Here is a 546548-nt window from a genome sequence, read left to right as displayed (position 1 = left end):
TGTATGATGATGTGTTGTATGATGATCTATTGTGTGATGATGTATTGTATGATGATGTGTTATATGATGATGTATTGTATGATGATGTGTTGTATGATGATGTAATGTATGTTATGTTGTATGATGATGTGTTGTATGATGATGTGTTGTATGATGATGTGTTGTATTATGATGTATTGTATAATGATTCGTTGTATGATGATGTAATGTATGATGATGTGTTGTATGATGATGTATTGTATGATGATGTATTGTATGATAATGTGTTGTATGATGATGCGTTGTATGATGATGTATTGTATGATGATGTATGGTATGATGATGTATTGTATGATGATGTATTGTATGATGATGTGTTGTATGATGATGTATTGTATAATGATGTATTGTATGATGATATGTTATATGATCATGTATTGTATGATGATGTATTGTATGGTGATGTGTTGTATGATGATGTATTGTATGATGATGTGTTGTATGATAATGTATTGTATGATGATGTATTGTATGATGATGTATTGTATGATGATGTGTTGTATGATGATGTGTTATATGATGATGTGTTGTATGATGATGTGTTGTATGATGATGCGTTGTATGATGATGTGTTGTATGATGATGTATTGTATGATGATGTGTTATATGATTATGTATTGTATGATGATGTATTGTATGATGATGTAATGTATGATTTGTTGTATGATGATGTGTTGTGTGATTATGTATGGTATGATGATGTATTGTATGATGATGTGTTGTGTGATGATGTGTTGTATGATGATGCATTGTACGATGATGTGTTGTATGATGATGTGTTGTATGATGATGTGTTGTATGATGATGTATTTTTTGCTGATGTGTTTATGATGATGTGTTGTATGATGATGTGTTGTATGATGATGTATTGTATGATGATGTATTGTATGATGATATTGTATGATGATGTGTTGTATGATGATGTATTGTATGATGATGTATTGTACGATGATGTGTTGTATGATGATGCGTTTTATGATGATGTATTGTATGATGATGTATTGTATGATAGTGTGTGAGTAAAAGTTGTTTTTAAAAAGTGATCTTTTTTTATAAGATCCTCAAATTTATTGTTTTCGGTCAACGCCGGGGTTTATTGTGAGTTTAAAATCCGTTTTGTGTTGAAAGGAATTAATCTGATTTTGATAATCTATTTTTTTAATGTATTTATATGAATGTTGACTTTTTAGAATATGTAGCATAACTAATTTCAGCGTCTGTTGAAGACCCGATTCAGTTTGTATTGGAAAAGTAAATTTCAAAATAAGCAGCATTTTTTAAAGCAAACTAAATGTATCAATGCTTATTTACCAGATCAATGCTAGTATAGTAGATTTATTTCTTCAAACGGCAAACTCATTGCGACAATCGTGGTAAAGATCTTAAAGTGCAAACATAATAGCATCGAAGAAATAGGACAAGAAGAGAAAGAAAGTCAAGCCTGTTTATATATGCTTTTGATTTAAGAAGATGGCAAACCGATATTTCTTAGGAAACACGCCCGCTTTTAGGTAACAAATAGAATGCGGCTTAACTATAGCTAACGTATTTTCAATATAAACTAAGTGATGTAGTTTGTTATTATTTTAGCAAAATGATCAGTCTTATAATTCGGTAGTTAAGTGGGAAGATAACTCGATGTCGAATGAAACAGATGAAAATGATTCTCAGGAAATAAAAATTTTAAATAATTTATTTAAAACAATACAACGAATGATTAAACTATTAATAAAGTTTAGTTTATGTGTTGCAAGATCGTGATCGGTAGAATCTATCTTGGAATTTCATCGCATAAAGGAGATAAATCTTACTTCAATGCCACATGATAATGGAAGATAATTTCAAGATGCATAGAAATAACTTTAGATGGAATATAAATTCCCATCTAACAATCAGACTTTTAGAAAATTACAGAAAACTAAATAATTATATGATTTCAATTAAATTTATAACACTTATTAATAAACTAGCGGGAGGGGATTGCTCGGTCGAAAAAACATTCTGACAATGGGGTGTCATTTGCCGGTTGTAAAAAACTTGTAACAGCGGGGGAGAGGCAAAAAACTGTGATAACGGGGCGGAGGGGGCGGCGTTTCCTGGTCGTAAAAAACAAACAAAAAAAAACACGTGAGAAGTTCCATCAGCCAGAAGTGAATCCGAAAGCAAAGTTTTGTAAGCAAAAGAAAAAAAGAAAACAAAAGAATAAATTATTTTTATAAGTGAATATAGTATTATTATTATTATTATTATTATTATTATTATTATTATTATTATTATTATTATTATTATTATTATTATTATTATTATTATTATTATTATTGGTTCACTTTCAGTCCATGTTTCTTTGACAATATTAACACATAAACGTGAGTCTTAGATCTCAAATTTTATTATGTTAGAAATATAAAACTCGGGAGATAAGCTACAATTATAAATGACTAACTCATCATAACTAATCACAAACATTGAAAATATTTAAGAATAGATAATCTAAAGTGAAAATACAATTTTAAACTTAAATACGAAAAGCCCATATAAATTGCAACTAAATCATGAGAAACTGATGAAAACGCTACTTCAGTTATAATCATGAGTGATGAAACCGTTTCAACCAGTATAAGTGATCGACTAATAGGTGACGCTTAAGAAACGTATCTAAATGAACTTCAAAAAACTTTTGTTGGGAATTTAAAAGGAACTCTGTGCAAACATGTTCTTTATTAAATTGTTTGTTATGTTTTTATCTATTATTTTCAAGTGCGAAATAAAATAATGTAAATATAGTTTATAAATTTAAACCAATAATCCAGACCCCTGGATAAATTTGCCAATCTTTTTATCAAAATGAAATTTACTTAATCAAATATTCTGATAATTTAGTTTCGCATAGTATATAATGATGAGGTCTATATTCGGAAGTCTGGCAGAATTTTGTTAAAAAATAACACCTTTATATTAGGGTTGTGTATTAGAATATGTATAATAGTATATATGTTCAGCTTATATAATAGAATGTGGTAAAATACTACAAGCATTCGGGTTATGTTTATTAGTTTAAATTAAAATAAAATTAGCTAATGACCAAACACACCTAGCGATTTCTTTTCAGCAGAGACAATGTGATAACTAAGTAATGTCATAATTTATTGAATAAATGCATAATTCTACATGCGATAAGATATAGATATTAGATTCCAATTTAAAAGTTAACGAAAATATTTTTCTACCGCCGCCAAATATTAAAAAGCAGGAAATTTCATCAGGGGTTCGTCTGCCCATCTCTGAGTCCATGTATATATATATATATATATATATATATATATATATATATATATATATATATATATATATATATATATATATATAAAATATATATGGCGATTAAGCTACACAGAATATTCGTTTCATCTACGCTAGGATTCATCAGGCCTGATGAATGCTAGCGTGGATGAAACGCGGAATATTCTGTGGAGCTTAATCGCCACATATATATTTTATAACTTACTACCTAGCTCTACCTACGTATTGAGCACTGTTGAAGTAAATACTTAAAGTTTACGCATAAAATTATACTTTTGCATATTAATTCATGTGATTAAATGAAGATTTATATATATATATATATATATATATATATATATATATATATATATATATATATATATATATATATATACAGCGCCGGCAAAAAAGAAAGTCCGTACTTGTAATTTTTTTCAAAAACTGCAAATGTAAGCTAAATTTAATGTAACTGTTTAAACAATCTATATCTCATTTGATTCGCCTTTTATTCCCCTATAATTTTACCTCTTCATATTTGACTGGTAATTGAAATATTCTAAAGTTCACGTCATTTTAAAAAAATAATTTCAAATTGAGGAGGCAAATAGAAAGTCTGCAGCAACGAATTCGCTTAAAACCAGCTTAAATCATTGCCCCTAAATCAGTTTAAAATATGCACCAACAGACAACAAAACCTCTCTAATCAAAATTGTTGTTGTTCTAGGTTATACAACGTAACATTTAATCCATATACTACGACTTTCTCTTAGTAATCGTTAAGAGCTCATTAATCTCCATCTGTCTGGTTTATCCAATTGAGAAATCGGCTACAGATTGAAATGTGATGAGAGAAAACAGTACGAAAGACCGTGCAAAAGCACAAAAACACCGGCAGTGTTCATGATGCGCTTAAATCTGGTCGTACTAGAGTTATTTCTATCAAGATCCGCAGCCTAAGAAACAGATTTTAAACGGCTCCCCAAATCCAACAATAGTGCAATCTTGTTAAAAGGTGCTTTCTTTCTACTGTCAAGAATAGATTAAAGGAATTCAATTTGCGAGGATATGTTGCAAGACGCAAGCCAATAATCTTTGTAAAAAGCATAAAGCGTCGTCTGGACTTCATATTGGTCAAAAGTGCTTTTTAGCTAATTCAATAGGCTAGGCAGTGATGATAGGCAGTACGTCTGTCGGAGAAAAGACGAAGAATTTAATCCTAGGTGGTCAGTTTCAACGCTGTAAGGTGGTGGAGGTTCAGTTTTGGTGCGGGGCATTATTAGTTACCAATGGTCCAGGGCCTATAGTTCGCTTGCAAGGTCGAATTAATTCGACCAAGTACATTAATATGTTGACTGAGCATTTTCTACCCTACTTTGGTCGGAATTTGTATAATAATCCCATATTCATGAAGGGTAATGCTCCCATTCACACAGCTGGCAATGTCAAGAGGTTCCTGGAAGAGAATGATCTTCCGTGTTTGGATTGGCCTGCACAATCTTCAGACCTCAATCCTATCGAAAACGTATGGCATTGCATCAAGCAACAGCTACGCAATGATAAAATTTCAAATTTGGAAGAACTTTGACAAAAATTAAAGAAAGGTGGGGTGTCCTTTCCCTGGAGTATTGCTGCAGTCTAATTCAAGGAATTTCCAAAAGATTGCAGGCTGTCAAATTTCAGAAAGGCTTTGCTACTAAATATTAACTAGTTTATTGTGTTCCCGTTGTATTTGTGTTGCATTAATGTCCTAAAATTACATTTAATTTTCCATTGTGCGGACTTTCTTTTTGCCTCCTCAATTTGAAGTTATTTTTTAAATTGACGTGAACACTAGAATATTTCAATTAAAAGTCAAATATGAACAGGTAAAATTATAGAAGAATAAAACGCCAATCAGATGAGGTATAGATTGATTAAACAGTTGCAATAAATTTAGCTTAAATTTGCAGTTTTTGAAAAAATTACAAGTGCGGAAGAACAAGATCCAATGTAATCGAGATTGCCAGTGTAAGCATATATATATATATCCCTAAACCCTCTGGCTTTGATTGAGGGAAGACTAAAACTTTCTGCTATGGTTTCAAATGATCTCAAATGACAGCAAAGAATGACTTGATTTCAAATATTTCTCATATATTATGTTTCCCCTATTTTGGAAATAGGGTACGATTAGTAATATTTTCAGTATCAAATAATCCTTAAACACTGTGAAATTTACTTCATGTATGAAAACCAAAGAGGATGGGTATAACATATGGGAAATGTTTGGAATCAAGTCTCCCCTTGGTTTTATTTCAGGTCATTTGAAACCATAGCAGTAAGTTTTAATCTCCCCTCGATCAAGGCCAGAGGTTTGGGAGAAATATCAGATATTTTGTAATTTATATGCAAAACTAAGAAAATAAATGACTATGATTGAAACATTATTAAAGGTGCAGTATCTTTTCAGCCTCAAAAAATCATTTAAAATTACACCTATTAAAGGTTTTCGATGGTACTGAAAATGAAAATAATTTTTTGAATTCTAGGAAACAGGTACTTTTTAAGATAAAAAGAAATTGTGCTTTCAAAAAGTGGAGAATCAGTTTCCTATATTAATTTAACGTAAAATGAGCACCCATATTTTTTTTGGGGGGGGAGGGGTCTGTTATTTTTTAGGGGCAGTGTCTATTTGGTAATTGTGGCCTGGTAGAGTAACACAATACCTACTTAGCAAAAAATAGGCTATGGATGATGGATCATTCCTTTAATATGCCACCTTAAGGGTAAATGTTATATAGCACACTAGACAATTTAGGTCATAACCTTTAACACAAGCCTCCGCTTGTTAAATTCTGATCAAGAGTCGCTGATATTTGGAACTTATAACATTTCCAAAATAGGTGGTATATATATATATATATATATATATATATATATATATATATATATATATATATATATATATATATACTGCTAGTCAAATTGAATATTGAAATGCTCATATTTTTGGTTTTATGAGACGAAACTACATGAACATTAGCAGGCTTTTTGAAGATTATACTATTTTATGTTTAAAATTTTATGACAATTGGTAAAAAAGAAGCCTATATTTTTAAACTAATAAAATATGCCCAAATTTACCTACATTTGTATCTACTGTGTCCTGCAGGCCAGCTTCAGTTTTGTTGCTTCGGTTTTCTCCCCTGTGACCTTGCCAGGCCACTAATATATATATATACAACGTAGCATATCCATGTGTATGCGTGTGTTAAGTATAAACCTTGCTGTTCCCTTACTTTCTAAGCAAAGACAACACTTGATAAAGGCAGAATGAATGAAATGATGCATGAATAGATTTTAAAAAAATATACCAGGACAGAAAACGTAGCCAATAAAATAATCGATTACACAATTTTGATTTCTGTAGATTTATTTTATTGATTTCATCCTTAATGGTTGATTTTTTTGTCATTTCTTCCAGAAAGGATTTGAACTTGTATCCAGACAAAAGGGAATCGTGCGTCAATCGGGAAAAGAAATTAAAGTAGGCAAACGTTTTAATCGGATAGTGTTCTCAATTGAATGTGTGTTCCTCTTTCTGAAATGCATGAGTCTAAACGCCATTAAAACAGCGGCCGTTGGTGTAGTTTATATGGAAAAATGGTGTAGTATTACATCCAACATACTAAGTGATCTTTATGCCAAAATGTGCTGAAATTCTGACCATGGCTTTGGAGCCTGTAAATGTTTATTACCGCTATGGGTTTTATTAGTATTTGTATTACCTGTACCAATAATAGTGAGGAAAATCGAGAGGCGGATCTGGAGGGGGAAAGGGGAGTACGTTTTAAATTTCCGCTAACACTTAGTATTGCTTAACGATATGTGTTGTCATTTCTGATTAAGACGTTTGAAAAATCTCAGAGTTAATTTAGTAACTAGGAGTAACCACACAAGCCACCATCGATGATTTCTTTTTGAGAAAAAAATTTGATGTTCTTCTGGAGTCTCCTCAGATGATTATTATTATTATTGTTGTTGTTGTTGTTGTTCTGTTGTTGTTGTTGTAGTAGTAGTAGTAGTAGTAGTAGTAGTAGTGTTTAGGGTGCATTAAAGTTCTCTCCTGTAGGCATTAAAGTGCTCTCTAGTATGCATTCAAGTTCTGTTTATATATGTACACGTGTATGCAATTATAAGTATGATTAAATCTCTACAATTATATAAATACAACTTTGTCTGTTCCTTATAGACTCCGAAACGGCTGAACAGAATTTCTTTAAAATTTAAAGAACTTTACTGTATAAGTCTGGGAGTGATCTTAGTTAAGTTTTGTCTCAGGATACCCCGATAATTACCGATAATCGATAATCGAAACCGTTATTTTAATTTATCTATTATCGGTACAGACATTTTTCCATATCATCGCTTAGCAACAATGATAGAACAACGGGCCGTGAAAATTCTACCGTGGGTAAGTTTATAGCGTTTTTTATTTATTTTATTTTTGTTTTGTTTTTTGTTTTTATTTTTTTGTTTTTGTTTGCATTACGTGGTCTATAGATTACAACTCCACACGTAAGTTTCTTAATGTTTTTTTTTCGTTAACTGGAAAGATATTTACATAAAATAATTTTATGAAAGAAACAGTAAATTCTCTATAGTCCAATGTGGAATAACATATATTTTGGACTAAGGAGGCATGTGAAGCTTCCTCTTTAGCGATTTCACGGATTTCGATGACAATAAACATATAGGAGTGTGAAATATTCATTGATCATCATTCAATCCCGGGCAACATCAGATCTCCCTGCTAGTATATATATATGCATGTAGTGCATTTTTACACAGACTAAACAATACATTATTCAAGTAGTAGTGACCGCAGAGGGGAAGCAATTCATACTTCACTATTTTTATTTTTCTATTGAAATCATGAATTTCATTGACATTTTTTTTAAACTGGAAAGTATTATTTAATTTGTTACCATAAAATAATATCGTTAGACAACGTAGCTTTCTTCTAATTATTCGATCCTCTATAAAGTAATAATAGCATTAAATTAAGTATTATTTCATTTGTTACCATAAAATAATATCTTTAGACAACGTAGCTTTCTTCTAATTATTCGATCCTCTATAAAGTAATAATAGCATTAAATTAAGTATTATTTCATTTGTTACCATAAAATAATATCGTTAGACAACGTAGCTTTCTTCTAATTATTCGATCCTCTATAAAGTAATAATAGCATTGAATTAAGTATTATTTCATTTGTTACCATTAAATAATATCTTTAGACAACGTAGCCTTTATCTAATTAGTCGACCCTCTATACAATCATAATTGCATTAAATGTATGAATTAGAAATTCAATTCATACATTTCTGGTTCGCATTTAAAAGAATTTCCACTGTTTATTTCAATTATCCGAAGACTTTCAGAATAATAACAAAAGTAAATCAAATAAAAATCAATAATGACAAACTGTCATACTTATACGTATAAGTGCATGTTTGGCCTGCATCACCGTTGGTTCCATTTGCACGGTTATAAACATATCACTTTGATGTTCGACCTTTGGAATTCCTTCAAACGCGGAGTGTTCCCAATCTTTCTGAGTGGAGTAGATTTTCGAGTTCAACGTTCACTTCAAATTTTCGCAGTAACAGCGTATGACACAAATCTAACTATTATCTCATTTAATTAATATTAACACTTAAAAGCTTTACACATAACTGAGTAAAACCAAAATATTTATATTTACATAATATTACATAATTTCCATGATTTGATCTTTTCTCGAAATCAGTTCCAAATATTTTCATAAGATTTTTTATTTAAATATAAATTTTGTTTCCTGTTTTCTGTATAGAACCTAACCTCTATATAATACGGTTTGGACCTGTGACATATTCATCGGCATCTCTGTAAACTAACATCTCTATTTTCAATAAAACTTTCTCACAGATCGATGAGAAATTTAATACAGTCAACTGAAATATTTTTCCAATGGCGTTAAGTGATCACCAGAAAGCAATTTATTTCCTCTTTCTCTTCATTTGCTCTTCATCTTTCTTCGGTTCATTTCTTTGATTTAGTGCACCTTTTTCTTTCTTCTGTCAATTATCCGTCTATAATGCTTTAGATTCTCTTGGCATTTGTATTTTTCAAAAAGGAAACGTTTAATTGGAAAAAATAAGACTTCCTCTTCTAAAAATGCACTTTAAAATACACACAATATATATGCATATGCATATGCATATATATATATACATATATATATATATATATATATATCAATTAAACTAAACGGGTTAGTTCTACCCATGTATCGAGCATTGTTGAAGTAAATATTGAGAATCGATACATAACATATATCTAGATAAAACCTTTTATGTTGATACATGAAATAATATATATATATATATATATATATATATATATATATATATATATATATATATATATATATGATGATGAGTTCCGTTTCTTCTTCTAACTTTCGTGAGAGGAGGAAACGATTGATTCAGATTCCCACGACGACAACAGAAAATCTCTTATACAACATTTACTTTTAATTTCAAATTTTCGCCACTACATTTTTGGTAGAGATGATTCATTAAAATGTCGAAAAAACAAATCTCTGTTTTAGGTATTTAAACAGAAATATCCCTATCTTTAAATACACATGTTAAAGGATTATATAGTTGTAACAGAGCACGGATGCCCATATATCAACAGCAGCTGTCTGACAGCCAACATATGAAAATGACCGGGTCGTGTGCGATGTAACGTCACAGCGAAGAAGGAGGAAAGAAAAAGTATATTAAACAAAAAATACGTCTCCCGAGAAAGGAAGAAATAAATGTGTAAGACACATAGCCCGAAAGCGACAACGAAAGACGTGTCATAAAAATGACCGTATAAAGATAGAATACTACGTGTCTGACACGACATAGTCTTGTTAGGCACATCAGAGTACGAGAAGACCAAGATACAAAGCGTTATTCTGGAAGTACCTGTAAATAAATGTTTGTTGTTTAAACTGAAAAAGAATTTCTCCTTGTCTTTGTTTCCTTGTGACTCTCAGCATACAACGTGTACGTTCCACGTGTTGATATGTAACAACTACGTTGCATAGTCTGATATATTTTATTTACACTATAAACACCTTGTGTCATAGTAAATAACAAAAAACTCATACAGAGTTATCTTTCAAACAAAATATAAAAACCCACTGTTGGAACTTAAAAAATACAAACAAAACAAAGGCAGAGGGAATATTTCTTTCAATATATAATTTATCTGGAATTACACATTTTAACCCCTGAATAGTATAATATGCATTGAGAACCAAAGTATATACAAAGTATATATATATATATATATATATATATATATATATATATATATATATATATATATATATATAATTTATTTAAAAACTATCCGTTACATATTCCAGAGATGTACAAAGTAACATATAGTTTTTAAATAATTTATGATTTAATTCTCACATTCTCACGATCTGGCACTTAATTCATTTATTTTCGACTTCGAAACATATGTTATAAAGTGTTCCTATTTACAATGCCTCCCCACAGGACAGAGTTAGACACCAGGGTCGTTTTTTAATGTGGAGAAAAGGAACAAAAATAAAAATTGTCTCAGTCGTGAAGGATTTCTCCTCCGCTGACAGAGAACAAGATATTGAAGTGCAACATCTGAAGAACAGATACTATACTTTGATCTTGTCCCGAAGGCCAAGAGGAAGTGTTAAAGTGTTATCCGAAAGGATGTGTATTCTTTTATATGCGCAAGATTTGTGCTATTTAGCCAGCTTCGTTTCCAAGCCAAAAGGTCTGTTTACACACACACACACACACACACACACACACACACACACACATATATATATATATATATATATATATATTACATAGAAAAATGAGAGCATGAAAAGTTATATGATTAAGCTTAAACATGGAAAAGTAAAGGACTAGTTGTTAAAACTGAAAAAGAAAAGGACAAGATATTCTAGTAAAAAATATAATAAATTTATAACTTAAAATACTGCAGCATTAAGAATTGACTGTAATGTTATCAATTGAATTTAATGCTGTCTTGTGTTATTCTTAATGCTGTAATATTTTAAGTTATAAATTTATTATATTTTTATAGAATATCTTGACCTTTTTTTCCAGTTTTAATAACTAGTCTTTTACTTTTCCATGTTTAAGCTTAACCATATTACTTTTTATGCTCGCATTTTTCTATATAATCCATGATTTTTCCAGGCTTCCAGTAAATTCACTTCTTCTTGAATGATATATATGCACGCGCACGCGTGCGTGTGTGTGTGTGTGTGTGTGTGTGTACTATCAGTCAAAATAAATTATTTGTCAACCTAAAACTGCTTTGATCAAACAAGTTAAAGAACGTTTTATTTACTATGCTAAATACATGTCTTTCTCACTAACATTCACCTTAATATAACCAATTATTTGAAGTATTTTTTCGTTTCAATATTTTCTAAGTATTCACGCGTTACGATTGATCTCCGACTGGACTATATTGGATTTCTATGTATTGCCTACTTCATCTAAGCTCTGCCTTATAATGAAATGTTTCATATTAGAACCTGAATTTTACAACTTTCTTCTAGCTCAAAACTCTTTGCTCAGCAAAATGGCTGAAAGTTGTGAACGTATACCTGACCAAAAGCAAGAGATCGCTACTTTAAAAAAAAAGAAGAATATTTAAATGGAAAAAAGTTTATAAGATATCATGAAATAGATACAAGACCAAAGATATGTTTACTAGATAAAAAGCAACAACAAGAGTCCAGAACAACTTCACTCACTCAGGTGACAGAGGCTTAAATGATCCAATCCTTACATCACTCTTCCATTCAATGTCGTGAAAGTTTGTCAACATTCACTGTGATGAGAATACTTTGTAAAACTGACTTGTAAGGTAAAAAGTGTTTGTCAAGAAACTTATGTTGATGAAGAAAAAGAAGTACAGAAAATTTTAGAGGGCCAAGGCACAGAGCAGTTGAATAAAGTCGTTTGAAATCAAACTGACTAATCAAATTTGGTAATCTTCGTGTCAAATCTAGAAAGTGAGGCGAAGGATTAGTGGCGTTCCCTTTATCATAGTAACTGTAGATTATGGAAGAGGATATAATTTAGTATGTGAACCTTTACCAAGTCTAAAGTCGGGGGTTTTCACCAGGTGAAGTCACATTAAATCAAACCCATAATAATAACTGTGATTATATTTTACGGCTAATCTACTTAACCTATTGGACAATTTGCAACTCCAATACAATACGAAACTAAAAATATTTATACACACATATATATTCATATATATATTTACACACACAGACACACACAAACATATATATATACATGTATGTATACATCGAATAACAGTCTACATTAATTAAAGCGTCAATAGGTGCTGAATAACCACTTATAGATCATTGGCTGCAGAGCGGTCACACTTATATTTTACCCCTACGGGTTTGATTTCCATTGAACCACAAGTATCGATAGACTATCGAACTAATGTATAGTGTTATCTGCAATGAAACATATTACGCTCTATTATACGCATTTGAGCACGCCTAACAGTTTTCAAATGGAAAAGTAAAACCCATTAGCATGCGTTTTGAATCTAATACTTCATTAACTCTAATCTTTATTGAATAGTCTTATAATATTAAAGAGTAAATAAAATAATGTATTCAATTTAAAATGCTATTTCCAGTTATTATCACCTGTCGCAGAGAATAGACTTTCAACATTACGGTTCAGTTCTCGCTACTGACGATGATAACTAATAATAACATGGCGTAAGAAAACAATCGTTTTATCCTGGATGAAAATCGGGTTGAGTTCGACATAAAAATGACAAGGTTTACAAGTTTGGAAAAAACTGCACTGGAATGTTAGAAGTTACATCGGCTAAAACGTTGTGAATATAATAATCAAAATGAGAATAACAGCGAAACATGACAATAGAAATCTATTAAGCAAAACATGGCGCTAAAGAACTATCATATTAGAGATATCCCGATTGTATTGTCCAAGTTTTTGCTCTCAACTTTGAAATTAAATTCTAAATTCGGTCAGTATTTAAAATGGGCCCAGACTAAAGGGAAAACCTGCAATAGTCGGGCGTTGGGGTAAATGGGGAAGACTTAAGTGGGTTAAAAACCTAAAACTAAAGACGTGGATTTGGAATGCGAGTTCTTAAAATCGATAAAGGATCCGATAATGAAAATATGGATTAAGAAATCAAAAGGAAAGAATAATAGAGAATTTAAAGAGAATGAAAAAAGATGGAAGTGGAGGAGGGATTAATGAAAGATAAAAAGGATAAAATGTGAATGGGAAAAAAGCGGAAACGAAAGGAATGAATGAGGAAAGGAAGGAAGGAATGAAAGATGAATAGGGAAAGAAGAAAGGGGCATAGTAAGAAGAGAGAAAGGAAAGAAAGACGAAGGAAGAAAATGGGGTAAAATGGATGGTGAAAGAAAGGGAAGAAAGAAAATAAGAAGAAATGAAGGAAGGGGAGAAGAGGAAAGTAAAATAAAGCAGGAACTTGGAGGAAAGGATGAAGGAAATGTCAAAAGAAGGAATAAAAGAAAAAAGAAATATGGAAAGAAGGGAAAATAAATCAAATGAGCAAAGAAGGCAGGAAGGATGAAGTAACGGGAAAAAAACATGGAGAAATGATGGAAAACAAATAGGAAAAAATGATTATTGAGAAAGTAGAAAAAAAACAAAACAAATAAATGAAAATATTGATGACGAAAGAATGCAATGAAATAGACAAAATATTTTTATGGAATTCGCTCCAGACAAGGTGTAAAGCCACTTGATATAAGGAATTAACAAGAACGGAAGATGATTATTGTAAAGATAGGTTATTTCTATTGGACTTAGTTTGGAAAAAGCTATAGATAAGAGTAAAAAAGTTAGCGGGAAGAAAGTCCCACGAATCTTCAGTTTTTTTGGGAAAGAAGTTACTGGAATAGGAAGCTGTATTGCTATGTATTAAAACAGCGAAAGAGATTGCAGAGAAGAACAAGTGCAGCCAAGCAAATTACAGATACGTGTCTGCACTTTATCAAGAATACTCAAATGGCACAGAGATTTCCCAACCCAAATATAACAAAACTCCATGAAAGCTCTGAGAGTAGATTTGTAGAGACAAGGAGACAAGGAATAGCCTCAGATGTGAGAAAGAGTTTAGAGCGATAGAGAGAACCGATTTTACGAGAAGCAGAAAGAGCAATGGATTTAATATATGAACTCAAAAAATTTTATGAGAAGAAAATTACAATACTTTTATTTTAAAGTCAGGCAAACTTTGCCCCAGCCTTATGAGAGAAAATTGAGGAAATCATGAATCATAACCTCAAATATGCCTCATATTCTAAACTAGTTCTCTGTATAAAACACTCGTATTATATTTGTCTATCTTTGGGATAGTCGTAATTATACTGATATCCATGCACAAAATCAAAGACGTGCAATGCATTAAAATCCGGCGCAACAAAAAACAAATTAATGAAGCGTTATTTATTGCTTAAACAAGAAGCAGACGGTAACAGATTTTTCCAATTTAATTAAATAACAATAACATAAGGCATGCGATTGCATACCTTCAACTAATAACATTAAGATGAGGCAAATTTTTATTTTTATCTTAACTTCTCCATATTGTATAAAATATTGCTGAATTTTGTCATTGAAATGTTAAAAACTCAAATTTATCTGACCAGGCTAAAATTTTGCATGGGGGTTATTGCTATTAAAGAACATCAAATTTGGAAAAAAAATAAGTTGAAATTCCGTAAAACCTTCGATCATGACCAAACCTTTCGATGTTAAGATCAAAGATAAGCGTTATATAAAATGCGAGACTTCATAGGCTACAATATGGACCAAATAGTGAGTTTCTACGATAAACATTCGATGTTACTACCACTTTTTACAGAATCTTGACCTTTGAATAATGTATCCAAAAATTAAATGATTTCGAAGTTTGACAATGACTGATATTTTGGATGGATTTAGTCATGATTATTCAAGCGATGTAGACGCTGAGTTTACTCAAACAAAAATAGTTACAAAAAAACTTTACATTAATGTTTGGACTTTCTTTTTAAAAAAATTATTTTAACGAATAAACCAACGGTGAAATTTACACGATATCTCGCTAAACCAGAATTTCTTTCTTGTTTGACTATTAATTATGTCACAAAAAAAAGGAAGAAAAAGAAAGGGTGTTATATCAATAGAGCGCAGAAAACAGAGAATAGCTGAAATCAATAATTTATCTTGCCGTTAACAACCCGGATGTGAGATCGATGTTGTATATCTGCTTCAGGTCACGTGTCGTCTTTCCGTCGTCGTAGCTGTGAAAAAATGATAGGAAGAAAAATTGTTTGAAAGCAAGACTATTTTACTTGTTGTATATGTTTTCAAACATAGTTATATCCCTTTTCAGTCTTTAAAAAGAAGGCGTTAAACAATGGTGCTTCTTCAATATACATTTAGCATGAAAAACGTAGTTTTAGCATTTATGCCACGACCTGTGTCCCTTGATAATACTGTTGCTATTGATTGCCACGTGCTACCTTGTCGATAAACTTTAATTATAGCATCGTATATTTTACTGGTGTTTTTCCACAATCAACACCACTTAAATATTTTTCAGCATAATTGACTTTTCCCTTCAAACGTTTACAATTAAATAAATATCTAAAATAAAATTAGCCTGACTTGTTCTTTGTTGTTTTGTTTTCTTGTTTCTTTGTTATTTGGGTTTTTTTCGCTAGTAATGTTTCAGAAAGAATGCAAAAAAAACCTTTGTAAAATTTAAGAGTGGATATTGAACAAGAAGCGGACCAATTTTTTTTCAAAGAAACAAAATATGTGTATTTGCCTTTTAATACACAAACTTCATTTTGATGTTAACCATTTTTGATGTTAGCTATTTTTGATGTTAACCATTTTTTATGTTAAAAATTTTTGATGTTAAACATTTTGGATGTTAAACATTTTGGATGTTAACCATTTTGGATGTTAAGCATTTTTTATGTTAACCATTTTTGATGTTAAACATTTTTAATGTTAACCATTTTGGAGTTTAACAATTTTTGATGTTAACCATTTTTGATGTTAAACATTTTTGATGTTAAACATTTTTAATGTTAACCATTTTTGATGTTAAACATTTTTTATGTTAAACATTTTTTACGTTAAACATTTTTGATGTTAACCATTTTTGATATTGAACATTTTTATGTAAAACATTTTTATGTTAAACATTTTTGATGTTATACATTTTTTATGTTAAACATTTTTATGTTAACAATTTTGGATGTTAGCCATTTTTGATGTTAAACATTTTTGATGTTAACCTTTTTTTATGTTAATCATTTTTAATGTTAGCCATTTTTGATGTTAAACATTTTTTATGTTAAAAATTTTTTTATATTAACCATTTTTGATGTTAACCATTTTTGATGTTAAACATTTTTGATGTTAAACATTCTTGATGTTTAACATTTTTGATGTTAAACATTTTTGATGTTAACCATTTTTGATGTTAAACATTCTTGATGTTAACCATTTTTATGTTAACCATTTTTATGTTAAACATTTTTAATGTTAACCATTTTTTATGTTAACCATTTTTGTTGTTAAACATTTAATTTTTCTGGGTAACTTTTCGAGGTTAAAAACAATTTAAACAAATGAAAATAAAAATATTATTTTATTTCCGATTTTGTCTAATATAATAATTTATTAATATATAAACTTCCATTTTTATTAATATTGTTTTTGTTGTTTCTCGTTTGTATCTCACAAAAAACTAACTGGCAAAATTTACTCTTAAAAATAGCATGTGTAACGAACATTAAAGACTTGGCAACAGGTTCTGTATCAACGTGAATATGTCAGGCTGTCAGGCATAAACAATAAATCCTGAAAACGCGCTTATTTACTTTGAAATAATCCAATTTGAGACGTTGGGTACTCCGATAGATTTAAACACTTAGATTACCTTTGGGCTGTTTTGATACGACATTATTTACATTGTATTAAAAGACGACCCAATGATAATTAGTTTCCTTCATGAAATAACAACTATGCTGATTTACAATGAAAAAATCATCGCTTCTTTCAGTCAATAAATGGAAGCGACAGAGGTTAGGAACAAAATGCAGTACATATTATAATTTTACACTTAATTTTTGTGAAGGAGAAATTTTTCGAGAGTGGGTCAATTTTTATCTTTTTCGCAATAGAAAATGTCCCTTTTCGGTGAACTGGATTTTTCTCACATTAAACACCGACCATGTGTTTAACGTTGTCCTCGTAACGAGGCAAGTAAAGAGGGACAGAGGTTCGTAAGATAATATGAAAGTGGATCTGGTATTTAGGAAGAAGTTTCGAAGTTTTAAAGAGTCACTTCTTAGTTGTCAGTATTCTCAGGTCTTCACTCACTCGAAAGCCAAGTACGTCCAAGGATGGAATACTGCTGCCATATCTGGGTAGGAGCTGCTAAAAACAGCCTATCCTGCCTTGACAGTGTACAAAATAGACTTCGTGGCTTAGTGGGGGATGCCCTTTTCTCTACCCTGCAGCCTCTCTCCCACAGAAGAGACGTTGCGAGCCTATACTTGTTTTATCATTATTTCCATAACAGGTGCTCGTCTGAACTCCAATCTCTGGTCCCCCCTCACAAATTCTTCGCGAAAAACACCCGTCTAGCTGAATCCACTGTGAAAAATTTCCCCCACTCTTTATCTGTGCCTAAATCAAAACGTGGATTCCATGAACAAAGCTTCTATCTTAGAAGTGCACACCTGTGGAACTGTTTCGTCTGCCTGCTTCCCACCTGACTACAACTTGGATGTCTTTAAGTCCAACGTTAACAAATTCCTAATGAACCGCCCACTTAAGTAAACACTTCATTAAATCTCCACACTAACGTACTGTACTTGAAATAACCCTTATCCCTGAGTGGCTTCTAGGCTTTGATAAGTGGTGACCACCGTGTAAAAAAATGTAGTAATAATTTTAGGGCCCAATGTATAGCTTCAGTAGCATCTGCTCTGAGTAAGATTTCAAACTGTCTCGGACACCTTGAATTTAGGTATTCACGCTCAGCCGACCCCACTTTATCTAACCACACCAAAACCAACCTTTCATAGTTATGTGTTGCTTTTGTGCTTAATCTATTTCCCAACTCTATATCTTAAGCTGTTTAAGCCTTCAACCATTCCGGACATGGCATAAAACTGTATCCAATAGTAGTAAGATTTTAATTTGATAGCTTTAGAAACAGTGGAGTTAGCTTTTAGTTACTTTTAGTCTCACATTTAAAAGTCATATTTAAATGCAGGAAATATGAGAGAAATATGAGAAAGTGTGACGTCATATCTTAGTTGAATTCACTTCCAGTTTAAGTGTGATAGATTATCAATGTTCCATTTATTAAGTAAACAGAATGTATCTTATGTTATTTGGATTTTTCAGATTACTGTTTTCGAATGTTATTCTCACAGCGTTTCGGTCGATGTAACCTCCGATAATCTCCAGATATATTTTGTCGAACTCAGGAATCTTTGTGCCGAACTTGGAAATCTGCATAGAATTTAAAACGGCAACAGGGATAGCATATTCTTGTTCCGTCAGCCATAACCAGGTAAAACCTAGAAATAATTCGCAATTGTATTCTTAGTATGGTCCACATTGAGGATTGGACCTGTAACTTCCAGACGAATGGCATTTAGAACTGAATATTCTTAGTACTTTATCCGTTACGCCACAGATCATTGGTAACTTCTGAGCTCGGCTAGATCAATCTGAAGATGGTCGGAGGTTACATCGACCGAAAGTAGTCCAAATAATATACAATAATATAATTTTTTCTTATAAGTTCTCATCTGAGAAAATCTGAAAAAAAATAGGACTTTTAAAAATTTTCATAATATAAAAAATTTCACCTGGATTTGCGTTGGAATTTCAAGCTTAAGTTTATTAATACTGTTGTTGGATAGAAGCAGGACGTTACACACGTAACTATTGAACCGCCCTGTTCAGGAAGAATTGACCGCTAGTCGTGATTTGATAAAGATGTGGCTCTATGATCTCGTAGCACCATCACTGACTGAATATCATAGTCTCTATTATATTTTTAAACAATCAAGTTTTATCTAAATCATGCTACACTCAAGTAATGTTCCAGATGACGCAATCAAAAATAAAAATCGGATAAAAGTTCTTTATTCTAAAATAAAGACTGAAACCCCAAAAATGTCAGCTGAAATCTTTTATGGTAAAATCAAACACGCTTCATTAATCTTATTCGGCCATTTTTCCATTGATCAGCGCAATTTTATGGACGCTGCTTTCGTTTCTTTAATTAGCTCGAAACAATTAGCGTTTCTGCCTTCTTTAAATTTCTTAAGATAATCTTAATCAACAGATCAGTGTAACCGAACAAGGTTTTTTAATTTAATCTCCGACTTGCTTATTTTGCTTCTTGCGAAGTGTTGTGTGATGTGTGATATATCACCATTACCTTGAAATACTTGTTACTTGGACGTACATCAGGTTGAAATGTAGTTTACTCACGCCTAACATCATCTTCAAGAATTTGTTGTTACGACATATTTCATGTTGCAACACTGACTACTTTTGGCGTGCATTAACTTGAAACATTTCACATTATATATATATATATATATATATATATATATATATATATATATATATATATATATATATAGTAAAATATGAAGATATATATGGCAATTAACTATACAGAATATTCTGTTTTTCATTATGCTTGACAAATTCTCACGAGAATGAAACCCGTAATATTCTGTGTAGCTTAATTGTCACATATATTTTCGTAACTTACTACCTAGCTCTACCTATGTATTGAACACTGTTGAAGTAAATACTGAAAATTTAAGCATAAAAATATATATTCGTATATCTATTTATATGATTAAATGAAGTAATCATATATATATATATATATATATATATATATATATATATATATATATATATATATATATATATATATATAAGAACAGATAGTTAATAAAACATGTAAAAAACACTTTCAAAAAGAGTTTAAAAAATATTTAATTTAAAAAAGGAAGCACAAAATAAGTGGATAATCCTTTTCATCAGAGAGTAGGATTTAGCAAAATGCGGAATCGGATTTTGATTGCAAAAGTATTTAATGAAACTACAAGTAAGTCATAGATCTTACTTGTTAACAAATAGTGAAGCAGAGGGAAGAGGGCGAATAAAAAGGTGATTTCACGCGAATGGATAGTCTGGTGAAAGGTAAAATATCCAATAACGGTAAAATCCAAAAATCCAGAATCCAAGAAAGTTAATTACATTTCCATTTCCACAAGTAAAATCGAAGGGAATCGCGTAATTGAAAGATGGTTCAAAGTAATCCAAAAGGCAGAAATCCGTGGAATAATTCAGAAATGGGTACAAGGAAATAGGAAGGAGTTCAAATAATATTATTAAAAGGAAGATAAGATGTGCGTAGAAAAAAGAAATGGAAGAAATTTAAAACACGACTGTCAAGGCCGGACTAATTTAAGAAAAATCTATATATATATATATATCTATATATCTATGTATCTATATATCTATATATATACAGGGTCATCAATATTTAGCGTTGTAGTCTATTTCAACCCATAATTTTAATCATTTTTCTCGGTATTCCTCTATTTTTGACACTTATTTATGAATCTTTATGCTTTCAGATATCAGAATATAAATATTTTAGACAAGTGGACTGCAATTGTTGAGATGTTTAAAGCAGTAAACTCCAGGAAGGATATCGGTAAGAGGCTGAAAGTGAACAGAATGCTGGTTTGGAGGACTTTAAAACGTTTTGAGAAGACTGGAGACATTCAGAATAGGCCAGGGCAAGTCGCCCTCGAACAGCTAGAACCCCCTAATCTTGTTAAATCCATCAGAGAAAAGATCGGGAGAAATCTTAAGAGATCCATCCAGAATCTGGCTAAAGAGTCGAGAGTGTCGCATGGGACCATGTCAACTGTACTTCGAAAGGACCTGAAGATTCAAGCATATCAAGAAACAACACCTTTCTGCTCAAGTTGTTGATAAACGACTCCAAAGATTCCAGATTCTTCTTTCCCACATTCAGGATGGCACGGCATTAAATCTCGTTTTCAGTGTTGAGAAGAAATTTGATGTTGAACACCACTTTAACACCCAAAACGATCAGGTTTGGTTGAGGGATGGGGACGAAGGATCCCGAGTGGTGACAAGGAAAGAATGTGCCGCCTCAGTGATGGTCTGGCCAGCCGTGACAGAGTCCGGTAAAGTCCCCTCTTTGACGCATTGTTGACGCATTGTTGCCCTTAACACAGAAGCACTTCAAAAAACGTCCCTGGTCTTTTCAGCACAACCCCGCACCATTACATGGGGCCAAAAAGACTCAGGAGTGGCTTTCCGAGAATTTCCTGCACTTCATTACCAAAGAGGAATGGCCGCCATCTTCCCTCGATCTGAATCCCCTTGATTTTGGGATCTTATCATACCTTGAGAGCAAGATATCGGCCACTCACCATCACAGTTTGCAAGTTCTGAAGGTCAAACTGCAGAAGGAGTGGGCTAAAGTCCCCCAGAAAGTAATTCATGACACATGTAAGGCTTTTTGAAACGTCTTCAACTAGTTATTGACGCAGATGGTGGACATATCGAATAATATTTTGTGTATTAACTTTCTATTGCTTTTTCTACAATAATACATTTGCAAAAATTCTAAATTTCCTAAATATAACCACTTACTGGACTGCAATCAGCATTTGTAACTGCCTTAATTTGACTGGAAGAAAGTCGTCTGTCTTTCACAACAACCCTGATCTTACTCTCCTACTCAAGGCAGAAGAAATTATGGGAGGCTACGATTTTGCTTTTCCATGATCCTCGCTGTTCTTTAGAAAGTTGCAAATTACTGTTTTACTGCGATTTACCTTAGCTGCGATGACTCGCTGTGACAAACCTTGCTAATGGAAATTTAAAATTCGATGACGCTCAACCCCGATGAGTTTGCTTTCTTTAGGCAGTGATTGCTAATCTGTAACTGAATTAAAAAACAATTTATGCCTCTGGTCTTATAATTTTAATCAAGTGTAAAATAATTTTAATCAAGTATAAACTAATTTTAATCAAGTGTAAAATAATTTTAATCAAGTATAAACTAACTTTAATCAAGTGTAAAATAATTTTAATCAAGTGTAAAATAATTTTAATAAAGTGTAAAATAATTTTAATCCAGTGTAAGCTAATTTTAATCAAGTGTAAAATAATTTTAATAAAGTGTAAAATAATTTTAATCAAGTGTAAACTAATTTTAATCAAGTGTAAAATAATTTTAATCAAGTGTAAAATAATTTTAATTAAGTGTAAAATAATTTTAATAAAGTGTAAACTAATTTTAATCAAGTGTAAAATAAGTTTAATAAAGTGTAAAATAATTTTAATTAAGCGTAAAATAACTTTAATAAAGTGTAAAATAATTTTAATCAAGTATAAAATTATTTTAGTAAAGTGTAAAATAATTTTAATAAAGTGTAAAATAACTTTAATAAAGTGTAAAATAATTTTAATAAAGTGTAAACTAATTTTAATCAAGTGTAAAATAATTTTAATCAAGTGTAAACTAATTTTAATAAAGTGTAAAATAATTTTAATCAAGTGTAAAATAATTTTAATAAAGTGTAAAATAATATTAATCAAGTGTAAAATAATTTTAATCAATTGTAAAATAATTTTAATAAAGTGTAAAATAATTTTAATCAAGTGTAAACTAATTTTAATCAAGTGTAAAATAATTTTAATAAAGTGTAAACTAATTTTAATCAAGTGTAAAATAAGTTTAATAAAGTGTAAAATAATTTTAATCGAGTGTAAAATAATTTTAATCAAGTGTAAAATGCCTCATTTTATAAAAAAAATGTAAACATTTTAGGTTGTAATATTCGTAACCTTAAGTGGGAGGAGTTTAAAATCTATCCTTAAGAAATTTTTTTTAAGATTTTCAAGTGGTCTTAAATTTATTATCAGGAGTATAGTACGGTATATATATATATATATATATATATATATATATATATATATATATATATATATATATATATATATATATATATATATATATATATATGCCATGTAAAATAACCATTTGTTACATGACCAAGAAGAGATACAACATGATATTATCCGGAGAAAAATTATATATATAAATACATTTAAACATATTTATACATCAACTTCTACCTAAACGTATATATGTATATACATACACATACAATCACAAGTACATATGCACACGAATATATTAGTTTGTGACAAACAGTATAACTACAAAAATATTTATTTACTTGTTTATGCATGTTATATTACTTAGTAAACGCATTATCTTCCTCTTTTGATAAGTGTTGTAAATAATTTTGGGTTATAACAGCAACCGTTTACCATTAATATCGCGCTGATAGCTATTATTAATATGCATGGATTATTATTAGTTTTTTATTATCTTTAAATTCTTAAATTAGTTTTCTATTTGTAAACATACCTTACAAAATATTTTTTCAATTACTTGTGTGTATCTATGCTATGACGTACTCGTACTTATGAAAATTATCTAATCATTTTATATTTAAACATATCTCGATTTTTGACAAACTATGCCTTTATCCTGAACAATTAAAAAGTCAACTCCATTACGCTTTGATCAAGCTCAAATATGTTCTTTTCTGCAAACACTTCTCGATGCTCGGAAATAATTGAAAGAAAACTTGCAAGGTTTACAAGATAATTAATAAACAAACGCTTGTTGTAATGAGTGAAAAGCCAGAAGATAATTGCCTTGGAAGTTGATGAAAGGAACACAACACGCCAATAACAACGACTGCATTTCCTTTTTTTTTTTCCTTTTTTTTTCTTGTTTTGTCTTCATTGCGCATGCCCATTTGGACTTTATCTACGCATGCTCCCGGAAATTAATTTTGCTGGTAATGAGGGGATCTTGTGGATAATTTTGTAAACGAACAAGATGTCCAAAAAAGAAAGGAAGAAAAGAAAAGGTGATACATTACAAAAAACAATGCTAAGAGAAAGAAAGAATGAAAGAAAGTATCGCTTGGAATGAAAGAATTAGATAAAGTAGAATTTAAGAATAAAGTCATGCACTGACAAGATAGAAAGGAAAAAGTCTAAACAAAGAAAGGAAAAAATGATAGATAGCAAAAAAGGAGAAGAATGGGAAACTGTAAAAAGAAATCGAGGGGAAGAAAGGAGTAGAAAAATGCAATACAGTAATAAGAAAATGATACAAAAGAAAAACAAAGGATAGAAAGAAAAATGAATGAAAAAAAAATCAACAAATGACAAAAAAGAATAGAGAAAAAATGAAAGAAATATGTCAGCAAAAATAAATGAAAAGGTATAAAGACAACGAAGAACAAATAACGAACTAAAGAAAGTGATGGGTGATAAAAAAGTAAACATGAAACAAAGAAGGAACAATGTGAAAGTAATAAAAGAGAAATATAAAAGAAAAGAATAGAAAGAGATTTAAAAAAAAATAAGAAAACTTGCGAAATGTACTAAAATAGTGAAAGAATTAATGAAAGAAAGGAAATACGGATATAAAATGAGAGAAATTTTTAAGAAAAGGGAATAAAAGAATTACAAAACATGTAAAAATGAATGAAAAATGACAAAAAGGGAACGTTTCAGCGAAATAGAGATGCATGGAAATTGACAGAAAAGATTGAGGAGTCGAGTGTAATTATTAAAAAGAAAAAAGATAACAAAGAGAGAAGGGAATATGAAACATTGAAAGGATAAAAGAAGAAATGTAAGAAAACGAAAGAAAAAGATGAGAAAATGTTAAACAAGGTCACACTAGAATAAAAAAAAAGCTATAAGGCATATATATATATATATATATATATATATATATATATATATATATATATATATATATATATATATATATATCACCTTTTTTAGGTGTTTTACTTTGGCTCTCGGCAAGGTTCGGTGTAATTCGGATCAAAGATGAAGCAGTTTCCTTTGCAATTAGCGTACATTCATTTTTAATAGGGTGAAACATTCTGTTTTCTTTGTTTTTGTTGTTGTATATTTAAGATGCATCCAAATAGCGTTATACGTTTCTCTGTCGGTCGATAACGTTATCCTTCAAGGGTTTCAAATAATATTTTTATTGCTTAAAATGGACGCATCTTCAGAACGAAAATTTTCCTGTGTTCCTTTCTTCATTTTCTATCACCAGTTGAAAGTTGAAGTCAGTTGGACAAATTTGCATATCACTTAGCAGTTAATTAAACAAACGGAGTTTTATTTTTGCATCCTATTCACGGGAAGCATTTGCAGGTTAGCATAATGGTTCACAAAGCGGCCTGCAGAGTAAAGGCTCTTTTCGTTCTTTCTTCTACTGAAGTACTATTCGACTCAAAGAATCCACCACTCTGTATATATATATATATATATATATATATATATATATATATATATATATATATATATATATATAAGTTTAGTGGTTATATTTAAATTCTGAAAAAACAACATATAGACGCATATATTCATCCACAAGCTTACTCAGGCTACCAATGAATTCCTCATTAATATTAGATGGAAGGCATATCATTTTGATATGCGCTCCAACAAACAGTATAAAATCAAAACACAAATCCCACACCCAGAACACTGTAGAAATGATCTCCCAATTAATTCTAACAGAGAACTAAAATAAATTGAAAGAGCAGCCGCCAATTTCTATAGTCTTAAGGCAGTCTTTCACCTAAAATGTAACCCCCACTTAGAAGAATTTGAAAAACTTATGCTAAACCTAGTTAAGAAGATAAAATTAAAAAAAAAACAAGTACCCGATTAACGCCACCACAAGTAAAATAAACAAATTCACACAGAAAGTTAAGAAAAACCCAAACCTTTTTGTACCTGCAGATAAAACAAAAAAACACTGTAAGATGGATTGCCCCACTTATAAGAAGCTTATGTACAAAGAATTGAATAAATTTTATAAAACTGTTCATAAAAATGAATTAGACATGATAAATATAGATGCCATGAACATACTCAAACAAATGAACCTCCACAATTTCACAGAAATCGTTACCCCGGGAACCCCAAGATTTACATTGAAGGACCATAAACAAAATTTCCAAGACAACCCCTCGTTAAGATTAATCTGCCCCTCAAGCTCTGATTTAGGACCAGTTAGTAAGAAAATCTTAGACAGAATTATACCGCAGATAAAAGAGAAAATAAAATTCCTCCTCTGACAATGCTTCCAAACTGTCCTAAAATGGTTCCTTCAACTCAAAGATATAAAAAGACTTAACTTTATAACTTTCGATATATGTAATTATTAACAATCTATATCTCCAATACTTCTTAATAAAGCCCTGATTTTCGCTAAGAACAATTCCAATAGAATCTAGAAAGGAAACTTATCCTCCTGGCTAGGCGTACTCTGATTGAATTTGATGGAAAGTACTGGACCAAGAAATATACCCCATCTAATTTTGACATTTTAATGGGATATACCGACTCTGCACAAGTTACCGATTAGGTCGGTCTTTACTTGTTAAGGGAGCTCAGCTTAGAATTCAAAAACCTACAGAGAGGCCTGTATAGAGATGCTGCCATCTTCATCACAAATGACAGACCCAGACAAGGCAACAACACCGTAAAGAAATTACATGATTTCTTTAGATCATCCCAGATCTATTATCAACTCTATAGTACCACCCGTCTCAAATAGAATATCAAGGCGACCAGCCGACAAGAAAACATTTAGGCAAGTAGCAACTTTTTATAATAATGCATTACGCAACTCAGGATATACGAATCAGATAGATATACGTATAAGATAGAATACATAGGAAACAAACTATAAAACAATAAGAATAAATTCATAATCACGCATAACATGACCCAAAAGAAAAACAATAACCCCATCCGTAATTCCTCGAGCAAGCATAATCCTATTCCAGAGCACACAAAGTCTAAGACAAAATCCAGTAGCAATCAAAACAAAAATAATAGCAACAAATTAAGGCGAAAAAAATCCATATGGTTCAACCCACCATACAGCTCCAACGTAAAAACTAATATACCAAAGGAATTATTTTAAATAATTGAATAATCCTTTCAACAACCCCATAAATACAGCACTATATTAAATAAAAACTCAATAAAAAAATCTCTTACTCCACTATGCCTAACCTAGCACAAACGATAATAGCATCAAACAACACTAAAATAAGAAAAGCCCAGGCCACTCCCCCACAGATTCCACCCACAAAAATTGTAATTGCCGAAACAAACAATCTTGCCCCTTAAGAAACGATTGCATGCACAAGGACGTTATATACTCATGTACAGTCACCGAACTCCCAACCATAACAGTAAATATAACTGATAGAACACCCAACAATCGCACTCAAAATATATTAACTATAGAACCAACAATACTAGAAAACTCCATTGATTGCCACTATGCTTACCTCATAAATAAGATACATGGTAACACCCAAGTTACTCAGGAACCCCATCCTGGAAACGACTCGAACCTAATTATCCCTCCCCCACTGCAAGTCTATCCCACACAAATAGTAGAAACCCCAACAGCTTAAGAACCATTAATGCAAATGTAAAATTCCACACGTACATCGGCGCAACAGCAAATCTAATTAAACTGAGAATTTCCAACCATCTAAGCTCCTTTAATAATCCAAACAGCAATAAGGGCACCTCCCTAACAACTCTGATTAAAGACCTCCACCGTAGGAATACTCCGTACGCGCTGAAATGGGATATATTGAAAAAAATCCAAATTCTGCAACCTTTGCACCTCAGAAGCAGTTGCAATAATAACATACCCTAAAGCCACAATAAACACCAAAAATGAGCTTATTTCGTTATGCAAGCACAGGAAAAAAATTCAAGTATAGCCAGCTCAAAACCACTTAAGTCATCATACCTGAACTAGTTTTGGCAATTTGCCCCTATGTATACACATGGATTTACACATGTATGAGGGTATGTGTATGCATGCATGAGTGGGTGGATATTGTATGCTTTGTATCTGTGTTAATATATACGTATGTCTATATGTGTACCTATGCATGTGCGTGTTTGAGTATGTACATGTTTGTACGTGTCTGTGTGTGTATGGCTGTACACATGTATGTGTATGTATATGTATATATGTGTATATGCATATATATATGTGTGTGTGTGTATGTATGCATGCATGTATGTAAGTATGTATGTATATGCATGAATTTGCTTCCATTAATTTCATTTCCTTATTATGTAGGTGTATATATATGTATGAGCATGTGGGCGTGCGCTTTGTGTTGTGTGTATATATATGATTATGTGTAAGAGAGTGTATGTGGGTGTATGCACGTGTGTGTGTACATGTATACACGTTTTATATGTATTTATATATGTATATATATATATATATATGTGTGTGTGTGTGTTTGTATGTGCGTATGTGTATGTGGACATGAACATTTAACGGAGTTACACACCTTAGCCGTAATTTAGTACGCTCTAGCTGTCTCCATCTCCCCGGACCATCTGTATGCGCAGGCAAATAGGGATTACTCCCCCTCTCTAAAATAGAACTATTAGACAATCCAGATAATTTTTTGATGTGTGTATACGTTTAACTGTGAGGTGCACGCTCGTTGTATTTGCAGGAGTAGATATATCAGTGTGCTCGACTATATCTCTGTATGGACATAACATTTATGTAGATATGTTTATTTATTGTATGTATACGATGGTATGCATGTTCGGGTGTGACTTGCATGCTTGCGCACGATGATTGGGATGTTCGGCCGTGTATATGGACGCAGCTGCACACCCAATACACGGGCATGCATGCGCGCCTGGCTGTATATGTAGTTCCCTGTGTATGCGTTTTTTTATATGTGTGCATGTGTGTATCTTTTATGATGTGTATATATGTAATTGTGTACACATGTGCATGAATATAATGATGCGTGTGTATTTAAGTGTGTATGTGTGAATGCATGGTATGGGTTAGTGTGTGTGCATATGTGTATGCTATATATATATGCACATGTATGTGTTTATATATGCGTATGTACGTGTGTCTGTGGATGTATGTGTGCTTATATCTGCGCTTATGTTTAGATTTGAAAGATGGATATACAGTTTATTATTATACAAATAGTTAAACTCAACCACGTTTGGACAACCTCACGCCCACCCCCGAAGTTGCATCAAGTCCCCCATTATAAAAATAGCTAAGTAACCACAGTATATAAAACATTCACTCAAACATCGATTCCAACCCAACGAACAGCAAAGCCAACTCATCCATAGATCGCCTCCAAACAGAAATATATATATTTTAAATAAATTTAATTAAACCAGATCACACTATGACAACAAGCGTAATGAACAAACTGCATCTCAGTTAATCAAGTTACCTTTAAATATCCTCTCAAAATTAAAAGCACACAACCTTAAACTCACTTAAATAAGTAATCCTCCAAGCATTCCAAAACTTCAGACCATGACTCCTCCTCTTCTCCACCTCACCCATTCACCCATCCGCTCAGCAAATCTCATACACAATCCCATTTAAAATCACAAGAATATCCATTTCCCATTTGAACTTAAAATTAAGAGGTCAACACTGAACACTAAAATACAACTTCCCCTCCCCGAAGAAATTCCATTAAGCACCTGCCTGCTCGCCCAATCTTAACCCTCCCCCTTCTCTCTTTACCCTCTCTACTTCACCCCACCCTCCTCTTTCCCTCATCTAAAAGGCTTCTCTCACCCACTATCAACAAGAATGCTGGCCAACACTTTACCAGAATTCTCACCAGAAGCCAGTCGTCCAACGCATCGTTCTAAATATCATCTCCCGGGTTATTCTGCTACCCATACCATTGATTTCGAGGTCCATTGCATACATAATTCAATGCTTAAATTCTATTACCCACGGAGATATATACAATGGAATGGTATATCCATTCAACATCTGATACACTGTGTCAACACCTAAAAAGATTTTGGGTTACATCTACCAAAACACACTCAACGCATCAACGAATACGGCTGCTTTCGGAAAATCAATAAGGAGCAAACACGCTTTTTTTGTTATATGGGACTACTGCCTTCTCCCCTGGACCAATATTCTGCCTACCTGGATTTATAACCCCAGAGGACATTGTACTCCTTCCGATAATGGACTACTCAGGTTGTATCAAATTCCCTTTTCCTATAATTATTTCCATATAATTATCATTTACCACTTAAAAACTATTTTTAATATTTGTGCTGTAAAGCAAAATAAGTGTCTATTCACAGCTGAACATTTTGCTAACCGCATTTCATTTCCTCTGATGATATTAGCTTTTATCGAAAATCCATGGATTAAGGAAATCAACATAACCCCTTCTATATATTCCTTTTGTCAAACAATGAATTCTTAATTCGAATATGTGTGTCTATATGTTGTTTTTTCAGAATTTGAATATAGCCACTAAACTTATATATTGCTCTATGCTTAAATATTGAGCTTCTCCTTTTTGACTAGGATCGCCCTGAAAGTATTACTTCAAGTAATATCTATCAGGATCTTTCATCTGATTTCTAATCAGTGTCTTATCTCGATTATATATATATATATATATGTATATATATATATATATATGGCCAGTAGAGTTTAGTTTCCGAGAAGTACATCCAATGAAACAACATGTGTCTACCAAAGAGTGCTCAATGAGTAAACAGAGCAGGATATGAAATTTATTTATATCAATGTTTGTATAAATATATTTCATATATATATATATATATATATCGTAAAATCACCGAAGTTAAGCACCGTTGAGCCTGGTTAGTACCAGATGGGTAACCATATTGGAATTCTAGGCGCTGTATGTGCTCTCCGCTTATCTCAGCTTTGTTTCCAGTCGCCCTGTACTTCACTTGCCACTGGTATTTAACAACGTCGTCTCAGGAGAAGTGTGGTTAGAGATTGCGCACATCATGTCACAACAATTTCATGCTCAAGCAACCATTCGTGGGTATCCATAGTCTGTCCAGGACTGAAGGAGCCTGTTTTTTGTATATATATATATATATATATATATATATATATATATATATATATATATATATATATATATATATATATATATAATGGAAATAAAAAAAAACAAGAACTAAAACTTTTACAAGGGTTTTTGATATAGATGCACATAAAAACACTTTGATAAGTATGTTTCAGTTTGAACAGGGATGGTATAATAAAATTGTAGGGATGCGTTCGCGCCTGGCCGCCATAAAAAGAAAATATGCCACAAACTTTAACTGAGAGTTTTGATATCCGTTCGTGTAAGTTTTCTTTGATAATTATGTTACAGTTTGAAGAATATTGTGATAAGAATGTTTCAGTTTGAACAGGTGTGGTATAATAAAATAATGGGGTGTATCTGCCTTTCATAAAATGTTTTTGACATGTTTTAATAAAATACACTTTAAGAAAAATAAGTTGTTTTAGAGTAATGTTTCAACCAATTTAGGTGACCGAAATAGGATTTGACCAATATTTAAATAATCTATTATATAAAAAGCAAAATGTGTATGTGGTTGACTGAGATTGATTGAGATTGTCGGACTGACTTTTTCATCTTGGTTGTTATTGCCACAACGTTTCGGCCGTTTTGCCCTCCGGCCTTCGTCAGGTGTTTTGTATCGAACAGATGTGGTTGTTTTTGTGTGTTTGTATATCTCACAAAAACTTTCGACAGACTCATCCGAATATGACAAAATTGGTATCATTTTAAAGCTTGATCTCTTTAAATATCGAAAAATTGGACAAAAACATTAATTCCTTCACCCTTAACTGGGCAGTTTTCTACTAGGAGGGGATGGGTTTTTCATCGACATTTTCGCAAGTCATCGTCTCCTTTCGATTGACTACTCTTAATTTTACCGCTCGCGACATCCGGTTTCGCGATGGATGCATCAGATAAGACGTTGGGGGTTTTTTTTACCTTCTTTTACTCTCTTCTTGTTACGGGTTCGGGTCTGCCTTTTTTTATTTTAACACCTCTCTCCACCCAGGCTGCCTACTGTTGTTTTGATCCCCCAGCTACTAGTTTTTTTATAACACCCGCCCTCCCGGGTTTCCTTTCTACATCACGTCGCCACACCCCGGTATATATATATATATATATATATATATATATATATATATATATATATATATATATATATATATATATATATATATATATGAGCAAATAGTGAATAAAACATGTTAAAAAACATTTTGAAAAAGAGTTAAAAACATACTTAATCTGAAAAGGAAACACTTAATAAGTGGATAATCCTTAATCCGCGAAGTTTCGAAGAAATACTTTCGTTCTCATCAGAGGGTAGGAATTAGCAAAATGCGGGATCGGATTTTGCATACAAAAGTATTTGATGAAACTACAAGTAAGTCAAAGATCTTACTTGATAACAAAAAGTGAAGCAGAAGGAATATGGTGAAGAAAAAGGTGATTTCATGTTAATGGATAGCCTGGTGAAAGATAAATTATCCAATGACGGTAAAATCCAAAAATGTAAATCCAAGAAAGTTAATTAAATTTCCATTCACACAAGTAAAATCCAAGGAAATCACGTAATTTGAAGATGGTCCAAAATAATCCAAAAGGCCGAAATCCATGGAATAATTCACAAATATGTACAAGGAAAAAGGGGAAAAATTCCAATAATATTAATAAAAGAAAAATAAGATATGCGTTTGACATGGCTGCCGAGACAAAATGTAATTAAGAAAAATCAGTGAAGAAGAAGAGAAAAAAATCAGTGAAGAAGAAGAGAAAAAAATTAAATGGTGATAGAATTAAATATAAAATAGAAAAGCAAATCTCAAAATGACCCAGAAAAAATGACGTTAAAAGCCGCGAAAAATATAGGGCAAAAAAAGAGGTCAACTGAAATGTACAGGTTATTACTTGAGAAAATGCCAGCAAGAGTTATTAAAAGACACTAAATGGAATAAATAAACAATTAAATAAATTAATAAATAAATATATATATATATAGTTTTATATATTATTATTATTATTATTATTATTATTATTATTATTATTATTATTATTATTATTATTATTATTATTATATTTTAAACAATTTTGGGAGTACCACATTGATAAAAGAGGAAAATTATTCGCAACTCGCATTTAGATAAAAATGCATTTTTGTATAAATAATTGAATTCATTCAAAAAGTATTGCAAACAAAAACAAATAACTAACACACACACATACACACACAAGCAGTGATAAAATAACGTAGTTATTATGTAGAACGTTATTCATAACATAACGATTAAATTGCGCTTTGTTAATTATTCTGTTTTTTCACCTTACAATTTAATAATAAAATTAAAATTAAATTAAATTTTGTATAATCAAATATACAAAATTCGTAACTTAGCGATTAAATTGTTAACTATTCATAACAGTTCTACTAAATCATCATTCGTGTATTCAACACTCAATCACAACTGTTCTATGAAACTGATGAAAAAATTTCTCTCCTCGTCGTTTTATGGCAATTACCTCTCCGTACAGATGCATTCTCACTCTGGATCAAAGTTAGCACAACAACACAAAGAAAAGAACAAAATCACGAATTTGGGGAAGCAACATTTTATTAGGCTTTTGACGCTGCCTTCCTCTCTGATATAAGCGAAGGAAGAAATACCGGTGTTGCAGATCGCTGTTACTTTGCCACTTCAATTATAATAAAGTCTTAATTAATTTGTTATTATGTCTCGTTGTTTTACGCTTCCGATTTAACCTCCCACACAGTCGCATTGATACACTGGTTTTCGTAAGATAACCGAAGTTAAATGACCTGAAGTTTGGCCAGATGAATGACTATTTGATAATGTTAGACGCTATATGTCATCTCCCCTTGACTGGGATACATACGGCTGAAGAGTCCTCGTGAATTTATTCTGAATAAGCCGGCATAGCTCGACCAAATGAGGTATTACCGGTTCGTATTTGATCTTTGCGACTATCATCTCTTGTGTGGCGCCATTTCTTCCGTATTCTACAAGGAGATAACGCCCCCCCCCAATGATAGCTACTCGATTCAAATCTGACCTATGTTTTTTTTGTTTACAGGCTAACATTTTCCTTGTGAATCATCAAATAAGTACCAGCAAGTGTACTATTTATCACTGTCACTCAGTTCAAATTTATAGTCAACCTTAATATAAAGTAAATCGCCTTTACAAACATTTTCGGTGTCATAATAGAAAAAAATTACAATTCTTTAAATTGAATGTTAGTAAAACTATGATTAACTAGCTTACCTACCAGGCGTTGTCCAGTATTCAATAAAAAATATATCGAAGTTTTATATTTTTCTCTATTTCATTTGCTTGCATGTTTTTTAAACTGAAGATGGAAAATAAAATATTCTTTAATAAAATAGGTTTATTAGAATGGTCGATTAAAAGTTTTAAGTTTTTGTTCAAAAATGTTTCTTTATTGACAATTATCGCAGCCAGATTAAGTAATTTTTTTTTAATATGTAGAAACGTACGTAAATATAATACAGTAACAATAAGACAATAACAAATGAAACATGCCTAGTCAGAAGCAAAAACTGATTTATCGGGTTAAACGCTATTTGGACCAGACTTTTAAAATGCGACCAGATAACTTTATATGTTAAATTAAACACTAAAATGGCGACAGTTCAAAAATATATTTTATGTATTCACTGATGGGAAATTATTTAAAGAAATTGCGGGAACATTTTGAAAGTACGTGCTGCTTAATCCCTTTACGACTTGTCCTTGCGTTCAACATTCTTGTCTGGCGGCTTTAGCTGTAAGCAAAGCTATATCTAAGAAAATAGACCAACAAAACCTGCATTGCGAAAACAAAATTGCCGTGGTTGCGTCGGTAAATGACTCCAAATAAATCTATCAATTACCAGCGGCTTCCGCGAGATAGTGAAGCTGTAATGAGGATCTCAGAGACGAGTAAAGATCGGGAACACTCCGCAGTTGGAAGAAGTCCAAACGTCGCATATCAAAGCGGTATGTTTATCACTATGCAAATGGAAACTGTGTCGAAGCAGGCCAAATATTCACTTTTATGCATGGTCTAATAGGATTTTATGATTTATTTTTCATATTATTATGTTATTTTATTTATTTTTTGTTATATACGCATCCGACAGTGGATTTTTTCCTGGTTTGAAAATAAATGAACATGTTGACTTACAAACAGACGAGTTGAGATATATATATATATATATATATATATATATATATATATATATATATATATATATATATATATATATATGTGTGTGTGTGTGTGTGTGTGTGTGTGTGTGTGTGTGTTTATATATATATATATATATATATATATATATAATAGATTTTAGAACCACTTTGGTGGGAATACAGTTTTAGATAGTGTAACCCCATAAAAGTAAGATATACTTAAGTTTTAAAGTAAATGAAACCGGTTTTTTATGTTCGTTCTAAGAACATAATTATCTTTTCGAATTATAATAAAATAAAATGTAGTAAATTAAAATACAGTCACAACCCATCATAGTGCATGTTGGTGTCTTCGTAAATGTCAGACATTTTCATATTCTATTAATAGTGAAAAAAATAAATTAGTTTGTGAATGTTCAGAATTTGAAATGAATTTGGAAGTAAAAGTTAATTTGTAAAATCTTGAAAATTTAACTACAATTTTACAATTACAATTAAAACACAATTATACAATCAAAATTACAATTTTAATTATTGGTCACCATGATGTTGCCTTTAATAGTATTAACAATACTATTGTTTTTGTTTGCAATACTTGCAATGATGTTGCCTTTAATAGTATTAACAATACAATTGTTTTTGTTTGCAATACTTTTTGATTATATTTTTTCAAGTAAATTATTGTAAATTCTAAAACTTATTGATTTGTAATGCGCAACCATTTGGAGCATTAAAAATAGTTTTAAACAAAATATCAAGTGAGTGAAGAATGTAAGCGTAATGGCGTATGTATAATATATAAATATGCAAAAAATCAAATAATAAATCAGCTATACGCGAAAAAATGTTAACCTATGAGCGGTGATTTTGGGTTACGGAAGAGGAGTGAATTCCGTTTGCTACTCTCTCGTGTTTGGGAGAATACGTCCACGTGGATAAAAATAAGAATTATTAAACGGAGACAAAATGTATGTATTATGGTCTAGGAACATGCTTTAATAATAACTGTAAGCCGTGAGTGTAAAATTTGTACGTTAGAAATTATGACTTATTATTCTATAATGTCGAAAGTTATAAAGGACAATACTACCCATGTTATTAATATATATGTGTGTGCGTGCATGTGTGTGTGTGTGTGTGTGTGTTCGAGTGTTTGTGTGGGGGGGAGAGAGAAAGAAAAGGAGAGAGAGATAGTAAACACCATTTTAGACAACAATAGATTAAGTTTTTAGGTGAATTTTTTTTGAGACCACATGTATTTTTTAACACGACATTTATTGACTATGGTTAAATATAACCATATGAATATTTTGTTCTGTTTTTCAATAACACGGACCAATATTTAGCATAACATTCTGACGAAACAGATTGTTTTTTATGTTATTAAGTGTGGAGAATATGACTTTATTAAACTGCGTTATATAATATATTCAAAATATATGCATGTCTCATTACTGTACTAGGATAATGTACACACACACACGTACACATACTTATATATATACATATATACACGCACACACACGCAAACGCACCCACACACGCACACGCACGCACAAACACACATACACACACAAATATATATATATATATATATATATATATATATATACATATATATATATATATATATATATATATATATATATATAAGCGAGATAAGAGACAGATTAAAAATCAGATGAAAAATCCCGAAAGATATTACTTGAGGTAATACTTTTCGGGTGATCCTAGCCAAAAAAGAGAAGCTCAATATTTAAGAATAGAGCAAGATATAAGTTTAGTGGTTAAATTTAAATTCTGAAAATCAAAATATAGCCACATATATACGAGTTAAGAATTTATTTTTTGACAAAAGGAATATATAGAAGGTAGTATGTTAATTTCCTTAATCCATGGATTTTCAATAATGGCTCATATCATCAGAGGAAATGATGATGTGTGCCATTATTGAAAATCCATGGATTAAGGAAATTAACATAACCCCTTCTATATATTCCTTTTGTCAAACAATAAATTCTTAACTCGAATTTATGTGTCTATATTTTGATTTTCAGAATTTAAATTTAACCACTAAACTTATATACATATATAAATATATATATATATATATATATATATATATATATATATATATATATTATGTGCATTTCTGTACGTATGTGCTATCGTAAATATATGCGTTCATATTATATGGTATATACATACATACTGGTGCAAAATTAACGCTGAAATTTTACTTTTGAAGATACATGTATACATAATTCATATATTTCTTATGTATATGTGTGTGTGAGTGTGTATGTGTGTGTGTGTGTGTGGACGAAAATAAGGGGAGAAGCTTTTTACATGCCTTCAGAAGCGAACATGCGAAATTTGCCTCCAATTTATGACGCCATGACTTTTTTAAGAAAAGATTCTTACCTAAAAGATTTCATCGATTTTAAAATGAAAATAAAAAAGCTTAATGGAAAGGAATATATGGGTGAAGATGTCGTACGCTCGCCTTTGCAAGCAACCAATCAGATTTCGACACATCTTTTCTAAAAGTTCTCGATTTTATGTTCTTTTACTTTTGCTTACTTTACATGTCTTATTTCGTTCTTTAATTTAATGGTCACTTGATTTTAGATTTCATGTGCGCATGCGTGTCGAAGACATCTGCTTTCCATCTCATCATCTGAATAATTTTAATTCAGCTTTTATTGTTGAACTAGCGGGTCCGCCCGGCCTTACCCAAAATACGCTTGAATATATATTAATTCATGCAGATTTCATTTTTATTACTACAGAGCTAATTCTCCATTGAATAGTATATTGCATCTAAGATATAGTACTGATCTCAAAAGTTAAAAAAAATGACTCGGGTGCCATCAGCTGGAATCGAAACCAAAATATTTAGCGCTCGATCAGCGTTCCGTACCGTTTAAGCTTTCGATAGATAGACAACAAAGAGGTGAAGTTAAATCTACTTCGATCTATGAATGTGCAAACGTTACAGAAATATGTCGATAAGTTGAAATGAACATTTTGCATTTCAACTTGCCGAAATATTTCTGTACGCGTTATTCATCAATCCAAACAAAGATTTTACTCGTTATAAACCATTCTTGGTGTCTCATTACCATTTCCTGTTAATTTCAGTGTTGTGTGACCAGTAATTCCTCCACATTCATTTTCCCAAAAGGAGGTTTTTGTTTTTGGTTTTTGTTACAAGGTGGTCACCACTTATAAAGGCCCGGAAGCCACTCAGGGATAAGGGTTATTGCATGTACAGTACGTTAGTGTGGAGATTTAATAAAGTGTCTACTTAAGAGGGAGGTTCATCAGGAATTTGTTTACGTTGAACTTGAAGACATCCAGGTTGTAGTCAGGTGGGAAGCAAGCAGACGGAACAGAGTTCCACAGGCGTGCACTTCTAAGAAAGGAGCTAAGTTCATGGAATCTACGTTTTGATTTAGGCACAGATAAAGAGTGTGGAAAATTTTTGACAGTGGTTTAAGCTAGACGGGTGTTTTTCGTAAAAGATTGGCGAGGGATGCCAGAGATTGGGGCTCAGACGAGCACCTGCCATGGAAATAACGATAAAACAAAGATAGGCTCGCAACGTCTCTTCTGTGGGAGAGAGGCTGCAGGGTAGAGAAAAGGGCATCCCCCACTAAGCCACGAAGTCTATTTTGTACGCTGTCAAGGCAGGATAGGATTGCCCAGATATGGCAGCAGTATCCCATCCTTGAACGGCTTTTATATAGATAGAGATTTGCATCAGTAGTGAGATATCTTCTGGAGCGGAAGAAGGGTCCCACCATCTTTCCAGCGACCTTGGCAACAGACTTGATGTACGTGTTCCATTTCAGATCAGGGGTGAAGGTCAAGCCCAGAAGCTTGTCAAAACATGGGGCTTCTCCTAGACGAGAGCCATCCATTTCAATTGATGCCAGATGGGGATCAGGGCGTTGATGATATAAAAATAGGAGTTTGGTTTTAGATGCATTAAAGGTAACCAGCCACGTCTTCCCCCACTGAACCATGCGCTCGAGATCAGAGGAGAGAGAATCAGAGAGAACTTTGCCATTTACAGCCTTTGATGTGTTGTGTCATCAGCATAGATGTCAACGAATAATTTAAGTATGTGTTTTGAGAGATCATTCATGTAGATCAGGAAGAGAGTTTGGCCCAGGAGGCCCCCCTGAGGGACTCCAGCATTAATACTGCAGGCCTCTAATTTTTGTCCATCAACCACTACTCTTATGAGCCTATCAGAGATAAATGATTTAATGATTGACAAAACATTTCCAGTTATACAGTAGCTGGAAATCTTGTGAAGTAGGCCCTTATGCCATACCTTGTCGAAGGCCTCTGATATGTCAAAAGCAATTGCCCTAGAAAGGAAGCCTTTGTTAAGAGATTCGCTAATCCTATGAGATATAACCGTTAGCACATCTGTGGTAGATCTTGCAGAACGGAAACCATATTGAGTGTCACTAAGAAGGTTATTTCTGCTGAGGTGATTGACTATTTCTCTATTTAATATGGATTCCAGCAACTTACTCATGACACACAGAAGTTTATTGGTCTGTACTGCGAAGGAGATGATATCATCTGAATTCTTAAATACAGGGCATACTGATGAGGTTTTCCAGAGTGTTGGAAAGCACTTCTCCTTAAGGCGACGCTTAAACAGTTTCGTAAGTATGGGAGCAAGTTATGGTTGAAGCTTTTTTAACACTATAATTGGGATGCCGTCAGGGCCAGTTGCTTTACTGGAATCAAGGTTCTTGATTAGCTTGGCGATTTCATGCACATATATTTGTATGTTACCAAGCGTGTTCTGTGTTATAGGATGAAATATGGGGAGTTGATGGCCTTCGTCGAATAGGGTAGAATTAGCTGCAAAGTTCTTGGCAAATAATAGTCTGTCCTTGTCTGATGCTGACGAGATGACCTCTGGTCCATTGATAATGGTTGGGATAGAACACACACTTCTGTTCAGGATCCTATTTGTTATTTGCCAAAACTGGTGGGAACCAAGTCACTGATCAGCTACTTTGGATTTAACGGACTGGGCATATATCTCTCTTGCATTTTTTATTACTCTTTTACAACGGTTGCTGGCTTTCCTAAAAGCAGCTTTAGTCTTAGTGCATCTATTACGTTGGTACTATGGAAAAACCGATTTCTGTGCGCGAATGCAGCAGCACATTCAGGGGAGAACCATGGCTGGCTGTTAGGTTTTTGTTGGAATTTTTAGATGGTATGAATCGGTCTATGCCTGCAATTAACCATTCGGTCAGGTCCGATACTATAGAGGACACATCCTTTTTAAACATGGAATGCAGACGTAGATCAGATATGAATGTACGGAAGCTATCCCAGTCAGCCATGGAGCATCGGTGTACAGTAAAGTGGAGGGGTACGTCTGGGGACTTATTACATTTCATTTTTATCTTAACTGATACGACAGAGTGGTCGGAGGATCCTAGAGGAGAAAGAACGGAACATGAACATAGCTCAAGGTAAGTTGAGAGAAAAGGGTCTAGAAGGCTTGCATACTGACCTGTAGTATCGGGCACACTGGTGGGCTTGCGAACAATCTGAGTGAGGTCATAAGCAATGGCAAAATCATGACAGAACCTCCCCTCATCGTCTGTCTTATTTGATTGGGTCAGCCATTCTATGTTATGAACGTTGAAGTCACCACAAATGTGAATGTTAGCCGAGGGATGTGCAGACAGGATGGAGTCTATTTTCCCAAATATACTCTTAAAGATAATAACTCCGCTGTTATGGAGCCGATAGAGGGCAAATATAAATGCAGTGGTGTAAGCAAGTGCAACCCGGAAGCACATATAAGGTAAATTCCAGTTTCGCTTAGAAAGAATATGTCCGGTTTCGTCTCCTGTAATTTGGTTTCAACCTCTGGAAGGTTGGAACATAGACCCCTGATGTTGGAGGAGACATGGTAGTAGGGATCGACGTTGTCAAATGGGGTTCTAGGTTTATTCGAGTTTTTTTCTGGAGATATTTCATGTTGAGGTTGAGTTGAATGATCTAATTCGCGACCTCAGCTTGTCAAAGATCTCTGCGAACTGTTGCCATCCAGATTAAAGGAAAATGTCACCTTTCTGACAGCGTTAGCATCACTTTCTTTCGCAACAGCCATAAAGAATACTTCCGTTTTTTTCTCTGAAGAAAAAGACTTGCTGTACTGTGCAGATATTGCGCAGCTTTTACTCAAGTTGGGGTGCCATAACCAAAAGAAAGGAGGCTGTTCATTGACAGCAGCGAACGATCACTGAAATATGTTCTGTTACACAACAGCAACAAGTTTTCCTCTGCATCCATCGCTCACTCGACTACACTGAAAGAGAAGTATGAAGCGGTGAAGTATGTGCTGGAGAAAATTGGTTATGATCAGCAGAAGTGGTTTATTAGTGTTGACCTGAAGATTGTGAACTTTTTGTTGGGACAACAGTCTGGATTCACCGACTATCCATGTTTTCTGTGCATGCGGGATAGTAGGGACCGTGCTCAGCATTACACGAAGAAAGAAATGTCATCAATGACCCTCTGGTGGACAGAGACAGAATACTCTTCCTACCGCTGCACATTAACCTCGGCTTGATCAAGCAGTTTACCAAGGTTATCGACACGTACGATGACTGCTTCACTTACTTGTGCCAGGCTTTTCCAGGATTAACTATGGAGAAGTTGAAAGCTAGCATCTTTGACGGTCCTCAAATCCGTCAGTTCATTAGAGATCCAGAGTTCGAAAACTCAACGAACAAAGTTGAACTGGAATGGTGAAAGGCATTTGTTCTGGTAGTGAAGAACTTTCTTGGCATCAATAAGGCCAGAAATTACGCAGAACTTGTCAACAACATGATGACTTTCAGAAATTTAAGTTGCAATATGAGCATCAAGATGCACTACCTATTTTCACGTATGGATCGGTTTCCTGAGAACCTGGGTTCAATAAGTGACGAGAAGATGGACAGATTCCATCAGGTCATGAAAGAAATGGAGACCAGGTATTAGGGTCGCTGATGCAGTTATGATGGTTGACTTCTGTTGGACTCTGAAGAGACACCTCCCTGCCGCTAAGCATTCCAGGAGTTCGAAGAAACGGAAGTTCAAACCCTGAAGTTTGAACAATGGTGACGCAACATGCAATTTACGTTTACTTACTTTTATCAATGTCCACCATTCAGTTTACAGTAATCGATGTTTCCATCAGGTAATCAATATATATTGTTGGACAAACATTTTTTTTTCTTAAAAACCTTACTTAGGATGATGTGTATTGGCAAAAATGGGCTGATAATGCCACAAAAATTTAATCAATTTTGTCACACAGTTTGATTTTTTTTTCAAATCAACTTAACACACAAACCTGGCCTGATGGAGAGAAATGGATGCTATTTCCTGATTCAGCAGCGCAAAATACCCCAAATCAGTTGTAGAAATCTAAACTACATTCACAAAGTAAAAATTGGTTTCCAGTGTAATATATGGTATATAAATAATATATAATAATATATACCATTATTTATCATTCCAAAATCAGAAGCTGTATTTATTTCGCACTGATAGTAGGTTATCCATATGTTTATTCCTTAAACGTGTTTCTTTGAATAACAGAATTCCACTAAACAACTCATCAGAGATATACATGTGCTCCTTGGGAAAATACAGTTCGAATAAAAAGTAAATATGGCGATAAAATGAGAGCAGTTATTACTTAGGGCGAGAAACATCATAAACGAAACTCTTGTTGACCGGGAGAAGATATTGATCCCACCGCTACACATGAAGCTTGGGTGAATGAAACAGTTCACGTACCCTCTGGACAAGGATGGGAAGTGCTTCAACTACCTGTGCCGAGCCTTTTCTCGACTGACCATTGAGAGGCTGAATGGCGGCATTTTCGATGACCCACAGATACGGCAGCTCAGAAAGGACACAGAATTCCAAAGCTATGAACAGCCTAGAGTGCGCCGTGTGGAAATCGTTTGTGCAGGTGGTGAACAACTTCCTGGGGAACACGAAGACAGCAAACCACGCCAGACTCATCAGCAGCATGATATAGGCCTTCCAAAACTCGAGTGTTTGATGAGTATAAAGATGCACTTTCTGTTCTCACACATGAAGAAGTTTCCTGAAAACCTTGAGGCGATGAGCGACAAGCAGGGAGAAAGGTTCCATCAGGACATGCGCCAAATGGAGGAGAGGTACCAGGGAAGGTGGGTCGCAGTCATGATGGCGGACTACTGCTGGTCGATGAAGAGAGACAACCAAGCAGCCGCTCACACACGGGAATCGAAGAAACGCCGATTTATGCCGTGAATTCTGAACTTTTGTGTCATGTAACGCTGAATTTGGATTATTTCTTGAGGATGGTTCCTCATTCATGGATACGTGAAACACTATTGATGATGAAGGTTGCTGAAAATGTGGTAGGGCTTTTGGAGACAAGTATGGCTCAATGGAAAACGGTGCTAACAGCAAACAGAGAGGTGATGAGGCAGGTTGGCATTAAACGTAGGATATTTCAAGGAGATTCGTTATCGCCATTTCTTTTTGTAATGATAATGATGCCACTGAGCATCCTCTTGAAGAGAGAAAAACTGGGGTATAACTTTTGATCTGGTGGCAGACGCCGCGACCATCTACTGTTTATGGATGATTTGAAAATATTCGGTAGAAATGAAAAGGAAATGGACAGCTCGTAGATCTTGTGGGGACATACTCAGAAGATATTGGGTGGAGTTTGGGATTAGTAAATGTGCGGTGCTGGTGATGAAAAGAGGAGTAAAGTTTCATTCGAATGGAATAGTGCTGCCAAATGGAGAAATCATGAAAGAAATAGAAGATACAGGATATAAGTATTTGGGAGTGCTGGGGAGTGTAGGCATCATGAACATAGAAATGAAGGAAAAAGTCAGGAAGGAGTATCTTAGAAGAGTGAAACTAATTGCCATGTTATACGAGATTACGCAGCTAGGTTTGTAGTTAGTATTATTAGTACTATTATATTAAAATTTTCCGTTGTATCCCGATCTCCTAAGGGCATCATTGTAGTATTCCTTGTATTTTTCAAAAAGACTCTCATTTTTAGAAAGTTCTGAAACTCTTTTAGAAATGTCGGGGGTCAACGCTTTCTTCATGCATTTCGGATGGTTCGATCGGTAATCTATGTACAATGTTTTCTGGTTAGGTTTGTGATACGGTTCGTATGTGTTATTGTTTAAGTTGAGGGTAACGTCCAGAAAGTTAACTATCTTGTAATTACTGTCCATTCTTATCTCTAATCCAAATTCCTTAAAAAAATTTTGGATGTTTTTTCTTAATTTTTCCGTAATACGATCGCTAGAATTAACTACGAAACGTGCGTCATCCCTGTAAATTCCCCCATTTAAACCTGGAATTTTCTTGTCTATCTCCTTTAGTAAGTAAAGACCAACCAAGTCAGTGACCTACGAGGAGTCTGGGGTACCCATTGTGATGTCAAAATGACCCTCTCTATATTTATTAGTCCACAATTCACCGTTATATCTGATTAAGGTTTTCCTGGCTATTTTTATCATTTCACTTTCCAACTTTGTTAACTCAGTTTCATCTTCTACTAGTTTAAGTGCTTTCTTAATTAGTGCAGGGGAAATAGAGGGGTAGTACGCATCTATTTCGAACATGATAAATTTGCTTTTTTGGTTTTTAGGGATCCTATCAAACCACTTGATTACTTCACCTGAAGAAATCCAGAGGCTGTGCTTAATTTTGGATTTTAAGGTTGGTATGATTCTGTCTAGTATCCTTTTACTGAGATTACCTATGTCGGATGCGCATGGGGCTATAAGTTTAATACTGGGTTTATTATTGAAGTCCGGTTTATGGTCCTTCAATAGAAACCGAGGGTTAAGTGGGATGTAACCCTCTATTTTGTCTTGAATGTTCATTTTCTTACATATTTTTAATGCTGATTAATAGATCGTTGATTCTAAATAGATCCTCTTCAGTTGCTTTCTTGTATTTATTAATATAACTGTATCGTCTCCCTTCATAATTGTCTTTAGAAACGATATGAAAACATATTCAAGTAAAATGACAATAAATTTTAAAACATTAAATAATAATAAATATATTAGAATACCTCACCCGAAATGTACTATAATAACGATAATCTGTAAACATTACTTGCCACTAATATGAAACTAAAATTAACCGTAACGCTATTGCAAGGTTGTTACGGCCATACAATAAATATAGAAATAAAAATTTAAAAACTCTTTTTATAAAAAAAATAATTATTGGGAAATAAAGAAACAGCGAGATCTAATGTAGGAACTCAACGAATGGGATATATAAAAATATTTTAATAGCTTAGATTTTTCCGTGTAAACTTCTCATGACTTCGTTCTTAAGTAAGGATACGAAGATTAGGCGATATATTAATATTTAAATGGGCTTTTCCGTAGCTACAGCAAAGGTAAATGTTTGTCACATGCTTTTCCGTTAAGGGAATTTTTCATTTTTTTCTTTCTCTTCAAAAATGCTCTATTGTCAAAGGTGTTTTTATTCATAAAGTCTGAAGAAATGCTGGTTTTGGAAAATTTTCCAAACGATATAATGTTTGAAATTGTTCGACTGGACATGGAAACAATTATAACGTAAAATGAAATACACATTTTGTTGCCATCAACAACCTTTTTGAAGTCTTGATTAATTATTAATATAAATATATTAATGCTCAATTATAAAATATGATAATTTTGTAACTTACTCCTTAAGACAACACTTTTCGGCTTAAAACTCATTGGTATATGAAAATTTTACTTAATTACACGAACTCAGTATATTACATATAAGTCTCTCTCTCTCTCTCTCTCTCTCTCTCTCTCTCTCTCTCTCTCTCTCTCTCTCTCTCTCTCTCTCTCTCAATATATATATATATATATATATATAATATGAATGGATAGTCTGGTGAAAGGTAAATAATCCAATGACGCTAACATCCAAAAATATAACTCCAAAAAAGTTAATTGAATTTCCATTTGTAAAATCCAAGGAAATCACGTAATTGGAAGATGGTCCAAAATAATCCAAAAGGCCGAAATCCATGGAATAATTCACAAATGTGTATAAGGAAAGGGGGGAAATTCCTATAATATTAATAAAATGAAAATAAGATATGTTTTTCACACGGCTGCCGAGACATAATGTAATTAATTGTAATTTTTATTTTATATATATATATATATATATATATATATTAAGTTATAAAAGTATATATGGCAATTAAGCTACTTCCGCGTTTCATCCATTCATTCATTTGTTAGGCTTAATTGCCATATATAGTTTTATAACTTACTACCTAGTTCTAACTATGTATTGAGCACTGTTTAAGTAAATACTTGAAGTTTACGCATAAATTATACTTTCATATATTAATTTATTCGATTGAATGAAGTAGTCATATATATATATATATATATATATATATATATATATATATATATATATATATATATATATATATATATATACACTACATTACCTACAAAACGTTATCCAGGACGCAGTGAAATTAATTCAGTTTTAAATCTTTTTTGTTTGAACATTGTCAGAAAGATAACGCTCCGCGTAATGTGTTAGTTTTAAGGGAGACAACCTTACCTTTTCTTACAAAGGGATTACCATATATCAAGGCCCGGAGGCCGCTCGGGGATAAAGATTAATGTGTGTATTGTAGTTATTGATACACTAGCGTAGTAATCGTTTCAGGTGGAAATTTGGTATAATCAGATAATTTACGAGGACGGTTCGATAAGAACTTGTTTACGTTGGACTTCAAGACAATATTCTAGCCTTTTGGAAAGCAGTCCAGCAGAACAAAGTTCCTCTGACAGGCAGTTCTAGTAAAATATGAGTTTTTACCATTATTTATTTGTATTGTTTGATTATTGATGAAATATTTCATACTTTATTGATTATTGATGAAATATTTCATAATTTATTGATTATTGATGAAATATTTCATAATTTATTGATTATTGATGAAATATTTCATACTTTATTAATTATTGATGAAATATTCCATATAGATTAAAGTATTTTAATAACATGTAACGAAAGACGTTATTTTATTGTCAATAACACGATTCAACAATAATAAGTGAACATTGTCTCGTCAAAAAAAAAGTTTATTTTGTCAGATTAATAGCTATTTAGGTCTGATTTTGAAAATCCAAGATAACTTTACACTATATATATATATATATATATAATATATATATATTATATATACATATATATATATATATATATATATATATATATACACACACAAAGCGGAAGGCAGAGGAGGAGAAAGAGAGAAAGAGAAGGAAGCGCGTTTTACAGGTCATTGTTACTAATTAATTGGGGAAAAAATGAAAACAAAATCATTAAATTTAAGCGGCAAAGATATTTTTCTTTTTTGTTATTTGTTTGTTGTTTTTGTAATTTGTGGAGATTTTGTTTTTCAATCTTTTTCTTGTTGAACATTCCAAGCAAACCGTATAACCGAAATTGGCGCTGATATTATATTGGTGTTGTCCTTGTTCTATTTGTTATCGTTATTGTTAGTTGTGTGTCGACTAAAGACATCATCGTTGGTCAAAGTTTTTTGTGGTTGAAGTATTTTGAACATTCTTAGTTTATTCTCAAGATCAAGTCATGTGCGGTCAGACATTTGAAAGACTGCCATTTTAAAATCGTGATCAATTCTATTGATCATTAACTGTATTTATCCGGCGTTATCCGGATGTGCATATATTACCGGGTAGAGGGCTTATTACAGAAAAATAATTCAAATATATTGCCATGTTTATATATTTTGTTTCAAGTAGAAATTTTTTAATTCGCTTTACCTTTCCCTTATTTTACTCGTCTACTTAATACTATTGCCAGTTGCTTCCATTACTCTCTCTCTGTTCCCCTCCCCTTTCTACCTACCTCTCTACCTACCTAACTAATTAAAAGTAAGAAAATTCCATGAGCAGAGTTTCTTTCTTAAAAATGGCCGTTTTTGGTAAACAATACCACGAAACTGCTTTCGAGCTAACTACAAAATCTAATGTAAATAATCTCATGTTGAGCCACCTTCTTAACTAATTAAATTCTGCCCAATCAACATCATCATTATCAACCATCACGGTGTTGTCTCGTCGTCTACTAAACCTTATCCTCAAGTACCCTTAAGCCTTGATAAATCGTGACAGGTTCGTATATATATATATATATATATATATATATATATACCTACATATATATATGTATATATATATATATATATATATATATATATATATATATATATATATATATATATATATTGTGACGCAAGCCGCTTGTTGGGGGATACGGAGGACTCACGCGTGACAAGAGTATAAAAAGAAAGGGGATATGAAAAGAAAGGAAAAAAGGGAGAAAGGGATTCTTTTAAAAGGGTTTTCATTTATAAAATATTTATTTTATGCGGAAAAGTTTTCCGCTAATGACTCTTGTTAAGGTCCCATTAAGGTGCAAATCCTTTTTCTATATGGAAAGGCCGAAACAAATTATGTGGATCGATTTTTGTGAGACAAACGGGATGCAAAACTAAAATGGTTGAACACAACGAACATGAGGAATAACAAAGGCGACACAATTTAAACAATATAAAGTAAATTTATTGACAGATGGGGAAACCCCAAAGAAAAAAAATATTTGAATTACGGGGTTTAGGGTATTTCTAACTATTACCGCAAAAATCCTGAAATGAAAGAAGCAAATAATAGTGTAGTTGGAAATTGTGCGATGACACAACAGAGAAATCAGAATAGCTCCAACATCAATTTTAATTATTTTATATCTTGTTCGTAACGTATTCAGTCTGAGGTCTTTTATGGAAAGACGAAAAAGTTCAAACATAAACTCAGTTTTCTTTGTTTTTTATCATATCCTTTTCACAACGTATCTGTCGTTATGCGTTGATATTTACTGTTATTTCTTTTAAGCTTCCAAGATACATACATACATACATACATACATACATACATATATACATACACACATATATATATATATATATATATATATATATATATACTTTTTTTTGCGTCCGCGGTCCTACGCCTGGAGGCACGTCATAACCGTTTGAGGGCTAAAGAGAAATGAGACTGAATCCTAGAAATGGGAAAAAGAAACGGATTTCGCCTCTTGCTTTTTTTCTCTGCTTCGCATTTCAATCTAAAAATAGATTTTATGAAATCCTTTTTCCCTTTTCTGTGGCTAATAAAATACTTCCGATAGATGAATCCTTGACTTTGGTGACAAGATCACAGTGTAGTATCTGTTCTGATGCTACACTTCGCGTTTTTTGTCCTTGATCAGTGGAGGAGAAATCCTTCATGACTGAGGTAATTTTGTTCACATCCACAGTGCCATTTTCTTAGGAGCTGGATTTCCACACATCCAAACCGATCTTGTGTCCAACTCTGCCCTCGTGGGAAGGCAAGTACATAGGAAATAGATATTGTTGCACGCTCTCGTCCTTTCAGACCAACTTTAGTACCAGGATTAAAAAAGAATGGATTGGTTGACCCTTGCTCAGTTTAAACAAATGCTAACATTTATTCTACTGCTAATATATATATATATATATATATATATATATATATATATATATATATTTATTTATTCTACTGCTAATATATATATATATATATATATATATATATATATATTCTACTGCTAATATATATATATATATATATATATATATATATATATATATAGTGGCAAAACCAAAAGTAATATGGGTCCTGGATATGTCCTTAAACTATATCCAATGGTGAGGCCCCAGCTTGCGGGCTTTGGGGAGTGTAGAGCCACCCTTTAATTACCATTGCTCCCAGGACGACTCTGATCCGGAGTGGTAGTACCTGTTTGGGTCCCAACTATGGGTTGAATAGAAACCGACTTGAAAGCAACAAATATATTCTATTAAAAAAATTTCTTCAAAATCTTTGGATTCGGTATTTAAAAAACCCCGAAAAAGGTTGATATGCTGTAAAACAAAAACAACAAACCAACAATAACAAGAAGAATAACTTCATATTTGTATTTTTTCGGATATTATAATTGTTTCGACATCAATCAGACAATTTTATATCATTTAAAATTTTCGTATTTACATCTCATCATATATGATTGAAAAAGAATACAAAATTCGTACGTATCTTGACATATTTTTCTTTTCATTAAAAACTACATAAGACGGTGAATTACCCCCCCCCCTCATGTTTTAACATGTCCACCATCTGATTTGGAATATATTATTGTTGGCTCCGTCGATCTCGAGAGATCATGAAATTCCGCGTCTTGGGGATTGCAGCTTGTGGTGTGGCTGTACAGGCCGATTTGGGAGCGCCACAGGACCTGCCACTTATTGCAGATGTAACTTTTCTTTCTCTCTGCCTGGGCGGGGGTCGAAGCTGGATCTGTCCTCTCCTTTCTATGGGCCCGCTTCTTCCGCCAACGTGTGATTCTCCTCCTCTCGGATGTCTGATCCATACACCGAATGGTGGTCCGCCAGTCCTCACGGTCTGAGGTATCAATCTCAAGCTTTAAGGGGCTGAAACCACCGGCCCTCAGGTCAAGCTTGCAAACATCCTTGTAGCAGAGGGCCGGTCGGCCGGTAGGTCTTGTGCCAGAGGCAAGATTCTCAAACAAAAGGTATTTAGGGATTCGTCCATCATCCATCCGGCTTACATATCTCCTCCAACGCAAATGTCTGGTCATCAAGATGGCATACATGCTGGGCCAAGCAGTCTGCGGGTGCAGCGAAGGTGGAAAACATTTAGCCTAGCTTCCTAGTAGGAGTAGAGGGTTCATGCTTCACTACTGTATAGGAGAGTGCTCAGCACAAGTGACTGATAGACTCTCATCTTGGTGTTTACAGTCAGCATATCGTTTTCCAACACTCGCTTGGTGAGGTAGGCTATTGCTTCTTTGCCGATCCTTGCATTCAGCTCAGAATCGAGGGAGAGGTTGCTAGAGATGGTCGAACCAAGGTACATGAACCTGTCCACCGCCGCAAGGGTATGTTTATCAATTGAGATGGTTGGCGCATTGTGTGCTTCTTGGCACATGATCTGTTTTCTTTAGAATGATGGTTAGGCCAAATTCCTTGCATGCCGCTGCAAAACGGTCCATGAGTCGCTGCAGTGCTTCCTCTGAATGTGTAGTAAGGGCAACATCGTCAGCAAAGGGCAGTTCTCTGATGAGAACCATCAGAACCTTTTTCTTTGCACGAAAGCGTGTTAGGTTGAAAAGTCCCCCACTGCTCATTGTGTGTATATATACGTCATCATCAGAATCTTTAAAGGTATATGAAAGAAGTAGGGAGAAGATCCCAAAGGCTGTAGGAGCAAGGACGCATCCCCGTTTCCCTCCATTCGTACCGTTCATGTCTTTATGGAAAGAAATAATCAGCCCAAGAGTTTGGGAGGGCATTCAATCCTCTGGAAGAGGGAAAACCGTCCATCTCTTCTAACCAGGTCAAAGGCCTTGGTTAAATCTACAAAAGCCAAATATAGGGACTGTCTCTGCTCACAACATTTCTCCTGCAATTGCCTTACGGAGAACACCATGTCGATGATTGATCTGGCGTTCCTGTGCCTCTGTTAGACACGCTCTGCAAGGACCTGGTATCTGTTGAGGAGAACGTTTAAGAGCGAGATGCCGCGGTAGTTGTTGCAGTCACACCTTTCTTCCTTGTTTTTGTAGATCGTGATGATCTTTGTGTCGCGCGTATCATGAGGTACAGCTCCCTCCTCCCAGCAGTGTAGGAGTTCGTGGAGGTGTTTTAGGAGAGATCTCCCTTTTGCCATTTTTACTTCAGGGGTATGTTGTCACTGCCTTAAGCTTTTCCGCTGGATAGGGAGTCTATGGCTTTTTTGAGCTCATCAATTTTGGGTGGAACATCAAGCTCATCCATTTTGGGGAGTGCTCGGGTACTCTTCAGTGCTGGCTCAGTGACCATTGTTTTCCTCGAGTAGAGTTCCCGTTAGTATTCGGCTCACCGTTCCATCTGATTACTGCGGTCATTGATGATTTGGCCTTCAGCCGATTTGAGTGGGGTGGCCTTGATGGCGCTTGGGCCAAAGGCCTTTTTATTCCCTTCTACATTCCCCGCACATTTCCCAGGTCTGCAGAAAGCTGGATGTTTTGGCAGAGGTTCTCTGTGCACCGCGTCGAGCAGTGCGCAGTGCTGCGAGCGTCTCTGTTGAAGGATCTCTTTTGTAGACTAGGAGGGTGTCACGCTTGGCGGTAATAGCAGGTTCTAGCTCACTAGCTCCTACCTCAAACCAGTCCTCTAGCTTCCTTTCTTTTCTACCAAAAGGGTCGAAAGCAGTCTGATATATTGCCTCTCGGATATAGTTCCATCTCGATGTGGAACTGTCCGTTGGGCAATCCACAAGAGTTTTTTTGGTGGCTCTGGCAAAGCGTTTTCTCTGCTCAGGCGTGGTGGTTCCGACTGTATTAATGCGTGGTCGGGGCTTCTGCTTTGAGCGGTGGGCATGTTTGTGGAGATGGCGCAATTTGCTGACGACCAGAGAGTGGTCTGTATAACAATCGGCACTGTGGAAGCTACGAGTGACCAACACTTGATTTAAAAAAGATCTACGAGTAATGACAAGATCCAATTGATGCCAATGGCGGGATCTGGGATTTCTTCATGGCACTCTGTGGTGGGGTTTGGTGGGGAAGAAGATCTTGGTGAGGCAGATATCGTAGAATAAACAGAGCTCAAGGAGACGTTGGCCGTTTTCATTTAGCTTGCCAACACCAAAATGCCCCATGCATCGAGGCCAGGAGACGTAGTCTGCTTCCACCCGGTCACTGAGTAGGAATAGATGCTCCCCTGCATGGGTCTTTGCCTACAGTTCCTCATAGAACAGGTCCTTAGCCTCAGCTGAAGAGCAGAGTGTGGAGGCATAGACGCTCAAAATTGAGACTGTTCCAGATGAAGTGGAGAGTCGAAGGGAGAGGACTTGGTGTACCAAAGGTAGGTAGTTCAATGACTTGTAGGAGACAGTTGCGGACGGCAAAACCAACACCGTAGAGTCGGTGTTCATGTGCTTCCTGTCCCTGCCAGAAGAAGGTGTAGTTTCTCTCCCTGAGACTGCCGTCGCCGTGGAGTCGTCTCCTGCAGCCCTGCTATGTCAATGTTTAGTCTCCTCAATTCGCGGTTGATGAGGGCAGTTTTCCTGGTGTCGTCAATCTTTTGTAGGTCGTCAGACAAGCCAGGAAACATTGTTCTGGCGTTCTAAGTTACCAGTTTCAGCACTAGCGGCTTTCTTTTTTGTTTTTGAATGGTGCTAAGTTACAAACCGCTTTTCGGTTTCGGCCTTTACTCCGGGCACTCTCTGGAGAAGGCGCAACGTGGTGGGCCAGCACCTTATTGGCAGGGAGCTGCCCAGCTTTGAGGCAGGCGGTAGCTAGCCAGATAGGATCTTAGATCCCTCCCACCGGACCCCAATATTATTACGCCAATAAGCTCCGGACTTTTAACCGGTAACTGTCACTCCCGGTGTTGTGCTGCCGTAATACGGCACTGGAGTGACCTCTCCAGGACGCAGGCCTGAGGGAAAAACTATGGAGGACCTGAGATTCCCAATTCATCAAGACCCCACTCTCTAACCTTGCTTGCGGGATCCAACGGAAACGCAAGCCAATACAGTTAGCGCCAGCTTAACTGCAGGAGTTGCCGAAGGTCTTTGCAATGCAAGGATCAACCGCCTTCGGGACTCCACTCCAGATTTTTCAGTCGGGGTTTACTCCCTTAGCCTTTTCTTGTATTGAGGTAATCTACAGAGCAACGGTAGTTTGAAATCAGGGTTTCCTTCCCCTAGACAAGCTACCTTTCCAGGTTGACGAGTCTATCTACCCGAAGCAACTGGATTTTTTTTGGGGGGGGGTGCAGAAACCCGCCCTTTACAAATATGTATATTTTACCTCTGCGGTCTCTACCCAATTACTCAGACAATTTCTGGTCTAACCATTTGAAATTTTACATAAAGGGTATTCAGAGATAGAGCAAGCTTTTTAATCGATTTAGGTCGAAAATTACAGCTACCAATATATAAATGTACGTATGTTTGCATGTCTGCCTAAAACTTTCGATAGAGGCGATGAATTTTCACAAGATTAGCGTCGTTTTAAAGCTTGACCCTTCAGACGACAATTACCGGCTAAAAACATTCATTACTTCACCCTCAACTGGGCACTTTTCTACAGGGAGGGGTGGCTTTTTTACCGTAATTTTCGAAAGTTATCCCCTCTTTTTTATTTTCTAGCCTTAATTTAAACCTACGTCATTTCCGGTTTGGCGATGATCGTAGCAGCAAAGTCGTAAGGTTTTTTCTCCTTCTTTTCCTCCTTCGCGGTACGGGTTCGAGCCTGCCTTTCTACTACCACGTTTTATTTTTGGCTGAACACACACCTCCAAACGCTTGGCTGAAATGTTAGTATATATATATATACATACATATATATATATATATATATATATATATATATAGAGAGAGAGAGAGAGAGAGAGAGAGAGAGAGAGAGATATTAAACAAACGTTGTTAAAGACAACAGAGAGTTACCGTTTGATTTGACCTTTTTTATTTTTTCAATTACTCTGATGATCTTTTTAGCGTGTAGATCGAAAGACATACATGTACATATATATATATATATATATATATATATATATATATATATAAGAGAGAGAGAGAAAGAAAATTAAAACTGTAAGTTGAACTTTACAATCAAAATTTATTGTTCGACTGAATACTCCAAAAACAATTTACAAAGTCCTTATTCCGTGGGGTTTCAAAGAATGCTATTCTTGTTATTTTTTATCAGAGGACAGAAAGAAATCAGCGAATTATATTTGTAGCAATGCTAGAATTTACTAGTTATGGCATTAAGTGAAACCGCAATTTATTGTAGTCATAAATTGCCAAGAAAAACAAGTGGAAAAATGTTTGATATGTAAAAAAAAATATAAAAAGAAACTATAGTATTGCAGCTTGCATGAAAATTCCCGAAAGGCGAAAATAGTTCCTACGAGAAAATGGAGTCCAAAATTAAATCCGGTGTAATGATGCATATAATCCGGTTGGAAAGTTTTCAAAGAAATAATGAAAAAAAAAATTTTTTCAGCCAGTGCAATAGCCTAAAGCGAAGTTTATCTCCAGTCAAATGGGATCGAAAAATAAAAAGAAGAGAAAAACAGCATGTCATTTTTCGTAGATGCGGCATTTTGTGCGAGAAGTGAGGAAGTGAGTGCTCTTTCAGTCGGATGAAAGTAGACGCTGCTCTACCTATGCGCGTTTGTAGCTACTGTCCAATGGATACTCTCTTGTTGATGTTGGATCCAAGATACGCAAAGTTCTCAACAGTCTCTAGTTCGTGGCCATTGAGGGTGATTGGTGATGCGTCACCCTGGTGCATCACAACTGTCTTCTTCACACTGATTACTAGTGCGAACTCTGCACAAGCAGGGCTCAATTTGTCAAGAAGCTGCTGGAGTCGACTTGCGGAGTGCGAGACCAATGCAGCATCGTCTGCAAACAGCAGCTCAAGTATTAGGACTTTTCGAATCTTGGTTTTGGCGCGTAGGCGAGCCAAGTTCTCCATCAGAGCGAGTATGAAGGACACTGTCTTCGCCCTCGTGATTTCCAAAAGCGTGGTGCAGAAGAACTGAGAAGAAGACACCAAGCCAACACACAACCTTGCTTGACTCCACTGCACACGGGGAAGTTGTCAGACATGTCACTCTCGAAGAAGACTGCAGCTGTCATGGAGCGATCTTATCAAACTAAGAAGAGTTGGTGGACAGCCCAATTTTTGTAGGATGGCAAACAGACCATCTCTACTGGCCATGTCAAAAACTTTCGTGAGGTCAACAAATGCAATATAGATAGGTCTACGTTGTTTTCTGCATTTTTCCTGGATTTGACGCACAGAAAATATCATGTCTGTGGTTGAGCGCCCGCTGCGGAAGCCGCATTGCGATTCTGGATAAACGCACTTTGCAATCTGCTGGAGCCTTGGAAGGAGCACTCTAGCAAAGACTTTGCCGGTGACACTGAGTAAAGATATACCACGGTAGTTATTGCAATCTCCTTTGTCTCCTTTCTTGAATAAAGTGACAATTTTAGCATCTTTCATAGATGTTGGACATTTTCTGTTGCGCCAACTGGTGCAGAGGAGGTCGTACAAGTGCGGGAGCGGGAACTTATCGCACTTGAGCAGGTATGCTTGAATCTCGTCGGTACCTGTGGCCTTCCCTACATTCGTGTGTTGGGGAGCTACTTCGAGTTCTAACAGTTGGAATGTTGTACAGTTCGACTAGGGTGTCGAAGTTCGGAGTGGAATTTAAAGCTGTGACTGTGATGTTGCGCAGTTCGCCATATAGTACAGAGTAGTGCTCCACCCAGCGTTCAAGCTGCTTCATAAGATCAGTGATGAGCTCCCCTGTAGAAGATTTTAAAGGGCAAACTTTCTTTGCGCTTTGTCCAATTGCCTTGCAGAGTCCACATTACATCACACGTAGTTTGCCGCAGTCAACAGCAGTCTGGGTTTCGTCGCACAGGTTGTTCCAGTAGTTGTTTGCACAGTGCCGAGCAGCTTTCTAGAATTGACTGCGAGCCTCTTTCAGCTTGGACAGGGTGCTGCGTGTCGACCTGTTCACATAGTTCTTGTGAGCATCGTTTTTGGACAGTAGTAGAGGTTTTAAGATTTCTGTATTCTCATCCATCCAGTCTTCGCAAGGCGGCCGCTTGGTTCCAAAGGATGTGACTGCAACGTCATGCATCGCAGTTTGCAGGATTTCCCAGGATTTATCCAGATTCACTGCTTCCGCTGGTGCAGAATCTCTCAGCTTACTTTCGAGCGCAGTGCGAAACGCACTGATGCTGTCGTTGTTCTTCATTGCAGCCGTGTTCAGACTACGACGTGGTCTTGGTTTACGTGGTACAGGTTTCTTGTTCGGGAGATCGAGTTGTGTCAGCACGAGTGAGTGGTCGGTATCACCATCGGCGGGGTGGTAGGTTCTTGATCGTTTTACAGAACCGATGTCTCTTTTTCTACACAATGCAAGATCCAATTTGTGCCAATGTTTGGAACGAGGGTGTCTCCAAGAGACACGATGACATATTTTATGTTTGAACCAGGTGTTTGCAATACAGAGTCCCTGTTGACTACAGAGCTCCAGAGTTCTTTGACCATTTTCATTTATTTTACCAGTACCGAAGTGACCAATGATGTCAGGCCAGGCAGTATGGTTTGCACCGACTCTGGTGTTGAAGTTTCCGAGTACTAGGAGGTGATGGCTGGCTGGGATCCTGCTCAGTATTTCGTTGAGACAGTCGTAGAATTCATCCTTCACATGATCTTCACTAGGCAGTGTTGGCGCATAGACGCTGATAAGGTGTACTGGTGTATCGGCGCAGTTGATCTTCAGTGTCATAATTCTCTCCGAAATGCTGACCGGAGTGTCGACTACATGTTCTTTGAGTAATTTGTTTGTTACTGCAAAACCTACTCCATGGATGCTTTGCCAGTCCAGAAGAAAGTGTAGTTTTTTTTTCAGAGATGGGGCCAGTTCCAGCCAATCTGGTCTCCTGTAGAGTGATAATGTCGACAGACAGCTTGGCAAGTTCACGGTCAAGTAATGCGGTCTTACTTGTGCACGAAGGTTAAGATCCGGGTGATGCGTGAAACCCTGGTACAGTGTACGAATGTTCCAACTTCCGGTCGGAGAGTAGTCTTTGAATTGTGATTTGTAACAGGTGAATGATTTACGTCCGTGATTGCCTGACCACTCTATCGAAGTGGCGGACGTGACGGGGTAGCACCTTACTGATCAGGCCTGCCTGGTTTGACGCGATCGGTAGCCACCCACTGGGGCAAAATAGCCTCTCCCACCGTTGTGGAGGATCCGAAGCACCTATTCGCGACGTCAATTTGACCAGACGGTGGAACTTGACCAGAGCCGTTAGAACCCAAGGAAAGACAAGGTTGATACGTTGGTACCGACTCTGGTTGCAGGAGATGGCCGTTGGCTTATAAGAAGCTCATCCGGCCTAAAGATACTACCAGTAAAAACAGACAAATGAATAATAGATAAACATAATAGCAGCAATAGTGAAAGTGATAGGAATAATGATGTCAATAACATACCGATAATGATAAAAAGCGGCAATGATAATATATATATATACATACATGCATACATGTACACACATATACATACACATGCATAACTACATAAATATAGACATAAATACACCCATAGGAACACACACACATATATATAATGCACAAACACATACATACACACATACATACATATATACATACATACATACATAGCATATAGAAAACATACACACACACTTTGTGCTTTTATATCTTTTTACTTCACTTTATGCATAAAATATACGTATACTTGTCCGTCTTCTTGAGCATTAAAAGTTGATTCCAGAACAGCACCTACATGTTTGAAATCGGCCGATTCCTGCGGACGTGTTAGTGATTTCTTTTTTTTCCATGATAATGTATTATAATAGGTTGCGGAAGTTTTGCCAATGTTTTAGTAAAATTTACGTTATTTAATGCTACGAAACATTTTTTTTTCGTGCTTTACATTTTGTGAACGAATTGTTTGAAGTTATATATTGGAGATATATATATATATATATATATATATATATATATATATATATATATATATATATAAAGCTGAACGTCTGTGTGTGTTATGTATAATAGGTTCCCATATAGTTTACTATTATAGAAAAATGATCACATATAACGATAGAAGATCTATCGAGACAAAGGAATGGGTATGTTTGATCTGGCATAATGATGATTCATTAAAATTGTGGGGTCTGCATACGCGCCTGATTCACAAAGTATGGAAATAAAAAATTAAAAATTAAAAAAAAACGTTTACAGGTGTTTTTGATATAGATGTACATAATAATACTTTGATAAGTATGTTTTAACTTAAATAGGGATGTTATAATAAAATTGTGAGGTCTGCATTCGCGCCTGGCCTCCATAGAATGGAAATAGGCACAAACTTTAAGAAAGACTTTTCATATCTATCTGCGTAAGTATACTTTGATAATTATGTTTCAGTTTGAAGAAATATTATATAATAAAATTATGGGGTGTTCGTTCGCACCTGACCTCCATAGAATGGAAATGTGTCACAAAGTTTAACAAGGTTTTTTAATATAGATCCACAGAATATTGTGATAAGTGTTTCAGTGTGAACAGGTATGGTATAATAAATTATGGGGTTTATCTATTTTATTTTTACTTTCATCATATTTTGCTTTGGTTTTGATACTCCCAAATTCGAAGCTATCTCTTTACAACCCTTCCTTTTCATAACCTATCATACTTTCATAAATCAGAGTCTATTTTCTGTAGGCTGGTTTTGAACCCAGTCAACGGCAGGTACTTTTGCTAGTATATATATATATGTGTGTGTGTGTGTGTGTGTGTGTGTGTGTGTGTGTGTGTGTGTGTGTGTGTGTGTGTGTGTGTGTGTGCATGTGTATGTGTGTTTGTGCGCGTATGTGTTTTTGTGTTTGTGTGCGTATGTGTGTGTCTGTGTGTATAGTATGTGTATGTATTGAAGTTAATCTAATCCAAACCAATCTATCTACAAGTATACATTTCTGTCTCCAACAGAATAAGAAGATGCATCCCACTACAGAAGTTTGCCGTCCAATTAAGCTGGGTCGTTGCCGGAACGTATTATACAGAATGGGTGAAGTTGGCGGAGAAAAAAGGCCAGAAAATAAAAAAGAAACCTACAATGTTCTCTATTCCCAAATAATTGTGTTTTCATTCAACACACACACATACACACAACCACGGACACACATGCACACAATCATATGCACATACTAATACACACACGCATATGGTATCATACAAGCGCACAGAGGTATTCTCACACACATAATTTTATCAACGCTATAATATATGCATACAAAATGGACGCTCGCACATATATATGTGTGAGTGCGTGTTTGTGTATGCTTATATTGTGTCGTGCGTATATGTAGATGTCTGCGTTGAATTAAGTTGGATTTATCTGAAATATCGAATATTTTAGTGTTTTAATTTTCTGCTTTTTGGACGTTTTTTATCCGCTGACTTCGTTCATTCCGTATAATGGGTTTTTATTGGACGAAACAGCTGCCTACGGATCACTATATATATATATATATATATATATATATATATATATATATATATATATATATATGTGTGTGTGTGTGTATGTGTGTGTGTGTGTGTAATTATTTTAAGTATACACGTATAACTTGATATAATAAATTGTGTATGTATTTTAAGTATTTACTCAGTGCTCAATACGTGAGTAGAGCGTAGTAGCAAAATATAAATATATATATATATATATATATATATATATATATATATATATATATATATATGAATATATATATATATATATATATATTCATATATATAGGTACAGGTAATAATGGCGAAAGATAGGAAGAATAGTTTTGAAAGTCGGTTTATCATACTTTTTTGTAGGTTTCCGACCACTTTTTCATTGTATTTTAAAGATTGAAGCCTAAAGTAAATTTCTAAATAGGGAAAAAATATTTGTACACGTGAAAAAAAGTTATAATGATTTTTTTTTTCACGGTGACATTCGGAAGCTGACAAATGCAGCTATATTTTAAAGTTCAATACATTCATTATAAAATACTTTGAAAGATAAATATTTTTCTATGTCTATTTCAAAGATAAATCGTAAACTCCAAAGATACTAAAATGAATAAAAAAACACATTTGTACAAAAATATAGCTTGATTAGTCCCAAAAGCGTTATTTAAGCAACGGAATTCGTCTCAGTAAATTCAATCTTTTTTTTACTACAGAAACCCATAACTTTAGTAAAAGTGTTTTTTGTTCAAGCAAAATAATAATTTGCACTAAGATTAAAATAAGAAAAAATAAGTTCATTATATTCCGTGATCATTATTTGATAAATACTAAAAATGTAATTAAAATTAGTTAATTTTCTGATTTTTTGGTGAATTTTTTAAGTAAAGTGTTATGGCGAGATGAGCAATTCACCGCCGGAACTTTTTATCGAAAGAACGTTACAGCATCGAACGACAAGGATTTAAGGTCAAGGATATTATCAATCATGGAACAAGACCCGGAAATGAACTTGCAAAAAGTGACAGAAGAATGTCAAAAATTGATAAATGTAAAAAGGGATACTATGAGGATAGAGGGAAAAGTCACATCCCAAGTCCAGGTAGTAAAACAGAAGACATTTCCAAAAGACAAAGGGAAAAGTTTTGAATGTTGGAGTTGTGCGGGTCCGCACCTAAGAAGAAACTGCCCTTATAAAGACCAACGTTGTACCAAATGTGGCCTAGTGGGACACCGGGCATCCCACTGCCGAACTAAGCAAGACAAAAGACGGAAATGGAAGCCAAAATAAATGTGGTATTGTCCAAAGAAGAAATAAAACAAGGAGGGAAACGGAAATTCGTTCACACACAAATAAATGGTCACTCAGTGAAGCTACTTTTAGACACAGATAGCGACATATCAATTATCGACGAAGTGACCTGGAAGAGAATTGGTGGTCCAAAACTGAGAAAAACACAAAAAATTGCAAAAGGTGTTTCCGGAGAGCGATTAAAATTCATGGGAGAATTTAATTGCAGTGTTTCTCTTGGATCGAAAACTTCTTCCTCAAACCTTTCAGTTGTTCCAGGAATAAATTCTTGCCTTTTTGGAATTGATTGGATTGTTTTTATTGATTTATGGGAGCTACCCATAGATTCATTTTGCAATAATGTAAGAGCGTTGGAAAAGAAAAATTCCAAACAAAATGACCATTTTCTGACAGTGTTAAAAAGTGAATTCCCCAAAGTTTTTTCAGAGGGATTAGGAGTGTGCACCAAAACTGAAGTAAATTTTGAATTAAAACAGAATGTGAAACCTGTTTTTAGACCAAAAAGAAATGTGCCATTTTCTTCAAAAGAAGTAATTGAAATTGAACTAAAAAGACTACAGAAGAATGGTGTAGTCGAAAAAGTTGACTATTCTCAGTGGGCGAGCCCCACTGTGTATGTTAAAAAGAAAAATAAGAAGATTCGGGTATGTGCCGATTTTTCTACAGGCCTTAATGACTGTCTGGTGGATCATAGTTATTCACTTCCATCACCTGAAGACATTTTTACAAAGCTGAATGGAGGCAGAATTTTCTCCAAAATCGACTTATCGGAAGCTTACCTTCAGGTAAAAGTCAGTGAAGAATGTTCTAAGTATTTGTGTATCAATACACATCTAGGACTTTTCCGACTAAAAAGACTTCCTTTTGGATTAAAAGTGGTCCCAGCACTATTTCAGCAAATAATGGATACGGTGCTTGCTGATTTAGATGTTGCAATCACATATTTGAATGACATCCTTGTCAAAAGTAAAAATGTACAGGAACATAAGGAACACATCAGAGCAGTTTTCCAAAGAATTGAGGAATTTGGTTTCAAGTTAAGTGCCGAAAAATGTTAATTCTTTTTAAAACAGATAAAATATCTTGGTCAAATTATCGACAGCCAAGGCAGAAGACCGGATCCTCAGAGAACAGAAGCAATCGAGAGGATGTCAGCACCCAATAATGTTGCCCAGTTACAATCTTTTTTTGGGGTTTGGCTCAATATTATGCTATTTATATTCCAAACATGCATAAGTTGAGAGCACCATTGAATGATTTGTTAAAAAAAGGACAAAAGTGGATTTGGTCAAAAGAATTCCAAAATGCGTTTGAAGATATTAAGAAATGCCTGCTATCAGATTTAGCTCTAGCACATTTTGATCCACAGAAAGAATTGATTGTTGCATCAGATGCAAGTGACTACGGAGTACGAGCAGTTCTTCTCCATAAACTTGAAGATGGATCAACAAAGCCAATAGCCCATGCATCCAGATCACTTTTGACGGCTGAAAGAAACTATTCTCAAATTGAAAAAGAAAGCTTTGCGATTATTTATGCCATTAAAAAATTCAATAGATTTATTCATGGAAGGATGTTTACTTTGCAAACCGACCACAAACCCTTATTGACTATTTTTGGCTCTAAAAAAGGCATACCTACGCACACTGCGAACAGACTCCAACGATGGAGCATAATTCTACTAAATTATAACTTTAAAATGGAGTACATTTCATCCAAAAATATCGGACATGCAGATGGACTGTCCAGGCTCATACAAAAGTGTGCTGAACCTTTGGAAAGCACAGTAATAGCTGCATTGACAGAGGAAAAAGAACTCTCCGGATTACTGTGCAACACAATCAGAGAGTTACCAGTGACTCTAGACGGAATAAATAAGGCAGCAGAAAAGGATGATTATATTGTGAAAATGAAAAAGTTGGTGCAACTAAATGGAAAATCAAAGAAAGACCCTAAAATTTTACCATTTTCCATTTGTGCTCAAACCTTGATGTTTGCAGACAGAGTCGTCATACCGACTACGCTTCAGAGAAGAATTTTAAAAGAATTTCATAGTGGTCATCCAAGCATGTCGAGAATGAAAGCTTTAATGCGTGGATATACGTATTGGCCTAGGATGGACCAGGACATTGAAAAACTCGTAAGAGAGTATCAAGGGTGTCAGCTAGCAGCAAAGGCACCACCTGTGCAGATACAACCGTGGCCAAAGACTGATACACCGTGGACTCGGTTACATATCGATTATGCAGGTCTTTTAAATGGACATTATTTCTTAGTGGTCGTCGACAGTTTCACAAAATGGCCAGAAATGTTTAAATACAAACAACCTACTTCGATGAGTACAATAGATGCACTAAGAGTTATCTTCAGTCGTTTTGGAGTGCCTAAAACTATTGTCAGCGACAACGGCACCCAATTTACCAGCAAATAATTTGAAGAATTCTGCAAGGCTCTAGTCATTGAACATTTAACAACGGCATTCTACCACCCAAGGTAAAATGGCCTAGCAGAGAGGTTCTTCGATACATTCAAAAGAGCCTTGAAGAAAAACCAAGGCATGGACACTGACGAGAAGACTCTTGAACAATTTTCATTGGTGTACAGGATAACTCAAAACCCAAACACTGATACCGGTTCGTCACCAGCCGAACTGATGTTTGCACGGAAAATAAGATCTGTATTTGACAGAATTTTACCAAGTGCAACCAGAGTAACAACAACAAAAGAAAATTTTCCAACAAGGTTTTACAAACCTGGTGACAGAATATTCTTCTTGAATTACAGGAGTGGAAAAAACTTTTGGGAAGAGGGGATTATCATGAAAAGAATCGGACACATGCTATATTCTGTAAGAAGTAATAAATTCGACTGTCGCAGGCATATAAATCAGCTAAGACTTCGACACACTGATGACTACAAACAGGCAGAAGAAAATGACCTGCCCCTAGAGGTTTTGTATGATTCTTTTAATATTCCCCAACCCTTAACAGAACTTACTCCAGATTTGAGAGTTCCAGCTTCTCCATCAACTCCACCCACTCAAACGATATTGAGGAGAAAAAGTACAAGGGTGAAAAGAAAAGTTATCCGACTGAGCCCCAAACCAAAAAGCAAACGATATTAAGCCAAATTCTCTTGGGAGAAATTGTCTTAGGGGGAGGTGTTATGGCGAGATGAGCAATTCACCGCCGGAACTTTTTATCGAAAGAACGTTATCACCGGTCACCGGTTTTGAGAGCCTTCCCTGGGCGGGAACACTTAAAAACGTAACATGCTGTCTCTGTAAATATTCTCAATAAACTTCTCTTCTTCTTTATTACTTCAGAATCTCTTTATCCATTTATTTACCTGGTGGAATACCTTTCTTGAATATCATTTTATTACGGCCACCCACCGCAGGATATATCATAAAGCCATATAGCTTGATGAGACTTAGCGTAAATGAAACTCGCACAACTTCTATGCAACGTCATTTCCATAAATATATTTTCATACTCTACGGTAATATATATATCCAGTGATTATTGGTCTTACAAAATACTATTGGCTGTAATAATTTATAAAGACAATCCCAGCTAAATAAAAAAAATGCTCAATATGTATGTATATATATATATATATATATATATATATATATATATAAAATATGTATATATATATAATATGTCTTACATATAATAAAAATTCTACATTTGAAACTTAACTATTTCACGTCATAAAATTTAAATTGCTAATTTATATATATATATATATATATATATATATATATATATATATATACCAAGTTAAAAGTATTCAAGAGATAAGACTCATGAATTAAAACGAGGTTATTCAAAGTGTTCAATAAAAAAGAGCTTAAAATATTAGTTTTATTTAATAGACATTATATTACATTAAGTGAATTGAAAGAAGATGCTTATTTAGTCATATATATATTCATTGGTTATATCTATGAGAGGAGTTTATATAAAGTAAGACGTTTATGCTATGTCGGTATATTTTAGAAGGGGTAACTGAAATTATAGCAGTACTGAAAAGAAATATAAATTATTAGGATTAATAGTAATATAATAAATGTGAGGGAATAAAATATGAGGGATACAATATAGAAAGTGTTTAATTGAATAAGATAGAGGATAAACATATGGTACAATAAGTGGGTAAAAATACAAAGAAGTATTGTATAATTAGCTATAAAAATATAAGAATTATAGACTCATCATCATATCTTATCGCAATAGAAATTAACTCATCGCATGGTGGTGCTGTTTGCCTCCTTAAGGTCTTGGTTTGAGCAATGAGGACCCAATCCGCAGTTTTCCCTAAGGTGGTGCATCGTTTGTACATCTCCACATGCACATAAAGGTGAGGTGTCTAGGCCCCACTTGTGGAGATTATCGTTTGTTTTACTTACTTTGCTCCGGCTCTATTTAGAGTCACCCAGTTTTTTCTACCAAGGTTTGAATCCTGGGGGAGTGTTTCTTTTGGGTCTGGTAGGGCTTCATTTTTATTCCTGCTGTTATAGTCTCGTCATCGTTCAATCCTATAGGAGGCAGCTTGTCTGGGATCAATTTCCTCTATATTGATGAAGCTACTGCGAGATTTTAGTCTTTGTCTCACTGATTGGTGGCCAAACAGTGAGTGCCTGTGGTCGTTAAGCTGTTTGTACCGTTCTATTCTGGTGATGACTCCTCGCCTGATATGTGGTTAGGCAGTATAGAGCTGGCAAGGGAGTTGGTCTTAGGGGCAAGTAGCAAACCTTCACGTGGTGCCCCTGTTGATCTTCGGAGACCGATTGTTACACCACGCATACAAATATACTCATTACCAGAATTATAGAGTAATAATAGATATTAAAATTCTAAGAGTGCGTAGTTATTAAATAGCTGGGAATAAAAACAGATGAATAAAATGGGTATAAAAATAAATACAAAAATTTAAAGATATAAAAAGCCAAGAGACAGAAAGAAAAGAAATAAAATGAAAGAACAACAGCCAAAATTATACAGAAAGAAAAAGTTCTATAAGGCAAAGAGTGGAGATATTTTGCAAAGGGTTTTCCGTCGAGTGCAAAGCAGTGTCGAAATATTTAAATAAACAAATTAATAGAAGTTCTTCTGTATCGAATACAGTCTTCGTCAAGTTTAGATGGTGATTCAAAGAAATGATAATGGAAATTTTGCCATTTTTTCGGATATTAGAGGCGGGATGAGATTATATAATGAAAGGACATGATCTTTCTTTTTTCGGAAGAAAAACGTATGGAACGGCAATTATTTTCATTGTGTAGTTTTGGTTCAAAGTTTATCATGTCCAGAGTAAAAGCATGTTGGTCTTTGTTTGATGATGCAGGTGTTCTTGAGTTCAGTTTGTGTATCCCAAAAAGATCTAAGTAATGTTATAATTACTTGTAGGAGTAATTCGTAGTTATAGATAGGCCGAAATCAAAAACTTTGGAGATAAAATGTAACACAGTTCAGGCTGAGCAAGCAAAAATAGGCAGTAAGACCCGTGTTAACAGACACAGGACTATAAAATATCAGTAGTTCTGAAGATATGAATAAAGAGGGTGGAGTTGAGGGAAGAGATTGCGCTAACACTCACTAGTAAAAGAATGGGCAATGGATAAAAATTAGGTCTGTTTTAGTTAGGGGAGAGGTTATTTATCGAGATTTTGTTTCTTTATATATCGGAGAGGCCACTATATGGCTTTGGGTAGTAACTGTGAGAGATCTTTGCTGTAATTAACAATATTTCAGGTTAGAATTGACCGAATCTATTAAGAATTAATGTTGAATTTGTGAAAAGAGATGCCAAATACAGGTGTATATTTGTAAGAAAAGATTAAATTCTAAAGGGGAAGACTAAGATGTTTTCAGATATTAAGACTGAACTAATGGGGAGGAGATGGTTATTGATAAAATTAAATTTAGGCTTTATGTGGAGAAAAATAAAGGGATTAAAAGTAGAAGTTGTCTAGAAGTCGTATTGGAGAGAATTTGACAGGTGATGCTAAGCATATAAATAGGATATATAAGGAATGATACGTCACTAATGCATATCAACATGAGTATGGATGAGTTGGTTGCTGGCTGGGTTAAATCGGACAAGGGAGAAGACGGTATATTCAGGGGTGGTCTGAGAATGCACTGGTGATATCTTGTATTCGGTTGTTAAAAATAAATGTTGTGATGGAGAGAGTGAATGAAAAAAAGCTTCAAAACATTTGTTGAGTTTTGCATTATCCCAATAAGTCACCTTTTCAAGAATTGATTTTATTTTTTTTCTTTAACTCCTTCCCATTTTATATATATGTATATATATATATATATATTTATATATATATAAATAAATATATATATATAAATATATATATATGTATATATATATATATATAATAGAGATAATATATAAAGCTGAACGATATATATTATATATATATAGAGATATATATATTCATTAATAATCGGACAAAAAATATGACTTCCACTTAGCGTAAAAGCATACTCTAGCATAAATTTTTTTTGTGTATCAGCATTTACTTATGTAAATAAATGAATAATTACATTTAAATATAATTTATTTTCTTGCATTTCAAGAAACATATTTTATGATTCGATCGATAATTGAAATTAAAACTCAAATTAAAAAGTGTAAAAATAGGGAAGTGAACGGAAAAAAACGTTTTAACGAATGTTTTATCTTCCCATATTTTAATTGTATCGAAATCGGTGATATCGCTCATTTTTTAATCAAATCGATTAATTGCTTGCTCTTGTTGGGCACACACCGCGCTGGACTGGGAGGAAGTTTCGCATGCTTTCATGCAGTGACTTAGTCTACAATACATTGTAGTTTACACTGTACTTTGATTTACTGTTGATTTTATAAAATTATTTTTATATATAATGGCTTGAATTCAAGTTTAAAATACAAAAGTAAAATATCGTGGTTCAATTGTGCTCTAAATAGAAATATTCATTTCGAACGTGCCTCTGTCATATCAAAAAATCTACTGTTGATTTTATATGTCGGTCCTTTCTACTTGTGCGGTAATAAAACTTCTCAAGTGCACTTGTGATGTTAGGCTGTATAAGGCGTTAAGTTAAGTCAATATCGCCTGTTCCTTCTTTTATCGATTTTTTTATTATCAATACTTATCGAAGATATTCCGATACAAAACTTATCTAAGAACACTGTCAGGCAGATAAAGTACATCTATGTTAATTTTTTTTAAATTGGACCAGTCGTTTAGGAGTTCATAGGAAACGAACTCACAAACACAACGCTTCTTTTATATAGTGTATATCATTTAAACACTACCGTCTTTGAATATATGCTTACGGGTCAGTTTTACGGGTTGAAAACTGTTTTAAAGTTTCACCGCTCACTTATTTTGCGACCAACTTTAAAACAATCTTGTCAGCTATATTTTGAAATAAAAATTTTCAATTTTCGTTCATTAAAATTAACGTTATAATAAAATTGCTGGTGCTCATAAGTCTCCAGAATTAATAAGGAATCTGAGAGACGATTTCTTCTGATTGGCTGTTGATTACCATAGCAACTTTTTAGTCTTCGACACCTTCATAAAGCATAGTGGGAATGTTGCTCGTATGCCATCTTATTTGGATTATATAGAGAGAGTTATCAAAGGTGATGTTTTTTTGCCATGCTGAAGCTGACAATATTTCGCCTACGACATCGCCCATTAATTCTGTTCCTCTCTGTTTTTATCCCTTCTTTCTTTTTATTTACTTAATTACGTCTTTTATTTGATTTTTTTATTTAGTCAATTTAAAAAGTTGGTAATAATTTCTTTATGGGTTGTTAACAATGCATATGTTATTGAACAAAAACAAGAAATTATTATTTCAAAGCAAAGACTGGAAAAATCATGAATTGCATAGAAAAATGCGAGCATGAAAAGTAATATGGTTACGATTAAGCTTAGAAAAATAAAAGGATGGTTGCTAAAACAGGAAATAAAAAATACAAGATATTCTAGTAAAGAAATATAAAAAATTTATAATTTAAAACATTGCAGCATAAAGAATTTATATATAATGTTAAATTATTTTTTTTCATAGTTAATGCTGTAATATTTTAAGTCATGAATTTATATTTTTACTAGAATATATATATATATATATATATATATATATATATATGACTACTTTATTTAATCACATAAATTACAGTAATATACAGAAAGTATAATTTTATGCGTAAACTTCAAGTATTTATATAACAGTGCTCAATACATTGGTAGAGCTAGGTAGTAAGTTATAAAAATATATATGACAATTAAGCTATACAGTATATTCCGCATTTCATCCAGCTAGGATTCGTAAGGCATAGGCCTACAAATCCTGGCGTGGATGAAACGCGGACTATTCTGTGTAGCTTAATTGCCATATATATTTTATAACTTACCATATATATATATATATATATATATATATATATATATATATATATATATATATATATATATATATATATATATATAAACAACAGGTACTTACGGGAGGGACCACGAGAAGGTTGCAAACATTCTAAGTGAAAGTGATTTTATGGAACGAACGGGATTCGAACTTTGAACACCCAGGTTGTTAGTCCATGCCGTAACATACATACACCCATATATATATATATATATATATATATATATATATATATATGTGTGTGTGTGTGTGTGTGTGTGTGTGTGTGTGCTGAACATCTGTGTGTCATTTTTTTTTTTTTGGGGTCACCACTTATCAAGGCCCGGATGCCACTCAGGGTTATTGCGCGTACAGTAATCAATGAGATAGTTATGTAGAGTGTCTTTCTTAAGAGGAGGGTTTGTCATGAATTTGTTTATGTTGGACTTGAAGACATCCAAGTTGTAGTCAGGTGGGAAACAGGCAAACGGAAGAGAGTTCCACAGTCGTGCACTTCTGAGAAAGAAGCTCTGCTCATGGAATCTACGTTTGGATTTGGGCACAGATAAAGAGTGGGGAAAATTATTGACAGTGGTTTCAGCTAGATGGGCGTTTTTGTGAAAGATTGGCGAAGGGGGAAGAGAGATTGGATCTCGGATGAGCACTTGCCATGGAAATAACGATAAAACAAATACAGGCTCGCAACGTCTCTTCTGTGGGAGAGAGGCTGCAGGGAAGAGAAAAGGGCATCCCACACTAAGCTACGAAGTCCATTTTGTACTCTGTCAAGGCAGGATAGGCTGTTTTTAGCAGCTACTGCCCAGGTGTGGCAGCAGTACTACATCCTTGGGCGTACTTGGCTTTTATACAGATAGAGAATTGCATCAATAGTGAGATATCTTCTGGTGCGGCAGAAGGATCCCACCATTTTCCCAGCGTCCTTGGCAACAGACCTGACGTACGTGTTCCATTTCAGATCAGGAGTAAAGATCAAACCCAAAAGCTTGTCAAAATATGGAGCCTCCCAAAGCCGAGAGCAATCCATTTCAATTGATGCCAGATGGGGATCAAACCGTTGATGATGTAAAGATAGAAGCTTGGTTTTGGATGCATTAAAAGTAACCAGCCACCTTTTCCCCAACTATACGCTCAAGATCAGAAGAAAGAAAATTTGAGAGAACCTAGTCATTTACGGCCTTTGATGTGTTGCCTCATTCATCAGCATAGATGTCAACGAATGATTTAAGTATGTGTTTTGGGAGATCATTTATGTAGATCACGAAGAGAGTTGGGCCCAGGATGGACCTCTGAGGGACACCAGCATGAATACTGTCTGGTCACGAATAGGCTCATATATGGTTGACTATTATAGAAAAATGATCACATATAATAATAGATGTATCGAGACACAGGAATGAGTATGTTTGGTTTGGCATAATGATGATTCATTAAAAGTGTGGGGTCTGTGGACGCGCCTGGTCCACAAAGTATGGAAATAAAAAATTAAAAAATTAAAAAAAAACGTTTAAAAGTGTTTTTGATATAGATGTACATAAGAATACTTTGATAAGTATATTTTAACTTAAATAGAGATGGTATAATAAAATTGTGAGGTCTGCATTCGCGCCTAGCCTCCATAGAATGGAAATAGGCACAAACTTTAATAAAGACTTTTCATATCTATCTGCGTAAGTATACTTTGATAATTATGTTTCAGTTTGAAGAAATATTATATAATAAAATTATGGGGTGTTCGTTCGCACCTGACCTCCATAGAATGTAAATATGTCACAAAGTTTAACAAGGTTTTTTAATATAGATCCACAGAATATTGTGATAAGTGTTTCAGTGTGAACAGGTATGGTATAATAAATTATGGGGTTTATCTATTTTATTTTTACTTTCATCATGTTTTGCTTTGGTTTTAATACCCCCAAATTCGAAGCTATCTCTTTACAACCCTTCCTTTTCATAACCTATCATACTTTCATAAATCAGAGTCCATTTTCTGTAGTCTGGTTTTGAACCCAGTTAACGACGGGTACTTTTGCTAGTATATATATATATATATATATATATATATATATATATATATATATATATATACGAGTGGCGTGCAATAAGTAATGCCTCTGACCCACTTCCCATAGCAGTAGATCAACGGAACTTGGCACAGTTATTAGTTTTTCTCTACATAGGAACCACCCAGAGTTATACATTTCTCCCATCGTTTGATGCAGCTCTGGAGACCGTTTTTGTAAAAGACCCCAGGTTGGTTCTCCAACCACGACATGATTTCAGAAATCAAGGCTGCATCATCTTCATGGCTTGAAAGAGGTGAAACTCAGAGGGTGCAAGGTCAGGAGAGTAGAGAGGATGGCGGACGAGTTCATAACCACACGCCCGTGCTTCTGATCTGGCGACTTGCGAGTTGTGGACCGGCGCGTTGTCCTGCAGGAGGAGGATACCTTTGCATATCTTGCCCCGCCTCTTGATTTTGATAGCTTCCCTTAATTTCCTCAAAAGTGAAGCATAATAGGCTCCTGTAATTGTGGTACCCTTTGCCAGGAAATCTGTCATCACTACTCCGTCCTGGTTCTAGAAGACTGTGAGCATGACCTTGACAGCAGAGGGCTGCACTGTTGCCTTCTTTGGAGGTGGTGAGTCCAAGTGCTTCCACTGCATTGACTGGGCTTTGGTCTCTGGATCATAGTGATGGACCCAGCTTTCATCCTGTGTAATCAGTCTTTTGAAAAACGTTGACTCATCTTCTTGGCACATCTCCAAATTCATCCTCGAGCACTCGACGCGTTCTCGCTTCTGGAATGGTGTGAGCAACCTGGGAATCCATCTGACAGACATCTTATGCATATACAAATGGTTATGAATGATCGTTTTCACAGACTCTGTACTAATCTTGACATCTTGGGCTATTTGGCGAATAGTAATGCGCCGATCTTCGAAAATGGCAGCCTCAACTTGACGAATAGATACCTCATCAATGGCAGAAGAGGGGCGACCAGGTCTGGGAGCTGTTTCCACAGACTTCCCGCCATGTTTGAATTCACGATGCCAGCGTTTTACAAGGTCATATGATGGGGCATTATCACCATAAGTTTCTTTCATTTCATCAAAAGTCTCCTGTGGTGTGCGTCCTTTCAAATATAAATCAATTCACATGCAAAATTTCAGCTAGATCAGACAACTGGAACTGGATCAGCGGCATTACTTATTGCACACCCCTCGTATGTATATAGTAGTAAGTTATGAAAATATATATGGCAATATATATTTCCATAACTTACCACCCTACCTAGTTTTACGTATGTATCGAGCACTGTGAATAAATATTGAAAATTTACGCATAAAATTATATCTTTGTATATTAATTTATGTGATTAAATGATATATATATATATACACATATATATATATATATATATATATATATATATATATATTGTATTTTGTGTACAAAAAGTTGTTAGATGAGACAAGTCATTGGTACCCTCGGTTTCAAGCTCGATACTTAGGACCGTTTAAGATTTCCATATCAAGCTCTCTTTGGCCAATACACATCTTTTTTTCTATAACCGGAAGTGGAGAATATATATGCCTCACGAGTGCACGTTTAACTCTCGTTTTTTTTAATCCCCCCCCCCGTTTATTTATCGGATGATGATGATGATGATGGTTTTATTAACTTTAAATTTTGAATTATTTTAATTTTAAAATCTAATTACGATTGAATTTTTTTCCTATGAATATGAAGAAATGAGTATTGGCTGAAGAGAGCTTGATATAGATATCTTAAACGGTCGTAAGTATCGAGTTTGAAACCGACGGTACCAATGACTTGTCTCATCTAACAACTTTATGTACACAAAATACAAAATATAAATACGCTCCGATATTTCGAATTTTCCTTTTAATTGAACACTCTGCTGGATTTCTTTTTCCAAAAAAACTAACCATATATATATAAATCCGTAATCCTGTCTGTCTGTTTGTTTGTTCACAATTTGATTAATATATACAAAAGTTTACTTACTTTACTCTTTCATTTATTTCTATATATAGCTTCATTCTTGGAAACTAGATACAATAAAAAGATTATGTCATTTGCATATGACATTAACAAAAATCGATTTTATTAAATAGCGGTATCTTAATTAATGTTTCTAGCGAGAGAATTGTTTTCAGTGTTTTATTTAAAATTGTTTTTAATACATTTTAGACAATAATTATATTGATAACATTTATTTTTGGGGGAATTATTATTTAAACATCGAATTTTTAAAAAAAACTTAGAGTTATTTGCCCCTTAGAATCTTCCGATCATTTCATTTGTTTGTTGTTATTATTCTTTAAATAGCTATACAGAAATCGCAAATTTTACGATGTGACCCATCGTTGTTTAATACCTAAAAAAAATAGGATCTACTGCTCCCCTCTGAATTCCACAATTTACACTTTTCTTTCTTTTTTTTTCACGTTAATCTCATCGATTACAAACTTTTATTTCTAATTAAAAAAAAAGGTAAATTTTTACGACGTGACTCAGCGTCTTTTAACCCCTAAAAAAATTAGGACCTACCTTTTTTGGGCCCTGATACGTTTAAACAATCTTTATAAATAATATGAAAGAAGTAATTTCGAAAAAAAGAAAATTAACATTTTAAAGTGGGGGATCACTTTTCTATATAAATTTAACGTAAAAATGAACACCCATTTTTGGCCACAAAGCATTCAACGAGATATATCATCTCTAGCATTTTTTTTTTTTTTTTTTCAAATTTAGCGATCGAGATGGATGGGGCAAAACATGAAAAATACAGTTTTTTTTTGTTTGGTGGGCGTGGGAATTACATTTGAAACATAAAATAATTATAAATTTAATTAATTTTTATGACACCATTCTGTACTTTCACCTTACACTTTTATAAACAAAATGAACCCCAACATATGACAAATTCATTTTTGTTATTTTGGAGGGAGATTACATTAGAAGCATAAAATGATGAAAAATTTAATTTAATTGTTTTGAAATTAATTGTTGATAGATCTTCATTTATTTTAGGAGTTCTATCTACTTGGTTATTTTAATTTATTTATTTATTTATTTATTTATTTTTGCGATCACGCGGGAATTCGCTGTTATCTTTAGTGAAACAAAAGTTCTAATGATTTATTTTTAATTATTTATTTTTAGGGTGGGTATTTATAGTACTCAATATCCGGGAAATAGTTACTTCTATCTGTATCCATTCTGCCGAAATATCTGGTAGAGAGGGTATCAGGTACTTCTTCTTTTAAGGAACGATTAAATTTACATGTTTTTATCCGTTCTTTTATTTATGGAATTGTTGTGAGGGTATCCATGTTACCCATGATGAAAATGATTAGTGTAGCAGGTGTGTTCCAAACGGAACTGTATGTAAACCCAGGCAGCGCTGGGTACTCATGCTAGTATATATATATATATATATATATATATATATATATATATATATATATATATATATATATATATATATATAATCATGAGGAGGAAGACTATAGCATTACTTAAAAGGCGATATAATTATTTTGTCCCAATCAAAATGCCAATTTTATTTAGAAGCTTACAACAATAATTAAATTAGATATTATTTAAAGGCAAGCTTGTTTAGCCTTTTGCAATCTCATCAGTATAAGTGAAAGAACTACTATTTATACTAACGGATTCGAACTTACTACCCTGAGTCTTGTAAACCAACATCGTCAACCGAATGGCTGCTTAATTAAGAGGTGTAAATACATTTTTGATACAAATCTGTATATCTATATGTGTTACACCAACGGAGAAGTATAACGTTGCAGTTACAAACAAACAAAAGGAAATAAATAAATAAAAATCTGTGTCGGCATTTTTTTTCCTTTTTTAACAGCACTTTTATTACCGTGACTTTCCCGTCACTATTCAAAAGTCTCTTGCCATCGTTCATCTCGCTCGCACTTTTCTTCTTCCTCCGATCGCATGCCGGCCATAGCCGGTCCATTCTCGTCCTCGATTTTACGCGTTCATTTTCTTCAATTTAGCACTTTTCTTCTCCCGACCACGTGATGCATTTTCCCCTTTATATCCTTTTTGTTGTCACGCACATCTTTCGCTCTCGCTGATATTTTCCCACGCATATACACTGTCTTACAGGAAGATGTCTCGCGTTTCTCCCTCGCGATATAATTATTCTGTTGCAATATATTTATACTGTTGCAGAAGACCAAATCAAATCAACATGGCACCATAGATTGCAAGCGGGGAGTTATTTTAGTTAATTTACATCCATAAATATATCACTACCTGGCTATCTCCAATCATATTTGATCTGACAAAAGTTAGCGGATTTTATTTTGAAATATTAATTTATTTCTATCAGTAATTAATAAGTAAAGGTATTTTGACAAAATATTTTGAAAAATCTCTAAATTAAGAATAACACATGGGTGATCAAAAGAACACGAAAGATATATAATCTATAAACGTGAAATTGCCTTTCTGTGTGTGTGTGTCCATTTCTCTATCAAATTACTCTGTAAATGTTCAATCAACAAACTCGAGATTTGACATAAGGAGTATTGAGATCGGGCAAATTGGTTTTCGGCCAGAAATTTCGCTGCCAAAGGGTCAAAGTTCAACGATTTGACGTTTGTAAAACTCTACCAAACTCCTCCGCCAATTTTAGATCTGAACACTTGAAATTTTAGATGTAGATTACTTGGACATGGATCAAACTTTATAATTAGATTTTAGCCCAAAACAATAAATGTTAAGGGATCAAAATTAGGGTTAAATTTTTTTTTTCAATTAGACCTCTGCTATAGCCAATTTTTGGTGTAAACATTACATTTGAAATTTTACATAGTGTATTCAGACATGGGGCAAGCTTTTGAATCGGTTTTTCGCCGAGAATTTGTCTGTCAAGGGGTCAAAGTTCAAAAGATTTTACCTTTGCGGTCTCTAGCAAACTATTCAGCCAATTTTTAGTCTAAACATTTGAAATTTTACATCAAGGGTATTCAAACATGCAGCAAACTTTTTAATCAGTTTTTGGGCGATAATTTGACTGCCAAGAGGTCAAAGTTGAAAGAGTTTACTTTTGCAGGTTCGTATCTTCTTAAAAAACCAACATCGGTGCAGACTTTCTTAAGGAATTTCTTAAGGGACGATCACTATGAACATTAACCGTCAGAAGGAAGATTGATTTCGAGACAGGTATTTCTTTGGGGTTGTGAGAATTTATACACTGCGTGTCAAATTATTAACGAGATAACATTTTTTTTACCAGTTTCAGAAACTTACCGGAAGTATCGTATCAAAAGCTCCGGAAACGTTGGCAATGCTGAGCTGCGTGTATTGTTAAATTTTCGTACTGTTCCACGCAATGTAAACAACTTGCCATCGTAATTACTGAATCCACGGTATTTGAGTTGTGTCAAATTATTAACAAGGCAGTTTGTTTCGTCAATAAAATGGGTCGTAAATGTGGCTTGAGTAGTTCAGAAAAGAGTACTATTACAGAACAGCAAAAGGTAAAACTACCATCGAAATATCGAAAATGATAGGAAGGTACCATTAAACTGTGAAGAACTTTGTCAAGGACCGTACAAAGGTACATAAGAAAGCTGATAAAGGTACATCTAGAATTTCACGCTGTTCTCTACTCCAAATTAAACGTAAAGTTGTTAAGAATCCTGGGCAGACAAGTCGAAAAGTCTTTGACTAAGTCGGATTGAATAATGTCTCAAAAAGTACTCAATGTCGCCTTCTGAAAGAAGTGGCAAAGTCTGTTAAGCCTGTGACAAAACTTCCATTAAAGCAACATCACATACAAAACCGATTGAAATAGGCAGAGGACAACATCAAAACGGATTTTTCCAAAGTTTTGTTCACGGATGAAGTACTTTATGGCCCAGATGGCTGGAGCAAGGGATGGGTCCTCTTTGGATGACATCGTCATCAGGGTTTAAGGCGCCAACAAGATGGTGGTGGGATAATGATTTGGGCTGGGATTATCGGAAGTACTTTAGTTGGCCCATGGAGAGTCCCAGAAGGCATAAAAATGACGTCAAATGCTTACATAGCTTTTCTGAAGGAACACTTTGAACCATGGTTGAAGAAGCAAAGGTTGATGTTCAGAAGAACCATTATTTTTAAGCAGAATAATGCTCTCTCGCATGCAGCAAACAATAGCAAAGGGTATTTGCAACAACTGTGATTCTCTGGGCTACGGAAGATGAAGTGGTCTGCGAATTCACCAGATTTTAATCCAATTGAGAACCTTTGCAGTATCATAAAGCGACGCCTCTATGCAAGTTGACGCCAATTTAAGAGCAAAGATGAGTTGTGGGATGTTCTCCAAGAGGTATCGCGAGGAATAACTGTTGACGAAATCATAAATTTGACTAATTCTGTGGACCAACATATTTTACAAGTCATTCATAAAAAGGACTGTATATCCCTAACTAATTATGTCAACGTAAAAATTGTTATGTAGTTATTGTGTTCTAAGCATTTTTCCTAGTACATTTAATGTTTGAAAATTATTTCAATAAAGAAGTTATGGGTATATTGTAGTTTTTTCTCAACCTCGTTAATAACTTGACACACTGAAATCAACATATATTCCTATCTTCGGCCACAGTTTCGCTAATACTGCTTTAAATACTTTTATTTTCTGACTGGAGTAGCTGAATAGTATTGTAAGCACTTTCTCAAAATGTATGGATTTTTATTCACTCGTTCCTTAAATATTTAAAAAAATGTAAACTCGTTAATAATTTGATACGCAGTGTAGTTTGTGAAGTCCTACGAATTTTGGAAGGAAAGTGAAAATTTGGGAAAGAAGATTATTAAAATTTGTAAGTATCTTAAAACTGTGATAATATCTATAAATTTGATAGGTGTAGAGGTTTTATACATATGTCACATAAGGTAAATTGAATACATTAATTGAATTGAAATAGGAATATTATATTTTTGTGAAACCCGCAAAGAAATCTCTTCCATAGAGCTTTCTTTTTTCAAATTAAATTTGATATGTATTCAAAACCAACAAGACCAGTGGCTCGGCTTTGCCCGGAAAAATGATAACTTATTGCCAAATGAAAATAAAGACCAACGATTACACTGATAAAGCATTGAACAACTGTTCTTTCTATAGGGAGCATACAGACATCACACAAAATTTTTATTTTATATAGAGAGACGCACATAAAAATTGTAGAATATAGATAGTATACATATCTCTAGCTATATAGAGAGCAATAGAGAAAGAGAAAAAATGGAAAATAGACAGATATGAAATTGACGTTAGCCATTTTGTATATGTGCTGTTTTGATGCCAAGTTACAACTGAAATTGCATAACAGTTCTTGTTTGTTTCTATTAAGCGTTTATTATTTGATAATTCTGGCCGAGTCATTTGTGTCCGCGTTGGAAATGTGCCTCAGGTAGGGCACATTATCGGCACCTGACGTCGTCTCAGTTAAAATCGCCGCTAGTAACACACACGCACACCAGAACCGTACCTGGCAATGGTTAAGTATGGAAAATGGGGGGGGGGGTAAAAAGAAAAGTGGTAGAGTAAGAGTTAAGAAAGGAAAAGAAAGATTTGGAGAGGAAAAGTATACCATTGACGTCAGTAACAACCGGAAAACACACATAATTAGATTTTATATATATATATATATATATGTATATATATATATATATATATATATATATATATTGTCTATAAATATAGACAATAGACATACTGACGTGTGTGCCATTGTTTGTTTATGAGTGTGCATGTGTAATGGACAAACTGATGCATATAAATATATGTGTTTGCGTGCATATGTTATCTTGTGTACAACTAGAATAATTACAATACAAGATTCACCAATTTCTTGTGCAAATGTCAGGTCTGAAATTTTGAGGATGTGCTAACATCACAGAAAATATTCATTTGCTACTTAGACCCGAAAAGACAGCTGCTGGATGCCATGGATCCAATCATGTCATAACATTGTAACATATATGCAACTTTACACATATATGTGTTCGCAAACTGTGACTTACTCGTCTCCACTCCTTGTTCCCGACCACTCCTTGTTCCCGACCAGGTACATAACCTACTCATAGTCTGAACCTTGCCATTCAATCCACCTATTTCTGTATTGTCTTGCTCTCCATTATAGTCTAGCACTTACAATCATTATATTTAATTTATCTTATTTTCCATTTATATTGAAGCTTTTTGAAATTTAAAACCTAAAGTTATATTTTTATTTTACTTCATTAAACCGTTAATATATAAATAAACGAGTATTGCTTTCTAGGCAAAAGTTACATAAAATGAATTTCCCTTTAAAAAAAGTGGGTTATTGTACAGTGAAGATGGATACAAATTATATGCACTTTGAGACATCAGTAAATACAAAAGTTAGATTAGCATGGATATTTTCAAGAGTTTTGAAAACAATTATAGATTGTTTAGTTCTTTCATTACAAGAAAAGTCTCATTTTCAAAAACAAATGTTTGCGTTATTTTTCAAGAGAAATGGAAATAATTTATATGTTACTAGTTTTCCTTCCCCGGTGTTGTACGGGAGTGATTTTTTTTTACTTTTATTGTTGTTTTTATTGTTGTAACACGAATTTCCCTTGTTAGCGACTTATGCCGATTATTGGTATGTGTTTCAGAAATATTTTTCTTTCATTTGAGTTCATTTACTTTTATATTTGCTTCCGTCCTTTGTATACTATTGTCAAATCGTCGTCGTTGGCAGAATTCAGATAAGAGTATACATTTTTCTCATTAGCTAGCCCCAGCTACGAAGTGTTTTATGTTCTTTGCGAGGCGCAACTTCGTGTTGCACATACTTCAGATATCACCATTTGCTGCGGTAAACATGTACTTAACATGCAGGTTCAGGAAGGCATGTTGCAGCAGGTTGCCGGTACACCATTAGGTGGAGTACCACCTTGTCGCCGACTCGCCAGGTGAGATTTTCGGGGCTGTATCACCACTAGTGAATTAAACGCGACCCCAGATACCAACCTCGAAATTTCTACAATTCGGCATGGTACATATAGCGCCTAGTTTTCCTTAATGGTCACCAATCTGGTATTGGCTGGTGTGTCAACGTGATTGTGCCATATTATTGTTAAATAGAGTAGGCGCAAATAACCTCTATAATGCTATATCTTATTTCAACATCGCATACTATAGATAAATACGGAATAAATCTAATTACAGTAATTATATTGTGCATTAGATAATTTCGCATTAATCACTGGATGTGGATTAGCGATTGAACTGATTATCAAAAATAACAATGAAGAAAATTTCGTTTTCTGATTAAAAATTATACAAACCCATAAATTTTCTTCTTACTGATATTATTAGAATATGCAGAGTTTAACGGGAACATCATTTCTGTATTAAACAATAACTTACTAAACATTAATAACCTTTTGAATGCTAAGGTTTGCTATGTATAATTATAGCAATGGCAAAACAAACTATCAATAATACTTACAGTGAAGAAAAAATACACGATTAAACCCGGTTCTCCAACTTCCAACGTAGACCCCTACTACCATGTCTCCTTCTCCAACATCAGGGGTCTACGTTCTAACCTTCCAGAGGTTGAAACCCAATTACAGGAGACTAAACCAGACCTTTTATTTTTAAGTGAAACTGGCATTGGATAGGCTATTTCCCTAGAAGAGTTCGCAATTAAAGGATACTCTAACTTAACCTCTAAATCTGACCCCCAAGATCGCCATGGGCATGGAATATGTGCCTATATTAAAGATAGCTCTCCATGTGGTAGGGACATCTCCAGGGAAGATCCTAACTTACCCTATATGTGCTTCCGGGTTGCTTTAGCTCACACTACGGCATTTTTATTTACTCTCTATCGCCCCCACAACAGCGGAGTTACTATATTTAAAAGCATATCTGAGAAAATTGACCAAGTCCTATCTGCTTATCCTTCAGCTAACATTCACGTATGTGGAGATTTCAATGTTCACAGGGTCGAATAGTTAATCCACTCAAACAAGACCGATGATGAGGGGAGGTTCTGTCATGATTTCTCCATTGCCTATGACCTCACTCAGATTGTTCAGGAACCCACCCGTGTGCCCGACAATGACGGCCAGTTTGCGAGCCTACTAGACCTTTTTCTCACAACTTGCCCTGAACTATGTTCAGTTTCTGTTCTGTCGCCTCTTGGATCTTCCGACCACTCTGTTGTATCAATTAAGATAAAAATGAAATGTAATAAGTCCCCAGACGTACCTCTCCATCGTACAGTATATCGATACACTAAGGCTGACTGGGATAGCTTCCGTACATTTATAACTGATCTACCTCTGCATTCCATATTTAAAAAGGATGTGTCCTCTATAGTATTAGACCTGACGGAATGGTTAATTGTAGGTATTGATCGTTTCATACCCTCTAAAAAGTTTCAGCAAAAACCTAACAGCCAGCCATGGTTCTCTCCAGAATGTGCTCGCACAGAAATCACTTTTTCCACTGTTTCCAACGTAATAGATGTATGGAAAATAAAGCCGTTTTCAGGACTGCCAGCAACCATTGTAAGAAAGTAATAAAGAGCGCAAGATGGTTGTATGCTCAATCTGTTAAGTCCAAACTAGCTGAGCAGCGGCTTGGTTCCCACCAGTTTTGGCAAATAGCAAACAGAATTCGGAACAGAAGTGTGCGCTCCATTCCAACTATCATCAATGGACCTGAGGTAATCTCGTCAGCATCAGACAAAGCCAAACTCTTTGTCAAGAATTTTGCAGCTAATTCTACCTTTTGCGATCAAGGCCGCCAACCCCCAATATTTCCTCCTGTATCTGAAAACACACTATGTGATATACGTATATCTGTACGTGATGTTGCCAAGCTAATAAAAAACCTTGATTCCAGTAAAGCAACTGGCCCTGACGGTATTCCAATTATAGTACTCAAAAAACTTCAACCTGAACTAGCGCCCATACTTACAAAACTATTTAAACGTTGTCTTAAGGAGAATAGTTTCCCATCTCCCTGGAAAATTTCATCTGTATGCCCTGTATTTAAGAATTCAGGTGATCGCTCATCCCCCTCTCAGTACAGGCCAATAAGTCTCCTGTGCGTCATGAGTAAGTTGCTGGAATCTGTGTTAAATACAGAAGTAATCAACCATCTCAACAAAAATAACCTTCTTAGTGACACTCAATATGGTTTCCGTTCTGCTAGATCTACAGCAGATGTGCTTACAGTTATATCTCATAGGATTAGCAAATCTCTCGACGGAGGCAACCTTTCTAGGGCAATTGCTCTTAACATATCTAAGGCCTTTGATAGGATATGGCATAAAGGTTTACTTCATAAGATCTCTAGCTATGGTATATCTGGAAATGTCTTCTCAATTATTAAATCATTTCTTTCTGATAGGTTCATAAGAGTAGTAGTTGAGGGGCAAAAATCAGAAGCTCACAGTATTAATGCCGGTGTCCCTCAGGGGTCCATCCTGGGCCCAACTCTTTTCCTGATCTACATTAATGATCTTCCAAATCACATCCTTACATCATTCGTAGACATTTTTGCTGACGACACTACCATTTATGGTAGCACATCTAAGACAGTAAACGACCAAGTTCTCTCCAATTCTCTCTCCTCTGATCTTGAGCATGTAGTACAATGGGGAAAGGAGTGGCTGGTTACTTTTAATGCATCTAAAACCAAGCTTCTCTCTTTACATCACCAACATTCTGATCCACATCTGACATCAATTGAAATGAATGGCTCTCGTCTTCAGGAGGCCTCAAGTTTTGACAAGCTTCTTGGCTTGACCATTACTCCTGATCTTAAATGGAACACGTACATCAAATCTGTTGCCAAGGCCGCTGGAAAAATGGTGGGATCTTTCTATCGATCCAGTAGATATCTCACTGCTGATGCAATTCTCTATCTATATAAGAGCCAGGTACGTCCAAGGATGGAATACTGTTGCCACATCTGGGCAGGAGCTGCTAGAAAGGACTTGGCCTGCCTTGATAGAGTTCAAAATAGACTTCGTAGCCTCGTAGGAGATGTCCTTTTCTCTTTCTTGCAACCTCTATCACACAGAAGAGATGTTGCGAGTTTGTCTCTGATGTATCGTTATTTTCATGGTAAGTGTTCGACTGAGCTTCAATCTATGGTCCCCCCTCGCAAAACTTTCACAAGAAACACTCGTCTAGCTGTAAACACTATCAATAATTCCCCCCACTCTTTATCTGTGCCTAAACCTAAACGTAGATTCCATGAACAAAGCTTTTTTATTAGAACTGCACGCCTGTGGAATTATCTTCCGTTTTCCTGCTTTCCGGCTGACTACAATATGGTTGTCTTCAAGTCTAACGTAAATAAGTTCTTGATGAGCCGTTCCATATAAGTTATCAAATTTACCAAATTTTCATTACTAATGTATATTATATTGTCCAATTTCTACTGTACACTCTTTAACCCTTATCCTTGAGTGGCCTCTTGGCCTTGATAATGAGTTGATACCTATGAAAAAAAAAAGAAAAAAAGTCCAATGTGAACAAGTTCTAATTGAATCGTCCCCCTAAGTAATCCAAGTTTCAAAATTCCCACTGTTTGCTATGCTAAAATCACAATGACTAATGTATACCTATTAATCCTTATCCTCGAGTGGCCTCTGGGCCTTGATAAGTGGTGACACCCTTGTAAAAAAAAAAAAAAGAAATGCATATATATATATATATATATATATAACATAATATAAAGCTGAATGTGTGTGTGTGTGTGTGTGTGTGTGTGTCTGGTCACGAATAGGCTCCTATATGGTTGACTATTTTAAAAAACTGATTACATATAATGATAGAAGATGTATCGAGACAAAGGAATGGGTATGTTTTATCTGGCAGAACCGTGGTTCATTAAAATTGTGGGGTCTGCGTTTGCGCCTGGTCCACAAAGTCTGGAAATAAAAGAATTAAACATTAAAAAAACGTTTACACGTGTTTTTGATATAGATGTACATAATAATACTTTGATTAGTATGTTTTAACTTAAATAGGGATGGTATAATAAAATTGTGGGGTCTGCATTCACGCCTGGCCTCCATAGAATGGAAATAGGCGCAAACTTTGATAAAGACTTTTCATATCTATCTGCGTAAGTATATTTGATAATTATGTTTCAGTTTGAAGAAATATGGAATAATAAAATTATGGGGTGTTCGTTCGTACCTGACCTCCATAGAATGTAAATATGTCACAAAGTTTAACAAGGTTTTTTAATATAGATCCACAGAATATTGTGATAAGTGTTTCAGTGTGAATAGGTATTCTATAATAAATTATGGGGTTCATCTATTTTATTTTTATTTTCATCATGTTTTGCTTTAGTTTTGATACCCCCAAATTCGAAGTTATCTCTTTTCAACCCTTCCTTTTCAGAACATATCATACTTTAATAAATCAGAGTCTATTTTCTGTAGGCTGTTTTTGAACCCAGTCAACGACGGGTACTTTTGCTAGTATATATATATATATATATATATATATATATATATATATATATATATATATATATATATATATAATTCTTCTTAGTAAATAAATATTTCCAATATCAATATACATACATGTTAAATATAAACCAAACTGTACGAATGAAAGCGAAATAAGTCATAGAATATTTAATTGTCAATAGAGTAAGGAAAGAACTCGCAACGTTGCAAATTTGAACTTTCATTATACTTCGCTTAAAGTGGTTGATTAGAACGGATCTTATTTAGTTTTTAAAAAATAAACATTTAACACGCACACACACACATATATATATATATATATATATATATATATATATATATATATATATATATATATATATTATATATATAATCGGTTTCTTTTTTTTCTGTGCTAATCCACAAAGATATTTATTCTTTGGGCCATTCATATTCCCCAGCAATATGCTCTCGGACTACTATAAACATGGATATTTTATTTCTACCATTTTCTCGGATTCACCAGATTTTGAACTCAACAACCATGAAAACACCGTCTCACGTGAAACCATTTTTATTCATTTTACCCTACTCCATCTGTTTCGTTATTCTGCATTTCATTTTCATGCTAGTATGATCCTTTTAATAATTAGTTTCTTTAAATACTTTAAAAGCAAAATTTCTTGATATATTTTGCTAATTCCTCCTTTCTGACGAGAACGAAAGTATTTCTTTGAAATTCGGCAGATTAAGAAATTTCCTTTCGATTTGTGTTTCCTTTCTAAAAAAATATATGTGCGTTTGATTTAAACACTGTTTAACTCTTGCTAAAGTGTTTCTCAACATATTTTATTAAACTTATGTACTCATACATACATATATATATATATATATATATATATATATATATATATATATATATATATATATACAGTCCTGGCTTAAGAAAGTAAGCGTTTACGCATATTATCGAATTTTTAATCAAACAAATGGTTGAAACCATTGCCAAAAGGGAAAATATGATGGAAAAAAATGAAATCTGCTTCATTCGAAACCTTAACCCTGATCTAATAATTATTTTTTAAAAAACAAACATTTTCATCTGGTCAAAATGATAAGACCACTGATAATTTATCTAACAAAAGGCAATTATAAATTACTAAAAAGGGTCTCAGTATTTAGTATAGCCTCCATTATTACGAATTACTTCAAAAATTCTCTTCGACATACTTGCGACTAAGATTTTTTATCAGGGAGAATTTTATCTCATGTACTGAAAACTGAATCAGAAAGTTCCTTTATCGAATCATACTGGGTTCCATCTTTGAACACTTCTTTTGCCATCCATCTCCAAAGATTTTCAATGGGATTGAGGTCCGGAGAACATGCTGGATGATCTAACAATTCTATATTATTTGAAGAAAAGTATTCTCGTGCTTGTCGAGAAGAGTGTATCGCAGCGTTGTCTTGCTGAAAATCCAATTTCTTCTACACAGACGTGAACCTTCAGTCCTGGTAGAAGCATTTTCAAGCATTGAAATGTACTTCAATGATGTTTACTGGCCTTTCACTACTTGCAACTTTAGCGGCCCAGCTTACGAGAAAGCACCCCAGATAATTAAAGACTATGCCGAGTTGAAAAAGTCTCTTTGGGCAGATTTTTATCATGCCAATAGTGTTGAAATCCATCTGGACCATCTAGATTAAACTTTTTCTCATCGGAGAAAATTACATTTTCCCACTTCTCTTCATTCCAAGTCTGGTATTTAAGCCGGTTAGTTTTGTGCTGTTCAAGAAGACGTGATTTCTACAGTCGCTTTAAATGATTTTCAGATGCCTTCTGATGGTTTTAGAACTACATTCTGCTGCTGTTTGGCTTTTCAATCGATTTGAGCCCATACTGGAGTTTTTTTAAAAACTTCTTCTGATACGGCGATACAGTGATGGGGTTATTATTTTTTTTTTTTTTTTTTTTTTTTTTTTTTTTTTTTTTTTTTTTTTTTGTCGACCTGGACTCTTTTTGTGCCCATATTGATCTGGATTTTAAAAAAAATTGTGATAACCGTTTTGCTACAATTCACTTTGTTTGCAATGGATCTTTGGGAGAATCCACCCCTATTAAGCTCAAAGATCCTTCCTCTCTCAAACTCTTATAATGGTTTCCCTTTTGCCATTTATAATTTAATAAGATGCTTTTTTATCCACTAACAAGTTGCTTTTAGTAACATAGAAAGGTTTTTGTATTAATTTTTTCAAAATTAGCCGATTTTATTAAAGTGGTCTTATTATTTTGACAGGTGAAAATGTTTATTTTTTAAAAAAATAATTATTAGATCAGGGTTAAGGTTTCGAATGAAGCCGGTTTCATTTTTTTTTTTTTTTTTTTTTTTTTTTCATCATATTTTCCCTTTTGGCAATGGTTTCAACCATTTGTTTGATTAAAAATTCGATAATATGCGTAAACGCTTACGTTCTTAAGTGGTCTTATGATTTTGACCAGGACTATATATATATATATATATATATATATATATATATATTATAGATAGAAACAACTGTTTCATCGTCTATATCTCTTCAGTATGAATTGACGTAGCAAATATATTGACGCCAAGATTCAAAACCTGAACGGCCAGTCACATTAAAATGCGATAATCAGTCAAGTACATTAGTTAGGTCGCACTAAAATTTTCTGCTAACAGTAGTAATCATGGTTTTTCATTTGCTCATATATTATATATGTGTGTATGCATGTGTGTGTATCAGTTTCACAGAGCATCAACAGCAGCGATACAAACTACGGATTTTTGGTCGCCATAATGTATCAGACCCTGCGCCTCGACTCTGGAGTTGCACAGCTACTTTCAGAAACTCAGATGTGTTGTCGAAACAAAAGTCTGAAAATTTTGGGGGGCACAAAATTTAATTATGGCTAAATATAGACCAATTAACATGATGATTAAAAGATAAAAAAAAAAAATGAAAATAATGGATAGCTAACGAGGTTTCGTTCCTCGCTCAACAGAGCTAAATTGAGGAAAAAAAAAATTGTCGTGAATATTGCGGGGAAGAAAATTACGATTTAAAAAAATTGTTATGAATATGTAATTAAATACTATATTTTTATCTTACATTGATTATCCTTATCTTATATATATATATATATATATATATATATATATATATATATATATATATATATATATATATAAGATAAGGATAATCAATGTAAGATAAAAATATAGTATTTAATTAATTTTTTTTTATTTTTACTAGCGTCATTTACATACAAGTACATTCTGTGTTATTAACATAAAATAAACGTCAATGATTTTCATCGATTACATATTCTTTTCTTTAGTAAGACACATATCCTGAACAACACTTGCAACTATGGGTACGTTGTAGATCAAAATTGTTGCTTTGTTACAGTCGCTAAAATGTTAAATTAACTTCATAAATCAGTGTCATCTGTAACTGCACATTACTTTTACTAATATAAACGATTTCATTGGTTGACGAAATGAAAATCATATTTTACTCTTAAAATCAAGCAAACAATTTAATTATATACATATTATTTCGGGAAGCTAGAAGTGGCTATTGTCATTCTTCTGTTAATGTCAAATGAACTTCTTGAGACTCAAACTAAAAAAAAATCTTCCGTTTTGTTTTTTGTTATTTTTTTTATCATTTGTTGTACCTTGAAAGATTATCTCCGGAACAGGAAAACTTTCTGAATTTGGATGGGTTCACTTTTATTCTCATATCTTAAAAGAATTTGCAAAATCAAAAGTAGTGCCTCAACTGATCAAAGACATTTTCGGTTTAACCATAGTAAACATCTTTTTTTTTCTTATTGTTTTATTTGCATGATTTGCATATTCTTTGCTGTTTAGGTGTTCAATTTCACAAATTTTATCTCAATGATAAATCCATTGTACCTTTTTTTACTTTTGCGATTGTATATTTATTATACCCATTTGATGAAATTGGTTCATATTTTCATGTTTTCTAGTCGGACTATTAATGTCGGAGGTTACAGCAGTTGAAACGTTTTAAATATAATAACTAACATTCCAATAGTGGTGTGAATACTCAATATAAAATTTAATTCAGAATTTTCGAAACTTAATTTTTATTTAGATATAAGGGGTTGTATTAATTTTCACTTTGGTTTATGCAAAAGATGTAAAATGGCGGAAGCCCATGTTGAAAATTTAGATACTTTTTTTGTAAAATTTTACCAGGACAAATAAATATTTCCCAAACTCCGAGTTCTTTAGAGCATTCTAAAGGGTTTGGGGGCATAATATGGACACAACAACAGATTCGGAAATAAATACATTGAATGTAATCCATTAGACACCAATTAAGCAAGATTTTCTTAATTTTAATTCGTTAAAACTTGTTAATTTTACGCTTCAAATTTTGGATATTTTCTAGAATCGAAATCATGTAATTGATTTTAATTAAATTTAGAATAAAAAATCATATACAAGGGGTTTTGTAGCTTTATATCTTGGTTTAAATCTTCTTATAGGGACATACAATGTGTTGCAATGTTAGGAAATATTTTAACGGGTATTCTATAAAGCATGTATATGTAGAGAGAAAACTAGCTGTGATAGATAGATAGATAGATAGATAGATAGATAATCAATAGGGTTATATTATATAATATTCCGTTTGTACAAACAATTACCCACACTCATATATAGTTGGAGAAATAAGAAAAGGGATAAAAAGAGTGTAATCGTTAAGTAGACTAATTGCTTCTCGTGATATCGTTGTAACTACCACTCGCTGCTTGTAGGTGTCAATTAACTGAAATTACAATAACGCAAGGACGCAATTATAGTCCTTGATAACGAAGATGGCAGTCTGGGCTATCATGATTTTGATTTAAGTCTATCATCTTATGGAGAGAACATTATTTCCCATTTCCACCAGGCAATTTATGACTGTATAGGTGTAAAGCTATCTGCTGTGTGACAGATAGCTATTTTGCTGCCTGTGTTATTTTAGTTTTTTTTTTTATGAAAGCCTTAGAGTCTAGTCTGTCCTACTAGTTAACGCAAACATACATACTTGCACATAAAGGAAGTTCGCTAGTGTGTGAGAATAAACATTACCGTTCATGCTCTTGCAGAAATCGCCAGCCACCACTTGCAAGCCTTTCACTCTCGCAATACAATGGATACTTCATGTAAGTATGCCTACGCGTGGCTTCTATACTGACAAAAGTGTTGAGCAATCGCCATCGCAACTCTCCTGGCGCGGCATTAACTGAGTCCAGAAATCAGGGACGGATGGAAACAATACTGGAGTAAACAAATACCGACGTTCTTTCGGAGTTTACCTTCTCCTAGACTAGTTGCACAACCACAGTTTAATTGCCCTGTTCACCCTACTGTTTATTTCATAGCAAAATGGAGGATATAGAGATCTATATCTTTCCCAAGGGTATTACTGCAAGTGATAAAATAACCTCGATAAAACTTGAACCCTGTTCGCCAACGCATGTAGCAACAACTCCACCCCATCATTTCCAAAATAACAATGCATCTTTTTTTTATTAAAAAATGAAATTTATTGAAACACACCTGTTTTGTAAATAAAACGTTATGTATTTCTATATTTAAGATATTCTTCTGCGCAATTGATGCAAATAGAAATCTAATTCGACGTGTATATTTAAAGGCCATCGGTGTACGCAGGATGTTGGTATGAAGCCACAACAATGCTTAAGCCCTTGACTCTTCATTCATTATGAATCCGCTTTAACAGAGAGCGTTTAATCAAGTTGTCAGTTTACAAAGATATTGATCATTACGCATGCGTGAAACAGTTAATCGATTAAACAAAGCGTTGGTTCTGCCTACAAACGTTTATTTATGGAAATCAGACTGTCTTCTAGTTTACTTACGGAAGGCCCGAATTTATGCAATGTTTCTGTTAGCTCTGTTGGTGCAGTAGAATTAATGGTTACGTCCCTTGAACTATTATATATTCAAGCGATATCTCCCGCATTATGCTAACATAAAAATAAAATTCTTCAATTTTGAAATTTAAAAAAAACAAAAAAACTCGCACATACACGATTCGAGTTTATTGGTCTCTTTCTAGCTTAGATTTATTTTGTCTTTTAGTTCTCGCATTCCAGGAGCAGTGTTTCTGAAAAATGGAGAAGAATTACTTTTTTCTGCATCGGAATCGTTAGCGTGAGTTGAGCCTTGAAGTAGTATTTTTAAAACTTTTTAAGCTCTTTATATCAAATGACTTCATACCTCGTCTAAAGCAATTTCCACTAATAAAATAGTAAATACCATTCAATCATTATAATTCAAAACCTTGTTTTTCTCCGCTGGTTGCCTTGTGTATGTGTCTGGAAGCCATCCTTGTAGACTGATAGCAATATCACAGTTGCAATGAAAACCATTTCACCTAACCTCATTATTTATTTAATAAACACCACACAATGTCTTTTTAAAGAGAGGTTCATTTCTTCGATTCAATCCAACATATATGTCAAATTCTGCAAAGTTAAAGAGGGTAATGAACCGAAGAAAATAGATATTAACAAAGCGATATTTATTTCAGTCAACCAAACACATGTTGACGTTGCGTTTCATCAATTCAAATGTTTACATGCAACTAATCTCGATCGCCACCCTTTTAATATCTCAAAGTCCTTCTTTCCGAAGGGTCACCTATTTGATATTTGATAACCTCCTGTCCAGAATACATCCGGTTTGTGTTTCCTACTTTATCAACATATTTTAACTAATATATCTACTAGCTATCATATCTACTCATACCTAATATAATACTTTACCTGTGAAGAATCACATAGTCGTATACTCTAAGGTCATATAATTTCCTTTTCGAGCGTTACTTATCGCACTATTTTCTGTTTATACTTTCTTTCGGTATTTTTTTTACTGAGAATAGTATCTGCCAGCTTCTACAATTTACTGACATCTTCGCGTAACTTTTTAAGATCTTTATTTTATTTCCTACGTCTATATCCACATTGGCACTGCTAAAGTAATATGAAAGTGGGTTATTGTACAGTGAAGATGGATACAAATTATATGCACTTTGAGACATCAGTAAATACAAAAGTTAGATTAGCATGGATATTTTCAAGAGTTTTGAGAACAATTATAGATTGTTTAGTTCTTTCATTACAAGAAAAGTCTCATTTTCAAAAATAAATGTTTGCGTTATTTTTCAAGAGAAATGGAAATAATTTATATGTTACTAGTTTTCCTTCCCGGTGTTGTACGGGAGTGATTTTTTTACTTTTATTGTTGTTTCTTCCACTCTTTCCCCAACCGTTTTTTCATCTCTACTAACTAATGCCTTGATCGAAAATATTTACATTTTTGTAAAGCAAAAAATTTTACTTTAAAAAATCGATATTGCAATAAAATCGATCGGACATCTTACGAAGTGTTCACATTTAAATCCTATACATCTAATTTATAAAACTCACTATGTCTGTTTGTCTGTCTCCACTTTTTCAAACTGCATCTCCTCCGAGAGATGAAGGCCGCAGAGCGCTACGAGGCAGGTCAAATGATTGCATTTTTGTGGACTGTTTTTTTATGGATCTTCATTCCGTTAAAATAATTGCTAAAGGGTCAAAAGTGGAAGAAATTACAACTTGACAAGCGTAAGTCGATTAAAACGGCTCTTCTACGCATGCACAAAAATATATACATTTGGACGTTAATGTTAGTTTATTTTAGTTATTTTTATCTGCTTGACAATGGCTCATGCGTTAACATCTCAGGCCTGAACGCTACAAATTAATATCATATGAAATAATCGATAGAAAACTTACTCTATAATTATATATACGAAATCTAGGTAAATTAAATTATCATATTAAAGCGTAGACTGGGAAACGCTGGACGTCCCCCCTCCCATCTAATACTTTGTATTTTCTTTCAACTTTTACATTTAATTACCCTTTGCTACAGTCGGTCTGTGCAACATTGAAAAGTTGCAGTTAATTACAATTTAATAAACGAAATAAAAATTGTGCTTGATTCTTTAAGATTTTAACATACATACAAAATAATTAATCGTTAGTGCCGACATATTTTTACAATTATTACTTCATTATTTTAATTTAATATATATTCGATTACCAATAAATATACCCATTCAAAATACACTCTCGACGAGCAGTCTATTGTTATTTACTAATAGTAGTAATAGCGTCTCTTTCTTAATTTCTTCGATAAGAATTCTGCATCAAATAATTATCGTTCAAATTTAATTTTACTTCTTTTTATTGAATAGAAATTATTTATTAAATTCATAAAAGTCTGTCGGTTTACGTTGGTGGCAGTGTTAGTAGATATAAGTATGAGATTAAAAGCTAACAACTTTCTGTATCAAATATTAAAAAACCGAGTCGAAATGAATAGCACAATCGAAGAAAGCGAGTCAAACACAAGTGTTAATTTCTAACAACATAAACCAACATGCCTCAGAAATCACTAACTGAAGCTCTTTTTCTTTGGTTTCTGTTATCGAAGCTATTGTGCACAAATTTAAGGCTAAGAAGTGATTTTATTTTATATGTAAGATGAATAAAATTATGTATGATATATTTCAAATTTTAGAATATTCTTTAATTTTATTTTTACGCTATAATTAATTGTGAATGGATTTAATTTTTTTTTTTACATCCTTGTTTTGAAAGAGTAGCAGTAGAAGTATTTTTCTCTAAGGGAATAATCCCTCCTACTACATCTTTATATCAATACGAAAATGTAGATCAGGATTAATTATTTATAAAAATTTATTCTAAATGGACATTTTTATAATAGCATTGTCAACAGATCTTGATAGTAAAACAGAAATGTTAATATATGCTCAAGTAACGCATCTATAAACTGGCTACCGATCAACAGAAAAATCGACAATACTTTATATATTATAAGTTGAAACACACGTAATTATAAGAGTGCGATTTATATAAATGAATGATTATTGTGATTATTATTCGACTGGGTTAGTCTTTTGGAGAAATGAAGAAAAGTTGTATATTATTTGGGTCTCCCGTAAGCTTAAAATGTGATCTGTATTAATAATTGTTTGTAGGGAGAGAATACGAAACCCCCCCCCACGTGTTTGCTGCCTCTCCTCCGCCTCAATTCGGCAATTGGTGCAATATACGCGTGGGACGTTCCATTCATAAATCATACATTCATAATCTAACCTTGTGAACCGAGCATGCGTGAGAGCATTTATTGCCTCGAAATTGGTTATTATTCTACGTGGGTTTTTGCTCGTTGTTTACCTGCAACATTGCTGAGATTTTAGGGAATGTGCGATTTGTAGTAATATGATATTGTATTGTCAAAAGTATCCGCCGACGTGTAAATAGTTTTGGTCAATATATTATTTTAAGAAAAGCTGTTTATTTATTGAGGTTCTTGTAGGATGACTCAACGTTGCCCAGGACTGAATGATGATCGACGAATGTTTCACACTCCCCTATTTTTATTGTCATCGATATCGGATAAATCGCCGATTTTTTTTTTTTCAATCAAATCGATTGATTGCCTGCTCTAGTTGGGTACGACCGCGGTGCACCAGAAGAAAGTTCACAGGCCTATCCCAGTGTCTTAGTTCACCATAAATTGTAGTCTATATTGCATTGCAGAGAACCTACTGTTGATCTTATAAAATTATTTTAATATATTTATATATTTTATATTATTTATATGTTTGAATTGAAGTTTCAAATGCAAAAGTATCATACTTCAATTGTGCTCTAAAGAGAAGAATTTATTTCGAACGCTTTGTCATATCAAAGAAATCGCTGCTAATATTGTATGTCGAGTCTTTCGGCTTGTGTCGTAATAAAACTTCTCCAATGCACTTGTGATGTTAGCCTGTGTAAGTTGTTAACTTTGGTCAAAATCGCCTGTTTGTTCTTTTATCGGATTATTTCGATTATCGATACTTATCAAAAACATTGCCGTCCTATCTCATAACCCTGCCAGGCACATAAAGTACTTTCGTGTGAGATTGCATAAAAATCGACCCAGCCATTTCTGAGTTCATAGGGAACGAACTTACAAACACACAAGCACACTAAATTCCTCCTATATAATAGAGATTATACCTCTTTGAACATTTTTTATTTGAATCAATAATTAAACAGCATCTTTTAAAATAAAGTTTCACGTGATGTAATAATAAATAATTAATAAAATAATAATAGCGTTAGGTAGCTCATGTTCGTACGTATGTTATCACCTGTCACACATACACACACACACACACACACACACAAATAAGATCGTTCGATCAGCAAACATTTGTGATAAATTTTATATTACAATGCTAAAAAAACTAAATAAGAATCCAACTTTACATATTTGAAAATCAACTATACTAAAATCAAATTATTATAAACAAACGCATTTTTTTAATGATGTTTGTTTTGTGCATTTGAAGAATATTTTAAGCTGACAAATATTTTTAAAGTAAGAATACAGAGTTAATTTATGTTTTTTAAAAATAATTAAATTATTAAAATTGTTTGCAGTTTTTGTTGAGACAGTGTTTTGCTTGTTTTATACTGTTGTTTGTAAAAAAATTATTATTTATGTAAAGGTTATTTTTGTTGCATTCACACATGTGTATTTACATATGTATGAAGTAAACTTTGACACCAGAATGGATCGAACACATCTTTCGTAGCATCTAAAATATAGCTTTCTGCTGGCAATCCATATATTACTCAACACAACATTAGACATCATTATATTCAGTATCCCTGGTAATTCGAACTTAAACAGAACGAACAGGGATGAGGATAACAAAATACTAATGTCGTATGTACGATATAAAAATAAATTGGAATCCTAGGAAGGCCTCTATCATTCCAGTAGTTTCTTTCTTCATCCCGAGTAAAAACAAAATGTTTGAAGATAGTTGAAAATATGTTTGAGACAAATTAGATACTTTTGTATAAGAAAGTAAATACGTCATATCTTGGCCAATAATTAATGTATTCTGAAAATTCAAAGTGCACCGCTGTAACAGAGAGCAACTGAGAATTGAATCTTTGAATTTTTTTAAAGTGTCAGTTGAGACAATTACAATTTGAAGGAATTTGACGGCCGGAAGTCTGTGCAAACGGTGCCCTACTTAAATGTTGTTCAGTATGTTGCGTAAATTGGTCCAGTGAAAAATCCGACCATCCTCGGCTCAATAGAGTGTTTGACATTGTTGAGGAGTTTTGGGCCTTCGTAAAGGAGTTCTCTTGAACCTTACGATGAGTAATTGACCCTTGCGACATTTTTTTCGTTTTGTAGTGAAGATTCTGGTTCAGCGCCTTCTTCATAGTCGCCACTCTATCGCCAACGTCCGCTTTACCTTGTCTGGAGCTCGCCACATCTTTTTGCAGCTTATCAACGAATTTCGTTAGACAGACACAATCTGAATGCCTGTTATGATCTTTCCCGACAGCTATTGCTTCCACATCTCTGTCTTAATGCTGCAGCTTATATTTCAAAAATTCAGTCTACGAGTATTTAATGAGCAATAAACTAAATTTTCCAAATTTTTTAATCTAGTGCTAAGCATCATGGTACAGTTCACTTTCTTCCAAAGTTCTAGAACTTTCCATTCGCCTATCGTCTCTCCAGCTCTCAGATACACCAATAGTACACAAACACATATATCTGTTGCATTTCACTCTTATCAAATACTTGAAAATTGACGAATATCAAATAATTAACAAATTTATCTCAAATATACTTGAAACGGAAGTGTGTGCGGATCTTCTATACTCTTCAATACTTCCGTACTCTGTTCTTTATTAAAGACTTTTACACTTTGTTGTTAATGATTAGGATATAAGAATTGGGTAGATAATGCGAATGGATAATCTATTCGTGTCACATTTGTTCATCTTTTCAGCTAAAGCCTTTATTTCATCATTTGTTATTCCAATGTTCTCGTGTACATCGATTAATAATCGGGGAGCTTGTGCATTAGAGTGTGTGTGCGTTACTGCAGTAAATATTGAGTAATTAGAATCATTGTGTGTTATTCTTGTGCCAAGAGGAATAATAGGAACAGTCGACAATCACGATGCATGTTCAATAATTTCGATCGCCTGCGGTTGATATGAAGTTGCTCATATTATGTTGTGTCAGTTTAGCTTGTTGACAATACTAACATTCTTTTTATATTGGCAGCTCATTTTATTTATAATAATAACAATATCTTGATTTGATCAGCTCCAATGAAGATGATGTTACAGTATGCAATAAGTTATACAAACAAAAACAGATTTTCTGAGTTTCTGCGTTACGGCGCGCCACAGAAAAGCTAGTTGCGCATCGCAAAGTCTCATCTTTATTTATAGGACAGCTTTTGAATTGATTTCGAATGTTTCTTTTGAATTTCTTTGTCAGTAACGTCGTGCCTCTCTATCTTCTGCAAATCAGATGCTTCAATACTGATCGCATAGATTAGTAGTGATAAACAATCACTTGCTATATTCTGAGAACCTTATGTGAAATAACAACATATATCTATTTATATAAAGTTAGGTAGGTATATATATATATATATATATATATATATATATATATATATATATATATATATTTCTATGTTACGAGTTCACTCCTAAACTACATAACTGATCAGTATGAATTTGGGAACACGGCTGATAGGCTTAGTGTTGGATAATTAACATTGTTAAAAGTTAATTAGTTATTATCGATCTATCTGTCTGCCTATCTATTTATCTATCTATTCAATGATATTCTGAAAATATTGGGAGTTATTTATTGTTTATAGAATAAAGCATAACAATTGTTTTTAGCTGAAGATTTTTATATAAATTAGCTAGGTTAAATATAAACAAAATAACCTTGGACGGGCAGACGTGGAAAGGTAACACGTAATGGATACATGTACTTTTTGAATAATGACGTCAAGGAACTGAGGTCAGGAGGTCGGGAAGTTTAGTCAGTCGAAGAGGCAAGAGTTGGAGCTTCGTCACGGGAGTGAACAGACGGTCAGAGTAGAACAAACATGAAGACAAGAAATGCAGACTCTGTGAAGATCATTCGAGACAATTGAAATAAATTTATATTTTAAAAATATAAAGTGTTGTCCTGTGGTTTCACAAAAGAAGGAAGAACAGAGGCCTCAATTGGTCATCACGGAGCACAGCAGTAAAGATAGAAGAATTCTTGAAGAAAGAAAAGGTATAAAACATATTATTATTATTATTATTATTATTATTATTATTATTATAAAAAAATGATATCTTATGTAAATATGAACTGTAATATATACCCGTGTGATAACTCTCTGATATAACATGACTCGATTTAAACGTCGATATCATATCCCCTGGCTAAACAACATACATACAATTTATATGTTTATAACAGGTGTTATAAGAACGATATCTCCGCACCTCTCAATACAATACAACCCAACTCTCGATACAATATAACTGTTTTAATATCTCCCACCTCGTTATATAACATTAGTTTAATTTAGTTTTATGCAAAGAAAGTTAAAACGGAGTGGAAATTAAAAATATTCCAAAAATTATATTTTCATGTAAGTATTTTAAAGGGTGTGTTGGTATATTATATGGACACAACCGCCATTTAAAAATTTAAATTTACATTAAATTTGACACATAATTATTAGACATCAACTAAAAAAGTTTCTTTTGATGCAAGTTTTTTCGCTCAAGCTTAAGCCTTAAATATTAGACATTTTCTAGACTCAAAACCATATAAAAGATTTGGATCAAAGTCAAATTGTGTATTTTATAAGATAACATTAAATGTTGATTTTCATCTTCGCAAAGGCAACATAAAAATGATGGGAAAATGTTTTCTCCGAGGAATTAATTTTAACCTTTCCTAAGACGATTATTCTTTTTGGTTTATTTATAACACTAAGATGAGGTTGTTATCTGTCAGATTTTAAGGGGTACTAGCTTTTGAAAGCACTACAATATTTGCCAGTAGTAATACATTTCTGTCTTCCATTTTTTATTTGAAAGGAAGTACTGCTATATAAGTATATTGTAATTCTTCGTTAAGAGTAGAATATTTTTGCGATTTCCAAAAAAGTTCGGTCGATTCTCAATATTTTAAATTTCATTTTCACCTCAAACCAGACACAGTGCCACTTCGATGTGGGGATTCCTATCGGGGACATAAATTGCAAGGATACTATGTACGGAGTTGAGCAGCAAGATGTTTGTTCACATTACACTTGAACTTCTGCATGTCAGTAGAGTTGGATAAGGAATCCGGAAGGGAATTCCAAAGTCTAGCAGTTCTGGGGAAGAAACTATTAAAGTAAAAAGGCTTTCTTACATCTTGGGGTCTCTACTGTGTAGGGGTAGGATTTTGCTGCTTGTGGGGTTTGCCGGAGGTATTTACGTCGAGGAGGTACAAGGGCTTGTAGATCGTCAGAGCATCCACCATTAAAATACTTGTAGAATGGCAGAGGGATGCAACATTTCGTCGATGGGACAGAGGCCGAAGCTTAGCTGACAATTCGAGACCTATAAGGTTGGCGACCCTCTTTCGAACCCTGTCCAGGGGCGAGAGACTAGTAGCAGATGCACCATCACAAATTTGACAACAATACTCCATACATGGGCGAATGATGGCCTTGTAATGGAACAGGATACTTTCAGGCATAAGTAATTTTCTAGCACGGTAGAGAGTCCACCTCACAGCGGTCGTGGCAATTCTCTCAATGTATCTGTTCCAACTCATGTTCCCTGTGAACGTTAAGCTGATGAGTTTGAAAGAAGTACTTTCAGGTAATATATCTTTAGCCACAGCTACTGGTGGTTGAGACGGTTTCTTGTAATTATTGAAGGAAACAAGTTTAGTCTTGGAAGCAGTGAATGTGACGATCCATTTTTGTCCTCATTCCACTACTTTAATAGCATACGTAGAATTATTATTTGTTCTGAGTATGATAATTAATAGTTAAATGTAAGAAACATGTTTTTTCAATTTTTGAAAGCATCAATTTTCTTTTCTTTTCTTTTTTGCCAAATAATTGCATCTTGGTTTTGGATTCCAACGCATATACTGAAATTAGAAGGTAGTTTTCCGTACAAAGGCGTTTATCAAGGTTAGAAAATTTCTCACTGGAATATTATGACAATCTGTAAAAAATATGGAACCTTAAAACTTCAAAATCGGTAAAATTAAAAATACATTTAAAGATATTCTAAGTTCGTTCTTACTAGATTTCTGAAATGACGTGGCAGCTACCTACTGTTGTTGTTGTTGTTGTTGTTGTTGTTGTTGTTGATGATGATGATGATATTTTGCAAAGGAGTTGTTTTTGTTGCCGTCGAGTGAGTCGGATTTCTGCATTGATCATGTCTCAGAATTATCTACTCTATACGAAGGCCTCCTTGTTATTATCCAATTGTTCAGTATACCTACAAGACTACGTCTTTACTGCAATAAAGAAAGCAGCGAGACTCGGCAGGTTTGTACGAAGTTGGGAAAGGAATGACGATTGTACACGCGCAGAATCATGGTAGCCATCCTTAATTCATTAATTTAAAGAAGACGACGGATCCCAATATCCATTGCTCTTGAATTTTTACCAGAGCCCTGTTTGGCGAGTTGCGACTCTAATCTCTAATATGATAAACTTGCTCACGATGGGAACCTCAGTTCCAGACAGCATCGCTCTACAAATTACCGCGTTCCAACTACTCAACTATGAGGAAAAGTCGTGGCTTCTCGTGCGTCAATTAAATTAACCAATGTTAAGAAATTATATATTTAATAATAATAATAATAATAATAATAATAATAATATATATATATATATATATATATATATATATATATATATATATATATATATATATATATATATAACATAAATTGATCCAACAGGTCACTAGGGGGCCTTATATATTTTAAAACATTCCTAAATTGAAAAAATATACAATAACGACTCATATCCCATTACTTTTATAACTTTTGGTTATAATTTCCTTAATGCCTTTGCTGCTTGTTTCGAAGAAAATTTGATCCATCTTCTTTTTCGATGTTCAACAATATCGTCAAAACAAATCATCCGACACTATCAAACGTTATCTCGTCTTGTAATAAAGATGTTTTTTTCTTTCTGTTTCATTTCATCAAAGACATATCGATTAGCATTATATCGATTAGCTGATGAGCAGTAACTGCTTCCCGTCATTGTTATTGTTTCCTTTTTTGCTTTGTTTATTTTTTGTTCTTTGCATATTTATTTACATATTATCACGAATCTATTGTTAAAGACACAACATTCAAAATATAGACGGGCATTTCTTTCAGTTTTTAGGTTTCTTTTTTATTTCTCTTTTCTTCTTATTTGTCTAAATAAAAATCGCTGAAAATAGGAATTTATTTAATGAGGTTAATTTACTGTTTGACTTTGTTTTGTATTAAAAACTAGTAGAAACACACATTTTATGTTGGAACAAAGACGGGCATAAGGTGTTGGTCTTTGAGCATCCAAATTGACAGAGGCATTGACATTCAAACTATATCCATTTTCTCAGTACTAGGACTTATACTTGAGCCTTTGGGGCATACAATAAAGAGGTTAGCACCGGGCATCAACGGTGCATCACCAGACCCCTGCACGCTACTGTGTAAAATGTTTAAAAATAAACGTGGGAAACTTTAATAACTGAAAGTAAGTAGATCCCTTTAAAGCAAGCAAACATAAATAGAATGAAATGAATGACAAAAAAGGATTAAGTAATTTAGATTATTGATAGGAGTTTTGGAAGATGACTGATAACTAGGACTAGGACAACAGCATATGATTTTCATTGTTTTGACTCTCGAGTGTGTATCCGTTGATATCTTATATGCTTTTATATAGAATGATGTGATTCTCGGTTGATTAACTGTGTCTATGTCGGATATATACTCGAGAGTCAAAACAATAAAAAGAATAGTCTACTGATAACTATTATATTTCGACTGGTGAAACTTTGTTACATTTTAGAGTTCCTGAGAAGGTTCAAAAGCGTGTCCATAATTTGATTAGTCTCATCAATTCTTCTCCGCACCTGCACCTTCATAGACGTGATATTACTAGTATTGACCTCTTCTATAAATACTATTGTAGCGTATGTTCTTCAGAATTGTCTGAATTGTTCCCTGCATTATTTGTTCTGTTTTGTTTAACTCGTTGGTCTATTGGTCTTCATCAATTCACTGTTCTGACACCTACTGGTCATCTTCTGATGCACTGATACCTTCTGATGCTACTGGAATACAGAGTATTATTATAACGATTATAATACAGCTTTGTGTTCCAGTAGCTTCTTTCCAAGAACTCTAAGACTACTGCATTCTTCTACCTGTAGCCTTGGTCTACCCTCTTTCATTCATTTAACTCCTTACACTAAATGGTTTCATGATTTGTCTGTCGCAATTTCTCTTTACAAAATGATATTATTTGGATTATTTGGATTATACTTCTCCTCTTGTGTGTTGTACAGGGTTTCGGTTGACTTTGACATTCTTTTGATGCTTTCGAACTTAATGTCGAATTCGAGAATCTGATCCCTTTATTTAATTCACGGAAGTAGATTGTCCTCGTTCCGCCAGTCATAATGGAATGAAAGTCGTAAGTTATTTTATTTTATTCGAATTTAGCGAGTATTGAACCTCTAACCTCTATATAATTGTCACACAGAACCTTTATCTGTTGCGCTACGTGTCTATTATAAATTATGTATTTCTGAAAACTTCAAATTTGTGAAACTTTTATGCTATTAGGAGTTCTATAATCACCTGAATTTGTACAAATTCTTAAAGTGATGAGTTGTGGAGATGAAGATGATAAAAAGATGAAAGTAAAGAGAGGTGAGTAGAAAAATAATTAAATAATTGTTATAATTCTTTTTCTATTCTTTGCAAATGATTCAAATTTTAGTATGTTATTATGGATGATGACGACTACCAGTTGTCAAAATTTCAGCTTTTCACAGTGGTTATTTCTAACAAATATTAGGTTTTAAAATTGTGCCCCTTAGTTTTGAACGCTACTGTATATGTGTTTAAGGTGTTTTACATGATCAGAAAATACTGTCGTGACAATTTTTGTGTTTCTATGGGTTTTAACATAAAAAAATATCTCTTATCCATCGATTAGTGACTTTTTTAAACAAAAAGTTCATTACAAATTTTTTCAGTCACATATTTAGAATTCCATCAAAGCACTTCTCCGTCTAAACAAATCTAGCAGTAAACGATAAAGAAATTAGAGTAGTAGTAGTAGTAGTAGTAGTAGTAGTAGTAGTAGTAGTAGTAGTTATCCTTCTTTAATGGTCCATCCATTGATAAAAATCACTAACGAAAAGAAAAGAAAAATCGAGATAAACTTCATTTTTTTTTGTTTTGTTTTATTGAAGATGGTGGATTTCATTTTTATTATTGCAGTTTGGTTCAAATAACAAAATAAAAATTCAAAGGTATTCTTGTGTCGCGTAACAACAGTGAAAATAAGAACAATCAAGTTGAGGTTCGGTTAAAGAACAAGTGCATTAACAATAATGTACAAAGATAGAAAAGCGTGTATATCTGCTGGGCACTCGGCTAGCAGTTGAAGTGCACTCGCATCTCTCTCGCCGGTGTTGGAATTACTAGTGCTATTTATAGTGCTAACTGGTGTAAATTCCTCTGTTCAAGGAAGGCCGGTATAACACCCCCCTTTGAAAATATCCCGTCTGGGATTAATAACGTTTTTGTTTTGGGTTCACCCTAATCAATTCTGTTGATTTCCGTTTTCTGTTTGATCTTCTGTTCTCCGGAGCTGTCTCTGGTATGGGCATCTGAAAAGTAGCAAACACTGTGTCCATGGTGTCCTCCTCGGGCGATCTGGTCACCTCACTGTTCGAGTATCTTTTCCGAATTTGGTTAGTGTGACGTTTGTGCACAAAGTTTGGCCCCTTAATCATGTAGACCATGTTGCCTATTTGTTTCTCAACAATGCTGGACTCCCAGAAAGTCTTATTTTTGTGAATCTTGTAGAAGACTCTTTCTCCAACTTTATACCGTTTTTTTTTTTTTTTTTTTTTTGGGGGGGAGGGGTTGTTATCGGTTTTTTGAGGTTTGGCCTATCCTGGTTTGGTAACAAATTGTGAAAAATCAATCTAACCTTGCGTCCGAACATAACCTCGATGTTTGCATTCGAAGTGACTTTGTAGACTTGTAAAAACTGTTGGATTGACTTATCCGTCGGCGACCCACTAGCTTTTTTCAGAGCCCTCTTGAATGTGTCAACGAATTTCTCTGCTTGTCCATTACTTCTTGGGTGGTATGGTGGAATGGTTGTATGCTCGATTATCTTCGCAAAAAATGTTTAAATTCAGTAGACGTAAATTGCGTGAGTCTACTACTCCAAACCTAGCGAACAGTTCATACAGGAAGTTGATAGTTACCTCAGATGTGGGATTCTTACATTTTAATACTTCCGGCCATTTAGATAGGCTGTCTACAACAATGAGATAGTAGAACCCATCTAGCGGTCCTGCAAAATCTAAATGAATCCTAGACCAAGGTCAGTCCAGTTTTGCCCACGATCCGAATTGAGTTGGAGGAGCTTTCATGGCTAATGCGCATCCTCTACACTTGCAGATTTTTCCTTCTATATCCTTATCCATGTTTGGCCAATAAACGAAAGAGCGCATCAGGCTTTTCATTCTTGATATACCTGGATGTCCTACATGGAATTCTTTGAGTATTCTTTTCTGCAATGTCGCAGGAATTACGACCCTGTCGCTATATAACAGGACGTTATTGCAGATTGAATAAATTTCTTCATCCAGTTCGTTATTGTTGATCCTTTCTTTCGTGCGTATAATAAATTCGTCCACCTCTGCCTTACTCTTAATCTCATCAAGCGTTACTTGAAGTTCTCTTATTGTGTTACATAAAGTATTTTTTTACTTCAACTTCCTCTTGAATGGCTTCTATTACCATATCATCCAATGGTTGTGTCTGCTCAGGTATTAACCTCGATAACCCGTCTGCATGACCAAATTTTTTAGATGGTGCATACTGCATTTGAAAATTGTAATTCAGAAGTATGGTACCCCATCTTTGGAGTCTATTCACCGTATGTTGTGGTAGTCTTTTTTCGATCCGAAAATCGTTAATAATGATTTGTGGTCTGTTTGTAACAGAAATTGCCTATTGTGAAGGAAACGATGAAATTTCTATACCGCGAATATAATGCTTAGCGCCTCTTTTTCAATTTGTGAGTAGTTCTTTTCGGCTGGCAAAAGTGATCGGGATGAATGTGCTATGGGTTTCACTTTTTCATCATCCATTTTGTGTGAAATGCATGCTCCTATGCCATAGGAGCTGGCATCGCTTGCAACTATAATTTTACGCTTGGGATTATAATGTGCCAGAAACAAGTCAGCCGTTAAAGTCTCTTTAATTTCCCGAAATGTTTCCTCGCACTCTTGCGTCCAGGTCCATTTTTTTGTCTTTCCTTAACAGTTCATTTAAAGGCGACTTTAGTTTATGCATATTTGGTACAAATACATTGTAGAATTTGCCAAACCTAAGAAACTTTGTAAAGACGCAATATTTTCTGGAGCAGGCATATTCTTTATTGCACTCGATTTATCTGGATCCGGCTTTCTTCCATGTTAATTGCAAAGATCTCTAGATGACGTAAGATTTTCTACTCTAATGGCTTCTTTCCTTTGACCATTTGGAATTCCGAATTTTTCCTGGCTGTACTAATATTCACAAATTTAAATGTAATGTTAACAGTTATGTTGCTGTTCAACTCCCTATCCAGGTTGACCATCCTATGACAGTAGCCTCTTTATGCTTCAGTGTTTAATTGTATGCCTTGTGTGAGTTATGAACAGCATTAATAACTCATTTATTCTGTCTTTCTTAAATAGTTCTTCACGTCATGCTTTACCTAAATTTCACTTTCAAAATCATACTTAAAATATTTTAAATCAAAACAGCTACACAAAAAAACGTTTGTTTGTTTTTTCTCGACGTTAAGGATTTTATTTTTATTATTGTACTTGAATTCAGATAACAAAACAGAACAGCGCAGATAACGATTTCTTTATTTTTCCTAAACAGAACATACACAAACGTAAATAGTAGAAATTACTTTTTCACATAACGAGGGATCAGTTTAAATCCATTTTAATGAAATCTCATAAACCTTTAACTAAACGTATGCATCCACAAATAAATTGTACTCAAATCATGATTTTCAATTTGATACCTTTTTAGTGGGAGATACATAAAGGTACGGATGTTTCTGATTGCGATTAACGAAGCAAACTGGAAATGGCCCAAGTATTTTATGATTTAAAAGAAGGTAAACAATTTTAAAAGACAGACGACACTAAAACAGACGACACTTAAACAGACGACTCTTAAACAGACGACACTAAAACAGACGACACTAAAACAGACGACACTAAAGCAAACGACACTAAAGCCGATGACACTAAAGCAAACGACGGGAAAAGCAAAATGGAACCAACCGAAGTGAAATTATCTGTTTAATCATCTGAAGAACTAATATCATTTTGAACAATTCTAAATATGAGAGAGGTGGTGTAATCTATCCTGATCGTAAGTAAAGAAAACGTGAAAAATACTTTAATATTTTAATATTTTAATTGATTGTTCAATGATGGCTTGTTGATTTCCGATCTGTTCCGTAAAATTCCAAAATCATTTCGTTCTGCCAGATAAAACATACCCATTCCTAACCCTCGATACATCTTCTATCATTATATGTAATCAGTTTTCTATAATAGTCAACCATATAGGAGCCTATTCCTGACAATACACACACACACACACACAGACGTTCAGTTTTATATTATAGATAGATCCTTGAAATCCCTCTTTGATCTATTCATTAAAATTTTATGTCATGAATGAAATTACAATAGAGTTTAAAACTCTGATTATTCAAGGCAGGTTATATCGATCGGAAGCTCTTTTATAACACTAACCAACAATCGTAAGTATCGTAGATAAGATAATGTGTAAATGCAAGTTGGTGAGCTAATTAGAAAAATAACTTGAAGTAATGGAGTAATCAACGTTTACACGACCTAACTTCGGCAATACTTCATATAATATGGGAAATAGAGGCTTCCATTAGATAAGGCCCATCCTTTCGTTATCAGACGGAGCTATTTAGTATCATAAAATTAAGTATGTTCTTCTTTATGTAAATATTATCGTTGGTCAAAGTAAGATTCAAAATTTTCCATACACACACATTCATAATCATGAAATCAACGAGTATTAATTTAACAACTGGTATGTGACAATAATTTTTTTTTCTTTTTGGTCATCCATACTTCCACTAAGACTATATTCTTTTTTAAATTATGTATCTTTTCCAATATGATTATTCTCTCTATAAGCCGAGCTTAATTTTAACATTCTCGAATAGTAATTCAGCTTTTACGTTAGAATGAAATTTAAAACTATTAAAACGACGTGTGCTTATATTTTTACTCATATAAGAATTTTTTTTCTTTTCCCATCTTTCCGGAGTAGCACTTTCACAGTATTTTAACTTCAATGATGTTGTAAGATCAAAACTAAAGCGGAATAAGTAAAAAAAGTTATGGACGGAACTTAAATGTCACATATGATAGCGGTGGGATTCGAACCCACGCCTCCGAAGAGACTGGTCCCTAAAACCAGCGCCTTAGACAGCTCGGCCACGCTACCAGATAACAACTCGCTAACCTCGCTTCGTTAATCACAAATCATAAATACAACTTTCAACAGACACAAATACATAGTTAGTGATTTTACCTCCGACAATCAGGTCATGTTTTTTGTCAAGTTTTTTTGCTTGTTTGTGTACAGTCTACATCGCTTCAGCAACTGACATCAAACTTGTCAAACAATCGTCTACCTTAATGCGGCCTTGATTTCGGCATATTGAGGTCAAAACTCAAGTTTTCGTAAAAACTTGAAATTCACTCTTTCCGTTATAACTTCGGGTTTGTTTAGAGTATACACTCACAGCGTCGCCCAGATTTTAGCCAATAAACTTCCGCATATGATATATCTTTGAACTATGAGTGTGACGTCATCTTTAAAATCATTTTCCATGATCGAAATTATGACGGAGTTTGAAATTCTTCCGATATTTCCAGACATGTTGTATGGATCTGAAGCTCTTTTATAACAGTTACCAACATGCAAGTTGGTGACATAATTAGAAAAATAACTTTGGAGTAATCAACGTTTACACGACCTAACTTCGGCAATACTTCATATAATATGAGAAATGAAGGCTCGCATTAGATTAGGCCCATCCTTTCGTTATCAGACGGGGCTATTCAGTATCATCAAATTACGTATGTTCTTCTTTATGTAAATATTATCGTTGGTCAAAGTAAGATTCAAACATTCCCATACACACACATTCATAATCATGAAATCAACGAGTATTAATTTAACAACTGGTATGCGACAATAATTGTTTTTTTCTTTTTGGTCATCCATACTTGCACTTGGACTATATTCTTTTTTCAATTATGTATCTTTTCCAATATAATTATTCTCTCTATAAGCCGAGCTGAATTTTAACATTCTCGAATAGTAATTCAGCCGTTACGTTAGAATGAATTTTAAAACTATTAAAACGACGTGTGCTTATATTTTTACTCATATAAGAATTTTTTTCTTTTCCCGTCTTTCCGAAGTAGCACTTTCACAGTATTTTAACTTCCATGATGTTGTAAGATCAAAACTTGAGCTGAATTGAGTAAAAACAGTTACGGACGTAAGTTAAATGTTACACATGACAGCGGTAGGATTCGAACTCACGCCTCCGAAGAGACTGGTGCCTTAAACCAGCGCCTTAGACCGCTCGGCCAACCTACCTGCCCTCTACATTCGATACTTCGCGTTTTAATCATACTCAATATAAATGTGAAATTTGAAGAAATCCTAAACAAAAATTTGATATACGTCATTTAAAAGTTTTATTTCTATTGGAATTAACAACCAACGTGTACACTATTGGCAGCGGTGGGATTCGAACCCACGCCTCCGAAGAGACTGGTTCCTTAAACCAGCGCCTTAGACCGCTCGGCCACGCTACCTACCTTACGCTGCAGTAATTTCGCGTTTTCATCACACTCACTTTGCATTTCAAACTTTGACAAGATTTCATCTACAATTTAATCATTTATTTATACGACAAAATTGCTCATACACGTGGTGTTTGACCAATTTTTCCGTCGGAATTAATGGTAAAAGTGTACACTATTGGCAGCGGTGGGATTCGAACCCACGCCTCCGAAGAGACTGGTGCCTTAAACCAGCGCCTTAGACCGCTCGGCCACGCTACCAGATAACAACTCGCTAACCTCGCTTCGTTAATCACAAATCATAAATACAACTTTCAACAGACACAAATACATAGTTAGTGATTTTACCTCCGACAATCAGGTCATGTTTTTTGTCAAGTTTGTTTGCTTGTTTGTGTACAGTATACATCGCTTCAGCAACTGACATCAAACTTGTCAAACAATCGTCTACCTTAATGCGGCTTTGATTTCGGCATATCGAGGTCAAAACTCAAGTTTTCGTAAAAACTTGAAATTCACTCTTTTCGTTATAACTTCGGGTCTGTTTAGAGCATACACTCACAGCGTCGCCCAGATTTTAGCCAATAAACTTCCGCATATGATATATCTTTGAACTATGAGTGTGAAGTCATCTTTAAAATCATTTTCCATGATCGAAATTATGACGGAGTTTGAAATTCCGATATTTCCAGACATGTTGTATGGATCTGAAGCTCTTTTATAACAGTTACCAACATGCAAGTTGGTGACATAATTAGAAAAATAACTTTGGAGTAATCAACGTTTACACGACCTAACTTCGGCAATACTTCATATAATATGGGAAATGAAGGCTCGCATTAGATTAGGCCCATCCTTTCGTTATCAGACGGGCCTATTCAGTATCATCAAATTACGTATGTTCTTCTTTATGTAAATATTATCGTTGGTCAAAGTAAGATTCAAACTTTCCCATACACACACATTCATAATCATGAAATCAACGAGTATTAATTTAACAACTGGTATGCGACAATAATTTCTTTTTCTTTTTGGTCATCCATACTTCCACTTGGACTATATTCTTTTTTCAATTATGTATCTTTTCCAATATAATTATTCTCTCTATAAGCCGAGCTGAATTTTAACATTCTCGAATAGTAATTCAACCGTTACGTTAGAATGAATTTTAAAACTATTAAAACGACGTGTGCTTATATTTTTACTCATATAAGAATTTTTTTCTTTTCCCGTCTTTCCGAAGTAGCACTTTCACAGTATTTTAACTTCCATGATGTTGTAAGATCAAAGCTTGAGCGGAATTGAGTAAAAACAGTTATGGACGTAAGTTAAATGTTACACATGATAGCGGTGGGATTCGAACCCACGCCTCCGAAGAGACTGGTACCTTAAACCAGCGTCTTAGACCGCTCGGCCACGCTACCTGCCCTCTGCATTCGATACTTCGCGTTTTAATCATACTCAATATAAATGTGAAATTTGAAGAAATCCTAAACCAAAATTTGATTTACGTCATTTAAAAGTTTTATTTCTATTGGAATTAACAACCAACGTGTACACAATTGGCAGCGGTGGGATTCGAACCCACGCCTCCGAAGAGACTGGTGCCTTAAACCAGCGCCTTAGACCGCTCGGCCACGCTACCAGATAACAACTCGCTAACCTCGCTTCGTTAATCACAAATCATAAATACAACTTTCAACAGACACAAATACATAGTTAGTGATTTTACCTCCGACAATCAGGTCATGTTTTTTATCAAGTTTGTTTGCTTGTTTGTGTACAGTATACATCGCTTCAGCAACTGACATCAAACTTGTCAAACAATCGTCTACCTTAATGCGGCTTTGATTTCGGCATATCGAGGTCAAAACTCAAGTTTTCGTAAAAACTTGAAATTCACTCTTTTCGTTATAACTTCCGGTCTGTTTAGAGCATACACTCACAGCGTCGCCCAGATTTTAGCCAATAAACTTTCGCATATGATATATCTTTGAACTATGAGTGTGAAGTCATCTTTAAAATCATTTTCCATGATCGAAATTATGACGGAGTTTGAAATTCCGATATTTCCAGACATGTTGTATGGATTTGAAGCTCTTTTATAACAGTTACCAACATGCAAGTTGGTGACATAATTAGAAAAATAACTTTGGAGTAATCAACGTTTACACGACCTAACTTCGGCAATACTTCATATAATATGGGAAATGAAGGCTCGCATTAGATTAGGCCCATCCTTTCGTTATCAGACGGGCCTATTCAGTATCATCAAATTACGTATGTTCTTCTTTATGTAAATATTATCGTTGGTCAAAGTAAGATTCAAACTTTCCCATACACACACATTCATAATCATGAAACCAACGATTATTAATTTAACAACTGGTATGCGACAATAATTTCTTTTTCTTTTTGGTCATCCATACTTCCACTTGGACTATATTCTTTTTTCAATTATGTATCTTTTCCAATATAATTATTCTCTCTATAAGCCGAGCTGAATTTTAACATTCTCGAATAGTAATTCAGCCGTTACGTTAGAATGAATTTTAAAACTATTAAAACGACGTGTGCTTATATTTTTACTCATATAAGAATTTTTTTCTTTTCCCGTCTTTCCGAAGTAGCACTTTCACAGTATTTTAACTTCCATGATGTTGTAAGATCAAAGCTTGAGCGGAATTGAGTAAAAACAGTTATGGACGTAACTTAAATGTTACACATGATAGCGGTGGGATTCGAACCCACGCCTCCGAAGAGACTGGTACCTTAAACCAGCGCCTTAGACCGCTCGGCCACACTACCTGCCCTCTGCATTCGATACTTCGCGTTTTAATCATACTCAATATAAATGTGAAATTTGAAGAAATCCTAAACAAAAATTTGATTTACGTCATTTAAAAGTTTTATTTCTATTGGAATTAACAACCAACGTGTACACTATTGGCAGCGGTGGGATTCGAACCCACGCCTCCGAAGAGACTGGTGCCTTAAACCAGCGCCTTAGACCGCTCGGCCACGCTACCTACCTTACGCTGCAGTTATTTTGCGTTTTCATCACAATCACTTTGCATTTTAAACTTTGACAAGATTTCATCTAAAATTTAATCATTTCATTATACGACCAAATTGCTCATACACGTTGTTTTTACCCATTTTCCGTCGGAATTCATGGCAAAAGTGTACACTATTGGCAGCGGTGGGATTCGAACCCACGCCTCCGAAGAGACTGGTGCCTAAAACCAGCGCCTTAGACGGCTCGGCCACGCTACCAGATAAGAACTCGCTAACCTCGCTTCGTTAATCACAACTCATAAATACAACTTTCAACAGACACAAATACATAGTGATTTTACCTCCGACAATCAGGTCATGTTTTTTGTCAAGTTTGTTTGCTTGTTTGTGTACAGTATACATCGCTTCAGCAACTGACATCAAACTTGTCAAACAATCGTCTACCTTAATGCGTTTTAATTTCGGCATATCGAGGTCAAAACTCAAGTTTTCGTAAAAACTTGAAATTCACTCTTTTCGTTATAACTTCGGGTCTGTTTAGAGCATACACTCACAGCGTCGCCCAGATTTTAGCCAATAAACTTCCGCATATGATATATCTTTGAACTATGAGTGTGAAGTCATCTTTAAAATCATTTTCCATGATCGAAATTATGACGGAGTTTGAAATTCCGATATTTCCAGACATGTTGTATGGATCTGAAGCTCTTTTATAACAGTTACCAACATGCAAGTTGGTGACATACTTAGAAAAATAACTTTGGAGTAATCAACGTTTACACGACCTAACTTCGGCAATACTTCATATAATATGGGAAATGAAGGCTCGCATTAGATTAGGCCCATCCTTTCATTATCAGACGGGCCTATTCAGTATCATCAAATTACGTATGTTCTTCTTTATGTAAATATTATCGTTGGTCAAAGTAAGATTCAAACTTTCCCATACACACACATTCATAATCATGAAACCAACGATTATTAATTTAACAACTGGTATGCGACAATAATTTCTTTTTCTTTTTGGTCATCCATACTTCCACTTGGACTATATTCTTTTTTCAATTATGTATCTTTTCCAATATAATTATTCTCTCTATAAGCCGAGCTGAATTTTAACATTCTCGAATAGTAATTCAGCCGTTACGTTAGAATGAATTTTAAAACTATTAAAACGACGTGTGCTTATATTTTTACTCATATAAGAATTTTTTTCTTTTCCCGTCTTTCCGAAGTAGCACTTTCACAGTATTTTAACTTCCATGATGTTGTAAGATCAAAGCTTGAGCGGAATTGAGTAAAAACGGTTATGGACGTAACTTAAATGTTACACATGATAGCGGTGGGATTCGAACCCACGCCTCCGAACAGACTGGTGCCTTATACAAGCGCCTTAGACCGCTCGGCCACGCTACCTGCCCTCTGCATTCGATACTTCGCGTTTTAATCATACTCAATATAAATGTGAAATTTGAAGAAATCCTAAACAAAAATTTGATATACGTCATTTAAAAGTTTTATTTCTATTGGAATTAACAACCAACGTGTACACTATTGGCAGCGGTGGGATTCGAACCCACGCCTCCGAAGAGACTGGTTCCTTAAACCAGCGCCTTAGACCGCTCGGCCACGCTACCTACCTTACGCTGCAGTAATTTCGCGTTTTCATCACACTCACTTTGCATTTCAAACTTTGACAAGATTTCATCTACAATTTAATCATTTATTTATACGACAAAATTGCTCATACACGTGGTGTTTGACCAATTTTTCCGTCGGAATTAATGGTAAAAGTGTACACTATTGGCAGCGGTGGGATTCGAACCCACGCCTCCGAAGAGACTGGTGCCTTAAACCAGCGCCTTAGACCGCTCGGCCACGCTACCAGATAAGAACTCGCTAACCTCGCTTCGTTAATCACAAATCATAAATACAACTTTCAACAGACACAAATACATAGTTAGTGATTTTACCTCCGACAATCAGGTCATGTTTTTTGTCAAGTTTGTTTGCTTGTTTGTGTACAGTATACATCGCTTCAGCAACTGACATCAAACTTGTCAAACAATCGTCTACCTTAATGCGGCTTTGATTTCGGCATATCGAGGTCAAAACTCAAGTTTTCGTAAAAACTTGAAATTCACTCTTTTCGTTATAACTTCGGGTCTGTTTAGAGCATACACTCACAGCGTCGCCCAGATTTTAGCCAATAAACTTCCGCATATGATATATCTTTGAACTATGAGTGTGAAGTCATCTTTAAAATCATTTTCCATGATCGAAATTATGACGGAGTTTGAAATTCCGATATTTCCAGACATGTTGTATGGATCTGAAGCTCTTTTATAACAGTTACCAACATGCAAGTTGGTGACATAATTAGAAAAATAACTTTGGAGTAATCAACGTTTACACGACCTAACTTCGGCAATACTTCATATAATATGGGAAATGAAGGCTCGCATTAGATTAGGCCCATCCTTTCGTTATCAGACGGGCCTATTCAGTATCATCAAATTACGTATGTTCTTCTTTATGTAAATATTATCGTTGGTCAAAGTAAGATTCAAACTTTCCCATACACACACATTCATAATCATGAAATCAACGAGTATTAATTTAACAACTGGTATGCGACAATAATTTCTTTTTCTTTTTGGTCATCCATACTTCCACTTGGACTATATTCTTTTTTCAATTATGTATCTTTTCCAATATAATTATTCTCTCTATAAGCCGAGCTGAATTTTAACATTCTCGAATAGTAATTCAACCGTTACGTTAGAATGAATTTTAAAACTATTAAAACGACGTGTGCTTATATTTTTACTCATATAAGAATTTTTTTCTTTTCCCGTCTTTCCGAAGTAGCACTTTCACAGTATTTTAACTTCCATGATGTTGTAAGATCAAAGCTTGAGCGGAATTGAGTAAAAACAGTTATGGACGTAAGTTAAATGTTACAGATGATAGCGGTGGGATTCGAACCCACGCCTCCGAAGAGACTGGTACCTTAAACCAGCGTCTTAGACCGCTCGGCCACGCTACCTGCCCTCTGCATTCGATACTTCGCGTTTTAATCATACTCAATATAAATGTGAAATTTGAAGAAATCCTAAACCAAAATTTGATTTACGTCATTTAAGAGTTTTATTTCTATTGGAATTAACAACCAACGTGTACACTATTGGCAGCGGTGGGATTCGAACCCACGCCTCCGAAGAGACTGGTGCCTTAAACCAGCGCCTTAGACCGCTCGGCCACGCTACCAGATAACAACTCGCTAACCTCGCTTCGTTAATCACAAATCATAAATACAACTTTCAACAGACACAAATACATAGTTAGTGATTTTACCTCCGACAATCAGGTCATGTTTTTTATCAAGTTTGTTTGCTTGTTTGTGTACAGTATACATCGCTTCAGCAACTGACATCAAACTTGTCAAACAATCGTCTACCTTAATGCGGCTTTGATTTCGGCATATCGAGGTCAAAACTCAAGTTTTCGTAAAAACTTGAAATTCACTCTTTTCGTTATAACTTCGGGTCTGTTTAGAGCATACACTCACAGCGTCGCCCAGATTTTAGCCAATAAACTTTCGCATATGATATATCTTTGAACTATGAGTGTGAAGTCATCTTTAAAATCATTTTCCATGATCGAAATTATGACGGAGTTTGAAATTCCGATATTTCCAGACATGTTGTATGGATTTGAAGCTCTTTTATAACAGTTACCAACATGCAAGTTGGTGACATAATTAGAAAAATAACTTTGGAGTAATCAACGTTTACACGACCTAACTTCGGCAATACTTCATATAATATGGGAAATGAAGGCTCGCATTAGATTAGGCCCATCCTTTCGTTATCAGACGGGCCTATTCAGTATCATCAAATTACGTATGTTCTTCTTTATGTAAATATTATCGTTGGTCAAAGTAAGATTCAAACTTTCCCATACACACACATTCATAATCATGAAACCAACGATTATTAATTTAACAACTGGTATGCGACAATAATTTCTTTTTCTTTTTGGTCATCCATACTTCCACTTGGACTATATTCTTTTTTCAATTATGTATCTTTTCCAATATAATTATTCTCTCTATAAGCCGAGCTGAATTTTAACATTCTCGAATAGTAATTCAGCCGTTACGTTAGAATGAATTTTAAAACTATTAAAACGACGTGTGCTTATATTTTTACTCATATAAGAATTTTTTTCTTTTCCCGTCTTTCCGAAGTAGCACTTTCACAGTATTTTAACTTCCATGATGTTGTAAGATCAAAGCTTGAGCGGAATTGAGTAAAAACAGTTATGGACGTAACTTAAATGTTACACATGATAGCGGTGGGATTCGAACCCACGCCTCCGAAGTGACTGGTGCCTTCTACAAGCGCCTTAGACCGCTCGGCCAACCTACCTGCCCTCTGCATTCGATACATCGCGTTTTAATCATACTCAATATAAATGTGAAATTTGAAGAAATCCTAAACAAAAATTTGATTTACGTCATTTAAAAGTTTTATTTCTATTGGAATTAACAACCAACGTGTACACTATTGGCAGCGGTGGGATTCGAACCCACGCCTCCGAAGAGACTGGTGCCTTAAACCAGCGCCTTAGACCGCTCGGCCACGCTACCTACCTTACGCTGCAGTTATTTTGCGTTTTCATCACAATCACTTTGCATTTTAAACTTTGACAAGATTTCATCTAAAATTTAATCATTTCATTATACGACCAAATTGCTCATACACGTTGTTTTTACCCATTTTCCGTCGGAATTCATGGCAAAAGTGTACACTATTGGCAGCGGTGGGATTCGAACCCACGCCTCCGAAGAGACTGGTGCCTAAAACCAGCGCCTTAGACGGCTCGGCCACGCTACCAGATAAGAAATCGCTAACCTCGCTTCGTTAATCACAACTCATAAATACAACTTTCAACAGACACAAATACATAGTGATTTTACCTCCGACAATCAGGTCATGTTTTTTGTCAAGTTTGTTTGCTTGTTTGTGTACAGTATACATCGCTTCAGCAACTGACATCAAACTTGTCAAACAATCGTCTACCTTAATGCGTTTTAATTTCGGCATATCGAGGTCAAAACTCAAGTTTTCGTAAAAACTTGAAATTCACTCTTTTCGTTATAACTTCGGGTCTGTTTAGAGCATACACTCACAGCGTCGCCCAGATTTTAGCCAATAAACTTCCGCATATGATATATCTTTGAACTATGAGTGTGAAGTCATCTTTAAAATCATTTTCCATGATCGAAATTATGACGGAGTTTGAAATTCCGATATTTCCAGACATGTTGTATGGATCTGAAGCTCTTTTATAACAGTTACCAACATGCAAGTTGGTGACATACTTAGAAAAATAACTTTGGAGTAATCAACGTTTACACGACCTAACTTCGGCAATACTTCATATAATATGGGAAATGAAGGCTCGCATTAGATTAGGCCCATCCTTTCATTATCAGACGGGCCTATTCAGTATCATCAAATTACGTATGTTCTTCTTTATGTAAATATTATCGTTGGTCAAAGTAAGATTCAAACTTTCCCATACACACACATTCATAATCATGAAACCAACGATTATTAATTTAACAACTGGTATGCGACAATAATTTCTTTTTCTTTTTGGTCATCCATACTTCCACTTGGACTATATTCTTTTTTCAATTATGTATCTTTTCCAATATAATTATTCTCTCTATAAGCCGAGCTGAATTTTAACATTCTCGAATAGTAATTCAGCCGTTACGTTAGAATGAATTTTAAAACTATTAAAACGACGTGTGCTTATATTTTTACTCATATAAGAATTTTTTTCTTTTCCCGTCTTTCCGAAGTAGCACTTTCACAGTATTTTAACTTCCATGATGTTGTAAGATCAAAGCTTGAGCGGAATTGAGTAAAAACGGTTATGGACGTAACTTAAATGTTACACATGATAGCGGTGGGATTCGAACCCACGCCTCCGAACAGACTGGTGCCTTATACAAGCGCCTTAGACCGCTCGGCCACGCTACCTGCCCTCTGCATTCGATACTTCGCGTTTTAATCATACTCAATATAAATGTGAAATTTGAAGAAATCCTAAACAAAAATTTGATTTACGTCATTTAAAAGTTTTATTTCTATTGGAATTAACAACCAACGTGTACACTATTGGCAGCGGTGGGATTCGAACCCACGCCTCCGAAGAGACTGGTGCCTTAAACCAGCGCCTTAGACCGCTCGGCCACGCTACCAACTTTACGCTGCAGTTATTTTGCGTTTTCATCACAATCACTTTGCATTTCAAACTTTGACAAGATTTCATCTAAAATTTAATCATTTCATTATACGACCAAATTGCTCATACACGTGGTTTTTGACCCATTTTTCCGTCGGAATTCATGGCAAAAGTGTACACTATTGGCAGCGGTGGGATTCGAACCCATGCCTCCGAAGACACTGGTGCCTAAAACCAGCGCCTTAGACGGCTCGGCCACGCTACCAGATAAGAACTCGCTAACCTCGCTTCGTTAATCACAAATCATAAATACAACTTTCAACAGACACAAATACATAGTGATTTTACCTCCGACAATCAGGTCATGTTTTTTGTCAAGTTTGTTTGCTTGTTTGTGTACAGTATACATCGCTTCAGCAACTGACATCAAACTTGTCAAACAATCGTCTACCTTAATGCGGCTTTGATTTCGGCATATCGAGGTCAAAACTCAAGTTTTCGTAAAAACTTGAAATTCACTCTTTTCGTTATAACTTCGGGTCTGTTTAGAGCATACACTCACAGCGTCGCCCAGATTTTAGCCAATAAACTTCCGCATATGATATATCTTTGAACTATGAGTGTGAAGTCATCTTTAAAATCATTTTCCATGATCGAAATTATGACGGAGTTTGAAATTCCGATATTTCCAGACATGTTGTATGGATCTGAAGCTCTTTTATAACAGTTACCAACATGCAAGTTGGTGACATAATTAGAAAAATAACTTTGGAGTAATCAACGTTTACACGACCTAACTTCGGCAATACTTCATATAATATGGGAAATAAAGGCTCGCATTAGATTAGGCCCATCCTTTCGTTATCAGACGGGCCTATTCAGTATCATCAAATTACGTATGTTCTTCTTTATGTAAATATTATCGTTGGTCAAAGTAAGATTCAAACTTTCCCATACACACACATTCATAATCATGAAACCAACGATTATTAATTTAACAACTGGTATGCGACAATAATTTCTTTTTCTTTTTGGTCATCCATACTTCCACTTGGACTATATTCTTTTTTCAATTATGTATCTTTTCCAATATAATTATTCTCTCTATAAGCCGAGCTGAATTTTAACATTCTCGAATAGTAATTCAGCCGTTACGTTAGAATGAATTTTAAAACTATTAAAACGACGTGTGCTTATATTTTTACTCATATAAGAATTTTTTTTCTTTTCCCGTCTTTCCGAAGTAGCACTTTCACAGTATTTTAACTTCCATGATGTTGTAAGATCAAAGCTTGAGCGGAATTGAGTAAAAACGGTTATGGACGTAACTTAAATGTTACACATGATAGCGGTGGGATTCGAACCCACGCCTCCGAACCGACTGGTACCTTATACAAGCGCCTTAGACCGCTCGGCCACGCTACCTGCCCTCTGCATTCGATACTTCGCGTTTTAATCATACTCAATATAAATGTGAAATTTGAAGAAATCCTAAACAAAAATTTGATTTACGTCATTTAAAAGTTTTATTTCTATTGGAATTAACAACCAACGTGTACACTATTGGCAGCGGTGGGATTCGAACCCACGCCTCCGAAGAGACTGGTGCCTTAAACCAGCGCCTTAGACCGCTCGGCCACGCTACCAACTTTACGCTGCAGTTATTTTGCGTTTTCATCACAATCAGTTTGCATTTCAAACTTTGACAAGATTTCATCTAAAATTTAATCATTTCATTATACGACCAAATTGCTCATACACGTGGTTTTTGACCCATTTTTCCGTCGGAATTCATGGCAAAAGTGTACACTATTGGCAGCGGTGGGATTCGAACCCATGCCTCCGAAGACACTGGTGCCTAAAACCAGCGCCTTAGACGGCTCGGCCACGCTACCAGATAAGAACTCGCTAACCTCGCTTCGTTAATCACAAATCATAAATACAACTTTCAACAGACACAAATACATAGTGATTTTACCTCCGACAATCAGGTCATGTTTTTTGTCAAGTTTGTTTGCTTGTTTGTGTACAGTATACATCGCTTCAGCAACTGACATCAAACTTGTCAAACAATCGTCTACCTTAATGCGGCTTTGATTTCGGCATATCGAGGTCAAAACTCAAGTTTTCGTAAAAACTTGAAATTCACTCTTTTCGTTATAACTTCGGGTCTGTTTAGAGCATACACTCACAGCGTCGCCCAGATTTTAGCCAATAAACTTCCGCATATGATATATCTTTGAACTATGAGTGTGAAGTCATCTTTAAAATCATTTTCCATGATCGAAATTATGACGGAGTTTGAAATTCCGATATTTCCAGACATGTTGTATGGATCTGAAGCTCTTTTATAACAGTTACCAACATGCAAGTTGGTGACATAATTAGAAAAATAACTTTGGAGTAATCAACGTTTACACGACCTAACTTCGGCAATACTTCATATAATATGGGAAATGAAGGCTCGCATTAGATTAGGCCCATCCTTTCGTTATCAGACGGGCCTATTCAGTATCATCAAATTACGTATGTTCTTCTTTATGTAAATATTATCGTTGGTCAAAGTAAGATTCAAACTTTCCCATACACACACATTCATAATCATGAAACCAACGATTATTAATTTAACAACTGGTATGCGACAATAATTTCTTTTTCTTTTTGGTCATCCATACTTCCACTTGGACTATATTCTTTTTTCAATTATGTATCTTTTCCAATATAATTATTCTCTCTATATGCCGAGCTGAATTTTAACATTCTCGAATAGTAATTCAGCCGTTACGTTAGAATGAATTTTAAAACTATTAAAACGACGTGTGCTTATATTTTTACTCATATAAGAATTTTTTTCTTTTCCCGTCTTTCCGAAGTAGCACTTTCACAGTATTTTAACTTCCATGATGTTGTAAGATCAAAGCTTGAGCGGAAATGAGTAAAAACAGTTATGGACGTAACTTAAATGTTACACATGATAGCGGTGGGATTCGAACCCACGCCTCCGAAGAGACTGGTACCTTAAACCAGCGCCTTAGACCGCTCGGCCACACTACCTGCCCTCTGCATTCGATACTTCGCGTTTTAATCATACTCAATATAAATGTGAAATTTGAAGAAATCCTAAACCAAAATTTGATTTACGTCATTTAAAAGTTTTATTTCTATTGTAATTAACAACCAACGTGTACACTATTGGCAGCGGTGGGATTCGAACCCACGCCTCCGAAGAGACTGGTGCCTTAAACCAGCGCCTTAGACCGCTCGGCCACGCTACCTTCCTTACGCTGCAGTTATTTTGCGTTTTCATCACAATCACTTTGCATTTTAAACTTTGACAAGATTTCATCTAAAATTTAATCATTTCATTATACGACCAAATTGCTCATACACGTGGTTTTTGACCCATTTTTCCGTCGGAATTCATGGCAAAAGTGTACACTATTGGCAGCGGTGGGATTCGAACCCACGCCTCCGAAGAGACTGGTGCCTAAAACCAGCGCCTTAGACGGCTCGGCCACGCTACCAGATAAGAACTCGCAAACCTCGCTTCGTTAATCACAAATCATAAATACAACTTTCAACAGACACAAATACATAGTGATTTTACCTCCGACAATCAGGTCATGTTTTTTGTCAAGTTTGTTTGCTTGTTTGTGTACAGTATACATCGCTTCAGCAACTGACATCAAACTTGTCAAACAATCGTCTACCTTAATGCGGCTTTGATTTCGGCATATCGAGGTCAAAACTCAAGTTTTCGTAAAAACTTGAAATTCACTCTTTTCGTTATAACTTCGGGTCTGTTTAGAGCATACACTCACAGCGTCGCCCAGATTTTAGCCAATAAACTTTCGCATATGATATATCTTTGAACTATGAGTGTGAAGTCATCTTTAAAATCATTTTCCATGATCGAAATTATGACGGAGTTTGAAATTCCGATATTTCCAGACATGTTGTATGGATTTGAAGCTCTTTTATAACAGTTACCAACATGCAAGTTGGTGACATAATTAGAAAAATAACTTTGGAGTAATCAACGTTTACACGACCTAACTTCGGCAATACTTCATATAATATGGGAAATAAAGGCTCGCATTAGATTAGGCCCATCCTTTCGTTATCAGACGGGCCTATTCAGTATCATCAAATTACGTATGTTCTTCTTTATGTAAATATTATCGTTGGTCAAAGTAAGATTCAAACTTTCCCATACACACACATTCATAATCATGAAACCAACGATTATTAATTTAACAACTGGTATGCGACAATAATTTCTTTTTCTTTTTGGTCATCCATACTTCCACTTGGACTATATTCTTTTTTCAATTATGTATCTTTTCCAATATAATTATTCTCTCTATAAGCCGAGCTGAATTTTAACATTCTCGAATAGTAATTCAGCCGTTACGTTAGAATGAATTTTAAAACTATTAAAACGACGTGTGCTTATATTTTTACTCATATAAGAATTTTTTTCTTTTCCCGTCTTTCCGAAGTAGCACTTTCACAGTATTTTAACTTCCATGATGTTGTAAGATCAAAGCTTGAGCGGAATTGAGTAAAAACAGTTATGGACGTAACTTAAATGTTACACATGATAGCGGTGGGATTCGAACCCACGCCTCCGAAGTGACTGGTGCCTTCTACAAGCGCCTTAGACCGCTCGGCCAACCTACCTGCCCTCTGCATTCGATACTTCGCGTTTTAATCATACTCAATATAAATGTGAAATTTGAAGAAATCCTAAACAAAAATTTGATTTACGTCATTTAAAAGTTTCATTTCTATTGGAATTAACAACCAACGTGTACACTATTGGCAGCGGTGGGATTCGAACCCACGCCTCCGAAGAGACTGGTGCCTTAAACCAGCGCCTTAGACCGCTCGGCCACGCTACCTACCTTACGCTGCAGTTATTTTGCGTTTTCATCACAATCACATTGCATTTTAAACTTTGACAAGATTTCATCTAAAATTTAATCATTTCATTATACGACCAAATTGCTCATACACGTTGTTTTTACCCATTTTCCGTCGGAATTCATGGCAAAAGTGTACACTATTGGCAGCGGTGGGATTCGAACCCACGCCTCCGAAGAGACTGGTGCCTAAAACCAGCGCCTTAGACAGCTCGGCCACGCTACCAGATAACAACTCGCTAACCTCGCTTCGTTAATCACAACTCATAAATACAACTTTCAACAGACACAAATACATAGTGATTTTACCTCCGACAATCAGGTCATGTTTTTTGTCAAGTTTGTTTGCTTGTTTGTGTACAGTATACATCGCTTCAGCAACTGACATCAAACTTGTCAAACAATCGTCTACCTTAATGCGTTTTGATTTCGGCATATCGAGGTCAAAACTCAAGTTTTCGTAAAAACTTGAAATTCACTCTTTTCGTTATAACTTCGGGTCTGTTTAGAGCATACACTCACAGCGTCGCCCAGATTTTAGCCAATAAACTTCCGCATATGATATATCTTTGAACTATGAGTGTGAAGTCATCTTTAAAATCATTTTCCATGATCGAAATTATGACGGAGTTTGAAATTCCGATATTTCCAGACATGTTGTATGGATCTGAAGCTCTTTTATAACAGTTACCAACATGCAAGTTGGTGACATACTTAGAAAAATAACTTTGGAGTAATCAACGTTTACACGACCTAACTTCGGCAATACTTCATATAATATGGGAAATAAAGGCTCGCATTAGATTAGGCCCATCCTTTCGTTATCAGACGGGCCTATTCAGTATCATCAAATTACGTATGTTCTTCTTTATGTAAATATTATCGTTGGTCAAAGTAAGATTCAAACTTTCCCATACACACACATTCATAATCATGAAATCAACGAGTATTAATTTAACAACTGGTATGCGACAATAATTTCTTTTTCTTTTTGGTCATCCATACTTCCACTTGGACTATATTCTTTTTTCAATTATGTATCTTTTCCAATATAATTATTCTCTCTATAAGCCGAGCTGAATTTTAACATTCTCGAATAGTAATTCAACCGTTACGTTAGAATGAATTTTAAAACTATTAAAACGACGTGTGCTTATATTTTTACTCATATAAGAATTTTTTTCTTTTCCCGTCTTTCCGAAGTAGCACTTTCACAGTATTTTAACTTCCATGATGTTGTAAGATCAAAGCTTGAGCGGAATTGAGTAAAAACAGTTATGGACGTAAGTTAAATGTTACACATGATAGCGGTGGGATTCGAACCCACGCCTCCGAAGAGACTGGTGCCTTAAACGAGCGCCGTAGACCGCTCGGCCACGCTACCTGCCCTCTGCATTCGATACTTCGCGTTTTAATCATACTCAATATAAATGTGAAATTTGAAGAAATCCTAAACCAAAATTTGATTTACGTCATTTAAAAGTTTTATTTCTATTGGAATTAACAACCAACGTGTACACTATTGGCAGCGGTGGGATTCGAACCCACGCCTCCGAAGAGACTGGTGCCTAAAACCAGCGCCTTAGACCGCTCGGCCACGCTACCAGATAACAACTCGCTAACCTCGCTTCGTTAATCACAAATCATAAATACAACTTTCAACAGACACAAATACATAGTTAGTGATTTTACCTCCGACAATCAGGTCATGTTTTTTATCAAGTTTAATTGCTTCTTTGTGTACAGTATACATCGCTTCAGCAACTGACATCAAACTTGTCAAACAATCGTCTACCTTAATGCGGCTTTGATTTCGGCATATCGAGGTCAAAACTCAAGTTTTCGTAAAAACTTGAAATTCACTCTTTTCGTTATAACTTCGGGTCTGTTTAGAGCATACACTCACAGCGTCGCCCAGATTTTAGCCAATAAACTTCCGCATATGATATATCTTAGAACTATGAGTGTGAAGTCATCTTTAAAATCATTTTCCATGATCGAAATTATGACGGAGTTTGAAATTCCGATATTTCCAGACATGTTGTATGGATCTGAAGCTCTTTTATAACAGTTACCAACATGCAAGTTGGTGACATAATTAGAAAAATAACTTTGGAGTAATCAACGTTTACACGACCTAACTTCGGCAATACTTCATATAATATGGGAAATGAAGGCTCGCATTAGATTAGGCCTATCCTTTCGTTATCAGACGGGCCTATTCAGTATCATCAAATTACGTATGTTCTTCTTTATGTAAATATTATCGTTGGTCAAAGTAAGATTCAAACTTTCCCATACACACACATTCATAATCATGAAATCAACGAGTATTAATTTAACAACTGGTATGCGACAATAATTTCTTTTTCTTTTTGGTCATCCATACTTCCACTTGGACTATATTCTTTTTTCAATTATGTATCTTTTCCAATATAATTATTCTCTCTATAAGCCGAGCTGAATTTTAACATCCTCGAATAGTAATTCAACCGTTACGTTAGAATGAATTTTAAAACTATTAAAACGACGTGTGCTTATATTTTTACTCATATAAGAATTTTTTTCTTTTCCCGTCTTTCCGAAGTAGCACTTTCACAGTATTTTAACTTCCATGATGTTGTAAGATCAAAGCTTGAGCGGAATTGAGTAAAAACAGTTATGGACGTAACTTAAATGTTACACATGATAGCGGTGGGATTCGAACCCACGCCTCCGAAGTGACTGGTGCCTTCTACAAGCGGCTTAGACCGCTCGGCCAACCTACCTGCCCTCTGCATTCGATACTTCGCGTTTTAATCATACTCAATATAAATGTGAAATTTTAAGAAATCCTAAACAAAAATTTGATTTACGTCATTTAAAAGTTTTATTTCTATTGGAATTAACAACCAACGTGTACACTATTGGCAGCGGTGGGATTCGAACCCACGCCTCCGAAGAGACTGGTGCCTTAAACCAGCGCCTTAGACCGCTCGGCCACGCTACCTACCTTACGCTGCAGTTATTTTGCGTTTTCATCACAATCACTTTGCATTTTAAACTTTGACAAGATTTCATCTAAAATTTAATCATTTCATTATACGACCAAATTGCTCATACACGTTGTTTTTACCCATTTTCCGTCGGAATTCATGGCAAAAGTGTACACTATTGGCAGCGGTGGGATTCGAACCCACGCCTCCGAAGAGACTGGTGCCTAAAACCAGCGCCTTAGACAGCTCGGCCACGCTACCAGATAAGAACTCGCTAACCTCGCTTCGTTAATCACAACTCATAAATACAACTTTCAACAGACACAAATACATAGTGATTTTACCTCCGACAATCAGGTCATGTTTTTTGTCAAGTTTGTTTGCTTGTTTGTGTACAGTATACATCGCTTCAGCAACTGACATCAAACTTGTCAAACAATCGTCTACCTTAATGCGGCTTTGATTTCGGCATATCGAGGTCAAAACTCAAGTTTTCGTAAAAACTTGAAATTCACTCTTTTCGTTATAACTTCGGGTCTGTTTAGAGCATACACTCACAGCGTCGCCCAGATTTTAGCCAATAAACTTCCGCATATGATATATCTTTGAACTATGAGTGTGAAGTCATGTTTAAAATCATTTTCCATGATCGAAATTATGACGGAGTTTGAAATTCCGATATTTCCAGACATGTTGTATGGATCTGAAGCTCTTTTATAACAGTTACCAACATGCAAGTTGGTGACATAATTAGAAAAATAACTTTGGAGTAATCAACGTTTACACGACCTAACTTCGGCAATACTTCATATAATATGGGAAATAAAGGCTCGCATTAGATTAGGCCCATCCTTTCGTTATCAGACGGGCCTATTCAGTATCATCAAATTACGTATGTTCTTCTTTATGTAAATATTATCGTTGGTCAAAGTAAGATTCAAACTTTCCCATACACACACATTCATAATCATGAAACCAACGATTATTAATTTAACAACTGGTATGCGACAATAATTTCTTTTTCTTTTTGGTCATCCATACTTCCACTTGGACTATATTCTTTTTTCAATTATGTATCTTTTCCAATATAATTATTCTCTCTATAAGCCGAGCTGAATTTTAACATTCTCGAATAGTAATTCAGCCGTTACGTTAGAATGAATTTTAAAACTATTAAAACGACGTGTGCTTATATTTTTACTCATATAAGAATTGTTTTTCTTTTCCCGTCTTTCCGAAGTAGCACTTTCACAGTATTTTAACTTCCATGATGTTGTAAGATCAAAGGTTGAGCGGAATTGAGTAAAAACGGTTATGGACGTAACTTAAATGTTACACATGATAGCGGTGGGATTCGAACCCACGCCTCCGAAGTGACTGGTGCCTTCTACAAGCGCCTTAGACCGCTCGGCCAACCTACCTGCCCTCTGCATTCGATACTTCGCGTTTTAATCATACTCAATATAAATGTGAAATTTGAAGAAATCCTAAACAAAAATTTGATTTACGTCATTTAAAAGTTTCATTTCTATTGGAATTAACAACCAACGTGTACACTATTGGCAGCGGTGGGATTCGAACCCACGCCTCCGAAGAGACTGGTGCCTTAAACCAGCGCCTTAGACCGCTCGGCCACGCTACCTACCTTACGCTGCAGTTATTTTGCGTTTTCATCACAATCACTTTGCATTTCAAACTTTGACAAGATTTCATCTAAAATTTAATCATTTCATTATACGACCAAATTGCTCATACACGTGGTTTTTGACCCATTTTTCCGTCGGAATTCATGGCAAAAGTGTACACTATTGGCAGCGGTGGGATTCGAACCCACGCCTCCGAAGAGACTGGTGCCTAAAACCAGCGCCTTAGACGGCTCGGCCACGCTACCAGATAAGAACTCGCTAACCTCGCTTCGTTAATCACAAATAATAAATACAACTTTCAACAGACACAAATACATAGTGATTTTACCTCCGAAAATAAGGTCATGTTTTTTGTCAAGTTTGTTTGCTTGTTTGTGTACAGTATACATCGCTTCAGCAACTGACATCAAACTTGTCAAACAATCGTCTACCTTAATGCGGCTTTGATTTCGGCATATCGAGGTCAAAACTCAAGTTTTCGTAAAAACTTGAAATTCACTCTTTTCGTTATAACTTCGGGTCTGTTTAGAGGATACACTCACAGCGTCGCCCAGATTTTAGCCAATAAACTTTCGCATATGATATATCTTTGAACTATGAGTGTGAAGTCATCTTTAAAATCATTTTCCATGATCGAAATTATGACGGAGTTTGAAATTCCGATATTTCCAGACATGTTGTATGGATCTGAAGCTCTTTTATAACAGTTACCAACATGCAAGTTGGTGACATAATTAGAAAAATAACTTTGGAGTAATCAACGTTTACACGACCTAACTTCGGCAATACTTCATATAATATGGGAAATAAAGGCTCGCATTAGATTAGGCCCATCCTTTCGTTATCAGACGGGCCTATTCAGTATCATCAAATTACGTATGTTCTTCTTTATGTAAATATTATCGTTGGTCAAAGTAAGATTCAAACTTTCCCATACACACACATTCATAATCATGAAACCAACGATTATTAATTTAACAACTGGTATGCGACAATAATTTCTTTTTCTTTTTGGTCATCCATACTTCCACTTGGACTATATTCTTTTTTCAATTATGTATCTTTTCCAATATAATTATTCTCTCTATAAGCCGAGCTGAATTTTAACATTCTCGAATAGTAATTCAGCCGTTACGTTAGAATGAATTTTAAAACTATTAAAACGACGTGTGCTTATATTTTTACTCATATAAGAATTTTTTTCTTTTCCCGTCTTTCCGAAGTAGCACTTTCACAGTATTTTAACTTCCATGATGTTGTAAGATCAAAGCTTGAGCGGAATTGAGTAAAAACAGTTATGGACGTAACTTAAATGTTACACATGATAGCGGTGGGATTCGAACCCACGCCTCCGAAGTGACTGGTGCCTTCTACAAGCGCCTTAGACCGCTCGGCCAACCTACCTGCCCTCTGCATTCGATACTTCGCGTTTTAATCATACTCAATATAAATGTGAAATTTGAAGAAATCTTAAACAAAAATTTGATTTACGTCATTTAAAAGTTTTATTTCTATTGGAATTAACAACCAACGTGTACACTATTGGCAGCGGTGGGATTCGAACTCACGCCTCCGAAGAGACTGGTGCCTTAAACCAGCGCCTTAGACCGCTCGGCCACGCTACCTACCTTACGCTGCAGTTATTTTGCGTTTTCATCACAATCACTTTGCATTTTAAACTTTGACAAGATTTCATCTAAAATTTAATCATTTCATTATACGACCAAATTGCTCATACACGTTGTTTTTACCCATTTTCCGTCGGAATTCATGGCAAAAGTGTACACTATTGGCAGCGGTGGGATTCGAACCCACGCCTCCGAAGAGACTGGTGCCTAAAACCAGCGCCTTAGACAGCTCGGCCACGCTACCAGATAAGAACTCGCTAACCTCGCTTCGTTAATCACAACTCATAAATACAACTTTCAACAGACACAAATACATAGTGATTTTACCTCCGACAATCAGGTCATGTTTTTTGTCAAGTTTGTTTGCTTGTTTGTGTACAGTATACATCGCTTCAGCAACTGACATCAAACTTGTCAAACAATCGTCTACCTTAATGCGGCTTTGATTTCGGCATATCGAGGTCAAAACTCAAGTTTTCGTAAAAACTTGAAATTCACTCTTTTCGTTATAACTTCGGGTCTGTTTAGAGCATACACTCACAGCGTCGCCCAGATTTTAGCCAATAAACTTCCGCATATGATATATCTTTGAACTATGAGTGTGAAGTCATCTTTAAAATCATTTTCCATGATCGAAATTATGACGGAGTTTGAAATTCCGATATTTCCAGACATGTTGTATGGATCTGAAGCTCTTTTATAACAGTTACCAACATGCAAGTTGGTGACATAATTAGAAAAATAACTTTGGAGTAATCAACGTTTACACGACCTAACTTCGGCAATACTTCATATAATATGGGAAATAAAGGCTCGCATTAGATTAGGCCCATCCTTTCGTTATCAGACGGGCCTATTCAGTATCATCAAATTACGTATGTTCTTCTTTATGTAAATATTATCGTTGGTCAAAGTAAGATTCAAACTTTCCCATACACACACATTCATAATCATGAAATCAACGAGTATTAATTTAACAACTGGTATGCGACAATAATTTCTTTTTCTTTTTGGTCATCCATACTTCCACTTGGACTATATTCTTTTTTCAATTATGTATCTTTTCCAATATAATTATTCTCTCTATAAGCCGAGCTGAATTTTAACATTCTCGAATAGTAATTCAGCCGTTACGTTAGAATGAATTTTAAAACTATTAAAACGACGTGTGCTTATATTTTTACTCATATAAGAATTTTTTTCTTTTCCCGTCTTTCCGAAGTAGCACTTTCACAGTATTTTAACTTCCATGATGTTGTAAGATCAAAGCTTGAGCGGAATTGAGTAAAAACAGTTATGGACGTAACTTAAATGTTACACATGATAGCGGTGGGATTCGAACCCACGCCTCCGAAGTGACTGGTGCCTTCTACAAGCGCCTTAGACCGCTCGGCCAACCTACCTGCCCTCTGCATTCGATACTTCGCGTTTTAATCATACTCAATATAAATGTGAAATTTGAAGAAATCCTAAACAAAAATTTGATTTACGTCATTTAAAAGTTTTATTTCTATTGGAATTAACAACCAACGTGTACACTATTGGCAGCGGTGGGATTCGAACCCACGCCTCCGAAGAGACTGGTGCCTTAAACCAGCGCCTTAGACCGCTCGGCCACGCTACCAACTTTACGCTGCAGTTATTTTGCGTTTTCATCACAATAACTTTGCATTTCAAACTTTGACAAGATTTCATTTAAAATTTAATCATTTCATTATACGACCAAATTGCTCATACACGTGGTTTTTGACCCATTTTTCCGCCGGAATTCATGGCAAAAGTGTACACTATTGGCAGCGGTGGGATTCGAACCCACGCCTCCGAAGATACTGGTGCCTAAAACCAGCGCCTTAGACGGCTCGGCCACGCTACCAGATAAGAACTCGCTAACCTCGCTTCGTTAATCACAACTCATAAATACAACTTTCAACAGACACAAATACATAGTGATTTTACCTCCGACAATCAGGTCATGTTTTTTGTCAAGTTTGTTTGCTTGTTTGTGTACAGTATACATCGCTTCAGCAACTGACATCAAACTTGTCAAACAATCGTCTACCTTAATGCGGCTTTGATTTCGGCATATCGAGGACAAAACTCAAGTTTTCGTAAAAACTTGAAATTCACTCTTTTCGTTATAACTTCGGGTCTGTTTAGAGCATACACTCACAGCGTCGCCCAGATTTTAGCCAATAAACTTCCGCATATGATATATCTTTGAACTATGAGTGTGAAGTCATCTTTAAAATCATTTTCCATGATCGAAATTATGACGGAGTTTGAAATTCCGATATTTCCAGACATGTTGTATGGATCTGAAGCTCTTTTATAACAGTTACCAACATGCAAGTTGGTGACATAATTAGAAAAATAACTTTGGAGTAATCAACGTTTACACGACCTAACTTCGGCAATACTTCATATAATAGGGGAAATAAAGGCTCGCATTAGATTAGGCCCATCCTTTCGTTATCAGACGGGCCTATTCAGTATCATCAGATTACGTATGTTCTTCTTTATGTAAATATTATCGTTGGTCAAAGTAAGATTCAAACTTTCCCATACACACACATTCATAATCATGAAACCAACGATTATTAATTTAACAACTGGTATGCGACAATAATTTCTTTTTCTTTTTGGTCATCCATACTTCCACTTGGACTATATTCTTTTTTCAATTATGTATCTTTTCCAATATAATTATTCTCTCTATAAGCCGAGCTGAATTTTAACATTCTCGAATAGTAATTCAGCCGTTACGTTAGAATGAATTTTAAAACTATTAAAACGACGTGTGCTTATATTTTTACTCATATAAGAATTTTTTTCTTTTCCCGTCTTTCCGAAGTAGCACTTTCACAGTATTTTAACTTCCATGATGTTGTAAGATCAAAGCTTGAGCGGAATTGAGTAAAAACGGTTATGGACGTAACTTAAATGTTACACATGATAGCGGTGGGATTCGAACCCACGCCTCCGAACAGACTGGTGCCTTATACAAGCGCCTTAGACCGCTCGGCAACGCTACCTGCCCTCTGCATTCGATACTTCGCGTTTTAATCATACTCAATATAAATGTGAAATTTGAAGAAATCCTAAACAAAAATTTGATTTACGTCATTTAAAAGTTTTATTTCTATTGGAATTAACAACCAACGTGTACACTATTGGCAGCGGTGGGATTCGAACCCACGCCTCCGAAGAGACTGGTGCCTTAAACCAGCGCCTTAGACCGCTCGGCCACGCTACCAACTTTACGCTGCAGTTATTTTGCGTTTTCATCACAATCACTTTGCATTTCAAACTTTGACAAGATTTCATCTAAAATTTAATCATTTCATTATACGACCAAATTGCTCATACACGTGGTTTTTGACCCATTTTTCCGTCGGAATTCATGGCAAAAGTGTACACTATTGGCAGCGGTGGGATTCGAACCCACGCCTCCGAAGATACTGGTGCCTAAAACCAGCGCCTTAGACGGCTCGGCCACGCTACCAGATAAGAACTCGCTAACCTCGCTTCGTTAATCACAACTCATAAATACAACTTTCAACAGACACAAATACATAGTGATTTTACCTCCGACAATCAGGTCATGTTTTTTGTCAAGTTTGTTTGCTTGTTTGTGTACAGTATACATCGCTTCAGCAACTGACATCAAACTTGTCAAACAATCGTCTACCTTAATGCGGCTTTGATTTCGGCATATCGAGGTCAAAACTCAAGTTTTCGTAAAAACTTGAAATTCACTCTTTTCGTTATAACTTCGGGTCTGTTTAGAGCATACACTCACAGCGTCGCCCAGATTTTAGCCAATAAACTTCCGCATATGATATATCTTTGAACTATGAGTGTGAAGTCATCTTTAAAATCATTTTCCATGATCGAAATTATGACGGAGTTTGAAATTCCGATATTTCCAGACATGTTGTATGGATCTGAAGCTCTTTTATAACAGTTACCAACATGCAAGTTGGTGACATAATTAGAAAAATAACTTTGGAGTAATCAACGTTTACACGACCTAACTTCGGCAATACTTCATATAATATGGGAAATAAAGGCTCGCATTAGATTAGGCCCATCCTTTCGTTATCAGACGGGCCTATTCAGTATCATCAAATTACGTATGTTCTTCTTTATGTAAATATTATCGTTGGTCAAAGTAAGATTCAAACTTTCCCATACACACACATTCATAATCATGAAACCAACGATTATTAATTTAACAACTGGTATGCGACAATAATTTCTTTTTCTTTTTGGTCATCCATACTTCCACTTGGACTATATTCTTTTTTCAATTATGTATCTTTTCCAATATAATTATTCTCTCTATAAGCCGAGCTGAATTTTAACATTCTCGAATAGTAATTCAGCCGTTATGTTAGAATGAATTTTAAAACTATTAAAACGACGTGTGCTTATATTTTTACTCATATAAGAATTGTTTTTCTTTTCCCGTCTTTCCGAAGTAGCACTTTCACAGTATTTTAACTTCCATGATGTTGTAAGATCAAAGCTTGAGCGGAATTGAGTAAAAACGGTTATGGACGTAACTTAAATGTTACACATGATAGCGGTGGGATTCGAACCCACGCCTCCGAACAGACTGGTGCCTTATACAAGCGCCTTAGACCGCTCGGCCACGCTACCTGCCCTCTGCATTCGATACTTCGCGTTTTAATCATACTCAATATAAATGTGAAATTTGAAGAAATCCTAAACAAAAATTTGATTTACGTCATTTAAAAGTTTTATTTCTATTGGAATTAACAACCAACGTGTACACTATTGGCAGCGGTGGGATTCGAACCCACGCCTCCGAAGAGACTGGTGCCTTAAACCAGCGCCTTAGACCGCTCGGCCACGCTACCAACTTTACGCTGCAGTTATTTTGCGTTTTCATCACAATCACTTTGCATTTCAAACTTTGACAAGATTTCATCTAAAATTTAATCATTTCATTATACGACCAAATTGCTCATACACGTGGTTTTTGACCCATTTTTCCGTCGGAATTCATGGCAAAAGTGTACACTATTGGCAGCGGTGGGATTCGAACCCACGCCTCCGAAGAGACTGGTGCCTAAAACCAGCGCCTTAGACGGCTCGGCCACGCTACCAGATAAGAACTCGCTAACCTCGCTTCGTTAATCACAAATCATAAATACAACTTTCAACAGACACAAATACATAGTGATTTTACCTCCGACAATCAGGTCATGTTTTTTGTCAAGTTTGTTTGCTTGTTTGTGTACAGTATACATCGCTTCAGCAACTGACATCAAACTTGTCAAACAATCGTCTACCTTAATGCGGCTTTGATTTCGGCATATCGAGGTCAAAACTCAAGTTTTCGTAAAAACTTGAAATTCACTCTTTTCGTTATAACTTCGGGTCTGTTTAGAGCATACACTCACAGCGTCGCCCAGATTTTAGCCAATAAACTTCCGCATATGATATATCTTTGAACTATGAGTGTGAAGTCATCTTTAAAATCATTTTCCATGATCGAAATTATGACGGAGTTTGAAATTCCGATATTTCCAGACATGTTGTATGGATCTGAAGCTCTTTTATAACAGTTACCAACATGCAAATTGGTGACATAATTAGAAAAATAACTTTGGAGTAATCAACGTTTACACGACCTAACTTCGGCAATACTTCATATAATATGGGAAATGAAGGCTCGCATTAGATTAGGCCCATCCTTTCGTTATCAGACGGGCCTATTCAGTATCATCAAATTACGTATGTTCTTCTTTATGTAAATATTATCGTTGGTCAAAGTAAGATTCAAACTTTCCCATACACACACATTCATAATCATGAAATCAACGAGTATTAATTTAACAACTGGTATGCGACAATAATTTCTTTTTCTTTTTGGTCATCCATACTTCCACTTGGACTATATTCTTTTTTCAATTATGTATCTTTTCCAATATAATTATTCTCTCTATAAGCCGAGCTGAATTTTAACATTCTCGAATAGTAATTCAGCCGTTACGTTAGAATGAATTTTAAAACTATTAAAACGACGTGTGCTTATATTTTTACTCATATAAGAATTTTTTTCTTTTCCCGTCTTTCCGAAGTAGCACTTTCACAGTATTTTAACTTCCATGATGTTGTAAGATCAAAGCTTGAGCGGAATTGAGTAAAAACGGTTATGGACGTAACTTAAATGTTACACATGATAGCGGTGGGATTCGAACCCACGCCTCCGAACAGATTGGTGCCTTATACAAGCGCCTTAGACCGCTCGGCCACGCTACCTGCCCTCTGTATTCGATACTTCGCGTTTTAATCATACTCAATATAAATGTGAAATTTGAAGAAATCCTAAACAAAAATTTGATTTACGTCATTTAAAAGTTTTATTTCTATTGGAATTAACAACCAACGTGTACACTATTGGCAGCGCTGGGATTCGAACCCACGCCTCCGAAGAGACTGGTGCCTTAAACCAGCGCCTTAGACCGCTCGGCCACGCTACCTACCTTACGCTGCAGTTATTTTGCGTTTTCATCACAATCACTTTGCATTTCAAACTTTGACAAGATTTCATCTAAAATTTAATCATTTCATTATACGACCAAATTGCTCATACACGTGGTTTTTGACCCATTTTTCCGTCGGAATTCATGGCAAAAGTGTACACTATTGGCAGCGGTGGGATTCGAACCCACGCCTCCGAAGAGACTGGTGCCTAAAACCAGCGCCTTAGACGGCTCGGCCACGCTACCAGATAAGAACTCGCTAACCTCTCTTCGTTAATCACAAATAATAAATACAACTTTCAACAGACACAAATACATAGTGATTTTACCTCCGACAATCAGGTCATGTTTTTTGTCAAGTTTGTTTGCTTGTTTGTGTACAGTATACATCGCTTCAGCAACTGACATCAAACTTGTCAAACAATCGTCTACCTTAATGCGGCTTTGATTTCGGCATATCGAGGTCAAAACTCAAGTTTTCGTAAAAACTTGAAATTCACTCTTTTCGTTATAACTTCGGGTCTGTTTAGAGCATACACTCACAGCGTCGCCCAGATTTTAGCCAATAAACTTCCGCATATGATATATCTTTGAACTATGAGTGTGAAGTCATCTTTAAAATCATTTTCCATGATCGAAATTATGACGGAGTTTGAAATTCCGATATTTCCAGACATGTTGTATGGATCTGAAGCTCTTTTATAACAGTTACCAACATGCAAGTTGGTGAAATAATTAGAAAAATAACTTTGGAGTAATCAACGTTTACACGACCTAACTTCGGCAATACTTCATATAATATGGGAAATGAAGGCTCGCATTAGATTAGGCCCATCCTTTCGTTATCAGACGGGCCTATTCAGTATCATCAAATTACGTATGTTCTTCTTTATGTAAATATTATCGTTGGTCAAAGTAAGATTCAAACTTTCCCATACACACACATTCATAATCATGAAATCAACGAGTATTAATTTAACAACTGGTATGCGACAATAATTTTTTGTTTTCTTTTTGGTCATCCATACTTCCACTTGGACTATATTCTTTTTTCAATTATGTATCTTTTCCAATATAATTATTCTCTCTATAAGCCGAGCTGAATTTTAACATTCTCGAATAGTAATTCAGCCGTTACGTTAGAATGAATTTTAAAACTATTAAAACGACGTGTGCTTATATTTTTACTCATATAAGAATTTTTTTCTTTTCCCGTCTTTCCGAAGTAGCACTTTCACAGTATTTTAACTTCCATGATGTTGTAAGATCAAAACTTGAGCGGAATTGAGTAAAAACAGTTACGGACGTAAGTTAAATGTTACACATGATAGCGGTGGGATTCGAACCCACGCCTCCGAAGAGACTGGTGCCTTATACCAGCGCCTTAGACCGCCCGGCCACGCTACCTGCCCTCTGCATTCGATACTTCGCGTTTTAATCATACTCAATATAAATGTGAAATTTGAAGAAATCCTAAACAAAAATTTGATTTACGTCATTTAAAAGTTTTATTTCTATTGGAATTAACAACCAACGTGTACACTATTGGCAGCGGTGGGATTCGAACCCACGTCTCCGAAGAGACTGGTGCCTTAAACCAGCGCCTTAGACCGCTCGGCCACGCTACCTACCTTACGCTGCAGTTATTTTGCGTTTTCATCACAATCACTTTGCATTTCAAACTTTGACAAGATTTCATCTAAAATTTAATCATTTCATTATACGACCAAATTGCTCATACACGTTGTTTTTACCATTTTCCGTCGGAATTCATGGCAAAAGTGTACACTATTGGCAGCGGTGGGATTCGAACCCACGCCTCCGAAGAGACTGGTGCCTAAAACCAGCGCCTTAGACCGCTCGGCCACGCTACCAGATAAGAACTCGCTAACCTCGCTTCGTTAATCACAACTCATAAATACAACTTTCAACAGACACAAATACATAGTGATTTTACCTCCGACAATCAGGTCATGTTTTTTGTCAAGTTTGTTTGCTTGTTTGTGTACAGTATACATCGCTTCAGCAACTGACATCAAACTTGTCAAACAATCGTCTACCTTAATGCGGCTTTGATTTCGGCATATCGAGGTCAAAACTCAAGTTTTCGTAAAAACTTGAAATTCACTCTTTTCGTTATAACTTCCGGTCTGTTTAGAGCATACACTCACAGCGTCGCCCAGATTTTAGCCAATAAACTTCTGCATATGATATATCTTTGAACTATGAGTGTGACATCATGTTTAAAATCATTTTCCATGATCGAAATTATGACGGAGTTTGAAATTCCGATATTTCCAGACATGTTGTATGGATCTGAAGCTCTTTTATAACAGTTACCAACATGCAAGTTGGTGACATAATTAGAAAAATAACTTTGGAGTAATCAACGTTTACACGACCTAACTTCGGCAATACTTCATATAATATGGGAAATGAAGGCTTGCATTAGATTAGGCCCATCCTTTCGTTATCAGACGGGCCTATTCAGTATCATCAAATTACGTATGTTCTTCTTTATGTAAATATTATCGTTGGTCAAAGTAAGATTCAAACTTTCCCATACACACACATTCATAATCATGAAATCAACGAGTATTAATTTAACAACTGGTATGCGACAATAATTTCTTTTTCTTTTTGGTCATCCATACTTCCACTTGGACTATATTCTTTTTTCAATTATGTATCTTTTCCAATACAATTATTCTCTCTATAAGCCGAGCTGAATTTTAACATTCTCGAATAGTAATTCAGCCGTTACGTTAGAATGAATTTTAAAACTATTAAAACGACGTGTGCTTATATTTTTACTCATATAAGAACTTTTTTCTTTTCCCGTCTTTCCGAAGTAGCACTTTCACAGTATTTTAACTTCCATGATGTTGTAAGATCAAAACTTGAGCGGAATTGAGTAAAAACAGTTATGGACGTAACTTAAATGTTACACATGATAGCGGTGGGATTCGAACCCACACCTCCGAAGAGACTGGTGCCTTAAACCAGCGCCTTAGACCGCTCGGCCACGCTACCTGCCCTCTGCATTCGATACTTCGCGTTTTAATCATACTCAATATAAATGTGAAATTTGAAGAAATCCTAAACAAAAATTTGATTTACGTCATTTAAAAGTTTTATTTCTATTGGAATTAACAACCAACGTGTACACTATTGGCAGCGGTGGGATTCGAACCCACGCCTCCGAAGAGACTGGTGCCTTAAACCAGCGCCTTAGACCGCTCGGCCACGCTACCTACCTTACGCTGCAGTTATTTTGCGTTTTCATCACAATCACTTTGCATTTCAAACTTTGACAAGATTTCATCTAAAATTTAATCATTTCATTATACGACCAAATTGCTCATACACGTTGTTTTTACCATTTTCCGTCGGAATTCATGGCAAAAGTGTACACTATTGGCAGCGGTGGGATTCGAACCCACGCCTCCGAAGAGACTGGTGCCTAAAACCAGCGCCTTAGACCGCTCGGCCACGCTACCAGATAAGAACTCGCTAACCTCGCTTCGTTAATCACAACTCATAAATACAACTTTCAACAGACACAAATACATAGTGATTTTACCTCCGACAATCAGGTCATGTTTTTTGTCAAGTTTGTTTGCTTGTTTGTGTACAGTATACATCGCTTCAGCAACTGACATCAAACTTGTCAAACAATCGTCTACCTTAATGCGGCTTTGATTTCGGCATATCGAGGTCAAAACTCAAGTTTTCGTAAAAACTTGAAATTCACTCTTTTCGTTATAACTTCCGGTCTGTTTAGAGCATACACTCACAGCGTCGCCCAGATTTTAGCCAATAAACTTCTGCATATGATATATCTTTGAACTATGAGTGTGACATCATGTTTAAAATCATTTTCCATGATCGAAATTATGACGGAGTTTGAAATTCCGATATTTCCAGACATGTTGTATGGATCTGAAGCTCTTTTATAACAGTTACCAACATGCAAGTTGGTGACATAATTAGAAAAATAACTTTGGAGTAATCAACGTTTACACGACCTAACTTCGGCAATACTTCATATAATATGGGAAATGAAGGCTCGCATTAGATTAGGCCCATCCTTTCGTTATCAGACGGGCCTATTCAGTATCATCAAATTACGTATGTTCTTCTTTATGTAAATATTATCGTTGGTCAAAGTAAGATTCAAACTTTCCCATACACACACATTCATAATCATGAAATCAACGAGTATTAATTTAACAACTGGTATGCGACAATAATTTCTTTTTCTTTTTGGTCATCCATACTTCCACTTGGACTATATTCTTTTTTCAATTATGTATCTTTTCCAATATAATTATTCTCTCTATAAGCCGAGCTGAATTTTAACATTCTCGAATAGTAATTCAGCCGTTACGTTAGAATGAATTTTAAAACTATTAAAACGACGTGTGCTTATATTTTTACTCATATAAGAATTGTTTTTCTTTTCCCGTCTTTCCGAAGTAGCACTTTCACAGTATTTTAACTTCCATGATGTTGTAAGATCAAAACTTGAGCGGAATTGAGTAAAAACAGTTATGGACGTAACTTAAATGTTACACATGATAGCGGTGGGATTCGAACCCACGCCTCCGAAGAGACTGGTGCCTTAAACCAGCGCCTTAGACCGCTCGGCCACGCTACTTGCCCTCTGCATTCGATACTTCGCGTTTTAATCATACTCAATATAAATGTGAAATTTGAAGAAATCCTAAACAAAAATTTGATTTACGTCATTTAAAAGTTTTATTTCTATTGGAATTAACAACCAACGTGTACACTTTTGGCAGCGGTGGGATTCGAACCCACGCCTCCGAAGAGACTGGTGCCTTAAACCAGCGCCTTAGACCGCTCGGCCACGCTACCTACCTTACGCTGCAGTTATTTTGCGTTTTCATCACAATCACTTTGCATTTCAAACTTTGACAAGATTTCATCTAAAATTTAATCATTTCATTATACGACCAAATTGCTCATACACGTTGTTTTTACCATTTTCCGTCGGAATTCATGGCAAAAGTGTACACTATTGGCAGCGGTGGGATTCGAACCCACGCCTCCGAAGAGACTGGTGCCTAAAACCAGCGCCTTAGACCGCTCGGCCACGCTACCAGATAAGAACTCGCCAACCTCGCTTCGTTAATCACAACTCATAAATACAACTTTCAACAGACACAAATACATAGTGATTTTACCTCCGACAATCAGGTCATGTTTTTTGTCAAGTTTGTTTGCTTGTTTGTGTACAGTATACATCGCTTCAGCAACTGACATCAAACTTGTCAAACAATCGTCTACCTTAATGCGGCTTTGATTTCGGCATATCGAGGTCAAAACTCAAGTTTTCGTAAAAACTTGAAATTCACTCTTTTCGTTATAACTTCGGGTCTGTTTAGAGCATACACTCACAGCGTCGCCCAGATTTTAGCCAAGAAACTTCTGCATATGATATATCTTTGAACTATGAGTGTGACATCATGTTTAAAATCATTTTCCATGATCGAAATTATGACGGAGTTTGAAATTCCGATATTTCCAGACATGTTGTATGGATCTGAAGCTCTTTTATAACAGTTACCAACATGCAAGTTGGTGACATAATTAGAAAAATAACTTTGGAGTAATCAACGTTTACACGACCTAACTTCGGCAATACTTCATATAATATGGGAAATGAAGGCTCGCATTAGATTAGGCCCATCCTTTCGTTATCAGACGGGCCTATTCAGTATCATCAAATTACGTATGTTCTTCTTTATGTAAATATTATCGTTGGTCAAAGTAAGATTCAAACTTTCCCATACACACACATTCATAATCATGAAATCAACGAGTATTAATTTAACAACTGGTATGCGACAATAATTTCTTTTTCTTTTTGGTCATCCATACTTCCACTTGGACTATATTCTTTTTTCAATTATGTATCTTTTCCAATATAATTATTCTCTCTATAAGCCGAGCTGAATTTTAACATTCTCGAATAGTAATTCAGCCGTTACGTTAGAATGAATTTTAAAACTATTAAAACGACGTGTGCTTATATTTTTACTCATATAAGAATTTTTTTCTTTTCCCGTCTTTCCGAAGTAGCACTTTCACAGTATTTTAACTTCCATGATGTTGTAAGATCAAAACTTGAGCGGAATTGAGTAAAAACAGTTATGGACGTAACTTAAATGTTACACATGATAGCGGTGGGATTCGAACCCACGCCTCCGAAGAGACTGGTGCCTTAAACCAGCGCCTTAGACCGCTCGGCCACGCTACTTGCCCTCTGCATTCGATACTTCGCGTTTTAATCATACTCAATATAAATGTGAAATTTGAAGAAATCCTAAACAAAAATTTGATTTACGTCATTTAAAAGTTTTATTTCTATTGGAATTAACAACCAACGTGTACACTTTTGGCAGCGGTGGGATTCGAACCCACGCCTCCGAAGAGACTGGTGCCTTAAACCAGCGCCTTAGACCGCTCGGCCACGCTACCTACCTTACGCTGCAGTTATTTTGCGTTTTCATCACAATCACTTTGCATTTCAAACTTTGACAAGATTTCATCTAAAATTTAATCATTTCATTATACGACCAAATTGCTCATACACGTTGTTTTTACCATTTTCCGTCGGAATTCATGGCAAAAGTGTACACTATTGGCAGCGGTGGGATTCGAACCCACGCCTCCGAAGAGACTGGTGCCTAAAACCAGCGCCTTAGACCGCTCGGCCACGCTACCAGATAAGAACTCGCTAACCTCGCTTCGTTAATCACAACTCATAAATACAACTTTCAACAGACACAAATACATAGTGATTTTACCTCCGACAATCAGGTCATGTTTTTTGTCAAGTTTGTTTGCTTGTTTGTGTACAGTATACATCGCTTCAGCAACTGACATCAAACTTGTCAAACAATCGTCTACCTTAATGCGGCTTTGATTTCGGCATATCGAGGTCAAAACTCAAGTTTTCGTAAAAACTTGAAATTCACTCTTTTCGTTATAACTTCGGGTCTGTTTAGAGCATACACTCACAGCGTCGCCCAGATTTTAGCCAATAAACTTCCGCATATGATATATCTTTGAACTATGAGTGTGAAGTCATCTTTAAAATCATTTTCCATGATCGAAATTATGACGGAGTTTGAAATTCCGATATTTCCAGACATGTTGTATGGATCTGAAGCTCTTTTATAACAGTTACCAACATGCAAGTTGGTGACATAATTAGAAAAATAACTTTGGAGTAATCAACGTTTACACGACCTAACTGCGGCAATACTTCATATAATATGGGAAATGAAGGCTCGCATTAGATTAGGCCCATCCTTTCGTTATCAGACGGGCCTATTCAGTATCATCAAATTACGTATGTTCTTCTTTATGTAAATATTATCGTTGGTCAAAGTAAGATTCAAACTTTCCCATACACACACATTCATAATCATGAAATCAACGAGTATTAATTTAACAACTGGTATGCGACAATAATTTCTTTTTCTTTTTGGTCATCCATACTTCCACTTGGACTATATTCTTTTTTCAATTATGTATCTTTTCCAATATAATTATTCTCTCTATAAGCCGAGCTGAATTTTAACATTCTCGAATAGTAATTCAGCCGTTACGTTAGAATGAATTTTAAAACTATTAAAACGACGTGTGCTTATATTTTTACTCATATAAGAATTTTTTTCTTTTCCCGTCTTTCCGAAGTAGCACTTTCACAGTATTTTAACTTCCATGATGTTGTAAGATCAAAGCTTGAGCGGAATTGAGTAAAAACAGTTATGGACGTAACTTAAATGTTACACATGATAGCGGTGGGATTCGAACCCACGCCTCCGAAGAGACTGGTGCCTTAAACCAGCGCCTTAGACCGCTCGGCCACGCTACCTGCCCTCTGCATTCGATACTTCGCGTTTTAATCATACTCAATATAAATGTGAAATTTGAAGAAATCCTAAACAAAAATTTGATTTACGTCATTTAAAAGTTTTATTTCTATTGGAATTAACAACCAACGTGTACACTATTGGCAGCGGTGGGATACGAACCCACGCCTCCGAAGAGACTGGTGCCTTAAACCAGCGCCTTAGACCGCTCGGCCACGCTACCTACCTTACGCTGCAGTTATTTTGCGTTTTCATCACAATCACTTTGCATTTCAAACTTTGACAAGATTTCATCTAAAATTTAATCATTTCATTATACGACCAAATTGCTCATACACGTTGTTTTTACCATTTTCCGTCGGAATTCATGGCAAAAGTGTACACTATTGGCAGCGGTGGGATTCGAACCCACGCCTCCGAAGAGACTGGTGCCTAAAACCAGCGCCTTAGACCGCTCGGCCACGCTACCAGATAAGAACTCGCTAACCTCGCTTCGTTAATCACAACTCATAAATACAACTTTCAACAGACACAAATACATAGTGATTTTACCTCCGACAATCAGGTCATGTTTTTTGTCAAGTTTGTTTGCTTGTTTGTGTACAGTATACATCGCTTCAGCAACTGACATCAAACTTGTCAAACAATCGTCTACCTTAATGCGGCTTTGATTTCGGCATATCGAGGTCAAAACTCAAGTTTTCGTAAAAACTTGAAATTCACTCTTTTCGTTATAACTTCGGGTCTGTTTAGAGCATACACTCACAGCGTCGCCCAGATTTTAGCCAATAAACTTCCGCATATGATATATCTTTGAACTATGAGTGTGAAGTCATCTTTAAAATCATTTTCCATGATCGAAATTATGACGGAGTTTGAAATTCCGATATTTCCAGACATGTTGTATGGATCTGAAGCTCTTTTATAACAGTTACCAACATGCAAGTTGGTGACATAATTAGAAAAATAACTTTGGAGTAATCAACGTTTACACGACCTAACTGCGGCAATACTTCATATAATATGGGAAATGAAGGCTCGCATTAGATTAGGCCCATCCTTTCGTTATCAGACGGGCCTATTCAGTATCATCAAATTACGTATGTTCTTCTTTATGTAAATATTATCGTTGGTCAAAGTAAGATTCAAACTTTCCCATACACACACATTCATAATCATGAAATCAACGAGTATTAATTTAACAACTGGTATGCGACAATAATTTCTTTTTCTTTTTGGTCATCCATACTTCCACTTGGACTATATTCTTTTTTCAATTATGTATCTTTTCCAATATAATTATTCTCTCTATAAGCCGAGCTGAATTTTAACATTCTCGAATAGTAATTCAGCCGTTACGTTAGAATGAATTTTAAAACTATTAAAACGACGTGTGCTTATATTTTTACTCATATAAGAATTTTTTTCTTTTCCCGTCTTTCCGAAGTAGCACTTTCACAGTATTTTAACTTCCATGATGTTGTAAGATCAAAGCTTGAGCGGAATTGAGTAAAAACAGTTATGGACGTAACTTAAATGTTACACATGATAGCGGTGGGATTCGAACCCACGCCTCCGAAGAGACTGGTGCCTTAAACCAGCGCCTTAGACCGCTCGGCCACGCTACCTGCCCTCTGCATTCGATACTTCGCGTTTTAATCATACTCAATATAAATGTGAAATTTGAAGAAATCCTACACAAAAATTTGATTTACGTCATTTAAAAGTTTTATTTCTATTGGAATTAACAACCAACGTGTACACTATTGGCAGCGGTGGGATTCGAACCCACGCCTCCGAAGAGACTGGTGCTTAAACCAGCGCCTTAGACCGCTCGGTCACGCTACCTACCTTACGCTGCAGTTATTTTGCGTTTTCATCACAATCACTTTGCATTTCAAACTTTGACAAGATTTCATCTAAAATTTAATCATTTCATTATACGACCAAATTGCTCATACACGTGGTATTTGACCCATTTTTCCGTCGGAATTCATGGCAAAAGTGTACACTATTGGCAGCGGTGGGATTCGAACCCACGCCTCCGAAGAGACTGGTGCCTAAAACCAGCGCCTTAGACCGCTCGGCCACGCTACCAGATAAGAACTCGCTAACCTCGCTTCGTTAATCACAACTCATAAATACAACTTTCAACAGACACAAATACATAGTGATTTTACCTCCGACAATCAGGTCATGTTTTTTGTCAAGTTTGTTTGCTTGTTTGTGTACAGTATACATCGCTTCAGCAACTGACATCAAACTTGTCAAACAATCGTCTACCTTAATGCGGCTTTGATTTCGGCATATCGAGGTCAAAACTCAAGTTTTCGTAAAAACTTGAAATTCACTCTTTTCGTTATAACTTCGGGTCTGTTTAGAGCATACACTCACAGCGTCGCCCAGATTTTAGCCAATAAACTTCCGCATATGATATATCTTTGAACTATGAGTGTGAAGTCATCTTTAAAATCATTTTCCATGATCGAAATTATGACGGAGTTTGAAATTCCGATATTTCCAGACATGTTGTATGGATCTGAAGCTCTTTTATAACAGTTACCAACATGCAAGTTGGTGACATAATTAGAAAAATAACTTTGGAGTAATCAACGTTTACACGACCTAACTGCGGCAATACTTCATATAATATGGGAAATGAAGGCTCGCATTAGATTAGGCCCATCCTTTCGTTATCAGACGGGCCTATTCAGTATCATCAAATTACGTATGTTCTTCTTTATGTAAATATTATCGTTGGTCAAAGTAAGATTCAAACTTTCCCATACACACACATTCATAATCATGAAATCAACGAGTATTAATTTAACAACTGGTATGCGACAATAATTTCTTTTTCTTTTTGGTCATCCATACTTCCACTTGGACTATATTCTTTTTTCAATTATGTATCTTTTCCAATATAATTATTCTCTCTATAAGCCGAGCTGAATTTTAACATTCTCGAATAGTAATTCAGCCGTTACGTTAGAATGAATTTTAAAACTATTAAAACGACGTGTGCTTATATTTTTACTCATATAAGAATTTTTTTCTTTTCCCGTCTTTCCGAAGTAGCACTTTCACAGTATTTTAACTTCCATGATGTTGTAAGATCAAAGCTTGAGCGGAATTGAGTAAAAACAGTTATGGACGTAACTTAAATGTTACACATGATAGCGGTGGGATTCGAACCCACGCCTCCGAAGAGACTGGTGCCTTAAACCAGCGCCTTAGACCGCTCGGCCACGCTACCTGCCCTCTGCATTCGATACTTCGCGTTTTAATCATACTCAATATAAATGTGAAATTTGAAGAAATCCTACACAAAAATTTGATTTACGTCATTTAAAAGTTTTATTTCTATTGGAATTAACAACCAACGTGTACACTATTGGCAGCGGTGGGATTCGAACCCACACCTCCGAAGAGACTGGTGCTTAAACCAGCGCCTTAGACCGCTCGGCCACGCTACCTACCTTACGCTGCAGTTATTTTGCGTTTTCATCACAATCACTTTGCATTTCAAACTTTGACAAGATTTCATCTAAAATTTAATCATTTCATTATACGACCAAATTGCTCATACACGTGGTATTTGACCCATTTTTCCGTCGGAATTCATGGCAAAAGTGTACACTATTGGCAGCGGTGGGATTCGAACCCACGCCTCCGAAGAGACTGGTGCCTAAAACCAGCGCCTTAGACCGCTCGGCCACGCTACCAGATAAGAACTCGCTAACCTCGCTTCGTTAATCACAACTCATAAATACAACTTTCAACAGACACAAATACATAGTGATTTTACCTCCGACAATCAGGTCATGTTTTTTGTCAAGTTTGTTTGCTTGTTTGTGTACAGTATACATCGCTTCAGCAACTGACATCAAACTTGTCAAACAATCGTCTACCTTAATGCGGCTTTGATTTCGGCATATCGAGGTCAAAACTCAAGTTTTCGTAAAAACTTGAAATTCACTCTTTTCGTTATAACTTCGGGTCTGTTTAGAGCATACACTCACAGCGTCGCCCAGATTTTAGCCAATAAACTTCCGCATATGATATATCTTTGAACTATGAGTGTGAAGTCATCTTTAAAATCATTTTCCATGATCGAAATTATGACGGAGTTTGAAATTCCGATATTTCCAGACATGTTGTATGGATCTGAAGCTCTTTTATAACAGTTACCAACATGCAAGTTGGTGACATAATTAGAAAAATAACTTTGGAGTAATCAACGTTTACACGACCTAACTGCGGCAATACTTCATATAATATGGGAAATGAAGGCTCGCATTAGATTAGGCCCATCCTTTCGTTATCAGACGGGCCTATTCAGTATCATCAAATTACGTATGTTCTTCTTTATGTAAATATTATCGTTGGTCAAAGTAAGATTCAAACTTTCCCATACACACACATTCATAATCATGAAATCAACGAGTATTAATTTAACAACTGGTATGCGACAATAATTTCTTTTTCTTTTTGGTCATCCATACTTCCACTTGGACTATATTCTTTTTTCAATTATGTATCTTTTCCAATATAATTATTCTCTCTATAAGCCGAGCTGAATTTTAACATTCTCGAATAGTAATTCAGCCGTTACGTTAGAATGAATTTTAAAACTATTAAAACGACGTGTGCTTATATTTTTACTCATATAAGAATTTTTTTCTTTTCCCGTCTTTCCGAAGTAGCACTTTCACAGTATTTTAACTTCCATGATGTTGTAAGATCAAAGCTTGAGCGGAATTGAGTAAAAACAGTTATGGACGTAACTTAAATGTTACACATGATAGCGGTGGGATTCGAACCCACGCCTCCGAAGAGACTGGTGCCTTAAACCAGCGCCTTAGACCGCTCGGCCACGCTACCTGCCCTCTGCATTCGATACTTCGCGTTTTAATCATACTCAATATAAATGTGAAATTTGAAGAAATCCTACACAAAAATTTGATTTACGTCATTTAAAAGTTTTATTTCTATTGGAATTAACAACCAACGTGTACACTATTGGCAGCGGTGGGATTCGAACCCACACCTCCGAAGAGACTGGTGCTTAAACCAGCGCCTTAGACCGCTCGGCCACGCTACCTACCTTACGCTGCAGTTATTTTGCGTTTTCATCACAATCACTTTGCATTTCAAACTTTGACAAGATTTCATCTAAAATTTAATCATTTCATTATACGACCAAATTGCTCATACACGTGGTATTTGACCCATTTTTCCGTCGGAATTCATGGCAAAAGTGTACACTATTGGCAGCGGTGGGATTCGAACCCACGCCTCCGAAGAGACTGGTGCCTAAAACCAGCGCCTTAGACCGCTCGGCCACGCTACCAGATAAGAACTCGCTAACCTCGCTTCGTTAATCACAACTCATAAATACAACTTTCAACAGACACAAATACATAGTGATTTTACCTCCGACAATCAGGTCATGTTTTTTGTCAAGTTTGTTTGCTTGTTTGTGTACAGTATACATCGCTTCAGCAACTGACATCAAACTTGTCAAACAATCGTCTACCTTAATGCGGCTTTGATTTCGGCATATCGAGGTCAAAACTCAAGTTTTCGTAAAAACTTGAAATTCACTCTTTTCGTTATAACTTCGGGTCTGTTTAGAGCATACACTCACAGCGTCGCCCAGATTTTAGCCAATAAACTTCCGCATATGATATATCTTTGAACTATGAGTGTGAAGTCATCTTTAAAATCATTTTCCATGATCGAAATTATGACGGAGTTTGAAATTCCGATATTTCCAGACATGTTGTATGGATCTGAAGCTCTTTTATAACAGTTACCAACATGCAAGTTGGTGACATAATTAGAAAAATAACTTTGGAGTAATCAACGTTTACACGACCTAACTGCGGCAATACTTCATATAATATGGGAAATGAAGGCTCGCATTAGATTAGGCCCATCCTTTCGTTATCAGACGGGCCTATTCAGTATCATCAAATTACGTATGTTCTTCTTTATGTAAATATTATCGTTGGTCAAAGTAAGATTCAAACTTTCCCATACACACACATTCATAATCATGAAATCAACGAGTATTAATTTAACAACTGGTATGCGACAATAATTTCTTTTTCTTTTTGGTCATCCATACTTCCACTTGGACTATATTCTTTTTTCAATTATGTATCTTTTCCAATATAATTATTCTCTCTATAAGCCGAGCTGAATTTTAACATTCTCGAATAGTAATTCAGCCGTTACGTTAGAATGAATTTTAAAACTATTAAAACGACGTGTGCTTATATTTTTACTCATATAAGAATTTTTTTCTTTTCCCGTCTTTCCGAAGTAGCACTTTCACAGTATTTTAACTTCCATGATGTTGTAAGATCAAAGCTTGAGCGGAATTGAGTAAAAACAGTTATGGACGTAACTTAAATGTTACACATGATAGCGGTGGGATTCGAACCCACGCCTCCGAAGAGACTGGTGCCTTAAACCAGCGCCTTAGACCGCTCGGCCACGCTACCTGCCCTCTGCATTCGATACTTCGCGTTTTAATCATACTCAATATAAATGTGAAATTTGAAGAAATCCTAAACAAAAATTTGATTTACGTCATTTAAAAGTTTTATTTCTATTGGAATTAACAACCAACGTGTACACTATTGGCAGCGGTGGGATTCGAACCCACGCCTCCGAAGAGACTGGCGCCTTAAACCAGCGCCTTAGACCGCTCGGCCACGCTACCTACCTTACGCTGCAGTTATTTTGCGTTTTCATCACAATCACTTTGCATTTCAAACTTTGACAAGATTTCATCTAAAATTTAATCATTTCATTATACGACCAAATTGCTCATACACGTTGTTTTTACCATTTTCCGTCGGAATTCATGGCAAAAGTGTACACTATTGGCAGCGGTGGGATTCGAACCCACGCCTCCGAAGAGACTGGTGCCTAAAACCAGCGCCTTAGACCGCTCGGCCACGCTACCAGATAAGAACTCGCTAACCTCGCTTCGTTAATCACAACTCATAAATACAACTTTCAACAGACACAAATACATAGTGATTTTACCTCCGACAATCAGGTCATGTTTTTTGTCAAGTTTGTTTGCTTGTTTGTGTACAGTATACATCGCTTCAGCAACTGACATCAAACTTGTCAAACAATCGTCTACCTTAATGCGGCTTTGATTTCGGCATATCGAGGTCAAAACTCAAGTTTTCGTAAAAACTTGAAATTCACTCTTTTCGTTATAACTTCGGGTCTGTTTAGAGCATACACTCACAGCGTCGCCCAGATTTTAGCCAATAAACTTCCGCATATGATATATCTTTGAACTATGAGTGTGAAGTCATCTTTAAAATCATTTTCCATGATCGAAATTATGACGGAGTTTGAAATTCCGATATTTCCAGACATGTTGTATGGATCTGAAGCTCTTTTATAACAGTTACCAACATGCAAGTTGGTGACATAATTAGAAAAATAACTTTGGAGTAATCAACGTTTACACGACCTAACTGCGGCAATACTTCATATAATATGGGAAATGAAGGCTCGCATTAGATTAGGCCCATCCTTTCGTTATCAGACGGGCCTATTCAGTATCATCAAATTACGTATGTTCTTCTTTATGTAAATATTATCGTTGGTCAAAGTAAGATTCAAACTTTCCCATACACACACATTCATAATCATGAAATCAACGAGTATTAATTTAACAACTGGTATGCGACAATAATTTCTTTTTCTTTTTGGTCATCCATACTTCCACTTGGACTATATTCTTTTTTCAATTATGTATCTTTTCCAATATAATTATTCTCTCTATAAGCCGAGCTGAATTTTAACATTCTCGAATAGTAATTCAGCCGTTACGTTAGAATGAATTTTAAAACTATTAAAACGACGTGTGCTTATATTTTTACTCATATAAGAATTTTTTTCTTTTCCCGTCTTTCCGAAGTAGCACTTTCACAGTATTTTAACTTCCATGATGTTGTAAGATCAAAGCTTGAGCGGAATTGAGTAAAAACAGTTATGGACGTAACTTAAATGTTACACATGATAGCGGTGGGATTCGAACCCACGCCTCCGAAGAGACTGGTGCCTTAAACCAGCGCCTTAGACCGCTCGGCCACGCTACCTGCCCTCTGCATTCGATACATTGCGTTTTAATCATACTCAATATAAATGTGAAATTTGAAGAAATCCTACACAAAAATTTGATTTACGTCATTTAAAAGTTTTATTTCTATTGGAATTAACAACCAACGTGTACACTATTGGCAGCGGTGGGATTCGAACCCACGCCTCCGAAGAGACTGGTGCTTAAACCAGCGCCTTAGACCGCTCGGCCACGCTACCTACCTTACGCTGCAGTTATTTTGCGTTTTCATCACAATCACTTTGCATTTCAAACTTTGACAAGATTTCATCTAAAATTTAATCATTTCATTATACGACCAAATTGCTCATACACGTGGTATTTGACCCATTTTTCCGTCGGAATTCATGGCAAAAGTGTACACTATTGGCAGCGGTGGGATTCGAACCCACGCCTCCGAAGAGACTGGTGCCTAAAACCAGCGCCTTAGACCGCTCGGCCACGCTACCAGATAAGAACTCGCTAACCTCGCTTCGTTAATCACAACTCATAAATACAACTTTCAACAGACACAAATACATAGTGATTTTACCTCCGACAATCAGGTCATGTTTTTTGTCAAGTTTGTTTGCTTGTTTGTGTACAGTATACATCGCTTCAGCAACTGACATCAAACTTGTCAAACAATCGTCTACCTTAATGCGGCTTTGATTTCGGCATATCGAGGTCAAAACTCAAGTTTTCGTAAAAACTTGAAATTCACTCTTTTCGTTATAACTTCGGGTCTGTTTAGAGCATACACTCACAGCGTCGCCCAGATTTTAGCCAATAAACTTCCGCATATGATATATCTTTGAACTATGAGTGTGAAGTCATCTTTAAAATCATTTTCCATGATCGAAATTATGACGGAGTTTGAAATTCCGATATTTCCAGACATGTTGTATGGATCTGAAGCTCTTTTATAACAGTTACCAACATGCAAGTTGGTGACATAATTAGAAAAATAACTTTGGAGTAATCAACGTTTACACGACCTAACTGCGGCAATACTTCATATAATATGGGAAATGAAGGCTCGCATTAGATTAGGCCCATCCTTTCGTTATCAGACGGGCCTATTCAGTATCATCAAATTACGTATGTTCTTCTTTATGTAAATATTATCGTTGGTCAAAGTAAGATTCAAACTTTCCCATACACACACATTCATAATCATGAAATCAACGAGTATTAATTTAACAACTGGTATGCGACAATAATTTCTTTTTCTTTTTGGTCATCCATACTTCCACTTGGACTATATTCTTTTTTCAATTATGTATCTTTTCCAATATAATTATTCTCTCTATAAGCCGAGCTGAATTTTAACATTCTCGAATAGTAATTCAGCCGTTACGTTAGAATGAATTTTAAAACTATTAAAACGACGTGTGCTTATATTTTTACTCATATAAGAATTTTTTTCTTTTCCCGTCTTTCCGAAGTAGCACTTTCACAGTATTTTAACTTCCATGATGTTGTAAGATCAAAGCTTGAGCGGAATTGAGTAAAAACAGTTATGGACGTAACTTAAATATTACACATGATAGCGGTGGGATTCGAACCCACGCCTCCGAAGAGACTGGTGCCTTAAACCAGCGCCTTAGACCGCTCGGCCACGCTACCTGCCCTCTGCATTCGATACTTCGCGTTTTAATCATACTCAATATAAATGTGAAATTTGAAGAAATCCTACACAAAAATTTGATTTACGTCATTTAAAAGTTTTATTTCTATTGGAATTAACAACCAACGTGTACACTATTGGCAGCGGTGGGATTCGAACCCGCGCCTCCGAAGAGACTGGTGCTTAAACCAGCGCCTTAGACCGCTCGGCCACGCTACCTACCTTACGCTGCAGTTATTTTGCGTTTTCATCACAATCACTTTGCATTTCAAACTTTGACAAGATTTCATCTAAAATTTAATCATTTCATTATACGACCAAATTGCTCATACACGTGGTATTTGACCCATTTTTCCGTCGGAATTCATGGCAAAAGTGTACACTATTGGCAGCGGTGGGATTCGAACCCACGCCTCCGAAGAGACTGGTGCCTAAAACCAGCGCCTTAGACCGCTCGGCCACGCTACCAGATAAGAACTCGCTAACCTCGCTTCGTTAATCACAACTCATAAATACAACTTTCAACAGACACAAATACATAGTGATTTTACCTCCGACAATCAGGTCATGTTTTTTGTCAAGTTTGTTTGCTTGTTTGTGTACAGTATACATCGCTTCAGCAACTGACATCAAACTTGTCAAACAATCGTCTACCTTAATGCGGCTTTGATTTCGGCATATCGAGGTCAAAACTCAAGTTTTCGTAAAAACTTGAAATTCACTCTTTTCGTTATAACTTCGGGTCTGTTTAGAGCATACACTCACAGCGTCGCCCAGATTTTAGCCAATAAACTTCCGCATATGATATATCTTTGAACTATGAGTGTGAAGTCATCTTTAAAATCATTTTCCATGATCGAAATTATGACGGAGTTTGAAATTCCGATATTTCCAGACATGTTGTATGGATCTGAAGCTCTTTTATAACAGTTACCAACATGCAAGTTGGTGACATAATTAGAAAAATAACTTTGGAGTAATCAACGTTTACACGACCTAACTGCGGCAATACTTCATATAATATGGGAAATGAAGGCTCGCATTAGATTAGGCCCATCCTTTCGTTATCAGACGGGCCTATTCAGTATCATCAAATTACGTATGTTCTTCTTTATGTAAATATTATCGTTGGTCAAAGTAAGATTCAAACTTTCCCATACACACACATTCATAATCATGAAATCAACGAGTATTAATTTAACAACTGGTATGCGACAATAATTTCTTTTTCTTTTTGGTCATCCATACTTCCACTTGGACTATATTCTTTTTTCAATTATGTATCTTTTCCAATATAATTATTCTCTCTATAAGCCGAGCTGAATTTTAACATTCTCGAATAGTAATTCAGCCGTTACGTTAGAATGAATTTTAAAACTATTAAAACGACGTGTGCTTATATTTTTACTCATATAAGAATTTTTTTCTTTTCCCGTCTTTCCGAAGTAGCACTTTCACAGTATTTTAACTTCCATGATGTTGTAAGATCAAAGCTTGAGCGGAATTGAGTAAAAACAGTTATGGACGTAACTTAAATGTTACACATGATAGCGGTGGGATTCGAACCCACGCCTCCGAAGAGACTGGTGCCTTAAACCAGCGCCTTAGACCGCTCGGCCACGCTACCTGCCCTCTGCATTCGATACTTCGCGTTTTAATCATACTCAATATAAATGTGAAATTTGAAGAAATCCTACACAAAAATTTGATTTACGTCATTTAAAAGTTTTATTTCTATTGGAATTAACAACCAACGTGTACACTATTGGCAGCGGTGGGATTCGAACCCACACCTCCGAAGAGACTGGTGCTTAAACCAGCGCCTTAGACCGCTCGGCCACGCTACCTACCTTACGCTGCAGTTATTTTGCGTTTTCATCACAATCACTTTGCATTTCAAACTTTGACAAGATTTCATCTAAAATTTAATCATTTCATTATACGACCAAATTGCTCATACACGTGGTATTTGACCCATTTTTCCGTCGGAATTCATGGCAAAAGTGTACACTATTGGCAGCGGTGGGATTCGAACCCACGCCTCCGAAGAGACTGGTGCCTAAAACCAGCGCCTTAGACCGCTCGGCCACGCTACCAGATAAGAACTCGCTAACCTCGCTTCGTTAATCACAACTCATAAATACAACTTTCAACAGACACAAATACATAGTGATTTTACCTCCGACAATCAGGTCATGTTTTTTGTCAAGTTTGTTTGCTTGTTTGTGTACAGTATACATCGCTTCAGCAACTGACATCAAACTTGTCAAACAATCGTCTACCTTAATGCGGCTTTGATTTCGGCATATCGAGGTCAAAACTCAAGTTTTCGTAAAAACTTGAAATTCACTCTTTTCGTTATAACTTCGGGTCTGTTTAGAGCATACACTCACAGCGTCGCCCAGATTTTAGCCAATAAACTTCCGCATATGATATATCTTTGAACTATGAGTGTGAAGTCATCTTTAAAATCATTTTCCATGATCGAAATTATGACGGAGTTTGAAATTCCGATATTTCCAGACATGTTGTATGGATCTGAAGCTCTTTTATAACAGTTACCAACATGCAAGTTGGTGACATAATTAGAAAAATAACTTTGGAGTAATCAACGTTTACACGACCTAACTGCGGCAATACTTCATATAATATGGGAAATGAAGGCTCGCATTAGATTAGGCCCATCCTTTCGTTATCAGACGGGCCTATTCAGTATCATCAAATTACGTATGTTCTTCTTTATGTAAATATTATCGTTGGTCAAAGTAAGATTCAAACTTTCCCATACACACACATTCATAATCATGAAATCAACGAGTATTAATTTAACAACTGGTATGCGACAATAATTTCTTTTTCTTTTTGGTCATCCATACTTCCACTTGGACTATATTCTTTTTTCAATTATGTATCTTTTCCAATATAATTATTCTCTCTATAAGCCGAGCTGAATTTTAACATTCTCGAATAGTAATTCAGCCGTTACGTTAGAATGAATTTTAAAACTATTAAAACGACGTGTGCTTATATTTTTACTCATATAAGAATTTTTTTCTTTTCCCGTCTTTCCGAAGTAGCACTTTCACAGTATTTTAACTTCCATGATGTTGTAAGATCAAAGCTTGAGCGGAATTGAGTAAAAACAGTTATGGACGTAACTTAAATGTTACACATGATAGCGGTGGGATTCGAACCCACGCCTCCGAAGAGACTGGTGCCTTAAACCAGCGCCTTAGACCGCTCGGCCACGCTACCTGCCCTCTGCATTCGATACTTCGCGTTTTAATCATACTCAATATAAATGTGAAATTTGAAGAAATCCTACACAAAAATTTGATTTACGTCATTTAAAAGTTTTATTTCTATTGGAATTAACAACCAACGTGTACACTATTGGCAGCGGTGGGATTCGAACCCACACCTCCGAAGAGACTGGTGCTTAAACCAGCGCCTTAGACCGCTCGGCCACGCTACCTACCTTACGCTGCAGTTATTTTGCGTTTTCATCACAATCACTTTGCATTTCAAACTTTGACAAGATTTCATCTAAAATTTAATCATTTCATTATACGACCAAATTGCTCATACACGTGGTATTTGACCCATTTTTCCGTCGGAATTCATGGCAAAAGTGTACACTATTGGCAGCGGTGGGATTCGAACCCACGCCTCCGAAGAGACTGGTGCCTAAAACCAGCGCCTTAGACCGCTCGGCCACGCTACCAGATAAGAACTCGCTAACCTCGCTTCGTTAATCACAACTCATAAATACAACTTTCAACAGACACAAATACATAGTGATTTTACCTCCGACAATCAGGTCATGTTTTTTGTCAAGTTTGTTTGCTTGTTTGTGTACAGTATACATCGCTTCAGCAACTGACATCAAACTTGTCAAACAATCGTCTACCTTAATGCGGCTTTGATTTCGGCATATCGAGGTCAAAACTCAAGTTTTCGTAAAAACTTGAAATTCACTCTTTTCGTTATAACTTCGGGTCTGTTTAGAGCATACACTCACAGCGTCGCCCAGATTTTAGCCAATAAACTTCCGCATATGATATATCTTTGAACTATGAGTGTGAAGTCATCTTTAAAATCATTTTCCATGATCGAAATTATGACGGAGTTTGAAATTCCGATATTTCCAGACATGTTGTATGGATCTGAAGCTCTTTTATAACAGTTACCAACATGCAAGTTGGTGACATAATTAGAAAAATAACTTTGGAGTAATCAACGTTTACACGACCTAACTGCGGCAATACTTCATATAATATGGGAAATGAAGGCTCGCATTAGATTAGGCCCATCCTTTCGTTATCAGACGGGCCTATTCAGTATCATCAAATTACGTATGTTCTTCTTTATGTAAATATTATCGTTGGTCAAAGTAAGATTCAAACTTTCCCATACACACACATTCATAATCATGAAATCAACGAGTATTAATTTAACAACTGGTATGCGACAATAATTTCTTTTTCTTTTTGGTCATCCATACTTCAACTTAGACTATATTCTTTTTTCAATTATGTATCTTTTCCAATATAATTATTCTCTCTATAAGCCGAGCTGAATTTTAACATTCTCGAATAGTAATTCAGCCGTTACGTTAGAATGAATTTTAAAACTATTAAAACGACGTGTGCTTATATTTTTACTCATATAAGAATTTTTTTCTTTTCCCGTCTTTCCGAAGTAGCACTTTCACAGTATTTTAACTTCCATGATGTTGTAAGATCAAAGCTTGAGCGGAATTGAGTAAAAACAGTTATGGACGTAACTTAAATGTTACACATGATAGCGGTGGGATTCGAACCCACGCCTCCGAAGAGACTGGTGCCTTAAACCAGCGCCTTAGACCGCTCGGCCACGCTACCTGCCCTCTGCATTCGATACTTCGCGTTTTAATCATACTCAATATAAATGTGAAATTTGAAGAAATCCTACACAAAAATTTGATTTACGTCATTTAAAAGTTTTATTTCTATTGGAATTAACAACCAACGTGTACACTATTGGCAGCGGTGGGATTCGAACCCACGCCTCCGAAGAGACTGGTGCTTAAACCAGCGCCTTAGACCGCTCGGCCACGCTACCTACCTTACGCTGCAGTTATTTTGCGTTTTCATCACAATCACTTTGCATTTCAAACTTTGACAAGATTTCATCTAAAATTTAATCATTTCATTATACGACCAAATTGCTCATACACGTGGTATTTGACCCATTTTACGGTCGGAATTCATGGCAAAAGTGTACACTATTGGCAGCGGTGGGATTCGAACCCACGCCTCCGAAGAGACTGGTGCCTAAAACCAGCGCCTTAGACCGCTCGGCCACGCTACCAGATAAGAACTCGCTAACCTCGCTTCGTTAATCACAACTCATAAATACAACTTTCAACAGACACAAATACATAGTGATTTTACCTCCGACAATCAGGTCATGTTTTTTGTCAAGTTTGTTTGCTTGTTTGTGTACAGTATACATCGCTTCAGCAACTGACATCAAACTTGTCAAACAATCGTCTACCTTAATGCGGCTTTGATTTCGGCATATCGAGGTCAAAACTCAAGTTTTCGTAAAAACTTGAAATTCACTCTTTTCGTTATAACTTCGGGTCTGTTTAGAGCATACACTCACAGCGTCGCCCAGATTTTAGCCAATAAACTTCCGCATATGATATATCTTTGAACTATGAGTGTGAAGTCATCTTTAAAATCATTTTCCATGATCGAAATTATGACGGAGTTTGAAATTCCGATATTTCCAGACATGTTGTATGGATCTGAAGCTCTTTTATAACAGTTACCAACATGCAAGTTGGTGACATAATTAGAAAAATAACTTTGGAGTAATCAACGTTTACACGACCTAACTGCGGCAATACTTCATATAATATGGGAAATGAAGGCTCGCATTAGATTAGGCCCATCCTTTCGTTATCAGACGGGCCTATTCAGTATCATCAAATTACGTATGTTCTTCTTTATGTAAATATTATCGTTGGTCAAAGTAAGATTCAAACTTTCCCATACACACACATTCATAATCATGAAATCAACGAGTATTAATTTAACAACTGGTATGCGACAATAATTTCTTTTTCTTTTTGGTCATCCATACTTCAACTTAGACTATATTCTTTTTTCAATTATGTATCTTTTCCAATATAATTATTCTCTCTATAAGCCGAGCTGAATTTTAACATTCTCGAATAGTAATTCAGCCGTTACGTTAGAATGAATTTTAAAACTATTAAAACGACGTGTGCTTATATTTTTACTCATATAAGAATTTTTTTCTTTTCCCGTCTTTCCGAAGTAGCACTTTCACAGTATTTTAACTTCCATGATGTTGTAAGATCAAAGCTTGAGCGGAATTGAGTAAAAACAGTTATGGACGTAACTTAAATGTTACACATGATAGCGGTGGGATTCGAACCCACGCCTCCGAAGAGACTGGTGCCTTAAACCAGCGCCTTAGACCGCTCGGCCACGCTACCTGCCCTCTGCATTCGATACTTCGCGTTTTAATCATACTCAATATAAATGTGAAATTTGAAGAAATCCTACACAAAAATTTGATTTACGTCATTTAAAAGTTTTATTTCTATTGGAATTAACAACCAACGTGTACACTATTGGCAGCGGTGGGATTCGAACCCACGCCTCCGAAGAGACTGGTGCTTAAACCAGCGCCTTAGACCGCTCGGCCACGCTACCTACCTTACGCTGCAGTTATTTTGCGTTTTCATCACAATCACTTTGCATTTCAAACTTTGACAAGATTTCATCTAAAATTTAATCATTTCATTATACGACCAAATTGCTCATACACGTGGTATTTGACCCATTTTTCCGTCGGAATTCATGGCAAAAGTGTACACTATTGGCAGCGGAGGGATTCGAACCCACGCCTCCGAAGAGACTGGTGCCTAAAACCAGCGCCTTAGACCGCTCGGCCACGCTACCAGATAAGAACTCGCTAACCTCGCTTCGTTAATCACAACTCATAAATACAACTTTCAACAGACACAAATACATAGTGATTTTACCTCCGACAATCAGGTCATGTTTTTTGTCAAGTTTGTTTGCTTGTTTGTGTACAGTATACATCGCTTCAGCAACTGACATCAAACTTGTCAAACAATCGTCTACCTTAATGCGGCTTTGATTTCGGCATATCGAGGTCAAAACTCAAGTTTTCGTAAAAACTTGAAATTCACTCTTTTCGTTATAACTTCGGGTCTGTTTAGAGCATACACTCACAGCGTCGCCCAGATTTTAGCCAATAAACTTCCGCATATGATATATCTTTGAACTATGAGTGTGAAGTCATCTTTAAAATCATTTTCCATGATCGAAATTATGACGGAGTTTGAAATTCCGATATTTCCAGACATGTTGTATGGATCTGAAGCTCTTTTATAACAGTTACCAACATGCAAGTTGGTGACATAATTAGAAAAATAACTTTGGAGTAATCAACGTTTACACGACCTAACTGCGGCAATACTTCATATAATATGGGAAATGAAGGCTCGCATTAGATTAGGCCCATCCTTTCGTTATCAGACGGGCCTATTCAGTATCATCAAATTACGTATGTTCTTCTTTATGTAAATATTATCGTTGGTCAAAGTAAGATTCAAACTTTCCCATACACACACATTCATAATCATGAAATCAACGAGTATTAATTTAACAACTGGTATGCGACAATAATTTCTTTTTCTTTTTGGTCATCCATACTTCCACTTGGACTATATTCTTTTTTCAATTATGTATCTTTTCCAATATAATTATTCTCTCTATAAGCCGAGCTGAATTTTAACATTCTCGAATAGTAATTCAGCCGTTACGTTAGAATGAATTTTAAAACTATTAAAACGACGTGTGCTTATATTTTTACTCATATAAGAATTTTTTTCTTTTCCCGTCTTTCCGAAGTAGCACTTTCACAGTATTTTAACTTCCATGATGTTGTAAGATCAAAGCTTGAGCGGAATTGAGTAAGAACAGTTATGGACGTAACTTAAATGTTACACATGATAGCGGTGGGATTCGAACCCACGCCTCCGAAGAGACTGGTGCCTTAAACCAGCGCCTTAGACCGCTCGGCCACGCTACCTGCCCTCTGCATTCGATACTTCGCGTTTTAATCATACTCAATATAAATGTGAAATTTGAAGAAATCCTACACAAAAATTTGATTTACGTCATTTAAAAGTTTTATTTCTATTGGAATTAACAACCAACGTGTACACTATTGGCAGCGGTGGGATTCGAACCCACGCCTCCGAAGAGACTGGCGCCTTAAACCAGCGCCTTAGACCGCTCGGCCACGCTACCTACCTTACGCTGCAGTTATTTTGCGTTTTCATCACAATCACTTTGCATTTCAAACTTTGACAAGATTTCATCTAAAATTTAATCATTTCATTATACGACCAAATTGCTCATACACGTGGTATTTGACCCATTTTTCCGTCGGAATTCATGGCAAAAGTGTACACTATTGGCAGCGGTGGGATTCGAACCCACGCCTCCGAAGAGACTGGTGCCTAAAACCAGCGCCTTAGACCGCTCGGCCACGCTACCAGATAAGAACTCGCTAACCTCGCTTCGTTAATCACAACTCATAAATACAACTTTCAACAGACACAAATACATAGTGATTTTACCTCCGACAATCAGGTCATGTTTTTTGTCAAGTTTGTTTGCTTGTTTGTGTACAGTATACATCGCTTCAGCAACTGACATCAAACTTGTCAAACAATCGTCTACCTTAATGCGGCTTTGATTTCGGCATATCGAGGTCAAAACTCAAGTTTTCGTAAAAACTTGAAATTCACTCTTTTCGTTATAACTTCGGGTCTGTTTAGAGCATACACTCACAGCGTCGCCCAGATTTTAGCCAATAAACTTCCGCATATGATATATCTTTGAACTATGAGTGTGAAGTCATCTTTAAAATCATTTTCCATGATCGAAATTATGACGGAGTTTGAAATTCCGATATTTCCAGACATGTTGTATGGATCTGAAGCTCTTTTATAACAGTTACCAACATGCAAGTTGGTGACATAATTAGAAAAATAACTTTGGAGTAATCAACGTTTACACGACCTAACTGCGGCAATACTTCATATAATATGGGAAATGAAGGCTCGCATTAGATTAGGCCCATCCTTTCGTTATCAGACGGGCCTATTCAGTATCATCAAATTACGTATGTTCTTCTTTATGTAAATATTATCGTTGGTCAAAGTAAGATTCAAACTTTCCCATACACACACATTCATAATCATGAAATCAACGAGTATTAATTTAACAACTGGTATGCGACAATAATTTCTTTTTCTTTTTGGTCATCCATACTTCCACTTGGACTATATTCTTTTTTCAATTATGTATCTTTTCCAATATAATTATTCTCTCTATAAGCCGAGCTGAATTTTAACATTCTCGAATAGTAATTCAGCCGTTACGTTAGAATGAATTTTAAAACTATTAAAACGACGTGTGCTTATATTTTTACTCATATAAGAATTTTTTTCTTTTCCCGTCTTTCCGAAGTAGCACTTTCACAGTATTTTAACTTCCATGATGTTGTAAGATCAAAGCTTGAGCGGAATTGAGTAAAAACAGTTATGGACGTAACTTAAATGTTACACATGATAGCGGTGGGATTCGAACCCACGCCTCCGAAGAGACTGGTGCCTTAAACCAGCGCCTTAGACGCTCGGCCACGCTACCTGCCCTCTGCATTCGATACTTCGCGTTTTAATCATACTCAATATAAATGTGAAATTTGAAGAAATCCTACACAAAAATTTGATTTACGTCATTTAAAAGTTTTATTTCTATTGGAATTAACAACCAACGTGTACACTATTGGCAGCGGTGGGATTCGAACCCACACCTCCGAAGAGACTGGTGCTTAAACCAGCGCCTTAGACCGCTCGGCCACGCTACCTACCTTACGCTGCAGTTATTTTGCGTTTTCATCACAATCACTTTGCATTTCAAACTTTGACAAGATTTCATCTAAAATTTAATCATTTCATTATACGACCAAATTGCTCATACACGTGGTATTTGACCCATTTTTCCGTCGGAATTCATGGCAAAAGTGTACACTATTGGCAGCGGTGGGATTCGAACCCACGCCTCCGAAGAGACTGGTGCCTAAAACCAGCGCCTTAGACCGCTCGGCCACGCTACCAGATAAGAACTCGCTAACCTCGCTTCGTTAATCACAACTCATAAATACAACTTTCAACAGACACAAATACATAGTGATTTTACCTCCGACAATCAGGTCATGTTTTTTGTCAAGTTTGTTTGCTTGTTTGTGTACAGTATACATCGCTTCAGCAACTGACATCAAACTTGTCAAACAATCGTCTACCTTAATGCGGCTTTGATTTCGGCATATCGAGGTCAAAACTCAAGTTTTCGTAAAAACTTGAAATTCACTCTTTTCGTTATAACTTCGGGTCTGTTTAGAGCATACACTCACAGCGTCGCCCAGATTTTAGCCAATAAACTTCCGCATATGATATATCTTTGAACTATGAGTGTGAAGTCATCTTTAAAATCATTTTCCATGATCGAAATTATGACGGAGTTTGAAATTCCGATATTTCCAGACATGTTGTATGGATCTGAAGCTCTTTTATAACAGTTACCAACATGCAAGTTGGTGACATAATTAGAAAAATAACTTTGGAGTAATCAACGTTTACACGACCTAACTGCGGCAATACTTCATATAATATGGGAAATGAAGGCTCGCATTAGATTAGGCCCATCCTTTCGTTATCAGACGGGCCTATTCAGTATCATCAAATTACGTATGTTCTTCTTTATGTAAATATTATCGTTGGTCAAAGTAAGATTCAAACTTTCCCATACACACACATTCATAATCATGAAATCAACGAGTATTAATTTAACAACTGGTATGCGACAATAATTTCTTTTTCTTTTTGGTCATCCATACTTCCACTTGGACTATATTCTTTTTTCAATTATGTATCTTTTCCAATATAATTATTCTCTCTATAAGCCGAGCTGAATTTTAACATTCTCGAATAGTAATTCAGCCGTTACGTTAGAATGAATTTTAAAACTATTAAAACGACGTGTGCTTATATTTTTACTCATATAAGAATTTTTTTCTTTTCCCGTCTTTCCGAAGTAGCACTTTCACAGTATTTTAACTTCCATGATGTTGTAAGATCAAAGCTTGAGCGGAATTGAGTAAAAACAGTTATGGACGTAACTTAAATGTTACACATGATAGCGGTGGGATTCGAACCCACGCCTCCGAAGAGACTGGTGCCTTAAACCAGCGCCTTAGACCGCTCGGCCACGCTACCTGCCCTCTGCATTCGATACTTCGCGTTTTAATCATACTCAATATAAATGTGAAATTTGAAGAAATCCTAAACAAAAATTTGATTTACGTCATTTAAAAGTTTTATTTCTATTGGAATTAACAACCAACGTGTACACTATTGGCAGCGGTGGGATTCGAACCCACGCCTCCGAAGAGACTGGTGCCTTAAACCAGCGCCTTAGACCGCTCGGCCACGCTACCTACCTTACGCTGCAGTTATTTTGCGTTTTCATCACAATCACTTTGCATTTCAAACTTTGACAAGATTTCATCTAAAATTTAATCATTTCATTATACGACCAAATTGCTCATACACGTTGTTTTTACCATTTTCCGTCGGAATTCATGGCAAAAGTGTACACTATTGGCAGCGGTGGGATTCGAACCCACGCCTCCGAAGAGACTGGTGCCTAAAACCAGCGCCTTAGACCGCTCGGCCACGCTACCAGATAAGAACTCGCTAACCTCGCTTCGTTAATCACAACTCATAAATACAACTTTCAACAGACACAAATACATAGTGATTTTACCTCCGACAATCAGGTCATGTTTTTTGTCAAGTTTGTTTGCTTGTTTGTGTACAGTATACATCGCTTCAGCAACTGACATCAAACTTGTCAAACAATCGTCTACCTTAATGCGGCTTTGATTTCGGCATATCGAGGTCAAAACTCAAGTTTTCGTAAAAACTTGAAATTCACTCTTTTCGTTATAACTTCGGGTCTGTTTAGAGCATACACTCACAGCGTCGCCCAGATTTTAGCCAATAAACTTCCGCATATGATATATCTTTGAACTATGAGTGTGAAGTCATCTTTAAAATCATTTTCCATGATCGAAATTATGACGGAGTTTGAAATTCCGATATTTCCAGACATGTTGTATGGATCTGAAGCTCTTTTATAACAGTTACCAACATGCAAGTTGGTGACATAATTAGAAAAATAACTTTGGAGTAATCAACGTTTACACGACCTAACTGCGGCAATACTTCATATAATATGGGAAATGAAGGCTCGCATTAGATTAGGCCCATCCTTTCGTTATCAGACGGGCCTATTCAGTATCATCAAATTACGTATGTTCTTCTTTATGTAAATATTATCGTTGGTCAAAGTAAGATTCAAACTTTCCCATACACACACATTCATAATCATGAAATCAACGAGTATTAATTTAACAACTGGTATGCGACAATAATTTCTTTTTCTTTTTGGTCATCCATACTTCCACTTGGACTATATTCTTTTTTCAATTATGTATCTTTTCCAATATAATTATTCTCTCTATAAGCCGAGCTGAATTTTAACATTCTCGAATAGTAATTCAGCCGTTACGTTAGAATGAATTTTAAAACTATTAAAACGACGTGTGCTTATATTTTTACTCATATAAGAATTTTTTTCTTTTCCCGTCTTTCCGAAGTAGCACTTTCACAGTATTTTAACTTCCATGATGTTGTAAGATCAAAGCTTGAGCGGAATTGAGTAAAAACAGTTATGGACGTAACTTAAATGTTACACATGATAGCGGTGGGATTCGAACCCACGCCTCCGAAGAGACTGGTGCCTTAAACCAGCGCCTTAGACCGCTCGGCCACGCTACCTGCCCTCTGCATTCGATACTTCGCGTTTTAATCATACTCAATATAAATGTGAAATTTGAAGAAATCCTACACAAAAATTTGATTTACGTCATTTAAAAGTTTTATTTCTATTGGAATTAACAACCAACGTGTACACTATTGGCAGCGGTGGGATTCGAACCCACGCCTCCGAAGAGACTGGTGCTTAAACCAGCGCCTTAGACCGCTCGGCCACGCTACCTACCTTACGCTGCAGTTATTTTGCGTTTTCATCACAATCACTTTGCATTTCAAACTTTGACAAGATTTCATCTAAAATTTAATCATTTCATTATACGACCAAATTGCTCATACACGTGGTATTTGACCCATTTTTCCGTCGGAATTCATGGCAAAAGTGTACACTATTGGCAGCGGTGGGATTCGAACCCACGCCTCCGAAGAGACTGGTGCCTAAAACCAGCGCCTTAGACCGCTCGGCCACGCTACCAGATAAGAACTCGCTAACCTCGCTTCGTTAATCACAACTCATAAATACAACTTTCAACAGACACAAATACATAGTGATTTTACCTCCGACAATCAGGTCATGTTTTTTGTCAAGTTTGTTTGCTTGTTTGTGTACAGTATACATCGCTTCAGCAACTGACATCAAACTTGTCAAACAATCGTCTACCTTAATGCGGCTTTGATTTCGGCATATCGAGGTCAAAACTCAAGTTTTCGTAAAAACTTGAAATTCACTCTTTTCGTTATAACTTCGGGTCTGTTTAGAGCATACACTCACAGCGTCGCCCAGATTTTAGCCAATAAACTTCCGCATATGATATATCTTTGAACTATGAGTGTGAAGTCATCTTTAAAATCATTTTCCATGATCGAAATTATGACGGAGTTTGAAATTCCGATATTTCCAGACATGTTGTATGGATCTGAAGCTCTTTTATAACAGTTACCAACATGCAAGTTGGTGACATAATTAGAAAAATAACTTTGGAGTAATCAACGTTTACACGACCTAACTGCGGCAATACTTCATATAATATGGGAAATGAAGGCTCGCATTAGATTAGGCCCATCCTTTCGTTATCAGACGGGCCTATTCAGTATCATCAAATTACGTATGTTCTTCTTTATGTAAATATTATCGTTGGTCAAAGTAAGATTCAAACTTTCCCATACACACACATTCATAATCATGAAATCAACGAGTATTAATTTAACAACTGGTATGCGACAATAATTTCTTTTTCTTTTTGGTCATCCATACTTCCACTTGGACTATATTCTTTTTTCAATTATGTATCTTTTCCAATATAATTATTCTCTCTATAAGCCGAGCTGAATTTTAACATTCTCGAATAGTAATTCAGCCGTTACGTTAGAATGAATTTTAAAACTATTAAAACGGCGTGTGCTTATATTTTTACTCATATAAGAATTTTTTTCTTTTCCCGTCTTTCCGAAGTAGCACTTTCACAGTATTTTAACTTCCATGATGTTGTAAGATCAAAGCTTGAGCGGAATTGAGTAAAAACAGTTATGGACGTAACTTAAATATTACACATGATAGCGGTGGGATTCGAACCCACGCCTCCGAAGAGACTGGTGCCTTAAACCAGCGCCTTAGACCGCTCGGCCACGCTACCTGCCCTCTGCATTCGATACTTCGCGTTTTAATCATACTCAATATAAATGTGAAATTTGAAGAAATCCTACACAAAAATTTGATTTACGTCATTTAAAAGTTTTATTTCTATTGGAATTAACAACCAACGTGTACACTATTGGCAGCGGTGGGATTCGAACCCACGCCTCCGAAGAGACTGGTGCTTAAACCAGCGCCTTAGACCGCTCGGCCACGCTACCTACCTTACGCTGCAGTTATTTTGCGTTTTCATCACAATCACTTTGCATTTCAAACTTTGACAAGATTTCATCTAAAATTTAATCATTTCATTATACGACCAAATTGCTCATACACGTGGTATTTGACCCATTTTTCCGTCGGAATTCATGGCAAAAGTGTACACTATTGGCAGCGGTGGGATTCGAACCCACGCCTCCGAAGAGACTGGTGCCTAAAACCAGCGCCTTAGACCGCTCGGCCACGCTACCAGATAAGAACTCGCTAACCTCGCTTCGTTAATCACAACTCATAAATACAACTTTCAACAGACACAAATACATAGTGATTTTACCTCCGACAATCAGGTCATGTTTTTTGTCAAGTTTGTTTGCTTGTTTGTGTACAGTATACATCGCTTCAGCAACTGACATCAAACTTGTCAAACAATCGTCTACCTTAATGCGGCTTTGATTTCGGCATATCGAGGTCAAAACTCAAGTTTTCGTAAAAACTTGAAATTCACTCTTTTCGTTATAACTTCGGGTCTGTTTAGAGCATACACTCACAGCGTCGCCCAGATTTTAGCCAATAAACTTCCGCATATGATATATCTTTGAACTATGAGTGTGAAGTCATCTTTAAAATCATTTTCCATGATCGAAATTATGACGGAGTTTGAAATTCCGATATTTCCAGACATGTTGTATGGATCTGAAGCTCTTTTATAACAGTTACCAACATGCAAGTTGGTGACATAATTAGAAAAATAACTTTGGAGTAATCAACGTTTACACGACCTAACTGCGGCAATACTTCATATAATATGGGAAATGAAGGCTCGCATTAGATTAGGCCCATCCTTTCGTTATCAGACGGGCCTATTCAGTATCATCAAATTACGTATGTTCTTCTTTATGTAAATATTATCGTTGGTCAAAGTAAGATTCAAACTTTCCCATACACACACATTCATAATCATGAAATCAACGAGTATTAATTTAACAACTGGTATGCGACAATAATTTCTTTTTCTTTTTGGTCATCCATACTTCCACTTGGACTATATTCTTTTTTCAATTATGTATCTTTTCCAATATAATTATTCTCTCTATAAGCCGAGCTGAATTTTAACATTCTCGAATAGTAATTCAGCCGTTACGTTAGAATGAATTTTAAAACTATTAAAACGACGTGTGCTTATATTTTTACTCATATAAGAATTTTTTTCTTTTCCCGTCTTTCCGAAGTAGCACTTTCACAGTATTTTAACTTCCATGATGTTGTAAGATCAAAGCTTGAGCGGAATTGAGTAAAAACAGTTATGGACGTAACTTAAATGTTACACATGATAGCGGTGGGATTCGAACCCACGCCTCCGAAGAGACTGGTGCCTTAAACCAGCGCCTTAGACCGCTCGGCCACGCTACCTGCCCTCTGCATTCGATACTTCGCGTTTTAATCATACTCAATATAAATGTGAAATTTGAAGAAATCCTACACAAAAATTTGATTTACGTCATTTAAAAGTTTTATTTCTATTGGAATTAACAACCAACGTGTACACTATTGGCAGCGGTGGGATTCGAACCCACACCTCCGAAGAGACTGGTGCTTAAACCAGCGCCTTAGACCGCTCGGCCACGCTACCTACCTTACGCTGCAGTTATTTTGCGTTTTCATCACAATCACTTTGCATTTCAAACTTTGACAAGATTTCATCTAAAATTTAATCATTTCATTATACGACCAAATTGCTCATACACGTGGTATTTGACCCATTTTTCCGTCGGAATTCATGGCAAAAGTGTACACTATTGGCAGCGGTGGGATTCGAACCCACGCCTCCGAAGAGACTGGTGCCTAAAACCAGCGCCTTAGACCGCTCGGCCACGCTACCAGATAAGAACTCGCTAACCTCGCTTCGTTAATCACAACTCATAAATACAACTTTCAACAGACACAAATACATAGTGATTTTACCTCCGACAATCAGGTCATGTTTTTTGTCAAGTTTGTTTGCTTGTTTGTGTACAGTATACATCGCTTCAGCAACTGACATCAAACTTGTCAAACAATCGTCTACCTTAATGCGGCTTTGATTTCGGCATATCGAGGTCAAAACTCAAGTTTTCGTAAAAACTTGAAATTCACTCTTTTCGTTATAACTTCGGGTCTGTTTAGAGCATACACTCACAGCGTCGCCCAGATTTTAGCCAATAAACTTCCGCATATGATATATCTTTGAACTATGAGTGTGAAGTCATCTTTAAAATCATTTTCCATGATCGAAATTATGACGGAGTTTGAAATTCCGATATTTCCAGACATGTTGTATGGATCTGAAGCTCTTTTATAACAGTTACCAACATGCAAGTTGGTGACATAATTAGAAAAATAACTTTGGAGTAATCAACGTTTACACGACCTAACTGCGGCAATACTTCATATAATATGGGAAATGAAGGCTCGCATTAGATTAGGCCCATCCTTTCGTTATCAGACGGGCCTATTCAGTATCATCAAATTACGTATGTTCTTCTTTATGTAAATATTATCGTTGGTCAAAGTAAGATTCAAACTTTCCCATACACACACATTCATAATCATGAAATCAACGAGTATTAATTTAACAACTGGTATGCGACAATAATTTCTTTTTCTTTTTGGTCATCCATACTTCCACTTACACTATATTCTTTTTTCAATTATGTATCTTTTCCAATATAATTATTCTCTCTATAAGCCGAGCTGAATTTTAACATTCTCGAATAGTAATTCAGCCGTTACGTTAGAATGAATTTTAAAACTATTAAAACGACGTGTGCTTATATTTTTACTCATATAAGAATTTTTTTCTTTTCCCGTCTTTCCGAAGTAGCACTTTCACAGTATTTTAACTTCCATGATGTTGTAAGATCAAAGCTTGAGCGGAATTGAGTAAAAACAGTTATGGACGTAACTTAAATGTTACACATAATAGCGGTGGGATTCGAACCCACGCCTCCGAAGAGACTGGTGCCTTAAACCAGCGCCTTAGACCGCTCGGCCACGCTACCTGCCCTCTGCATTCGATACTTCGCGTTTTAATCATACTCAATATAAATGTGAAATTTGAAGAAATCCTACACAAAAATTTGATTTACGTCATTTAAAAGTTTTATTTCTATTGGAATTAACAACCAACGTGTACACTATTGGCAGCGGTGGGATTCGAACCCACGCCTCCGAAGAGACTGGTGCTTAAACCAGCGCCTTAGACCGCTCGGCCACGCTACCTACCTTACGCTGCAGTTATTTTGCGTTTTCATCACAATCACTTTGCATTTCAAACTTTGACAAGATTTCATCTAAAATTTAATCATTTCATTATACGACCAAATTGCTCATACACGTGGTATTTGACCCATTTTTCCGTCGGAATTCATGGCAAAAGTGTACACTATTGGCAGCGGAGGGATTCGAACCCACGCCTCCGAAGAGACTGGTGCCTAAAACCAGCGCCTTAGACCGCTCGGCCACGCTACCAGATAAGAACTCGCTAACCTCGCTTCGTTAATCACAACTCATAAATACAACTTTCAACAGACACAAATACATAGTGATTTTACCTCCGACAATCAGGTCATGTTTTTTGTCAAGTTTGTTTGCTTGTTTGTGTACAGTATACATCGCTTCAGCAACTGACATCAAACTTGTCAAACAATCGTCTACCTTAATGCGGCTTTGATTTCGGCATATCGAGGTCAAAACTCAAGTTTTCGTAAAAACTTGAAATTCACTCTTTTCGTTATAACTTCGGGTCTGTTTAGAGCATACACTCACAGCGTCGCCCAGATTTTAGCCAATAAACTTCCGCATATGATATATCTTTGAACTATGAGTGTGAAGTCATCTTTAAAATCATTTTCCATGATCGAAATTATGACGGAGTTTGAAATTCCGATATTTCCAGACATGTTGTATGGATCTGAAGCTCTTTTATAACAGTTACCAACATGCAAGTTGGTGACATAATTAGAAAAATAACTTTGGAGTAATCAACGTTTACACGACCTAACTGCGGCAATACTTCATATAATATGGGAAATGAAGGCTCGCATTAGATTAGGCCCATCCTTTCGTTATCAGACGGGCCTATTCAGTATCATCAAATTACGTATGTTCTTCTTTATGTAAATATTATCGTTGGTCAAAGTAAGATTCAAACTTTCCCATACACACACATTCATAATCATGAAATCAACGAGTATTAATTTAACAACTGGTATGCGACAATAATTTCTTTTTCTTTTTGGTCATCCATACTTCCACTTGGACTATATTCTTTTTTCAATTATGTATCTTTTCCAATATAATTATTCTCTCTATAAGCCGAGCTGAATTTTAACATTCTCGAATAGTAATTCAGCCGTTACGTTAGAATGAATTTTAAAACTATTAAAACGACGTGTGCTTATATTTTTACTCATATAAGAATTTTTTTCTTTTCCCGTCTTTCCGAAGTAGCACTTTCACAGTATTTTAACTTCCATGATGTTGTAAGATCAAAGCTTGAGCGGAATTGAGTAAGAACAGTTATGGACGTAACTTAAATGTTACACATGATAGCGGTGGGATTCGAACCCACGCCTCCGAAGAGACTGGTGCCTTAAACCAGCGCCTTAGACCGCTCGGCCACGCTACCTGCCTTCTGCATTCGATACTTCGCGTTTTAATCATACTCAATATAAATGTGAAATTTGAAGAAATCCTACACAAAAATTTGATTTACGTCATTTAAAAGTTTTATTTCTATTGGAATTAACAACCAACGTGTACACTATTGGCAGCGGTGGGATTCGAACCCACGCCTCCGAAGAGACTGGTGCCTTAAACCAGCGCCTTAGACCGCTCGGCCACGCTACCTACCTTACGCTGCAGTTATTTTGCATTTTCATCACAATCACTTTGCATTTCAAACTTTGACAAGATTTCATCTAAAATTTAATCATTTCATTATACGACCAAATTGCTCATACACGTGGTATTTGACCCATTTTTCCGTCGGAATTCATGGCAAAAGTGTACACTATTGGCAGCGGTGGGATTCGAACCCACGCCTCCGAAGAGACTGGTGCCTAAAACCAGCGCCTTAGACCGCTCGGCCACGCTACCAGATAAGAACTCGCTAACCTCGCTTCGTTAATCACAACTCATAAATACAACTTTCAACAGACACAAATACATAGTGATTTTACCTCCGACAATCAGGTCATGTTTTTTGTCAAGTTTGTTTGCTTGTTTGTGTACAGTATACATCGCTTCAGCAACTGACATCAAACTTGTCAAACAATCGTCTACCTTAATGCGGCTTTGATTTCGGCATATCGAGGTCAAAACTCAAGTTTTCGTAAAAACTTGAAATTCACTCTTTTCGTTATAACTTCGGGTCTGTTTAGAGCATACACTCACAGCGTCGCCCAGATTTTAGCCAATAAACTTCCGCATATGATATATCTTTGAACTATGAGTGTGAAGTCATCTTTAAAATCATTTTCCATGATCGAAATTATGACGGAGTTTGAAATTCCGATATTTCCAGACATGTTGTATGGATCTGAAGCTCTTTTATAACAGTTACCAACATGCAAGTTGGTGACATAATTAGAAAAATAACTTTGGAGTAATCAACGTTTACACGACCTAACTGCGGCAATACTTCATATAATATGGGAAATGAAGGCTCGCATTAGATTAGGCCCATCCTTTCGTTATCAGACGGGCCTATTCAGTATCATCAAATTACGTATGTTCTTCTTTATGTAAATATTATCGTTGGTCAAAGTAAGATTCAAACTTTCCCATACACACACATTCATAATCATGAAATCAACGAGTATTAATTTAACAACTGGTATGCGACAATAATTTCTTTTTCTTTTTGGTCATCCATACTTCCACTTACACTATATTCTTTTTTCAATTATGTATCTTTTCCAATATAATTATTCTCTCTATAAGCCGAGCTGAATTTTAACATTCTCGAATAGTAATTCAGCCGTTACGTTAGAATGAATTTTAAAACTATTAAAACGACGTGTGCTTATATTTTTACTCATATAAGAATTTTTTTCTTTTCCCGTCTTTCCGAAGTAGCACTTTCACAGTATTTTAACTTCCATGATGTTGTAAGATCAAAGCTTGAGCGGAATTGAGTAAAAACAGTTATGGACGTAACTTAAATGTTACACATAATAGCGGTGGGATTCGAACCCACGCCTCCGAAGAGACTGGTGCCTTAAACCAGCGCCTTAGACCGCTCGGCCACGCTACCTGCCCTCTGCATTCGATACTTCGCGTTTTAATCATACTCAATATAAATGTGAAATTTGAAGAAATCCTACACAAAAATTTGATTTACGTCATTTAAAAGTTTTATTTCTATTGGAATTAACAACCAACGTGTACACTATTGGCAGCGGTGGGATTCGAACCCACGCCTCCGAAGAGACTGGTGCTTAAACCAGCGCCTTAGACCGCTCGGCCACGCTACCTACCTTACGCTGCAGTTATTTTGCGTTTTCATCACAATCACTTTGCATTTCAAACTTTGACAAGATTTCATCTAAAATTTAATCATTTCATTATACGACCAAATTGCTCATACACGTGGTATTTGACCCATTTTTCCGTCGGAATTCATGGCAAAAGTGTACACTATTGGCAGCGGAGGGATTCGAACCCACGCCTCCGAAGAGACTGGTGCCTAAAACCAGCGCCTTAGACCGCTCGGCCACGCTACCAGATAAGAACTCGCTAACCTCGCTTCGTTAATCACAACTCATAAATACAACTTTCAACAGACACAAATACATAGTGATTTTACCTCCGACAATCAGGTCATGTTTTTTGTCAAGTTTGTTTGCTTGTTTGTGTACAGTATACATCGCTTCAGCAACTGACATCAAACTTGTCAAACAATCGTCTACCTTAATGCGGCTTTGATTTCGGCATATCGAGGTCAAAACTCAAGTTTTCGTAAAAACTTGAAATTCACTCTTTTCGTTATAACTTCGGGTCTGTTTAGAGCATACACTCACAGCGTCGCCCAGATTTTAGCCAATAAACTTCCGCATATGATATATCTTTGAACTATGAGTGTGAAGTCATCTTTAAAATCATTTTCCATGATCGAAATTATGACGGAGTTTGAAATTCCGATATTTCCAGACATGTTGTATGGATCTGAAGCTCTTTTATAACAGTTACCAACATGCAAGTTGGTGACATAATTAGAAAAATAACTTTGGAGTAATCAACGTTTACACGACCTAACTGCGGCAATACTTCATATAATATGGGAAATGAAGGCTCGCATTAGATTAGGCCCATCCTTTCGTTATCAGACGGGCCTATTCAGTATCATCAAATTACGTATGTTCTTCTTTATGTAAATATTATCGTTGGTCAAAGTAAGATTCAAACTTTCCCATACACACACATTCATAATCATGAAATCAACGAGTATTAATTTAACAACTGGTATGCGACAATAATTTCTTTTTCTTTTTGGTCATCCATACTTCCACTTGGACTATATTCTTTTTTCAATTATGTATCTTTTCCAATATAATTATTCTCTCTATAAGCCGAGCTGAATTTTAACATTCTCGAATAGTAATTCAGCCGTTACGTTAGAATGAATTTTAAAACTATTAAAACGACGTGTGCTTATATTTTTACTCATATAAGAATTTTTTTCTTTTCCCGTCTTTCCGAAGTAGCACTTTCACAGTATTTTAACTTTTATGATGTTGTAAGATCAAAACTTGAGCGGAATTGAGTAAAAACAGTTATGGACGTAACTTAAATGTTACACATGATAGCGGTGGGATTCGAACCCACGCCTCCGAAGAGACTGGTGCCTTAAACCATCGCCTTAGACCGCTCGGCCACGCTACCTGCCCTCTGCATTCGATACTTCGCGTTTTAATGATACTCAATATAAATGTGAAATTTGAAGAAATCCTACACAAAAATTTGATTTACGTCATTTAAAAGTTTTATTTCTATTGGAATTAACAACCAACGTGTACACTATTGGCAGCGGTGGGATTCGAACCCACGCCTCCGAAGAGACTGGTGCTTAAACCAGCGCCTTAGACCGCTCGGCCACGCTACCTACCTTACGCTGCAGTTATTTTGCGTTTTCATCACAATCACTTTGCATTTCAAACTTTGACAAGATTTCATCTAAAATTTAATCATTTCATTATACGACCAAATTGCTCATACACGTGGTATTTGACCCATTTTTCCGTCGGAATTCATGGCAAAAGTGTACACTATTGGCAGCGGAGGGATTCGAACCCACGCCTCCGAAGAGACTGGTGCCTAAAACCAGCGCCTTAGACCGCTCGGCCACGCTACCAGATAAGAACTCGCTAACCTCGCTTCGTTAATCACAACTCATAAATACAACTTTCAACAGACACAAATACATAGTGATTTTACCTCCGACAATCAGGTCATGTTTTTTGTCAAGTTTGTTTGCTTGTTTGTGTACAGTATACATCGCTTCAGCAACTGACATCAAACTTGTCAAACAATCGTCTACCTTAATGCGGCTTTGATTTCGGCATATCGAGGTCAAAACTCAAGTTTTCGTAAAAACTTGAAATTCACTCTTTTCGTTATAACTTCGGGTCTGTTTAGAGCATACACTCACAGCGTCGCCCAGATTTTAGCCAATAAACTTCCGCATATGATATATCTTTGAACTATGAGTGTGAAGTCATCTTTAAAATCATTTTCCATGATCGAAATTATGACGGAGTTTGAAATTCCGATATTTCCAGACATGTTGTATGGATCTGAAGCTCTTTTATAACAGTTACCAACATGCAAGTTGGTGACATAATTAGAAAAATAACTTTGGAGTAATCAACGTTTACACGACCTAACTGCGGCAATACTTCATATAATATGGGAAATGAAGGCTCGCATTAGATTAGGCCCATCCTTTCGTTATCAGACGGGCCTATTCAGTATCATCAAATTACGTATGTTCTTCTTTATGTAAATATTATCGTTGGTCAAAGTAAGATTCAAACTTTCCCATACACACACATTCATAATCATGAAATCAACGAGTATTAATTTAACAACTGGTATGCGACAATAATTTCTTTTTCTTTTTGGTCATCCATACTTCAACTTAGACTATATTCTTTTTTCAATTATGTATCTTTTCCAATATAATTATTCTCTCTATAAGCCGAGCTGAATTTTAACATTCTCGAATAGTAATTCAGCCGTTACGTTAGAATGAATTTTAAAACTATTAAAACGACGTGTGCTTATATTTTTACTCATATAAGAATTTTTTTCTTTTCCCGTCTTTCCGAAGTAGCACTTTCACAGTATTTTAACTTCCATGATGTTGTAAGATCAAAGCTTGAGCGGAATTGAGTAAGAACAGTTATGGACGTAACTTAAATGTTACACATGATAGCGGTGGGATTCGAACCCACGCCTCCGAAGAGACTGGTGCCTTAAACCAGCGCCTTAGACCGCTCGGCCACGCTACCTGCCTTCTGCATTCGATACTTCGCGTTTTAATCATACTCAATATAAATGTGAAATTTGAAGAAATCCTACACAAAAATTTGATTTACGTCATTTAAAAGTTTTATTTCTATTGGAATTAACAACCAACGTGTACACTATTGGCAGCGGTGGGATTCGAACCCACGCCTCCGAAGAGACTGGTGCCTTAAACCAGCGCCTTAGACCGCTCGGCCACGCTACCTACCTTACGCTGCAGTTATTTTGCATTTTCATCACAATCACTTTGCATTTCAAACTTTGACAAGATTTCATCTAAAATTTAATCATTTCATTATACGACCAAATTGCTCATACACGTGGTATTTGACCCATTTTTCCGTCGGAATTCATGGCAAAAGTGTACACTATTGGCAGCGGTGGGATTCGAACCCACGCCTCCGAAGAGACTGGTGCCTAAAACCAGCGCCTTAGACCGCTCGGCCACGCTACCAGATAAGAACTCGCTAACCTCGCTTCGTTAATCACAACTCATAAATACAACTTTCAACAGACACAAATACATAGTGATTTTACCTCCGACAATCAGGTCATGTTTTTTGTCAAGTTTGTTTGCTTGTTTGTGTACAGTATACATCGCTTCAGCAACTGACATCAAACTTGTCAAACAATCGTCTACCTTAATGCGGCTTTGATTTCGGCATATCGAGGTCAAAACTCAAGTTTTCGTAAAAACTTGAAATTCACTCTTTTCGTTATAACTTCGGGTCTGTTTAGAGCATACACTCACAGCGTCGCCCAGATTTTAGCCAATAAACTTCCGCATATGATATATCTTTGAACTATGAGTGTGAAGTCATCTTTAAAATCATTTTCCATGATCGAAATTATGACGGAGTTTGAAATTCCGATATTTCCAGACATGTTGTATGGATCTGAAGCTCTTTTATAACAGTTACCAACATGCAAGTTGGTGACATAATTAGAAAAATAACTTTGGAGTAATCAACGTTTACACGACCTAACTGCGGCAATACTTCATATAATATGGGAAATGAAGGCTCGCATTAGATTAGGCCCATCCTTTCGTTATCAGACGGGCCTATTCAGTATCATCAAATTACGTATGTTCTTCTTTATGTAAATATTATCGTTGGTCAAAGTAAGATTCAAACTTTCCCATACACACACATTCATAATCATGAAATCAACGAGTATTAATTTAACAACTGGTATGCGACAATAATTTCTTTTTCTTTTTGGTCATCCATACTTCCACTTACACTATATTCTTTTTTCAATTATGTATCTTTTCCAATATAATTATTCTCTCTATAAGCCGAGCTGAATTTTAACATTCTCGAATAGTAATTCAGCCGTTACGTTAGAATGAATTTTAAAACTATTAAAACGACGTGTGCTTATATTTTTACTCATATAAGAATTTTTTTCTTTTCCCGTCTTTCCGAAGTAGCACTTTCACAGTATTTTAACTTCCATGATGTTGTAAGATCAAAGCTTGAGCGGAATTGAGTAAAAACAGTTATGGACGTAACTTAAATGTTACACATAATAGCGGTGGGATTCGAACCCACGCCTCCGAAGAGACTGGTGCCTTAAACCAGCGCCTTAGACCGCTCGGCCACGCTACCTGCCCTCTGCATTCGATACTTCGCGTTTTAATCATACTCAATATAAATGTGAAATTTGAAGAAATCCTACACAAAAATTTGATTTACGTCATTTAAAAGTTTTATTTCTATTGGAATTAACAACCAACGTGTACACTATTGGCAGCGGTGGGATTCGAACCCACGCCTCCGAAGAGACTGGTGCTTAAACCAGCGCCTTAGACCGCTCGGCCACGCTACCTACCTTACGCTGCAGTTATTTTGCGTTTTCATCACAATCACTTTGCATTTCAAACTTTGACAAGATTTCATCTAAAATTTAATCATTTCATTATACGACCAAATTGCTCATACACGTGGTATTTGACCCATTTTTCCGTCGGAATTCATGGCAAAAGTGTACACTATTGGCAGCGGAGGGATTCGAACCCACGCCTCCGAAGAGACTGGTGCCTAAAACCAGCGCCTTAGACCGCTCGGCCACGCTACCAGATAAGAACTCGCTAACCTCGCTTCGTTAATCACAACTCATAAATACAACTTTCAACAGACACAAATACATAGTGATTTTACCTCCGACAATCAGGTCATGTTTTTTGTCAAGTTTGTTTGCTTGTTTGTGTACAGTATACATCGCTTCAGCAACTGACATCAAACTTGTCAAACAATCGTCTACCTTAATGCGGCTTTGATTTCGGCATATCGAGGTCAAAACTCAAGTTTTCGTAAAAACTTGAAATTCACTCTTTTCGTTATAACTTCGGGTCTGTTTAGAGCATACACTCACAGCGTCGCCCAGATTTTAGCCAATAAACTTCCGCATATGATATATCTTTGAACTATGAGTGTGAAGTCATCTTTAAAATCATTTTCCATGATCGAAATTATGACGGAGTTTGAAATTCCGATATTTCCAGACATGTTGTATGGATCTGAAGCTCTTTTATAACAGTTACCAACATGCAAGTTGGTGACATAATTAGAAAAATAACTTTGGAGTAATCAACGTTTACACGACCTAACTGCGGCAATACTTCATATAATATGGGAAATGAAGGCTCGCATTAGATTAGGCCCATCCTTTCGTTATCAGACGGGCCTATTCAGTATCATCAAATTACGTATGTTCTTCTTTATGTAAATATTATCGTTGGTCAAAGTAAGATTCAAACTTTCCCATACACACACATTCATAATCATGAAATCAACGAGTATTAATTTAACAACTGGTATGCGACAATAATTTCTTTTTCTTTTTGGTCATCCATACTTCCACTTGGACTATATTCTTTTTTCAATTATGTATCTTTTCCAATATAATTATTCTCTCTATAAGCCGAGCTGAATTTTAACATTCTCGAATAGTAATTCAGCCGTTACGTTAGAATGAATTTTAAAACTATTAAAACGACGTGTGCTTATATTTTTACTCATATAAGAATTTTTTTCTTTTCCCGTCTTTCCGAAGTAGCACTTTCACAGTATTTTAACTTCCATGATGTTGTAAGATCAAAGCTTGAGCGGAATTGAGTAAGAACAGTTATGGACGTAACTTAAATGTTACACATGATAGCGGTGGGATTCGAACCCACGCCTCCGAAGAGACTGGTGCCTTAAACCAGCGCCTTAGACCGCTCGGCCACGCTACCTGCCTTCTGCATTCGATACTTCGCGTTTTAATCATACTCAATATAAATGTGAAATTTGAAGAAATCCTACACAAAAATTTGATTTACGTCATTTAAAAGTTTTATTTCTATTGGAATTAACAACCAACGTGTACACTATTGGCAGCGGTGGGATTCGAACCCACGCCTCCGAAGAGACTGGTGCCTTAAACCAGCGCCTTAGACCGCTCGGCCACGCTACCTACCTTACGCTGCAGTTATTTTGCATTTTCATCACAATCACTTTGCATTTCAAACTTTGACAAGATTTCATCTAAAATTTAATCATTTCATTATACGACCAAATTGCTCATACACGTGGTATTTGACCCATTTTTCCGTCGGAATTCATGGCAAAAGTGTACACTATTGGCAGCGGTGGGATTCGAACCCACGCCTCCGAAGAGACTGGTGCCTAAAACCAGCGCCTTAGACCGCTCGGCCACGCTACCAGATAAGAACTCGCTAACCTCGCTTCGTTAATCACAACTCATAAATACAACTTTCAACAGACACAAATACATAGTGATTTTACCTCCGACAATCAGGTCATGTTTTTTGTCAAGTTTGTTTGCTTGTTTGTGTACAGTATACATCGCTTCAGCAACTGACATCAAACTTGTCAAACAATCGTCTACCTTAATGCGGCTTTGATTTCGGCATATCGAGGTCAAAACTCAAGTTTTCGTAAAAACTTGAAATTCACTCTTTTCGTTATAACTTCGGGTCTGTTTAGAGCATACACTCACAGCGTCGCCCAGATTTTAGCCAATAAACTTCCGCATATGATATATCTTTGAACTATGAGTGTGAAGTCATCTTTAAAATCATTTTCCATGATCGAAATTATGACGGAGTTTGAAATTCCGATATTTCCAGACATGTTGTATGGATCTGAAGCTCTTTTATAACAGTTACCAACATGCAAGTTGGTGACATAATTAGAAAAATAACTTTGGAGTAATCAACGTTTACACGACCTAACTGCGGCAATACTTCATATAATATGGGAAATGAAGGCTCGCATTAGATTAGGCCCATCCTTTCGTTATCAGACGGGCCTATTCAGTATCATCAAATTACGTATGTTCTTCTTTATGTAAATATTATCGTTGGTCAAAGTAAGATTCAAACTTTCCCATACACACACATTCATAATCATGAAATCAACGAGTATTAATTTAACAACTGGTATGCGACAATAATTTCTTTTTCTTTTTGGTCATCCATACTTCAACTTAGACTATATTCTTTTTTCAATTATGTATCTTTTCCAATATAATTATTCTCTCTATAAGCCGAGCTGAATTTTAACATTCTCGAATAGTAATTCAGCCGTTACGTTAGAATGAATTTTAAAACTATTAAAACGACGTGTGCTTATATTTTTACTCATATAAGAATTTTTTTCTTTTCCCGTCTTTCCGAAGTAGCACTTTCACAGTATTTTAACTTTTATGATGTTGTAAGATCAAAACTTGAGCGGAATTGAGTAAAAACAGTTATGGACGTAACTTAAATGTTACACATGATAGCGGTGGGATTCGAACCCACGCCTCCGAAGAGACTGGTGCCTTAAACCATCGCCTTAGACCGCTCGGCCACGCTACCTGCCCTCTGCATTCGATACTTCGCGTTTTAATGATACTCAATATAAATGTGAAATATGAAGAAATCCTACACAAAAATTTGATTTACGTCATTTAAAAGTTTTATTTCTATTGGAATTAACAACCAACGTGTACACTATTGGCAGCGGTGGGATTCGAACCCACGCCTCCGAAGAGACTGGTGCCTTAAACCAGCGCCTTAGACCGCTCGGCCACGCTACCTACTTTACGCTGCAGTTATTTTGCGTTTTCATCACAATCACTTTGCATTTCAAACTTTGACAAGATTTCATCTAAAATTTAATCATTTCATTATACGACCAAATTGCTCATACACGTTGTTTTTACCATTTTCCGTCGGAATTCATGGCAAAAGTGTACACTATTGGCAGCGGAGGGATTCGAACCCACGCCTCCGAAGAGACTGGTGCCTAAAACCAGCGCCTTAGACCGCTCGGCCACGCTACCAGATAAGAACTCGCTAACCTCGCTTCGTTAATCACAACTCATAAATACAACTTTCAACAGACACAAATACATAGTGATTTTACCTCCGACAATCAGGTCATGTTTTTTGTCAAGTTTGTTTGCTTGTTTGTGTACAGTATACATCGCTTCAGCAACTGACATCAAACTTGTCAAACAATCGTCTACCTTAATGCGGCTTTGATTTCGGCATATCGAGGTCAAAACTCAAGTTTTCGTAAAAACTTGAAATTCACTCTTTTCGTTATAACTTCGGGTCTGTTTAGAGCATACACTCACAGCGTCGCCCAGATTTTAGCCAATAAACTTCCGCATATGATATATCTTTGAACTATGAGTGTGAAGTCATCTTTAAAATCATTTTCCATGATCGAAATTATGACGGAGTTTGAAATTCCGATATTTCCAGACATGTTGTATGGATCTGAAGCTCTTTTATAACAGTTACCAACATGCAAGTTGGTGACATAATTAGAAAAATAACTTTGGAGTAATCAACGTTTACACGACCTAACTGCGGCAATACTTCATATAATATGGGAAATGAAGGCTCGCATTAGATTAGGCCCATCCTTTCGTTATCAGACGGGCCTATTCAGTATCATCAAATTACGTATGTTCTTCTTTATGTAAATATTATCGTTGGTCAAAGTAAGATTCAAACTTTCCCATACACACACATTCATAATCATGAAATCAACGAGTATTAATTTAACAACTGGTATGCGACAATAATTTCTTTTTCTTTTTGGTCATCCATACTTCAACTTAGACTATATTCTTTTTTCAATTATGTATCTTTTCCAATATAATTATTCTCTCTATAAGCCGAGCTGAATTTTAACATTCTCGAATAGTAATTCAGCCGTTACGTTAGAATGAATTTTAAAACTATTAAAACGACGTGTGCTTATATTTTTACTCATATAAGAATTTTTTTCTTTTCCCGTCTTTCCGAAGTAGCACTTTCACAGTATTTTAACTTTTATGATGTTGTAAGATCAAAACTTGAGCGGAATTGAGTAAAAACAGTTATGGACGTAACTTAAATGTTACACATGATAGCGGTGGGATTCGAACCCACGCCTCCGAAGAGACTGGTGCCTTAAACCATCGCCTTAGACCGCTCGGCCACGCTACCTGCCCTCTGCATTCGATACTTCGCGTTTTAATGATACTCAATATAAATGTGAAATATGAAGAAATCCTACACAAAAATTTGATTTACGTCATTTAAAAGTTTTATTTCTATTGGAATTAACAACCAACGTGTACACTATTGGCAGCGGTGGGATTCGAACCCACGCCTCCGAAGAGACTGGTGCCTTAAACCAGCGCCTTAGACCGCTCGGCCACGCTACCTACTTTACGCTGCAGTTATTTTGCGTTTTCATCACAATCACTTTGCATTTCAAACTTTGACAAGATTTCATCTAAAATTTAATCATTTCATTATACGACCAAATTGCTCATACACGTTGTTTTTACCATTTTCCGTCGGAATTCATGGCAAAAGTGTACACTATTGGCAGCGGAGGGATTCGAACCCACGCCTCCGAAGAGACTGGTGCCTAAAACCAGCGCCTTAGACCGCTCGGCCACGCTACCAGATAAGAACTCGCTAACCTCGCTTCGTTAATCACAACTCATAAATACAACTTTCAACAGACACAAATACATAGTGATTTTACCTCCGACAATCAGGTCATGTTTTTTGTCAAGTTTGTTTGCTTGTTTGTGTACAGTATACATCGCTTCAGCAACTGACATCAAACTTGTCAAACAATCGTCTACCTTAATGCGGCTTTGATTTCGGCATATCGAGGTCAAAACTCAAGTTTTCGTAAAAACTTGAAATTCACTCTTTTCGTTATAACTTCGGGTCTGTTTAGAGCATACACTCACAGCGTCGCCCAGATTTTAGCCAATAAACTTCCGCATATGATATATCTTTGAACTATGAGTGTGAAGTCATCTTTAAAATCATTTTCCATGATCGAAATTATGACGGAGTTTGAAATTCCGATATTTCCAGACATGTTGTATGGATCTGAAGCTCTTTTATAACAGTTACCAACATGCAAGTTGGTGACATAATTAGAAAAATAACTTTGGAGTAATCAACGTTTACACGACCTAACTGCGGCAATACTTCATATAATATGGGAAATGAAGGCTCGCATTAGATTAGGCCCATCCTTTCGTTATCAGACGGGCCTATTCAGTATCATCAAATTACGTATGTTCTTCTTTATGTAAATATTATCGTTGGTCAAAGTAAGATTCAAACTTTCCCATACACACACATTCATAATCATGAAATCAACGAGTATTAATTTAACAACTGGTATGCGACAATAATTTCTTTTTCTTTTTGGTCATCCATACTTCAACTTAGACTATATTCTTTTTTCAATTATGTATCTTTTCCAATATAATTATTCTCTCTATAAGCCGAGCTGAATTTTAACATTCTCGAATAGTAATTCAGCCGTTACGTTAGAATGAATTTTAAAACTATTAAAACGACGTGTGCTTATATTTTTACTCATATAAGAATTTTTTTCTTTTCCCGTCTTTCCGAAGTAGCACTTTCACAGTATTTTAACTTTTATGATGTTGTAAGATCAAAGCTTGAGCGGAATTGAGTAAAAACAGTTATGGACGTAACTTAAATGTTACACATGATAGCGGTGGGATTCGAACCCACGCCTCCGAAGAGACTGGTGCCTTAAACCATCGCCTTAGACCGCTCGGCCACGCTACCTGCCCTCTGCATTCGATACTTCGCGTTTTAATGATACTCAATATAAATGTGAAATTTGAAGAAATCCTACACAAAAATTTGATTTACGTCATTTAAAAGTTTTATTTCTATTGGAATTAACAACCAACGTGTACACTATTGGCAGCGGTGGGATTCGAACCCACGCCTCCGAAGAGACTGGTGCTTAAACCAGCGCCTTAGACCGCTCGGCCACGCTACCTACCTTACGCTGCAGTTATTTTGCGTTTTCATCACAATCACTTTGCATTTCAAACTTTGACAAGATTTCATCTAAAATTTAATCATTTCATTATACGACCAAATTGCTCATACACGTTGTTTTTACCATTTTCCGTCGGAATTCATGGCAAAAGTGTACACTATTGGCAGCGGTGGGATTCGAACCCACGCCTCCGAAGAGACTGGTGCCTAAAACCAGCGCCTTAGACCGCTCGGCCACGCTACCAGATAAGAACTCGCTAACCTCGCTTCGTTAATCACAACTCATAAATACAACTTTCAACAGACACAAATACATAGTGATTTTACCTCCGACAATCAGGTCATGTTTTTTGTCAAGTTTGTTTGCTTGTTTGTGTACAGTATACATCGCTTCAGCAACTGACATCAAACTTGTCAAACAATCGTCTACCTTAATGCGGCTTTGATTTCGGCATATCGAGGTCAAAACTCAAGTTTTCGTAAAAACTTGAAATTCACTCTTTTCGTTATAACTTCGGGTCTGTTTAGAGCATACACTCACAGCGTCGCCCAGATTTTAGCCAATAAACTTCTGCATATGATATATCTTTGAACTATGAGTGTGAAGTCATCTTTAAAATCATTTTCCATGATCGAAATTATGACGGAGTTTGAAATTCCGATATTTCCAGACATGTTGTATGGATCTGAAGCTCTTTTATAACAGTTACCAACATGCAAGTTGGTGACATAATTAGAAAAATAACTTTGGAGTAATCAACGTTTACACGACCTAACTTCGGCAATACTTCATATAATATGGGAAATGAAGGCTCGCATTAGATTAGGCCCATCCTTTCGTTATCAGACGGGCCTATTCAGTATCATCAAATTACGTATGTTCTTCTTTATGTAAATATTATCGTTGGTCAAAGTAAGATTCAAACTTTCCCATACACACACATTCATAATCATGAAATCAACGAGTATTAATTTAACAACTGGTATGCGACAATAATTTTTTGTTTTCTTTTTGGTCATCCATACTTCCACTTGGACTATATTCTTTTTTCAATTATGTATCTTTTCCAATATAATTATTCTCTCTATAAGCCGAGCTGAATTTTAACATTCTCGAATAGTAATTCAGCCGTTACGTTAGAATGAATTTTAAAACTATTAAAACGACGTGTGCTTATATTTTTACTCATATAAGAATTTTTTTCTTTTCCCGTCTTTCCGAAGTAGCACTTTCACAGTATTTTAACTTCCATGATGTTGTAAGATCAAAACTTGAGCGGAATTGAGTAAAAACAGTTATGGACGTAACTTAAATGTTACACATGATAGCGGTGGGATTCGAACCCACGCCTCCGAAGAGACTGGTGCCTTAAACCAGCGCCTTAGACCGCTCGGCCACGCTACCTGCCCTCTGCATTCGATACTTCGCGTTTTAATCATACTCAATATAAATGTGAAATTTGAAGAAATCCTAAACAAAAATTTGATTTACGTCATTTAAAAGTTTTATTTCTATTGGAATTAACAACCAACGTGTACACTATTGGCAGCGGTGGGATTCGAACCCACGCCTCCGAAGAGACTGGTGCCTTAAACCAGCGCCTTCGACCGCTCGGCCACGCTACCTACTTTACGCTGCAGTTATTTTGCGTTTTCATCACAATCACTTTGCATTTCAAACTTTGACAAGATTTCATCTAAAATTTAATCATTTCATTATACGACCAAATTGCTCATACACGTTGTTTTTACCATTTTCCGTCGGAATTCATGGCAAAAGTGTACACTATTGGCAGCGGTGGGATTCGAACCCACGCCTCCGAAGAGACTGGTGCCTAAAACCAGCGCCTTAGACCGCTCGGCCACGCTACCAGATAAGAACTCGCTAACCTCGCTTCGTTAATCACAACTCATAAATACAACTTTCAACAGACACAAATACATAGTGATTTTACCTCCGACAATCAGGTCATGTTTTTTGTCAAGTTTGTTTGCTTGTTTGTGTACAGTATACATCGCTTCAGCAACTGACATCAAACTTGTCAAACAATCGTCTACCTTAATGCGGCTTTGATTTCGGCATATCGAGGTCAAAACTCAAGTTTTCGTAAAAACTTGAAATTCACTCTTTTCGTTATAACTTCCGGTCTGTTTAGAGCATACACTCACAGCATCGCCCAGATTTTAGCCAATAAACTTCCGCATATGATATATCTTTGAACTATGAGTGTGAAGTCATCTTTAAAATCATTTTCCATGATCGAATTTATGACGGAGTTTGAAATTCCGATATTTCCAGACATGTTGTATGGATCTGAAGCTCTTTTATAACAGTTACCAACATGCAAGTTGGTGACATAATTAGAAAAATAACTTTGGAGTAATCAACGTTTACACGACCTAACTTCGGCAATACTTCATATAATATGGGAAATGAAGGCTCGCATTAGATTAGGCCCATCCTTTCGTTATCAGACGGGCCTATTCAGTATCATCAAATTACGTATGTTCTTCTTTATGTAAATATTATCGTTGGTCAAAGTAAGATTCAAACTTTCCCATACACACACATTCATAATCATGAAATCAACGAGTATTAATTTAACAACTGGTATGCAACAATAATTTCTTTTTCTTTTTGGTCATCCATACTTCCACTTGGACTATATTCTTTTTTCAATTATGTATCTTTTCCAATATAATTATTCTCTCTATAAGCCGAGCTGAATTTTAACATTCTCGAATAGTAATTCAGCCGTTACGTTAGAATGAATTTTAAAACTATTAAAACGACGTGTGCTTATATTTTTACTCATATAAGAATTTTTTTCTTTTCCCGTCTTTCCGAAGTAGCACTTTCACAGTATTTTAACTTCCATGATGTTGTAAGATCAAAGCTTGAGCGGAATTGAGTAAAAACAGTTATGGACGTAACTTAAATGTTACACATGATAGCGGTGGGATTCGAACCCACGCCTCCGAAGAGACTGGTGCCTTAAACCAGCGCCTTAGACCGCTCGGTCACGCTACTTGCCCTCTGCATTCGATACTTCGCGTTTTAATCATACTCAATATAAATGTGAAATTTGAAGAAATCCTAAACAAAAATTTGATTTACGTCATTTAAAAGTTTTATTTCTATCGGAATTAACAACCAACGTGTACACTTTTGGCAGCGGTGGGATTCGAGCCCACGCCTCCGAAGAGACTGGTGCCTTAAACCAGCGCCTTAGACCGCTCGGCCACGCTACCTACTTTACGCTGCAGTTATTTTGCGTTTTCATCACAATCACTTTGCATTTCAAACTTTGACAAGATTTCATCTAAAATTTAATCATTTCATTATACGACCAAATTGCTCATACACGTTGTTTTTACCATTTTCCGTCGGAATTCATGGCAAAAGTGTACACTATTGGCAGCGGTGGGATTCGAACCCACGCCTCCGAAGAGACTGGTGCCTAAAACCAGCGCCTTAGACCGCTCGGCCACGCTACCAGATAAGAACTCGCTAACCTCGCTTCGTTAATCACAACTCATAAATACAACTTTCAACAGACACAAATGCATAGTGATTTTACCTCCGACAATCAGGTCATGTTTTTTGTCAAGTTTGTTTGCTTGTTTGTGTACAGTATATATCGCTTCAGCAACTGACATCAAACTTGTCAAACAATCGTCTACCTTAATGCGGCTTTGATTTCGGCATATCGAGGTCAAAACTCAAGTTTTCGTAAAAACTTGAAATTCACTCTTTTCGTTATAACTTCGGGTCTGTTTAGAGCATACACTCACAGCGTCGCCCAGATTTTAGCCAATAAACTTCCGCATATGATATATCTTTGAACTATGAGTGTGAAGTCATCTTTAAAATCATTTTCCATGATCGTAATTATGACGGAGTTTGAAATTCCGATATTTCCAGACATGTTGTATGGATCTGAAGCTCTTTTATAACAGTTACCAACATGCAAGTTGGTGACATAATTAGAAAAATAACTTTGGAGTAATCAACGTTTACACGACCTAACTTCGGCAATACTTCATATAATATGGGAAATGAAGGCTCGCATTAGATTAGGCCCATCCTTTCGTTATCAGACGGGCCTATTCAGTATCATCAAATTACGTATGTTCTTCTTTATGTAAATATTATCGTTGGTCAAAGTAAGATTCAAACTTTCCCATACACACACATTCATAATCATGAAATCAACGAGTATTAATTTAACAACTGGTATGCGACAATAATTTCTTTTTCTTTTTGGTCATCCATACTTCCACTTGGACTATATTCTTTTTTCAATTATGTATCTTTTCCAATATAATTATTCTCTCTATAAGCCGAGCTGAATTTTAACATTCTCGAATAGTAATTCAACCGTTACGTTAGAATGAATTTTAAAACTATTAAAACGACGTGTGCTTATATTTTTACTCATATAAGAATTTTTTTCTTTTCCCGTCTTTCCGAAGTAGCACTTTCACAGTATTTTAACTTCCATGATGTTGTAAGATCAAAGCTTGAGCGGAATTGAGTAAAAACAGTTATGGACGTAACTTAAATGTTACACATGATAGCGGTGGGATTCGAACCCACGCCTCCGAAGAGACTGGTGCCTTAAACCAGCGCCTTAGACCGCTCGGCCACGCTACCTGCCCTCTGCATTCGATACTTCGCGTTTTAATCATACTCAATATAAATGTGAAATTTGAAGAAATCCTAAACAAAAATTTGATTTACGTCATTTAAAAGTTTTATTTCTATTGGAATTAACAACCAACGTGTACACTATTGGCAGCGGTGGGATTCGAACCAACGCCTCCGAAGAGACTGGTGCCTTAAACCAGCGCCTTCGACCGCTCGGCCACGCTACCTACTTTACGCTGCAGTTATTTTGCGTTTTCATCACAATCACTTTGCATTTCAAACTTTGACAAGATTTCATCTAAAATTTAATCATTTCATTATACGACCAAATTGCTCATACACGTTGTTTTTACCATTTTCCGTCGGAATTCATGGCAAAAGTGTACACTATTGGCAGCGGTGGGATTCGAACCCACGCCTCCGAAGAGACTGGTGCCTAAAACCAGCGCCTTAGACCGCTCGGCCACGCTACCAGATAAGAACTCGCTAACCTCGCTTCGTTAATCACAACTCATAAATACAACTTTCAACAGACACAAATACATCGTGATTTTACCTCCGACAATCAGGTCATGTTTTTTGTCAAGTTTGTTTGCTTGTTTGTGTACAGTATACATTGCTTCAGCAACTGACATCAAACTTGTCAAACAATCGTCTACCTTAATGCGGCTTTGATTTCGGCATATCGAGGTCAAAACTCAAGTTTTCGTAAAAACTTGAAATTCACTCTTTTCGTTATAACTTCGGGTCTGTTTAGAGCATACACTCACAGCGTCGCCCAGATTTTAGCCAATAAACTTCCGCATATGATATATCTTTGAACTATGAGTGTGAAGTCATCTTTAAAATCATTTTCCATGATCGAAATTATGACGGAGTTTGAAATTCCGATATTTCCAGACATGTTGTATGGATCTGAAGCTCTTTTATAACAGTTACCAACATGCAAGTTGGTGACATAATTAGAAAAATAACTTTGGAGTAATCAACGTTTACACGACCTAACTTCGGCAATACTTCATATAATATGGGAAATGAAGGCTCGCATTAGATTAGGCCCATCCTTTCGTTATCAGACGGGCCTATTCAGTATCATCAAATTACGTATGTTCTTCTTTATGTAAATATTATCGTTGGTCAAAGTAAGATTCAAACTTTCCCATACACACACATTCATAATCATGAAATCAACGAGTATTAATTTAACAACTGGTATGCGTCAATAATTTCTTTTTCTTTTTGGTCATCAATACTTCCACTTAGACTATATTCTTTTTTCAATTATGTATCTTTTCCAATATAATTATTCTCTCTATAAGCCGAGCTGAATTTTAACATTCTCGAATAGTAATTCAGCCCTTACGTTAGAATGAATTTTAAAACTATTAAAACGACGTGTGCTTATATTTTTACTCATATAAGAATTTTTTTCTTTTCCCGTCTTTCCGAAGTAGCACTTTCACAGTATTTTAACTTCCATGATGTTGTAAGATCAAAGCTTGAGCGGAATTGAGTAAAAACAGTTATGGACGTAACTTAAATGTTACACATGATAGCGGTGGGATTCGAACCCACGCCTCCGAAGAGACTGGTGCCTTAAACCAGCGCCTTAGACCGCTCGGCCACGCTACCTGCCCTCTGCATTCGATACTTCGCGTTTTAATCATACTCAATATAAATGTGAAATTTGAAGAAATCCTAAACAAAAATTTGATTTACGTCATTTAAAAGTTTTATTTCTATTGGAATTAACAACCAACGTGTACACTATTGGCAGCGGTGGGATTCGAACCCACGCCTCCGAAGAGACTGGTGCCTTAAACCAGCGCCTTAGACCGCTCGGCCACGCTACCTACTTTACGCTGCAGTTATTTTGCGTTTTCATCACAATCACTTTGCATTTCAAACTTTGACAAGATTTCATCTAAAATTTAATCATTTCATTATACGACCAAATTGCTCATACACGTTGTTTTTACCATTTTCCGTCGGAATTCATGGCAAAAGTGTACACTATTGGCAGCGGTGGGATTCGAACCCACGCCTCCGAAGAGACTGGTGCCTAAAACCAGCGCCTTAGACCGCTCGGCCACGCTACCAGATAAGAACTCGCTAACCTCGCTTCGTTAATCACAACTCATAAATACAACTTTCAACAAACACAAATACATAGTGATTTTACCTCCGACAATCAGGTCATGTTTTTTGTCAAGTTTGTTTGCTTGTTTGTGTACAGTATACATCGCTTCAGCAACTGACATCAAACTTGTCAAACAATCGTCTACCTTAATGCGGCTTTGATTTCGGCATATCGAGGTCAAAACTCAAGTTTTCGTAAAAACTTGAAATTCACTCTTTTCGTTATAACTTCGGGTCTGTTTAGAGCATACACTCACAGCGTCGCCCAGATTTTAGCCAATAAACTTCCGCATATGATATATCTTTGAACTATGAGTGTGAAGTCATCTTTAAAATCATTTTCCATGATCGAAATTATGACGGAGTTTGAAATTCCGATATTTCCAGACATGTTGTATGGATCTGAAGCTCTTTTATAACAGTTACCAACATGCAAATTGGTGACATAATTAGAAAAATAACTTTGGAGTAATCAACGTTTACACGACCTAACTTCGGCAATACTTCATATAATATGGGAAATGAAGGCTCGCATTAGATTAGGCCCATCCTTTCGTTATCAGACGGGCCTATTCAGTATCATCAAATTACGTATGTTCTTCTTTATGTAAATATTATCGTTGGTCAAAGTAAGATTCAAACTTTCCCATACACACACATTCATAATCATGAAATCAACGAGTATTAATTTAACAACTGGTATGCGACAATAATTTTTTGTTTTCTTTTTGGTCATCCATACTTCCACTTGGACTATATTCTTTTTTCAATTATGTATCTTTTCCAATATAATTATTCTCTCTATAAGCCGAGCTGAATTTTAACATTCTCGAATAGTAATTCAGCCGTTACGTTAGAATGAATTTTAAAACTATTAAAACGACGTGTGCTTATATTTTTACTCATATAAGAATTTTTTTCTTTTCCCGTCTTTCCGAAGTAGCACTTTCACAGTATTTTAACTTCCATGATGTTGTAAGATCAAAGCTTGAGCGGAATTGAGTAAAAACAGTTATGGACGTAACTTAAATGTTACACATGATAGCGGTGGGATTCGAACCCACGCCTCCGAAGAGACTGGTGCCTTAAACCAGCGCCTTAGACCGCTCGGCCACGCTACCTGCCCTCTGCATTCGATACTTCGCGTTTTAATCATACTCAATATAAATGTGAAATTTGAAGAAATCCTAAACAAAAATTTGATTTACGTCATTTAAAAGTTTTATTTCTATTGGAATTAACAACCAACGTGTACACTATTGGCAGCGGTGGGATTCGAACCCACGCCTCCGAAGAGACTGGTGCCTTAAACCAGCGCCTTAGACCGCTCGGCCACGCTACCTACTTTACGCTGCAGTTATTTTGCGTTTTCATCACAATCACTTTGCATTTCAAACTTTGACATGATTTCATCTAAAATTTAATCATTTCATTATACGACCAAATTGCTCATACACGTTGTTTTTACCATTTTCCGTCGGAATTCATGGCAAAAGTGTACACTATTGGCAGCGGTGGGATTCGAACCCACGCCTCCGAAGAGACTGGTGCCTAAAACCAGCGCCTTAGACCGCTCGGCCACGCTACCAGATAAGAACTCGCTAACCTCGCTTCGTTAATCACAACTCATAAATACAACTTTCAACAGACACAAATACATCGTGATTTTACCTCCGACAATCAGGTCATGTTTTTTGTCAAGTTTGTTTGCTTGTTTGTGTACAGTATACATCGCTTCAGCAACTGACATCAAACTTGTCAAACAATCGTCTACCTTAATGCGGCTTTGATTTCGGCATATCGAGGTCAAAACTCAAGTTTTCGTAAAAACTTGAAATTCACTCTTTTCGTTATAACTTCGGGTCTGTTTAGAGCATACACTCACAGCGTCGCCCAGATTTTAGCCAATAAACTTCCGCATATGATATATCTTTGAACTATGAGTGTGAAGTCATCTTTAAAATCATTTTCCATGATCGAAATTATGACGGAGTTTGAAATTCCGATATTTCCAGACATGTTGTATGGATCTGAAGCTCTTTTATAACAGTTACCAACATGCAAGTTGGTGACATAATTAGAAAAATAACTTTGGAGTAATCAACGTTTACACGACCTAACTTCGGCAATACTTCATATAATATGGGAAATGAAGGCTCGCATTAGATTAGGCCCATCCTTTCGTTATCAGACGGGCCTATTCAGTATCATCAAATTACGTATGTTCTTCTTTATGTAAATATTATCGTTGGTCAAAGTAAGATTCAAACTTTCCCATACACACACATTCATAATCATGAAATCAACGAGTATTAATTTAACAACTGGTATGCGTCAATAATTTCTTTTTCTTTTTGGTCATCCATACTTCCACTTGGACTATATTCTTTTTTCAATTATGTATCTTTTCCAATATAATTATTCTCTCTATAAGCCGAGCTGAATTTTAACATTCTCGAATAGTAATTCAGCCGTTACGTTAGAATGAATTTTAAAACTATTAAAACGACGTGTGCTTATATTTTTACTCATATAAGAATTTTTTTCTTTTCCCGTCTTTCCGAAGTAGCACTTTCACAGTATTTTAACTTCCATGATGTTGTAAGATCAAAGCTTGAGCGGAATTGAGTAAAAACAGTTATGGACGTAACTTAAATGTTACACATGATAGCGGTGGGATTCGAACCCACGCCTCCGAAGAGACTGGTGCCTGAAACCAGCGCTTTAGACCGCTCGGCCACGCTACCTGCCCTCTGCATTCGATACTTCGCGTTTTAATCATACTCAATATAAATGTGAAATTTGAAGAAATCCTAAACAAAAATTCGATTTACGTCATTTAAAAGTTTTATTTCTATTGGAATTAACAACCAACGTGTACACTATTGGCAGCGGTGGGATTCGAACCCACGCCCCGAAGAGACTGGTGCCTTAAACCAGCGCCTTAGACCGCTCGGCCACGCTACCTACCTTACGCTGCAGTTATTTTGCGTTTTCATCACAATCACTTTGCATTTCAAACTTTGACATGATTTCATCTAAAATTTAATCATTTCATTATACGACCAAATTGCTCATACACGTTGTTTTTACCATTTTCCGTCGGAATTCATGGCAAAAGTGTACACTATTGGCAGCGGTGGGATTCGAACCCACGCCTCCGAAGAGACTGGTGCCTAAAACCAGCGCCTTAGACCGCTCGGCCACGCTACCAGATAAGAACTCGCTAACCTCGCTTCGTTAATCACAACTCATAAATACAACTTTCAACAGACACAAATACATAGTGATTTTACCTCCGACAATCAGGTCATGTTTTTTGTCAAGTTTGTTTGCTTGTTTGTGTACAGTATACATCGCTTCAGCAACTGACATCAAACTTGTCAAACAATCGTCTACCTTAATGCGGCTTTGATTTCGGCATATCGAGGTCAAAACTCAAGTTTTCGTAAAAACTTGAAATTCACTCTTTTCGTTATAACTTCGGGTCTGTTTAGAGCATACACTCACAGCGTCGCCCAGATTTTAGCCAATAAACTTCCGCATATGATATATCTTTGAACTATGAGTGTGAAGTCATCTTTAAAATCATTTTCCATGATCGAAATTATGACGGAGTTTGAAATTCCGATATTTCCAGACATGTTGTATGGATCTGAAGCTCTTTTATAACAGTTACCAACATGCAAGTTGGTGACATAATTAGAAAAATAACTTTGGAGTAATCAACGTTTACACGACCTAACTGCGGCAATACTTCATATAATATGGGAAATGAAGGCTCGCATTAGATTAGGCCCATCCTTTCGTTATCAGACGGGCCTATTCAGTATCATCAAATTACGTATGTTCTTCTTTATGTAAATATTATCGTTGGTCAAAGTAAGATTCAAACTTTCCCATACACACACATTCATAATCATGAAATCAACGAGTATTAATTTAACAACTGGTATGCGACAATAATTTCTTTTTCTTTTTGGTCATCCATACTTCCACTTGGACTATATTCTTTTTTCAATTATGTATCTTTTCCAATATAATTATTCTCTCTATAAGCCGAGCTGAATTTTAACATTCTCGAATAGTAATTCAGCCGTTACGTTAGAATGAATTTTAAAACTATTAAAACGACGTGTGCTTATATTTTTACTCATATAAGAATTTTTTTCTTTTCCCGTCTTTCCGAAGTAGCACTTTCACAGTATTTTAACTTCCATGATGTTGTAAGATCAAAGCTTGAGCGGAATTGAGTAAAAACAGTTATGGACGTAACTTAAATGTTACACATGATAGCGGTGGGATTCGAACCCACGCCTCCGAAGAGACTGGTGCCTTAAACCAGCGCCTTAGACCGCTCGGCCACGCTACCTGCCCTCTGCATTCGATACTTCGCGTTTTAATCATACTCAATATAAATGTGAAATTTGAAGAAATCCTAAACAAAAATTTGATTTACGTCATTTAAAAGTTTTATTTCTATTGGAATTAACAACCAACGTGTACACTATTGGCAGCGGTGGGATTCGAACCAACGCCTCCGAAGAGACTGTTGCCTTAAACCAGCGCCTTAGACCGCTCGGCCACGCTACCTACCTTACGCTGCAGTTATTTTGCGTTTTCATCACAATCACTTTGCATTTCAAACTTTGACAAGATTTCATCTAAAATTTAATCATTTCATTATACGACCAAATTGCTCATACACGTTGTTTTTACCATTTTCCGTCGGAATTCATGGCAAAAGTGTACACTATTGGCAGCGGTGGGATTCGAACCCAAGCCTCCGGAGAGACTGGTGCCTAAAACCAGCGCCTTAGACCGCTCGGCCACGCTACCAGATAAGAACTCGCTAACCTCGCTTCGTTAATCACAACTCATAAATACAACTTTCAACAGACACAAATACATAGTGATTTTACCTCCGACAATCAGGTCATGTTTTTTGTCAAGTTTGTTTGCTTGTTTGTGTACAGTATACATCGCTTCAGCAACTGACATCAAACTTGTCAAACAATCGTCTACCTTAATGCGGCTTTGATTTCGGCATATCGAGGTCAAAACTCAAGTTTTCGTAAAAACTTGAAATTCACTCTTTTCGTTATAACTTCGGGTCTGTTTAGAGCATACACTCACAGCGTCGCCCAGATTTTAGCCAATAAACTTCCGCATATGATATATCTTTGAACTATGAGTGTGACGTCATCTTTAAAATCATTTTCCATGATCGAAATTATGACGGAGTTTGAAATTCCGATATTTCCAGACATGTTGTATGGATCTGAAGCTCTTTTATAACAGTTACCAACATGCAAATTGGTGACATAATTAGAAAAATAACTTTGGAGTAATCAACGTTTACACGACCTAACTTCGGCAATACTTCATATAATATGGGAAATGAAGGCTCGCATTAGATTAGGCCCATCCTTTCGTTATCAGACGGGCCTATTCAGATTACGTATGTTCTTCTTTATGTAAATATTATCGTTGGTCAAAGTAAGATTCAAACTTTCCCATACACACACATTCATAATCATGAAATCAACGAGTATTAATTTAACAACTGGTATGCGACAATAATTTCTTTTTCTTTTTGGTCATCCATACTTCCACTTGGACTATATTCTTTTTTCAATTATGTATCTTTTCCAATATAATTATTCTCTCTATAAGCCGAGCTGAATTTTAACATTCTCGAATAGTAATTCAGCCGTTACGTTAGAATGAATTTTAAAACTATTAAAACGACGTGTGCTTATATTTTTACTCATATAAGAATTTTTTTCTTTTCCCGTCTTTCCGAAGTAGCACTTTCACAGTATTTTAACTTCCATGATGTTGTAAGATCAAAGCTTGAGCGGAATTGAGTAAAAACAGTTATGGACGTAACTTAAATGTTACACATGATAGCGGTGGGATTCGAACCCACGCCTCCGAAGAGACTGGTGCCTGAAACCAGCGCTTTAGACCGCTCGGCCACGCTACCTGCCCTCTGCATTCGATACTTCGCGTTTTAATCATACTCAATATAAATGTGAAATTTGAAGAAATCCTAAACAAAAATTCGATTTACGTCATTTAAAAGTTTTATTTCTATTGGAATTAACAACCAACGTACACACTATTGGCAGCGGTGGGATTCGAACCCACGCCTCCGAAGAGACTGGTGCCTTAAACCAGCGCCTTAGACCGCTCGGCCACGCTACCTACCTTACGCTGCAGTTATTTTGCGTTTTCATCACAATCACTTTGCATTTCAAACTTTGACAAGATTTCATCTAAAATTTAATCATTTCATTATACGACCAAATTGCTCATACACGTTGTTTTTACCATTTTCCGTCGGAATTCATGGCAAAAGTGTACACTATTGGCAGCGGTGGGATTCGAACCCACGCCTCCGAAGAGACTGGTGCCTAAAACCAGCGCCTTAGACCGCTCGGCCACGCTACCAGATAAGAACTCGCTAACCTCGCTTCGTTAATCACAACTCATAAATACAACTTTCAACAGACACAAATACATAGTGATTTTACCTCCGACAATCAGGTCATGTTTTTTGTCAAGTTTGTTTGCTTGTTTGTGTACAGTATACATCGCTTCAGCAACTGACATCAAACTTGTCAAACAATCGTCTACCTTAATGCGGCTTTGATTTCGGCATATCGAGGTCAAAACTCAAGTTTTCGTAAAAACTTGAAATTCACTCTTTTCGTTATAACTTCGGGTCTGTTTAGAGCATACACTCACAGCGTCGCCCAGATTTTAGCCAATAAACTTCCGCATATGATATATCTTTGAACTATGAGTGTGAAGTCATCTTTAAAATCATTTTCCATGATCGAAATTATGACGGAGTTTGAAATTCCGATATTTCCAGACATGTTGTATGGATCTGAAGCTCTTTTATAACAGTTACCAACATGCAAGTTGGTGACATAATTGGAAAAATAACTTTGGAGTAATCAACGTTTACACGACCTAACTTCGGCAATACTTCATATAATATGGGAAATGAAGGCTCGCATTAGATTAGGCCCATCCTTTCGTTATCAGACGGGCCTATTCAGTATCATCAAATTACGTATGTTCTTCTTTATGTAAATATTATCGTTGGTCAAAGTAAGATTCAAACTTTCCCATACACACACATTCATAATCATGAAACCAACGATTATTAATTTAACAACTGGTATGCGACAATAATTTCTTTTTCTTTTTGGTCATCCATACTTCCACTTGGACTATATTCTTTTTTCAATTATGTATCTTTTCCAATATAATTATTCTCTCTATAAGCCGAGCTGAATTTTAACATTCTCGAATAGTAATTCAGCCGTTACGTTAGAATGAATTTTAAAACTATTAAAACGACGTGTGCTTATATTTTTACTCATATAAGAATTTTTTTCTTTTCCCGTCTTTCCGAAGTAGCACTTTCACAGTATTTTAACTTCCATGATGTTGTAAGATCAAAGCTTGAGCGGAATTGAGTAAAAACAGTTATGGACGTAACTTAAATGTTACACATGATAGCGGTGGGATTCGAACCCACGCCTCCGAAGAGACTGGTGCCTTAAACCAGCGCCTTAGACCGCTCGGCCACGCTACCTGCCCTCTGCATTCGATACTTCGCGTTTTAATCATACTCAATATAAATGTGAAATTTGAAGAAATCCTAAACAAAAATTTGATTTACGTCATTTAAAAGTTTTATTTCTATTGGAATTAACAACCAACGTGTACACTATTGGCAGCGGTGGGATTCGAACCAACGCCTCCTAAGAGACTGGTACCTTAAACCAGCGCCTTAGACCGCTCGGCCACGCTACCTACCTTACGCTGCAGTTATTTTGCGTTTTCATCACAATCACTTTGCATTTCAAACTTTGACAAGATTTCATCTAAAATTTAATCATTTCATTATACGACCAAATTGCTCATACACGTGGTATTTGACCCATTTTACGGTCGGAATTCATGGCAAAAGTGTACACTATTGGCAGCGGTGGGATTCGAACCCACGCCTCCGAAGAGACTGGTGCCTAAAACCAGCGCCTTAGACCGCTCGGCCACGCTACCAGATAAGAACTCGCTAACCTCGCTTCGTTAATCACAACTCATAAATACAACTTTCAACAGACACAAATACATAGTGATTTTACCTCCGACAATCAGGTCATGTTTTTTGTCAAGTTTGTTTGCTTGTTTGTGTACAGTATACATCGCTTCAGCAACTGACATCAAACTTGTCAAACAATCGTCTACCTTAATGCGGCTTTGATTTCGGCATATCGAGGTCAAAACTCAAGTTTTCGTAAAAACTTGAAATTCACTCTTTTCGTTATAACTTCGGGTCTGTTTAGAGCATACACTCACAGCGTCGCCCAGATTTTAGCCAATAAACTTCCGCATATGATATATCTTTGAACTATGAGTGTGAAGTCATCTTTAAAATCATTTTCCATGATCGAAATTATGACGGAGTTTGAAATTCCGATATTTCCAGACATGTTGTATGGATCTGAAGCTCTTTTATAACAGTTACCAACATGCAAATTGGTGACATAATTAGAAAAATAACTTTGGAGTAATCAACGTTTACACGACCTAACTTCGGCAATACTTCATATAATATGGGAAATGAAGGCTCGCATTAGATTAGGCCCATCCTTTCGTTATCAGACGGGCCTATTCAGTATCATCAAATTACGTATGTTCTTCTTTATGTAAATATTATCGTTGGTCAAAGTAAGATTCAAACTTTCCCATACACACACATTCATAATCATGAAATCAACGAGTATTAATTTAACAACTGGTATGCGACAATAATTTCTTTTTCTTTTTGGTCATCCATACTTCCACTTGGACTATATTCTTTTTTCAATTATGTATCTTTTCCAATATAATTATTCTCTCTATAAGCCGAGCTGAATTTTAACATTCTCGAATAGTAATTCAGCCCTTACGTTAGAATGAATTTTAAAACTATTAAAACGACGTGTGCTTATATTTTTACTCATATAAGAACTTTTTTCTTTTCCCGTCTTTCCGAAGTAGCACTTTCACAGTATTTTAACTTCCATGATGTTGTAAGATCAAAGCTTGAGCGGAATTGAGTAAAAACAGTTATGGACGTAACTTAAATGTTACACATGATAGCGGTGGGATTCGAACCCACGCCTCCGAAGAGACTGGTGCCTTAGACCAGCGCCTTAGACCGCTCGGCCACGCTACCTGCCCTCTGCATTCGATACTTCGCGTTTTAATCATACTCAATATAAATGTGAAATTTGAAGAAATCCTAAACAAAAATTTGATTTACGTCATTTAAAAGTTTTATTTCTATTGGAATTAACAACCAACGTGTACACTATTGGCAGCGGTGGGATTCGAACCCACGCCTCCGAAGAGACTGGTGCCTTAAACCAGCGCCTTCGACCGCTCGGCCACGCTACCTACCTTACGCTGCAGTTATTTTGCGTTTTCATCACAATCACTTTGCATTTCAAACTTTGACAAGATTTCATCTAAAATTTAATCATTTCATTATACGACCAAATTGCTCATACACGTTGTTTTTACCATTTTCCGTCGGAATTCATGGCAAAAGTGTACACTATTGGCAGCGGTGGGATTCGAACCCACGCCTCCGAAGAGACTGGTGCCTAAAACCAGCGCCTTAGACCGCTCGGCCACGCTACCAGATAAGAACTCGCTAACCTCGCTTCGTTAATCACAACTCATAAATACAACTTTCAACAGACACAAATACATAGTGATTTTACCTCCGACAATCAGGTCATGTTTTTTGTCAAGTTTGTTTGCTTGTTTGTGTACAGTATACATCGCTTCAGCAACTGACATCAAACTTGTCAAACAATCGTCTACCTTAATGCGGCTTTGATTTCGGCATATCGAGGTCAAAACTCAAGTTTTCGTAAAAACTTGAAATTCACTCTTTTCGTTATAACTTCGGGTCTGTTAAGAGCATACACTCACAGCGTCGCCCAGATTTTAGCCAATAAACTTCCGCATATGATATATCTTTGAACTATGAGTGTGACGTCATCTTTAAAATCATTTTCCATGATCGAAATTATGACGGAGTTTGAAATTCCGATATTTCCAGACATGTTGTATGGATCTGAAGCTCTTTTATAACAGTTACCAACATGCAAATTGGTGACATAATTAGAAAAATAACTTTGGAGTAATCAACGTTTACACGACCTAACTTCGGCAATACTTCATATAATATGGGAAATGAAGGCTCGCATTAGATTAGGCCCATCCTTTCGTTATCAGACGGGCCTATTCAGTATCATCAAATTACGTATGTTCTTCTTTATGTAAATATTATCGTTGGTCAAAGTAAGATTCAAACTTTCCCATACACACACATTCATAATCATGAAATCAACGAGTATTAATTTAACAACTGGTATGCGACAATAATTTCTTTTTCTTTTTGGTCATCCATACTTCCACTTGGACTATATTCTTTTTTCAATTATGTATCTTTTCCAATATAATTATTCTCTCTATAAGCCGAGCTGAATTTTAACATTCTCGAATAGTAATTCAGCCCTTACGTTAGAATGAATTTTAAAACTATTAAAACGACGTGTGCTTATATTTTTACTCATATAAGAATTTTTTTCTTTTCCCGTCTTTCCGAAGTAGCACTTTCACAGTATTTTAACTTCCATGATGTTGTAAGATCAAAGCTTGAGCGGAATTGAGTAAAAACAGTTATGGACGTAACTTAAATGTTACACATGATAGCGGTGGGATTCGAACCCACGCCTCCGAAGAGACTGGTGCCTTAAACCAGCGCCTTAGACCGCTCGGCCACGCTACCTGCCCTCTGCATTCGATACTTCGCGTTTTAATCATACTCAATATAAATGTGAAATTTGAAGAAATCCTAAACAAAAATTCGATTTACGTCATTTAAAAGTTTTATTTCTATTGGAATTAACAACCAACGTGTACACTATTGGCAGCGGTGGGATTCGAACCCACGCCTCCGAAGAGACTGGTGCCTTAAACCAGCGCCTTAGACCGCTCGGCCACGCTACCTACCTTACGCTGCAGTTATTTTGCGTTTTCATCACAATCACTTTGCATTTCAAACTTTGACAAGATTTCATCTAAAATTTAATCATTTCATTATACGACCAAATTGCTCATACACGTTGTTTTTACCATTTTCCGTCGGAATTCATGGCAAAAGTGTACACTATTGGCAGCGGTGGGATTCGAACCCATGCCTCCGAAGAGACTGGTGCCTAAAACCAGCGCCTTAGACCGCTCGGCCACGCTACCAGATAAGAACTCGCTAACCTCGCTTCGTTAATCACAACTCATAAATACAACTTTCAACAGACACAAATACATAGTGATTTTACCTCCGACAATCAGGTCATGTTTTTTGTCAAGTTTGTTTGCTTGTTTGTGTACAGTATACATCGCTTCAGCAACTGACATCAAACTTGTCAAACAATCGTCTACCTTAATGCGGCTTTGATTTCGGCATATCGAGGTCAAAACTCAAGTTTTCGTAAAAACTTGAAATTCACTCTTTTCGTTATAACTTCGGGTCTGTTTAGAGCATACACTCACAGCGTCGCCCAGATTTTAGCCAATAAACTTCCGCATATGATATATCTTTGAACTATGAGTGTGAAGTCATCTTTAAAATCATTTTCCATGATCGAAATTATGACGGAGTTTGAAATTCCGATATTTCCAGACATGTTGTATGGATCTGAAGCTCTTTTATAACAGTTACCAACATGCAAATTGGTGACATAATTAGAAAAATAACTTTGGAGTAATCAACGTTTACACGACCTAACTTCGGCAATACTTCATATAATATGGGAAATGAAGGCTCGCATTAGATTAGGCCCATCCTTTCGTTATCAGACGGGCCTATTCAGTATCATCAAATTACGTATGTTCTTCTTTATGTAAATATTATCGTTGGTCAAAGTAAGATTCAAACTTTCCCATACACACACATTCATAATCATGAAACCAACGATTATTAATTTAACAACTGGTATCCGACAATAATATCTTTTTCTTTTTGGTCATCCATACTTCCACTTGGACTATATTCTTTTTTCAATTATGTATCTTTTCCAGTATAATTATTCTCTCTATAAGCCGAGCTGAATTTTAACATTCTCGAATAGTAATTCAGCCGTTACGTTAGAATGAATTTTAAAACTATTAAAACGACGTGTGCTTATATTTTTACTCATATAAGAATTTTTTTCTTTTCCCGTCTTTCCGAAGTAGCACTTTCACAGTATTTTAACTTCCATGATGTTGTAAGATCAAAGCTTGAGCGGAATTGAGTAAAAACAGTTATGGACGTAACTTAAATGTTACACATGATAGCGGTGGGATTCGAACCCACGCCTCCGAAGAGACTGGTGCCTTAAACCAGCGCCTTAGACCGCTCGGCCACGCTACCTGCCCTCTACATTCGATACTTCGCGTTTTAATCATACTCAATATAAATGTGAAATTTGAAGAAATCCTAAACAAAAATTTGATTTACGTCATTTAAAAGTTTTATTTCTATTGGAATTAACAACCAACGTGTAAACTATTGGCAGCGGTGGGATTCGAACCCACGCCTCCTAAGAGACTGGTACCTTAAACCAGCGCCTTAGACCGCTCGGCCACGCTACCTACCTTACGCTGCAGTTATTTTGCGTTTTCATCACAATCACTTTGCATTTCAAACTTTGACAAGATTTCATCTAAAATTTAATCATTTCATTATACGACCAAATTGCTCATACACGTGGTATTTGACCCATTTTACGGTCGGAATTCATGGCAAAAGTGTACACTATTGGCAGCGGTGGGATTCGAACCCACGCCTCCGAAGAGACTGGTGCCTAAAACCAGCGCCTTAGACCGCTCGGCCACGCTACCAGATAAGAACTCGCTAACCTCGCTTCGTTAATCACAACTCATAAATACAACTTTCAACAGACACAAATACATAGTGATTTTACCTCCGACAATCAGGTCATGTTTTTTGTCAAGTTTGTTTGCTTGTTTGTGTACAGTATACATCGCTTCAGCAACTGACATCAAACTTGTCAAACAATCGTCTACCTTAATGCGGCTTTGATTTCGGCATATCGAGGTCAAAACTCAAGTTTTCGTAAAAACTTGAAATTCACTCTTTTCGTTATAACTTCGGGTCTGTTTAGAGCATACACTCACAGCGTCGCCCAGATTTTAGCCAATAAACTTCCGCATATGATATATCTTTGAACTATGAGTGTGAAGTCATCTTTAAAATCATTTTCCATGATCGAAATTATGACGGAGTTTGAAATTCCGATATTTCCAGACATGTTGTATGGATCTGAAGCTCTTTTATAACAGTTACCAACATGCAAGTTGGTGACATAATTAGAAAAATAACTTTGGAGTAATCAACGTTTACACGACCTAACTGCGGCAATACTTCATATAATATGGGAAATGAAGGCTCGCATTAGATTAGGCCCATCCTTTCGTTATCAGACGGGCCTATTCAGTATCATCAAATTACGTATGTTCTTCTTTATGTAAATATTATCGTTGGTCAAAGTAAGATTCAAACTTTCCCATACACACACATTCATAATCATGAAATCAACGAGTATTAATTTAACAACTGGTATGCGACAATAATTTCTTTTTCTTTTTAGTCATCCATACTTCCACTTGGACTATATTCTTTTTTCAATTATGTATCTTTTCCAATATAATTATTCTCTCTATAAGCCGAGCTGAATTTTAACATTCTCGAATAGTAATTCAGCCGTTACGTTAGAATGAATTTTAAAACTATTAAAACGACGTGTGCTTATATTTTTACTCATATAAGAATTTTTTTTCTTTTCCCGTCTTTCCGAAGTAGCACTTTCACAGTATTTTAACTTCCATGATGTTGTAAGATCAAAGCTTGAGCGGAATTGAGTAAAAACAGTTATGGACGTAACTTAAATGTTACACATGATAGCGGTGGGATTCGAACCCACGCCTCCGAAGAGACTGGTGCCTTAAACCAGCGCCTAAGACCGCTCGGCCACGCTACCTGCCCTCTGCATTCGATACTTCGCGTTTTAATCATACTCAATATAAATGTGAAATTTGAAGAAATCCTAAACAAAAATTTGATTTACGTCATTTAAAAGTTTTATTTCTATTGGAATTAACAACCAACGTGTACACTATTGGCAGCGGTGGGATTCGAACCCACGCCTCCGAAGAGACTGTTGCCTTAAACCAGCGCCTTAGACCGCTCGGCCACGCTACCTACCTTACGCTGCAGTTATTTTGCGTTTTCATCACAATCACTTTGCATTTCAAACTTTGACAAGATTTCATCTAAAATTTAATCATTTCATTATACGACCAAATTGCTCATACACGTTGTTTTTACCATTTTCCGTCGGAATTCATGGCAAAAGTGTACACTATTGGCAGCGGTGGGATTCGAACCCACGCCTCCGAAGAGACTGGTGCCTAAAACCAGCGCCTTAGACCGCTCGGCCACGCTACCAGATAAGAACTCGCTAACCTCGCTTCGTTAATCACAACTCATAAATACAACTTTCAACAGACACAAATACATAGTGATTTTACCTCCGACAATCAGGTCATGTTTTTTGTCAAGTTTGTTTGCTTGTTTGTGTACAGTATACATCGCTTCAGCAACTGACATCAAACTTGTCAAACAATCGTCTACCTTAATGCGGCTTTGATTTCGGCATATCGAGGTCAAAACTCAAGTTTTCGTAAAAACTTGAAATTCACTCTTTTCGTTATAACTTCGGGTCTGTTTAGAGCATACACTCACAGCGTCGCCCAGATTTTAGCCAATAAACTTCCGCATATGATATATCTTTGAACTATGAGTGTGAAGTCATCTTTAAAATCATTTTCCATGATCGAAATTATGACGGAGTTTGAAATTCCGATATTTCCAGACATGTTGTATGGATCTGAAGCTCTTTTATAACAGTTACCAACATGCAAGTTGGTGACATAATTAGAAAAATAACTTTGGAGTAATCAACGTTTACACGACCTAACTGCGGCAATACTTCATATAATATGGGAAATGAAGGCTCGCATTAGATTAGGCCCATCCTTTCGTTATCAGACGGGCCTATTCAGTATCATCAAATTACGTATGTTCTTCTTTATGTAAATATTATCGTTGGTCAAAGTAAGATTCAAACTTTCCCATACACACACATTCATAATCATGAAATCAACGAGTATTAATTTAACAACTGGTATGCGACAATAATTTCTTTTTCTTTTTGGTCATCCATACTTCCACTTGGACTATATTCTTTTTTCAATTATGTATCTTTTCCAATATAATTATTCTCTCTATAAGCCGAGCTGAATTTTAACATTCTCGAATAGTAATTCAGCCGTTACGTTAGAATGAATTTTAAAACTATTAAAACGACGTGTGCTTATATTTTTACTCATATAAGAATTTTTTTCTTTTCCCGTCTTTCCGAAGTAGCACTTTCACAGTATTTTAACTTCCATGATGTTGTAAGATCAAAGCTTGAGCGGAATTGAGTAAAAACAGTTATGGACGTAACTTAAATGTTACACATGATAGCGGTGGGATTCGAACCCACGCCTCCGAAGAAACTGGTGCCTTAAACCAGCGCCTTAGACCGCTCGGCCACGCTACCTGCCCTCTGCATTCGATACTTCGCGTTTTAATCATACTCAATATAAATGTGAAATTTGAAGAAATCCTAAACAAAAATTTGATTTACGTCATTTAAAAGTTTTATTTCTATTGGAATTAACAACCAACGTGTACACTATTGGCAGCGGTGGGATTCGAACCCACGCCTCCGAAGAGACTGTTGCCTTAAATCAGCGCCTTAGACCGCTCGGCCACGCTACCTACCTTACGCTGCAGTTATTTTGCGTTTTCATCACAATCACTTTGCATTTCAAACTTTGACAAGATTTCATCTAAAATTTAATCATTTCATTATACGACCAAATTGCTCATACACGTTGTTTTTACCATTTTCCGTCGGAATTCATGGCAAAAGTGTACACTATTGGCAGCGGTGGGATTCGAACCCAAGCCTCCGGAGAGACTGGTGCCTAAAACCAGCGCCTTAGACCGCTCGGCCACGCTACCAGATAAGAACTCGCTAACCTCGCTTCGTTAATCACAACTCATAAATACAACTTTCAACAGACACAAATACATAGTGATTTTACCTCCGACAATCAGGTCATGTTTTTGTCAAGTTTGTTTGCTTGTTTGTGTACAGTATACATCGCTTCAGCAACTGACATCAAACTTGTCAAACAATCGTCTACCTTAATGCGGCTTTGATTTCGGCATATCGAGGTCAAAACTCAAGTTTTCGTAAAAACTTGAAATTCACTCTTTTCGTTATAACTTCGGGTCTGTTTAGAGCATACACTCACAGCGTCGCCCAGATTTTAGCCAATAAACTTCCGCATATGATATATCTTTGAACTATGAGTGTGAAGTCATCTTTAAAATCATTTTCCATGATCGAAATTATGACGGAGTTTGAAATTCCGATATTTCCAGACATGTTGTATGGATCTGAAGCTCTTTTATAACAGTTACCAACATGCAAATTGGTGACATAATTAGAAAAATAACTTTGGAGTAATCAACGTTTACACGACCTAACTTCGGCAATACTTCATATAATATGGGAAATGAAGGCTCGCATTAGATTAGGCCCATCCTTTCGTTATCAAACGGGCCTATTCAGTATCATCAAATTACGTATGTTCTTCTTTATGTAAATATTATCGTTGGTCAAAGTAAGATTCAAACTTTCCCATACACACACATTCATAATCATGAAATCAACGAGTATTAATTTAACAACTGGTATGCGACAATAATTTCTTTTTCTTTTTGGTCATCCATACTTCCACTTGGACTATATTCTTTTTTCAATTATGTATCTTTTCCAATATAATTATTCTCTCTATAAGCCGAGCTGAATTTTAACATTCTCGAATAGTAATTCAGCCCTTACGTTAGAATGAATTTTAAAACTATTAAAACGACGTGTGCTTATATTTTTACTCATATAAGAACTTTTTTCTTTTCCCGTCTTTCCGAAGTAGCACTTTCACAGTATTTTAACTTCCATGATGTTGTAAGATCAAAGCTTGAGCGGAATTGAGTAAAAACAGTTATGGACGTAACTTAAATGTTACACATGATAGCGGTGGGATTCGAACCCACGCCTCCGAAGAGACTGGTGCCTTAAACCAGCGCCTTAGACCGCTCGGCCACGCTACCTGCCCTCTGCATTCGATACTTCGCGTTTTAATCATACTCAATATAAATGTGAAATTTGAAGAAATCCTAAACAAAAATTTGATTTACGTCATTTAAAAGTTTTATTTCTATTGGAATTAACAACCAACGTGTACACTATTGGCAGCGGTGGGATTCGAACCCACGCCTCCGAAGAGACTGGTGCCTTAAACCAGCGCCTTCGACCGCTCGGCCACGCTACCTACCTTACGCTGCAGTTATTTTGCGTTTTCATCACAATCACTTTGCATTTCAAACTTTGACAAGATTTCATCTAAAATTTAATCATTTCATTATACGACCAAATTGCTCATACACGTTGTTTTTACCATTTTCCGTCGGAATTCATGGCAAAAGCGTACACTATTGGCAGCGGTGGGATTCGAACCCACGCCTCCGAAGAGACTGGTGCCTAAAACCAGCGCCTTAGACCGCTCGGCCACGCTACCAGATAAGAACTCGCTAACCTCGCTTCGTTAATCACAACTCATAAATACAACTTTCAACAGACACAAATACATAGTGATTTTACCTCCGACAATCAGGTCATGTTTTTTGTCAAGTTTGTTTGCTTGTTTGTGTACAGTATACATCGCTTCAGCAACTGACATCAAACTTGTCAAACAATCGTCTACCTTAATGCGGCTTTGATTTCGGCATATCGAGGTCAAAACTCAAGTTTTCGTAAAAACTTGAAATTCACTCTTTTCGTTATAACTTCGGGTCTGTTAAGAGCATACACTCACAGCGTCGCCCAGATTTTAGCCAATAAACTTCCGCATATGATATATCTTTGAACTATGAGTGTGACGTCATCTTTAAAATCATTTTCCATGATCGAAATTATGACGGAGTTTGAAATTCCGATATTTCCAGACATGTTGTATGGATCTGAAGCTCTTTTATAACAGTTACCAACATGCAAATTGGTGACATAATTAGAAAAATAACTTTGGAGTAATCAACGTTTACACGACCTAACTTCGGCAATACTTCATATAATATGGGAAATGAAGGCTCGCATTAGATTAGGCCCATCCTTTCGTTATCAGACGGGCCTATTCAGTATCATCAAATTACGTATGTTCTTCTTTATGTAAATATTATCGTTGGTCAAAGTAAGATTCAAACTTTCCCATACACACACATTCATAATCATGAAATCAACGAGTATTAATTTAACAACTGGTATGCGACAATAATTTCTTTTTCTTTTTGGTCATCCATACTTCCACTTGGACTATATTCTTTTTTCAATTATGTATCTTTTCCAATATAATTATTCTCTCTATAAGCCGAGCTGAATTTTAACATTCTCGAATAGTAATTCAGCCCTTACGTTAGAATGAATTTTAAAACTATTAAAACGACGTGTGCTTATATTTTTACTCATATAAGAATTTTTTTCTTTTCCCGTCTTTCCGAAGTAGCACTTTCACAGTATTTTAACTTCCATGATGTTGTAAGATCAAAGCTTGAGCGGAATTGAGTAAAAACAGTTATGGACGTAACTTAAATGTTACACATGATAGCGGTGGGATTCGAACCCACGCCTCCGAAGAGACTGGTGCCTGAAACCAGCGCTTTAGACCGCTCGGCCACGCTACCTGCCCTCTGCATTCGATACTTCGCGTTTTAATCATACTCAATATAAATGTGAAATTTGAAGAAATCCTAAACAAAAATTCGATTTACGTCATTTAAAAGTTTTATTTCTATTGGAATTAACAACCAACGTGTACACTATTGGCAGCGGTGGGATTCGAACCCACGCCTCCGAAGAGACTGGTGCCTTAAATCAGCGCCTTAGACCGCTCGGCCACGCTACCTACCTTACGCTGCAGTTATTTTGCGTTTTCATCACAATCACTTTGCATTTCAAACTTTGACAAGATTTCATCTAAAATTTAATCATTTCATTATACGACCAAATTGCTCATACACGTTGTTTTTACCATTTTCCGTCGGAATTCATGGCAAAAGTGTACACTATTGGCAGCGGTGGGATTCGAACCCATGCCTCCGAAGAGACTGGTGCCTAAAACCAGCGCCTTAGACCGCTCGGCCACGCTACCAGATAAGAACTCGCTAACCTCGCTTCGTTAATCACAACTCATAAATACAACTTTCAACAGACACAAATACATAGTGATTTTACCTCCGACAATCAGGTCATGTTTTTTGTCAAGTTTGTTTGCTTGTTTGTGTACAGTATACATCGCTTCAGCAACTGACATCAAACTTGTCAAACAATCGTCTACCTTAATGCGGCTTTGATTTCGGCATATCGAGGTCAAAACTCAAGTTTTCGTAAAAACTTGAAATTCACTCTTTTCGTTATAACTTCGGGTCTGTTTAGAGCATACACTCACAGCGTCGCCCAGATTTTAGCCAATAAACTTCCGCATATGATATATCTTTGAACTATGAGTGTGAAGTCATCTTTAAAATCATTTTCCATGATCGAAATTATGACGGAGTTTGAAATTCCGATATTTCCAGACATGTTGTATGGATCTGAAGCTCTTTTATAACAGTTACCAACATGCAAATTGGTGACATAATTAGAAAAATAACTTTGGAGTAATCAACGTTTACACGACCTAACTTCGGCAATACTTCATATAATATGGGAAATGAAGGCTCGCATTAGATTAGGCCCATCCTTTCGTTATCAGACGGGCCTATTCAGTATCATCAAATTACGTATGTTCTTCTTTATGTAAATATTATCGTTGGTCAAAGTAAGATTCAAACTTTCCCATACACACACATTCATAATCATGAAACCAACGATTATTAATTTAACAACTGGTATCCGACAATAATATCTTTTTCTTTTTGGTCATCCATACTTCCACTTGGACTATATTCTTTTTTCAATTATGTATCTTTTCCAGTATAATTATTCTCTCTATAAGCCGAGCTGAATTTTAACATTCTCGAATAGTAATTCAGCCGTTACGTTAGAATGAATTTTAAAACTATTAAAACGACGTGTGCTTATATTTTTACTCATATAAGAATTTTTTCTTTTCCCGTCTTTCCGAAGTAGCACTTTCACAGTATTTTAACTTCCATGATGTTGTAAGATCAAAGCTTGAGCGGAATTGAGTAAAAACAGTTATGGACGTAACTTAAATGTTACACATGATAGCGGTGGGATTCGAACCCACGCCTCCGAAGAGACTGGTGCCTTAAACCAGCGCCTTAGACCGCTCGGCCACGCTACCTGCCCTCTACATTCGATACTTCGCGTTTTAATCATACTCAATATAAATGTGAAATTTGAAGAAATCCTAAACAAAAATTTGATTTACGTCATTTAAAAGTTTTATTTCTATTGGAATTAACAACCAACGTGTAAACTATTGGCAGCGGTGGGATTCGAACCCACGCCTCCTAAGAGACTGGTACCTTAAACCAGCGCCTTAGACCGCTCGGCCACGCTACCTACCTTACGCTGCAGTTATTTTGCGTTTTCATCACAATCACTTTGCATTTCAAACTTTGACAAGATTTCATCTAAAATTTAATCATTTCATTATACGACCAAATTGCTCATACACGTGGTATTTGACCCATTTTACGGTCGGAATTCATGGCAAAAGTGTACACTATTGGCAGCGGTGGGATTCGAACCCACGCCTCCGAAGAGACTGGTGCCTAAAACCAGCGCCTTAGACCGCTCGGCCACGCTACCAGATAAGAACTCGCTAACCTCGCTTCGTTAATCACAACTCATAAATACAACTTTCAACAGACACAAATACATAGTGATTTTACCTCCGACAATCAGGTCATGTTTTTTGTCAAGTTTGTTTGCTTGTTTGTGTACAGTATACATCGCTTCAGCAACTGACATCAAACTTGTCAAACAATCGTCTACCTTAATGCGGCTTTGATTTCGGCATATCGAGGTCAAAACTCAAGTTTTCGTAAAAACTTGAAATTCACTCTTTTCGTTATAACTTCGGGTCTGTTTAGAGCATACACTCACAGCGTCGCCCAGATTTTAGCCAATAAACTTCCGCATATGATATATCTTTGAACTATGAGTGTGAAGTCATCTTTAAAATCATTTTCCATGATCGAAATTATGACGGAGTTTGAAATTCCGATATTTCCAGACATGTTGTATGGATCTGAAGCTCTTTTATAACAGTTACCAACATGCAAGTTGGTGACATAATTAGAAAAATAACTTTGGAGTAATCAACGTTTACACGACCTAACTTCGGCAATACTTCATATAATATGGGAAATGAAGGCTCGCATTAGATTAGGCCCATCCTTTCGTTATCAGACGGGCCTATTCAGTATCATCAAATTACGTATGTTCTTCTTTATGTAAATATTATCGTTGGTCAAAGTAAGATTCAAACTTTCCCATACACACACATTCATAATCATGAAATCAACGAGTATTAATTTAACAACTGGTATGCGACAATAATTTCTTTTTCTTTTTAGTCATCCATACTTCCACTTGGACTATATTCTTTTTTCAATTATGTATCTTTTCCAATATAATTATTCTCTCTATAAGCCGAGCTGAATTTTAACATTCTCGAATAGTAATTCAGCCGTTACGTTAGAATGAATTTTAAAACTATTAAAACGACGTGTGCTTATATTTTTACTCATATAAGAATTTTTTTTCTTTTCCCGTCTTTCCGAAGTAGCACTTTCACAGTATTTTAACTTCCATGATGTTGTAAGATCAAAGCTTGAGCGGAATTGAGTAAAAACAGTTATGGACGTAACTTAAATGTTACACATGATAGCGGTGGGATTCGAACCCACGCCTCCGAAGAGACTGGTGCCTTAAACCAGCGCCTAAGACCGCTCGGCCACGCTACCTGCCCTCTGCATTCGATACTTCGCGTTTTAATCATACTCAATATAAATGTGAAATTTGAAGAAATCCTAAACAAAAATTTGATTTACGTCATTTAAAAGTTTTATTTCTATTGGAATTAACAACCAACGTGTACACTATTGGCAGCGGTGGGATTCGAACCCACGCCTCCGAAGAGACTGTTGCCTTAAACCAGCGCCTTAGACCGCTCGGCCACGCTACCTACCTTACGCTGCAGTTATTTTGCGTTTTCATCACAATCACTTTGCATTTCAAACTTTGACAAGATTTCATCTAAAATTTAATCATTTCATTATACGACCAAATTGCTCATACACGTTGTTTTTACCATTTTCCGTCGGAATTCATGGCAAAAGTGTACACTATTGGCAGCGGTGGGATTCGAACCCACGCCTCCGAAGAGACTGGTGCCTAAAACCAGCGCCTTAGACGGCTCGGCCACGCTACCAGATAAGAACTCGCTAACCTCGCTTCGTTAATCACAACTCATAAATACAACTTTCAACAGACACAAATACATAGTGATTTTACCTCCGACAATCAGGTCATGTTTTTTGTCAAGTTTGTTTGCTTGTTTGTGTACAGTATACATCGCTTCAGCAACTGACATCAAACTTGTCAAACAATCGTCTACCTTAATGCGGCTTTGATTTCGGCATATCGAGGTCAAAACTCAAGTTTTCGTAAAAACTTGAAATTCACTCTTTTCGTTATAACTTCGGGTCTGTTTAGAGCATACACTCACAGCGTCGCCCAGATTTTAGCCAATAAACTTCCGCATATGATATATCTTTGAACTATGAGTGTGAAGTCATCTTTAAAATCATTTTCCATGATCGAAATTATGACGGAGTTTGAAATTCCGATATTTCCAGACATGTTGTATGGATCTGAAGCTCTTTTATAACAGTTACCAACATGCAAGTTGGTGACATAATTAGAAAAATAACTTTGGAGTAATCAACGTTTACACGACCTAACTGCGGCAATACTTCATATAATATGGGAAATGAAGGCTCGCATTAGATTAGGCCCATCCTTTCGTTATCAGACGGGCCTATTCAGTATCATCAAATTACGTATGTTCTTCTTTATGTAAATATTATCGTTGGTCAAAGTAAGATTCAAACTTTCCCATACACACACATTCATAATCATGAAATCAACGAGTATTAATTTAACAACTGGTATGCGACAATAATTTCTTTTTCTTTTTGGTCATCCATACTTCCACTTGGACTATATTCTTTTTTCAATTATGTATCTTTTCCAATATAATTATTCTCTCTATAAGCCGAGCTGAATTTTAACATTCTCGAATAGTAATTCAGCCCTTACGTTAGAATGAATTTTAAAACTATTAAAACGACGTGTGCTTATATTTTTACTCATATAAGAACTTTTTTCTTTTCCCGTCTTTCCGAAGTAGCACTTTCACAGTATTTTAACTTCCATGATGTTGTAAGATCAAAGCTTGAGCGGAATTGAGTAAAAACAGTTATGGACGTAACTTAAATGTTACACATGATAGCGGTGGGATTCGAACCCACGCCTCCGAAGAGACTGGTGCCTTAAACCAGCGCCTTAGACCGCTCGGCCACGCTACCTGCCCTCTGCATTCGATACTTCGCGTTTTAATCATACTCAATATAAATGTGAAATTTGAAGAAATCCTAAACAAAAATTTGATTTACGTCATTTAAAAGTTTTATTTCTATTGGAATTAACAACCAACGTGTACACTATTGGCAGCGGTGGGATTCGAACCCACGCCTCCGAAGAGACTGTTGCATTAAACCAGCGCCTTCGACCGCTCGGCCACGCTACCTACCTTACGCTGCAGTTATTTTGCGTTTTCATCACAATCACTTTGCATTTCAAACTTTGACAAGATTTCATCTAAAATTTAATCATTTCATTATACGACCAAATTGCTCATACACGTTGTTTTTACCATTTTCCGTCGGAATTCATGGCAAAAGTGTACACTATTGGCAGCGGTGGGATTCGAACCCACGCCTCCGAAGAGACTGGTGCCTAAAACCAGCGCCTTAGACCGCTCGGCCACGCTACCAGATAAGAACTCGCTAACCTCGCTTCGTTAATCACAACTCATAAATACAACTTTCAACAGACACAAATACATAGTGATTTTACCTCCGACAATCAGGTCATGTTTTTTGTCAAGTTTGTTTGCTTGTTTGTGTACAGTATACATCGCTTCAGCAACTGACATCAAACTTGTCAAACAATCGTCTACCTTAATGCGGCTTTGATTTCGGCATATCGAGGTCAAAACTCAAGTTTTCGTAAAAACTTGAAATTCACTCTTTTCGTTATAACTTCGGGTCTGTTTAGAGCATACACTCACAGCGTCGCCCAGATTTTAGCCAATAAACTTCCGCATATGATATATCTTTGAACTATGAGTGTGAAGTCATCTTTAAAATCATTTTCCATGATCGAAATTATGACGGAGTTTGAAATTCCGATATTTCCAGACATGTTGTATGGATCTGAAGCTCTTTTATAACAGTTAACAACATGCAAATTGGTGACATAATTAGAAAAATAACTTTGGAGTAATCAACGTTTACACGACCTAACTTCGGCAATACTTCATATAATATGGGAAATGAAGGCTCGCATTAGATTAGGCCCATCCTTTCGTTATCAGACAGGCCTATTCAGTATCATCAAATTACGTATGTTCTTCTTTATGTAAATATTATCGTTGGTCAAAGTAAGATTCAAACTTTCCCATACACACACATTCATAATCATGAAATCAACGAGTATTAATTTAACAACTGGTATGCGACAATAATTTCTTTTTCTTTTTGGTCATCCATACTTCCACTTGGACTATATTCTTTTTTCAATTATGTATCTTTTCCAATATAATTATTCTCTCTATAAGCCGAGCTGAATTTTAACATTCTCGAATAGTAATTCAGCCGTTACGTTAGAATGAATTTTAAAACTATTAAAACGACGTGTGCTTATATTTTTACTCATATAAGAACTTTTTTCTTTTCCCGTCTTTCCGAAGTAGCACTTTCACAGTATTTTAACTTCCATGATGTTGTAAGATCAAAGCTTGAGCGGAATTGAGTAAAAACAGTTATGGACGTAACTTAAATGTTACACATGATAGCGGTGGGATTCGAACCCACGCCTCCGAAGAGACTGGTGCCTTAAACCAGCGCCTTAGACCGCTCGGCCACGCTACCTGCCCTCTGCATTCGATACTTCGCGTTTTAATCATACTCAATATAAATGTGAAATTTGAAGAAATCCTAAACAAAAATTTGATTTACGTCATTTAAAAGTTTTATTTCTATTGGAATTAACAACCAACGTGTACACTATTGGCAGCGGTGGGATTCGAACCCACGCCTCCGAAGAGACTGGTGCCTTAAACCAGCGCCTTCGACCGCTCGGCCACGCTACCTACCTTACGCTGCAGTTATTTTGCGTTTTCATCACAATCACTTTGCATTTCAAACTTTGACAAGATTTCATCTAAAATTTAATCATTTCATTATACGACCAAATTGCTCATACACGTTGTTTTTACCATTTTCCGTCGGAATTCATGGCAAAAGTGTACACTATTGGCAGCGGTGGGATTCGAACCCACGCCTCCGAAGAGACTGGTGCCTAAAACCAGCGCCTTAGACCGCTCGGCCACGCTACCAGATAAGAACTCGCTAACCTCGCTTCGTTAATCACAACTCATAAATACAACTTTCAACAGACACAAATACATAGTGATTTTACCTCCGACAATCAGGTCATGTTTTTTGTCAAGTTTGTTTGCTTGTTTGTGTACAGTATACATCGCTTCAGCAACTGACATCAAACTTGTCAAACAATCGTCTATCTTAATGCGGCTTTGATTTCGGCATATCGAGGTCAAAACTCAAGTTTTCGTAAAAACTTGAAATTCACTCTTTTCGTTATAACTTCGGGTCTGTTTAGAGCATACACTCACAGCGTCGCCCAGATTTTAGCCAATAAACTTCCGCATATGATATATCTTTGAACTATGAGTGTGAAGTCATCTTTAAAATCATTTTCCATGATCGAAATTATGACGGAGTTTGAAATTCCGATATTTCCAGACATGTTGTATGGATCTGAAGCTCTTTTATAACAGTTACCAACATGCAAATTGGTGACATAATTAGAAAAATAACTTTGGAGTAATCAACGTTTACACGACCTAACTTCGGCAATACTTCATATAATATGGGAAATGAAGGCTCGCATTAGATTAGGCCCATCCTTTCGTTATCAGACGGGCCTATTCAGTATCATCACATTACGTATGTTCTTCTTTATGTAAATATTATCGTTGGTCAAAGTAAGATTCAAACTTTCCCATACACACACATTCATAATCATGAAATCAACGAGTATTAATTTAACAACTGGTATGCGACAATAATTTCTTTTTCTGTTTGGTCATCCATACTTCCACTTGGACTATATTCTTTTTTCAATTATGTATCTTTTCCAATATAATTATTCTCTCTATAAGCCGAGCTGAATTTTAACATTCTCGAATAGTAATTCAGCCGTTACGTTAGAATGAATTTTAAAACTATTAAAACGACGTGTGCTTATATTTTTACTCATATAAGAATTTTTTTCTTTTCCCGTCTTTCAGAAGTAGCACTTTCACAGTATTTTAACTTCCATGATGTTGTAAGATCAAAGCTTGAGCGGAATTGAGTAAAAACAGTTATGGACGTAACTTAAATGTTACACATGATAGCGGTGGGATTCGAACCCACGCCTCCGAAGAGACTGGTGCCTTAAACCAGCGGCTAAGACCGCTCGGCCACGCTACCTGCCCTCTGCATTCGATACTTCGCGTTTTAATCATACTCAATATAAATGTGAAATTTGAAGAAATCCTAAACAAAAATTTGATTTACGTCATTTAAAAGTTTTATTTCTATTGGAATTAACAGCCAACGTGTACACTATTGGCAGCGGTGGGATTCGAACCCACGCCTCCGAAGAAACTGGTGCCTTAAACCAGCGCCTTAGACCGCTCGGCCACGCTACCTACCTTACGCTGCAGTTATTTTGCGTTTTCATCACAATCACTTTGCATTTCAAACTTTGACAAGATTTCATCTAAAATTTAATCATTTCATTATACGACCAAATTGCTCATACACGTTGTTTTTACCATTTTCCGTCGGAATTCATGGCAAAAGTGTACACTATTGGCAGCGGTGGGATTCGAACCCACGCCTCCGAAGAGACTGGTGCCTAAAACCAGCGCCTTAGACCGCTCGGCCACGCTACCAGATAAGAACTCGCTAACCTCGCTTCGTTAATCACAACTCATAAATACAACTTTCAACAGACACAAATACATAGTGATTTTACCTCCGACAATCAGGTCATGTTTTTTGTCAAGTTTGTTTGCTTGTTTGTGTACAGTATACATCGCTTCAGCAACTGACATCAAACTTGTCAAACAATCGTCTACCTTAATGCGGCTTTGATTTCGGCATATCGAGGTCAAAACTCAAGTTTTCGTAAAAACTTGAAATTCACTCTTTTCGTTATAACTTCGGGTCTGTTTAGAGCATACACTCACAGCGTCGCCCAGATTTTAGCCAATAAACTTCCGCATATGATATATCTTTGAACTATGAGTGTGAAGTCATCTTTAAAATCATTTTCCATGATCGAAATTATGACGGAGTTTGAAATTCCGATATTTCCAGACATGTTGTATGGATCTGAAGCTCTTTTATAACAGTTACCAACATGCAAGTTGGTGACATAATTAGAAAAATAACTTTGGAGTAATCAACGTTTACACGACCTAACTGCGGCAATACTTCATATAATATGGGAAATGAAGGCTCGCATTAGATTAGGCCCATCCTTTCGTTATCAGACGGGCCTATTCAGTATCATCACATTACGTATGTTCTTCTTTATGTAAATATTATCGTTGGTCAAAGTAAGATTCAAACTTTCCCATACACACACATTCATAATCATGAAATCAACGAGTATTAATTTAACAACTGGTATGCGACAATAATTTCTTTTTCTGTTTGGTCATCCATACTTCCACTTGGACTATATTCTTTTTTCAATTATGTATCTTTTCCAATATAATTATTCTCTCTATAAGCCGAGCTGAATTTTAACATTCTCGAATAGTAATTCAGCCGTTACGTTAGAATGAATTTTAAAACTATTAAAACGACGTGTGCTTATATTTTTACTCATATAAGAATTTTTTTCTTTTCCCGTCTTTCAGAAGTAGCACTTTCACAGTATTTTAACTTCCATGATGTTGTAAGATCAAAGCTTGAGCGGAATTGAGTAAAAACAGTTATGGACGTAACTTAAATGTTACACATGATAGCGGTGGGATTCGAACCCACGCCTCCGAAGAGACTGGTGCCTTAAACCAGCGCCTTAGACCGCTCGGCCACGCTACCTGCCCTCTGCATTCGATACTTCGCGTTTTAATCATACTCAATATAAATGTGAAATTTGAAGAAATCCTAAACAAAAATTCGATTTACGTCATTTAAAAGTTTTATTTCTATTGGAATTAACAACCAACGTGTACACTATTGGCAGCGGTGGGATTCGAACCCACGCCTCCGAAGAGACTGGTGCCTTGAACCAGCGCCTTAGACCGCTCGGCCACGCTACCTACCTTACGCTGCAGTTATTTTGCGTTTTCATCACAATCACTTTGCATTTCAAACTTTGACAAGATTTCATCTAAAATTTAATCATTTCATTATACGACCAAATTGCTCATACACGTTGTTTTTACCATTTTCCGTCGGAATTCATGGCAAAAGTGTACACTATTGGCAGCGGTGGGATTCGAACCCACGCCTCCGAAGAGACTGGTGCCTAAAACCAGCGCCTTAGACCGCTCGGCCACGCTACCAGATAAGAACTCGCTAACCTCGCTTCGTTAATCACAACTCATAAATACAACTTTCAACAGACACAAATACATAGTGATTTTACCTCCGACAATCAGGTCATGTTTTTTGTCAAGTTTGTTTGCTTGTTTGTGTACAGTATACATCGCTTCAGCAACTGACATCAAACTTGTCAAACAATCGTCTACCTTAATGCAGCTTTGATTTCGGCATATCGAGGTCAAAACTCAAGTTTTCGTAAAAACTTGAAATTCACTCTTTTCGTTATAACTTCGGGTCTGTTTAGAGCATACACTCACAGCGTCGCCCAGATTTTAGCCAATAAACTTCCGCATATGATATATCTTTGAACTATGAGTGTGAAGTCATCTTTAAAATCATTTTCCATGATCGAAATTATGACGGAGTTTGAAATTCCGATATTTCCAGACATGTTGTATGGATCTGAAGCTCTTTTATAACAGTTACCAACATGCAAGTTGGTGACATAATTAGAAAAATAACTTTGGAGTAATCAACGTTTACACGACCTAACTGCGGCAATACTTCATATAATATGGGAAATGAAGGCTCGCATTAGATTAGGCCCATCCTTTCGTTATCAGACGGGCCTATTCAGTATCATCACATTACGTATGTTCTTCTTTATGTAAATATTATCGTTGGTCAAAGTAAGATTCAAACTTTCCCATACACACACATTCATAATCATGAAATCAACGAGTATTAATTTAACAACTGGTATGCGACAATAATTTCTTTTTCTGTTTGGTCATCCATACTTCCACTTGGACTATATTCTTTTTTCAATTATGTATCTTTTCCAATATAATTATTCTCTCTATAAGCCGAGCTGAATTTTAACATTCTCGAATAGTAATTCAGCCGTTACGTTAGAATGAATTTTAAAACTATTAAAACGACGTGTGCTTATATTTTTACTCATATAAGAATTTTTTTCTTTTCCCGTCTTTCAGAAGTAGCACTTTCACAGTATTTTAACTTCCATGATGTTGTAAGATCAAAGCTTGAGCGGAATTGAGTAAAAACAGTTATGGACGTAACTTAAATGTTACACATGATAGCGGTGGGATTCGAACCCACGCCTCCGAAGAGACTGGTGCCTTAAACCAGCTCCTAAGACCGCTCGGCCACGCTACCTGCCCTCTGCATTCGATACTTCGCGTTTTAATCATACTCAATATAAATGTGAAATTTGAAGAAATCCTAAACAAAAATTTGATTTACGTCATTTAAAAGTTTTATTTCTATTGGAATTAACAGCCAACGTGTACACTATTGGCAGCGGTGGGATTCGAACCCACGCCTCCGAAGAAACTGGTGCCTTAAACCAGCGCCTTAGACCGCTCGGCCACGCTACCTACCTTACGCTGCAGTTATTTTGCGTTTTCATCACAATCACTTTGCATTTCAAACTTTGACAAGATTTCATCTAAAATTTAATCATTTCATTATACGACCAAATTGCTCATACACGTTGTTTTTACCATTTTCCGTCGGAATTCATGGCAAAAGTGTACACTATTGGCAGCGGTGGGATTCGAACCCACGCCTCCGAAGAGACTGGTGCCTAAAACCAGCGCCTTAGACCGCTCGGCCACGCTACCAGATAAGAACTCGCTAACCTCGCTTCGTTAATCACAACTCATAAATACAACTTTCAACAGACACAAATACATAGTGATTTTACCTCCGACAATCAGGTCATGTTTTTTGTCAAGTTTGTTTGCTTGTTTGTGTACAGTATACATCGCTTCAGCAACTGACATCAAACTTGTCAAACAATCGTCTACCTTAATGCGGCTTTGATTTCGGCATATCGAGGTCAAAACTCCAGTTTTCATAAAAACTTGAAATTCACTCTTTTCGTTATAACTTCGGGTCTGTTTAGAGCATACACTCACAGCGTCGCCCAGATTTTAGCCAATAAACTTCCGCATATGATATATCTTTGAACTATGAGTGTGACGTCATCTTTAAAATCATTTTCCATGATCGAAATTATGACGGAGTTTGAAATTCCGATATTTCCAGACATGTTGTATGGATCTGAAGCTCTTTTATAACAGTTACCAACATGCAAATTGGTGACATAATTAGAAAAATAACTTTGGAGTAATCAACGTTTACACGACCTAACTTCGGCAATACTTCATATAATATGGGAAATGAAGGCTCGCATTAGATTAGGCCACTCCTTTCGTTATCAGACGGGCCTATTCAGTATCATCAAATTACGTATGTTCTTCTTTATGTAAATATTATCGTTGGTCAAAGTAAGATTCAAACTTTCCCATACACACACATTCATAATCATGAAATCAACGAGTATTAATTTAACAACTGGTATGCGACAATAATTTTTTGTTTTCTTTTTGGTCATCCATACTTCCACTTGGACTATATTCTTTTTTCAATTATGTATCTTTTCCAATATAATTATTCTCTCTATAAGCCGAGCTGAATTTTAACATTCTCGAATAGTAATTCAGCCGTTACGTTAGAATGAATTTTAAAACTATTAAAACGACGTGTGCTTATATTTTTACTCATATAAGAATTTTTTTCTTTTCCCGTCTTTCCGAAGTAGCACTTTCACAGTATTTTAACTTCCATGATGTTGTAAGATCAAAGCTTGAGCGGAATTGAGTAAAAACAGTTATGGACGTAACTTAAATGTTACACATGATAGCGGTGGGATTCGAACCCACGCCTCCGAAGAGACTGGTGCCTTAAACCAGCGCCTTAGACCGCTCGGCCACGCTACCTGCCCTCTGCATTCGATACTTCGCGTTTTAATCATACTCAATATAAATGTGAAATTTGAAGAAATCCTAAACAAAAATTTGATTTACGTCATTTAAAAGTTTTATTTCTATTGGAATTAACAACCAACGTGTACACTATTGGCAGCGGTGGGATTCGAACCCACGCCTCCGAAGAGACTGGTGCCTTAAACCAGCGCCTTAGACCGCTCGGCCACGCTACCTACTTTACGCTGCAGTTATTTTGCGTTTTCATCACAATCACTTTGCATTTCAAACTTTGACAAGATTTCATCTAAAATTTAATCATTTCATTATACGACCAAATTGCTCATACACGTTGTTTTTACCATTTTCCGTCGGAATTCATGGCAAAAGTGTACACTATTGGCAGCGGTGGGATTCGAACCCACGCCTCCGAAGAGACTGGTGCCTAAAACCAGCGCCTTAGACCGCTCGGCCACGCTACCAGAGAAGAACTCGCTAACCTCGCTTCGTTAATCACAACTCATAAATACAACTTTCAACAGACACAAATACATCGTGATTTTACCTCCGACAATCAGGTCATGTTTTTTGTCAAGTTTGTTTGCTTGTTTGTGTACAGTATACATCGCTTCAGCAACTGACATCAAACTTGTCAAACAATCGTCTACCTTAATGCGGCTTTGATTTCGGCATATCGAGGTCAAAACTCAAGTTTTCGTAAAAACTTGAAATTCACTCTTTTCGTTATAACTTCGGGTCTGTTTAGAGCATACACTCACAGCGTCGCCCAGATTTTAGCCAATAAACTTCCGCATATGATATATCTTTGAACTATGAGTGTGAAGTCATCTTTAAAATCATTTTCCATGATCGAAATTATGACGGAGTTTGAAATTCCGATATTTCCAGACATGTTGTATGGATCTGAAGCTCTTTTATAACAGTTACCAACATGCAAGTTGGTGACATAATTAGAAAAATAACTTTGGAGTAATCAACGTTTACACGACCTAACTGCGGCAATACTTCATATAATATGGGAAATGAAGGCTCGCATTAGATTAGGCCCATCCTTTCGTTATCAGACGGGCCTATTCAGTATCATCAAATTACGTATGTTCTTCTTTATGTAAATATTATCGTTGGTCAAAGTAAGATTCAAACTTTCCCATACACACACATTCATAATCATGAAATCAACGAGTATTAATTTAACAACTGGTATGCGACAATAATTTCTTTTTCTTTTTGGTCATCCATACTTCCACTTGGACTATATTCTTTTTTCAATTATGTATCTTTTCCAATATAATTATTCTCTCTATAAGCCGAGCTGAATTTTAACATTCTCGAATAGTAATTCAGCCGTTACGTTAGAATGAATTTTAAAACTATTAAAACGACGTGTGCTTATATTTTTACTCATATAAGAATTTTTTTCTTTTCCCGTCTTTCCGAAGTAGCACTTTCACAGTATTTTAACTTCCATGATGTTGTAAGATCAAAGCTTGAGCGGAATTGAGTAAAAACAGTTATGGACGTAACTTAAATGTTACACATGATAGCGGTGGGATTCGAACCCACGCCTCCGAAGAGACTGGTGCCTGAAACCAGCGCCTTAGACCGCTCGGCCACGCTACCTGCCCTCTGCATTCGATACTTCGCGTTTTAATCATACTCAATATAAATGTGAAATTTGAAGAAATCCTAAACAAAAATTTGATTTACGTCATTTAAAAGTTTTATTTCTATTGGAATTAACAACCAACGTGTACACTATTGGCAGCGGTGGGATTCGAACCCACGCCTCCGAAGAGACTGGTGCCTTAAACCAGCGCCTTAGACCGCTCGGCCACGCTACCTACCTTACGCTGCAGTTATTTTGCGTTTTCATCACAATCACTTTGCATTTCAAACTTTGACAAGATTTCATCTAAAATTTAATCATTTCATTATACGACCAAATTGCTCATACACGTTGTTTTTACCATTTTCCGTCGGAATTCATGGCAAAAGTGTACACTATTGGCAGCGGTGGGATTCGAACCCACGCCTCCGAAGAGACTGGTGCCTAAAACCAGCGCCTTAGACCGCTCGGCCACGCTACCAGATAAGAACTCGCTAACCTCGCTTCGTTAATCACAACTCATAAATACAACTTTCAACAGACACAAATACATAGTGATTTTACCTCCGACAATCAGGTCATGTTTTTTGTCAAGTTTGTTTGCTTGTTTGTGTACAGTATACATCGCTTCAGCAACTGACATCAAACTTGTCAAACAATCGTCTACCTTAATGCGGCTTTGATTTCGGCATATCGAGGTCAAAACTCAAGTTTTCGTAAAAACTTGAAATTCACTCTTTTCGTTATAACTTCGGGTCTGTTTAGAGCATACACTCACAGCGTCGCCCAGATTTTAGCCAATAAACTTCCGCATATGATATATCTTTGAACTATGAGTGTGAAGTCATCTTTAAAATCATTTTCCATGATCGAAATTATGACGGAGTTTGAAATTCCGATATTTCCAGACATGTTGTATGGATCTGAAGCTCTTTTATAACAGTTACCAACATGCAAATTGGTGACATAATTAGAAAAATAACTTTGGAGTAATCAACGTTTACACGACCTAACTTCGGCAATACTTCATATAATATGGGAAATGAAGGCTCGCATTAGATTAGGCCCATCCTTTCGTTATCAGACGGGCCTATTCAGTATCATCAAATTACGTATGTTCTTCTTTATGTAAATATTATCGTTGGTCAAAGTAAGATTCAAACTTTCCCATACACACACATTCATAATCATGAAACCAACGATTATTAATTTAACAACTGGTATGCGACAATAATTTCTTTTTCTTTTTGGTCATCCATACTTCCACTTGGACTATATTCTTTTTTCAATTATGTATCTTTTCCAATATAATTATTCTCTCTATAAGCCGAGCTGAATTTTAACATTCTCGAATAGTAATTCAGCCGTTACGTTAGAATGAATTTTAAAACTATTAAAACGACGTGTGCTTATATTTTTACTCATATAAGAATTTTTTTCTTTTCCCGTCTTTCCGAAGTAGCACTTTCACAGTATTTTAACTTCCATGATGTTGTAAGATCAAAGCTTGAGCGGAATTGAGTAAAAACAGTTGTGGACGCAACTTAAATGTTACACATGATAGCGGTGGGATTCGAACCCACGCCTCCGAAGAGACTGGTGCCTTAAACCAGCGCCTTAGACCGCTCGGCCACGCTACCTGCCCTCTGCATTCGATACTTCGCGTTTTAATCATACTCAATATAAATGTGAAATTTGAAGAAATCTTAAACAAAAATTTGATTTACGTCATTTAAAAGTTTTATTTCTATTGGAATTAACAACCAACATGTACACTATTGGCAGCGGTGGGATTCGAACCCACGCCTCCGAAGAGACTGGTGCCTTAAACCAGCGCCTTAGACCGCTCGGCCACGCTACCTACCTTACGCTGCAGTTATTTTGCGTTTTCATGACAATCACTTTGCATTTCAAACTTTGACAAGATTTCATCTAAAATTTAATCATTTCATTATACGACCAAATTGCTCATACACGTTGTTTTTACCATTTTTCGGTCGGAATTCATGGCAAAAGTGTACACTATTGGCAGCGGTGGGATTCGAACCCACGCCTCCGAAGAGACTGGTGCCTAAAACCAGCGCCTTAGACCGCTCGGCCACGCTACCAGATAAGAACTCGCTAACCTCGCTTCGTTAATCACAACTCATAAATACAACTTTCAACAGACACAAATACATAGTGATTTTACCTCCGAAAATCAGGTCATGTTTTTTGTCAAGTTTGTTTGCTTGTTTGTGTACAGTATACATCGCTTCAGCAACTGACATCAAACTTGTCAAACAATCGTCTACCTTAATGCGGCTTTGATTTTGGCATATCGAGGTCAAAACTCAAGTTTTCGTAAAAACTTGAAATTCACTCTTTTCGTTATAACTTCGGGTCTGTTTAGAGCATACACTCACAGCGTCGCCCAGATTTTAGCCAATAAACTTCCGCATATGATATATCTTTGAACTATGAGTGTGAAGTCATCTTTAAAATCATTTTCCATGATCGAAATTATGACGGAGTTTGAAATTCCGATATTTCCAGACATGTTGTATGGATCTGAAGCTCTTTTATAACAGTTACCAACATGCAAGTTGGTGACATAATTAGAAAAATAACTTTGGAGTAATCAACGTTTACACGACCTAACGACGGCAATACTTCATATAATATGGGAAATGAAGGCTCGCATTAGATTAGGCCCATCCTTTCGTTATCAGACGGGCCTATTCAGTATCATCAAATTACGTATGTTCTTCTTTATGTAAATATTATCGTTGGTCAAAGTAAGATTCAAACTTTCCCATACACACACATTCATAATCATGAAATCAACGAGTATTAATTTAACAACTGGTATGCGACAATAATTTCTTTTTCTTTTTGGTCATCCATACTTCCACTTGGACTATATTCTTTTTTCAATTATGTATCTTTTCCAATATAATTATTCTCTCTATAAGCCGAGCTGAATTTTAACATTCTCGAATAGTAATTCAGCCGTTACGTTAGAATGAATTTTAAAACTATTAAAACGACGTGTGCTTATATTTTTACTCATATAAGAATTTTTTTCTTTTCCCGTCTTTCCGAAGTAGCACTTTCACAGTATTTTAACTTCCATGATGTTGTAAGATCAAAGCTTGAGCGGAATTGAGTAAAAACAGTTATGGACGTAACTTAAATGTTACACATGATAGCGGTGGGATTCGAACCCACGCCTCCGAAGAGACTGGTGCCTTAAACCAGCGCCTAAGACCGCTCGGCCACGCTACCTGCCCTCTGCATTCGATACTTCGCGTTTTAATCATACTCAATATAAATGTGAAATTTGAAGAAATCCTAAACAAAAATTTGATTTACGTCATTTAAAAGTTTTATTTCTATTGGAATTAACAACCAACGTGTACACTATTGGCAACGGTGGGATTCGAACCCACGCCTCCGAAGAGACTGGTGCCTTAAACCAGCGCCTTAGACCGCTCGGCCACGCTACCAGATAAGAACTCGCTAACCTCGCTTCGTTAATCACAAATCACAAATACAACTTTCAACAGACACAAATACATAGTTAGTGATTTTACCTCCGACAATCAGGTCATGTTTTTTGTCAAGTTTGTTTGCTTGTTTGTGTACAGTATACATCGCTTCAGCAACTGACATCAAACTTGTCAAACAATCGTCTACCTTAATGCGGCTTTGATTTCGGCATATCGAGGTCAAAACTCAAGTTTTCGTAAAAACATGAAATTCACTTTTCGTTATAACTTCGGGTCTGTTTAGAGCATACACTCACAGCGTCGCCCAGATTTTAGCCAATAAACTTCCGCATATGATATATCTTTGAACTATGAGTGTGAAGTCATCTTTAAAATCATTTTCCATGATCGAAATTATGACGGAGTTTGAAATTCCGATATTTCCAGACATGTTGTATGGATCTGAAGCTCTTTTATAACAGTTACCAACATGCAAGTTGGTGACATAATTAGAAAAATAACTTTGGAGTAATCAACGTTTACACGACCTAACTTCGGCAATACTTCATAAAATATGGGAAATGAAGGCTCGCATTAGATTAGGCCCATCCTTTCGTTATCAGACGGGCCTATTCAGTATCATCAAATTACGTATGTTCTTCTTTATGTAAATATTATCGTTGGTCAAAGTAAGATTCAAACTTTCCCATACACACACATTCATAATCATGAAATCAACGAGTATTAATTTAACAACTGGTATGCGACAATAATTTCTTTTTCTTTTTGGTCATCCATACTTCCACTTGGACTATATTCTTTTTTCAATTATGTATCTTTTCCAATATAATTATTCTCTCTATAAGCCGAGCTGAATTTTAACATTCTCGAATAGTAATTCAGCCGTTACGTTAGAATGAATTTTAAAACTATTAAAACGACGTGTGCTTATATTTTTACTCATATAAGAATTTTTTTCTTTTCCCGTCTTTCCGAAGTAGCACTTTCACAGTATTTTAACTTCCATGATGTTGTAAGATCAAAGCTTGAGCGGAATTGAGTAAAAACAGTTATGGACGTAACTTAAATGTTACACATGATAGCGGTGGGATTCGAACCCACGCCTCCGAAGAGACTGGTGCCTTAAACCAGCGCCTTAGACCGCTCGGCCACGCTACCTGCCCTCTGCATTCGATACTTCGCGTTTTAATCATACTCAATATAAATGTGAAATTTGAAGAAATCCTAAACAAAAATTTGATTTACGTCATTTAAAAGTTTTATTTCTATTGGAATTAACAACCAACGTGTACACTATTGGCAGCGGTGGGATTCGAACCCACGCCTCCGAAGAGACTGGTGCCTTAAACCAGCGCCTTAGACCGCTCGGCCACGCTACCAGATAAGAACTCGCTAACCTCGCTTCGTTAATCACAAATCACAAATACAACTTTCAACAGACACAAATACATAGTTAGTGATTTTACCTCCGACAATCAGGTCATGTTTTTTGTCAAGTTTGTTTGCTTATTTGTGTACAGTATACATCGCTTCAGCAACTGACATCAAACTTGTCAAACAATCGTCTACCTTAATGCGGCTTTGATTTCGGCATATCGAGGTCAAAACTCAAGTTTTCGTAAAAACATGAAATTCACTTTTCGTTATAACTTCGGGTCTGTTTAGAGCATACACTCACAGCGTCGCCCAGATTTTAGCCAATAAACTTCCGCATATGATATATCTTTGAACTATGAGTGTGAAGTCATCTTTAAAATCATTTTCCATGATCGAAATTATGACGGAGTTTGAAATTCCGATATTTCCAGACATGTTGTATGGATCTGAAGCTCTTTTATAACAGTTACCAACATGCAAGTTGGTGACATAATTAGAAAAATAACTTTGGAGTAATCAACGTTTACACGACCTAACTTCGGCAATACTTCATAAAATATGGGAAATGAAGGCTCGCATTAGATTAGGCCCATCCTTTCGTTATCAGACGGGCCTATTCAGTATCATCAAATTACGTATGTTCTTCTTTATGTAAATATTATCGTTGGTCAAAGTAAGATTCAAACTTTCCCATACACACACATTCATAATCATGAAATCAACGAGTATTAATTTAACAACTGGTATGCGACAATAATTTCTTTTTCTTTTTGGTCATCCATACTTCCACTTGGACTATATTCTTTTTTCAATTATGTATCTTTTCCAATATAATTATTCTCTCTATAAGCCGAGCTGAATTTTAACATTCTCGAATAGTAATTCAGCCGTTACGTTAGAATGAATTTTAAAACTATTAAAACGACGTGTGCTTATATTTTTACTCATATAAGAATTTTTTTCTTTTCCCGTCTTTCCGAAGTAGCACTTTCACAGTATTTTAACTTCCATGATGTTGTAAGATCAAAGCTTGAGCGGAATTGAGTAAAAACAGTTATGGACGTAACTTAAATGTTACACATGATAGCGGTGGGATTCGAACCCACGCCTCCGAAGAGACTGGTGCCTTAAACCAGCGCCTTAGACCGCTCGGCCACGCTACCTGCCCTCTGCATTCGATACTTCGCGTTTTAATCATACTCAATATAAATGTGAAATTTGAAGAAATCCTAAACAAAAATTTGATTTACGTCATTTAAAAGTTTTATTTCTATTGGAATTAACAACCAACGTGTACACTATTGGCAGCGGTGGGATTCGAACCCAAGCCTCCGGAGAGACTGGTGCCTAAAACCAGCGCCTTAGACCGCTCGGCCACGCTACCAGATAAGAACTCGCTAACCTCGCTTCGTTAATCACAAATCACAAATACAACTTTCAACAGACACAAATACATAGTTAGTGATTTTACCTCCGACAATCAGGTCATGTTTTTTGTCAAGTTTGTTTGCTTATTTGTGTACAGTATACATCGCTTCAGCAACTGACATCAAACTTGTCAAACAATCGTCTACCTTAATGCGGCTTTGATTTCGGCATATCGAGGTCAAAACTCAAGTTTTCGTAAAAACATGAAATTCACTTTTCGTTATAACTTCGGGTCTGTTTAGAGCATACACTCACAGCGTCGCCCAGATTTTAGCCAATAAACTTCCGCATATGATATATCTTTGAACTATGAGTGTGAAGTCATCTTTAAAATCATTTTCCATGATCGAAATTATGACGGAGTTTGAAATTCCGATATTTCCAGACATGTTGTATGGATCTGAAGCTCTTTTATAACAGTTACCAACATGCAAGTTGGTGACATAATTAGAAAAATAACTTTGGAGTAATCAACGTTTACACGACCTAACTTCGGCAATACTTCATAAAATATGGGAAATGAAGGCTCGCATTAGATTAGGCCCATCCTTTCGTTATCAGACGGGCCTATTCAGTATCATCAAATTACGTATGTTCTTCTTTATGTAAATATTATCGTTGGTCAAAGTAAGATTCAAACTTTCCCATACACACACATTCATAATCATGAAATCAACGAGTATTAATTTAACAACTGGTATGCGACAATAATTTCTTTTTCTTTTTGGTCATCCATACTTCCACTTGGACTATATTCTTTTTTCAATTATGTATCTTTTCCAATATAATTATTCTCTCTATAAGCCGAGCTGAATTTTAACATTCTCGAATAGTAATTCAGCCGTTACGTTAGAATGAATTTTAAAACTATTAAAACGACGTGTGCTTATATTTTTACTCATATAAGAATTTTTTTCTTTTCCCGTCTTTCCGAAGTAGCACTTTCACAGTATTTTAACTTCCATGATGTTGTAAGATCAAAGCTTGAGCGGAATTGAGTAAAAACAGTTATGGACGTAACTTAAATGTTACACATGATAGCGGTGGGATTCGAACCCACGCCTCCGAAGAGACTGGTGCCTTAAACCAGCGCCTTAGACCGCTCGGCCACGCTACCTGCCCTCTGCATTCGATACTTCGCGTTTTAATCATACTCAATATAAATGTGAAATTTGAAGAAATCCTAAACAAAAATTTGATTTACGTCATTTAAAAGTTTTATTTCTATTGGAATTAACAACCAACGTGTACACTATTGGCAGCGGTGGGATTCGAACCCACGCCTCCGAAGAGACTGGTGCCTAAAACCAGCGCCTTAGACCGCTCGGCCACGCTACCAGATAAGAACTCGCTAACCTCGCTTCGTTAATCACAACTCATAAATACAACTTTCAACAGACACAAATACATAGTTAGTGATTTTACCTCCGACAATCAGGTCATGTTTTTTGTCAAGTTTGTTTGCTTGTTTGTGTACAGTATACATCGCTTCAGCAACTGACATCAAACTTGTCAAACAATCGTCTACCTTAATGCGGCTTTGATTTCGGCATATCGAGGTCAAAACTCAAGTTTTCGTAAAAACTTGAAATTCACTCTTTTCGTTATAACTTCGGGTCTGTTTAGAGCATACACTCACAGCGTCGCCCAGATTTTAGCCAATAAACTTCCGCATATGATATATCTTTGAACTATGAGTGTGAAGTCATCTTTAAAATCATTTTCCATGATCGAAATTATGACGGAGTTTGAAATTCCGATATTTCCAGACATGTTGTATGGATCTGAAGCTCTTTTATAACATGCAAGTTGGTGACATAATTAGAAAAATAACTTTGGAGTAATCAACGTTTACACGACCTAACTGCGGCAATACTTCATATAATATGGGAAATGAAGGCTCGCATTAGATTAGGCCCATCCTTTCGTTATCAGACGGGCCTATTCAGTATCATCAAATTACGTATGTTCTTCTTTATGTAAATATTATCGTTGGTCAAAGTAAGATTCAAACTTTCCCATACACACACATTCATAATCATGAAATCAACGAGTATTAATTTAACAACTGGTATGCGACAATAATTTCTTTTTCTTTTTGGTCATCCATACTTCCACTTGGACTATATTCTTTGTTCAATTATGTATCTTTTCCAATATAATTATTCTCTCTATAAGCCGAGCTGAATTTTAACATTCTCGAATAGTAATTCAGCCGTTACGTTAGAATGAATTTTAAAACTATTAAAACGACGTGTGCTTATATTTTTACTCATATAAGATTTTTTTTCTTTTCCCGTCTTTCCGAAGTAGCACTTTCACAGTATTTTAACTTCCATGATGTTGTAAGATCAAAGCTTGAGCGGAATTGAGTAAAAACAGTTATGGACGTAACTTAAATGTTACACATGATAGCGGTGGGATTCGAACCCACGCCTCCGAAGAGACTGGTGCCTTAAACCAGCGCCTTAGACCGCTCGGCCACGCTACCTGCCCTCTGCATTCGATACTTCGCGTTTTAATCATACTCAATATAAATGTGAAATTTGAAGAAATCCTAAACAAAAATTTGATTTACGTCATTTAAAAGTTTTATTTCTATTGGAATTAACAACCAACGTGTACACTATTGGCAGCGGTGGGATTCGAACCCACGCCTCCGAAGAGACTGGTACCTTAAACCAGCGCCTTAGACCGCTCGGCCACGCTACCTACCTTACGCTGCAGTTATTTTGCGTTTTCATCACAATCACTTTGCATTTCAAACTTTGACAAGATTTCATCTAAAATTTAATCATTTCATTATACGACCAAATTGCTCATACACGTTGTTTTTACCATTTTTCGGTCGGAATTCATGGCAAAAGTGTACACTATTGGCAGCGGTGGGATTCGAACCCACGCCTCCGAAGAGACTGGTGCCTAAAACCAGCGCCTTAGACCGCTCGGCCACGCTACCAGATAAGAACTCGCTAACCTCGCTTCGTTAATCACAAATCATAAATACAATTTTCAACAGACACAAATACATAGTTAGTGATTTTACCTCCGACAATCAGGTCATGTTTTTTGTCAAGTTTGTTTGCTTGTTTGTGTACAGTATACATCGCTTCAGCAACTGACATCAAACTTGTCAAACAATCGTCTACCTTAATGCGGCTTTGATTTCGGCATATCGAGGTCAAAACTCAAGTTTTCGTAAAAACTTGAAATTCACTCTTTTCGTTATAACTTCGGGTCTGTTTAGAGCATACACTCACAGCGTCGCCCAGATTTTAGCCAATAAACTTCCGCATATGATATATCTTTGAACTATGAGTGTGACGTCATCTTTAAAATCATTTTCCATGATCGAAATTATGACGGAGTTTGAAATTCCGATATTTCCAGACATGTTGTATGGATCTGAAGCTCTTTTATAACAGTTACCAACATGCAAGTTGGTGACATAATTAGAAAAATAACTTTGGAGTAATCAACGTTTACACGACCTAACTTCGGCAATACTTCATATAATATGGGAAATGAAGGCTCGCATTAGATTAGGCCCATCCTTTCGTTATCAGACGGGCCTATTCAGTATCATCAAATTACGTATGTTCTTCTTTATGTAAATATTATCGTTGGTCAAAGTAAGATTCAAACTTTCCCATACACACACATTCATAATCATGAAATCAACGAGTATTAATTTAACAACTGGTATGCGACAATAATTTTTTGTTTTCTTTTTGGTCATCCATACTTCCACTTGGACTATATTCTTTTTTCAATTATGTATCTTTTCCAATATAATTATTATCTCTATAAGCCGAGCTGAATTTTAACATTCTCGAATAGTAATTCAGCCGTTACGTTAGAATGAATTTTAAAACTATTAAAACGACGTGTGCTTATATTTTTACTCATATAAGAATTTTTTTCTTTTCCCGTCTTTCCGAAGTAGCACTTTCACAGTATTTTAACTTCCATGATGTTGTAAGATCAAAACTTGAGCGGAATTGAGTAAAAACAGTTACGGACGTAAGTTAAATTTTACACATGATAGCGGTGGGATTCGAACCCACGCCTCCGAAGAGACTGGTGCCTTAAACCAGCGCCTTAGACCGCTCGGCCACGCTACCTGCCCTCTGCATTCGATACTTCGCGTTTTAATCATACTCAATATAAATGTGAAATTTGAAGAAATCCTAAACAAAAATTTGATTTACGTCATTTAAAAGTTTTATTTCTATTGGAATTAACAACCAACGTGTACACTATTGGCAGCGGTGGGATTCGAACCCACGCCTCCGAAGAGACTGGTGCCTTAAACCAGCGCCTTAGACCGCTCGGCCACGCTACCTACCTTACGCTGCAGTTATTTTGCGTTTTCATCACAATCACTTTGCATTTCAAACTTTGACAAGATTTCATCTAAAATTTAATCATTTCATTATACGACCAAATTGCTCATACACGTTGTTTTTACCATTTTCCGTCGGAATTCATGGCAAAAGTGTACACTATTGGCAGCGGTGGGATTCGAACCCACGCCTCCGAAGAGACTGGTGCCTAAAACCAGCGCCTTAGACCGCTCGGCCACGCTACCAGATAAGAACTCGCTAACCTCGCTTCGTTAATCACAACTCATAAATACAACTTTCAACAGACACAAATACATAGTGATTTTACCTCCGACAATCAGGTCATGTTTTTTGTCAAGTTTGTTTGCTTGTTTGTGTACAGTATACATCGCTTCAGCAACTGACATCAAACTTGTCAAACAATCGTCTACCTTAATGCGGCTTTGATTTCGGCATATCGAGGTCAAAACTCAAGTTTTCGTAAAAACTTGAAATTCACTCTTTTCGTTATAACTTCGGGTCTGTTTAGAGCATACACTCACAGCGTCGCCCAGATTTTAGCCAATAAACTTCCGCATATGATATATCTTTGAACTATGAGTGTGAAGTCATCTTTAAAATCATTTTCCATGATCGAAATTATGACGGAGTTTGAAATTCCGATATTTCCAGACATGTTGTATGGATCTGAAGCTCTTTTATAACAGTTACCAACATGCAAATTGGTGACATAATTAGAAAAATAACTTTGGAGTAATCAACGTTTACACGACCTAACTTCGGCAATACTTCATATAATATGGGAAATGAAGGCTCGCATTAGATTAGGCCCATCCTTTCGTTATCAGACGGGCCTATTCAGTATCATCAAATTACGTATGTTCTTCTTTATGTAAATATTATCGTTGGTCAAAGTAAGATTCAAACTTTCCCATACACACACATTCATAATCATGAAACCAACGATTATTAATTTAACAACTGGTATGCGACAATAATTTCTTTTTCTTTTTGGTCATCCATACTTCCACTTGGACTATATTCTTTTTTCAATTATGTATCTTTTCCAATATAATTATTCTCTCTATAAGCCGAGCTGAATTTTAACATTCTCGAATAGTAATTCAGCCGTTACGTTAGAATGAATTTTAAAACTATTAAAACGACGTGTGCTTATATTTTTACTCATATAAGAATTTTTTTCTTTTCCCGTCTTTCCGAAGTAGCACTTTCACAGTATTTTAACTTCCATGATGTTGTAAGATCAAAGCTTGAGCGGAATTGAGTAAAAACAGTTGTGGACGCAACTTGAATGTTACACATGATAGCGGTGGGATTCGAACCCACGCCTCCGAAGAGACTGGTGCCTTAAACCAGCGCCTTAGACCGCTCGGCCACGCTACCTGCCCTCTGCATTCGATACTTCGCGTTTTAATCATACTCAATATAAATGTGAAATTTGAAGAAATCCTAAACAAAAATTTGATTTACGTCATTTAAAAGTTTTATTTCTATTGGAATTAACAACCAACGTGTACACTATTGGCAGCGGTGGGATTCGAACCCACGCCTCCGAAGAGACTGGTGCCTTAAACCAGCGCCTTAGACCGCTCGGCCACGCTACCTACCTTACGCTGCAGTTATTTTGCGTTTTCATCACAATCACTTTGCATTTCAAACTTTGACAAGATTTCATCTAAAATTTAATCATTTCATTATACGACCAAATTGCTCATACACGTTGTTTTTACCATTTTCCGTCGGAATTCATGGCAAAAGTGTACACTATTGGCAGCGGTGGGATTCGAACCCACGCCTCCGAAGAGACTGGTGCCTAAAACCAGCGCCTTAGACCGCTCGGCCACGCTACCAGATAAGAACTCGCTAACCTCGCTTCGTTAATCACAACTCATAAATACAACTTTCAACAGACACAAATACATAGTGATTTTACCTCCGACAATCAGGTCATGTTTTTTGTCAAGTTTGTTTGCTTGTTTGTGTACAGTATACATCGCTTCAGCAACTGACATCAAACTTGTCAAACAATCGTCTACCTTAATGCGGCTTTGATTTCGGCATATCGAGGTCAAAACTCAAGTTTTCGTAAAAACTTGAAATTCACTCTTTTCGTTATAACTTCGGGTCTGTTTAGAGCATACACTCACAGCGTCGCCCAGATTTTAGCCAATAAACTTCCGCATATGATATATCTTTGAACTATGAGTGTGAAGTCATCTTTAAAATCATTTTCCATGATCGAAATTATGACGGAGTTTGAAATTCCGATATTTCCAGACATGTTGTATGGATCTGAAGCTCTTTTATAACAGTTACCAACATGCAAATTGGTGACATAATTAGAAAAATAACTTTGGAGTAATCAACGTTTACACGACCTAACTTCGGCAATACTTCATATAATATGGGAAATGAAGGCTCGCATTAGATTAGGCCCATCCTTTCGTTATCAGACGGGCCTATTCAGTATCATCAAATTACGTATGTTCTTCTTTATGTAAATATTATCGTTGGTCAAAGTAAGATTCAAACTTTCCCATACACACACATTCATAATCATGAAACCAACGATTATTAATTTAACAACTGGTATGCGACAATAATTTCTTTTTCTTTTTGGTCATCCATACTTCCACTTGGACTATATTCTTTTTTCAATTATGTATCTTTTCCAATATAATTATTCTCTCTATAAGCCGAGCTGAATTTTAACATTCTCGAATAGTAATTCAGCCGTTACGTTAGAATGAATTTTAAAACTATTAAAACGACGTGTGCTTATATTTTTACTCATATAAGAATTTTTTTCTTTTCCCGTCTTTCCGAAGTAGCACTTTCACAGTATTTTAACTTCCATGATGTTGTAAGATCAAAGCTTGAGCGGAATTGAGTAAAAACAGTTGTGGACGCAACTTAAATGTTACACATGATAGCGGTGGGATTCGAACCCACGCCTCCGAAGAGACTGGTGCCTTAAACCAGCGCCTTAGACCGCTCGGCACGCTACCTGCCCTCTGCATTCGATACTTCGCGTTTTAATCATACTCAATATAAATGTGAAATTTGAAGAAATCTTAAACAAAAATTTGATTTACGTCATTTAAAAGTTTTATTTCTATTGGAATTAACAACCAACATGTACACTATTGGCAGCGGTGGGATTCGAACCCACGCCTCCGAAGAGACTGGTGCCTTAAACCAGCGCCTTAGACCGCTCGGCCACGCTACCTACCTTACGCTGCAGTTATTTTGCGTTTTCATGACAATCACTTTGCATTTCAAACTTTGACAAGATTTCATCTAAAATTTAATCATTTCATTATACGACCAAATTGCTCATACACGTTGTTTTTACCATTTTTCGGTCGGAATTCATGGCAAAAGTGTACACTATTGGCAGCGGTGGGATTCGAACCCACGCCTCCGAAGAGACTGGTGCCTAAAACCAGCGCCTTAGACCGCTCGGCCACGCTACCAGATAAGAACTCGCTAACCTCGCTTCGTTAATCACAACTCATAAATACAACTTTCAACAGACACAAATACATAGTGATTTTACCTCCGAAAATCAGGTCATGTTTTTTGTCAAGTTTGTTTGCTTGTTTGTGTACAGTATACATCGCTTCAGCAACTGACACAAAACTTGTCAAACAATCGTCTACCTTAATGCGGCTTTGATTTCGGCATATCGAGGTCAAAACTCAAGTTTTCGTAAAAACTTGAAATTCACTCTTTTCGTTATAACTTCGGGTCTGTTTAGAGCATACACTCACAGCGTCGCCCAGATTTTAGCCAATAAACTTCCGCATATGATATATCTTTGAACTATGAGTGTGAAGTCATCTTTAAAATCATTTTCCATGATCGAAATTATGACGGAGTTTGAAATTCCGATATTTCCAGACATGTTGTATGGATCTGAAGCTCTTTTATAACAGTTACCAACATGCAAGTTGGTGACATAATTAGAAAAATAACTTTGGAGTAATCAACGTTTACACGACCTAACGACGGCAATACTTCATATAATATGGGAAATGAAGGCTCGCATTAGATTAGGCCCATCCTTTCGTTATCAGACGGGCCTATTCAGTATCATCAAATTACGTATGTTCTTCTTTATGTAAATATTATCGTTGGTCAAAGTAAGATTCAAACTTTCCCATACACACACATTCATAATCATGAAATCAACGAGTATTAATTTAACAACTGGTATGCGACAATAATTTCTTTTTCTTTTTGGTCATCCATACTTCCACTTGGACTATATTCTTTTTTCAATTATGTATCTTTTCCAATATAATTATTCTCTCTATAAGCCGAGCTGAATTTTAACATTCTCGAATAGTAATTCAGCCGTTACGTTAGAATGAATTTTAAAACTATTAAAACGACGTGTGCTTATATTTTTACTCATATAAGAATTTTTTTCTTTTCCCGTCTTTCCGAAGTAGCACTTTCACAGTATTTTAACTTCCATGATGTTGTAAGATCAAAGCTTGAGCGGAATTGAGTAAAAACAGTTATGGACGTAAGTTAAATGTTACACATGATAGCGGTGGGATTCGAACCCACGCCTCCGAAGAGACTGGTGCCTTAAACCAGCGCCTAAGACCGCTCGGCCACGCTACCTGCCCTCTGCATTCGATACTTCGCGTTTTAATCATACTCAATATAAATGTGAAATTTGAAGAAATCCTAAACAAAAATTTGATTTACGTCATTTAAAAGTTTTATTTCTATTGGAATTAACAACCAACGTGTACACTATTGGCAACGGTGGGATTCGAACCCACGCCTCCGAAGAGACTGGTGCCTAAAACCAGCGCCTTAGACCGCTCGGCCACGCTACCAGATAAGAACTCGCTAACCTCGCTTCGTTAATCACAAATCACAAATACAACTTTCAACAGACACAAATACATAGTTAGTGATTTTACCTCCGACAATCAGGTCATGTTTTTTGTCAAGTTTGTTTGCTTTTTTGTGTACAGTATACATCGCTTCAGCAACTGACATCAAACTTGTCAAACAATCGTCTACCTTAATGCGGCTTTGATTTCGGCATATCGAGGTCAAAACTCAAGTTTTCGTAAAAACATGAAATTCACTTTTCGTTATAACTTCGGGTCTGTTTAGAGCATACACTCACAGCGTCGCCCAGATTTTAGCCAATAAACTTCCGCATATGATATATCTTTGAACTATGAGTGTGAAGTCATCTTTAAAATCATTTTCCATGATCGAAATTATGACGGAGTTTGAAATTCCGATATTTCCAGACATGTTGTATGGATCTGAAGCTCTTTTATAACAGTTACCAACATGCAAGTTGGTGACATAATTAGAAAAATAACTTTGGAGTAATCAACGTTTACACGACCTAACTTCGGCAATACTTCATAAAATATGGGAAATGAAGGCTCGCATTAGATTAGGCCCATCCTTTCGTTATCAGACGGGCCTATTCAGTATCATCAAATTACGTATGTTCTTCTTTATGTAAATATTATCGTTGGTCAAAGTAAGATTCAAACTTTCCCATACACACACATTCATAATCATGAAATCAACGAGTATTAATTTAACAACTGGTATGCGACAATAATTTCTTTTTCTTTTTGGTCATCCATACTTCCACTTGGACTATATTCTTTTTTCAATTATGTATCTTTTCCAATATAATTATTCTCTCTATAAGCCGAGCTGAATTTTAACATTCTCGAATAGTAATTCAGCCGTTACGTTAGAATGAATTTTAAAACTATTAAAACGACGTGTGCTTATATTTTTACTCATATAAGAATTTTTTTCTTTTCCCGTCTTTCCGAAGTAGCACTTTCACAGTATTTTAACTTCCATGATGTTGTAAGATCAAAGCTTGAGCGGAATTGAGTAAAAACAGTTATGGACGTAACTTAAATGTTACACATGATAGCGGTGGGATTCGAACCCACGCCTCCGAAGAGACTGGTGCCTTAAACCAGCGCCTTAGACCGCTCGGCCACGCTACCTGCCCTCTGCATTCGATACTTCGCGTTTTAATCATACTCAATATAAATGTGAAATTTGAAGAAATCCTAAACAAAAATTTGATTTACGTCATTTAAAAGTTTTATTTCTATTGGAATTAACAACCAACGTGTACACTATTGGCAGCGGTGGGATTCGAACCCACGCCTCCGAAGAGACTGGTGCCTAAAACCAGCGCCTTAGACCGCTCGGCCACGCTACCAGATAAGAACTCGCTAACCTCGCTTCGTTAATCACAAATCACAAATACAACTTTCAACAGACACAAATACATAGTTAGTGATTTTACCTCCGACAATCAGGTCATGTTTTTTGTCAAGTTTGTTTGCTTATTTGTGTACAGTATACATCGCTTCAGCAACTGACATCAAACTTGTCAAACAATCGTCTACCTTAATGCGGCTTTGATTTCGGCATATCGAGGTCAAAACTCAAGTTTTCGTAAAAACATGAAATTCACTTTTCGTTATAACTTCGGGTCTGTTTAGAGCATACACTCACAGCGTCGCCCAGATTTTAGCCAATAAACTTCCGCATATGATATATCTTTGAACTATGAGTGTGAAGTCATCTTTAAAATCATTTTCCATGATCGAAATTATGACGGAGTTTGAAATTCCGATATTTCCAGACATGTTGTATGGATCTGAAGCTCTTTTATAACAGTTACCAACATGCAAGTTGGTGACATAATTAGAAAAATAACTTTGGAGTAATCAACGTTTACACGACCTAACTTCGGCAATACTTCATAAAATATGGGAAATGAAGGCTCGCATTAGATTAGGCCCATCCTTTCGTTATCAGACGGGCCTATTCAGTATCATCAAATTACGTATGTTCTTCTTTATGTAAATATTATCGTTGGTCAAAGTAAGATTCAAACTTTCCCATACACACACATTCATAATCATGAAATCAACGAGTATTAATTTAACAACTGGTATGCGACAATAATTTCTTTTTCTTTTTGGTCATCCATACTTCCACTTGGACTATATTCTTTTTTCAATTATGTATCTTTTCCAATATAATTATTCTCTCTATAAGCCGAGCTGAATTTTAACATTCTCGAATAGTAATTCAGCCGTTACGTTAGAATGAATTTTAAAACTATTAAAACGACGTGTGCTTATATTTTTACTCATATAAGAATTTTTTTCTTTTCCCGTCTTTCCGAAGTAGCACTTTCACAGTATTTTAACTTCCATGATGTTGTAAGATCAAAGCTTGAGCGGAATTGAGTAAAAACAGTTATGGACGTAACTTAAATGTTACACATGATAGCGGTGGGATTCGAACCCACGCCTCCGAAGAGACTGGTGCCTTAAACCAGCGCCTTAGACCGCTCGGCCACGCTACCTGCCCTCTGCATTCGATACTTCGCGTTTTAATCATACTCAATATAAATGTGAAATTTGAAGAAATCCTAAACAAAAATTTGATTTACGTCATTTAAAAGTTTTATTTCTATTGGAATTAACAACCAACGTGTACACTATTGGCAGCGGTGGGATTCGAACCCACGCCTCCGAAGAGACTGGTACCTTAAACCAGCGCCTTAGACCGCTCGGCCACGCTACTTACCTTACGCTGCAGTACTTTTGCGTTTTCATCACAATCACTTTGCATTTCAAACTTTGACAAGATTTCATCTAAAATTTAATCATTTCATTATACGACCAAATTGCTCATACACGTTGTTTTTACCATTTTTCGGTCGGAATTCATGGCAAAAGTGTACACTATTGGCAGCGGTGGGATTCGAACCCACGCCTCCGAAGAGACTGGTGCCTAAAACCAGCGCCTTAGACCGCTCGGCCACGCTACCAGATAAGAACTCGCTAACCTCGCTTCGTTAATCACAACTCATAAATACAACTTTCAACAGACACAAATACATAGTTAGTGATTTTACCTCCGACAATCAGGTCATGTTTTTTGTCAAGTTTGTTTGCTTGTTTGTGTACAGTATACATCGCTTCAGCAACTGACATCAAACTTATCAAACAATCGTCTACCTTAATGCGGCTTTGATTTCGGCATATCGAGGTCAAAACTCAAGTTTTCGTAAAAACTTGAAATTCACTCTTTTCGTTATAACTTCGGGTCTGTTTAGAGCATACACTCACAGCGTCGCCCAGATTTTAGCCAATAAACTTCCGCATATGATATATCTTTGAACTATGAGTGTGAAGTCATCTTTAAAATCATTTTCCATGATCGAAATTATGACGGAGTTTGAAATTCCGATATTTCCAGACATGTTGTATGGATCTGAAGCTCTTTTATAACATGCAAGTTGGTGACATAATTAGAAAAATAACTTTGGAGTAATCAACGTTTACACGACCTAACTGCGGCAATACTTCATATAATATGGGAAATGAAGGCTCGCATTAGATTAGGCCCATCCTTTCGTTATCAGACGGGCCTATTCAGTATCATCAAATTACGTATGTTCTTCTTTATGTAAATATTATCGTTGGTCAAAGTAAGATTCAAACTTTCCCATACACACACATTCATAATCATGAAATCAACGAGTATTAATTTAACAACTGGTATGCGACAATAATTTCTTTTTCTTTTTGGTCATCCATACTTCCACTTGGACTATATTCTTTGTTCAATTATGTATCTTTTCCAATATAATTATTCTCTCTATAAGCCGAGCTGAATTTTAACATTCTCGAATAGTAATTCAGCCGTTACGTTAGAATGAATTTTAAAACTATTAAAACGACGTGTGCTTATATTTTTACTCATATAAGAATTTTTTTCTTTTCCCGTCTTTCCGAAGTAGCACTTTCACAGTATTTTAACTTCCATGATGTTGTAAGATCAAAGCTTGAGCGGAATTGAGTAAAAACAGTTATGGGCGTAACTTAAATGTTACACATGATAGCGGTGGGATTCGAACCCACGCCTCCGAAGAGACTGGTGCCTTAAACCAGCGCCTTAGACCGCTCGGCCACGCTACCTGCCCTCTGCATTCGATACTTCGCGTTTTAATCATACTCAATATAAATGTGAAATTTGAAGAAATCCTAAACAAAAATTTGATTTACGTCATTTAAAAGTTTTATTTCTATTGGAATTAACAACCAACGTGTACACTATTGGCAGCGGTGGGATTCGAACCCACGCCTCCGAAGAGACTGGTACCTTAAACCAGCGCCTTAGACCGCTCGGCCACGCTACCTACCTTACGCTGCAGTTATTTTGCGTTTTCATCACAATCACTTTGCATTTCAAACTTTGACAAGATTTCATCTAAAATTTAATCATTTCATTATACGACCAAATTGCTCATACACGTTGTTTTTACCATTTTTCGGTCGGAATTCATGGCAAAAGTGTACACTATTGGCAGCGGTGGGATTCGAACCCACGCCTCCGAAGAGACTGGTGCCTAAAACCAGCGCCTTAGACCGCTCGGCCACGCTACCAGATAAGAACTCGCTAACCTCGCTTCGTTAATCACAAATCATAAATACAATTTTCAACAGACACAAATACATAGTTAGTGATTTTACCTCCGACAATCAGGTCATGTTTTTTGTCAAGTTTGTTTGCTTGTTTGTGTACAGTATACATCGCTTCAGCAACTGACATCAAACTTGTCAAACAATCGTCTACCTTAATGCGGCTTTGATTTCGGCATATCGAGGTCAAAACTCAAGTTTTCGTAAAAACTTGAAATTCACTCTTTTCGTTATAACTTCGGGTCTGTTTAGAGCATACACTCACAGCGTCGCCCAGATTTTAGCCAATAAACTTCCGCATATGATATATCTTTGAACTATGAGTGTGACGTCATCTTTAAAATCATTTTCCATGATCGAAATTATGACGGAGTTTGAAATTCCGATATTTCCAGACATGTTGTATGGATCTGAAGCTCTTTTATAACAGTTACCAACATGCAAGTTGGTGACATAATTAGAAAAATAACTTTGGAGTAATCAACGTTTACACGACCTAACTTCGGCAATACTTCATATAATATGGGAAATGAAGGCTCGCATTAGATTAGGCCCATCCTTTCGTTATCAGACGGGCCTATTCAGTATCATCAAATTACGTATGTTCTTCTTTATGTAAATATTATCGTTGGTCAAAGTAAGATTCAAACTTTCCCATACACACACATTCATAATCATGAAATCAACGAGTATTAATTTAACAACTGGTATGCGACAATAATTTTTTGTTTTCTTTTTGGTCATCCATACTTCCACTTGGACTATATTCTTTTTTCAATTATGTATCTTTTCCAATATAATTATTATCTCTATAAGCCGAGCTGAATTTTAACATTCTCGAATAGTAATTCAGCCGTTACGTTAGAATGAATTTTAAAACTATTAAAACGACGTGTGCTTATATTTTTACTCATATAAGAATATTTTTCTTTTCCCGTCTTTCCGAAGTAGCACTTTCACAGTATTTTAACTTCCATGATGTTGTAAGATCAAAACTTGAGCGGAATTGAGTAAAAACAGTTACGGACGTAAGTTAAATTTTACACATGATAGCGGTGGGATTCGAACCCACGCCTCCGAAGAGACTGGTGCCTTAAACCAGCGCCTTAGACCGCTCGGCCACGCTACCTGCCCTCTGCATTCGATACTTCGCGTTTTAATCATACTCAATATAAATGTGAAATTTGAAGAAATCCTAAACAAAAATTTGATTTACGTCATTTAAAAGTTTTATTTCTATTGGAATTAACAACCAACGTGTACACTATTGGCAGCGGTGGGATTCGAACCCACGCCTCCGAAGAGACTGGTGCCTTAAACCAGCGCCTTAGACCGCTCGGCCACGCTACCTACCTTACGCTGCAGTTATTTTGCGTTTTCATCACAATCACTTTGCATTTCAAACTTTGACAAGATTTCATCTAAAATTTAATCATTTCATTATACGACCAAATTGCTCATACACGTTGTTTTTACCATTTTCCGTCGGAATTCATGGCAAAAGTGTACACTATTGGCAGCGGTGGGATTCGAACCCACGCCTCCGAAGAGACTGGTGCCTAAAACCAGCGCCTTAGACCGCTCGGCCACGCTACCAGATAAGAACTCGCTAACCTCGCTTCGTTAATCACAACTCATAAATACAACTTTCAACAGACACAAATACATAGTGATTTTACCTCCGACAATCAGGTCATGTTTTTTGTCAAGTTTGTTTGCTTGTTTGTGTACAGTATACATCGCTTCAGCAACTGACATCAAACTTGTCAAACAATCGTCTACCTTAATGCGGCTTTGATTTCGGCATATCGAGGTCAAAACTCAAGTTTTCGTAAAAACTTGAAATTCACTCTTTTCGTTATAACTTCGGGTCTGTTTAGAGCATACACTCACAGCGTCGCCCAGATTTTAGCCAATAAACTTCCGCATATGATATATCTTTGAACTATGAGTGTGAAGTCATCTTTAAAATCATTTTCCATGATCGAAATTATGACGGAGTTTGAAATTCCGATATTTCCAGACATGTTGTATGGATCTGAAGCTCTTTTATAACAGTTACCAACATGCAAATTGGTGACATAATTAGAAAAATAACTTTGGAGTAATCAACGTTTACACGACCTAACTTCGGCAATACTTCATATAATATGGGAAATGAAGGCTCGCATTAGATTAGGCCCATCCTTTCGTTATCAGACGGGCCTATTCAGTATCATCAAATTACGTATGTTCTTCTTTATGTAAATATTATCGTTGGTCAAAGTAAGATTCAAACTTTCCCATACACACACATTCATAATCATGAAACCAACGATTATTAATTTAACAACTGGTATGCGACAATAATTTCTTTTTCTTTTTGGTCATCCATACTTCCACTTGGACTATATTCTTTTTTCAATTATGTATCTTTTCCAATATAATTATTCTCTCTATAAGCCGAGCTGAATTTTAACATTCTCGAATAGTAATTCAGCCGTTACGTTAGAATGAATTTTAAAACTATTAAAACGACGTGTGCTTATATTTTTACTCATATAAGAATTTTTTTCTTTTCCCGTCTTTCCGAAGTAGCACTTTCACAGTATTTTAACTTCCATGATGTTGTAAGATCAAAGCTTGAGCGGAATTGAGTAAAAACAGTTGTGGACGCAACTTAAATGTTACACATGATAGCGGTGGGATTCGAACCCACGCCTCCGAAGAGACTGGTGCCTTAAACCAGCGCCTTAGACCGCTCGGCCACGCTACCTGCCCTCTGCATTCGATACTTCGCGTTTTAATCATACTCAATATAAATGTGAAATTTGAAGAAATCTTAAACAAAAATTTGATTTACGTCATTTAAAAGTTTTATTTCTATTGGAATTAACAACCAACATGTACACTATTGGCAGCGGTGGGATTCGAACCCACGCCTCCGAAGAGACTGGTGCCTTAAACCAGCGCCTTAGACCGCTCGGCCACGCTACCTACCTTACGCTGCAGTTATTTTGCGTTTTCATGACAATCACTTTGCATTTCAAACTTTGACAAGATTTCATCTAAAATTTAATCATTTCATTATACGACCAAATTGCTCATACACGTTGTTTTTACCATTTTTCGGTCGGAATTCATGGCAAAAGTGTACACTATTGGCAGCGGTGGGATTCGAACCCACGCCTCCGAAGAGACTGGTGCCTAAAACCAGCGCCTTAGACCGCTCGGCCACGCTACCAGATAAGAACTCGCTAACCTCGCTTCGTTAATCACAACTCATAAATACAACTTTCAACAGACACAAATACATAGTGATTTTACCTCCGAAAATCAGGTCATGTTTTTTGTCAAGTTTGTTTGCTTGTTTGTGTACAGTATACATCGCTTCAGCAACTGACATCAAACTTGTCAAACAATCGTCTACCTTAATGCGGCTTTGATTTTGGCATATCGAGGTCAAAACTCAAGTTTTCGTAAAAACTTGAAATTCACTCTTTTCGTTATAACTTCGAGTCTGTTTAGAGCATACACTCACAGCGTCGCCCAGATTTTAGCCAATAAACTTCCGCATATGATATATCTTTGAACTATGAGTGTGAAGTCATCTTTAAAATCATTTTCCATGATCGAAATTATGACGGAGTTTGAAATTCCGATATTTCCAGACATGTTGTATGGATCTGAAGCTCTTTTATAACAGTTACCAACATGCAAGTTGGTGACATAATTAGAAAAATAACTTTGGAGTAATCAACGTTTACACGACCTAACGACGGCAATACTTCATATAATATGGGAAATGAAGGCTCGCATTAGATTAGGCCCATCCTTTCGTTATCAGACGGGCCTATTCAGTATCATCAAATTACGTATGTTCTTCTTTATGTAAATATTATCGTTGGTCAAAGTAAGATTCAAACTTTCCCATACACACACATTCATAATCATGAAATCAACGAGTATTAATTTAACAACTGGTATGCGACAATAATTTCTTTTTCTTTTTGGTCATCCATACTTCCACTTGGACTATATTCTTTTTTTAATTATGTATCTTTTCCAATATAATTATTCTCTCTATAAGCCGAGCTGAATTTTAACATTCTCGAATAGTAATTCAGCCGTTACGTTAGAATGAATTTTAAAACTATTAAAACGACGTGTGCTTATATTTTTACTCATATAAGAATTTTTTTCTTTTCCCGTCTTTCCGAAGTAGCACTTTCACAGTATTTTAACTTCCATGATGTTGTAAGATCAAAGCTTGAGCGGAATTGAGTAAAAACAGTTATGGACGTAAGTTAAATGTTACACATGATAGCGGTGGGATTCGAACCCACGCCTCCGAAGAGACTGGTGCCTTAAACCAGCGCCTAAGACCGCTCGGCCACGCTACCTGCCCTCTGCATTCGATACTTCGCGTTTTAATCATACTCAATATAAATGTGAAATTTGAAGAAATCCTAAACAAAAATTTGATTTACGTCATTTAAAAGTTTTATTTCTATTGGAATTAACAACCAACGTGTACACTATTGGCAACGGTGGGATTCGAACCCACGCCTCCGAAGAGACTGGTGCCTAAAACCAGCGCCTTAGACCGCTCGGCCACGCTACCAGATAAGAACTCGCTAACCTCGCTTCGTTAATCACAAATCACAAATACAACTTTCAACAGACACAAATACATAGTTAGTGATTTTACCTCCGACAATCAGGTCATGTTTTTTGTCAAGTTTGTTTGCTTGTTTGTGTACAGTATACATCGCTTCAGCAACTGACATCAAACTTGTCAAACAATCGTCTACCTTAATGCGGCTTTGATTTCGGCATATCGAGGTCAAAACTCAAGTTTTCGTAAAAACATGAAATTCACTTTTCGTTATAACTTCGGGTCTGTTTAGAGCATACACTCACAGCGTCGCCCAGATTTTAGCCAATAAACTTCCGCATATGATATATCTTTGAACTATGAGTGTGAAGTCATCTTTAAAATCATTTTCCATGATCGAAATTATGACGGAGTTTGAAATTCCGATATTTCCAGACATGTTGTATGGATCTGAAGCTCTTTTATAACAGTTACCAACATGCAAGTTGGTGACATAATTAGAAAAATAACTTTGGAGTAATCAACGTTTACACGACCTAACTTCGGCAATACTTCATAAAATATGGGAAATGAAGGCTCGCATTAGATTAGGCCCATCCTTTCGTTATCAGACGGGCCTATTCAGTATCATCAAATTACGTATGTTCTTCTTTATGTAAATATTATCGTTGGTCAAAGTAAGATTCAAACTTTCCCATACACACACATTCATAATCATGAAATCAACGAGTATTAATTTAACAACTGGTATGCGACAATAATTTCTTTTTCTTTTTGGTCATCCATACTTCCACTTGGACTATATTCTTTTTTCAATTATGTATCTTTTCCAATATAATTATTCTCTCTATAAGCCGAGCTGAATTTTAACATTCTCGAATAGTAATTCAGCCGTTACGTTAGAATGAATTTTAAAACTATTAAAACGACGTGTGCTTATATTTTTACTCATATAAGAATTTTTTTCTTTTCCCGTCTTTCCGAAGTAGCACTTTCACAGTATTTTAACTTCCATGATGTTGTAAGATCAAAGCTTGAGCGGAATTGAGTAAAAACAGTTATGGACGTAACTTAAATGTTACACATGATAGCGGTGGGATTCGAACCCACGCCTCCGAAGAGACTGATGCCTTAAACCAGCGCCTTAGACCGCTCGGCCACGCTACCTGCCCTCTGCATTCGATACTTCGCGTTTTAATCATACTCAATATAAATGTGAAATTTGAAGAAATCCTAAACAAAAATTTGATTTACGTCATTTAAAAGTTTTATTTCTATTGGAATTAACAACCAACGTGTACACTATTGGCAGCGGTGGGATTCGAACCCACGCCTCCGAAGAGACTGGTGCCTAAAACCAGCGCCTTAGACCGCTCGGCCACGCTACCAGATAAGAACTCGCTAACCTCGCTTCGTTAATCACAAATCACAAATACAACTTTCAACAGACACAAATACATAGTTAGTGATTTTACCTCCGACAATCAGGTCATGTTTTTTGTCAAGTTTGTTTGCTTATTTGTGTACAGTATACATCGCTTCAGCAACTGACATCAAACTTGTCAAACAATCGTCTACCTTAATGCGGCTTTGATTTCGGCATATCGAGGTCAAAACTCAAGTTTTCGTAAAAACATGAAATTCACTTTTCGTTATAACTTCGGGTCTGTTTAGAGCATACACTCACAGCGTCGCCCAGATTTTAGCCAATAAACTTCCGCATATGATATATCTTTGAACTATGAGTGTGAAGTCATCTTTAAAATCATTTTCCATGATCGAAATTATGACGGAGTTTGAAATTCCGATATTTCCAGACATGTTGTATGGATCTGAAGCTCTTTTATAACAGTTACCAACATGCAAGTTGGTGACATAATTAGAAAAATAACTTTGGAGTAATCAACGTTTACACGACCTAACTTCGGCAATACTTCATAAAATATGGGAAATGAAGGCTCGCATTAGATTAGGCCCATCCTTTCGTTATCAGACGGGCCTATTCAGTATCATCAAATTACGTATGTTCTTCTTTATGTAAATATTATCGTTGGTCAAAGTAAGATTCAAACTTTCCCATACACACACATTCATAATCATGAAATCAACGAGTATTAATTTAACAACTGGTATGCGACAATAATTTCTTTTTCTTTTTGGTCATCCATACTTCCACTTGGACTATATTCTTTTTTCAATTATGTATCTTTTCCAATATAATTATTCTCTCTATAAGCCGAGCTGAATTTTAACATTCTCGAATAGTAATTCAGCCGTTACGTTAGAATGAATTTTAAAACTATTAAAACGACGTGTGCTTATATTTTTACTCATATAAGAATTTTTTTCTTTTCCCGTCTTTCCGAAGTAGCACTTTCACAGTATTTTAACTTCCATGATGTTGTAAGATCAAAGCTTGAGCGGAATTGAGTAAAAACAGTTATGGACGTAACTTAAATGTTACACATGATAGCGGTGGGATTCGAACCCACGCCTCCGAAGAGACTGGTGCCTTAAACCAGCGCCTTAGACCGCTCGGCCACGCTACCTGCCCTCTGCATTCGATACTTCGCGTTTTAATCATACTCAATATAAATGTGAAATTTGAAGAAATCCTAAACAAAAATTTGATTTACGTCATTTAAAAGTTTTATTTCTATTGGAATTAACAACCAACGTGTACACTATTGGCAGCGGTGGGATTCGAACCCACGCCTCCGAAGAGACTGGTACCTTAAACCAGCGCCTTAGACCGCTCGGCCACGCTACTTACCTTACGCTGCAGTACTTTTGCGTTTTCATCACAATCACTTTGCATTTCAAACTTTGACAAGATTTCATCTAAAATTTAATCATTTCATTATACGACCAAATTGCTCATACACGTTGTTTTTACCATTTTTCGGTCGGAATTCATGGCAAAAGTGTACACTATTGGCAGCGGTGGGATTCGAACCCACGCCTCCGAAGAGACTGGTGCCTAAAACCAGCGCCTTAGACCGCTCGGCCACGCTACCAGATAAGAACTCGCTAACCTCGCTTCGTTAATCACAACTCATAAATACAACTTTCAACAGACACAAATACATAGTTAGTGATTTTACCTCCGACAATCAGGTCATGTTTTTTGTCAAGTTTGTTTGCTTGTTTGTGTACAGTATACATCGCTTCAGCAACTGACATCAAACTTGTCAAACAATCGTCTACCTTAATGCGGCTTTGATTTCGGCATATCGAGGTCAAAACTCAAGTTTTCGTAAAAACTTGAAATTCACTCTTTTCGTTATAACTTCGGGTCTGTTTAGAGCATACACTCACAGCGTCGCCCAGATTTTAGCCAATAAACTTCCGCATATGATATATCTTTGAACTATGAGTGTGAAGTCATCTTTAAAATCATTTTCCATGATCGAAATTATGACGGAGTTTGAAATTCCGATATTTCCAGACATGTTGTATGGATCTGAAGCTCTTTTATAACATGCAAGTTGGTGACATAATTAGAAAAATAACTTTGGAGTAATCAACGTTTACACGACCTAACTGCGGCAATACTTCATATAATATGGGAAATGAAGGCTCGCATTAGATTAGGCCCATCCTTTCGTTATCAGACGGGCCTATTCAGTATCATCAAATTACGTATGTTCTTCTTTATGTAAATATTATCGTTGGTCAAAGTAAGATTCAAACTTTCCCATACACACACATTCATAATCATGAAATCAACGAGTATTAATTTAACAACTGGTATGCGACAATAATTTCTTTTTCTTTTTGGTCATCCATACTTCCACTTGGACTATATTCTTTGTTCAATTATGTATCTTTTCCAATATAATTATTCTCTCTATAAGCCGAGCTGAATTTTAACATTCTCGAATAGTAATTCAGCCGTTACGTTAGAATGAATTTTAAAACTATTAAAACGACGTGTGCTTATATTTTTACTCATATAAGAATTTTTTTCTTTTCCCGTCTTTCCGAAGTAGCACTTTCACAGTATTTTAACTTCCATGATGTTGTAAGATCAAAGCTTGAGCGGAATTGAGTAAAAACAGTTATGGACGTAACTTAAATGTTACACATGATAGCGGTGGGATTCGAACCCACGCCTCCGAAGAGACTGGTGCCTTAAACCAGCGCCTTAGACCGCTCGGCCACGCTACCTGCCCTCTGCATTCGATACTTCGCGTTTTAATCATACTCAATATAAATGTGAAATTTGAAGAAATCCTAAACAAAAATTTGATTTACGTCATTTAAAAGTTTTATTTCTATTGGAATTAACAACCAACGTGTACACTATTGGCAGCGGTGGGATTCGAACCCACGCCTCCGAAGAGACTGGTACCTTAAACCAGCGCCTTAGACCGCTCGGCCACGCTACCTACCTTACGCTGCAGTTATTTTGCGTTTTCATCACAATCACTTTGCATTTCAAACTTTGACAAGATTTCATCTAAAATTTAATCATTTCATTATACGACCAAATTGCTCATACACGTTGTTTTTACCATTTTTCGGTCGGAATTCATGGCAAAAGTGTACACTATTGGCAGCGGTGGGATTCGAACCCACGCCTCCGAAGAGACTGGTGCCTAAAACCAGCGCCTTAGACCGCTCGGCCACGCTACCAGATAAGAACTCGCTAACCTCGCTTCGTTAATCACAAATCATAAATACAATTTTCAACAGACACAAATACATAGTTAGTGATTTTACCTCCGACAATCAGGTCATGTTTTTTGTCAAGTTTGTTTGCTTGTTTGTGTACAGTATACATCGCTTCAGCAACTGACATCAAACTTGTCAAACAATCGTCTACCTTAATGCGGCTTTGATTTCGGCATATCGAGGTCAAAACTCAAGTTTTCGTAAAAACTTGAAATTCACTCTTTTCGTTATAACTTCGGGTCTGTTTAGAGCATACACTCACAGCGTCGCCCAGATTTTAGCCAATAAACTTCCGCATATGATATATCTTTGAACTATGAGTGTGACGTCATCTTTAAAATCATTTTCCATGATCGAAATTATGACGGAGTTTGAAATTCCGATATTTCCAGACATGTTGTATGGATCTGAAGCTCTTTTATAACAGTTACCAACATGCAAGTTGGTGACATAATTAGAAAAATAACTTTGGAGTAATCAACGTTTACACGACCTAACTTCGGCAATACTTCATATAATATGGGAAATGAAGGCTCGCATTAGATTAGGCCCATCCTTTCGTTATCAGACGGGCCTATTCAGTATCATCAAATTACGTATGTTCTTCTTTATGTAAATATTATCGTTGGTCAAAGTAAGATTCAAACTTTCCCATACACACACATTCATAATCATGAAATCAACGAGTATTAATTTAACAACTGGTATGCGACAATAATTTTTTGTTTTCTTTTTGGTCATCCATACTTCCACTTGGACTATATTCTTTTTTCAATTATGTATCTTTTCCAATATAATTATTATCTCTATAAGCCGAGCTGAATTTTAACATTCTCGAATAGTAATTCAGCCGTTACGTTAGAATGAATTTTAAAACTATTAAAACGACGTGTGCTTATATTTTTACTCATATAAGAATATTTTTCTTTTCCCGTCTTTCCGAAGTAGCACTTTCACAGTATTTTAACTTCCATGATGTTGTAAGATCAAAACTTGAGCGGAATTGAGTAAAAACAGTTACGGACGTAAGTTAAATTTTACACATGATAGCGGTGGGATTCGAACCCACGCCTCCGAAGAGACTGGTGCCTTAAACCAGCGCCTTAGACCGCTCGGCCACGCTACCTGCCCTCTGCATTCGATACTTCGCGTTTTAATCATACTCAATATAAATGTGAAATTTGAAGAAATCCTAAACAAAAATTTGATTTACGTCATTTAAAAGTTTTATTTCTATTGGAATTAACAACCAACGTGTACACTATTGGCAGCGGTGGGATTCGAACCCACGCCTCCGAAGAGACTGGTGCCTTAAACCAGCGCCTTAGACCGCTCGGCCACGCTACCTACCTTACGCTGCAGTTATTTTGCGTTTTCATCACAATCACTTTGCATTTCAAACTTTGACAAGATTTCATCTAAAATTTAATCATTTCATTATACGACCAAATTGCTCATACACGTTGTTTTTACCATTTTCCGTCGGAATTCATGGCAAAAGTGTACACTATTGGCAGCGGTGGGATTCGAACCCACGCCTCCGAAGAGACTGGTGCCTAAAACCAGCGCCTTAGACCGCTCGGCCACGCTACCAGATAAGAACTCGCTAACCTCGCTTCGTTAATCACAACTCATAAATACAACTTTCAACAGACACAAATACATAGTGATTTTACCTCCGACAATCAGGTCATGTTTTTTGTCAAGTTTGTTTGCTTGTTTGTGTACAGTATACATCGCTTCAGCAACTGACATCAAACTTGTCAAACAATCGTCTACCTTAATGCGGCTTTGATTTCGGCATATCGAGGTCAAAACTCAAGTTTTCGTAAAAACTTGAAATTCACTCTTTTCGTTATAACTTCGGGTCTGTTTAGAGCATACACTCACAGCGTCGCCCAGATTTTAGCCAATAAACTTCCGCATATGATATATCTTTGAACTATGAGTGTGAAGTCATCTTTAAAATCATTTTCCATGATCGAAATTATGACGGAGTTTGAAATTCCGATATTTCCAGACATGTTGTATGGATCTGAAGCTCTTTTATAACAGTTACCAACATGCAAATTGGTGACATAATTAGAAAAATAACTTTGGAGTAATCAACGTTTACACGACCTAACTTCGGCAATACTTCATATAATATGGGAAATGAAGGCTCGCATTAGATTAGGCCCATCCTTTCGTTATCAGACGGGCCTATTCAGTATCATCAAATTACGTATGTTCTTCTTTATGTAAATATTATCGTTGGTCAAAGTAAGATTCAAACTTTCCCATACACACACATTCATAATCATGAAACCAACGATTATTAATTTAACAACTGGTATGCGACAATAATTTCTTTTTCTTTTTGGTCATCCATACTTCCACTTGGACTATATTCTTTTTTCAATTATGTATCTTTTCCAATATAATTATTCTCTCTATAAGCCGAGCTGAATTTTAACATTCTCGAATAGTAATTCAGCCGTTACGTTAGAATGAATTTTAAAACTATTAAAACGACGTGTGCTTATATTTTTACTCATATAAGAATTTTTTTCTTTTCCCGTCTTTCCGAAGTAGCACTTTCACAGTATTTTAACTTCCATGATGTTGTAAGATCAAAGCTTGAGCGGAATTGAGTAAAAACAGTTGTGGACGCAACTTAAATGTTACACATGATAGCGGTGGGATTCGAACCCACGCCTCCGAAGAGACTGGTGCCTTAAACCAGCGCCTTAGACCGCTCGGCCACGCTACCTGCCCTCTGCATTCGATACTTCGCGTTTTAATCATACTCAATATAAATGTGAAATTTGAAGAAATCTTAAACAAAAATTTGATTTACGTCATTTAAAAGTTTTATTTCTATTGGAATTAACAACCAACATGTACACTATTGGCAGCGGTGGGATTCGAACCCACGCCTCCGAAGAGACTGGTGCCTTAAACCAGCGCCTTAGACCGCTCGGCCACGCTACCTACCTTACGCTGCAGTTATTTTGCGTTTTCATGACAATCACTTTGCATTTCAAACTTTGACAAGATTTCATCTAAAATTTAATCATTTCATTATACGACCAAATTGCTCATACACGTTGTTTTTACCATTTTTCGGTCGGAATTCATGGCAAAAGTGTACACTATTGGCAGCGGTGGGATTCGAACCCACGCCTCCGAAGAGACTGGTGCCTAAAACCAGCGCCTTAGACCGCTCGGCCACGCTACCAGATAAGAACTCGCTAACCTCGCTTCGTTAATCACAACTCATAAATACAACTTTCAACAGACACAAATACATAGTGATTTTACCTCCGAAAATCAGGTCATGTTTTTTGTCAAGTTTGTTTGCTTGTTTGTGTACAGTATACATCGCTTCAGCAACTGACATCAAACTTGTCAAACAATCGTCTACCTTAATGCGGCTTTGATTTTGGCATATCGAGGTCAAAACTCAAGTTTTCGTAAAAACTTGAAATTCACTCTTTTCGTTATAACTTCGGGTCTGTTTAGAGCATACACTCACAGCGTCGCCCAGATTTTAGCCAATAAACTTCCGCATATGATATATCTTTGAACTATGAGTGTGAAGTCATCTTTAAAATCATTTTCCATGATCGAAATTATGACGGAGTTTGAAATTCCGATATTTCCAGACATGTTGTATGGATCTGAAGCTCTTTTATAACAGTTACCAACATGCAAGTTGGTGACATAATTAGAAAAATAACTTTGGAGTAATCAACGTTTACACGACCTAACTTCGGCAATACTTCATATAATATGGGAAATGAAGGCTCGCATTAGATTAGGCCCATCCTTTCGTTATCAGACGGGCCTATTCAGTATCATCAAATTACGTATGTTCTTCTTTATGTAAATATTATCGTTGGTCAAAGTAAGATTCAAACTTTCCCATACACACACATTCATAATCATGAAACCAACGATTATTAATTTAACAACTGGTATGCGACAATAATTTCTTTTTCTTTTTGGTCATCCATACTTCCACTTGGACTATATTCTTTTTTCAATTATGTATCTTTTCCAATATAATTATTCTCTCTATAAGCCGAGCTGAATTTTAACATTCTCGAATAGTAATTCAGCCGTTACGTTAGAATGAATTTTAAAACTATTAAAACGACGTGTGCTTATATTTTTACTCATATAAGAATTTTTTTCTTTTCCCGTCTTTCCGAAGTAGCACTTTCACAGTATTTTAACTTCCATGATGTTGTAAGATCAAAGCTTGAGCGGAATTGAGTAAAAACAGTTGTGGACGCAACTTAAATGTTACACATGATAGCGGTGGGATTCGAACCCACGCCTCCGAAGAGACTGGTGCCTTAAACCAGCGCCTTAGACCGCTCGGCCACGCTACCTGCCCTCTGCATTCGATACTTCGCGTTTTAATCATACTCAATATAAATGTGAAATTTGAAGAAATCTTAAACAAAAATTTGATTTACGTCATTTAAAAGTTTTATTTCTATTGGAATTAACAACCAACATGTACACTATTGGCAGCGGTGGGATTCGAACCCACGCCTCCGAAGAGACTGGTGCCTTAAACCAGCGCCTTAGACCGCTCGGCCACGCTACCTACCTTACGCTGCAGTTATTTTGCGTTTTCATGACAATCACTTTGCATTTCAAACTTTGACAAGATTTCATCTAAAATTTAATCATTTCATTATACGACCAAATTGCTCATACACGTTGTTTTTACCATTTTTCGGTCGGAATTCATGGCAAAAGTGTACACTATTGGCAGCGGTGGGATTCGAACCCACGCCTCCGAAGAGACTGGTGCCTAAAACCAGCGCCTTAGACCGCTCGGCCACGCTACCAGATAAGAACTCGCTAACCTCGCTTCGTTAATCACAACTCATAAATACAACTTTCAACAGACACAAATACATAGTGATTTTACCTCCGAAAATCAGGTCATGTTTTTTGTCAAGTTTGTTTGCTTGTTTGTGTACAGTATACATCGCTTCAGCAACTGACATCAAACTTGTCAAACAATCGTCTACCTTAATGCGGCTTTGATTTTGGCATATCGAGGTCAAAACTCAAGTTTTCGTAAAAACTTGAAATTCACTCTTTTCGTTATAACTTCGGGTCTGTTTAGAGCATACACTCACAGCGTCGCCCAGATTTTAGCCAATAAACTTCCGCATATGATATATCTTTGAACTATGAGTGTGAAGTCATCTTTAAAATCATTTTCCATGATCGAAATTATGACGGAGTTTGAAATTCCGATATTTCCAGACATGTTGTATGGATCTGAAGCTCTTTTATAACAGTTACCAACATGCAAGTTGGTGACATAATTAGAAAAATAACTTTGGAGTAATCAACGTTTACACGACCTAACGACGGCAATACTTCATATAATATGGGAAATGAAGGCTCGCATTAGATTAGGCCCATCCTTTCGTTATCAGACGGGCCTATTCAGTATCATCAAATTACGTATGTTCTTCTTTATGTAAATATTATCGTTGGTCAAAGTAAGATTCAAACTTTCCCATACACACACATTCATAATCATGAAATCAACGAGTATTAATTTAACAACTGGTATGCGACAATAATTTCTTTTTCTTTTTGGTCATCCATACTTCCACTTGGACTATATTCTTTTTTCAATTATGTATCTTTTCCAATATAATTATTCTCTCTATAAGCCGAGCTGAATTTTAACATTCTCGAATAGTAATTCAGCCGTTACGTTAGAATGAATTTTAAAACTATTAAAACGACGTGTGCTTATATTTTTACTCATATAAGAATTTTTTTCTTTTCCCGTCTTTCCGAAGTAGCACTTTCACAGTATTTTAACTTCCATGATGTTGTAAGATCAAAGCTTGAGCGGAATTGAGTAAAAACAGTTATGGACGTAACTTAAATGTTACACATGATAGCGGTGGGATTCGAACCCACGCCTCCGAAGAGACTGGTGCCTTAAACCAGCGCCTAAGACCGCTCGGCCACGCTACCTGCCCTCTGCATTCGATACTTCGCGTTTTAATCATACTCAATATAAATGTGAAATTTGAAGAAATCCTAAACAAAAATTTGATTTACGTCATTTAAAAGTTTTATTTCTATTGGAATTAACAACCAACGTGTACACTATTGGCAACGGTGGGATTCGAACCCACGCCTCCGAAGAGACTGGTGCCTAAAACCAGCGCCTTAGACCGCTCGGCCACGCTACCAGATAAGAACTCGCTAACCTCGCTTCGTTAATCACAAATCACAAATACAACTTTCAACAGACACAAATACATAGTTAGTGATTTTACCTCCGACAATCAGGTCATGTTTTTTGTCAAGTTTGTTTGCTTGTTTGTGTACAGTATACATCGCTTAAGCAACTGACATCAAACTTGTCAAACAATCGTCTACCTTAATGCGGCTTTGATTTCGGCATATCGAGGTCAAAACTCAAGTTTTCGTAAAAACATGAAATTCACTTTTCGTTATAACTTCGGGTCTGTTTAGAGCATACACTCACAGCGTCGCCCAGATTTTAGCCAATAAACTTCCGCATATGATATATCTTTGAACTATGAGTGTGAAGTCATCTTTAAAATCATTTTCCATGATCGAAATTATGACGGAGTTTGAAATTCCGATATTTCCAGACATGTTGTATGGATCTGAAGCTCTTTTATAACAGTTACCAACATGCAAGTTGGTGACATAATTAGAAAAATAACTTTGGAGTAATCAACGTTTACACGACCTAACTTCGGCAATACTTCATAAAATATGGGAAATGAAGGCTCGCATTAGATTAGGCCCATCCTTTCGTTATCAGACGGGCCTATTCAGTATCATCAAATTACGTATGTTCTTCTTTATGTAAATATTATCGTTGGTCAAAGTAAGATTCAAACTTTCCCATACACACACATTCATAATCATGAAATCAACGAGTATTAATTTAACAACTGGTATGCGACAATAATTTCTTTTTCTTTTTGGTCATCCATACTTCCACTTGGACTATATTCTTTTTTCAATTATGTATCTTTTCCAATATAATTATTCTCTCTATAAGCCGAGCTGAATTTTAACATTCTCGAATAGTAATTCAGCCGTTACGTTAGAATGAATTTTAAAACTATTAAAACGACGTGTGCTTATATTTTTACTCATATAAGAATTTTTTTCTTTTCCCGTCTTTCCGAAGTAGCACTTTCACAGTATTTTAACTTCCATGATGTTGTAAGATCAAAGCTTGAGCGGAATTGAGTAAAAACAGTTATGGACGTAACTTAAATGTTACACATGATAGCGGTGGGATTCGAACCCACGCCTCCGAAGAGACTGGTGCCTTAAACCAGCGCCTTAGACCGCTCGGCCACGCTACCTGCCCTCTGCATTCGATACTTCGCGTTTTAATCATACTCAATATAAATGTGAAATTTGAAGAAATCCTAAACAAAAATTTGATTTACGTCATTTAAAAGTTTTATTTCTATTGGAATTAACAACCAACGTGTACACTATTGGCAGCGGTGGGATTCGAACCCACGCCTCCGAAGAGACTGGTGCCTAAAACCAGCGCCTTAGACCGCTCGGCCACGCTACCAGATAAGAACTCGCTAACCTCGCTTCGTTAATCACAAATCACAAATACAACTTTCAACAGACACAAATACATAGTTAGTGATTTTACCTCCGACAATCAGGTCATGTTTTTTGTCAAGTTTGTTTGCTTATTTGTGTACAGTATACATCGCTTCAGCAACTGACATCAAACTTGTCAAACAATCGTCTACCTTAATGCGGCTTTGATTTCGGCATATCGAGGTCAAAACTCAAGTTTTCGTAAAAACATGAAATTCACTTTTCGTTATAACTTCGGGTCTGTTTAGAGCATACACTCACAGCGTCGCCCAGATTTTAGCCAATAAACTTCCGCATATGATATATCTTTGAACTATGAGTGTGAAGTCATCTTTAAAATCATTTTCCATGATCGAAATTATGACGGAGTTTGAAATTCCGATATTTCCAGACATGTTGTATGGATCTGAAGCTCTTTTATAACAGTTACCAACATGCAAGTTGGTGACATAATTAGAAAAATAACTTTGGAGTAATCAACGTTTACACGACCTAACTTCGGCAATACTTCATAAAATATGGGAAATGAAGGCTCGCATTAGATTAGGCCCATCCTTTCGTTATCAGACGGGCCTATTCAGTATCATCAAATTACGTATGTTCTTCTTTATGTAAATATTATCGTTGGTCAAAGTAAGATTCAAACTTTCCCATACACACACATTCATAATCATGAAATCAACGAGTATTAATTTAACAACTGGTATGCGACAATAATTTCTTTTTCTTTTTGGTCATCCATACTTCCACTTGGACTATATTCTTTTTTCAATTATGTATCTTTTCCAATATAATTATTCTCTCTATAAGCCGAGCTGAATTTTAACATTCTCGAATAGTAATTCAGCCGTTACGTTAGAATGAATTTTAAAACTATTAAAACGACGTGTGCTTATATTTTTACTCATATAAGAATTTTTTTCTTTTCCCGTCTTTCCGAAGTAGCACTTTCACAGTATTTTAACTTCCATGATGTTGTAAGATCAAAGCTTGAGCGGAATTGAGTAAAAACAGTTATGGACGTAACTTAAATGTTACACATGATAGCGGTGGGATTCGAACCCACGCCTCCGAAGAGACTGGTGCCTTAAACCAGCGCCTTAGACCGCTCGGCCACGCTACCTGCCCTCTGCATTCGATACTTCGCGTTTTAATCATACTCAATATAAATGTGAAATTTGAAGAAATCCTAAACAAAAATTTGATTTACGTCATTTAAAAGTTTTATTTCTATTGGAATTAACAACCAACGTGTACACTATTGGCAGCGGTGGGATTCGAACCCACGCCTCCGAAGAGACTGGTACCTTAAACCAGCGCCTTAGACCGCTCGGCCACGCTACCTACCTTACGCTGCAGTTATTTTGCGTTTTCATCACAATCACTTTGCATTTCAAACTTTGACAAGATTTCATCTAAAATTTAATCATTTCATTATACGACCAAATTGCTCATACACGTTGTTTTTACCATTTTTCGGTCGGAATTCATGGCAAAAGTGTACACTATTGGCAGCGGTGGGATTCGAACCCACGCCTCCGAAGAGACTGGTGCCTAAAACCAGCGCCTTAGACCGCTCGGCCACGCTACCAGATAAGAACTCGCTAACCTCGCTTCGTTAATCACAAATCATAAATACAATTTTCAACAGACACAAATACATAGTTAGTGATTTTACCTCCGACAATCAGGTCATGTTTTTTGTCAAGTTTGTTTGCTTGTTTGTGTACAGTATACATCGCTTCAGCAACTGACATCAAACTTGTCAAACAATCGTCTACCTTAATGCGGCTTTGATTTCGGCATATCGAGGTCAAAACTCAAGTTTTCGTAAAAACTTGAAATTCACTCTTTTCGTTATAACTTCGGGTCTGTTTAGAGCATACACTCACAGCGTCGCCCAGATTTTAGCCAATAAACTTCCGCATATGATATATCTTTGAACTATGAGTGTGACGTCATCTTTAAAATCATTTTCCATGATCGAAATTATGACGGAGTTTGAAATTCCGATATTTCCAGACATGTTGTATGGATCTGAAGCTCTTTTATAACAGTTACCAACATGCAAGTTGGTGACATAATTAGAAAAATAACTTTGGAGTAATCAACGTTTACACGACCTAACTTCGGCAATACTTCATATAATATGGGAAATGAAGGCTCGCATTAGATTAGGCCCATCCTTTCGTTATCAGACGGGCCTATTCAGTATCATCAAATTACGTATGTTCTTCTTTATGTAAATATTATCGTTGGTCAAAGTAAGATTCAAACTTTCCCATACACACACATTCATAATCATGAAATCAACGAGTATTAATTTAACAACTGGTATGCGACAATAATTTTTTGTTTTCTTTTTGGTCATCCATACTTCCACTTGGACTATATTCTTTTTTCAATTATGTATCTTTTCCAATATAATTATTATCTCTATAAGCCGAGCTGAATTTTAACATTCTCGAATAGTAATTCAGCCGTTACGTTAGAATGAATTTTAAAACTATTAAAACGACGTGTGCTTATATTTTTACTCATATAAGAATATTTTTCTTTTCCCGTCTTTCCGAAGTAGCACTTTCACAGTATTTTAACTTCCATGATGTTGTAAGATCAAAACTTGAGCGGAATTGAGTAAAAACAGTTACGGACGTAAGTTAAATTTTACACATGATAGCGGTGGGATTCGAACCCACGCCTCCGAAGAGACTGGTGCCTTAAACCAGCGCCTTAGACCGCTCGGCCACGCTACCTGCCCTCTGCATTCGATACTTCGCGTTTTAATCATACTCAATATAAATGTGAAATTTGAAGAAATCCTAAACAAAAATTTGATTTACGTCATTTAAAAGTTTTATTTCTATTGGAATTAACAACCAACGTGTACACTATTGGCAGCGGTGGGATTCGAACCCACGCCTCCGAAGAGACTGGTGCCTTAAACCAGCGCCTTAGACCGCTCGGCCACGCTACCTACCTTACGCTGCAGTTATTTTGCGTTTTCATCACAATCACTTTGCATTTCAAACTTTGACAAGATTTCATCTAAAATTTAATCATTTCATTATACGACCAAATTGCTCATACACGTTGTTTTTACCATTTTCCGTCGGAATTCATGGCAAAAGTGTACACTATTGGCAGCGGTGGGATTCGAACCCACGCCTCCGAAGAGACTGGTGCCTAAAACCAGCGCCTTAGACCGCTCGGCCACGCTACCAGATAAGAACTCGCTAACCTCGCTTCGTTAATCACAACTCATAAATACAACTTTCAACAGACACAAATACATAGTGATTTTACCTCCGACAATCAGGTCATGTTTTTTGTCAAGTTTGTTTGCTTGTTTGTGTACAGTATACATCGCTTCAGCAACTGACATCAAACTTGTCAAACAATCGTCTACCTTAATGCGGCTTTGATTTCGGCATATCGAGGTCAAAACTCAAGTTTTCGTAAAAACTTGAAATTCACTCTTTTCGTTATAACTTCGGGTCTGTTTAGAGCATACACTCACAGCGTCGCCCAGATTTTAGCCAATAAACTTCCGCATATGATATATCTTTGAACTATGAGTGTGAAGTCATCTTTAAAATCATTTTCCATGATCGAAATTATGACGGAGTTTGAAATTCCGATATTTCCAGACATGTTGTATGGATCTGAAGCTCTTTTATAACAGTTACCAACATGCAAATTGGTGACATAATTAGAAAAATAACTTTGGAGTAATCAACGTTTACACGACCTAACTTCGGCAATACTTCATATAATATGGGAAATGAAGGCTCGCATTAGATTAGGCCCATCCTTTCGTTATCAGACGGGCCTATTCAGTATCATCAAATTACGTATGTTCTTCTTTATGTAAATATTATCGTTGGTCAAAGTAAGATTCAAACTTTCCCATACACACACATTCATAATCATGAAACCAACGATTATTAATTTAACAACTGGTATGCGACAATAATTTCTTTTTCTTTTTGGTCATCCATACTTCCACTTGGACTATATTCTTTTTTCAATTATGTATCTTTTCCAATATAATTATTCTCTCTATAAGCCGAGCTGAATTTTAACATTCTCGAATAGTAATTCAGCCGTTACGTTAGAATGAATTTTAAAACTATTAAAACGACGTGTGCTTATATTTTTACTCATATAAGAATTTTTTTCTTTTCCCGTCTTTCCGAAGTAGCACTTTCACAGTATTTTAACTTCCATGATGTTGTAAGATCAAAGCTTGAGCGGAATTGAGTAAAAACAGTTGTGGACGCAACTTAAATGTTACACATGATAGCGGTGGGATTCGAACCCACGCCTCCGAAGAGACTGGTGCCTTAAACCAGCGCCTTAGACCGCTCGGCCACGCTACCTGCCCTCTGCATTCGATACTTCGCGTTTTAATCATACTCAATATAAATGTGAAATTTGAAGAAATCTTAAACAAAAATTTGATTTACGTCATTTAAAAGTTTTATTTCTATTGGAATTAACAACCAACATGTACACTATTGGCAGCGGTGGGATTCGAACCCACGCCTCCGAAGAGACTGGTGCCTTAAACCAGCGCCTTAGACCGCTCGGCCACGCTACCTACCTTACGCTGCAGTTATTTTGCGTTTTCATGACAATCACTTTGCATTTCAAACTTTGACAAGATTTCATCTAAAATTTAATCATTTCATTATACGACCAAATTGCTCATACACGTTGTTTTTACCATTTTTCGGTCGGAATTCATGGCAAAAGTGTACACTATTGGCAGCGGTGGGATTCGAACCCACGCCTCCGAAGAGACTGGTGCCTAAAACCAGCGCCTTAGACCGCTCGGCCACGCTACCAGATAAGAACTCGCTAACCTCGCTTCGTTAATCACAACTCATAAATACAACTTTCAACAGACACAAATACATAGTGATTTTACCTCCGAAAATCAGGTCATGTTTTTTGTCAAGTTTGTTTGCTTGTTTGTGTACAGTATACATCGCTTCAGCAACTGACATCAAACTTGTCAAACAATCGTCTACCTTAATGCGGCTTTGATTTTGGCATATCGAGGTCAAAACTCAAGTTTTCGTAAAAACTTGAAATTCACTCTTTTCGTTATAACTTCGGGTCTGTTTAGAGCATACACTCACAGCGTCGCCCAGATTTTAGCCAATAAACTTCCGCATATGATATATCTTTGAACTATGAGTGTGAAGTCATCTTTAAAATCATTTTCCATGATCGAAATTATGACGGAGTTTGAAATTCCGATATTTCCAGACATGTTGTATGGATCTGAAGCTCTTTTATAACAGTTACCAACATGCAAGTTGGTGACATAATTAGAAAAATAACTTTGGAGTAATCAACGTTTACACGACCTAACGACGGCAATACTTCATATAATATGGGAAATGAAGGCTCGCATTAGATTAGGCCCATCCTTTCGTTATCAGACGGGCCTATTCAGTATCATCAAATTACGTATGTTCTTCTTTATGTAAATATTATCGTTGGTCAAAGTAAGATTCAAACTTTCCCATACACACACATTCATAATCATGAAATCAACGAGTATTAATTTAACAACTGGTATGCGACAATAATTTCTTTTTCTTTTTGGTCATCCATACTTCCACTTGGACTATATTCTTTTTTCAATTATGTATCTTTTCCAATATAATTATTCTCTCTATAAGCCGAGCTGAATTTTAACATTCTCGAATAGTAATTCAGCCGTTACGTTAGAATGAATTTTAAAACTATTAAAACGACGTGTGCTTATATTTTTACTCATATAAGAATTTTTTTCTTTTCCCGTCTTTCCGAAGTAGCACTTTCACAGTATTTTAACTTCCATGATGTTGTAAGATCAAAGCTTGAGCGGAATTGAGTAAAAACAGTTATGGACGTAAGTTAAATGTTACACATGATAGCGGTGGGATTCGAACCCACGCCTCCGAAGAGACTGGTGCCTTAAACCAGCGCCTTAGACCGCTCGGCCACGCTACCTGCCCTCTGCATTCGATACTTCGCGTTTTAATCATACTCAATATAAATGTGAAATTTGAAGAAATCCTAAACAAAAATTTGATTTACGTCATTTGAAAGTTTTATTTCTATTGGAATTAAGAACCAACGTGTACACTATTGGCAACGGTGGGATTCGAACCCACGCCTCCGAAGAGACTGGTGCCTAAAACCAGCGCCTTAGACCGCTCGGCCACGCTACCAGATAAGAACTCGCTAACCTCGCTTCGTTAATCACAAATCACAAATACAACTTTCAACAGACACAAATACATAGTTAGTGATTTTACCTCCGACAATCAGGTCATGTTTTTTGTCAAGTTTGTTTGCTTGTTTGTGTACAGTATACATCGCTTCAGCAACTGACATCAAACTTGTCAAACAATCGTCTACCTTAATGCGGCTTTGATTTCGGCATATCGAGGTCAAAACTCAAGTTTTCGTAAAAACATGAAATTCACTTTTCGTTATAACTTCGGGTCTGTTTAGAGCATACACTCACAGCGTCGCCCAGATTTTAGCCAATAAACTTCCGCATATGATATATCTTTGAACTATGAGTGTGAAGTCATCTTTAAAATCATTTTCCATGATCGAAATTATGACGGAGTTTGAAATTCCGATATTTCCAGACATGTTGTATGGATCTGAAGCTCTTTTATAACAGTTACCAACATGCAAGTTGGTGACATAATTAGAAAAATAACTTTGGAGTAATCAACGTTTACACGACCTAACTTCGGCAATACTTCATAAAATATGGGAAATGAAGGCTCGCATTAGATTAGGCCCATCCTTTCGTTATCAGACGGGCCTATTCAGTATCATCAAATTACGTATGTTCTTCTTTATGTAAATATTATCGTTGGTCAAAGTAAGATTCAAACTTTCCCATACACACACATTCATAATCATGAAATCAACGAGTATTAATTTAACAACTGGTATGCGACAATAATTTCTTTTTCTTTTTGGTCATCCATACTTCCACTTGGACTATATTCTTTTTTCAATTATGTATCTTTTCCAATATAATTATTCTCTCTATAAGCCGAGCTGAATTTTAACATTCTCGAATAGTAATTCAGCCGTTACGTTAGAATGAATTTTAAAACTATTAAAACGACGTGTGCTTATATTTTTACTCATATAAGAATTTTTTTCTTTTCCCGTCTTTCCGAAGTAGCACTTTCACAGTATTTTAACTTCCATGATGTTGTAAGATCAAAGCTTGAGCGGAATTGAGTAAAAACAGTTATGGACGTAACTTAAATGTTACACATGATAGCGGTGGGATTCGAACCCACGCCTCCGAAGAGACTGGTGCCTTAAACCAGCGCCTTAGACCGCTCGGCCACGCTACCTGCCCTCTGCATTCGATACTTCGCGTTTTAATCATACTCAATATAAATGTGAAATTTGAAGAAATCCTAAACAAAAATTTGATTTACGTCATTTAAAAGTTTTATTTCTATTGGAATTAACAACCAACGTGTACACTATTGGCAGCGGTGGGATTCGAACCCACGCCTCCGAAGAGACTGGTGCCTAAAACCAGCGCCTTAGACCGCTCGGCCACGCTACCAGATAAGAACTCGCTAACCTCGCTTCGTTAATCACAAATCACAAATACAACTTTCAACAGACACAAATACATAGTTAGTGATTTTACCTCCGACAATCAGGTCATGTTTTTTGTCAAGTTTGTTTGCTTATTTGTGTACAGTATACATCGCTTCAGCAACTGACATCAAACTTGTCAAACAATCGTCTACCTTAATGCGGCTTTGATTTCGGCATATCGAGGTCAAAACTCAAGTTTTCGTAAAAACATGAAATTCACTTTTCGTTATAACTTCGGGTCTGTTTAGAGCATACACTCACAGCGTCGCCCAGATTTTAGCCAATAAACTTCCGCATATGATATATCTTTGAACTATGAGTGTGAAGTCATCTTTAAAATCATTTTCCATGATCGAAATTATGACGGAGTTTGAAATTCCGATATTTCCAGACATGTTGTATGGATCTGAAGCTCTTTTATAACAGTTACCAACATGCAAGTTGGTGACATAATTAGAAAAATAACTTTGGAGTAATCAACGTTTACACGACCTAACTTCGGCAATACTTCATAAAATATGGGAAATGAAGGCTCGCATTAGATTAGGCCCATCCTTTCGTTATCAGACGGGCCTATTCAGTATCATCAAATTACGTATGTTCTTCTTTATGTAAATATTATCGTTGGTCAAAGTAAGATTCAAACTTTCCCATACACACACATTCATAATCATGAAATCAACGAGTATTAATTTAACAACTGGTATGCGACAATAATTTCTTTTTCTTTTTGGTCATCCATACTTCCACTTGGACTATATTCTTTTTTCAATTATGTATCTTTTCCAATATAATTATTCTCTCTATAAGCCGAGCTGAATTTTAACATTCTCGAATAGTAATTCAGCCGTTACGTTAGAATGAATTTTAAAACTATTAAAACGACGTGTGCTTATATTTTTACTCATATAAGAATTTTTTTCTTTTCCCGTCTTTCCGAAGTAGCACTTTCACAGTATTTTAACTTCCATGATGTTGTAAGATCAAAGCTTGAGCGGAATTGAGTAAAAACAGTTATGGACGTAACTTAAATGTTACACATGATAGCGGTGGGATTCGAACCCACGCCTCCGAAGAGACTGGTGCCTTAAACCAGCGCCTTAGACCGCTCGGCCACGCTACCTGCCCTCTGCATTCGATACTTCGCGTTTTAATCATACTCAATATAAATGTGAAATTTGAAGAAATCCTAAACAAAAATTTGATTTACGTCATTTAAAAGTTTTATTTCTATTGGAATTAACAACCAACGTGTACACTATTGGCAGCGGTGGGATTCGAACCCACGCCTCCGAAGAGACTGGTACCTTAAACCAGCGCCTTAGACCGCTCGGCCACGCTACTTACCTTACGCTGCAGTACTTTTGCGTTTTCATCACAATCACTTTGCATTTCAAACTTTGACAAGATTTCATCTAAAATTTAATCATTTCATTATACGACCAAATTGCTCATACACGTTGTTTTTACCATTTTTCGGTCGGAATTCATGGCAAAAGTGTACACTATTGGCAGCGGTGGGATTCGAACCCACGCCTCCGAAGAGACTGGTGCCTAAAACCAGCGCCTTAGACCGCTCGGCCACGCTACCAGATAAGAACTCGCTAACCTCGCTTCGTTAATCACAACTCATAAATACAACTTTCAACAGACACAAATACATAGTTAGTGATTTTACCTCCGACAATCAGGTCATGTTTTTTGTCAAGTTTGTTTGCTTGTTTGTGTACAGTATACATCGCTTCAGCAACTGACATCAAACTTGTCAAACAATCGTCTACCTTAATGCGGCTTTGATTTCGGCATATCGAGGTCAAAACTCAAGTTTTCGTAAAAACTTGAAATTCACTCTTTTCGTTATAACTTCGGGTCTGTTTAGAGCATACACTCACAGCGTCGCCCAGATTTTAGCCAATAAACTTCCGCATATGATATATCTTTGAACTATGAGTGTGAAGTCATCTTTAAAATCATTTTCCATGATCGAAATTATGACGGAGTTTGAAATTCCGATATTTCCAGACATGTTGTATGGATCTGAAGCTCTTTTATAACATGCAAGTTGGTGACATAATTAGAAAAATAACTTTGGAGTAATCAACGTTTACACGACCTAACTGCGGCAATACTTCATATAATATGGGAAATGAAGGCTCGCATTAGATTAGGCCCATCCTTTCGTTATCAGACGGGCCTATTCAGTATCATCAAATTACGTATGTTCTTCTTTATGTAAATATTATCGTTGGTCAAAGTAAGATTCAAACTTTCCCATACACACACATTCATAATCATGAAATCAACGAGTATTAATTTAACAACTGGTATGCGACAATAATTTCTTTTTCTTTTTGGTCATCCATACTTCCACTTGGACTATATTCTTTGTTCAATTATGTATCTTTTCCAATATAATTATTCTCTCTATAAGCCGAGCTGAATTTTAACATTCTCGAATAGTAATTCAGCCGTTACGTTAGAATGAATTTTAAAACTATTAAAACGACGTGTGCTTATATTTTTACTCATATAAGAATTTTTTTCTTTTCCCGTCTTTCCGAAGTAGCACTTTCACAGTATTTTAACTTCCATGATGTTGTAAGATCAAAGCTTGAGCGGAATTGAGTAAAAACAGTTATGGACGTAACTTAAATGTTACACATGATAGCGGTGGGATTCGAACCCACGCCTCCGAAGAGACTGGTGCCTTAAACCAGCGCCTTAGACCGCTCGGCCACGCTACCTGCCCTCTGCATTCGATACTTCGCGTTTTAATCATACTCAATATAAATGTGAAATTTGAAGAAATCCTAAACAAAAATTTGATTTACGTCATTTAAAAGTTTTATTTCTATTGGAATTAACAACCAACGTGTACACTATTGGCAGCGGTGGGATTCGAACCCACGCCTCCGAAGAGACTGGTACCTTAAACCAGCGCCTTAGACCGCTCGGCCACGCTACCTACCTTACGCTGCAGTTATTTTGCGTTTTCATCACAATCACTTTGCATTTCAAACTTTGACAAGATTTCATCTAAAATTTAATCATTTCATTATACGACCAAATTGCTCATACACGTTGTTTTTACCATTTTTCGGTCGGAATTCATGGCAAAAGTGTACACTATTGGCAGCGGTGGGATTCGAACCCACGCCTCCGAAGAGACTGGTGCCTAAAACCAGCGCCTTAGACCGCTCGGCCACGCTACCAGATAAGAACTCGCTAACCTCGCTTCGTTAATCACAAATCATAAATACAATTTCAAACAGACACAAATACATAGTTAGTGATTTTACCTCCGACAATCAGGTCATGTTTTTTGTCAAGTTTGTTTGCTTGTTTGTGTACAGTATACATCGCTTCAGCAACTGACATCAAACTTGTCAAACAATCGTCTACCTTAATGCGGCTTTGATTTCGGCATATCGAGGTCAAAACTCAAGTTTTCGTAAAAACTTGAAATTCACTCTTTTCGTTATAACTTCGGGTCTGTTTAGAGCATACACTCACAGCGTCGCCCAGATTTTAGCCAATAAACTTCCGCATATGATATATCTTTGAACTATGAGTGTGACGTCATCTTTAAAATCATTTTCCATGATCGAAATTATGACGGAGTTTGAAATTCCGATATTTCCAGACATGTTGTATGGATCTGAAGCTCTTTTATAACAGTTACCAACATGCAAGTTGGTGACATAATTAGAAAAATAACTTTGGAGTAATCAACGTTTACACGACCTAACTTCGGCAATACTTCATATAATATGGGAAATGAAGGCTCGCATTAGATTAGGCCCATCCTTTCGTTATCAGACGGGCCTATTCAGTATCATCAAATTACGTATGTTCTTCTTTATGTAAATATTATCGTTGGTCAAAGTAAGATTCAAACTTTCCCATACACACACATTCATAATCATGAAATCAACGAGTATTAATTTAACAACTGGTATGCGACAATAATTTTTTGTTTTCTTTTTGGTCATCCATACTTCCACTTGGACTATATTCTTTTTTCAATTATGTATCTTTTCCAATATAATTATTCTCTCTATAAGCCGAGCTGAATTTTAACATTCTCGAATAGTAATTCAGCCGTTACGTTAGAATGAATTTTAAAACTATTAAAACGACGTGTGCTTATATTTTTACTCATATAAGAATATTTTTCTTTTCCCGTCTTTCCGAAGTAGCACTTTCACAGTATTTTAACTTCCATGATGTTGTAAGATCAAAACTTGAGCGGAATTGAGTAAAAACAGTTACGGACGTAAGTTAAATTTTACACATGATAGCGGTGGGATTCGAACCCACGCCTCCGAAGAGACTGGTGCCTTAAACCAGCGCCTTAGACCGCTCGGCCACGCTACCTGCCCTCTGCATTCGATACTTCGCGTTTTAATCATACTCAATATAAATGTGAAATTTGAAGAAATCCTAAACAAAAATTTGATTTACGTCATTTAAAAGTTTTATTTCTATTGGAATTAACAACCAACGTGTACACTATTGGCAGCGGTGGGATTCGAACCCACGCCTCCGAAGAGACTGGTGCCTTAAACCAGCGCCTTAGACCGCTCGGCCACGCTACCTACCTTACGCTGCAGTTATTTTGCGTTTTCATCACAATCACTTTGCATTTCAAACTTTGACAAGATTTCATCTAAAATTTAATCATTTCATTATACGACCAAATTGCTCATACACGTTGTTTTTACCATTTTCCGTCGGAATTCATGGCAAAAGTGTACACTATTGGCAGCGGTGGGATTCGAACCCACGCCTCCGAAGAGACTGGTGCCTAAAACCAGCGCCTTAGACCGCTCGGCCACGCTACCAGATAAGAACTCGCTAACCTCGCTTCGTTAATCACAACTCATAAATACAACTTTCAACAGACACAAATACATAGTGATTTTACCTCCGACAATCAGGTCATGTTTTTTGTCAAGTTTGTTTGCTTGTTTGTGTACAGTATACATCGCTTCAGCAACTGACATCAAACTTGTCAAACAATCGTCTACCTTAATGCGGCTTTGATTTCGGCATATCGAGGTCAAAACTCAAGTTTTCGTAAAAACTTGAAATTCACTCTTTTCGTTATAACTTCGGGTCTGTTTAGAGCATACACTCACAGCGTCGCCCAGATTTTAGCCAATAAACTTCCGCATATGATATATCTTTGAACTATGAGTGTGAAGTCATCTTTAAAATCATTTTCCATGATCGAAATTATGACGGAGTTTGAAATTCCGATATTTCCAGACATGTTGTATGGATCTGAAGCTCTTTTATAACAGTTACCAACATGCAAATTGGTGACATAATTAGAAAAATAACTTTGGAGTAATCAACGTTTACACGACCTAACTTCGGCAATACTTCATATAATATGGGAAATGAAGGCTCGCATTAGATTAGGCCCATCCTTTCGTTATCAGACGGGCCTATTCAGTATCATCAAATTACGTATGTTCTTCTTTATGTAAATATTATCGTTGGTCAAAGTAAGATTCAAACTTTCCCATACACACACATTCATAATCATGAAACCAACGATTATTAATTTAACAACTGGTATGCGACAATAATTTCTTTTTCTTTTTGGTCATCCATACTTCCACTTGGACTATATTCTTTTTTCAATTATGTATCTTTTCCAATATAATTATTCTCTCTATAAGCCGAGCTGAATTTTAACATTCTCGAATAGTAATTCAGCCGTTACGTTAGAATGAATTTTAAAACTATTAAAACGACGTGTGCTTATATTTTTACTCATATAAGAATTTTTTTCTTTTCCCGTCTTTCCGAAGTAGCACTTTCACAGTATTTTAACTTCCATGATGTTGTAAGATCAAAGCTTGAGCGGAATTGAGTAAAAACAGTTGTGGACGCAACTTAAATGTTACACATGATAGCGGTGGGATTCGAACCCACGCCTCCGAAGAGACTGGTGCCTTAAACCAGCGCCTTAGACCGCTCGGCCACGCTACCTGCCCTCTGCATTCGATACTTCGCGTTTTAATCATACTCAATATAAATGTGAAATTTGAAGAAATCTTAAACAAAAATTTGATTTACGTCATTTAAAAGTTTTATTTCTATTGGAATTAACAACCAACATGTACACTATTGGCAGCGGTGGGATTCGAACCCACGCCTCCGAAGAGACTGGTGCCTTAAACCAGCGCCTTAGACCGCTCGGCCACGCTACCTACCTTACGCTGCAGTTATTTTGCGTTTTCATGACAATCACTTTGCATTTCAAACTTTGACAAGATTTCATCTAAAATTTAATCATTTCATTATACGACCAAATTGCTCATACACGTTGTTTTTACCATTTTTCGGTCGGAATTCATGGCAAAAGTGTACACTATTGGCAGCGGTGGGATTCGAACCCACGCCTCCGAAGAGACTGGTGCCTAAAACCAGCGCCTTAGACCGCTCGGCCACGCTACCAGATAAGAACTCGCTAACCTCGCTTCGTTAATCACAACTCATAAATACAACTTTCAACAGACACAAATACATAGTGATTTTACCTCCGAAAATCAGGTCATGTTTTTTGTCAAGTTTGTTTGCTTGTTTGTGTACAGTATACATCGCTTCAGCAACTGACATCAAACTTGTCAAACAATCGTCTACCTTAATGCGGCTTTGATTTTGGCATATCGAGGTCAAAACTCAAGTTTTCGTAAAAACTTGAAATTCACTCTTTTCGTTATAACTTCGGGTCTGTTTAGAGCATACACTCACAGCGTCGCCCAGATTTTAGCCAATAAACTTCCGCATATGATATATCTTTGAACTATGAGTGTGAAGTCATCTTTAAAATCATTTTCCATGATCGAAATTATGACGGAGTTTGAAATTCCGATATTTCCAGACATGTTGTATGGATCTGAAGCTCTTTTATAACAGTTACCAACATGCAAGTTGGTGACATAATTAGAAAAATAACTTTGGAGTAATCAACGTTTACACGACCTAACGACGGCAATACTTCATATAATATGGGAAATGAAGGCTCGCATTAGATTAGGCCCATCCTTTCGTTATCAGACGGGCCTATTCAGTATCATCAAATTACGTATGTTCTTCTTTATGTAAATATTATCGTTGGTCAAAGTAAGATTCAAACTTTCCCATACACACACATTCATAATCATGAAATCAACGAGTATTAATTTAACAACTGGTATGCGACAATAATTTCTTTTTCTTTTTGGTCATCCATACTTCCACTTGGACTATATTCTTTTTTCAATTATGTATCTTTTCCAATATAATTATTCTCTCTATAAGCCGAGCTGAATTTTAACATTCTCGAATAGTAATTCAGCCGTTACGTTAGAATGAATTTTAAAACTATTAAAACGACGTGTGCTTATATTTTTACTCATATAAGAATTTTTTTCTTTTCCCGTCTTTCCGAAGTAGCACTTTCACAGTATTTTAACTTCCATGATGTTGTAAGATCAAAGCTTGAGCGGAATTGAGTAAAAACAGTTATGGACGTAAGTTAAATGTTACACATGATAGCGGTGGGATTCGAACCCACGCCTCCGAAGAGACTGGTGCCTTAAACCAGCGCCTAAGACCGCTCGGCCACGCTACCTGCCCTCTGCATTCGATACTTCGCGTATTAATCATACTCAATATAAATGTGAAATTTGAAGAAATCCTAAACAAAAATTTGATTTACGTCATTTAAAAGTTCTATTTCTATTGGAATTAACAACCAACGTGTACACTATTGGCAACGGTGGGATTCGAACCCACGCCTCCGAAGAGACTGGTGCCTAAAACCAGCGCCTTAGACCGCTCGGCCACGCTACCAGATAAGAACTCGCTAACCTCGCTTCGTTAATCACAAATCACAAATACAACTTTCAACAGACACAAATACATAGTTAGTGATTTTACCTCCGACAATCAGGTCATGTTTTTTGTCAAGTTTGTTTGCTTGTTTGTGTACAGTATACATCGCTTCAGCAACTGACATCAAACTTGTCAAACAATCGTCTACCTTAATGCGGCTTTGATTTCGGCATATCGAGGTCAAAACTCAAGTTTTCGTAAAAACATGAAATTCACTTTTCGTTATAACTTCGGGTCTGTTTAGAGCATACACTCACAGCGTCGCCCAGATTTTAGCCAATAAACTTCCGCATATGATATATCTTTGAACTATGAGTGTGAAGTCATCTTTAAAATCATTTTCCATGATCGAAATTATGACGGAGTTTGAAATTCCGATATTTCCAGACATGTTGTATGGATCTGAAGCTCTTTTATAACAGTTACCAACATGCAAGTTGGTGACATAATTAGAAAAATAACTTTGGAGTAATCAACGTTTACACGACCTAACTTCGGCAATACTTCATAAAATATGGGAAATGAAGGCTCGCATTAGATTAGGCCCATCCTTTCGTTATCAGACGGGCCTATTCAGTATCATCAAATTACGTATGTTCTTCTTTATGTAAATATTATCGTTGGTCAAAGTAAGATTCAAACTTTCCCATACACACACATTCATAATCATGAAATCAACGAGTATTAATTTAACAACTGGTATGCGACAATAATTTCTTTTTCTTTTTGGTCATCCATACTTCCACTTGGACTATATTCTTTTTTCAATTATGTATCTTTTCCAATATAATTATTCTCTCTATAAGCCGAGCTGAATTTTAACATTCTCGAATAGTAATTCAGCCGTTACGTTAGAATGAATTTTAAAACTATTAAAACGACGTGTGCTTATATTTTTACTCATATAAGAATTTTTTTCTTTTCCCGTCTTTCCGAAGTAGCACTTTCACAGTATTTTAACTTCCATGATGTTGTAAGATCAAAGCTTGGGCGGAATTGAGTAAAAACAGTTATGGACGTAACTTAAATGTTACACATGATAGCGGTGGGATTCGAACCCACGCCTCCGAAGAGACTGGTGCCTTAAACCAGCGCCTTAGACCGCTCGGCCACGCTACCTGCCCTCTGCATTCGATACTTCGCGTTTTAATCATACTCAATATAAATGTGAAATTTGAAGAAATCCTAAACAAAAATTTGATTTACGTCATTTAAAAGTTTTATTTCTATTGGAATTAACAACCAACGTGTACACTATTGGCAGCGGTGGGATTCGAACCCACGCCTCCGAAGAGACTGGTGCCTAAAACCAGCGCCTTAGACCGCTCGGCCACGCTACCAGATAAGAACTCGCTAACCTCGCTTCGTTAATCACAAATCACAAATACAACTTTCAACAGACACAAATACATAGTTAGTGATTTTACCTCCGACAATCAGGTCATGTTTTTTGTCAAGTTTGTTTGCTTATTTGTGTACAGTATACATCGCTTCAGCAACTGACATCAAACTTGTCAAACAATCGTCTACCTTAATGCGGCTTTGATTTCGGCATATCGAGGTCAAAACTCAAGTTTTCGTAAAAACATGAAATTCACTTTTCGTTATAACTTCGGGTCTGTTTAGAGCATACACTCACAGCGTCGCCCAGATTTTAGCCAATAAACTTCCGCATATGATATATCTTTGAACTATGAGTGTGAAGTCATCTTTAAAATCATTTTCCATGATCGAAATTATGACGGAGTTTGAAATTCCGATATTTCCAGACATGTTGTATGGATCTGAAGCTCTTTTATAACAGTTACCAACATGCAAGTTGGTGACATAATTAGAAAAATAACTTTGGAGTAATCAACGTTTACACGACCTAACTTCGGCAATACTTCATAAAATATGGGAAATGAAGGCTCGCATTAGATTAGGCCCATCCTTTCGTTATCAGACGGGCCTATTCAGTATCATCAAATTACGTATGTTCTTCTTTATGTAAATATTATCGTTGGTCAAAGTAAGATTCAAACTTTCCCATACACACACATTCATAATCATGAAATCAACGAGTATTAATTTAACAACTGGTATGCGACAATAATTTATTTTTCTTTTTGGTCATCCATACTTCCACTTGGACTATATTCTTTTTTCAATTATGTATCTTTTCCAATATAATTATTCTCTCTATAAGCCGAGCTGAATTTTAACATTCTCGAATAGTAATTCAGCCGTTACGTTAGAATGAATTTTAAAACTATTAAAACGACGTGTGCTTATATTTTTACTCATATAAGAATTTTTTTCTTTTCCCGTCTTTCCGAAGTAGCACTTTCACAGTATTTTAACTTCCATGATGTTGTAAGATCAAAGCTTGAGCGGAATTGAGTAAAAACAGTTATGGACGTAACTTAAATGTTACACATGATAGCGGTGGGATTCGAACCCACGCCTCCGAAGAGACTGGTGCCTTAAACCAGCGCCTTAGACCGCTCGGCCACGCTACCTGCCCTCTGCATTCGATACTTCGCGTTTTAATCATACTCAATATAAATGTGAAATTTGAAGAAATCCTAAACAAAAATTTGATTTACGTCATTTAAAAGTTTTATTTCTATTGGAATTAACAACCAACGTGTACACTATTGGCAGCGGTGGGATTCGAACCCACGCCTCCGAAGAGACTGGTGCCTAAAACCAGCGCCTTAGACCGCTCGGCCACGCTACCAGATAAGAACTCGCTAACCTCGCTTCGTTAATCACAAATCACAAATACAACTTTCAACAGACACAAATACATAGTTAGTGATTTTACCTCCGACAATCAGGTCATGTTTTTTGTCAAGTTTGTTTGCTTGTTTGTGTACAGTATACATCGCTTCAGCAACTGACATCAAACTTGTCAAACAATCGTCTACCTTAATGCGGCTTTGATTTCGGCATATCGAGGTCAAAACTCAAGTTTTCGTAAAAACATGAAATTCACTTTTCGTTATAACTTCGGGTCTGTTTAGAGCATACACTCACAGCGTCGCCCAGATTTTAGCCAATAAACTTCCGCATATGATATATCTTTGAACTATGAGTGTGAAGTCATCTTTAAAATCATTTTCCATGATCGAAATTATGACGGAGTTTGAAATTCCGATATTTCCAGACATGTTGTATGGATCTGAAGCTCTTTTATAACAGTTACCAACATGCAAGTTGGTGACATAATTAGAAAAATAACTTTGGAGTAATCAACGTTTACACGACCTAACTTCGGCAATACTTCATAAAATATGGGAAATGAAGGCTCGCATTAGATTAGGCCCATCCTTTCGTTATCAGACGGGCCTATTCAGTATCATCAAATTACGTATGTTCTTCTTTATGTAAATATTATCGTTGGTCAAAGTAAGATTCAAACTTTCCCATACACACACATTCATAATCATGAAATCAACGAGTATTAATTTAACAACTGGTATGCGACAATAATTTTTTGTTTTCTTTTTGGTCATCCATACTTCCACTTGGACTATATTCTTTTTTCAATTATGTATCTTTTCCAATATAATTATTCTCTCTATAAGCCGAGCTGAATTTTAACATTCTCGAATAGTAATTCAGCCGTTACGTTAGAATGAATTTTAAAACTATTAAAACGACGTGTGCTTATATTTTTACTCATATAAGAATTTTTTTCTTTTCCCGTCTTTCCGAAGTAGCACTTTCACAGTATTTTAACTTCCATGATGTTGTAAGATCAAAGCTTGAGCGGAATTGAGTAAAAACAGTTATGGACGTAACTTAAATGTTACACATGATAGCGGTGGGATTCGAACCCACGCCTCCGAAGAGACTGGTGCCTTAAACCAGCGCCTTAGACCGCTCGGCCACGCTACCTGCCCTCTGCATTCGATACTTCGCGTTTTAATCATACTCAATATAAATGTGAAATTTGAAGAAATCCTAAACAAAAATTTGATTTACGTCATTTAAAAGTTTTATTTCTATTGGAATTAACAACCAACGTGTACACTATTGGCAGCGGTGGGATTCGAACCCACGCCTCCGAAGAGACTGGTGCCTAAAACCAGCGCCTTAGACCGCTCGGCCACGCTACCAGATAAGAACTCGCTAACCTCGCTTCGTTAATCACAAATCACAAATACAACTTTCAACAGACACAAATACATAGTTAGTGATTTTACCTCCGACAATCAGGTCATGTTTTTTGTCAAGTTTGTTTGCTTGTTTGTGTACAGTATACATCGCTTCAGCAACTGACATCAAACTTGTCAAACAATCGTCTACCTTAATGCGGCTTTGATTTCGGCATATCGAGGTCAAAACTCAAGTTTTCGTAAAAACATGAAATTCACTTTTCGTTATAACTTCGGGTCTGTTTAGAGCATACACTCACAGCGTCGCCCAGATTTTAGCCAATAAACTTCCGCATATGATATATCTTTGAACTATGAGTGTGAAGTCATCTTTAAAATCATTTTCCATGATCGAAATTATGACGGAGTTTGAAATTCCGATATTTCCAGACATGTTGTATGGATCTGAAGCTCTTTTATAACAGTTACCAACATGCAAGTTGGTGACATAATTAGAAAAATAACTTTGGAGTAATCAACGTTTACACGACCTAACTTCGGCAATACTTCATAAAATATGGGAAATGAAGGCTCGCATTAGATTAGGCCCATCCTTTCGTTATCAGACGGGCCTATTCAGTATCATCAAATTACGTATGTTCTTCTTTATGTAAATATTATCGTTGGTCAAAGTAAGATTCAAACTTTCCCATACACACACATTCATAATCATGAAATCAACGAGTATTAATTTAACAACTGGTATGCGACAATAATTTCTTTTTCTTTTTGGTCATCCATACTTCCACTTGGACTATATTCTTTTTTCAATTATGTATCTTTTCCAATATAATTATTCTCTCTATAAGCCGAGCTGAATTTTAACATTCTCGAATAGTAATTCAGCCGTTACGTTAGAATGAATTTTAAAACTATTAAAACGACGTGTGCTTATATTTTTACTCATATAAGAATTTTTTTTCTTTTCCCGTCTTTCCGAAGTAGCACTTTCACAGTATTTTAACTTCCATGATGTTGTAAGATCAAAGCTTGAGCGGAATTGAGTAAAAACAGTTATGGACGTAACTTAAATGTTACACATGATAGCGGTGGGATTCGAACCCACGCCTCCGAAGAGACTGGTGCCTTAAACCAGCGCCTTAGACCGCTCGGCCACGCTACCTGCCCTCTGCATTCGATACTTCGCGTTTTAATCATACTCAATATAAATGTGAAATTTGAAGAAATCCTAAACAAAAATTTGATTTACGTCATTTAAAAGTTTTATTTCTATTGGAATTAACAACCAACGTGTACACTATTGGCAGCGGTGGGATTCGAACCCACGCCTCCGAAGAGACTGGTACCTTAAACCAGCGCCTTAGACCGCTCGGCCACGCTACTTACCTTACGCTGCAGTACTTTTGCGTTTTCATCACAATCACTTTGCATTTCAAACTTTGACAAGATTTCATCTAAAATTTAATCATTTCATTATACGACCAAATTGCTCATACACGTTGTTTTTACCATTTTTCGGTCGGAATTCATGGCAAAAGTGTACACTATTGGCAGCGGTGGGATTCGAACCCACGCCTCCGAAGAGACTGGTGCCTAAAACCAGCGCCTTAGACCGCTCGGCCACGCTACCAGATAAGAACTCGCTAACCTCGCTTCGTTAATCACAACTCATAAATACAACTTTCAACAGACACAAATACATAGTTAGTGATTTTACCTCCGACAATCAGGTCATGTTTTTTGTCAAGTTTGTTTGCTTGTTTGTGTACAGTATACATCGCTTCAGCAACTGACATCAAACTTGTCAAACAATCGTCTACCTTAATGCGGCTTTGATTTCGGCATATCGAGGTCAAAACTCAAGTTTTCGTAAAAACTTGAAATTCACTCTTTTCGTTATAACTTCGGGTCTGTTTAGAGCATACACTCACAGCGTCGCCCAGATTTTAGCCAATAAACTTCCGCATATGATATATCTTTGAACTATGAGTGTGAAGTCATCTTTAAAATCATTTTCCATGATCGAAATTATGACGGAGTTTGAAATTCCGATATTTCCAGACATGTTGTATGGATCTGAAGCTCTTTTATAACATGCAAGTTGGTGACATAATTAGAAAAATAACTTTGGAGTAATCAACGTTTACACGACCTAACTGCGGCAATACTTCATATAATATGGGAAATGAAGGCTCGCATTAGATTAGGCCCATCCTTTCGTTATCAGACGGGCCTATTCAGTATCATCAAATTACGTATGTTCTTCTTTATGTAAATATTATCGTTGGTCAAAGTAAGATTCAAACTTTCCCATACACACACATTCATAATCATGAAATCAACGAGTATTAATTTAACAACTGGTATGCGACAATAATTTCTTTTTCTTTTTGGTCATCCATACTTCCACTTGGACTATATTCTTTGTTCAATTATGTATCTTTTCCAATATAATTATTCTCTCTATAAGCCGAGCTGAATTTTAACATTCTCGAATAGTAATTCAGCCGTTACGTTAGAATGAATTTTAAAACTATTAAAACGACGTGTGCTTATATTTTTACTCATATAAGAATTTTTTTCTTTTCCCGTCTTTCCGAAGTAGCACTTTCACAGTATTTTAACTTCCATGATGTTGTAAGATCAAAGCTTGAGCGGAATTGAGTAAAAACAGTTATGGACGTAACTTAAATGTTACACATGATAGCGGTGGGATTCGAACCCACGCCTCCGAAGAGACTGGTGCCTTAAACCAGCGCCTTAGACCGCTCGGCCACGCTACCTGCCCTCTGCATTCGATACTTCGCGTTTTAATCATACTCAATATAAATGTGAAATTTGAAGAAATCCTAAACAAAAATTTGATTTACGTCATTTAAAAGTTTTATTTCTATTGGAATTAACAACCAACGTGTACACTATTGGCAGCGGTGGGATTCGAACCCACGCCTCCGAAGAGACTGGTACCTTAAACCAGCGCCTTAGACCGCTCGGCCACGCTACCTACCTTACGCTGCAGTTATTTTGCGTTTTCATCACAATCACTTTGCATTTCAAACTTTGACAAGATTTCATCTAAAATTTAATCATTTCATTATACGACCAAATTGCTCATACACGTTGTTTTTACCATTTTTCGGTCGGAATTCATGGCAAAAGTGTACACTATTGGCAGCGGTGGGATTCGAACCCACGCCTCCGAAGAGACTGGTGCCTAAAACCAGCGCCTTAGACCGCTCGGCCACGCTACCAGATAAGAACTCGCTAACCTCGCTTCGTTAATCACAACTCATAAATACAATTTTCAACAGACACAAATACATAGTTAGTGATTTTACCTCCGACAATCAGGTCATGTTTTTTGTCAAGTTTGTTTGCTTGTTTGTGTACAGTATACATCGCTTCAGCAACTGACATCAAACTTGTCAAACAATCGTCTACCTTAATGCGGCTTTGATTTCGGCATATCGAGGTCAAAACTCAAGTTTTCGTAAAAACTTGAAATTCACTCTTTTCGTTATAACTTCGGGTCTGTTTAGAGCATACACTCACAGCGTCGCCCAGATTTTAGCCAATAAACTTCCGCATATGATATATCTTTGAACTATGAGTGTGACGTCATCTTTAAAATCATTTTCCATGATCGAAATTATGACGGAGTTTGAAATTCCGATATTTCCAGACATGTTGTATGGATCTGAAGCTCTTTTATAACAGTTACCAACATGCAAGTTGGTGACATAATTAGAAAAATAACTTTGGAGTAATCAACGTTTACACGACCTAACTTCGGCAATACTTCATATAATATGGGAAATGAAGGCTCGCATTAGATTAGGCCCATCCTTTCGTTATCAGACGGGCCTATTCAGTATCATCAAATTACGTATGTTCTTCTTTATGTAAATATTATCGTTGGTCAAAGTAAGATTCAAACTTTCCCATACACACACATTCATAATCATGAAATCAACGAGTATTAATTTAACAACTGGTATGCGACAATAATTTTTTGTTTTCTTTTTGGTCATCCATACTTCCACTTGGACTATATTCTTTTTTCAATTATGTATCTTTTCCAATATAATTATTATCTCTATAAGCCGAGCTGAATTTTAACATTCTCGAATAGTAATTCAGCCGTTACGTTAGAATGAATTTTAAAACTATTAAAACGACGTGTGCTTATATTTTTACTCATATAAGAATATTTTTCTTTTCCCGTCTTTCCGAAGTAGCACTTTCACAGTATTTTAACTTCCATGATGTTGTAAGATCAAAACTTGAGCGGAATTGAGTAAAAACAGTTACGGACGTAAGTTAAATTTTACACATGATAGCGGTGGGATTCGAACCCACGCCTCCGAAGAGACTGGTGCCTTAAACCAGCGCCTTAGACCGCTCGGCCACGCTACCTGCCCTCTGCATTCGATACTTCGCGTTTTAATCATACTCAATATAAATGTGAAATTTGAAGAAATCCTAAACAAAAATTTGATTTACGTCATTTAAAAGTTTTATTTCTATTGGAATTAACAACCAACGTGTACACTATTGGCAGCGGTGGGATTCGAACCCACGCCTCCGAAGAGACTGGTGCCTTAAACCAGCGCCTTAGACCGCTCGGCCACGCTACCTACCTTACGCTGCAGTTATTTTGCGTTTTCATCACAATCACTTTGCATTTCAAACTTTGACAAGATTTCATCTAAAATTTAATCATTTCATTATACGACCAAATTGCTCATACACGTTGTTTTTACCATTTTCCGTCGGAATTCATGGCAAAAGTGTACACTATTGGCAGCGGTGGGATTCGAACCCACGCCTCCGAAGAGACTGGTGCCTAAAACCAGCGCCTTAGACCGCTCGGCCACGCTACCAGATAAGAACTCGCTAACCTCGCTTCGTTAATCACAACTCATAAATACAACTTTCAACAGACACAAATACATAGTGATTTTACCTCCGACAATCAGGTCATGTTTTTTGTCAAGTTTGTTTGCTTGTTTGTGTACAGTATACATCGCTTCAGCAACTGACATCAAACTTGTCAAACAATCGTCTACCTTAATGCGGCTTTGATTTCGGCATATCGAGGTCAAAACTCAAGTTTTCGTAAAAACTTGAAATTCACTCTTTTCGTTATAACTTCGGGTCTGTTTAGAGCATACACTCACAGCGTCGCCCAGATTTTAGCCAATAAACTTCCGCATATGATATATCTTTGAACTATGAGTGTGAAGTCATCTTTAAAATCATTTTCCATGATCGAAATTATGACGGAGTTTGAAATTCCGATATTTCCAGACATGTTGTATGGATCTGAAGCTCTTTTATAACAGTTACCAACATGCAAGTTGGTGACATAATTAGAAAAATAACTTTGGAGTAATCAACGTTTACACGACCTAACTGCGGCAATACTTCATATAATATGGGAAATGAAGGCTCGCATTAGATTAGGCCCATCCTTTCGTTATCAGACGGGCCTATTCAGTATCATCAAATTACGTATGTTCTTCTTTATGTAAATATTATCGTTGGTCAAAGTAAGATTCAAACTTTCCCATACACACACATTCATAATCATGAAATCAACGAGTATTAATTTAACAACTGGTATGCGACAATAATTTCTTTTTCTTTTTGGTCATCCATACTTCCACTTGGACTATATTCTTTTTTCAATTATGTATCTTTTCCAATATAATTATTCTCTCTATAAGCCGAGCTGAATTTTAACATTCTCGAATAGTAATTCAGCCGTTACGTTAGAATGAATTTTAAAACTATTAAAACGACGTGTGCTTATATTTTTACTCATATAAGAATTTTTTTCTTTTCCCGTCTTTCCGAAGTAGCACTTTCACAGTATTTTAACTTCCATGATGTTGTAAGATCAAAGCTTGAGCGGAATTGAGTAAAAACAGTTATGGACGTAACTTAAATGTTACACATGATAGCGGTGGGATTCGAACCCACGCCTCCGAAGAGACTGGTGCCTTAAACCAGCGCCTTAGACCGCTCGGCCACGCTACCTGCCCTCTGCATTCGATACTTCGCGTTTTAATCATACTCAATATAAATGTGAAATTTGAAGAAATCCTACACAAAAATTTGATTTACGTCATTTAAAAGTTTTATTTCTATTGGAATTAACAACCAACGTGTACACTATTGGCAGCGGTGGGATTCGAACCCACGCCTCCGAAGAGACTGGTGCTTAAACCAGCGCCTTAGACCGCTCGGCCACGCTACCTACCTTACGCTGCAGTTATTTTGCGTTTTCATCACAATCACTTTGCATTTCAAACTTTGACAAGATTTCATCTAAAATTTAATCATTTCATTATACGACCAAATTGCTCATACACGTGGTATTTGACCCATTTTTCCGTCGGAATTCATGGCAAAAGTGTACACTATTGGCAGCGGTGGGATTCGAACCCACGCCTCCGAAGAGACTGGTGCCTAAAACCAGCGCCTTAGACCGCTCGGCCACGCTACCAGATAAGAACTCGCTAACCTCGCTTCGTTAATCACAACTCATAAATACAACTTTCAACAGACACAAATACATAGTGATTTTACCTCCGATAATCAGGTCATGTTTTTTGTCAAGTTTGTTTGCTTGTTTGTGTACAGTATACATCGCTTCAGCAACTGACATCAAACTTGTCAAACAATCGTCTACCTTAATGCGGCTTTGATTTCGGCATATCGAGGTCAAAACTCAAGTTTTCGTAAAAACTTGAAATTCACTCTTTTCGTTATAACTTCGGGTCTGTTTAGAGCATACACTCACAGCGTCGGCCAGATTTTAGCCAATAAACTTCCGCATATGATATATCTTTGAACTATGAGTGTGAAGTCATCTTTAAAATCATTTTCCATGATCGAAATTATGACGGAGTTTGAAATTCCGATATTTCCAGACATGTTGTATGGATCTGAAGCTCTTTTATAACAGTTACCAACATGCAAGTTGGTGACATAATTAGAAAAATAACTTTGGAGTAATCAACGTTTACACGACCTAACTGCGGCAATACTTCATATAATATGGGAAATGAAGGCTCGCATTAGATTAGGCCCATCCTTTCGTTATCAGACGGGCCTATTCAGTATCATCAAATTACGTATGTTCTTCTTTATGTAAATATTATCGTTGGTCAAAGTAAGATTCAAACTTTCCCATACACACACATTCATAATCATGAAATCAACGAGTATTAATTTAACAACTGGTATGCGACAATAATTTCTTTTTCTTTTTGGTCATCCATACTTCCACTTGGACTATATTCTTTTTTCAATTATGTATCTTTTCCAATATAATTATTCTCTCTATAAGCCGAGCTGAATTTTAACATTCTCGAATAGTAATTCAGCCGTTACGTTAGAATGAATTTTAAAACTATTAAAACGACGTGTGCTTATATTTTTACTCATATAAGAATTTTTTTCTTTTCCCGTCTTTCCGAAGTAGCACTTTCACAGTATTTTAACTTCCATGATGTTGTAAGATCAAAGCTTGAGCGGAATTGAGTAAAAACAGTTATGGACGTAACTTAAATGTTACACATGATAGCGGTGGGATTCGAACCCACGCCTCCGAAGAGACTGGTGCCTTAAACCAGCGCCTTAGACCGCTCGGCCACGCTACCTGCCCTCTGCATTCGATACTTCGCGTTTTAATCATACTCAATATAAATGTGAAATTTGAAGAAATCCTACACAAAAATTTGATTTACGTCATTTAAAAGTTTTATTTCTATTGGAATTAACAACCAACGTGTACACTATTGGCAGCGGTGGGATTCGAACCCACGCCTCCGAAGAGACTGGTGCTTAAACCAGCGCCTTAGACCGCTCGGCCACGCTACCTACCTTACGCTGCAGTTATTTTGCGTTTTCATCACAATCACTTTGCATTTCAAACTTTGACAAGATTTCATCTAAAATTTAATCATTTCATTATACGACCAAATTGCTCATACACGTGGTATTTGACCCATTTTTCCGTCGGAATTCATGGCAAAAGTGTACACTATTGGCAGCGGTGGGATTCGAACCCACGCCTCCGAAGAGACTGGTGCCTAAAACCAGCGCCTTAGACCGCTCGGCCACGCTACCAGATAAGAACTCGCTAACCTCGCTTCGTTAATCACAACTCATAAATACAACTTTCAACAGACACAAATACATAGTGATTTTACCTCCGACAATCAGGTCATGTTTTTTGTCAAGTTTGTTTGCTTGTTTGTGTACAGTATACATCGCTTCAGCAACTGACATCAAACTTGTCAAACAATCGTCTACCTTAATGCGGCTTTGATTTCGGCATATCGAGGTCAAAACTCAAGTTTTCGTAAAAACTTGAAATTCACTCTTTTCGTTATAACTTCGGGTCTGTTTAGAGCATACACTCACAGCGTCGCCCAGATTTTAGCCAATAAACTTCCGCATATGATATATCTTTGAACTATGAGTGTGAAGTCATCTTTAAAATCATTTTCCATGATCGAAATTATGACGGAGTTTGAAATTCCGATATTTCCAGACATGTTGTATGGATCTGAAGCTCTTTTATAACAGTTACCAACATGCAAGTTGGTGACATAATTAGAAAAATAACTTTGGAGTAATCAACGTTTACACGACCTAACTGCGGCAATACTTCATATAATATGGGAAATGAAGGCTCGCATTAGATTAGGCCCATCCTTTCGTTATCAGACGGGCCTATTCAGTATCATCAAATTACGTATGTTCTTCTTTATGTAAATATTATCGTTGGTCAAAGTAAGATTCAAACTTTCCCATACACACACATTCATAATCATGAAATCAACGAGTATTAATTTAACAACTGGTATGCGACAATAATTTCTTTTTCTTTTTGGTCATCCATACTTCCACTTGGACTATATTCTTTTTTCAATTATGTATCTTTTCCAATATAATTATTCTCTCTATAAGCCGAGCTGAATTTTAACATTCTCGAATAGTAATTCAGCCGTTACGTTAGAATGAATTTTAAAACTATTAAAACGACGTGTGCTTATATTTTTACTCATATAAGAATTTTTTTCTTTTCCCGTCTTTCCGAAGTAGCACTTTCACAGTATTTTAACTTCCATGATGTTGTAAGATCAAAGCTTGAGCGGAATTGAGTAAAAACAGTTATGGACGTAACTTAAATATTACACATGATAGCGGTGGGATTCGAACCCACGCCTCCGAAGAGACTGGTGCCTTAAACCAGCGCCTTAGACCGCTCGGCCACGCTACCTGCCCTCTGCATTCGATACTTCGCGTTTTAATCATACTCAATATAAATGTGAAATTTGAAGAAATCCTACACAAAAATTTGATTTACGTCATTTAAAAGTTTTATTTCTATTGGAATTAACAACCAACGTGTACACTATTGGCAGCGGTGGGATTCGAACCCACGCCTCCGAAAAGACTGGTGCTTAAACCAGCGCCTTAGACCGCTCGGCCACGCTACCTACCTTACGCTGCAGTTATTTTGCGTTTTCATCACAATCACTTTGCATTTCAAACTTTGACAAGATTTCATCTAAAATTTAATCATTTCATTATACGACCAAATTGCTCATACACGTGGTATTTGACCCATTTTTCCGTCGGAATTCATGGCAAAAGTGTACACTATTGGCAGCGGTGGGATTCGAACCCACGCCTCCGAAGAGACTGGTGCCTAAAACCAGCGCCTTAGACCGCTCGGCCACGCTACCAGATAAGAACTCGCTAACCTCGCTTCGTTAATCACAACTCATAAATACAACTTTCAACAGACACAAATACATAGTGATTTTACCTCCGACAATCAGGTCATGTTTTTTGTCAAGTTTGTTTGCTTGTTTGTGTACAGTATACATCGCTTCAGCAACTGACATCAAACTTGTCAAACAATCGTCTACCTTAATGCGGCTTTGATTTCGGCATATCGAGGTCAAAACTCAAGTTTTCGTAAAAACTTGAAATTCACTCTTTTCGTTATAACTTCGGGTCTGTTTAGAGCATACACTCACAGCGTCGGCCAGATTTTAGCCAATAAACTTCCGCATATGATATATCTTTGAACTATGAGTGTGAAGTCATCTTTAAAATCATTTTCCATGATCGAAATTATGACGGAGTTTGAAATTCCGATATTTCCAGACATGTTGTATGGATCTGAAGCTCTTTTATAACAGTTACCAACATGCAAGTTGGTGACATAATTAGAAAAATAACTTTGGAGTAATCAACGTTTACACGACCTAACTGCGGCAATACTTCATATAATATGGGAAATGAAGGCTCGCATTAGATTAGGCCCATCCTTTCGTTATCAGACGGGCCTATTCAGTATCATCAAATTACGTATGTTCTTCTTTATGTAAATATTATCGTTGGTCAAAGTAAGATTCAAACTTTCCCATACACACACATTCATAATCATGAAATCAACGAGTATTAATTTAACAACTGGTATGCGACAATAATTTCTTTTTCTTTTTGGTCATCCATACTTCCACTTGGACTATATTCTTTTTTCAATTATGTATCTTTTCCAATATAATTATTCTCTCTATAAGCCGAGCTGAATTTTAACATTCTCGAATAGTAATTCAGCCGTTACGTTAGAATGAATTTTAAAACTATTAAAACGACGTGTGCTTATATTTTTACTCATATAAGAATTTTTTTCTTTTCCCGTCTTTCCGAAGTAGCACTTTCACAGTATTTTAACTTCCATGATGTTGTAAGATCAAAGCTTGAGCGGAATTGAGTAAAAACAGTTATGGACGTAACTTAAATGTTACACATGATAGCGGTGGGATTCGAACCCACGCCTCCGAAGAGACTGGTGCCTTAAACCAGCGCCTTAGACCGCTCGGCCACGCTACCTGCCCTCTGCATTCGATACTTCGCGTTTTAATCATACTCAATATAAATGTGAAATTTGAAGAAATCCTACACAAAAATTTGATTTACGTCATTTAAAAGTTTTATTTCTATTGGAATTAACAACCAACGTGTACACTATTGGCAGCGGTGGGATTCGAACCCACGCCTCCGAAGAGACTGGTGCTTAAACCAGCGCCTTAGACCGCTCGGCCACGCTACCTACCTTACGCTGCAGTTATTTTGCGTTTTCATCACAATCACTTTGCATTTCAAACTTTGACAAGATTTCATCTAAAATTTAATCATTTCATTATACGACCAAATTGCTCATACACGTGGTATTTGACCCATTTTTCCGTCGGAATTCATGGCAAAAGTGTACACTATTGGCAGCGGTGGGATTCGAACCCACGCCTCCGAAGAGACTGGTGCCTAAAACCAGCGCCTTAGACCGCTCGGCCACGCTACCAGATAAGAACTCGCTAACCTCGCTTCGTTAATCACAACTCATAAATACAACTTTCAACAGACACAAATACATAGTGATTTTACCTCCGACAATCAGGTCATGTTTTTTGTCAAGTTTGTTTGCTTGTTTGTGTACAGTATACATCGCTTCAGCAACTGACATCAAACTTGTCAAACAATCGTCTACCTTAATGCGGCTTTGATTTCGGCATATCGAGGTCAAAACTCAAGTTTTCGTAAAAACTTGAAATTCACTCTTTTCGTTATAACTTCGGGTCTGTTTAGAGCATACACTCACAGCGTCGGCCAGATTTTAGCCAATAAACTTCCGCATATGATATATCTTTGAACTATGAGTGTGAAGTCATCTTTAAAATCATTTTCCATGATCGAAATTATGACGGAGTTTGAAATTCCGATATTTCCAGACATGTTGTATGGATCTGAAGCTCTTTTATAACAGTTACCAACATGCAAGTTGGTGACATAATTAGAAAAATAACTTTGGAGTAATCAACGTTTACACGACCTAACTGCGGCAATACTTCATATAATATGGGAAATGAAGGCTCGCATTAGATTAGGCCCATCCTTTCGTTATCAGACGGGCCTATTCAGTATCATCAAATTACGTATGTTCTTCTTTATGTAAATATTATCGTTGGTCAAAGTAAGATTCAAACTTTCCCATACACACACATTCATAATCATGAAATCAACGAGTATTAATTTAACAACTGGTATGCGACAATAATTTCTTTTTCTTTTTGGTCATCCATACTTCCACTTGGACTATATTCTTTTTTCAATTATGTATCTTTTCCAATATAATTATTCTCTCTATAAGCCGAGCTGAATTTTAACATTCTCGAATAGTAATTCAGCCGTTACGTTAGAATGAATTTTAAAACTATTAAAACGACGTGTGCTTATATTTTTACTCATATAAGAATTTTTTTCTTTTCCCGTCTTTCCGAAGTAGCACTTTCACAGTATTTTAACTTCCATGATGTTGTAAGATCAAAGCTTGAGCGGAATTGAGTAAAAACAGTTATGGACGTAACTTAAATATTACACATGATAGCGGTGGGATTCGAACCCACGCCTCCGAAGAGACTGGTGCCTTAAACCAGCGCCTTAGACCGCTCGGCCACGCTACCTGCCCTCTGCATTCGATACTTCGCGTTTTAATCATACTCAATATAAATGTGAAATTTGAAGAAATCCTACACAAAAATTTGATTTACGTCATTTAAAAGTTTTATTTCTATTGGAATTAACAACCAACGTGTACACTATTGGCAGCGGTGGGATTCGAACCCACGCCTCCGAAAAGACTGGTGCTTAAACCAGCGCCTTAGACCGCTCGGCCACGCTACCTACCTTACGCTGCAGTTATTTTGCGTTTTCATCACAATCACTTTGCATTTCAAACTTTGACAAGATTTCATCTAAAATTTAATCATTTCATTATACGACCAAATTGCTCATACACGTGGTATTTGACCCATTTTTCCGTCGGAATTCATGGCAAAAGTGTACACTATTGGCAGCGGTGGGATTCGAACCCACGCCTCCGAAGAGACTGGTGCCTAAAACCAGCGCCTTAGACCGCTCGGCCACGCTACCAGATAAGAACTCGCTAACCTCGCTTCGTTAATCACAACTCATAAATACAACTTTCAACAGACACAAATACATAGTGATTTTACCTCCGACAATCAGGTCATGTTTTTTGTCAAGTTTGTTTGCTTGTTTGTGTACAGTATACATCGCTTCAGCAACTGACATCAAACTTGTCAAACAATCGTCTACCTTAATGCGGCTTTGATTTCGGCATATCGAGGTCAAAACTCAAGTTTTCGTAAAAACTTGAAATTCACTCTTTTCGTTATAACTTCGGGTCTGTTTAGAGCATACACTCACAGCGTCGCCCAGATTTTAGCCAATAAACTTCCGCATATGATATATCTTTGAACTATGAGTGTGAAGTCATCTTTAAAATCATTTTCCATGATCGAAATTATGACGGAGTTTGAAATTCCGATATTTCCAGACATGTTGTATGGATCTGAAGCTCTTTTATAACAGTTACCAACATGCAAGTTGGTGACATAATTAGAAAAATAACTTTGGAGTAATCAACGTTTACACGACCTAACTGCGGCAATACTTCATATAATATGGGAAATGAAGGCTCGCATTAGATTAGGCCCATCCTTTCGTTATCAGACGGGCCTATTCAGTATCATCAAATTACGTATGTTCTTCTTTATGTAAATATTATCGTTGGTCAAAGTAAGATTCAAACTTTCCCATACACACACATTCATAATCATGAAATCAACGAGTATTAATTTAACAACTGGTATGCGACAATAATTTCTTTTTCTTTTTGGTCATCCATACTTCCACTTGGACTATATTCTTTTTTCAATTATGTATCTTTTCCAATATAATTATTCTCTCTATAAGCCGAGCTGAATTTTAACATTCTCGAATAGTAATTCAGCCGTTACGTTAGAATGAATTTTAAAACTATTAAAACGACGTGTGCTTATATTTTTACTCATATAAGAATTTTTTTCTTTTCCCGTCTTTCCGAAGTAGCACTTTCACAGTATTTTAACTTCCATGATGTTGTAAGATCAAAGCTTGAGCGGAATTGAGTAAAAACAGTTATGGACGTAACTTAAATGTTACACATGATAGCGGTGGGATTCGAACCCACGCCTCCGAAGAGACTGGTGCCTTAAACCAGCGCCTTAGACCGCTCGGCCACGCTACCTGCCCTCTGCATTCGATACTTCGCGTTTTAATCATACTCAATATAAATGTGAAATTTGAAGAAATCCTACACAAAAATTTGATTTACGTCATTTAAAAGTTTTATTTCTATTGGAATTAACAACCAACGTGTACACTATTGGCAGCGGTGGGATTCGAACCCACACCTCCGAAGAGACTGGTGCTTAAACCAGCGCCTTAGACCGCTCGGCCACGCTACCTACCTTACGCTGCAGTTATTTTGCGTTTTCATCACAATCACTTTGCATTTCAAACTTTGACAAGATTTCATCTAAAATTTAATCATTTCATTATACGACCAAATTGCTCATACACGTGGTATTTGACCCATTTTTCCGTCGGAATTCATGGCAAAAGTGTACACTATTGGCAGCGGTGGGATTCGAACCCACGCCTCCGAAGAGACTGGTGCCTAAAACCAGCGCCTTAGACCGCTCGGCCACGCTACCAGATAAGAACTCGCTAACCTCGCTTCGTTAATCACAACTCATAAATACAACTTTCAACAGACACAAATACATAGTGATTTTACCTCCGACAATCAGGTCATGTTTTTTGTCAAGTTTGTTTGCTTGTTTGTGTACAGTATACATCGCTTCAGCAACTGACATCAAACTTGTCAAACAATCGTCTACCTTAATGCGGCTTTGATTTCGGCATATCGAGGTCAAAACTCAAGTTTTCGTAAAAACTTGAAATTCACTCTTTTCGTTATAACTTCGGGTCTGTTTAGAGCATACACTCACAGCGTCGGCCAGATTTTAGCCAATAAACTTCCGCATATGATATATCTTTGAACTATGAGTGTGAAGTCATCTTTAAAATCATTTTCCATGATCGAAATTATGACGGAGTTTGAAATTCCGATATTTCCAGACATGTTGTATGGATCTGAAGCTCTTTTATAACAGTTACCAACATGCAAGTTGGTGACATAATTAGAAAAATAACTTTGGAGTAATCAACGTTTACACGACCTAACTGCGGCAATACTTCATATAATATGGGAAATGAAGGCTCGCATTAGATTAGGCCCATCCTTTCGTTATCAGACGGGCCTATTCAGTATCATCAAATTACGTATGTTCTTCTTTATGTAAATATTATCGTTGGTCAAAGTAAGATTCAAACTTTCCCATACACACACATTCATAATCATGAAATCAACGAGTATTAATTTAACAACTGGTATGCGACAATAATTTCTTTTTCTTTTTGGTCATCCATACTTCCACTTGGACTATATTCTTTTTTCAATTATGTATCTTTTCCAATATAATTATTCTCTCTATAAGCCGAGCTGAATTTTAACATTCTCGAATAGTAATTCAGCCGTTACGTTAGAATGAATTTTAAAACTATTAAAACGACGTGTGCTTATATTTTTACTCATATAAGAATTTTTTTCTTTTCCCGTCTTTCCGAAGTAGCACTTTCACAGTATTTTAACTTCCATGATGTTGTAAGATCAAAGCTTGAGCGGAATTGAGTAAAAACAGTTATGGACGTAACTTAAATGTTACACATGATAGCGGTGGGATTCGAACCCACGCCTCCGAAGAGACTGGTGCCTTAAACCAGCGCCTTAGACCGCTCGGCCACGCTACCTGCCCTCTGCATTCGATACTTCGCGTTTTAATCATACTCAATATAAATGTGAAATTTGAAGAAATCCTAAACAAAAATTTGATTTACGTCATTTAAAAGTTTTATTTCTATTGGAATTAACAACCAACGTGTACACTATTGGCAGCGGTGGGATTCGAACCCACGCCTCCGAAGAGACTGGTGCCTTAAACCAGCGCCTTAGACCGCTCGGCCACGCTACCTACCTTACGCTGCAGTTATTTTGCGTTTTCATCACAATCACTTTGCATTTCAAACTTTGACAAGATTTCATCTAAAATTTAATCATTTCATTATACGACCAAATTGCTCATACACGTTGTTTTTACCATTTTCCGTCGGAATTCATGGCAAAAGTGTACACTATTGGCAGCGGTGGGATTCGAACCCACGCCTCCGAAGAGACTGGTGCCTAAAACCAGCGCCTTAGACCGCTCGGCCACGCTACCAGATAAGAATTCGCTAACCTCGCTTCGTTAATCACAACTCATAAATACAACTTTCAACAGACACAAATACATAGTGATTTTACCTCCGACAATCAGGTCATGTTTTTTGTCAAGTTTGTTTGCTTGTTTGTGTACAGTATACATCGCTTCAGCAACTGACATCAAACTTGTCAAACAATCGTCTACCTTAATGCGGCTTTGATTTCGGCATATCGAGGTCAAAACTCAAGTTTTCGTAAAAACTTGAAATTCACTCTTTTCGTTATAACTTCGGGTCTGTTTAGAGCATACACTCACAGCGTCGGCCAGATTTTAGCCAATAAACTTCCGCATATGATATATCTTTGAACTATGAGTGTGAAGTCATCTTTAAAATCATTTTCCATGATCGAAATTATGACGGAGTTTGAAATTCCGATATTTCCAGACATGTTGTATGGATCTGAAGCTCTTTTATAACAGTTACCAACATGCAAGTTGGTGACATAATTAGAAAAATAACTTTGGAGTAATCAACGTTTACACGACCTAACTGCGGCAATACTTCATATAATATGGGAAATGAAGGCTCGCATTAGATTAGGCCCATCCTTTCGTTATCAGACGGGCCTATTCAGTATCATCAAATTACGTATGTTCTTCTTTATGTAAATATTATCGTTGGTCAAAGTAAGATTCAAACTTTCCCATACACACACATTCATAATCATGAAATCAACGAGTATTAATTTAACAACTGGTATGCGACAATAATTTCTTTTTCTTTTTGGTCATCCATACTTCCACTTGGACTATATTCTTTTTTCAATTATGTATCTTTTCCAATATAATTATTCTCTCTATAAGCCGAGCTGAATTTTAACATTCTCGAATAGTAATTCAGCCGTTACGTTAGAATGAATTTTAAAACTATTAAAACGACGTGTGCTTATATTTTTACTCATATAAGAATTTTTTTCTTTTCCCGTCTTTCCGAAGTAGCACTTTCACAGTATTTTAACTTCCATGATGTTGTAAGATCAAAGCTTGAGCGGAATTGAGTAAAAACAGTTATGGACGTAACTTAAATGTTACACATGATAGCGGTGGGATTCGAACCCACGCCTCCGAAGAGACTGGTGCCTTAAACCAGCGCCTTAGACCGCTCGGCCACGCTACCTGCCCTCTGCATTCGATACTTCGCGTTTTAATCATACTCAATATAAATGTGAAATTTGAAGAAATCCTAAACAAAAATTTGATTTACGTCATTTAAAAGTTTTATTTCTATTGGAATTAACAACCAACGTGTACACTATTGGCAGCGGTGGGATTCGAACCCACGCCTCCGAAGAGACTGGTGCCTTAAACCAGCGCCTTAGACCGCTCGGCCACGCTACCTACCTTACGCTGCAGTTATTTTGCGTTTTCATCACAATCACTTTGCATTTCAAACTTTGACAAGATTTCATCTAAAATTTAATCATTTCATTATACGACCAAATTGCTCATACACGTTGTTTTTACCATTTTCCGTCGGAATTCATGGCAAAAGTGTACACTATTGGCAGCGGTGGGATTCGAACCCACGCCTCCGAAGAGACTGGTGCCTAAAACCAGCGCCTTAGACCGCTCGGCCACGCTACCAGATAAGAACTCGCTAACCTCGCTTCGTTAATCACAACTCATAAATACAACTTTCAACAGACACAAATACATAGTGATTTTACCTCCGACAATCAGGTCATGTTTTTTGTCAAGTTTGTTTGCTTGTTTGTGTACAGTATACATCGCTTCAGCAACTGACATCAAACTTGTCAAACAATCGTCTACCTTAATGCGGCTTTGATTTCGGCATATCGAGGTCAAAACTCAAGTTTTCGTAAAAACTTGAAATTCACTCTTTTCGTTATAACTTCGGGTCTGTTTAGAGCATACACTCACAGCGTCGCCCAGATTTTAGCCAATAAACTTCCGCATATGATATATCTTTGAACTATGAGTGTGAAGTCATCTTTAAAATCATTTTCCATGATCGAAATTATGACGGAGTTTGAAATTCCGATATTTCCAGACATGTTGTATGGATCTGAAGCTCTTTTATAACAGTTACCAACATGCAAGTTGGTGACATAATTAGAAAAATAACTTTGGAGTAATCAACGTTTACACGACCTAACTGCGGCAATACTTCATATAATATGGGAAATGAAGGCTCGCATTAGATTAGGCCCATCCTTTCGTTATCAGACGGGCCTATTCAGTATCATCAAATTACGTATGTTCTTCTTTATGTAAATATTATCGTTGGTCAAAGTAAGATTCAAACTTTCCCATACACACACATTCATAATCATGAAATCAACGAGTATTAATTTAACAACTGGTATGCGACAATAATTTCTTTTTCTTTTTGGTCATCCATACTTCCACTTGGACTATATTCTTTTTTCAATTATGTATCTTTTCCAATATAATTATTCTCTCTATAAGCCGAGCTGAATTTTAACATTCTCGAATAGTAATTCAGCCGTTACGTTAGAATGAATTTTAAAACTATTAAAACGACGTGTGCTTATATTTTTACTCATATAAGAATTTTTTTCTTTTCCCGTCTTTCCGAAGTAGCACTTTCACAGTATTTTAACTTCCATGATGTTGTAAGATCAAAGCTTGAGCGGAATTGAGTAAAAACAGTTATGGACGTAACTTAAATGTTACACATGATAGCGGTGGGATTCGAACCCACGCCTCCGAAGAGACTGGTGCCTTAAACCAGCGCCTTAGACCGCTCGGCCACGCTACCTGCCCTCTGCATTCGATACTTCGCGTTTTAATCATACTCAATATAAATGTGAAATTTGAAGAAATCCTACACAAAAATTTGATTTACGTCATTTAAAAGTTTTATTTCTATTGGAATTAACAACCAACGTGTACACTATTGGCAGCGGTGGGATTCGAACCCACGCCTCCGAAGAGACTGGTGCTTAAACCAGCGCCTTAGACCGCTCGGCCACGCTACCTACCTTACGCTGCAGTTATTTTGCGTTTTCATCACAATCACTTTGCATTTCAAACTTTGACAAGATTTCATCTAAAATTTAATCATTTCATTATACGACCAAATTGCTCATACACGTGGTATTTGACCCATTTTTCCGTCGGAATTCATGGCAAAAGTGTACACTATTGGCAGCGGTGGGATTCGAACCCACGCCTCCGAAGAGACTGGTGCCTAAAACCAGCGCCTTAGACCGCTCGGCCACGCTACCAGATAAGAACTCGCTAACCTCGCTTCGTTAATCACAACTCATAAATACAACTTTCAACAGACACAAATACATAGTGATTTTACCTCCGACAATCAGGTCATGTTTTTTGTCAAGTTTGTTTGCTTGTTTGTGTACAGTATACATCGCTTCAGCAACTGACATCAAACTTGTCAAACAATCGTCTACCTTAATGCGGCTTTGATTTCGGCATATCGAGGTCAAAACTCAAGTTTTCGTAAAAACTTGAAATTCACTCTTTTCGTTATAACTTCGGGTCTGTTTAGAGCATACACTCACAGCGTCGCCCAGATTTTAGCCAATAAACTTCCGCATATGATATATCTTTGAACTATGAGTGTGAAGTCATCTTTAAAATCATTTTCCATGATCGAAATTATGACGGAGTTTGAAATTCCGATATTTCCAGACATGTTGTATGGATCTGAAGCTCTTTTATAACAGTTACCAACATGCAAGTTGGTGACATAATTAGAAAAATAACTTTGGAGTAATCAACGTTTACACGACCTAACTGCGGCAATACTTCATATAATATGGGAAATGAAGGCTCGCATTAGATTAGGCCCATCCTTTCGTTATCAGACGGGCCTATTCAGTATCATCAAATTACGTATGTTCTTCTTTATGTAAATATTATCGTTGGTCAAAGTAAGATTCAAACTTTCCCATACACACACATTCATAATCATGAAATCAACGAGTATTAATTTAACAACTGGTATGCGACAATAATTTCTTTTTCTTTTTGGTCATCCATACTTCCACTTGGACTATATTCTTTTTTCAATTATGTATCTTTTCCAATATAATTATTCTCTCTATAAGCCGAGCTGAATTTTAACATTCTCGAATAGTAATTCAGCCGTTACGTTAGAATGAATTTTAAAACTATTAAAACGACGTGTGCTTATATTTTTACTCATATAAGAATTTTTTTCTTTTCCCGTCTTTCCGAAGTAGCACTTTCACAGTATTTTAACTTCCATGATGTTGTAAGATCAAAGCTTGAGCGGAATTGAGTAAAAACAGTTATGGACGTAACTTAAATATTACACATGATAGCGGTGGGATTCGAACCCACGCCTCCGAAGAGACTGGTGCCTTAAACCAGCGCCTTAGACCGCTCGGCCACGCTACCTGCCTTCTGCATTCGATACTTCGCGTTTTAATCATACTCAATATAAATGTGAAATTTGAAGAAATCCTACACAAAAATTTGATTTACGTCATTTAAAAGTTTTATTTCTATTGGAATTAACAACCAACGTGTACACTATTGGCAGCGGTGGGATTCGAACCCACGCCTCCGAAGAGACTGGTGCTTAAACCAGCGCCTTAGACCGCTCGGCCACGCTACCTACCTTACGCTGCAGTTATTTTGCGTTTTCATCACAATCACTTTGCATTTCAAACTTTGACAAGATTTCATCTAAAATTTAATCATTTCATTATACGACCAAATTGCTCATACACGTGGTATTTGACCCATTTTTCCGTCGGAATTCATGGCAAAAGTGTACACTATTGGCAGCGGTGGGATTCGAACCCACGCCTCCGAAGAGACTGGTGCCTAAAACCAGCGCCTTAGACCGCTCGGCCACGCTACCAGATAAGAACTCGCTAACCTCGCTTCGTTAATCACAACTCATAAATACAACTTTCAACAGACACAAATACATAGTGATTTTACCTCCGACAATCAGGTCATGTTTTTTGTCAAGTTTGTTTGCTTGTTTGTGTACAGTATACATCGCTTCAGCAACTGACATCAAACTTGTCAAACAATCGTCTACCTTAATGCGGCTTTGATTTCGGCATATCGAGGTCAAAACTCAAGTTTTCGTAAAAACTTGAAATTCACTCTTTTCGTTATAACTTCGGGTCTGTTTAGAGCATACACTCACAGCGTCGCCCAGATTTTAGCCAATAAACTTCCGCATATGATATATCTTTGAACTATGAGTGTGAAGTCATCTTTAAAATCATTTTCCATGATCGAAATTATGACGGAGTTTGAAATTCCGATATTTCCAGACATGTTGTATGGATCTGAAGCTCTTTTATAACAGTTACCAACATGCAAGTTGGTGACATAATTAGAAAAATAACTTTGGAGTAATCAACGTTTACACGACCTAACTGCGGCAATACTTCATATAATATGGGAAATGAAGGCTCGCATTAGATTAGGCCCATCCTTTCGTTATCAGACGGGCCTATTCAGTATCATCAAATTACGTATGTTCTTCTTTATGTAAATATTATCGTTGGTCAAAGTAAGATTCAAACTTTCCCATACACACACATTCATAATCATGAAATCAACGAGTATTAATTTAACAACTGGTATGCGACAATAATTTCTTTTTCTTTTTGGTCATCCATACTTCCACTTGGACTATATTCTTTTTTCAATTATGTATCTTTTCCAATATAATTATTCTCTCTATAAGCCGAGCTGAATTTTAACATTCTCGAATAGTAATTCAGCCGTTACGTTAGAATGAATTTTAAAACTATTAAAACGACGTGTGCTTATATTTTTACTCATATAAGAATTTTTTTCTTTTCCCGTCTTTCCGAAGTAGCACTTTCACAGTATTTTAACTTCCATGATGTTGTAAGATCAAAGCTTGAGCGGAATTGAGTAAAAACAGTTATGGACGTAACTTAAATGTTACACATGATAGCGGTGGGATTCGAACCCACGCCTCCGAAGAGACTGGTGCCTTAAACCAGCGCCTTAGACCGCTCGGCCACGCTACCTGCCCTCTGCATTCGATACTTCACGTTTTAATCATACTCAATATAAATGTGAAATTTGAAGAAATCCTACACAAAAATTTGATTTACGTCATTTAAAAGTTTTATTTCTATTGGAATTAACAACCAACGTGTACACTATTGGCAGCGGTGGGATTCGAACCCACACCTCCGAAGAGACTGGTGCTTAAACCAGCGCCTTAGACCGCTCGGCCACGCTACCTACCTTACGCTGCAGTTATTTTGCGTTTTCATCACAATCACTTTGCATTTCAAACTTTGACAAGATTTCATCTAAAATTTAATCATTTCATTATACGACCAAATTGCTCATACACGTGGTATTTGACCCATTTTTCCGTCGGAATTCATGGCAAAAGTGTACACTATTGGCAGCGGTGGGATTCGAACCCACGCCTCCGAAGAGACTGGTGCCTAAAACCAGCGCCTTAGACCGCTCGGCCACGCTACCAGATAAGAACTCGCTAACCTCGCTTCGTTAATCACAACTCATAAATACAACTTTCAACAGACACAAATACATAGTGATTTTACCTCCGACAATCAGGTCATGTTTTTTGTCAAGTTTGTTTGCTTGTTTGTGTACAGTATACATCGCTTCAGCAACTGACATCAAACTTGTCAAACAATCGTCTACCTTAATGCGGCTTTGATTTCGGCATATCGAGGTCAAAACTCAAGTTTTCGTAAAAACTTGAAATTCACTCTTTTCGTTATAACTTCGGGTCTGTTTAGAGCATACACTCACAGCGTCGCCCAGATTTTAGCCAATAAACTTCCGCATATGATATATCTTTGAACTATGAGTGTGAAGTCATCTTTAAAATCATTTTCCATGATCGAAATTATGACGGAGTTTGAAATTCCGATATTTCCAGACATGTTGTATGGATCTGAAGCTCTTTTATAACAGTTACCAACATGCAAGTTGGTGACATAATTAGAAAAATAACTTTGGAGTAATCAACGTTTACACGACCTAACTGCGGCAATACTTCATATAATATGGGAAATGAAGGCTCGCATTAGATTAGGCCCATCCTTTCGTTATCAGACGGGCCTATTCAGTATCATCAAATTACGTATGTTCTTCTTTATGTAAATATTATCGTTGGTCAAAGTAAGATTCAAACTTTCCCATACACACACATTCATAATCATGAAATCAACGAGTATTAATTTAACAACTGGTATGCGACAATAATTTCTTTTTCTTTTTGGTCATCCATACTTCCACTTGGACTATATTCTTTTTTCAATTATGTATCTTTTCCAATATAATTATTCTCTCTATAAGCCGAGCTGAATTTTAACATTCTCGAATAGTAATTCAGCCGTTACGTTAGAATGAATTTTAAAACTATTAAAACGACGTGTGCTTATATTTTTACTCATATAAGAATTTTTTTCTTTTCCCGTCTTTCCGAAGTAGCACTTTCACAGTATTTTAACTTCCATGATGTTGTAAGATCAAAGCTTGAGCGGAATTGAGTAAAAACAGTTATGGACGTAACTTAAATGTTACACATGATAGCGGTGGGATTCGAACCCACGCCTCCGAAGAGACTGGTGCCTTAAACCAGCGCCTTAGACCGCTCGGCCACGCTACCTGCCCTCTGCATTCGATACTTCGCGTTTTAATCATACTCAATATAAATGTGAAATTTGAAGAAATCCTACACAAAAATTTGATTTACGTCATTTAAAAGTTTTATTTCTATTGGAATTAACAACCAACGTGTACACTATTGGCAGCGGTGGGATTCGAACCCACACCTCCGAAGAGACTGGTGCTTAAACCAGCGCCTTAGACCGCTCGGCCACGCTACCTACCTTACGCTGCAGTTATTTTGCGTTTTCATCACAATCACTTTGCATTTCAAACTTTGACAAGATTTCATCTAAAATTTAATCATTTCATTATACGACCAAATTGCTCATACACGTGGTATTTGACCCATTTTTCGGTCGGAATTCATGGCAAAAGTGTACACTATTGGCAGCGGTGGGATTCGAACCCACGCCTCCGAAGAGACTGGTGCCTAAAACCAGCGCCTTAGACCGCTCGGCCACGCTACCAGATAAGAACTCGCTAACCTCGCTTCGTTAATCACAACTCATAAATACAACTTTCAACAGACACAAATACATAGTGATTTTACCTCCGACAATCAGGTCATGTTTTTTGTCAAGTTTGTTTGCTTGTTTGTGTACAGTATACATCGCTTCAGCAACTGACATCAAACTTGTCAAACAATCGTCTACCTTAATGCGGCTTTGATTTCGGCATATCGAGGTCAAAACTCAAGTTTTCGTAAAAACTTGAAATTCACTCTTTTCGTTATAACTTCGGGTCTGTTTAGAGCATACACTCACAGCGTCGCCCAGATTTTAGCCAATAAACTTCCGCATATGATATATCTTTGAACTATGAGTGTGAAGTCATCTTTAAAATCATTTTCCATGATCGAAATTATGACGGAGTTTGAAATTCCGATATTTCCAGACATGTTGTATGGATCTGAAGCTCTTTTATAACAGTTACCAACATGCAAGTTGGTGACATAATTAGAAAAATAACTTTGGAGTAATCAACGTTTACACGACCTAACTGCGGCAATACTTCATATAATATGGGAAATGAAGGCTCGCATTAGATTAGGCCCATCCTTTCGTTATCAGACGGGCCTATTCAGTATCATCAAATTACGTATGTTCTTCTTTATGTAAATATTATCGTTGGTCAAAGTAAGATTCAAACTTTCCCATACACACACATTCATAATCATGAAATCAACGAGTATTAATTTAACAACTGGTATGCGACAATAATTTCTTTTTCTTTTTGGTCATCCATACTTCCACTTACACTATATTCTTTTTTCAATTATGTATCTTTTCCAATATAATTATTCTCTCTATAAGCCGAGCTGAATTTTAACATTCTCGAATAGTAATTCAGCCGTTACGTTAGAATGAATTTTAAAACTATTAAAACGACGTGTGCTTATATTTTTACTCATATAAGAATTTTTTTCTTTTCCCGTCTTTCCGAAGTAGCACTTCCACAGTATTTTAACTTCCATGATGTTGTAAGATCAAAGCTTGAGCGGAATTGAGTAAAAACAGTTATGGACGTAACTTAAATGTTACACATGATAGCGGTGGGATTCGAACCCACGCCTCCGAAGAGACTGGTGCCTTAAACCAGCGCCTTAGACCGCTCGGCCACGCTACCTGCCCTCTGCATTCGATACTTCGCGTTTTAATGATACTCAATATAAATGTGAAATTTGAAGAAATCCTACACAAAAATTTGATTTACGTCATTTAAAAGTTTTATTTCTATTGGAATTAACAACCAACGTGTACACTATTGGCAGCGGTGGGATTCGAACCCACGCCTCCGAAGAGACTGGTGCTTAAACCAGCGCCTTAGACCGCTCGGCCACGCTACCTACCTTACGCTGCAGTTATTTTGCGTTTTCATCACAATCACTTTGCATTTCAAACTTTGACAAGATTTCATCTAAAATTTAATCATTTCATTATACGACCAAATTGCTCATACACGTGGTATTTGACCCATTTTTCCGTCGGAATTCATGGCAAAAGTGTACACTATTGGCAGCGGAGGGATTCGAACCCACGCCTCCGAAGAGACTGGTGCCTAAAACCAGCGCCTTAGACCGCTCGGCCACGCTACCAGATAAGAACTCGCTAACCTCGCTTCGTTAATCACAACTCATAAATACAACTTTCAACAGACACAAATACATAGTGATTTTACCTCCGACAATCAGGTCATGTTTTTTGTCAAGTTTGTTTGCTTGTTTGTGTACAGTATACATCGCTTCAGCAACTGACATCAAACTTGTCAAACAATCGTCTACCTTAATGCGGCTTTGATTTCGGCATATCGAGGTCAAAACTCAAGTTTTCGTAAAAACTTGAAATTCACTCTTTTCGTTATAACTTCGGGTCTGTTTAGAGCATACACTCACAGCGTCGCCCAGATTTTAGCCAATAAACTTCCGCATATGATATATCTTTGAACTATGAGTGTGAAGTCATCTTTAAAATCATTTTCCATGATCGAAATTATGACGGAGTTTGAAATTCCGATATTTCCAGACATGTTGTATGGATCTGAAGCTCTTTTATAACAGTTACCAACATGCAAGTTGGTGACATAATTAGAAAAATAACTTTGGAGTAATCAACGTTTACACGACCTAACTGCGGCAATACTTCATATAATATGGGAAATGAAGGCTCGCATTAGATTAGGCCCATCCTTTCGTTATCAGACGGGCCTATTCAGTATCATCAAATTACGTATGTTCTTCTTTATGTAAATATTATCGTTGGTCAAAGTAAGATTCAAACTTTCCCATACACACACATTCATAATCATGAAATCAACGAGTATTAATTTAACAACTGGTATGCGACAATAATTTCTTTTTCTTTTTGGTCATCCATACTTCCACTTGGACTATATTCTTTTTTCAATTATGTATCTTTTCCAATATAATTATTCTCTCTATAAGCCGAGCTGAATTTTAACATTCTCGAATAGTAATTCAGCCGTTACGTTAGAATGAATTTTAAAACTATTAAAACGACGTGTGCTTATATTTTTACTCATATAAGAATTTTTTTCTTTTCCCGTCTTTCCGAAGTAGCACTTTCACAGTATTTTAACTTCCATGATGTTGTAAGATCAAAGCTTGAGCGGAATTGAGTAAAAACAGTTATGGACGTAACTTAAATGTTACACATGATAGCGGTGAGATTCGAACCCACGCCTCCGAAGAGACTGGTGCCTTAAACCAGCGCCTTAGACCGCTCGGCCACGCTACCTGCCTTCTGCATTCGATACTTCGCGTTTTAATCATACTCAATATAAATGTGAAATTTGAAGAAATCCTACACAAAAATTTGATTTACGTCATTTAAAAGTTTTATTTCTATTGGAATTAACAACCAACGTGTACACTATTGGCAGCGGTGGGATTCGAACCCACGCCTCCGAAGAGACTGGTGCCTTAAACCAGCGCCTTAGACCGCTCGGCCACGCTACCTACCTTACGCTGCAGTTATTTTGCATTTTCATCACAATCACTTTGCATTTCAAACTTTGACAAGATTTCATCTAAAATTTAATCATTTCATTATACGACCAAATTGCTCATACACGTGGTATTTGACCCATTTTTCCGTCGGAATTCATGGCAAAAGTGTACACTATTGGCAGCGGTGGGATTCGAACCCACGCCTCCGAAGAGACTGGTGCCTAAAACCAGCGCCTTAGACCGCTCGGCCACGCTACCAGATAAGAACTCGCTAACCTCGCTTCGTTAATCACAACTCATAAATACAACTTTCAACAGACACAAATACATAGTGATTTTACCTCCGACAATCAGGTCATGTTTTTTGTCAAGTTTGTTTGCTTGTTTGTGTACAGTATACATCGCTTCAGCAACTGACATCAAACTTGTCAAACAATCGTCTACCTTAATGCGGCTTTGATTTCGGCATATCGAGGTCAAAACTCAAGTTTTCGTAAAAACTTGAAATTCACTCTTTTCGTTATAACTTCGGGTCTGTTTAGAGCATACACTCACAGCGTCGCCCAGATTTTAGCCAATAAACTTCCGCATATGATATATCTTTGAACTATGAGTGTGAAGTCATCTTTAAAATCATTTTCCATGATCGAAATTATGACGGAGTTTGAAATTCCGATATTTCCAGACATGTTGTATGGATCTGAAGCTCTTTTATAACAGTTACCAACATGCAAGTTGGTGACATAATTAGAAAAATAACTTTGGAGTAATCAACGTTTACACGACCTAACTGCGGCAATACTTCATATAATATGGGAAATGAAGGCTCGCATTAGATTAGGCCCATCCTTTCGTTATCAGACGGGCCTATTCAGTATCATCAAATTACGTATGTTCTTCTTTATGTAAATATTATCGTTGGTCAAAGTAAGATTCAAACTTTCCCATACACACACATTCATAATCATGAAATCAACGAGTATTAATTTAACAACTGGTATGCGACAATAATTTCTTTTTCTTTTTGGTCATCCATACTTCAACTTAGACTATATTCTTTTTTCAATTATGTATCTTTTCCAATATAATTATTCTCTCTATAAGCCGAGCTGAATTTTAACATTCTCGAATAGTAATTCAGCCGTTACGTTAGAATGAATTTTAAAACTATTAAAACGACGTGTGCTTATATTTTTACTCATATAAGAATTTTTTTCTTTTCCCGTCTTTCCGAAGTAGCACTTTCACAGTATTTTAACTTTTATGATGTTGTAAGATCAAAGCTTGAGCGGAATTGAGTAAAAACAGTTATGGACGTAACTTAAATGTTACACATGATAGCGGTGGGATTCGAACCCACGCCTCCGAAGAGACTGGTGCCTTAAACCATCGCCTTAGACCGCTCGGCCACGCTACCTGCCCTCTGCATTCGATTCTTCGCGTTTTAATGATACTCAATATAAATGTGAAATTTGAAGAAATCCTACACAAAAATTTGATTTACGTCATTTAAAAGTTTTATTTCTATTGGAATTAACAACCAACGTGTACACTATTGGCAGCGGTGGGATTCGAACCCACGCCTCCGAAGAGACTGGTGCTTAAACCAGCGCCTTAGACCGCTCGGCCACGCTACCTACCTTACGCTGCAGTTATTTTGCGTTTTCATCACAATCACTTTGCATTTCAAACTTTGACAAGATTTCATCTAAAATTTAATCATTTCATTATACGACCAAATTGCTCATACACGTGGTATTTGACCCATTTTTCCGTCGGAATTCATGGCAAAAGTGTACACTATTGGCAGCGGAGGGATTCGAACCCACGCCTCCGAAGAGACTGGTGCCTAAAACCAGCGCCTTAGACCGCTCGGCCACGCTACCAGATAAGAACTCGCTAACCTCGCTTCGTTAATCACAACTCATAAATACAACTTTCAACAGACACAAATACATAGTGATTTTACCTCCGACAATCAGGTCATGTTTTTTGTCAAGTTTGTTTGCTTGTTTGTGTACAGTATACATCGCTTCAGCAACTGACATCAAACTTGTCAAACAATCGTCTACCTTAATGCGGCTTTGATTTCGGCATATCGAGGTCAAAACTCAAGTTTTCGTAAAAACTTGAAATTCACTCTTTTCGTTATAACTTCGGGTCTGTTTAGAGCATACACTCACAGCGTCGCCCAGATTTTAGCCAATAAACTTCCGCATATGATATATCTTTGAACTATGAGTGTGAAGTCATCTTTAAAATCATTTTCCATGATCGAAATTATGACGGAGTTTGAAATTCCGATATTTCCAGACATGTTGTATGGATCTGAAGCTCTTTTATAACAGTTACCAACATGCAAGTTGGTGACATAATTAGAAAAATAACTTTGGAGTAATCAACGTTTACACGACCTAACTGCGGCAATACTTCATATAATATGGGAAATGAAGGCTCGCATTAGATTAGGCCCATCCTTTCGTTATCAGACGGGCCTATTCAGTATCATCAAATTACGTATGTTCTTCTTTATGTAAATATTATCGTTGGTCAAAGTAAGATTCAAACTTTCCCATACACACACATTCATAATCATGAAATCAACGAGTATTAATTTAACAACTGGTATGCGACAATAATTTCTTTTTCTTTTTGGTCATCCATACTTCAACTTAGACTATATTCTTTTTTCAATTATGTATCTTTTCCAATATAATTATTCTCTCTATAAGCCGAGCTGAATTTTAACATTCTCGAATAGTAATTCAGCCGTTACGTTAGAATGAATTTTAAAACTATTAAAACGACGTGTGCTTATATTTTTACTCATATAAGAATTTTTTTCTTTTCCCGTCTTTCCGAAGTAGCACTTTCACAGTATTTTAACTTTTATGATGTTGTAAGATCAAAGCTTGAGCGGAATTGAGTAAAAACAGTTATGGACGTAACTTAAATGTTACACATGATAGCGGTGGGATTCGAACCCACGCCTCCGAAGAGACTGGTGCCTTAAACCATCGCCTTAGACCGCTCGGCCACGCTACCTGCCCTCTGCATTCGATACTTCGCGTTTTAATGATACTCAATATAAATGTGAAATTTGAAGAAATCCTACACAAAAATTTGATTTACGTCATTTAAAAGTTTTATTTCTATTGGAATTAACAACCAACGTGTACACTATTGGCAGCGGTGGGATTCGAACCCACGCCTCCGAAGAGACTGGTGCTTAAACCAGCGCCTTAGACCGCTCGGCCACGCTACCTACCTTACGCTGCAGTTATTTTGCGTTTTCATCACAATCACTTTGCATTTCAAACTTTGACAAGATTTCATCTAAAATTTAATCATTTCATTATACGACCAAATTGCTCATACACGTGGTATTTGACCCATTTTTCCGTCGGAATTCATGGCAAAAGTGTACACTATTGGCAGCGGAGGGATTCGAACCCACGCCTCCGAAGAGACTGGTGCCTAAAACCAGCGCCTTAGACCGCTCGGCCACGCTACCAGATAAGAACTCGCTAACCTCGCTTCGTTAATCACAACTCATAAATACAACTTTCAACAGACACAAATACATAGTGATTTTACCTCCGACAATCAGGTCATGTTTTTTGTCAAGTTTGTTTGCTTGTTTGTGTACAGTATACATCGCTTCAGCAACTGACATCAAACTTGTCAAACAATCGTCTACCTTAATGCGGCTTTGATTTCGGCATATCGAGGTCAAAACTCAAGTTTTCGTAAAAACTTGAAATTCACTCTTTTCGTTATAACTTCGGGTCTGTTTAGAGCATACACTCACAGCGTCGCCCAGATTTTAGCCAATAAACTTCCGCATATGATATATCTTTGAACTATGAGTGTGAAGTCATCTTTAAAATCATTTTCCATGATCGAAATTATGACGGAGTTTGAAATTCCGATATTTCCAGACATGTTGTATGGATCTGAAGCTCTTTTATAACAGTTACCAACATGCAAGTTGGTGACATAATTAGAAAAATAACTTTGGAGTAATCAACGTTTACACGACCTAACTGCGGCAATACTTCATATAATATGGGAAATGAAGGCTCGCATTAGATTAGGCCCATCCTTTCGTTATCAGACGGGCCTATTCAGTATCATCAAATTACGTATGTTCTTCTTTATGTAAATATTATCGTTGGTCAAAGTAAGATTCAAACTTTCCCATACACACACATTCATAATCATGAAATCAACGAGTATTAATTTAACAACTGGTATGCGACAATAATTTCTTTTTCTTTTTGGTCATCCATACTTCAACTTAGACTATATTCTTTTTTCAATTATGTATCTTTTCCAATATAATTATTCTCTCTATAAGCCGAGCTGAATTTTAACATTCTCGAATAGTAATTCAGCCGTTACGTTAGAATGAATTTTAAAACTATTAAAACGACGTGTGCTTATATTTTTACTCATATAAGAATTTTTTTCTTTTCCCGTCTTTCCGAAGTAGCACTTTCACAGTATTTTAACTTTTATGATGTTGTAAGATCAAAGCTTGAGCGGAATTGAGTAAAAACAGTTATGGACGTAACTTAAATGTTACACATGATAGCGGTGGGATTCGAACCCACGCCTCCGAAGAGACTGGTGCCTTAAACCGCTCGGCCACGCTACCTGCCCTCTGCATTCGATACTTCGCGTTTTAATCATACTCAATATAAATGTGAAATTTGAAGAAATCCTACACAAAAATTTGATTTACGTCATTTAAAAGTTTTATTTCTATTGGAATTAACAACCAACGTGTACACTATTGGCAGCGGTGGGATTCGAACCCACGCCTCCGAAGAGACTGGTGCCTTAAACCAGCGCCTTAGACCGCTCGGCCACGCTACCTACCTTACGCTGCAGTTATTTTGCGTTTTCATCACAATCACTTTGCATTTCAAACTTTGACAAGATTTCATCTAAAATTTAATCATTTCATTATACGACCAAATTGCTCATACACGTGGTATTTGACCCATTTTTCCGTCGGAATTCATGGCAAAAGTGTACACTATTGGCAGCGGTGGGATTCGAACCCACGCCTCCGAAGAGACTGGTGCCTAAAACCAGCGCCTTAGACCGCTCGGCCACGCTACCAGATAAGAACTCGCTAACCTCGCTTCGTTAATCACAACTCATAAATACAACTTTCAACAGACACAAATACATAGTGATTTTACCTCCGACAATCAGGTCATGTTTTTTGTCAAGTTTGTTTGCTTGTTTGTGTACAGTATACATCGCTTCAGCAACTGACATCAAACTTGTCAAACAATCGTCTACCTTAATGCGGCTTTGATTTCGGCATATCGAGGTCAAAACTCAAGTTTTCGTAAAAACTTGAAATTCACTCTTTTCGTTATAACTTCCGGTCTGTTTAGAGCATACACTCACAGCGTCGCCCAGATTTTAGCCAATAAACTTCCGCATATGATATATCTTAGAACTATGAGTGTGAAGTCATCTTTAAAATCATTTTCCATGATCGAAATTATGACGGAGTTTGAAATTCCGATATTTCCAGACATGTTGTATGGATCTGAAGCTCTTTTATAACAGTTACCAACATGCAAGTTGGTGACATAATTAGAAAAATAACTTTGGAGTAATCAACGTTTACACGACCTAACTGCGGCAATACTTCATATAATATGGGAAATGAAGGCTCGCATTAGATTAGGCCCATCCTTTCGTTATCAGACGGGCCTATTCAGTATCATCAAATTACGTATGTTCTTCTTTATGTAAATATTATCGTTGGTCAAAGTAAGATTCAAACTTTCCCATACACACACATTCATAATCATGAAATCAACGAGTATTAATTTTACAACTGGTATGCGACAATAATTTCTTTTTCTTTTTGGTCATCCATACTTCCACTTGGACTATATTCTTTTTTCAATTATGTATCTTTTCCAATATAATTATTCTCTCTATAAGCCGAGCTGAATTTTAACATTCTCGAATAGTAATTCAGCCGTTACGTTAGAATGAATTTTAAAACTATTAAAACGACGTGTGCTTATATTTTTACTCATATAAGAATTTTTTTCTTTTCCCGTCTTTCCGAAGTAGCACTTTCACAGTATTTTAACTTTTATGATGTTGTAAGATCAAAGCTTGAGCGGAATTGAGTAAAAACAGTTATGGACGTAACTTAAATGTTACACATGATAGCGGTGGGATTCGAACCCACGCCTCCGAAGAGACTGGTGCCTTAAACCATCGCCTTAGACCGCTCGGCCACGCTACCTGCCCTCTGCATTCGATACTTCGCGTTTTAATGATACTCAATATAAATGTGAAATTTGAAGAAATCCTACACAAAAATTTGATTTACGTCATTTAAAAGTTTTATTTCTATTGGAATTAACAACCAACGTGTACACTATTGGCAGCGGTGGGATTCGAACCCACGCCTCCGAAGAGACTGGTGCTTAAACCAGCGCCTTAGACCGCTCAGCCACGCTACCTACCTTACGCTGCAGTTATTTTGCGTTTTCATCACAATCACTTTGCATTTCAAACTTTGACAAGATTTCCTCTAAAATTTAATCATTTCATTATACGACCAAATTGCTCATACACGTGGTATTTGACCCATTTTTCCGTCGGAATTCATGGCAAAAGTGTACACTATTGGCAGCGGAGGGATTCGAACCCACGCCTCCGAAGAGACTGGTGCCTAAAACCAGCGCCTTAGACCGCTCGGCCACGCTACCAGATAAGAACTCGCTAACCTCGCTTCGTTAATCACAACTCATAAATACAACTTTCAACAGACACAAATACATAGTGATTTTACCTCCGACAATCAGGTCATGTTTTTTGTCAAGTTTGTTTGCTTGTTTGTGTACAGTATACATCGCTTCAGCAACTGACATCAAACTTGTCAAACAATCGTCTACCTTAATGCGGCTTTGATTTCGGCATATCGAGGTCAAAACTCAAGTTTTCGTAAAAACTTGAAATTCACTCTTTTCGTTATAACTTCGGGTCTGTTTAGAGCATACACTCACAGCGTCGCCCAGATTTTAGCCAATAAACTTCCGCATATGATATATCTTTGAACTATGAGTGTGAAGTCATCTTTAAAATCATTTTCCATGATCGAAATTATGACGGAGTTTGAAATTCCGATATTTCCAGACATGTTGTATGGATCTGAAGCTCTTTTATAACAGTTACCAACATGCAAGTTGGTGACATAATTAGAAAAATAACTTTGGAGTAATCAACGTTTACACGACCTAACTGCGGCAATACTTCATATAATATGGGAAATGAAGGCTCGCATTAGATTAGGCCCATCCTTTCGTTATCAGACGGGCCTATTCAGTATCATCAAATTACGTATGTTCTTCTTTATGTAAATATTATCGTTGGTCAAAGTAAGATTCAAACTTTCCCATACACACACATTCATAATCATGAAATCAACGAGTATTAATTTAACAACTGGTATGCGACAATAATTTCTTTTTCTTTTTGGTCATCCATACTTCAACTTAGACTATATTCTTTTTTCAATTATGTATCTTTTCCAATATAATTATTCTCTCTATAAGCCGAGCTGAATTTTAACATTCTCGAATAGTAATTCAGCCGTTACGTTAGAATGAATTTTAAAACTATTAAAACGACGTGTGCTTATATTTTTACTCATATAAGAATTTTTTTCTTTTCCCGTCTTTCCGAAGTAGCACTTTCACAGTATTTTAACTTTTATGATGTTGTAAGATCAAAGCTTGAGCGGAATTGAGTAAAAACAGTTATGGACGTAACTTAAATGTTACACATGATAGCGGTGGGATTCGAACCCACGCCTCCGAAGAGACTGGTGCCTTAAACCGCTCGGCCACGCTACCTGCCCTCTGCATTCGATACTTCGCGTTTTAATCATACTCAATATAAATGTGAAATTTGAAGAAATCCTACACAAAAATTTGATTTACGTCATTTAAAAGTTTTATTTCTATTGGAATTAACAACCAACGTGTACACTATTGGCAGCGGTGGGATTCGAACCCACGCCTCCGAAGAGACTGGTGCCTTAAACCAGCGCCTTAGACCGCTCGGCCACGCTACCTACCTTACGCTGCAGTTATTTTGCGTTTTCATCACAATCACTTTGCATTTCAAACTTTGACAAGATTTCATCTAAAATTTAATCATTTCATTATACGACCAAATTGCTCATACACGTGGTATTTGACCCATTTTTCGGTCGGAATTCATGGCAAAAGTGTACACTATTGGCAGCGGTGGGATTCGAACCCACGCCTCCGAAGAGACTGGTGCCTAAAACCAGCGCCTTAGACCGCTCGGCCACGCTACCAGATAAGAACTCGCTAACCTCGCTTCGTTAATCACAACTCATAAATACAACTTTCAACAGACACAAATACATAGTGATTTTACCTCCGACAATCAGGTCATGTTTTTTGTCAAGTTTGTTTGCTTGTTTGTGTACAGTATACATCGCTTCAGCAACTGACATCAAACTTGTCAAACAATCGTCTACCTTAATGCGGCTTTGATTTCGGCATATCGAGGTCAAAACTCAAGTTTTCGTAAAAACTTGAAATTCACTCTTTTCGTTATAACTTCGGGTCTGTTTAGAGCATACACTCACAGCGTCGCCCAGATTTTAGCCAATAAACTTCCGCATATGATATATCTTTGAACTATGAGTGTGAAGTCATCTTTAAAATCATTTTCCATGATCGAAATTATGACGGAGTTTGAAATTCCGATATTTCCAGACATGTTGTATGGATCTGAAGCTCTTTTATAACAGTTACCAACATGCAAATTGGTGACATAATTAGAAAAATAACTTTGGAGTAATCAACGTTTACACGACCTAACTTCGGCAATACTTCATATAATATGGGAAATGAAGGCTCGCATTAGATTAGGCCCATCCTTTCGTTATCAGACGGGCCTATTCAGTATCATCAAATTACGTATGTTCTTCTTTATGTAAATATTATCGTTGGTCAAAGTAAGATTCAAACTTTCCCATACACACACATTCATAATCATGAAACCAACGATTATTAATTTTACAACTGGTATGCGACAATAATTTCTTTTTCTTTTTGGTCATCCATACTTCCACTTGGACTATATTCTTTTTTCAATTATGTATCTTTTCCAATATAATTATTCTCTCTATAAGCCGAGCTGAATTTTAACATTCTCGAATAGTAATTCAGCCGTTACGTTAGAATGAATTTTAAAACTATTAAAACGACGTGTGCTTATATTTTTACTCATATAAGAATTTTTTTCTTTTCCCGTCTTTCCGAAGTAGCACTTTCACAGTATTTTAACTTCCATGATGTTGTAAGATCAAAACTTGAGCGGAATTGAGTAAAAACAGTTATGGACGTAACTTAAATGTTACACATGATAGCGGTGGGATTCGAACCCACGCCTCCGAAGAGACTGGTGCCTTAAACCAGCGCCTTAGACCGCTCGGCCACGCTACCTGCCCTCTGCATTCGATACTTCGCGTTTTAATCATACTCAATATAAATGTGAAATTTGAAGAAATCCTAAACAAAAATTTGATTTACGTCATTTAAAAGTTTCATTTCTATTGGAATTAACAACAAACATGTACACTATTGGCAGCGGTGGGATTCGAACCCACGCCTCCGAAGAGACTGGTGCCTTAAACCAGCGCCTTAGACCGCTCGGCCACGCTACCTACCTTACGCTGCAGTTATTTTGCGTTTTCATCACAATCACTTTGCATTTCAAACTTTGACAAGATTTCATCTAAAATTTAATCATTTCATTATACGACCAAATTGCTCAGACACGTGGTATTTGACCCATTTTTCGGTCGGAATTCATGGCAAAAGTGTACACTATTGGCAGCGGTGGGATTCGAACCCACGCCTCCGAAGAGACTGGTGCCTAAAACCAGCGCCTTAGACCGCTCGGCCACGCTACCAGATAAGAACTCGCTAACCTCGCTTCGTTAATCACAACTCATAAATACAACTTTCAACAGACACAAATACATAGTGATTTTACCTCCGACAATCAGGTCATGTTTTTTGTCAAGTTTGTTTGCTTGTTTGTGTACAGTATACATCGCTTCAGCAACTGACATCAAACTTGTCAAACAATCGTCTACCTTAATGCGGCTTTGATTTCGGCATATCGAGGTCAAAACTCAAGTTTTCGTAAAAACTTGAAATTCACTCTTTTCGTTATAACTTCCGGTCTGTTTAGAGCATACACTCACAGCGTCGCCCAGATTTTAGCCAATAAACTTCCGCATATGATATATCTTAGAACTATGAGTGTGAAGTCATCTTTAAAATCATTTTCCATGATCGAAATTATGACGGAGTTTGAAATTCCGATATTTCCAGACATGTTGTATGGATCTGAAGCTCTTTTATAACAGTTACCAACATGCAAGTTGGTGACATAATTAGAAAAATAACTTTGGAGTAATCAACGTTTACACGACCTAACTGCGGCAATACTTCATATAATATGGGAAATGAAGGCTCGCATTAGATTAGGCCCATCCTTTCGTTATCAGACGGGCCTATTCAGTATCATCAAATTACGTATGTTCTTCTTTATGTAAATATTATCGTTGGTCAAAGTAAGATTCAAACTTTCCCATACACACACATTCATAATCATGAAATCAACGAGTATTAATTTAACAACTGGTATGCGACAATAATTTCTTTTTCTTTTTGGTCATCCATACTTCCACTTGGACTATATTCTTTTTTCAATTATGTATCTTTTCCAATATAATTATTCTCTCTATAAGCCGAGCTGAATTTTAACATTCTCGAATAGTAATTCAGCCGTTACGTTAGAATGAATTTTAAAACTATTAAAACGACGTGTGCTTATATTTTTACTCATATAAGAATTTTTTTCTTTTCCCGTCTTTCCGAAGTAGCACTTTCACAGTATTTTTACTTTTATGATGTTGTAAGATCAAAGCTTGAGCGGAATTGAGTAAAAACAGTTATGGACGTAAGTTAAATGTTACACATGATAGCGGTGGGATTCGAACCCACGCCTCCGAGGAGACTGGTGCCTTAAACCAGCGCCTTAGACCGCTCGGCCACGCTACCTGCCCTCTGCATTCGATACTTCGCGTTTTAATCATACTCAATATAAATGTGAAATTTGAAGAAATCCTTAACAAAAATTCGATTTACGTCATTTAAAAGTTTTATTTCTATTGGAATTAACAACCAACGTGTACACTATTGGCAGCGGTGGGATTCGAACCCACGCCTCCGAAGAGACTGGTGCCTTAAACCAGCGCCTTAGACCGCTCGGCCACGCTACCTACCTTACGCTGCAGTTATTTTGCGTTTTCATCACAATCACTTTGCATTTCAAACTTTGACAAGATTTCATCTAAAATTTAATCATTTCATTATACGACCAAATTGCTCAGACACGTGGTATTTGACCCATTTTTCGGTCGGAATTCATGGCAAAAGTGTACACTATTGGCAGCGGTGGGATTCGAACCCACGCCTCCGAAGAGACTGGTGCCTAAAACCAGCGCCTTAGACCGCTCGGCCACGCTACCAGATAAGAACTCGCTAACCTCGCTTCGTTAATCACAACTCATAAATACAACTTTCAACAGACACAAATACATAGTGATTTTACCTCCGACAATCAGGTCATGTTTTTTGTCAAGTTTGTTTGCTTGTTTGTGTACAGTATACATCGCTTCAGCAACTGACATCAAACTTGTCAAACAATCGTCTACCTTAATGCGGCTTTGATTTCGGCATATCGAGGTCAAAACTCAAGTTTTCGTAAAAACTTGAAATTCACTCTTTTCGTTATAACTTCGGGTCTGTTTAGAGCATACACTCACAGCGTCGCCCAGATTTTAGCCAATAAACTTCCGCATATGATATATCTTTGAACTATGAGTGTGAAGTCATCTTTAAAATCATTTTCCATGATCGAAATTATGACGGAGTTTGAAATTCCGATATTTCCAGACATGTTGTATGGATCTGAAGCTCTTTTATAACAGTTACCAACATGCAAATTGGTGACATAATTAGAAAAATAACTTTGGAGTAATCAACGTTTACACGACCTAACTTCGGCAATACTTCATATAATATGGGAAATGAAGGCTCGCATTAGATTAGGCCCATCCTTTCGTTATCAGACGGGCCTATTCAGTATCATCAAATTACGTATGTTCTTCTTTATGTAAATATTATCGTTGGTCAAAGTAAGATTCAAACTTTCCCATACACACACATTCATAATCATGAAACCAACGATTATTAATTTTACAACTGGTATGCGACAATAATTTCTTTTTCTTTTTGGTCATCCATACTTCCACTTGGACTATATTCTTTTTTCAATTATGTATCTTTTCCAATATAATTATTCTCTCTATAAGCCGAGCTGAATTTTAACATTCTCGAATAGTAATTCAGCCGTTACGTTAGAATGAATTTTAAAACTATTAAAACGACGTGTGCTTATATTTTTACTCATATAAGAATTTTTTTCTTTTCCCGTCTTTCCGAAGTAGCACTTTCACAGTATTTTAACTTCCATGATGTTGTAAGATCAAAACTTGAGCGGAATTGAGTAAAAACAGTTATGGACGTAACTTAAATGTTACACATGATAGCGGTGGGATTCGAACCCACGCCTCCGAAGAGACTGGTGCCTTAAACCAGCGCCTTAGACCGCTCGGCCACGCTACCTGCCCTCTGCATTCGATACTTCGCGTTTTAATCATACTCAATATAAATGTGAAATTTGAAGAAATCCTAAACAAAAATTCGATTTACGTCATTTAAAAGTTTCATTTCTATTGGAATTAACAACAAACATGTACACTATTGGCAGCGGTGGGATTCGAACCCACGCCTCCGAAGAGACTGGTGCCTTAAACCAGCGCCTTAGACCGCTCGGCCACGCTACCTACCTTACGCTGCAGTTATTTTGCGTTTTCATCACAATCACTTTGCATTTCAAACTTTGACAAGATTTCATCTAAAATTTAATCATTTCATTATACGACCAAATTGCTCAGACACGTGGTATTTGACCCATTTTTCGGTCGGAATTCATGGCAAAAGTGTACACTATTGGCAGCGGTGGGATTCGAACCCACGCCTCCGAAGAGACTGGTGCCTAAAACCAGCGCCTTAGACCGCTCGGCCACGCTACCAGATAAGAACTCGCTAACCTCGCTTCGTTAATCACAACTCATAAATACAACTTTCAACAGACACAAATACATAGTGATTTTACCTCCGACAATCAGGTCATGTTTTTTGTCAAGTTTGTTTGCTTGTTTGTGTACAGTATACATCGCTTCAGCAACTGACATCAAACTTGTCAAACAATCGTCTACCTTAATGCGGCTTTGATTTCGGCATATCGAGGTCAAAACTCAAGTTTTCGTAAAAACTTGAAATTCACTCTTTTCGTTATAACTTCCGGTCTGTTTAGAGCATACACTCACAGCGTCGCCCAGATTTTAGCCAATAAACTTCCGCATATGATATATCTTAGAACTATGAGTGTGAAGTCATCTTTAAAATCATTTTCCATGATCGAAATTATGACGGAGTTTGAAATTCCGATATTTCCAGACATGTTGTATGGATCTGAAGCTCTTTTATAACAGTTACCAACATGCAAGTTGGTGACATAATTAGAAAAATAACTTTGGAGTAATCAACGTTTACACGACCTAACTGCGGCAATACTTCATATAATATGGGAAATGAAGGCTCGCATTAGATTAGGCCCATCCTTTCGTTATCAGACGGGCCTATTCAGTATCATCAAATTACGTATGTTCTTCTTTATGTAAATATTATCGTTGGTCAAAGTAAGATTCAAACTTTCCCATACACACACATTCATAATCATGAAATCAACGAGTATTAATTTAACAACTGGTATGCGACAATAATTTCTTTTTCTTTTTGGTCATCCATACTTCCACTTGGACTATATTCTTTTTTCAATTATGTATCTTTTCCAATATAATTATTCTCTCTATAAGCCGAGCTGAATTTTAACATTCTCGAATAGTAATTCAGCCGTTACGTTAGAATGAATTTTAAAACTATTAAAACGACGTGTGCTTATATTTTTACTCATATAAGAATTTTTTTCTTTTCCCGTCTTTCCGAAGTAGCACTTTCACAGTATTTTTACTTTTATGATGTTGTAAGATCAAAGCTTGAGCGGAATTGAGTAAAAACAGTTATGGACGTAAGTTAAATGTTACACATGATAGCGGTGGGATTCGAACCCACGCCTCCGAGGAGACTGGTGCCTTAAACCAGCGCCTTAGACCGCTCGGCCACGCTACCTGCCCTCTGCATTCGATACTTCGCGTTTTAATCATACTCAATATAAATGTGAAATTTGAAGAAATCCTAAACAAAAATTCGATTTACGTCATTTAAAAGTTTTATTTCTATTGGAATTAACAACCAACGTGTACACTATTGGCAGCGGTGGGATTCGAACCCACGCCTCCGAAGAGACTGGTGCCTTAAACCAGCGCCTTAGACCGCTCGGCCACGCTACCTACCTTACGCTGCAGTTATTTTGCGTTTTCATCACAATCACTTTGCATTTCAAACTTTGACAAGATTTCATCTAAAATTTAATCATTTCATTATACGACCAAATTGCTCATACACGTGGTATTTGACCCATTTTTCGGTCGGAATTCATGGCAAAAGTGTACACTATTGGCAGCGGTGGGATTCGAACCCACGCCTCCGAAGAGACTGGTGCCTAAAACCAGCGCCTTAGACCGCTCGGCCACGCTACCAGATAAGAACTCGCTAACCTCGCTTCGTTAATCACAACTCATAAATACAACTTTCAACAGACACAAATACATAGTGATTTTACCTCCGACAATCAGGTCATGTTTTTTGTCAAGTTTGTTTGCTTGTTTGTGTACAGTATACATCGCTTCAGCAACTGACATCAAACTTGTCAAACAATCGTCTACCTTAATGCGGCTTTGATTTCGGCATATCGAGGTCAAAACTCAAGTTTTCGTAAAAACTTGAAATTCACTCTTTTCGTTATAACTTCGGGTCTGTTTAGAGCATACACTCACAGCGTCGCCCAGATTTTAGCCAATAAACTTCCGCATATGATATATCTTTGAACTATGAGTGTGAAGTCATCTTTAAAATCATTTTCCATGATCGAAATTATGACGGAGTTTGAAATTCCGATATTTCCAGACATGTTGTATGGATCTGAAGCTCTTTTATAACAGTTACCAACATGCAAGTTGGTGACATAATTAGAAAAATAACTTTGGAGTAATCAACGTTTACACGACCTAACTGCGGCAATACTTCATATAATATGGGAAATGAAGGCTCGCATTAGATTAGGCCCATCCTTTCGTTATCAGACGGGCCTATTCAGTATCATCAAATTACGTATGTTCTTCTTTATGTAAATATTATCGTTGGTCAAAGTAAGATTCAAACTTTCCCATACACACACATTCATAATCATGAAATCAACGAGTATTAATTTAACAACTGGTATGCGACAATAATTTCTTTTTCTTTTTGGTCATCCATACTTCCACTTGGACTATATTCTTTTTTCAATTATGTATCTTTTCCAATATAATTATTCTCTCTATAAGCCGAGCTGAATTTTAACATTCTCGAATAGTAATTCAGCCGTTACGTTAGAATGAATTTTAAAACTATTAAAACGACGTGTGCTTATATTTTTACTCATATAAGAATTTTTTTCTTTTCCCGTCTTTCCGAAGTAGCACTTTCACAGTATTTTAACTTTTATGATGTTGTAAGATCAAAGCTTGAGCGGAATTGAGTAAAAACAGTTATGGACGTAAGTTAAATGTTACACATGATAGCGGTGGGATTCGAACCCACGCCTCCGAAGAGACTGGTGCCTTAAACCAGCGCCTTAGACCGCTCGGCCACGCTACCTGCCCTCTGCATTCGATACTTCGCGTTTTAATCATACTCAATATAAATGTGAAATTTGAAGAAATCCTAAACAAAAATTCGATTTACGTCATTTAAAAGTTTTATTTCTATTGGAATTAACAACCAACGTGTACACTATTGGCAGCGGTGGGATTCGAACCCACGCCTCCGAAGAGACTGGTGCCTTAAACCAGCGCCTTAGACCGCTCGGCCACGCTACCTACCTTACGCTGCAGTTATTTTGCGTTTTCATCACAATCACTTTGCATTTCAAACTTTGACAAGATTTCATCTAAAATTTAATCATTTCATTATACGACCAAATTGCTCATACACGTGGTATTTGACCCATTTTTCCGTCGGAATTCATGGCAAAAGTGTACACTATTGGCAGCGGTGGGATTCGAACCCACGCCTCCGAAGAGACTGGTGCCTAAAACCAGCGCCTTAGACCGCTCGGCCACGCTACCAGATAAGAACTCGCTAACCTCGCTTCGTTAATCACAACTCATAAATACAACTTTCAACAGACACAAATACATAGTGATTTTACCTCCGACAATCAGGTCATGTTTTTTGTCAAGTTTGTTTGCTTGTTTGTGTACAGTATACATCGCTTCAGCAACTGACATCAAACTTGTCAAACAATCGTCTACCTTAATGCGGCTTTGATTTCGGCATATCGAGGTCAAAACTCAAGTTTTCGTAAAAACTTGAAATTCACTCTTTTCGTTATAACTTCGGGTCTGTTTAGAGCATACACTCACAGCGTCGCCCAGATTTTAGCCAATAAACTTCCGCATATGATATATCTTTGAACTATGAGTGTGAAGTCATCTTTAAAATCATTTTCCATGATCGAAATTATGACGGAGTTTGAAATTCCGATATTTCCAGACATGTTGTATGGATCTGAAGCTCTTTTATAACAGTTACCAACATGCAAATTGGTGACATAATTAGAAAAATAACTTTGGAGTAATCAACGTTTACACGACCTAACTTCGGCAATACTTCATATAATATGGGAAATGAAGGCTCGCATTAGATTAGGCCCATCCTTTCGTTATCAGACGGGCCTATTCAGTATCATCAAATTACGTATGTTCTTCTTTATGTAAATATTATCGTTGGTCAAAGTAAGATTCAAACTTTCCCATACACACACATTCATAATCATGAAACCAACGATTATTAATTTAACAACTGGTATGCGACAATAATTTCTTTTTCTTTTTGGTCATCCATACTTCCACATGGACTATATTCTTTTTTCAATTATGTATCTTTTCCAATATAATTATTCTCTCTATAAGCCGAGCTGAATTTTAACATTCTCGAATAGTAATTCAGCCGTTACGTTAGAATGAATTTTAAAACTATTAAAACGACGTGTGCTTATATTTTTACTCATATAAGAATTTTTTTCTTTTCCCGTCTTTCCGAAGTAGCACTTTCACAGTATTTTAACTTCCATGATGTTGTAAGATCAAAACTTGAGCGGAATTGAGTAAAAACAGTTACGGACGTAAGTTAAATGTTACACATGATAGCGGTGGGATTCGAACCCACGCCTCCGAAGAGACTGGTGCCTTAAACCAGCGCCTTAGACCGCTCGGCTACGCTACCTGCCCTCTGCATTCGATACTTCGCGTTTTAATCATACTCAATATAAATGTGAAATTTGAAGAAATCCTAAACAAAAATTTGATTTACGTCATTTAAAAGTTTTATTTCTATTGGAATTAACAACCAACGTGTACACTATTGGCAGCGGTGGGATTCGAACCCACGCCTCCGAAGAGACTGGTGCCTTAAACCAGCGCCTTAGACCGCTCGGCCACGCTACCTACCTTACGCTGCAGTTATTTTGCGTTTTCATCACAATCACTTTGCATTTCAAACTTTGACAAGATTTCATCTAAAATTTAATCATTTCATTATACGACCAAATTGCTCATACACGTTGTTTTTACCATTTTCCGTCGGAATTCATGGCAAAAGTGTACACTATTGGCAGCGGTGGGATTCGAACCCACGCCTCCGAAGAGACTGGTGCCTAAAACCAGCGCCTTAGACCGCTCGGCCACGCTACCAGATAAGAACTCGCTAACCTCGCTTCGTTAATCACAACTCATAAATACAACTTTCAACAGACACAAATACATAGTGATTTTACCTCCGACAATCAGGTCATGTTTTTTGTCAAGTTTGTTTGCTTGTTTGTGTACAGTATACATCGCTTCAGCAACTGACATCAAACTTGTCAAACAATCGTCTACCTTAATGCGGCTTTGATTTCGGCATATCGAGGTCAAAACTCAAGTTTTCGTAAAAACTTGAAATTCACTCTTTTCGTTATAACTTCCGGTCTGTTTAGAGCATACACTCACAGCGTCGGCCAGATTTTAGCCAATAAACTTCCGCATATGATATATCTTTGAACTATGAGTGTGAAGTCATCTTTAAAATCATTTTCCATGATCGAAATTATGACGGAGTTTGAAATTCCGATATTTCCAGACATGTTGTATGGATCTGAAGCTCTTTTATAACAGTTACCAACATGCAAGTTGGTGACATAATTAGAAAAATAACTTTGGAGTAATCAACGTTTACACGACCTAACTGCGGCAATACTTCATATAATATGGGAAATGAAGGCTCGCATTAGATTAGGCCCATCCTTTCGTTATCAGACGGGCCTATTCAGTATCATCAAATTACGTATGTCCTTCTTTATGTAAATATTATCGTTGGTCAAAGTAAGATTCAAACTTTCCCATACACACACATTCATAATCATGAAATCAATTAGTATTAATTTAACAACTGGTATGCGACAATAATTTCTTTTTCTTTTTGGTCATCCATACTTCCACTTGGACTATATTCTTTTTTCAATTATGTATCTTTTCCAATATAATTATTCTCTCTATAAGCCGAGCTGAATTTTAACATTCTCGAATAGTAATTCAGCCGTTACGTTAGAATGAATTTTAAAACTATTAAAACGACGTGTGCTTATATTTTTACTCATATAAGAATTTTTTTCTTTTCCCGTCTTTCCGAAGTAGCACTTTCACAGTATTTTAACTTCCATGATGTTGTAAGATCAAAGCTTGAGCGGAATTGAGTAAAAACAGTTATGGACGTAACTTAAATGTTACACATGATAGCGGTGGGATTCGAACCCACGCCTCCGAAGAGACTGGTGCCTTAAACCAGCGCCTTAGACCGCTCGGCCACGCTACCTGCCCTCTGCATTCGATACTTCGCGTTTTAATCATACTCAATATAAATGTGAAATTTGAAGAAATCCTAAACAAAAATTTGATTTACGTCATTTAAAAGTTTTATTTCTATTGGAATTAACAACAAACATGTACACTATTGGCAGCGGTGGGATTCGAACCCACGCCTCCGAAGAGACTGGTGCCTTAAACCAGCGCCTTAGACCGCTCGGCCACGCTACCTACCTTACGCTGCAGTTATTTTGCGTTTTCATCACAATCACTTTGCATTTCAAACTTTGACAAGATTTCATCTAAAATTTAATCATTTCATTATACGACCAAATTGCTCATACACGTTGTTTTTACCATTTTTCGGTCGGAATTCATGGCAAAAGTGTACACTATTGGCAGCGGTGGGATTCGAACCCACGCCTCCGAAGAGACTGGTGCCTAAAACCAGAGCCTTAGACCGTTTGGCCACGCTACCAGATAAGAACTCGCTAACCTCGCTTCGTTAATCACAACTCATAAATACAACTTTCAACAGACACAAATACATAGTGATTTTACCTCCGACAATCAGGTCATGTTTTTTGTCAAGTTTGTTTGCTTGTTTGTGTACAGTATACATCGCTTCAGCAACTGACATCAAACTTGTCAAACAATCGTCTACCTTAATGCGGCTTTGATTTCGGCATATCGAGGTCAAAACTCAAGTTTTCGTAAAAACTTGAAATTCACTCTTTTCGTTATAACTTCGGGTCTGTTTAGAGCATACACTCACAGCGTCGCCCAGATTTTAGCCAATAAACTTCCGCATATGATATATCTTTGAACTATGAGTGTGAAGTCATCTTTAAAATCATTTTCGATGATCGAAATTATGACGGAGTTTGAAATTCCGATATTTCCAGACATGTTGTATGGATCTGAAGCTCTTTTATAACAGTTACCAACATGCAAGTTGGTGACATAATTAGAAAAATAACTTTGGAGTAATCAACGTTTACACGACCTAACTGCGGCAATACTTCATATAATATGGGAAATGAAGGCTCGCATTAGATTAGGCCCATCCTTTCGTTATCAGACGGGCCTATTCAGTATCATCAAATTACGTATGTTCTTCTTTATGTAAATATTATCGTTGGTCAAAGTAAGATTCAAACTTTCCCATACACACACATTCATAATCATGAAATCAACGAGTATTAATTTAACAACTGGTATGCGACAATAATTTCTTTTTCTTTTTGGTCATCCATACTTCCACTTGGACTATATTCTTTTTTCAATTATGTATCTTTTCCAATATAATTATTCTCTCTATAAGCCGAGCTGAATTTTAACATTCTCGAATAGTAATTCAGCCGTTACGTTAGAATGAATTTTAAAACTATTAAAACGACGTGTGCTTATATTTTTACTCATATAAGAATTTTTTTCTTTTCCCGTCTTTCCGAAGTAGCACTTTCACAGTATTTTAACTTCCATGATGTTGTAAGATCAAAGCTTGAGCGGAATTGAGTAAAAACAGTTATGGACGTAACTTAAATGTTACACATGATAGCGGTGGGATTCGAACCCACGCCTCCGAAGAGACTGGTGCCTTAAACCAGCGCCTTAGACCGCTCGGCCACGCTACCTACCTTACGCTGCAGTTATTTTGCGTTTTCATCACAATCACTTTGCATTTCAAACTTTGACAAGATTTCATCTAAAATTTAATCATTTCATTATACGACCAAATTGCTCATACACGTGGTATTTGACCCATTTTTCGGTCGGAATTCATGGCAAAAGTGTACACTATTGGCAGCGGTGGGATTCGAACCCACGCCTCCGAAGAGACTGGTGCCTAAAACCAGCGCCTTAGACCGCTCGGCCACGCTACCAGATAAGAACTCGCTAACCTCGCTTCGTTAATCACAACTCATAAATACAACTTTCAACAGACACAAATACATAGTGATTTTACCTCCGACAATCAGGTCATGTTTTTTGTCAAGTTTGTTTGCTTGTTTGTGTACAGTATACATCGCTTCAGCAACTGACATCAAACTTGTCAAACAATCGTCTACCTTAATGCGGCTTTGATTTCGGCATATCGAGGTCAAAACTCAAGTTTTCGTAAAAACTTGAAATTCACTCTTTTCGTTATAACTTCCGGTCTGTTTAGAGCATACACTCACAGCGTCGCCCAGATTTTAGCCAATAAACTTCCGCATATGATATATCTTTGAACTATGAGTGTGAAGTCATCTTTAAAATCATTTTCCATGATCGAAATTATGACGGAGTTTGAAATTCCGATATTTCCAGACATGTTGTATGGATCTGAAGCTCTTTTATAACAGTTACCAACATGCAAATTGGTGACATAATTAGAAAAATAACTTTGGAGTAATCAACGTTTACACGACCTAACTTCGGCAATACTTCATATAATATGGGAAATGAAGGCTCGCATTAGATTAGGCCCATCCTTTCGTTATCAGACGGGCCTATTCAGTATCATCAAATTACGTATGTTCTTCTTTATGTAAATATTATCGTTGGTCAAAGTAAGATTCAAACTTTCCCATACACACACATTCATAATCATGAAATCAACGAGTATTAATTTAACAACTGGTATGCGACAATAATTTCTATTTCTTTTTGGTCATCCATACTTCCACTTAGACTATATTCTTTTTTCAATTATGTATCTTTTCCAATATAATTATTCTCTCTATAAGCCGAGCTGAATTTTAACATTCTCGAATAGTAATTCAGCCGTTACGTTAGAATGAATTTTAAAACTATTAAAACGACGTGTGCTTATATTTTTACTCATATAAGAATTTTTTTCTTTTCCCGTCTTTCCGAAGTAGCACTTTCACAGTATTTTAACTTTTATGATGTTGTAAGATCAAAGCTTGAGCGGAATTGAGTAAAAACAGTTATGGACGTAACTTAAATGTTACACATGATAGCGGTGGGATTCGAACCCACGCCTCCGAAGAGACTGGTGCCTTAAACCAGCGCCTTAGACCGCTCGGCCACGCTACCTGCCCTCTGCATTCGATACTTCGCGTTTTAATCATACTCAATATAAATGTGAAATTTGAAGAAATCCTAAACAAAAATTCGATTTACGTCATTTAAAAGTTTTATTTCTATTGGAATTAACAACCAACGTGTACACTATTGGCAGCGGTGGGATTCGAACCCACGCCTCCGAAGAGACTGGTGCCTTAAACCAGCGCCTTAGACCGCTCGGCCACGCTACCTACCTTACGCTGCAGTTATTTTGCGTTTTCATCACAATCACTTAGCATTTCAAACTTTGACAAGATTTCATCTAAAATTTAATCATTTCATTATACGACCAAATTGCTCATACACGTGGTATTTGACCCATTTTTCCGTCGGAATTTATGGCAAAAGTGTACACTATTGGCAGCGGTGGGATTCGAACCCACGCCTCCGAAGAGACTGGTGCCTAAAACCAGAGCCTTAGACCGCTCGGCCACGCTACCAGATAAGAACTCGCTAACCTCGCTTCGTTAATCACAACTCATAAATACAACTTTCAACAGACACAAATACATAGTGATTTTACCTCCGACAATCAGGTCATGTTTTTTGTCAAGTTTGTTTGCTTGTTTGTGTACAGTATACATCGCTTCAGCAACTGACATCAAACTTGTCAAACAATCGTCTACCTTAATGCGGCTTTGATTTCGGCATATCGAGGTCAAAACTCAAGTTTTCGTAAAAACTTGAAATTCACTCTTTTCGTTATAACTTCGGGTCTGTTTAGAGCATACACTCACAGCGTCGCCCAGATTTTAGCCAATAAACTTCCGCATATGATATATCTTTGAACTATGAGTGTGAAGTCATCTTTAAAATCATTTTCCATGATCGAAATTATGACGGAGTTTGAAATTCCAATATTTCCAGACATGTTGTATGGATCTGAAGCTCTTTTATAACAGTTACCAACATGCAAATTGGTGACATAATTAGAAAAATAACTTTGGAGTAATCAACGTTTACACGACCTAACTTCGGCAATACTTCATATAATATGGGAAATGAAGGCTCGCATTAGATTAGGCCCATCCTTTCGTTATCAGACGGGCCTATTCAGTATCATCAAATTACGTATGTTCTTCTTTATGTAAATATTATCGTTGGTCAAAGTAAGATTCAAACTTTCCCATACACACACATTCATAATCATGAAACCAACGATTATTAATTTAACAACTTGTATGCGACAATAATTTCTTTTTCTTTTTGGTCATCCATACTTCCACTTGGACTATATTCTTTTTTCAATTATGTATCTTTTCCAATATAATTATTCTCTCTATAAGCCGAGCTGAATTTTAACATTCTCGAATAGTAATTCAGCCGTTACGTTAGAATGAATTTTAAAACTATTAAAACGACGTGTGCTTATATTTTTACTCATATAAGAATTTTTTTCTTTTCCCGTCTTTCCGAAGTAGCACTTTCACAGTATTTTAACTTCCATGATGTTGTAAGATCAAAACTTGAGCGGAATTGAGTAAAAACAGTTACGGACGTAAGTTAAATGTTACACATGATAGCGGTGGGATTCGAACCCACGCCTCCGAAGAGACTGGTGCCTTAAACCAGCGCCTTAGACCGCTCGGCTACGCTACCTGCCCTCTGCATTCGATACTTCGCGTTTTAATCATACTCAATATAAATGTGAAATTTGAAGAAATCCTAAACAAAAATTTGATTTACGTCATTTAAAAGTTTTATTTCTATTGGAATTAACAACCAACGTGTACACTATTGGCAGCGGTGAGATTCGAACCCACGCCTCCGAAGAGACTGGTGCCTTAAACCAGCGCCTTAGACCGCTCGGCCACGCTACCTACCTTACGCTGCAGTTATTTTGCGTTTTCATCACAATCACTTTGCATTTCAAACTTTGACAAGATTTCATCTAAAATTTAATCATTTCATTATACGACCAAATTGTTCATACACGTTGTTTTTACCATTTTCCGTCGGAATTCATGGCAAAAGTGTACACTATTGGCAGCGGTGGGATGCGAACCCACGCCTCCGAAGAGACTGGTGCCTAAAACCAGCGCCTTAGACCGCTCGGCCACGCTACCAGATAAGAACTCGCTAACCTCGCTTCGTTAATCACAACTCATAAATACAACTTTCAACAGACACAAATATATAGTGATTTTACCTCCGACAATCAGGTCATGTTTTTTGTCAAGTTTGTTTGCTTGTTTGTGTACAGTATACATCGCTTCAGCAACTGACATCAAACTTGTCAAACAATCGTCTACCTTAATGCGGCTTTGATTTCGGCATATCGAGGTCAAAACTCAAGTTTTCGTAAAAACTTGAAATTCACTCTTTTCGTTATAACTTCCGGTCTGTTTAGAGCATACACTCACAGCGTCGCCCAGATTTTAGCCAATAAACTTCCGCATATGATATATCTTAGAACTATGAGTGTGAAGTCATCTTTAAAATCATTTTCCATGATCGAAATTATGACGGAGTTTGAAATTCCGATATTTCCAGACATGTTGTATGGATCTGAAGCTCTTTTATAACAGTTACCAACATGCAAGTTGGTGACATAATTAGAAAAATAACTTTGGAGTAATCAACGTTTACACGACCTAACTGCGGCAATACTTCATATAATATGGGAAATGAAGGCTCGCATTAGATTAGGCCCATCCTTTCGTTATCAGACGGGCCTATTCAGTATCATCAAATTACGTATGTTCTTCTTTATGTAAATATTATCGTTGGTCAAAGTAAGATTCAAACTTTCCCATACACACACATTCATAATCATGAAATCAACGAGTATTAATTTAACAACTGGTATGCGACAATAATTTCTTTTTCTTTTTGGTCATCCATACTTCCACTTGGACTATATTCTTTTTTCAATTATGTATCTTTTCCAATATAATTATTCTCTCTATAAGCCGAGCTGAATTTTAACATTCTCGAATAGTAATTCAGCCGTTACGTTAGAATGAATTTTAAAACTATTAAAACGACGTGTGCTTATATTTTTACTCATATAAGAATTTTTTTCTTTTCCCGTCTTTCCGAAGTAGCACTTTCACAGTATTTTAACTTCCATGATGTTGTAAGATCAAAGCTTGAGCGGAATTGAGTAAAAACAGTTATGGACGTAACTTAAATGTTACAAATGATAGCGGTGGGATTCGAACCCACGCCTCCGAAGAGACTGGTGCCTTAAACCAGCGCCTTAGACCGCTCGGCCACGCTACCTGCCCTCTGCATTCGATACTTCGCGTTTTAATCATACTCAATATAAATGTGAAATTTGAAGAAATCCTAAACAAAAATTTGATTTACGTCATTTAAAAGTTTTATTTCTATTGGAATTAACAACAAACATGTACACTATTGGCAGCGGTGGGATTCGAACCCACGCCTCCGAAGAGACTGGTGCCTTAAACCAGCGCCTTAGACCGCTCGGCCACGCTACCTACCTTACGCTGCAGTTATTTTGCGTTTTCATCACAATCACTTTGCATTTCAAACTTTGACAAGATTTCATCTAAAATTTAATCATTTCATTATACGACCAAATTGCTCATACACGTGGTATTTGACCCATTTTTCGGTCGGAATTCATGGCAAAAGTGTACACTATTGGCAGCGGTGGGATTCGAACCCACGCCTCCGAAGAGACTGGTGCCTAAAACCAGCGCCTTAGACCGCTCGGCCACGCTACCAGATAAGAACTCGCTAACCTCGCTTCGTTAATCACAACTCATAAATACAACTTTCAACAGACACAAATACATAGTGATTTTACCTCCGACAATCAGGTCATGTTTTTTGTCAAGTTTGTTTGCTTGTTTGTGTACAGTATACATCGCTTCAGCAACTGACATCAAACTTGTCAAACAATCGTCTACCTTAATGCGGCTTTGATTTCGGCATATCGAGGTCAAAACTCAAGTTTTCGTAAAAACTTGAAATTCACTCTTTTCGTTATAACTTCCGGTCTGTTTAGAGCATACACTCACAGCGTCGCCCAGATTTTAGCCAATAAACTTCCGCATATGATATATCTTAGAACTATGAGTGTGAAGTCATCTTTAAAATCATTTTCCATGATCGAAATTATGACGGAGTTTGAAATTCCGATATTTCCAGACATGTTGTATGGATCTGAAGCTCTTTTATAACAGTTACCAACATGCAAGTTGGTGACATAATTAGAAAAATAACTTTGGAGTAATCAACGTTTACACGACCTAACTTCGGAAATACTTCATAAAATATGGGAAATGAAGGCTCGCATTAGATTAGGCCCATCCTTTCGTTATCAGACGGGCCTATTCAGTATCATCAAATTACGTATGTTCTTCTTTATGTAAATATTATCGTTGGTCAAAGTAAGATTCAAACTTTCCCATACACACACATTCATAATCATGAAATCAACGAGTATTAATTTAACAACTGGTATGCGACAATAATTTCTTTTTCTTTTTGGTCATCCATACTTCCACTTGGACTATATTCTTTTTTCAATTATGTATCTTTTCCAATATAATTATTCTCTCTATAAGCCGAGCTGAATTTTAACATTCTCGAATAGTAATTCAGCCGTTACGTTAGAATGAATTTTAAAACTATTAAAACGACGTGTGCTTATATTTTTACTCATATAAGAATTTTTTTCTTTTCCCGTCTTTCCGAAGTAGCACTTTCACAGTATTTTAACTTCCATGATGTTGTAAGATCAAAGCTTGAGCGGAATTGAGTAAAAACAGTTATGGACGTAACTTAAATGTTACACATGATAGCGGTGGGATTCGAACCCACGCCTCCGAAGAGACTGGTGCCTTAAACCAGCGCCTTAGACCGCTCGGCTACGCTACCTGCCCTCTGCATTCGATACTTCGCGTTTTAATCATACTCAATATAAATGTGAAATTTGAAGAAATCCTAAACAAAAATTTGATTTACGTCATTTAAAAGTTTTATTTCTATTGGAATTAACAACCAACGTGTACACTATTAGCAGCGGTGGGATTCGAACCCACGCCTAAGAAGAGACTGGTGCCTTAAACCAGCGCCTCAGACCGCTCGGCCACGCTACCTACCTTACGCTGCAGTTATTTTGCGTTTTCATCACAATCACTTTGCATTTCAAACTTTGACAAGATTTCATCTAAAATTTAATCATTTCATTATACGACCAAATTGCTCATACACGTTGTTTTTACCCATTTTCCGTCGGAATTCATGGCAAAAGTGTACACTATTGGCAGCGGTGGGATTCGAACCCACGCCTCCGAAGAGACTGGTGCCTAAAACCAGCGCCTTAGACCGCTCGGCCACGCTACCAGATAAGAACTCGCTAACCTCGCTTCGTTAATCACAACTCATAAATACAACTTTCAACAGACACAAATACATAGTGATTTTACCTCCGAGAATCAGGTCATGTTTTTTGTCAAGTTTGTTTGCTTGTTTGTGTACAGTATACATCGCTTCAGCAACTGACATCAAACTTGTCAAACAATCGTCTACCTTAATGCGGCTTTGATTTCGGCATATCGAGGTCAAAACTCAAGTTTTCGTAAAAACATGAAATTCACTCTTTTCGTTATAACTTCGGGTCTGTTTAGAGCATACACTCACAGCGTCGCCCAGATTTTAGCCAATAAACTTCCGCATATGATATATCTTTGAACTATGAGTGTGAAGTCATCTTTAAAATCATTTTCCATGATCGAAATTATGACGGAGTTTGAAATTCCGATATTTCCAGACATGTTGTATGGATCTGAAGCTCTTTTATAACAGTTACCAACATGCAAGTTGGTGACATAATTAGAAAAATAACTTTGGAGTAATCAACGTTTACACGACCTAACTGCGGCAATACTTCATATAATATGGGAAATGAAGGCTCGCATTAGATTAGGCCCATCCTTTCGTTATCAGACGGGCCTATTCAGTATCATCAAATTACGTATGTTCTTCTTTATGTAAATATTATCGTTGGTCAAAGTAAGATTCAAACTTTCCCATACACACACATTCATAATCATGAAATCAACGAGTATTAATTTAACAACTGGTATGCGACAATAATTTCTTTTTCTTTTTGGTCATCCATACTTCCACTTGGACTATATTCTTTTTTCAATTATGTATCTTTTCCAATATAATTATTCTCTCTATAAGCCGAGCTGAATTTTAACATTCTCGAATAGTAATTCAGCCGTTACGTTAGAATGAATTTTAAAACTATTAAAACGACGTGTGCTTATATTTTTACTCATATAAGAATTTTGTTTCTTTTCCCGTCTTTCCGAAGTAGCACTTTCACAGTATTTTAACTTCCATGATGTTGTAAGATCAAAGCTTGAGCGGAATTGAGTAAAAACAGTTGTGGACGCAACTTAAATGTTACACATGATAGCGGTGGGATTCGAACCCACGCCTCCGAAGAGACTGGTGCCTTAAACCAGCGCCTTAGACCGCTCGGCCACGCTACCTGCCCTCTGCATTCGATACTTCGCGTTTTAATCATACTCAATATAAATGTGAAATTTGAAGAAATCCTAAACAAAAATTTGATTTACGTCATTTAAAAGTTTTATTTCTATTGGAATTAACAACAAACGTGTACACTATTAGCAGCGGTGGGATTCGAACCCACGCCTCCGAAGAGACTGGTGCCTTAAACCAGCGCCTTAGACCGCTCGGCCACGCTACCTACCTTACGCTGCAGTTATTTTGCGTTTTCATCACAATCACTTTGCATTTCAAACTTTGACAAGATTTCATCTAAAATTTAATCATTTCATTATACGACCAAATTGCTCATACACGTTGTTTTTACCCATTTTCCGTCGGAATTCATGGCAAAAGTGTACACTATTGGCAGCGGTGGGATTCGAACCCACGCCTCCGAAGAGACTGGTGCCTAAAACCAGCGCCTTAGACCGCTCGGCCACGCTACCAGATAAGAACTCGCTAACCTCGCTTCGTTAATCACAACTCATAAATACAACTTTCAACAGACACAAATACATAGTGATTTTACCTCCGACAATCAGGTCATGTTTTTTGTCAAGTTTGTTTGCTTGTTTGTGTACAGTATACATCGCTTCAGCAACTGACATCAAACTTGTCAAACAATCGTCTACCTTAATGCGGCTTTGATTTCGGCATATCGAGGTCAAAACTCAAGTTTTCGTAAAAACATGAAATTCACTCTTTTCGTTATAACTTCCGGTCTGTTTAGAGCATACACTCACAGCGTCGGCCAGATTTTAGCCAATAAACTTCCGCATATGATATATCTTTGAACTATGAGTGTGAAGTCATCTTTAAAATCATTTTCCATGATCGAAATTATGACGGAGTTTGAAATTCCGATATTTCCAGACATGTTGTATGGATCTGAAGCTCTTTTATAACAGTTACCAACATGCAAGTTGGGGACATAATTAGAAAAATAACTTTGGAGTAATCAACGTTTACACGACCTAACTTCGGAAATACTTCATAAAATATGGGAAATGAAGGCTCGCATTAGATTAGGCCCATCCTTTCGTTATCAGACGGGCCTATTCAGTATCATCAAATTACGTATGTTCTTCTTTATGTAAATATTATCGTTGGTCAAAGTAAGATTCAAACTTTCCCATACACACACATTCATAATCATGAAATCAACGAGTATTAATTTAACAACTGGTATGCGACAATAATTTCTTTTTCTTTTTGGTCATCCATACTTCCACTTGGACTATATTCTTTTTTCAATTATGTATCTTTTCCAATATAATTATTCTCTCTATAAGCCGAGCTGAATTTTAACATTCTCGAATAGTAATTCAGCCGTTACGTTAGAATGAATTTTAAAACTATTAAAACGACGTGTGCTTATATTTTTACTCATATAAGAATTTTTTTCTTTTCCCGTCTTTCCGAAGTAGCACTTTCACAGTATTTTAACTTCCATGATGTTGTAAGATCAAAACTTGAGCGGAATTGAGTAAAAACAGTTACGGACGTAAGTTAAATGTTACACATGATAGCGGTGGGATTCGAACCCACGCCTCCGAAGAGACTAGTGCCTTAAACCAGCGCCTTAGACCGCTCGGCTACGCTACCTGCCCTCTGCATTCGATACTTCGCGTTTTAATCATACTCAATATAAATGTGAAATTTGAAGAAATCCTAAACAAAAATTTGATTTACGTCATTTAAAAGTTTTATTTCTATTGGAATTAACAACCAACGTGTACACTATTGGCAGCGGTGGGATTCGAACCCACGCCTCCGAAGAGACTGGTGCCTTAAACCAGCGCCTTAGACCGCTCGGCCACGCTACCTACCTTACGCTGCAGTTATTTTGCGTTTTCATCACAATCACTTTGCATTTCAAACTTTGACAAGATTTCATCTAAAATTTAATCATTTCATTATACGACCAAATTGCTCATACACGTGGTATTTGACCCATTTTTCCGTCGGAATTCATGGCAAAAGTGTACACTATTAGCAGCGGTGGGATTCGAACCCACGCCTCCGAAGAGACTGGTGCCTAAAACCAGCGCCTTAGACCGCTCGGCCACGCTACCAGATAAGAACTCGCTAACCTCGCTTCGTTAATCACAACTCATAAATACAACTTTCAACAGACACAAATACATAGTGATTTTACCTCCGACAATCAGGTCATGTTTTTTGTCAAGTTTGTTTGCTTGTTTGTGTACAGTATACATCGCTTCAGCAACTGACATAAAACTTGTCAAACAATCGTCTACCTTAATGCGGCTTTGATTTCGGCATATCGAGGTCAAAACTCAAGTTTTCGTAAAAACTTGAAATTCACTCTTTTCGTTATAACTTCCGGTCTGTTTAGAGCATACACTCACAGCGTCGGCCAGATTTTAGCCAATAAACTTCCGCATATGATATATCTTTGAACTATAAGTGTGAAGTCATCTTTAAAATCATTTTCCATGATCGAAATTATGACGGAGTTTGAAATTCCGATATTTCCAGACATGTTGTATGGATCTGAAGCTCTTTTATAACAGTTACCAACATGCAAGTTGGTGACATAATTAGAAAAATAACTTTGGAGTAATCAACGTTTACACGACCTAACTGCGGCAATACTTCATATAATATGGGAAATGAAGGCTCGCATTAGATTAGGCCCATCCTTTCGTTATCAGACGGGCCTATTCAGTATCATCAAATTACGTATGTTCTTCTTTATGTAAATATTATCGTTGGTCAAAGTAAGATTCAAACTTTCCCATACACACACATTCATAATCATGAAATCAACGAGTATTAATTTAACAACTGGTATGCGACAATAATTTTTTGTTTTCTTTTTGGTCATCCATACTTCCACTTGGACTATATTCTTTTTTCAATTATGTATCTTTTCCAATATAATTATTCTCTCTATAAGCCGAGCTGAATTTTAACATTCTCGAATAGTAATTCAGCCGTTACGTTAGAATGAATTTTAAAACTATTAAAACGACGTGTGCTTATATTTTTACTCATATAAGAATTTTTTTCTTTTCCCGTCTTTCCGAAGTAGCACTTTCACAGTATTTTAACTTCCATGATGTTGTAAGATCAAAACTTGAGCGGAATTGAGTAAAAACAGTTACGGACGTAAGTTAAATGTTACACATGATAGCGGTGGGATTCGAACCCACGCCTCCGAAGAGACTGGTGCCTTAAACCAGCGCCTTAGACCGCTCGGCTACGCTACCTGCCCTCTGCATTCGATACTTCGCGTTTTAATCATACTCAATATAAATGTGAAATTTGAAGAAATCCTAAACAAAAATTTGATTTACGTCATTTAAAAGTTTTATTTCTATTGGAATTAACAACCAACGTGTACACTATTGGCAGCGGTGGGATTCGAACCCACGCCTCCGAAGAGACTGGTGCCTTAAACCAGCGCCTTAGACCGCTCGGCCACGCTACCTACCTTACGCTGCAGTTATTTTGCGTTTTCATCACAATCACTTTGCATTTCAAACTTTGACAAGATTTCATCTAAAATTTAATCATTTCATTATACGACCAAATTGCTCATACACGTGGTATTTGACCCATTTTTCCGTCGGAATTCATGGCAAAAGTGTACACTATTGGCAGCGGTGGGATTCGAACCCACGCCTCCGAAGAGACTGGTGCCTAAAACCAGCGCCTTAGACCGCTCGGCCACGCTACCAGATAAGAACTCGCTAACCTCGCTTCGTTAATCACAACTCATAAATACAACTTTCAACAGACACAAATACATAGTGATTTTACCTCCGAGAATCAGGTCATGTTTTTTGTCAAGTTTGTTTGCTTGTTTGTGTACAGTATACATCGCTTCAGCAACTGACATCAAACTTGTCAAACAATCGTCTACCTTAATGCGGCTTTGATTTCGGCATATCGAGGTCAAAACTCAAGTTTTCGTAAAAACTTGAAATTCACTCTTTTCGTTATAACTTCCGGTCTGTTTAGAGCATACACTCACAGCGTCGGCCAGATTTTAGCCAATAAACTTCCGCATATGATATATCTTTGAACTATGAGTGTGAAGTCATCTTTAAAATCATTTTCCATGATCGAAATTATGACGGAGTTTGAAATTCCGATATTTCCAGACATGTTGTATGGATCTGAAGCTCTTTTATAACAGTTACCAACATGCAAGTTGGTGACATAATTAGAAAAATAACTTTGGAGTAATCAACGTTTACACGACCTAACTGCGGCAATACTTCATATAATATGGGAAATGAAGGCTCGCATTAGATTAGGCCCATCCTTTCGTTATCAGACGGGCCTATTCAGTATCATCAAATTACGTATGTTCTTCTTTATGTAAATATTATCGTTGGTCAAAGTAAGATTCAAACTTTCCCATACACACACATTCATAATCATGAAATCAACGAGTATTAATTTAACAACTGGTATGCGACAATAATTTTTTGTTTTCTTTTTGGTCATCCATACTTCCACTTGGACTATATTCTTTTTTCAATTATGTATCTTTTCCAATATAATTATTCTCTCTATAAGCCGAGCTGAATTTTAACATTCTCGAATAGTAATTCAGCCGTTACGTTAGAATGAATTTTAAAACTATTAAAACGACGTGTGCTTATATTTTTACTCATATAAGAATTTTTTTCTTTTCCCGTCTTTCCGAAGTAGCACTTTCACAGTATTTTAACTTCCATGATGTTGTAAGATCAAAACTTGAGCGGAATTGAGTAAAAACAGTTACGGACGTAAGTTAAATGTTACACATGATAGCGGTGGGATTCGAACCCACGCCTCCGAAGAGACTGGTGCCTTAAACCAGCGCCTTAGACCGCTCGGCTACGCTACCTGCCCTCTGCATTCGATACTTCGCGTTTTAATCATACTCAATATAAATGTGAAATTTGAAGAAATCCTAAACAAAAATTTGATTTACGTCATTTAAAAGTTTTATTTCTATTGGAATTAACAACCAACGTGTACACTATTGGCAGCGGTGGGATTCGAACCCACGCCTCCGAAGAGACTGGTGCCTTAAACCAGCGCCTTAGACCGCTCGGCCACGCTACCTACCTTACGCTGCAGTTATTTTGCGTTTTCATCACAATCACTTTGCATTTCAAACTTTGACAAGATTTCATCTAAAATTTAATCATTTCATTATACGACCAAATTGCTCATACACGTGGTATTTGACCCATTTTTCCGTCGGAATTCATGGCAAAAGTGTACACTATTGGCAGCGGTGGGATTCGAACCCACGCCTCCGAAGAGACTGGTGCCTAAAACCAGCGCCTTAGACCGCTCGGCCACGCTACCAGATAAGAACTCGCTAACCTCGCTTCGTTAATCACAACTCATAAATACAACTTTCAACAGACACAAATACATAGTGATTTTACCTCCGACAATCAGGTCATGTTTTTTGTCAAGTTTGTTTGCTTGTTTGTGTACAGTATACATCGCTTCAGCAACTGACATCAAACTTGTCAAACAATCGTCTACCTTAATGCGGCTTTGATTTCGGCATATCGAGGTCAAAACTCAAGTTTTCGTAAAAACTTGAAATTCACTCTTTTCGTTATAACTTCCGGTCTGTTTAGAGCATACACTCACAGCGTCGGCCAGATTTTAGCCAATAAACTTCCGCATATGATATATCTTTGAACTATGAGTGTGAAGTCATCTTTAAAATCATTTTCCATGATCGAAATTATGACGGAGTTTGAAATTCCGATATTTCCAGACATGTTGTATGGATCTGAAGCTCTTTTATAACAGTTACCAACATGCAAGTTGGTGACATAATTAGAAAAATAACTTTGGAGTAATCAACGTTTACACGACCTAACTGCGGCAATACTTCATATAATATGGGAAATGAAGGCTCGCATTAGATTAGGCCCATCCTTTCGTTATCAGACGGGCCTATTCAGTATCATCAAATTACGTATGTTCTTCTTTATGTAAATATTATCGTTGGTCAAAGTAAGATTCAAACTTTCCCATACACACACATTCATAATCATGAAATCAACGAGTATTAATTTAACAACTGGTATGCGACAATAATTTTTTGTTTTCTTTTTGGTCATCCATACTTCCACTTGGACTATATTCTTTTTTCAATTATGTATCTTTTCCAATATAATTATTCTCTCTATAAGCCGAGCTGAATTTTAACATTCTCGAATAGTAATTCAGCCGTTACGTTAGAATGAATTTTAAAACTATTAAAACGACGTGTGCTTATATTTTTACTCATATAAGAATTTTTTTCTTTTCCCGTCTTTCCGAAGTAGCACTTTCACAGTATTTTAACTTCCATGATGTTGTAAGATCAAAACTTGAGCGGAATTGAGTAAAAACAGTTACGGACGTAAGTTAAATGTTACACATGATAGCGGTGGGATTCGAACCCACGCCTCCGAAGAGACTGGTGCCTTAAACCAGCGCCTTAGACCGCTCGGCTACGCTACCTGCCCTCTGCATTCGATACTTCGCGTTTTAATCATACTCAATATAAATGTGAAATTTGAAGAAATCCTAAACAAAAATTTGATTTACGTCATTTAAAAGTTTTATTTCTATTGGAATTAACAACCAACGTGTACACTATTGGCAGCGGTGGGATTCGAACCCACGCCTCCGAAGAGACTGGTGCCTTAAACCAGCGCCTTAGACCGCTCGGCCACGCTACCTACCTTACGCTGCAGTTATTTTGCGTTTTCATCACAATCACTTTGCATTTCAAACTTTGACAAGATTTCATCTAAAATTTAATCATTTCATTATACGACCAAATTGCTCATACACGTGGTATTTGACCCATTTTTCCGTCGGAATTCATGGCAAAAGTGTACACTATTGGCAGCGGTGGGATTCGAACCCACGCCTCCGAAGAAACTGGTGCCTAAAACCAGCGCCTTAGACCGCTCGGCCACGCTACCAGATAAGAACTCGCTAACCTCGCTTCGTTAATCACAACTCATAAATACAACTTTCAACAGACACAAATACATAGTGATTTTACCTCCGACAATCAGGTCATGTTTTTTGTCAAGTTTGTTTGCTTGTTTGTGTACAGTATACATCGCTTCAGCAACTGACATCAAACTTGTCAAACAATCGTCTACCTTAATGCGGCTTTGATTTCGGCATATCGAGGTCAAAACTCAAGTTTTCGTAAAAACTTGAAATTCACTCTTTTCGTTATAACTTCCGGTCTGTTTAGAGCATACACTCACAGCGTCGCCCAGATTTTAGCCAATAAACTTCCGCATATGATATATCTTTGAACTATGAGTGTGAAGTCATCTTTAAAATCATTTTCCATGATCGAAATTATGACGGAGTTTGAAATTCCGATATTTCCAGACATGTTGTATGGATCTGAAGCTCTTTTATAACAGTTACCAACATGCAAGTTGGTGACATAATTAGAAAAATAACTTTGGAGTAATCAACGTTTACACGACCTAACTGCGGCAATACTTCATATAATATGGGAAATGAAGGCTCGCATTAGATTAGGCCCATCCTTTCGTTATCAGACGGGCCTATTCAGTATCATCAAATTACGTATGTTCTTCTTTATGTAAATATTATCGTTGGTCAAAGTAAGATTCAAACTTTCCCATACACACACATTCATAATCATGAAATCAACGAGTATTAATTTAACAACTGGTATGCGACAATAATTTTTTGTTTTCTTTTTGGTCATCCATACTTCCACTTGGACTATATTCTTTTTTCAATTATGTATCTTTTCCAATATAATTATTCTCTCTATAAGCCGAGCTGAATTTTAACATTCTCGAATAGTAATTCAGCCGTTACGTTAGAATGAATTTTAAAATTATTAAAACGACGTGTGCTTATATTTTTACTCATATAAGAATTTTTTTCTTTTCCCGTCTTTCCGAAGTAGCACTTTCACAGTATTTTAACTTCCATGATGTTGTAAGATCAAAACGTGAGCGGAATTGAGTAAAAACAGTTACGGACGTAAGTTAAATGTTACACATGATAGCGGTGGGATTCGAACCCACGCCTCCGAAGAGACTTGTGCCTTAAACCAGCGCCTTAGACCGCTCGGCTACGCTACCTGCCCTCTGCATTCGATACTTCGCGTTTTAATCATACTCAATATAAATGTGAAATTTGAAGAAATCCTAAACAAAAATTTGATTTACGTCATTTAAAAGTTTTATTTCTATTGGAATTAACAACCAACGTGTACACTATTGGCAGCGGTGGGATTCGAACCCACGCCTCCGAAGAGACTGGTGCCTTAAACCAGCGCCTTAGACCGCTCGGCCACGCTACCTACCTTACGCTGCAGTTATTTTGCGTTTTCATCACAATCACTTTGCATTTCAAACTTTGACAAGATTTCATCTAAAATTTAATCATTTCATTATACGACCAAATTGCTCATACACGTGGTATTTGACCCATTTTTCGGTCGGAATTCATGGCAAAAGTGTACACTATTGGCAGCGGTGGGATTCGAACCCACGCCTCCGAAGAAACTGGTGCCTAAAACCAGCGCCTTAGACCGCTCGGCCACGCTACCAGATAAGAACTCGCTAACCTCGCTTCGTTAATCACAACTCATAAATACAACTTTCAACAGACACAAATACATAGTGATTTTACCTCCGACAATCAGGTCATGTTTTTTGTCAAGTTTGTTTGCTTGTTTGTGTACAGTATACATCGCTTCAGCAACTGACATCAAACTTGTCAAACAATCGTCTACCTTAATGCGGCTTTGATTTCGGCATATCGAGGTCAAAACTCAAGTTTTCGTAAAAACTTGAAATTCACTCTTTTCGTTATAACTTCCGGTCTGTTTAGAGCATACACTCACAGCGTCGCCCAGATTTTAGCCAATAAACTTCCGCATATGATATATCTTTGAACTATGAGTGTGAAGTCATCTTTAAAATCATTTTCCATGATCGAAATTATGACGGAGTTTGAAATTCCGATATTTCCAGACATGTTGTATGGATCTGAAGCTCTTTTATAACAGTTACCAACATGCAAATTGGTGACATAATTAGAAAAATAACTTTGGAGTAATCAACGTTTACACGACCTAATTTCGGCAATACTTCATATAATATGGGAAATGAAGGCTCGCATTAGATTAGGCCCATCCTTTCGTTATCAGACGGGCCTATTCAGTATCATCAAATTACGTATGTTCTTCTTTATGTAAATATTATCGTTGGTCAAAGTAAGATTCAAACTTTCCCATACACACACATTCATAATCATGAAATCAACGCGTATTAATTTAACAACTGGTATGCGACAATAATTTTTTGTTTTCTTTTTGGTCATCCATACTTCCACTTGGACTATATTCTTTTTTCAATTATGTATCTTTTCCAATATAATTATTCTCTCTATAAGCCGAGCTGAATTTTAACATTCTCGAATAGTAATTCAGCCGTTACGTTAGAATGAATTTTAAAACTATTAAAACGACGTGTGCTTATATTTTTACTCATATAAGAATTTTTTTCTTTTCCCGTCTTTCCGAAGTAGCACTTTCACAGTATTTTAACTTCCATGATGTTGTAAGATCAAAGCTTGAGCGGAATTGAGTAAAAACAGTTATGGACGTAAGTTAAATGTTACACATGATAGCGGTGGGATTCGAACCCACGCCTCCGAAGAGACTGGTGCCTTAAACCAGCGCCTTAGACCGCTCGGCCACGCTACCTGCCCTCTGCATTCGATACTTCGCGTTTTAATCATACTCAATATAAATGTGAAATTTGAAGAAATCCTAAACAAAAATTTGATTTACGTCATTTAAAAGTTTTATTTCTATTGGAATTAACAACCAACGTGTACACTATTGGCAGCGGTGGGATTCGAACCCACGCCTCCGAAGAGACTGGTACCTTAAACCAGCGCCTTAGACCGCTCGGCCACGCTACCTACCTTACACTGCAGTTATTTTGCGTTTTCATCACAATCACTTTGCATTTCAAACTTTGACAAGATTTCATCTAAAATTTAATCATTTCATTATACGACCAAATTGCTCATACACGTTGTTTTTACCATTTTTCGGTCGGAATTCATGGCAAAAGTGTACACTATTGGCAGCGGTGGGATTCGAACCCACGCCTCCGAAGAGACTGGTGCCTAAAACCAGAGCCTTAGACCGCTCGGCCACGCTACCAGATAAGAACTCGCTAACCTCGCTTCGTTAATCACAACTCATAAATACAACTTTCAACAGACACAAATACATAGTGATTTTACCTCCGACAATCAGGTCATGTTTTTTGTCAAGTTTGTTTGCTTGTTTGTGTACAGTATACATCGCTTCAGCAACTGACATCAAACTTGTCAAACAATCGTCTACCTTAATGCGGCTTTGATTTCGGCATATCGAGGTCAAAACTCAAGTTTTCGTAAAAACTTGAAATTCACTCTTTTCGTTATAACTTCGGGTCTGTTTAGAGCATACACTCACAGCGTCGCCCAGATTTTAGCCAATAAACTTCCGCATATGATATATCTTTGAACTATGAGTGTGAAGTCATCTTTAAAATCATTTTCGATGATCGAAATTATGACGGAGTTTGAAATTCCGATATTTCCAGACATGTTGTATGGATCTGAAGCTCTTTTATAACAGTTACCAACATGCAAGTTGGTGACATAATTAGAAAAATAACTTTGGAGTAATCAACGTTTACACGACCTAACTGCGGCAATACTTCATATAATATGGGAAATGAAGGCTCGCATTAGATTAGGCCCATCCTTTCGTTATCAGACGGGCCTATTCAGTATCATCAAATTACGTATGTTCTTCTTTATGTAAATATTATCGTTGGTCAAAGTAAGATTCAAACTTTCCCATACACACACATTCATAATCATGAAATCAACGAGTATTAATTTAACAACTGGTATGCGACAATAATTTCTTTTTCTTTTTGGTCATCCATACTTCCACTTGGACTATATTCTTTTTTCAATTATGTATCTTTTCCAATATAATTATTCTCTCTATAAGCCGAGCTGAATTTTAACATTCTCGAATAGTAATTCAGCCGTTACGTTAGAATGAATTTTAAAACTATTAAAACGACGTGTGCTTATATTTTTACTCATATAAGAATTTTTTTCTTTTCCCGTCTTTCCGAAGTAGCACTTTCACAGTATTTTAACTTCCATGATGTTGTAAGATCAAAGCTTGAGCGGAATTGAGTAAAAACAGTTATGGACGTAACTTAAATGTTACACATGATAGCGGTGGGATTCGAACCCACGCCTCCGAAGAGACTGGTGCCTTAAACCAGCGCCTTAGACCGCTCGGCCACGCTACCTACCTTACGCTGCAGTTATTTTGCGTTTTCATCACAATCACTTTGCATTTCAAACTTTGACAAGATTTCATCTAAAATTTAATCATTTCATTATACGACCAAATTGCTCATACACGTGGTATTTGACCCATTTTTCGGTCGGAATTCATGGCAAAAGTGTACACTATTGGCAGCGGTGGGATTCGAACCCACGCCTCCGAAGAGACTGGTGCCTAAAACCAGCGCCTTAGACCGCTCGGCCACGCTACCAGATAAGAACTCGCTAACCTCGCTTCGTTAATCACAACTCATAAATACAACTTTCAACAGACACAAATACATAGTGATTTTACCTCCGACAATCAGGTCATGTTTTTTGTCAAGTTTGTTTGCTTGTTTGTGTACAGTATACATCGCTTCAGCAACTGACATCAAACTTGTCAAACAATCGTCTACCTTAATGCGGCTTTGATTTCGGCATATCGAGGTCAAAACTCAAGTTTTCATAAAAACTTGAAATTCACTCTTTTCGTTATAACTTCGGGTCTGTTTAGAGCATACACTCACAGCGTCGCCCAGATTTTAGCCAATAAACTTCCGCATATGATATATCTTTGAACTATGAGTGTGAAGTCATCTTTAAAATCATTTTCCATGATCGAAATTATGACGGAGTTTGAAATTCCGATATTTCCAGACATGTTGTATGGATCTGAAGCTCTTTTATAACAGTTACCAACATGCAAATTGGTGACATAATTAGAAAAATAACTTTGGAGTAATCAACGTTTACACGACCTAACTTCGGCAATACTTCATATAATATGGGAAATGAAGGCTCGCATTAGATTAGGCCCATCCTTTCGTTATCAGACGGGCCTATTCAGTATCATCAAATTACGTATGTTCTTCTTTATGTAAATATTATCGTTGGTCAAAGTAAGATTCAAACTTTCCCATACACACACATTCATAATCATGAAATCAACGAGTATTAATTTAACAACTGGTATGCGACAATAATTTCTATTTCTTTTTGGTCATCCATACTTCCACTTAGACTATATTCTTTTTTCAATTATGTATCTTTTCCAATATAATTATTCTCTCTATAAGCCGAGCTGAATTTTAACATTCTCGAATAGTAATTCAGCCGTTACGTTAGAATGAATTTTAAAACTATTAAAACGACGTGTGCTTATATTTTTACTCATATAAGAATTTTTTTCTTTTCCCGTCTTTCCGAAGTAGCACTTTCACAGTATTTTAACTTTTATGATGTTGTAAGATCAAAGCTTGAGCGGAATTGAGTAAAAACAGTTATGGACGTAACTTAAATGTTACACATGATAGCGGTGGGATTCGAACCCACGCCTCCGAAGAGACTGGTGCCTTAAACCAGCGCCTTAGACCGCTCGGCCACGCTACCTGCCCTCTGCATTCGATACTTCGCGTTTTAATCATACTCAATATAAATGTGAAATTTGAAGAAATCCTAAACAAAAATTCGATTTACGTCATTTAAAAGTTTTATTTCTATTGGAATTAACAACCAACGTGTACACTATTGGCAGCGGTGGGATTCGAACCCACGCCTCCGAAGAGACTGGTGCCTTAAACCAGCGCCTTAGACCGCTCGGCCACGCTACCTACCTTACGCTGCAGTTATTTTGCGTTTTCATCACAATCACTTAGCATTTCAAACTTTGACAAGATTTCATCTAAAATTTAATCATTTCATTATACGACCAAATTGCTCATACACGTGGTATTTGACCCATTTTTCCGTCGGAATTTATGGCAAAAGTGTACACTATTGGCAGCGGTGGGATTCGAACCCACGCCTCCGAAGAGACTGGTGCCTGAAACCAGAGCCTTAGACCGCTCGGCCACGCTACCAGATAAGAACTCGCTAACCTCGCTTCGTTAATCACAACTCATAAATACAACTTTCAACAGACACAAATACATAGTGATTTTACCTCCGACAATCAGGTCATGTTTTTTGTCAAGTTTGTTTGTGTACAGTATACATCGCTTCAGCAACTGACATCAAACTTGTCAAACAATCGTCTACCTTAATGCGGCTTTGATTTCGGCATATCGAGGTCAAAACTCAAGTTTTCGTAAAAACTTGAAATTCACTCTTTTCGTTATAACTTCGGGTCTGTTTAGAGCATACACTCACAGCGTCGCCCAGATTTTAGCCAATAAACTTCCGCATATGATATATCTTTGAACTATGAGTGTGAAGTCATCTTTAAAATCATTTTCCATGATCGAAATTATGACGGAGTTTGAAATTCCGATATTTCCAGACATGTTGTATGGATCTGAAGCTCTTTTATAACAGTTACCAACATGCAAATTGGTGACATAATTAGAAAAATAACTTTGGAGTAATCAACGTTTACACGACCTAACTTCGGCAATACTTCATATAATATGGGAAATGAAGGCTCGCATTAGATTAGGCCCATCCTTTCGTTATCAGACGGGCCTATTCAGTATCATCAAATTACGTATGTTCTTCTTTATGTAAATATTATCGTTGGTCAAAGTAAGATTCAAACTTTCCCATACACACACATTCATAATCATGAAACCAACGATTATTAATTTAACAACTTGTATGCGACAATAATTTCTTTTTCTTTTTGGTCATCCATACTTCCACTTGGACTATATTCTTTTTTCAATTATGTATCTTTTCCAATATAATTATTCTCTCTATAAGCCGAGCTGAATTTTAACATTCTCGAATAGTAATTCAGCCGTTACGTTAGAATGAATTTTAAAACTATTAAAACGACGTGTGCTTATATTTTTACTCATATAAGAATTTTTTTCTTTTCCCGTCTTTCCGAAGTAGCACTTTCACAGTATTTTAACTTCCATGATGTTGTAAGATCAAAACTTGAGCGGAATTGAGTAAAAACAGTTACGGACGTAAGTTAAATGTTACACATGATAGCGGTGGGATTCGAACCCACGCCTCCGAAGAGACTGGTGCCTTAAACCAGCGCCTTAGACCGCTCGGCTACGCTACCTGCCCTCTGCATTCGATACTTCGCGTTTTAATCATACTCAATATAAATGTGAAATTTGAAGAAATCCTAAACAAAAATTTGATTTACGTCATTTAAAAGTTTTATTTCTATTGGAATTAACAACCAACGTGTACACTATTGGCAGCGGTGGGATTCGAACCCACGCCTCCGAAGAGACTGGTGCCTTAAACCAGCGCCTTAGACCGCTCGGCCACGCTACCTACCTTACGCTGCAGTTATTTTGCGTTTTCATCACAATCACTTTGCATTTCAAACTTTGACAAGATTTCATCTAAAATTTAATCATTTCATTATACGACCAAATTGCTCATACACGTTGTTTTTACCATTTTCCGTCGGAATTCATGGCAAAAGTGTACACTATTGGCAGCGGTGGGATTCGAACCCACGCCTCCGAAGAGACTGGTGCCTAAAACCAGCGCCTTAGACCGCTCGGCCACGCTACCAGATAAGAACTCGCTAACCTCGCTTCGTTAATCACAACTCATAAATACAACTTTCAACAGACACAAATATATAGTGATTTTACCTCCGACAATCAGGTCATGTTTTTTGTCAAGTTTGTTTGCTTGTTTGTGTACAGTATACATCGCTTCAGCAACTGACATCAAACTTGTCAAACAATCGTCTACCTTAATGCGGCTTTGATTTCGGCATATCGAGGTCAAAACTCAAGTTTTCGTAAAAACTTGAAATTCACTCTTTTCGTTATAACTTCCGGTCTGTTTAGAGCATACACTCACAGCGTCGCCCAGATTTTAGCCAATAAACTTCCGCATATGATATATCTTAGAACTATGAGTGTGAAGTCATCTTTAAAATCATTTTCCATGATCGAAATTATGACGGAGTTTGAAATTCCGATATTTCCAGACATGTTGTATGGATCTGAAGCTCTTTTATAACAGTTACCAACATGCAAGTTGGTGACATAATTAGAAAAATAACTTTGGAGTAATCAACGTTTACACGACCTAACTGCGGCAATACTTCATATAATATGGGAAATGAAGGCTCGCATTAGATTAGGCCCATCCTTTCGTTATCAGACGGGCCTATTCAGTATCATCAAATTACGTATGTTCTTCTTTATGTAAATATTATCGTTGGTCAAAGTAAGATTCAAACTTTCCCATACACACACATTCATAATCATGAAATCAACGAGTATTAATTTAACAACTGGTATGCGACAATAATTTCTTTTTCTTTTTGGTCATCCATACTTCCACTTGGACTATATTCTTTTTTCAATTATGTATCTTTTCCAATATAATTATTCTCTCTATAAGCCGAGCTGAATTTTAACATTCTCGAATAGTAATTCAGCCGTTACGTTAGAATGAATTTTAAAACTATTAAAACGACGTGTGCTTATATTTTTACTCATATAAGAATTTTTTTCTTTTCCCGTCTTTCCGAAGTAGCACTTTCACAGTATTTTAACTTCCATGATGTTGTAAGATCAAAGCTTGAGCGGAATTGAGTAAAAACAGTTATGGACGTAACTTAAATGTTACAAATGATAGCGGTGGGATTCGAACCCACGCCTCCGAAGAGACTGGTGCCTTAAACCAGCGCCTTAGACCGCTCGGCCACGCTACCTGCCCTCTGCATTCGATACTTCGCGTTTTAATCATACTCAATATAAATGTGAAATTTGAAGAAATCCTAAACAAAAATTTGATTTACGTCATTTAAAAGTTTTATTTCTATTGGAATTAACAACAAACATGTACACTATTGGCAGCGGTGGGATTCGAACCCACGCCTCCGAAGAGACTGGTGCCTTAAACCAGCGCCTTAGACCGCTCGGCCACGCTACCTACCTTACGCTGCAGTTATTTTGCGTTTTCATCACAATCACTTTGCATTTCAAACTTTGACAAGATTTCATCTAAAATTTAATCATTTCATTATACGACCAAATTGCTCATACACGTGGTATTTGACCCATTTTTCGGTCGGAATTCATGGCAAAAGTGTACACTATTGGCAGCGGTGGGATTCGAACCCACGCCTCCGAAGAGACTGGTGCCTAAAACCAGCGCCTTAGACCGCTCGGCCACGCTACCAGATAAGAACTCGCTAACCTCGCTTCGTTAATCACAACTCATAAATACAACTTTCAACAGACACAAATACATAGTGATTTTACCTCCGACAATCAGGTCATGTTTTTTGTCAAGTTTGTTTGCTTGTTTGTGTACAGTATACATCGCTTCAGCAACTGACATCAAACTTGTCAAACAATCGTCTACCTTAATGCGGCTTTGATTTCGGCATATCGAGGTCAAAACTCAAGTTTTCGTAAAAACTTGAAATTCACTCTTTTCGTTATAACTTCCGGTCTGTTTAGAGCATACACTCACAGCGTCGGCCAGATTTTAGCCAATAAACTTCCGCATATGATATATCTTAGAACTATGAGTGTGAAGTCATCTTTAAAATCATTTTCCATGATCGAAATTATGACGGAGTTTGAAATTCCGATATTTCCAGACATGTTGTATGGATCTGAAGCTCTTTTATAACAGTTACCAACATGCAAGTTGGTGACATAATTAGAAAAATAACTTTGGAGTAATCAACGTTTACACGACCTAACTTCGGAAATACTTCATAAAATATGGGAAATGAAGGCTCGCATTAGATTAGGCCCATCCTTTCGTTATCAGACGGGCCTATTCAGTATCATCAAATTACGTATGTTCTTCTTTATGTAAATATTATCGTTGGTCAAAGTAAGATTCAAACTTTCCCATACACACACATTCATAATCATGAAATCAACGAGTATTAATTTAACAACTGGTATGCGACAATAATTTCTTTTTCTTTTTGGTCATCCATACTTCCACTTGGACTATATTCTTTTTTCAATTATGTATCTTTTCCAATATAATTATTCTCTCTATAAGCCGAGCTGAATTTTAACATTCTCGAATAGTAATTCAGCCGTTACGTTAGAATGAATTTTAAAACTATTAAAACGACGTGTGCTTATATTTTTACTCATATAAGAATTTTTTTCTTTTCCCGTCTTTCCGAAGTAGCACTTTCACAGTATTTTAACTTCCATGATGTTGTAAGATCAAAGCTTGAGCGGAATTGAGTAAAAACAGTTATGGACGTAACTTAAATGTTACACATGATAGCGGTGGGATTCGAACCCACGCCTCCGAAGAGACTGGTGCCTTAAACCAGCGCCTTAGACCGCTCGGCTACGCTACCTGCCCTCTGCATTCGATACTTCGCGTTTTAATCATACTCAATATAAATGTGAAATTTGAAGAAATCCTAAACAAAAATTTGATTTACGTCATTTAAAAGTTTTATTTCTATTGGAATTAACAACCAACGTGTACACTATTAGCAGCGGTGGGATTCGAACCCACGCCTAAGAAGAGACTGGTGCCTTAAACCAGCGCCTCAGACCGCTCGGCCACGCTACCTACCTTACGCTGCAGTTATTTTGCGTTTTCATCACAATCACTTTGCATTTCAAACTTTGACAAGATTTCATCTAAAATTTAATCATTTCATTATACGACCAAATTGCTCATACACGTTGTTTTTACCCATTTTCCGTCGGAATTCATGGCAAAAGTGTACACTATTGGCAGCGGTGGGATTCGAACCCACGCCTCCGAAGAGACTGGTGCCTAAAACCAGCGCCTTAGACCGCTCGGCCACGCTACCAGATAAGAACTCGCTAACCTCGCTTCGTTAATCACAACTCATAAATACAACTTTCAACAGACACAAATACATAGTGATTTTACCTCCGAGAATCAGGTCATGTTTTTTGTCAAGTTTGTTTGCTTGTTTGTGTACAGTATACATCGCTTCAGCAACTGACATCAAACTTGTCAAACAATCGTCTACCTTAATGCGGCTTTGATTTCGGCATATCGAGGTCAAAACTCAAGTTTTCGTAAAAACATGAAATTCACTCTTTTCGTTATAACTTCGGGTCTGTTTAGAGCATACACTCACAGCGTCGCCCAGATTTTAGCCAATAAACTTCCGCATATGATATATCTTTGAACTATGAGTGTGAAGTCATCTTTAAAATCATTTTCCATGATCGAAATTATGACGGAGTTTGAAATTCCGATATTTCCAGACATGTTGTATGGATCTGAAGCTCTTTTATAACAGTTACCAACATGCAAGTTGGTGACATAATTAGAAAAATAACTTTGGAGTAATCAACGTTTACACGACCTAACTGCGGCAATACTTCATATAATATGGGAAATGAAGGCTCGCATTAGATTAGGCCCATCCTTTCGTTATCAGACGGGCCTATTCAGTATCATCAAATTACGTATGTTCTTCTTTATGTAAATATTATCGTTGGTCAAAGTAAGATTCAAACTTTCCCATACACACACATTCATAATCATGAAATCAACGAGTATTAATTTAACAACTGGTATGCGACAATAATTTCTTTTTCTTTTTGGTCATCCATACTTCCACTTGGACTATATTCTTTTTTCAATTATGTATCTTTTCCAATATAATTATTCTCTCTATAAGCCGAGCTGAATTTTAACATTCTCGAATAGTAATTCAGCCGTTACGTTAGAATGAATTTTAAAACTATTAAAACGACGTGTGCTTATATTTTTACTCATATAAGAATTTTGTTTCTTTTCCCGTCTTTCCGAAGTAGCACTTTCACAGTATTTTAACTTCCATGATGTTGTAAGATCAAAGCTTGAGCGGAATTGAGTAAAAACAGTTACGGACGTAAGTTAAATGTTACACATGATAGCGGTGGGATTCGAACCCACGCCTCCGAAGAGACTAGTGCCTTAAACCAGCGCCTTAGACCGCTCGGCTACGCTACCTGCCCTCTGCATTCGATACTTCGCGTTTTAATCATACTCAATATAAATGTGAAATTTGAAGAAATCCTAAACAAAAATTTGATTTACGTCATTTAAAAGTTTTATTTCTATTGGAATTAACAACCAACGTGTACACTATTGGCAGCGGTGGGATTCGAACCCACGCCTCCGAAGAGACTGGTGCCTTAAACCAGCGCCTTAGACCGCTCGGCCACGCTACCTACCTTACGCTGCAGTTATTTTGCGTTTTCATCACAATCACTTTGCATTTCAAACTTTGACAAGATTTCATCTAAAATTTAATCATTTCATTATACGACCAAATTGCTCATACACGTGGTATTTGACCCATTTTTCCGTCGGAATTCATGGCAAAAGTGTACACTATTGGCAGCGGTGGGATTCGAACCCACGCCTCCGAAGAGACTGGTGCCTAAAACCAGCGCCTTAGACCGCTCGGCCACGCTACCAGATAAGAACTCGCTAACCTCGCTTCGTTAATCACAACTCATAAATACAACTTTCAACAGACACAAATACATAGTGATTTTACCTCCGACAATCAGGTCATGTTTTTTGTCAAGTTTGTTTGCTTGTTTGTGTACAGTATACATCGCTTCAGCAACTGACATAAAACTTGTCAAACAATCGTCTACCTTAATGCGGCTTTGATTTCGGCATATCGAGGTCAAAACTCAAGTTTTCGTAAAAACTTGAAATTCACTCTTTTCGTTATAACTTCCGGTCTGTTTAGAGCATACACTCACAGCGTCGGCCAGATTTTAGCCAATAAACTTCCGCATATGATATATCTTTGAACTATAAGTGTGAAGTCATCTTTAAAATCATTTTCCATGATCGAAATTATGACGGAGTTTGAAATTCCGATATTTCCAGACATGTTGTATGGATCTGAAGCTCTTTTATAACAGTTACCAACATGCAAGTTGGTGACATAATTAGAAAAATAACTTTGGAGTAATCAACGTTTACACGACCTAACTGCGGCAATACTTCATATAATATGGGAAATGAAGGCTCGCATTAGATTAGGCCCATCCTTTCGTTATCAGACGGGCCTATTCAGTATCATCAAATTACGTATGTTCTTCTTTATGTAAATATTATCGTTGGTCAAAGTAAGATTCAAACTTTCCCATACACACACATTCATAATCATGAAATCAACGAGTATTAATTTAACAACTGGTATGCGACAATAATTTTTTGTTTTCTTTTTGGTCATCCATACTTCCACTTGGACTATATTCTTTTTTCAATTATGTATCTTTTCCAATATAATTATTCTCTCTATAAGCCGAGCTGAATTTTAACATTCTCGAATAGTAATTCAGCCGTTACGTTAGAATGAATTTTAAAACTATTAAAACGACGTGTGCTTATATTTTTACTCATATAAGAATTTTTTTCTTTTCCCGTCTTTCCGAAGTAGCACTTTCACAGTATTTTAACTTCCATGATGTTGTAAGATCAAAACTTGAGCGGAATTGAGTAAAAACAGTTACGGACGTAAGTTAAATGTTACACATGATAGCGGTGGGATTCGAACCCACGCCTCCGAAGAGACTGGTGCCTTAAACCAGCGCCTTAGACCGCTCGGCTACGCTACCTGCCCTCTGCATTCGATACTTCGCGTTTTAATCATACTCAATATAAATGTGAAATTTGAAGAAATCCTAAACAAAAATTTGATTTACGTCATTTAAAAGTTTTATTTCTATTGGAATTAACAACCAACGTGTACACTATTGGCAGCGGTGGGATTCGAACCCACGCCTCCGAAGAGACTGGTGCCTTAAACCAGCGCCTTAGACCGCTCGGCCACGCTACCTACCTTACGCTGCAGTTATTTTGCGTTTTCATCACAATCACTTTGCATTTCAAACTTTGACAAGATTTCATCTAAAATTTAATCATTTCATTATACGACCAAATTGCTCATACACGTGGTATTTGACCCATTTTTCCGTCGGAATTCATGGCAAAAGTGTACACTATTGGCAGCGGTGGGATTCGAACCCACGCCTCCGAAGAGACTGGTGCCTAAAACCAGCGCCTTAGACCGCTCGGCCACGCTACCAGATAAGAACTCGCTAACCTCGCTTCGTTAATCACAACTCATAAATACAACTTTCAACAGACACAAATACATAGTGATTTTACCTCCGACAATCAGGTCATGTTTTTTGTCAAGTTTGTTTGCTTGTTTGTGTACAGTATACATCGCTTCAGCAACTGACATCAAACTTGTCAAACAATCGTCTACCTTAATGCGGCTTTGATTTCGGCATATCGAGGTCAAAACTCAAGTTTTCGTAAAAACTTGAAATTCACTCTTTTCGTTATAACTTCCGGTCTGTTTAGAGCATACACTCACAGCGTCGGCCAGATTTTAGCCAATAAACTTCCGCATATGATATATCTTTGAACTATGAGTGTGAAGTCATCTTTAAAATCATTTTCCATGATCGAAATTATGACGGAGTTTGAAATTCCGATATTTCCAGACATGTTGTATGGATCTGAAGCTCTTTTATAACAGTTACCAACATGCAAGTTGGTGACATAATTAGAAAAATAACTTTGGAGTAATCAACGTTTACACGACCTAACTGCGGCAATACTTCATATAATATGGGAAATGAAGGCTCGCATTAGATTAGGCCCATCCTTTCGTTATCAGACGGGCCTATTCAGTATCATCAAATTACGTATGTTCTTCTTTATGTAAATATTATCGTTGGTCAAAGTAAGATTCAAACTTTCCCATACACACACATTCATAATCATGAAATCAACGAGTATTAATTTAACAACTGGTATGCGACAATAATTTTTTGTTTTCTTTTTGGTCATCCATACTTCCACTTGGACTATATTCTTTTTTCAATTATGTATCTTTTCCAATATAATTATTCTCTCTATAAGCCGAGCTGAATTTTAACATTCTCGAATAGTAATTCAGCCGTTACGTTAGAATGAATTTTAAAACTATTAAAACGACGTGTGCTTATATTTTTACTCATATAAGAATTTTTTTCTTTTCCCGTCTTTCCGAAGTAGCACTTTCACAGTATTTTAACTTCCATGATGTTGTAAGATCAAAACTTGAGCGGAATTGAGTAAAAACAGTTACGGACGTAAGTTAAATGTTACACATGATAGCGGTGGGATTCGAACCCACGCCTCCGAAGAGACTGGTGCCTTAAACCAGCGCCTTAGACCGCTCGGCTACGCTACCTGCCCTCTGCATTCGATACTTCGCGTTTTAATCATACTCAATATAAATGTGAAATTTGAAGAAATCCTAAACAAAAATTTGATTTACGTCATTTAAAAGTTTTATTTCTATTGGAATTAACAACCAACGTGTACACTATTGGCAGCGGTGGGATTCGAACCCACGCCTCCGAAGAGACTGGTGCCTTAAACCAGCGCCTTAGACCGCTCGGCCACGCTACCTACCTTACGCTGCAGTTATTTTGCGTTTTCATCACAATCACTTTGCATTTCAAACTTTGACAAGATTTCATCTAAAATTTAATCATTTCATTATACGACCAAATTGCTCATACACGTGGTATTTGACCCATTTTTCCGTCGGAATTCATGGCAAAAGTGTACACTATTGGCAGCGGTGGGATTCGAACCCACGCCTCCGAAGAAACTGGTGCCTAAAACCAGCGCCTTAGACCGCTCGGCCACGCTACCAGATAAGAACTCGCTAACCTCGCTTCGTTAATCACAACTCATAAATACAACTTTCAACAGACACAAATACATAGTGATTTTACCTCCGACAATCAGGTCATGTTTTTTGTCAAGTTTGTTTGCTTGTTTGTGTACAGTATACATCGCTTCAGCAACTGACATCAAACTTGTCAAACAATCGTCTACCTTAATGCGGCTTTGATTTCGGCATATCGAGGTCAAAACTCAAGTTTTCGTAAAAACTTGAAATTCACTCTTTTCGTTATAACTTCCGGTCTGTTTAGAGCATACACTCACAGCGTCGCCCAGATTTTAGCCAATAAACTTCCGCATATGATATATCTTTGAACTATGAGTGTGAAGTCATCTTTAAAATCATTTTCCATGATCGAAATTATGACGGAGTTTGAAATTCCGATATTTCCAGACATGTTGTATGGATCTGAAGCTCTTTTATAACAGTTACCAACATGCAAGTTGGTGACATAATTAGAAAAATAACTTTGGAGTAATCAACGTTTACACGACCTAACTGCGGCAATACTTCATATAATATGGGAAATGAAGGCTCGCATTAGATTAGGCCCATCCTTTCGTTATCAGACGGGCCTATTCAGTATCATCAAATTACGTATGTTCTTCTTTATGTAAATATTATCGTTGGTCAAAGTAAGATTCAAACTTTCCCATACACACACATTCATAATCATGAAATCAACGAGTATTAATTTAACAACTGGTATGCGACAATAATTTTTTGTTTTCTTTTTGGTCATCCATACTTCCACTTGGACTATATTCTTTTTTCAATTATGTATCTTTTCCAATATAATTATTCTCTCTATAAGCCGAGCTGAATTTTAACATTCTCGAATAGTAATTCAGCCGTTACGTTAGAATGAATTTTAAAATTATTAAAACGACGTGTGCTTATATTTTTACTCATATAAGAATTTTTTTCTTTTCCCGTCTTTCCGAAGTAGCACTTTCACAGTATTTTAACTTCCATGATGTTGTAAGATCAAAACGTGAGCGGAATTGAGTAAAAACAGTTACGGACGTAAGTTAAATGTTACACATGATAGCGGTGGGATTCGAACCCACGCCTCCGAAGAGACTTGTGCCTTAAACCAGCGCCTTAGACCGCTCGGCTACGCTACCTGCCCTCTGCATTCGATACTTCGCGTTTTAATCATACTCAATATAAATGTGAAATTTGAAGAAATCCTAAACAAAAATTTGATTTACGTCATTTAAAAGTTTTATTTCTATTGGAATTAACAACCAACGTGTACACTATTGGCAGCGGTGGGATTCGAACCCACGCCTCCGAAGAGACTGGTGCCTTAAACCAGCGCCTTAGACCGCTCGGCCACGCTACCTACCTTACGCTGCAGTTATTTTGCGTTTTCATCACAATCACTTTGCATTTCAAACTTTGACAAGATTTCATCTAAAATTTAATCATTTCATTATACGACCAAATTGCTCATACACGTGGTATTTGACCCATTTTTCCGTCGGAATTCATGGCAAAAGTGTACACTATTGGCAGCGGTGGGATTCGAACCCACGCCTCCGAAGAAACTGGTGCCTAAAACCAGCGCCTTAGACCGCTCGGCCACGCTACCAGATAAGAACTCGCTAACCTCGCTTCGTTAATCACAACTCATAAATACAACTTTCAACAGACACAAATACATAGTGATTTTACCTCCGACAATCAGGTCATGTTTTTTGTCAAGTTTGTTTGCTTGTTTGTGTACAGTATACATCGCTTCAGCAACTGACATCAAACTTGTCAAACAATCGTCTACCTTAATGCGGCTTTGAAATCGGCATATCGAGGTCAAAACTCAAGTTTTCGTAAAAACTTGAAATTCACTCTTTTCGTTATAACTTCCGGTCTGTTTAGAGCATACACTCACAGCGTCGCCCAGATTTTAGCCAATAAACTTCCGCATATGATATATCTTTGAACTATGAGTGTGAAGTCATCTTTAAAATCATTTTCCATGATCGAAATTATGACGGAGTTTGAAATTCCGATATTTCCAGACATGTTGTATGGATCTGAAGCTCTTTTATAACAGTTACCAACATGCAAATTGGTGACATAATTAGAAAAATAACTTTGGAGTAATCAACGTTTACACGACCTAACTTCGGCAATACTTCATATAATATGGGAAATGAAGGCTCGCATTAGATTAGGCCCATCCTTTCGTTATCAGACGGGCCTATTCAGTATCATCAAATTACGTATGTTCTTCTTTATGTAAATATTATCGTTGGTCAAAGTAAGATTCAAACTTTCCCATACACACACATTCATAATCATGAAATCAACGCGTATTAATTTAACAACTGGTATGCGACAATAATTTTTTGTTTTCTTTTTGGTCATCCATACTTCCACTTGGACTATATTCTTTTTTCAATTATGTATCTTTTCCAATATAATTATTCTCTCTATAAGCCGAGCTGAATTTTAACATTCTCGAATAGTAATTCAGCCGTTACGTTAGAATGAATTTTAAAACTATTAAAACGACGTGTGCTTATATTTTTACTCATATAAGAATTTTTTTCTTTTCCCGTCTTTCCGAAGTAGCACTTTCACAGTATTTTAACTTCCATGATGTTGTAAGATCAAAACTTGAGCGGAATTGAGTAAAAACAGTTACGGACGTAAGTTAAATGTTACACATGATAGCGGTGGGATTCGAACCCACGCCTCCGAAGAGACTGGTGCCTTAAACCAGCGCCTTAGACCGCTCGGCAACGCTACCTGCCCTCTGCATTCGATACTTCGCGTTTTAATCATACTCAATATAAATGTGAAATTTGAAGAAATCCTAAACAAAAATTTGATTTACGTCATTTAAAAGTTTTATTTCTATTGGAATTAACAACCAACGTGTACACTATTGGCAGCGGTGGGATTCGAACCCACGCCTCCGAAGAGACTGGTGCCTTAAACCAGCGCCTTAGACCGCTCGGCCACGCTACCTACCTTACGCTGCAGTTATTTTGCGTTTTCATCACAATCACTTTGCATTTCAAACTTTGACAAGATTTCATCTAAAATTTAATCATTTCATTATACGACCAAATTGCTCATACACGTGGTATTTGACCCATTTTTCCGTCGGAATTCATGGCAAAAGTGTACACTATTGGCAGCGGTGGGATTCGAACCCACGCCTCCGAAGAGACTGGTGCCTAAAACCAGCGCCTTAGACCGCTCGGCCACGCTACCAGATAAGAACTCGCTAACCTCGCTTCGTTAATCACAACTCATAAATACAACTTTCAACAGACACAAATACATAGTGATTTTACCTCCGACAATCAGGTCATGTTTTTTGTCAAGTTTGTTTGCTTGTTTGTGTACAGTATACATCGCTTCAGCAACTGACATCAAACTTGTCAAACAATCGTCTACCTTAATGCGGCTTTGATTTCGGCATATCGAGGTCAAAACTCAAGTTTTCGTAAAAACTTGAAATTCACTCTTTTCGTTATAACTTCCGGTCTGTTTAGAGCATACACTCACAGCGTCGGCCAGATTTTAGCCAATAAACTTCCGCATATGATATATCTTTGAACTATGAGTGTGAAGTCATCTTTAAAATCATTTTCCATGATCGAAATTATGACGGAGTTTGAAATTCCGATATTTCCAGACATGTTGTATGGATCTGAAGCTCTTTTATAACAGTTACCAACATGCAAATTGGTGACATAATTAGAAAAATAACTTTGGAGTAATCAACGTTTACACGACCTAACTTCGGCAATACTTCATATAATATGGGAAATGAAGGCTCGCATTAGATTAGGCCCATCCTTTCGTTATCAGACGGGCCTATTCAGTATCATCAAATTACGTATGTTCTTCTTTATGTAAATATTATCGTTGGTCAAAGTAAGATTCAAACTTTCCCATACACACACATTCATAATCATGAAATCAACGAGTATTAATTTAACAACTGGTATGCGACAATAATTTTTTGTTTTCTTTTTGGTCATCCATACTTCCACTTGGACTATATTCTTTTTTCAATTATGTATCTTTTCCAATATAATTATTCTCTCTATAAGCCGAGCTGAATTTTAACATTCTCGAATAGTAATTCAGCCGTTACGTTAGAATGAATTTTAAAACTATTAAAACGACGTGTGCTTATATTTTTACTCATATAAGAATTTTTTTCTTTTCCCGTCTTTCCGAAGTAGCACTTTCACAGTATTTTAACTTCCATGATGTTGTAAGATCAAAACTTGAGCGGAATTGAGTAAAAACAGTGACGGACGTAAGTTAAATGTTACACATGATAGCGGTGGGATTCGAACCCACGCCTCCGAAGAAACTGGTGCCTTAAACCAGCGCCTTAGACCGCTCGGCCACGCTACCTGCCCTCTGCATTCGATACTTCGCGTTTTAATCATACTCAATATAAATGTGAAATTTGAAGAAATCCTAAACAAAAATTTGATTTACGTCATTTAAAAGTTTTATTTCTATTGGAATTAACAACCAACGTGTACACTATTGGCAGCGGTGGGATTCGAACCCACGCCTCCGAAGAGACTGGTGCCTTAAACCAGCGCCTTAGACCGCTCGGCCACGCTACCTACCTTACGCTGCAGTTATTTTGCGTTTTCATCACAATCACTTTGCATTTCAAACTTTGACAAGATTTCATCTAAAATTTAATCATTTCATTATACGACCAAATTGCTCATACACGTGGTATTTGACCCATTTTTCCGTCGAAATTCATGGCAAAAGTGTACACTATTGGCAGCGGTGGGATTCGAACCCACGCCTCCGAAGAGACTGGTGCCTAAAACCAGCGCCTTAGACCGCTCGGCCACGCTACCAGATAAGAACTCGCTAACCTCGCTTCGTTAATCACAACTCATAAATACAACTTTCAACAGACACAAATACATCGTGATTTTACCTCCGACAATCAGGTCATGTTTTTTGTCAAGTTTGTTTGCTTGTTTGTGTACAGTATACATCGCTTCAGCAACTGACATCAAACTTGTCAAACAATCGTCTACCTTAATGCGGCTTTGATTTCGGCATATCGAGGTCAAAACTCAAGTTTTCGTAAAAACTTGCAATTCACTCTTTTCGTTATAACTGCGGGTCTGTTTAGAGCATACACTCACAGCGTCGCCCAGATTTTAGCCAATAAACTTCCGCATATGATATATCTTTGAACTATGAGTGTGACGTCATCTTTAAAATCATTTTCCATGATCGAAATTATGACGGAGTTTGAAATTCCGATATTTCCAGACATGTTGTATGGATCTGAAGCTCTTTTATAACAGTTACCAACATGCAAGTTGGTGACATAATTAGAAAAATAACTTTGGAGTAATCAACGTTTACACGACCTAACTTCGGCAATACTTCATATAATATGGGAAATGAAGGCTCGCATTAGATTAGGCCCATCCTTTCGTTATCAGACGGGCCTATTCAGTATCATCAAATTACGTATGTTCTTCTTTATGTAAATATTATCGTTGGTCAAAGTAAGATTCAAACTTTCCCATACACACACATTCATAATCATGAAATCAACGCGTATTAATTTAACAACTGGTATGCGACAATAATTTTTTGTTTTCTTTTTGGTCATCCATACTTCCACTTGGACTATATTCTTTTTTCAATTATGTATCTTTTCCAATATAATTATTCTCTCTATAAGCCGAGCTGAATTTTAACATTCTCGAATAGTAATTCAGCCGTTACGTTAGAATGAATTTTAAAACTATTAAAACGACGTGTGCTTATATTTTTACTCATATAAGAATTTTTTTCTTTTCCCGTCTTTCCGAAGTAGCACTTTCACAGTATTTTAACTTCCATGATGTTGTAAGATCAAAACTTGGGCGGAATTGAGTAAAAACAGTTACGGACGTAAGTTAAATGTTACACATGATAGCGGTGGGATTCGAACCCACGCCTCCGAAGAGACTGGTGCCTTAAACCAGCGCCTTAGACCGCTCGGCCACGCTACCTGCCCTCTGCATTCGATACTTCGCGTTTTAATCATACTCAATATAAATGTGAAATTTGAAGAAATCCTAAACAAAAATTTGATTTACGTCATTTAAAAGTTTTATTTCTATTGGAATTAACAACCAACGTGTACACTATTGGCAGCGGTGGGATTCGAACCCACGCCTCCGAAGAGACTGGTGCCTAAAACCAGCTCCTTAGACCGCTCGGCCACGCTACCTACCTTACGCTGCAGTTATTTTGCGTTTTCATCACAATCACTTTGTATTTCAAACTTTGACAAGATTTCATCTAAAATTTAATCATTTCATTATACGACCAAATTGCTCATACACGTTGTTTTTACCATTTTCCGTCGGAATTCATGGCAAAAGTGTACACTATTGGCAGCGGTGGGATTCGAACCCACGCCTCCGAAGAGACTGGTGCCTAAAACCAGCGCCTTAGACCGCTCGGCCACGCTACCAGATAAGAACTCGCTAACCTCGCTTCGTTAATCACAACTCATAAATACAACTTTCAACAGACACAAATACATAGTGATTTTACCTCCGACAATCAGGTCATGTTTTTTGTCAAGTTTGTTTGCTTGTTTGTGTACAGTATACATCGCTTCAGCAACTGACATCAAACTTGTCAAACAATCGTCTACCTTAATGCGGCTTTGATTTCGGCATATCGAGGTCAAAACTCAAGTTTTCGTAAAAACTTGAAATTCACTCTTTTCGTTATAACTTCCGGTCTGTTTAGAGCATACACTCACAGCGTCGGCCAGATTTTAGCCAATAAACTTCCGCATATGATATATCTTTGAACTATGAGTGTGAAGTCATCTTTAAAATCATTTTCCATGATCGAAATTATGACGGAGTTTGAAATTCCGATATTTCCAGACATGTTGTATGGATCTGAAGCTCTTTTATAACAGTTACCAACATGCAAATTGGTGACATAATTAGAAAAATAACTTTGGAGTAATCAACGTTTACACGACCTAACTTCGGCAATACTTCATATAATATGGGAAATGAAGGCTCGCATTAGATTAGGCCCATCCTTTCGTTATCAGACGGGCCTATTCAGTATCATCAAATTACGTATGTTCTTCTTTATGTAAATATTATCGTTGGTCAAAGTAAGATTCAAACTTTCCCATACACACACATTCATAATCATGAAATCAACGAGTATTAATTTAACAACTGGTATGCGACAATAATTTTTTGTTTTCTTTTTGGTCATCCATACTTCCACTTGGACTATATTCTTTTTTCAATTATGTATCTTTTCCAATATAATTATTCTCTCTATAAGCCGAGCTGAATTTTAACATTCTCGAATAGTAATTCAGCCGTTACGTTAGAATGAATTTTAAAACTATTAAAACGACGTGTGCTTATATTTTTACTCATATAAGAATTTTTTTCTTTTCCCGTCTTTCCGAAGTAGCACTTTCACAGTATTTTAACTTCCATGATGTTGTAAGATCAAAACTTGAGCGGAATTGAGTAAAAACAGTGACGGACGTAAGTTAAATGTTACACATGATAGCGGTGGGATTCGAACCCACGCCTCCGAAGAGACTGGTGCCTTAAACCAGCGCCTTAGACCGCTCGGCCACGCTACCTACCTTACGCTGCAGTTATTTTGCGTTTTCATCACAATCACTTTGCATTTCAAACTTTGACAAGATTTCATCTAAAATTTAATCATTTCATTATACGACCAAATTGCTCATACACGTTGTTTTTACCCATTTTCCGTCGGAATTCATGGCAAAAGTGTACACTATTGGCAGCGGTGGGATTCGAACCCACGCCTCCGAAGAGACTGGTGCCTAAAACCAGCGCCTTAGACCGCTCGGCCACGCTACCAGATAAGAACTCGCTAACCTCGCTTCGTTAATCACAACTCATAAATACAACTTTCAACAGACACAAATACATCGTGATTTTACCTCCGACAATCAGGTCATGTTTTTTGTCAAGTTTGTTTGCTTGTTTGTGTACAGTATACATCGCTTCAGCAACTGACATCAAACTTGTCAAACAATCGTCTACCTTAATGCGGCTTTGATTTCGGCATATCGAGGTCAAAACTCAAGTTTTCGTAAAAACTTGCAATTCCCTCTTTTCGTTATAACTGCGGGTCTGTTTAGAGCATACACTCACAGCGTCGCCCAGATTTTAGCCAATAAACTTCCGCATATGATATATCTTTGAACTATGAGTGTGACGTCATCTTTAAAATCATTTTCCATGATCGAAATTATGACGGAGTTTGAAATTCCGATATTTCCAGACATGTTGTATGGATCTGAAGCTCTTTTATAACAGTTACCAACATGCAAGTTGGTGACATAATTAGAAAAATAACTTTGGAGTAATCAACGTTTACACGACCTAACTTCGGCAATACTTCATATAATATGGGAAATGAAGGCTCGCATTAGATTAGGCCCATCCTTTCGTTATCAGACGGGCCTATTCAGTATCATCAAATTACGTATGTTCTTCTTTATGTAAATATTATCGTTGGTCAAAGTAAGATTCAAACTTTCCCATACACACACATTCATAATCATGAAATCAACGCGTATTAATTTAACAACTGGTATGCGACAATAATTTTTTGTTTTCTTTTTGGTCATCCATACTTCCACTTGGACTATATTCTTTTTTCAATTATGTATCTTTTCCAATATAATTATTCTCTCTATAAGCCGAGCTGAATTTTAACATTCTCGAATAGTAATTCAGCCGTTACGTTAGAATGAATTTTAAAACTATTAAAACGACGTGTGCTTATATTTTTACTCATATAAGAATTTTTTTCTTTTCCCGTCTTTCCGAAGTAGCACTTTCACAGTATTTTAACTTCCATGATGTTGTAAGATCAAAACTTGAGCGGAATTGAGTAAAAACAGTGACGGACGTAAGTTAAATGTTACACATGATAGCGGTGGGATTCGAACCCACGCCTCCGAAGAGACTGGTGCCTTAAACCAGCGCCTTAGACCGCTCGGCCACGCTACCTACCTTACGCTGCAGTTATTTTGCGTTTTCATCACAATCACTTTGCATTTCAAACTTTGACAAGATTTCATCTAAAATTTAATCATTTCATTATACGACCAAATTGCTCATACACGTTGTTTTTACCCATTTTCCGTCGGAATTCATGGCAAAAGTGTACACTATTGGCAGCGGTGGGATTCGAACCCACGCCTCCGAAGAGACTGGTGCCTAAAACCAGCGCCTTAGACCGCTCGGCCACGCTACCAGATAAGAACTCGCTAACCTCGCTTCGTTAATCACAACTCATAAATACAACTTTCAACAGACACAAATACATCGTGATTTTACCTCCGACAATCAGGTCATGTTTTTTGTCAAGTTTGTTTGCTTGTTTGTGTACAGTATACATCGCTTCAGCAACTGACATCAAACTTGTCAAACAATCGTCTACCTTAATGCGGCTTTGATTTCGGCATATCGAGGTCAAAACTCAAGTTTTCGTAAAAACTTGCAATTCCCTCTTTTCGTTATAACTGCGGGTCTGTTTAGAGCATACACTCACAGCGTCGCCCAGATTTTAGCCAATAAACTTCCGCATATGATATATCTTTGAACTATGAGTGTGACGTCATCTTTAAAATCATTTTCCATGATCGAAATTATGACGGAGTTTGAAATTCCGATATTTCCAGACATGTTGTATGGATCTGAAGCTCTTTTATAACAGTTACCAACATGCAAGTTGGTGACATAATTAGAAAAATAACTTTGGAGTAATCAACGTTTACACGACCTAACTTCGGCAATACTTCATATAATATGGGAAATGAAGGCTCGCATTAGATTAGGCCCATCCTTTCGTTATCAGACGGGCCTATTCAGTATCATCAAATTACGTATGTTCTTCTTTATGTAAATATTATCGTTGGTCAAAGTAAGATTCAAACTTTCCCATACACACACATTCATAATCATGAAATCAACGCGTATTAATTTAACAACTGGTATGCGACAATAATTTTTTGTTTTCTTTTTGGTCATCCATACTTCCACTTGGACTATATTCTTTTTTCAATTATGTATCTTTTCCAATATAATTATTCTCTCTATAAGCCGAGCTGAATTTTAACATTCTCGAATAGTAATTCAGCCGTTACGTTAGAATGAATTTTAAAACTATTAAAACGACGTGTGCTTATATTTTTACTCATATAAGAATTTTTTTCTTTTCCCGTCTTTCCGAAGTAGCACTTTCACAGTATTTTAACTTCCATGATGTTGTAAGATCAAAACTTGAGCGGAATTGAGTAAAAACAGTTACGGACGTAAGTTAAATGTTACACATGATAGCGGTGGGATTCGAACCCACGCCTCCGAAGAGACTGGTGCCTTAAACCAGCGCCTTAGACCGCTCGGCCACGCTACCTGCCCTCTGCATTCGATACTTCGCGTTTTAATCATACTCAATATAAATGTGAAATTTGAAGAAATCCTAAACAAAAATTTGATTTACGTCATTTAAAAGTTTTATTTCTATTGGAATTAACAACCACCGTGTACACTATTGGCAGCGGTGGGATTCGAACCCACGCCTCCGAAGAGACTGGTGCCTTAAACCAGCTCCTTAGACCGCTCGGCCACGCTACCTACCTTACGCTGCAGTTATTTTGCGTTTTCATCACAATCACTTTGTATTTCAAACTTTGACAAGATTTCATCTAAAATTTAATCATTTCATTATACGACCAAATTGCTCATACACGTTGTTTTTACCATTTTCCGTCGGAATTCATGGCAAAAGTGTACACTATTGGCAGCGGTGGGATTCGAACCCACGCCTCCGAAGAGACTGGTGCCTAAAACCAGCGCCTTAGACCGCTCGGCCACGCTACCAGATAAGAACTCGCTAACCTCGCTTCGTTAATCACAAATCATAAATACAATTTTCAACAGACACAAATACATAGTTAGTGATTTTACCTCCGACAATCAGGTCATGTTTTTTGTCAAGTTTGTTTGCTTGTTTGTGTACAGTATACATCGCTTCAGCAACTGACATCAAACTTGTCAAACAATCGTCTACCTTAATGCGGCTTTGATTTCGGCATATCGAGGTCAAAACTCAAGTTTTCGTAAAAACTTGAAATTCACTCTTTTCGTTATAACTTCCGGTCTGTTTAGAGCATACACTCACAGCGTCGGCCAGATTTTAGCCAATAAACTTCCGCATATGATATATCTTTGAACTATGAGTGTGAAGTCATCTTTAAAATCATTTTCCATGATCGAAATTATGACGGAGTTTGAAATTCCGATATTTCCAGACATGTTGTATGGATCTGAAGCTCTTTTATAACAGTTACCAACATGCAAGTTGGTGACATAATTAGAAAAATAACTTTGGAGTAATCAACGTTTACACGACCTAACTTCGGCAATACTTCATATAATATGGGAAATGAAGGCTCGCATTAGATTAGGCCCATCCTTTCGTTATCAGACGGGCCTATTCAGTATCATCAAATTACGTATGTTCTTCTTTATGTAAATATTATCGTTGGTCAAAGTAAGATTCAAACTTTCCCATACACACACATTCATAATCATGAAATCAACGCGTATTAATTTAACAACTGGTATGCGACAATAATTTTTTGTTTTCTTTTTGGTCATCCATACTTCCACTTGGACTATATTCTTTTTTCAATTATGTATCTTTTCCAATATAATTATTCTCTCTATAAGCCGAGCTGAATTTTAACATTCTCGAATAGTAATTCAGCCGTTACGTTAGAATGAATTTTAAAACTATTAAAACGACGTGTGCTTATATTTTTACTCATATAAGAATTTTTTTCTTTTCCCGTCTTTCCGAAGTAGCACTTTCACAGTATTTTAACTTCCATGATGTTGTAAGATCAAAACTTGAGCGGAATTGAGTAAAAACAGTTACGGACGTAAGTTAAATGTTACACATGATAGCGGTGGGATTCGAACCCACGCCTCCGAAGAGACTGGTGCCTTAAACCAGCGCCTTAGACCGCTCGGCCACGCTACCTGCCCTCTGCATTCGATACTTCGCGTTTTAATCATACTCAATATAAATGTGAAATTTGAAGAAATCCTAAACAAAAATTTGATTTACGTCATTTAAAAGTTTTATTTCTATTGGAATTAACAACCAACGGGTACACTATTGGCAGCGGTGGGATTCGAACCCACGCCTCCGAAGAGACTGGTGCCTTAAACCAGCTCCTTAGACCGCTCGGCCACGCTACCTACCTTACGCTGCAGTTATTTTGCGTTTTCATCACAATCACTTTGTATTTCAAACTTTGACAAGATTTCATCTAAAATTTAATCATTTCATTATACGACCAAATTGCTCATACACGTTGTTTTTACCATTTTCCGTCGGAATTCATGGCAAAAGTGTACACTATTGGCAGCGGTGGGATTCGAACCCACGCCTCCGAAGAGACTGGTGCCTAAAACCAGCGTCTTAGACCGCTCGGCCACGCTACCAGATAAGAACTCGCTAACCTCGCTTCGTTAATCACAAATCATAAATACAATTTTCAACAGACACAAATACATAGTTAGTGATTTTACCTCCGACAATCAGGTCATGTTTTTTGTCAAGTTTGTTTGCTTGTTTGTGTACAGTATACATCGCTTCAGCAACTGACATCAAACTTGTCAAACAATCGTCTACCTTAATGCGGCTTTGATTTCGGCATATCGAGGTCAAAACTCAAGTTTTCGTAAAAACTTGAAATTCACTCTTTTCGTTATAACTTCCGGTCTGTTTAGAGCATACACTCACAGCGTCGCCCAGATTTTAGCCAATAAACTTCCGCATATGATATATCTTTGAACTATGAGTGTGAAGTCATCTTTAAAATCATTTTCCATGATCGAAATTATGACGGAGTTTGAAATTCCGATATTTCCAGACATGTTGTATGGATCTGAAGCTCTTTTATAACAGTTACCAACATGCAAGTTGGTGACATAATTAGAAAAATAACTTTGGAGTAATCAACGTTTACACGACCTAACTGCGGCAATACTTCATATAATATGGGAAATGAAGGCTCGCATTAGATTAGGCCCATCCTTTCGTTATCAGACGGGCCTATTCAGTATCATCAAATTACGTATGTTCTTCTTTATGTAAATATTATCGTTGGTCAAAGTAAGATTCAAACTTTCCCATACACACACATTCATAATCATGAAATCAACGAGTATTAATTTAACAACTGGTATGCGACAATAATTTTTTGTTTTCTTTTTGGTCATCCATACTTCCACTTGGACTATATTCTTTTTTCAATTATGTATCTTTTCCAATATAATTATTCTCTCTATAAGCCGAGCTGAATTTTAACATTCTCGAATAGTAATTCAGCCGTTACGTTAGAATGAATTTTAAAACTATTAAAACGACGTGTGCTTATATTTTTACTCATATAAGAATTTTTTTCTTTTCCCGTCTTTCCGAAGTAGCACTTTCACAGTATTTTAACTTCCATGATGTTGTAAGATCAAAACTTGAGCGGAATTGAGTAAAAACAGTTACGGACGTAAGTTAAATGTTACACATGATAGCGGTGGGATTCGAACCCACGCCTCCGAAGAGACTGGTGCCTTAAACCAGCGCCTTAGACCGCTCGGCCACGCTACCTGCCCTCTGCATTCGATACTTCGCGTTTTAATCATACTCAATATAAATGTGAAATTTGAAGAAATCCTAAACAAAAATTTGATTTACGTCATTTAAAAGTTTTATTTCTATTGGAATTAACAACCAACGTGTACACTATTAGCAGCGGTGGGATTCGAACCCACGCCTCCGAAGAGACTGGTGCCTTAAACCAGCGCCTTAGACCGCTCGGCCACGCTACCTACCTTACGCTGCAGTTATTTTGCGTTTTCATCACAATCACTTTGCATTTCAAACTTTGACAAGATTTCATCTAAAATTTAATCATTTCATTATACGACCAAATTGCTCATACACGTTGTTTTTACCCATTTTCCTCGGAATTCATGGCAAAAGTGTACACTATTGGCAGCGGTGGGATTCGAACCCACGCCTCCGAAGAGACTGGTGCCTAAAACCAGCGCCTTAGACCGCTCGGCCACGCTACCAGATAAGAACTCGCTAACCTCGCTTCGTTAATCACAACTCATAAATACAACTTTCAACAGACACAAATACATAGTGATTTTACCTCCGACAATCAGGTCATGTTTTTTGTCAAGTTTGTTTGCTTGTTTGTGTACAGTATACATCGCTTCAGCAACTGACATCAAACTTGTCAAACAATCGTCTACCTTAATGCGGCTTTGATTTCGGCATATCGAGGTCAAAACTCAAGTTTTCGTAAAAACTTGAAATTCACTCTTTTCGTTATAACTTCCGGTCTGTTTAGAGCATACACTCACAGCGTCGGCCAGATTTTAGCCAATAAACTTCCGCATATGATATATCTTTGAACTATGAGTGTGAAGTCATCTTTAAAATCATTTTCCATGATCGAAATTATGACGGAGTTTGAAATTCCGATATTTCCAGACATGTTGTATGGATCTGAAGCTCTTTTATAACAGTTACCAACATGCAAATTGGTGACATAATTAGAAAAATAACTTTGGAGTAATCAACGTTTACACGACCTAACTTCGGCAATACTTCATATAATATGGGAAATGAAGGCTCGCATTAGATTAGGCCCATCCTTTCGTTATCAGACGGGCCTATTCAGTATCATCAAATTACGTATGTTCTTCTTTATGTAAATATTATCGTTGGTCAAAGTAAGATTCAAACTTTCCCATACACACACATTCATAATCATGAAATCAACGCGTATTAATTTAACAACTGGTATGCGACAATAATTTTTTGTTTTCTTTTTGGTCATCCATACTTCCACTTGGACTATATTCTTTTTTCAATTATGTATCTTTTCCAATATAATTATTCTCTCTATAAGCCGAGCTGAATTTTAACATTCTCGAATAGTAATTCAGCCGTTACGTTAGAATGAATTTTAAAACTATTAAAACGACGTGTGCTTATATTTTTACTCATATAAGAATTTTTTTCTTTTCCCGTCTTTCCGAAGTAGCACTTTCACAGTATTTTAACTTCCATGATGTTGTAAGATCAAAACTTGAGCGGAATTGAGTAAAAACAGTTACGGACGTAAGTTAAATGTTACACATGATAGCGGTGGGATTCGAACCCACGCCTCCGAAGAGACTTGTGCCTTAAACCAGCGCCTTAGACCGCTCGGCCACGCTACCTGCCCTCTGCATTCGATACTTCGCGTTTTAATCATACTCAATATAAATGTGAAATTTGAAGAAATCCTAAACAAAAATTTGATTTACGTCATTTAAAAGTTTTATTTCTATTGGAATTAACAACCAACGTGTACACTATTGGCAGCGGTGGGATTCGAACCCACGCCTCCGAAGAGACTGGTGCCTTAAACCAGCGCCTTAGACCGCTCGGCCACGCTACCTACCTTACGCTGCAGTTATTTTGCGTTTTCATCACAATCACTTTGCATTTCAAACTTTGACAAGATTTCATCTAAAATTTAATCATTTCATTATACGACCAAATTGCTCATACACGTGGTATTTGACCCATTTTTCCGTCGGAATTCATGGCAAAAGTGTACACTATTGGCAGCGGTGGGATTCGAACCCACGCCTCCGAAGAGACTGGTGCCTAAAACCAGCGCCTTAGACCGCTCGGCCACGCTACCAGATAAGAACTCGCTAACCTCGCTTCGTTAATCACAACTCATAAATACAACTTTCAACAGACACAAATACATAGTGATTTTACCTCCGACAATCAGGTCATGTTTTTTGTCAAGTTTGTTTGCTTGTTTGTGTACAGTATACATCGCTTCAGCAACTGACATCAAACTTGTCAAACAATCGTCTACCTTAATGCGGCTTTGATTTCGGCATATCGAGGTCAAAACTCAAGTTTTCGTAAAAACTTGAAATTCACTCTTTTCGTTATAACTTCCGGTCTGTTTAGAGCATACACTCACAGCGTCGGCCAGATTTTAGCCAATAAACTTCCGCATATGATATATCTTTGAACTATGAGTGTGAAGTCATCTTTAAAATCATTTTCCATGATCGAAATTATGACGGAGTTTGAAATTCCGATATTTCCAGACATGTTGTATGGATCTGAAGCTCTTTTATAACAGTTACCAACATGCAAGTTGGTGACATAATTAGAAAAATAACTTTGGAGTAATCAACGTTTACACGACCTAACTGCGGCAATACTTCATATAATATGGGAAATGAAGGCTCGCATTAGATTAGGCCCATCCTTTCGTTATCAGACGGGCCTATTCAGTATCATCAAATTACGTATGTTCTTCTTTATGTAAATATTATCGTTGGTCAAAGTAAGATTCAAACTTTCCCATACACACACATTCATAATCATGAAATCAACGAGTATTAATTTAACAACTGGTATGCGACAATAATTTTTTGTTTTCTTTTTGGTCATCCATACTTCCACTTGGACTATATTCTTTTTTCAATTATGTATCTTTTCCAATATAATTATTCTCTCTATAAGCCGAGCTGAATTTTAACATTCTCGAATAGTAATTCAGCCGTTACGTTAGAATGAATTTTAAAACTATTAAAACGACGTGTGCTTATATTTTTACTCATATAAGAATTTTTTTCTTTTCCCGTCTTTCCGAAGTAGCACTTTCACAGTATTTTAACTTCCATGATGTTGTAAGATCAAAACTTGAGCGGAATTGAGTAAAAACAGTTACGGACGTAAGTTAAATGTTACACATGATAGCGGTGGGATTCGAACCCACGCCTCCGAAGAGACTGGTGCCTTAAACCAGCGCCTTAGACCGCTCGGCCACGCTACCTGCCCTCTGCATTCGATACTTCGCGTTTTAATCATACTCAATATAAATGTGAAATTTGAAGAAATCCTAAACAAAAATTTGATTTACGTCATTTAAAAGTTTTATTTCTATTGGAATTAACAACCAACGTGTACACTATTAGCAGCGGTGGGATTCGAACCCACGCCTCCGAAGAGACTGGTGCCTTAAACCAGCGCCTTAGACCGCTCGGCCACGCTACCTACCTTACGCAGCAGTTATTTTGCGTTTTCATCACAATCACTTTGCATTTCAAACTTTGACAAGATTTCATCTAAAATTTAATCATTTCATTATACGACCAAATTGCTCATACACGTTGTTTTTACCCATTTTCCTCGGAATTCATGGCAAAAGTGTACACTATTGGCAGCGGTGGGATTCGAACCCACGCCTCCGAAGAGACTGGTGCCTAAAACCAGCGCTTTAGACCGCTCGGCCACGCTACCAGATAAGAACTCGCTAACCTCGCTTCGTTAATCACAAATCATAAATACAATTTTCAACAGACACAAATACATAGTTAGTGATTTTACCTCCGACAATCAGGTCATGTTTTTTGTCAAGTTTGTTTGCTTGTTTGTGTACAGTATACATCGCTTCAGCAACTGACATCAAACTTGTCAAACAATCGTCTACCTTAATGCGGCTTTGATTTCGGCATATCGAGGTCAAAACTCAAGTTTTCGTAAAAACTTGAAATTCACTCTTTTCGTTATAACTTCGGGTCTGTTTAGAGCATACACTCACAGCGTCGCCCAGATTTTAGCCAATAAACTTCCGCATATGATATATCTTTGAACTATGAGTGTGAAGTCATCTTTAAAATCATTTTCCATGATCGAAATTATGACGGAGTTTGAAATTCCGATATTTCCAGACATGTTGTATGGATCTGAAGCTCTTTTATAACAGTTACCAACATGCAAGTTGGTGACATAATTAGAAAAATAACTTTGGAGTAATCAACGTTTACACGACCTAACTTCGGCAATACTTCATATAATATGGGAAATGAAGGCTCGCATTAGATTAGGCCCATCCTTTCGTTATCAGACGGGCCTATTCAGTATCATCAAATTACGTATGTTCTTCTTTATGTAAATATTATCGTTGGTCAAAGTAAGATTCAAACTTTCCCATACACACACATTCATAATCATGAAATCAACGAGTATTAATTTAACAACTGGTATGCGACAATAATTTTTTGTTTTCTTTTTGGTCATCCATACTTCCACTTGGACAATATTCTTTTTTCAATTATGTATCTTTTCCAATATAATTATTCTCTCTATAAGCCGAGCTGAATTTTAACATTCTCGAATAGTAATTCAGCCGTTACGTTAGAATGAATTTTAAAACTATTAAAACGACGTGTGCTTATATTTTTACTCATATAAGAATTTTTTTCTTTTCCCGTCTTTCCGAAGTAGCACTTTCACAGTATTTTAACTTCCATGATGTTGTAAGATCAAAACTTGAGCGGAATTGAGTAAAAACAGTTACGGACGTAAGTTAAATGTTACACATGATAGCGGTGGGATTCGAACCCACGCCTCCGAAGAGACTGGTGCCTTAAACCAGCGCCTTTGACCGCTCGGCCACGCTACCTACCTTACGCTGCAGTTATTTTGCGTTTTCATCACAATCACTTTGCATTTCAAACTTTGACAAGATTTCATCTAAAATTTAATCATTTCATTATACGACCAAATTGCTCATACACGTTGTTTTTACCCATTTTCCGTCGGAATTCATGGCAAAAGTGTACACTATTGGCAGCGGTGGGATTCGAACCCACGCCTCCGAAGAGACTGGTGCCTAAAACCAGCACCTTAGACCGCTCGGCCACGCTACCAGATAAGAACTCGCTAACCTCGCTTCGTTAATCACAACTCATAAATACAACTTTCAACAGACACAAATACATATTGATTTTACCTCCGACAATCAGGTCATGTTTTTTGTCAAGTTTGTTTGCTTGTTTGTGTACAGTATACATCGCTTCAGCAACTGACATCAAACTTGTCAAACAATCGTCTACCTTAATGCGGCTTTGATTTCGGCATATCGAGGTCAAAACTCAAGTTTTCGTAAAAACTTGAAATTCACTCTTTTCGTTATAACTTCGGGTCTGTTTAGAGCATACACTCACAGCGTCGCCCAGATTTTAGCCAATAAACTTCCGCATATGATATATCTTTGAACTATGAGTGTGAAGTCATCTTTAAAATCATTTTCCATGATCGAAATTATGACGGAGTTTGAAATTCCGATATTTCCAGACATGTTGTATGGATCTGAAGCTCTTTTATAACAGTTACCAACATGCAAATTGGTGACATAATTAGAAAAATAACTTTGGAGTAATCAACGTTTACACGACCTAACTGCGGCAATACTTCATATAATATGGGAAATGAAGGCTCGCATTAGATTAGGCCCATCCTTTCGTTATCAGACGGGCCTATTCAGTATCATCAAATTACGTATGTTCTTCTTTATGTAAATATTATCGTTGGTCAAAGTAAGATTCAAACTTTCCCATACACACACATTCATAATCATGAAATCAACGAGTATTAATTTAACAACTGGTATGCGACAATAATTTTTTGTTTTCTTTTTGGTCATCCATACTTCCACTTGGACTATATTCTTTTTTCAATTATGTATCTTTTCCAATATAATTATTCTCTCTATAAGCCGAGCTGAATTTTAACATTCTCGAATAGTAATTCAGCCGTTACGTTAGAATGAATTTTAAAACTATTAAAACGACGTGTGCTTATATTTTTACTCATATAAGAATTTTTTTCTTTTCCCGTCTTTCCGAAGTAGCACTTTCACAGTATTTTAACTTCCATGATGTTGTAAGATCAAAACTTGAGCGGAATTGAGTAAAAACAGTTACGGACGTAAGTTAAATGTTACACATGATAGCGGTGGGATTCGAACCCACGCCTCCGAAGAGACTGGTGCCTTAAACCAGCGCCTTAGACCGCTCGGCCACGCTACCTACCTTACGCTGCAGTTATTTTGCGTTTTCATCACAATCACTTTGCATTTCAAACTTTGACAAGATTTCATCTAAAATTTAATCATTTCATTATACGACCAAATTGCTCATACACGTTGTTTTTACCCATTTTCCGTCGGAATTCATGGCAAAAGTGTACACTATTGGCAGCGGTGGGATTCGAACCCACGCCTCCGAAGAGACTGGTGCCTAAAACCAGCGCCTTAGACCGCTCGGCCACGCTACCAGATAAGAACTCGCTAACCTCGCTTCGTTAATCACAAATCATAAATACAATTTTCAACAGACACAAATACATAGTTAGTGATTTTACCTCCGACAATCAGGTCATGTTTTTTGTCAAGTTTGTTTGCTTGTTTGTGTACAGTATACATCGCTTCAGCAACTGACATCAAACTTGTCAAACAATCGTCTACCTTAATGCGGCTTTGATTTCGGCATATCGAGGTCAAAACTCAAGTTTTCGTAAAAACTTGAAATTCACTCTTTTCGTTATAACTTCGGGTCTGTTTAGAGCATACACTCACAGCGTCGCCCAGATTTTAGCCAATAAACTTCCGCATATGATATATCTTTGAACTATGAGTGTGAAGTCATCTTTAAAATCATTTTCCATGATCGAAATTATGACGGAGTTTGAAATTCCGATATTTCCAGACATGTTGTATGGATCTGAAGCTCTTTTATAACAGTTACCAACATGCAAGTTGGTGACATAATTAGAAAAATAACTTTGGAGTAATCAACGTTTACACGACCTAACTTCGGCAATACTTCATATAATATGGGAAATGAAGGCTCGCATTAGATTAGGCCCATCCTTTCGTTATCAGACGGGCCTATTCAGTATCATCAAATTACGTATGTTCTTCTTTATGTAAATATTATCGTTGGTCAAAGTAAGATTCAAACTTTCCCATACACACACATTCATAATCATGAAATCAACGAGTATTAATTTAACAACTGGTATGCGACAATAATATTATCACTTAAAAGGTCACCTCCCACAAACGCACAGAACTTACATATTATAGCAATCTTTGGTTTACTGTCATTAAACGTTAGAATTGCTTGGATAGGGAGGCTCATTTTTTGTTAAATTTATATTTTTATTGTTTTGCTTCTCGTCTGGTGGATGATTTTTCAAAATAAGAAAGGAAGAAAAGGGGCGAAATAAATGAATACACAACAAATAAATGTTACGAAAAACAAGCGACGTTACATTTTCAACTACCTGGATAATTTTTTCTTTTCTTTTTTTGCACTTTAACTTATTTTAAAGTGTTTTTTAACTTAAAATAATGGTAATGTAAAGCCTCTTGAGTTAAAACAAAATAAAAATGGTGATATTATTTAAGCCATATTTGAGCCTCGATAATAGCTCAGAAATCAGAAATCAAAGTACTGATAGAAACGCATCCAAGAAATGTCACTATGATCACCTGAAGTTATGTGAGAACAAGAAGAAAGGCCGACATGCTACTTTTTATTCTCGATAATGACTCAAAAATTAAAAATTTAACAATTTACTAGTAAAACTCCACCCAATAAATGTTACCAAAGGCAAGATAAGTTACACTTCTACCTAACAAAAGAATATATTTGACTTTTACAAAAAAAACCAATTCGAACTTTTGCATCACATCAAAATAAATATTAAATTAAAATAAAATAAAAAATATGCTGGTAATTAATTCTCAAATCATGAAACACATTTTTAATATCTTTAAAATAGTTTTTTTAAAAATACACTTACATTTTATGTTGCTAAATTGTGAAGCCAAACTCTATCGAAGATATTAATTACCCTCAAATACTTTCAATTAGTGGTCTAGATTTTTACTGCCTTATATAGGGGAGTGAGATTGGTGGGCTCTAGACGGCATTGGCGCCGCCGTAGGAATCCCTTAGTATAAACATAAATGATACCGGCAGAATCAAAGAAAATCATACGGAAGCATGACATTTCACGAGTTAATTTCAAATTCAGTTCAAGGCCAATCCTTTTCACACCTTTCGCCATTCCTTGTCATATTTGCCAATGCCGAGTAAGGGAGCTGACAAAAACCTAACCAGACAAAATTCAACACTATTATATTCTACTTTTGATTTAATTAGCAATAATGTTTGATATTATTTTTCTTGACAAAATATTTCTTTAAATTTAAACAATTTTTTCAATACCTTGAAAATAAACTGCATTCTTCTAAAGGTTATCTAGCGAATTTTCGCAAAGTTTCAAGTTTTATTTTGTCGCAGACAAAATAAATTTAGATCTTCTTTTAATGTTATCATGATCTATAGAGGTTAGTTTTACTAATAATTTAAAAGGAATAAATATTTATCAACGGTATCAGCAATGAAAAATTCACATAATAAAATATTAAAAGTATCGGTTTTGGAATCGAAAATTAGGCACAAATTTTTCCGATTCCGATACCCCGAAAACTACCGATTTTCCGATTCCGGATTCCGATTTCGATTAATCGGTACAACACTATGAGAAACCATTAGAGAACACATCCAAGATGCCCCATGGACCGATATCTTCTCTCTTCCTGCTGAACAGAGTGTCTATGAGACAACTGAATGGTGCAAAGTGGGAATTGAAGCACATGTTCCCACACGGAAGTATTATAGCACGCCCCACTCACCCCCATGGTTCGCTACAGATTGTGCAGCTGCTATGGCACAAAGAGAGCATGCATTCCACCAGTTTGTACGTCATAAGTCAAATACAAATAGGCAAAATTTGTAGATGCTAGAAATCATTGTAAGAGAGAAATAGTGCCAGTCAAAAGGCTGCATGCGTAAATAATCAGGGAATGTATAGAATCACCAAAGATAGAGACTCGTCATTTCAGAAAAATCTATACTAGTGTAGTGAATAAAGGACAATCAGTAATTCCTCCAGTGAGCAACAACCAGAAGGCTGCATACACGGTAACGGAAAAGGTGGAACTGCTGTCCTGGCGATTGCCTCTAACTCCACCTTAGAGCCAACAAACAACTCCCTCCCAAATTTCCCTATGAGGACTAAAGCCACATTTGATGGTGTAAAAATCACCCCTTCTCATGCCTGCGATACATGATACATCCAAGTCCTTTGACAAAGTCTGGCACAAAGGGCTGCTAATGAAAATTAAATCGTACATTATAACTGGACATATATAATTAAATCCATCTTAGGTAATAAAAGCACACAGGTTGTCATTGATGGACATACATCCAAGTAGCATTGTAACCAAGTTATGGGGTTGATATGCCGTTATAGAGAAAGAGCCAAAAGAACGAAAAAATAGGACGATCAAATGACTCTTTGGTTAGAACAGACAAAGGAAAAAGTATGTCAAGAGATACTTATTGTTGTAACGGTCAGAGTTTGGAGTGAGCTGGCTGTTTATTTTGAAACACAGAATTCGAGATGAAATGACAGGCGGTTGTTTATTTTAGAAAACAAGGTTTGAAAGCTGATGACAGGCAAGTTTTCTTGTTGTAAACAAATACAAACTCGTGATGTTTAAAGGGCATTGATGGATATGTATATATTCCTCGAACACAGAGAAAAGAACAGAAGGAGAAGAGAGGAAGGGAGAAGAGAGAAAAAGAGAGAATTCGATTTTGGCGAATTCAGATGGTGTTAAAGTCGGGCAGAGATGGCTTTTGACTTAAAACACGTATCTCCAATGGCCGAAAAACTTATCTGAACTCGAGTCACAAGCTACCGTTTTAAAATAGCTACAGCCAACTTCCTTCAAACTCTGAAATATTATTAGACCATTATTATTGTGAATAAACCCAGATTAATTGTTTATTCGTGTGTGGAATCGTTTTTATTTCCTTTTTCACCACACTAAAATCCACGGCTCTCTTATCGGCGATGTTCGCCAGTAAGTGAGTACACAACGACAGGTCCAGAGTATAAATTTAGACGATCAATTGATAATTCTGTCACTACCCCATATCAGCAACATTAAAACGGCTAAGAATTATCACCGGCAGTGGTCACTGGAAGGACGAAAATAGTGAATGCAAACCGCCAGAGTCGGGTCGTTTTCAGGCTGCCGTAATTGGAGTGGAAGAGTTCTGAGGTCGACGATCGTCTCAACCGACCGGCTGAAGGGGGTGACATTTGGTGGCCGTTGACCAAGGATTATCGAAATCAGGAAGAAGGTGTGTTAGTTAACCAGGCAGACGAATTCAAAACTAAACGAAGAAAAACAGGAGGTTTACTGTTTACAACAGGTGGGACCTCCCAACAAGCGAGCCAACAAAAGCAGCGCAGAATCAACAACATCTCAGCGATCAGGTAGGAAACCACCTTATTTTCGTTCTTATCACTTTCTTTTGCTTGTCGGTATTCGTTTTTGGACTTCTTGTGGGCTTTTTCAAAGAGCGCTTATATTTTTTTTTGTTTTGTCTATTGTTATTTAATACGTAATCCGCTAGGACTACTACCATGACCAATGAAAACGGTAGGTCTGTAGAGGAGTTAGGGCGTAGGATTGAAGAAGGGGGACGGCTAACCCCAAAACCTAACGTAACGGGATCCTGGGTCCCACTGTTCACAGGTTTGGCTGTGGAGTTGGGACCCTGGCTCAAAGCAATAGAGAAGAAAGGGCGCATCTATAACCTGTCGGATGCCGATATGATTTCACTGGCATACGACTATACCGAGGATGCTGCTTCAGAATGGATTGGAGAGTATTTGGATAAATACAAATCTCAAACCAACTGGAAGATGTTTGAAAATGACATCCAGCGGCACTTCGGCAGTCACTCGAGACGAACGGAGGCAGCTCGAGCGCTGGTAGGTGTGAGGCAGAGGTGTGGCGAATCCATCGCTCACCTAGAGGGACGCATGAGCGTTTTCGCTAAGGTAGCTTACCCAGATCAAGATCGGAGAAATGATCCGGGTACCCAGGCCCAGCTGGCAGAGTTCTTCACGGACGCTTTGAGCAATTCCCTGTTGCGTGAGGACGTGGCAAGGGCACAGCCTAACAGCGGGCATTTGTGGGACAGTTGTAGAAAGAGGAAAAGTAAGGTTAAGAATCCTTCGAATAAGGATAGAGATGGGATTAGGTTATGTAAAATATGGTCCGAAGATGACGAACTCACCTGCAACATTGAAATAGAGGGCAGAACGTTCAGAGCGTTGATAGACACCGGATCGGAAGTCTCAGTCATTAGTTCTTTAGAGTTGCAAAGACTAAGACTCCCCGCTGACCGATTTATGTCGACTAAAGTGAACGCGTTTCAGGCAGATGGGGGTAGATTAGATTAGATTGGATGCTGGAAGTAAAGATAAAGGTGGGCGAGACTGAGACATCCCACACATTGTATGTAGCACCAAAAATGACCCACGACGTGATACTGGGAGGAGACTTTAATCAGAGAGAGAGGAAAGCTGTATTAAAATTCGACCCTCCAAAGTTAATCCTTGGGGAGGAAGAGATTATCTTAGGTAGCACGAGGCTCACTCAAGTGGATCTTGTGTCTCGTGAAGATTCAAAGATTCCACCTAGAACAGCGGTGACGAGCTGGGGTGAGATAGAAGGGGCTATAAAGGATAGCGAAGCCATTTATCAGGTTTTACCCCTTCCCTACATAGAAGAGGACGAGGACGTGACCGTGTTACCAGCATTAGTGCAGGAAGGTCAGGCGAAGAATTTTCCGGTAGTGGTAGCCAATACGAGTCTGAAGACGGTTAACATTAAATCAGGAACTAAGTTGGGCAGAGCTTCAGTGTTAACATTAAAAACTAGAGTGAGGCGCGAAGGAATGCCTGTAGAGAGTGAAGTGGTTAGTGACAAGGTAAAATTAGACTGCCCTGACCAATACCGAGAGAGATTAGAAAGACTATTTAAAGCTAATAAGCGAGTGTTAGCTAATTCAGATAAGGAATTAGGTAAGACGCATACAGTAAAAATGTCGATTGACACAGGAGACCACCAACCAATAAAAATGAGGCCGTACAGAACGCCTATTTGGAAGAGAGAGTTGGTTGAGAAAGCAGTGAAGGAGATGGGAGAGGCTGGAATTATTGAGCCATCTCAATCACCTTGGGGTTTCCCAGTAGTAATAGTAGAGAAAAAGGATAGGGGAAATAGATTTTGCGTAGATTTTAGAGAACTTAATAAGATAACAAAATCTAATGCTTATCCTCTGCTCTTGATAGACGATATTTTAGCGATGCTAGGGAAGGCTACATGTTTTTCCTCCTTAGATTTAAGATCAGGTTACTGGCAAGTGGCAGTAAACGAGAAGGACAAACCTAAGACGGCTTTCTGTTGTCATATGGGGTTGTTCCAGTTCCGTGTTATACCGTTTGGGCTAGCAGGAGCTCCTGGTGTTTTTCAATCATTAATGGCAATAGTGTTGAGAGGATTTGAACATTTTGCCATGGCATATTTGGATGACATCTTAATATTCTCAAAAACTCCGGAAGAGCACTTTAAACATCTACAGGCTGTGTTAGATCGTCTAAAATATCATGGCTTGAAATTAAAGATGGAAAAGTGTCAATTTATGAGGAAAGAGACTAAATATTTAGGATTCATCATAGACCAATCTGGAGTAAGGCCAGATACTGATAAAGTAAAAATTATAAGGGCGATGCCAGAACCTCAAACAGTTAGACAAGTTAGAGCATTTATAGGAACTGTAGCTTATTACAGAAGGTTCATAGCAGGATTCTCTAGAATAGCTATACCACTAATTAATCTAACGAAGAAATATGCAAGGTTTGATTGGACCGAGGCGTGTCAGAAAGCATTCGATACGTTAAAGGCCGAACTGACATCCATCCCTTTATTGATTTATCCCGATCTGAACAAGCCTATGGTCTTATATACGGATGCTAGTGATACGTGTGTGGGAGCGTGCTTGACTCAGCCATGTGAAGAAGCAGAAGCTGTAATCCCGGGAATAAAGGACGAAATGCCTATCTACTTTCTCTCTCTCACAAATTGACAAAGACCCAACAGAAGTGGCCCGTGATTGAAAAAGAGGCCTATGCCATCGCGTACGCTTTGCAAAAGCTGCATTTCTATTTATCGGGTGCGACGTTCGTAATAAAGACAGATCACCGTCCATTACAGTACTTGTTTGATGCTGAATGGAAGAATCGAAAGGTGCAACTGTGGGCTATGCAACTGAGTGGCTACGACTGTAAAATAGAGTACCTGTCCGGGAAAGAAAACACGTGTGCAGACTTATTATCTAGAATTCTCGAAGCAGTAGAGGAAGAAGCTGACGCTAGTGATCATAATCTAGTCAGTGATAATAACTATAGAATTTTCGTACTTAACTCCCAGTAATTGCAGAATAAGCCCCCAGAGATAGAAGATGAAATAGAGTCGGAAGAAGATGACTCTGAAGAAAACGATTCCGATAAGTGGGAATCGATAGACCTGAAACTACTTAAGTTAGAAGCGAGAAAAGACGAAGAATATAGTATACTTAAGAAATCGCTCGTAGAAGGAAAATTACCGCCCTCAAAATCGAGGAAATACCTATTAGAGGATGATCAGGTATATTATGTAAATGGGGAAGAGAAGAATCCAACGCTACGCTTGTGTGCCCAGATGGTCGTGTGAGGACTAGTTTAGTGCAGGTAGCGCATGACGGGGTGGGTCATGTAGGTATTGATAAAACTTACTCGATTTTAGCGAAGAAATATTATTGGCCTGGTATGTATAAACATATCCACTCCTATGTGACAGAGTGTGTTACTTGTCAGAAGCGGGCAGTAAAAGGAGCTAAGACACCCCTAATAGAGACTGATATTCCCTCATATCCATTTGAGAAGTGGAGTATGGATGTCTCAGGGCCATATAATATTAGCAATAAGGGAAATAAGTATATAGTCAGCATGGTCGATTGGTTAACGAGTTGGGTAGAGGCATTCCCAGTGCAAAGGAAGGATGCACAGACCATGGCGGAGATACTAATGAATGAGATTTTCCCTAGGTATGGTGTCCCACGTGTGTTAGTGACAGACAACGGCGGAGAATTCGTAAATGCCGTTGTAAAAGAAGTGACGGGATATTTGGGAATAAAGCATGTTACCACCTCTCCATACCATCCACAGAGCAATGCAAAAGTAGAGAGATTCCATAGGTCTTTGGGAGATACGCTGTCAAAGCTATCAGAGGATGAAGTCGAGAATTGGGACTTGTTCTTGAATCAGGCCTTGGCAGCGGCCAGATTTTCACATAACGATACGACTAAATTCTCTCCATATTACCTGGTACACAGTAGAGATGTAGTGCTACCATTGGACAATATCCTACTACCAAAAAAAAGGTATACTGGGGAAGAAAATCATAAGAAAATGATTGAGCAACAGCATTCTCTGTTTAGTCAAGTGCGTCGAGGGATTAGGGCAGCACAGAAAAAACGTAACAAAAGAGTCAATGATGGAAAGGTCAAGAAAACATATGACGTTGGCGACCCAGTATACTACAGAGCACAGGTTAGAAAAGGAAAATTAGATCCTAGATGGAAACCGTACTATAGGATAGTAAAACAAACGGGACCAGTGACATATAAAATATGGGATCAACTGACGAATAGAACGAAGAGGGTTCACGCGTCATACATCTGTGAAGCCAATATTAGGGAGTGGAAAATGCCTAATATACAGACAGATAGACCTGTAAGGAAAGCCACCCTGATAGATCCGGAAGGAGATTGGGAAGATACGGATAGGTGGGCTGATGAGGTAGCGGATGAACAGGAGTTAGAGTTAGAAATTGAGGTAGAGAATACCGACTCGCTACCAGAGATAACAACTACGCCTCCAGATTCGGAAGGTTGGGAATCTGAAGATGATATTCCACTATCGGTACTGAGAGATAGAGAGGCTGGTAATGAGAATAGGGCTGAAGAATCAGAGAGCAATGCGATTCCGTCGACACAGCCCCCAGAGGTAATAGGCGATGTTAGGGGACCTAGACTTTTGCGAAGCAGTGTAAGACGACCTATCAATGTTATCTCTAAAACGGGGAAAGTTACAAATAGCGATGAAGAAGATAAGGAAGACGAAGAGGATGAAACTGATTCTTTCGTTAAGTTATTTATGGAACTGGAATTGAGTGACTAAAAATAAAATGGAACAAATAGTAAAGGAACGTTACTATGTGCATTTGTAGGATGCGGCGTCTAATAATGATGATGGCGGTGATGGTTGGATTGACAGTAGCGTTACGCCACACACACAGTACGGTATTTAAGAAGACCAGCGAGGTAACGATTACTCATTCTAAGTGGATCCTGACGTTCGTCATTGATCTGAGAGCGTATCGGAAGGTTCAAATGGAACTAGAAGACGAAGTTAACTTAGCAGCGTACTTAAAGCTGCAGATGCAAAAAAATCAATCAAAACTTGGGATAAATTCTAATACAGCGTTATTTGCATCACTAGGAGGACGGTTAGATAAGATGAAACAAAGACTCCGATACATTGGAGGATATTTTAGGGATATTGGATTGCTAGCAGCAGATGGGACCCAAAAACGAGTTAGAAAGAGATCTATACTTCCTTTCGTAGGTAAAGCACTACACATATTATTCGGGACCGTATCGGAGAGTGACACAGAAGTATTAGAAAGGCATATAAGTAGTTTAGAGGAAAATCAACAGAAGATAAAGCACGTCATAGAGGAAAGCTTATCAATAGTGAACGTTACTAGATACGAACTGACAGAACATAGACAAAGAATAAACTGGCTATCCCATACAGTCGTCAGCCTAAACGAAAGTTTGACTTTTATGGCTAGAAGAATAAGTATGGTAGAGGTTGTAACTAAGCAAATACTGGAACTGATGACGATGACAAACCAACTCGACTCATCAATTCAGTTATTGACAGTGGCAATGGAACATGTTAGGACACAATTAGATTTACTTTCATTAGCGCACATGTCACCGAGCATCATACCCCCAAAGACTTAAAAACAATACTTGGGATGCTTCAGGCAGACTTGCCACATACTTTACGCTTACCAGTAGATCCAAAGAAGAGTCTATGGGAATATTATAAAACCTTGAGTTGTGCTACGATGTTACAAAATGATAAGATTTACGTAATGGTTGAGTTACCTTTATTGGATAGAAATAGCGACTTCGAAGTATTTAACGTAATTAATTTACCGATACCGTTTCCTACTAATGTCACTGAGAGGAGAGCAGTAGCAAGGTACAAAGTTGAAACCGAAGGAATAGCTTTTAACCCAGCCCGAACCAAATTCATAGTGTTGTCACCTAGCGAAGCACTAGCGTGTAGCATGAATGCACTAAGAGTTTGTGCAGTAGAAAGTCCCATCTATGCAACTAACGGACACAAGTTATGCGTAGTTCAATTATTCCAAGGTTATGAGGAGGGGATCGATAAATATTGTGGAGCAGAGGTGTCGATTGATATACTAACCCCCCAAACTATACATCAATCTGATGGTGTTTGAGCAGTTGCCTCAACTAGTGAACGGAAGTTGTCGAAGGTCTGTAAGGGACGGCAACAAGGGGAAATACTTATTCATCCACCTATGACCATTATAGATCTACCTATGAGTTGCGCAGCGTTTGGCCCAACTCTAGAGATCTTGCCGTCCTACAGATTTAAAGAGAAGTTTGAACTCAGAAATGACTTTCTGTCATTAACTAGAATACCGCGTGTAAATTGGTCAAAGGTATGGACACCTATCACTAAGGAATTTCCGAAGATAGAAGCTCGCGAAATTCCACCTCTTTTGAAACTGGACGGAAAGATCGATATGAGCGAGTTATTAGATGAGTTACGAGCAGTGAAGGATGGTAATGAACCAGAAAAATGGCGATGGGAAAAAGTAAGTAAATGGTTAAATCCTACACTAATCATCTTGGTCGTGATAATGATAATAGCTTTTCTAGTGTATGGGAAAATGAGAGTTAGCTACATCAATAGCCTCCTAAGGGCTGGAAAAGATGCTAATAAAATAGATAAGGACGAGAGTAACCCTCAATTAGAGCGCTTAAAAGGAAAAGTCCATTCGTTGTTTGAAATGAATAGGGATGAGCATGAAGTGAGGGACGCTACCGTGGTTTCTGATAAAACCACCAGACCTGATCAATCTGGTACAGAATCAAGACTACCAGTGAACCCCGCATCTAATACCCTACCAACGTTGGAGATACATATGTGAAGAAGCCAGATAACCAAGAAAGAGCCATGGAATGAAATCCGAGGAAAAATGGACTATTGACTAAATAGTTGCATGCATTGAAATGTGTATATGTATATATATATATATATATATATATATATATAAATTAATGAGGTTTATGGACAATCGTATGAACTGAAAGCAGATTTGAAAAACGCTAAACTCTAAAAGAGAACTTTTTGCATGTGCATGAATGATACAGTTTTTTTTTCTTTAAAAACGAATCCAATTGATGAACTATTATAAATTGTAAAACCACAAAGAGCCATGGTATTAAGGCCCAGAAAGAAGAAGTGGGTTAGAAAAAATATTGAGTCCAATATTGTTTCTTTTAAGTGGGGGAGGTATGTAACCAAGTTATGGGGTTGATATGCCGTTATAGAGAAAGAGCCAAAAGAACGAAAAAATAGGACGATCAAATGACTCTTTGGTTAGAACAGACAAAGGAAAAAGTATGTCAAGAGATACTTATTGTTGTAACGGTCAGAGTTTGGAGTGAGCTGGCTGTTTATTTTGAAACACAGAATTCGAGATGAAATGACAGGCGGTTGTTTATTTTAGAAAACAAGGTTTGAAAGCTGATGACAGGCAAGTTTTCTTGTTGTAAACAAATACAAACTCGTGATGTTTAAAGGGCATTGATGGATATGTATATATTCCTCGAACACAGAGAAAAGAACAGAAGGAGAAGAGAGGAAGGGAGAAGAGAAAAAAAGAGAGAATTCGATTTTGGCGAATTCAGATGGTGTTAAAGTCGGGCAGAGATGGCTTTTGACTTAAAACACGTATCTCCAATGGCCGAAAAACTTATCTGAACTCGAGTCACAAGCTACCGTTTTAAAATAGCTACAGCCAACTTCCTTCAAACTCTGAAATATTATTAGACCATTATTATTGTGAATAAACCCAGATTAATTGTTTATTCGTGTGTGGAATCGTTTTTATTTCCTTTTTCACCACACTAAAATCCACGGCTCTCTTATCGGCGATGTTCGCCAGTAAGTGAGTACACAACGACAGGTCCAGAGTATAAATTTAGACGATCAATTGATAATTCTGTCACTACCCCATATCAGCAACATTAAAACGGCTAAGAATTATCACCGGCAGTGGTCACTGGAAGGACGAAAATAGTGAACTGCAAACCGCCAGAGTCGGGTCGTTTTCAGGCTGCCGTAATTGGAGTGGAAGAGTTCTGAGGTCGACGATCGTCTCAACCGACCGGCTGAAGGGGGTGACAGCATAACATTAATGCGGGAGGATCTCAAGGATCGATCCTTGGACCATTATTATTCCTGATATTCAAAAATATTGTGTCCGAGATGGGTATATTTGCTGATGATACAATGCTCTATAACATGAATTAGGGAAGCAAAGATGTAAATAAATCTAAGACACTGGAAAAATCATTAGAAAATGACCTCCAGACCATAGGTGAATCGGGATGCAAATGGATGGTAATATTTAATGCTAGGAAAACTAAGCTGCTCTCCTTTAACAATTACAAGACACCTCTGAAACCGATTATATCGATGAAAAAAAAACACCCTACCTGAGAATTCTACCTTTAAACTCCTTTTCTGGGACTATTTTACCATATTTTACTTTGTGGGCAATATGAACTGGAACAAATGCATAGAGAACATTGCAAAGACTGTTGCAAAGATGGTGGGTTCCCTCTATCGAGCTAAAAGACTACTCACACCTGAGGGTATCTGGTACCTCTACAAAGCCACCATTCACCCATGCATGGAGTGCTGTTGCCACATCTGGGCTGGTGCATCTACCACTAGTCTCTCCATCTTGGATAGGTTCCAAAAAAGAGTTGTCAATCTAATCTGTCCCATTTTATCAACTGAGCTCCAGCTCTTGTCCCAGCGTCACAATGTTGCATCTTTGTGCCTGTTTTAATGGAATGTGTTCTGATGAACTCGTTATACTTGTACCCCGTACATATCTCCGACAAACCCGTTCAGCAATAAGATCTCACCCTTTCACTGTTGAGGTCCCTAGATACTAAAAAGCTTTCTATTCTAATAGTTTCTTCCCTTGAACAGCTGGACTTTGGAATTCCCTTCCCATTACCTGCTTTCCTGGTCGTACTGATATGCAGAAGTTTAAATGTAACATAAACCGACATCTTGCTAATCTTTCCTAGACATGGTCTCAAAAAGTAGCCTTTTTCGTCCAAGTGGTGATATGCCTTGTTAGGAGTTAACATTAAATAAATAAATAGAACTAGTAGAATGTATATGTGAGTATATTTATCATACAAGTGAATGTTAGGAATAAAAAATGATATACATGAAAAGTAATTATAAAATGCTGAATAAGTGTGGGGGATGGTATATGGATCTGCAGAATAGATTTCCACATAGCAGTCAAGGAGTCGGGAGCCGGCGTCGGGAGTCAAAGTTGGAGTTTAAGATAGAAAATGAGTCGGAGTCGGCATTTTAGGAATTCAAGGGGTCGGATGCGGAGTCGGACTTTCACCATCCGACTGCGCAACCCTAGTTGTAAGATCAAAACTTGAGCGGAATTGAGTAAAAACAGTTATGGATGTAATTTAAACGTTACACATGATAGCGGTGGGATTCGAACCCACGCCTCCGTAGAGACTGGTGCCTTAAACCAGCGTCTTAGACCGCTCGGCCATGCTACCTACCTTACACTGTAGTTATTTCGCGTTTTCATCACACTCACTTTGCATTTCAAACTTTGACAAGATTTCATCTAAACTTTAATCATTTCATTATACGACCAAATTGCTCATATACGTGGTTTTAACCCATTTTTCCGTCGGAATTCATGGCAAAAGTGTACACTATTGGCAGTGGTGGGATTCGACCCCACGACTCCGAAAGGACTGGTGTCTAAAAACAGTGCCTTAGACCGCTCGGCCAAATTTTAGCCAATAAACTTCCGCATATGATATATCTTTGAACTATGAGTGTGACGTCATCTTTAAAATCATATGCCATTATCGAAATTATGACGGAGTTTGAAATTCCAATATTTCCAGGCATGTTGTATGGATCTGAAGCGCTTTTATAACCGTAACCAACATGCAAGTTGGTGAACTAATTAGAAAAATAACTTTGGAGTAATCAACGACTTAACTGTAACGAAAAAGTGTAAGGAAAAATTCAAGATGGCGCCCGACTCTCTCTTTAACACGGTAAGATATCTTTAACACGGCACAAGAAGCAACAGCCACACGATTCCCCAGCCAACTCAATCGTCACTCCCCCACGTCTTTCCCCTCACCCGCTTTTATCGTCGTTCTAGGCCAGCTAAATTTGCATATTCCGAGAATTCGTGTGACTTTGCGAGACATCATACTTTATAAAAGACGGCGGCCGTCATCTTGGTCTTTCTTTTCTATTTTTGGTCGGTAACGCTGAGCTGGTCTTGAGGTAAGTCTTTTTCCCCTCATCCGTCTCTCCCACGTACCCACACAACACGCAAACACGCAAATCTCTTGGATGCACGTTACACTCCCCCCTGATCCGATGATCACATAGAGAGCACTGGGGGGGAGCCTTTTAGTGCGTGTGCTTCTGCGAAGAGGTACATTCACTGTTTCAGATTCAGGCTCTGGATCTGGTTCCGCCTCATCAGATGAAGTATCGCTATCAGTCTCTGGAAGGGGCTCACTGAATCCGTGCATTGGCAGCTCATCGCTAGACGCCTCACTGCTTTCTTCTGTAGTTGTGTGATACACCTCGGTAGCTGGGCGAAGATCTCGCACATGTCGTGGGGTTTCATCGACCAAAACAGACTGCTGGCTAATCACTCCAGATATTTGTCCTCGCTTAAACTTGTCGGTGCACCGATTTCCTGGAGGCCGCACCCACACTGGATCTCCCACTTCATATCTGTTATATGTTCCCTTGTCGGTTGGCTGCATAGTGTTGATTCCCTTCACTCCGACTCGGTACGTGTAAATAGCATTCGCAGGTGCGGTTGAAGGGACGTCCCGTCCTTTGGCGTAATGTTGTACCAATATGTTGCTTCCGCAATAGTACATCGCTTCCTGGCAGCAATTCTCTTGATGCTGCGATGGCTTCTTTCAGCAATGCCATTTCCTGACGGCACATGCGCACATCGCAACCGTAGTCGGACGCCCCACTCATCTAACAACTGCCGAACTTGCTGGCTACAAAACGCTGCATCATTGTCAGTCAGGAGCTCTTCCGGCGCACCTCGCTCAAAAAAAATGGATGATAGGTGGCGAACAACATTTGCTGAATCCTGTCTGGTCATCTGCCGCCACACCGCAAATCTCGTAGGCCCGCAATCAAAGAGAGTTAGAAAGGGCTTGCCACTGTAATGGGTAATATCCATGGCCAGCCGCTGCCACACACTCTCAACTTCCAAGCGACCCTTCTGCCATCGCTCTGGTGCAGGATCAATAGACTGGCAAGCCTCACAATTTCTGACGATCTGTCTGACATCCATCTTGGTCACTGCTGGGTATGCACGCCTCACAAAATAAAGGGTCCTCTTGATGTCCGCTCTGTGCATGAATTTTTTGTATTTGACATGGGTCGATTGCAACTGCACAAGATCGAGCAGTAATCTCCATTCCCATCTTTGCGGCTTCATACCATTTGTGAGGTACACGGGTCAGTTGGTCAGCACGATTACAATGTGATGGAACCAGAGTGACGCTCAGTGATAGCCCATATTCAGATACCAGGTTTTTTAGCGTGTCTAGCCTTCTCCGTATTAACATTTCGCTTGCTGCCTTGGTACGGATTCGTGTCCGTCCTGAAAGTGTGTCAGACACCCAGTGGTAGACACAGAGAGAATCTGTGTACAAGGTCAACTTCTTAGACTGCCACTGCAGGGCCAGATTTACCCCCTTTACAACAGCGTCCAGCTCTGCCAGGTTGATATGCTGAGAATCTGTTACGGGCTGCAGCCAACACGCATCCTCGAACACGTTTCCTCCTTGCTCCAACGATACTCCCAACGCCAAAGAACTGGCATCAACCCACACACCTATGTTGTCTCCGTCAACACACCACCGCCCACAGGCAGGGTCCTTCTTATTCACTCTCTCCAGTGTCTCTTTAATCATCAGAGTTAGTAGGACATCATCGGATATGTCATCCCAACCCGTGGTTGTTAAATTTGCTCTGCGTTTAATCACACCAACAGCTGCGCGGAGCCAGCCACAGACCGGTAAGTGACCAACAAGTTTTCACACCAAGAAAAAACGGTCCGCCTTGTAACGAGGTTGGGGATGCTTGGAATTTCACTGCCACGCCTCCATTGTAGGGTGCCATCTTCTTCATAAACATCCAATCCCAATACACGTGCTCCTTCCCTTAAACGTTCGGGATTCTTGCATTCCAGACCAAACTGAGCCAACTTTTCTTTGACACACGACGCAGACTGTACATCTTCATTGACGTATACGTCATCAATGTAAGCTGACGTTGAGTCCCTCATGGGCTTTTCTTGGGACAATACTGTGTTGACAATAGTCTTCATGATCTGTGGTGCCACATTTAGGCCAAAGCCAAGGCGTGTAAGGCAGTACCTCTGCCCCTGGAACCAAACTGTCTGGAACGGCCACAACGTCTCATCAACTCGCACCTGTAAATAGGCTTTTCGCAAATCCAATATCGAGACATTAGTGCCTTTCTGACGCCATTCCTTCAACTTACTGGCGCATACGTCAGCATCGGCAGTGTAGGCTTCAATATGCTTGTTAAGCTCCCTATAGTCCAGCACGGGCCGTACTTTCGACTTGTTATGCTGGACTACTGCCATCAAGGGTATTAGACCCTTGGGAGGCCCAAGCTTGTCCTCAGGGTAGGGGATTAACCAACCATCTTGGATCCACGCCTTTAGTTCCCTTTCGTATTCTGCTCGGGCCTCACTGGATATAGGGTACTCTACAACCCCATTCTTGAGTTTAGTCGGTGCCATTCCCTCGGTCCACTTCCAAGATGCAATCCAGGCCCTCTTGCGCGAGTCGTAGTCCACTGTAAAATCCGGCCGATCGATATGGAGCGCTGCACACAATGAATCGCACCTTTCCATCCCGATGAATTGCGACTCCCCCCAGCGCCTTGATGGCATCGTATCCGAGCAACAGGTCAAGCCCCAAGAGATTTCCTTGGGTCACGAGCACATTGATCTTAGTGGCTGCACCGGTGTCCGTGTAGATCTTGACAGTTCCAGCTCCACAGCATGTCTGGGTCTCGCCTCCTATCGTGGTGACTTTGATCTTCCTCTTAGTCCAACTTGGACACAGCCTGGTGCTCACTATAGTATGCGAACAGCCTGAGTCGAGAAGTGCTGATCAGGGTATCCTGTTTATGTAGACGGTCATTACTGGTTGCGCCTTGTTCAAATTTTGTTCGGGGAGCTGGGCGGCGCTGACGTCCTCTCCCCTGATACGTTTCACGCACAGTTTTGGGCTAGATGCCCCAAACCGCCACACTTAAAACAGCGCACACGCCCCCTGTTGGTGCAATTCCTTGCAAAATGTCCGCGTCGGCCGCAGCGAAAACATTTCCCATTGCTTGCAGGGTTCTGATTCGGAATCTCCCGAGCGCCAATCTGGCCTGTCTGTGTCGCCATCACAACTGGTTCCCCCAGGTCCTCCTCATCTTTGATGATGGCTCGAGCACGTTCCATCAAGTGTTCCATGGTCGTTGTTGAAACGCTGGTTGAGGCTCTCAGTAGCTGCTTCACCCGAGTGGGAAGGCCCGCCACAAACGCGTACGCAAGCGTCCGCTCCGACACCCCTCCACCGAACAGAACTGCGAGTTTCTTTAACTCAGCGAAGAAAACGTCCATGCTTTCCTCCGGTAGAAGTTTTCGGGAAGCAAATTTTTCATAGGCCGTACAAGGATCCATGGCAAATGCCTTGTACAGCGCAGCTTTAATTGCGGTGACATCTCCCTTTTCGGCAGCACTGAGTTGCTGATATACACTCAAGGCACCCCCAGCCAATCTCAGGGGAATCACAGTGTGTACCCTTTTCACCTCACAAAGGTCACACGTCAGCTCGACCCTTTCAACCCAGTCGACGATGGACGTGGACCCGTCAAACTCGGGTATGAGCTTTAAGTCAAATTTCGACTCGGTCATAGTCCTAGAGGCCAAATGGCCGAAATAGCTTGTAACGAAAAAGTGTAAGGAAAAATTCAAGATGGCGCCCGACTCTCTCTTTAACACGGTAAGATATCTTCAACACGGCACAAGAAGCAACAGCCACACGATTCCCCAGCCAACTCAATCGTCACTCCCCCACGTCGTTCCCCTCACCCGCTTTTATCGTCGTTCTAGGCCGGCTAAATTTGCATATTCCGAGAATTCGTGTGACTTTGCGAGACATCATACTTTACAAAAGACGGCGGCCGCCATCTTGGTCTTTCTTTTCTATTTTTGGTCGGTAACGCTGAGCTGGTCTCGAGGTAAGTCTTTTTCCCCTCATCCGTCTCTCCCACGTACCCACACAACACGCAAACACGCGGGCGCTTATCTCCTGGATGCACGTTACAATATGTTCGGCAATACTTCATATAATATGGAAATGAAGGCTCGCATTAGATTAGGCCCATCCTTTCGTTATCAGACGGGCGTATTCAGTATCATCAAATTACGTATGTTCTTCTTTATGTAAATATTATCGTTCGTCAAAGTAAGATTCAAATTTTCCCATACACACATTCATAATCATGAAATCAACGAGTATTAATTCAATTTGTATGCAATAATAATTTTTTTTTCTTTTTGGTCATCCATACTTCCACTAAGACTATATTCTTCTTTCAATTATGTATCTTTTCCAATTTAATTATTCTCTCTATAAGCAGAGCTTAATTGTAACATTCTGGAAAAGTAATTCAGCTGTTGCGTTAGTGTCTATATTCTCGTGTTCCCTTGATATCCACGCACAGATATGCCGCTCAAGAAAAAAATGTCGGCAACTGACGCATTTTTTTTTCTATTCTTTTTATTATTTAAATTTCTGTGAATGATGCGGTGTATGTTATTTGAATAAATATTTAGTTTATTACTTACAGAACGGTTTTCTTTTCATTTAATGAGCTTTTGTTAAAGATTATTATAAGTTTTCTAAATTATCTCAACTCCTATAAAAAGAGCCAAAAGACTGTTCAGCAGCTCGCAGGCAAAGAAAGTAGAGTTGTTTGGTAAGATGAAAAGAAAAACATACAAGGTGTATGTATCAACCAGAGGTTTTTCTTCGGCTCCGACCCCAGTATTGTTGGGGAGGCTTGTTTTTTTTTTGGTTGAGCTGTGCAGTTGTAGGAGTTTATTGCAAATCGCCTGAGGTCCTCCTACCTGGAGATATCCAATGGGGCTACCCATGCATATTTGCAGGCTAGTGTAGTCTTTCCCTAGGGCGCTGGATTTTCAAATCCCACTTTCCTGACTATATGTCACATTTTCCCACCATGGAAAGGAAGTAAACCTCGCTCGCCTCACCTTTACCTTTTAATGGAAGTTAGGTTCAGTTTGAAAAATCATGTTGTAAATGTAGTTTACTTACATAAATGGACTACAGTAGAGAAAAAATCCTCAAATTGAAAATTAGAAAAATTATCATGATTAATCTATATATATAAAAGCGAAAATGTGTGTATGTATGTATGTATGTATGTATGTATGTATGTATGTATGTATGTACGTGTGTTCGCTTTTTGTGTATGTCTGTAAAAGGCTTTGTTCACTGGACTTTTCGGTCGGCTCATTCCTTCTTAAAACTTTGTATATCACGTCTAAATGGTAATATACATGAGTTACGAACAGAGTCGCCTGTTTATTTAATTTGCCCGACTTTCACGCGTTATTTTTTTCCAGATTTTTAGAGCGTTCCGTGTATCTTTCACTTTTCAGTATAAAACAAGCGAAAACTGGCTTGCAACCGTGTCATGTTTCAAGGTCAAACATCACGCGACTTTAGGTTCTCACACCTGTTAATTTCATTTTATAAACGTTAAATTAAGAGGGTTTTCATTCCTCTTCTCTCGTAGCCAAGATGGCTAGGTCCCAGGGTTTTGTTCCATTTCGTTTCCATCTCCACATCAAAGGTTCGGGGTTCAAGCCTACTTTCCTACAAAAACTTTTTTTTTCTTTTACACCTCCAAACACCCGGCCAACGTTTTTTTTAAAACAGGCTTGATTTGATCACCCCCCCCCACAACACACACCTACAAACACACGGGCCACGTCGGATACCCCCTCTAGTCTATATATATATAAAAGGAAAAATGTGTGTGGGGGCATTTCCCTCCTCTCTACTACAGGGAAAGCCCTAGCTCGGGTTTTGGCCAACAGGCTTACACCCCTTGCAGAAACCATCCTTCCCGAGTCCCAAAGTGGCTTTCGCCCAAATAGAGGCACGATGGACATGATCTTCACTGCTCGTAAACTCCAAGAAAAGTGCAGGGAACAAAATTTACCATTATACATGGCTTTTATAGACCTTACTAAAGCCTTTGATTCGGTGAACCGTCAAGCCCTTTGGCTGGTTCTTGCAAGGTTTGGATGCCCAGAGAGGTACATTCGGGTACTGAGACTGCTACATAACAATATGTCAGCTACAGTCCTCAGTAGTGGTGGAGATGAAACAGAGCCCTTCAGGGTTGACACAGGAGTGAAACGGGGATGTGTCATTGCCCCAACCCTGTTCTTCATCTTCATTACTGCTATCCTCCATCTCACGGACAAACATCTTCCCTGTGGAGTTCGGAATATGTACAGAACTGACGGGCGACTTTTTAACATCAACAGATTCAGGGCCAAAGGTCGAACGAACACCATATCCATTATGGAGCTACAGTATGCAGACGATAACGCCCTTGTAGCCCTCTCAGAAGAGGACCTACAGTGTACACTGGTTGCCTTCACGAGGGCGTACAAACAGCTAGGACTAACAATCAATATAAAAAAACTCAAATCCTCCATCAATCACCACCAAACAGTACTCCAGACTCCCCCAAACATCTCCATCGACAACACTAGACTGGAAAATGTGGGCCACTTCCCATACCTAGGCAGCATCCTATCATCAAAAGCCAACATAGATGATGAAATACAACACCGTCTCAGCTGTGCCAGTGGGGCTTTCTCAAGGCTAAGGAAGAGAGTATTTGAGAACCGTGACCTTCTTGCAAAGACAAAATCATGGTATACAAAGCTGTCTTGCTGCCCACTCTTCTTTATAGATCGGAGACCTGGACCACATCCGGGAGGCACGTACAAACCCTGGAGACGTACCACCAAAGATGCCTCCGAAAAATCCTCAGAATCAGTTGGAAGGACCGACGCACAAACACCAGCATCCTGAGTGAGGCTGACATTCCTACTATCACCGCTACTGTTGCTCAACGCCAGCTCAGATGGACTGGTCATGTTGTCCGAATGCCGGATCTCACACACACCTCCAAACACCCGGGAACGCCGGTTACCCCCGCTAGTATATTATATAAAGGGTAGTTGTCTGTATGTTTGTATGTACAGCTAAAAGTCTAAAACCACTTACCAACAACCCATAAAGTTTATATTTTCTTGATTGGCGTTAACCCAGATGCATAATGTCTAAAATATAGGAAAATGTTTATCCTTTGTGGATAAATTAGGCTTAGTTATGTTAGAGACTAGAGAGAGAGAGAAAAGGGTAATAGAAGTTTTAATATAAAGATTTTACACACTATTTAATTTTTTATGGTCCCAGGAAACCCCGAGTATTCTGGTTAGTTTTAATATAAAAGGGAGATGTGATCAAATATCCTTTTTATTTTATTTTTTATTTTTTATTTCTGGAAAAATGTATGAACATGGGAAAGCATATGGATATGGCAATATGGAGTACTCATCTGACTGTGGACCTTGTATTTATTTATGCACAATTGTACAGTATACTTAACAAGCAAAAGGGGGTTTAACAAACAACAACAGACAACAAATAACTTTTACTAAATGCAAAAAAATGTACTTTTCTATCCGTATATATTTCGCATTTGAATACTGGTTGTAAGATTTATTATCAACTAGTGGGACCTATGGAAATTTCACGACAGACTTTTTCATATGTAATATATTGATGTTCGCATTTTGTGGGTGTTCAGTATAAATAGAGTACGCCCTGATATTATTGTAGCTCTTTTGTTAAAACTGCAAAAGTATCTATCTAAGCTAGCAAGGACGCCCGATGTAGCCCGGCGCAACCCAGTCGTAAAATACACTTGAATATGATGTTTCAATTTATGCAGATTTCATATACATTATTATTAGGGCTATGACAACAGCATATTCTTTTCATTGTTTTGACTCTCGGGTATATGTCCCACACAGTCGAGAACCACATGACTCTGCATAAAAACATATAAGATATCAATGAATATTTACCTGAGAATCAAAACGAGGAAAAGAATATGCTGTTGTCATAGCCCTAATTATTATAGAGTTTATTTTTAATCGATTCTTATATGCGTTGTGATTTATCTTAAGTTGTGATTTCAAAATAAAAAAATATATCCATATGATTTGGGTGCATCAGCTTGAATCGAAACTGAAACCAAAACTTATGAAATGAAGAAAAGAAAATATATGTGTGTATATCTATAATATAAAGCTCTGTGTGTGTGTGTGTGTGTGTGTGTGTGTGTGTGTGCGTGTGTGTGTGTGTGTGTGTGTGTGTGTGTGTGTGTGGTCACGAATAGGCCCCTATATGGTTAACTATTTTTAAAAAAACTGATTACATATAGTGATAGAGGATGTATCGAGACACAGGAATGGGTATGTTTGATCCTGCAGAACGATGGTTCATTAAAATTGTGGGGTCTGCGTTTGCGCCTGGCCTCCATAGAATGGAAATAGGCACAAACTTTAATAAAGACTTTTCATATCTATCTGCCTAAGTATACTGTGATAATTATGTTTCAGTTTGAAGAATATATGGTATAATAAAATTATGGGGCGTTCGTTTGCGCTTGACCTCCATAGAATGGAAATATGTCACAAAGTTTAACAAAGTTTTTTAATATAGATCCACAGAATATTGTGATAAGTATTTCAATGTGAACAGGTATGGTATAATAAATTATGGGGTTTATCTATTTTATTTTTACTTTCATCATATTTTGCTTTGGTTTTGATACCCCCAAATTCAAAGCTATCTCTTTACAACCCTACCTTTTCATAACCTATCATACTTTAATAAATCAAAGTCCATTTTCTGTAGGCTGTTTTTGAACCCGGTCAATGATGGGTACTTTTGCTAGTATATATATATATATATATATATATATATATATATATAATTGAGTGCCATAATTTATAATTGAAACCGACACCAAAACTTATGAAGAGTTCCTGGTAAAATTATTTATTACAAGAAATGGGAGGTCATAACAATTAAAAGAAAAAAGATGTAAGGGTGACACATAAAATAACACACATGCTATCGTTTTAATATCTATATATTAATACAATAGCGTGTGTGTTCTTTTGTGTGTCACGCTTTCCGGTAAATTTGATTGGTTGAGATTTTATTCTGGAATAGACATTTAATTTCGGAATACACATTTATGAATGCTCTAGGTTCTATTCGATTAGCGTGTTCTCACAGATATATTTGTTTTAAATTCTATAAAATTTAGGGTTATATCTTTCAAAAGTTATTAAGAAATAATTGATTTAAGTTATTCCGTAATAAAATCGATAACAAATCTCTCTGCCGGCGGTGACAAAAAATTGAGCAATTATTTGTTTTGTTTTTGTTTTGTTTTTTTTTCATTGTTTATTTTTTTTTTACATTTGTTTATTGAGAGAGAGAGAGAGCGAGAGAGAGAGAGAGAGCGGCTGATGTTTTCGTAATATATTATTACTACAACGTTATTAAACCTCAACTTTCATGAAAAAAGCGATACATTATTAACGAAACGAAACCTGTTTTGTACATAAAATATTTTTCTAAAAACATTAATTCTAAAAATATATATATATATATATATATATATATATATATATATATATATATATATATATATATATATATATATATATATATATTAAATGACGGTTCATTTTTCTAAATAAATTATTTTTATTAAAATTTTAACGAACACTAAATTTGTTTTTAATTCTATAAAATTTAGGATTTTATCTTTCAAAAGTTGTTAAGAAATAATTGATTTAAGTTATTCCGTAATAAAAAACGATAACAAATCTCTCGGCCGGTGGAGACAAAAAATTGAGCAGTTATTTATTTTGGGGGGTTTTTGGGGTTTTTTTTTTTTTCATTGTTTATTTTTTTACAGAGAGAGAGAGGGGCTTTCGTTAATTATAATTACTACTACTACAACGTTATGAAACTTCAACTTTCATAAAAATCCTTAACCTTACAAACCAAAAAAGCGACACATTATTAGCGAAACGAAACCAGTTTTGTACATAAAATATTTTTATAAAAATATTAGATCTAATATATATATATATATATATATATATATATATATATATATATATATATAAAATGACAGTTCATTTTTCTAAATAAATTATTTTTATTAACACATTGTTTTCAATAAAATATTTTTATAGTTGTTTCTCAAAGTGTGCCTTTTGTTTCAAACTTTCAATTTTGGATTTTTTTGCGTTTTTTATTTCATGTTCCAGCGATTCACTTTTTTTAGGCAATCGTGTTGACGGTTTTTTGAGCAGACGATTATGGTCATCTTGGATTTGGTTCACGGACTTTGGTCAAATTAAATTTTTTTTTTTTTTTTTTTTGCTGACAGAGAATTATTTTTTACGCTAGATAGTTATTACACTTATTACCATTTCCTGTTGAAGTTTGTTTTAATAATTTTCGCCTACCGTGGTTGTTTACCTTCAATATAGATGAACGAGGAAGGCAGCGAAGACAGACAGCCAGAGAATGACAAAATAGGGGGCGGAATCAGTTCACGGCGGATGAAAGACAAGCCCAATGAAATAGAAACAGAGAACAAATGCTAAGAACAAGAAGTCAAATGAGCGAGGAGGAGAGAAATGCATATAATAATCGTAGTAGAGAAATAATGCAGAGAAGAATGACTCAAATGAATGAAGAAGAAAGAGAATTGTCTAACACTCAAGCAAGAGAACGTTTGCGAACAAGAAGATATGCAAAGGACGAAGAAGAAATACGAGAGCAACGAAGCATCAACAGACAACATATGAGAGTTAGAAGAAATGACATGACTGAAGGAGAACGACTGATGAACCTTGAAAATAGGAGAACTAGAAATAACATAGGAAAAAATTATGCAAATGGTGTTCAGTTTATAAATCCTGATAGATTCTATATTGGGCCAATAAATGTTATTTGTGAACACTGCCAGGCTCTCCGATTCCAGGGAGAGTCTCTGAATTGCTGTCATAATGGAAAAGTTTTACTTGAGTCCCTGCTAGAATATCCGTTCATTCCAAGGGAATTGTTTGAAGGAAATGACAGGGATTTAGAAAAAACATTAGGAATTATAACTCCTCCTTTGCCTTTGCTTCTTTCGGCGCTGCAGTGAAGCCACCCCCAGGACATGGTCCATATTGTTTTCGATTGCAAGGACAAATGCTTGCTTACACCACCGCATTTATATTTGCCCTCTATCGCCCCTACAACAGCGGAGTTACTATCTTTAAGAGTATATCGGAGAAAATTGACCATATCCTGTCTGCTCATCCCGCGGCTAACATTCACATTTGTGGTGACTTCAACGTCCACAATGTTGAATGGCTGACCCACTCAAATAAGACTGACGATGAGGGGAGGTTCTGTCATGATTTTGCCATTGCCTATGACCTCACTCAGATTGTTCGCAAGCCCACCCGTGTACCCGATACTACCAGTCAGTATGCAAGCCTTCTAGACCTTTTTCTCTCCACTTTCCCGGAGCTATGCTCATGTGCCGTTCTATCTCCTCTGGGATCCTCCAACCACTCCGTTGTATCAGTTAATATAAAAATGAAATATAATAAGTCTACAGATGTACCTCTCCACCGTACTGTATACCGATACTCTATGGCTGACTGGGATAGCTTCCGTACATTCATATCTGATCTACCTCTCCATTCCATGTTTAAAAAGGATGTGTCCTCTATACTATCAGACCTGACCGAATGGTTACTTTGTGGCATAGACCGATTCATACCATCCAAAAAATTCCAACAAAAACCTAACAGCCAGCCATGGTTCTCCCCTGAATGTGCTGCTGCCATCGCACATAGAAATCACTTTTTCCATAGCTACCAACGTAATAGATGCACTGAGACTAAAGCTGCTTTCAGGATCGCCAGCAACCACTGTAAAAGAGTAATAAAAAATGCAAGAGAGCTATATACTCAATCCATTAAATCCAAAGTAGCTGAGCAGCAGTTCTGGCAAATAGTAAACAGGATCCTGAACAGAAGCATGTGTTCTATCCCAACCATTATCAATGGTCCAGGGGTCATCTCGTCAGCATCCGACAAGGCCAAACTATTTGCCAAGAACTTGGCCATTAATTCTACCCTATGCGACGAAGGCCATCAACTCCCAGTATTTCCTTCTACAACACACAACACGCTAGGTAACATACAAATATCTGTGCGTGAGGTCACCAAGCTAATCAAGAACCTTGATTCCAGTAAAGCAACTGGCCCTGATGGTATTCCAATTATAGTATTAAAAAAGCTACAACCAGAAATTGCCCCCATACTTACCAAACTGTTTAAGCGTTGCCTTAAGGAGAACTGCTTTCCAACACCCTGGAAAACCTCATCAGTATGCCCTGTATTTAAGAATTCAGGTGATAAGTCATCTCCCTCCCAATACAGACCAATAAGTGTCATGAGTAAGTTGCTGGAATCCATATTAAATAGAGGAGTAGTAAACCACCTCAGCAGAAATAACCTTCTTAGTGACACGAAATATGGCTTCCGTTCTGCTAGATCTACAGCTGACGTGCTAACAGTTATATCAGACAGAATTAACGAATCTCTCGACAAAGGCTTCATTTCTAGAGCAATTTCTCTTGACATATCAAAGGCCTTCGATAAGGGATGGCATAAAGGCCTAGTTCACAAGATTTCCAGCTACGGTATAACTGGAAATGTTTTCTCTATCATTAAATCATTTCTCTCTGATAGGCTCATAAGAGTAGTGGTTGATGGGCAGAAATCAGAGGCCCACAGTATTAATGCTGGTGTCCCTCAGGGGTCCATCCTGGGCCCAACTCTCTTCCTGATCTACATCAATGATCTCCCAAAACACATTCTTAAATCATTCATTGACATCTATGCTGATGACACGACTATCTATGTCAACATATCAAAGGCTGTAAATGGCAACGTTCTCTCTGATTCTCTCTCCTCAGATCTTGAGCGCGTGGTTCAGTGGGGGAAGAGGTGGCTGGTTACCTTTAATGCATCTAAGACCAAGCTCCTATCATTACATCATCAACGCTCTGATCCCCATCTGGCATCAATTGAAATGAATGGCTCTCGTCTAGGGGAGGCCCCATGTTGTGATAAGCTTCTGAGTTTGACCTTTACTCCTGATCTGAAATGGAACACATACATCAAGTCTGTGGCCAAGGTCGCTGGGAAAATGGTGGGATCTTTCTACCACTCCAGAAGATATCTCACTACTGATGCAATTCTCTATCTGTATAGAAGCCAAGTACGTCCAAGGATGGAGTACTGCTGCCACATCTGGGCAGGAGCTGCTAAAAACAGTCTATCCTGCCTTGACAGAGTACAAAATAGACTTCGTGGCTTGGTGGGGGATGACCTTTTCTCTTCCCTGCAACCTCTCTCCCACAGAAGAGACGTTGTGAGCCTGTCTCTGTTTTATCGTTATTTCCATGGCAAGTGCTCGTCTGAGCTCCATTCTCTGCCCCCCCCCGCCAATCTTTCACGAAAAACACCCGACTAGCTGAAACCACTGTCAATAATTTTCCCCACTCTTTATCCGTGCCTAAATCAAAATGTAGATTCCATGAACAAAGCTTCTTTCTTAGAACTGCACGGCTGTGGAACTCTCTGCCGCTTGCCTTCCCCCCCCCCCCCGAATTCAACTTGGATGTCTTCAAGTCCAACACAAACAAATTCTTGATGAACCGCCCCCTTAAATAATGACACCTTATCAAATCCCCAATACTAACTATTACTACAATACTATCCCACTGATTAGTGTACACACAATAACCCTTATCCCCGAGTGGCTCTTGGGCCTTGATAAGTGGTGACCCCCATGTAAAAAAAAAAAAATATATATCATTATGCAACAAATTTACATCCAAATGAAAATGAAGACAAAAAATATGGACATCTCTATATAATTGAGACAAATGAAGCATTAAATCTGAGGTTAAATGCTAATCAAAATTCTGATTGCTTATATTCAGTTTTCGAAAAAATAACTCAAGCAATGGTTGATAATCTTTATGTAGGGGCATATAAAAACATGAGAACTATCGAATTTGAAGAGCAACAGAGGGCTACATTACAAAATGTTCCCCCCAGAAAAACAACCATGCAGTTTGCGAGGAGATATAATAATCCAACAAATGATGAAGTTGCAGTAATATTTGTCGGTGATAATGGAGCACCTCCTGTCCATCGTGACATTATAGTGTACCCAGAAGGACAACAGAGGGAGAGGATATCTTACCTCTCTTGCCATCTTGATGCAATGATTTACCCTCTTCTCTTTCCTTATGGTGAATTTGGATGGCATATAAACATTCCTCATGTAGAAAATAGGCAAACTAAAGTTTGTAACAAGGTTTCCATGCAGGAATTTTATGAATATCATCTATCTATAAGAGGTGGCTTCAGTCCAATACACAGTGGTGGAAAACTATTTCAGCAATATATAGGTGATGCTTATGTTAAAATAGAAGGTTGTCGTTTGAAATTCATTGCAGAAAATCAAGCACAACTAAGAGTTGCAATGTATGGATCACCTTGCAAGAAATAATGAAACTGAAGATCCCGGATTACCTGTCATTTTAAAATCATCCTTCACAAGGAGCCCACGAAATATGCAACAATGCTATCAAGACGCAATGGCAATAGTTTTCAAATATGGAAGGCCTGATTTATTCATAACATATATTTGCAATCCAAAATGTCTAGAAGTAATCGAAAACTTACAGCCGCATGAAACTGCACACGAGTTTTTAAACAACATCTCAATGAATTAATGATTGACATAAAGGACAGACATGTAACTGGGGTACCTATTGCTGCGATACATGTAATGGAATTACAGAAACGAGGTATCCCACATTGTCACATGCTAATCATGCTGCATGCAGAAGATAAAATTAGAACTAAAAAACAAATTGATTACATTCATGGACCCTGCGGTACATTTAATTCCAACTAAATCTGTATGGTATAGGGAGAGTGTCAGAAGAAATTTCCTATGTCGTATCAGGAGGAGACTATTACAAATGTTTCTGGATATCCTCTATATAGACACAGAAATAATGGAGATTCTGTTAGAGTGGGTGTCCATGAGGTTGACTGCAGGTTTGTAGTACCATATAATAAATATTTACTCAGAAAATATGGTGCTCACATTAATGTAGAAGTGTGTATCTCGGTAAAAAGTGTGAAATATCTTTTCAAATATGTCTATAAAGGATATGATTATGCAATGATGGAAATGAATATAGATAACAATGAAACTAATGAACATGAATATAATGAAATTAAGCAAATATTTCGTGTAGAAGTATTTTGGCGTTTGTCATAAGATAGAATGTATGGACAGTCACACACAGTTTATCAACTGGCGCTCCATTTTACTGATGAGCAACAAGTTTATTATAGGCCAGGTGAACAAAGACAGGCTGCTGCCCGTGCAGAAGGACGTGACACGCAATTAACTGCATGGTTCAAACATAACGAAAGTGACGTGGATGCAAGAGCCCACCTTTATATTGATATCCCTGAATATCATGTATTCAACAAGCAAAGTAGCACCTGGACCAGAAGACAACGTCACCGACAGATTGTAACAAGATTGTACTCTGCCAGTCCTAGAAATGCTGAGAAATTCCATTTAAGGATGCTTCTTCTTCATACACCAGATGCAACATCTTCTGATGACTTGAAAACTATAGGAGATGAAGAATTGCCGACCTGTCAGGATGCCTGTATTCGATTACAACTGCTTGAAGATGACAACGAACTACAAATGGCTTTGAGTGAGGCAGTTATATATCAAATATCACGACAGTTTCTTAACATGTTTGCAATGATTTGTTTATTCAATACACCACAAAATGCTTTACAATTATGGAATGATAACAAACACCTTATGATAGAGGACCTTTTACGCCAATATGATAATAATATTGCAGAAAATATCGCTCTGCATCACATAAACAAGATTCTGAATGAAAATAGCATGAATTGTGCGATGCATTGTCTGCCAGAACCAATTAACGGCTTTCCTGTCATTCAATATGTGGAAAAAACTCAAGAAGTTAATCCTGAAGTATTAAATATTGAGCAAAGAAATGTTTTTGATAGTGTCATTTACGCTGGAAGTGCAATAGATAGAGGATTAGAGACTAAGCACCGACTGTTTTATCTGGATGCACCCGGCGGTTCTGGTAAAACTTTTCTATTTAATATGATTCATGATTATCTGATGGCTCAAAATATGGTTGTTAGTTCTTCTGCTTGGACATGTATTGCAGCAACTTTATTGAAAAATGGAAAAACGCTTCACAGTATCTTCAAATTTCCTTTTCCTTTCACTGAGACATTTGCATGCAATTGTCCACATAATTCTGACCAAATATTCTCAGGCAGGTGAAAGTTTTCATTATTGATGATGTGTCAATGACCCCTCGATATGCATTGAATGCCATTGATAATTGTTTACAGGATATTATGAACAATAATAGTATATTCAGTGGTAAAGTCATCAGACTTCAGGCAAATTCTGTCTGTGGTTCCTAGAGCTCCACCTGCTGCAGTATTAGATGTTTGTCTAAAGAAGTCTCTAATGTGGCACCATTTTCATCAACTGAAGCTCTCTCAGAATATGAGGACTAATGAAAACGAACAAGTTTTCTCACAATGGCTATCACAAATTGGAAATGGTCGAGTTCATAGTTCACTTGATAATGTTTCTCATGACATGATCGATATTCCAGAACAATGTGTATGCAACGATCTTTAGTATCAGACATTTGTACACAAGACGAAATGAAAAGTAGAGTTATTTTGTCACCAAAAAATGAAGATTGTTTGAAAGTTAATGAAGACATTCTACGAAGACTACCAACTGAGACCAAAACATATCTCAGTACAGATTCAGTATCAGCAGGCAATGAAATGGAAGCTAATAATTATCCGATGGAATTCATAAATTCATTTACGCCTTCGAGCATGTCTCCTCATCATCTCAATCTCAAAGTTGAATCTATTATTATGCTGCTTTGCAACCTGTCATTAACGCAAGGACTATGCAATGGAACATGTTTAGAAGTATTAGAGCTTCATAACCACAGTATTCTAGCTTCGATCATAAGTGGATCTAATGTTCAGGCACGAGTTTTAATTCCAAGAATTAAACTTAATCCCAGTAACACAAATATTCCATTTGTTCTGCACAGGACTCAATTTCCCATCCACCTATCATATTCAATGACCATTAATAAAGCTCAAGGACAGACATTCGACAAATTTGGGATCTACCTACCACAACCTTGCTTTACTCATGGACAACTTTATGTAGCCTTCTCACAAGCAAGGTCTATGAAGAGTGTAAAAGTGAAAATTTGTCCTCAGAATAAATCTACTCATGGCCAGAGAAGAGGAACAACCTTCACTAGAAATATTGTATATAAAGAAGTTTTGTAAATTATTTCATGTATTATTCATTTTTTAAATAATATAATCAACTCAAATCTCATCACATTTTATCCAAACATGTACAAGTTATGAACAAGATAATTAGTATTGAAAATATCATTTCATGTAATTTACACGGAAACCGCTATCTTCTATATACATTATATATCAATACGATAGTGTGTGTTATTTTGTGTGTCACGCTTACATCTTTTATCTTCCAAATGAATGTCGTTTCATTTTTATCTATCTTTCTTTTAAAGTAACTCTGTATCTTTGACAGATCCATTAACCGATTTACTTTGCAAAAATTTTCACAAACTAAAAAAATACCTGTTTACTGTTTTAAATAGGCTATTTTATTTCATAATTAAAAAGGGGGCATATTGATAGTATTTTTTTTATATTTAAAAAATATGTGCAAGTGATTTAACATTGGTTCATGATAGTCGTTATTGGTTTTATTTCATTTTCTATTTTCTTATTTGTTTAATAAAAAGAAAATAATTCTATTATTTGTCTGTCGAAACAAAATGAAATTAATTTCGTTAAAAATGTAATTATTTCTTTACTTTTTTTATTCACAAGTTTTACTTTACAGATTCTTATAACGAATGCTCTCAATTTTTATTTAGACATAAAAATAGTTTAATCGATTTTAAAACATTAAAAAATATTTAATATGAGTGTGAAAAAAGTGTCCATTGATTTTTTAGGGTAAAATTAAAATTTCAAATTCGATTAATAATTCTATATATTGTTTTATATTATTTTGTTTTTATTCTATAAAATTTAGGATTTTATCTTTCTAGTACATGCAAAAGTTATTAAGAAATAATTACTTTTATTAGTTATTCTGTAGGTAAAAAAACAACACAATTCTCTCGAATATATATATATATATATATATATATATATATAAAAATATCAAAGTAACTGGAATGCTGAGACTGATACTACACTCAGAAATTCATGTTGAAGTAATTGTTGCCTAATCCCTAACAGTGTTAATTTCGAAAAGCTGCTGAAACAGTTTATGATTTGAACAGTACTTTATTTCAAGTATATTTTTAACAGTGGAGTGGGGGGTATGAAGTCAGTCCCGAAAATGGCTGAAACTGTTTACAATTTAAACATTACTTTATTTCATGTATATTTTAAACAGTGGGGTGGGGGATACGAAATCAGTCCCAGAAATAGCTGAAACCGTTTACGCACTAAACATTACATCATTATTTGATTATAATTTTGATAATATACCAAAGTTATTATTTAAGTAAGGTTGGGCAATAATGTGGGTTAAAATTATGAAAAATTATAGTCGAAATTAGTAACATATCTAATATATCAAAGTTATTATTTTAATAAGGGGAGGGATACAATTTTAACAAAAAGGCTAGAGTGATATGATGGTGTCTTCATTCATGCTAAACGCACATAGAATGCCCAGCAACAATATATTACATATGAAAGATGCCACTGTGGAATTTCCACAGATCCTACTAGTATAGATAAATTTGTTATCATTATTTTTAATTGATCATTGGAATAATCTTCCAAAATGTTACCTGCTTTGTTTGGAAGCTACTTGCTAATTTCAAACTTAAGCTATAATAATTAAAAGCAGAAAAATAAATACTTACTCTAATCCGACTGGCAAATATCGCAAACTTAAGCTTACAGTTCCACTATTTCTTTTCCATTTTTTAACCTGTTTTAAGCTTGAAATAAGCAAGTGGCTTCCAAACAAATCTGGTGGCACCTTGGAATATGACTTAAATGATAGATTACAAGTGACAATAATACATCCATCTATTATATAAAAGGTATTTGTCTGTGTGTATTTGTTTATATGTCCAGCTAAAAGTCAAAAACTACGAAACAAAAACCCATAAAGTTGCCATGGATTAATAATTTCAAAAATATTGAAAATATTATTCATTCTCTTAGGATCGACTGGACCAGATTTCTTGAGGGTGGGGCATTTCTTGAGGTTTTTCCATCTTATGATGTACTAATATGGAAATAAAATGCTGACTAATTCCACAAGGAATCTATATATAAAGGAACGTGTTATCCGTGTGTATGTGTGCGTGTATGACCAGCTAGAGAAGAAATGGGCTCGGCAGAGGGGAATTTGAGGTTTGAGGAGATGGAAGAGAGATGAGAAGGGGAAAAGAAAGAAAAAGAGAGCTAGAGCGATAGAAGTTTCAATAGAAATATGTTACACTTTTGTCTCAAGAAACGTCGGGTTGTCTTGTTAGTAGATAATAAATCATACAATCAGCATCCACATATGAAACAGATTTAGGTATATTTGTTGCTTTGTTTTGTTTCTTTCTTTTTTCACCTGTTTTTCTTTGTTAACTACCACCCATTTATTTTATCACCAGAAGTTTCCCTAGACAGGATGTTTATATTAATAATCAAATTATTTTTTAGTAGTGAATAATCAATCAAAAAGTATTTAATTGCTTCCATTCCTTAATTTTTTCTATAATAATTTATTCGTTTTTAATTTGAGGGACTGGGAACTTCATCTTAAATTATATTTCTAGTTCTGAAATTCAAATTTATGTTTTAAGGTGTTCAGAATCTAACTTTAATATTACTATTGTAATCGCTGGCTGCCATGGTGTTTTTGTTTTGTTTTTTGTTTGTTTGTTTTTTTTTGTTTTCTTTTGTTTGTTCAGTTTTTTGCTTTTTTAACACAATATACCAAATTTTAAATCAAACATGAAGAAGTTAAAACTTCTTGCACGCAAACAAACGAACGTTTATTTATTTCAATTTCCCCGCACATTTTGCACAAAAATAATTTCTTCCAGCCACGACATAATTTCAAATACGCCCACACGCTTTTCTCACAACAACAAAAATAAAATGAACATATTTCTGGCAGACGTAGTTGGCGACAGTATCACATGACACAAGCGACCAATGAGAAAATTTAGAAGATTGTCTTTTAACGCTTTTCCAAAAACCAAAATATCAGCAGTAGCAATCTTGTTTTGGAACTGGTTCAAAAAGTATTTAAACGCATCAAACATTCTTTCTTCCCTCCTTTCTCCCTTCTTTTTTCTTCTCTTCTCGCTCTAACATGACACGAGAACATGCCTCTCATTTTCATCTCATCGTCGCTTTCAAAGCTGTCAGAACCATAATTGCACAAACCACGCAGGCACTCAAAAATCGCACTTGTGCACACACGCACCCATTCTGTACATTTTCTTTAAGAATTAATAACAACGGACTACTTTCCTCATGGGACTTTTGAATAAGGCGAACACAAACCTTGAAATAAAGACATTATTTTTACATAAGACTTTCACCTTCTAATCTTATTTATTTAACGAAAGACTTTCATTTAACATTCTAATCACAATGATTTCTTAAGAACTTTTACCGATCGGACTTTTGCTTGTTCATCTTGTTATTTTTGTTGAAAAATAAATGCGGTGCATTTTAAACCAGAAGGAGGTGTCATTTTGTTTTATTCCTTTTTTTATTATTTTGTTTGGGGCAGAGAGATTTAATTTCACTTAAACTTCTTTTTCCCTACAACTTGTGCTTCCTTGACATACATATAATGTTGGGGGCTCCCGTCTGGTGGGAATCAAACAGCATGAAAGAAAGACAACGCAGACATAGATGTTGACAACAGCTCGGTCGCCAGAGAACTGCCGTCCGAGCTTACTTTATTAGAGAGCGCACATGCCTAAGGGTAGATAACTCTTAGGGTTATGTCCCTTTACTTGTGGACATCACATCCCTCCCCATCTTGGTGGGACGACCTGTCTTATTTTACTTTTTTACTATTTTTTTTATTTATTTATTTATTATTATTATTTTTCTTTCTTACATTATGAAGTCTTTGAGTCTGGCTGGAGGCAGTCTTTTCCGAGATGGATTTCATCTCGGTAACTGGTCAGCTATTTGTATTTTGGGCGTTTCCAGGTCTTCTGGGGTGTGTGGATTGTACTCATCTTCAGACTCAGAATCGGATTCAGGGTTTTCATCCCTAAGTGTTATGCGTTTTAGCAAAGAAGAGTTTCTAGTCACTTGGTGATTTCCTCTCTGAACCGTTATCATACTTCCCTTCATTTTTGTAACGGTATATGGTTTAGGATTGTATGGTGGTGACTGTTAATGTAGACATTGGTTACCTCCCTTGCTTCAGTTACATGGTTACCTCCCTTGCTTGTGGTGATATAAATAGGAGTCGGCCATCTTGGTTTAGTCAGTTCGTTCGTACAGTTTAGACAGACTACAAGTGTCTCAACAAATGGTAGCAGAGATATCCCTCTGTGTGCGACAAAACGAAAAAAAAAAAAAAAAAAAAAAAAAATTTTTTTTTTTTTGTACAGCTTGTCTGTAGCACTAGACAGATCGGATATCGGATATGGCAACTTCGAACAAACAACCTCCATTGTTGGAGGGGGAGGATGTTTACGAGAACTGGAAACAAGACGTTGAAATGTGGTCGTTGTTCACGGATCTTTCTGAGGAAAAAAAAGGGCCAGCAGTGTTTTTGACGCTACCACCGAATATTAGAGAATGTGTCCGTGAATTGCCAACAAGTGACATCGGCGGACGAGATGGCTTGAAGATCTTAATAAAGAAACTGGATGACATATATTTAAAGGATGAACACACGCGCGCTTACATGACTTTTAAGGAATTTTGTTTTGCCTCTTCTGTCTGATCAAGACCTTATCACCCAGGCTGAGAGCTGTTGTTTTTGTCTTTCTATCGGCGTAGCCCTTCATCTTCTCCTTTCCTTTGGAGTCATTTTCTTTTATTTTTTTATGCATCGGCCCTGTTACTGGGATTTCGATACCATTTGGTATGCCAATGTTCATTTTTCGGCCCGTACAAGCTCCAAATGGAGATATTTTTGTGGTGTTATGGGGGGTGGCTCTATATTGCCTTAGGAAATGTGGTAACTGGGTCTTCCAGTTGTGGCCTTCCACCGTGGCCGCAAGAACATATTTTTTTAGGGTCCGCATAAAATGCTCTACTTCACTATTTGCCTCAGGCCATAGAAATGCAATGCGTCTATGTTTGAAGCTTGCTTGTGCCGCTAAGTCTCTAAAGTCTTGTCCTTGAAATGGAGGACCGTTATCAGATTTTAGAACAGTTGATTATCCTTGTCTATCAAAGATCATGTTTAGACGGGGAATGACTGTACACGCAGATATTGAGGGTATTACTTCCACTTCAGGGAATCGGCTGTAATCGTCGATTATGACTAACACATAGTCACCTGATGGGAACGGACCTGCAAAATCGACTGAGATTTCAGTCCATGGTGCAACTGGTAGTGGTGAGGAGTGTATGGGTGCGCGGCTCATGTGCCTTGGGTTTGAGGCTTGGCAGGGAATGCATCCGTGTATTGCTTCCTCCACCAGTCTATCGATTCCTGGGAACCACACCTTTTCCCTTATTAGTTGCTTGATTTTGACCATACCCTGGTGAGATCGATGGGCTATATCGACTGATCTCTTCCTTAATTTTGAGGGAATTACAAGCTGGTGTCCTCGAAGGACGAGACCATTGTGTATTGAAATTTCATCCTTGAATGGTGAAAAACTTGACAGCTGGGGGTCATTCCATCGTCCATCTTTAACAGCACCCATGACCTTTTGTAACTGGGGGTCCTTTTCTGTGGCTTGTTTGACTTCTTCAAGAGTTAAAGATTTTGGTATTGTATTCTGAGCTACATACCTTATGTATGCTTCTGCTACCTTGTCGGTATGTGTTGTGGGTGACGACTCAGATAGTCCACAGGGTTTTGGTCATCTTTCCCGGGACAGTATACCAGGTTGTACTGGTAGGGCATGAGATGAATGCGCCAGTGTTCAATCCTTGTTGTTGTCGATTTAAGACTTTTCACAATCCCAAGAAGAGAATGATGGTCGGGAGTGATTTTGAATCTCGCTCCATATAAATAGAGATGAAAATGTTCAGCTGCATATATGACGGCTAACATCTCTCTCTCAGTTTGAGAGTATCGCTGTACTACATCTATGAGGGCACGATTGGCATAGCACAGCACCTTCCCATCTTGTGTCAGAATTGCACCTAATCCAACAGGGCTTGCATCTACCAAGATTTCGGTGTCTTTCTTCGGGTCCAAGTATGCCATCACCTCAGCTCCAGTCAGAGCTTCCTTTAACTTGTTTGCAGCTGCTTCTTCTTCTGTCCATCTCAATTAGTATCATTTTTTGTGATCCGTCTCAGTGGTTCACTAATAGTGGCATAATGTGGGATAAATCGAGCCACATACTGTGTCATGCCCAAGAATGATTTGACTGATGTTCCTTGGAGATTTGCATTTTGTAATAGCAGAGATTTTCTCTGGGTCAGGGGACACTCCATTCTCACTGAAAATGTGTCTGAAGAAAGTCAGTTTCCATACAGACAAAAGGTATTTTTCTTTGTTCAGCTTGGCTCCTACTTCTTGTAGACGTTTCAGGGTGTTCCTCAAGCTGATGTCATGTGATGGCTGGTCATGTGCATACATTATTATGTTGTCTGATGGGTTTTTCACTACTGGGATGTCTCTGAGGAGGTTTGATATAGCTTTTTGAAATAGTTCAGAGGGTGCCTTCACACCAAAACTTAGACACTTGTAACGAAATAAACCTGCATGTGTGGCAAATGTCATTATATATCTGCTGGACTCTTCCAGTTCTAGTTGATGATAAGCATTGGAGAGGTCTAGTTTGCTGAAAACTGTACACCCATTTAAGTCTGCTATTAAGTCGTCTATGGTTGGCACTGAATGTTTTATCCATTGAATGGCTTAATTTGCCTTTCTCATGTCGTACGCTACCATTTTTCTTGGGAACTACCACAACCGGGCTAACCCAGAGGGTAGGTCCAGTGACTTCTTCAATCACATCCATTTCTCTGAGACGTTTGAGTTCTGTCTCCACGTCTTTTCTCACATGAAAAGGTATTCTGCGATGTCGCTGAGTTATGGGGAAGACCGATGAGTCAATGTGGAGATTTATGGTAACTCCGGAAATTTTTCCCATCTTTCCATCAAACAGTGTGGGGAACTCGTCTTGAATTGGGACCGTCACATGGAACGTGAAGTTAAACATTATCATTCCCAGTGCTTCAGCAGAATGACCACTCAAGAGGTTCTGCAGTCCAACTAAAGGATTGTCGCTGTCGACCACAAATATCTCAGCCCTACAGGATTTATCACGAAATTCTATGCTCGCATTAATAAATCCTCGGATGGGTATGGCATGTTTAAATCTGTACGCAAATATCCAGGTCGTTGTTTTGTTTATACGTGGTTTGTGTTTTAAACCATCATATATGTGTCCAGTAATTATATTGACACTAGCACCCGTGTCTACCACAAACATTACAGGGGAATTATTGACAAGCGCGGTAACTTTTGGTGTCTTAATTGACAGTGTAGATTTCACCGAGTACACACACTCGTCACTAGATGTAGAGCGGGATACCGAGGGAGGATTGGTGACACAAATTACTCTTACCGGCTTTGCTTTGCATGCTCTCGCAAAGTGTTTTTTCTTGTGGCAATTCTTGCATTCTTTTCCTCGAGCTGGACAAGTCGGGTGTGTAGAAGAGTATCCACAATAGTGACACGTTTGCTGTCTGCCATCTTTATTTTGTCCACCACGCGGTCGATTCTTCGAGGTGTCATGGTGACTGTTTTGCCGCGTGTGTTCACAATAACTGTCTTTACTGCCATTGGTATTGAAATTTTTGTTATTTCTACATGTGAGACACGTGCGGTTCTCGTTTCTGTAAAAAGCGTGTAGTTCATTTTGCTCCGTGTCTGCAGCATGCGTATAAGCCAGTTCGATTGCCCTAGCTTAGTCCAGGACTTGCTTTAGCGTAGAGTTGTCCCTTAGCGCCTTCCTTCTGACTTTAGAGGATGTGCACCCCTGCAAAATTTAGGCTAGGATCTCTCTGTCTTTATCTTCAAAATCGCACGTGGAGGCTAGAGTCCGTAGTCGTGCATGGTACGAGTCTAAGCTTTCGTCCGGGTTTTGCATGGCTCATCGAAACTTTAAAATTTCGTACAACGTGTTCTTTTGCGGCGTAAAATGATTTGTTAGTGACTTTTTTGTAGTTTCATATTCGCCCAAAACTACAAAGCCGTCATCCAAAATGTTAGTTGCACCTATGCTCTTTTGCTGGTCTGTGAAGTCGTGGAATATATCGAAAACTTCGTCTCCTGCATAGTGGAGAAGTGTCGCTTTCTTTTTTTTATCGTCGTGAATGTCCATAGCGACAAATAAATTCTCCAACCTGTCTATCCATTTTTTCCAATGAACGGCGGTTGTGGTTTGATCCGCAAGTACGCTAAAACTGGGGAAAACTGGTAAACCACCGCTGGCCATTCTTTTTTTTTTTTGTATTAATTCCGAAAATTTTCTTATTTGTATTAAATTCCGAAAATTATGTAGTGTGAGCTCGTCATGAAAAATAATCTCTCGTCGCCAGATATAATGTTGGTGCCTCCCATCTGGTGGGAATCAAACAGCATGAAAGAAAGACAACGCAGACATAGATGTTGACAACAGCTCGGTCGCCAGAGAACTGCCGTCCCAGCTTACTTTATTAGAGAGCGCGCATGCCTAAGGGTAGATAACTCTTACTTCCAAATAATACAACAAGCAGCAAAATCCCACCTCCAAATGCCAGAAAGTTTTCTACTCTAATAGTTTCTTCCTTTGGACTATTATACTTTTGGGTACTCCTTGGGCGTTGAATTCCATGGCGACCAACAAAAAAAAAAACATGCGTCGCTCCCTTCCTGATGCAAGCGCACGTAACATTTATTTATTTACTGATGTTGTAGTAACTAAATGATTTTTTTTTTTTTTTTGAAAAAAAGTTTTACTCTTTATGAATATTAAAAGAAAAAAAGTTACTAAACATTTATTAATATCTCATTTTTACAGACATTTGTTTTTAAATTTTTCTTTAAATGATGACTTTTATCGACTTTGTTTTTTTGCGGATGGGTAAAAAACGAAAAAAATAACTAAACCATTTATTGACAATTTCTCAGTATCTTGACTTTGATAACATTTATTTGTTAAAAATATTTGTAAAAGTGAGAAATTATCAGTAAATGGTTTAGTTATTTTTTGTTTTTTACCCATCCGCAAATGCTATTTTAAAAAAAAGTCGATAAAAGTCGTCATTTAAAAACAAATTTAAAAACAAATGTCTGTAAAAGTGAGACATTATTAATAAATGTAACTTTTTTCTTTTTAATATTCATAAAGAGTAAAACTTTTTTTTCAAAATAAATAAATAAATAATGTGACAAATAAATAAAAAATATGTTACGTGCGCATGCACCTGAAGGGAGCGACGCGTGTTTTTTTTATGCTGGTCGCCACGGAACTCAACGCCCAAGGAGTGCCTACTTTTAAATTGCCTCCCTGTTTCCTGCTTCCCTGGCTGTACTAATCTGCAGAAGTTTAAATTTAATGTGAACAGACATATCGCTGCTAGTGCTCCAGCTCCACTCCACTGCTCCACTCTCCAGCTCCACTCCTGACAGTTCCCTGTTAAAAATGATTCCAAATAGTAAACTCTCACGTTCAAGTGGTAATATACCTTATTTAGGGTGAAAAGGACTAACAAATAAATAATTAATAGATTTTAACCCAAATTTGGATGAATACTAAATGAATAAGATAATCTAACAGTCTCTATCGTACAATTTAACTTGCTTTTAGTTTTTAATTTTGTTTTGTTTTCTTTGTTTTGGGTTTTTTTGTGTGTGTGTTTTATTTGTTTTGTTGTTGTTTTAGTATCTTGTCTTTATATATTTTATTTATTTTTTATTTTTTTATTTATTTATTTTTTTTTTTATTTTTTTTTTTTTGAGAGGTGGGGCCCCTTTTGCTATTTTGTGTGAATTTTTAGGTGAAAAAAGGAAATTGCTTTCAAAAATCCCAAACTGTAAATTAGAGTTATCTGCCCTTGAGCCGCAAAATGGCCGCGACATTGAGCGTTGTTTTACGCTCGACCCTTAATCGAAATCAAAAGTTAACTACACCATTCATTACGCAAGTAGCATCATTTTATTCACGCCCTCCCATGAAACTCGGCAAGTCCTTTAAGGATCAAATGGAAGGTAATTATCTGAATGGTGATCGATCAAATCTTCATTCTTCACAGTAAACAAAACTCGGTATAACTTTACGTAAAGCATATGGTGTTATTTTTTTAATCTCTTGAATAAATAACACATCTTTAGACTTAAAATCAATGTTTTTACTCAACTTTGCATTCTTTTGTCTGACCAATATTATTTGTATTATATTTGTTTTTCGTGTAAATATTTTAGAAATATTTAATAATATGCTTAAAGACATCATAAAACTTAACGTTAGTATTGTTGAAATCTGTCTTACATGTAATTCGAATGCAACTCGAAATTTTTATTTTTAAATTAATATTATTACATTATTTGCCGTTTTTATAGTTTAATAACTAATATTAATTATTAATCTCAGATCATGTCAATATTGTAAGATTTATAAAGGTCTCAAATAAAACGTAGTTGATTGGACAATGGAACACAGGAATTAACCTTGAAGATTTAAAAATGACTGGACGTTTTTCTTTTTTAATTTAATTTGTTATCGTAGGGAATCGACTAAAAATAAACGGTATTTTTATGGAATCATTCTTGTCTCCAAGCCTTTATTTATATATCCCCCCCTTTCGTTAGGGGTATGTAGGAAAATAGTTTGGGAACGGGAGTGATTCTATAAAAATAGGTAAATGATCAATCATGTATTTTTATGAGTTTCTGAATAATGTTAATAATGTTATTATTCAGTACGGTTCGTAAACTGCAGAAGTACCTTTAAAAATACCCCCAAAACACCTTAATGGTGATAGGAATGATTTTCTAAAATTATCAAATAAACACTGATGAACTTGACTTTTAACGGTCCCTTAGACTATTGATTCGTCCTGTTAAAATTTAGGGTAGTGGTGTGGCACACCACTACCCTAAATTTTACTACCCTAAGTTTTACTCTTTATGAATATTAAAAAGAAAAAAGTTACATTTATCAATAATGTCTCACTTTTACAAACTCGTTTTCATGAAAAATCTTTATTTCTTTTTCATTATAATGAATAAAAGGCAAAAGTATCCGCTGGAAATGTGTTCTTACCTCATATAAATATTTATTAAAGTGCTGTGCTGGTGCACTGCACTGGTGCAAATCTAATTTACAGTTTGGGATTTTTTTTAAAGTTTCCTTTTTTTTTTCGCCTGAAAATTCACAAAAAATATCAAAAGAGCCCCCATCCCTCAAAATACATGATTTATAAAGGAAGGAAATGTATAAAGAAACGGGTTTCATCTAAACTCGAAAAATTATGTGACAACTTTTATTTTTGTTTCCATTTTTTTTTAACTATTTTGTTTTTGTTGGGTTTTTTATCAAAGTATATTTTTCTTTTGTTTTTTAAATAAGATTTTTATTAACCAAATTGTTATAAAATTTAATTCTATTATCGTAATGTTTGTATTTCTATTTATAAAATTCTTGTGTAAATAATTTCCAAAATACTTTTTAATGCTTAAGGATTTTATATGCTTCCAGGGAAAACTCGTTTTCATGAAAAATCTTTATTTCTTTTTCATTATAATGAATAAAAGGCAAAAGTATCCGCTGGAAATGTGTTCTTACCTCATATAAATATTTATTAAAGAAACATATATATACTAGCAGGGGACCTGATGTTGCCCAAGATTGAATATTTTTATAGTCATCAAAATCGGTGTAATTGCCCAAATTTTTAATCAAATCAATTGATTGCCTGGTCTAGTCAGGGGCCCACCGCAGTGCATTTGGAGAAAGCTTCACATGACTCCGTTCAGTGATTTAATCCACAATAAATTGTAGTCTACATTGCACTGTAGAGAACCTATTGATTTTAGAAAATTATTTGTATATAAATGGCTTGAATTAAAGTTGAAAATGCAAAAGCCAAGTATCATGATTCAGTCATGCTTTTAACTGAAATATTCATTTCAAACACACCCCTGTCTTATCAAGAATCTACTGTTAATTTTATATGCCGGACCTTTCCACTTTTGCAATAATAAAATTTCTCAAATGCACTTAAGCTGTATAAAGCGTTAACTTCAGTCAAAATCGTCTGTTCCTTCTTTCATCAGTTTTTTTCTATTATCGATTTTTTCTATTATCGATATTTATTGGAGGCATTCTGATACAAAACCTATTGAAAAACACTGTCAGGAATATAAAGTACATTTGTGTGAAATTTCCAAAAAATCTGCCAAGCCATTCTGGAGTCCAGAGGAAACGAACTCTCACGCACACACACACAGTTCCTTTTATATAATAGTATAATAATATTTATATAATACCAATCACATAATAGAAGGAAGACGTGACAAAAAGGGAATAGTTTGTATCAAGTATTAATATGTCTCATGGATCATTATTTGGGTTTTATTTTGAAAACTCTTAAGATTCCGTAATATATTAAAAGAACAAGTGTTTATTTTATGTAAGTTATCAATAAAAGACTTATCTTTTTACTGGTATGAAAAAGAAAAACTAATGTTGGTCAGTATTTCTTGTAGTTTTAGTAGATTTTAATTTAAAGTTGAACACAGGAAAAAAATAATTAAAAAATTATTATTTCAAACTTGCGGCTTTGAAGACTTTTCTCTTTTTCTAAAACTCTATAGGATGGTCAGTAGGAGTTTTAATAGACTCCTATTTATGTAGATATCTTCTGCAAATGAAATAATAAATAAGTCTTATCGCTATGCATACTGTCAATAACAAAGAACACAAGTTTATACAAAAAAAAAAATTATAAATCATTCTTTAGTAACTGTTTTTGCACAATTATGAAGTGTTTTCAATAAGTTTCCAGACTTTTTTTTTTGTATGGGCACTTTTATTGACACATGAAACTAGTTCCCTTTGAAGTAATCTCCTCCGACTGCAATGCACTTGTACTGTTCCAACAACATCTGGAAGGCTCCATGGAAGTCCTCTTGTGTGAGCGTGTGAATGACCCTCATCACAGACATTTTCATCTCTTTAATTGGATCATGACAACAGCCTCTAAGGATTTCCTTTAAGGAATAACCAAAAGTCACAAGGAGCAAGGTCTGGACTATAGGGAGGGTGAGGAACGGTCTTGATACGCATCTTGATCAAATAGCCTGTTACAAGGATGGAGTTGTGAGCTGGTGATACAAACAGTCCTGCTGGTAATGCCACTGGCCTTTTCTGACGTAATCTCTTCCTGAATTCCCTTAAAACCCCAATATAGTATTCCTTGTTGACTGTCTGTTCAGTTGGAACCCAGTGCATGTAGATCATACTCATGCTATAAAAAATGGATCATCATAAGTTTCTAGATGCATTTGCTCTGTCTGGCCTTTTTAGGTTTGGGAGAACCACTGGGAACTTTGTCTCTTGGTCTCCGAGTCATAGCAGATCACCAGAGCATCAAGAACTGTGGTATCCGAATTCATCAGCTCAGCCATCTCCCTGCTGTCATAACATTTTTCTTTCTGATCTTCTCTGAGCACCCTTGGAACAAACTTAGCACAAATCTTCCGCATTTTCAGTTCTTTGCAAATAATTGTGCGTACAGTTCCTACACTGACATCACACTGTACACTTATTGTCTCTATAGACACACGACAGTCCTTATCCATCCAGTGTTCTGACTTCCCTAATCCTCCCACACCTCTCATCATCCCTCACAGACTCCTCGTATTCTTTGAATCTCTCATGCTCGATTCATGAAAGATGGTCTAAAAGCAGTCTGAAGCATTCCATACGTTTCGGTGGCATTTTTTTCCAAGTTTAAAACAGAATTTTATTGCATATCATTCTTCTAAAGTGTCCTCATCTCCAGATTGCATTTTTGAAATTCATGACAACCAGGAACCAGGCTTTAGTAAGGTGTATTCCAATTCCTGCTGTAGCTGTTCAGTTGAACCTGAAATCATAAAAATTAGTCAGTGATTTCATAAGATGTATAGCAATAACATACTGAATTTTCAAGAGTCTACAACAATTTTAGATGCCTGTACAAAAAGTCTGGGAACTTATTGAAGGCATGTTATATGAAGTAGATTCTCTTGTATATATTTAACAATTTTGTAACCAGATGCTTTTAATTTAAGGTAAAAAAGAAAATGAATAGGAAGTTATTGCCAGAAGGTAAAATGGATATGTCCTTTTGCATTTCATGATCTGGCATTTTCTCTTTGCATGCATTCATTTTTTATTCCTTTATGTAACCAATAGAGACTCACACATAGCATGATTGGAAATATTTTCTGCTATTGCTAGTGTTTATTTAGAATGTCACTTTCTGATATACTAGCAGTTCAGCCCGGCTTTGCTTGGGCCCTATGTTCATAACTTGCCCTACATGTGAATACACTTTATGTAAGATTTCAAATATTTAGACCACAATTTATCCGAGTAATTTCATACAGACCGCACAGGGCAAATTTTTTTTAAATTTTGACCCCACTTTTGACCTCTTAACACTTATTTTTTGGGCTCAAATCAAAATACAAAGTTTTACCCATGTCCAAGTTACCTACATTTAAAATTTCAAGTCTTTAGACCCAAAATTGGCGGAGGAATTTGGTAGAATCTGTAGATGTCAACTTTTTCAACTTTTACCTTTTGGCAGCCAAATTTTTCGAAAACTGATTAAAATGCTTGCCGCATGTCTGAATACCCGTTATGTATAAATTTCAAATGTTTAGACCCAAAATTGGCTGTTTAGTTTGCTAGACACCGCAAAGGTCAAATCTTTTGAACTTTGACACCTTGGCAACTCAAATTTTTGATCCAAACCGATTAAAAAGCTTACCCTATCTCTGAATACCCTTGATGTAAAATTTCAAATGTTTAGACCAGAAATTGGCTGAATAATTTGGTAGAGACTGCAGAGGTAACATTTTTTTTAACTTTGACCCCTTAACATTTATTTTTTGGGGTTCAAATCAAATTAAAAAGTTTGATCCATGTCCAAGTTACCTACATTAAAATTTCAAGTATTTAGACCCAAAATTGGCGGGGGAGTTTGGTAGAGTTTTCAAAGGTCAAATCGTTGAACTTTGACCCCTTGACAAGCAAATTTCTGGCTGAAAACTGATTAAAAAGATTTTCACAAATCTTAGTACAACTTATGTCAAATCTCTAGTCTCTAGACCGAAAATTGACAGAGTTATTGTGTAGGGAAATGTACACACACACACAGACATTTTCACATTTATAGATATATAGATTACTCTTCCTTAAAATCAGTTGTTTGTTTCTCTACTCATTAGATTTTTTAAAACCCATCCAACATTCCTGAAATGAAGAAGGTCATCACATGCAAAATCAATGCCAAGAGATGAGTATATGATAGAATTATTGGCAATTTTTGTTATATGTGTGTTTATCATTGAGTGGCAATAAAACAAAGATTGTTGTATATACATGGCTGAAACCTGGTGGACAAGTTAGGTATAGATTAAAGTTTATTTGTGCCAAATATGGTTGGATTGTAGAAAAGATTTTGGACTTTATTAACAATTCTATGGGTGGTGTTATTTTCTCTCTCTCTCTCTCTCTCTCTCTCTCTCTCTCTCTCTCTTTCTCTCTCTCTCTCTCTCTTGTAGATTTAGAAAAATTCTCAATTGAATACTGAAGTATGAGGTGTCTAGCAATTCAAATAGTAGACAATGTTTTAAAAATATTTTAAAAGCAATTATTATTTGATTAATAAATTCTAAATGCGTTTTGCTTTAATTTCATAGAATTGAACAAAAAAGATCCAGTGTTAAATCCTGATATTTACATTGGTTTGCCGATTCCAGACAATAAAAAGTTGTTGAAAAAGGAAAAAGAACAATGGAATCTCAATCGAAAAGAATTGGAACAAATATCACGGCTACGCAAATGTAAGTAATTTCACTTTGTTTTACTTTTGTTTTCATTATTTTTAAGAGAAAAAACGTTATTCAAAACATTTATGTTAAAGATATGCATTGATGAAAAGAAAAGTGGGAAGTCAACACAACTAAGTTTGTTCTTCACTGCAAAATTGTTTCACTGGATATGATATTAAACTACATCCAGTGATGAAACTCTAATTTGGAAGCTTAGTGAGTATAGAGTTACCCCCTTAGCTATCATAATTTGCAGGTCTGCTCCAGCTTGGAGTATTAGTATTTGTCATCTATGGATTTGTTTTGGGTTGTTATAATGGAAAAACCTAGCACCCCTCAAACAATGAATGGTTAGAGATGATGACTGAAAAAGATTTTGACAAAGATTGGGGAAGATGAAAGAAAGTAACTACATGCATGTGTCAGCAAAATGATCTTCCAACCTTACCCACCAACCTAGATTTATATATATATATATATATATATATATATATATATATATATATAAGAACAAGTAGTTAATAAAACATGTTAAAAAACACTTTGAAAAAGAGTTAAAAACATATTTAATTTTAAAAAGGAAACACTAAATAAGTGGATAGTTCTTAATCTGCGGAGTTTCGAAGAAATACTTTCCTTCTCAGCAGGGAGTAGGATTTAGCAAAACGTAGGATCGGATTTTGCTTGCAAAAGTATTTGATGAAACAACAAGTAAGTCATAGATCTTACTTGATAACAAAAAATGAAGCAGAGGGAATAGGGTGAATAAAAAAAGTGATTTCACATGAATGGATATTCTGGTGAAGGGTAAAATATCCAATAACGGTAAAATCCAAAAATGCAGAATCCAAGAAACTTAGTTAAATTTCCATTCGCACAAGTAAAATCCAAGGGAATCGCGTAATTGGAAGATGATCCAAAGTAATTCAAAAAGCAGAAATCCGTGGAATAATACACAAATAGGTACAAGGAAACGGGAATGAAATCCAATAATATTAATAAAAGAAAGATAAAATGTGCGTTAAAAAAAAAGAAATCAAAGAAATATAAAACTCGACTGTCGGGGCGAAGCTTAATTAAGAAAATTTTATATATATATATATATATATATATATATATATATATATATATATATACTTCTTCAGATTAAATTCTTGTTTTGACTATTGTACAATAAACATAATTGTGTTACCCAACCAGTTGTTCGATTAATTATTCCACCTCAGATTTATTATTTGCTTATATTGAAATCCACAGATATAACGTGAAACTGCATCTGGTAATGTTCTTGTAAATTTTCATTTTAACATGTTAAAGTAAACTCCATGAATGAATATTTGAAAATATTAAGAATATGAAGCATAAAAACTTTTACCAACATAACTGGATTGCTTGACAACACCAAAGATAGGAGCAAAGAAAATTCAGAATAAATTGATCAAATTAAATCATCAAATCAAATCACTGAAACTCAAAATCATTAAAATAAACTGATATCTTTTTACATTATCTCCATAATTTCATCTTCATTTCTATGCAACTAAACAGCAGAACTGGTGAATGCAGATTTGAACATCTGATCTGAGCATCCTGTGAAGTTTCTTTCCCAGAATTTCTCATCTCTAGAACACATTACTATTGGACTGTTTCTCTGAAGACTAAAACATAGCCATCTCTAAATTCACTGTCAACAAATACTCCTTATAAGCCCTTTCCATAAGTATTCAAACCATTTTCATTCCATTAATCATTTTCAATCTTCTCATCATATTCTTCATCATTTAACTGATAATCTATCCATCTCTTCAACATTTATCCTCATGTAACTTTTAACTTGATAATTAAAAAAAAATGATTTAAAAAAAAGGTGACATTACATGAAGAGTACAGATAAAAATGAAATTAATGGGATTATCACTTAAAAATATAATACATTCTAATTTGTTTCTGAATTATTGAGATGAGGGTTGATTATTTGTATTATTTGGATTTTCAGACTGCTATTCTCATCTTGAGTGTTTTTTTTTGTTTTTTCACAATGTTTCCGTCAATGTAACCTCTGACCTTTTTTTCAGTGTATCTTGTCGAACTCTGGAATCTTTATGTCAAACTCAGGGAATCTGCATGGAATTTTGAACAATACTCTTTATTTAATCCACAAGAGTAGCATGCTCTCATTTTGTCGATCAGTCCTAAGCAATTGTATTTTTTGAATGTCGCCTGCACTGAGTATTGAACCTTCAACCTCCAGAAGAGTGTAACTTACAATTCAATTTGACCAAGTACTTTATCCACTACAATCACAAATCCTTGTAAGTGTTACATTTGAAATTCTGTGCAGATTCCAGGGTTCAACAGAAAGATTCCCAAGTTCGATAAGAAACACCCAAAGGTCAGAGGTGACATCAACCGAAACATTGTGAAAATAACACTCAAGATGAGAACAGTAGTCCGATGAATCTGTTTTTATATGACTAGCATAATACATAACAAATATTGCTAGGCGATACCAACAAATGCTCTTATTGGTCAAACAGTATCACATGTTAGGAGAAAGGGGGAGGGGGCATTAGAAATAAAGTTATTAGTGTCATCTTTGAATGTGTGCGTTTCACAAAGACGTTTTTTATTTATCGATCTAGTGAATGTCCCATTGGAAAAAGTCTATCAAGAATGGATGAAGGTCGGCTGGAACAAAGACATACATACAATTGCAAAACATTATGGCATCTTCCGAGACCTTTTTGATAATGCTACATTTTATCCACAACCAATTCTTCGCATATTTTATGACTATGATGAGGAATTTCTCACTCCTGTTTATAATGGTAACAGAATTCTACCATCTGAGGTAAGACTATCGCATTTTATTTTTTTGAGATCTGCATATGTATATCATTATACAGTGTTTTTGTTATCCAAACACCCAAATAAGCATGTTATTAACATCTAAAATAAAACATCCAGTTGATTCATAATGAATAATAATTGAATGTATATAACTAGTGGGACTTGTATCTTTGTGTGGCACAGGAAAAATGCAACTCCCAGAAATACCCCACCATACCAAAGTGGCACCCTTGGCAGGTTGAACTGGCTTCCTCTAAAGGAGGAAGTTTCATGAGAGTAGAAATTCACAAGCTGTCCTCAGTCGCATGTATATCTTTGTCAGAGGAAATGATGGCAGCTTTTTGCAAAAAAGTGACATTTTAATGTTAAACATTACAAATTTTTAAATCGATTTATAACTGCCCAAAAAAATACGGCCGCCAACTCTTCTACATAAACTATACACGCGGACGTTTATTTTGGGTCAACTTGTATTTAAAACCCGCTGAGTCATGTCACATGATCTTGACATCAGCAACCTCTAATGGCGGTCTGAATTTACAATTTAAAAATGTTGTTATCAGTAAAAAAAAAATTAATTAAAGCTAAACTATGAACTAAAAAAGCTAAACTATGAACTTCTACGCTATGGCAACGTTACCAAAGTTATTACCACATTCAAAATAGGTAGATACGATAGTTAAATGAAAAATAAAGCCAAGCCAAACATGTGAAGTAAAAAAAAAATATGCTTACAAAAAAATATTAACGATCGAAGTTTTTTTTTTTAAATAAAAACAGCCAGACGCCATTTTCCAGTCTTTAGAGTAAGGCAGACGAAGTGAGAGAGAGAGATGTCTAGACAGATTCGACAGGGGGGAGGGTCAACAACGCATGCGTCAGATGACGTCATGACCTGATTTACTTTAAATAGTTGATAAACCAAACAAACTTTAAAGATGTCGCTTTAGCTCAGGTAGTTAAGGCCTTGGTTCATTATCTAAACGTTATGGGTTCGAATCGTGGTGTGAGATGTTTTTTTCGATTTTTTTAATTTAAATATTGAACCCTGTATTATTTAAGCCATTTTTCACGTAACGTTCGTTCATTTTTCTATTTTAATCGTTCATTTGTCTTACGTAATTTTTTCTTTTTGTGTTTTACACCCCCCACCCCCGCTTAATTAAAACATTGTTTTCTTTTTTACTTCGCTTATAACAATGCTTACATCGTCATCGTCGTCACGCTCGACGACTTTCAAACATCTTTCACTTCTGGCTGGCCGATTTTATTTTCAAACTTCGCCTCAGGGGTTCGGCTTCGATCCTACCCCCCCGGCTTCTTTTTTATTTAACACCACACACCCCTACAAACACTCGGGCAATGCCGGGTACCCCTCGCTAGTTGAATAAGAAAACAAAAACTAATCTGGGTTTAGTCATGGAGTGGACTAAGAAATGGCTTGTTTCATTTAATCCTGTTAAGACTCAGCTCCTGTCTTTTAATCCTAGACATGCCCATTTACTTCCTGAGATTCTTATGGATCGTTCTGCTCTCAATGAAAAATCGATTTTAAAACTTTTTGGTCTTTCTTGACGTTCATATATTAGACCCATTGCTCTTTCTACTTCTCATAAAAGTGGTTCATTATCACTCTAAACACTTTCTCACACCTGAAGTTATTTTCTATCTCGACAAATCTATTATCAAACAATTTATAGAGTACTGTTGTCATATTTGGGCTGCTAAACATACCTGTAATTTGATTGGCTCAAACCTTTCTTCTTTGCAGCAGACGTGATGTTGCTAGTCTCAGTCTTTTCTATAAATACTATTATGGCATGTGTTCTTCAGAATTGTCTGATCTATTTCCTGCTTCTTTTGTTCCAGCTCGTTTGACTCGTTGGTCTAGTGGTCTCCATCAATTTACTGTTTTAATACCTTATTGTAATACAGCTTATTATTTTAGTAGCTTCTTTCGAAGAACTACAAGGTTGTGTAACTCTCTTCCTGCTCACTGTTTTCCTCTTGCTTACAGCCTTGGTCTTTTCAAAACTAAGGTCAATAGGTATTTCCTGTCTTTACATTAACCTTTCATTCTTGTCAGCTCCTTACATCAATTGGCTGCACACCTTGTCTCAAGCGATTTCCATAAAAAATGTTAATTAATGAGTTTGTCTTTCAAAGCAATATGCAAATTAGTTAATCTCAGACGTTGATTGCATAGCACAACTGAGTATATTAGAAAGCTGTTTTTCTTTGATCGTGAATAAGTTGTCCATTTAATCCGATTGCAAATGACACGATTTTTATGAATGTACAAATAAATGGAACTATTATTCAACCAAAAACATTTAAAACTTGAAAGGTCTGACAAATCCATTATTAAAATAAGAATTATTGACGATTACGTGTCCAAAATTTCTCCGATATTAAAATTTTTTTTATCTTATACGTATGATATACGTACATGTGAAAACGTGAAAATGTCATTTCAAAAATCACACAAAGTGATCAAATAGTCTTATGTTTAACTTAGAAAATCAAATTTTATGAGCTAGCAAGAAGGGATTGCTCATATTACCATCTTGAAGAAACAAAGGAAGATAACTCAACAATACTTCAAACTTGATTAGCTTTGTAATGCCTACCATTTCCTATTAATCACTTTAAATCATTCAAAAATGATTTTCTTTAAAAATAAAATCCTTGATTAATTTACATGTTTTTGAATATAATTTTTTTGTTCTATTATTGGTACGTACATCATAAAGATGTTTTGGCATTTCTTAGGAATAAGAACGAAAATCGAAATACTGAATTTCAATGAAAACTAATAGTATCTACTTAATTGTCATGTTGAAATAAGTAAAATATCCAAAAGTTACGAAAAACGATAAAGTAGAAAATTAATTATTAATGAAAATTGTTTTCAAAGAAACTGCAAGTTATACTTAAATAATAAACAGAAAAAAAAGGCTTGCCAAGATCAAAGTGTAGTATCTGTTCTGCAAATGCTACACTTAAGATAATTTGTACCAGTCAATGGAGGGGAAACCCTCTATACTGGGACAATTATTATTTTTGGTCACAACCAGAGTGCCCCCTTTTTTCCTACTTTTAGGAGAGCTGGTTTTCTCCTTACATTAAAAAACGGCCTCGTGCCTAATTTGCTTTGGTGGGATAGCAAATAATTACAATAAACAGAAAAGTTCTTATGATAACAGACGAGGTAACTGTACTTTGTCTTGTTACATTTCCAAAAAAATGATAATGGCCGATCAATGAATCATGAAAGTACATGTTTTATGTAATAATGTAGTAATATTTTACTAATTTCGACATGATAATTGAGTAGATAACATATTATAATATTGAATTTCAATTAAAACCAATGTTGTCTACTTAATTGTCATGTCGAAATTAGTAAAATATCCAAAAATTACGAAAAATGAGAGTAGAAAATTAATTATTAATGAAAATAGTTTTTGAAAAAAAAAAATTTAATATTCCAAACTATGAATTACTTTCCTTAGTCATGTTACATTTCAAAAATAATGGCATCTTAATAGATTATGAACGCTTGAAAGTACATGTTTTATGTAATAATGCAATAATATTTAAATAATTGCGACATGTCTATTAAGTAGATAACATTGATTTTAGTTGAAATTGACGTAAAAATTAAGTAGTAGGTTTTTAATGAAAATTGATTTTTGTTCTGAAGAAGCGGAAGCGCAGATTTTTCTGTACTTTTTTTTTTAAATATTTTCTAGATAACCACCTACCATTTTTTAATGAGGTTTGCCCCCCCCCCACTTACCATTATTTTGTGGCTCAGATATATATTTATTTGTAAGTTTTATTTTGTTCACACTCGTGGTTGTTAATGGAGAGAGATAAATGAAGAACAAAAATAACAATTATTATTTTAATAAGGGAAGAACAAAGGGATAAAAATATTCACAAAACCAACTAAATTCATGAATTATGAGATTCGCGATTACAATAATTGCATTTGTGAAGACATTTAGTATCCATTATATTGTTTTGGTATTCAGCTTTTTTCATTCATATACATTTTTTCAGATTTTATCCAAACTTTTTCTTTAAGATAGTTGGACACAAATAGAAGCTAACAAATCAAACTTTGCTTCTGTTCAATTTTTATTTGTTATTGTTGGACCATATTGGCAATATAATAATGTACTTCACTACAATTTATGTAAAAAATTATGTAAAAAAGTTACTTAACTTACATTCAACTGTTTCTTTGGCCTTTTGGTCCAGATCAAAGTGTAGTATCTGTGCCGGCAGATACTGCAAGCTATGACTAGCTATGACTAGCAATGACCAGATGTGGGGGCAACCCCACATGCCTGACCTTTAACCAGCTCCCATTTCCCACCTCTCGGGAGCTGGTCCCCTTTTTCCCTTCTCCCTCCCTTAACTCCTCACATTAAAAATCGGCCTTGTGCCTAATTTGCTCGGTGGGGGAGCAAATAAATACCATCTGTTCTTCAGATGCTGCAGTGCAGCATTGCTGCACTTCTATTTCTTGTTCTCTTTCAGTGGAGGAGAAATCCTTCACGACTGAGACAATTTTTATTTTTGTACCTTTTCTCCACGTTAAAAAACGACCCTGGTGTCTAACTCGGTCTCGTGGGGAGGCATAGTAAATAGGTACATTAGGTGTTTACTGAAATATCAGGGGGAATAACTCATATTTGAATTGAAGAGTAGTCTACCTTATTCCTAAAATTTTATAAATTTAGCTAAAAATTTCCAGATCTAAAATTTGTGAACTATTTTAATACAGTTCTGTCAGCTAAGGCATCTCCACCGTAAACTTCATGTATTTTCTTTGTTGTCTGATAAGTAGATTTGTCTTTATGCAAATAAAAAACATACTCTAACTGGAAATTTAAATCTGTCTTTAATTTTACACGTCCTAATGTGTGTCAAACATAAACTAATAAAACTTAGCATGAATGTTCCAGTCAATCTGATATATATTAGAGAATATCAGAACAACATCGGTACCGTCGGTTTCAAATGTAAAAAAAAGACGCCTTTAATTAGCATCCTTTTCCATTTAAAGCTAAAAGGACTTTATTATATTCTAGTCACTACTGATCTGTATAGCTATTATATATATGTATATATATAAAAAGAAATAGAGACTTAAATAATTAAACCAGATATTAAATTTGAATCTAAATTCTGCTGCTATAGTTATAAATCTAAAATAACATCTTTTAAACAAAATTAATTGCCGTTAATACTTAACCTTAGTTTGAAATAGAATAAAATGCTATATGGTTTATTCTAAAAAGATAATTAACTAGTAAAGTGAAATAATAAATAAACAGTAAATATGTTAGCAGCTAATAAAGCGCAAATGAGAATAGTTGGCGTGAATGTTTAGCAACTTTCTAATTGAAGCATCTTTTATAAATAATGAAGATTACCAAGTCCTTAGTATAGGTAGTAAATATACATATGTAATACATAATAAGAATGTCATTTTTCAAAAATTCCACAAGACCCCAACAAATATATATATATATATATATATATATATATATCATGAGGGTCTGGTGGAATTTTTATTGTTTTTACAGAAAAATAACTCCTTAACAATATCAATATAATCAGTAAATTAAAGGGTATTAAACAGCGAAAAATGACGTTCTCATCATGTGTCTATTTGAGAAAAGAAAAGTAAAAAATGAAGCTTTTTGCTGTGGACAATGTATGAAAGAAATTTTTGTTTTTCTTGGAAACTGATGATTTTTTGTTTATGATGATAGATTATGATGATTTTTTGTTTATGATGTTAGATTATGATGATTGTTTTGTTTATGATGATAGATTATGATGATTTTTTGTTTATGATGATAGATTATGATAATTTTTTGTTTATGATGATAGATTATGATAATTGTTTTGTTTAGGATGATAGATTATGATGATTGTTTTGTTTATGATGATAGATTATGATGATTGTTTTGTTTATGATGATAGATTATGATAATTCTTTGTTTATGATGATATATTATGATAATTTTTTGTTTATGATGATAGATTATGATGATTGTTTTGTTTATGATGATAGATTATGATGATTGTTTTGTTTATGATGATAGATTATGATGATTGTTTTGTTTATGATGATAGATTATGATGATTGTTTTGTTTATGATGATAGATTATGATGATTTTTTGTTTATGATGATAGATTATGATAATTTTTTGTTTATGATGACTGTTTATGATGATAGATTATGATGATTGTTTTGTTTATGATGATAGATTATGATGATTGTTTTGTTTATGATAGATTATGATAATGTTTTGTTTATGATGTTAGATTATGATGACTGTTTATGATGATAGATTATGATGATTGTTTTGTTTATGATAATAGATTATGATAATTTTTTGCTTATGATGATAGATTATGATGACTGTTTATGATGATTATGATGATTTTTGTTTACGATGATAGATTATGATTTTTGTTTATGATGATAGATTATGATTTTTGTTTATGATGATAGATTATGATTTTTGTTTATGATGATAGATTATGATGATTGTTTTGTTTATGATGATAGATTATGATTATTTTTGTTTATGATGATAGATTATGATTTTTGTTTATGATGATAGATTATGATTTTTGTTTATGATGATAGATTATGATTTTTGTTTATGATGATAGATTATGATGAATGTTTACGATGATAGATTATGATGACTGTTTATGATGATAGATTATGATGATTGTTTCGTTTATGATGATAGATTATGATTTTTGTTTATGATGATAGATTATGATTTTTGTTTATGATGATAGATTATGATGACTGTTTATGATGATAGATTATGATGACTGTTTATGATGATCGATTATGATGACTGTTTATGATGATAGATTATGATGATTGTTTTGTTTATGATGATAGATTATGATGACTGTTTATGATGATAGATTATGACTGTTTATGATGATAGATTATGATGATTCTTTTGTTTATGATGATAGATTATGATGACTGTTTATGATGATAGATTATGATGATTGTTTTGTTTATGATAATAGATTATGATGACTGTTTATGATGATAGATTATGATGACTGTTTATGATGATAGATTATAATGGCTGTTTATGATTATAGATTATGATGATTGTTTTGTTTATGATGATAGATTATGATGACTGTTTATGATGATAGATTATGATGACTGTTTATGATGATAGATTATGATGATAGATTATGATGATTGTTTTGTTTATGATAATAGATTATGATGACTGTTTATGATGATAGATTATGATTTTTGTTTATGATGATAGATTATGATGACTGTTTATGATGATAGATTATGATGACTGTTTATGATGATAGATTATGATGATTGTTTTGCTTATGATGATAGATTATGATGATTGTTTTGTTTATGATGATAGATTATGATGATTGTTTTGTTTATGATGATAGATTATGATAATTTTTTGTTTATGATGATATATTATGATAATTTTTTGTTTATGATGACTGTTTATGATGATAGATTATGATGATTGTTTTGTTTATGATGATAGATTATGATGATTGTTTTGTTTATGATAGATTATGATAATGTTTTGTTTATGATGTTAGATTATGATGACTGTTTATGATGATAGATTATGATGATTGTTTTGTTTATGATAATAGATTATGATAATTTTTTGTTTATGGTGATAAATTATTATAATTTTTTGTTTATGATGATAGATTATGATGATTGTTTTGTTTATGATAATAGATTATGATAATTTTTTGCTTATGATGATAGATTATGATGACTGTTTATGATGATTATGATGATTTTTGTTTATGATGATAGATTATGATTTTTTTTTATGATGATAGATTATGATTTTTGTTTATGATGATAGATTATGATTTTTGTTTATGATGATAGATTATGATGATTGTTTTGTTTATGATGATAGATTATGATGATTTTTGTTTATGATGATAGATTATGATTTTTGTTTATGATGATAGATTATGATTTTTGTTTATGATGATAGATTATGATTTTTGTTTATGATGATAGATTATGATGAATGTTTATGATGATAGATTATGATGACTGTTTATGATGATAGATTATGATGATTGTTTCGTTTATGATGATAGATTATGATTTTTGTTTATGATGATAGATTATGATTTTTGTTTATGATGATAGATTATGATGACTGTTTATGATGATCGATTATGATGACTGTTTATGATGATAGATTATGATGACTGTTTATGATGATAGATTATGATGACTGTTTATGATGATAGATTATGATGACTGTTTATGATAATAGATTATGATGACTGTTTATGATGATAGATTATGACTGTTTATGATGATAGATTATGATGATTCTTTTGTTTATGATGATAGATTATGATGATTGTTTTGTTTATGATAATAGATTATGATGACTGTTTATGATGATAGATTATGATGACTGTTTATGATGATAGATTATAATGGCTGTTTATGATTATAGATTATGATGATTGTTTTGTTTATGATGATAGATTATGATGACTGTTTATGATGATAGATTATGATGATAGATTATGATGATTGTTTTGTTTATGATAATAGATTATGATGACTGTTTATGATGATAGATTATGATGACTGTTTATGATGATTGATTATGATGACTGTTTATGATGATAGATTATGATGATTGTTTTGTTTATGATAATAGATTATGATGACTGTTTATGATGATAGATTATGATGACTGTTTATGATGATAGATTATGATGACTGTTTATGATGATAGATTATGATGACTGTTTATGATGATAGATTATGATGATTGTTTTGTTTATGATGATAGATTATGATGACTGTTTATGATGATAGATTATGATGACTGTTTATGATGATAGATTATGATGATTGTTTTGTTTATGATGATAGATTATGATTTTTGTTTATGATGATAGATTATGATGACTGTTTATGATGATAGATTATGATGATTGTTTTGGTTATGATGATAGATTATGATGACTGTTTATGATGATAGATTATGATGATAGATTATGATGACTGTTTATGATGATAGATTATGATGACTGTTTATGATGATAGATTATGATGACTGTTTATGATGATAGATTATGATGACTGTTTATGATAATAGATTATGATGACTGTTTATGATGATAGATTATGATGACTGTTTATGATGATAGATTATGATGACTGTTTATGATGATAGATTATGATGACTGTTTATGATGATAGATTATGATGACTGTTTATGATGATAGATTATGATGATTGTTTTGTTTATGATAATAGATTATGATGACTGTTTATGATGATAGATTATGATGACTGTTTATGATGATAGATTATGATGACTGTTTATGATGATAGATTATGATGACTGTTTATGATGATAGATTATGATGATTGTTTTGTTTATCATGATAGATTATGATGATTCTTTTGTTTATGATGATAGATTATGATGATTGAAAACTAAAAATGTTTCTCTCATGTGGAGGCAAGTGAATAGGAACATATAACAATAAATGACTAGCAAAAATATGCTACTGGAGAGAGCATATTTTTGCTAGACTGATAGATCAACTCATAAGGATCATTTTTTAGAATTATATAATATTTATAAAAATTTATTTAAAGACTATATGTTGATACTCTATATATATATATATATATATATATATATATATATATATATATATATAATATTTTTAAAGAATTTTTAAGAATTATTTTTATACGTATACACACAAGTGTTTCATGCTTATACAATCATCAGTGTAGGAAGTGATTACTGCTGGTCAGGAGATTCGAATTCAGTCACAATGTTATTCTTGATTTCATAGGTTAGCATCTTACCCCAAAGCCACCGGTAATTAACACAAGAATTGAAGGCAATTAAGTGCCTATAAATGCCAAATCGGCAAGCACACATAGTAAACAGAGAGTATTCAATGTCTATATGAATTAATGTTTTGAAGCATGACGTAAATCATAAATTTATGACATCACATCAAAACTATAAATATTTTGTTAAAGTAATGTTTTTAGATCTATTTATAAGAAAATCTAAAAAGCTCAGTTCGGAGAACATCAGACTAAAGATCTCAAGGTTTCAGTTTCAATTTCCAGTCATGCCGTCCACTTTATTTGTTGGGAATTTATTTGGTATTATTTTCTATTTCTAAAAGAAGTTGGGATATTTCAATATCGGAATGAGACAAATTCCTTAATATATTTTTTATATTTACAAAAATTGTGACTGTCAAAGAGAAAGAGACACACACATACATAACAAAAAATTATTTATCATGAGGCTATGTTAAAATGAAAATGTTTTGACATTAAAAAATATATTTGTTGGCAGTTTTTTTTTTATTATACTTATTTAACCTTTCAAAAGCATGACCGATATAACTGTAATCATGCTAGCATGTAAACTGATGCATTACTAACAAGACCTCATAGACATTTCATTGTTTTCTACATCAATCTATATAGATTACTGTAAATAATAATGCTATATTTTGGGAATAATAAATGTGTGTCAGGATTAATGCTATTAAGAAAAAATTAATCTTTCTTCTCTAAGATTGTCATTGTCAGCTAAATGCTATTTAAATCAAAGCAAATATGTTTCTCTTTTATTTAAAACAAATTTCTTTTTAAAACGATAAATACTCTTTGTCTTCTTAACGTAAAAGTAATCGTGGGTAAATATTCTCCAAAGCAATAAAACAGATGTCATTCAGTAGAACTCCTGGATACGTTTTTTTTAGGTTATGATGTGGAATACAATGTTTTTCCAGCCCCTGGTTATGGTATTTGTTAAGTTTTGAGACATTATGTTGAACAAAGATGGCGGCATAGTTCAGATCACTAATTGGCAGTAATGAAGATGACAGCCAAGAATCAAATGTGGTTGGCAGTAACAAAGATGGCGGTGTAGTTCAGATAAGTAATTGGCAGTAACCAAGATGGTGGCGTAGTTCAGATCAGTAATTGGAAGTAATCAAGATGGCAGCCAAGAATCAAATGCGGTCCATGGCTTAGTTAACGGCAAACTGATTGAATCCAAAATTTGACAATTTTTATAATTTTGAAAGGTTTTCATTGGTTGTTTAGCACAGCCAGTGGTTATAAAAATGATTGGCGAATCCATTTGTCACATACCCCCATTAGGAGTCAAAAACATTTTACAGTATTTGTCCCACCTTACGGTGTTATTTATAATATCATTTGATTATATACATGTGTATTATATACTGTACTGTATTTTATTACTAATTTTTAATGCCTTATCCTGGGGTTCTCTTGTATTTGAAATTTATTTAAAATTGTAACAATTTTAGCCAATGAGTCAACATAATTTGATTTTGGAACAATTCACAATATTTTACCTCCGTTACATCAGATTTATCGCCAATCAGTATCTTTCAGAGAGTTTTCCAACATTTCAGCCTTTTCCAACTTTATTAAGGACAGTAAAATACAAAGTATATTAGATGGACAGTAAAGCACAACAAGTAATAGGTGCTATGAGTTTAGTGAAAAAGTATGTAATAGTGATTCTCATTCGATCCTGAGTAACGTTGAGTTTCCTAGTAGTATATCAATAAAAGTGAGTTTCCCATAAAAATGAGAACATAAAGAATGAATAAGGAGTTATTTTCCTCTTTTTTAAAGATAAACTAGTTGGAGCCAAGATTGTTAGGTTTTTGTAAGAATGCTCTTTGAAAAATGGTAAATGTTTTGTTAACAGATAGCAAATAGGCAATGGGTTTGTTTAAGTGAAAATACCATTTTCCGTGAAAACCAGAAAATATATTGGTTATAACAGGTCCAAAAAATATAACTAATTGGCAGTATAGTTGACCTAAAGTTGAATTCTATAGACCTTGTGGCTAACTGCACTATTTCAATAAATACTTTAGAATCCAGTCATTAAACATGCAATAATAAAATGTTTTTCTGAAAAAAAAATTGTATTATTTTTAACTTGTAGGCTGCTGTTCCTCCTTACGTAAAGTTTGATATTCCTTCTGAAGAAAAAGACACTTTATGGACACTTGTACTTGTATCACCTGATGGACATCTTCAAGATAACACGTCAGAATATCTTCATTGGTTTGTGTGAGTCATTATGTTTTCTTTTCCAGCTTGCAATTAGTGTTTTTTTTTTTTGTTTTTTTATTTCTTGCAATTTATTATCCCATAAGTTCTGTCCATATTTTAATTCTATCAAATAAAATATGTTAAAATGTCAAAAATATCTAAACTCGAAAAATGAATGCCTCATGAATTTCTCTGCAGATTTCAACTTGGATATTTATGGTGGCTTTTTCAGATGATTCAGGAAGCACCTACTTTCCAAACTTTGAAAATGACAAACGGTTGAGGAAAGCACTATTGCGAATTCTTTAACTGATATTGCAGGATTTTGTTTAAGTGGTGCCACAAGAGCTTTTCATCAAACATAATTTGATATTCTGATCGGTTTTCATCTTCAAAGACAGAATTTCCATTTTTCAATTTTTCAAACCATTTTCTGCATATTCTTTTATTCAGACATAAGCTGAGTGAATATTTCTAGTTGTCTCCACTGTAGAACTATTGTTTTTAAACTTATAAAACAGTATGAGTCTCAAATACATCTTGGATACTATTATGTTTTAAGGGTTTGCAACAGTGAAACTTTAATAATATTTTTTTCCCTAAAATTTCCTAAAGTTAAATATGTCCAAATATATACGATACTAGTAGAGAAACCCAACGTTGCCCAGAATTGAATGAAGATCAATGAATGTTCCACATTTCCAATACTTTTATTGTCAGCGAAACCAGTGAAACTCGCCCATTTTTCAATCAAATCAATTGATTGCCTGTTCTAGTTGGGGACCAACTGCAGTGCATCGGGAGGAAGCTTCACATGCCTCCCTCCAGTGACTTAGTCCACAATAAATTATAGTCTACATTGCACTGTAGAGAATCTACTGTTGATTTTAGAATATTATTTTTATATAATAGCTTTAATTAAAGTTTAAAATGCAAAAGTCAAATATCATGGTTCAATTGTGCTCTAAACTGGTTCTGAAACTTATTGCTAAAGTTAGAAAAAGCTTTAAACGAATATTTATCAATTTAATGAGTAAACAAAAAGTACTCAAATTTGCTGGATTTGTCCTGCAGTTTTAACAATCTTTTTTTTTTTTTTGTTTCGTTTTTAGAGGAAATATTCCTGATGGTGAAATTGGCAAAGGGGATGTAATTTGTGACTATTTACAACCTTTTCCTGTGAAGGGCACAAGTTTTCACCGATATATATTTATACTCTATAAACAAGAAAAGAAATTGGATTTTAGTGAGGAAAGAAGATCGCCAAAATGGTAAGTAATGATTATTTGTATTTCTGTTTGATGTTGCATAAGGAATCGTAAACAGTGTTAGGCTACAATCAACTTGTAATGGCAGGGTTATGGAGCACATGTTAAAGCAAGTCAGTTGCAACAAATTGTTGGGACTTGATGCTCTACCCTACAAATTGCATTTGAAGCTGTTGCACATATTTGTACCGATACTGATGGATGTGTTTAATAATTTGTTTAAGCATGGCTCCATCTCAGCTAAATTAACCAAGGGAGTGATCACGTGGCTGAAGGAGCCGAACAGGTATGGTGAGAAGGAACTAGGCAAGTAAGGGTCCATAACTCTACTAAACACAGAGCTAAAGATTTTGGCGAAGGTCCAATTGCAGGCTGTTATCGAAGAATTAATCAGACTTTTGTTGTGAAGAGGAGAGCGATCCAGAACAACTTGCATCTGATTTGTATGATTTTAGAGAGAATAGATGAATGATTGCGTTGATCGACTTGGATCAGTCCAAAGCTTTTAACAGTCAACCATCACTTCTTGGCATCTGTTTTAAGGATTGTTGGTGTTAAACCGGACTTCCGCAAATGGATCTCCATGCTGTATCCCTCGCTAATGGTAGTGAAGCAGGTAAATAGAAAATGTTTGCAATCATTCATTATCTTCTGTTTCGTCTATCAGGGCTGCCAACTATTATCTCTACTCTACATCCCTGTGTTGGAGTTTCTACTGCCAAAGCTAAGGAACGAGAAGCAAATTCAGTTCTATGCTAAATTGCTTTGTCTGGCAGGGCACAAGCTAGAGTTTCTGCATTTGTCAATGCCATTACCATTTTTGTGTTGTACTTCTGAGATGTCAAGAAGGTGACAGAAGTGGTTATGCATTACGAAACAATCATGGGTCAAAATTATCTGCAGCAAGTAAATCAGCCTGCAGTTGTGCGTTTGGAGCAGTGGCATCAGTCTTCTGGCTTCTTTCTACTATAGAGATGATCCGATTTGAATCCTCAGCATATAATTCGAACTGGGCCTCTAGCTCTGGTTCAGAGAAATTGGTCAGTCAAAGGTAGAAGCATCAGTTAAACTTAGCTTTGAACGAAACTCTCCTTAAAGGGTAGAGTTGAGCTGTGCATCACTTACGCCTTTCCTCTCTTCCTTTGCTGACTAGTCGTATTTACTTCACCTGCTAAACCACCTAAAGGTCCTCCAGCACCTTCTGTCCTCACCTCTTTTGGATGGAAAAATATTAAGTTTGAAGACATCTGTGTAAAGGAGGTTTGGGGAGAGTCAACTTGACATGTCATAGACACAGAGCGATTGGATTTCTAGAGTCAAACTTTGACAGAGGAATTTGTGTAAAATCTTGCAGTTGATAACGTCTTTCCAACTTCATTCTCTACAATTCAGTTAAAAGTCGTCATAAGTTGAGTTCTTCAGAGAGTGGCAAGCTGTACTTAAAATGTTTCCTCAATTCAGTGATTTTTCTTAGCATTTTAGAAAGGAACTCCACAAAGGATTACTGACGGCACAGCTGACGATCCACTCATTGAGTAAGAGAAAGTGATCGGCTTTGTTGAATGGAGTTGGTCACCAAATAAGAGTTATCACGAGCTCTCTTCCAACCTGACCATTGGCTCAGGATGTTTTGCCCTTCAGTGCCATACAACACAGTTCTGAAATGGAGGACTCACCTGGGAGACCTCATTGCAACATGCTTCTAATCATACTTTCTTTCAATATCGCAAACTCTAACAATTCTGCGGGTATGTCTATAAGGTGATGTTCATATTGATCGCAAGCAATCTCTGCCACTAGACATATTATACGTAATCAACAATGTCAAGCCACATTCTACAGGGAGAGATGAATGGTGTTTCTTGCAATCCTGGCCATAGTGTAAATGGTGGTGTGAACATCGCGATCAAGAGATGAGCAAGAGGTTGATTGTTTTGTTGATCAGGATCTGATTGGCTTTCTTTAAGCATTGGCTGAAGGTCAAGATTAGATGTGATAGAAATAATTACATTCCTCATTTTTTTAAGAAAGGTAGATAAAACTAGCAAGCTTGTGTCTATGAAAAGGAATCAAATATGAGTATATGGCACACATAGTTCTTGGTCCTGTCGGACCCCAGTCCTGCAGGTAAGTTTAGCCTCTTAGCTAGTCAAGTGAATGAGTCCACTCCCCCTTCTAATAATAGAAATCCTCTCAGATGTCCATTCCTCACTTTCAGTTTTTTGTTCTCTGCCTTTCCCGAAAGTGTATTTATCTAGGAAGGATACACTCATTCTATAAACTCCATCCCTCATTTTTTTTTCTCCCACTTAGATACCACTCCCATTTAAGATTGAGCTGCTTGGTTTCAGTTTTGAACAACTCGGAAAACAGTTGGTTGTCTATTATTTAGAAAAAGTTAGAAAGGTCTTACTAACCGGGTTTTGCTTTTCTTTCTCCCATTCCCAATTCAAATTAATTTCTGTATATATAACCATATTTATAAAAAATTAAAATTTCAAGCCAATTTGGAAATATTTTAATTAGTCTGCAGGAGTAAATGTGGTATTGTGGTGATTGAGATGATATTTTTGACCAAGGGTGACCAATGACTCCATCCCCCACACTTTTGATGGCTTAATTTTTTCCAAATGTAAATTTTTATATTTTGTGCAAAAACATATTTAAAAGTACAGTATCTGTTCCGATACTTCATTTGTTCTGTCTTTCGTCAGTGAAAGAGTTATCCTTCTAACCTGAGGTGGGGGGGGGGGGTCCAATTCAGTGGCTTTTTTTTTTTTTTAGGAGTTGGATTTTCCTCACATTAAAAACTTTGTATGAACTGTTCTAAATTCATATAAACTTGTTAAATAAATATACAATTTAGGAGGCCAAAATTGTTGGAAACAAAAATTTTCCCTCAGCACTTATGGGATTAATGAACATCATGTTTTTCTGCTTTAGTGAGCAAAGAATCAATGCCGCCGTTCAATCACAAGAGACAATGGATACTCCTTGTAAAGGTAGTTGCACCTGTAATTATTAATTAATGTAATTGTAAAGCAAAGGTTGCGTAATTCCCTATCACACATTTCCTGATTCGACACTGCTTGAGTCCAGTAGCAAGAAGTGCTAAACCATTGGAAACAATGCTGGGATTAGCAGAGAACACATACTGGAATTCCTAAATGGTCACCCATTTTAGTACTGACCAGGTTCAACATTGCTTAACTTCAGTGAGCTAACAGGAACTGGTGTGTCAACATAAATTATGCTGTACATACAAGCAAAGAATACTATAATAATAAAATTTCAAATTTCAAAATCTTATTTTTAAAAATACTAAATGTTGGATACTTAAAAAACTTTAAGAAATGAATTAGAAATCCATTTCCTTCAAACAATTCTTAAAGGTCTTTTCATTAAACAAATAAAAGGTTCTTTAAAAATGGATTTTTTTTCATTAATGCAATAAATGCGCCAACTAACTAGAAGTGTAAGACTGGTGGAATTTAGCTGTCAGCATCCAATTTCAAATCTCCTGTTAAGTATGAGACAAGGGTTTGTTCATAAAGTACTTCATGTTATGCATCAAGTCTATTTCCCAAATTTTAGTCAAGTTAGAGCAGTTGTTGTTAGACATACCTATAAACATGGTACTTTATAGATTAATTAAATTTGATAGAAAAAAATCTTAAATTTGAGTTGAATGTAAAAATAATAAAACTTGGTAAATGGCAAAAAAAATCCTTTTCTTTTCCAAGATTAACATAACCTACTTTTCATTTTTTTCAGTAAATCGCTGGATGAAAGAAACTTCAAAAATTTCAACTTTTATCAAAAACATGAAGATGACCTAACACCTGCTTCACTAGCATTTTTCCAATGTGAATGGGATAATAGTGTCACGCAGGTTTTCCATGATATTCTGGGTAAGTGAAGAGTTTTTTCAGTCAATTTATTTTCCAACACATTCCACCAGACAATGCAATCAATATGACTACTTACCTAGAAAACAGAGCTGTTAAAGCTGACAGTGAGACAAAAATAATCGAGTAGCTACTCGAGTTGAAGTCAGTGTTAGTTAAAACAGAGTTGAGGAGATAACTAAATATCGAGGTGTCTTATCTACAACATGAAAAGAAATTGGAATTTTAGGAAGATCTCCATCATTCCAGTAATTATAGGAGCAATCGGATTCTTGACAAAGAATTTCAAAACCTACCTGGTAAATATACCCAGTGAACCAAGTGCAAGAGAGATCCAAACAATTGTGCTTAAAAGAATGGTTAGAATCATAAAAAGATCTCTCAATTGAAGTTTCTGAATGTCTGACATTTTACAGGATGCTCCATCCTCAGAAAATTAATAAATTTTATTATGATTGTTTTAGGTTTTCTAATTTTGTTCATTAAACTAAATTTCTGCTTCATTTAATTGTTTGTAAAGATAAATTGGTTTTAACTTCATGAAAAGTGAAAAAAAAAAAAACAATAACTAAAGAAATGGCTCATAAACTAATTTCTATTATATGAAAAAGTATAATCACCATATAACCATTTCTTTCACTTTTTGTAAACATTCTCCTTTTTTATGAATGTCCTATAATTTTTTTAATCACAAAATTTAATTTAAACTAAAGTAAAACTAAACAATCTACTTAATATTGTAATTTGAAATGTGCAAGTTTATTTAAGGACAAGATCAGGGCAAAATAGAAATACTTATGATCTAGGCAAGGTTTGAACTCACAATCTCTTTCCTTTAGTGCATCATTCTAACTGATTGAGCTACTGATGAAATTTTGAAATTATGATACTATTAAATAAATAAACCAGAAATACTGCTGTTTGGGTTTATTCTCTCTCTCTCTCTCTCTCTCTCTCTCTCTCTCTCTCTCTCTCTCTCTCTCTCTCTCTCTCTCTCGTTTTACAACAGCTTCTGTTTGAGACAAGAGTTTTTTTCTTTTTCCCACCCTTTATCTGTCTGTTTAAAATATTTTTTAATTTTAATAAAAAGGTCCGCCATTATTTTTCCCTCCCATATCCATCAGTAGCCAATGAAAATGCTTGAAATATCAGTAAATCTCTAAAAATTGTTTTAATATTGACAAATATGTGGCATAAATGCCTGACAAAACCGATTTATGTCTGTTCTTTTTGTTAATTGCTTTTCCAAATAAATGATTTCTGCAATTGAACACATAATTTAACTCCTTGTTAAACAGAAGGCTCAATATCATGGATTGTTGATACAAAAGGAAACTCAATGGTTCACATGTCATTTCATTCTGATTTGAAATCTTTTCTTTTTTAGAAATGCAAGAACCATCGTTTGAGTTTATTTGGCCAGCAAAATATGTTCCAGAACAAAAAAGATGGCCTCACTTAAAAGCTTTCAACAGGTGAGTATTTACCATTGCAAAAATACAGGTTTATTGTTCACTTCTAATTTTTGAGATATACATGTACATACATAAATATGTATATAAATATAAGCACAAAATGTTTTGACAATCAACTACATTCATAGGTGTTTAAAACCAATGAAGAATGGAGTTACACTTCGGTCGCCAACTCTCAGTTCTACTAGGCTCAATGAATGCATCTGTAAAAATGTTTCATGTTTAATGAAGTGCATAGATGTATGCTTCAGGCAGACAATTTGTGGAAAAAATATTTGGCTCAGGGTTAGACCACCTAATCAGTTGAGTCCTTTTAAATTTAAATGGCTCATGCTGGAAGATCAGACCACTCAAAATCTTACAGAATTAATATCCAGTTTAAAGGTTGTCTGGTCAACAGGTTTTTATTTCCAACAATAAAACAACCCATTTTCAAGTAAGTTAGCTGTATGGTCTACCACAAATGAGGTTAATATCTATATATATTCTAGAAATATGAGTGGGGAGGGCAGTCGATATCTGCTACTGAATGGATTGATTGTTTGCATTTGATTGGAAGAAATGTTTGTCCATTTTGCATGTTATTCAATGAGAAAGCCAAATGTCATTGTTGCTTGTGATGTGATTTTTGGGGGGGGCAAGGAAATTCCATTTGTTACAGCAGTGATTAAGATTACATATTGTCACTACAGCCATTGTCGAAATCAAACACCAAATTTGAAAAAGACAACAGACAACAAGTGAAAAATATGTACAGTGAATATACACAAATGCAAGTTCTCATCTTCATCAGAACACAAATCCAAGGGATGCTGAAGTATAAAGAATTTTAGAAGATTCTGACTCTAATGTAACCGAGAGCATCATAAGCATTAAAGGTGGTTTGCCATAACTTCTTGGTAATTCACAACCATTCACATATTAAGAACGCGTATAAGTTGTCACAAACTTGTCATTGAAATATGGAGTGTCTGATATCACTTTCTTTACACTCGCCTGAACTTCTTTCCTTTTGAACTTTAAAACTGTGAGTAATAAGCAAAGTGAATCGTACCACAAGTATTCGAGTAATGAAGAATAAATATCAAAGTGTATGGAACACCCAATATAATGGAGGGCTTCTGTTGGACATTCTAGGGGATACCTGGTATCAATCCAAAAAAGCTCACATCTTACATCCTGTTTTATTGTGAATAATAATGTCATATATCATGTAATACAAATAATGATAGCATTTTCTTCCATCAGTAATCTATATATATATATATATATAATATATGTTATATTATTTCTGTAATATATATTTTTATTGTTGTATGAAATATATTGTATTTTTCTGAATTGTTGAGATAAGGATTGACAATTTGAATTATTCAGATTACTGTTTTTATCTTGGGTGCTTTCGCAACATTTCAGTCGATGTAACCTCAGACCTTCTTCAGGTGCATTTTTTTAACTCTGAAATCGATATGGAATTTCAAACAACCCTTTTGTTTAATCCACAAGGGTAGCTTGCTCTTATTCCATCAACTAAGACTAAGTAAGTCTTAAGTAATTCATAATTGTACAAGTGTTTCGAAGACTACAATTACAAATTACATAGTTTTGCGACTACCGTGTCATCGCTGATGAAATGAAAATATCAAATATGTTTTTATTTTTACTCATGTTCATCTCTAACAAGGCATATCACCACTTGAACATAAGGGGCTACTATTTGTGACCATGCTTAGGAAAGATTAACAAAATATTGGTTTACATTCAGTACAGTCAGGGAAGCAGGTAGCAGGTAGGGAATTCCAAAGTCCAACTATTCAAGAGAAGGAACTATTAGAGTAGAAAGCTTTCTGGCATTTAGGGACCTCAATAGTGAAGGGGTGTGATTTTGTTGCTAAGCAGGTTTGTCGGGCACATGTACCTCAAGGCGGCACAAGTGCAACAAGTTCATCAGATCATATACCATTAAAATATTTGTAAAACCGACACATTTATATAGTTCAAAAACAATGTTGTGCTGCACTAAGTTAGGATGTTCAATTTGAAAGGATTGAATGAGTAAAACTAAACGATCTACTCATTCAATCCAAGTATAGCATGCATTTGTAGATCCACAAACTTGAACTCAATTATTTTTATCAGCGAAAATTTGATTTTATTTAAAAAATAATCTTAAGTTAGAACAAAAAAATAAATTGTTTTAATCAAAATCTTTTACAAATTTTTAAAATGGTTTTAAAAATGTCTCTTGAAAAATAAATATTAGTTTTGTAGAACTGTTTCAAAACAGATAAAAATCTTAATAAGAAAAATGTCTCAATTGGATTATATGGACTATTATCCCAATCTTGGTTGTTATTTCAATGTTTCAGCCATTGTAACCTTCAAACATTGTCAAAACTATGCAAAATTTCAAATTAAAACCATCCATTCAATCCACAAAGTTGGATTGTTCTGATTCTCTTAGCCATGATTGAGTAAAAGTGTGAATTATTATGCTATTGGTATTGTCTGTAATAAAAGTTGAAACTGTCACTTAGAACTGATTGTTAATCAACACCTTTAATTGTTGCACCGCACATCCATAATTTTATATTCATCACAAAACGATTTTCACCACCAAAAACATTAAATACTATAATATTTTCCATGTAGCTAACAGTGTCGAGCTAATAAATATATTAAAATCTACATAATCAATTTGTCTATTCAAACAACACACAGGCTTTTTTATGTTTCATTTTAAAGCTTCTTTGATTTAAAAGAATGAATCTCTTTTGTTTTATTTTTTTTTATTTTTTTTTTTTTTTCAGATATTTGGATCGATACAAGGATGTGAAAGAAATCCAGGAAGAAGTGTTGAAAGAAAAACTAAAAAAAAATGGCCCTTTTACTGGACCAACACCACAGCCAAAATATCCCAATATTTATCGCATCCCAATGACCAAACCAAAATGGTTACGGACAAAAATTGAAAAAATGCGTCTCGGACATGAACAATGGAAAGATTTATATCAATGAAAATTTTTTTTTTAATTTTAAAATTCTTAGTCTTCAAAAACAAACAAAATATTTGATAAAATAAAAATTCTAAGTTAAATTTTATTTTTGTTGATTTATGTTTTAAACATCTTGTTTGATATTTTAATGCTGTCCCATTGTCAAAAGAATGAGTTCACGATGATGTGGTGGATGCCAGGATAAAAGATAACTTCAACGATTAAGATGAGAAAAGGATAAAAAACTTTTGAGTTATGTGAAAGTAATACTTGAAGAAATTGTGACAAAGCACAAACTTGTTACTTGTGATTTTAAGCTGACAAAAGCTCATGAGGTAATAGTTATCCAACAACATTCATCTTAGGTGGGTTGAACAGGCTTCACCCAAAGGAGGAAACGTCAAATTTACATATCAAATTTACATTCGCATGTATATCCTGATCAGGAAACATGATAGTTATGTTTTTGCTGTTCTTGTAGGGAGGTGTCAACGTCCTAAATATAGCATCTGGTATTGACCAGGCTCAACATTGCTTATATTCGATGATTTAATGAGAACTGGTGTGTGAACATGATTAAGCAGTAAAGCAGTAACATGATTACACAAGAAAAAAGATGTTATGGTTAAATGAAGAATATATGAAACACAAGTTTAGATATCAAGTGATGAAGTTATTTTAGTTTTTTCCTATTTGTTTACACATTTTTAAACAACTGTTACATTCTCCAATTTAAAATGAGTTATCTTCCTTGCTGATTTTTATTTTTAGGTGATTATTTAAAAATGCTTCATATTAACAGTTGTCTGGGATGGACTAAGTAAATTTTTGTCAATAACATAGTATTAGTAATAACAAATGAAAATTGTCTAGTCAGAAGCAAAGTTCTATTTATCGGCTGATTGTGAAAATCTTACAAATGTATTTTAGATACAAAAATTCATTTATAAATTTAAAAGTTTAAAAAATTGTAAATGTTTTGATGATTAAAAATGCTGGGTATATGCAGCTAGTTTATTGGTGAATATAAATCATCAAAATGTTGAGGGGGGGTTACATTGGTAGCGGTTTCAATCCTACCCAAAGCCAGCCAGAGGATTAGGCCAAAAACGTGGTGAGACAGCAACTATGGAAAGCAGGAATTACTGAGGATACAGTTAAGAGACTCAACATTCCTATCCCGTTGCGGTTAACCACCTGATGAAGGCCAGAGGAATAGTTGGCCGAAATGTTGTAAAAAAAAATTTATATGAAGATGAGGATAACAGTCCATAAATATACAAATTACTCATCTCAAAGGATTCCAATAATGAAACAACTTGAGATTTACCAAAAGTAATGTTGTCTCATGATCAATTAGTTTTTATGTCTATAGATTTGCAGCTTATAATCTTGAGTGGTCTGCAATGTAGTTCAATTGATATATATATATTCCAGCAAGTGGGTAATTTGAGTTTCAGTATGACTCAGATACAGATGAGTCTTAAATTTATAGACTGTTTGCATTTGATTGGATGATAGGTTTTTCCTGATTTACAATTATGTTGTCCAGTAGAGAAATCAAGTATCATTTTAACTTCTTAAAACAATAACTGTTACTTGTGTTAATCTGGAATTGTGGTTTGGAAGGAGAATTCTTTTTTGACAGCGATGACAAACACCACATAATTGACGCTGCAACTGTTGTTGGAATCAAGCACCAAATTCAGATGGAAACAACAAGTGGACAATTAGGGCCTGTGCAGTGAATGCTTACAAACACAGGTTCACAGAATTATCCATTTTTACAGCAACCTTAACAAATATTTTATGCAAGTTTTCCATTTCTAGATTAAAATGTAATTCTAGCAGCTTATTAAAGCAAATTAATTTAGCAAGGAAAGACATTTATTTCAACAAAACAAGAAACCAAGCCTTGGTGGTAAAAAGAGATGAGGTTTATTTTGGAAGTGTTAAAAGTAATAAATTACCTTTTCTTATGGTACCATATGCTTCTGATCGAAAAAAGAGAATGAAAGTCTTCATCTCTAGTAGTTTTCATAGTGCTGCCATAGACAGTTATCTCATCAGCATTGATGTCAACAATCGATTTCAGAATCCGATTCAGAAGACAGTTTGAACCGAAATGAATCCTTGAGGTATGCAGGCATTGATTTTATGTGCTTCAGATTTCTGCCCATCAATAACTACTTTCATAGAACTTTCAGAGAGAGTGGGTTTCATTGTTGAGAAATTTCCAGAGATTCTATAGCTAACACGCTTATGAAGCAAATCTTTCTACCAAACTCAATCAAATGGCTTTAATTTGTCAGGAGTTATCATCCAAAAATGAAGTCTGCTTCAATAGATCCACTGACCTCATGCAATATTGCAGTCAACATGTCAGCTGTTGATTTTGCACAATGAAATCCATATTGATTGTTACTAAGTAAATTGCTTTTGCTGAGGTGATTGACTTTATCAGATTCAAGAGCAAACTCATGATGCACAAGAAACAGAGTCTGTAATTAATAAAAAGAACATTTTGTATTGCTTGATTTGTTTAATATAAATCGTAAACTATTTATTTCCTAAAATAGTTTGAATATATTTATAATATATAAATGTATAGAATATACTTATAATATACAGTGGTGCCAAGAAGAAAGTTCATACTTGTCATTTTTTTCAAAATCCACAAATTTAAGCTAAATTGAACATAACTGGTCAAACAACCTCATTTGATTCACCTTTTATTCCTCTATAATTTTACTGGTTCATATTTGACTTTTAATTAAAGTATCCTAGTGTTCATATCAATTTAAAAAATTAACTTTAAATCGAGAAAGCAAAAAGAAACTCTGCAGTAACGAATGAGCTTAAAACCAGCTTCGTAATTGTTGTTGTTACAGGTTGTACAACGTAACATTTAGTCCATATGCCTCAACTTTCCCTTAGTGATCGTCAGGAGCTCATCAATCTCCACCTTTTTGGTTTATCCAATCAAGTAATCAGCTACACAATGAAATGTGATGAGAAAACCATACAAATGACTCTGCAAAAGCACCAAAACACTAGCAGTGTTCGTAATGCCTCTAAATCCTAGAGTTACTGCTTACAGGGAAGATAATGCTATCAATATCCACAGCCTCAGAAACAGATTTGAAATGGCTTCCCAAATCCAGGAACAGTGTAATCTTTTTCAAAAGTTTCTCTTTCTACAGTTAAGAACAGATTGAAGAAATTTAATTTGTGAATCTGTGTTGCAAGACACAAGCCAATGATTTCTGTAAAGATCAGAAAGCGCCATAACGAAGATTATGACTTCATATTGGTTGAAAGTGATTTTTAGCAATGAAAGCAAGTTCAATAGGCTAAGCAGTGATGGTAGACACTAAGTCCATTGAAGGAAGGATAAAGAATTTAATCCTAGGTGCACAGTTTCAACACTGCAGGTGGTAGGGGTTCAGTTTTGGTGTGGGGCATTATTAGTGCCAATGGTCCAGGGCCTATAGTTCGCTTGCAATGTTGAATTAATTCGACCAAGTACATTAATATGTTGACTGAGCATTTTCTACCCTACTTTGGCCGGAAGTTGGATGTTAATTCCATCTTTGTTTTCCTTAATAAATCTTTTCTCATTCACACAGCTGGCAATGTCAAGAGGTTCCTTAAGGAGTATGATATTCTGTGTTTGGATTGGCCTACACAATCTCCAGATCTCAATTCTATTGAAAATGTATGGCATTACATCAAGCAACAGCTACGCAATGATAAAATTTCAAATCTGGAAGAACTTTGGACAAAAATTAAAGAGAAGTGGGATGCCCTTTCACTGGAGTATTGCCTCTGACTAATTCAAGGAATACTCAAAAGATTGCAGGCTGCCAAATTGCAGAAGGGCTATGTTACTAAATATTAATATGTAGCAGAAATAAATGGAACTTTTTTTCTTTTAACGAATCAATGCTTCTCCCCTGTGCTATTTGGCCACATACTGACCAATCAGGGGTACGGCGCATTGATACTTCCTATCCCCTAAGGAATTCGGCCAGCATCCGGTTTGCAGAATAAGAACTCGTCGTTACTTAGAGAGACACCAAACAGTACAGACCTCCTTTTCTTCGCTCTCTCTACCTCTGTGTTATCGATGATTCCACAGGAAATAACTACCGCGATAGCACCAGGTAGCCGGAGTCCAGCTTTTGACAAGGAACATATCACATTTTCCTTAATAAACCTTTTCTGTGTTACCTTTTATGAAGTTGTTGCGTTCGTCATTTCAGAAGCTTGTATGGAATTATTTATTTTATTAGGTTGTATCCTAAAAGCATTCAAAACCCCAAAACTAGTTCATTGTGTTCCTGTTGTATTTGTGTTGCATTAATGTTCTAAAGTTACATTTAAATATAATAACAATTTTCCATTTGCAGAGTTTCTTTTTGCCTTCTTGATTTGAAGTTCATTTTTTAAATTGATGTAAACACTAGGATACTTCAATTAAAAGTCAAATATGAACAGGTAAAATTATAGAAGAATAAAAGGTGAGTAAATGAAGTATAAGTTGTTTAAACAGTTTCATTCAATTTAGCTTAAATTTGCGGTTTTTGAAAAAATGACAAGTGTGGACTTTCTTTTTGGCACTACTGTATATAATAATAAGTAATATAATTTGCTTTCAAACAAATGAAATATTTTCATTAAATGATACCAATCTCTGGCCAGTCCTGTGTTGATCCCTTTTTCTTTCAAATCTATTCTTCTTTTTCAGCTGACAACCCTTTTCATTAGCCTTTATCCTCAATTGTTTTTTGGCCTTGATAAAGTAGTGACTCAATAGTTTGTTTTCTTTTTTAATTATTGAGTCACCACTTATCAAGATCAGAAACATTTGAGAATAAAGGTTAATGAGAAGGACTGTCAGACAAAAACTGAAGGATGAATTTGAGCAAAAAAGAAGAGGAAGAGAAATCGTCTAAGTAATTTTTTTTTTAATAACCCCAGTAAAAATATGCTCCTTCTGATTTCTTATTTTTTATAGGCTGGAAGGATTATATAATTGTGACAGAACTACAGACAATTTGTAGTTAAAACAAAATACATTGTTTGGGGCTAATAAAATAATTTCCAACACTTGATTTTTTTTGATGTTTACCTATTCATTTATTCATTTTTTTATTATCACTCATGTTTGAGTTTATTCTTTGAGACATGACGAAAACCATAAATCTATGATATTATGCCAAAGCTATAATTATTTTGTTCAGATGTTTTAAGCTTTAATTTTAAGATAGTTCAACTAGGTCAATTAGTAAAACCTCAGACTAAAGATCTCAATGTTTTGGACCAAGATGTCACCGTTGTCATCATATTGCAAATTTAGCTTTTTTAAAATGAATTATGAATCGACCATTCATGCATGTGCGAGTAAAAAACAGTGTCGAAACCAAAGATTTTTACCTGACCCCCCCCCTTCAAACAAAACGACATTTCTACAGGAAATAATTGACGAGTTTTAGTAAATCTAACAGTACCTGGTCTGATGCAAATGACTAAACTTTTTAATGGACATACAATCACACAAATACACTAACACACAAACGACTGAGATTTATATCATAGACTAGCCTGGCTGCCTGGCGTTGTCCACGTGTTTGAAGGTGTGTGTTGAGCAAAAAAAAAAAAAGTGGTAGTAGGCAGGCAAGTTCGAACCCGTACCGCGAAGGAGGAAAAGAATGTGAAAAAAAAAAAAATTGACGTCTTTGCCGGTACGTCCATCATCAAACCAGAAGTGGCAAAGGTTTAAATTAAGGCTAGTCAATCGAAAAGAGGGGATGACTTTCAAAAATATCGGCGAAAAAAAAGCGACCCCATCCTTGTAGAAAAGTGCCCAGTTGAGGGTGAAGGAATTCATGTTTTTAGCCAATTTTTCAATATTTATCATCCAAAGGGTCGAGCTTCAAAACGATATTAATCTCGTGAAAACCCGTTGAAAGTTTTAGGCAGACATATAAACATGCATACATACATACATTTAAACAGATAGGTGAGATTTATATAATAGAAGACATTAATATATTTGCATGATCATACATACATTATTACCAATACCACTCTTTTTGAAAGGTGGGATCACCTGAATAAATAATAAATTGTTCTCATCAATTAAGTAATGAATCAATAATTATAAAAACAGCTAAAATACCAATTATGGCAAAATAGTTAAATTGATTAATGTGGTTGAAAATAAAGTTTTTATTCTTTTCATGAGATGGACTAATTTAAGACAAAAATGAATGACAAAACTGTTTTATATAGTTTTTGTTTATTAAGCCATATATACGGCATAATCGCATTGACACACCGGTTCTCATCAGATCAACAAAGTTAAGCAACGGTGAGCCTGGTTAGTACCAGATGGGTGATCATTTGGAAATTCTAGGTGCTGTATGTGCTCTCCGCTTATCTCGGCATTTGTTTCCAGTCGTCTTGTACATACATTTCACTTGCCACTGGTATTTAACAATGTCACCTTAGGAGAGGTGTGGTTGGAGATTGCGCACCTCCTGCCACAAAAATTTCATGCACAGGCATCCTTTCGTGGGTATCCATAGTCTGTCAAAGACTGAAGGAGCCTGTTTTTTATTTTATTAAGCCATACCAGTCAATAAAATAGGGGAAAATCTCATTTTAATACATAAGATATGATTTTAAGTAGATCAAAATTTCAGATTCTAGTCAATAACACAGCATAGTCAACATAATATTCAGTTTAACATTTGTTTTACATGCCGACTTCCAAAATAACCTATCTCTGGCTAGGTTTTTATTTATCCCTCTTTCTTTTACATCTACCCTTATCATTTCCTCCCATATTTTTTTTTTTGGGGGGGGGGGCTTCTTCTGCCAACTGACCACACTATCTCAACTGTTCTACATCTACTAATGCAAGAACTCTCATCAATCCTTTCAATGTGACCAAACCAACAAAGTTTCCTATTCTGCACACATGTGCCTATACTATTCAGATTTAATCTTTCTCTGATGTCAGCAAATCTAAACCTGTCTTTAAAACTCAGAGATTTACTTGTTTAAGTCTATAGTTTATAAATAGTATATAGTTTACAAAAGTTTTTAAGTGTATAGTTTATAAATAATATATAGTTTACAAAAGTTTTTAAGTTTATAGTTTATAAATAGTATATAGTTTACAAAAGTTTTTAAGTGTATAGTTTATAAATAGTATATAGTTTACAAAAGTTTTTAAGTGTATAGTTTATAAATAATATATAGTTTACAAAAGTTTTTAAGTTTATAGTTTATAAATAATATATAGTTTACAAAAGTTTTTAAGTTTATAGTTTATAAATAATATATAGTTTACAAAAGTTTTTAAGTGTATAGTTTATAAATAGTATATAGTTTACAAAAGTTTTTAAGTTTATAGTTTATAAATAATATATAGTTTACAAAAGTTTTTAAGTTTATAGTTTATAAATAGTATATAGTTTACAAAAGTTTTTAAGTGTATAGTTTATAAATAGTATATAGTTTACAAAAGTTTTTAAGTGTATAGTTTATAAATAATATATAGTTTACAAAAGTTTTTAAGTTTATAGTTTATAAATAATATATAGTTTACAAAAGTTTTTAAGTTTATAGTTTATAAATAATATATAGTTTACAAAAGTTTTTAAGTGTATAGTTTATAAATAATATATAGTCTACAAAAGTTTTTAAGTGTATAGTTTATAAATAGTATATAGTTTACAAAAGTTTTTAAGTTTATAGTTTATAAATAATATATAGTTTACAAAAGTTTTTAAGTGTATAGTTTATAAATAATATATAGTCTACAAAAGTTTTTAAGTGTATAGTTTATAAATAGTATATAGTTTACAAAAATTTTTAAGTGTATAGTTTATAAATAGTATATAGTTTACAAAAGTTTTTAAGTGTATAGTTTATAAATAGTATATAGTTTACAAAGTTTTTAAGTCTATAGTTTATAAATAGTATATAGTTTACAAAAGTTTTTAAGTTTATAGTTTATAAATAATATATAGTTTACAAAAGTTTTTAAGTTTATAGTTTATAAATAATATATAGTCTACAAAAGTTTTTAAGTGTATAGTTTATAAATAGTATATAGTTTACAAAAGTTTTTAAGTGTATAGTTTATAAATAGTATATAGTTTACAAAGTTTTTAAGTCTATAGTTTATAAATAGTATATAGTTTACAAAAGTTTTTAAGTTTATAGTTTATAAATAATATATAGTCTACAAAAGTTTTTAAGTTTATAAATAGTATATAGTTTACAAAAGTTTTTAAGTTTATAGTTTAGCCATAAATGGTAACTGGGTGTCTTGCGGCCCCAGACTAAACTTGTAGATCTCAGAGTAGTAGGGGACTCCAGAGGTAGTGTGTTATGGCCCACCGATGTGTGGACATGCCCTGGCACGCTACCAACCCCTACCTCACTGTCTTATGGGTGCCCTTGGTTGGGCGAAGATTAGGGGAAGCAACCCCAAAATCAAACACCACTTCCTTGTGGACCTTATCACAGCAAAAGTCTAAGAGATGGGAACTCTGACTTCAAATCCTACTGCTGCTTTGCAGTTTTCCTTAAAAAGCTATGGAACCTCATCCTGAAAGAAAAGGCGTAGTAGTGGACATGATAGGGCGACTGTTTACCTCACTGAGATTACTTTCAGCCAGAAGCTGTGGCCTCCTCCACTGCCAGTCGTCGCAGGTTCGCTCCACTGGACATGAGCATTGGAGGTTCAGAGGGTGTTTATCTGATGCGCAACAGATACTGCACCTAAACTGTGCAAGCAATTTTGGAGCCAAAGGTGGAAAGTCTTGTGGCGATGGAGTGAGACTACGCCAACACCAAGGGATAAAGCACTGAGGCCCCAACTAGTCATCGTCAAGACTGACGGACTGCATGATGATGATGATGATGATATTTTTAAAAAGTCTCAGAATTTTTTCTAATTTTTGCATTATGTAAAGAATGAGATTTTATTGCAATTTTATGTTTTACATAAATTTTGGTGTTATTAAATGTCGATCTTTCAATAACTGTATTGCGTCCACAGATATTACTCACTTAGACAACACAGTCAGTATTTGTTGAACTAGAGTGCTTCACTATTGATTTAAACTCGCAAGTTTATTTGCTGAGAGCACACATCTACCAAACTGCTTATGCTTTCACCATAATCCTGGCAGAGTGGCTTTTCATATATTTTATACTTTATCAGCAGCTCATGATTTTATCTTTGTTTATTTTGTGTATCTGCAGCTGACTTCTATATCTAGAGAATCATTACCATAGCACTTCTCCCCTGCAGACTACATGATCGTCTTTAAATTCAATGACAACACATATTTGTTATAAACCGTTCCCATAAGTAATCAAACTTTGTTCATTGAGATGTGTGATCAAGTATTTGTTGTGAAGCAGGATTGGGTCTCTTCTGTTAAACAATGACATGCACACTCCACTACATCTCATCAATTTCATTTTACTACAGGGTGATCCTCCAAAAAAATGCTGTCCATAGAATTGTTCAAAAAACTCACAACCATATCTGCAATTTAACAATATTTAGCAAAAATAAACTTCAGCCTCTGACTGACTTGTCCAACAAGTTTCAATCATGAATGTCCAACAGTCTTTCTTATATCATTTTCAATGATATGAGGAGGAATATTTTGGTGATAATCTTATTAGTAGGTGTGATTTGGAATAGGCTTCACTCCTACCAGATTCTTTATCAGTGGAAGAGGACGAGGAGGAGGAGGAGGAGGAGGTGTTATCTAAAAAATAATGCAACTGTGAAAACAATTCTTAGATTATTCCTGAACTGAAGCATGTTATCACAGCCAAAATCATGGCACTGCTGCCAATAGGAGAGCGTCAGGTTAAAGTTATTGACAATTTTGTATGTTTCTCTATGCAGGTAGGTTTTATCGTTGAATGATAAAACAAAGACGATTGAATGTTCATGCATTGAAATATAAATGAAAAAAAAATTTTTTATGCGGAAACTGATAAATCTTGAAAAAAAAAAAAAACGATTTATTAAGATGTCTGGTAAAAGATGACCCATAAACATATTTTCATTTATCTTTTAACATATTTTATCAGAAAGGTTTACTATTTATGTACGCCAAATTAAGGTACGACAAATGTATACAACTACTTCCGTTGATTTTCTATTTTTTTAAATCATAAATGTTCTTTAGTTTGTTTGTTTTTTATAGTAAACGTTTACCAATAAATGGCAACAAAAAGCAAGTCTATCAACAAATTATTTAACTAACCTAAATCTCAGTATATTAGTTTGAAAAACAAAAAACCTGGTTTATTTTTTAGAAAAATTCTAGGATAAAAAATTTTTTTTAAAAAACAGCATGCCAGTCCATCTTAATTAAAATCGGTTGCTTCTTCTTGTTCTTGACATAAGAATCCCAAATTGCTCCAATGAGATGTTTAAATATCACATGAAAAGAGAATCAGCAGGAGCAGTTGTCATGCATTTTTGCACATTTATCGTATCTTAATTTGCCATACATACTTAGTAAAACCCTCTTATCAGGTGTTGTTTAGAAAGTTAGTTTATGTATTTTCAAAATATAGTTAACTTAATTTCCTTTAAAAAATCTCTGAAAAATCAACCATTTTTTTAATAGGTCACATGTTATGCTTCTCATAAAGTGGTCTTTAGTATAAAACGGCATACTACCAACTAAATATTAATATATCAAGTGTTAATACTAAAACCTATATAATTAGTCTAATATGGTTATTTGAAAGCTAATCACCACAAACCTGTAAATTAGAAATAAAAAAATACACAACAGCTAAAAGAAATAAACAACAAAATAATAGGTTTACATGACATGACACATGTTTACTTCAAATATACTTCAGTTGTTAAAAATGGAGTAAAAAATAGATAAATTAATGTCGGCTTTGAATCTTTTTTTGGTTAAAGAATATGAATGAGAGAAAAGAATAGAGACACCCGGGATAGCAAAGGCCACAAGTTTTAAACACTTCTGGCACTACAAAGAAAAAGAAAGTTTTGTTTTCAGACACAAATTTGTGTGTGTGTGTGTGTGTGTGTGTGTGTGTGTGCGTGTGTGTGCGCAAAACAAATGATAGTTTTGCAGCAAAACGAAAAAAAAAGATGAAATGACAAATATGGAAGCGTTTGGTATTAAATGAGGATTCTATCAATTCTACAAGCAATTCTCAAAAACTGATCTGTATAATAATTTATGATTGTTTTACATATTTTATCACCTTCCATACGAATTTAAAAATAAATGAGATTGTCTGAAAAATTATTTGAAAATTAAGGAAAAAAATCAGACTTTACCGATTTCAAAATGAATTGCAATCCCATCAACTTAACCAGTTTTAAAAATCAACTCTTGGTATTCATTTTATTTTAACACACGTCTAAGTGTTACAATTTTAAAATAAATTTTCAAATTCGTTTTGTTTAAATATTTAGTTGTGTAATTTGTATGGTAAAAAGAAAAAGACTAGATTAAAATTGCGACAACAAGGAGAAATATTTTAGTGATTAATGAGATAGTTTAGATTAAAATTGCAACAATAAATTAAAAGTTAAAATGTCTATCTCATTGAGAAAAAAATATTAATTTAAAAAGTTTAAATTGCTACAACTTTTAATAAATAAGAGATATATTCCTTGCATTTATTTTTTAAATATTTAGCTGACAGTAACAATTATTTTTATGGACATTTTCTTCTTGCTAAAATTAAACCTTATGTATATTATTTCAAAAGAAATACTATTGCTAATAGTAAATTATAGAGATAAATGAAGAAAACAACAGTGAAATCTCTATAGGATAATGTTAACTTATATTAATATTAACTCTATCTACCCCGCATTGCCAGGGAGTTTTTTTTTTTGTTTTTTGCTTTCATTTTTGTTTAGCACACCCCACCCATTATCTTTTCTGTTAATTAATCCATTAAGAAAACATTTACATTTTTGGAAAGATAATTCAATGACAAAGATTAAAAAAACATTAAAAATTAATCAGATTTGCAATAAAATCGATCTAACGTTTTATGATCAGTGGAAATTTAAATCACATAAATATTTTCAAAGTCTGGCAGTGTAAATACAAAGTAGGCAGTTGCACATTTAAAATTGGATGCATGAATAGCTGACTAGTGAGAAATAGTTAATAAGAAAATAGGCCATACAGAGAATTGAAAATATCTGATTGTGAGTTAGGCCACACAAGAAATGTTCTTTGTTTGAAATAAAATAAGGGCCATGTTAAATGAAGATTCATATTGACAGTAACCAACTTACAAAAAGTAAAGTTCATAGATTGTTTGCAGATAAGCCTGTTTGAGTGAACACGGTCTGACCCTTATCTCCAGTGGAGACCTATGTGGTCCTTCTTGGTGGCTGAATGAGGATAACTGGGAAAAAAGACTAGAATCTAAGATGTGTGGTCAAAAGTACATATATTTTGGCCTATAGCCAGGAGAGGGCAATTAGAGCTGGCCCTTTAGGAGTTAGGCAGTCAAAGTTGTGCATCTGAAAGTCAATGGGATTTGTGTACCTTACAGATAAGCAGGCACTTTTGTTTTGATTTAGTTAGGTAATATTCTCATTTTGCAGCCTAAGAAAATAAGTAGAAACATAACCTCTTAAGAAAATAAACTGACATTTTTGTTTGGAGGGAGAATTCCTTTGTTGCAGCACTGAAATTAACTTTAAAAATGACAATACATTTATGTTCATATTAAAAAAAAACTTTTCTATCTACCTTCCCAATCACAGATTGAGAATCCCAGAAGAGATTGACTGGAGAACTGTGAAAATATCTGCTGATCAGTTATGTTAGATTTTGAGAAATTGGCCCTAATTTGAAGCATAAATATTTTAGTTTTTCTACAAAAGCAAAGGAGGCAGAAAAGAATAATTTCCAAATCTAGGATGTTTTCATTTAAAATCAACTATGTTTCCTTGCCTACAAAATTATGTGACTAAATATTGTAAAAAAAAAAAAAAACAAAAAAAAAACAATAGTGTACCGAGTGAATAAGATAATAAATTTAGCTTATATATATATATATATATATATATATATATAGTCATCCACATACAGTACTGTTTCGCTGTTTCACAGCTCATCAGTGCGGCTAGACAGGCAACTACCTCAAGCCAGGGTTGAAACCCGACCGTTTATACGGCAGTCAAGGCTTCTAACCATTACGCTATTGGCGGCTGCTTGAACGAGTAGTGAGTTTAACGATGTTTTGATATCGTCCGAAATACCTCCGCTCGATTTGTTTATACAAAGAGCGTCGCTTATATGCTAATGGTAATTCGTTTTTCACTTCTCAATATGCTCAACTCAAGGTGAGGAGCACTATATATACTGTATATATATATATATACACACACACAGAGTTTCTTTTTATTACACCAAAATTAAAACAAAGCTTTTTACTTTAAAGTCATAAATGATTTTATAAATATTTTTTGTTTTTATGTGCAAAGAAAAAAAACATGGCAAGTGTTAATCCGTAACAAATTTCTTTCAAACTTCTAAAAGTACTTAATTTCTTAACAGACTGTTTTGTTAACACTTAGACAGCCAAAATACAGTTATATATTGTGATTTTTCCATAAGTTTAATACATCAAAAGGAAGTAAATAAAATAAAAAATAATATCACCTCACATTATTATATCATTTAGAAATGTAATTTCAATCAGGATAAGTTTGTTTTCATGAACACCATATTTGACAATTAATAGAATTAGCAAAAAAAAAGTTGGAAGTTTTAATAAAGACTGTTAAAAATATATTAAAAAAAAAAATAGTACAAATTAGAAAAGTAGAATAAAAAATAAATAAAAATAAGATGGGAGATAAAGGAGAAAAAATAAAGATAAATGGACTAAAAATATAAAAAAAAAAAAAAAACACTATTATTAAGTTCTAAAAATGTTAGGTTTTTTTTTTTAAGTTTTTTTTCTGAAATTTTGGACATGATTTTTTTCAACTTTCCTTCTTATGAGTTACACTCAGAAAGAAAAAAAAAAAAAAGATATATAATTTTGTATTTTGGTTAAGTGTTAAAGAATAAATACATGGCTACTAGAATCTAACTTTCTATGTTACATTTGTAGGCAATAAATAATTTAATAGAAAAACATATTCTACAACCAAATCATGACTAGGTTTAAGAAGGTATGATACATTTGAGCAATGTCATGCTGACACCATTCACCTGTCTTGATAATTTGGCCGCCAAATTTGCATTGTCTATTGTTTAAAATAATTTTCTTAGATGATGTTTGATAATTTGTATTCTTTAGATATTCAGAGTACTATTCTCATCTTGATTGTAATTTTCAACCTTCTCCGGGTGCATCAATTGAAAAAAATGAACTTGAAGAATGTCAACATTGTGAAAATAACAATCAAGATGAGAATAGTAGTTCGAATAGAGGAATTTAGAGATAATTTGATACAAAATAAAAAAAATAAATGCTTTAAAAATGTAAATATTAAATTCTTTTACTATTTAAAACTTTCATAAATTTTTGCAACATAATTATTATATTATTTATTTGTAATAACAATAACAAATAAGTTTTAAATCAGTAATCATTACTCAAACATATTAAAACAAAAAGAGGAGGGCAAAATTATTACATTGATAGCAATAGCAAATATTGTTTGCTTCACTGATAATGTGTATTTTTGTTTTTATTTAAATAAGTTTATCAAAAGCTATATATTCATTTTCAACATATTTTTTAACCTTTTTTTTATTTAAAAAAAATTCTTTTTAAACCAAATATGAAAATACAACTCAGAAGAATTCAAATAAGTTGGTCTATTAATGTTTTTACGTTACTTAAAAGAAATTATTCTGTGACAAAAATTTGCCCATATGGGCCTCATTGATATTTCAGCCATTTTCATTCAAAGTTTTAAAAATTATTTTGTTAAATTATTTTCCTTCCACACATTTTTTATTAAATAACCAATTAAATTAAGATTAAAATTTGTTTTCAAATTTATTTTATCAGTCTTAGGTCAATTATTTTGTATTTCATATTAGGAAATGATTTTATCAGCCATAGTTGAAGGCAACCTGAAGACTGCCTTTTTGTTGGTTACTACAGTGTGATGTAGGGAAAGGTGTTACTTCTTTCCCTGGATTTCTCCACTTACCCTTGATCCTCACCTTATAATGCTAAGAAAGAACCAATAAGTACCATTTTTTTAATATTTTGTATGACTAAACTGAAGATTGAATCCAATCTCCCAGATGATTAGTGAATACTAACCATTATGCCAAATGGACAAGTTGCTTTTTTTCATAATATCTGACATAAATAAGTCACTGGGTATTCTAGATTTCCTATAAGATCTTGAAATATTACTTTAAAAAAATAACTGAAGCTGAACACAGAGTTTGATTTTGAAAAATGCTTAGATGATGTGATTTGAAAATGAGGCAAAAGAAATGACGAATCAAAATTGTTAAAGTTGAGTTGTTTTATTTTTTAATGCAAAGTTCTGAACAAATGGAGAAACTATAAAAATATATATAAATAAGTATGGAATATTATTTCCTCTCAAAGAAAATCTCAAGAGATGAAAGCAAATGATTGTAAATAATATACTGAGGTTTTCATCAATGATAAAGTTTTTAAAGCAAAAGAAAAAAAACTATAGCTTTTCAAATAGGAATACAAAGTTTTCGCTTTATGCCATATGAAAAACATTTGGAAATCAAATATTATGAAATATAATTTCATTTTCCTCTATAGTAAGATGTAATGCTTAATTAATATTGGATTACAATTAGAATCAACCCCTTAACATGGTTAATTCAAAGTAATCTCAACTTTATGTGAAATTATGCTAAGCAACCCATACATAATATGTACAAGTTAGAAAAGCATTTCATCCAAGGCATGAAAATTGTTAAACAAAATGTTTTTACTATAGGCTTTAAAAGTAAAGGTACAAGAATCAATTTGAAATTTATTTATCTTCAAAGTGAGCTTTTATACATTTTACAAAGTAAGGTATAAAAATTTAATACCTTACTTTGTAAAATGTATAAAAGTGCACTTTGAAGATAAATAAATTTCAAATTGATTCTTGTACCTTTACTTTTAAAGCCTATAGTAAAAACATTTTGTTTAACAATTTTCATGCCTTCGATGAAATCCTTTTCTAACTTGTATTGTATCTTTTTAAGATTATATTTTATTTAATTTATTAATTTGGATTTTAAAACAATGAATGTGGTTTTGCATGTATTTATAAACACTCTCCTACTCTCTATTTGTTCGTATTTCTCCTCTCACCACAACTCATTTTTGCAACCCCCTCTTTGTATTATTACAGGTCTGAATATTCTGTTTCAGTTTGTATTTCTCCTCACACCACAACTCTTTTTTGCAACTCCCTCTTCGTCATACATGTCTGAATAATGAGAAAATCTGAATTTTTTTAACAAAAACTTTAAAATAACTTTTTTAGATTAAATTTTTTTAAACTTCTTTCAGAATAGAAAATCTTTACAATTTAATAAGGAATATATTTCATATAGGTTTCATTAAAAATATTCAGTAGATAACAAGAAAAATAGAGATGAAAATTTCAAAAGGACTGTATAACTGGTTACGTTCAATAGTAGTCCTCGCTAGCGAAAGTCTTTGTTATTGTTATTTTATTATTATTTAAAACATTTTGTGTCCTGCTCTTTCGCGCGAGAACTAATAATTATACTAGTTAGAAGCAATCTCTATTTAATTTAGCACTATAGCAGGAAGTAACCTCTATTTAATACATATGATTACATTAAAGTTGGAAACAACTTTTATTTAACATGCAGCTATACTATTGTTTAAAGTAACCTCTAACATGTTATTATACTAGTTAGAATAAAACTCAGTCGAATACAGGATGACCCACCAAAAATGCCACCTACCAAATTTTCCAATCATATTTGGTACAAATAATCTTCAGTCTATGCCTGACATATCCATCAATTTCAGTTATGCATGTCCAAATTTTTGTATTATCGCCATTCAATATTAAGCACACCTGGACATGCTGTGCGAAATTGTCAGGAACTCTGATACACACCTCTCATAGCATTGCCATAATTTGGGCTGTGGTGACTCTGCAGTTCAAGAATAGTCTGGGAATTGTTTTGATAGACAATACAAATATATGACAATACAATATAAATATATATAATAGATAAATATATGAGAGGAAGGGATTAGGTTCTGGTGAGTGTGCAGCCCATTCAGAATCAAACCTACTGATAAGATGGTCACCAAAGTGTCCCCACATACCACTGAATGGTGATAAAACAAAAACTGTTGAATATTCAATGAAATTTGGTGGATAAGTCATTTCTAGACTGATGTATATTGCACCAAAATTGGCCCGATTACAAAATGGATCATTAATTTTATTAACACAAGTGTGTAAGAAAGCCTTTTACTCCAATACTTTCTTCCCTAGAATTGCAAGACTTTGGAACTTCCTTCCAGGATTCTGCTTTCCTAACTGTACTGACATGCAGAAGTTCAAGTGTAATGTGAACAAACGTCTTGCTACTCATCTCCTTTCATAATGCCCCTGCAACTTATGTCCCCGATAGTAGCCCTCTACTTCAAAGTGGCACTGTGCCTTGTTTGGGGTGAAAATTGATTAAAAAAAAAAAAAAAAATTTCAATATGCAGCATTTTTATAGAGTCACGCTGCAGTAAATAGCAACCCCTACTCAATAGGTGATTACAGTTTTGATCTTATAGAGATTTTAAGAATCTTTATAAGTAAACTTAAATTCGATAAATTGTTCATTCAACTATATAAACTTAGTATCTTCTCCAGATTGTTTTTAATATATTAATAAACAAAGATAAAGAAAAAATTGTATGATGTATGTACCTGTGACGAAACAAAAATATTGTATTCCAAAAATTATGCAAATTGATCAAGTAGTTTTATTTTTATAAAAATAATTTTTAAGTGATTAATGGAAATTTGTAGACATTATAACAAATTTGTAGACATTATAACATAAATCTCGCAAGTTTGGAATTATTGAGTTATCTTCCTTGTTTTCTTTGTTATTTATTTATTTTTTTTACATTGTTTGAAAAATGACAGTCACTCCCCAATACTCATAAAATTTGATTTCCTTATCTAAAAATAAAACTACTTGATCAATTTATATAATTTTTGGAATATGATACTTTCATTTTGTCATAAATACATCATACAGACTTTTCTTTATTTTTGTTTTTATAATATAGTGGGATTTCTGAACAAGAACCTAAGCTTGTTATGCTTTATAAATCCATTTTAAAAACTACTTTTTATATTTTAGACTCACAAATTTCATTTAATTTTACAAATTACAATTATGCTTGCTGTTCACAAGAAAAATACAAGTTTTATGATGTGGCATAAATTGAAAGCTGATGATAGCACCTAGTGAGAAACATTTTTTTTTTTTTTTTTGCTTTTCCAAACATAAATAGAAGAGGGAATTCCTTGATTGCATTTTTTGATGAAATATTTTGATGCCAATTTGTTTTGAGATTTCAATAAAAGACAAAAAAAAAAAAAAATCTCCAGTAGACAACAAGGTAGAACTTTAACATCTGTCACATCTTTTAAATACAAATACAAACATAAAATACATAAAAAAATAATCATACATTTCTCAGGCTAACATTCTCCTCAAAAGAATTATTGGTACTGCTTTTGAACCAGACAAAACTGACTGTTCAATCGGCTTTTATTGACTGTTTACATAAACATCCGGAAGATACTGACACGCTTATCCAAATTAGAAGGTGAGAAAAGCAGGCGACAAGTTAACAAGTAAATTTATTAAATCTTAAATTGAAAAGTGTCAAAAATTTCCAACAGAAAAAAAAATGATGAAAACAAAAAACAAATAATCAACAAATAACTGTTACCAAATGGAAATAAAAGTAAATTTGGGTTAGTTGAGAGTTCAAAAGCTGGATCAGTAAAAAAAAAAAGAAAAAAAAATTTTTTTGTGAAAAAACAAAAAAATTTGTAAAAGTTGTTTTATTAATTTTCTTTGTTGAAAAATAAATTTTTCACATAAATAAACACCTGATGACGGTTCTGTTTGCTTTAAATGTGGTTTTAGTTGTTTTTTTCTGTTGGAATTTTTTATTTTGATACGGATTTCTTTTCATTCGGCTGTTTATGTAATTCTGCGTCAGTAAAAGTCAATTTTGTCACAAGTCGTACAAATACTATAGAAACATGTAGTGACTAAGCAGAATTTAGTTTCTTTTTTTTACTTGCAGCAAACTTTTCACAAATCCTGCATTATTAATTTTAATAAAAATGTATCTATTGTTTAATTCTGCTCGAATAGAATGTATCTGGCTTTTAGTTTTGTCAAACCATTTATTTTTAAAAATTAAAACAAAATTGCTAACTGATTAAAAGATTTGTTCATTCATGTGAAGAGGAAAACTATATTTTGAATATTAATGTACAAAATAACAAATGTTTAGTTCCCTTCCCCTTAATTTAGATATAGATGTAGTTAAGTTGTACAATGAATTAAGGTCAATTGTATGAATTTGGTACTATAGATTTTCACAAATTTGTTAAAGTTTGTTTTTCTTCTTCTAAATAATATTTGCAGTATTCAAATACCAAACAATATATTTTATTCAAGGATTTAATAGGATTTATTTTGTTTCTAAAATGTATTCTGACAAACTGACACTGAAGTTGAATAATTAGTAAGTTTCTCTGCAAACATTAATGAAAATCAGAGTTTTATAATTATGATTTGTTCAAATAACATGCTTAAGTTGAAGTTTTGTTTGTAACATTTTAAACAATGTAAACTGCTTACTTTTTTTAAAATAAAATATCACTCGTTACCATATTAGTGTATGAATGACCACCATTGATCTGATATGATTTTAACTCAACATAGCTGATTTCATAGCCTGTGAGCATATCGATTATGCCAATCATGAACACCTTTAAACTAATAATTTGATACTATAAATTATATAAAGGGAATTTTATATCAATTCCTAATGGAAAATTTAGAGTTTAAGGAGAATAAGAGACTTTAGAAGAGAATATTTAGCAATGAAAAATGACCATTTTTACACATTTTCACAATAGCAAATAAGTATTGCTCATTGAAAATAACAATTTGAATGAATATCACACTTGCAAATTATGATTTATAAAAAACAATGATTCAATTTAACACATAAAAAAAAAAAAAAATTTTCCAATCTAATCAACCAAAATAAAATATGATTCTTTCCTTCACGTTTGGTTAAGTAAAAGTATGGGTTTCAATTGAGTTGTAAATTGAAAGAAAATAAACTACATTTTCATTATAACACGAGTCACCATTTTGTGTGATCTAAACTAATTTTACTTTCCAACCTACCAGAAATTACATTAAAAAAATAAATAAAATAAAAAAATAAACATCTTATTCAAGTTTTTAGTGAGGTGATGCAGTTTGTTATTTAAATTTAATGTAAATTCTATTATGGATAACTTGCTAATAAAAATTATCTCCATTTTTACAAAAGAACCGGGAAGAAAGTATGAAGACAAGTAACCTCTCTTTTTGTTTAGTGGAGGAGGAGGTAATTTTGTGTGATTGTCAAGAATTCCCCCCTCTCCTATGAAAAAAATCTAAAAAAAAAAAAAAAAAATCTATATGATGTACATACCTGTGACAGAAAGAAAATATCATACACCAAAAATCACAAATTGATCAAGTAGTTTTATTTTCATAAAGAAAATATTTTAAAGTTGATTTGAGTTTTTCTAATGCCTGACTTTCTCCATGTTAAGAATGGCTGCCTAAAATCTTGATTTGGAGTCATCTTCAATGTTCCTTTAGACTGTTTTCAAGATGGCATTACAAGATCATTGCTCGTAATTTAATCATATAATTTGATTTTCTTATTTAAAAATACTTGATCAATATTTTCTTTCCATCACAGGTGTGTACACCATGCAGATTTTTTTTAATGTATTTTTTCATGGGGATTGGGGATTATTCTGGACAAGCACCCATTGTTCTTGTTAAAAATCTGCCATGAGGAATCAATTCAATTTCACAGTTAAACAGCATTGTTCCATTACAAAGTAAATTAAGATGGTTATTACTCTTTTTTTAAGTCATTTAAGAAATTTAAAGCTAAAATGAATTCAAATCACTAAAAAAAATTTCATAGAAAAAATATCAATTTTATATGAAATTGAGTGTGTTAATAATAAAAAAAAAAAAAACAGAAAATAGCAGCAGTGGTGACAGCAAGCACAATAGACGGCAGTTTTAGATCAGTTAAAAGCCATGTTGCCATAACTTATATATATATATATATATATATATATATACACACACACACACACACGTACAAGACTGCCCAGTTTTTTTACACAGATAATATAAATTAATTTTTTTTTAAAGTGTGTGGGGGGGGGGGTCTAGTCAATGACTAGATATTGAGACCGGTGATAAAATGAAATAATTTTTTTTTTTGCATTACTGAAAGCAGATTAAAACTTCATGACAGGAATTGAGTTTTATCAGTTTTTATAAGTTTATAGGACATTGATTCAGCAATTCCATTGAATTCTTTGGTCCATTTCATCATGTGTGATTTTCTGTCTGGCTTTCAATAAAAATGGATTCAGTTTCATGAGATTTACATTAAACTATTATCCCCATCAATGTCTTTATTGATATTTTTTTGTTCAAGCAACAAAGCGCTTAATTTATTTTAACAGATTTGGAGTATTCACATGAAAAATTATATTCTAATTTGCTTTTAATGTTGTGGATTTTGAAAAGGATCAAAATGTTATCTGAAAGGATATTCTTTCAAAAGAAAATGAAAAACAAAAACATACATTCTGATATTTTCATTTGCACAGAAAGGTTCTAATTTCAAAATCTCCAATAAAGAATTGTTTAAGTAGAAGGAGCTGCAACTCAAATATTGTAATTAAATTTTTTCCTCTTCCATTTCCCCCATGGCTAGAAAGAATGATCAGGCACACCGAGATCAAATAGTTTCTGGCATAATAGAACATGTACAGAGCCTTATGATTTATATACGTGAAATTAAATAAATATCAGAAAAAAACAACACATGTTAATCTATATTTCGACAATGTTAATCATTTCCTCAGGTGTTCAAGACTGACCAAAAAATGATTAAATTGAAGTCTAATTGATATACTAAATAAAATATAATTGAAGTCTAATTAGATATACTAAATAAAATATAATTGAAGTCTAATTAGATATACTAAATAAAATATAATTGAAGTCTAATTGATATACTAAATAAAATATAAAATAAAAAGGTGGAATGAAACAAAAAATAAAAATGATATTCATATAATTTCACTTATAGTAGCTCTACATATGTATTGAACACTTTGTAGAAATAATAGTTTTGAGTTCAATACATTTCAACTTATTTAGTAATTTATTTATATATATATATATATATATATATATATATATATACATATACACACACACACATATTTCTGCGGAAAAATGTTTTTTTCAATTATATTTCACCTTTTATTTATACCAATATTTAATTTATGAAGCGCAATGTAATTACAGAGCATATAACAAATAAATGACAAAAGTATATATTCCAAATTTCATGATAAATTTACAATTTATTCCTTTGACCATCTTACAATTCTTGACAGCATGTTTCGTATAGCAAAATAATTCATTTAATTATTTTATCAATCAATGAATCTATTATGCCCTCAATTTCTCAGAAGAAATAACAACTATCACTTCATTAAAAAAAAATAAATGCAATTGTAATTATGCCCATATGCATTTATAAGGAATAAATTGAAAGATGGTTAACATCATGAAATTTGGAATATAGACTTTTGTTATTTATTTGTTATATATACACACACACTATATAGTACTTAGATCATGCATCAATACCTGTGATTTTGCAGAAGTATTGGAAAACTAGGCCATGGAGCTAAGGATATCAAATGTAACCATTCTTCAGTCGATGCTATGACAAACTAATGTATTAGTTTGTTGTAGTATTAATTGGAGAACGGTTACACTTGCTACTTTTAACCTCACAGATAAAATTTGGAGGGGTTTCTTGAAATTGCAGGCATCAAATGGACAACCAAGCAAATGTATAGTGCTATTTAAAATAAAAATATATGCTCTTAGATATATTTTGATCATTTCTCCCATGTTAAAAATCACAACATTACACTAATATACATATTCTCTCCCTAGACTTAATCACAGCTGAAATTCTCCATCTTTTAAAGGACAATACACCCAAGTATAGTCAATTTAACAGGGTTTCAGCACGTTCATCCTCTCTTCAGCACATGTACAATATTTTCCAATTTCCAAAATCAAAACAGACAGAAGAAAAATTACCAGTTGTATTTTACAAGTACGAAATACCAGTTGCCAATTATGTCAAGTGGAAAGTGAAATGAAAGCAAAAAGGAGGATGTTAGTATAAATAAATTAATGGACAAGACAAGATGAAGACAGAAGACAGGCGGCTACTTTTTTTTTTTTAACAATAATATTTACGGTTATTTGGGCATAAGGAGAGTCCTTATTTGCTTGCCATCTCATGAGGGCAGAGTTAGACACAAAGTGAGCTTTTAATGTGGGGGAAATCCAGTTCCTTAAAAAGGGACACTCTGGATTGGAAACAAAAATAGTCCCGTGTCAATCTTCTCATGAATAAGGACACCTCAGCCGACAAGTCATAAATTGACACTTGCTCCGAAAGATGGGGATAATGCTTGGGAGGGTGGCCTCCCAAGACCGAATGAATACTTTAATCTTAGCCAAAACAAAAGTTAAGGATAGTCTTTGAGACATTGCAAGAAGCGTAAGAACTTTTAAAGTGGAAATTTATAAATTCTTCTTCGCAGAGTGTCGACAAAGATCAGAATGTGCTGCAAAAAAATTGGTGCTGATGCAGAATATGCACTCATAATAACATACACACACATACACATACACACATGCACATACACACATGCAGACATTCTATGTTTGTATCATTTTTTATTTCTTTTTTTGTTGAGAGTAGAGAAAAAAACTTTTTTATTTTCTATCCAGTTTTGGATGGTTTGTGAGGAATAGAATACTCATGGTCAGTGTGAAGCATCTTTGTTTGCGCATGAGTATTGATACTACACTGACCTTCAGCAACGGTACTGTCGTGGGCAATGAACAAGTCCTTTAAAAGACTCAACTCTTTTGATAGAATCTGAATTCTCTGCTGCAGATCTTCATTTTCCTTACGTAGACGCATCACGCGATCAATAGTCTCTTTTGCTTTCTGCCGATTTTTGTTTCGACATTTGCGCACAGCAATATTGTTTCGGATTCGCCGTTTCTTGTATTCCTCGCTGCCATTATCCGGGTTTGGTTGTGAGTTTTTTTCACTGCCACTGTCACTTGCAGCAGGCGAATAGCTTATACTGTCAAACTGGGACGCACGTTTATTGGGCATCTTTACTTACAGAAGACTCTGACCAATGGTCAATGGCTGCAACAGAAACATAAAAAATTTATTCTTTAGAAAAAATATTTTTTTTAATTTTAAATTTATCAAGTCTTTCTCTAAATATTTGTACAAACAGCAAAATATTTTGTAAAATCTACTAGTAACGTAATAGTTTTTATGACATCAATACTAAAATTTGAATCTCACATGTCATAAGGGTTTTTAATGGATACAGGTTTATTTAATTTTAAGAATTAATATAACAAAATTTAAAAACATTACATAAATATCTTTAAAACATTTTTTTGATAATCTGCAAAAAGAATAGACATAACTGCTATTCAGTATCAGTTCAAAATAAATTATTTTTGCTTGAAAACAGAATTTCTAACAATTTTTTTGCTAATAATAAAACCACGTAAATACATTCATCATGGTTACTTTTTTATGCAAATATGGAGTAGCATATTTTTTTTCACTAAATTTTAAATATTCTTCTTCATACTTGCTATAAAGCAGTAGAAGTTTCTTTCCTAGAACTGCCTGCCTATGGAACTCTGTTCTGCTGGCCTGCTTTCCAGCAGACTACAATATGGTTATCTTCAAGTCCAATGTAAACAAGTTCTTACTGCGCCCCCACCTCCCCAATAATCCATTTCTACCCCATTTCCACCACTAACTAATAATATGCTGTTACCCCAGTGACCACTATAACTCATTAACCTTTATCCTCAAGTGGCCTTTGGGCCTTGATATATGGTAACTCCCATGTATATAAAAAAAAGGCTAGGTAAAGATAGAAATGGACATATCCAGATACTGTACCAACATGACTCAAGGAATAAGTATAAAATAATTTCAGATTAATATTTTAAAAAATAACTTTTAATCAGATGATTTTATCATGTTTTACATATAAATGCTATGTTTTTGTTTCCCTTTGCCTCTTTCATCTTTTTACTAGCATCTCCACCTACCCTCCTATACAATCTCTAATACAAAAGTGATCAAAAATATGAGTTGCGTTACTCTGCAAATAAATGATTTGGTTTTGGTTGTTTAGTTTTATGGCATATCAACCATTTCGGATTATTTAATGCTGAATTCAATAGTTTTGGAAAAAGCTTTTATGCTTCAAGTATTTCAAATCTTCAAATATGTATTCATGGTGTTTGATTTGATTTTTTTCTAGTGGAAAATTGTTCTTTTTGTTTTTAACTATAGAGAACATGATAGAGTTGTGCTAAAAAAAAAAAAAAAAAAAAAAACAATACCACAAATGTTTAGTAACTAATGTCAGAAGCTGGTCAGTTCAGATAGCCTGACCTGGTATCATCAAAGTGAATAAATTGAATATTAAAAAAAATAGTCAAAGATTTTGGAGGCCTTTTATCTTTTATATCAGAGTGACAAGAAAGTTATTGCGGATTTTAACTTTTAAATTCATATGAACATATCTTGACTCAAACAAAAATTTATTGATCAAAATGAGCATGATCATCAGAATCAACACACTTTTACGAACGCAAAACAAGTGTGTTTTTATGTCAGTCATATAAAAATCTTGTGTTCTAGTCGTGATGAAGTTTTTATGTCAGTCATATAAAAATCTTGTGTTCTAGTCGTGATGAAGTTTTTATGTCAGTCATATAAAAATCTTGTGTTCTAGTCGTGATGAAGTTTTTATGTCAGTCATATAAAAATCTTGTGTTCTAGTCGTGATGAAGTTGCTGAAGGCGTTTTTGATATCGCTTCAGTTTTTGAAGCATTTCTCACAAGTTGTTGAGATATCTTGAAAAAGTGGTAGTCAGTAGGTGAGAGATGTGGAGAGTATGACGAATGAGGCAGAATTTTGTAGCCCAATTCATTCAACTTCTGCAGGTCGGTTTAGCAATATGCAATCAGACACTGTCGTGGAGGAGAATTGGGCCTTTTCTGTTGATTAATGCTAAGTGTTGTCAAAGTTTCTGATGCATTTCATTTATTTGTTGACAGTATTTCTCCGCCACAATGGTTTCATCTGCATTCAAAAAACTTTAATGGATAAGATCAATCGCAGACCACAAAACAGTCAGCATGACTTTCTTTTAGTGCAACTCTAGCTTTGGGAAAAGTCGTAGAGTTTCGTCGGCATCTAACCACTGAGCTGAGCATTGCCAGTTGTAGTAAAGAATCCACTTTTGGATCATTCCATGTCAAATCATCCAGAAATATGGGATTTTGAAACCCATATCCCCAGATCTGGCTATAGTTTGCACTGCAGATAAACAATATAGGAACTAAGAAATCCTGAAAATTTGAGCACATAACTCCACGCAGTTCCTGATTTAGAGCATTTTTTGTTTTGGCGTTAGTCACATAATGTGACACCTGGGTGACAATTTTGTGATGTCATTTCTTTGAATATTTTCTGATTGTATGGCTCTAAAAACTCACCCAGGTAAGTTTTTGGACCCGATGAATCCAAAAATGGCATCAGATTTTCTAAAAAATTTAGCCTTATAGAGATATTAAGGGTTTGTGGATTTTTCCACATGTGCCCCAAAATCGAATAAAAAAAGGGTGTGGCTGGCATGGTAACGCATTACTTTTTTCATATATTTTTTTAGACAATAAATTGTTTCTGGATTAAAAATAGTTAAAAGTTCTTGTTTTGTTCACTCACAGTTTCTGTTGAAAATCTGGTATATTTTTGATGATAATGAAAAATATTCTCCCCCCCCCCCATTCGACGTTATAATTAATGTAGACGTGTGTTAAACTTATGTCACACCTTAATTTTGGACTAAATTTTGGAATAAGCCAGATGCTAAAAGCAAACAAGCTCAATTCCATAAGATATTTACAATAAAAATAGTTCTCACAAAGGTTTTCTCCATATATTTATCTCGCACATTCAATTTTGTCTCCACCAAAAACGGTTAAAAGTTCTTGTTTTGTTCATTCACATTGTTCGTTGAAAATAAAAACTTTTGAAAAAGTCTTGAGACATTCAAAAACTATGTACACTCATTTTCTGCCTTTTTGACTCCTTCTCTTGTGCCTTTTTCTTATACAAAACATGGCAATTTTGATAAGGGCTGTTTGTTTTAGCTAGGCCCCTCTTTGAGAGAACGTACTATTTCATACACAAAAACGAACTTGAACTATTCCCAGAAAAGTACCTTCATGGAAAGCAACCAGTTTCGATCTGTATGGGGTTTAGTCAGGGAGTGACCATTCGTGCCAAATTCCATGAATTTCATCTTCAAACAGGCATCCATTAAAAAAAGTTGAATATGTAAACATTGGTAAAAATACGTAAAAGACAAAACAGTTGCAGTGAAATGGTATTCAGAAAATAGTGGATTTCACAACTAAAGTCAGCATTCAACATTTAAATGTTGCTGTGTTCTTTATGCCACTGAAATGCAGAAATGGTTTTTTGATACTCTTGGTCAGTTATTGTGTATGTCCTTCCAATATATGTTGTTGGGGATACAACACACAGAATTTTCTTGATGGGAAAAACCATGTATCATCAATCTGCGGGCAACTATGTCTTGCATCATCCATGGAGATGCATGAACTTGACAGTTACATTACCTTCCTCTGCATTTATTTCATTCACGATACCAACCCACCAAAAGAATTATAAATACAGGTTACATATTGGATTGGTGTGATGTCAGTGATCTAAAGAATTGATGGCAAAGTGGTCATGAATATCAATATATAGTTCATCCACACTGGACAACTTATGGCCAATTTGTGATGTTGACAATGGTACAAAAAGATGACTATCTCTGGTTCCTGGCACTGGAAAACCTTGCTTCAAGTGACTTTCTCACCTTCTCCATGGTTTCTTTACTGATCGCAAAGAAACGGATGGCAGACATTTGGTAGATAGCAAGCATGGCTTTATAATCAAAGATTTGATTATTAAGAGGGCGTTGCAGTGACCGCTTAACCACATGGCGTTTTACTGAACCACCAATTTCATCACAAGGGGATTTTCCATGACTGGTGGTGAAGAAAACCCACTTGCCTTCAATACCAAAGTCCTTCTCATGCAAACATAAATTGCTGAAATTCTTTAAGTTTTTATATTGAGTCCTGCAGCCATCATTTGTTCACATGTGGTAATAAGGTCTGGATTAAGTGAACAGTCAGTGTATGTGTTTGATACACGAATGCAATGTCATGGGTTTTGTCATCGAAATAAAACGCAATGACATGTGCTTTAGCTGCTGATCAGAATCTCAGTAGTAAATCAGCACTGAGTGCAGGGTACAATATTCCTTGCTCCAATGATAACTTTGAATTTCGTCTTGTATTAAAAATTGAAAATTTTCTGCAAAGTCTCCCAGAACAAGGACCTCATTAGAACAAAGATTCTCTTTCTTTTGATTCAAGTATCTGGCTTAGCATTTTGCTAGATATGAGTGTCTAGTAAGATTATCAATGGCGTCAATCAACAGATCTTTATATTCTGAATATGTTAATGTTGCATGGCTGATTGTGTCCCATTAACTAAATGAAACTGGTCATCGGGTTCATATCATACAGCTCCTCATCCAAGAATTTCTGCAATGCCACTCTACCAGGGCAGTTTTCAGAGCGATACATACACTCTTTGTTAGAAGAATCACAAACTAACTTTGAAATCAGATCTTCGTAAGTGATGTTCCACTTCATGGCATCGATAAGAAGTTTTGCATTCTGATGTAGATCATAGAACAGAATGTGTAGATCCAGCTAAAACACACCACTTGCAACATAGTTTTTTTTTTTTTTTTTTTTTACATGGTGGTTACCATTTATCAAGGCCCAGAGGCCACTCAGGGATAAGGGTTTATTGCGTGTACAGTAATCAAGGAGATAATATCATAGTAATCGTTAGTATTGGAGATTTGATAAAGTGTCTTAAGGGGGCAGTTCATCAGGAATTTGTTTATGTTGAACTTGAAGACATCCAAGTTGTAGTCAGGTGGGAAACAGGCAAACTGAAGAGAGTTCCATAGGCGTGCACTTCTAAGAAAGAAGCTTTTTTCATGGAATTTACATTTTGATTTAGGCACAGATAAAGAGTGGGGAAAATTTTTGACAGTGGTTTCAGCTAGACAGGTGTTTATCGCGAAAGATTGGCTAGGGGGGAACCATAGATTGGAGCTCAGACGAGAACTTGCCATGGAAATAACGATAAAACTAAGACAGGCTCACAACGTCTCTTCTGTGGGAGAAAAGGGCATCCCCCACTAAGCCACAAAGTCTATTTTGCACTCTGTCAAGGCAGGATAGGCTGTTTTTAGCAGCTCCTGCCCAGATGTGGCAGCAGTACTTGGACGTACTTGGCTTTTATATAGATAGAGAATTGCATCAGCAGTGAGATACCTTCTGGAGCGGTAGAAGGATCCCACCATTTTCCCAGCAACCTTGGCAACAGATTTAATGTACGTGTTCCATTTCAGATCAGGAATAAAGGTTAAACCCAAAAGCTTGTCAAAACATGGAGCCTCTCCAAGACGAGAGCCATCCATTTCAATTGATGCCAGATGGGGATCAGAGCGTTGATGATGTAAAGATAGAAGCTTGGTTTTGGATGCATTAAAAGTGACCAGCCACCTCTTCCCCCACTGTACCATGCACTCAAGATCAGAGGAGAGAGAATCAGAGAGAACTTTGTCATTTACAGCCTTTGATGTGTTGCCATAGATGGTCGTGTCATCAGCATAGATGTCAATGAATGATTTAAGTATGTGTTTTGGGAGATCATTGATGTAGATTAGGAAGAGAGTTGGGCCCAGAATTGACCCCTGAGGGACTCCAGCATTAATACTGTGGGCCTCTGGTTTCTGTCCATCAACCACTACTCTTATGAGCCTATCAGAGAGAAATGATTTAATAATCAAGAAAACATTTCCAGTTATACCGTAGCTGGAAATCTTGTGAAGTAGGCCTTTATGCCATACTTTATCGAAGGTCTTTGATATGTCAAGAGCAATTGCCCTAGAAATGAAGCCTTTGTCCAGAGATTCACTAATCCTATGAGATATAACCGTTAGCACATCTGCTGTAGATCATGGCTGGCTGTTAGGTTTTTGTTGGAATGTTTTGGATGGTATGAATCGGTCTATGCCTACAATTAACCATTCGGTCAGGTCTGATACTATAGAGGACATCCTTTTAAAACATGGATGCAGAGGTAGATCAGATATAAATTTACAGAAGCGATCCCAGTCAGCTATAGAGTATCGCTATACAGTACGGTGGAGAGGTACATCTGAAGACTTATTACATTTCATTTTTATCTTAACTGATACAACTGAGTGGTTGGAGGATCCCGGAGGAAATAGAATGGAACATGAACATAGCTCAGGGGAAGTTGTGAGAAAAAGGTCTTGCATATTGACCAGTAGTATCGGGCACATGGGTGAGTTCGAAAACAATCTGAGTGAGGTAATAGGCAATGGCAAAATCATGACAGAACCTCATCATCTGTCTTATTTGAGTGGGTCAGCCATTCAACGTTATGGACATTGAGGTCACCGCAAATGTGAATGCCAGTTGAAGGATGAGGAAACAGGATGTGGTCAATTTTCTCAGATATACTCTTAAAGATAGTAATTCTGCTGTTGTGGGGCGATACAGGGCAAATATAAATGCGGTGGTGTAAGCAAGTGCAACCCGGAAGCACATATAAGGTAAATTAGGGTCTTCTCTGGAGATATCCTTACCACACGGAAAGCCATCTTTAATGTAGGCACATATTACATGCCCATGGTGATCTTGGTGTCAGATTTAGATGTTAAGTTAGAGTGTCCTTTAATTATGAACTCATCTAGGGAAGTGATCGGCCCTATGCCAGTTTCGCTTAGGAAGAATATGTCTGGTTTTGTCTCCTGTAATTGGGTTTCAACCTCTGGAAGGTTGGAATGCAGACCCCTGATGTTGGAGAAGCAGACATGGTAGTAAGGGTCTATGTTGGAGGATGGGGTTGTAGGTTTATTCGTGTTTTTTTTTCTGGAGATATTTCATGTTGAGGTTTTGGGATTAGTGGAACAGGTCGACAGACTTGGTTAGAGCAGGTCAGAGAGGGAAAGTAAGAGAGAAAAAGACAGGAAACTTTTTTTTTGTAGCACATGATAAGGTAAAGCCATAACAATTACCCACTAGTATGGCATCGAGAGGTTCCACCAGAAACTACTGCATGGTCCAGAATCCATCCACCAAATGGCAATACAGCAGTCCCAGTACTTTGCACCTGCTGATAGGACAGTCTCCTTAGTGATTAATCCAAGGTTCGGGTCCCTGACTATCAGACTGGTAACGTCAACCCAGATGAAAGATTTAACTTCAGCACCCTTACTAGTGATATGGCCACAAGGATAGACATAGAAACAGAAAATTTCCGACATCTCAGGCTACTGTTCACAAAGTACTATCGACCCGGAAAGCAGCTTTTTCTTCACCCTTTGTCAGAAAAATCACTCATTGGAAATGAGGACTGAGGAACAAAAAAGGAGAAGCGAGAGTCACTGGAGCTGCCAATAACACATCCACAGAGCATTATCTACTCTCCAATTAAAAAAGAAAAAAAAACGTAAGTGGGACTTATTAATATCTAATTAATATAAGTCCATTGCTCCATTCCCAATTTAGGACGATATTTGAAAATTTGGCTTTATCTACCTTGAGTTAGAATGTTCAAGCTTCTTCTAGCTTTACTTTATAATTAAAATACGATAATGGAACTTTTATCAATTTGTGAAGTCGGCTTATTTTATATTAGTTTAGATTTGAAGAACTCATTTAAAAACTGGTTAAGAGTAATGCAGTTTGGGTTAAGTATTAAATTTAGACTAGTTAAAAATAATGTATACCGCAGAGAAAAAGACACATTTTTCTGAGTTTAGATAATAGTGCAAGTTTTAATTTGAAAAATTCTCGTTTTCATGGGTGGCTTTTTTTTTGTTTCAAATATAAGAAAACAGTATTGGCTAATAATAGCATATTTGACAAAAAAAGATTTAAAAATAAAAATAAAAAACTACAAAATAAGTACAATTAAAATTCAACTTGACATTGTGATACTTCTATTTAAAAGCAACATACAGTTCATTCAAATTACAAACTATCAAACGTTTTGTTTGTGAAAACCCTTTGCTAAATTAGTCCTTTTTGCCTGGTATTTGGCGGCTGTATTCATTATTCTCATACATTTGTATCACGTCGACTGTCTCCAGGAAAAAAGTCGAGTTAGGCTTTGACAAAATACTATTTGTCAGGTCTCTGGCAGTCTGAAGAACATACTCAGACACCTTGAAGAATTTGGAGGTGTATTCATGATATCAGAAATCAGGAGCAAGTGTCATGATTTGGATTTGATCAGGAGTTGAAGCGCTCTTTAACTTCTCTTTCATCAGATAATGTAATCGATCCAGTTCTGCTGCTTTTTCTTTGATGTTTGTTTCACTGGGCATTAATTCTGCACAGTCAGTTTGCCAACACCAACTTTATCACCATGGACATGTCACTTTTGAATGTTTCAACAGTTTGTTCTAACTTCCTTTTGACGCTATGAACATGGTTATGAGAAGCAACACTGAAGAACTACAGGGGAAACATCCATGGATACCAGTTTTGCATTCAAGTTTTTTTGTGAAGTTTTCACAGAACTCACAGGTTCGTAATCTGGATCCATTGTGTCATCAACTGTCAGACTCACATATTTCTTTGTGCACTGACAACAAAGAAAGTGACCTGGTGTTACATTATACCCTCTTGTCTTCCGATCTTTTGCCATCTACAAAGATATCGGTCGTTCACCTTTGACCTCTTGTTTGTAAAAATCCACCACAACACTTCTTTGTGGTTTTTGCTTCATCATAAACAATATTTTGTTCCATCACAAACAATATTTTGAAAATATTGTTTGTGATGGAAGCAATTAGTTGATAATTCACCTTTATTTTCTTTCAGTCCAACTCTCTACAACAACGTCTCAACAATTCCTTGCTCCAAGTCTGATAGATTCTCAAGTCCCTTGAACCGATTATAGTCAAACTTGCGACACTCAAATTGAGTTGCACACCAATGGAGCAAGCCTCATAAGTAATCCAGTTTTCTGAAGAAAGGTAAAAAAGAAAATTAGAAAATAGTTGCACTACATTTTGCTTACACACTTTTTTATAACAAGAGTTTGTCTCCAAGTACAAGATTGATTGGTTGTTTTACGGCATATCAACCCTTTTCAGGTTATTTAATGCCGAATCCAAAAATTCTGAAGAAAAATTTTTTAATAGAATATATTTGTTGTTTTCAAGTCAGTTTCTATTTAACCCATAGTTGGGATCCTAACAGATACTACCACTCTGGGTCAGAGTGGACCTGGGAGCAACGGCAATTAAAGGGTGGCTCCACACTCCCCAAAGCCCACAAGCTGGGGCCACACCACTGGATATAGTTTAAGGTCATATCCAGGACCAACCTAGTACAAGAAGTTTCTTAATTTTTGATACATAGTTCCAAAAGTGTTTTAATTAGTTTCTTAATCAAATTTCTCAAGTACTCTGGAAATGTAGTTTAAGGATATTTGTAAGGTATTTTGTATTAGTATTAGTGTAGATGTGAATATTTGGGTCTTTCTGGTACAAATACACCATCTTCACTTTTTTCACGGAGCCAATAAGGTAATGTAGGATTTGTTTCTTAACTCTCGCAAAACCATGTGTTTTTTCTGGAATGCAGTGGGGGGGGGGGTAAACTTGACCCAGAATTTAAAACTGTATATAACTCCCATGAAAAACAAGAAATTATTTCTCCTTAGCCTTCTTAGATCACATATCAACAAAAAAAATTAGCCGTGCTTTGCATTTTGTTGATGTGCAGTGACTTCAAGAAGTATGGCCAAGTCAAGAAATTTTGTGATTATTTTTTAGAAAAATGCTGATTTTCAGGAAAACTGATTATTTTTCGTCAAGTTTTGCTGCTATGATCAACATTTTTAGGTTTTCAGATAGATTCCACATAGTTTTGAGTATCCCATTATGAAAAGCAATAACATTTTGTATTTGATCCCTTTAGATCACTTTTATTATTTTGGAATTTCTGAAAAATTTGATAGGGATTAGTCTCAAGGACACCCTTGGATAAAAATTATTTGGTAAATTTGATTTTTTGACACTTTATAATAGGTTAGAAATATTCAGGAAGCTATATAGAAAATCAGAGCGAAAACAATCACGTTTTCAGGAAAATGTTTAAAAAGTTGCGTCAAAATGACTGCCCATAGTCTTTTGAGGGTTAAAACGTTTCTCAAAATGTTTCTTAATCAAAATTGTTGGCTTGAGATAGTAATGCGCTACCATGTCAGCCACACCCTTTTTTTTTTTTTATTCGATTTTGGGGCACATGTGAAAAAATCCAAAACCCTTAATATCTCTATAAGACTTCGTTTTTGAGAAAATCTGATGCCATTTTTGGATTCCTTGGGTCAAAAAACTTGCCTGGATGAATTTTCAGAGCCATACGATTTTTCAATCAGAAAATATTCAAAGAAATGACATCACAAAATTGTCGCCCGGGCGTCACATTGTGACTAACGCCAAGACAAAAAATGTTCTATATCGGGAAGCGCCTGGAGTTATGTGCTCAAATTTTTAGGAAGCCCTGGATGATTTGACACAGAATAACCCTTTTCATCACAAGTCACAACCCATTCAAGAAACAGGTCATTCTTGTTGCGTAAAAGAAGGGAAAATAACACTTCATAATGGTATTTCTTTTGGGTGTCGTTCAATTCATGAGGCACCTATTTATCAAGTTTTTTGTCTTTCCAATCTCTCTCAAGTGGTTGGAAATTGTCGTATATATTATGTCTAATTCAGAAGCAAGCTCTCAAACAGTTGTGCGTGGATTGGCTTTGACTAAGGCTCTTAATTGATCATTGTCAACATCCGATGGCCGACCACTACACTTATCTTCAAGATTAATTGCCGCAACAAAATTTCTTAAACCACCATTGTGGATTCAGTAGTGGTTTCTGGGACAAACGCTTCATTGATATAGCGAACGGTTTCAGCCTAGCTTGAATTGAAATAAGAAAATTGTGCCAATTTGCTTTTTTCTTCCAATGCTCTGAAAAGACATAATTGTTTTAAAACGATTCTAATTTAAACGAGTAGATAGAGCAGAAAACGCTATTAAAAATAGTATATGAAGTAAAGGTATTATAACGAAAACTTATTTGAAAATACATCATTTGAAATCAAAATTAAAAATTCCGCAAGAACTTTCTTCTCAACCTAATATTTTACATTTGTTTACTTTTCTTGAGATCATTAGATTTAATGCTCAAGATTTTTTGGCATGATCAAAATAAAAGACATTCCTATTTGAAAGGTAAATCCAATCATTTGTAGGCAAGGCTCAAGTTACAGGAGGGTAATCTATTCTCCAGCTAACACTAAAGAATGAAGTTTTGAATCAATCTTTGCTAACAAAAGTAGCTAAGCCATTTTTTTTTTTCATTTTGTGTATCTTAACTCAAATTTATATATATATATATATATATATATATATATATATATATATATATGTGTGTGTGTGGCAATGTCAATATCACAAACCACAGTGGCAATTATAAAAATAAAACAGGATCTAATATTGCAGACTACACACTAACATCAGCTGCAAAGCTAACCTTTTAACTTTCCAAAATCATAATGTCCATTCACAAGAAAACATTCTTTGATGTTGAACTACATTATTTGAACAGATACAACAACCAAAGACAAGTGTGACTGCATATTTAACCTATCTTCAATAATATAAATGAAAGGTCTATGTGCATGTGCAGTTAAACAACAAAAGAAACACTCAAAGTTGATATATTCTTGAACAATGTTGCCTCAGATGAATAATATTTAAAATAAAAAAGTTATTTTTTGAGGATCAACTGAGCCAGGTTTCATCAAGGGCGAGCGATTTAGGGAGCATTTTCAATCTTGTGTGTTAATTTGAAAAGAAAATGATGCTTTATTTCAAAATTATTAGACACTAATAATAGATTTTATTTATCATTTCTTAACATTCTCTTTTGGAGTATTGACATTATCAAAATCAATTTTCATTAAAGGGTGAAGAAAAGGTGCTTTTAGTTATGCTCTAGAGACTTCCTCAATTTATTTTTTTCACTCCATAAAGGTGAAGGAGAAAGAGGGAGTTGAAAAGATGAAGGGAAGAGGGGAAGAAAGAGAGAAAAATAGAAATATATTACATTTTTTAGCATCTTTTTTTGGTCCCTCGACAAAAGGGTAGACCTGTAAATTCACCCTTGTCTGTTCGCACTTTTCTCAATAACTATGCCTTGGAATTTTTTGAAATTTTGCACAAACATTAAACATGATATGAGTAAAAAAATAACAGAATGGATTTTCTGGGAAAACTCTGGTTGCCCCTCCATTTTTGGGACTATTTTACCATATTTGTCCAAAATTTTCTGTGTATGTCTATTTAGCTGTTTTGCATGGTGCTGAACTCAAATTTAAATATGTTAAGGTCTTGGGGACTTTTAGGGCTAAATGGGGGGAGGGGCAAATGATGGACTCATTTATTTTTTTTGCATAGTGCAGAACTTAAATTTACATATCTTAAGGCCTAAAACTGCATCGTTTGTTCATTTCCACCAGGATTTGGCGTCCCCTGGGGACTTTTGGGGCTAAATGGGGAGGGAGAGGGCAATGCTGAACGTAGTCATTTTTTTTATGCTGCGTTCACTGTGCACTTATGGGGGACGATGCATGGTTCACTTTTTTTATTTTTAAGTAACCCGGGCAGTGTTGGTTAACCCTGCTATAAAAATTCATCCAGTTTATGTTATCACCGCTTTTCCAGCAGTACACAACATCCTTTGCTAAACACTAAAGAAAGAAAATCCCAGTCAATCTTTAGTGACAAAGGTTATTGAATCACATGTATCCTAATCCAGCACTGCTTTTGTTTATTCGTTATGCCTTTCAGGGGATCACATTTTTTTACCCATAATCACATGTCAACTTTAGAAAAATAAATTCAGTATTTAAAAAATATTAAAAAATATTCCAAACACATGGAAAAAAAAAAAGGATTTATTTATAATACCTTTTAGAACTCTCTTGAAATCTTCAAAACTATATAATTCTAGTTGTATCAACTCTGCAATGTCCATGATACCCTGAAGTAATTTTAGTTTCTAATTTTTTCATACATTTTTTAAACTTATTCAAAAAAAGAAATAAAATTTTAGTTGTATAGAAGACAACTTATATACAATATGAGTTTTTATTCATCTCCCTCCCATAGCAGAAAGATCAGACACAAGATTACAGAACGTGGAATTTGAAAAGCCAGTGCACTAAATTAGTGCCCTCTGACCTGTTTGGGTAGCCCCGTCAGTATTCTCTGATAGGGATGTCTCAGCAATAAACTAACTTCTTCTCAGAACAAGAAGGTAAAATCTAGGAAGGTGGACCTCCCAGAACTGCATGGACCATACACCACATATAGAAAAATGACATCCACAAAAATGGCTCAGATTGTTGGTCTGATCTTGGTATAAATTAACTCCAGAGGGTTGAGCATTATTCATCTTGCTGGGTTAGATTTTTTTGCGATAACTTAAAAATGTTGCCAGACTAATTTTTTAAATAAATTATAGCTAAGTATGTTATTAGATTGTCAATAGCACAGTACAATAATAACAAATGAAAAATTGACTAATTAGGAAAATAGTTTGATTAGTCCATTAAAATGCTATCTGGGTCAGACTTTGAAAATCTGAAAAGATAATTTCATGTTAGGAGATAAAATTTGGGCGAAAATCAGGCAAAATAGTTACAATATTTTAATGGTCGCTTTTTGCATCAGAAGATAATTATGTCCCAACTGCTGTTCTCTGACAACACTCAGCCCGAAGTCTCTGCCGTTGGTCACAACATTTTCAATGGTTCAAACATGCAGTTCATTGTCTTGAAGGAAAATTTGCAACATAATTCTCCCTACATCTTTGCCTGATTAGTGCAAACATATCGGTGGACAGTTAAGAACCTGGACAAAAACTCTCCAGGAGCATCGGTTCACAGGTGGTCGGCTTTCAATAGTAGCATTGCAATTATTTAGCAATAAAAATTTATTTGCAGATTTTAGCAAATATTATTGTGAAACCTTATTCAGGTCTGCTGAATATGAGCCATGGTTTGAGATATGATGCCGGCTCAGGAAGAAGCTGGTTAAACCCAATTCGGGTAAACACCATCGCACCAACAACACCGTTAAGTCCAACCCTTATCACTAAGATTGAACTGGTGGTAATATGGTGAAAATCTAGGAGTTGGCAACAGGATTTGTTACCCTCTCTTCTGCACATGGCAAGTAAAGACGTGTCAGACGCACAACCGGAAGTAACAACATTTCTTCTGCACTATTTCACAACTGAGTTTTAATCTATGCCCCATCCCCCACACCGTAAAACATTCACAACAAACACTCATCTAGCTACAACCACTATCAACCATTTACCTTACTCTCTATCTTTCCTAAAACTAAACGAAAATTCAGTGAGCAAAACTTTTTTCCTATAATTACCCACTTGTGGAATACAATATTGCAAGGCTGCTTCCTTACTATAACGTGGTCGATTCTCTTGTTGAGTCGTCCTCTAAAATAATCAATTCCTGCCGAATTTCCATCGTAATTACGGTATTGCCTCACTGACAACCTGACACTCTTTAACCCTTATCCTCGAGTGGCCTTTGGATATTGATAAATAAACATTTCTTTGTGTGTTCTGGGCCAAATATTCTTTAACTTCGCATGCAACCGCTGCTGAGCCTTGCTGTTATAGATGTCGGGAGGGGGGAGGGGGCACCTTCAATAACTGCGACTAAAACAATCCTGAGGTTCGATCTTGTCGTAGGATCTATGCGCAAGTTCGACTCGCCTAATAAACAACACAACAACAGTCGTTCCTATACTACACTTGAACCAGTCGTATCAGTTGTCTAATTCTTTTTTTTTTTTTTTTTTTTTTTTTTTGTAAATATGGCATTTAATAAATTTGCAAGGTGGACTAATTCACCATCACAGCTGCGTGCGAAAAAAAAAAAAGACGAAAGTAGTCGATAAAATATGGCAGTTCCTTTGGGAGCAAACTGCTTCAACTTTAAGCCCTTCCCCTTCACCCGGGCATTGCCGGGTAAATACGGCTATTTTATTTTAGATGTTTCGTTTTATATTAAAGAAGCGAAAAAACATTAATTTAACGAAATAAAAATGAAATTTTGGGAAAACGGATGTAAAATGTTGTTGACTTTTATTATCCAAACGATTTGGTTATTTCGATTGTTTTCGTTGGTTTCTCTAAAAAAAGGTACTAGTACAGAGAGTGATCCGCCCGGACGTAAATAATAACGCTATTATTTAAAAAGCCATTCTTAATATGGGGTGGGGAGGGTGTTTTGTAGCTATTCTATACTTCAACCTTACAATTGAAAAAAAAAACATAAAACTTTAATTAAACTTGGAAATACGATTTAAAAAAAATAGCGCGGATCACTCTCTGCACTAGCACCAAAAGAATAATAATTTTCCTATCGTAGATTGCAAGTTGTATTGATTGTTTCAGCTATAAACAAAACATGATTTATAAGGTTAAATCTACCAGCATGCATTTCAGTTTTTCGTAAACTTATCTTTAAAAAAATAAACAATAACCAGATAATTAGATTTTTTTGTTCGTTATAAATTGACAAAATATGACACTATAACTTTAAAGATACACACAAAGGATTTTTTGTGATCATCATAAGAAATGTTCGATGCTTAAGTATTTTGGTACCACGCTATTTTAAAATAGTTTTTTTCAGGTTAAATTCAAGTTTCACGATATCTTTTTTATTAAATTATTAGGTGGAAGCACACAGAATCACCCTCCCCTCTCCATGTTAAGAATCGCTTTCGAAATAATAACGTTGTTATTTCAGCACGGTAAAAATACATAAGTAACCAAATGTTCTTTTATTTCACTGAACAAAATAAAAATTTACAAGTATCTCAAGTTTTTAGTCTTCGTTTGCAAAACAGCTGGAATTGCAAAATTATAATGGAAATAATCGCGTAGTAAAATTATTTAATTAAACTTCTTTTTTTTTTAATAATTGGGTACTTCTACAGTTTACGAGCGGTGCTGAAATAATATTATTACTTAAAAACTCATTCTAAACATGCGTAGGGGAGTTGATAACTATTCTGTGCTTTCATCGAACAATTTAATAAACAAAACATACCGTAAAGTAACAAAGTTCGAATTTAACATGAAAATCCTATCTAAACAGTACAGTAAAACCGTTAACAAATTGGTAATTTGTTTTGTTTAATACTTAAAATATATTTTAAATCATTTCATTCAAAATTTTTCAATCATGTAAAATAAATAAAAGATCGAAAAAAAAATATTTTAAGTCTATGAAAAAAAAAATTCGTTATTTAACTTAATATAAAAATGAATGCACGTGTCCAAAAGAGAATTAATTCAATAATTCTCAATCGAATTAAAGAAACAATTAACACAAAATAAGTTGTCATATGTTAATCATATACCTATATCAATTCTAATTTCACTCTACAATCTGAACAAAAATCTCAAACCGACTCACCAATGAAAAAAAAACTCTAGAAATAGTAATTTAAGCCATGGTGAGACGAGTTGTTTACTCGCACGGATAACTCAACTTCCATTTTAACAATTCAGCACTTCATGAACGGAAAGAAAAATTTAAAAAAGTTTATTATAAATCGTTATTCAAAAATAATTATTTATTAATTAAATACAAGCTAACAAAAATAATAAACATTATTTAAAAATACTTTTTTTTAGTGACAGACTTTTTTTTTTTTTTTTTTGATAGTCATTGATAAATATTTACTGCTGGACTTATCTTCCAGTAATTTCTCCGTATTTGTTTTCTGCTCAAACAAAATCATAAATAAAAAATAAATTAAAGTTTGTTTTATTATTATTTTTTTTAATTACATTATAAAACATTATCTCTTTTTCATCAAGATTCCGGCTATAGTGGAGAAAATGTCTTCTCCACTCTTTTATCGTCGTTTAGTTAACTTGTTGACATGGCACGGCAGTTCTAAACTAGTTTAAAATAAATTACATAACATTAGAATTAGCCGGGCTGTTTCTCCACTTGTCCCGGAATAAAATTCTAATTTACTTTTAAAGTTTTAAACATTTAACTTTAATTCAATGTTGCTGGTTTCCTTTTTAGTATATTTATTTATTTTTTTTTTTTAACGAAAAATATTTTTATTGTTTTAAAATTTTAATTATACAAATATAATTTTTAACACAAAATAAAATTCGAACATTTTTCGGTAAATTTTTACTTACTTCCCACCTTTAGTCACCTTTAAAATGACTTTTGTAGGTTTTCGAGTATGCTGAAAACGAATATCGCATCCGGATATTAAGCAATGTAATTTCTGATGTCATCCACTGGTGGGCAATTTCGTACCCGCAAGCGCGCATATTTTTGGCCATAACATAAGGAATTACAGTCATAACATAAGGAATTACATTACTTAATATCCAGAAAACTACTTGTTTGCGGAAATTTTAAATGCGATATTCCTTTTCAGCATACCCGAACGAACACCTATTTTACCCATTTTTCTTTCCAGTAGGATTTTTTTGTTTGAAGTAACATTTCATGCCTACTAAGAATCTATTTTATTCAATATTTGGACAAATTATGATACTCTTTTTTTTTTACAAGGTGATCACCACTTATCAAGGCCCGGAAGCCACTCAGGGATAAGGGTTATTGCGTGTACAGTACGTTAGTGTGGGGATTTAATAAAAGTGTCTACTTAAGGGGGCGGTTCATCAGGAATTTGTTTATGTTGAACTTGAAGACATCCAGGTTGTAGTCAGGTGGGAAGTAGGCAGACGGAACAGAGTTCCACAGACGTGCAGTTCTAAGAAAGAAGCTTTGTTCATGGAATCTACGTTTTGATTTAGGCACAGATAAAGAGTGGGGAAAATTTTTGACAGTGGTTTCAGCTAGACGGATGTTTTTCATAAAAGATTGGCGAGGGGGGACTAGAGATTGGAGTTCAGACGAGCACCTGCAATGGAAATAACGATAAAACTAAGACAGGCTCACAACGTCTCTTCTGTGGGAGAGAGGTTGCAGGGAAGAGAAAAGGGCATCTCCCAATAAGCCACAAAGTCTATTTTGTACTCTGTCAAGGCAGGATAGGCTGTTTTTAGCAGCTCCTACCCAGATATGGCAGCAGTATTCCATCCTTGGGCATACTTGGCTTTTATATAGATAGAGAATTGCATCAGTCTATGAGTTAGAGTATCCGTTAATATGAATTCATTTAGGGAAGTGGTCGGCCCTATTCCAGTTTCGCTTAGAAAGAATATGTCCGGTTTTGTCTCCTGTAAATTGGGTTTCAACCTCTGGAAGGTTGGAACATAGACCTCTTATGTTGGAGAAGGAGACATGGTAGTAGGGGTCTATGTTGGAAGATGGGGTTCTAGGTTTATTCAAGTTTTTTTCTGGAGATATTTCATGTTGAGGTTTTGGGGTTTGTGGAACAGGTCGGCATACTTGGTTAGAGCAGGATAGAGAGGGAAAGTAAGAGAGAAAAGGACAGGAAATTTTTTTTATGTAGCACATGATAAGGTAAAGCTGTAACAATTACCCACTAGTATGGCATCGAGAGGTCGCAACAGAGACTACTGCATGGTCCAGAATCCATTCATCAAATGGCAAGGCAATACAGCAGCCCCAGTACTTTGCACCTGCTGATAGGACAGCCTCCTTAGTGATTAATCTAAGGTTCGGGTCCCTGACTATCAGGCGGATAACTTATGGCGAATATGGTCTGTGCTATTTTTTTAGATAGGATTTTGTTTATTAAATTGTCAGGTGAAAATACAGAATAATTACAAAATGCCCTGCCCTCCCCATGTTAAGAATCGATTTCTAAATAACGTAATTGGTAAAAGCGCATTTTAGGTGTATAGATTAAAATTGGTGCTATAGATGCCTATGGAGATGCAGTGGTTGTCTAAATTTATGAATCGAAGTACTTTCTCAGAAAATACTAGAGGGGACAAGTGGCAAGAGAGTCAATAGAACTTCGGAGGTGTAGAATGAAACACCACAAAGAGCTTTATTATTGAGGTACCTGATCGCTTGACAGCTACACTAGAACCACTCATTAGTCATGATTCCCATATAATATCTGATTGTTAGAGAGTCATTGCTAAGATCTCATTCCAATTTATTAAGTTTTATCCTAACCTGATATAATGTATCCTAACTTGATATAATGTATCCTAACTTGATATAATGTATCCTAACTTGATATAATGTATCCTAACCTGATATAATGTATCCTAACCTGATATAATGCATAATTGATGCAGATCTTTTTAAAGTTATCATAATAATAAAGTAGCAGCAGCAGCAGCAGCAGTAAAGACAGGAATATAAATTAGCATCAGTAGCAGCAAAAAAAATTAGCAGTCGGAGCAGAAAGAATAATTTCAGCAAATATAATCAATTCTGAGTGGTTGAATGCTCAAAATTTGATTGGTTATCAAGATTCAATTTCAACTAATCAGAATACAGTGGTCAAGGGAGCTGGGCACCTGTGGAATTTTTAAATATAAGGCACAGCATAAGCTCAACCAGCAGAGAGGCTCAGAGAAGTTGCAGCAGTCATCAAACAAATCCTTGTCAGTCAAAACCATGACTCAGATATAAGGGAACAACCAAAAAATAACCCTTGTTATATCAAGAAACTGAGCAATCAAGTACAAACATTTGGATTTGCACAAAGTGGTATCTTCATCACAATGAATCGATAACCTCAACAAATTAATATTTTATTTTCTCAGCAGATGAGATGAATCTTGTGATTACAGCTCACTTAATATTACTTCAAAGCTTCCTGCTACACAGAAATATTTCTCTGAATATCACATTTAAAGCATGCCCATAATACCACAAAAGAAAATCAGCCAGGATAACTCCCTTTAAGTGAATCTCTCTCATTGAAATAAAAATCAGTTAAAAGTCCCTCCTTGCTTGCCTATTTCTTTATCAACACCATACACTTATTCATAATATAACAGCCAATGGTTGGCCAGCATATGAAAATATCAACCAAATCAAAGGCAGAATTTACCATCACTCACTTGTTGTTCATTAGCAACACTTTGTGGTTTTGGACAATCTAGACATCCATACTGAACACGATGAGAACATGTGGATGCACAGTAAATGAAAATTACAATTTTTTCACATCCTATCTCCATGAATTTATTTTTCACAATAGGTTTCATAATGAGGACTTGTTGCTAAAGATTATAGCTGGCAATTATCTCATCTGATATTGTGCTATTAGTGTACATTGGGTTTAATAATGTGAACTACAAAATAAGATAATAGCTTTTTATGTTTTTCAAATTTTTAATTTACGCACCTAAAATGCCCATCCACACACCTAAAATGCCCTTTTACGCACTGAAAATGCACTTTCAGTATGGCGTTATTCTCAGAATACTATTCTGCATAAGCACCCAAATTACTGCGGCAGAATGTCATTCCAGTGGTAAGGGTTTCATACTTCCAGCCTTCAGTGAATATATTGGCCATGCTGTAGCCTTTTGCTTTGGAGCTTGTTCTAGAAAGCGTCATATGGTGTTAAAAATATGATGAGTTCTATAAGTCTCTTGCTCAGCTTCTCATCAGTTCATCTGTGAAGTCATATTTTTATGCTAACGTCCTAGCTCATATGATGAAGTCGTCTAGTGACTCATTTGATTTCTGATGGTATTGCCTGTTGATCCTAAAATTGACATTCACTCTAAGTCAGTCTGAGAGAGAGAAGGAACAGGGGTAAACTCACAGTTCTGTTTCCAAAGTTAGACAATGTCTATTAACTGTTTGTGTATTTTTTTTTTTTTTTTTTTTTGAACAGCTCATCATTTAACTTTTAATTTCTCCTTTCAGGTCATAAAACGTTCCGTTTCACAACCTCTCTTTTATGTTCGGTTTGCACCATTTCTTTTGTTTTTATTTCACAGCATTTTCTTCAACAAATTTCCTTTTTTTTTTTTTTAATCATTGGCATATGTTTTAGCCTCTCTTTATCTTTTCATGATACCCTCTCTCCTTCTACTAGTTGGATCGAGGAACAGCCTTGCCTACTTGCTTTGGCAGCCACCGAATTGTGTCTTTGTATTTCGCTGTTCTTTATATTTTTTCTTTATACAGTGCATGCCTCTCATGAACTGTGCACATACACACCTGAATAATGTAATTTTTTACTTGGGCTGGCCAACAAATAGCCATGACTTATTTCCTTCACCTGCCCCCAGTTTAGTGTGATTCACTTGAGTTTAATTGGTCAAGTAGCTGACTTATTCTCATCATTCAAGAAGTGGTGATTTGAAAATAGAATCTCACACCTCAGGTGGTCAACTTCTTTTCTTTTTTTTTACATGGAAGTCACTACTTATCAAGGTCCTAAGGCCACTTGAGGATAATGGTTAATGAATGTAAGATGGTAGTATAGTAATCGTTAATGGTGTAAAGTGGGTAGAATTTGGATTATTTAAAGTGTGAACTGCTTTACAAGAGCTTGTTTACATTGAACTTGAAGGCTACCAAATTGTAATTGGCCGGAAAGCAGGCCAGTGGAACAGTGTTCCACAGGCGGTTTGTTCTAGTAATTTGTTTTTTCATGGAATCTGCGTTTAGATTAAGGCACAGATAGAGAGTGGGGGATATCGTATATAGTGGGTGTAAGTAGTCGAGTGTTTTTTGTGAAAGTTTGGCAAAGGGGATCATAGATTGGAGTTCAGACGAGCATTTGCCACGAAAATAACAAGCAGAGACAAGCTTGCAATGTCTCTTCTGTGAGAAAGAGGTTGCAGGGAAGAGAAAAGGGCATCACTTACTAGGTTTTCAAGCCGATTTTGAACTCTATCAAATCAAGATGTATATATTCTATTAGTGAATCCATTCTCAATTTGTGAATTTTTTAGTTTTTTTCTTTTTGAATTTTGAATTTAATCATCCATTTTATTTATTCATATTTTTTTTTTTTGTGTGTGTGTGTGTGTGTGTGTGTGTGTGTGTGTGTGTGTGTGTGTGTGTGTGTGTGAACTAAGCTTGCACCTGATATGTGGATTTTTGTATTCGGATGTTCTCAGCTTTTGTTTTGATTATGGATTTTATCTTTTTCTCAGTTCTACCAATTTACACTATTAACGATTACTACACTACCACCGTACATTCATCTATATATCATATACGATAATGCGTGTGTGTTATTTTCTGTGTTACGCTTATATTCGGATCGTTTAATTGTTATGTACTTCCATTTTCTGTAATAAATAATTTTAACAAGAAGTCTTCATAAGTTTTAATTTGGTTTCGATTATAGTTGATGGCATTCAAGTCATTTAATTTTTTTATAAATAATTTCACTAAGAATTCTTAATAATTTTGGTTTCGGTTTCGATTATAGCTCATGGCTCTTAAATCATCTATTTTTTTATAAATAATTTCACCAAGAATTCCTCATAAGTTTTGGTTTCGGTTTCGATTATAGCTTATGGCACTCCAATAATCTATTTTTTAAAAAATAATTTAATAAAGAATTCTTCATAAGTCTTGGTTTCAGTTTCAATTTTAGTTGATGGCACCTTAGTAATCTATATTTTTTATAAATAATTTTACCAAGAATTCCTCATAAGTTTTGGTCTTGGTTTCGATTATAGCTAATAGCACTTCAAAAATCTATTTTTTTTAAATAATTTTATCAAGAATTCCTCATAAGTCTTGGTTTCAGTTTCAATTTTAGCTGATGGCACCTTAGTAATCAATTTTTTTTATAAATAATTTTATCCAGAATTCTCCATAAGTTTTGGTTTCGGTTTCGATTATAGCTGAAGGAACTAAATTTATATATATATATATATATATAAGTTTGGAATTCGGTTTCGATTCAAGCTGATGAACCCAAGTCATATAGATATATTTTTTATTTTGGAAATCGCAACTTTATAATATATAAAAATCAATAGAACAATAACTCTATAATAATATATACGAAATCTGCAAGAATTAAAATATCATATTTAAGCATATTTTACGACCTGGCTAAGCTGGGCGTCCCTGCTAGCTTGGATAAATACTTTTACAGTTTTAACAAAATAGCTACAATAATATCAAAGCATCTCCATTTATGCTAAATATCTACAGAATGCCAACATCAATATATTACATGGAATTTCCACAGGTCTGGCTAGTTCTTATCCTCGAGTGGCTTTTGGGCCTTGAAAAAAAGTAAAGAAGAAGTAAAAAAAAAGTAAAAGTAAAAAAGAAGTTCTAGTAGCACTTCTGATAACTATAATACTATTTTCCTTATAATCCATTTTCTTATATATCAACATACTATATACTCCCTAACAAGAATATGATCTTGCTGACTTTTGCAACTACTCTATTGACCTTTCAATTTAAGAACTACTCTATTGACCGGTATATATATATTATTCCTTAATTGGAATTCATTTTTGAGATGAGCATTATATATATTAATTTATTTTTATTTCGGACTATTATTCTCGTCTTTATTAGTTGTTGTTTTCATCTTTATTGGTTGTTGTTTTTGGCCAACTATTCCTCCGGCCTTCGTCAACTTATTAAGTTAGATCCATGTCCAAGAAAGAACCTATATCTAAAATTTCAAGTGTTTAGACCCAAAATTGTTGGAGAAGTTTGGTAGAGTTCTCAAATGTCAAATCGTTGAACTTTGACCCCTTAACAGACAAATTTCTGGCTGAAAACCGATCACATCGATTTTCCCAAATCTCAATACCATGTATATAAAATTTCGAGTATGTAGACTGAAAATTGACTGAGTTATTGCGTAGGGAAATGTACATGCACACACACACACACACACACACACACACACACACACACACACACACACACATGTTCACTTTTATAGATGTACTAGCAAGGGTGCCCGGCGTTGCCCGGGTTGTTGGAGGTGTATGCTGAGCAACAAAAACAAAAAAAAAAAGGTCAATTTTTTAAAATTTGACCCCTATTATGACTCCATAACATTTATTGTTTTGGGCTCAAATAAACTTATTAAGCTAGATCCATGTACAAGGAATCCTATACCTAAAATTTCAAGTGTTTAGACCCAAAATTGGCGGAGGAGTTTGGTAGAGTTCTCAAAGGTCAAATCGTTGAACTTTGACCCCTTAATCGCTAAATTTCTGGCCGAAAACCGATCGCATCGATTTTCCCAAATCTCAGTACCCTGTATACCAAATTTCGAGTCTGTAGACTAAAAATTGACAGAGTTATTGCGTAGGGACACACACACACACACACACACATACACATAGACACGTTCATTTTTATAGATATACTAGCATTTCAGCCCCGCGTTGCCCGGGTGTTTGGATGTGTATGTTGAGCAAAAAAAAAAAAAGTGGAAGGCAGGCTCGAACCTGTACAGCAAAGGAGGAAAAGAACGGGGTAAAACGTAACATTTATGCTGTTACGACCATCGCCAAACCGGAAGCGACATTTTTAAAATTAAGGCTAGACAATCTAAAGGAGAGGATAACTTTAAAAAATTTCGGCGAAAAAAGTGACCCCCATCCCTGTAGAAAAGTGCCTAGTTAAAGGGGAAGATATTAATGTTTTTAGCGAATTTTTCGATATTTGTCATATGAAAGATCGAACTTTAAAACGATACTGATCTTGGTAAAATCCGTCGCCTCTATTGAAAGTTTAAGGCAGACATGCAAACATGCATACATACATACATACATTTATATATTGGTAACTAAATATTTTTGACCCAAAGTGATGAAAAAGCTTGCCCTATCTCTGAATACCCTTTATGTAAAATTTCAAATATTTAGACCAGAAATTGTCTGAGTAATTTGGAAGAGACCGTTGAAGTCAACATTTTTAACTTTGAGCTCTATTATGACCCCTTAACATTTATTGTTTTGGGCTCAAATCAACTTATTAAGTTAGATCCATATCAAAGGAACCTATATCTAAAATTTCAAGTGCGTAGACCCAAAATTGTTGGAGGAGTGTGGTAAAGTTCTCAAAGGTAAAATCGTTGAACTTTGACCCCTTAATCGCCAAATTTCTGGCCCAAAACCGATCACATCGATTTTCCCCAATCTCAGTACTCTGTATATCAAATTTCGAGTCTGTAGACTAAAAATTGACAGAGTTATTGCGTAGGGAAATGTACACAGACACACACACAGACACACAGACACGTTCACTTTTATATATATATATAGATAGATAAATACATAGATTGACTAATAGGTTAAACAAAAATATATACGTATACATAAATATATATGGAAACAATTTTTTGTTTATTGTAAAGATTTTACACAAATATTACGCAAGAATAAATTATGTAGAATATCTGCATTAATATAATTACACGTAATAGTTAACTAAAGATGATCATCCCATAAGAGAACCGAAAAAACTAATAGGGAATTAATTAAAGTGAATGTTTAAAAGAAAATGCAAATTAGCTACATCTTTTGCTAGTGAATGCTTTTCCAAAACCCATAGATAAGAAAATTGTATTTTCTTTTTCACAAAAGAAAAACGAATTTATAGGAGTAAATGATAGATGTATTTTCGTATACTTTGCGTTTTTATATCTCCATTCATACTTTCTTCACTTTCTCATCTACCTTCCCTTTATTTTCCTTTTTATTTTTTTATTATCTTCATTAATGGTCCTTATTATTTCATATTTATTATTATTTCATCTTTTATTACTATTTCATGTTTATTACTATTTCATGTTTATTATTATTTCATGTTTATTATTATTTCATATTTATTATTATTTCATATTAATTATTATTTCATATTTATTACTATTTCATATTTATTATTATTTCATATTTATTAGTATTTAATATTTATTATGTGTTCATATTAATTATTATTTCATATTTATTATTATTTCATATTTATTATTATTTCATATTTATTATTATTTAATATTTATTACTATTTCATATTTATTATTATTTCATATTTATTATTATTTCATATTTATTATTATTTAATATTTATTATTATTTCATATTTATTATTATTTCATGTTTATTATTATTTCATATTTATTAGTATTTAATATTTATTATGTGTTCATATTAATTATTATTTAATATTTATTACTATTTCATATTTATTATTATTTCATATTTATTACTATTTCATATTTATTATTATTTCATATTTATTACTATTTCATATTTATTACGATTTCATATTTATTATCATTTCATATTTATTATTATTTCATATTATTATCATTTCATGTTTATTATTATTTAATATTTATTATTATTTTTTATTTATTACAATTTCATATTTATTATCATTTCATATTTATTATTATTTTATATTTATTACTATTTCATATTTATTATTATTTTATATTTATTACTATTTCATATTTATTATTATTTTATATTTATTATCATTTCATATTTATTATTATTTTATATTTATTATTATTTCATATTTATTATTATTTTATATTTATTACAATTTCATATTTATTATCATTTCATATTTATTATTATTTTATATTTATTATTATTTCATGTTTATTACTATTTCATATTTATTATTATTTCATGTTTATTACTATTTCAGATTTATTACGATTTCATATTTATTACGATTTCATATTAATTATTGTTTCATATTTATTATTATTTAATATTTATTATGATTTCATATTTATTATTATTTCATATTTATTAGTATTTCATATTTATTTCTATTTCATATTTATTATTATTTCATATTTATTACTATTTCATATTTATTACGATTTCATATTAATTATTGTTTCATATTTATTATTGTTTCATATTTATTACAATTTCATATTTATTAATATTTCATATTTATTAGTATTTAATATTTATTATCACTTCATATTTATTATTATTTCATATTTATTACTATTTCATATTAATTATTATTTCATACTTATTATTATTTCATATTAATTATTATTTCATATTTATTATTATTTCATATTTATTATTATTTCATATTTCATTATTATTTCATATTTATTATCATTTCATATTTACTATTATTTCATATTTATTATTATTTCATATTTATTATTATTTCATATTTCATTATTATTTCATATTTATTATCATTTCATATTTATTATTATTCAATATTTATTATTATTTCATATTTATTATGATTTCATATTTATTACTATTTCATATTTATTATTATTTCATATTTATTATTTTTTCATATTTATTTTTATTTCATATTTATTATTTTTTCATATTTATTTTTATTTCATATTTATTATTTTTTATATTCCTTATTATTTCATATTTATTACTATTCCATATTTATTATGATTTCATATTTATTATTATTTCATATTTATTATTATTATGTCATTTTTATTATTATATCATATTTATTATCATTTCATATGTATCATTGTGTCATATGTATTATCATTTCATATTTATTACTATTTCATATTTATTACTATTTCATATTTATTATTAGTTCATATTTATTATTTTGTTATATTTATTATTATTTCATGTTTATTACTATTTAATATTTACTATTATTTCATATTTATTTTTATTTCATATTTATTACTATTTCATATTTATTATTGTTTAATATTTATTATTATTCCATATTTATTAATATTTCATATGTATTACTATTTAATATTTATTATTTATTCATGTTTATTACTATGTAATAATAATTATTATTTCATATTTATTATTATTTCATATTTATTATTATTATTTAATATTTATTATTATTTCATATTTATTTTTATTTTATATTTATTACTATTTCATATTTATTATCATTTCATATTTATTACTATTTAAAATTTATAATGTTTTCATATTTATTATTATTACATATTTATTAATTTTTTATATTCATTATTATTTAATATGTATTATTATTTCATATTTATTATTATTTCATATTTATTATTATTTCATATTTATTATTATTTCATATTTATTATTATTTCATATTTATTAATATTTGATATTTATTATTATTTCATATTTATTATTATTCCATATTTATTATTATTTCATATTTATTATTTTTTCATATTTATTATTATTTCATATTTATTATTATTTCATATTTATTATTTTTTCATATTTATTATTATTTCATATTTATTATTATTTCATATTTATTATTATTTTATATTTATTACTATTCCATATTTATTATTATTTCATATTTATTATTATTTCATATTTATTATTATTTCATATTTATTATTATTTCATATTTATTATTATTTCATATTTATTATTATTTCATATTTATTATTATTTCATATTTATTATTTTTTCATATTTATTATTATTTCATATTTATTCTTATTTCATATTTATTATTATTTCATATTTATTATTTTTTCATATTTATTATTATTTCATATTTATTATTATTTCATATTTATTATTATTTCATATTTATTATTATTTCATATTTATTATTATTTCATATTTATTATTATTTCATATTTATTATTATTTCATATTTATTATTATTTCATATTTATTATTATTTCATATTTATTATTATTTCATATTTATTAATATTTGATATTTATTATTATTTCATATTTATTATTATTCCATATTTATTATTATTTCATATTTATTATTTTTTCATATTTATTATTATTTCATATTTATTATTATTTCATATTTATTATTTTTTCATATTTATTATTATTTCATATTTATTATTATTTCATATTTATTATTATTTCATATTTATTATTATTTCATATTTATTAATATTTGATATTTATTATTATTTCATATTTATTATTATTCCATATTTATTATTATTTCATATTTATTATTTTTTCATATTTATTATTATTTCATATTTATTCTTATTTCATATTTATTATTATTTCATATTTATTATTATTTCATATTTATTATTATTTCATATTTATTATTATTTCATATTTATTATTATTTCATATTTATTATTATTTCATATTTATTACTATTCCATATTTATTATTATTTCATATTTATTATTATTTCATATTTATTATTATTTCATATTTATTATTATTTCATATTTATTATTATTTCATATTTATTATTATTTCATATTTATTATTTTTTCATATTTATTATTATTTCATATTTATTCTTATTTCATATTTATTATTATTTCATATTTATTATTTTTTCATATTTATTATTATTTCATATTTATTATTATTTCATATTTATTATTATTTCATATTTATTATTATTTCATATTTATTATTTTTTCATATTTATTATTATTTCATATTTATTATTATTTCATATTTATTATTATTCCATATTTATTATTATTTCATATTTATTATTATTTCATATTTATTATTATTTCATATTTATTATTATTTCATATTTATTATTATTTCATATTTATTATTATTTCATATTTATTATTTAATACGTACTATTATATCATATTTATTACTATTCCATATTTATTATTATTTAATATTTATTATTATTTCATTTTTATTACTTTTTCATATTTATTATTATTTCATATTTATTATTATTTCATATTTATTATTATTTCATATTTATTAATATTTCATATTTATTATTATGTCATATTATTATCATTTCATATTTATTATTATTTCATATTTATTATTATTTCATGTTTATTATTATTTTATATTTATTATTATTTCATATTTATTACTATGTAACAATTATAATTATTTCTATTTATTACTATTTCATATTTATAATTATTATTTCATATTTATTATTATTTTATATTCATTATTATTTCATATTTATTATTATTTCATATTTATTATTAATTTATATTTATTACTAGTTTACATTTATTATTATTTCATATTTATTATTATTTCATATTTATTACTATTTCATATTCATTATTGTCTCATATTTATTATTATTTCATATTTATTAATGTTTCATATTTATTATCATTCCATATTAATTATTTTGTCATATGTATTATATTTTCATATTTATTACTGTTTCATATTTATTATTATTTCATATTTATTATTATTTCATATTTATTATTATTTCATGTTTATCATTATTTCATATTTATAATTATTTCATATTTATAATTATTTCATATTTATAATTATTTAATATTTATTACTTTTTAATGTTTATTATTATTTAATATATATTACTAATTCATATTTATTAGTATTTAATATTTATTATGAGTTCATATTTTTTATTATTTCATATTTATTATTACATATTTATTACTATTTCATATTTATTATTATTTCATCTTTATTATTTTTTCATATTTATTATTATTTCATATGTATTATTATTTCATATTTATTTTTAGTCCATATTTATTTTCATTTAATATTTATTACTAATTCCATATTTATTATTATTTCATATTTATTATTATTTCATATTTATTACTATTTCATATTTATTATTATTTCGTATTTATTATTATTTCATATTTATTACTATTTCATATTTATTATTATTTCATATTTATTACTATTTCATATTTATTATTATTTCATATTTATTACTATTTCATATTTATTATTATTTAATATTTATTACTATTCCATATTTATTATTATTTCATATTTATTATTTTTTCATATTTATTATTATTTCATATTTATTATTATTTCATATTCATTACCATTTCATATTTATTACTATTTCATATTTATTATTATTTAATATTTATTACTATTCCATATTTATTATTATTTCATATTTATTATTTTTTCATATTTAATTTTATTTCATATGTATTATTATTTCATATTTATTTTTAGTTCATATTTATTTTTATTTAATATTTATTACTATTTCATATTTATTATTATTTCATATTTATTATTATTTCATATTTATTATTATTTCATATTTATTACCATTTCATATTTATTATTATTTCATATTTAGTACCATTTCATATTTATTACTATTTCATATTTATTATTATTTCATATTTATTATTATTTCATATTTATTATTATTTCATATTTATTATTATTTCATATTTATTATCATTTCATATTTATTATTATTTCATATTTATTATTATTTCATATTCATTATTATTTCATATTTATAATTATTTCATATTTATTATTATTTCATATTTTTTATCATTTCATATTTATTATTATTTCATATTTAATATCATTTCATATTTATTATTTTTTCATATTTATTATTATTTGATATTGATTATTATTTTATATTCATTATTATTTCATATTTATTATTATTTAATATTTATTATTATTATTTAATATTGATTATTATTTAATATTTATTATTATTTCATATTTATTATTATTCCATATTTATTATTATTTCATATTTATTATTATTTTATAGTCATTATTATTTCATATTGATTACTATTTCATATTGATTACTATTCCATATTTATTATTGTTTCATATTTATTATTATTTCATATTGATTATTATTTCAGATTGATTATTATTTCATATTGATTATTATTTCAGATTGATTATTATTTCATATTTATTATTATTCCATATTTATTATTATTTCATATTTATTATTATTTTATAGTCATTATTATTTCATATTGATTACTATTTCATATTGATTACTATTCCATATTTATTATTGTTTCATATTTATTATTATTTCATATTGATTATTATTTCAGATTGATTATTATTTCATATTGATTATTATTTCAGATTGATTATTATTCCATGTTTATTAATATTTCATATTTAGTATTGGCCCATAATTTCATTATACTATTACTTATACTCGTATATATTACCCTTCCGATTTTTATTTTATTCTCTGCTTCATTTTCATTTTTACTTTTTCTTCATCGCTATATTGTTTATATGTTTAGTATGTTTCATTCTTCAAATGTTTTACTTTTATATTAAAATTTCTTAATAGCTTATTCCATCCAATCTCATTTCCAATTGAAATGTGATTAAGCCACTTTTTATCTATATTTATAGTTTGTATAATTCTGTCCTTTCTTCTCTTCTGATGAGAAGAATTTAGCTTTGAAATGCCTACGCCTAAAGAGGTTTCTTTTTCTTCTTTTTCTCTTTTACTTTTTATATTTTCTTTTATTATGATATAATAAAATTATATGTAACTTTCATTCCTCATTACTTATTTAATATATTTTATTGCTCCTCTTTACATTGTCAAATTTTCTCTTTGATAAGTTTTGCTTTGACAAGTGTAGCAATGACATTTACACCCCGATTCATATTAAATGTTGATGCGGTTCTTGGCTATATACAAGGACGCTCCACAGATGGCCTCTACCAAACCCGGAGATAACGCCACACACCTATCACTGCAAATCTGATCAAAAGTGTCACAAAGATTTACAAAAATAACACTCACGCAATTATGATTGAATTTTACTATCTGGTATAAAAACAGAATAATTGCAACAAAATTACTCGAGCAGAGAAAATTCAACGACACTCATGTTCGCGCTGTGGCGCTGCCGCGGGCGGCAGCACCACATAGTCTATTGCTGGTAAGTATGGGTAAAAATGGGCGGACAACGATAGGGGGACCTAGTTTTGAAAATCGATTTATCATAATTGTTTTTGTAGGTTTCCGACTACTTTTTGATTGTATTTGAAAGATTAAGGACTAAACTTAATTTCCAAGAGGAAAAAAATATTTGTACACGTGAAAAAAAAAAAAAAAAAACGTTATGAAAAATGTTTTCACTGCGAGCTACTCTATTCAGATAAATTTTGAAGTTAAATAAATTCATTTTAAAAATCCTTTAAAAGATAAATATTAATTTTCTGGGTCTATTTCAAAAATAATTAGTAAAGTCCTAAGATATTAAATAAAATAAATAAATAAATAAATAAATAAAAAACCCTTGTTTGCACAAAACATAAATTGGTAGTCATGCAGAGAGTGGTCCGCGTTAAAATAATAACGTTATTATTTAAAAAGCCATTCTTAACATGGGGAGGGGAGGGTGTTTTGTACCTATTCTGTACTTTAACCTTACAATTGAATTAAAAAAAAAAAAAAACACATATCATAAAACTTTAATTAAATGTGGAAATACGATTTAAAAAATAGCGCGGGTCACTCTTTGCATTAGCACCCATAAATTAATTAGCCCCAAACCGAGTGATTTCTGCCATTTGCAAAACACAACAAACTAAAGTTTTTCTAAACACGGAATATACGGAGGCCCAAAATTTCAGCCAGTCGAAAGACTGTGAAAATGATGTCATGTAATTTAAAGGGAAGAAAGGGTGTGATAATTTTTCCCAGACATGCATTCGTACATTCCTATTCTGAACGTTTGTATAAATTTTTCCATTTTTTAATTTAATTATTTTTCTATGTTCCTGTTCTTAAATTATTTTTTTTTAATTATTGTTCAATATTATATAACAAATATGTTACGCCGAAAGTTTCATATTTTTGCGAGCAAGGAAATTATTAAAATCTTGCATATAAAAATTATGCGAAACCTGTTATTAAAATAAATAAATAAATAAATAAATAAACAGAAATATTTTTTGCAATTATAATTTTTTGTGTGAAAATGTTAAATAAACAATGCTTAATTCAATGGTAATATCGGTAGTTCGAGAAATTCATTTTTTTCTTTTTTCGAGTAATATCGAATTCAGGGCTTTTTTCGTAATGTTCCAGCAAAGAAAAAAAAAACAAAAAAAAATTATTTTATTTTTATTGTTACAAATTACAATGCTTTATTTATATAAAAAAAGCAAAAAATAAATTCCTGCGTATTTTATTTACTACTGAAAACCATAATGTTTAAACAAAACAATACATTTCCCCTAAGATTTAAATAAAAATTAATTCATTATATTCCGCGATCATTATTTGATAGATACTGAAAATTTAATTAAAATTGGTTAATTTCCTGATTTTTGGTGATTTTTTTTTAAGTAAAGGGAGGGGTCAAAATATTTATACATTTTGCACATCAGCATTCATTTTGCCCGTACCTAATTGCTGGTCTTATAGAGTTCTATGAGGTCCAGGTCCACCCTACTAGGGTCTGCCATTTCTCTTTTATTGCCAATCCCTTGATGCGCACCTATCGGAGAATGCCGAGGGGGCACCGCCCAGCTATCTTTTGTAGACAAGAATGCTCATTTTCCCTGGGAACTGGCTCCTCAATCACGCTTTCCGTCCGACCCTAGTTTTACTTTTCTCACCGTGGGAGAGAGACAATTACGTCAATCCCCCTTCCCTCACACACAACTATTTTTTCTTTTCAACAAACGTTATCTGAGAAAAATAAAAAAGTAACATGGAAATATATATATATATATTTGTAAATTATCAATTCAATTTAGTTACGAGATAATAAAATGATCTTTTTTATTTACAATTTCGAAATAAGTAGACGGACAGCGGGAAATCCCCGATGTCGCAACATTTATTTTTAGCTACCAATGAAAAGCTTTTATTATAACGTCATTTACTTTAAAAAATAGTTCTTTAAAAACACCTTTTGTTTTAAAGTAAGATGAAAGTAATTTAAAATTTTGCTCACCGTTTTATATCTTTACGTAAATTTTTAGATCTGTTTATTATCCAAATATTATTTCAATCAAAAATTTAAAAGATTACGTTTTAATCATGCGTATAAATACTTTTCTTCAAATGAGTGTGATGCGGCCATCATATAAAATATGCTTCTCTTCGTCAATTCCTCAGACCATCTGACTAATACGTAATATTCACATAGTTAATTTCACTGCGTTTGTGTGAAGAACGGTTTTATTTATTTATTTTTTTTTTAGCAACAAGAGGATTTCTTCTTACAATTGTTCAGACGTGGACATAAATAATATCCTCATGGAAATGTTTTATAATGAAGCGACTAAGGCCTGTGAGGAGGTCGACGAATGTCAGTCACCCGGTCTCGGACCGACAGAACAGTCGTTCGATCTTACATCTCTTATTCTTGGTGGCAGTTTTGAAAATTCAGTGTTTACGCTTCCTTCCAGCCAGGGCAGTAATATACATCAGTTGATCGATGGAGAACTAATCGTTTCCACAAATAATAATGTCGAGCCAACAACACCTCATCCATCTCCTCAACTAATGACAACATCGATGGGGATTAACTCAGATATTTCAAACACTTCGCAATTGAAACTGGAAGAAAGTATTAATCTAACTTCAAGTAAGTTGAATTCATTGATTTTATTGATTCTTTCGGAGAGTTAGCAGAGAAGCCAACAAATGGGTAAAAATGGTCAAAATTTAAAATATATAAATGTTATCGAAGGCAAGATAAATTACTCTTCGGCCTACCTGGATAAGTTTTGTTTTAACGCTTTTATTTTTTTTTTTTTTTTTAAGCTTTCATTCGGTTAAAAAAAAAAAAAAATAGTACCGAGTTGGTAAATTAAACCGACAAGAACATGCCGTCGTCGGATTGACAGTAATGGCTAGACACTCGAAAAATAAACAAAATACTGATAGAAATCCTCCCAATTAACGTCACCATAACATTTATCAGGTGAATTTCTATCGGTATTTTTATTTTCGTTTTGGTCTTTGCGTTTTTTGGTTTCTCGGCTAAATCACCTTTTTTGAGTTAAAAAAAAAATCTACACCATTGAAGTTTCAGTTTCACTTCGATTAAATTCAGATGTCAGTTTTAATACATCGAGTTTAAGACTCCAAACGCATCGATAAAAAATATAAAAACCCACGTTAAAGCACCAAAATATACAAATAAATAGAAAACTTATTACTGCTTTTTAGTAACAGTTTTTTTTTTTTTTTTTTTTTTTTTTCATCCCATTTTCTGTTAGAAATTGTTAAACTACTGAAGTTGAGCGAATCAATGTTTCTGAATAGCTTTTTTATATATACACTTTAGTTCTAGGATTGGCCGACGTACACAAATGCTACCCCACTAGCGAAATACGCATCGGCTCCGATGTTGAACGTTGTTCATTGAGGGAGAATTCATTTTTAGAAGGAAAGAATTTTTGCGTGTGTAACCTAGTTAACCTAGTTTTTTTTTTTTTTTTTTTTTTTTTTTCCTGAGTTAACAAACGGGTATCGTAAAACTTTAAACTTAAATACTACTTAAAAATAGCGTGGGTACTTTCACCTAACAATGTAATAACGGCTAACGATAACATAAATGCATAAGCACTAAATTTTTGTTTTGCTTTCAGTTTGTTTGTTAAATCCGACTAAAAAGTAAAGTTCAAGCGAACTTGAAAGTTTTATTTTCTATATTTACTTTTTTTTGGGGGGGGGGGTTGTATTACTGTACACATAGATTCGAAAAAGTTGTCAAACAAATATATAACAAATGTTACCAAAGGCAAGATAAGTTACTTTTCTACCAAACTGGATACATTTTTCGTGTTTTTATTCAATGTAACATGTTTATTCAGCTCGAAAACCATAGTGTTTACCGATGTGCGATGTATTGGAAAATTCAAGATGGCGTCTGACTCCCTCTTGAACACGGTAAGTTTGGGAAAAGGTGTTATAAATAAAAAAAAACTGGAAAAATACTGTTAAAAACTCGCTCAATATGTTACCGTGACATATATTCGGCGGGTTTTTAATAGTATTTTTCTAGTTTTTTATTTATAACACTTTTTCCCAAACTTACCGTGTTAAAGAGTGTTTATATGTAATGTAACATGTTTTTTTTTTTTCTGTTCGAAAAACAGTGTTTACCGATGTATCGGAAAATTTAAAATGGCAGCCGACTCTCTCTTTGAGGCGAGGCGGTAAGTTTGGGAAAATGAGTTATAAATAAAAAACTAGACAAAATACTGTTAGAAACTCGCTCAATGTTACCGTGACATAGGCTGATATATTCGGCGGGTTTTTAACAGTATTTTGACTATTTTATTTATAACTCCTTTTCCCAAACTTACCGTCTCAGAGAGTCGGCAATACATCGGTAGTGAACACTGTTTTTCGAGCTGAATAAACATGTTACATTAAATATAAAACACTAAACATATCCAGTTAGGTAGAAAAGTAACTTATCTTGCCTTTGATAACATTTTGTTCTATATTTGTTTTGTGACAACTTTTCGAATCTGTGTACAGTAAAACCCTAAAATTGTTTTTACAAACTTCTATTTTAATTCAAGATGTTTTTCATGTTATTGCATTTTAAATTGACATTTGTTTTGTCGGTCATGAAAGTGCATTGTTGTCTATCCGTGATGTATGTGGTTTCTCCAAACTGAAACTAAAGTTTTCCCCGTGACAGTCCATATGCACATTGCACAAGTGCCCACTTATTTGTTTGATCAACTTTTCGTTGTCTATACTGAAACCCTATTCTTTTAAAATTAAAAGAATACAAAAACAATGAGAAAAGAATCCGTAAAGTTCAACTTTATTTTGAAATAAAAAAAATAACGCAGGTATCGTAAAACTTTAAACTTGAAAATAATATTTAAAAATAGCACGGATTCCATTTTGACTTTCACTAATTTTCCTGTTAATAATTTCATGAACTCCGGCAAAAAAAAAAAAAAAAAAATATCCATTCAAAAAAAAAATCATGCAAAATTTCAAGCCAAAATAATAATAATAATAAAAAAAAAACTAGGTCACACACGCAAAAATTCTTTCCTTGTAAAAATAACTTCTCACTCAGTCGAACAACGTACGTACAACGTACATACATCGGAGCCGATGTGTATTTCGCTACAGGGGTGGTGTTTGGTGTACGTCCGACGAAAAAATTTTTATTCAACAAATAAAACGATTTCTCGTGCACATTTACTTTCAATCGCTCAGCTATATAATATGTATGATAACATGCGTCACAAAGATTGCATCATCGGATTAAAAAAATCATCTTTGTTTTTTTTTTTTTGTTTTTTTTTTTTTTGTCTATTTTTACATTACCCTTTGACGCACATCTCTGTAATTTATTAATTACTATAAAATCACATTCAATTAAATCAACTCTTAATGTCAAACATTTCCTTTATCTTTTTCCTTAACCCGGAAACGAACTTTCCTCCCGAAAAATCGCGTTAATGTGAAACTATAAATTGTTCCAATTGTACTATAGGAACTATTGTAATAGCTCGCTCATTTCACTTGGTGTCGAATACTTATTGTAAAGTATCTCGACTACCATTCATCATTTCTAATCGTTTCATAATATTCATCGCATAACTGTCTATTTCATTATCGCCTATCCTCGAGTGGTTTTTTACCTTAATAAAACAAATTAAAAAAAAAATCGAATCCTGTACTGAAATGGATGGGCCCATTAATTTCTGTTTAGGAAAAATCGAAGATGTCGCTACTTTTTTTTTCTTCCCCCTGCTACAGTTTAGATATTCCAAAATATCAGAGACGGAAATAGTTGACGGCACACCAACACCACCACACAACTAGGTGTATCAGAATTTTTGTATGAATTTTTGACACCCTAACACGAAACTGCGAATAAAAAAAAAACTTTTAAGTGTTTTCTTTATGGATTATACTTCCAAAATAAACTATTAAAGTTGTATAAAAAGTAATAAAAATTTTATTTTTTAAAAAACAGTAATGAAATTAATTGAATTTTACGAGTTCAGTATTTTTCAATTTTTAAACTTTAAAAAATCTATCAATTGATTCTATTTTTACGATATTTTCAGGGTCAATGTGAAATTTTATGCTCTTTCCAATAAACCGAATATAATATTTTAGACAAACGTTTTTTTTTTCAATTCATTTTTGAAATGTCTATTAAAAAGTAAATTATGTGCCAAAGTTTTATATATCACAAATTGAAGATAAAATATCAATAAATGTTCTAATTTAAAACGAAAAAAGAATAGTTATTTGGAAATTTACCTGTAAAGTCCGAAGTTTAAAACTTTATTTTTTTATTTATTTTTTTTTAATGAAACCTTGGTCCTTGACTCCTTGCCCCTTTAATTGGAAAAAAAAAAAAAAAAAAAAAAACTTGGGGTTTGAATTACATTTTTCGAGTAATAAGCTTGGAAAGACAGGGGTTCAAATTCAATATTTTTCACGAAGTTTCTGACACGCCTGTAAATGTCATTTGATTGGCTATTAAAAATAACGTAATTATTGTAAAATTTTGAAAAAGTTTAATTGTTAAAGAATTTGTTTAATTATTAATTACTTATTACACAAAATATAACGTAAAAATGGTTTCTCTGGATGTATCAGAATTTTTGACACCCCTAACAAAACTGCGAATAAAATATAAAAAAAATCGTAATTTCTCTTTTTAAAGTGGGTTTATTTTCTGTATGGAATATACTTCCAAAATAAACCATTCAAAGTTTAAAAAAAATAGAAATATTTTATTTTTTAAAAAGTGCTTACAAAGTGCCGGTGCGCGTTCAACCAACCATTTTTTTTCTTACGTATGAAATCAATTGAATTTTTCGAGTGAAATTTTTTATTAATTTTTAAACTTTAAAAATCTATCAAATTTTTCTATTGATTCAATTTTTACAATATTTTCAGGGTCAATGTGAAATTTTATGCTCTTTCCAATAAACCGAATATAATATTTTAGACAAACTTTTTTTTTTTTTTTTTTAAATTACCCCCCCCCCATTTTGAATTGTCTTAAAATTTAAATTGATTTACTCACCAAAGTTTTATATATCACAAATTGAAGATAAAAGATCAATAAATAAAATATTCATATTTTTAAAACGAAAGTTTTTTGGAAATTTACCTGTAAAGTCCATAGTGGAAAACTTTTTTTTTTTTTTTTTTTTTTTTAACCACGTTGATTTTTTTTTTTTTTTTTTTTTTTTTTTTTTTTTTTTAGATATTAAAAAAAAAAAAAATTAACTCGATAAAGTAAAAATAAGATATAATAATCAAAAACTCGTGTATTTCATTAAGAGAACAAAAAAAAAAAAAAAAATCGGTCGATTGGATTTTTAACGGCAAGCCACCGTAAGATAATCGCGAAAAAAGAAAATCAGATTTCTCTCCCTTTAGTCGATAAATCTGAGTTCGCGTTTTTTTTTGGTTTTTTTTAATCCTTGTTTAAAAAAGTATTTTATTTAAAAAGGACATAAAATATAAGTATAAATATGGATAAATTCTTAACAATGGAATAGGTGTATCAGAATTTTTGTAGGAATTTTTGACACCCCTAACACGAAACTGCAAATATATATGTATATATTCGAAACACCCTCCCCCTGACTAGAAAGAAAACTAGAATCGGACCTCAAGCCTTTGTGCTTTAGACTTAACATGCAACATAATATTAGTTACTTTTATTTTCTCTATCGCTCTCTCTCGACTCAGGACTGTACCCTAATAAACAAAGTCTCTGACGGCATAGGTACAGCACTTTTCCTTGACACTAATGCACAAGTTCATGTATTTGGTGACTTCAATGTCCACCAGTCCACCACAGTAACTGGCTTGGATTCTCTAATTACAGACGCAGCTGGTACCACAACACAGCTTCTCTATATCTCATTCCATATCACAGACGGTTACGTTTCCAACCCGTTTCCCTGACCAGCAAGAGCAACACTCATCACTTTTAGATCTGTTTCTGACCAGTTCCTGATGATTGTGTTACGAACGCCCACAGCCCACTTGGGAATGCTGATCATGTAGTGATAATAGTTAAAATCACCCTAAACTCTAGAGCCAAAATGGAAGAGCCATTGCTGAAAACGAGATATTATAAAAAGGCCGACTGGGAAGCCATCAGGGATCTCATTAGAGACGCCCCATGGCGAAATATCTTTTCACTTCCAGCTGAACAGTGCGCAAATGAGACCACTGAATGGTTCAAAACAGCAATTGAAGCACAGGTCCCCACACGGAAATTTTATAGCAAGCCCTACTCTCCCCAATGGTTTACTTCCACATGTGCAGCTGCCATCGCACAAAGGCAGCACGTATATCGCAGATTTAACCGATATAAATCCAGTTCAAACCTACAGAAGTATATAGAAGCCAGAAGCAATTGTAAGAAAGAAATAGTGACGGCTAAGAGAGAATTTACTGAAACCACCCAAAAACGCATCAAAGCTCAGAAATTAGGAACCCATGACTTCTGGAAAATCTACAACAGTGTAGTAAATAATTGGCAATCAACAATTCCCCCACTATCCAACAATCATGAAGTTGTTTGGTCAGCAACCGAGAAGGCTAACATGCTTACCAGTCGGTTTGCCTCCAACTCCACACTAGACCCTGCTAACCATCCTATCCCAAACTTTCCTTTGCGGACAGATGCCACACTTGATGATCTGAAAATCACCCCTCCAAGTGCATGCCATTATAAAAAATCTTGACACTGCAAAAGCATGTGGACCTGATCTCATCCCGGCTGTGCTATTAAAACAGTGCTCCGCCGAAGTAGCTCCAATCCTCTCTGAACTTTGCAACAAATGCCTTAGTGAATCTGCTTTTCTGCCTGCTGGAAAACTGCTTCTGTAGTACCAGTTTTCAAGAATTCTGGCGAAAGAACTGACCCAGCAAATTACCGCCCCATTAGCCTCCTCCCACTTTTTGCCAAAATATTTGAGTCCATAATTAACCAAGCTCTAGTCCATCACCTTACAGATGCTAAACTTCTTACCGACCAACAATATGGATTTAGGCAAGCCCGTTCCACAGCAGATATTCTAACTAATCTCTGAGCATATATACCATTCACTTGACAAAGCAGGGAAGGGTAGAGCGGTAGCTCTAGATATATCTAAGGCTTTTGACAGGAAAATCAGATCATACGGTATTACTGGTAGAATACTTAACATAATTAAATCCTTCTTAGATAAGAGAAAAATCCAGGTTGTCCTCTATGGCCATACATCTAAATGATATAAATGCGGGAGTGCCTCAGAGGTCTATCCTTGGACCTCTATTATTCCTAACATTCATAAATGACTTCACGGACAAAATTGTCTGAGATGGGTATATATGCTGATGACACCATGCTCTATAACACACAACAGGAAAACAAATGAACACATATCTAAAGAAATAGCAGAAACCCTAGAGAATGACCTCCAATCTGTAGTGGAATGGGGACAAAAATGGATGGTCACATTGAATGCTGCCAAGAGTAAACTTGTTTCCTTCAATAATTACAAGAAACCTTCTCTACCACCAATAGCAATGGCCAAAGACTTTATCTGAAAGCACATCTTTTAAACTCCTCAGCCTAACAGTCACAGGAAAAATGAGTTGGAACAATTACATTGAGAGCATTGCCAGGACCGCTGCGAAAAAGGTAGGTTCTCTCTACCATGCTAGAAAGCTACTGACCCCCGAAAGTATCCTGTACCTCTATAAGGCCACCATTCGCCCATGTATGGAGTATTGTTATATTTGGGCCGATGCATCTGCTACTAGTCTCTCACTCCTAGACAAGGTTCAAAAGAGTCACCAACCTAATAGATCCTGAACTATCATCCAAGCTTTAGCCTCTATCCCATCGACACAATGTAGCATCCCTCTGCCTGTTCTACAAGTACTTTAACGGTGTATGTTCCGTGGAAATACCCCTGACAAACCCGACAAGCAGTACAATCCCACCCCCTAGATGTAAGAGAGCCTTCTACTCCAGTAGTTTCTTCCCCCAGAACCGCTAGACTTTGGAACTCCCTGCCAGGTTCCTGCTTCCCCAACTGTACTGACATGCAGAAGTTCAAATGTAATGTGAACCGACATCTTGCTGCTCAACTCCCCACCTAGTACCCCTGTAGCCTGTGTCCCTAATAGTAGCCCCCTACATCAAAGTGGCAATGTGCCTTGTTTGGGGTGAAAATGTAATTAAAAAAAAAAAAAAATTCTTTTAAAAGTGGGTTTTATGGATTATACTTCCAAAATAAACTATTAAAGTTGTATAAAAAGTAATAGAAATTTTATTTTTTAAAAAACAGTAATGAAATTAATTGAATTTTACGAGTTCAGTATTTTTCAATTTTTAAACTTTAAAAAATCTGTCAATTTTTCTATTGATTCTATTTTTACGATATTTTCAGGGTCAATGTGAAATTTTATGCTCTTTCCAATAAACCGAATATAATATTTTAGACAAAAGTTTTTTTTTAAATTCACGCCCCCCCCCCCCCATTTTGAAATGTCTGTTAAAAAGTAAATTATGTGCCAAAGTTTTATATATCACAAATTGAAGATAAACGATCAATAAATAATATATTCTAATTTAAAACAGTTTTTTGGAAATTACCTGTAAAGTCCGAAGTTTATAACTTTTTTTTTTTTTTTTTTTAACCACGTTGTTTGTATTTTTTTTTTTTTTTTTTTTTTTTTTTTGAAACCTTGGTCCTTGCCCCTTAATTGAAAAAAAGATTAGGGTTTGAATTACATATTTCGAGTAGTTATAGTCTCGGAAAGACTGGGTCGAATTATTCAATATTTTTCACAAAGTTTCTGACACACCTAACAATGGAAGTACACATTTAATAGAATTTTGTATAGGTAAGTGACTTTTTGGAATTTATATATTTTTTATAATCGAACTAAGTAAAATTTTGTTCATTTTTCTTTAAATCTTTTTTAAAGAAAACCGATTTAAAAAAAACAAATATTGCATAACTTGCTATTAAACAAATTTTTTTAAAATTTGGTCTTTGCTCCTTTAATTGAAAAAAAAAAAAAAATGAGGGTTTGAACTGCATTTTTCAAGTAGTTATAAGCTTCGAAAGATAGTAAGTTAATTTAGTCAAGATCTATACGGCATTTTTAATGACCGACTCTGATACACCTAGCGTTTCCCGGTCAAAGAATTTAAGCAGACTTCTCACAATTTTACTTCAATTTAAAAAAGGATGCTTCTGCACTTTATCGCCGAAATTGGAGACGCCATTTTATTTCACGCACCTGCTATCCAAATCCAAGGGAGAAATCAGTATTTTAAACTATGGCCGAAGTTAGAAATAAATAGCAAAAAAAATTAAACTTCCTGAAAGAACTATGAAAAAAGTAAATAAAGTGAATTGTTTAATTGGAAATGTTTCGATTTAATTAAAGAAAACGGGCAAGTTTTTCATGAAACATTTTTTTTATTATTAAAAACAGAAAATTAAATGACATATTCATAATTGTTTAAACTGGGCGAGCGCTATTTAAAAATCAAACATTTATTGTATAAAAATTAAAATAATTGTAAAAACATTTATTGAAAAGTTTGCGTAAGAAAATATAATTTCAATAAAACAATTTTTGGCACTTGTACAGTTTAATCAAGACATAAAAAAATGAAAATATTGAAAAGGTTATATTGCACATATCTGTTATGGAACGAGTTCTCCGAAAAAAAAATTTCACTTGATTTCATCAAGTACTTTTTTTTTTTTTTTTTTTTTTTTTTTTACAGCGAAAAAAATTTGATACCGAGCAAAAGGTTAGATTTTTAGGAAAAGTTAGTAATAAAGATGGAGGGAGTGTCAGCGCTTTACATGGAGTTCTCCCGTGGAGTGTTCAACAAATTCCATAATGGCTGTCTTCGCGCTCTCCTAAGAACGTGGTTTTCTGCTGTAAAAAAAACAATCCTGACAAATCTCCAAAAAAGAAACACGAATAAACCTAGAACCCCCATCCTCCAACGTAGACGCTTACTACCAGGTCTCCTTCTCCAAGATCAGGGGTCTGCATTCCAACCTTCCAGAGGTTGAAACACAATTACAGGAGGTGAAACCGGACATATTCTTTCTAAGTGAAACTGGCATAGGGCCAACCACTTCTCTAGACGAATTCATAATTAAAGGATACTCCAACTTAACATCTAAATCTGACCCCCAAGATCGCCATAGGCATGGAATATGTGCCTACATCAAAGATGGCTTTCCATGTGGTAGAGATATCTCCAGAGAAGACCCTAATTTACCTTATATGTGCTTCCGGGTTGCACTAGCTTACACCACTGCATTTATATTTGCCCTCTATTGCCCCCACAACAGAGCATATCTGAGAAAATTAACCACATCCTGTCTGCTTATCCTTCAGCTAACTTTCACATTTGTGGTGACTTCAATGTCCATAATGTGGAATAGCTGACCCACTCAAATAATACGATGACGGTAAGAAACAGGGTTGTTATGGCACCTGTGCTCTTTGCCATCTTTTCAATCATGCTCGAGCATGCTTTTAAAGATTACATGCAAGGTGTCCATTTTGAGTTTAGAACTACCGCGGGTCTTTTTAATCCTCAAAGATTCAAAGCTAAAACACTAACAGGAAGCAAAATGGTTCGTGATTTTCTTTTTGCAGACGATGCTCCACTCGTGGCCACTTCATTTGAAGAAGCACAAGAATTAGTTGACAAGTTTTCCAATGCTGCAAAAGCATTTGGTTTGACGATTAGTATTAAAAAGACAGAAGTTATCTACCAACCAAAGCCCACCCCGTTGCAGCAAGGTGATGTGAATATTCCGAGACCAGAATATGTGGAACTGCCTCAGAAAATCTTAGTGAATAGACAGCCTCTAAAGTATGTTAAATCCTTTGCATATCTCGAAAGTAAGGTGAATTCGTCAGCATCACTTGATGAGATATTGAGCAGAATTTCAAAGGTGACTGATGCCTTCGGAAAACTGCGGTCAAGAGTATGGGATGAAAGAGGTTTGACTCTAAAGACCAAAATCTCAGTTTATCGTGCAGTGATTGTTTCGATACTCCTGTATGGATCGGAAGTCTGGACCCCATACCGTAGGCAGATTGAGCAACTGGATACATTCCATAAGCGTTGCCTTCGTAGTATGTGGATTAACATGGAAAGACAAGGCCCCTAACTCAGGATTGTTTGCTAGGTGCGACATTTTAAGTATTGAGGCCTTCCTGATGAAGTCTCAGCTTCGGTGGGCTGGTCACCTTGTTCGCATGGATGAAAACCGTCTTCCTAACAAACTAGCATACAGTCAACTGAAAGAGGGTAATCGAAATGTGGGTCGTCCATTTCTGAAGTACAGGGATAAGCTGAAAGACAATCTTAAGCATGCAGGCCTGAACCCAAAAACCTTTGAAGAAGATGCTGCGGATAGAAAATTGTGGAGGGAAAAATGTTTTGCAGGCATTAACACATACATTGACACACGGCTATCGAATCAAACAAATCTTTGTAGAGCAAGAGTAGGAACAGCATCTTCCCAGCCTATATCCTGTGAGTCGTGCGGCTTGTTTTGTGGGAGCAGAGCTGGCATTGTGTCACACATGCAGCACAAGCATTGAAGGCAGTGAAACAGCCAATTTTTGGCCCTCATGTATCGAACATGACGGCAGAGTCCATTTTTATATATATATATATATATATATATATATATATATATATGCCAAAAAATCACTTGCATAAAAAAAATACTATTAAATGGGTAGTTCCATTCTTCATTGTTAAGAATTCATTTATATTTTAAATTCCATGTATTTTTTAAATAAAAGGATTGAAAGCGAGGGTCGTAGAAAATCGAATTTTCGTAACGTGTTTTGCGGCAAGCTTAAAGAGCTGCTGCTGCTAATATGAAATTTATCAAATATGGATTTGTCCAAGGGACATAATGTCTCTTTTATTGCATGTGTTAACAAAAATTAGTATTTTTTTTGTCCTCCGTAGTTAAAGAAACGCACATTCACTTAGAAGTTTTTCCCCTAAAACAAAAAATCCACTTCATCGATTTTTTTTTTTTTTTTTTTTTTTTTTTTTTTTTTTTTTTGTTTATTAATGAAAGAAGAGTTTTTGATTGATATATTTTAATACTTGTTTATCAACTGAATTTTTTTTTAAATATTTAAAAAAAAAGAAAACATTGAATGAAATAGAAAAATTTGCCATCAGCATCTGACGATATAAGCATAACATGAGCTTTCATTTAAAAAAAAAAAAAAAAAAAAAAAATCAATGTTTTTTTTTTTTAAGTGTTTTACACTGGACTTTACAGATAAATTTCCAAAAAACTTCTTTTTTTTTTATTAGAATATTTTCTTGATCTTTTATCTTCAATTTGTGATGTATAAAACTTTGGTACATAAATTAAAATTTTAATAGACATTTCAAAATGGGGGGGGTGAATTTGAAAAGCGTTTGTCTGAAATATATTTGGTTTATTGGAAAGAGCATAAAATTTCACATTGACCCTGAAAATATCGTAAAAATTGAACCAATAGAAAAATTTTGATAGATTTTTAAAGTTTAAAAATTGAAAAATATTTAACTCCATAAAATTCAATTGATTTTATTACGTAAAAAAATGGCTGCATGAAGGCACGCCGACATTTTGTAAACATTTTGCAAACACTTTTTTTAAATAAAAAATATTTCTAGTTTTTAAACAACTTTAGTTTATTTTGGAAGTATATTCCATACAGAAAATAAACCCACTTTAAAAAGAAATTATGAGTTTTTTATATTTTATTCGCAGTTTTCTGTTGGGGGTGTCAATTCCTCCAAATTTCTGATACACCTAGCCAATCAAATGATATTCTTACAGGCGGTACCGTCAACTATGTCCCCGTATATTCCTGATATTTTGATTTATGTAAATTGCAAGAGGACTTTTTTTTTTCATTGAATGTTTACACATATTTAATCGTGTATTTCTCGAGCTTAGATGAGTAAAATAAAGTTTTTACACGAAATGACTTGTGTAATAGGCACTGCCAACCGAATGTGAAGATTTGTGAAAAAAGAGCACCTGATTTCATGACGTCAGACTTAACTATATGAACTATGGAAAAGCAGAAGCGACTTAATGATTTTTAAAACCTTTCTTTATCTTTTTAAACTGCAATTAATAATTAATCTTTGTTATAATTTTGTTAGGTTTTAAGATTTACAGTTTAATGATTAATATAAACATTTGTATATTAAATATGAAATACGGTTTTACTGAATGTTCATGTTAGGCTTCTATACTTTTATTCAGTAAGAAACAAAATAGGGGGGGCATACAAAATACTTAATATTTATGCAATATTTTCAAATCGGTTTTAATTTGGCGATAAAATAACTGACAAGAGCCATGGTTATATGAAAACTTAATATTTAAAAAAAAATTTAAACACAATTAAAACTATGTAACAGAACATTTTGAAATAATGGAATTTTAATCGTTTTAATCTTAAATTAATTTTTAGGAAGTTTCTTTTTCAAATAATTTAACTAATTATGGTATATATTTAGAAAAAATGCTATTAAAAATTTTTTTTTTTTTTTTTTACACAGGCATCACCACATTATCAAGGCCAAGAGGCCATGCAAGGATAAGGGTTAAAGAGTGTACAGTAGAAATTGGAAAATATAGTAATCATTAGTAATGAAAACTCGGTAAATTTGTTAACTTATATGGAACGGCTCATCAAGAACTTATTTACGTTAGACTTGAAGATAACCATATTGTAGTCAGCAGGAAAACGGAAGACAATTCCACAGGCGTGCAGTTCTAAGAAAAAGCTTTGGAATCTACGTTTAGGTTTAGGCACAGATAAAGAATGGGGGGAATTATTGATAGTGTTTTCAGCTAGACAAGTGTTTCTTGTAAAAGTTTGTCGAGGGGGGGACCATAGACTGAAGCTCGGTCGAACACTTTCCATGAAAATAACGATACATCAGAGACAAACTCGCAACATCTCTTCTGTGAGATAGAGGTTGCAGGGAAGAGAAAAGGACATCTCCTACGAGGCTACGAAGTCTATTTTGAACTCTATCAAGGCAGGACAAGTCCTTTCTAGCAGCTCCTGCCCAGATGTGGCAACAGTATTCCATCCTTGGACGTACCTGGCTCTTATATAGATAGAGAATTGCATCAGCAGTGAGATATCTACTGGATTGATAGAAAGATCCCACCATTTTTCCAGCGGCCCTGGCAACAGATTTGGTGTACATCTTCCATTTAAGATCAGGAGTAATTGTCAGGCCCAGAAGCTTGTCAAAACTTGAGGCCTCCTGAAGACGAGAGCCATTCATTTCAATTGATGCCAGATGTGGATCAGAATGTTGATGTAAAGAGAGAAGCTTGGTTTTAGATGCATTAAAAGTAACCAGCCACTCCTTTCCCCATTGTACCACGTGCTTAAGATCAGAGGAGAGAGAATCAGAACTTGGTCGTTTACTGTCTTAGATGTGCTACCATAAATGGTAGTGTCATCAGCATAAATGTCTACAAATGATGTAAGGATGTGATTTGGAAGATCGTTAATGTAGATCAGGAAGAGAGTTGGGCCCAGGATGGACCCCTGAGGGACACCTGGTGCTACCAGATCAGGCTGTCTTTTGGCTTCCTGAGATGAAATGCATGTACATTAAGTTTCCGTTTTTGTTTTCTATCCTCTTTTGTAAAACTTAAATATCTTCTACAAAAACAACCCCCTCCCTCCCTTCCCCCACATTCTTTTTTTTTAATTATTTTTGTCATTCCACCCCTACTTCCCTACTGATTCCCTAACTTAAAAGTACCAACCAAAATAATAAAAACAATTAAACTAAAGTCCATAAATAAATATTTAAAAAAAACAAATAGAAATGAAAAATTTTTCAAATCGATCAAGATTCCACTAGACCCTGTCGGCAGGGTATCAGAATATGCCGATTGCCCCCCCCCCTGCAGAGAGTAGAAGTCCCTCAATGGGGTTACCTGTTGGCCGTGGGTAGCGACCTGTAATGCCATTAGGACGGGATCCTGGTGGTTGAGAGACTTGGAGGTCATATTTTAGTACCCCCACTTCCCAGCACACCACTTTGGCCCTTACTGGGCTAGACGGGTGGTCGGATGGGCCCGATCCAATCAATCGGCTGGTCAAGTCTAGCACACCACTTATACACATATAATCTACACAAAACCTAAATACTACACAACATTCTCCCATCAACACAGATCCATAAATAAGTGAAAGCGGTGGCTAAGCGTCAATTGTATATAATGAATAAAAACTAGACATGTTTTCCTCTAATATTTCCCATTTTCTACTTGGATGAGAAAAATTAAGAAACACAAATGCTTGAAGTCTACATTATATGCAAGTATATCATTCCTGTAACCCTGTTGTAGCCAGGGCGAATGGGTTTCCCCCCTGTGCGCATCCCAAATAGGGCTCCGAGGTGGGTGGGGAGCAGGAATGATGAACCCACAAACAATCCTAATGAGTTACAAAACACCAAGTAAAAAAAGACTGCTAGATACTTCGGATAGCGACTCGACTGAGTAACAAGATATATATCCAAATTTTATAATAATGGAATCCACTGAAGAAACACCATTAACCAAACTTTCCCCCTTTAAGATAGAGAAAATATTATCTAAAAACATAAAACCCAAAATGGTTAAAAAAAATTAAGAAATGGCACTCTGCTAATAGAAATCCTCACAAAACCACAAACGGATGAACTCCTAAAATGGAAACATTTTGATAATATAAAAATAAAAACATACCCCCACAAAACACTAAATACATGCAAAGGAGTGGTAAAAAGCCGTGAACTTTCACTTTGTCCCATTGACGAAATACGTTCATATCTGAAAGAACAGAACGTAACAGACATTAGACGAATTCAGATTAAAAAAAAAAAAATGGAGAAATGATAAACACGCACACGTACATACTAATCTTTTACCAACAAAAAATCCCACCAGAAATAAAAATAGCCTATGAGAAACTGAAAGTCGAAACTTACATCCCCAACCCACTGCGTTGCTTCAAATGTCAAATTTGGCCACCATCAGAATCCATGCACACGCCACCCAGTGTGTGTGGAAGGTGCGGAGAAAATGACAGCCACACCAACTGTCAAAAAACTCCCAAATGTACCAACTGTAAAGAAAATCAGTGCCTACTCCAAAGATTGTGAAATTTGAAAAAAAGAAAAAGAAATTACCAGAATTAAACACACGCTAAACATCACCTACCCAGAAGCAAGGAAAAAAGTTGAAACAACCAAATATTCAGAAATAACAAAAAAGAATACTCCTAATACTAATAAGCACAACAATTATCACACGACAAACTTAGACATTAAAATCCAAGACCTCACTGACCAAATCAAAATATTAATAAACACAATTGAATAAATGAAAAAAATAAATATAAACAAAACCTCACTGGAACCAAAAACCCAAACATCACACCCAATAGAAACAACCCCTTTAGCTGAAAAAGAAAACAAAAAAAGCAAACACCAAAAAACATACCAGAGGAAAAAAGAAACAAAATAGCAGAAAAAAAAATTCAACAGACGGGTCACGTTCACTCTCCAGGCCAAAAGACACTCCCCTGAGTGTTCAGAAAGAGGTAGACATGCCAAAGGATCCCCCAGAAAGAAGGGACCGGCGGAACAGCGAAACAACCTCTGCAGCGCATGAACCTAAACTTCCCAACACACCACGACCACACTCACAATCCAAAAGTAGAGATAAACAAAAAAAACACTATGCCTCTAGGACTTGAAAACCAAGAAGTCATGGAAACTGAGGAATCAAAAGATATCCCTCTTACCCCATGAACCTATAAATGATAAATAAGGAAAAATAAATAAAAAAATAAATAAAAACAATACCCATGCAAAACCTTACAAATCATAACAAAACAACAGTGCTACGATGGAACTGCAGAGGACTAAAACCTAATCATGAAGAAATACTAGAAATCATCATCAAACATAACCCAGCAGCAATATATGTCTACAAGAAACACTACTCAAAGAAAATCACAACTACAAATCCAAAGAATATAAAATGTACGACAAAACCCATATATCTACAACAAATAGAGCAATCGGAGGAGTGTCCATACTAATCAAAAACACTACACATCACACAATCCTCCAATTAAAAACTGAACTACAAGCAATAGCACTAACGGCTAACCTACACTGCAAAATCACAATCTGCTCCATATACATTCCACCAAATCAGCCAATAAAAAAAAAAGAAATAGACATGCTAATTAACCAACTCCCACTGCCATTTATAATAATGGGAGATTTTAATGTGCACAGCAACCATTGGGGAAGTAATCAAAACAACAACAAAGGCAATATAATAAATGAAATCCTAAATACAACAAACCTATGTATATTAAACAATGGTAAAAATACCTACATGAATCCAGCCAATGGATCCATGTCTGCAATAGACTTAACAATATGCACTCCATCCATTTACATCGACTTCCATTGGGATGTACTAGAAGATCAACACGGAAGTGATCACTATCCCATCATACTTAAAAGTAATCAAAAAATATCGGAAGAAAAAGTCCCAAAATGGAAATTACATAAAGCCAACTGGGAAACATTTACCAATCTATGCAGAACAGAATTAGACATGTTCTTTCTAAATAAAGAACCACTAAAACATTTCACACAAACCTTAAACAATATTGCCACCAAAACAATACCCAAAACTTTAAACCCTTGGTTTAATGAAACCTGCAAAAAAAAGCTGTCAGAAAAAAAACACTTGAAAAATTCAAACAAAACCCTACAACAATTAACTTACAAAAATATAGAGATGCGTGCCAAAGCACGATACACCATAAAACAAAGCAAAAAAACATCCTGGAAAAACTATATTTAACAGCTAAACAACCGAACACCAACTAAAAAAACATGGAATATAATAAAGAAAATAGCTGGAAAAGAAACACAAAATACCATAAACTATTTAATTAAAACTGAGGGAACAAAATGCATAAACAAAAAAGAAATAACTAATTTACTAGCTGAAGAATTGTACAAAAATTCATCAAACAGTACTCAACATCATTCCAAATTCATAAAGAAACAGCAGAAAGAGAAACTTAATTTTACAACTAGTATCAAAGAAACATACAACATAACATTCAACATAAAAGAACTGAAAAGAGCAATAAATAAAAGCAAAAATACAACTCCAGGTCCAGACGATATACATTATCAATTCCTAAAACAACTTCCAGGGTCAACTTTGAAACTGTTGCTTAACATATATAACAAAATAGTGAACACAGGAGAAATACCAAAATCCTGGTTTGAATCAACCATCATACCAATTGCCAAACCAAATAAAAATGCAAGTAACCCAACCATATTGAGTGTCACTAAGGTTATTTTTGTTGAGATGGTTGATTACTTCTGTATTTAACAGATTCCAGCAACTTACTCATGACGCACAGGAGACTTATTGGCCTGTACTGAGAGGGGGATGAGCGATCACCTGAATTCTTAAATACAGGGCATACTGATGAGATTTTCCAGGGTGATGGGAAGCTATTCTCCTTAAGACAACGTTTAAACAGTTTTCTAAGCATGAGCGCTAGTTCTGGTTGAAGTTTTTTGAGTACTAAAATTGGAATACTGTCAGGGCCAGTTGCTTTACTGGAATCAAGGTTTTTGATTAGCTTGGCAACATCACGTACAGATATATGTATATCACATAGCGTGTTTTCTGATACAGGAGGAAATATAGGGGGTTGGCTTCCTTGGTCGCAAAGGGTAGAATTAGCTGTAAAGTTCTTGACAAAGAGTTTGGCTTTGTCTGATGCTGACGAGATTACCTCAGGTCCATTGATGATAGTTGGGATAGAGCACACGCTTCTGTTCAGGATTCTGTTTGCTATTTGCCAAAACTGGTGGGAACCAAGCCGCTGCTCAGCTACTTTGAACTTGACGGATTGAGCATACAACTCTCTTGCGTTCTTTATTACTTTCTTACAATGGTTGCTGGCAGTCCTGAAAGTGGCTTTAGTTTCCATACATCTATTACGTTGGAAGCAGTGGAAAAAGTTATTTCTGTGCGCAATGGCAGCAGCACATTCTGGAGAGAACCATGGCTGGCTGTTAGGTTTTTGCTGGAACTTTTTCGAGGGTATGAAACTGTCTATACCTACAATTAACCATTCCGTCAGGTCTGATACTATAGAGGACACATCCTTTTTAAACATGGAACGCAGAGGTAGATCCGATATAAATGTACGAAAGCTATCCCAGTCAGCCTTAGTGTATCGATATACTGTACGATGGAGAGGTACGTCTGGGGACTTGTTACATTTCATTTTTTATCTTAATTAGTTGTCGGAAGATCCAAGAGGAGACAGAACGGGAACTGAACATAGTTCAGGTCAAGTTGTGAGAAAAAGGTCTAGTAGACTCGCATACTGGCCGTCATTGTCGGGCACACTGGTTGGTTCATGAACAATCTGAGTGAGGTCATAAGCAATGGAGAAATCATGACAGAACCTCCCCTCATCATCGGTCTTGTTTGAGTGGGTCAACCGTTCTTCGTTGTGAACATTGAAGTCTCCACATACGTGAATGTTAGCTGAAGGATAAGCAGATAGGACTTGGTCAATTTTCTCATATGCTTTTAAAGTAACTCTGCTGTTGTGGGGGTGATAGAGTAAATATAAATGCAGTAGTGTGAGCTAATACAACCCGGAAGCACATATAGGGTAAGTTCTCTGGAGATGTCCCTACCACATGGAAAGCCATCTTTAATATAGGCACATATTCCATGCACATGGCTATCTAGGGGGTTATCTTTATATCATTTTTTTAATTACAACTTCAAGGTAAGTTTTCGTTAAATGTGTATTTAAATTATTTAAAGATATTTTTTTTACTTAGTTGAAATCTGGTTTCATAATAAATAGAAAATTCGATAGATTAAAATATTTTGTTCAGATTTCTAAAAAAAAAAAAAATAAATGGGCGGGGGGGGGGGGCATGCACTAAAAAAAAAATTCCCCTCGTATATTTTAGGGAAACTACATTTTATATTTAATTTCATTCTAAAATGGATAAGTATCAAATTTCACAAATCTGACCATTAGTTGATTTTTCCTAGATTTATTAAACACGGGTATGTTTTCATGTTCGAACATGGGAACGTTATTTTAAAGCGCCAATTATGTAAACACGATTTTCGTCTTGTAATTTCATTTTAATACGATGAAAATTTTTTAAAAATTATTAGTTCATTTTGTCCTTTTAAATGGCACAAAAGTTATCTTGATAATATTAATTTATAATAAAGTTACATCGTTTTACATATATGGGGGGGGGTAATTCTGTGGTGACTTTTGGAGGTGCCTATCATGTAATGTTTAAGAGAAACCTTTTTAATGCACGATTTCTCATATCACCCGCAAACCCTATTTAGCGACATTACCAGTTATTAGCTGTATCTTTGTGTAAATTTTCGATTTTTGTGTTTTGGAATCTACATCGAGGTTTCACTTCAAGTAACATCTGGCGTTATTTAACGACTCTGGTGTCTAACTCTGCCCTCGTGGAGAGGCAAAATATGAACATCAAGCATCATTTTATGTCAGCTTTACAAGACTCTGAAGGCATCGATGAGAAATTTCTAAATGAAATCGCTTTAAAACAAAAAATAGGCAGGTAAGGTCGCCTATATTTCTGAATCGCCGAAAAGAGCAACTCAGAAGTATAGGCGACCCCAAGTGCAATAGTATCGGTGTCGGGAGAAAACTTCACCTCGATGTGAAAATGTCCCGATTACCAAACCGAACTTCCTATTTTAGTTTAAAATAAGCAAATTTACATGAACTAAAATGTGAAACTTTTTTTTTTTTTTTTTTTTTTTTTTTTACAAAGGCATCACCACATTATCAAGGCCCAGAGGCCACTCAAGGATAAGGGTTAAAGAGTGTACAGTAGAAATTGGTCAATATAGTAATCATTAGTAATGAAAATTTGGTAAATTTAATAACTTATATGGAACGGCTCATCAAGAACTTATTTACTTTAGACTTGAAGACAACCATATTGTAGTCAGCCGGAAAGCAGGAAAACGGAAGACAATTCCACAGGCGTGCAGTTCTAAGAAAGAAGCTTTGTTCATGGAATCTACGTTTAGGTTTAGGCACAGATAAAGAGTGGGGAAAATTATTGATAGTGTTTACAGCTAGACGAGTGTTTCTTGTGAAAGTTTGGCGAGGGGGGACCATAGATTGAAGCTCAGTTGAACACTTTCCATGAAAATAACGATACATCAGAGACAAACTCGCAACATCTCTTCTGTGAGATAGAGGTTGCAAGGAGGAGAAAAGGACATCTCCTACGAGGCTACGAAGTCTATTTTGAACTCTATCAAGGCAGGACAAGTCCTTTCTAGCAGCTCCTGCCCAGATGTGGCAACAGTATTCCATCCTTGGACGAACCTGGCTCTTATATAGGTAGAGAATAGCATCAGCAGTGAGATATCTACTGGATCGATAGAAAGATCCCACCATTTTTCCAGCGGCCTTGGCAACAGATTTGATATACGTGTTCCATTTAAGATCAGGAGTAATGGTCAAGCCCAGAAGCTTGTCAAAACTTGAGGCCTCCTGAAGACGAGAGCCATTCATTTCAATTGATGACAAATGTGAATTAGAATGTTGATGATGTAAAGAGAGAAGCTTGGTTTTAGATGCATTAAAAGTAACCAGCCACTCCTTTCCCCATTGTACTACGTGCTCAAGATCAGAGGAGAGAGAATTGGAGAGAACTTGGTCGTTTACTGTCTTAGATGTGCTACCATAAATGGTAGTGTCGTCAGCATAAATGTCTACAAATGAACATGTTTTTATTTTAATATATTTCAGACTTACTTAAAACTAACAGGACGTCCAATTTGGTGATCGGAACATTTTCACATCTAGGCACGGTCGCACACCCTTCTGAATTGCATAGAAAAATACTTTTTTGGTTTTTACCAAAAAAGCAAAAAACAAAAACACTTAAATAATTATTTAATTTTTTTTTTTTTTTTTTTTTTTTTTTTTTTTAAATTTATTTTGTAATACACTTTGATATTTTTATCAAATACTTAAATTAAAAGAAAATTCAATTAAAATAAATTGATTTTTATCTGTTAGTAATTAAAAAAAAAAAAATCATTATTTACAAAGTCTAGAAATTAGATTATTTTTGCGTTTAAAATGAATGGAATTTTCTATTTGGCTGTCAACAACGGTGAGAAATTTCTATTTGACCAAAGATACTCATTTCTTTTCATTTTTTTTTTATTAAAAAATATATATATATATATATATATATACACACACACTGCAAAACTAAAAAATTATAACTTATCGCAAAATATACTCTAATGAATAATCTCCTGTATTTATTAAATTTTTTTTTTTTTTTTATTACCTGCGTGAAAGTACTGCCGTCACATTCGGTTCTCGTTGACATGTACAATTTCTCAAAACTCTCGCCATATACGGATTATTTATTTGTTCGATTTTGACTAACAGAATAAATATTCTACACCCAATATTGCTTTATTTGCCATGGACTCTATATTTAGCTGTTTTCAGTTAAAAACGATACTTTTACAATAGTCATTTATCAATGTTTTCTCAACATATTCTTCTAAAGTTGTCTACTATACAATACTTAAGTGAAACGCTATTCAGTCCTTAAAACGTTTTGCTATATTATAATCCTCATCAAATATGAGGATGATATATTAACATCCATTTTACATGTTGGCATGGGTTTAACAGCTTTTCGAAATCACTTTCCTAACCTAAGTTTATCCTTATTACTTCCATGATTTATTTAGAATTTTCCTGCCAACTGAACTGTTCTACATTTATTGTAGAACTCTCACCCATTCTACAAATATGACTAAACCAGTGTACATCACGATATACTGTTCAAATTTAATCTTTCTCTAACCTCATCAGACCTGAGCATGTTTTTCATTCATATTTCACATCCATCATATCATTCTTGTGTCATGCCTGGATGCGATACGGGATCATCCTCCTTAACCAAGCTCTTTTAAAGAGACATCGTTGCTTCAGCAACACTGTGTGCAGCAGTCTGAAAGTTCATCCATGAAACAATCGTTCCAAAATCACTCAAAGATTGTAGAATACGCCTGGAAGGCCAGCTGGAGACAACATCGAGCTCTGGTTCATACCCATGAGTATTTTGTCTGGACAGTTGTGCATGGTCTGCATTTGTCGGGGATGCTGTGTTCTATGAGAGGAGCCAGCTCAACCCATCCTGAGTGAATGTTGCCACAAATCTTGTATCATTTCTCTTCATGCAATATACGAGAAAAATCGTGTCCTGGCCAGGTTTCACTTTCATACATCTTGCTGCATATACCTGCCTGATAGACTTTTTCATTTGTTGGCAATGGTAACTCTGGTGCTTAGTAATGACAGAAGTTTTTTATTATTCCCGTCTAATGCTCACTGGAGGAAGGGAGATTACATTTCGATTTTATACTTGTAAAAGATTTTCCATCTTTTTTGAAATGAAGATGAGGAAATTTTTTTTTTTCTTGGGTTACAGGAAAAAAATTCTTTTTCTTAAGTTACAGGAAAATGGAAACATGTGTTGAGTTCTTAACATGTATATTCCTCTTCTGTGTGATAAGTTTTATTTAAAACTGAAACGTTTGTTTAATGTTTTTAATTAAATATTAGTAGGGAGATCCGACGTTGCCCGGGATTGAATGATCAACAAATGTTTCACATTCCCTTATTTTTATTGTCATAGAAATCGGTGAAATTGTCTATTTTTCAATCAAATAGATTGTATGCTCTAATTGGGGACTCGTCGTACACCAGAAGGGAGCTTTACATGCCTCCCAACAGTAACTTGGTCCACAATACATTATAGTGCAATGTAGACTACAGAGAACTTACTGTTAATTTCATAAACTTATTTTTTTTTTTTATATATAATAGCTTGAATTAGTTTTGACTGCAAAAGTCAAATATCATGTTTCAGTTGTGCTCTAAACAGAAACATTCATTTCGAATGTGCCTCTGTAATATCAGAATCTATTGTTGATTGTGCAGTGATAATGGCTTGAATTAAGATTTAAAATGAAAATTAAGTATCAGTGTAGAAACCTTATTTCAAACTTTGTTCAAAATCGCCTGTTTCTCCTTTCATCAGATTATTTCGATTATCGATACTTTATGTGGCTTTAATAGAAATCTTTCTGAGAATTTCATAAAAATTGACCCAGCTGTTTTAGAGCCCCTAGGGAACGAACTTGCACACAGTTCCTTTTTATATAATAGAGATAAAATATATTTACAATTCTTGACCTCTGCTGTCCTTTGTTAATTTTGATTGCAACATTTAAAAATAATCTCCAATACAAAATTATATATGGACAGATTTTTTTTTATTAATAGAAAACAATTTTTTCTAACAAGGCTGGAATTGTAAAAATATCTTGTCTTGTATATCTGAAAAGGTTCTAATGAAATATATTGAATGAATAAAGCCCTTTAACACAAAAATTCTGTTTGTCCAGAATATTATCCGTCTAACAAAAGTAAAGAAATCTGATGTAGAAAAAGAAATATTGTATGCCAAAAATTATGTAAATAAAGTAATTAGATTTTTTTTTTTTTTTTGTAATAAGAAAATCAAATTTTATGCCCGAGAAGTGACTCACTATTCCATTTTGAAAACCGGCTGAAGGGATAAGGGATAAAACTCCAAATAATTCAAACTTGCAGAAATTTTAGAAAGCAATTCTTAACACTGGGAGGGGAAACATGAAGAAAACTCTAATTCACTTAAAACTTATTTTTATAATAAAAAAAAGTTGATAGATCAATTTGCACAATTATTGTAATGGTTATTAAAGTCGTGACTACATCATATAGATTTTATTTCTAGAGAATTCTGGATAAACATAAGATTTCCTAAACCTCTTTATACTATATTCGATATTTCCCCATTTCAGCTGATTAAATTAAATGTGTAAGACTGTATAAAACCATTAAAAGTTAAAGATTGTAATGATTAGTGTTTATTTGTTTTCATTGGAATAAATTTGTCTTTTCAGTTTCACAAACATCGTTGGTATCTGGTGGGGAGTCTTCGTTAAACTTCTCTGTGAAAGAAGAACCAAATTGTCAATCCAATTCTCACCGCCGAAAGATGACTGAAACTGATGACCTAGCAGACTATCGTAAAAAGCGGAATCGTAACAACATAGCCGTGCAAAAAAGCCGAGAGAAGGCAAAAGAACAACAGAAGAAGGCAAAAGAACGTGTTGATTCCCTGCGGCAGGAGAATAAAAATTTGGAAAACAAAGTGGCTCAACTTCAAGCTGAACTCAAATTGTGTCAGAACATGTTCATCAATGCAAGGATAGCCGTCCCACAAGCCTTGGAAGATGTTTTGAAGAAAATCTAAAATTTCAACCAAATTAAGATATCAATTTTGACTACAAAAAAAAAAAAAAAGTTGGACTTTCTCTTTAGATGATCATAAAAGAACCTGGTGCCAACCATTTTTTTTTTTTTTTTTTTTTTTTTTTTTTAAATGGCATTTGGCTTAAATATTCTTTTTAGTGGCATTTGGCTTAAATATTCAGTAGACATGTTTTAAACTTAAAAATGTCTACAGAAAAAAAAACTAACAAGAGCCAACCAATCCAAGTTGCAGATTTTTTCAAACTAAAATCTGCATATATATATATATATATATATATGCAAACAGTTGTTGAAAACCTTGTTAAAGTGTTTAACAGAATACAGATTAATTTCACTGATATAAAATTGCTATTATATGCAGATACACAAACTTAGTTTATATTTTATCTTTTTTTTTTTTTTTTATAAATGTTGGTACAGTTAAAGTATTATCGCTATTTTTTCTTAAAAAAAAAAAAAAAAAAAAAAAAAAAATTGAAAAATTTAAATGTTAAAATGCTTATCAGTCCACCAGTATGGATATTTCTATGAAAATATCACAAAACCCGAACAGTTGTTCTAGGATTTTATAAATTTAAAATTATAAGATTACCTACCCTTATGATGAGTATAAATTACCCCTCCCCTTTCTCCTGTGTGTTGTTTATTTCTAGAATTTAAACAAGACTAATTATCTCCCCATCCAGAGTGTACTTTTGGGGATTTGAACTTTCTAGTTTATTTTTGCTTTCATATGGACGCAAAGAAATCAGAACTCATAAACCGATTTTCATTTTCAATAAATATTGAATTTTTAATTTTATATATAATGGATATTTGAATACAATGAGAAAAATAAGGTAAATTCATGATCGAGAAATCAAATTTTAAGTAATGTTGTGGAAGTAGATTTGAAAGTCAAATTTTCATTTTTACCTGGTTTGTAAACTCCAAGAGTTTTCCATATTAATAAAACCATTAAACACTGATTCATTTTTGATTAAACCAAAAATTGGCACTTATTTATAAGCAACCACTGCCAAACTGGATAACACGTTTAAAAGAAAACAATATAAAATGATAAATTTGCTTAAAAGAATATATTTGACTTTAGTGACAATTTTCATGATTGTAAAACGTCTAAAATTAAATTTTATACAAACCTAACATTGATTTGAATGTTATTTTATTCATTGTTTTTTAATGGTTTTTGTTTTTTATTTTCTAAGATCTATTTATTCAGTCTGAAGAGGGAATTGCAAATTGCATTATGATGACTGAACTTATCCAGTCATGACTCGAAAGTTCAATCTATTGCAGATATTGATGGTGTGAAACTTTAAAAAAGCAACCCGTCATGAACGTGCATCAAATTTTTTTTTTTTTTTTTTTTTTTTTTTGACATCCTTAGGACAAATATATTGACTTGTAATTTCTCTTAAACTTAGTTGTTTGTTTTCTTTATGGAATATACTTCCAAAAACAACTATTAAAGTTTAAAAAATAGATCTATTTTTAAAAGTGTTTTAGAAAGTGCCTTTATGCGTTCATGCAGCCATTTCTTTTATGTAATGAAATCAATTGAATTTTACAAAGTTTTTTAAAATCTATCAATTTTTCTATTGGTTCAATTTTTAAGATATTTTCAGGTTAAATGTGAAATTTTTTGCTCTTTCCAATAAACAGAATATAATATTCTAGCCAAGCATTTTTACCCCCTCCCCCCGTTTTGAAATGTCTATTAAAATGAAAATAATTAATTTTCTCACCTCAAATTTATATATCACAAATTGAAGATAAAAGATCAATAAAATAAGCTGATTTCTAATTTAAAACAAATTATTTGCAAATTTACCTGTAAAGTCCAGTTTAAAACACTTTTTAAAAAGTGAAACCATATAATCTTATATTCAGAAAATTTCGTAGAATTATAAATTTTTTTTTTTTTTATTTCGTTCAGGTTTTTTTTTTTTTTCTCAAATTCACTCCAGGAAGAAATAAAATATATTAAAGAAATGTATGAGTTTGATTTAAGAGAATAAAAATCAAATCAGTCGACTGGTTTATTTTATTGGCAAAAACTAAGTGAAATGGGATCATTTCAACTAGTGGCCCATATTTACTTTCATTTACAGCATGCAATAGAAAAGGAGATTAATTCTGGTGCTTAAGGCCACTGAAGTTCTCAACTTGAAAAGGCGGTGTGTCTCCCTTTATTCCAGTTGTGAAACATCTCAGGTCACAGTATTTTTAATACTCGCTTAAAAGTATTACTTAAAAAGGACATGGAATATAAATATGGATAAATTCTTAAGAATGAAAGTATGCATTGAATAGTATTTTTTATAAGTGATTTTTTTTTTTTTTAATTTATGTATACATATTTTATCGAAGTAAGTTTAAAATTCATTGATTTTCTTTAAAGAAAACAGATTAAAAAAAAAAAAAAAGGCAAATATTGCATAATTTGCTATTAAATCTGTTATCTTTTAAAAAAATTTTTTTTTTGTTCTTTTAAATCAGGGTTTGAATTACATTTTTCAAGTAGTTATAAACTTTGAAAACTAGGTTGAATTATTCATTTTTTTTTATCACGCATTTTTAATGGAGTTTTCTGACGCATCAGAAGCAGAAATTAGTCATTGAATTCCTGGCAAAAGTACATAGAATGGTGATGAGCGTCATGCAAATGCTTGGGTTAGTAGACATTGCTACTTAAAATGTTGAGCAAAAGTATGTAATGGGATCCCAGGCAGTGCCAGATATCCTATACAGCTAGATGAGGTATGGTGGGGGGCATGCTGACACTTGGTCGAGGAAAAACAGATGTTTATGAGATTTCTGTCCACCAGAGAAGAAATCGTATCTTTTTCAATGAAAAGCAAATCTAAAATCTGATAACAGGATCCGTGGAACAAGAGATTGTTTTTCGAGTTAGATTTGGTAAAAATGAATTTTAACTACTAATTGAGTGAGACAGGTACAATGACTTGGGTTCAAAAGGTCTGCTTTGGTGTCTGGGAGATGTTGTCATTTGGGTCCACAAGAGCTAAGTTCTCTTGTTCTTAGCTGGGAAATAAATTAGAGGAACTTAAGTTATACAACCTGCATCAGGAAGCTCGGATCAAGGAACTCGACTTTTAAACAAGTGTAGAATGATTTCTGAATAATTTTGTTGGTTTTTACGAAAATGAACCAGAGTTTCTTTCTTTCTTGATTGCCGGCCTGAATGAAGATGCAGTTTATTTCAGGTATGCCCTGACGCCAGATGATGAAAGAGACTGGATCCAGCATGAAGCCAGAGTGACGGCCGAAATCGACAATATTGCCACACGGACTTAGGGTCATGCACAATTTGCGTGCCCTGAGCAGCAGAAAGATATTTTCCAGTGAGAGTCTGGTCACCTTTGAGGGGTCCACCACTAGACAAGTAAGAATGTAGCCCTGCTGGGTTGCATCTATGGTCCTGTGAGCTGGAAGCGACGAACACGGCCAGAAGTACACAAGTATGCTCCCGTGAACCAGGATAGCGACGGATGCGGCCCGGCCCTCAGACAAGAGAGGGTGTTAGGGTTATAGTAAAAGCAGCATGGGCAAAGTTTTATAAGCTATTTTGGATGTTGCCAGCTGTCCCTTCTCCATCTGAAATTGAATAGCAGTTGCTTTCTGGCAACAAGTGTTGACCCCTGAGTTTCCTCTCTCGACAGCAGTGTAATGATGGATCCATGATTGGTCAGATTTCACATTGCAAATCCATCTAAACAAATTAGGTTAGATTTGCTGTAAACACTACACTCAACATAGATGTTAAAGAGAATCAGTTATACTGACAATCATGTGTTAACAATTGTAGGAGGTTTTGGTCAGCCAAAGACTTAAAAGCAAGTGATTAGACAAGAGTGTACAAGGTGAAGTTTAGAGATAGGGAATTGGAGTGAGACCTCATTTAAATTTAGCTCATACATGCCCTGACGCCAGATGATGAAAGAGACTGGATCCAGCACGAAGCCAGAGTGACGGCCGAAATCGACAATATTGCCACACGGACTTAGGGTCATGCACAATTTGCGTGCCCTGAGCAGCAGAAAGATATTCTGTCCAGACACTAGATTGAGAAAGATATTCTGTTAAAGACACTAGATTGAGACAAATGAAAATTTTCTGTTAGAGGGAATTCTCTCTGGCAAAGGACAGAAAAGATGCAG

General features: G+C 35.5%; 5 protein-coding genes and 445 non-coding genes across 450 annotated transcripts; 4 read left to right on the top strand and 446 right to left on the bottom strand.

The window, feature by feature from the left end:
- Nucleotides 1-109109: 109109 nt before the first annotated feature.
- On the bottom strand, nucleotides 109110-109191 carry Trnal-uag (transfer RNA leucine (anticodon UAG)). The gene has a single exon. It is a non-coding gene; the product is annotated as a tRNA-Leu (tRNA).
- A 1306-nt stretch (nucleotides 109192-110497) lies between these two features.
- Nucleotides 110498-110579, bottom strand: Trnal-aag (transfer RNA leucine (anticodon AAG)). The gene has a single exon. It is a non-coding gene; the product is annotated as a tRNA-Leu (tRNA).
- Nucleotides 110580-110746: 167 nt separating this feature from the next.
- Nucleotides 110747-110828, bottom strand: Trnal-aag (transfer RNA leucine (anticodon AAG)). Its single transcript has one exon. It is a non-coding gene; the product is annotated as a tRNA-Leu (tRNA).
- Nucleotides 110829-111909: 1081 nt separating this feature from the next.
- On the bottom strand, nucleotides 111910-111991 carry Trnal-aag (transfer RNA leucine (anticodon AAG)). The gene has a single exon. It is a non-coding gene; the product is annotated as a tRNA-Leu (tRNA).
- Nucleotides 111992-112130: 139 nt separating this feature from the next.
- On the bottom strand, nucleotides 112131-112212 carry Trnal-aag (transfer RNA leucine (anticodon AAG)). Its single transcript has one exon. It is a non-coding gene; the product is annotated as a tRNA-Leu (tRNA).
- A 1081-nt stretch (nucleotides 112213-113293) lies between these two features.
- Nucleotides 113294-113375, bottom strand: Trnal-aag (transfer RNA leucine (anticodon AAG)). The gene has a single exon. It is a non-coding gene; the product is annotated as a tRNA-Leu (tRNA).
- Nucleotides 113376-113514: 139 nt separating this feature from the next.
- Nucleotides 113515-113596, bottom strand: Trnal-aag (transfer RNA leucine (anticodon AAG)). The gene has a single exon. It is a non-coding gene; the product is annotated as a tRNA-Leu (tRNA).
- A 165-nt stretch (nucleotides 113597-113761) lies between these two features.
- Nucleotides 113762-113843, bottom strand: Trnal-uag (transfer RNA leucine (anticodon UAG)). Its single transcript has one exon. It is a non-coding gene; the product is annotated as a tRNA-Leu (tRNA).
- A 1297-nt stretch (nucleotides 113844-115140) lies between these two features.
- Trnal-aag (transfer RNA leucine (anticodon AAG)) lies at nucleotides 115141-115222 on the bottom strand. Its single transcript has one exon. It is a non-coding gene; the product is annotated as a tRNA-Leu (tRNA).
- Nucleotides 115223-115389: 167 nt separating this feature from the next.
- On the bottom strand, nucleotides 115390-115471 carry Trnal-aag (transfer RNA leucine (anticodon AAG)). Its single transcript has one exon. It is a non-coding gene; the product is annotated as a tRNA-Leu (tRNA).
- Nucleotides 115472-116552: 1081 nt separating this feature from the next.
- On the bottom strand, nucleotides 116553-116634 carry Trnal-aag (transfer RNA leucine (anticodon AAG)). The gene has a single exon. It is a non-coding gene; the product is annotated as a tRNA-Leu (tRNA).
- Nucleotides 116635-116773: 139 nt separating this feature from the next.
- On the bottom strand, nucleotides 116774-116855 carry Trnal-aag (transfer RNA leucine (anticodon AAG)). Its single transcript has one exon. It is a non-coding gene; the product is annotated as a tRNA-Leu (tRNA).
- Nucleotides 116856-118157: 1302 nt separating this feature from the next.
- On the bottom strand, nucleotides 118158-118239 carry Trnal-aag (transfer RNA leucine (anticodon AAG)). Its single transcript has one exon. It is a non-coding gene; the product is annotated as a tRNA-Leu (tRNA).
- A 165-nt stretch (nucleotides 118240-118404) lies between these two features.
- Nucleotides 118405-118486, bottom strand: Trnal-uag (transfer RNA leucine (anticodon UAG)). Its single transcript has one exon. It is a non-coding gene; the product is annotated as a tRNA-Leu (tRNA).
- A 1297-nt stretch (nucleotides 118487-119783) lies between these two features.
- On the bottom strand, nucleotides 119784-119865 carry Trnal-aag (transfer RNA leucine (anticodon AAG)). The gene has a single exon. It is a non-coding gene; the product is annotated as a tRNA-Leu (tRNA).
- A 167-nt stretch (nucleotides 119866-120032) lies between these two features.
- Trnal-uag (transfer RNA leucine (anticodon UAG)) lies at nucleotides 120033-120114 on the bottom strand. Its single transcript has one exon. It is a non-coding gene; the product is annotated as a tRNA-Leu (tRNA).
- Nucleotides 120115-121413: 1299 nt separating this feature from the next.
- On the bottom strand, nucleotides 121414-121495 carry Trnal-aag (transfer RNA leucine (anticodon AAG)). The gene has a single exon. It is a non-coding gene; the product is annotated as a tRNA-Leu (tRNA).
- Nucleotides 121496-121662: 167 nt separating this feature from the next.
- Trnal-uag (transfer RNA leucine (anticodon UAG)) lies at nucleotides 121663-121744 on the bottom strand. The gene has a single exon. It is a non-coding gene; the product is annotated as a tRNA-Leu (tRNA).
- A 1077-nt stretch (nucleotides 121745-122821) lies between these two features.
- On the bottom strand, nucleotides 122822-122903 carry Trnal-aag (transfer RNA leucine (anticodon AAG)). The gene has a single exon. It is a non-coding gene; the product is annotated as a tRNA-Leu (tRNA).
- A 139-nt stretch (nucleotides 122904-123042) lies between these two features.
- On the bottom strand, nucleotides 123043-123124 carry Trnal-aag (transfer RNA leucine (anticodon AAG)). Its single transcript has one exon. It is a non-coding gene; the product is annotated as a tRNA-Leu (tRNA).
- Nucleotides 123125-123291: 167 nt separating this feature from the next.
- Trnal-uag (transfer RNA leucine (anticodon UAG)) lies at nucleotides 123292-123373 on the bottom strand. The gene has a single exon. It is a non-coding gene; the product is annotated as a tRNA-Leu (tRNA).
- Nucleotides 123374-124671: 1298 nt separating this feature from the next.
- Trnal-aag (transfer RNA leucine (anticodon AAG)) lies at nucleotides 124672-124753 on the bottom strand. The gene has a single exon. It is a non-coding gene; the product is annotated as a tRNA-Leu (tRNA).
- A 165-nt stretch (nucleotides 124754-124918) lies between these two features.
- Trnal-uag (transfer RNA leucine (anticodon UAG)) lies at nucleotides 124919-125000 on the bottom strand. Its single transcript has one exon. It is a non-coding gene; the product is annotated as a tRNA-Leu (tRNA).
- Nucleotides 125001-126076: 1076 nt separating this feature from the next.
- On the bottom strand, nucleotides 126077-126158 carry Trnal-aag (transfer RNA leucine (anticodon AAG)). Its single transcript has one exon. It is a non-coding gene; the product is annotated as a tRNA-Leu (tRNA).
- A 139-nt stretch (nucleotides 126159-126297) lies between these two features.
- Nucleotides 126298-126379, bottom strand: Trnal-uag (transfer RNA leucine (anticodon UAG)). Its single transcript has one exon. It is a non-coding gene; the product is annotated as a tRNA-Leu (tRNA).
- A 1302-nt stretch (nucleotides 126380-127681) lies between these two features.
- On the bottom strand, nucleotides 127682-127763 carry Trnal-aag (transfer RNA leucine (anticodon AAG)). Its single transcript has one exon. It is a non-coding gene; the product is annotated as a tRNA-Leu (tRNA).
- A 165-nt stretch (nucleotides 127764-127928) lies between these two features.
- On the bottom strand, nucleotides 127929-128010 carry Trnal-uag (transfer RNA leucine (anticodon UAG)). The gene has a single exon. It is a non-coding gene; the product is annotated as a tRNA-Leu (tRNA).
- Nucleotides 128011-129309: 1299 nt separating this feature from the next.
- Nucleotides 129310-129391, bottom strand: Trnal-aag (transfer RNA leucine (anticodon AAG)). The gene has a single exon. It is a non-coding gene; the product is annotated as a tRNA-Leu (tRNA).
- A 167-nt stretch (nucleotides 129392-129558) lies between these two features.
- On the bottom strand, nucleotides 129559-129640 carry Trnal-uag (transfer RNA leucine (anticodon UAG)). The gene has a single exon. It is a non-coding gene; the product is annotated as a tRNA-Leu (tRNA).
- A 1298-nt stretch (nucleotides 129641-130938) lies between these two features.
- Trnal-aag (transfer RNA leucine (anticodon AAG)) lies at nucleotides 130939-131020 on the bottom strand. Its single transcript has one exon. It is a non-coding gene; the product is annotated as a tRNA-Leu (tRNA).
- A 165-nt stretch (nucleotides 131021-131185) lies between these two features.
- Nucleotides 131186-131267, bottom strand: Trnal-uag (transfer RNA leucine (anticodon UAG)). The gene has a single exon. It is a non-coding gene; the product is annotated as a tRNA-Leu (tRNA).
- A 1298-nt stretch (nucleotides 131268-132565) lies between these two features.
- Nucleotides 132566-132647, bottom strand: Trnal-aag (transfer RNA leucine (anticodon AAG)). The gene has a single exon. It is a non-coding gene; the product is annotated as a tRNA-Leu (tRNA).
- Nucleotides 132648-132814: 167 nt separating this feature from the next.
- On the bottom strand, nucleotides 132815-132896 carry Trnal-uag (transfer RNA leucine (anticodon UAG)). Its single transcript has one exon. It is a non-coding gene; the product is annotated as a tRNA-Leu (tRNA).
- Nucleotides 132897-134194: 1298 nt separating this feature from the next.
- Nucleotides 134195-134276, bottom strand: Trnal-aag (transfer RNA leucine (anticodon AAG)). Its single transcript has one exon. It is a non-coding gene; the product is annotated as a tRNA-Leu (tRNA).
- A 167-nt stretch (nucleotides 134277-134443) lies between these two features.
- On the bottom strand, nucleotides 134444-134525 carry Trnal-uag (transfer RNA leucine (anticodon UAG)). Its single transcript has one exon. It is a non-coding gene; the product is annotated as a tRNA-Leu (tRNA).
- Nucleotides 134526-135824: 1299 nt separating this feature from the next.
- On the bottom strand, nucleotides 135825-135906 carry Trnal-aag (transfer RNA leucine (anticodon AAG)). Its single transcript has one exon. It is a non-coding gene; the product is annotated as a tRNA-Leu (tRNA).
- A 167-nt stretch (nucleotides 135907-136073) lies between these two features.
- Nucleotides 136074-136155, bottom strand: Trnal-uag (transfer RNA leucine (anticodon UAG)). Its single transcript has one exon. It is a non-coding gene; the product is annotated as a tRNA-Leu (tRNA).
- A 1298-nt stretch (nucleotides 136156-137453) lies between these two features.
- Trnal-aag (transfer RNA leucine (anticodon AAG)) lies at nucleotides 137454-137535 on the bottom strand. Its single transcript has one exon. It is a non-coding gene; the product is annotated as a tRNA-Leu (tRNA).
- Nucleotides 137536-137702: 167 nt separating this feature from the next.
- Nucleotides 137703-137784, bottom strand: Trnal-uag (transfer RNA leucine (anticodon UAG)). The gene has a single exon. It is a non-coding gene; the product is annotated as a tRNA-Leu (tRNA).
- Nucleotides 137785-138863: 1079 nt separating this feature from the next.
- Nucleotides 138864-138945, bottom strand: Trnal-aag (transfer RNA leucine (anticodon AAG)). The gene has a single exon. It is a non-coding gene; the product is annotated as a tRNA-Leu (tRNA).
- A 139-nt stretch (nucleotides 138946-139084) lies between these two features.
- On the bottom strand, nucleotides 139085-139166 carry Trnal-aag (transfer RNA leucine (anticodon AAG)). Its single transcript has one exon. It is a non-coding gene; the product is annotated as a tRNA-Leu (tRNA).
- Nucleotides 139167-139330: 164 nt separating this feature from the next.
- Trnal-uag (transfer RNA leucine (anticodon UAG)) lies at nucleotides 139331-139412 on the bottom strand. Its single transcript has one exon. It is a non-coding gene; the product is annotated as a tRNA-Leu (tRNA).
- Nucleotides 139413-140489: 1077 nt separating this feature from the next.
- Trnal-aag (transfer RNA leucine (anticodon AAG)) lies at nucleotides 140490-140571 on the bottom strand. Its single transcript has one exon. It is a non-coding gene; the product is annotated as a tRNA-Leu (tRNA).
- A 139-nt stretch (nucleotides 140572-140710) lies between these two features.
- Nucleotides 140711-140792, bottom strand: Trnal-aag (transfer RNA leucine (anticodon AAG)). Its single transcript has one exon. It is a non-coding gene; the product is annotated as a tRNA-Leu (tRNA).
- A 164-nt stretch (nucleotides 140793-140956) lies between these two features.
- Trnal-uag (transfer RNA leucine (anticodon UAG)) lies at nucleotides 140957-141038 on the bottom strand. Its single transcript has one exon. It is a non-coding gene; the product is annotated as a tRNA-Leu (tRNA).
- A 1078-nt stretch (nucleotides 141039-142116) lies between these two features.
- Nucleotides 142117-142198, bottom strand: Trnal-aag (transfer RNA leucine (anticodon AAG)). Its single transcript has one exon. It is a non-coding gene; the product is annotated as a tRNA-Leu (tRNA).
- Nucleotides 142199-142337: 139 nt separating this feature from the next.
- Nucleotides 142338-142419, bottom strand: Trnal-aag (transfer RNA leucine (anticodon AAG)). Its single transcript has one exon. It is a non-coding gene; the product is annotated as a tRNA-Leu (tRNA).
- A 164-nt stretch (nucleotides 142420-142583) lies between these two features.
- On the bottom strand, nucleotides 142584-142665 carry Trnal-uag (transfer RNA leucine (anticodon UAG)). Its single transcript has one exon. It is a non-coding gene; the product is annotated as a tRNA-Leu (tRNA).
- A 1077-nt stretch (nucleotides 142666-143742) lies between these two features.
- Nucleotides 143743-143824, bottom strand: Trnal-aag (transfer RNA leucine (anticodon AAG)). Its single transcript has one exon. It is a non-coding gene; the product is annotated as a tRNA-Leu (tRNA).
- A 139-nt stretch (nucleotides 143825-143963) lies between these two features.
- Nucleotides 143964-144045, bottom strand: Trnal-aag (transfer RNA leucine (anticodon AAG)). Its single transcript has one exon. It is a non-coding gene; the product is annotated as a tRNA-Leu (tRNA).
- A 164-nt stretch (nucleotides 144046-144209) lies between these two features.
- Nucleotides 144210-144291, bottom strand: Trnal-uag (transfer RNA leucine (anticodon UAG)). Its single transcript has one exon. It is a non-coding gene; the product is annotated as a tRNA-Leu (tRNA).
- Nucleotides 144292-145368: 1077 nt separating this feature from the next.
- Trnal-aag (transfer RNA leucine (anticodon AAG)) lies at nucleotides 145369-145450 on the bottom strand. The gene has a single exon. It is a non-coding gene; the product is annotated as a tRNA-Leu (tRNA).
- A 139-nt stretch (nucleotides 145451-145589) lies between these two features.
- Nucleotides 145590-145671, bottom strand: Trnal-aag (transfer RNA leucine (anticodon AAG)). The gene has a single exon. It is a non-coding gene; the product is annotated as a tRNA-Leu (tRNA).
- A 164-nt stretch (nucleotides 145672-145835) lies between these two features.
- Trnal-uag (transfer RNA leucine (anticodon UAG)) lies at nucleotides 145836-145917 on the bottom strand. The gene has a single exon. It is a non-coding gene; the product is annotated as a tRNA-Leu (tRNA).
- A 1077-nt stretch (nucleotides 145918-146994) lies between these two features.
- Nucleotides 146995-147076, bottom strand: Trnal-aag (transfer RNA leucine (anticodon AAG)). Its single transcript has one exon. It is a non-coding gene; the product is annotated as a tRNA-Leu (tRNA).
- Nucleotides 147077-147463: 387 nt separating this feature from the next.
- On the bottom strand, nucleotides 147464-147545 carry Trnal-uag (transfer RNA leucine (anticodon UAG)). Its single transcript has one exon. It is a non-coding gene; the product is annotated as a tRNA-Leu (tRNA).
- A 1077-nt stretch (nucleotides 147546-148622) lies between these two features.
- Trnal-aag (transfer RNA leucine (anticodon AAG)) lies at nucleotides 148623-148704 on the bottom strand. The gene has a single exon. It is a non-coding gene; the product is annotated as a tRNA-Leu (tRNA).
- A 387-nt stretch (nucleotides 148705-149091) lies between these two features.
- Trnal-uag (transfer RNA leucine (anticodon UAG)) lies at nucleotides 149092-149173 on the bottom strand. Its single transcript has one exon. It is a non-coding gene; the product is annotated as a tRNA-Leu (tRNA).
- A 1077-nt stretch (nucleotides 149174-150250) lies between these two features.
- Trnal-aag (transfer RNA leucine (anticodon AAG)) lies at nucleotides 150251-150332 on the bottom strand. The gene has a single exon. It is a non-coding gene; the product is annotated as a tRNA-Leu (tRNA).
- Nucleotides 150333-150719: 387 nt separating this feature from the next.
- Nucleotides 150720-150801, bottom strand: Trnal-uag (transfer RNA leucine (anticodon UAG)). The gene has a single exon. It is a non-coding gene; the product is annotated as a tRNA-Leu (tRNA).
- A 1077-nt stretch (nucleotides 150802-151878) lies between these two features.
- Nucleotides 151879-151960, bottom strand: Trnal-aag (transfer RNA leucine (anticodon AAG)). Its single transcript has one exon. It is a non-coding gene; the product is annotated as a tRNA-Leu (tRNA).
- Nucleotides 151961-152099: 139 nt separating this feature from the next.
- Trnal-aag (transfer RNA leucine (anticodon AAG)) lies at nucleotides 152100-152181 on the bottom strand. Its single transcript has one exon. It is a non-coding gene; the product is annotated as a tRNA-Leu (tRNA).
- Nucleotides 152182-152345: 164 nt separating this feature from the next.
- Trnal-uag (transfer RNA leucine (anticodon UAG)) lies at nucleotides 152346-152427 on the bottom strand. Its single transcript has one exon. It is a non-coding gene; the product is annotated as a tRNA-Leu (tRNA).
- A 1077-nt stretch (nucleotides 152428-153504) lies between these two features.
- On the bottom strand, nucleotides 153505-153586 carry Trnal-aag (transfer RNA leucine (anticodon AAG)). The gene has a single exon. It is a non-coding gene; the product is annotated as a tRNA-Leu (tRNA).
- A 387-nt stretch (nucleotides 153587-153973) lies between these two features.
- Nucleotides 153974-154055, bottom strand: Trnal-uag (transfer RNA leucine (anticodon UAG)). The gene has a single exon. It is a non-coding gene; the product is annotated as a tRNA-Leu (tRNA).
- Nucleotides 154056-155132: 1077 nt separating this feature from the next.
- On the bottom strand, nucleotides 155133-155214 carry Trnal-aag (transfer RNA leucine (anticodon AAG)). Its single transcript has one exon. It is a non-coding gene; the product is annotated as a tRNA-Leu (tRNA).
- A 387-nt stretch (nucleotides 155215-155601) lies between these two features.
- Trnal-uag (transfer RNA leucine (anticodon UAG)) lies at nucleotides 155602-155683 on the bottom strand. The gene has a single exon. It is a non-coding gene; the product is annotated as a tRNA-Leu (tRNA).
- A 1077-nt stretch (nucleotides 155684-156760) lies between these two features.
- On the bottom strand, nucleotides 156761-156842 carry Trnal-aag (transfer RNA leucine (anticodon AAG)). Its single transcript has one exon. It is a non-coding gene; the product is annotated as a tRNA-Leu (tRNA).
- Nucleotides 156843-157229: 387 nt separating this feature from the next.
- Trnal-uag (transfer RNA leucine (anticodon UAG)) lies at nucleotides 157230-157311 on the bottom strand. The gene has a single exon. It is a non-coding gene; the product is annotated as a tRNA-Leu (tRNA).
- Nucleotides 157312-158388: 1077 nt separating this feature from the next.
- Trnal-aag (transfer RNA leucine (anticodon AAG)) lies at nucleotides 158389-158470 on the bottom strand. Its single transcript has one exon. It is a non-coding gene; the product is annotated as a tRNA-Leu (tRNA).
- Nucleotides 158471-158857: 387 nt separating this feature from the next.
- Trnal-uag (transfer RNA leucine (anticodon UAG)) lies at nucleotides 158858-158939 on the bottom strand. The gene has a single exon. It is a non-coding gene; the product is annotated as a tRNA-Leu (tRNA).
- Nucleotides 158940-160016: 1077 nt separating this feature from the next.
- On the bottom strand, nucleotides 160017-160098 carry Trnal-aag (transfer RNA leucine (anticodon AAG)). The gene has a single exon. It is a non-coding gene; the product is annotated as a tRNA-Leu (tRNA).
- A 387-nt stretch (nucleotides 160099-160485) lies between these two features.
- Nucleotides 160486-160567, bottom strand: Trnal-uag (transfer RNA leucine (anticodon UAG)). Its single transcript has one exon. It is a non-coding gene; the product is annotated as a tRNA-Leu (tRNA).
- A 1077-nt stretch (nucleotides 160568-161644) lies between these two features.
- Nucleotides 161645-161726, bottom strand: Trnal-aag (transfer RNA leucine (anticodon AAG)). Its single transcript has one exon. It is a non-coding gene; the product is annotated as a tRNA-Leu (tRNA).
- Nucleotides 161727-162113: 387 nt separating this feature from the next.
- Trnal-uag (transfer RNA leucine (anticodon UAG)) lies at nucleotides 162114-162195 on the bottom strand. Its single transcript has one exon. It is a non-coding gene; the product is annotated as a tRNA-Leu (tRNA).
- Nucleotides 162196-163272: 1077 nt separating this feature from the next.
- On the bottom strand, nucleotides 163273-163354 carry Trnal-aag (transfer RNA leucine (anticodon AAG)). The gene has a single exon. It is a non-coding gene; the product is annotated as a tRNA-Leu (tRNA).
- A 139-nt stretch (nucleotides 163355-163493) lies between these two features.
- Nucleotides 163494-163575, bottom strand: Trnal-aag (transfer RNA leucine (anticodon AAG)). The gene has a single exon. It is a non-coding gene; the product is annotated as a tRNA-Leu (tRNA).
- A 167-nt stretch (nucleotides 163576-163742) lies between these two features.
- Nucleotides 163743-163824, bottom strand: Trnal-uag (transfer RNA leucine (anticodon UAG)). Its single transcript has one exon. It is a non-coding gene; the product is annotated as a tRNA-Leu (tRNA).
- Nucleotides 163825-164901: 1077 nt separating this feature from the next.
- Trnal-aag (transfer RNA leucine (anticodon AAG)) lies at nucleotides 164902-164982 on the bottom strand. Its single transcript has one exon. It is a non-coding gene; the product is annotated as a tRNA-Leu (tRNA).
- Nucleotides 164983-165369: 387 nt separating this feature from the next.
- Nucleotides 165370-165451, bottom strand: Trnal-uag (transfer RNA leucine (anticodon UAG)). The gene has a single exon. It is a non-coding gene; the product is annotated as a tRNA-Leu (tRNA).
- A 1077-nt stretch (nucleotides 165452-166528) lies between these two features.
- Nucleotides 166529-166610, bottom strand: Trnal-aag (transfer RNA leucine (anticodon AAG)). Its single transcript has one exon. It is a non-coding gene; the product is annotated as a tRNA-Leu (tRNA).
- Nucleotides 166611-166749: 139 nt separating this feature from the next.
- On the bottom strand, nucleotides 166750-166831 carry Trnal-aag (transfer RNA leucine (anticodon AAG)). Its single transcript has one exon. It is a non-coding gene; the product is annotated as a tRNA-Leu (tRNA).
- Nucleotides 166832-166995: 164 nt separating this feature from the next.
- On the bottom strand, nucleotides 166996-167077 carry Trnal-uag (transfer RNA leucine (anticodon UAG)). The gene has a single exon. It is a non-coding gene; the product is annotated as a tRNA-Leu (tRNA).
- Nucleotides 167078-168154: 1077 nt separating this feature from the next.
- Trnal-aag (transfer RNA leucine (anticodon AAG)) lies at nucleotides 168155-168236 on the bottom strand. The gene has a single exon. It is a non-coding gene; the product is annotated as a tRNA-Leu (tRNA).
- Nucleotides 168237-168623: 387 nt separating this feature from the next.
- Trnal-uag (transfer RNA leucine (anticodon UAG)) lies at nucleotides 168624-168705 on the bottom strand. Its single transcript has one exon. It is a non-coding gene; the product is annotated as a tRNA-Leu (tRNA).
- Nucleotides 168706-169782: 1077 nt separating this feature from the next.
- On the bottom strand, nucleotides 169783-169864 carry Trnal-aag (transfer RNA leucine (anticodon AAG)). The gene has a single exon. It is a non-coding gene; the product is annotated as a tRNA-Leu (tRNA).
- Nucleotides 169865-170251: 387 nt separating this feature from the next.
- On the bottom strand, nucleotides 170252-170333 carry Trnal-uag (transfer RNA leucine (anticodon UAG)). Its single transcript has one exon. It is a non-coding gene; the product is annotated as a tRNA-Leu (tRNA).
- Nucleotides 170334-171410: 1077 nt separating this feature from the next.
- Trnal-aag (transfer RNA leucine (anticodon AAG)) lies at nucleotides 171411-171492 on the bottom strand. Its single transcript has one exon. It is a non-coding gene; the product is annotated as a tRNA-Leu (tRNA).
- A 387-nt stretch (nucleotides 171493-171879) lies between these two features.
- On the bottom strand, nucleotides 171880-171961 carry Trnal-uag (transfer RNA leucine (anticodon UAG)). The gene has a single exon. It is a non-coding gene; the product is annotated as a tRNA-Leu (tRNA).
- A 1077-nt stretch (nucleotides 171962-173038) lies between these two features.
- Nucleotides 173039-173120, bottom strand: Trnal-aag (transfer RNA leucine (anticodon AAG)). The gene has a single exon. It is a non-coding gene; the product is annotated as a tRNA-Leu (tRNA).
- A 387-nt stretch (nucleotides 173121-173507) lies between these two features.
- Trnal-uag (transfer RNA leucine (anticodon UAG)) lies at nucleotides 173508-173589 on the bottom strand. The gene has a single exon. It is a non-coding gene; the product is annotated as a tRNA-Leu (tRNA).
- A 1077-nt stretch (nucleotides 173590-174666) lies between these two features.
- Trnal-aag (transfer RNA leucine (anticodon AAG)) lies at nucleotides 174667-174748 on the bottom strand. The gene has a single exon. It is a non-coding gene; the product is annotated as a tRNA-Leu (tRNA).
- A 139-nt stretch (nucleotides 174749-174887) lies between these two features.
- Nucleotides 174888-174969, bottom strand: Trnal-aag (transfer RNA leucine (anticodon AAG)). Its single transcript has one exon. It is a non-coding gene; the product is annotated as a tRNA-Leu (tRNA).
- Nucleotides 174970-175136: 167 nt separating this feature from the next.
- On the bottom strand, nucleotides 175137-175218 carry Trnal-uag (transfer RNA leucine (anticodon UAG)). The gene has a single exon. It is a non-coding gene; the product is annotated as a tRNA-Leu (tRNA).
- Nucleotides 175219-176295: 1077 nt separating this feature from the next.
- Trnal-aag (transfer RNA leucine (anticodon AAG)) lies at nucleotides 176296-176377 on the bottom strand. The gene has a single exon. It is a non-coding gene; the product is annotated as a tRNA-Leu (tRNA).
- A 387-nt stretch (nucleotides 176378-176764) lies between these two features.
- Trnal-uag (transfer RNA leucine (anticodon UAG)) lies at nucleotides 176765-176846 on the bottom strand. Its single transcript has one exon. It is a non-coding gene; the product is annotated as a tRNA-Leu (tRNA).
- A 1077-nt stretch (nucleotides 176847-177923) lies between these two features.
- Trnal-aag (transfer RNA leucine (anticodon AAG)) lies at nucleotides 177924-178005 on the bottom strand. Its single transcript has one exon. It is a non-coding gene; the product is annotated as a tRNA-Leu (tRNA).
- Nucleotides 178006-178392: 387 nt separating this feature from the next.
- On the bottom strand, nucleotides 178393-178474 carry Trnal-uag (transfer RNA leucine (anticodon UAG)). Its single transcript has one exon. It is a non-coding gene; the product is annotated as a tRNA-Leu (tRNA).
- A 1077-nt stretch (nucleotides 178475-179551) lies between these two features.
- On the bottom strand, nucleotides 179552-179633 carry Trnal-aag (transfer RNA leucine (anticodon AAG)). The gene has a single exon. It is a non-coding gene; the product is annotated as a tRNA-Leu (tRNA).
- A 139-nt stretch (nucleotides 179634-179772) lies between these two features.
- Nucleotides 179773-179854, bottom strand: Trnal-aag (transfer RNA leucine (anticodon AAG)). Its single transcript has one exon. It is a non-coding gene; the product is annotated as a tRNA-Leu (tRNA).
- Nucleotides 179855-180021: 167 nt separating this feature from the next.
- Trnal-uag (transfer RNA leucine (anticodon UAG)) lies at nucleotides 180022-180103 on the bottom strand. The gene has a single exon. It is a non-coding gene; the product is annotated as a tRNA-Leu (tRNA).
- Nucleotides 180104-181180: 1077 nt separating this feature from the next.
- On the bottom strand, nucleotides 181181-181262 carry Trnal-aag (transfer RNA leucine (anticodon AAG)). Its single transcript has one exon. It is a non-coding gene; the product is annotated as a tRNA-Leu (tRNA).
- A 387-nt stretch (nucleotides 181263-181649) lies between these two features.
- Nucleotides 181650-181731, bottom strand: Trnal-uag (transfer RNA leucine (anticodon UAG)). Its single transcript has one exon. It is a non-coding gene; the product is annotated as a tRNA-Leu (tRNA).
- Nucleotides 181732-182808: 1077 nt separating this feature from the next.
- Nucleotides 182809-182890, bottom strand: Trnal-aag (transfer RNA leucine (anticodon AAG)). Its single transcript has one exon. It is a non-coding gene; the product is annotated as a tRNA-Leu (tRNA).
- A 139-nt stretch (nucleotides 182891-183029) lies between these two features.
- Nucleotides 183030-183111, bottom strand: Trnal-aag (transfer RNA leucine (anticodon AAG)). Its single transcript has one exon. It is a non-coding gene; the product is annotated as a tRNA-Leu (tRNA).
- A 167-nt stretch (nucleotides 183112-183278) lies between these two features.
- Nucleotides 183279-183360, bottom strand: Trnal-uag (transfer RNA leucine (anticodon UAG)). The gene has a single exon. It is a non-coding gene; the product is annotated as a tRNA-Leu (tRNA).
- Nucleotides 183361-184437: 1077 nt separating this feature from the next.
- Nucleotides 184438-184519, bottom strand: Trnal-aag (transfer RNA leucine (anticodon AAG)). Its single transcript has one exon. It is a non-coding gene; the product is annotated as a tRNA-Leu (tRNA).
- Nucleotides 184520-184658: 139 nt separating this feature from the next.
- On the bottom strand, nucleotides 184659-184740 carry Trnal-aag (transfer RNA leucine (anticodon AAG)). Its single transcript has one exon. It is a non-coding gene; the product is annotated as a tRNA-Leu (tRNA).
- Nucleotides 184741-184904: 164 nt separating this feature from the next.
- Trnal-uag (transfer RNA leucine (anticodon UAG)) lies at nucleotides 184905-184986 on the bottom strand. Its single transcript has one exon. It is a non-coding gene; the product is annotated as a tRNA-Leu (tRNA).
- A 1077-nt stretch (nucleotides 184987-186063) lies between these two features.
- Trnal-aag (transfer RNA leucine (anticodon AAG)) lies at nucleotides 186064-186145 on the bottom strand. The gene has a single exon. It is a non-coding gene; the product is annotated as a tRNA-Leu (tRNA).
- A 139-nt stretch (nucleotides 186146-186284) lies between these two features.
- Trnal-aag (transfer RNA leucine (anticodon AAG)) lies at nucleotides 186285-186366 on the bottom strand. Its single transcript has one exon. It is a non-coding gene; the product is annotated as a tRNA-Leu (tRNA).
- Nucleotides 186367-186530: 164 nt separating this feature from the next.
- On the bottom strand, nucleotides 186531-186612 carry Trnal-uag (transfer RNA leucine (anticodon UAG)). Its single transcript has one exon. It is a non-coding gene; the product is annotated as a tRNA-Leu (tRNA).
- Nucleotides 186613-187689: 1077 nt separating this feature from the next.
- Trnal-aag (transfer RNA leucine (anticodon AAG)) lies at nucleotides 187690-187771 on the bottom strand. Its single transcript has one exon. It is a non-coding gene; the product is annotated as a tRNA-Leu (tRNA).
- Nucleotides 187772-188155: 384 nt separating this feature from the next.
- Nucleotides 188156-188237, bottom strand: Trnal-uag (transfer RNA leucine (anticodon UAG)). Its single transcript has one exon. It is a non-coding gene; the product is annotated as a tRNA-Leu (tRNA).
- A 1079-nt stretch (nucleotides 188238-189316) lies between these two features.
- On the bottom strand, nucleotides 189317-189398 carry Trnal-aag (transfer RNA leucine (anticodon AAG)). The gene has a single exon. It is a non-coding gene; the product is annotated as a tRNA-Leu (tRNA).
- Nucleotides 189399-189537: 139 nt separating this feature from the next.
- On the bottom strand, nucleotides 189538-189619 carry Trnal-aag (transfer RNA leucine (anticodon AAG)). Its single transcript has one exon. It is a non-coding gene; the product is annotated as a tRNA-Leu (tRNA).
- Nucleotides 189620-189783: 164 nt separating this feature from the next.
- On the bottom strand, nucleotides 189784-189865 carry Trnal-uag (transfer RNA leucine (anticodon UAG)). Its single transcript has one exon. It is a non-coding gene; the product is annotated as a tRNA-Leu (tRNA).
- Nucleotides 189866-190942: 1077 nt separating this feature from the next.
- Trnal-aag (transfer RNA leucine (anticodon AAG)) lies at nucleotides 190943-191024 on the bottom strand. Its single transcript has one exon. It is a non-coding gene; the product is annotated as a tRNA-Leu (tRNA).
- A 139-nt stretch (nucleotides 191025-191163) lies between these two features.
- Nucleotides 191164-191245, bottom strand: Trnal-aag (transfer RNA leucine (anticodon AAG)). The gene has a single exon. It is a non-coding gene; the product is annotated as a tRNA-Leu (tRNA).
- A 164-nt stretch (nucleotides 191246-191409) lies between these two features.
- Nucleotides 191410-191491, bottom strand: Trnal-uag (transfer RNA leucine (anticodon UAG)). Its single transcript has one exon. It is a non-coding gene; the product is annotated as a tRNA-Leu (tRNA).
- A 1077-nt stretch (nucleotides 191492-192568) lies between these two features.
- Nucleotides 192569-192650, bottom strand: Trnal-aag (transfer RNA leucine (anticodon AAG)). The gene has a single exon. It is a non-coding gene; the product is annotated as a tRNA-Leu (tRNA).
- Nucleotides 192651-192789: 139 nt separating this feature from the next.
- On the bottom strand, nucleotides 192790-192871 carry Trnal-aag (transfer RNA leucine (anticodon AAG)). The gene has a single exon. It is a non-coding gene; the product is annotated as a tRNA-Leu (tRNA).
- Nucleotides 192872-193035: 164 nt separating this feature from the next.
- Trnal-uag (transfer RNA leucine (anticodon UAG)) lies at nucleotides 193036-193117 on the bottom strand. The gene has a single exon. It is a non-coding gene; the product is annotated as a tRNA-Leu (tRNA).
- A 1077-nt stretch (nucleotides 193118-194194) lies between these two features.
- On the bottom strand, nucleotides 194195-194276 carry Trnal-aag (transfer RNA leucine (anticodon AAG)). The gene has a single exon. It is a non-coding gene; the product is annotated as a tRNA-Leu (tRNA).
- Nucleotides 194277-194415: 139 nt separating this feature from the next.
- On the bottom strand, nucleotides 194416-194497 carry Trnal-aag (transfer RNA leucine (anticodon AAG)). The gene has a single exon. It is a non-coding gene; the product is annotated as a tRNA-Leu (tRNA).
- A 164-nt stretch (nucleotides 194498-194661) lies between these two features.
- On the bottom strand, nucleotides 194662-194743 carry Trnal-uag (transfer RNA leucine (anticodon UAG)). Its single transcript has one exon. It is a non-coding gene; the product is annotated as a tRNA-Leu (tRNA).
- Nucleotides 194744-195822: 1079 nt separating this feature from the next.
- Nucleotides 195823-195904, bottom strand: Trnal-aag (transfer RNA leucine (anticodon AAG)). Its single transcript has one exon. It is a non-coding gene; the product is annotated as a tRNA-Leu (tRNA).
- Nucleotides 195905-196043: 139 nt separating this feature from the next.
- On the bottom strand, nucleotides 196044-196125 carry Trnal-aag (transfer RNA leucine (anticodon AAG)). The gene has a single exon. It is a non-coding gene; the product is annotated as a tRNA-Leu (tRNA).
- A 164-nt stretch (nucleotides 196126-196289) lies between these two features.
- Nucleotides 196290-196371, bottom strand: Trnal-uag (transfer RNA leucine (anticodon UAG)). Its single transcript has one exon. It is a non-coding gene; the product is annotated as a tRNA-Leu (tRNA).
- Nucleotides 196372-197448: 1077 nt separating this feature from the next.
- Trnal-cag (transfer RNA leucine (anticodon CAG)) lies at nucleotides 197449-197530 on the bottom strand. The gene has a single exon. It is a non-coding gene; the product is annotated as a tRNA-Leu (tRNA).
- A 139-nt stretch (nucleotides 197531-197669) lies between these two features.
- Nucleotides 197670-197750, bottom strand: Trnal-aag (transfer RNA leucine (anticodon AAG)). The gene has a single exon. It is a non-coding gene; the product is annotated as a tRNA-Leu (tRNA).
- A 164-nt stretch (nucleotides 197751-197914) lies between these two features.
- Nucleotides 197915-197996, bottom strand: Trnal-uag (transfer RNA leucine (anticodon UAG)). Its single transcript has one exon. It is a non-coding gene; the product is annotated as a tRNA-Leu (tRNA).
- A 1077-nt stretch (nucleotides 197997-199073) lies between these two features.
- Trnal-aag (transfer RNA leucine (anticodon AAG)) lies at nucleotides 199074-199155 on the bottom strand. Its single transcript has one exon. It is a non-coding gene; the product is annotated as a tRNA-Leu (tRNA).
- A 385-nt stretch (nucleotides 199156-199540) lies between these two features.
- On the bottom strand, nucleotides 199541-199622 carry Trnal-uag (transfer RNA leucine (anticodon UAG)). Its single transcript has one exon. It is a non-coding gene; the product is annotated as a tRNA-Leu (tRNA).
- Nucleotides 199623-200690: 1068 nt separating this feature from the next.
- Nucleotides 200691-200772, bottom strand: Trnal-cag (transfer RNA leucine (anticodon CAG)). The gene has a single exon. It is a non-coding gene; the product is annotated as a tRNA-Leu (tRNA).
- Nucleotides 200773-200911: 139 nt separating this feature from the next.
- Trnal-aag (transfer RNA leucine (anticodon AAG)) lies at nucleotides 200912-200993 on the bottom strand. The gene has a single exon. It is a non-coding gene; the product is annotated as a tRNA-Leu (tRNA).
- Nucleotides 200994-201157: 164 nt separating this feature from the next.
- On the bottom strand, nucleotides 201158-201239 carry Trnal-uag (transfer RNA leucine (anticodon UAG)). The gene has a single exon. It is a non-coding gene; the product is annotated as a tRNA-Leu (tRNA).
- Nucleotides 201240-202316: 1077 nt separating this feature from the next.
- On the bottom strand, nucleotides 202317-202398 carry Trnal-aag (transfer RNA leucine (anticodon AAG)). The gene has a single exon. It is a non-coding gene; the product is annotated as a tRNA-Leu (tRNA).
- A 139-nt stretch (nucleotides 202399-202537) lies between these two features.
- Trnal-aag (transfer RNA leucine (anticodon AAG)) lies at nucleotides 202538-202619 on the bottom strand. Its single transcript has one exon. It is a non-coding gene; the product is annotated as a tRNA-Leu (tRNA).
- Nucleotides 202620-202786: 167 nt separating this feature from the next.
- On the bottom strand, nucleotides 202787-202868 carry Trnal-uag (transfer RNA leucine (anticodon UAG)). The gene has a single exon. It is a non-coding gene; the product is annotated as a tRNA-Leu (tRNA).
- Nucleotides 202869-203945: 1077 nt separating this feature from the next.
- On the bottom strand, nucleotides 203946-204027 carry Trnal-aag (transfer RNA leucine (anticodon AAG)). The gene has a single exon. It is a non-coding gene; the product is annotated as a tRNA-Leu (tRNA).
- A 139-nt stretch (nucleotides 204028-204166) lies between these two features.
- Nucleotides 204167-204248, bottom strand: Trnal-aag (transfer RNA leucine (anticodon AAG)). Its single transcript has one exon. It is a non-coding gene; the product is annotated as a tRNA-Leu (tRNA).
- Nucleotides 204249-204412: 164 nt separating this feature from the next.
- Trnal-uag (transfer RNA leucine (anticodon UAG)) lies at nucleotides 204413-204494 on the bottom strand. The gene has a single exon. It is a non-coding gene; the product is annotated as a tRNA-Leu (tRNA).
- A 1077-nt stretch (nucleotides 204495-205571) lies between these two features.
- Nucleotides 205572-205653, bottom strand: Trnal-aag (transfer RNA leucine (anticodon AAG)). Its single transcript has one exon. It is a non-coding gene; the product is annotated as a tRNA-Leu (tRNA).
- A 139-nt stretch (nucleotides 205654-205792) lies between these two features.
- Trnal-aag (transfer RNA leucine (anticodon AAG)) lies at nucleotides 205793-205874 on the bottom strand. Its single transcript has one exon. It is a non-coding gene; the product is annotated as a tRNA-Leu (tRNA).
- Nucleotides 205875-206038: 164 nt separating this feature from the next.
- On the bottom strand, nucleotides 206039-206120 carry Trnal-uag (transfer RNA leucine (anticodon UAG)). Its single transcript has one exon. It is a non-coding gene; the product is annotated as a tRNA-Leu (tRNA).
- Nucleotides 206121-207197: 1077 nt separating this feature from the next.
- On the bottom strand, nucleotides 207198-207279 carry Trnal-aag (transfer RNA leucine (anticodon AAG)). Its single transcript has one exon. It is a non-coding gene; the product is annotated as a tRNA-Leu (tRNA).
- A 139-nt stretch (nucleotides 207280-207418) lies between these two features.
- Nucleotides 207419-207500, bottom strand: Trnal-aag (transfer RNA leucine (anticodon AAG)). Its single transcript has one exon. It is a non-coding gene; the product is annotated as a tRNA-Leu (tRNA).
- A 167-nt stretch (nucleotides 207501-207667) lies between these two features.
- Nucleotides 207668-207749, bottom strand: Trnal-uag (transfer RNA leucine (anticodon UAG)). The gene has a single exon. It is a non-coding gene; the product is annotated as a tRNA-Leu (tRNA).
- A 1078-nt stretch (nucleotides 207750-208827) lies between these two features.
- Nucleotides 208828-208909, bottom strand: Trnal-aag (transfer RNA leucine (anticodon AAG)). The gene has a single exon. It is a non-coding gene; the product is annotated as a tRNA-Leu (tRNA).
- A 139-nt stretch (nucleotides 208910-209048) lies between these two features.
- On the bottom strand, nucleotides 209049-209130 carry Trnal-aag (transfer RNA leucine (anticodon AAG)). Its single transcript has one exon. It is a non-coding gene; the product is annotated as a tRNA-Leu (tRNA).
- Nucleotides 209131-209294: 164 nt separating this feature from the next.
- Trnal-uag (transfer RNA leucine (anticodon UAG)) lies at nucleotides 209295-209376 on the bottom strand. The gene has a single exon. It is a non-coding gene; the product is annotated as a tRNA-Leu (tRNA).
- A 1077-nt stretch (nucleotides 209377-210453) lies between these two features.
- Trnal-aag (transfer RNA leucine (anticodon AAG)) lies at nucleotides 210454-210535 on the bottom strand. Its single transcript has one exon. It is a non-coding gene; the product is annotated as a tRNA-Leu (tRNA).
- A 139-nt stretch (nucleotides 210536-210674) lies between these two features.
- On the bottom strand, nucleotides 210675-210756 carry Trnal-aag (transfer RNA leucine (anticodon AAG)). Its single transcript has one exon. It is a non-coding gene; the product is annotated as a tRNA-Leu (tRNA).
- Nucleotides 210757-210920: 164 nt separating this feature from the next.
- Trnal-uag (transfer RNA leucine (anticodon UAG)) lies at nucleotides 210921-211002 on the bottom strand. The gene has a single exon. It is a non-coding gene; the product is annotated as a tRNA-Leu (tRNA).
- Nucleotides 211003-212078: 1076 nt separating this feature from the next.
- Nucleotides 212079-212160, bottom strand: Trnal-aag (transfer RNA leucine (anticodon AAG)). The gene has a single exon. It is a non-coding gene; the product is annotated as a tRNA-Leu (tRNA).
- Nucleotides 212161-212299: 139 nt separating this feature from the next.
- Nucleotides 212300-212381, bottom strand: Trnal-aag (transfer RNA leucine (anticodon AAG)). Its single transcript has one exon. It is a non-coding gene; the product is annotated as a tRNA-Leu (tRNA).
- A 164-nt stretch (nucleotides 212382-212545) lies between these two features.
- Trnal-uag (transfer RNA leucine (anticodon UAG)) lies at nucleotides 212546-212627 on the bottom strand. The gene has a single exon. It is a non-coding gene; the product is annotated as a tRNA-Leu (tRNA).
- A 1077-nt stretch (nucleotides 212628-213704) lies between these two features.
- On the bottom strand, nucleotides 213705-213786 carry Trnal-cag (transfer RNA leucine (anticodon CAG)). The gene has a single exon. It is a non-coding gene; the product is annotated as a tRNA-Leu (tRNA).
- Nucleotides 213787-213925: 139 nt separating this feature from the next.
- On the bottom strand, nucleotides 213926-214007 carry Trnal-aag (transfer RNA leucine (anticodon AAG)). Its single transcript has one exon. It is a non-coding gene; the product is annotated as a tRNA-Leu (tRNA).
- A 164-nt stretch (nucleotides 214008-214171) lies between these two features.
- Trnal-uag (transfer RNA leucine (anticodon UAG)) lies at nucleotides 214172-214253 on the bottom strand. The gene has a single exon. It is a non-coding gene; the product is annotated as a tRNA-Leu (tRNA).
- A 1076-nt stretch (nucleotides 214254-215329) lies between these two features.
- Nucleotides 215330-215411, bottom strand: Trnal-aag (transfer RNA leucine (anticodon AAG)). The gene has a single exon. It is a non-coding gene; the product is annotated as a tRNA-Leu (tRNA).
- Nucleotides 215412-215550: 139 nt separating this feature from the next.
- On the bottom strand, nucleotides 215551-215632 carry Trnal-aag (transfer RNA leucine (anticodon AAG)). The gene has a single exon. It is a non-coding gene; the product is annotated as a tRNA-Leu (tRNA).
- A 167-nt stretch (nucleotides 215633-215799) lies between these two features.
- Trnal-uag (transfer RNA leucine (anticodon UAG)) lies at nucleotides 215800-215881 on the bottom strand. Its single transcript has one exon. It is a non-coding gene; the product is annotated as a tRNA-Leu (tRNA).
- Nucleotides 215882-216959: 1078 nt separating this feature from the next.
- On the bottom strand, nucleotides 216960-217041 carry Trnal-aag (transfer RNA leucine (anticodon AAG)). The gene has a single exon. It is a non-coding gene; the product is annotated as a tRNA-Leu (tRNA).
- Nucleotides 217042-217180: 139 nt separating this feature from the next.
- On the bottom strand, nucleotides 217181-217262 carry Trnal-aag (transfer RNA leucine (anticodon AAG)). Its single transcript has one exon. It is a non-coding gene; the product is annotated as a tRNA-Leu (tRNA).
- Nucleotides 217263-217426: 164 nt separating this feature from the next.
- Nucleotides 217427-217508, bottom strand: Trnal-uag (transfer RNA leucine (anticodon UAG)). Its single transcript has one exon. It is a non-coding gene; the product is annotated as a tRNA-Leu (tRNA).
- A 1077-nt stretch (nucleotides 217509-218585) lies between these two features.
- Trnal-aag (transfer RNA leucine (anticodon AAG)) lies at nucleotides 218586-218667 on the bottom strand. The gene has a single exon. It is a non-coding gene; the product is annotated as a tRNA-Leu (tRNA).
- A 385-nt stretch (nucleotides 218668-219052) lies between these two features.
- Nucleotides 219053-219134, bottom strand: Trnal-uag (transfer RNA leucine (anticodon UAG)). Its single transcript has one exon. It is a non-coding gene; the product is annotated as a tRNA-Leu (tRNA).
- A 1077-nt stretch (nucleotides 219135-220211) lies between these two features.
- Trnal-aag (transfer RNA leucine (anticodon AAG)) lies at nucleotides 220212-220293 on the bottom strand. The gene has a single exon. It is a non-coding gene; the product is annotated as a tRNA-Leu (tRNA).
- Nucleotides 220294-220432: 139 nt separating this feature from the next.
- Trnal-aag (transfer RNA leucine (anticodon AAG)) lies at nucleotides 220433-220514 on the bottom strand. Its single transcript has one exon. It is a non-coding gene; the product is annotated as a tRNA-Leu (tRNA).
- A 164-nt stretch (nucleotides 220515-220678) lies between these two features.
- Trnal-uag (transfer RNA leucine (anticodon UAG)) lies at nucleotides 220679-220760 on the bottom strand. Its single transcript has one exon. It is a non-coding gene; the product is annotated as a tRNA-Leu (tRNA).
- A 1077-nt stretch (nucleotides 220761-221837) lies between these two features.
- Nucleotides 221838-221919, bottom strand: Trnal-aag (transfer RNA leucine (anticodon AAG)). Its single transcript has one exon. It is a non-coding gene; the product is annotated as a tRNA-Leu (tRNA).
- A 139-nt stretch (nucleotides 221920-222058) lies between these two features.
- Trnal-aag (transfer RNA leucine (anticodon AAG)) lies at nucleotides 222059-222140 on the bottom strand. Its single transcript has one exon. It is a non-coding gene; the product is annotated as a tRNA-Leu (tRNA).
- Nucleotides 222141-222304: 164 nt separating this feature from the next.
- Trnal-uag (transfer RNA leucine (anticodon UAG)) lies at nucleotides 222305-222386 on the bottom strand. The gene has a single exon. It is a non-coding gene; the product is annotated as a tRNA-Leu (tRNA).
- Nucleotides 222387-223463: 1077 nt separating this feature from the next.
- Nucleotides 223464-223545, bottom strand: Trnal-aag (transfer RNA leucine (anticodon AAG)). The gene has a single exon. It is a non-coding gene; the product is annotated as a tRNA-Leu (tRNA).
- Nucleotides 223546-223684: 139 nt separating this feature from the next.
- On the bottom strand, nucleotides 223685-223766 carry Trnal-aag (transfer RNA leucine (anticodon AAG)). Its single transcript has one exon. It is a non-coding gene; the product is annotated as a tRNA-Leu (tRNA).
- Nucleotides 223767-223930: 164 nt separating this feature from the next.
- Trnal-uag (transfer RNA leucine (anticodon UAG)) lies at nucleotides 223931-224012 on the bottom strand. The gene has a single exon. It is a non-coding gene; the product is annotated as a tRNA-Leu (tRNA).
- A 1077-nt stretch (nucleotides 224013-225089) lies between these two features.
- On the bottom strand, nucleotides 225090-225171 carry Trnal-aag (transfer RNA leucine (anticodon AAG)). Its single transcript has one exon. It is a non-coding gene; the product is annotated as a tRNA-Leu (tRNA).
- A 139-nt stretch (nucleotides 225172-225310) lies between these two features.
- On the bottom strand, nucleotides 225311-225392 carry Trnal-aag (transfer RNA leucine (anticodon AAG)). Its single transcript has one exon. It is a non-coding gene; the product is annotated as a tRNA-Leu (tRNA).
- Nucleotides 225393-225556: 164 nt separating this feature from the next.
- On the bottom strand, nucleotides 225557-225638 carry Trnal-uag (transfer RNA leucine (anticodon UAG)). Its single transcript has one exon. It is a non-coding gene; the product is annotated as a tRNA-Leu (tRNA).
- Nucleotides 225639-226717: 1079 nt separating this feature from the next.
- Nucleotides 226718-226799, bottom strand: Trnal-aag (transfer RNA leucine (anticodon AAG)). The gene has a single exon. It is a non-coding gene; the product is annotated as a tRNA-Leu (tRNA).
- Nucleotides 226800-226938: 139 nt separating this feature from the next.
- On the bottom strand, nucleotides 226939-227020 carry Trnal-aag (transfer RNA leucine (anticodon AAG)). Its single transcript has one exon. It is a non-coding gene; the product is annotated as a tRNA-Leu (tRNA).
- Nucleotides 227021-227184: 164 nt separating this feature from the next.
- On the bottom strand, nucleotides 227185-227266 carry Trnal-uag (transfer RNA leucine (anticodon UAG)). Its single transcript has one exon. It is a non-coding gene; the product is annotated as a tRNA-Leu (tRNA).
- A 1077-nt stretch (nucleotides 227267-228343) lies between these two features.
- Trnal-cag (transfer RNA leucine (anticodon CAG)) lies at nucleotides 228344-228425 on the bottom strand. The gene has a single exon. It is a non-coding gene; the product is annotated as a tRNA-Leu (tRNA).
- A 139-nt stretch (nucleotides 228426-228564) lies between these two features.
- On the bottom strand, nucleotides 228565-228646 carry Trnal-aag (transfer RNA leucine (anticodon AAG)). Its single transcript has one exon. It is a non-coding gene; the product is annotated as a tRNA-Leu (tRNA).
- Nucleotides 228647-228810: 164 nt separating this feature from the next.
- Nucleotides 228811-228892, bottom strand: Trnal-uag (transfer RNA leucine (anticodon UAG)). Its single transcript has one exon. It is a non-coding gene; the product is annotated as a tRNA-Leu (tRNA).
- A 1077-nt stretch (nucleotides 228893-229969) lies between these two features.
- Nucleotides 229970-230051, bottom strand: Trnal-aag (transfer RNA leucine (anticodon AAG)). Its single transcript has one exon. It is a non-coding gene; the product is annotated as a tRNA-Leu (tRNA).
- A 139-nt stretch (nucleotides 230052-230190) lies between these two features.
- On the bottom strand, nucleotides 230191-230272 carry Trnal-aag (transfer RNA leucine (anticodon AAG)). Its single transcript has one exon. It is a non-coding gene; the product is annotated as a tRNA-Leu (tRNA).
- Nucleotides 230273-230437: 165 nt separating this feature from the next.
- On the bottom strand, nucleotides 230438-230519 carry Trnal-uag (transfer RNA leucine (anticodon UAG)). Its single transcript has one exon. It is a non-coding gene; the product is annotated as a tRNA-Leu (tRNA).
- A 1077-nt stretch (nucleotides 230520-231596) lies between these two features.
- Nucleotides 231597-231678, bottom strand: Trnal-aag (transfer RNA leucine (anticodon AAG)). Its single transcript has one exon. It is a non-coding gene; the product is annotated as a tRNA-Leu (tRNA).
- Nucleotides 231679-231817: 139 nt separating this feature from the next.
- Nucleotides 231818-231899, bottom strand: Trnal-aag (transfer RNA leucine (anticodon AAG)). Its single transcript has one exon. It is a non-coding gene; the product is annotated as a tRNA-Leu (tRNA).
- Nucleotides 231900-232978: 1079 nt separating this feature from the next.
- Trnal-aag (transfer RNA leucine (anticodon AAG)) lies at nucleotides 232979-233060 on the bottom strand. Its single transcript has one exon. It is a non-coding gene; the product is annotated as a tRNA-Leu (tRNA).
- Nucleotides 233061-233199: 139 nt separating this feature from the next.
- Trnal-aag (transfer RNA leucine (anticodon AAG)) lies at nucleotides 233200-233281 on the bottom strand. The gene has a single exon. It is a non-coding gene; the product is annotated as a tRNA-Leu (tRNA).
- A 1079-nt stretch (nucleotides 233282-234360) lies between these two features.
- Nucleotides 234361-234442, bottom strand: Trnal-aag (transfer RNA leucine (anticodon AAG)). Its single transcript has one exon. It is a non-coding gene; the product is annotated as a tRNA-Leu (tRNA).
- Nucleotides 234443-234581: 139 nt separating this feature from the next.
- Nucleotides 234582-234663, bottom strand: Trnal-uag (transfer RNA leucine (anticodon UAG)). Its single transcript has one exon. It is a non-coding gene; the product is annotated as a tRNA-Leu (tRNA).
- Nucleotides 234664-235742: 1079 nt separating this feature from the next.
- Nucleotides 235743-235824, bottom strand: Trnal-aag (transfer RNA leucine (anticodon AAG)). The gene has a single exon. It is a non-coding gene; the product is annotated as a tRNA-Leu (tRNA).
- Nucleotides 235825-235963: 139 nt separating this feature from the next.
- Trnal-uag (transfer RNA leucine (anticodon UAG)) lies at nucleotides 235964-236045 on the bottom strand. The gene has a single exon. It is a non-coding gene; the product is annotated as a tRNA-Leu (tRNA).
- A 1071-nt stretch (nucleotides 236046-237116) lies between these two features.
- On the bottom strand, nucleotides 237117-237198 carry Trnal-aag (transfer RNA leucine (anticodon AAG)). Its single transcript has one exon. It is a non-coding gene; the product is annotated as a tRNA-Leu (tRNA).
- A 139-nt stretch (nucleotides 237199-237337) lies between these two features.
- Nucleotides 237338-237419, bottom strand: Trnal-aag (transfer RNA leucine (anticodon AAG)). The gene has a single exon. It is a non-coding gene; the product is annotated as a tRNA-Leu (tRNA).
- A 165-nt stretch (nucleotides 237420-237584) lies between these two features.
- Trnal-uag (transfer RNA leucine (anticodon UAG)) lies at nucleotides 237585-237666 on the bottom strand. The gene has a single exon. It is a non-coding gene; the product is annotated as a tRNA-Leu (tRNA).
- A 1083-nt stretch (nucleotides 237667-238749) lies between these two features.
- On the bottom strand, nucleotides 238750-238831 carry Trnal-aag (transfer RNA leucine (anticodon AAG)). Its single transcript has one exon. It is a non-coding gene; the product is annotated as a tRNA-Leu (tRNA).
- A 139-nt stretch (nucleotides 238832-238970) lies between these two features.
- Trnal-aag (transfer RNA leucine (anticodon AAG)) lies at nucleotides 238971-239052 on the bottom strand. Its single transcript has one exon. It is a non-coding gene; the product is annotated as a tRNA-Leu (tRNA).
- Nucleotides 239053-239216: 164 nt separating this feature from the next.
- On the bottom strand, nucleotides 239217-239298 carry Trnal-uag (transfer RNA leucine (anticodon UAG)). The gene has a single exon. It is a non-coding gene; the product is annotated as a tRNA-Leu (tRNA).
- A 1077-nt stretch (nucleotides 239299-240375) lies between these two features.
- Trnal-aag (transfer RNA leucine (anticodon AAG)) lies at nucleotides 240376-240457 on the bottom strand. The gene has a single exon. It is a non-coding gene; the product is annotated as a tRNA-Leu (tRNA).
- Nucleotides 240458-240596: 139 nt separating this feature from the next.
- Trnal-aag (transfer RNA leucine (anticodon AAG)) lies at nucleotides 240597-240678 on the bottom strand. Its single transcript has one exon. It is a non-coding gene; the product is annotated as a tRNA-Leu (tRNA).
- A 164-nt stretch (nucleotides 240679-240842) lies between these two features.
- Trnal-uag (transfer RNA leucine (anticodon UAG)) lies at nucleotides 240843-240924 on the bottom strand. The gene has a single exon. It is a non-coding gene; the product is annotated as a tRNA-Leu (tRNA).
- Nucleotides 240925-242001: 1077 nt separating this feature from the next.
- On the bottom strand, nucleotides 242002-242082 carry Trnal-aag (transfer RNA leucine (anticodon AAG)). The gene has a single exon. It is a non-coding gene; the product is annotated as a tRNA-Leu (tRNA).
- Nucleotides 242083-242221: 139 nt separating this feature from the next.
- Nucleotides 242222-242303, bottom strand: Trnal-aag (transfer RNA leucine (anticodon AAG)). Its single transcript has one exon. It is a non-coding gene; the product is annotated as a tRNA-Leu (tRNA).
- Nucleotides 242304-242468: 165 nt separating this feature from the next.
- On the bottom strand, nucleotides 242469-242550 carry Trnal-uag (transfer RNA leucine (anticodon UAG)). Its single transcript has one exon. It is a non-coding gene; the product is annotated as a tRNA-Leu (tRNA).
- Nucleotides 242551-243627: 1077 nt separating this feature from the next.
- Trnal-aag (transfer RNA leucine (anticodon AAG)) lies at nucleotides 243628-243709 on the bottom strand. The gene has a single exon. It is a non-coding gene; the product is annotated as a tRNA-Leu (tRNA).
- Nucleotides 243710-243848: 139 nt separating this feature from the next.
- On the bottom strand, nucleotides 243849-243930 carry Trnal-uag (transfer RNA leucine (anticodon UAG)). The gene has a single exon. It is a non-coding gene; the product is annotated as a tRNA-Leu (tRNA).
- A 1079-nt stretch (nucleotides 243931-245009) lies between these two features.
- Trnal-aag (transfer RNA leucine (anticodon AAG)) lies at nucleotides 245010-245091 on the bottom strand. Its single transcript has one exon. It is a non-coding gene; the product is annotated as a tRNA-Leu (tRNA).
- A 139-nt stretch (nucleotides 245092-245230) lies between these two features.
- On the bottom strand, nucleotides 245231-245312 carry Trnal-uag (transfer RNA leucine (anticodon UAG)). Its single transcript has one exon. It is a non-coding gene; the product is annotated as a tRNA-Leu (tRNA).
- A 1079-nt stretch (nucleotides 245313-246391) lies between these two features.
- Nucleotides 246392-246473, bottom strand: Trnal-aag (transfer RNA leucine (anticodon AAG)). Its single transcript has one exon. It is a non-coding gene; the product is annotated as a tRNA-Leu (tRNA).
- Nucleotides 246474-246612: 139 nt separating this feature from the next.
- On the bottom strand, nucleotides 246613-246694 carry Trnal-aag (transfer RNA leucine (anticodon AAG)). Its single transcript has one exon. It is a non-coding gene; the product is annotated as a tRNA-Leu (tRNA).
- Nucleotides 246695-246859: 165 nt separating this feature from the next.
- On the bottom strand, nucleotides 246860-246941 carry Trnal-uag (transfer RNA leucine (anticodon UAG)). Its single transcript has one exon. It is a non-coding gene; the product is annotated as a tRNA-Leu (tRNA).
- Nucleotides 246942-248012: 1071 nt separating this feature from the next.
- Trnal-aag (transfer RNA leucine (anticodon AAG)) lies at nucleotides 248013-248094 on the bottom strand. Its single transcript has one exon. It is a non-coding gene; the product is annotated as a tRNA-Leu (tRNA).
- Nucleotides 248095-248233: 139 nt separating this feature from the next.
- On the bottom strand, nucleotides 248234-248315 carry Trnal-aag (transfer RNA leucine (anticodon AAG)). The gene has a single exon. It is a non-coding gene; the product is annotated as a tRNA-Leu (tRNA).
- A 165-nt stretch (nucleotides 248316-248480) lies between these two features.
- Trnal-uag (transfer RNA leucine (anticodon UAG)) lies at nucleotides 248481-248562 on the bottom strand. The gene has a single exon. It is a non-coding gene; the product is annotated as a tRNA-Leu (tRNA).
- Nucleotides 248563-249645: 1083 nt separating this feature from the next.
- Trnal-aag (transfer RNA leucine (anticodon AAG)) lies at nucleotides 249646-249727 on the bottom strand. Its single transcript has one exon. It is a non-coding gene; the product is annotated as a tRNA-Leu (tRNA).
- A 139-nt stretch (nucleotides 249728-249866) lies between these two features.
- On the bottom strand, nucleotides 249867-249948 carry Trnal-aag (transfer RNA leucine (anticodon AAG)). Its single transcript has one exon. It is a non-coding gene; the product is annotated as a tRNA-Leu (tRNA).
- A 164-nt stretch (nucleotides 249949-250112) lies between these two features.
- Trnal-uag (transfer RNA leucine (anticodon UAG)) lies at nucleotides 250113-250194 on the bottom strand. Its single transcript has one exon. It is a non-coding gene; the product is annotated as a tRNA-Leu (tRNA).
- Nucleotides 250195-251271: 1077 nt separating this feature from the next.
- Trnal-aag (transfer RNA leucine (anticodon AAG)) lies at nucleotides 251272-251353 on the bottom strand. Its single transcript has one exon. It is a non-coding gene; the product is annotated as a tRNA-Leu (tRNA).
- Nucleotides 251354-251492: 139 nt separating this feature from the next.
- On the bottom strand, nucleotides 251493-251574 carry Trnal-aag (transfer RNA leucine (anticodon AAG)). The gene has a single exon. It is a non-coding gene; the product is annotated as a tRNA-Leu (tRNA).
- A 165-nt stretch (nucleotides 251575-251739) lies between these two features.
- On the bottom strand, nucleotides 251740-251821 carry Trnal-uag (transfer RNA leucine (anticodon UAG)). Its single transcript has one exon. It is a non-coding gene; the product is annotated as a tRNA-Leu (tRNA).
- A 1077-nt stretch (nucleotides 251822-252898) lies between these two features.
- Trnal-aag (transfer RNA leucine (anticodon AAG)) lies at nucleotides 252899-252980 on the bottom strand. Its single transcript has one exon. It is a non-coding gene; the product is annotated as a tRNA-Leu (tRNA).
- Nucleotides 252981-253119: 139 nt separating this feature from the next.
- Trnal-uag (transfer RNA leucine (anticodon UAG)) lies at nucleotides 253120-253201 on the bottom strand. Its single transcript has one exon. It is a non-coding gene; the product is annotated as a tRNA-Leu (tRNA).
- Nucleotides 253202-254280: 1079 nt separating this feature from the next.
- Nucleotides 254281-254362, bottom strand: Trnal-aag (transfer RNA leucine (anticodon AAG)). The gene has a single exon. It is a non-coding gene; the product is annotated as a tRNA-Leu (tRNA).
- Nucleotides 254363-254501: 139 nt separating this feature from the next.
- Trnal-uag (transfer RNA leucine (anticodon UAG)) lies at nucleotides 254502-254583 on the bottom strand. The gene has a single exon. It is a non-coding gene; the product is annotated as a tRNA-Leu (tRNA).
- Nucleotides 254584-255662: 1079 nt separating this feature from the next.
- Trnal-aag (transfer RNA leucine (anticodon AAG)) lies at nucleotides 255663-255744 on the bottom strand. The gene has a single exon. It is a non-coding gene; the product is annotated as a tRNA-Leu (tRNA).
- Nucleotides 255745-255883: 139 nt separating this feature from the next.
- Nucleotides 255884-255965, bottom strand: Trnal-aag (transfer RNA leucine (anticodon AAG)). The gene has a single exon. It is a non-coding gene; the product is annotated as a tRNA-Leu (tRNA).
- A 165-nt stretch (nucleotides 255966-256130) lies between these two features.
- Trnal-uag (transfer RNA leucine (anticodon UAG)) lies at nucleotides 256131-256212 on the bottom strand. The gene has a single exon. It is a non-coding gene; the product is annotated as a tRNA-Leu (tRNA).
- Nucleotides 256213-257283: 1071 nt separating this feature from the next.
- On the bottom strand, nucleotides 257284-257365 carry Trnal-aag (transfer RNA leucine (anticodon AAG)). Its single transcript has one exon. It is a non-coding gene; the product is annotated as a tRNA-Leu (tRNA).
- A 139-nt stretch (nucleotides 257366-257504) lies between these two features.
- Trnal-aag (transfer RNA leucine (anticodon AAG)) lies at nucleotides 257505-257586 on the bottom strand. Its single transcript has one exon. It is a non-coding gene; the product is annotated as a tRNA-Leu (tRNA).
- A 165-nt stretch (nucleotides 257587-257751) lies between these two features.
- Trnal-uag (transfer RNA leucine (anticodon UAG)) lies at nucleotides 257752-257833 on the bottom strand. The gene has a single exon. It is a non-coding gene; the product is annotated as a tRNA-Leu (tRNA).
- A 1083-nt stretch (nucleotides 257834-258916) lies between these two features.
- Nucleotides 258917-258998, bottom strand: Trnal-aag (transfer RNA leucine (anticodon AAG)). The gene has a single exon. It is a non-coding gene; the product is annotated as a tRNA-Leu (tRNA).
- Nucleotides 258999-259137: 139 nt separating this feature from the next.
- On the bottom strand, nucleotides 259138-259219 carry Trnal-aag (transfer RNA leucine (anticodon AAG)). The gene has a single exon. It is a non-coding gene; the product is annotated as a tRNA-Leu (tRNA).
- Nucleotides 259220-259383: 164 nt separating this feature from the next.
- Nucleotides 259384-259465, bottom strand: Trnal-uag (transfer RNA leucine (anticodon UAG)). Its single transcript has one exon. It is a non-coding gene; the product is annotated as a tRNA-Leu (tRNA).
- Nucleotides 259466-260542: 1077 nt separating this feature from the next.
- On the bottom strand, nucleotides 260543-260624 carry Trnal-aag (transfer RNA leucine (anticodon AAG)). The gene has a single exon. It is a non-coding gene; the product is annotated as a tRNA-Leu (tRNA).
- Nucleotides 260625-260763: 139 nt separating this feature from the next.
- Nucleotides 260764-260845, bottom strand: Trnal-aag (transfer RNA leucine (anticodon AAG)). The gene has a single exon. It is a non-coding gene; the product is annotated as a tRNA-Leu (tRNA).
- Nucleotides 260846-261010: 165 nt separating this feature from the next.
- Nucleotides 261011-261092, bottom strand: Trnal-uag (transfer RNA leucine (anticodon UAG)). The gene has a single exon. It is a non-coding gene; the product is annotated as a tRNA-Leu (tRNA).
- A 1077-nt stretch (nucleotides 261093-262169) lies between these two features.
- On the bottom strand, nucleotides 262170-262251 carry Trnal-aag (transfer RNA leucine (anticodon AAG)). The gene has a single exon. It is a non-coding gene; the product is annotated as a tRNA-Leu (tRNA).
- Nucleotides 262252-262390: 139 nt separating this feature from the next.
- Trnal-aag (transfer RNA leucine (anticodon AAG)) lies at nucleotides 262391-262472 on the bottom strand. Its single transcript has one exon. It is a non-coding gene; the product is annotated as a tRNA-Leu (tRNA).
- Nucleotides 262473-262637: 165 nt separating this feature from the next.
- On the bottom strand, nucleotides 262638-262719 carry Trnal-uag (transfer RNA leucine (anticodon UAG)). Its single transcript has one exon. It is a non-coding gene; the product is annotated as a tRNA-Leu (tRNA).
- Nucleotides 262720-263796: 1077 nt separating this feature from the next.
- Trnal-aag (transfer RNA leucine (anticodon AAG)) lies at nucleotides 263797-263878 on the bottom strand. The gene has a single exon. It is a non-coding gene; the product is annotated as a tRNA-Leu (tRNA).
- Nucleotides 263879-264017: 139 nt separating this feature from the next.
- On the bottom strand, nucleotides 264018-264099 carry Trnal-uag (transfer RNA leucine (anticodon UAG)). Its single transcript has one exon. It is a non-coding gene; the product is annotated as a tRNA-Leu (tRNA).
- Nucleotides 264100-265178: 1079 nt separating this feature from the next.
- Trnal-aag (transfer RNA leucine (anticodon AAG)) lies at nucleotides 265179-265260 on the bottom strand. The gene has a single exon. It is a non-coding gene; the product is annotated as a tRNA-Leu (tRNA).
- Nucleotides 265261-265399: 139 nt separating this feature from the next.
- Trnal-uag (transfer RNA leucine (anticodon UAG)) lies at nucleotides 265400-265481 on the bottom strand. The gene has a single exon. It is a non-coding gene; the product is annotated as a tRNA-Leu (tRNA).
- Nucleotides 265482-266560: 1079 nt separating this feature from the next.
- On the bottom strand, nucleotides 266561-266642 carry Trnal-aag (transfer RNA leucine (anticodon AAG)). Its single transcript has one exon. It is a non-coding gene; the product is annotated as a tRNA-Leu (tRNA).
- A 139-nt stretch (nucleotides 266643-266781) lies between these two features.
- Trnal-aag (transfer RNA leucine (anticodon AAG)) lies at nucleotides 266782-266863 on the bottom strand. Its single transcript has one exon. It is a non-coding gene; the product is annotated as a tRNA-Leu (tRNA).
- A 165-nt stretch (nucleotides 266864-267028) lies between these two features.
- Trnal-uag (transfer RNA leucine (anticodon UAG)) lies at nucleotides 267029-267110 on the bottom strand. The gene has a single exon. It is a non-coding gene; the product is annotated as a tRNA-Leu (tRNA).
- Nucleotides 267111-268193: 1083 nt separating this feature from the next.
- Trnal-aag (transfer RNA leucine (anticodon AAG)) lies at nucleotides 268194-268275 on the bottom strand. Its single transcript has one exon. It is a non-coding gene; the product is annotated as a tRNA-Leu (tRNA).
- Nucleotides 268276-268414: 139 nt separating this feature from the next.
- Nucleotides 268415-268496, bottom strand: Trnal-aag (transfer RNA leucine (anticodon AAG)). Its single transcript has one exon. It is a non-coding gene; the product is annotated as a tRNA-Leu (tRNA).
- Nucleotides 268497-268660: 164 nt separating this feature from the next.
- On the bottom strand, nucleotides 268661-268742 carry Trnal-uag (transfer RNA leucine (anticodon UAG)). Its single transcript has one exon. It is a non-coding gene; the product is annotated as a tRNA-Leu (tRNA).
- A 1077-nt stretch (nucleotides 268743-269819) lies between these two features.
- Trnal-aag (transfer RNA leucine (anticodon AAG)) lies at nucleotides 269820-269901 on the bottom strand. The gene has a single exon. It is a non-coding gene; the product is annotated as a tRNA-Leu (tRNA).
- A 139-nt stretch (nucleotides 269902-270040) lies between these two features.
- Nucleotides 270041-270122, bottom strand: Trnal-aag (transfer RNA leucine (anticodon AAG)). The gene has a single exon. It is a non-coding gene; the product is annotated as a tRNA-Leu (tRNA).
- A 165-nt stretch (nucleotides 270123-270287) lies between these two features.
- On the bottom strand, nucleotides 270288-270369 carry Trnal-uag (transfer RNA leucine (anticodon UAG)). The gene has a single exon. It is a non-coding gene; the product is annotated as a tRNA-Leu (tRNA).
- Nucleotides 270370-271446: 1077 nt separating this feature from the next.
- Nucleotides 271447-271528, bottom strand: Trnal-aag (transfer RNA leucine (anticodon AAG)). Its single transcript has one exon. It is a non-coding gene; the product is annotated as a tRNA-Leu (tRNA).
- A 139-nt stretch (nucleotides 271529-271667) lies between these two features.
- On the bottom strand, nucleotides 271668-271749 carry Trnal-uag (transfer RNA leucine (anticodon UAG)). The gene has a single exon. It is a non-coding gene; the product is annotated as a tRNA-Leu (tRNA).
- Nucleotides 271750-272828: 1079 nt separating this feature from the next.
- On the bottom strand, nucleotides 272829-272910 carry Trnal-aag (transfer RNA leucine (anticodon AAG)). Its single transcript has one exon. It is a non-coding gene; the product is annotated as a tRNA-Leu (tRNA).
- A 139-nt stretch (nucleotides 272911-273049) lies between these two features.
- On the bottom strand, nucleotides 273050-273131 carry Trnal-uag (transfer RNA leucine (anticodon UAG)). The gene has a single exon. It is a non-coding gene; the product is annotated as a tRNA-Leu (tRNA).
- A 1079-nt stretch (nucleotides 273132-274210) lies between these two features.
- On the bottom strand, nucleotides 274211-274292 carry Trnal-aag (transfer RNA leucine (anticodon AAG)). Its single transcript has one exon. It is a non-coding gene; the product is annotated as a tRNA-Leu (tRNA).
- A 139-nt stretch (nucleotides 274293-274431) lies between these two features.
- On the bottom strand, nucleotides 274432-274513 carry Trnal-aag (transfer RNA leucine (anticodon AAG)). Its single transcript has one exon. It is a non-coding gene; the product is annotated as a tRNA-Leu (tRNA).
- A 165-nt stretch (nucleotides 274514-274678) lies between these two features.
- Nucleotides 274679-274760, bottom strand: Trnal-uag (transfer RNA leucine (anticodon UAG)). The gene has a single exon. It is a non-coding gene; the product is annotated as a tRNA-Leu (tRNA).
- A 1071-nt stretch (nucleotides 274761-275831) lies between these two features.
- Trnal-aag (transfer RNA leucine (anticodon AAG)) lies at nucleotides 275832-275913 on the bottom strand. Its single transcript has one exon. It is a non-coding gene; the product is annotated as a tRNA-Leu (tRNA).
- A 139-nt stretch (nucleotides 275914-276052) lies between these two features.
- Trnal-aag (transfer RNA leucine (anticodon AAG)) lies at nucleotides 276053-276134 on the bottom strand. Its single transcript has one exon. It is a non-coding gene; the product is annotated as a tRNA-Leu (tRNA).
- Nucleotides 276135-276299: 165 nt separating this feature from the next.
- Trnal-uag (transfer RNA leucine (anticodon UAG)) lies at nucleotides 276300-276381 on the bottom strand. The gene has a single exon. It is a non-coding gene; the product is annotated as a tRNA-Leu (tRNA).
- Nucleotides 276382-277464: 1083 nt separating this feature from the next.
- Nucleotides 277465-277546, bottom strand: Trnal-aag (transfer RNA leucine (anticodon AAG)). The gene has a single exon. It is a non-coding gene; the product is annotated as a tRNA-Leu (tRNA).
- A 139-nt stretch (nucleotides 277547-277685) lies between these two features.
- Nucleotides 277686-277767, bottom strand: Trnal-aag (transfer RNA leucine (anticodon AAG)). The gene has a single exon. It is a non-coding gene; the product is annotated as a tRNA-Leu (tRNA).
- Nucleotides 277768-277931: 164 nt separating this feature from the next.
- Trnal-uag (transfer RNA leucine (anticodon UAG)) lies at nucleotides 277932-278013 on the bottom strand. Its single transcript has one exon. It is a non-coding gene; the product is annotated as a tRNA-Leu (tRNA).
- Nucleotides 278014-279090: 1077 nt separating this feature from the next.
- Trnal-aag (transfer RNA leucine (anticodon AAG)) lies at nucleotides 279091-279172 on the bottom strand. Its single transcript has one exon. It is a non-coding gene; the product is annotated as a tRNA-Leu (tRNA).
- Nucleotides 279173-279311: 139 nt separating this feature from the next.
- Nucleotides 279312-279393, bottom strand: Trnal-aag (transfer RNA leucine (anticodon AAG)). Its single transcript has one exon. It is a non-coding gene; the product is annotated as a tRNA-Leu (tRNA).
- Nucleotides 279394-279558: 165 nt separating this feature from the next.
- On the bottom strand, nucleotides 279559-279640 carry Trnal-uag (transfer RNA leucine (anticodon UAG)). The gene has a single exon. It is a non-coding gene; the product is annotated as a tRNA-Leu (tRNA).
- Nucleotides 279641-280717: 1077 nt separating this feature from the next.
- Nucleotides 280718-280799, bottom strand: Trnal-aag (transfer RNA leucine (anticodon AAG)). Its single transcript has one exon. It is a non-coding gene; the product is annotated as a tRNA-Leu (tRNA).
- A 139-nt stretch (nucleotides 280800-280938) lies between these two features.
- On the bottom strand, nucleotides 280939-281020 carry Trnal-uag (transfer RNA leucine (anticodon UAG)). The gene has a single exon. It is a non-coding gene; the product is annotated as a tRNA-Leu (tRNA).
- Nucleotides 281021-282099: 1079 nt separating this feature from the next.
- Trnal-aag (transfer RNA leucine (anticodon AAG)) lies at nucleotides 282100-282181 on the bottom strand. The gene has a single exon. It is a non-coding gene; the product is annotated as a tRNA-Leu (tRNA).
- Nucleotides 282182-282320: 139 nt separating this feature from the next.
- On the bottom strand, nucleotides 282321-282402 carry Trnal-uag (transfer RNA leucine (anticodon UAG)). The gene has a single exon. It is a non-coding gene; the product is annotated as a tRNA-Leu (tRNA).
- Nucleotides 282403-283481: 1079 nt separating this feature from the next.
- On the bottom strand, nucleotides 283482-283563 carry Trnal-aag (transfer RNA leucine (anticodon AAG)). Its single transcript has one exon. It is a non-coding gene; the product is annotated as a tRNA-Leu (tRNA).
- A 139-nt stretch (nucleotides 283564-283702) lies between these two features.
- Trnal-uag (transfer RNA leucine (anticodon UAG)) lies at nucleotides 283703-283784 on the bottom strand. The gene has a single exon. It is a non-coding gene; the product is annotated as a tRNA-Leu (tRNA).
- Nucleotides 283785-284865: 1081 nt separating this feature from the next.
- Trnal-aag (transfer RNA leucine (anticodon AAG)) lies at nucleotides 284866-284947 on the bottom strand. The gene has a single exon. It is a non-coding gene; the product is annotated as a tRNA-Leu (tRNA).
- Nucleotides 284948-285086: 139 nt separating this feature from the next.
- Trnal-uag (transfer RNA leucine (anticodon UAG)) lies at nucleotides 285087-285168 on the bottom strand. Its single transcript has one exon. It is a non-coding gene; the product is annotated as a tRNA-Leu (tRNA).
- Nucleotides 285169-286248: 1080 nt separating this feature from the next.
- On the bottom strand, nucleotides 286249-286330 carry Trnal-aag (transfer RNA leucine (anticodon AAG)). Its single transcript has one exon. It is a non-coding gene; the product is annotated as a tRNA-Leu (tRNA).
- Nucleotides 286331-286469: 139 nt separating this feature from the next.
- Trnal-aag (transfer RNA leucine (anticodon AAG)) lies at nucleotides 286470-286551 on the bottom strand. Its single transcript has one exon. It is a non-coding gene; the product is annotated as a tRNA-Leu (tRNA).
- A 165-nt stretch (nucleotides 286552-286716) lies between these two features.
- On the bottom strand, nucleotides 286717-286798 carry Trnal-uag (transfer RNA leucine (anticodon UAG)). Its single transcript has one exon. It is a non-coding gene; the product is annotated as a tRNA-Leu (tRNA).
- Nucleotides 286799-287869: 1071 nt separating this feature from the next.
- Trnal-aag (transfer RNA leucine (anticodon AAG)) lies at nucleotides 287870-287951 on the bottom strand. The gene has a single exon. It is a non-coding gene; the product is annotated as a tRNA-Leu (tRNA).
- Nucleotides 287952-288090: 139 nt separating this feature from the next.
- Trnal-aag (transfer RNA leucine (anticodon AAG)) lies at nucleotides 288091-288172 on the bottom strand. The gene has a single exon. It is a non-coding gene; the product is annotated as a tRNA-Leu (tRNA).
- Nucleotides 288173-288337: 165 nt separating this feature from the next.
- On the bottom strand, nucleotides 288338-288419 carry Trnal-uag (transfer RNA leucine (anticodon UAG)). The gene has a single exon. It is a non-coding gene; the product is annotated as a tRNA-Leu (tRNA).
- A 1083-nt stretch (nucleotides 288420-289502) lies between these two features.
- Nucleotides 289503-289584, bottom strand: Trnal-aag (transfer RNA leucine (anticodon AAG)). The gene has a single exon. It is a non-coding gene; the product is annotated as a tRNA-Leu (tRNA).
- A 139-nt stretch (nucleotides 289585-289723) lies between these two features.
- On the bottom strand, nucleotides 289724-289805 carry Trnal-aag (transfer RNA leucine (anticodon AAG)). Its single transcript has one exon. It is a non-coding gene; the product is annotated as a tRNA-Leu (tRNA).
- Nucleotides 289806-289969: 164 nt separating this feature from the next.
- Trnal-uag (transfer RNA leucine (anticodon UAG)) lies at nucleotides 289970-290051 on the bottom strand. The gene has a single exon. It is a non-coding gene; the product is annotated as a tRNA-Leu (tRNA).
- A 1077-nt stretch (nucleotides 290052-291128) lies between these two features.
- On the bottom strand, nucleotides 291129-291210 carry Trnal-aag (transfer RNA leucine (anticodon AAG)). Its single transcript has one exon. It is a non-coding gene; the product is annotated as a tRNA-Leu (tRNA).
- Nucleotides 291211-291597: 387 nt separating this feature from the next.
- Trnal-uag (transfer RNA leucine (anticodon UAG)) lies at nucleotides 291598-291679 on the bottom strand. The gene has a single exon. It is a non-coding gene; the product is annotated as a tRNA-Leu (tRNA).
- Nucleotides 291680-292756: 1077 nt separating this feature from the next.
- Trnal-aag (transfer RNA leucine (anticodon AAG)) lies at nucleotides 292757-292838 on the bottom strand. Its single transcript has one exon. It is a non-coding gene; the product is annotated as a tRNA-Leu (tRNA).
- A 387-nt stretch (nucleotides 292839-293225) lies between these two features.
- Trnal-uag (transfer RNA leucine (anticodon UAG)) lies at nucleotides 293226-293307 on the bottom strand. Its single transcript has one exon. It is a non-coding gene; the product is annotated as a tRNA-Leu (tRNA).
- Nucleotides 293308-294384: 1077 nt separating this feature from the next.
- Trnal-aag (transfer RNA leucine (anticodon AAG)) lies at nucleotides 294385-294466 on the bottom strand. Its single transcript has one exon. It is a non-coding gene; the product is annotated as a tRNA-Leu (tRNA).
- Nucleotides 294467-294853: 387 nt separating this feature from the next.
- On the bottom strand, nucleotides 294854-294935 carry Trnal-uag (transfer RNA leucine (anticodon UAG)). Its single transcript has one exon. It is a non-coding gene; the product is annotated as a tRNA-Leu (tRNA).
- Nucleotides 294936-296012: 1077 nt separating this feature from the next.
- On the bottom strand, nucleotides 296013-296094 carry Trnal-aag (transfer RNA leucine (anticodon AAG)). Its single transcript has one exon. It is a non-coding gene; the product is annotated as a tRNA-Leu (tRNA).
- Nucleotides 296095-296481: 387 nt separating this feature from the next.
- Trnal-uag (transfer RNA leucine (anticodon UAG)) lies at nucleotides 296482-296563 on the bottom strand. The gene has a single exon. It is a non-coding gene; the product is annotated as a tRNA-Leu (tRNA).
- A 1077-nt stretch (nucleotides 296564-297640) lies between these two features.
- On the bottom strand, nucleotides 297641-297722 carry Trnal-aag (transfer RNA leucine (anticodon AAG)). Its single transcript has one exon. It is a non-coding gene; the product is annotated as a tRNA-Leu (tRNA).
- A 387-nt stretch (nucleotides 297723-298109) lies between these two features.
- Trnal-uag (transfer RNA leucine (anticodon UAG)) lies at nucleotides 298110-298191 on the bottom strand. Its single transcript has one exon. It is a non-coding gene; the product is annotated as a tRNA-Leu (tRNA).
- Nucleotides 298192-299268: 1077 nt separating this feature from the next.
- Nucleotides 299269-299350, bottom strand: Trnal-aag (transfer RNA leucine (anticodon AAG)). Its single transcript has one exon. It is a non-coding gene; the product is annotated as a tRNA-Leu (tRNA).
- A 387-nt stretch (nucleotides 299351-299737) lies between these two features.
- Trnal-uag (transfer RNA leucine (anticodon UAG)) lies at nucleotides 299738-299819 on the bottom strand. The gene has a single exon. It is a non-coding gene; the product is annotated as a tRNA-Leu (tRNA).
- Nucleotides 299820-300896: 1077 nt separating this feature from the next.
- On the bottom strand, nucleotides 300897-300978 carry Trnal-aag (transfer RNA leucine (anticodon AAG)). The gene has a single exon. It is a non-coding gene; the product is annotated as a tRNA-Leu (tRNA).
- Nucleotides 300979-301117: 139 nt separating this feature from the next.
- Trnal-aag (transfer RNA leucine (anticodon AAG)) lies at nucleotides 301118-301199 on the bottom strand. Its single transcript has one exon. It is a non-coding gene; the product is annotated as a tRNA-Leu (tRNA).
- Nucleotides 301200-301363: 164 nt separating this feature from the next.
- Nucleotides 301364-301445, bottom strand: Trnal-uag (transfer RNA leucine (anticodon UAG)). Its single transcript has one exon. It is a non-coding gene; the product is annotated as a tRNA-Leu (tRNA).
- Nucleotides 301446-302522: 1077 nt separating this feature from the next.
- Trnal-aag (transfer RNA leucine (anticodon AAG)) lies at nucleotides 302523-302604 on the bottom strand. The gene has a single exon. It is a non-coding gene; the product is annotated as a tRNA-Leu (tRNA).
- A 139-nt stretch (nucleotides 302605-302743) lies between these two features.
- On the bottom strand, nucleotides 302744-302825 carry Trnal-aag (transfer RNA leucine (anticodon AAG)). Its single transcript has one exon. It is a non-coding gene; the product is annotated as a tRNA-Leu (tRNA).
- Nucleotides 302826-302989: 164 nt separating this feature from the next.
- Trnal-uag (transfer RNA leucine (anticodon UAG)) lies at nucleotides 302990-303071 on the bottom strand. The gene has a single exon. It is a non-coding gene; the product is annotated as a tRNA-Leu (tRNA).
- A 1077-nt stretch (nucleotides 303072-304148) lies between these two features.
- Trnal-aag (transfer RNA leucine (anticodon AAG)) lies at nucleotides 304149-304230 on the bottom strand. Its single transcript has one exon. It is a non-coding gene; the product is annotated as a tRNA-Leu (tRNA).
- A 387-nt stretch (nucleotides 304231-304617) lies between these two features.
- Trnal-uag (transfer RNA leucine (anticodon UAG)) lies at nucleotides 304618-304699 on the bottom strand. Its single transcript has one exon. It is a non-coding gene; the product is annotated as a tRNA-Leu (tRNA).
- A 1077-nt stretch (nucleotides 304700-305776) lies between these two features.
- Nucleotides 305777-305858, bottom strand: Trnal-aag (transfer RNA leucine (anticodon AAG)). Its single transcript has one exon. It is a non-coding gene; the product is annotated as a tRNA-Leu (tRNA).
- Nucleotides 305859-306245: 387 nt separating this feature from the next.
- Trnal-uag (transfer RNA leucine (anticodon UAG)) lies at nucleotides 306246-306327 on the bottom strand. The gene has a single exon. It is a non-coding gene; the product is annotated as a tRNA-Leu (tRNA).
- A 1077-nt stretch (nucleotides 306328-307404) lies between these two features.
- On the bottom strand, nucleotides 307405-307486 carry Trnal-aag (transfer RNA leucine (anticodon AAG)). Its single transcript has one exon. It is a non-coding gene; the product is annotated as a tRNA-Leu (tRNA).
- Nucleotides 307487-307873: 387 nt separating this feature from the next.
- Nucleotides 307874-307955, bottom strand: Trnal-uag (transfer RNA leucine (anticodon UAG)). Its single transcript has one exon. It is a non-coding gene; the product is annotated as a tRNA-Leu (tRNA).
- A 1077-nt stretch (nucleotides 307956-309032) lies between these two features.
- On the bottom strand, nucleotides 309033-309114 carry Trnal-aag (transfer RNA leucine (anticodon AAG)). The gene has a single exon. It is a non-coding gene; the product is annotated as a tRNA-Leu (tRNA).
- A 387-nt stretch (nucleotides 309115-309501) lies between these two features.
- Trnal-uag (transfer RNA leucine (anticodon UAG)) lies at nucleotides 309502-309583 on the bottom strand. Its single transcript has one exon. It is a non-coding gene; the product is annotated as a tRNA-Leu (tRNA).
- A 1077-nt stretch (nucleotides 309584-310660) lies between these two features.
- On the bottom strand, nucleotides 310661-310742 carry Trnal-aag (transfer RNA leucine (anticodon AAG)). Its single transcript has one exon. It is a non-coding gene; the product is annotated as a tRNA-Leu (tRNA).
- A 387-nt stretch (nucleotides 310743-311129) lies between these two features.
- Nucleotides 311130-311211, bottom strand: Trnal-uag (transfer RNA leucine (anticodon UAG)). Its single transcript has one exon. It is a non-coding gene; the product is annotated as a tRNA-Leu (tRNA).
- A 1077-nt stretch (nucleotides 311212-312288) lies between these two features.
- Nucleotides 312289-312370, bottom strand: Trnal-aag (transfer RNA leucine (anticodon AAG)). The gene has a single exon. It is a non-coding gene; the product is annotated as a tRNA-Leu (tRNA).
- Nucleotides 312371-312509: 139 nt separating this feature from the next.
- Nucleotides 312510-312591, bottom strand: Trnal-aag (transfer RNA leucine (anticodon AAG)). Its single transcript has one exon. It is a non-coding gene; the product is annotated as a tRNA-Leu (tRNA).
- A 167-nt stretch (nucleotides 312592-312758) lies between these two features.
- Nucleotides 312759-312840, bottom strand: Trnal-uag (transfer RNA leucine (anticodon UAG)). The gene has a single exon. It is a non-coding gene; the product is annotated as a tRNA-Leu (tRNA).
- Nucleotides 312841-313917: 1077 nt separating this feature from the next.
- Nucleotides 313918-313999, bottom strand: Trnal-aag (transfer RNA leucine (anticodon AAG)). The gene has a single exon. It is a non-coding gene; the product is annotated as a tRNA-Leu (tRNA).
- A 387-nt stretch (nucleotides 314000-314386) lies between these two features.
- Nucleotides 314387-314468, bottom strand: Trnal-uag (transfer RNA leucine (anticodon UAG)). Its single transcript has one exon. It is a non-coding gene; the product is annotated as a tRNA-Leu (tRNA).
- Nucleotides 314469-315545: 1077 nt separating this feature from the next.
- On the bottom strand, nucleotides 315546-315627 carry Trnal-aag (transfer RNA leucine (anticodon AAG)). The gene has a single exon. It is a non-coding gene; the product is annotated as a tRNA-Leu (tRNA).
- Nucleotides 315628-316014: 387 nt separating this feature from the next.
- Trnal-uag (transfer RNA leucine (anticodon UAG)) lies at nucleotides 316015-316096 on the bottom strand. The gene has a single exon. It is a non-coding gene; the product is annotated as a tRNA-Leu (tRNA).
- Nucleotides 316097-317381: 1285 nt separating this feature from the next.
- Nucleotides 317382-317463, bottom strand: Trnal-aag (transfer RNA leucine (anticodon AAG)). The gene has a single exon. It is a non-coding gene; the product is annotated as a tRNA-Leu (tRNA).
- Nucleotides 317464-317630: 167 nt separating this feature from the next.
- Nucleotides 317631-317712, bottom strand: Trnal-uag (transfer RNA leucine (anticodon UAG)). Its single transcript has one exon. It is a non-coding gene; the product is annotated as a tRNA-Leu (tRNA).
- A 1077-nt stretch (nucleotides 317713-318789) lies between these two features.
- Nucleotides 318790-318871, bottom strand: Trnal-aag (transfer RNA leucine (anticodon AAG)). The gene has a single exon. It is a non-coding gene; the product is annotated as a tRNA-Leu (tRNA).
- Nucleotides 318872-319258: 387 nt separating this feature from the next.
- On the bottom strand, nucleotides 319259-319340 carry Trnal-uag (transfer RNA leucine (anticodon UAG)). The gene has a single exon. It is a non-coding gene; the product is annotated as a tRNA-Leu (tRNA).
- A 1285-nt stretch (nucleotides 319341-320625) lies between these two features.
- Nucleotides 320626-320707, bottom strand: Trnal-aag (transfer RNA leucine (anticodon AAG)). Its single transcript has one exon. It is a non-coding gene; the product is annotated as a tRNA-Leu (tRNA).
- A 167-nt stretch (nucleotides 320708-320874) lies between these two features.
- Nucleotides 320875-320956, bottom strand: Trnal-uag (transfer RNA leucine (anticodon UAG)). The gene has a single exon. It is a non-coding gene; the product is annotated as a tRNA-Leu (tRNA).
- Nucleotides 320957-322033: 1077 nt separating this feature from the next.
- On the bottom strand, nucleotides 322034-322115 carry Trnal-aag (transfer RNA leucine (anticodon AAG)). Its single transcript has one exon. It is a non-coding gene; the product is annotated as a tRNA-Leu (tRNA).
- A 139-nt stretch (nucleotides 322116-322254) lies between these two features.
- Trnal-aag (transfer RNA leucine (anticodon AAG)) lies at nucleotides 322255-322336 on the bottom strand. The gene has a single exon. It is a non-coding gene; the product is annotated as a tRNA-Leu (tRNA).
- Nucleotides 322337-322503: 167 nt separating this feature from the next.
- Trnal-uag (transfer RNA leucine (anticodon UAG)) lies at nucleotides 322504-322585 on the bottom strand. The gene has a single exon. It is a non-coding gene; the product is annotated as a tRNA-Leu (tRNA).
- Nucleotides 322586-323662: 1077 nt separating this feature from the next.
- Trnal-aag (transfer RNA leucine (anticodon AAG)) lies at nucleotides 323663-323744 on the bottom strand. The gene has a single exon. It is a non-coding gene; the product is annotated as a tRNA-Leu (tRNA).
- Nucleotides 323745-323883: 139 nt separating this feature from the next.
- On the bottom strand, nucleotides 323884-323965 carry Trnal-aag (transfer RNA leucine (anticodon AAG)). Its single transcript has one exon. It is a non-coding gene; the product is annotated as a tRNA-Leu (tRNA).
- A 167-nt stretch (nucleotides 323966-324132) lies between these two features.
- Trnal-uag (transfer RNA leucine (anticodon UAG)) lies at nucleotides 324133-324214 on the bottom strand. Its single transcript has one exon. It is a non-coding gene; the product is annotated as a tRNA-Leu (tRNA).
- A 1077-nt stretch (nucleotides 324215-325291) lies between these two features.
- Trnal-aag (transfer RNA leucine (anticodon AAG)) lies at nucleotides 325292-325373 on the bottom strand. Its single transcript has one exon. It is a non-coding gene; the product is annotated as a tRNA-Leu (tRNA).
- A 139-nt stretch (nucleotides 325374-325512) lies between these two features.
- Nucleotides 325513-325594, bottom strand: Trnal-aag (transfer RNA leucine (anticodon AAG)). Its single transcript has one exon. It is a non-coding gene; the product is annotated as a tRNA-Leu (tRNA).
- A 167-nt stretch (nucleotides 325595-325761) lies between these two features.
- On the bottom strand, nucleotides 325762-325843 carry Trnal-uag (transfer RNA leucine (anticodon UAG)). The gene has a single exon. It is a non-coding gene; the product is annotated as a tRNA-Leu (tRNA).
- Nucleotides 325844-326920: 1077 nt separating this feature from the next.
- Trnal-aag (transfer RNA leucine (anticodon AAG)) lies at nucleotides 326921-327002 on the bottom strand. Its single transcript has one exon. It is a non-coding gene; the product is annotated as a tRNA-Leu (tRNA).
- A 139-nt stretch (nucleotides 327003-327141) lies between these two features.
- On the bottom strand, nucleotides 327142-327223 carry Trnal-aag (transfer RNA leucine (anticodon AAG)). The gene has a single exon. It is a non-coding gene; the product is annotated as a tRNA-Leu (tRNA).
- A 167-nt stretch (nucleotides 327224-327390) lies between these two features.
- On the bottom strand, nucleotides 327391-327472 carry Trnal-uag (transfer RNA leucine (anticodon UAG)). The gene has a single exon. It is a non-coding gene; the product is annotated as a tRNA-Leu (tRNA).
- A 1077-nt stretch (nucleotides 327473-328549) lies between these two features.
- On the bottom strand, nucleotides 328550-328631 carry Trnal-aag (transfer RNA leucine (anticodon AAG)). Its single transcript has one exon. It is a non-coding gene; the product is annotated as a tRNA-Leu (tRNA).
- A 139-nt stretch (nucleotides 328632-328770) lies between these two features.
- Nucleotides 328771-328852, bottom strand: Trnal-aag (transfer RNA leucine (anticodon AAG)). Its single transcript has one exon. It is a non-coding gene; the product is annotated as a tRNA-Leu (tRNA).
- Nucleotides 328853-329019: 167 nt separating this feature from the next.
- Trnal-uag (transfer RNA leucine (anticodon UAG)) lies at nucleotides 329020-329101 on the bottom strand. The gene has a single exon. It is a non-coding gene; the product is annotated as a tRNA-Leu (tRNA).
- Nucleotides 329102-330178: 1077 nt separating this feature from the next.
- On the bottom strand, nucleotides 330179-330260 carry Trnal-aag (transfer RNA leucine (anticodon AAG)). Its single transcript has one exon. It is a non-coding gene; the product is annotated as a tRNA-Leu (tRNA).
- Nucleotides 330261-330399: 139 nt separating this feature from the next.
- Trnal-aag (transfer RNA leucine (anticodon AAG)) lies at nucleotides 330400-330481 on the bottom strand. The gene has a single exon. It is a non-coding gene; the product is annotated as a tRNA-Leu (tRNA).
- Nucleotides 330482-330645: 164 nt separating this feature from the next.
- On the bottom strand, nucleotides 330646-330727 carry Trnal-uag (transfer RNA leucine (anticodon UAG)). The gene has a single exon. It is a non-coding gene; the product is annotated as a tRNA-Leu (tRNA).
- A 1077-nt stretch (nucleotides 330728-331804) lies between these two features.
- Nucleotides 331805-331886, bottom strand: Trnal-aag (transfer RNA leucine (anticodon AAG)). Its single transcript has one exon. It is a non-coding gene; the product is annotated as a tRNA-Leu (tRNA).
- A 139-nt stretch (nucleotides 331887-332025) lies between these two features.
- Trnal-aag (transfer RNA leucine (anticodon AAG)) lies at nucleotides 332026-332107 on the bottom strand. Its single transcript has one exon. It is a non-coding gene; the product is annotated as a tRNA-Leu (tRNA).
- A 165-nt stretch (nucleotides 332108-332272) lies between these two features.
- Trnal-uag (transfer RNA leucine (anticodon UAG)) lies at nucleotides 332273-332354 on the bottom strand. The gene has a single exon. It is a non-coding gene; the product is annotated as a tRNA-Leu (tRNA).
- Nucleotides 332355-333431: 1077 nt separating this feature from the next.
- Nucleotides 333432-333513, bottom strand: Trnal-aag (transfer RNA leucine (anticodon AAG)). Its single transcript has one exon. It is a non-coding gene; the product is annotated as a tRNA-Leu (tRNA).
- Nucleotides 333514-333680: 167 nt separating this feature from the next.
- Trnal-uag (transfer RNA leucine (anticodon UAG)) lies at nucleotides 333681-333762 on the bottom strand. The gene has a single exon. It is a non-coding gene; the product is annotated as a tRNA-Leu (tRNA).
- A 1077-nt stretch (nucleotides 333763-334839) lies between these two features.
- Nucleotides 334840-334921, bottom strand: Trnal-aag (transfer RNA leucine (anticodon AAG)). Its single transcript has one exon. It is a non-coding gene; the product is annotated as a tRNA-Leu (tRNA).
- A 139-nt stretch (nucleotides 334922-335060) lies between these two features.
- Trnal-aag (transfer RNA leucine (anticodon AAG)) lies at nucleotides 335061-335142 on the bottom strand. Its single transcript has one exon. It is a non-coding gene; the product is annotated as a tRNA-Leu (tRNA).
- A 167-nt stretch (nucleotides 335143-335309) lies between these two features.
- On the bottom strand, nucleotides 335310-335391 carry Trnal-uag (transfer RNA leucine (anticodon UAG)). The gene has a single exon. It is a non-coding gene; the product is annotated as a tRNA-Leu (tRNA).
- A 1077-nt stretch (nucleotides 335392-336468) lies between these two features.
- Trnal-aag (transfer RNA leucine (anticodon AAG)) lies at nucleotides 336469-336550 on the bottom strand. The gene has a single exon. It is a non-coding gene; the product is annotated as a tRNA-Leu (tRNA).
- A 139-nt stretch (nucleotides 336551-336689) lies between these two features.
- Trnal-aag (transfer RNA leucine (anticodon AAG)) lies at nucleotides 336690-336771 on the bottom strand. Its single transcript has one exon. It is a non-coding gene; the product is annotated as a tRNA-Leu (tRNA).
- Nucleotides 336772-336935: 164 nt separating this feature from the next.
- On the bottom strand, nucleotides 336936-337017 carry Trnal-uag (transfer RNA leucine (anticodon UAG)). The gene has a single exon. It is a non-coding gene; the product is annotated as a tRNA-Leu (tRNA).
- A 1077-nt stretch (nucleotides 337018-338094) lies between these two features.
- Nucleotides 338095-338176, bottom strand: Trnal-aag (transfer RNA leucine (anticodon AAG)). The gene has a single exon. It is a non-coding gene; the product is annotated as a tRNA-Leu (tRNA).
- Nucleotides 338177-338315: 139 nt separating this feature from the next.
- Nucleotides 338316-338397, bottom strand: Trnal-aag (transfer RNA leucine (anticodon AAG)). The gene has a single exon. It is a non-coding gene; the product is annotated as a tRNA-Leu (tRNA).
- Nucleotides 338398-338564: 167 nt separating this feature from the next.
- On the bottom strand, nucleotides 338565-338646 carry Trnal-uag (transfer RNA leucine (anticodon UAG)). The gene has a single exon. It is a non-coding gene; the product is annotated as a tRNA-Leu (tRNA).
- A 1077-nt stretch (nucleotides 338647-339723) lies between these two features.
- On the bottom strand, nucleotides 339724-339805 carry Trnal-aag (transfer RNA leucine (anticodon AAG)). The gene has a single exon. It is a non-coding gene; the product is annotated as a tRNA-Leu (tRNA).
- Nucleotides 339806-340191: 386 nt separating this feature from the next.
- Trnal-uag (transfer RNA leucine (anticodon UAG)) lies at nucleotides 340192-340273 on the bottom strand. The gene has a single exon. It is a non-coding gene; the product is annotated as a tRNA-Leu (tRNA).
- Nucleotides 340274-341351: 1078 nt separating this feature from the next.
- On the bottom strand, nucleotides 341352-341433 carry Trnal-aag (transfer RNA leucine (anticodon AAG)). Its single transcript has one exon. It is a non-coding gene; the product is annotated as a tRNA-Leu (tRNA).
- A 139-nt stretch (nucleotides 341434-341572) lies between these two features.
- Trnal-aag (transfer RNA leucine (anticodon AAG)) lies at nucleotides 341573-341654 on the bottom strand. The gene has a single exon. It is a non-coding gene; the product is annotated as a tRNA-Leu (tRNA).
- A 165-nt stretch (nucleotides 341655-341819) lies between these two features.
- Trnal-uag (transfer RNA leucine (anticodon UAG)) lies at nucleotides 341820-341901 on the bottom strand. Its single transcript has one exon. It is a non-coding gene; the product is annotated as a tRNA-Leu (tRNA).
- Nucleotides 341902-342978: 1077 nt separating this feature from the next.
- Trnal-aag (transfer RNA leucine (anticodon AAG)) lies at nucleotides 342979-343060 on the bottom strand. The gene has a single exon. It is a non-coding gene; the product is annotated as a tRNA-Leu (tRNA).
- A 139-nt stretch (nucleotides 343061-343199) lies between these two features.
- Nucleotides 343200-343281, bottom strand: Trnal-aag (transfer RNA leucine (anticodon AAG)). Its single transcript has one exon. It is a non-coding gene; the product is annotated as a tRNA-Leu (tRNA).
- A 167-nt stretch (nucleotides 343282-343448) lies between these two features.
- On the bottom strand, nucleotides 343449-343530 carry Trnal-uag (transfer RNA leucine (anticodon UAG)). Its single transcript has one exon. It is a non-coding gene; the product is annotated as a tRNA-Leu (tRNA).
- A 1079-nt stretch (nucleotides 343531-344609) lies between these two features.
- Nucleotides 344610-344691, bottom strand: Trnal-aag (transfer RNA leucine (anticodon AAG)). The gene has a single exon. It is a non-coding gene; the product is annotated as a tRNA-Leu (tRNA).
- Nucleotides 344692-344830: 139 nt separating this feature from the next.
- On the bottom strand, nucleotides 344831-344912 carry Trnal-aag (transfer RNA leucine (anticodon AAG)). The gene has a single exon. It is a non-coding gene; the product is annotated as a tRNA-Leu (tRNA).
- A 167-nt stretch (nucleotides 344913-345079) lies between these two features.
- Nucleotides 345080-345161, bottom strand: Trnal-uag (transfer RNA leucine (anticodon UAG)). The gene has a single exon. It is a non-coding gene; the product is annotated as a tRNA-Leu (tRNA).
- Nucleotides 345162-346240: 1079 nt separating this feature from the next.
- Nucleotides 346241-346322, bottom strand: Trnal-aag (transfer RNA leucine (anticodon AAG)). Its single transcript has one exon. It is a non-coding gene; the product is annotated as a tRNA-Leu (tRNA).
- A 139-nt stretch (nucleotides 346323-346461) lies between these two features.
- On the bottom strand, nucleotides 346462-346543 carry Trnal-aag (transfer RNA leucine (anticodon AAG)). Its single transcript has one exon. It is a non-coding gene; the product is annotated as a tRNA-Leu (tRNA).
- A 167-nt stretch (nucleotides 346544-346710) lies between these two features.
- On the bottom strand, nucleotides 346711-346792 carry Trnal-uag (transfer RNA leucine (anticodon UAG)). Its single transcript has one exon. It is a non-coding gene; the product is annotated as a tRNA-Leu (tRNA).
- A 1079-nt stretch (nucleotides 346793-347871) lies between these two features.
- Trnal-aag (transfer RNA leucine (anticodon AAG)) lies at nucleotides 347872-347953 on the bottom strand. Its single transcript has one exon. It is a non-coding gene; the product is annotated as a tRNA-Leu (tRNA).
- A 139-nt stretch (nucleotides 347954-348092) lies between these two features.
- Trnal-aag (transfer RNA leucine (anticodon AAG)) lies at nucleotides 348093-348174 on the bottom strand. The gene has a single exon. It is a non-coding gene; the product is annotated as a tRNA-Leu (tRNA).
- Nucleotides 348175-348341: 167 nt separating this feature from the next.
- On the bottom strand, nucleotides 348342-348423 carry Trnal-uag (transfer RNA leucine (anticodon UAG)). Its single transcript has one exon. It is a non-coding gene; the product is annotated as a tRNA-Leu (tRNA).
- A 1079-nt stretch (nucleotides 348424-349502) lies between these two features.
- Trnal-aag (transfer RNA leucine (anticodon AAG)) lies at nucleotides 349503-349584 on the bottom strand. The gene has a single exon. It is a non-coding gene; the product is annotated as a tRNA-Leu (tRNA).
- Nucleotides 349585-349723: 139 nt separating this feature from the next.
- On the bottom strand, nucleotides 349724-349805 carry Trnal-aag (transfer RNA leucine (anticodon AAG)). Its single transcript has one exon. It is a non-coding gene; the product is annotated as a tRNA-Leu (tRNA).
- Nucleotides 349806-349972: 167 nt separating this feature from the next.
- Nucleotides 349973-350054, bottom strand: Trnal-uag (transfer RNA leucine (anticodon UAG)). Its single transcript has one exon. It is a non-coding gene; the product is annotated as a tRNA-Leu (tRNA).
- Nucleotides 350055-351133: 1079 nt separating this feature from the next.
- Trnal-aag (transfer RNA leucine (anticodon AAG)) lies at nucleotides 351134-351215 on the bottom strand. The gene has a single exon. It is a non-coding gene; the product is annotated as a tRNA-Leu (tRNA).
- Nucleotides 351216-351354: 139 nt separating this feature from the next.
- Nucleotides 351355-351436, bottom strand: Trnal-aag (transfer RNA leucine (anticodon AAG)). The gene has a single exon. It is a non-coding gene; the product is annotated as a tRNA-Leu (tRNA).
- A 165-nt stretch (nucleotides 351437-351601) lies between these two features.
- Trnal-uag (transfer RNA leucine (anticodon UAG)) lies at nucleotides 351602-351683 on the bottom strand. Its single transcript has one exon. It is a non-coding gene; the product is annotated as a tRNA-Leu (tRNA).
- Nucleotides 351684-352760: 1077 nt separating this feature from the next.
- Nucleotides 352761-352842, bottom strand: Trnal-aag (transfer RNA leucine (anticodon AAG)). The gene has a single exon. It is a non-coding gene; the product is annotated as a tRNA-Leu (tRNA).
- A 167-nt stretch (nucleotides 352843-353009) lies between these two features.
- Nucleotides 353010-353091, bottom strand: Trnal-uag (transfer RNA leucine (anticodon UAG)). Its single transcript has one exon. It is a non-coding gene; the product is annotated as a tRNA-Leu (tRNA).
- Nucleotides 353092-354168: 1077 nt separating this feature from the next.
- On the bottom strand, nucleotides 354169-354250 carry Trnal-aag (transfer RNA leucine (anticodon AAG)). Its single transcript has one exon. It is a non-coding gene; the product is annotated as a tRNA-Leu (tRNA).
- A 139-nt stretch (nucleotides 354251-354389) lies between these two features.
- Nucleotides 354390-354471, bottom strand: Trnal-aag (transfer RNA leucine (anticodon AAG)). The gene has a single exon. It is a non-coding gene; the product is annotated as a tRNA-Leu (tRNA).
- A 167-nt stretch (nucleotides 354472-354638) lies between these two features.
- Trnal-cag (transfer RNA leucine (anticodon CAG)) lies at nucleotides 354639-354720 on the bottom strand. The gene has a single exon. It is a non-coding gene; the product is annotated as a tRNA-Leu (tRNA).
- Nucleotides 354721-355789: 1069 nt separating this feature from the next.
- Nucleotides 355790-355871, bottom strand: Trnal-aag (transfer RNA leucine (anticodon AAG)). The gene has a single exon. It is a non-coding gene; the product is annotated as a tRNA-Leu (tRNA).
- A 139-nt stretch (nucleotides 355872-356010) lies between these two features.
- Nucleotides 356011-356092, bottom strand: Trnal-aag (transfer RNA leucine (anticodon AAG)). The gene has a single exon. It is a non-coding gene; the product is annotated as a tRNA-Leu (tRNA).
- A 164-nt stretch (nucleotides 356093-356256) lies between these two features.
- Nucleotides 356257-356338, bottom strand: Trnal-uag (transfer RNA leucine (anticodon UAG)). The gene has a single exon. It is a non-coding gene; the product is annotated as a tRNA-Leu (tRNA).
- A 1077-nt stretch (nucleotides 356339-357415) lies between these two features.
- On the bottom strand, nucleotides 357416-357497 carry Trnal-aag (transfer RNA leucine (anticodon AAG)). Its single transcript has one exon. It is a non-coding gene; the product is annotated as a tRNA-Leu (tRNA).
- Nucleotides 357498-357636: 139 nt separating this feature from the next.
- On the bottom strand, nucleotides 357637-357718 carry Trnal-aag (transfer RNA leucine (anticodon AAG)). Its single transcript has one exon. It is a non-coding gene; the product is annotated as a tRNA-Leu (tRNA).
- A 167-nt stretch (nucleotides 357719-357885) lies between these two features.
- Nucleotides 357886-357967, bottom strand: Trnal-uag (transfer RNA leucine (anticodon UAG)). Its single transcript has one exon. It is a non-coding gene; the product is annotated as a tRNA-Leu (tRNA).
- A 1077-nt stretch (nucleotides 357968-359044) lies between these two features.
- On the bottom strand, nucleotides 359045-359126 carry Trnal-aag (transfer RNA leucine (anticodon AAG)). Its single transcript has one exon. It is a non-coding gene; the product is annotated as a tRNA-Leu (tRNA).
- Nucleotides 359127-359512: 386 nt separating this feature from the next.
- Trnal-uag (transfer RNA leucine (anticodon UAG)) lies at nucleotides 359513-359594 on the bottom strand. The gene has a single exon. It is a non-coding gene; the product is annotated as a tRNA-Leu (tRNA).
- Nucleotides 359595-360672: 1078 nt separating this feature from the next.
- On the bottom strand, nucleotides 360673-360754 carry Trnal-aag (transfer RNA leucine (anticodon AAG)). The gene has a single exon. It is a non-coding gene; the product is annotated as a tRNA-Leu (tRNA).
- A 139-nt stretch (nucleotides 360755-360893) lies between these two features.
- Trnal-aag (transfer RNA leucine (anticodon AAG)) lies at nucleotides 360894-360975 on the bottom strand. The gene has a single exon. It is a non-coding gene; the product is annotated as a tRNA-Leu (tRNA).
- A 167-nt stretch (nucleotides 360976-361142) lies between these two features.
- Trnal-uag (transfer RNA leucine (anticodon UAG)) lies at nucleotides 361143-361224 on the bottom strand. The gene has a single exon. It is a non-coding gene; the product is annotated as a tRNA-Leu (tRNA).
- A 1079-nt stretch (nucleotides 361225-362303) lies between these two features.
- Trnal-aag (transfer RNA leucine (anticodon AAG)) lies at nucleotides 362304-362385 on the bottom strand. Its single transcript has one exon. It is a non-coding gene; the product is annotated as a tRNA-Leu (tRNA).
- A 139-nt stretch (nucleotides 362386-362524) lies between these two features.
- Nucleotides 362525-362606, bottom strand: Trnal-aag (transfer RNA leucine (anticodon AAG)). Its single transcript has one exon. It is a non-coding gene; the product is annotated as a tRNA-Leu (tRNA).
- Nucleotides 362607-362773: 167 nt separating this feature from the next.
- Nucleotides 362774-362855, bottom strand: Trnal-uag (transfer RNA leucine (anticodon UAG)). The gene has a single exon. It is a non-coding gene; the product is annotated as a tRNA-Leu (tRNA).
- Nucleotides 362856-363934: 1079 nt separating this feature from the next.
- Nucleotides 363935-364016, bottom strand: Trnal-aag (transfer RNA leucine (anticodon AAG)). The gene has a single exon. It is a non-coding gene; the product is annotated as a tRNA-Leu (tRNA).
- A 139-nt stretch (nucleotides 364017-364155) lies between these two features.
- Nucleotides 364156-364237, bottom strand: Trnal-aag (transfer RNA leucine (anticodon AAG)). Its single transcript has one exon. It is a non-coding gene; the product is annotated as a tRNA-Leu (tRNA).
- Nucleotides 364238-364404: 167 nt separating this feature from the next.
- On the bottom strand, nucleotides 364405-364486 carry Trnal-uag (transfer RNA leucine (anticodon UAG)). The gene has a single exon. It is a non-coding gene; the product is annotated as a tRNA-Leu (tRNA).
- Nucleotides 364487-365565: 1079 nt separating this feature from the next.
- Nucleotides 365566-365647, bottom strand: Trnal-aag (transfer RNA leucine (anticodon AAG)). The gene has a single exon. It is a non-coding gene; the product is annotated as a tRNA-Leu (tRNA).
- A 139-nt stretch (nucleotides 365648-365786) lies between these two features.
- Nucleotides 365787-365868, bottom strand: Trnal-aag (transfer RNA leucine (anticodon AAG)). The gene has a single exon. It is a non-coding gene; the product is annotated as a tRNA-Leu (tRNA).
- A 167-nt stretch (nucleotides 365869-366035) lies between these two features.
- On the bottom strand, nucleotides 366036-366117 carry Trnal-uag (transfer RNA leucine (anticodon UAG)). Its single transcript has one exon. It is a non-coding gene; the product is annotated as a tRNA-Leu (tRNA).
- Nucleotides 366118-367196: 1079 nt separating this feature from the next.
- On the bottom strand, nucleotides 367197-367278 carry Trnal-aag (transfer RNA leucine (anticodon AAG)). The gene has a single exon. It is a non-coding gene; the product is annotated as a tRNA-Leu (tRNA).
- Nucleotides 367279-367417: 139 nt separating this feature from the next.
- Trnal-aag (transfer RNA leucine (anticodon AAG)) lies at nucleotides 367418-367499 on the bottom strand. Its single transcript has one exon. It is a non-coding gene; the product is annotated as a tRNA-Leu (tRNA).
- Nucleotides 367500-367666: 167 nt separating this feature from the next.
- Trnal-uag (transfer RNA leucine (anticodon UAG)) lies at nucleotides 367667-367748 on the bottom strand. The gene has a single exon. It is a non-coding gene; the product is annotated as a tRNA-Leu (tRNA).
- Nucleotides 367749-368827: 1079 nt separating this feature from the next.
- On the bottom strand, nucleotides 368828-368909 carry Trnal-aag (transfer RNA leucine (anticodon AAG)). The gene has a single exon. It is a non-coding gene; the product is annotated as a tRNA-Leu (tRNA).
- Nucleotides 368910-369048: 139 nt separating this feature from the next.
- Trnal-aag (transfer RNA leucine (anticodon AAG)) lies at nucleotides 369049-369130 on the bottom strand. The gene has a single exon. It is a non-coding gene; the product is annotated as a tRNA-Leu (tRNA).
- Nucleotides 369131-369297: 167 nt separating this feature from the next.
- Trnal-uag (transfer RNA leucine (anticodon UAG)) lies at nucleotides 369298-369379 on the bottom strand. The gene has a single exon. It is a non-coding gene; the product is annotated as a tRNA-Leu (tRNA).
- Nucleotides 369380-370458: 1079 nt separating this feature from the next.
- Trnal-aag (transfer RNA leucine (anticodon AAG)) lies at nucleotides 370459-370540 on the bottom strand. Its single transcript has one exon. It is a non-coding gene; the product is annotated as a tRNA-Leu (tRNA).
- A 139-nt stretch (nucleotides 370541-370679) lies between these two features.
- Trnal-uag (transfer RNA leucine (anticodon UAG)) lies at nucleotides 370680-370761 on the bottom strand. Its single transcript has one exon. It is a non-coding gene; the product is annotated as a tRNA-Leu (tRNA).
- A 164-nt stretch (nucleotides 370762-370925) lies between these two features.
- Trnal-uag (transfer RNA leucine (anticodon UAG)) lies at nucleotides 370926-371007 on the bottom strand. The gene has a single exon. It is a non-coding gene; the product is annotated as a tRNA-Leu (tRNA).
- A 1079-nt stretch (nucleotides 371008-372086) lies between these two features.
- Nucleotides 372087-372168, bottom strand: Trnal-aag (transfer RNA leucine (anticodon AAG)). Its single transcript has one exon. It is a non-coding gene; the product is annotated as a tRNA-Leu (tRNA).
- A 165-nt stretch (nucleotides 372169-372333) lies between these two features.
- On the bottom strand, nucleotides 372334-372415 carry Trnal-uag (transfer RNA leucine (anticodon UAG)). The gene has a single exon. It is a non-coding gene; the product is annotated as a tRNA-Leu (tRNA).
- A 1079-nt stretch (nucleotides 372416-373494) lies between these two features.
- Nucleotides 373495-373576, bottom strand: Trnal-aag (transfer RNA leucine (anticodon AAG)). The gene has a single exon. It is a non-coding gene; the product is annotated as a tRNA-Leu (tRNA).
- A 165-nt stretch (nucleotides 373577-373741) lies between these two features.
- Nucleotides 373742-373823, bottom strand: Trnal-uag (transfer RNA leucine (anticodon UAG)). Its single transcript has one exon. It is a non-coding gene; the product is annotated as a tRNA-Leu (tRNA).
- A 1079-nt stretch (nucleotides 373824-374902) lies between these two features.
- On the bottom strand, nucleotides 374903-374984 carry Trnal-aag (transfer RNA leucine (anticodon AAG)). The gene has a single exon. It is a non-coding gene; the product is annotated as a tRNA-Leu (tRNA).
- A 139-nt stretch (nucleotides 374985-375123) lies between these two features.
- Nucleotides 375124-375205, bottom strand: Trnal-aag (transfer RNA leucine (anticodon AAG)). The gene has a single exon. It is a non-coding gene; the product is annotated as a tRNA-Leu (tRNA).
- Nucleotides 375206-375369: 164 nt separating this feature from the next.
- Trnal-uag (transfer RNA leucine (anticodon UAG)) lies at nucleotides 375370-375451 on the bottom strand. Its single transcript has one exon. It is a non-coding gene; the product is annotated as a tRNA-Leu (tRNA).
- A 1083-nt stretch (nucleotides 375452-376534) lies between these two features.
- On the bottom strand, nucleotides 376535-376616 carry Trnal-aag (transfer RNA leucine (anticodon AAG)). Its single transcript has one exon. It is a non-coding gene; the product is annotated as a tRNA-Leu (tRNA).
- A 139-nt stretch (nucleotides 376617-376755) lies between these two features.
- On the bottom strand, nucleotides 376756-376837 carry Trnal-aag (transfer RNA leucine (anticodon AAG)). The gene has a single exon. It is a non-coding gene; the product is annotated as a tRNA-Leu (tRNA).
- A 164-nt stretch (nucleotides 376838-377001) lies between these two features.
- On the bottom strand, nucleotides 377002-377083 carry Trnal-uag (transfer RNA leucine (anticodon UAG)). The gene has a single exon. It is a non-coding gene; the product is annotated as a tRNA-Leu (tRNA).
- Nucleotides 377084-378166: 1083 nt separating this feature from the next.
- Nucleotides 378167-378248, bottom strand: Trnal-aag (transfer RNA leucine (anticodon AAG)). Its single transcript has one exon. It is a non-coding gene; the product is annotated as a tRNA-Leu (tRNA).
- Nucleotides 378249-378387: 139 nt separating this feature from the next.
- Trnal-aag (transfer RNA leucine (anticodon AAG)) lies at nucleotides 378388-378469 on the bottom strand. The gene has a single exon. It is a non-coding gene; the product is annotated as a tRNA-Leu (tRNA).
- Nucleotides 378470-378633: 164 nt separating this feature from the next.
- Trnal-uag (transfer RNA leucine (anticodon UAG)) lies at nucleotides 378634-378715 on the bottom strand. The gene has a single exon. It is a non-coding gene; the product is annotated as a tRNA-Leu (tRNA).
- A 1079-nt stretch (nucleotides 378716-379794) lies between these two features.
- On the bottom strand, nucleotides 379795-379876 carry Trnal-aag (transfer RNA leucine (anticodon AAG)). The gene has a single exon. It is a non-coding gene; the product is annotated as a tRNA-Leu (tRNA).
- Nucleotides 379877-380015: 139 nt separating this feature from the next.
- Trnal-aag (transfer RNA leucine (anticodon AAG)) lies at nucleotides 380016-380097 on the bottom strand. Its single transcript has one exon. It is a non-coding gene; the product is annotated as a tRNA-Leu (tRNA).
- A 167-nt stretch (nucleotides 380098-380264) lies between these two features.
- Trnal-uag (transfer RNA leucine (anticodon UAG)) lies at nucleotides 380265-380346 on the bottom strand. Its single transcript has one exon. It is a non-coding gene; the product is annotated as a tRNA-Leu (tRNA).
- Nucleotides 380347-381425: 1079 nt separating this feature from the next.
- Trnal-aag (transfer RNA leucine (anticodon AAG)) lies at nucleotides 381426-381507 on the bottom strand. The gene has a single exon. It is a non-coding gene; the product is annotated as a tRNA-Leu (tRNA).
- A 139-nt stretch (nucleotides 381508-381646) lies between these two features.
- Trnal-aag (transfer RNA leucine (anticodon AAG)) lies at nucleotides 381647-381728 on the bottom strand. The gene has a single exon. It is a non-coding gene; the product is annotated as a tRNA-Leu (tRNA).
- A 164-nt stretch (nucleotides 381729-381892) lies between these two features.
- On the bottom strand, nucleotides 381893-381974 carry Trnal-uag (transfer RNA leucine (anticodon UAG)). The gene has a single exon. It is a non-coding gene; the product is annotated as a tRNA-Leu (tRNA).
- Nucleotides 381975-383057: 1083 nt separating this feature from the next.
- Trnal-aag (transfer RNA leucine (anticodon AAG)) lies at nucleotides 383058-383139 on the bottom strand. The gene has a single exon. It is a non-coding gene; the product is annotated as a tRNA-Leu (tRNA).
- Nucleotides 383140-383304: 165 nt separating this feature from the next.
- On the bottom strand, nucleotides 383305-383386 carry Trnal-uag (transfer RNA leucine (anticodon UAG)). Its single transcript has one exon. It is a non-coding gene; the product is annotated as a tRNA-Leu (tRNA).
- A 1079-nt stretch (nucleotides 383387-384465) lies between these two features.
- Trnal-aag (transfer RNA leucine (anticodon AAG)) lies at nucleotides 384466-384547 on the bottom strand. Its single transcript has one exon. It is a non-coding gene; the product is annotated as a tRNA-Leu (tRNA).
- A 165-nt stretch (nucleotides 384548-384712) lies between these two features.
- Nucleotides 384713-384794, bottom strand: Trnal-uag (transfer RNA leucine (anticodon UAG)). Its single transcript has one exon. It is a non-coding gene; the product is annotated as a tRNA-Leu (tRNA).
- Nucleotides 384795-398355: 13561 nt separating this feature from the next.
- On the bottom strand, nucleotides 398356-398437 carry Trnal-aag (transfer RNA leucine (anticodon AAG)). Its single transcript has one exon. It is a non-coding gene; the product is annotated as a tRNA-Leu (tRNA).
- Nucleotides 398438-413254: 14817 nt separating this feature from the next.
- On the top strand, nucleotides 413255-413770 carry LOC145252347 (uncharacterized). The gene has a single exon (XM_080111748.1). The coding sequence runs from the start codon at nucleotides 413255-413257 to the stop codon at nucleotides 413768-413770; it is 516 nt and encodes a 171-aa protein (XP_079967874.1).
- A 789-nt stretch (nucleotides 413771-414559) lies between these two features.
- LOC145252346 (uncharacterized) lies at nucleotides 414560-415624 on the top strand. Its single transcript, XM_080111747.1, has one exon. The coding sequence runs from the start codon at nucleotides 414560-414562 to the stop codon at nucleotides 415622-415624; it is 1065 nt and encodes a 354-aa protein (XP_079967873.1).
- An 11023-nt stretch (nucleotides 415625-426647) lies between these two features.
- Nucleotides 426648-457443, top strand: LOC145252693 (large ribosomal subunit protein mL38-like). Its single transcript, XM_080112513.1, has 8 exons — nucleotides 426648-426814; nucleotides 432521-432664; nucleotides 435295-435503; nucleotides 447581-447708; nucleotides 448803-448961; nucleotides 452733-452869; nucleotides 454254-454341; nucleotides 457152-457443. The coding sequence occupies exons 1-8, from the start codon at nucleotides 426673-426675 to the stop codon at nucleotides 457357-457359; spliced, it is 1215 nt and encodes a 404-aa protein (XP_079968639.1). The 5' UTR covers nucleotides 426648-426672; the 3' UTR covers nucleotides 457360-457443.
- A 23867-nt stretch (nucleotides 457444-481310) lies between these two features.
- Nucleotides 481311-498733, bottom strand: LOC145252692 (CCAAT/enhancer-binding protein gamma-like). Its single transcript, XM_080112512.1, has 2 exons — nucleotides 498641-498733; nucleotides 481311-482009 (listed from the first exon to the last, which is right to left on the bottom strand). The coding sequence occupies exon 2, from the start codon at nucleotides 481971-481973 to the stop codon at nucleotides 481569-481571; it is 405 nt and encodes a 134-aa protein (XP_079968638.1). The 5' UTR covers nucleotides 481974-482009; nucleotides 498641-498733; the 3' UTR covers nucleotides 481311-481568.
- Nucleotides 498734-516865: 18132 nt separating this feature from the next.
- On the top strand, nucleotides 516866-542357 carry LOC145252691 (uncharacterized). The gene is made up of 2 exons (XM_080112511.1): nucleotides 516866-517393; nucleotides 541992-542357. Exons 1-2 carry the CDS (start codon nucleotides 517063-517065, stop codon nucleotides 542342-542344), a joined length of 684 nt encoding a protein of 227 aa, XP_079968637.1. The 5' UTR covers nucleotides 516866-517062; the 3' UTR covers nucleotides 542345-542357.
- The last annotated feature ends 4191 nt before the right edge of the window (nucleotides 542358-546548 follow it).

This window comes from Euprymna scolopes, chromosome 29 (assembly GCF_053919585.1).
Source record: "Euprymna scolopes isolate OS-2025 chromosome 29, ASM5391958v1, whole genome shotgun sequence".
NCBI classification, from domain to species: Eukaryota; Metazoa; Mollusca; class Cephalopoda; order Sepiida; family Sepiolidae; genus Euprymna; species Euprymna scolopes.
Note: the sequence above shows the minus strand (reverse complement) of the source record. Positions and strands in the feature narration are given on the sequence as shown.

Excerpts from the sequence above, each read along its gene's own strand:
- LOC145252691 (XM_080112511.1), top strand. The coding sequence starts at position 517,063 with ATGGAAATGTTTTATAATGAAGCGACTAAGGCCTGTGAGGAGGTCGAC. Across the intron at positions 517,394-541,991 it reads AAGTATTAATCTAACTTCAA|TTTCACAAACATCGTTGGTA; the intron begins GTAAGTTGAATT and ends TTGTCTTTTCAG.
- LOC145252347 (XM_080111748.1), top strand. The coding sequence starts at position 413,255 with ATGAGAACTATCGAATTTGAAGAGCAACAGAGGGCTACATTACAAAAT.
- LOC145252693 (XM_080112513.1), top strand. The coding sequence starts at position 426,673 with ATGGCCGCGACATTGAGCGTTGTTTTACGCTCGACCCTTAATCGAAAT. Across the intron at positions 426,815-432,520 it reads CTTTAAGGATCAAATGGAAG|AATTGAACAAAAAAGATCCA; the intron begins GTAATTATCTGA and ends TTAATTTCATAG. Across the intron at positions 448,962-452,732 it reads GAAAGAAGATCGCCAAAATG|TAAATCGCTGGATGAAAGAA; the intron begins GTAAGTAATGAT and ends CATTTTTTTCAG.
- LOC145252692 (XM_080112512.1), bottom strand. The coding sequence starts at position 481,973 with ATGCCCAATAAACGTGCGTCCCAGTTTGACAGTATAAGCTATTCGCCT.
- LOC145252346 (XM_080111747.1), top strand. The coding sequence starts at position 414,560 with ATGTATGGACAGTCACACACAGTTTATCAACTGGCGCTCCATTTTACT.